Genomic DNA, 504,661 nt, shown 5'->3' with positions numbered 1-504,661 from the left:
GGAATGCTGCAGGTGCTCAGGTTCACAGGAACACTCCTTGCCTCAGCGCTGGCACATATGAAGAGGGAGAAAGGGACTTTTCCATAATTGAGACACCAACGCCTCGGAGGAAAGTTAAACCCAGATTATCCCCAAATATGGATGTGGGAGGACATACCAGTGGCCAAGTGCCCAAACCTGGTCTTTTTCGTTCTCTGCTCACCCCCACCCCCACCCCCGAGGTGGACATGCAGACAAGAGGAACATCATTGAGGCAGGTCCCACCGGTGGTTTGTCTTTACACTGTTAAGACGCCCTCCCCGTCCAATTTCCTCCCAGACAAGTAGAGTGTGCATTTTCTGGTCTCCTCAGTAGGGCAGCCCCATCTTCTTCTCTTGGAGATTCTACACACAATGGCAGATTTCATCAGTGCCCAAGTATTGGGTTGGCCAAAAAGTTTGTTCAGGTTTTTCCATAACATGTTGCTGAACTTTTTGGCCAACCCAATACATGGGTTCATCCAGTCACCTTTAGGGACTATCTTGTCAATCTCCTTAGGAAACTAGAGAAGCACTGTCCAATAAAAGGAGAAGTTCTGGATGTTTTCAAGGGGGGGGGCAGGGCAGGTGGCAATGGGAACCTTTGGGGCTCAGCCAAAGCTGGGATGCTGACCAAACACCTCCAGTGGTCCAGCATCCTGCTTCAGATGGAGTAGGAACTGAGCTCTGTAGGCAACTGGCAAGTCTGGACTCTCCCAACATGGAGGCAAAGACAGAGGCAGCGAGGACCTGGCCCTTCTTCCTGAAATGAATTCCAGATGTCATGGTTTTCTGGTATCCATGAATGAATGTTGAGACCATTTCCTTTTTAGCTTTTTAAAACCTATAATTAAATCACCACAAAATGCTCATGTTCCTTAAACTATTTTCCTGAATTCCATTCTCCTAAGTTCCTATTACCAGTATCCAATTGAGTTACGCTTACTGCTATGCACAGCTAACATCACCAGAGGGGCAAGCAGGTTGGGTGGGAAGTGGGGGGCGCCTCACCCCCTTTCTGCTCTGCCTGCTATTGGCTATGGGAATTTCACAACCACAGCATAAACTATAATTTCTTGACCTTTTAAAAGCTATGGCCTTTTTGATATCTAAACCTCTTACCACCCAGGCTGGCTCACCTCACGGGGGTGGCAGTCCCATCTCAGTCATGATACATAGTCGAATCTGGGTCTTGTGCTGCGCTGTGTTTTAATCTCTATTACAAAAGTTGGATTTACTTTCCAATTTCTATCAGTGAATGTTTTTTGTTTCGCCATTTACTAGAATGATGACCTTGGGCAAATTACTCATTTTGGACGGTGACAGCACCTACCTCACAGGGCTGCTGTGACGACTAAGTGGATATGTGCTCAGTGACCATTAGTGTGATTATCTTGTGGGGACAGGAACTGGTCTAACAAATTCAATGGCTATGTCCTCCATGCCCAAAATAGAGCTCACTATATAGGCAATGCTCAGATTGTTGCAGGAAGCCCTGAAGAGTATGTGGAAAATCCCTCCTCCAGATTTTGCTAGAATGTGCTATCTTCTCTTGTTCTAAGATCACCAAGGGTATGGTGCCAAGGCCATTGGTATCCTGCCCACTGATCTGCAGGAGCAGCTCTTCAGCCCCTGGCCTTGCTGCCTCAGTGAAAACATTCACTAGTGACCAGTTCTGTCTGTGTCCTCCATGTTCTGGAGGCTCCTAGAGGGTAGAGACCATCTTTTGCACACTATTGTATGCCCAGGTGCTGAGCATGGGGCTTGGCACATCTGAAGTCCAAAGAGGAGCAGCTGTGGACTTGACTAGCAGTGTCTGGGACCTCCCCGGCTTTGGCTGCCCTGTGCATGCTGTGCTGCCCACAGCGCTGGAGCCTTCACCCCTATCAGTGAAGTTGCCACCACTCCTGACACCACAAATGCAGACCCCCTTGTTCAGAATCCAAGCTCTGTTTACTGTCCTCAGCCTTTGGGATTAAACTTCAAACATTTCCAGTTCCTGTCGAGAGTCCTCTCTTCCTAAGCCCAGAGCTCCTGTGAAGCCACAAGTCCCGCTTCCATACTCCATGGCCCTTTGCTCCCACATCTGTTTTGGAGGGACCCAAGGATCTTCTGAATAAGCAGCTCAGGGACTCAGCAGGGCTGTAGGGCATTAGAATCAGTACATTACCACATCCTGGGATCTGTGTTTGGTGGGGAATGGTTTGGTCTGTACCCAAGGAGGGAAAGGAAAGCCAAAAGTACCAGGATATTCCACTTCCCTCCACAGGTGACCTCTCCCCAGAAAGGGAAGAAAGGCAGAGCAGTCAGGCCAGTGGGGCCTTCACAGCCCTCTGGAAGAGGGGACTGGCCAACAGGAAGGCCCCTATTTGGTGCTCAGTGGCCTGAACCCCCGGGGGCATTGGCTCAGAAGGCTACTTGGATCCTTTGAAGAATGACTCTGCACACACTTTTATAATCAGAAACTTGCAGTTTATTTTGAATAAACCACTCAAGGTTGAGCAGATGACATCACCTCAACTTTTTCTTTGAAGAAAACAAAGATACATGGTAAATTCATGAAAACACTGTGCCTTCCTTTGCAGGGCAGAAAAATTCTGCCTGACCTTTTCTATCTTCCTGATGTTAACAAGAGACAGCCACTTGAGGCACGAAAGAAAGTTCTCTGCAGATCAAGGGCTGCAGGCTGCAGTCTGGGCACAGAACCTCCTGCAGCTCCAGTGGTTGGGGCCACAGCTGGATGCAAATGCACTATGTGGTAGCTGTGCAGTCCAAAAAATGCCCAGGGTGCCGAGGGTGTGACTTAAGGTGCAGAGCTGCAACTCAGCTCCTGCCACTGCCATGGCGGTGACACAGAAAGGACTCAATGCAGAGGTAAAAGCTCCAGACACCAGGATCTTCCATGGGCCAATGCAACAGTCACACCCCACCCCTAGGTCCCGCAGCAGGCACTCTTCTCCTTCAGTTAGCTCAGCACTGTCCAACTCTGGGTTCATCTGCTATACTCCTAACTTGTCCTACCGCTCCACCCCGTGGTCCTTTCCTTGCAGGAGATGACAGGAAGAGGCAAAATCTGATTGGGGAGAAAGGGAGCCTGCAGCCGACTATGTACCCCATGACTCCAAGAGTTACAGCTGTCCTCTGCCTTCAAGAGTGATTCAGTTTACAGCTTACATGGTACCTGGGAAATTACCGACTGAGGTGAAAATGTTTGAATATCAAAGAATTTCCAACACAATATTTATTCACAGATCTCCTAAGCAACTCTTCCAGGAGGTCAAGGAGGCCCTATCGAGTATGGACAACTCTGCCGGCCTCAGAGTGGAGGCACTGAAAAAAGCCATAGAAACCCCAGGAATCACAGATGTAACTTCTGAAAGGCCCACAGGACCAGGTTCAGGACAGGTAGGACACCATGCAAACCACTTGTTCCTCTGCACTGTGAAAAAGCTGGCCTTTTTCCCTGGCCCGCCCCTTGTGGTACAGGAGCTGGGACCACAAATCAAGAACCGTGCTGGCCTCAGACTCCCAGACCCTAGAGGTGCTGTCCTCCAATAGCTGAAACCAGGCAAGGGGGAGCGCAACCAACTCCTAGAGTGGGTAATGGAGACATACACTCCAGGTTAACATGAAAACAATTTGTGCAAACAAGGTCCCTGAGCCAGGCAGACCAGAGTCCGTCCTTGGGAGGACCATGCTGAACTCTGACCCTAACGTTCACCAGAGGAAAGTGTAGCAGGACAGTGTCAGGTATGGCTGTGTGTGAACCTGGTCAGAGTCACACCACGGGAACACTGGCACAAAAGAAGGAACCAAGGTAAAACAAATTTATTTGGGGGAACAATCCCCTTTAAAAGTGGATCTCTATCTTTAGAAAACAAAAGAAAACTGTGCTGAACTCACATCCCCTGGTCTGGAGGGCCACAAGCCCACCTACGTGTTCTGCTGTGGGCTCTGGCCTGAGTAGCCAGACCCAGGTAAAGCTCACTTTCAAGAATTAAGATGAGTCCACAGACACACAGTGCCATCAGACAGGATGACACCCCATGGCAAGACTCCGTTCTGTATTGTCTCCTCACTGCCAACGTAAGGCAGTGCACCTGACCACAAAAGGGTCTACAAGGACCAGACAGGAGGCACGATGTGATTCCCTGCGCTCCATGCCTATAACTCAGGCCAACTTAATTTCCCACCATCTGCCACCCATGCTCTTCCCTTGGGACTCTAGCTGTGGCCAAACACATATGAATCTGGCAAGCAAAGACCACCGGGGCCCTCTTGCAGTAGAGATTCTGAGGCAAGGTGAGCGGGCAGCATATGTTACATTCTAAGTAAAATAGCTAGAGGTTAAAACACTCCAATGCCAATTTATTTTTAAAAAGGGTTCTGTGTAATTCTATGGTTTGTTTGCCCCCTCTTTTTTGTATAATTGTACAACCTTTGAAAATTATAAGTTGTAATGATCTAATCCTATTAATAGTCATTCAAAAAAAAACTTTCCCTCCCTCCCAACAACCATCCAGGGGGAATTAAAGGTCCTGAGAAGAGGCCAATTCAACATGGCCTCTACCCTGGGAAAAACAAAAAGCAAAAGATGAGGGAAAAAAAAAAAAACAGAAATCGACTAAGAGGTGTGTGGCCAGTGTCTCTCAGGAGTGGGGCCCTGGCTGTTGCCTGGGGTTGTGAAAGGCAGAGCCTGCAGCATGCAGTACAGCAGCCGGGAGACCTCGCAGCCACATCTTCCTCACTCTGGCACGTCCATGTCCCAACCTAGGTGTCATGGAAATCCTTCAGCAGGGTTCTCCTCCGCTGCTCTGCTATGTGCATCTGGTTCTCTAAGTCCTGCACCAAGGAAGCAAGATAGGTGCTTGCATGGCCCAGTCCCATGAGCAGGGAGCAGCTAAAGCCACCCCACCCCTGCCCCCCCTGCCACGGACTCCAAGAAGTCAAAAGCACTGACCTTCCCACCCTTCTCAGCAGCAGCCTCCAGTCTACATGCCAACTACCATGTTACCTATTACCACACCAGCCCTCCCTTGCCTGCCAGAGGATCCAAGAGGACAGCACTTACCCCTCTGTCATAGCTGTCTGCACGCTCCACCTTCCATGACAGGTTTTCGATCTCAGCCTCCAGCTGAGCCTGCTGGTATTCAAACTGTATGGGTAGAGCAGGAGGGTCAAAAGGAGAAGGGGCTGTAGCCGGGGCAGGGCCTGCAGATGGGAGGGGCAGATGCAGCACCTCAGGCTCGCACGAGCTATAGACAACCGTGTCTCTGATACTGTCCTCAGAGAGCAGTGCTACTTCCTGTACCCAGAGCCAGAATCCAATCAAAAGGGGCTTCCCTGGTGGCACAGTGGTTGAGAGTCCGCCTGCCGATGCAGAGGACACAGGTTCGTGACCCGGTCTGGGAAGATTCCACATGCTGCGGAGCGGCTGGGCCCGAGAGCCGTGGCCGCTGAGCCTGCGTGTCCGGAGCCTGTGCTCCGCAGCGGGAGAGACCACAACAGTGAGAGGCCCGCGGACCGCAAAAAAAAAAAAAAAAAAGGCTACCTATGGAGTAAAGCCATGTGGCAAGGCCACACTCACCCTCCACCCCCAAAGAAAAGGGAAGAACTTAAGCCACTGAAGAGAATGCTCCCAACATACAGCGAAATGGATGCTACAAGAACAAGTCAAAGTGGATATTCACAGACACTGTATTCACTGAACACTGCATTTTTTCAGCCCTTCTGAAAATCAAGAGTCTTTAAAAATTTTCAAACCATTTGACTTAGTAATTATATACCCACTGCACAAATCAGTTGCACAAAGAGGTTTCCCAATGTCTTATTTATGATAGTGAAAAACAGAAACAATAAATGCCCCAAATGTTGGTACAACCATATACTGGAACATTTATGCAACTATTACAAAATGGCATTTTCCAGCCGGGTAAATAACAACAGCTGCAAAAACAATTAGTTGTAACAAAAAAATGTTATATATATAACCTTGATTATAGAAATAATATTAATTTTAAAAGGCTGGAAAACACTAACAGCAGTCATTTCTTTCTGGTGGGATGATAAATGATGTAAATGTTTTTCTAAGTTTTTCAACATTTAAACAATAAGTGTGAATTACTTTATAATTGGGGGGAAACAACCCAACATCTAAGATGAAAATTAAACCAAGATGCAAACAAAGTCCACTATATTTAGGAACATGCAAGCTGCATATCCTCCCAAAGCATGGGCACTGGCTCCCAAGTGGCAACAGACATTTTCAGCCAGTCACCCCAAAAATATAGTTGTTCACTGGCTTCAGTATATCTGCCTTCCTATTACACAAAATACCAGCACCTGAGATCTACTTTGGAAATGCCTAGGGGAGAAATAAAATTTTACAATTGCCAGTTTTGATTTTGCCCTCCCAATAACCAGGCATCTGGTCCTTGCTCTCCTGCAAAGTGCAGGTAGAGAAGGGCAGCTCTGAAGCTAAGAGAGCAGAGAAGAAGAATCGCTTTGCCTTACCAGCTTCTTCCTGGGTCCAGACTCCATGTAGTATGCATATGGGTACGTGTACTGCAGGGTGTATCGACACTGCAACAGAGAAGAGAAGGGACCTGTATCTATGACCCTAACTACATGGATCTCAGGCGGCTTTTACAATTCTACCCCACCATGCAAATTAGCCTGGCTCAACGGGTATGGGCCTGAAAGAAATGAGGCCAAGGCAAATAAAAGATGAATTGGGGGACAACATGGCAAAAACTGAAACAAAAATGGTCACAGAACACCCACAGTTCCTTTTCCACACTGTGATTTATTACCAGCAGCTGCCTCAATGGCTCTTCCCTCTTGAGTCGGACATCAGAGTCCACACATCTATCTCAATACTTGTCCAAAGACAATCTCTTATTTTCCTTTGAGTGATGCATGGATGGGACAAAAGAAGAAAAGGGCTCTAGTTTTCCCTGCAGTTCTTTCCCTGCAGGCCGAGTCACTGGAATACTCTTCTTAAAATCCCCTGGACATCCACAGAGGGCTGGGTCCTCAGTGGGCACAGCCCAGCAAAATGTGGACCCATAAGCAGGAGCATGCAGGACTGCACAGGGTGCTAAGCCCCCTGCCCCCTACAGTGCCTCCCACCCTCAGAGGTCTGGGCCTGACAGGGCTGGAAGAGTGAGGGGGTACAAACCTTGGCCAAAAGCTTGGCAGCATTCTGTAGGTACTGCCAGTCGATCCACGTCCCCAGATTATTCATGACCCTCTCCTGAATCTTCTCGTGAATCCGCTGGTATGTCTGTGCCTCCAGCTGCAAGCTCTTGTTGTGGTTCTCCCACTACAGGGTTCAGAGGAGGGAGAAAGCTGCAGGAGTCCCAGGAAGGTGGAGATCCAAAAGGAGTTCAGAATGGCCACAGCCTCATCTAGCTGATGGGGACTGTGTGTCCTTGGGATTGCAAGAGGGGGGCTTCCTCAGTCCACACTACCAACCCTGTCCAGAGCAGCTGTCTGCCTGCCAGATCACTCTACCCCCCTGCGGCAATAGGACTCGAGCCCTGAGGATGAAGCAAAGCTAGGTAACTACAGGTCTCTTGTGCTTAGAAACGAAATGTCCCATGCTCTGTGGGCTTCTGAAGGGTCTTCCTGGGATGAACTGCCCTCTGAATCTGACTATTAAGATGGCACTGGATTAGGGGGAGGGGCAAGATAGGGGTAGGGGATTAAGAGATACAAACTACTATGTGTAAAATAAGCTACAAGGATATACTGTACAGCACAGGGAATATAACCAACATTTTATAATAACTATAAATGCAGTATAACCCTTAAAAATTATGAATCACTATGTTGTACACCTGAAAATTATATAATACTGTCAGTCAGTTATACCTCAATTAAAAACAAACAACAAACATGGCACTGGATGGAAAAGACTGTCTGATGATCCTTCATTATCCTTCAACTCATCATTCAAACAAGGTCAGCAGGTCCTTCCTTGTTAGCTGTGGCCGCCCTGTGGAGCCTGAAAGCCATATCTATGGAGGCACCCCACAGGCCACTGCAGGAGTTCCACTTTCTGACTTCTGTGTGAGCATGCTGGCTGTGGCTACCAGTCACTGGGAATTTCACCCAGCAGGCCAAATGGAAGAAGCCCACCCTCCAGGCTTCTGGATGCCTACCCTCTCAAAGTAGAACAAGTACTTCTTGAGGGCCTCCCTGGCCTGGGCTTGCTGGCTCTGATTGACAATGTCAGGGTTCTCCTTGTACCGACTGCACTCATAGTACTCGCTGCCGTGGGTCTTCCAATCTCCTAGACACATCCAGCAGAAGTCTACACAGAATAGAGAAAGAAGTATTTACACACACGAGACAAGCCCACATTCCTCCAAAGTCATAGGCAAAGCAGGAAAACAGACAGATCCTGCTCTGGGTGGGGGGTGGGGGGGTCACCTATCCAGAACTCTCCAAGGGTGCCTCTTTACAGAGGGAATGTATACCACTCATCCCTGTCACATTCCACTGTCCCTGTAAGCCTGTCCTTGCTGATGTGAACAACAGCCTACGGATAGTCTCAGTTTCATGAACACATATGCTTTGTGCCGTTTAATCCAACACAAGCAGATGCTGACTGTACAAGGCCACTGGTCTGCTGTGCCAATGCCTCTGTGACAAGCAGAAACTTGTCCAACTGAAGCCCACCTGGTCATTCAGAAAACACATGTGCCCTCCTGACTATGCCCACTCTCAACACCTGTCCTAGGTGTTGTACATGAAACTGGAAAGAAAGACTTTTCCCCCTTTTCTTCTGTCTTAAACAGCACATTTTTATGGGAATTCCCTGGCGGTCCACTGGTTAGGACTCGGTGCTTTCACTGCCGTGGCCCAGGTTCAATCCCAGGTGGGGGATCTAAGATCCCACAAGCCACACAGTGAGGCCAAAAAAAAGAAAAAGCACATTTTCATAAAACCCACCCAATAGTGCATACCCAGAATTATGACTCTGTTTCCATACTGAGGAAGCAAAGAGGGAAAAATAAAGCTCCCCTATGGATGCTATACATCTGAACAATTATTGTGGCTTAATGGAGAGGGGCCAACCACAGTTCTATGTTCTGTCTCTGCCAGAGACCCCGACAGTGGTAAACCCTGTTTCCCAGGAATCACTCCATAAGTTGGCTCAATGACTTCCCAAAAGGGACTTCTGTAAAATCTGGAGAAGCTAAAGCTAAAGCCAAATCAAGAGACCCAGAGGTCGTTCACTTCTCTTCTCCTAGGAGGCTTCATTGAACAGTGGCAATATTGCTTTCTCCTCAGTCAGCTAGGTTGTGTTTGCTACTGTTTTAAATACTACTACATTGCTTAGGGTTGCCTGTACAGGTAGTAAAACTATACAGCAATGTGAGGGATGGAAGTTAACTCTGGGCAGTAAGGGATGGGGAGACTATGACTGAGGAGGGACACACAGAGGACTTCCTCAGTACTAAGAATGTGGTGGGTACTCGCATGTTCACTTTGTCATTTCTCTTTAAACTGTACGTATGTCTTGTGCACTGTTCTAAGTGGATCATGTATGTCCCTCTCATTCAAACATGCAGAAAAGCTAGGGTGCGATATCACTGAGGAAATATGCCACTACCCTCGGCCTATCTTCACTCTACACTTCAGGGTCACCACTCCAGTCTAAAACCTTGCCTCGTCTACTCTGATTACAGTGTGCTCCTGGGAGAACACAGGAATAGCGTAAGTCAGGCTCTTACAAAGAGAAACTCTCATGGCCTCCTGGTTGGCATCTAAGCAGCTGTGTAAGAAACCTATCTAGACATATTTTCTACCCAAAGGAATTTTATTTCTTTACTTGATCTGGCAGGAAAGGAAAGCAAAACCAACAGGTTCTATGTAACCTACAACTGATAGATGACGGAGGCCTGAAAGGCCAAAACCCCCTCTGAAAACTTTAAAAAACCTCAGAGGAGACTTCCCTGGTGGCACAGTGGTTAAGAATCCGCCTGCCAACGCAGGGGGACACGGGTTCGAGCCCTGGTCCAGGAAGTTCCCACATGCCACGGAGCCACTAAGTCCGTGCACCACAACTACTGAGCCTGAGCTCTAGAGCCTGCGAGCCACAACTACTGAGGCCTGGACGCCTAGAGGCCGTGCTCCACAACAGGAGAAGCCACTGTAATGAGAAGCCCATGCACCGCAACAAAGAGTAGCCCCCACTTGCCACAACTAGAGAAAGCATACGCACAGCAACAAAGACCCAATGCAGCCAAAAATAAATAAGTAAATAAATTTATATATATATATAAAAAAAAAAACCTCAATGGAAAACTATTATTTTACTGCCTCCAGTAAAACCATGTACAGCCTGCTTAAAAGGTATCTGTAAGGCAGCCCAGATAAGCCCCATGCTACTTACCTGCCTTGGCAAAAATAAAAAGAACACACTAAAACCTTCTTCTTGGATGACTGAGGATTCACGAGGGTCTAATAGTCACCCCAAACTTGACTTCTGACTACATGCGTCAGCGAGACGGCAGTGGGATTATAAAAGGGACCGAAAAATAATAAATCAATAAATGCTTTAATCTGGTTATCATGACTGTAAGTGACTGAGGCTGCCTTCTGTTTTATCACTTCACCACAAAAGCACTCACTAAATAAGCAGTGGAGACCCGTGCACAAGAAACAGAGACTGTGCCACTGGGCCTTGTACATCAAGCCTGGGACTCACCGTGTTTACACTTGGAGCATTGCTGTCAGAGGGAAACAGAAGAGAACATGTTAAGAGCACGCTGACCAAAGGTTCCATGTCACATAAGCAAAACGTACAGGCATCTGCTCACCATGTGATTGCAGCCTCCATTCTTCTCAATGCAGATGTTGCACTTGGGACACTGAGGAGACAGAAGGGTGCCATTAGGCTCACGCACCATCAGGCCGGTTCTAAGACAAATTACACAAAGCTCCCGGCACCCGTGCCCAGTAGCTCATCGTGCGAGCACTTCTGGGGAGGAGCATCTCACTTAAATGTGGCGGGTCGCTGAGGCTGGAACAGCAATTCAAGGAAATGAGGTCAGCATGTTTGGCTCTGAAACACTCCAAGCACCATCTGTCCCTGCCACGAGGCCGCTCAGATTAAGCACAAGCTGAGTCAGTAGAGAGCTTGCCTGCTTGGGAGGAACGCCAAAGCAGCGTAAAAGCTGCCACACTGGACTAAGTCCTCATCAGCTTGCCTGAACTTCTGCTTCCAGGAGAGGCCAAGGAAATAACCTCTAAAGCTCGCTCTCATTTGAGAGATGCCCGCAACCCCAGGCAGCAATGCAGAGATCAGTCTGATGCTGTGCTCTTCCATCGCCATGAAAAGGACTATGCTTAATGATGTCATGGTCACAGCTGTGCTTGTGAGTGCATCAACTCAGCGTGTGACTGGCACAGGGTACATCCTTGAGTGCTGAGTCGTGCAGAACTCAAGGGGCTACAGGCCATGCTTTCCCATGGGAAGTTTCCAGAATGAGAATTGGGCAGGCTTGGGCTTGCATTAGAGTTCTGCTATTTATTATGTGTGGCTATCAACTACCTCCCTCCCAGGGCTGTTAAAGCTTGGGAAACATTCAATAAAACCTAGTCTTCTTCTAATTAGTTTTCCTAAGGGTCAAACTTCTCCAAGCATTTCAGCAATTTATTAAAATAAATGCACTCGGTGCATACCATGATAAATTGCTACAAACTCTGCCAGGTCTGGGCAGCCTCCATCAAGAGCCCTGAGGCCCTGATCAAGAGCCTCCATCAAGAGCCCTGTTCTGCTCTCAGATGGTACATCTCCTGGGCAAGGCCCTGGGTAGCACTAAGGAGGGCAGATCCATGACAGGTAAGATACAGTCCTTACGTCTTTAGTGTGAGCACTAATGTAGTTGGCTGTTTCAGAGTCGTCTGCACACTTCGTGAGCCATTTCCGAATTGTGGCGCAGTCTGTGGGGGCGTGATACATCTGACGACACTTGAAACTTAAAACCAGAAAAGATAATTGTTAGGTCAGATCCTGTGTTCTTCATTTTCCTTCTGTCCAAGCCAACAGATCCTGAATTAGAGCTTTTCAAAGAGGTAACGTCACCTATCAAGGCATCTGAGACCTTTTCTCACCCAGGATTATACTGAAGTACTGTGTGAATTTCTCTCAATAAACCCAAATGAAATGTTTGTTTCAAATATCTTATGTGGTGTCAATCCTTCCTGACAGGATATCAAATTCAGAATTCAGCTTCCCAAAGGGCATGGAGATGCATTCTAAGATACCTCAACTCAGGCCCAAGGCAGGAATGAGATCCAGTTCTGGGAGCCTTGGCTTATCTCCAAGTCAGATGTGCACACAGGATGCACAATGCCAGCACTTGTGCAATCTGTAGGGGGCATGATACATCTGACAATGCTTGAAACTTAAAATCAGAAAAGAAAAACACTCCAACATTCATCAGGCCAGGCTCCCATGTTTTTAATTTCCCTTTTGTCCAAGCCAACACAACGTTATGGATAAAGGCTCTCAGGCAGGTAGCCTAACACATGTCCCAGGGAAAAGAAGTTCATAATGCAGGACACAAAGGATGGAAAGCAACCACATTAGTGGTTCTTAACCTTTGGTGAATCACAGACTCCCTCAACAACATCTTGAAAGGCAGGCACATATGCACATATACCACATTTTCTACGTACTTTCTCTGAAGCCCCACCATGAATTTTCCAGGGAGGCATGAATTGGGGACATGTCTGGACCTAAATTATGGCTCTGCCATTACCTTGCACCTCAATTTCCTCACCTATAACATAAGAGTAACAACAGTACAATCATACACAGTTGTTGTGACAATGAAAGTAAAATGATCAGGACAGAGCATTTCCTCTGGTAAGCCTTCAGTATACTTTAGCTATTCCCATCATGTCTACTGAATAGAGTAAACCCCAGGTAAATATAAACACATTTATGGATTATAGTGTTATAAAATTAGCAGAAAGGCCAAGAGAAAGATTAAAACGTTGATGGTTGTTGCTTTCACATACAGTAGTATGTGAATTATCTGTGCAGGTAGATACACACCCATATAGACATGCAGTCTCTGGGCCATGAGTCTCAGCAGCATAACCACAGCACATTCCCCAAGAATCTGTGCCCCGTTCTTGTCTCCAGACTGACTATTATCAAACATCTCATGGAACATGAGATGCTAGGTACAAACCCTGCCCACGTGGAACAGAGCTGCTCTTCTGGCTCAACGACCCTGCCTCTCCCAGCCCCACCCTCATAAGAGCAACGGCAGTGATGCTTTAGAGCAGGGGAAGGCACAAGCCCAGGGCTGCTCAGCACCCACACTCACTCTTACCAGAAGACCTCGTTGCACCGATTGCACTGTACTCGGCGAGCTCTGGGCTCCTGTACCCGGATAACCATGGGGCAGTCTGCACCAGGGCACAGCTGGAGCTGGTAGTGACTCTGTGAACACACCAAGGGGAGGAATAATGAGGACATCCCCTAGTTGGTGCCTCCAAATTAGACCTCCCTGAGTAACCTCAAACACCTTCTGTTCTTCCAGCTGATGACTTATATCAAGGGGCTACAGGAATTCAAGATGGATGTTGTGAAGACCAGACATTAGGCAGGTAGTGCAAATGACCTTTGTTTGTTTGCTTGTTTTTAATATTTATTTATTTGGCTGCGTCAGGTCTTAGTTGCGGCACATGGGATCTTGGCTGTGGCATGCGGGATCTTTCGTTGAGGTGTGTGGGCTCTTCGTTGCAGCATGTGGGCTTCTCTCTAGTTGTGGCGCACAGGCTCCAGAGCACACAGGCTTAGTTGCCCCGCGGCATGTGGGATCTTAGTTCCCCAACCAGGGATCAAACCCGAATCCCCTGCATTGGAAGGCAGATTCTTGACCACTGGACCACCAGGGAGATCCCTGAAAATGACCTTTGAATGCTTAGCTTAAACTAGGTAGCAACTCACTAGAATGCTCTAAGATTACATGACAAAATGGAATACAGAAGTGTGTCTCTGAAATGAAAGGGCATACGGACCAGGGCTGGAAAGGAACACAGACCACTCAGCTGTGCATAAGACTCTGAGGGGCTCAATGACCCTCAGGCATCTACCAAAGGCAGAAAACAGCACAAGGAACAAGGCATTGCTTTTCCTGTGGCATGTGCATGAGACAACCCAGACCGTCAATCAATCCAATAAGCTTGGGCATGAAAGACAAAGATGAAAATTATGCTGCATAGAACAAACAAGCCTGAACAGGTAGCGCAATACAGGGGAAGGACTCCAAAACTGAAAACCTGAACAAGTTTTCCAATTGCCCAAAAAGCTACACCTCTTCTTTGTGCTGAACCACACAGTGAACTGAACAGAACAGCAACTCCTGAGATATGCCTGACTTGTGTTTATCCCGACATACAACAGCTTGTTTAAGCAACTCTGTATAAGGTGGGGATGCCTGACCATTCTACAAGAGAAAACCAAGGCTCAGAGAGGTAAAATAATGGGTCAAGGGATACATAACAAGGAAGCAAAAGACCTGGGATTCACTAGCACTCTAGTAGTTTTCAAACTGTTTTAAAGCCGTGGAGCTCTTTCTTCAAACGAAAGCATCTACTGGCAGTCTAGTCTATAAAGTAACTGGTGAGCATCTGATGAAAAGCAGGCCTGGGAAGACAGAGGGCACAACAGGGGCTGGGCATACCTCCACATAGTCCCTGAAGAGGTAGCGTCTGTATTTGTCTCTCAATTCTTCATTGGGCAGCAATGGAAACACAAAGTCCTCTGGTGTTCGAAGCGGGCAGTCCTGAGCCATGCAAGAGACACCTGTTGAACAAAGATAACCTGATGGACAACTGTATCGCAGAAGACACAGCGATAATATATTTGCTGAGTTCAACCAACAAATTCAGATTCTATGTAAGGAACCCCTAAAGCATCAGAATTTATTCAAAGAAGAGAGAAATTAATATATTTGCATAGTGATGCAACTAAAATATTATTCCAAATTAAATAGGATAGGGAATTCCCTGATGGTCCAGTGGTCAGGACTCGGCATTCTCACTGCCAGAGCCCTGGGTTCAATCCCTGGTCGGGGAACTAAGATCCTGTAAGCCGCACAGAGCCACCAAAAAACCCCCAACAAAAACAAAACAAATTAAATCATATATATCACAAACAGCACCAATAAAAAACAAAACTGTTTAAAAAATCCTATAGGGTGGGCTTCCCTGGTGGCGCAGTGGTTGAGAGTCTGCCTGCCAATGCAGGGGACACGGGTTCGTGCCCCGGTCCAGAAGATCCCACATGCCGCAGAGTGGCTGGGCCCGTGAGCCATGGCCGCTGAGCCTGTGCATCCGGAGCCTGTGCTCCGCAACGGGAGAGGCCACAACAGTGAGAGGCCCACGTACCGCAAAAAAAAAAAAAAAAATCCTATAGGGTTATTAACTAACAATTTAGTTCTGTGATGTTTAATATTACATGCATGTGATTACCGTCAATACAATGAGATTTTGCAGACACAATTAAAGTAATGCTGATTTAGTTTCAAATATCAAGTCATAGTTAAATATTCCTTTAACTGATCATCAAGTTTGATTTGTGCTTATATTTCCTAAATAACAGCTAACTCTCTAGGTGTTTCTGAGTTATGGCTGCCACTCTGAGAATCAAGATAGATACGGTAGGCAGCTTAAAGGACAGTTCTCCCAAAAGGCAAGAGAAGGTAGCCTTGCATTCACACCAACGTTTACATATATGCCCAAACATTAGCCTTAACTCTCTCGTTTTGCTCAGGTCTAAACGTTGCCATTGTTCAGACAGATGTGTTTGGAAACCAATGGTTCTGACAATAAAAACTTCAATTAGGCTCACAAGAAAACACTCAGTTGACCTGAGAACCTGAAAGGGCAGAGCTAAAGCTAAATACTTCATGCCAGCCTTTTATAAATCCTATGGCAGACTCACCCACACCCACGCCATCCTTGACAAGTACTGAGCAGTGTTGCTCCCAGCAGCTGCGGCAAAACTGGTGCTGACAGGCCAGAGACAGTAGGTTTTCCTTCCGCACAAACTGCATACACACTGCGCAGTGGTGAGGGGGATGGGTTGTGGGGACCTGGGGAGAGGCAGAGTGATATGAGCCATGGGAGGCAATTCTGACCCCGCAACAAGTGTCAGAACTCAACTGCAATGTGTGCACTCTGCGAGTTCCAGTTTTGAGCAGAAAGCATATTATCAGGAAGGCTTTCTGAAGGAGGTGGTAACTGAACTAGGCTTGATGAATCACTAGGATTTAGAGAGGCAGAGAGAAGATGGAAATGAGAACAGTAGTTTATAACGTCAGGCTGAAAAGACCAGGATTTCAGAACTGTCAAGGTCCTCAGAGGTCATTCAATCCACCTTCTTTTAGAGACTATTGGGTTTCTTTTGAAAACTGCCCTCATTCAGCACAGCACAGAGTTGCTCCTCAACAAGTACTACAAACCCAGCCATATAGGTGCTTAGAGGCTGAGTGTGAGCCTCTAACAGCCCACAATGCAGTTTTACGTGTCAAAGACAGTGGTTTTCCCATATCAATATGTCCAAAACATAGAGTATTACAGTTTTTACCAAGTTACAACTCATCCTTAACATACCAAAGAGATGTCACATACAATTAATTTAGAGAGATGAGGAAGGTTTCTACAAGGGAAGAAACTCTTCTAGTTTGTGGGCAAATAACTGTAAAGCTTAAACTCCAGAATCCATACCATGCTACACAAACTGGCAAAGACAATCTGGGGACCCCAGCCAAAAACACTAACCAATGAAAAAGTCCACTACATGTTTAACATTAGGTTCTTGTTAGTTTACTGGGAATACAAAAAATAACTTGAGGAAAAGGACCGTATTCTCATGTTTGTCCAGTATTCTCCTAGAAATTTTCTCCTAAGAGACTGCAGAAGTTATGTGGTGATCTGAGCCCCAATTCTCCCTCCTGAGAGTGCTTTTAACATGGCCCTCATTCATTTGACAAATGCTGACTGAACTCTCAGATACAGAGGAAATTGCTATACATTGATTCCTAAACTTAAAAAGCACTTACAGTCTAGTAGGGGAGCTGAAAAGATATGAGTGAATTACTACAACATACACATAAAGGTTTAAAGATATAATTAGAGGAGTTTGGAGGGGAGTGGTCCCAGGAGATATGTTTTGTGAGAGATGGCTTGGATGTGGGTCTCTAAAGATGAGTTCCATTTCCACAAGCAGAGATGGGGACAGAATCTGGACATTCCAGACCAGGGAAGGCACAAGCAGAGTCAAAGAGGCATGCGGTGAGTGGGAACACCAAGAACACAGCAGGAATAGAGTACAGGCTGTATGTAAGTGCAAGGAAAAAGGTGAGGCTGGAGAGGGCAGGCAATGATTCACTCCTCATCTATGAGGAAAATTTCCAAACTATAATGGAAATGGAAGATTTAGGCCTATGCTGGAACAAATATCATGGGCATATTGCACTACAAACAAGGCAAGATGGTTCTCAATAACAATGTGAGCCACAGAAAGAGCCACGGGCAACAGGAGAAGCCTTATTCAAGGAGGAGACACTCACATGTTTCGACGGATTGGGCTGAACTCGAGCCTCAACGAGCAGTTGAGCACAATTAGACTTGTATCTACAAAACAAAACGCAGAAGTAAAGGGAATCAGAACCTGAAGACAAATAGTTTTACTTCTGAACAAAAACAGGATAGACCAACATGTGTTGCAGTCACACTGAAGTGTCTTTGTCTTTTAACTACCTTCTCGCAAAACCAAGCTGGCTTTTTACCTTACTACAAATACTTTCTGCTTTTTCAATTTTTTAGCTCTCAATTGCTATAAGAATAACAACTCTGTCCTAAAGACACTCAACTATAAGAAAAATACTTATGAAGGACCATATCTGCTTTAAGTCCCTTTCTAGAATTACAAGCAAATATCTCTATGTCTTCAGAATAGGAAAGGATATCTTCAAGACACAGAAAAAGCAAAGCATAAAGGAAAACTCTGTATGCTACATTTAAGAACTTCAATTCAGGGAACTCCCTGGTAGTCTAGTGGTCAGGATTCTGGGCTTTCACTGCTGTAGCCCAGGTTTAATCCCTGGTCAGGAAACTGAGATCCCACAAGCCAAAAGAACTTCAGTTCATCAGAAGACAAGATAAAGTGAAAAGCCAAGCTATAAACTGAAAGATAATTCAATACATATACAACTGGTAAAGAACTGATATTCAGAATAAACAAAACAAAAACTCCTAAACGTCCATTTGAAATGAAAAACAACAATTAGAAAAATGGGCAAAAGACATAACAGGCATTTCACAGAAGAGGAAGCACAAATCACATAGGAAAAATGATCAACTTCCTTAATAACCTGGACATTGAAATTAAAGACAACCAGATGCCATTTACACCCACCAGACTGTAAAACTTTAATTCTGACACTCCTACACCACTAGTGGGTATATAACATGGTACAATCACTTTGGACAACATTTTGGCATTATCTAGTAAAGCTGAAGTAACACATACTCTACAGACCAGCAATTCACTTTCTGTACTTAACCCTAGAAAAATTATGTGACACTATAAGTCATGTACAACAGTTTTCAGAGTTGCATTATTTTTAACAGCAAAAAACTAAAAACTCACAAATAGTTTTTGACAGGACGATGGATAAGATGTCATAATGTTCAACCTTATTAATTTAAAAAGTTGAAGAATACATATGATATGATTCCATGCCTGTAAAGTTCTAAAAACATACAAAACTAAAAGATATATAATTTAAGAATAAATAAGAAAATGATCAATACCGAATTCAAGGTACTGGTCGCCCTGGAAAAGGAAGGGATTGTAGCCAGGCAGGGATTGCCATCAGAGAGGTCTCTGAGTAAAGGTCAGAGGGTTTCTTTGTTTGCTTTATTTGTCTTTAAAACCTATATACATCACAAATATGGCATGTGAGTGCACACTCACACATTTTTGGGGAAAAAAATTTCATAATAAAAATTTAATTCCTTTCTGGAATGAGGTATGGCATAAATACATTTAAAAATAAAAACAGTTATCATGTGGCAATAAAAGTGCCACACAAAGTCCAGGTAATCACATTACCAAGACACCAGGAATCTGAGCAGGGAAGAACTACATCTCATATACATGATTTCCTTACTCTGCCTAGTCAGAATGCCTACTTTAATTTTTATTCCTAGTTCTCACACTACTATTCTTAGTATCTTTATAGCTATCCAAATTGTCTCCATCCCCAAGTTAGGCTAGAGAGTTTGGACAGTGCTAGATACCCATTACCGGAACCTATGTAGTTCCAGAGTTTTGGATAGCAGTGCAGACAGGGAAGTTCATCTGGAAGTCTACCTAACTGTATTCAGCTCTTCAGTATAGACAGTGAGAGTGCAGTTAGTGAACCAGGAATGCATTTGCTCTTTCCTGATCAGGCTGGGCTGCTCTGGCTAGTTTGGCCTTCTTAGCCTAGAGAAGGAAAGGCATAATGATCTTCCTCTGCCAATCAACAGAATCACACCATACAGAGAAGGAAGACTCACTGTGGTGTGAAAGAGCAGGGGTAGTGACCAGTGTACTGCTCAGCAGGAGCAGTTTTGTTCTCCAGGAGTTAGCTGGCAGTCCAGAGGCATTTTTGATTTACGGACTTCTAGTAGGTAGACCCCGGAGATTCTTCCAAACCTCCTACAATTCACAGAACAGTCCCTTCACAACAAAGAGTTATCTAGCCCAACACATCAACAGTGCTTAGGATGAGAAACCCTGAGCTAGACAGAAGCAGATGCCTCTTAGAGGAACCCCCTTAGAGGATGCGTAAGGAGGAGGAACCCCTCCTCCTGACAACTTCCAGGACACCTGAGACTCCAAGTTGTGTGCCTCAAGGGCTCTGGTTCTGGAAGTGCGGGGTAAACTAGCTGACCTTTTCTCTGAAGGTAATATGCACTATGTCATGATGTATTCCTCACTTGATGTGTCTGAAAGAAATAACTGGAGATACTGTCAAGTGTTATCTAGAAGGGCACTGATTAAAAATTAACAATGGCATAAAAAATTTGACCTAACTTCACTGTACAACAACAGGGGTTTGGAAAAGTATGGAACATCTATATAATAAAATACTGTGCTAGTTAAAACTGGGGTAGAAAGAATATGCTGAAAACACGGGAAAATGTTCACCATATACTGAGGAAAAAAGGCTATACACTATGATCCAGTGTTTTAAAAATATAATCTGCACACTGTAAGGACATTCTCCAAAACATAAATAATCATCATCACTGGGCGGGTAGGCAGAGAGAGGAGCTATGGGCAATGCCATCTCTTCTTCCTCCCCCAAACACCTTACCTGTCCATTATCTCTGCGACTTGCCAGTGGAAATTAACTAATATAAGTTTAGCAACTGAATGAGATACCTAGAAAGAAAAAAAAAAGAAATCAAATTATAATGTTTCTTTCAGAGTGCTCTGCATTTTGAGAAATGCATACATTCATCTCTATTGCAGGCCCAGGCTTGACTTTCAAATTCTTCCTCTTGGTTCTCTGTTTCATCTTTTAAGTTCAGACTCTTATAGTCTTAGTGATTTCTTGGATCTCTTGATTTTTCGATCTTTGTTTTCATTAACGACCCTTCAAAGAAATTAGTTTGATTTGAAACTTATGCGAAACCATCCTATTTACAGTAAATAACGACCCAGCATCCAATTTAAGGAAAAGAGCTGTTAGGTTCCCTAATGTGATTTGTTTCCTCAAGCTGCTGTAGGAGGCTATACATGGTAAGTGCACCTCTAGTTAGGCCTGTTACTTGCAGAAAACCTCAGGCTTGGACTTCTTGTATAAACCCAGAAAAACAAAACAAACAAAAAACACCCCTGTTTAAAATCTCTGAATTACCGGCAACTAATGAGCCCTAATTGCAAGGAGAATTTAGAAGTCCGTGGGCAGCCTTTCTGGCCCCTACATTCTCCTTTAAAGCACAATGGTTATGGCTATCAAAGAGCCTCGAAGGTGCACTGAACTAGCAATTCTACCTCTGTAAATTTTTTCTGAGGAAATGATACAGGATATGCAGTCCCTGAAAAGGATGTTGCATAGCTAAGTTTACTGACACAGAAAGTAGTTCATATATTAATTTTAATGTTAATAGGAAAGTAAGCTAGTTACAAAACAGAACCCTGAACATCAAGACTTGGGTGGGGGCCTAATCTTTTTCTTTTTGGCCGTGAGGCTTGTGAGATCTTAGTTCCCTGACCAGGAATTGAACCCAGGCCTCCAGCAGTGAAACACAGAATCTTAACCACTGGACCACCAGGGGGCCTTATCTTCTAGTCCGGCTCGGGGCGTCAGAAGATTAGGATGTGTTTGGAGGCCTAGATAAGGCTACCCAGAAAGAGCATTGCAAAACACGAGGGTACTACTGAATCAAGGAAAAACAAGGAGCACACTTCAACCTAGGGAGCCAAGAGAACACACAGAACCTTGGTACTCTGCTCACTGGACTGAGTTTTCATACAGGAGCACCTAGAGCCCATGTCCGCAACAAGAGAAGCCACTCCAACGAGAAGCCTGCGCACCACAATGAAGAGTAGCCCCCGCTAGCCGCAACTAGAGAAAGCCTGCATGCAGAAACAAAGACACAACACAGCCATAAATAAAAAGAAATAAACTAACTAACTAAATATATATATAAAAACACTTAACAACTGGGGGAAGTCTTCCACTCTTCTTATATGTCCAATTGTAGAGAACAAAAATCTTCCAGCAGAACCAAGATGAACTCTTGCTGGACTGTTTTGACAAGCAACTAACAACCGGTTAGTAGTTAGGATTACATATTATCAAGAACGACTTAAAGCTTTCTTTTATGGATTTATTTATTTATTTTTGGCTGCACCATGCAGCTTGCGAGATCTCGGTTCCCCGACCAGGGACTGAACCCAGGCCATGGCGGTGAAAGCCCCAAATCCTAACCACTAGGCAACCAGGGAACTCCCCCAAAAAGGACTCACAATGAGAAGGTCAAACCTTTTCCAAAAGGAAAATGGGTCCAAGGTGATAACCACTGACAGCCAAAAAAACTAATGACTTAGGAAGGAACACATATGACCATGTCACGTTCAAAAGAAATTTGCGGTTCTATCAGATCAATATGTAATAAGAAGATTAAAAGTCTTATTTATTTATGAGTCTAATCGAGGAAAAGACTAGAAACTAAGAACTAGGAAGTTCTTGCCCCAAAATTTGGAACCCCAAGGTAATTACAGATTAATCTGAGCTTCTCCCCACAGAGATAGAGTCCACCATTCTCTCCATCACAGGGGTCAAAGAGGGCCCTTCTCAATAATAATAGGTCACTATTTCCAGCATGCCTGGGACTATTACCCCTGTCTAAACTGCAAACCCTTAGCTGGTGGAATGTGTCCACTTTGGATACTCACAAGACCATGAGGCAAGAATAGTTAGGATGAATTTAAACAAAGACTCTCAAGAGCAGAAATAAGATGTTTTCGTATCCCCCCACCTCCTCCCCAAAATGTTAGAGCTATTCTCAAGAATCATGCTTGAAAATATATATAATACTTCGAAAGTTCAGTGGGTATAACTGCCAATATGAATTCAATTTTGGTTCACAGTTTGTCAAAATGTTTATTTTAATTGCTGAATTTCAATCTATTTGGAATTGCCGACAGTGGATATACTATTCTTTATACACATGTACCAGGCAATATAAACTCCCTTGTCGCCAAATTCAACAAACATAATGGTCTCTGTGATGAGTCTCGCAGAACCTGTTCAGGTACACTAAATGTGCTCTTCCTCCTGAATGCCCATCTTGTCACTGGAGACATCACACTCCTACACCTGCATCAGCATTTTCCTCTATGTCTCGCTCTTCCTTACCACTCCACCCTCTTCCATCACCACCATTCCACTGCACAATCTCTAGTCCTGCCTCTCCTAAACACTTCCATCAGAAGGGCTTCACTATCACCTGGACAAAGGAAAGGTATCTTATATACTGACATGCCAGTGTCTGTTATCTGCCCGCCACCCCCACCCCCCGCCACCCATAGCCCCCAGGATGAGTTTCCTAAAGCCTCCATGTAACAATTACAATAACAGACTATTCTTAGAGCTTTCACGTCTTACCAGGATCAGTCCCAACCTGTTTAAAACCCGTCACAGCTCTCCAGTACTGACAAGATGAACCTTAAGCGTTAGTCAAGAGTCATTAGGACCCACTGCAGAACCACTGCCCTGAGGAGTCCAGCAATAGACCAAATGATTCCAGCCACCCCAAGAGGCTCCCTGACTGTTCTCTGCCAAGCATGCCCTTCTTCTTCTTATACAGCAAATATTTGGAAATTAAAGAACATACCTCTATAAAACCTGTGTGTCAAGGAAGAAATCACAAGAAAAATTAGAAAATGTTTTGAACGAATGATAATGAAAATACCACATAATAAAAGTTGTGAGATGCAGCTAATATAATGCCAAGAGGGAAATTTACAAATGTAAGTATTTATACTATAAAAGGTCCAAAAATCAATGACATAAGGGCCTACCTTAAGAAGCTAGAAAAAGATGACAAAGTTAAAAGAAGAAAAAAGATAAAAACAGAAATAAAATCCAAAACAAATAGTGAAAATCAATAAAGTCCAAAAGTTGATTCTTTTTTTTTTTTTTTTTTTTTTTTGCGGTACGCGGGCCTCTCACTGCTGTGGCCTCTCCCATTGCGGAGCACAGGCTCCGGACGCGCAGGCTCAGCAGCCATGGCTCCAGGCCCAGGCACTCCACGGCATGTGGGATCCTCCTGGACCGGGGTACGAACCCGTGTCCCCTGCATCGGCAGGCGGACTCTCAACCACTGCGCCACCAGGGAAGCCCCCAAAAGTTGATTCTTTAAAAAAATCAATAAAGTTGATAAAAACTTTAGCTAGAACAATTAAGAAAAAAAGAGAATACAAATTGCCAATAACGAGGGTGATAAGAGGGACTATCCCTACAAATCTTACAGGTATTAAAAGGAAAATAGGAAAATATGAATAATCAAATGCTAATAAATTTGATATCTTAGATGAGATTGACAAGTTCCTTGAAAAACACTTACCAAAACTGACACAAAATAAAAACTGAATAGCTCTATATCTATTAAAGACATTGAATTCATGATAAAAAATTTTCTCACAAAATGCCAGACCCAGAAGTTTTTACTGGTGAATTCTATCAAAACTAATATTAAGTAAACACTTCAGAAACTAGAGCAGGAAGGAATACTTCTTCCAAATTCACTTTATGAGACTAACATAACCCTGATATAAAAACCTAACAAAAATATAAAAAGAAAATTACAAATAAGCCTTATGAACAAAAACACAAAAATCAATCCAAATATTTTAGCAAATTAAATCCAGCAATATAGAAAAGGCTGATTTAACATGTGAAAACTCCTAAGACAATTCACTGAATTAACAAAATAAAGGCAGAAAAAACCCAAATGACCATTTCAGTAGATGCAAGAAAACTCATTTGACAAAATTCAATAATCATTCAAGACAAAAATTCTTAGCAAATTAGGAAGAAAAATGGAACTGCCTGAATCTAATATAGGGCATCTATGGAAAACATTATACTCAATAATGAAATAGTGAATGCTAAGATCAGGAACATCGCAGGGATGACCACGCTCATCATTTCATTAACATTATGAAAGCCCTACCCAGGGCAATAAGGAAAGGAAAAAAAAAAAAAGGACACACTACACAAAAGACATAAAAGATTAAAAAAAGAAGCAAATCTGTCTCTATTCCTAAATAAAATGACTACACAGAAAATCCTAAAAGAATCTACAAAACTAGTAGAACTCACAAATTTTGTAAGATAAAAAAATAGAATGCCAATATATAAAAACCAAAAGTATTTCTATATAGCAGCAAACAAATGAAAACTAAAATTTATTTATAAATATATTTTATTTAACCCAAAATATCTAAAATATTATTTCAACATTTTAATCCATAGAAACTAATGAACTATATTTTACATCTTTTTTCCATCTAAATTTTCAAAGTCCATTGTATTCAGAATTATAGTACATACCAATCCAAACTAGCCATATTTCCAGTGCCCAACGGCTACATGTGGTCACAGCTACCATACTGGACAACATAGCTATAGACTGAACACAGCAATCAAAATTAATCAAAATCAGGGACTTCCCTGGTGGCACAGGGTTAAGAATCTGCCTGCCAATGCAGGAACACGGGTTTGAGCCCTGGTCCAGGAAGATCCCACATGCCGCAGAGCAACTAAGCCCGTGTGCCACAACTACTGAGCCTGTGCTCTAGAGCCCATGAGCCACAACTACTGAGCCCGCACGCCACAACTACTGAAGCCCATACACTCTAGGGCCTGTGCTTCGCAACAAGAGAAGCCACCGCAATAAGAACCACGTGCACCGCAACAAAGAGTAGCCCCCCCTCACCACAACTAGAGAAGGCCCACATGCAGCAAAGAAGACCCAACACAGCCAAAAATAAATCAATTTATTTTAAAAAATTAATCAAAATCAAAGCAGGGGTTTTAACCACTGGACAGCCAGGGAAGTCCCCAAAGCAATCTTGAAAGAGCAAAGTTGGAGGACTTACACCATCTGACTTCAAGACTTACTATAAAGCTACAGTAATCGAGACAGTGGGGTACTGGCTTAAGGACAGACATATAGATCAATGGAACAGGATAAAGTCCAGAAGTAAACTCATACATTTATGGTTAATTTCCACAATGTAATTCATTGGAGGATAGGATAGTCTTCAACAAACGATTCCGGAATAACTGAACATCATTATAGAAAACAAACAAACATAGAACTTAGCTGTTTAGCTCATGTCACACAAAAATTAACTCAAAATAGTTCACAGATTTAAATGAAACTGAAAACTATAAAACTTCTAGAAGAAAACACAGAAGAAAATCTTTGCAACCTTAGTTTTAGGCAAAGATTTCTTAGATATGATACTGAAAGCACAATCCTTAAAAGAAAAAATCTGATAAACTGGACATCAACAAAATTAAACGTTTACTCTTCAAAGGATGTTATTAAGAAAATGGAAGAGACAGGCCACAAAATGGGAGAAAAAATAATTGCAAATCATGTACCTGATAAAGAACTTATTTCAGAACATATAAAGAACTCATACAACTCAATAATAAGACAAACACCCCAATTTTTCAAAAATGGGCAAAAGATTTGAACAGACACTTCACAAAAAAAAATGAATAGCAGATACACACAAGAAGAGATCCTCAATATTACTAGTCATTAGGGAAATGAAATGCAAATTAAAACTACAAGATACTGCTTCACACTCACTAGAATGATTATAATCCAGAAGACTGACGATACTAAGTGCTAGCAAGCATGTGGAGAACGTGCAACACTTATATAATGCTGGTGGGAATGTAAAATAGTAGAGTCACCTCAGAAAACATTTTGGCATTTTCTTAAAATGTTAAACATACATTTACCATATGACCTAGCAATCCCACTGCTAGATATCTATCCAAGAGAAATGAGAACATGTCCACATAAAACCCTGGATATAAACAATCACAGCATCATATTTCATAATAGCCAAAAACTGGAATCAACCCAAATGTTCATCAACTGATGAATGAATGGATAAACAAAATGTGGTATATATCTATGCAATGGAAAATCATCATTGGGCAATAAAAGGAAAGCATTACTGTGATACAACATGGATGAACTTTGAAAACATTACGCTAAGTGAAAGAAGCCAGACACAAAAGACTACATATTGTATGATTCAGTTTATATTAAATTTCTAGAAAAGGCAAAACTATGCAGACAGTAAGATGATCAGTAGTTTGGTGGGACTGGGAGTGGGGACCAACTACAAATGGATACAAGGGAACTTTCTGGGTGATGAAAACGTTCTATAACTTGGATTGTGGTGATGGTTGTATATTTGTTTACATTTACTAAAACTCTTCTAATGGTACACTTTAAAATGGATGAATTTAATGGAATGTCAGTAATACTTCAATAAAGCTGTTTAAAAATAAAACTGATAGACAGATATATAATAAAGTAAATGCAGCAAAAAGTTAGCAACTATATAATCGAGATGGTATGTAAATGGATGTCCACTGTACAATTCTTTAAACTTCCTTGTATATTTTAAATTTTTCATGAAGTTGGAGGGAAAGTTTGCCAAATTTAATTCAATGGCAATCATCTGCATAAACAAATGTCACAATAAACGGAGGGTTGACCCTTACACTACTGCATCAAATAGTTCATTTTGATCTTTTACTTACTCTTCGAAATGAAAATTTTCCCTTCAGAAAAATTTCCCTTCAGAGTTTTTAACATAGTTCTGACCAAAGGTTAACCGATTAGGCAATGTGAATTTTAGCATAAATAGGTCTGTAATGCCAATAACTTCATAACACTATGGCCCCCTCTAAACCTCCCACACCCAGCCTTCTTAGTGTTCCATTGGATGCTCTTCTCCCGGTCTGTCAGCTCAAACTGTTGCTGTTCCACAGGGCACAACTCTCAGGCCTGCCTTCCTCTCACTCCTTGGCCTGTCTCTGAGCAACTGGATTTGTGCCTAAGCCTTGGTCAGTGTGAACATAAGCCCCAAAGATAAGAACTTCTCTCTCATTTTCCCCAGGGAGTTGGGGAAGGGAGTGTGACTGATCAAAGTGGGGAAGGGAGGGCAATAAGTGGTATAAAGTTCATCAAAGACTGAAGGGTGCCCTCACGTCCCTGGGTGGTCTAGAGAAGGTTTTCACAGAGTCAAAGATGGGGTCAGAACAGAGGCCAAGTGTAGCCCATCTTCCTTGCCTTTTTCCCCTCATTCCCTGTGCCCTCAAACCTGACCCACAATGGGTCAGAAGACTCTGTAGAGCTTTCTCTCCAGCTTGAAAGGACTGTGGGGTCACCTCTGTTGTCATCCACCCTGGACATTGCTCTGTATTGCCAATTCAATTTGGCTTTGTTTTGCCATTACATTTACAATCTTAACACCCTTAGATGGTTTTCTGATCTTTATTTCAGGAAGCACTTGGCTACATGCATGTCAAAAAGGACTTTGCTGCCGGACATCACTATTTCCCAAAGGTTGCAGGCAAACTTCTTCTGTCATCCTCCATAATGTCTGGGAGAGACACTTAAGAAGGTATTTCCCAGATAGAGGCCCTCAAAACATGTTCAGCAGTTACCACCTGTTCACAGATACCTAAAGGACTAGACAGCTGCTGGGGAGTTAAGTTCTCCGTTCTGTTTTTTAACAAAGAATATATAAAGCGTGCACACAATTCTATCCTGGCTTCATAAGCAGGACTTTGGGGGGTGGGTGGGTAGGAGTTGGACCTGAGGGGGAAAATCCACGATATGAGCCAATGATGCTAAGATTTTCTCACAGAGATGTAATGAAGTGTACATGAATATTTTAACTGCTGTTATCAGCAAGCAGTTCCTGACATGGTTAACAGCACACAAGTCTACAACCTCAGCACTTCGTTAGATATTCTGTCTGGAGGCATTTTTATTCCATGATCTAAGGGCTTCAGAGAATAGAGAAATGAAATAGTGTAAACATCAGCCTGTCAACTTGGAATGGAGACCACCTTGATAAGATAAAACTTCTGGATCTACGTGGCCTCTGACCCACTCATTACAAGGAGACAGATGCAGGATTACAGGAACTTAGATAAGGCAACTCCAGCAGCAATCTGGTTACTGGGTTATATTTTAGCAGTCTTTTAGCATTCCTATGACTTGCTGCCCCACTCTATGTCTCAATTTCATTGTATGTATTTTCCCTATTAGGTCCCTGAGCAGAAAGCTGACTGTGGTGAAATTATTTTTCAAATCACAGGACCCTAAGTCCACCTGAAGTCTGTTAGTAAATGAGAGCCACACATTTCTTTTCTGGTTTCCACCAAACCCTTCCCCGATAAAAATTCAAGTAAGTCTCTATCAGAATTTTATAACTTAATCATTGGAACAAACATTTTTGATCCCCTGACCACAAAGAACTTAAAATACCAGAGGGAGATAAATCCTGCTACTGAAGGAAACGATAAGTACATACAATATTCTGGACTCTTTCAATACATCGCCAACATCTATCTTTGTGAAAAATGTCTTCAGAATTTCAGAAATTTAACAGTCATTACTTGACATCCCAGAGAACCTGTATAGTATATTTATTATTCAAAATAATGCACAGGACATGCTAATTTTATGTAAGGATCAAAGCACATACTGAATAGCCTCCATTCCTGACAACAGTTCCCCAAGGAAACCCCTGAACATGGTCAGTTGCTTCTTCATCTTTTTAGTCTCCTATAGCTGGTTCAAGCTGTCCAGCCCTTGGGGACAAGTTAATAACACAGCTTGCAGATAGATTTTTTTCCCCCAGAAAAAAGAAATTCAGCAGCCCACCAAAACTGTCACCAGCCCTTCCCACACTTACCAGTGCCATAGGGAGGATGCAGCTGATGGCAGTGAGCATCAACGGCCTGAAAAAATACAGGTGGTAGTTTCAATTTTTATTTAGAATTCTTACTTGCCAACTGCCTGAAATCTTTTAAGGCTACATGAATGGGTCTCCATGCCTCAGCCTGTTGTTAAGCCACTTCATGGTCCAATCACATTTGTTAACAAACACTAGTGGTCATTCACTAAAAAGCAGAGATGAAGGAAAAGAGTGAATTGTTGGCCAGCTTCTGGGCCTGGGGTAGAAAGGGACATGATACAGGAAAACTAGCCTAAGGAGATCAAGATGGATGGATTTTGGTCTTGCAGGGTAGAAGGTGAAGCAAGAAAGTACTGAAGGAATAAGAGAAAGAAGGTTAAAGCACAGAGACAAAGGAGTAGGTGAACACCAGCCTAGAATGGGGCAAAATCAGCAGTGGTGGTGGTGGTAGTAGGGTCCCAGAGTGCCTATGACCTTAGGCAAGGTCTAAAGTCTAATTTAAGTGGTGGGCCTTCACTTCTCCCATACTTCACACCTTCATACTCTCAGCCTCTAAAAGGTCAGCTCTCAGGCACCTGATTGTAACTTTGCTTCCTTTACTTTCTCTCCATGGAGGGAGGGCTGACTTGTAATTGAGGCACCCATGTATTACAAGTGCTTTAAAAACTCTGATTAATAAACACAAATTTGAAGATTTCTCTCCAGTCTATCCTTAATTTAGTCCTGTTATGGTCTCTGATCATTAAAATCAATACCAAAAACACCTAAAGACCTTACTAAAGTTATTTATGAAAAATACAATAAAGCAAAAATACGAAAGTCATCCATTTCTTGACCATGAGGGTAATTTTTTTATTATGAAAAATTCCAAGCATCTATATAAGTGAAGACTATAATGAAACCCACGTACCCATCACCCAGCTCCAACATCAACTCATGGCCAGGTCCACTGTATCTGCACCCTACCTATCCCCTACCCTCTAGATTATACTGAAGTAAATCCCAGCCAGCATATCTTTTAGGTTTGCATTTCAATGAAAATCTTCTGGGAAATACTTAGTACAAAAGGCTGATTACAGCCCCTTCTAGAATTCTAACAGTTTTCTAGGGGGATGCCATATATAGGCAGGATGATTGTAACTTCAGTGAACCAAGGTTATATCCAGTAACCACAACCAAAAGAAATGCAGATAGGAGCTGATAGCCAATGAACTATACATAGTAGGACTAAAAGCCAAGTATCCTACCATATTCCTGCAGCTATAAACCCATCTTGTCCATAAGTGATTTCAAACAATGCTGTCTTCTCCAACTACTGCTACTGTGAGGAGACAAAGGAGAGGGAATACCAAATACCTTTAGGCAGTTCCAGCTAGGTCACCTCTCTTCTGCAGAGGACACCTCATAGGCTAGCATATCTTAGTGACAAAGCCACAAACACCAACAGCATATTTCAAAGGCAGAGCCACTGACTGCTGTTGTTGGCTATGCTCAAAACATACATCACATTTTTATAACTTTTATGTTTATGTAAACCTCCAACAGAATAGAAGCTCCTCTCTGAGGGAAGAGGTTTTTAAGAACACTTTCCTCCTCTGTCATACCTAAGCACCTAGAACAATACCTGTGCCAGTACTAGGTCCTATATGCTAATACTACCCTCTGCCTGTCTCCTATGGTCTGATCTCAAGCCACTGCAAATCCACAGCCTCCTCCAGAGCCCAGGCAGGCACCAAAGCCTTCCAAGCCCTCAGGGGGTGCACAATCTAGCAGGAGAGGCCAGATACAGCTCCAGAAGGGAGGGTTTAAAAAAAAAAAGAAGGCTTCCCTGGTAGCGCAGTGGTTGGGAGTCTGCCTGCCGATGCAGGGGACACGGGTTCGTGCCCCGGGTCTGGGAAGAACCCACATGCCGTGAAGCGGCTAGGCCCGTGAGCCATGGCCGCTGAGCCTGCGTGTCCGGAGCCTGTGCTCCACAACGGGAGAGGCCACAGCGGTGAGAGGCCCGCGTACCGCAAAAAAAAAAAAAAGAAAAAGAATGGCGGGCTGAGAAGCCTTCTGAGGGTGACAGGAATGGCAGAGATGCTGACGGGAGGTTTGAGGAGGCAAAAATCAAACATTAGGGAGAGGAGCAACAGGAAAGAAGAGTTCAGGCTGGAATCTGGAGAAACCACTTCAAGTTTTTCAAGAGAGCAAAATAAAATGGTGCTTTTAGTGGGGTATATCAGAAAATATGAAATAGAAGTAGAAAAGGTTTTATTTATTTATACCTCCTTTCTTTCTCACCATTCTAAAAAAGGAGGGGGCAGAAACTAAAGGCAAAGAGATCTTTAAGTTATTTTATGGTAGAGGTTAAACTATTTTTTCCCCATCTTTCCTAGCATCTATCTAAAAGTTAAGACAACAGAAGACACTCAGAAACACTTCTTTTATTGGGAATCAACAAATTCTTTACCTATCCCAATTACCACTGAACAAAAAATAAATCAAATGGTTCATAAAAAGCACTTTGATGAAAAGGAACAACACCTGCCCCTCTGTCCCGCCCCACCCCCATCCTCCCAGTCTTCCCATCCAGGAGAAATCTCTCCCAGTCATTCATTCGTTTGGGTTCTTCTGGTTGTTACCAACATCGCTGAGTAGGCCCATAATTCTCTACCAGACTTAGCTTACTTATACCACTCGCTACCCACTCCCATCCAAGCCCCAACTTTTTGATATTAAAATCACTATTTTCAGTTCCTCTATCTGTAGCCTTTGTAATTTTAAGTCATTGTTTACAGGGCCAGAATTGCATTTTCTACCCTGAGCTTCCAATGTCACGATCCTTGGCCCACTCAAAGAAGAATGTTTGTACATCAGGCACAAATACATTATCATTATTAGTCGCTGCCAATCACTCATACTTGTGCCATAAGGAGGGTTTGCTTTATATTTATTTGGCTTGTGATTTTTTTGTGTGTAGTTTTTCTGCTTTGCATGGGAATTCTATTTCCCTTGCCCCTTGTGAAGAGACTTATGGTTTCTTCACCACATCCCACCCATCTTCCAGCTTCTTCATTCTATTGCTGGAATCCACCTCACTCCTATTCCTGAAGAAATTTTTCTTGGATCGCACCAAGTTTCTGTTCCAATCTGGGCTGACCGTTTTCCAGGCCTGTTACACAGCTGAACAAGAGACTTTTCACTGGACTACTAGGTTAGTTCAATCATTTCTTTTTTTAAATTAATTAATTAATTAATTATTTTTTGGCTGCTTTGGGTTTTCATTGCTGCAAGCAGGCTTTCTCTAATTGAAGCAAGTGGGGGCTACTCTTCTTTGCGGCCCACAGGCTTCTCATTGCGGTGGCTTCTCTTTGTTATGGAGCACAGGCTCTAGGAGCACGTGGCACGTGGACTCAGTAGTTGTGGCTCGTGGGCTCTAGAGCGCAGGCTCAGTAGTTGTGGCACACGGGCTTACTAGCTCTGCGGCATGTGGGATCTTCCCAGACCAGGGCTCAAACCTGTGTCCCCTGCATTGGCAGGTGGATTCTTAACTACTGCACCACCAGGTAAGTCCTCAATCATTTCTTGAATTTTATTTTTCTCTTTTTTGATTTTCATCTTGAAGTAACTACTTCAGAAAAGGTACAAGGGACATAAATTTTGGGAGTTGTTGCACATCTGAAAATGAGTTTATTTTTCAAGGACAGAATTCTAGATTCAGAACTATTTTCCCTCAGGACTTTGAAGGCCATTGCTCCACTGTCTTCTGGTTGTAACTGCTGCTGCTGAGACATCTGATTCCCATTTCTTTTAGAAGACCTGATATATCTTTATGGAAACTTTTAGAGTTTTCTCTCTATCCTTGTTTTTCTGAAATTTCACAGGGACAGTTCTGGCAATGGGTCTTTCTTTATTCTTCTGGGCAATGAATAGACCCTTTCAATATGAAGACTCTCCTCTCTTTGGCTCCTGGAAATTTCCTTCTTATACCTTTTAATATTTTCTTTCCTTCAATTTTTTGTTCTCACTTCTCACAAATCCTAGTAAATGCTGGATCTCTGGCTTGAACTTCCATGTCTCTGTTTTTTCACATACATTTTTTGCCTGCATGTTGGCTTTACATTGAGAGATTTTCTTGATTTTATCTTCTGACCTATCTACGGAATATTTTTTAACTTGACAAACCCATAATTCATCTCCACAAGTTCTTTTTGTTTTGATTTTCTTCCTGATGGCATCTCTGATTGTTTTATAGATGTCACATCTTCTTGAGTATCTTGGCAAATACTAAATAGTGCACTTTTAAAAACAAGCAAAATTACCTACTGGTCTGTTTCAGCTAAGGTCAATTTTTCTGTTTCTCTTTCATTTTGCATGTTTTCCTGAAATGTCTGGTAATTCTTGGTTAGCCATTCACATTAAAAAATGAAGAGTCACCCAAAAAGGGGGATGAAGTACTGATACATGCTACAGCTTGGATGAACCTCAAAAACTTATGATAAGAGAAAGCAAAACAAAAGGTCACATATTCCATGATTCCATTTATATAACATATATAGGTAAATCCAGAGACAAAGAAAGCAGGTTAGTGGCTGCCAGAGATGGGGCGAGTGGAAAGTAACTGCTTAATGGGTACCAAGTTTCCTTTTGGGGTGATGAAAATGTTTTGGAACTAGATGCAGAAGATGGTTGCACAACACTATGAGTGTACTAAATGCCACTGAATTGTATACTTTAAAATGGTGAATTTTATGTGAATGTTACAATTTTCAAACAGGGGGCCTCAGGAAATGAATCCTAGCTCTGTGTACGTGAACAGACCTGCCAAATGACAGGCTTTTCTTTAGGGTAACTGATCAGGGGCAGCAATTATTCAAGACTCAAAGGCTCCCAAAATGACAAATGAAGAGAACCAAATCTTACATTCTCTAAGTGCCCTATTTCTCCCCAGATTATCCAGATTATTTTGCCGAGAGACCAAGTGAGAGCAGGGCTGACTGTTCTACATACAGACCTTTAATTAATCCCCCCATCTGCAGCACACTTATCTTTCCCAGTCTTTGTCAGTCAAACCAGAGCCCACAACCTCTTCAAAGACAGGTTGGACAAACTGGCTCCCACGTACAATGATGTCCCACATGCTCCCCCGACATGTTCTCTTTGTTAATATGTGTTTATAACATATATATGCCTTTACTTTCATTTTCATGGTTATTTAAAAATGGAGGAGCACCTCCATATTTACCTCATGCTCTTTAATAATCTCTTTTCCTGCCCTCCCCCCAGCTCTCCAGGCAACCATTAATTCACTTTCCTTTACAATAGATAAGTTTGCATTTTCTAGCATTGTATATGATTGAAATAATAAATTGTTTATTTTTTCCCCTGAGTTTCTTCATGCAGCATATTTTGAGATTTATCAATGATGTTTGTATGAGCAGCCCACTCTTTTTATATTGATGACAGTACGCTGTTCTATGGGTATGCCACTATTTGTTCATTCATCTGTTTGTGGATATTTGGGTTGTTTCCAGTTTTTGGCTATTGTAAATAAAGCTGTTACAGACATCTGAATACCAAACAAACAAAAAAAATGGAGAAGGGACAAACGTATGTGAGGGCAGCCAACCATCTTGAAGCAAAGACTTCAGGTGTTCTACTTATGTCATAAAATAAAAACCCTTTAAAACATTCACATTGTATTTATGATTGCAGATACTATTAGTCAGTTTTATAGCTACTCATTATCAACATGGACATAAGGACCCACTTTTATTTTGGTAAGGAAATACGAAGTAATGTTTAGACATCAAAAATATTACAGGAAACCTACCCAATTTGTGAGTATAGGTGGGCAGTTTACATCCTACTCTCATTCTGGTTAAAAAACCTGTACACTCTGAATGTTGGACATATCTTTTCAGCAGCCAAAGAAAGGATGCACTCATCTCTCCTCATTTTGATAACCTGAATCATTTCATAATTTTTTTGTACTTCCACATGAATATAATGTAAAATACCTCACCTCACCTCTGAAGATTGTTTTATTATATCTGCACGAAGTTCAGTCTTCTGTATGAGAACTGCCAAAACTAATTCTGACATGCACACCAAGCTGGGAACCACATATCCACTAGGTATATATTATCTGTACTTAAAAGTCAGCTGGCTTCATGGAAGCCCTTCAACAAGCATGTCTTCTGTTTACAAACATGAGCACGCAGAGTAGAGCCTCGGGGTTAGATTCTCAACTTTTGCAATTATTGGCCTGGGCTTAGGCAGTCAGATCAACAATAAGCAACACTTACTGAGAACAAAACATAACCTGGCATTTTTTGCTAGATGTTGTTATACAAAGAAAAAACATGTACTTCTATCTCAAAGAGTTCAATCCCTGGCTTACAAACAACTAATTTTCCAAATAGCATAAGCACATACCAAGAAACGTGCACAGGGACTTCCCTGGTGGCGCAGTGGTTAAGAATCCGCCTGCCAATGCAGGGGACACGGGTTTGAGCCCTGGTCCAGGAAAATCCCACATGCCATGGAGCAACTAAGCCCGTGAGACACAACTACTGAGCCAGTGCTCCAGAGCCTGCATGCCACAACTACTGAGCCCATGTGCCACAACTACTGAAACCTGCGCGCCTAGAGCCTGTGCTCTGCAACGAGAAGCCATTGCAATGAGAAGCCTGCACACCACAATGAAGAGTAGCCCCTGCTCGCCGCAACTAGAGAAAGCCCACGTTCAACAACAAAGACTCAATGACGAAGACCCAATGCAGCCAAAAATAAAAAATAAACAACTTAAAAAAGAAAGAACGATGTACCACAAAGTGCTATAGAGGCAAGAGTGTATGACTGTGGAGATCAGAGAGGGCTTCATGGGAGAAGGGAGTCAAGGGTAAATCCTCAGTTTCCAGCTTGGTAGATGGTGGTATCACCAATTAAGATAGAGAATCCAGAAAGCCACGTTTGATGGCACTGGAATATTTCTTGTAAAACGTGGCAAGGCTATATACAGACTGGAAAATGATGGTGAGAGCACTGAAGAAACCAGTAAAAGTCTAAAACAACGGAAAAAGGAAATAAGTGGGTAGAGCATGTACTGGCCAGGAAAGAAACTGCTAGTCACAGAGAGCAACATTTTCAGATAGAGACCACTCTTTGTTCATGATTATAAGAACAGCTCTGTTCTCCTGTTAAAATCTCCAAACAAACCTCTCACTCTTCCTGCCTGTACTTTCCTCTATTTATGATTGGTAACTTGTGGTTACCACAGTAAAACCATTTCATGTTTATAAAGGCTCGTGATAGTTTAAAGAAAAGAGAACACAACGTAAGCTTCAAATTCCGACAATTCATGACAGTTTAATTAATCAAGCCACAGGCAGACACATTTCAGGACGAGCAAGATGAGAAGCTTCCTGCTATCTCAGTCTGTACCTTTCTCAAATCTTTCCTACAACTCTTCACTCTTTCGAGCAGAGAACTCTAATCCTTTAAATTTTTCCTAGAGCAGTAGGGGAGTGATATTGGGACAGAGCAAAAGTTAAAGTAAGGAGGTGCTTGGAATTCCCTGGCGGTCCAGTGGTTAAGGATCCACACTTCCACTGCAGGGGGCACGGGTTCGATCCCTGGTTGGGGAACTAAGATTCCCGCATGCCATGTGGCATGGGAAAAAAAAAAAAATGGTAAGGAGGTGCCTTAGTAACAAGGATCCCAAAATCAACTAAGCTCAGCACTTCATTAAGGAGTGCTGTCAATGCAGGCACAAGACCAACCGCTGCAGTTCATCAGAAATGTAGCAACAAAAGACAGGCTACATTCCCCTATAATCTTTTCCTAGTCCCAATTCAAAATTCAATTTGTGTTATTTTTACTTTTATTATCAGTAGGCCCCAGGAGAAGGACACTAGAGGCTTTGGATGAAGGCAAAAGAGTCCAAGGTACATGATCCAACTACCACACACACACTCAGAAGCATCGGTCAGTAATATGTCACCCAGAACCTTCCACAATGTGGCTCCTACCCTATGACTCAAAATGCATAATCCTGAGAATGTTTTAAGGACCCACAGCAAACATGTGAAAGCAATATTCTCCTTATTCAACTCTTGCCCTGCTTCTACCATGACCATGTTTGAACACTCATGTGCCAGGCACTTTATATGCATCATCTCACTTAATGCTGTGAAGAAGGTATTAATTATCATTATTTTATAGATGAGGAAATTGAAGCTTAGAGATGTTGAGAAACTTGCCCATGGTCATGTTATATTAAATGGCAGAAAAGGAACTGGAACCTAGTTATCTGACCACTAGCCCAGGCTCAACAACACAAAGGCCACATCCATGAAAATACTCACAGCAATATAACCAGTCCCCATAACTGTAACACATAAGTACTCACCTAAATGCCCAATGGGGAAAGCTTGAGAAAATTATGGTTCAAGAACAAGATGGTATGTTATCCCTAAAATAACTAATGAGGATGAAGTATAAACAAGAGGAAATGTTTGAAATTTACACAAAAAAATAGAATATATAAATACATGTACATAACGATTACTAGAATGTACTGTTGCCCAGATCAAGGATTCTTGTCTATTTTGTTCACAGCTATTTTCCCAGTGCCTGTAACATAGTAGGTGCTCAATAAATATTGGTTGAATGAATCAATGAATTGCAGCAGAGTAACATTATCTATGAATAGGGACAAGACCTAAGGATAATAAGCAAGGAAGAAAACTTTTATTTTACATTAATGGAATTATGAATGATATTCTTCAACTGTATTAACATCTCAACAATAATCATTTAAATATAAGTAAGTTCAGGTTTAGGACAACTGTGGAATTAGAATCACCCCTTGATTACAAATGGTTTACACGGTTCCTAAGGTAGTGTGAAAGTACAAGAAAAGACCAGAATGAAAGCTGGCCTTGAATCTGATGAAGAGCTTCTTTTTGGAAGGCAGTGAGCATGTTGTGTGTGATGCCAGGTACACAGTGAGGACACAAAGTCAATGATAACAATAACCTTTCTAAGCTGGCAAGACAGGGACAACTCTAGCACTAGCTGCACTTAGGCAATTCTCAATGTCACTCTGGACATTTCTCATCTCCCTTTAAAAAATAAATTTATATACCAGTAAAACACAAATCAGACTTCCAGACTAAAGCATGGTGAAGTATGGTCAACACATCCACTAACAACCAACTATTTGAAACACAGGAATTTAATCTAGATTCTGAGATACAGGCATGCAAAGAAACCTGACATCAGATCATAAAAATAGAAATCAGATGGCTGTTCAGCACACAAACATTCAGTGTTACTAGGCCCAGTTTAAAGATACTTTTCCATGAGTAGTAACAAGAAAACAACCATTACTTGGTTAATTAATGAATGTATAAATAAAAGTAAAATGTTTTTAAAATTCAGCTATACCAGAATACAAGAAAGTTGATTTAATAAAGTTAGTCTTTTCCAGATATTATACAAAAACTCAGTGCCACTTGAGAGAAAGGATAAATATAAGGTATTTGTTGTTAAGAATATTAACTGCTTATGTTACAAATGACAAATGCATAGAAACCGGGTTGTTTTGAACAAGGGACTATAAAGACTTCTGCACTTAAAGTCAGAAGTCCTGAAAACTCATGATTCATCCATGAAAGGGAAAAATGATCCACAGAAAAAGAACTCTTGAGAGATTTTCCAGCCATATTTTGCTGAATAGCAAGCACTAGATCTTAAAACAAATTCAAGCAAGAGGGTGGCAGAATAGAGTGTTCTAGGGAACATTTTCCCAGCTCTACTACAGTTAATACAGCAATTCGTAAAGCAAGAACTGTAGTAAAAACACTCATTAATAACCAGTTTATTTCTCTAACCCTATTTGAGGAAAACCAGGCTTGAGAAAATGAGCAGCACAGTTCAGCACTGAAGTTTAAAAAATCAAATTCTTCCCTCCAACAGTAAAGACACCTTAGGCTGCATTCATGATCCTCTACATTTTATTCTTTTTTACCTATACATCTTAGTCTCCCACTCCAGCCCAGAAGGTAACTTCCCCATCCCCATGCTTAATCGACCCGTGGACTTTGGTTACTTGCACTGCTGCTGCACCCTATCTTGAAGTTTATCCTATCAGCAGAAAGCTCAGATAGCTCACGGTAGCTCCATGGACTAGATCTAGCCCAAAATGTACTATTTCTTCTCCTTTCTGAAGCATGAGCAGGGCTCTGAGCAGCAACACTCTGCCTCTCCCGCCCACAGCCCTGACATGCTGCTGAGAGAAGGCGCACAAAACGTGGGAGACGCTTCCAGCCCATCACCAATGAAAGCCAGCCTGGGCTCTCTCTGGGGCTCAACCATGCCTAATCTCCTTCTTAGGCAGCCTGACAGCAAATGCCTCATGAAATTCAGGGAACAGTACCAACAGGATTCACTGAATGACAAAATTATTCTAAGTTAACTATAGCACATTTTGCAATAAAAATGCCTGTTATTACTAGAAAAGGCCTCCCCTCATCTATAGCAGCAATAATAATCTTTGTGTAAGTTTCATATAAAAATACAGCATGTAGGGTTTCCCTGGTGGCACAGTGGTTAAGAAACCACCTGCCAATGCAGGGGATATGGGTTTGAGCTCTGGTCCAGGAAGATCCCACATGCCGTGGAGCAACTAAGCCCATGCGCCACAACTACTGAGCCTGCAAGCCACAACTACTGAGCCCACACGCCACAACTACTGAAGCCCACACACCTAGAGCCCGTCCTCTGCAACAATAGAAGCCACCACAATGAGAATCCCGCGCACCGCACCGAAGAGTAGCCCCCACTCACCGCAACTACAGAAAGCCTGTGCGCAGCAACGAAGACTCAACACAGCCAAAAATAAATAAAATTTTTAAAAAACTTTTTTTAAAAGGTAACTTTGTTTTCTTTAAAGACTGAAATATCACTAAAATATTCGTCAGAGATCTTCCCCCTCTTACAACACAATCCACCTCACTTGGCAATCATTTCATCTTTCACGACTATTCCATTTGTATAGGATGTTAGCTCATTCCCTAAACAATGCTTCTGTTTTGCCATTATTTGAACATCAGCAGTCCCCACCGCCACCACCCCATAACAGATAAGCATTTTCTCTGTTGTCTATCCTCAGTCCGGGATCTGATTTTCTGGGCACTTTCCTTTCTCAATTAATGATCTTACTCAAGGACTGGTCCCAGAATACATACAGGAAGACTCTCTGACACCAAGGGCCCTCACTAAACCAAAAGCCCAGTGTCCCAGGCAACTGGCAATTTTCTACTTAAGAGACTTCAAATCCCAAAAGGTAACAGAAGGCTTAATTTTGTTAGGCTACGGCTAACCGACAGGCAACTGCCAGAACACAAAAAAATGAGTAACACAGATCAGTGGAAAATTGATGCCACTCCTCAAACTTAGCTTTTGTTCATGGACAGCTGCTCATAAGGCTCTAATTTTAAACCACGTACATATCACATTTCCTACTAGCTGAATAACACCTAAATCATATGAAAGAATTAAATATCTCAATAAGTCACAGAGTTGTGCAAACAGCACCATGACCAATGAGGGAAATCAGTACTGACCTGGGTGATGACTACTGAGCTCCATTCTCAGAGACACATGCAACAGGGGAGTGAGAGTAGCCAAAGCACCTGTGAACACCATTCTGTAAACTCAGCACTTAAATTATTTCCTCGTCTCAAAAAAATTTTAAACACAAAAATAAAACCAATGCTAGTTTTTAGCCAGCCTGAGAGAGGAAGATTATGTGTGATTCCTTCTCCCCTACTCTTAACCAAGCCATTTCTGCCTGTTGTCTTTGGTCAAATTCCTGAACCACTTAAAACACCACTGAGCCCCTTTATGTGCAGCCAAGCCACCAAACGAGCCAGGACGTTTGCCGCCCAGCCCCAGAAAGGAAATGGTGTTAACATGCTCCTCAGTGAGGGAGGGAAAAAAATCCATCTTCTACTTCTACCATCATCTAAAATTTCATGGATTATTTTCCTCTTTGCTTCATTTTCTCTTTAACCCTTTCCTGGGGTTTCAACTTTCTTCCATCTCTCTTTGTTCATTCATCTCTGTTCCAAGTTCTTTTTGTTCTACTCTTCATGATCTTGAGGGACAGAATAATGCCCTTTTACGACAGTAGAGAATATATAGCAGGGACTAGGAAATCTAGCTCACACCAATAGCATCAGCTACATCATCAAAAATTGACAAAATCCACAAGTATCTCAAAATTATTCAATACCTATTATGGATGAAACACTATGATAGCGATGATGGGAGAGAGAAGGTAAAATGTAGTTTCTGCCCTCCAGGAAGTAACAATCTAGTTGGAGAGAACATGCAAAAACATGTGAAAAGGTAAAACAACATGAAGCAGTCAGAAGACTACACTATACGATGTAATAAACATGGGCTGTAACATTTGGACACTGGGACCAAAAGAAACAACCACTGTGTTCTAAAGGGTCTTGAGGAGGCTCACTCAGGGAAATCACAAGGTAGACTCTGAAGGAGCCCTGAGGGTACTAAAAGGTGAGGAGATGAAGGAAAGGCTTTCCAGGGGGCCGACAATATGACAGCCTAATAAAAAGGAAGGACGTAAAATGGTAAATTTTATGGATTTTACTACAATTTAAAAAAAAAAAAAAGGAGGAAAGGGCCTGTGCCCCTCAGCTGTGCCCCACTCTAGCAGGTCAGGAAGTCAGCGCAAGGGGCTGGACAAACTGAGAATTCCTATGCATAGATGGGAACATCCTGATGAACTTAGTCAATTGATACCGTCCAGAACCACACACCTGACAATTTTTTTTTGTAATTTTGAATACCAAGACTATGTATAATATGGTTAAAGTAAAAGAAACTAGTTGACCAGATAGGGAGAGGTGTGAATAACGAGGAAGGAAAGGATCTGATGCCTCTTTTCTACCAGGGAAATGCCCTTGGAAAGCAGAGGTCCCAGCAGCTTTGTTATCGTTATGGTGGAGAAATCCCAAACCCAGAGGTTCCAATGGGTCTCCATTCTTCAAAGTTTTATGCTGAGCACAAGAGAGGAAATGTGCACACTTCTAGGAGTGAGTCACACAAAAAGCTTTAGCTTTCAGCTAGTTGCTAATAAAGCCCTGAGTGTCCAAATCCAAGGTATTAGTTAGCCTTTGCCGATCACCTGGAAAAAAAAATTGCCTGAACTAGTAGATAAAGCAACTTTTATAGTAATGACCCATGGCACACCTTAGTTATTTCCATTTAAATACCAACATGAAAATTATTTAGTTGAATTCATTCCAATGTGCTCTTGATCTTCAATTTTAGCAAACAACAAAATCCATGTAACAGTTCCTGAAAGGAAGGTCAGGGAAAACAGTAAAGTAGGAGAAATTTCCCCACTTTCACATAATGGCCAATGTTAGAGGAGAAAGAAACATGCTGGGAAATTGTCTAAATGACTATAATAATATTCACATTCACAGTACATGGTGTTCTATGTGGCTATGCTATGTACCAGTGTAATATTACATAGTACAAAAGGTACATAGTGAGGACAGTAACTGGCCTGAGGTGCAAGATATTGAAAAGTATGCTAGTTTAAGTGTTAAAAATAAGGTGCTTGCTAGAATAACCAATTTTGTTAATTACTTAAAATTTCAATTTAACACTCCCCAAAATCAATGAAATACAAGCTATGAGAACTTGCTTTATTCTTAGTTATTGCTAAAATCTCTTTCAACATCAGACATTAGTCATCAGTATACGAAACAAATGAGCTCATTAGCCCAGAAGCACTGATTATTCACAGCAAACCAGGATATCTAGGTACCTCTCTTAAGACATTTATCAGTCACCCACACACTGGTGTGTTGAAGATGGTGATTCTGATGCTTATCCTATCTTACCTCATAAAGTTTCATAAGACTTTCTGAAACAAGTGTTAATCTATGCAGTTCTGCTTTCTATGTACTTCTGGTCTATTTTTCCTGAATCCACCCCACCCTTCCTTTCTAATTCCTAGTAGTCTGGGAAGCTGAGGACCTTCGATATGCACATAATAGCAAACAAAGTAAATGCATCAAATGTGTCCAGATGATGCAACATACAGTTATATTTGGTTTCAAGCTACAGGCCATTTGATCAGTCTGAAGGAGACATTAGCAACAGCTCATATTTAGATTTAATTGCAGGAATTACACTTGGGAATTGACAACGCTGCTCACCTTTAAGACAGAGGCTAAGCTGGTCATGTGCTCATTGAGAGCACCCTCGGACTCCTTGTAGGTCAAGCAGGTGAACTGGTACTCCTCAGGATCAAAGGCATCGGCCCCCTGCTGCTCCACATCGCTGGCTACGCCCACATAATAGTCCTCTATGTCCCCAGGGTCCTCGTCCTCTTCCTCTTCCTCACAATTCGGGTCATAGTCCTCTTCATTGCTGTCAGACCCCTGGCTATTCATGTCCACAGACATCTTAACATCCAGATGAGTTGCAGATCAGGAAAGCAGTTTTTTCCCCTCCCCACAAACTTTACCACTTTCTCAAATGCATTAGTGTTTTTGTCTTCTAAAGGAAGAAAAGAAAAAAATAAGTGTTACTTACTTTCACTATGAGAAGCTGTAACAGAAACCATTCAAGAATCAAAATGGCATAGCCCTGGTCCTATCCCCACTGTGGCCTATTCCAACTCTCCCCTCATACAAGAAACCTCACCACCATCTCTATGCCCAGGCCTTTCAAAGGGAAACCCTTTCCTGGAGGGGCAGAAGCAGTTAACAATGGTAACTTCACATGAAGGGTCTGGCATGAAAGAGTAAGGCTATCTGCTCTATGTCAAGGAGTTAAAGTCCCATAGATTTGTCCTTCCTGCCACAGTCCTTAAGAGAGGAGTACATTCCCACAGCTGGCTGCCCACAGAAGAAGCATCCTAAAAGCTAAACAACCAAAGTTTAAAATCTCTTAGCTAATTATGCTCCACTGAGTGGTGACACAGTACATAAATAGGGACACAGTTCTTTCCCTAATATCTAGGGAAAGAATACCATTGTTTTACAGACATCACTCTCAGATAAATGGAAAAAAAGGTGCATAGTAAAGAAAAAATAAAAACCACATAGCTCTTCAACATCCTCCTCTAGTCTGCAAAGTTAACTGATTTTTCCATTTTAAAGGGTTCTACTAATCTTTTAAAAGAGGTACTTAAGAAGCAAAGAAACTGACCCAATAGTGAAGGAAAACTATAGATATTCTGCCTTAGCAGGATAAGGCTAGAATCTACTTAGGGTAAAGAAACAAGAGATCAAATGTAACCAGCTACTGAAAAATCCTCACAGATCAAAATGTTACTCAATTACATATAAATGAAAAGAGAATACTAGTTGAGAAAGCAAAACAGTCACAAGTCTTAACTTCTTCTCAGAGAGGACTTTGGCAAATACCCATTAACTTCTTGGCACAAGAACTATTTCAAGTGATCATTTCCAAGGAACAGTATCAAATAGTGATTTAAATCTAAAAATAATAGGACCTTAAAATGCAAGAGCATTTGGATTGAATAGTATGTAAATAATTTACATAACCAAATCTGGATCAAATACTAAAGTAAATTTAAAACCTATTTGAAGTACATAATCTCTCCAAAAAAAAAAAAAAAATTAAAACAAAGATTAAAAATCAATGTGTGCTGAATATGTAACCAGTCTAAGGGATTATAGAGCCACATTTTAATGATATTATAAAAATATCAGTGAATCTACCTCTGATGTGTTACCTATAAATGCTCAAATTAAAAAATAAGTCACATTAATGAGAGGGCAGTAATGTAATACTTACAGTTTGACTTTTAACAAAATTGTTTTGTATGCTAGAACCACCTCATCACAACTGAACTTAACTATGGTATTTTTCCTTTAGGAGAAAAAAATTAATCTTTAAATTAAATTAAAAATACCTGTAATTCCTGAAGCTCTTTCAGGAAGATGTCATCCAAATAGTCTATATAATTTCCATCTAAAATGAAAAGAGATAGTTCTATTTATATATTTTAAAATTGGTACCCTGAGTTTGCAAATTTATTTTTTAAAAAGTAAAAACATTTAAAAGGACAAGCAGCAAGGGACCAGAAATTGTTTTCTTATAAGTCCTACAGAAATCTATATGTCATAATTATATACTGACAAGAGTTACATGGCCTTCTAAAAAAAGAAAGTATTGAAAGTAAACAGTGGGACTTCCCTGGTGGCACAGTGGTTAAGAATCCACCTGCCAATGAAGGGGACACAGGTTCAATCCCTGGTCCAGGAAGATCCCACACGCCATGGAACAACTAAGCCCGAGCACCATAACTACTGAGTCTGCACCCTAGAGCCCACATGCCACAGCTACTGAGCCCGCGTGCCACAACTGCTGAGGCTCACGTGCCTAGAGCCCGTGCTCTGCAACAAGAGAAGCCACTGCAATGAGAAGCCCGTGCACCGCAACGAAGAGTAGCCCCTGCTCACGGCAACTAGAGAAAAGCTTGCGTACAGCAATGAAGACCCAACACAGCCATAAATAAATAAATAAATAAACAGACTTAAATAAATAAACAGCTAACAATAATTTAACCTGGGGTACTGGTGAGAGAAATGGATACCCAGTTCCCTCCCTCAGTTTGAAAGCCCACCACACCTCACTTTTTTTTTAAAATTTTTATTGGAGTACAGTTGATTTACAATGTTGGGCACCACCTCACTCTTATTGTTAAGATTTCCTAAGTTAACTACCACAATTTCAATTTTAAATGTTACATAGAGGTTGACAAACCAAATCATAATTGACTTAAACTGGACTTTTGCCATGAAGTCATCTCCACTAACACTTACAGAATACTGCCAATATTTCAGATTTCACTTTATTCATGAAAAAAATATTTTCAAATAAAAAAGTCCCCAAAAGAAAAGAAAACAAAAAACAAAACAAAACAAAAACAGAGAGAGATAGAAAACAGAGGGAATTCCCTGGTGGTCCAGTGGTTTGGGCTCAAAAAAAGACAAAAAAAATGTCTCCAGTAGAATGCCCACTAGGCAATATTAACACCCATTTTCCACCTCTCTTCTGACATGCTCAAGGGCTACCTGACTTTCTCAGAACTGCAGATCCCACTATCCAAGACTAAATAAGTACTATTTGCTTACTTAATTAGAAATTTTATGTCCATTTCTTTATCCTTTTGAATTTCTTGGAAAACCAGAGCTTATAACTTTCAAAGAAATACTTCAAACACAAACAGGCAAATTTAAACTAAATGAAAATCAAAGTCCAAACAATGATTATGGAGGATGATTTCCAAAATAGGTGACGAATAATTGATTTTTTTATTGTTTTCTTTTATCTGCATTTTTATGTACGATACTGCTTATTAGGCAAATCTGCATAAAGAGCATTATAAAAATTGCTCCCATCTACAAAATATCACTACCAATAATAGCTTTCATTTAATGAGAGCCAATTTCAGGTCAGACTCATTCTCATTAAATGTTTATAATCCTACAAAGTGGCTATCATCCCCTTCTTACAAATGAGGAAACTAGAGTTCAAAAAGATTAAGCAACTTGCCCAGGACCACACTGCTGCCAACCAGTAGAGTCCAGCATAATACTTTCACCAGATCCAGGGCCTATGAGGACTCATAACGCCCCATCACCCTCCCAGAGAGCCTAATACTATCCACAAAGCTACCTCCAGAATCACAACAAAAAAAGCACCGTTTTGGGCTTCCCTGGTGGCGCAGTGGTTGAGAGTCCGCCTGCCGATGCAGGGGACACGGGTTCGTGCCCCAGTCCGGGAAGATCCCACATGCCACAGAGCGGCTGGGCCCTTGAGCCATGGCCGCTGAGCCTGCGCGTCCGGAGCTGTGCCCGCGTACCGCAAAAAAAAAAAAAAAAGCACCGTTTTCACTTTCTCTAGATTTTTTCTCCAGGATTTGGGCTTACAGGTTGCCCATGGCCTTCTCACCAACTAAATATTCAAGAAACAGGGGAAAACTTCAGGCTGCCTTCCAAAAAGGAGAATGTCATTTCGTACTTACTGGGTGTTCTAGGTCCAAATTTAAATAAAACCTTAATTTTTAATCTTTTCCAAGTTAAATACCCCTATTCTATTTGAAAGAGTGCTGACATTGTTTAAAGTGGCCAGTATGTTATTACTTTATTAACAGAACTGATGATAACGCTTTGATTTCCTTTGGATATTAAATATTATCCTCACATCCCAAACAGAAAAGGAGTAACCGCAATTACTCCTCCCCCTTCCCCCAGTCAAAGTCACGTGTTCAGAAGACCTGCCACCCACCCTGGGCTGAAGAATTCAAACGGAAGACTTCTCAATTTAAAGATGACAAGAACAAAACACAGACTTTTTGGTGGGTCTGACAACGTTTACTCCAGACGAAATATTTAGCACTGTAGGGTCAGTTACTAAGTCTACAAGTCCGAAGAAAATTACTTGATACAAAAATATGAACCCTGTCTAATACGGTAGCCACTAACCACATGTGGTTATTTAAATTTAACTTAACTTAAAAATTAAATTTAACATTTGCTTTTTCAGTTGAAAGAGCCGTAAGTCAAATGCTCAATGTCCACGTGTGGACAGTGGCTACCCTACTTAACAGCAAAGATACAGAATATGACCATTGTGGCAGAAAGTTCTATGGGACAGGGTAACAATCAGTACTGAGGTTAAGTCATCCCAGAACACGGTCGCCTCTGCCGCCGCTACCACAGCAGCGTCGGGCGAGGCGTCAACGCAGCTCCTGGGCCGCCTGTCCCGTCCGAGGCGCCGGCATATCCGCGAGGACACGGAGCCCACGCGCTGCGGGACCCTTCACCAACGGGCATTAACTAACCGCGCGGGCGGCACTGCTAGAGCTCCCAACGATGACTCGAGTGGGGAGCCCCGAAGGCAGCGCGTCTGCCGGCGCGCCCGGCCGGGAGGGCCCAGATACGCCGGCGCCAGTCGGTCAGAGGCGCTGGCCTCCGACCTCACTGCGAGCTGAGCAGGCGGCGAGAGTAGGAATAACGGAGAGACGCCAGGCGCCGGTTCGCCCTGGCCTCAGCCTTCAGCCGCCCCTCGGCGGGTGGAGGAGTGCGCTGAAACAGTGTAAGAGCTGCCAAGGGCGCCGGGACCTCGCGGGCAGCGACGAAGGCGGAGCCCTGGCCGAGCTAGGGAGGCGCGCGGAGAGCCCACCCCCTCCCCCGGCCCGCCGGGGTAAACAAGGCCTAGACTCGCACCGCGCACTTACCGGGAGCCGTGGCCCCGCGGCCGCTGAGCCCGGGCGGGCCAGACCGGGTCGGGCCGGGCCAGAAGAACCGGGTCCAGGCGCGGCGGCGGCGGAGGCGGCGGGCCAACCCCGGTGAAGGCCCGCGCTGCTTCCTCCGGCGAAGCCGTCTCAGCAGCTCCGGAAGTGCTCAGAGCAGTTCCGTCACTTCCGGCCCGGGGTCGACCCGCGGTCGCCGGGGTCGCGGCAGGCGCTGGGCAGTAACGCCTCTCTGCGGACACTTCTCTACAGCCCAGCGCTGCGACCCAGAGTGGGCCCAGAGCACAGCCGGTGCCGACGGCTGCGAGAGGCAGCAGAAGAGAGGATTCGGCTTATTGGAGAGTGGTCACGGCATCTCTTCCGGCTTTTGCTTACCAGCGCCGCCCGCCGGGATACTTTAAACCAGGGTTCTTCTGTCGGACTTCCCACTTCTCTGTTTGTAATCGGTGTCCGGCACCGAAAAGACATCCAGACGTTCGTGGAGTGGATAAAAGACTGTTGTTTCCCGGCCGCTATCTAGTCGAAGAAAAGCTAGGTCTTTGGGTCAGCGCGCAGGGCCGGGAATTTCTGCGTACGTTCTGAGGCCGTCGCCTGTTGGCCGCCGATTCACAGGACCACGCTAGGCTTCCGCTTCCCTCTCCGCGGCCTAGTTCGCTGCCTAATTCTTTGGCGTCCCATTCACCCAAGATTAAATCTTAACTGCCTTGTTGCACAGTTTCTTCAAACAGTATAGGAAGTGCCATTATGACTTTAAGTACCTTTTAGGGCTTTTGTCAAGTATTATGGATAGACAGAGCCGTGAAGTCCCACTCAAGTTGTTGCTGCACAACGTGGAAACGCCTGTGTGAAGCCAGTGATGTTAGGGAGCCTCCTCTCTGTGCAAGTCCGTAGATAACCCACACCATTTCCACCCATACATGAGTCATGTATACACTGATATTCAAGATATTCAAGATACTGATGTGTAATGGACTCTCCTTTTTTTAGTTCTTGCTTCTTGCACGTATTCGTGTATTTCTTATACATGATTTTCAGCTTCCTGTTTAATTCAGAGCCTGTACCCAAGTCAGGTGCATTAAATACTAGAAAGCCCCACATTAATTTGGAGTGAAAATTAATAGTAATGAGTAACATATTGTAGGGTTGTGAATTTTATGCATTAACAATGTAAAAGTCTATCTATAATCCAGTGTACTTATTTGTTATGACAAAACATATAATCCCTTTACATCATGACACTAGCGAAGGACCCAAAATATATTTTCTGCTAATGAAATCTCTTTAATTAGAAGCCTTCACTTTGGGTCACTGGTAATAAATCCTCTCCAGTGAATAAAAGGGAACAATCAGTTTTTCTGTATAATTATTGCATTTGCAAAATAGAGAATGAGGTCATTCACATATCAAGTACACAGGTATATGTACAATATATTGGAATCCAGTGTACAATCCTTATTTATTCTCCTGTCTTGCCTCTCTTAAAGCTGAGTTTCTTAAGGGCACAGATCCAACCTTGTTTTCAATATTACTCTATTAAATAGACGTTTATTGGGCTGATGCTAATACCATTATTTTTAACTAGTGACAATTTCTCCCCAGGAAATAAAGATTTAAAAATTAGGCCAAGGGCTTCGCTGGTGGCGCAGTGGTTGAGAGTCCGCCTGCCGATGCAGGGGACGCGGGTTCGTGCCCCGGTCCGGGAAGAACCCACATGCCGCGAAGCGGCTGGGCCCGTGAGCCACGGCCACTGAGCCTGCGCGTCCGCAGCCTGTGCTCGGCAACGGGAGAGACCACAACAGTGAGAGGCCCGCATACTGAAGAAAAACAAAAATTAGGCCAAAACATTTAAAGATACAGATAAAATTTTGTGCACATATATGTGCTTTAGAATGATGATTCTATAGGAAAAAGTTTGCAGCATCCCATATGTTCAAAAGTAAAGGTTTGTTATATTATGGTAAAATATACAATAAAGAAAACCATTAACAATTAGGCTGTACTGAGGCATCTATTAACAGGGAAAGGTATCTGTGATATGAATAGGATATGAAATGATGTGTGTAGTATTCTTTTTTCAAAATAAATTTGCGCATAAGATATATAAATATAAAATATAATGTTTCTCTTGGTTTCTGTGGCACAGGAATCTGGACAGGCTACAGTGGGAATGATTTGTTTTAGCCCCTTGATGTCTGGGGCCTCAGCTAGAAGACTAAAATTTCTTAGCCAATATCATACAATTTTTCTTTTGTATAAACCTTAGATTCAGAATGACGGGTTTTCACTTTTGAAAATTCACTGGAGAGCATTGAATTTCTAAGAATAACTTAAGGGTAGTACTGATATCCTCAATATTGAGTCTTTGCATCTAAGGAATATAGTATTTCTTTACAGTTATTTTGTTTTTCTTTTATGTATTTGAATTGTTATAGTTTTAATCACATGGATCTTTGGTTTAGTCTTGCATACATTGTGGGTTTTGCTATTATTCTGAATAAGATTCTTTCTTCATGTTTTCTAATTGGTTATTGTTAACGTATCAAAATGTTATTGCTTTCCAACGTTGTTCTTGTGTCTCTCTCCTTACTTAGCTTGCTTATTAGTTTTAGTGGATTTTCAACTGATTCTCTTCAATTTTCAAAGTGAGCATTTGGATCATTTGAAAATAGGGATATTTTGGACTCTTAATTTTTTTTTTTTTTGCGGTACGCGGGCCTCTCACTGTTGCGGCCTCTCCCATTGCGGAGCACAGGCTCCGGATGCGCAGGCTCAGTGGCCGTGGCTCATGGGCCTAGCCGCTCCGCGGCATGTGGGATCTTCCCGGACCGGGGCACGAACCCGTGTCCCCTGCATCGGCAGGCAGACTCTCAACCACTGCGCCACCAGGGAAGCCCTTAATTTTTAATTCTTAAATTTATTTTCTTCCTTTTCTTTTCTCCCTCTTTTTTCACCTCCCTCTTTAATCCCCTCCCTCTTCTCCTTTCTTTCTTCCTTGTTTTCCTACTTCCTTCTCTCCCTCCCTTCCCATTGGTATTTTTGCATCAGCTACCATGTCCAGTAAAACGTTAAGCAGTAATCATGATTAAAAAACATCTTTACCTTTGTTCCTGTCATGAATAGGAAAGTTTCTGATAATTCACCAATAAATAATTTTGCTAAGAAAAATATGGTAGTTATGGGCTTCCCTGGTGGCGCAGTGGTTGGGAATCCGCCTGCCGATGCAGGGGACACGGGTTCGTGCCCCGGTCCGGGAGGATCCCACGTGCCGCGGAGCGGCTGGGCCCATGAGCCATGGCCGCTGAGCCTGCGTGTCTGGAGCCTGTGCTCCGCAAATGGGAGAGGCCACAACAGTGAGAGGCCCACGTACCAAAAAAAAAAAAAAAAAAAAAATATATATATATATATATATATATATATATAGTAGTTACTAGTTTGCTTTAAAAAAAAGGTAGTTACTTTTTGTCTATTACAAGGGTGTTTACTTCAAATCTTTTTTTTTTTTTAGGTGAAGGAAAACAGAGAATTTACTGCCTTTAAAATAAATGATAATTTTTTTTCAAGTAAAAGGAAAATGATAACAGAATGAAATCTGGAACTTTACAAATTAAGGAAGAGAAATTGGAATGATAAATATCTGCGTTAGTTTCCTAGGATGGCCATAACAAATTACTATAAACCTAGTAGCTTGAAACAACAGAACTTTATTCCCTCATATACTCAGCTTCTGGTTGCTATAAGCCTAAGAATTTGTCCATTTCTTCTAGGTTGTCCATTTTATTGGCATATAATTTATTGGCAAACAGGATTAATCTCCAAAATACATAAACAGCTCATGCAGCTCAATATTAAAAAAACAAACAACCCCATCCAAAAATGGGCAGAAGACCTAAATAGACATTTCTCCAAAGAAGACATACAGGGGCCTGGTGCACAATGGCTGCAAACAGCAGCCTCCTCGGTAGTGTATGCAGCCTGTTGCCTGTGTGGGTTGCCCTAAGGGACCTTGGAGACAGCCCTTTCCAGTGGACATTAATGACTGGCATGCTGTTCCCCAATGTAGGCTCCAGACAGGTATGCGTGGTGCCTTTGGAAAGCCCCAGGGCACAGTGGCCAGGGTCCACATTGGCCAGGTCATAATGTCCATCCACACCAAGCTGCAGAACAAGGAGCATGTGATTGAGGCCCTCCGCAGGGCCAAGTCCAAGTTCCCTGGCCACCAGAAGATCCACATCTCCAAGAAGCGGGGATTTACTAAGTTTAATGCAGATGAATTTGAAAACATGGTGGCAGAAAAGCAGCTCATTCCAGATGGCTGTGGGGTCAAGTACATCCCTAATCGTGGCCCCCTGGACAAATGGCGGGCCCTGCACTCGTGATAGGCTTAGCACGCCCCCTCCCTACCCATGCCCACCAATAAACTCTACTTTCTTTTCCCTGAAAAAAAAAAAAAAAGACATACAGATGGCCAAGAAGCACATGAAAAGCTGCTCAATGTCACTAATTATTAGAGAAATGCAAATCAAAACTACAATGAGGTATCATCTCACACCAGTTAGAATGGGCATCATCAGAAAATCTACAAACATGCTGGAGAGGGTTTGGAGAAAAGGGAACCCTCTTGCACTGTTGATGGGAATGTAAACTGATACAGCCACTATGGAGAGAAGTATGGAGGTTCCTTAAAAAACTAAAAATAGAATTACCATATGACCCAACAATCCCACTACTGGGCATCTACCCAGAGAAAACCATAATTCAAAAAGATATATGCACCCCAATGTTCATTGCAGCACTATTTAAAATAGCCAGGTCATGGAAGCAACCTAAATGCCCATTGACAGATAAATTGATAAAGAAGATGTGGTACATACATACAATGGAATATTAGCCATAAAAAGGAACAAAATTGGGGCTTCCCTGGTGGCACAGTGGTTGAGAGTTTGCCTGCTGATGCAGTGGACACGGGTTCGTGCCCCAGTCTGGGAGGATCCCACGTGCCGCGGAGCGGCTGGGCCTGTGAGCCATGGCCGCTGAGCCTGCACGTCTGGAGCCTGTGCTCCGCAGCAGGAGAGGCCACAACAGTGAGAGGCCCGCATACCGCAAAAAAAAAAAAAAAGGAACAAAATTGGGTCATTTGTAGAGACGTGGATGGATCTAGAGACTGTCATACAGAGTGAAGTAAGTCAGAAAGAGAAAAACAAATATCGTATGTTAACGCATGTATGTGGAACCTAGAAAAATGGTACAGATGAACTGGTTTGCAGGGCAGAAATAGAGACACAGATGTAGAGAACAAACGTATGGACACCAAGGGGGGAAAGTGGCGGGGGTGGTGGTGGTGGTGGTGGTGTGATGAATTGGGAGATTGGGATTGACATGTATACACTAATATGTATAAAATGGGTAACTAATAAGAACCTGCTGTATAAAAAAATAAATAAAATTCAAAAATTCGAAAAAAAAAAGAGTGCTAATAATAATAAGTAAATAAATATGTCCTGCCACTCCCTTCTGGCTTGCACAGTTTCTGCTGAAAGATCAGCTGTTAACCTTATGGGGATTCCCTTGTTTGTTATTTTTCCCTTGCTGCTTTTAATATTTTTTCTTTGTATTTAATTTTTGATAGTTTGATTAATATGTGTCTTGGCGTTTTTCTCCTTGGATTTATCCTGTATGGGACTCTTCCTGGACTTGTGCTTCCTGGACTTGATTGACTATTTCCTTTCCCATATTAGGGAAGTTTTCAACTATAATCTCTTCAAATATTTTCTCAATCCCTTTCTTTTTCTCTTCTTCTTCTGGGACCCCTATAATTTGAATATTGGTGGGCTTAATGTTGTCCCAGAGGTCTCTGAGACTGTTCTCAATTATTTTCATTCTTTTTTCTTTAATTTGCTCTGCAGTTGTTATTTCCACTATTTTATCTTCCAGGTCACTTACCCGTTTTTCTGCCTCAGTTATTCTGCTATTGATTCCTTCTAGAGAATTTTTAATTTCATTTATTGTGTTGTTCATCGTTGTTTGTTTCCTCTCTAGTTCTTCTAGGTCTTTGTTAAACATTTTTTGTATTTTCTCCATTCTATTTCCAAGATTTTGGATCGTCTTTACTATGATTACTCTGAATTCTTTTTCAGGTAGACTGCCTATTTCCTCTTCATTTGTTAGGTCTGGTGGGTTTTTACCTTGCTCCTTCATCTGCTGCATAACTTACGGTGTTTGGGGTCTCCTTTTCACAGGCTGCTGGTTCGTAGTTCCCATTGTTTTTGGTATCTGCCACAAGTGGGTCAGTTTGGTTCAGTGGCTTGTGTAGGCTTCTTGGTGGAGCAGAGTGGTGCCTATGTTCTGGTGGATGAGGCTGGATCTTGTCTTTCTGGTGGCCAAGATTGAGTGTGGTGGTGAGTTTTGGGGTGTCTGTAAGCTTATTATGATCTTAGGCGCCTCTCTGCTAATGGGTGGGGCTGTGTTCCTGTCTTGCTAGTTATTTGGCATGGGGTGTCCAGCACTGGAACTTGCTGGTCGTTGAGTGAAGCTGGGTCTTAGCATTGAGACGGAGATCTCTGGGAGAGCTCTCGCCAGTTGATTTTACGTGGGGCCTGGAGGTGCCTGGTGGTCAGGTGTCCTGAACTCAGCTCTCCCACCTCCGAGGCTCAGGCCTGACACCCGGCTGGAGCACCAAGACCCTGTCAGCTACACGGCTCTAACATTATATCTAGTGGTAATGCAGACTAGAAGAGCTCTTCTGGAAACATTTGGCAGTTAAACATACACCTATCACATCTGGTTCCTAGGTACTTACTCAGGCTTAATTGTGAGAGGAGAGTGACTACCTCCTGCGCAGTAAGAAGGAATTTGGCAGGAGTTTGGGGATTGTTATATATCCTGTTTGTGTGGAGCTTACAAGAATCTGTGCATGTGTGGGAAATTCCCTGACAGTCCAATGGTTAGGACTCCGCACTTTCACTGTTGAGGGCCCAGGTTTGATCCCTGGCTGGGGAACTCTGGAGAATCCAGCCTGGATGGGAATGGCCAGGCACCAGGGGCCACACACAACTGGCTCTTCCTGGCAGAGGGCTCCAAAGGATAAGCGATGCTCATTGCAGCCCTCAGTGGATTGCAAAGGAGGACGGGGTTCAACTGGGAAAGCACCGTTGTCACTCCTGGAGAAGACAACGGAGCACCCTCAGGAGTTTTCTCTTCAATTCTCTGCTGTAGGCAGCCGAGCAGACTACTTCAAATCTTAAGTTTACAGTTTTATGTTCTTTTGCTTTTGGTTTTATTTTGTTTTTGGTAAGGAATGATGTTGAATACTACTGTTGCAGGTTGGATTTTCTGGAAGCAAATATTGAGATGGAGTTTGGGGAGCAAGATATTTATTAGGGACCAACATAAGTAAAGTGAAGCAGATTTATATATTTATTTTGTTTATTTATTTTTTGGCTGTGTTGGATCTTCGCTGCTGAGTGCGGGCTTTCTTTAGTTGTGATGAGTGGGGGCTACTCTTTGTTGCGGTGCACGGGCTTCTCATTGCGGTGGCTTCTCTTGTTGCAGAGCACAGGCTCTAGGCGCACGGGCTTCAGTAGTTGTGGCACAGGGCTTCAGTAGTTGTAGCTCATAGGCTCTAGAGTGCAGGCTCAGTAGTTGTGGCGCATGGGCTTAGTTGCTCTGCAGCGTGTGGGATCTTCCCAGACCAGGGCTTGAACCCGTGTCCCCTGCACTGGCAGGCGGATTCTTAACCACTGTGCCACCAGGGAAGCCCAAGCAGGCGGATTCTTAACCACTGCACCACCAGGGAAGCCCGGGAAGCAGAATTAGGCAAAGGCAGAAGTTAAACTGTGTTGCAGCCCAATGAAGCTGCCGCCAACCTAGCAGAGAACACTGAAGTGAATATTGCCTGTCAGAGTGTCTGATACCAGACCAGACTGGTCAGGCATTAAACCCCTACCTTGCTCAGTCACTGGGTGTGGGCTGTCTTGGGAAGGGTGTGACCTAAGGGGAGGCCCCTCTCATTCATGTTTGATTCCCAGGGTCTAGGAACAAGGCTTCTCATATGAGGTCCAAGGATAGCTTCAGCTTCTCATGAAATTTATAGCAAAACTGGAGGTGCATATGCATGTGTATGTTTTTCTGGGGAGAGGGTGTCAGGAATTCTCTACCCCCCAAATTGCTAAGAACCACAGGTTGGACAATGTCTAGCATATGGGCAACTTGGTATCCATCTCCTGCATCAGTGTGTTATGGAGTGGGGAGAGGAAGGATACTCTGTGCTGAAGGAGACAGGATATGTAAAAGCCTGGCTGTCGGCGGTGGAAGGTGAGTTAAGTAACAGGTCTGTGTGGTAAACCAGTAGAAGCTCAGTTTGCTCAGAGAGGAAGATACAGTCTAGGGAAAAATAAGGTTGAAGAAGTAAGGTAGCATGAAATTGTGAAAAACCTTGACTGCCCCTGAGCCACTTATATTTTATTCTGATGCAATGAGGAGCTGAAGAGGTTTTTTGGCCAGGGAATGACACATTCAGATTAAATTTTTTCTTTTCTTTTCTTTTTGCGGTACACGGGCCTCTCACTGTTATGGCCTCTCCCATTGCGGAGCACAGGCTCACAGGCCCAGCCGCTCTGCGGCATGTAGGGATCTTCCCGGACCGGGGCACAAACCCACGTCCCCTGTATCGGCAGGCGGACTCTCAACCACTATGCCACCAGGGAATCCCATTCAGTTGAGTTTTATAGCTGTGTGTAAGGCTTATCAGATGAAGAAGCAGGAAGACCATTTGTTTAGTGGATTATCAGTTACCCTATGAGGATTTAATAGAAGCTGGTGAGCTTCAGTGGAGTCCACCTTCAGGTGTGTCGAGGTTTACCAGGAGGATTTACCAGGTTTACCAGGAGGGTTTATCAGGAGGGCGGTTCTATAACAAACACCATCTCTTCCTGAAGCTGCAGATTGACTCTAAATTAGATCCTCTTCTGCAGCCGGAGTGCTACAAATCACAAGTGAAGTAAACATGGTCCCATTACCATCGCCAATCCAGCGATGAGCACCAGGCTCAGTTAATGCCTTTACTGCCTCTCGTTGTACCACTGTAATTTTCCCTTAACTGGTCTCCCTGCTTCCCTTCTCTCCCAAGACAAATTCATCCATCCAAAATAGATTTTCTAAAACAAACCTGATCATGTCAACACTGTGCTTAAAATTCTTCCATGGTTCCCCATCCCCATCTAGAAAAAGCCTGTAACACAGAGTAAACAGGCTTTTGGGCCTTGCCCCAGCCTCCTTGCCTTCCACTCCCCTTCCACTCCCCTGGTGCCTTCTGCACCAGTCAGGCCCACTCACTTCCTGATCCCACTCCCAATCCTGTCACTAATCTATCCACCCCTAGCATACATGGTCCATTCTCCTTATTCTAGACTTCCTGCTAGCCTGGGAGTGCCTACAGAGGAGGACTGTTGTTAGGTTAGCTTGGCAGTGAGGTTCCTGCTGTAGATAGGGGTATGTTTATTGTTCACAGCTTTTTAAAAAATAAATTTATTTATTTATTTACTTTTGGCTGTTTTGGGTCTTCGTTGCTAGCCACGGGCTTTCTCTAGTTGCAGTGAGTGGAGGCTACTCCTCATTGTGGTGTGCGGGCTTCTCATTGCGGTGGCTTCTCTTGTTGGGGAGCATGGGCTCTAGGCGCGCAGGCTTCAGCAGTTGTGGCACGTGGGCTCAGTAGTTGTGGCTCGCGGGCTTTAGAGCGCAGGCTCAGTAGTTGCTGTGCACAGGTTTAGTTGCTCCACGGTATGTGGGATCTTCCTGGACCAGGGCTCAAACCCGTGTCCCCTGCATTGGCAGGCAGATTCCCAACCACTGCACCACCAGGGAAGCCCTGTTCACAGCTTTTTAATTTGATAAATTACAAACATACAGAAATGATGAAAGAGTAATATAGTGAATACCTGAATACTGTCCACCTAGAGTCAATAAGTCAAAAACATTAGCATCATCCTTAACTCCTCCTGAATACCGTCCACCTAGATTCAATAAGTCAAAAACATTAGCATCATCCTTAACTCCTCCTGAATACCGTCCACCTAGATTCAATAAGTCAAAAACATTAGCATCATCCTTAACTCCTCTCTTATGTACCTTATATTCTGTTCATTAACAATTCCTCGGCTTCCCTGGTGATGCAGTCGTTAAGAATCTGCCTGCCAATGCAGGAGACATGGGTTCGAGCCCTGGTCAGGAAGATCCCATATGCCACAGAGCAACTAAGCCCATGCGCCACATCTACTGAGCCTGTGCTCTACAGCCCGTGAGCCACAACTACTGAAGCCCGCGCTCCTAGAGCCCATGCTCCACAACAAGAGAAGCCACCACTATGAGAAGCCCGTGCACCACAACGAAGACCCAACACATCCAAAAATAAATAAGTAAAAGTAAATTTTAAAAAAAACACAAAAAACAATCCCTTTAACTTTTTCCTTCAGAATATATCCAGAATCCAAACACATCTCACCATCTGCTGTGCTGTGCTCTGATGGAGTCCAGCATCTCTGACCATGACCTTTAGCCTCCTCAAGGCTCCCTGCTTCGTAGTCTATTCTCAACCCGCAGAAAGAGGGATTCTATTAACTCATAAGTCAGACTATGTCAATCCCCTGCTCAGAACCCCAGAATAGCTCCCATCTACTTCAGAGGAGAGACTGACAGTGGCATTTACAGTGGCACACAAAGTCCCGCTTGATATGCCAACGTTACCTCCATACCTTCCTAACTCTGCTCTAGCCACAAAGGCCTCCAGGTGGTTCCTCAAACAGGCCAGGCACAGGCCATCTCATGGCTTTTGCATTCTTTTCTTTTGCCTGGAAGACCTTTCCCCCTCCCCCCATATCTATGGATATATCACTTCCTCCACTTCTCAGTTCTTGAATCCAGTCACCTTCTCAGTGAAACTGTCCTTTACTCACCTAATGAAAATTGCAAATTCCTTGCCCCCCAATATTCTCTAATCCTTTTTCCAGATTTATTTTTCTTCATAGCAGTTATCACAACTTGATACACTATGCATTTTTCACTTATTTATCTTTGTTATGTCCTGTAAGCTCCACAAGAACAGGGACCTATGTGCTGTGCTAACAGCTGTCCTCCAGCACCTGGAAGGGCGCCTGTCACATAGCAGAGCCCAATCGACTTCTGCGGAGTGAGTGGAGGAACGGGAGCTTAAGGGAGGAAACACTCAAGTCCGGGAAGACTTCTGGAGGAGTAAGTCCACCACCCGTCGCCACTCCCAAACACCGCCCACGAGGCGGCCCGCCCCGCTCCCTTAAGCCACGCCCACGGAGGCGGGCTGCGGCCGGAAGCACCTCCCCTCGGCGGAAGCCGGGCCTGGCAGGCGGTCTAGGCCCTCCTCCCGACCTGCCCCGGGCTCATGCCCCTCCCACCCGAAAGTGGGTGAAAGGTCGGCGGCGGTGCCGCCGCGGCTGGGGCAGTGGAGCGGAGCACCTGGGAACCGACAGGCACGGCGACTGACGGACGTACCATGGCAGACCAGGCGAAGCCCATTAGCCCGCTCAAGAACCTGCTGGCCGGCGGCTTTGGAGGCATGTGCCTGGTGTTCGTGGGGCACCCACTGGACACGGTCAAGGTGCGAGGATGCTGGGGCGCGGGCTGGAGGGAGGAGGCCCGGGCAGGGCGCGGAATGTAGGGTCTCCCGCGAGGCTCGGTCTGGGATAGAAGCGGGGTCCGTGGGAGCTTCCGTGAGAAGTCTAGGGAATCTCCCTTTCGGGGGTCGGGGAAACTGTTCCTGCACCCCAGAGAGCTGGACGTTGCAGAGTGAGCAGCCTCTAACCGCCCACCAAGGGCTCTTGATTTAAAAAAAAGTTCTCTGTTCGGAAGCCTCTTCTGATCTGGCGCCACTTCTTTGAGGATGGTAAAGAAAGAGCACCGCCCCAAAGCTCTGACTTCTGAAAACCCTAACATTATCAGCAAGGTTGAAAAAGGCATCTGTAAATCCCGCTTCAGGAAGAGAGCTAAAGACTGAGGCAAGGTTATTCCAGACATGTGTTTTGACACATTCCTCTGGGCCCAGAGTGCTCCATCACTATCTCCTTTGAACCTTTCTTGACCATCTTCAGCCTGTCACCCCATGTTAGCCTGAGTGGCCTCCTGTGGGAAGCGATGATGTCCTCACTGACTGAGCTCCTTCCAGGGAAAGCAAGTGATCAGCTTTCCCAGGGCAAGGCTGATCCCCACAACAACCTGGTGAGGAAGCCGTGGTCAGATTGAGGCTCCAGGAAGGGGGAAACTCATCAGAGCTTGTTCCCTGCTTATCCTCACATTATGCATCAACTCTTTCCCCTGCAACACTTTCAGCAAGGGCTTGCTGGAGACCAGAGTCCATACCCTGTGACTTAGCATTCAAAGCTTCATCCTAGTTTTCTAACCTTATTTCTGCACACACTTGGAGGAAATTGACAGATCATGGCCAGGGTGAGCCTGTAGGGAGCAGGCATGAAGCCTGTGTAGGAGACTTATTGGAATGTTGGATTGGGTTTCCTCCACAGGGAAATTGCTTTGGGGACATTCTCCAGGCAAGTTTGGGCAGCAAGCTCTTTGCTGCCTTTCATCTAGGAGAGGATCTGGGGTCATTCTATCACAGGACCAGAATTAAGCGACTGGGCTGGTTTGGGCACTGTGAAACACAAAATCAGATGTTTATTCAGTAATTGGTAAATGCCATGTGTGTTAGGGCTTCCCAGACAGTGGTCGTTCTAAGCAGCACTGATGTAAGGGAGAAGAATTGTCTGGCCTCTCTACTCTTGATCTTGTTAGTTCTAGGCAGCTGGAGCCTCTCTTTAAAGAAAAACGAATCCCTGTTGCTCCCTAATACAAATGTTGCTCCTACCTCCATATCCTCTTGTCCTTCCTCCCCAATCAGATGTCATTCCCAGGAAGGGCCCGAGGACCTCTATACTGAAATGGAAATGACTGAAAATGCTCACTGCATTTTTTTTTTTTTTTTACGTTACGCGGGCCTCTCACTGTTGTGGCCTCTCCTGTTGCAGAGCACAGGCTCCAGACGCGCAGGCCCAGTGGCCATGGCTCACAGGCCCAGCCGCTCCGAGGCATATGTGATCTTCCCAGACCGGGGCATAAACCCGCGTCCCCTGCATCGGCAGGCGGACTCTCAAGCCACTGCATTTTTAATAGCCAGAAAGTCCCCTTTTAGCTTAAGCCGAAACCACAAATTGCCCACTACTGTCCTTTTGACCTCTAAGAGCCAGGTGGCCTCCAATCAAAGCTTGGCCTAGAGGCACTTTCAGAGGTCCGAGGCGACTAACTGTGGTCTGGGAAGGCAAGAGGTGCAGCACTTCAGTTTGGAAAGGCTTTATGGCACGTGATGAAGGGCTGGCTGAGTTCTGACTGGAGAAGTAGGGAGACCCAGACATTCTGGGTAGGGGGAAGGCAGGAGTGAAGATGGATATAGGCTTGATAGTGGGAGCAGGCTGTAAAATAAGACCAGCCGTGGAGGACTTTAATGTTCTTGCTGGGCCTGGGTGGCGGATGTCATGATGAGACATGTGAGATTTATACAAAATCACAAAAAGGTATCAGTCAGAAGTTGTGGTCTATTCCTCTCTCTCTACTAACTTGGACAGGTTGTGCCTGACCATGGAGGATCTGAAGACCAAATAAGGGATTTTGGATGCAAAGCAGCGGGAGCCTCTAGACATTTCTACTGTTGTGTCCCATAAACTCCTCAGATATGCATGTCACCTCCATTGCCTAGAGAGTGAGTTCCTTAGTTTGGGACATAAGGCCTTAACAAAATCAAGAATGAGAAATTTAAAGTAATAGAGGAACAGCATGATGAAATGGTGTCTTGGAAAAGTTAGTATGATAGCAACCTGAGAAGAATTAGGAAGCAGAACTCAGAGCAGGAAAAATAGCAAGGAAAAAGACTGCAGAAGTATATAACTGGGTGTATCAGTTATCTCTGGTGGTGTAACAACTTATCCCAAAACTTAGTGGCTTAAAACAACAACAATAGGGACTTCCCTGGTGGTCCAGTGGTTGGGACTCTGTACTTCCACTGCGGGGGCCACGGTTCCATCCCTCGTCAGGGAGCTAGGATCCTGCATGCCGCACAGCATGGCCAAAAAATAATAATAATAACAAGTGTTATTATTAGGCGAGGATGTGGAGACCTCGGAACTCTTGTGCACTGTTCTTGGGAATGTAAAATTGTATAGTGACTGTGGAAAACAGTATGCCATTTCCTCAAAAAATTAAAAATAGGATTACTATATGATCCAGCAATTCCATTTCTGGATATATACCCAAAAGAATTGAAAGCAGGGTCTTGAAGAGATATTTGTACTCCCCTGTTCATAGCAGCATTATTCACAATAGCTGAAACATGGGAGCAACCCAAGTGTCCACAAATGGAAGAATGAATAAGGAAAATGTGGCATATACATACCATGGGGTGTTATTCAGCCTTAAAAAGAAGGAAATTCTGGGGCTTCCCTGGTGGCGCAGTGGTTGAGAGTCTGCCTGCCGATGCAGGGGACACGGGTTCGAGCCCTGGTCCGGGAAGATCCCACATGCTGTGGAGCGGCTGGGCCCATGAGCCATGGCCGCTGAGCCTGCGCTCCGCAATGGGAGAGGCCACAACAGTGAGAGGCCCGTGTAAAGCAAAAAAAAAAAAAGAAGGAAATTCTGACCTTGCAACCACATGGATGAATACTGTAAACATTAGGCTAAGTGAACTAATTTACTAATTAATAAACTAATTCAGTTTTATAAGGCAGAAAGAATTCTGGATGGTGGTGATGGTTGCACAACGTTATGAATGTATTTAATATCACTGAACTGTACACTTAAAAATGGTTGAGATGGTAAATTTTATGTGTATTTTATGACAGTTAAAAAAAAAAAAACAACAACCCAAACTGGGGGGATTTCCCTGGTGGTCCAGTGGTTAAGACTCTGTGCCTCCACTGCAGGGGGTGCGGGTTCGATCCCTGGTCAGGGAACTTCCGCATGCCATGCAGTGTGGCCAAAAAAATAAAGAAATAAAAAATAAAATAAAATAGTTAAGGGAAAAAATGGGCAAAGGATCTGAATAGACATTTCTCCAAAGAAGATATACAAATGGCAATAAACACATGAAAAATATTCCACATCATTATCCATCATGGAAATGTAAATAAAAATCACAGTGAGGTACCACCTAACACCCACTATGATGGCTATAATTGAAAATAAATAAATAACAGGTGATGGGATGTGGAGAAACTGGAACATTCATACAATGCTCTTTGGAAAACAGTCTGGCAGTTCCTGAAAAGGTTAAACATAGAGTTAGCATATGACCCAGCAATTCTCCTGTGATGGTTAATTTTATGTGTCAACTGGGCTGTGGGGTGTTCAGATATTGGTCAAACATAGTTCTGGGTGTATCTGTGAGGGTGTTTTTGGATGAGATTAGCATTTAAGGTAGACTAAGTAAAGTAGATTGCCCTCCCTAATGTGGGTGGCCCTATTTCAGTCAGTTGAAGGCCTCAATAGAACAAAAAGCTGAAACTCCTCCCTCCTGACTGATTGAGCTGGGACATTGGTCTTTTCCTGCCTTTGGACTCAAACTGAAGCATTGGCTCTTCTTAGGTCTTGAGGCTGCCAGCTTTTTTTTTTTTTTAACACCTGTATTGGAGTATAATTGCTTTACAATGTTGTGTTAGTTTCTCTGCCAGCTTTTGAACTGGGACTTGAACCATCAGCTCTCCTGGTTCTCAGGTCTTCAGACTTGAACTATCCTATTGACTTTCTTGGGTCTCCAGCTCACTGATTGCAGGTCTTAGGATTTGTCTGCCTCCATAATTGTGTGAGCCAATTCCTTATAACAAACAAACAAATAAATAAATCTACATGTCCTATTGGTTCTATTTCTCTGGAGAATCTTGACCAATACAATTATGCTTGGGTAATATAATATCCAAGAGAATTGAAAACATAATATCCACACGAAAACCTGCACACAAAAGTTTATAGCACCATGATTCATAATAATAAAAGTGGAAAAAATGTAATTTGTCATTAGCTGATGAGCAGATAAACAAAACATGGTATATTTGTACAGTGGAATACTATTTACCCATAAAAAGGAATGAAGGACTGATATATTCTACAACATAGATGAACTTTGAACACATTATGCTAAGTAAAAGAAGCCAAGTGTGAAAGACCACATATTGTATGATTTATTTATATGAAATATACAGAATAGGCAAATCCATAGAGATGGAAGCTATATTAGTAATTGCCAGGGGCTGAGAGAAGAGGGGAATGGGGAGTGACTACTAATGGGTGTGGTGTTTCTTTTTGGGGTGATGAAAATATTCTAAAACTGATTATAATGAAGGTTGCACAACTCTGCAAATACACTAAGAAGCACTTAACTGTATATTTTAAATGGGTGAATTTTATGGTATACGAATTATATCTTAATAAAGCTGTTTAAAAAACCCCAATACTGAACCAAAGACCCTCTCCTTCAACCAAAAGCAACAAAAAGATGCTGGCCAGGACTGTACTAATCTGAAGGATTGGCTTCTGTGTGGTTCATTCACAGGCTGGCAGTTAGTGCTGGCTGTTGTCAGGAGGCCTTCTTTCCTCCACACATGACCTCTTCAGACTGCTTGAGTATCCTCATAACATGGTGGCTGACTTTCCCTAAAGCAAATAACCTGAGATGAAGACAGGCAGAAGCTGACCTTTCTGTCACCTAGCCTTGGAGAAGTCACATAGCGTCAAAACCACTACATTCTGTTCGATAGAAGTGAGTCACTGAGTCTGGCCCACATCCAAGGGGAGGGGAATTAGGATTAACCTTTTTTTTTTTTTTTTTTTTTTTCTGTACTCGGGCCTCTCACTGTTGTGGCCTCTCCCGTTGCGGTGCACAGGCTCCAGACGCGCAGGCTCAGCGGCCATGGCTGACAGGCCTAGCCGCTCCGCGGCATGTGGGATCTTCCCAGACCGGGGCACGAACCCGTGTCCCCTGCATCGGCAGGTGGACTCTGAACCCCTGTGCCACCAGGGAAGCCCAGGATTAACTGAAGGGGAAGAGTATCAAAGAGTTAGTGGGCATATTTGAAAACCATCACACTGGGTAAGAATAGGTGAGGACTTGGCCTAGGAGAAGACTTCAGATGGAGAGAGGAAGAAATAGGATTCTGGAAGACTCTTGAAGGAACTCTCCAAAAGCCTTGGTGCCTATGTGAATAAGAGGAGGAGAAGTAACAGGAAGTGGTCGGATGCTAGAGTTTCAAATCCTGAGAAAGAGGGTAGCCTGATGGCTCTGGCACAAATGGGTGCTTCATCAAAAGGATGAGATTCCGGAAGTGATATGAATAGGGACAGCTTCTCCAGGCAGTTTGAAATGTAGCCCAAAAGGTGGGGAGAGAAGGTCTGAAGATGGCTGAGTAAAAGTCATCACTGAGCAGAAGCTGAAGTCCTGGAATCTGAGTTTTCTAAAAGGGATAGTGGAACAGATGAGTAGGGTACTTAGCCTTGGAGGACGCCTGGAGTAGAAAAGGAGACAAAGGAAGGAGTACCAAGACGGGAGGTTTAAAGAGAGACAGTTTGAAGCATTGGATACACCAAAAGGTGGAGAAGGATGAGGACCAAGAAAAGTAGGATCAAATCCACCTCACTCCAAAATAACTTTGTTGAACACCTTACCTAACCACCGACAAGGCACTTCAAATGGGTGTGGAGAGTGCCTAGAGCTGAACTGAGCTTTGCATTCACTGGCACATGATTTGAACTCACTAAACCCAGCCTCCTCATTTGTAAACTGGTAGTACCTATTCCACTGGATCATTGTGGGATCCATTAGATAAGAAATAAATAGCAAAAGTAAGTGGCTGAGGAAATCAGAGGAACTGTGACTCTCTCCAAAAGCATGCTACTAATGACTTGTGAGTACAGGGTTTGAATAAACTGGGGGAAAGAGAAGTCTGAATCCAGCAGATAAAGTGAATGCTGAAGACATGCACAGAGGTGCAGCTTTCTCTGTTAAGAGTTTAGGAGACAGTTGGGCCATTGCTACCGACAGGCAGTTCTGATTCTGGGAAATGACTGTATTTTAACTTCTGGTTTCAGGTCCGACTGCAGACGCAGCCCCCAAATTTGCCTGGACAGCCTCCCATGTATTCTGGGACCTTTGACTGTTTCCGGAAGACTCTTATGAGAGAGGTACGGAATCTTGGTGCTGGGCATTTCTCTTATTCAGAGGAACAGTTTCACAGGGTTGATTTATTACTTCTCTGGGGGATAGGGTGACTTTGCATAGTTCTGTTGGAGGTCTAGCCCACAGCTGTGGCTCTCTCACCGTGCCCTCCTATTGTCATCGCTCTGGAGTCTTTGATAGTTCCAGCTACTGTTTTATGTGAATGACTGAAGCTAATAAAATGGTTCTAAAATGGTTCTCTCTTTTGGAAGGCACAATTTAGACCACAGGGAATTCATGAGGAATAGTTGGAGACGTGAAATAGAAGAAAATGCAAATCTGGATCAGTCAGTTTGACAGGGATCAGTGTCATAAGTTCACATAAAATCTGGAGGAAGAGTCAGCCAGTCTGAGGAACAGTGAAAGAAGCTAGCAGAGTCTTCAAACCCCTAGACTAAACTAACTAAAGGAAACTAAATTGGTTTGAGGTTATTGAATTACATAGTAATTTTTCAGATATTTCTTAAAGTGAAAACATGGGATTTTAAAAAAGGTTTAATTACTAGCGATGTTTATTTCTGACTTCATTAGCACATATGTGACAAGACCTTGTTGAGAACTTTTCCTTTGTTTCCTAAAATATAACTCTAATATGAATAAATATATATGTAGTGTTTATTAAATATACAGAAACTGAGAAGTGGGTGTCACCCAGATAAAGAGGGGATGCTGGTGATTGATGGACTCGGTCTGGGAGGAAAAGTTGTTCCCAGGGTTCATGCAGGACCCAGGCATGGGAGGAAGATTTTGAGGTGGAGTCTACCCAACCACCCATGCATGAGACGGTGCTGCCTTTTCTTCTGTAAGGCTCTCTTCCTTTCATCAGCCCAGCATGGAGTCTGATCGGTGTCCAGTGGAGTCTTTGGGCTTCAAGTCAGCTAAGAGTTCTCTGCCTTTACAGAGAGGCAGGATTACATGCCTCTTGGTCAGCAAATGTTATTGAGGACCTATTCAGCGCCTGGGCAGTGTGCTGGGTGCTGGAGGCCTGGTGAGAATGGCTCATATAAACCCAACTCTCTGCAGAGTTGAATAGGCTTCCTTAGTTTATGTTTGTGCTTGTCTCTGGGTTTTGCTGTGCCAGATTGAGCTCTCTGCTTTCTGGTGCTGCCAGACGGGTCTTGGTTGTGCTGCATGGAACTGGGTAGGCCAGACAGTGGAAGGAAGGCTAGAGGAGTTGTTGGGAGGCGTGGGTTTGGCCCTCAGGCCTTGGGCATCCTCTCAGCCCAGGTGGGAAGCTGTGGGAGGGGCTTTTGGAGGGCTTTGTCACCTGCTGCTTTTGCAGATCCTTCTCAGAACTTTCTCTTCCTATTCACCTTTCCTATTTACCTCCTCTGCACTTTGTCCTTGGTGAGTCTGCTTACAGCCTGTAGTAGTGCTAGACCTTTGCAGGATCTGGGAGGAGTACTGACGGGTACAGTTGTGCCCCTTGAGTTCTGGAAAGAAGATGGGTTGTGAATGGCCAGGGTCTGTAGCAAGGCAGGTTCTCCAGCCTAGGTCTGTGGACCCTCTCAGTGTGCAACTCCACCCTATTTCTCCTGCTACTTTCTGTAGGGAGCAACTTTAACATTTTTTTGTGTTTTGTTTTAAAAATTGTCCCTTATTTGTATTAAAATGATGCAAGCACTTAGTTTGCTACTGAAGGACTTGTAACAAAGTAGCCCTCCCACCCCAATTCTCTAGAGGTTACTTTCAGCTCTCTCAGTTATTAATACTGTTTTCTACCGAGATGCATACGTGTATTTTATACATTTAAAAATGTGTTTTAAAACTAACACAGGGACTTCCCTGGTGGTGCAGTGGTTAAGAATCCACCTGCCAATGCAGGGGACATGGGTTCGAGCCCTGGTCCGGGAAGATCCCACATGCCGTGGAGCAACTAAGCCCGTGTGCCACAACTACTGAGCCTGCGCTCTAGAGCCTATGAGCCACAACTACTGAAGCCCGTGCACCTAGAGCCCACGCTCCACAACAAGAGAAGCCACCGCAATGAGGAGCCCGCACATGGCAACAAAGAGTAGCGCCCGCTCGCCACAGCTAGAGAAAGCCCAGGCGCAGCAACGAAGACCCAATGCAGCCAAAAATAAATAAATAAATTTATTTTTTAAAAAATATAACTAACACAACATTGTAAAGCAATTATACTCCAATTAAAAAAAAGAGAGAGAAAAATGTGTTTTCGCTACCTATTTGTGGTAGATGATTTTAACTCTTGCATTCCTTATCACCTTTCTGCCCTGCCCATATAATTTTATCATACTTTGTGGTTTAGTACAATTCGGTGTTTTCATGATTACAACTTTATATGTGTTTTTCTCTGTTAACTAAGTAATGTTCTATGATGTGCGTTTCATTTCTTGTACAACTTTTTGTTTTTCTTGAGGTTGGGTTAAAAATTGCATCAGTTTCGTTTGCTTGTGTTTCTTTGAATCTCTGCCTCTGTCATCCTGTACCCTGAATGCCCTGTAGAATACCTTTTTGTTTGGTTTTCCACACTGCCTAAATAGTTATAATCTGTTGTTCCAATGTTTATTGTTTTGCTTTGTTCTTCTTGGGAAAAACAAACTCTTCCTGGAGTCCTCTATCCTCATACTCCCACGTAGACTGGTTTCTTCCCAGGCCCACTGTACCAGACACCATCCTGGAAATCCCCTTCATCTCTCTTGGGCCAAACTCGTGGTCTCCTGGGTCCCATATCTTCCTCTTCCTTGATTTACTAACTTGTTTGGTTGGGATATCTATTTGTCTATTTATTGGCTACTACATAGTTGCTTTCATTATCAAACTGTACTAGTGAAAATTGATGTGCAGTCTTACTATTGTCTTTAACAATACAAACCCCATGTCTTTTTTTTGGGGGGGGGGCACACTGGGCGGCTTGAGTGATCTCAGTTTCCCGACCAGGGATTGAACCTGGGCCACAGCAGTGAAAGCCTGGAATCCTAACCACTAGGCCACCAGGGAACTCCCCTCATGTCTTAATACTTGGGAAATACAAAAATTTCGTACACCTCTAATGTCACCCCAAAGAAGTCACATTGTACGTTCTGTTTTGTAGCCTGCTTTTTATTTATTTATTTATTTATGGCTGCATTGGGTCTTCATTGCTGCATGTGGGCTTTCTCTGGTTGTAGCGAGTGGGGGTTACTCTTCATTGTGGTGTGTGGGCTTCTTATTGTGGTGGCTTCCCTTGTTGCGGAGCATGGGCTCTAGGCACGCAGGCTCAGTAGTTGTGGCTCGTGGGCTCTAGAGCGCAGGCTCAGTAGTTGTGGCGCACGGGCTTAGTTGCTCCACAGCATGTGGGATCTTCCTGGACCAGGGATCGAACCAGGGCTCGAACTTGTGTCCCCTGCATTGTTAGGCAGATTCTTAACCACTGCACCACCAGGGAAGTCCCTGTAGCCTGCTTTTTTTTCACTTAGTAGTCTCTTCTCATGTTACAATGTGATTTTATGGCTATGTGATAGTCAATTTATGGAATTCCCATAATGTGTCTCAATCTCCTATTTGAGAATTTTTAGGTTCATTCCAGAATTTTGCTACTTAATAAATTCCTGATGTCATTCTTTTCTATATCTGAGTACTTCCTTAGAATACATTTCTAGACAGAGAATTTTCTGATGAAAGTGTAAGCTACATATTTCCAGATTGCCTTCCAGAATAGGAGCTGTTTTCAGTTTCTCCAGCAGTGTATAAGAAGACAACTATTTCTGATAAATGTGGGAGTATTCTTCCTTTTAAAAGCTCTCCTTGCTTGGAGGGGAGGTGAGGGAAGGAGGCCACAGGTCAGAGGACACACTGCTTCCCTGTTTCAGTGATGTAAAAGCTGTGTCTGTAAACAGCTTCCACTTCTGTGATTCCTTGCAGGGCATCATGGGTCTGTATCGGGGCATGGCCGCCCCCATCATTGGGGTCACCCCCATGTTTGCCGTGTGCTTCTTTGGGTTTGGTTTGGGGAAGAAACTGCAACAAAAACACCCAGAGGATGTGCTCAGGTGAGTACTTACAAGCCTGGAGGACTCAATGCTGTTCTGCCTGGTGGTGTGATACAGGTTAAGGGAAAGAACCTTGGCTGACAGGCAGTGACTGTCCTCCTGGGTCCCTAGGGCTAGCTCCTGGTTGCTCCACGTGAGGGAGGTACTTGAGTTTTCCTTTGCCCCATGAACCAAAAGGGAAAAAGAAAAACTCAGATCCCTCCCCCACCCCCTTATTAGGTTGTCATAATTTCTTCTGTGAGGTAGTATCGCTTAACTCCACAGCATTGGGAGGTCTGAATGCTAAAATGTGTGTAAAATGCCATGAAGGTACCTGGTGCTGCAGTAATGACAGCAGCAGCCTTGTTTCCCATCACCTGGTTGGGAGAAGGGAAGGTTCCAACTTTTGTTTTACTTCTTTTTTTTTTTTTAAATTATTTACTTACTTATTTTTGGCTACATTGGGTCTTCGCTGCTTCACGCAGGCTTTCTCTAGTTGCGGTGAGAGGGGGCCACTCTTCATTGTGGTGTGTGGGCTTCTCATTGCAGTGGCTTCTATTTTTGCGGAGCACGGGCTCTAGGCATGCAGGCTTCAGTAGTTGTGGCACACGGGCTCAGTGGTTGTGACTCTTGGGCTCTAGAGTGCAGGCTCAGTAGTTGTGGCACACGGGCCTAGCCGCTCCGTGGCATGTGGGATCCTCCCGGACCAGGGCTCGAACCTGTGTTTCCTGCATTGTCAGGCGGATTCCTAACCACTGCACCACCAGGGAAGCCCTTCATTTTAATAACATAATTATTTCAGATATTGGTTACTCTGGGTTTTTTAAAAATTTAATTAATTAATTAATTAATTTGGCTGCATTGGGTCTTTGTTGCTGTGCACGGGCTTTCTCTAGTTGTGGCAAGCGGGGGCTACTCTTCTTTGCAGTGCACGGGCTTCTCATTGCGGGGGCTTCTCTTGTTGTGGAGCACGGGCTCTAGGTGCGTGGGCTCAGTAGTTGTGGTGTGCAGGCTTCAGTAGTTGTGGCATGCAGGTTCAGTAGTTGTGGCTTACGGGCTCTAGAGTGCAGGCTCAGTAGTTGTGGCGCACGGGCTTAGTTGTTCCGCAGCATGTGGGATCTTCCCGGACCAGGGCTTGAACCCGTGCCCCCTGCATTGGCAGGCGGATTCTTAACCACTGCGGCACCAGGGAAGTCCCTGGTTTCTCTGTTAAAGTGAAATAAATTAGTATATTTCCTTTCAGTAAACTTTAAGTTAGATTTGGGTGTGAAGAGGCAGATGAGGCAGAATTATAGTTCAGAATTTACAAAGTAGTTAATGAAAACAGGCTTCTTGGGATGCAGGGGAATTCTGAGTTGAAACATGGGATGACAAGGCACACTCAGTCTGAGCCGTGCAGGCTGACAACTCCTGGGAGGGGCTGCAGGCAGCACAGGACCCTGGCTAGACTTGGGATTGGGAGCTCAAGCGAGGCAGCCCAGGGTGCCATGTGGTTGTTTTCTGTCACTACTTCAGGCCACAGCAGGCTGAGTAAGGGTCTGGACATAGATAGAAATGCTCATAATGTGAAACTCTATTTTTGGAGTCCTTGTGACCCTCTGAATGTGACCAGCTTCTATAAAAAGCCACAGGTGGCCCCAAATGTGGGTGTGTGGGGCTTCCTTTTGAAACTGTGTTTGACTGTTGGTAGTCCAGATGTCCTATGGACACATGTCCTCTTTGAGCACCTGGTCTTTTAGCTCATGTGTCAGCTCACAAGGGCCATGCACAAGAACCCCCGTGGGGTCACTGCTAGTACTTCAGCCTGTAGGTTGTATTGCCTATATTATGGTGTCAGTCCTCAGAGAAGCACCCTTCCTGCTTAAGCAAAGGTTGAGACACTCAGGTTCCTGCCCCCATAATCCTGCCGTGCTCTGAATCCTGAATGTCAACCCTGCCACCTTCCCCTCCCTGCAGTAGTGTTTGGGGACAGTATGGAAAGGAACATTACCAGGACCTTGGGTCCAGCACTCACAGATGCTTCCCTCATGTGGGGGTGAAGGGTGGCAGAATGGGCCACCCATGTAGGGTGTCTGCATGGTACCCTGTGCACACATAGACCCTGTTCAGAGGAAAGTCCTCAGTCCCGGGAGATGGAGGTATGTCCAGCCTAAGGTCTGGGCATACATGGAAGAACAGATGTTGGTCTCATGAGGGGAGGTTTTGTTGCTGAGAGGACTCCTCTTGGGGACAGCAGTGTGAACTGAGACTGTAAAGGAGGCCATGAATGAAAGCAAGTCTCCTGACTGTTGAACAGTCAGCTTGTGTGCTGGGCTTGCATGCCTGAGGTAGTTGTGTGAGTGCCTGGAAAAAACAGGACCATTGAGACTGGTGCCCTGGAAGGAGGGACCCGAAGTGGATGTCTCCCTTTCCCCATCTGACATCTGTTCTCTGGGTTTTGGGCTCCTTGTAGTGTGGGACAGGCCTGAAGCCTCAGCTATCAGAGGCTTGGGGTTAGGAGGGGCCTGCGGCCCAGGCAAGAAAGTGAAGTTTTTCAACAACATTTGCTAAATTGTGGGGACACTATTGAAATGCTAATTGTAGCTCTGTACTCCACTGCCTCCAGACCAGTCTGGTATAGCTAATCTTAGAAAGAAAAGGAGATGCCAGAGGTGGGACAGGCCGTGACACCAGGAGCCTCCAATTCCACCAAATATTCAATGTGGTTCATTCTGTGAGGGCCATGGTGAGGATCCATATCTCTGGCCACTGGGGGACTATTCCCTGCATGGAAGGCCACAGGACCCATCATGTCTGTGGGTACCATCCCTGACTGGGCCCTTCCCAGCATCTTACAGCACATTCCTCACAACTGGCCTGGCTGGCCCCCTTAGCCTGTGCAGGCGGCCACAGCCATTCCTCTGGCCTTGACACCGTCCTTTGTGAATCTTGGCTTAAAATGTTCTCAGGCCCTTGGTGATCCAGAGGAGGCGAGATTGGAGGGGAACTGGGGTTGATTGAGGTCTGCATTCTGGGTTAGAGGCTTTTTTCCACAACAACCCTGAACTTTACAGATCAAGGCTCAGAGAGGCCAGGAAACTCGTCCATAGTCACTGTGCATGGCAGGCCGGGGAGGAAACTTCTCCCATGGGTGAGGCCATCTGAGTGTGCATGTGGGCCTCGTGACCAAGCTCATATTGCTCTTGGCACTGAGACCCCTGCCTTGGGAAATTTGATGTCAGAATATACCTAGACCTTGGGTTTTGTGTGAAATATGCTTTATTTGTTCTGGACTTCTGCCCAGTCCAAGTACTTATTTTTTTCTTTCAAAGTCCTCTTTGCTGGGATTGCCTCTGTTCTGGGTGGTTAGTCACAGGTTCTTGCCTCTTGTTTTTTTTCCAATATAGCTACCCCCAACTATTTGCAGCTGGGATGTTATCTGGTGTATTCACCACGGGAATTATGACTCCTGGAGAACGGATCAAGTGCTTGTTACAGGTGAGGGTGTGATCTGGGGTGGGGGGGATATGATTTGCGGGGAGGTGGGAGGTGGCTAGCTTTTTGCATTGGGTATACAATTTTGTGTGGATGTTTATGTCCTTTCACCCTTTATAAAGACTTCAGGTCAGGTGTGCAAAACAGTTTCAAGGTTTTCAGGAACATGGAAGGAATCGTAGTAGAATCAAGAACCAGAACAGTGCAACAAATCAAATGTCACACCTGTGACGGGTGAGCTCAGACTTATCCACCCTAATTAGCAGCTACTTCAGGAACTCTGAAAGGTGAGTCATGTCTCATCAGAGGTGGAAGGGAGGCTGCTCCTGCCTAACATGTTAGGTCTCTGCCATTTGCCCAAAGGCTCAGTGCCCTTAAAGTGTCTGGCTTGTTCCCAGGCCAAGGGTGTGAACTGACTGCCTGCCTTACCACACAGGGCTCCTTTTTAAAAAACTGTTACTGCTTTTTTCTTCTAATGGCTGAAGCAATTTAACACACAGTCTTTACTAGAAAAATTTTGGTAATGCAGAGAAGCACACAGAAAACAATGTATTTATCACCCATGATACCACCCCACTGTTATGCTTTCTGTGTGAATTCTAGTCTTTTTGGTAAACTTGTATTAAAAAAAGTTATCTTTTGAAATAAAATTGGGGTCACATATTGCAATAGTTTTGTAACCAGTTTTTTTCATTTGATATGTCGCAATATTTTTGTGATTTTTTTTCTCAAGCGTCATTTTCTGTATTTTATTTCAATACATGGCTGTCATTTACCCAATAATACCTTATCTGGGGACATGACAAATTATATGCCATAGTGAAGATCTCTGTAAATAGGTCTCTGCATGTGTTCCTGATTATTTTCTTAGGATAAATGTCTAGACTTGAAATTAGTATGATTAAAGGTAGGTACTTTTTTTTTTAAGGTTAAAAAGGTTTTTAATGCATTTTACTAAATGGCCTTCCTATAAGTCTGTCATTTTCTATTCCTGTCAAAAGTATAAGAGCTCTTACTTCCCAGCAGATTCTGTGGCATCTAATTTACAATCTCTGCTAGTCTGATGGGTGAAAAATTTGCATCGTTTTAATTTTTATTGCTTTTAATTGTCGGTAGGGTTAATTTTTTTGATGCATATTAGCTGTTTGTATTTTTCCTTTGTGAAATGCCTATTTGTGTTCTTTGCTCATTCGTTTGTTTTTCTATTGACTTATAAAAGCTTTGGACATGTTTGAATTTATTATTTTGTTTTATTTATTTATTTTTGGCTGTGTTGGGTCTTCATTGCAGCGCAGGCTCTCTCTAGTTGCCGCGAGCAGGGGCTACTCTGTTGCGGTGCACAGGCTTCTCATTGTGGTGGCTTCTCTTGTTGCAGAGCACGGGCTCTAGGCGCGTGGGCTTCAGTAGTTGCAGCACACGGGCTCAGTAGTTGTGGCACGCGAGCTCTAGAGCGCAGGCTCAGTAATTGTGGCGCATGGGCTTAGTTGCTCTGCAGCATGTGGGATCTTACCGGTTCAGGGATCGAACCCGTGTCCCCTGCATTGGCAGGCGGATTCTTAACCCCTGTGCCACCAGGGAAGTCCCCAATTTATTATTTTTTAAAATTTTTATACAATTTTTAAAGGTTACACTCCATTTACAGTTATTACAAAATATTGGCTGTATTCCCCAAGTTGTACAATACATCCTTGTAGCCTGTCTTACACCCAATAGTTTGTGCCTGTCACTCCCCTACCCCTAAAACCTTTGGACATATTAAGGTTATTAATTTCTTATCATATTTGGCAAGTCTTTTTCATGCTTTGCATTTGTCATTTAATTTTGTGCATTTTTTAAATTAAATTTTTTATTTTGAGATACTTATAGATTCACATATAGTTGTAAGAAGTAATACAAAGGGAAATAAAGAAATAAATAAAACAAAAGGATCCCATGTACCCTTTACTCAGTTCTTCCACAGAGGTAATATATTGTAAAATTATAGTACAATATCGCAACCAGAATATTGACATTGTTACAGGCAAGATACAGAACAATTCCAACATGCCAAGGATCCTTCATGTAGCCCTTTAATAGCCACATTCACTTCTCGTACCCCACTCCAGTCCTTAACCACCCCAGCAACCACTAATCTGAATTCTATAAGCCTGTAATTTCAAGACTTATATAAATGGAACTATACAGTATGTAAACTTTTCAGGTTGGCTTTTTCAACTCAACCTAATTTTCTGGAGATTCATACAGATTGTTGCTTATATGAATAGTTCATTCCTTTTCAATAGTGCATGGTGTGGATGTACTAGAAATATGTTTAACTTTTCATACATTGAAGGACATCTGGGTTGTTTTCAGTTTTTGGCTATTATAAATAAAGAAGCTATAAACATTCATGTACAGAGGTTTTTCTGAGAAAATCAGTCTTCATTTCTCTGGGATAAATGCCCAGGAGTATAATTGCTGAGTCATGTGGTAGTTGCATGTTTAGTGGGGGTTTCTTTGGGTTTTTTTGGCCACACCGCACCAGCATGTGGAATCTTAGTTCCCCCATCAGGGATCAAACCTGTGTACCCTGAAGTGGAAGCGTGGAGTCTTAACCACTGGATCTCCAGGGAAGTCCCATGTGTGTTAGTTTTTAAAGAAACTACCAAACAGCTTTTTCAGAGTAGCTATATCATTTTACATTTCCACCAGCAATATATGAGTGATCCAGTTTCTCTGCATCCTCACCAACATTTGGTGTTGTCACTGTTCTTAATTTTAGCCATTCTGATAGGTGTGTAGTGATATCTCATTTAATTTGTATTTTCCTAATAGCTGAGGATGTTGAACATCCTTTCCTGTGCTCATTTGCTATATGTATATCCTGTTTGGTGAAATGTTTGTTCATGTGTTTTGCCCATTTCTAATTGGATTATTTGTTTGTTTGTTTGTTTGTTTTGTGGTATGTGGGCCTCTCACTGTTGTGGCCTCTCCCTTTTGTGGAGCACAGACTCCGGACGTGCAGGCTCAACGGCCATGGCTCACAGGCCCAGCTGCTCCGCAGCATGTGGGATCTTCCCGGACTGGGGCACGAACCCGTGTCCCCTGCATCGGCAGGCGGACTCTCAACCACTGCGCCACCAGGGAAGCCCATTTGTTTTTTTATTATTGAGTTTTGAGAGTCCTTTATTCTAGATACTAGTGCTTTGTCAGATATGTGGTTTGCAAATATTTTCTCCTAGTCTATAGTTTGTCTTTTCATCCTCTCAACAGAGTCTTTTGAGCAAACATTTTAAATTTTGATGAAGTCCAGTTTGTTAATTTTTCTTTTATGGATTGGGTTTTGGGTGTTTGGGGCATCAGGTCTTAAGAACTCTTTACCTAGCCTGCAATCCCAAAGATTTTCTAATATGTTTTTTCCAAAAGTTTTATCTATAGTTTACCTTTTACATTTAAGTCTGTGACTCCATTTTGAGTTAATATTTGTATTATGTATGAAAATTAGGTCAGAGTTCTTTTTTTTTTTTCTTTTCCCTAGGGCTGTCCAATTGCACCATACCATTTGCTGAAGAGACTTATCTTTCTTCCACTGAATTGTGTTTGCATCTTTGTTAAAAATCAGTTGGGCATATTTGTGTGGGTCTACTTCTGGGTACTCTAGTTTCTTCCATTGATTTATGCTTCTGTCCCTTCACGAATACTACACAGTCTTGATTAGTATAGCCATATACTAAGTCTTGAAATTGACTAGACTGATGCCTCCCACTTTATTCTTTAAAAAAAAAATGGGGACTTCCCTGGTGGCGCAGTGGTTAAGAATCCGCCTGCCAACACAGGGGACACGGGTTCGAGCCCTGGTCCGGGAAGATCTCACATGCCTCGGAGCAACTAAGCCCATGCACCACAACTGCTCAGCCTCTGCTCTAGAGCCTGAGAACCACAACTACTGAACTTGTGTGCCACAACTACTGAAGCCTGTGCTGCTTCACAACAGGAGAAGCCACCGCAATGAGAAGCCCCACGCACCGCAACGAAGAGTAGCTCCCGCTTGCCGCAACTGGAGAAAGCCCGCGTGTAGCAATGAAGACCCAACACAGCCAAAAATAAATAAATTAATTAATGAATGAAAAAAAATTGTTCTAGCTATTCTAATTCCTTTGTATTGGGTTGGCCAAAAAGTTCACTTGGATTTTTCCATAACATCTTACAGAAAACTTTTTGGCCAACCCAATATTTCTATGTAAATTTTAGGGTAATTTAGAAAATTGAGAAAAATCTTGCTGAGATTATGTTAAAACTATAGGTCAATTTGGGTAGAATTAACACATTATTTTGAGTCTTCCAATACATGGACATGTTATATCTCTCCATTTATTTAGAACTTCAATTTCTTTCATCAGCATTGTGTAGTTTTCAGCATATAAGCTCTTAATGTGTTTTCTTATATACCTAAGTGCTTCTCTCTTAATCTGACTTTGTAAAATGGCATTGTAAATGGTATTATAATTTTAATTTTGTTGTCTACATTTTCATTGCTAGTTTGTAGAAATACAATAAATTTTTGTATGTTAATTTTGTATCATGTGAACCTTCCTGAATGCCCTTATTAATTCTAGGATTTTTTTTTGGTAGATTTCTTGGGATTTCCTATGTAGATAATCATGTTATTTGCAAATAGGGACAGTTTTATTTCTTCTTTTCTAATCTATTTACCTTTTATTTCCTTATTTCACTGGCTAGAATTTCCAGTACTGTGTTGAATAAGAGTGATGAGAGTGGATATTTTTACCTTGTTCCCAATCTCATGGGGAAGTGTTCACTATTTCACTGTTAAATATGATGTTAAGTGTAGTTTTTTGTTTGTTTGTTTAGTTTTTTTGGCCGCACCACGCTGCATGCAGGATCTTAGTTCCCTGAACAGGGATGGAACACGGTGTCCCCTGCAGTGGAAGTGCGGAGTCTTAACCACTGGACCACCAGGGAGGTCCCAGATGTAGTTTTTTTGATAGATGCTCTTTATCAAGTTGAGAAAGTTACCTTCTATTCCTCTTTTTCTGAGAGTTTTCTCATAAATGGATATTGACTTGTGTCAAATTCTTTTTCTTCATTTATTAATGTGATCATGTGATTTTTCTCCTTTAACCTCTTATACGGTGAATTACATCAATCGGTGTTTGAATCCTGAACCAATTTTGAATTGCTGGAATAAACCCCCCAACTTGGTCATAGTTTATAATTCTTTTTATATACTGTTGAGTTCTGTTTTCTTATATTTTGTTAAGTATTTTTGCATCTATAGTCATGAGAGATACTAGTCTGTCAGTTATTTTTCTGTCTTGTCTCTATCTGGTTTTGGTATCAGAATAATGCTGTCTTCATAAAATGCATTGGGAATTGTTCCCTCTTCTATTTTCTGAGAGGGATTATGTAGAATTGGTGTTAATTTTCCTGTAAACATTTGGTAGAATTTTATAGTGAAACCATATAGGCTTGGAGATTTGGGGGGAGGAATTATTAAATTATGAATTCAATTTTCTTAATAGTTATAGGGCTATTCAAATTACTTATTTCATATTGGGAAAATTGTGGTAGTTTTTTTTTTATATTTTATTTATTTGGTTGTGCCAGTTCTTAGTTGCGGCAGGCGGCCTCCTTAGTTGTGGCTTGCCAGCTCCTTAGTTGTGGCATGTGAACTCTTAGTTGCGGTTGCATATAGGATCTGGTTCCCTGACCAGGGATCGAACCTGGGCCTCCTACACTGGGAGCACGGAGTCTTATCCACTGCGCCACCAGGGGAGTCCCTGTGGTAGTTTTTGGTTTTGTTTTTTTTATCTAAGTTGTCAAATGTGTGTGTGTAAAGTTGTTTGTAGTAGTCCCTTATTGTCCTTTATACATTGGCAGATTCTGCGGTGTTATCTTCTGTTTTATTCCTGGTATTAATAATTTGTAGGGCTTCCCTGGTGGCACAGTGGTTAAGAATCCACCTGCTCATGCAGGGGAAATGGGTTTGAGCCCTGGTCCGGGAAGATCCCATATGTCACGGAACAACTAAGCCCATGCACCCCAACTACTGAGCCTGCACTCTAGAGCCGCGAGCCACAACTACTGCAGCCCTCGTGCCTAGAGCCTGTGCTCCTCAACAAGAGAAGCCAGTGCAATGAGAAGCCTGCACACCACAACGAAGAGTAGCCCCCGCTCGCCACAACTAGAGAAAGCCTGCGTGCAGCAGCGAATACCCAACACAGCCAAAAATAAATAAATTAATTAATTAATAAAAAAACAATAATTTGTGACTTCTCTCTTTTTTTTTCTTTGTCAGCCTCACTTAAGGTTTGTCAGTTTTATTGATCTTTTCAAAAAAGATTTTTCTTTCTTTCTTTTTTTTTTTTTTTTGGCCATGCCACGTGGCTTGCGGGATCTCAGTTCCCTGAATCCAGGCCACAGCAGTGAAAGCCCAGAATCCTAACCACTAGACCACCAGGGAACTCACCTCATTGATTTTCTTTATTGTTTTTCTGTTTTCAATTTCATTGGTTTCTGCTTTTTTTAAAATTATTTCCTTCCTTTTGCTTGTTTTGGGTTTTGTTTGCTTTTCTTTCTTTTTTTTTTTTTTTAGGTGTTTGAGGTGCAAGCTTAGATTATTGTTTTGAGACTTTTCCTCTTTTCTAACATACACAGTCAGTGCTATAAAGTTTCCTCTCAGCCCTGCTTTAGCTGTGTCCCACAAACTTCAACATATTTTAATTTTCAGTCAGTTCAGTGTGTTTTCTTTCCTTCCTTCCTTCTTTCTTTCTTTCTTTCTTTCTTTCTTTCTTTCTTTCTTTCTTTCTTTCTCTTTCTTTCTTTCTTTCTTTCTTTCTTTCTTTCTTTCTTTCTTTCTTTCTTTCTTTCTCTCTTTCTTTCTCTTTCTTTCTCTCTCTCTCTCTCTCTCTCTCTCTCTCTCTGTCGGGTCCTAGTTGCAGCATGCAGGATGTTTTAGTTGTGGCATGAAAACTTTTAGTTGTGGCATGTGGGATCTAGTTCCCTGACTAGGGGTCGAACCCAGGCCCCCTGTATTGAGAGCATGGAGTCTTAGCCACTGGACCACCAGGGAAGTCCCAGTTCAGTGTGTTTTCTAATTTCCTTTGAGACTTCCTTTTTTAATTACTTAGGAGAGTGTTGTTCAGTTTTCAAGTGTTGGAGATTATTGATTTCTAGTTTGAGTCCATTGTGATTGGAAAACATATTCTGTATTATTTACATTCTTTTAAATTTCTTGAGGTTTATGGCTTTGGATATGGTTTATCCTGGTCCATGTTCCATGGGCATTTGAAAAGAGTGTGCTTTCTGCTGTCATTTGGTGGAGTAATCTATAAATGTCGATTATATCCTGTTGGTTGATGGTGTTGTTGAGTTCTTCTCTATCCTTGATGATTTTCTGTCTAGTTGTTCTACCTATTCGTTGATGGAGGAATTTGAAATCTCCAACTGTAATTGTGAGTTTGTTTGTTTCTTCTTTCAGTTCTATCAGTTTTGCTTCACATAGTTTGCAGCTTTTTTGTATAATGTATACACATTTAGGATTGCTATGTCTTCTTAGTGGATTGGCCCTTTTATCACTATGTAATGTCCCTCATATTACCATTATATAATATCCCATATTTTTGCTTACTATGTTCTTTCTTCCTTCCTGGTGTTCCAGGGTTCCTTCTTTTAGAGTTTCTTTTCTATTTAAAGAACTTCCTTTAGCCATTCTTTCGGGGAAGGTCAGTGAATGACAAAGTCTCTCAGTTTTCCTTCATCTAAGAATGCCTCATTTCCCCTTTATTCCTGAAGAATATTTTCACAGTTCTTTTCCCTTTCTTTCTTTCTTTCTTTCTTTTCTTTCTTTCATTGCGTTGGGTCTTCGTTGTTGCATGTGGGCTTTCTCTAGTTTCGTCAATGGGGGGCTACTCTTCATGCGGGATTCTCGTTGCAGTGGTTTCTCTTGTTGCGGAGCTTGGGCTTTAGGCACACGGGCTTCAGTAGTTGTGGCATGTGAGCTCAGTAGTTGTGGCTCATGGGCTCTAGAGCGCAGGCTCAGTAGTTGTGGCACACGGGCTTAGTTGCTGTGCAGCATGTGGGATCTTCCCGGACCAGGGCTTGAACCTGTGTCCCCTGCATTGGCAGGCGGATTCTTAACCACTGCACCACCAGGGAAGTCCCCACTGAGCTTTTTATTTTGGTTGTATTTTTCTTTTTTTTTTATTGCAGTACGCGGGCCTCTCACTGTTGTGGCCTCTCCTGTTGCGGAGCACAGGCTCCGGACTCGCAGGCTCAGCGGCCATGGCTCACGGGCCTAGCCGCTCTGCGGCATGTGGGATCTTCCCGGACCGGGGCACGAACCCGTGTCCCCTGCATCGGCAGGCGGACTCTCAACCACTGTGCCACCAGGGAAACCCTCGGTTGTATTTTTCAATTCTAAAACTTCCACTTGGTTCTTCCTCATATCTTCTGTTTCTGTGCTGATATTTTATTTATTTGCTGTGGCTTTCTAATTTTTTTAATCTGTTTCAAGCATATTAATAATTACTCGTTGAAGGATTTTTACAATGGCTGGTTTAAAATCTTTGTTAGATAATTCTAACATCTCTGTCATCTTGGTATTGGCATCTATTGCTTCTTTTTTCTTTCAGTTTGAGATCTTCCTGGGTTTGGACATGTGTGATTTACAATTGGAACCCGGATATTTGCATACTTTATTGAGATTCTGGATCCTATTTAATCTTTCCATTTTAGTTGGCTTTCTTTGACACCACTCCAGTAGGAAGGGAGGGATGCTGCCTCATTACTGCCAAGTGGAAGTGGAAGTCTAGGTGACCCACTCGACCTCTGTTGACACTTGAGGGTGGGGCACTTCTTTTTACTGCTGGGTGGATGTGGGAGCTCCAGTGTCTCTACTGACACCACAGGACAGGAGGGTGATGATTACAGGCTCTCAGGGATGAAAGTCCTTATTCTGTACTTGGCCTTTTCTGACTCCACCCAGGTAGCATATTGGGTACCTTGTTACAGCCCTGCGAAGGTGGAAGTCTGGGCTCCCCACAGGGTCTTTGCTGGTGTGGAAGAGGGTGAGGCCACAGTTTTTTCTATGGTGTATGGCTGGAGTAGAGTGTTTTTTGTCTAAAGATTTTCTGTCTTTCTAGGCTGTTCCTTTTCTGGTCCTTTGTCTAGAGAATGCAGGCTTTTGTTGAGGCTTCTTTTTGATCTGTGCTTCTTGGTATTCCTGGATTGCCAGTTTCTTCTGCTTTAAGTCCGAGATACATCAAAAAAGAAAATCCAGGGGGCTTCCCTGGTGGCGCAGTGGTTGAGAGACTGCCTGCCGATGCAGGGGACACGGGTTCGTGCCCCAGTCCAGGAAGATCCCACATTCTGTGGACTGGCTGGGCCCATGAGCCATGGCCGCTGAGCCTGCGCATCCGGAGCCTGTGCTCCACAACGGGAGAGGCCACAACAGTGAGAGGCCCGCGTACCACAAAAAAAAAAAAAAAAAAAAAAATCCAGGGGACTCACCACTATGTCATTGCTTAAGTCCCAAGGTCCCTAGCCAGTCTGCTTCTTCTCTCCAAACTTTCAGAGTCCTCTTATATTTTTTTAAAACAAATAATGTCTAGAGTTTTTTGTTGTACTTAGCAGGAGGATTGGGAAAATGCTTCTTAGACGTCTGTATATTGATTTTGAGTTAGGGACTGTTTGTTTTCAGTAGCCTTGTCCCTTAGTCTTTTCCATCATGGCTTCTTCCATCTCTTTTATGCCTGAAGTCCTTTTCTGCTCCTAGATGAGACAGTCCCCATCCATATTCTTCCCTTGTACTCCTCCACTCTGCTGGGTTACTACTTTGTGACTCTCTTCTCTTCTCAAACCCCTACCCTCTCAGGAGATGACCTGGCTTTTTAAAATTATTATTATTAATTAATTTATTTATTTTTGGCTGCGTTGAGTCTTCGTTGCTGTGCACGGGCTTTCTCTAGTTGCGGCAAGTGGGGGCTACTCTTCGTTGCAGTGCGCAGGCTTCTCATTGCGGTGGCTTCTCTTGTTGCAGGGCATGGGCTCTAGGTGTGCGGGCTTCAGTAGTTGTGGCATGCGGGCTCAGTAGTTGTGGCTCATGGGCTCTAGAGTGCACGCTCAGTAGTTGTGGCGCACAGGCTTAGTTGCTCCACGGCATGTGGGATCTTCCCGGACCAGGGCTCGAACCCATGTCCCCTGCATTGGCAGGTGGATTCTTAACCACTGCACCACCAGGGAAGTCCCCTGGCTTTCTACTTCACTGAGAAAACTGAAACCACCAGAGGAGGACTTTACCAGACGCCCTCCACTGCCTCCACTCACTCACTGGCATCTAACTACATCTGTGGCTGCCTGGCTATTTCCACCACGAATGGCCCATGCTTCTGTTTGACCCCACATCCTATCCCCTCTTGCCCATCCAGAGACCTTGCTTCAACAATTCTTCTTTCTCTCTCCTTGAACATCAGTTTTTGCTCTCCAATGGATTGTTCTCTTCAGCAATAGCGTAAATATTCTTGTATTTTCACCTTAAAAATACAAACTTCTCTCTATTTTACCTTCCACATCTATTTCTGTGCTTCCTGTCTTTGCTCCCCTTTACATCAAAATTCTTTGAAAAAGTTTTCTGTTTTTTTCCTACTCTTTGTCTCTAGTCCCCCTTCTCTAATTGTCAAACGCATATCAGACTGGCTTTTGCCTCACAACTCCAACAAAAGTACTTTTGTCAAGATCACCAGTGACCTTTTCTTAAAAAATTTTTTAATTAATTTATTTTTGGCTGCGTCGGGTCTTAGTTGCAGTGTGCGGGCTCTTTGTTATGGCACATGGGCTTCTTTCTAGTTGCAGCAGGTGGCCTTAGTTGCCCCGTGGCATGTGGGATCTTAGTTCCCCAACCAGGGATCGAACCCACGTCCCCTGCACTGGAAGGCAGATTCTTAACCACTGGACCACCAGAGATGTCCCACCAGTGACTTTTACACTAAATCCAATGTTCAGTTCTTGGGCCTGGACATTGATCCATCTTGATCCATAAACAGAATTGGACTCAGCTGGTCCCCCATCTTCCTTGAAGATCTGTCTTCACTTGGCTTCTCTCCTGACTTTCCTCCTACCTACTTGGCTGCTCCTTTTCTATGTCCGTTGTTGGTTTATCCTCATCTTCTCAATCTTTTAATGTTCATGTGCACAAGGCTCAGTCATATTACACTCATCTTGTTGATGATTTCTTCTTGTCTCATGAGTTTTAGACACCATCTGTATAATAATGATTTTCCAGTTTATGTCTCCAACTCAGACTTTTCCTGAACTCTGGACTAGTTTATCCAACATTTCCGTTGGATGCTAGTAGGCACCTCAGAGTCACCATGTGCAAAACTGAACTCCTGGTCTTCCTCAATACCTGCTTTATCTACAACCTTCTGTAGCTCGGTTGGTGGCAATACCATCTATCTAGTTGTTCAGCCCTAAAACCCAGGAGTTCTCCTAGATTGTACACTTTATCTCACTGTACGTATCCTATTTGTTGAACAGTTAAGCTGGCTTTCAAAATATCACAAATCTATCCTGTCCCATCACCTCCATTGCAACTACATTGCTCCAGGTCACCTTCAGCACTGGCCTGGATGACTGTGAGGGCCTCCTCACTTGTTTCCCTGCTTACAGTCTATAGCACACATAAGTGAGAAAATTCTGTTAATATGTCAATTCCATGCCCAGTCCTCTTTGGCCCCCCAGGTCACCGTGAGTCAGCTCCAACATCCTCTGATAACGTGGGCCTCTGTGCCATTCCTCAGATACACCAGGCTCACATGTGCTGGGATCATCTGGGGAAGTTATATTTAAAAAAAAAAAAAAATTGATACTCAGTTGACATTGTCTTAAATTTATTATTTTTAGAAAAATTGACATCTTCCTGATTGAAAACTTTTCCTAACAGAACTATGACTCTCTTTTTATTTACCTCTTCTTTTATGTCCCTTGGAAAGGTTTTAGAGTTTTATTTATGCAAATCCTATTGCTTGATGCACATATATTTTATTGCTTTTTTTTTCTTTTCCTAAGAACATTCTTTATTCCTTAAACAAGTCACACTTCCTGTGATTTCATTGGAAAAACAGAAACTGGAAGAAGTATTTCTGTAACTTTATCAGAGGAACACAGATCAATGTATTTAAAGGAATGCTTAACTTGAGTTTAGACATGTAAATCAGTTTAGGAGACATTGTGTACTATCTAGCGTATTCAAGTTTTGCTACTTGAAAGTTGACTATGAATTGATTTTTCTACCTTAATTTAACTAATAAATTTCTAGTCATACCTACTAGATTCCTGGCAAGGGGCTAGAGATATCATGATCAACAAGGCCACGTTTTTGCTCTTGGGAATCTCATAGACTTGATTTCTTCTCCAGTACAAGCCAAGCTCTATAAAAAGAGCTAGTTTAAGACATTGCAGATTTCATGAAGGTAGGCACTCACTTTAAAGAACAGCCTTTAAAACGCTTGAGTCCACGCAATTATTTATCTTGTACTCATTGAAGTTATTAGGTACCTAATAAAAAATACCGAGAGGTTGCACAGTAAGGAATATTTCACCTAAATATGCAATATTAGACCAATGAACATGGACTGTCATATTTCTAGCATTATGGAGAGTTCTGGATTAGGTGCAGGTGCCCCTTCAAGAAAACCTGATTTATTTATTTATTTATTTATTTATTTTTTTGCGGTTCGCGGGCCTCTCACTGTTGTGGCCTCTCCCGTTGCGGAGCACAGACTCCGACGCGCAGGCTCAGCGGCCATGGCTCCCGGGCCCAGCCGCTCCGCAGCATGTGGGATCTTCCCAGACCGGAGCACGAACCCGTGTCCCCTGCATCGGCAGGCGGACTCTCAACCACTGTGCCACCAGGGAAGCCCTGGAGTATAATTCTTTATTGCTATTAGAATGGGATTCTTTTCCATTATTTTTCAACTAGTTATTGTTTGTATGTACAAAAATTTATTGGATTTATATATTTATTTTGTAAGTATTTCTCCTTGGAACTATTAAATCTGAACTCTCTTTCCAGCTTTAACTACTCTTTGGTTGATGCCCTTGTGTGTTCGGATTCCTCTTGACTCTGTACTTGCTGTGGATCCTACATGGGGCTGTCTTTCTCTCAGATCTTTTGTGGGATACCTCCTGCCTGCCCTCAGGCTCTTGGCTCTTAGGCCCTGGAGCCCAGAGACTAGGATAGGGGGCCTCTCCTTTGCCCTCCCCTGGCTCTACACAGGACCTCTATCCAGGCATTTAGAGCTCTGAATACAATTTCCAGTTCACCTTCTTTTAACCAAGCTTCATGATCAGTTAGAGCTTGGAGTGGATTTAGTAGTCAATGGATATTTGTTGAAGGAATAAGTGATTGACTGAAGTATTTGTCTCCTCCCTTCTAGACTGCCAACTAGCTTTTTTTATTTTTTATTTTTCCAACTAGCTTTATCGGGAATGCTCTTGTATTTGGGAACTTATTTTTCAACGTATTTTCCATCTCCTCTGTTGATTTTTTTTTCTAGTCAATTTGTTTATATTTTGTCATATATTCACCTAGCCTTATTTCATAGTAACTTCCACCAATATTGTACCTTCTAAATAACTATCGATTTGACAATGATAGTTATATTATTTCATTGGTCTAATGCATAATGACCACTCCCACACTCACTATGTAATCTTCTGTAACCTGCTAGGTTTGTTGACTTTGATGTTGCTGTTGCTGACTTGATGACTCTTTCCTCCCTCTCAGATTCAAGCTTCTTCAGGGGAGACCAAGTATACTGGTGCCTTGGACTGTGTAAAGAAGCTATACAAGGAGGCTGGGATCCGAGGCATCTACAAGGGGACTGTGCTCACCCTCATGCGAGGTAACCTTTGAGGCCCTCCATCTGAGGTGATTTGCCACAGAGGGTCTTGCCTGGATCTCCCGACGAGCCTTGGCACCATACATGCCACAGCTCTGACAGGGCTGGCACTGTGTGTCCTGGTTTTAGGCCATCTTACCTCTGGCCAGCATGGACACACATGAGGATGGGGGGACCCTCCATCCTTCTGATAGGCTGGCCGTCAAGGATGGAAATCATGAGCTTGGCAGTCGGAGGGGAGTAGCAAGTGGAAATCGTGACTGGAGGGATGAGTGGGAAGAAAGAATGACTTAGGAGCAGTGGAGCTCTTTTTGGCTTGAGAGGCATGTCCTATTGAGGTGGCAATAGAAGAGGCAGAGACAGCTCAACCCTTGTCCTGAGATGACAGCTTGGGGGAAGGCCAGATGTTAGCTCGTTTATAACTGCTTGGAGTGGGCATATTAGTGTGGACCACTCAGAGGGCCTTTGAAGATGAAATAATGTCGTGCATGTTAGCGCTCACTCACACCAGTGCTCGCCCCAGAGCAGCATCTGGTCACTGCAAAGTGATTATTGCAAATAGGAAGTGCTGCTGAGGAGCTTCTCAGGAAACCTTCAAGGGTCCAAAGCCAAGCTTGGTCCTTCTAAGATCAGGAAATCTGCGAGAATTTTTATATCATTTAATTTACCTCTTTATTGCCACTAACAGATGTTCCAGCCAGTGGGATGTATTTCATGACATATGAATGGCTGAAAAATATCTTAACTCCAGAGGAAAAGAGGTGAGGAGAACAGAAGAACTTAGAAGCCACTTTGCCCAATCATGGGTAGGTTGCCATTTCCTGTTAGTGGATCTGAAGGCAGAAGTGGGACTTGCTTCTGTCTCCATGTCCACTTCCCTATTGTTGCTGCTGAGGCCCAGCTAAAACTAATACCCTTTACCCTGTGCCTCACCCGGTGGAGGAAGTGTTTGAAACAAGTGCATGAAACCTCCTTCAACGAGTGGCAGCTACCATGTCACAGGAGCTTTGGCCTTGGACCTCCTCCCTCCAGCCAGTTTCTCCCTCTCTGTGGCTGCCCTGTCTGCACAGGAGGGATGGTCTGAACACCACTGTCACAGCCTTTGTCTGACTGGGGCTGTTTGGTATTCTGCAGTGTCAATGAGCTCAGCGTGCCTCGGATCCTGGTGGCTGGGGGCATCGCAGGGATCTTCAACTGGGCTGTGGCAATCCCTCCAGACGTGCTCAAGTCCCGCTTCCAGACTGGTTAGTAAAGGAGAGTAGGGTAGATGGGGTTGGAGTGGGTCCCAGAACTGGTTGCCCCTGTGGTACAGAGTTCTTAAGGCCCTAGGGATACTCAATCTCCACAGTAGCACTCAGCATCTCTCTGGCCAACATTCTCCCTTGCAGTCATTTGTGTTCTAGGAATGCTAGACTCATTTTCTTTTTTTTTTGCAGTACGCGGGCCTCTCACTGCTGTGGCCTCTCCCGTTGTGGAGCACAGGCTCCGGACACGCAGGCTCAGCGGCCATGGCTCACGGGCCTAGCTGCTCTGCAGCATGTGGGATCTTCCCGGACCGGGGCACGAACCCATGTCCCCTGCATCGGCAGGCAGACTCTCAACCACTGCACCACCAGGGAAGCCCCTAGACTCATTTTCTTGTCAGCCTAAGCATAAAATAAGTGAGAGAAGAACTTCCCTGGCAGTCCAGTGGTTAAGACTCCTCGCTTCCACTGCAGGGGGCACACGTTCAGTCCCTGGTCAGGGAACTAAGATCCCACATGCCGTGCAGCGTGGCCCAAAAAAAGAAAAATAGTAGAGAAGAAGTCAAATCAACCTTCCTTCCCTCACATGAGCAGAAGGACTGTTTCATTCTTCATTCCCTTCTCCACTCCCTTGGCACCAGTAATCCAGACATTTGTATTTGTTTGTCCCAAGGTGAACTGTGTTGTCTGTGGACTGGTCCCAGATGACCTGCAAAGTGTCCTCTTGCTGGTGCTGTGGCCCTGCAGGAAGACTTGACTACAATATTGTCCCCATGTAGGTCACCATGGTCAGGTCAGGAAGCTTCCTGAAGCCTTAACAGTTGCTTTCTGCCCACAGCACCTCCTGGGAAATATCCTAATGGCTTCAGAGATGTGCTGAGGGAGCTGATCCGGAATGAAGGAATCACATCCTTGTATAAGGGGTTCAATGCAGTGATGATCCGAGCCTTCCCAGCCAATGCGGTGAGTGACTGGCAGGGGCTGTGCTTTCCCTTTGGGGCTCAGAGCAGGGTGCAGGTGGGCTGACTTTTGCTTGCTTCTGGGATTGAATTGGGGGCTCAGTTTTTCCAAATCCCACCCTCAGTCAGAGCCTCCTTATTTGTTCCCTTTCCTGAAACTGTCAGGAAGATTTGCCTTTGTGATCCTCTGAGGTGAGGAGCTTTGATTTCCTGGCCTGGCCATCAGAAGTGGGCAGTTTGGGGACATGCATTTTCTTTCCCTTTTAGGAATGAGAAAGCATAGCTTGATTCTGTGACCTGAGGTGGGAGATTAGGAAGGGGTTTTGGTCCTGACAGGGCCAGTCAAGCACAGTGCTGGGGTCTCTGTGAATAGTCACAACTCCTGTTGGCTTTTCTCTTCCTTCCAACCCCTTCTCAGGCCTGTTTCCTTGGCTTTGAAGTTGCCATGAAGTTCCTTAATTGGGCCATGCCCAACTTGTGAGGCTGAAGGCTGCTCAAGGCTTCAGGATGCTGGAAGCTGTCATCGAGGAGGAACAGTGGGCAGGACTAGGCTGTCCTGAAGTGTGAGGGGAGGGGCATGGTGGGATGTGAGCTCTGTGCACGGACTCAATGGTTGAGACCATTGTCTTAATGACATCCTCTTCCTGGTATAATTTGCCATTTTGCAACTTGAATCCACTCTAGTCAATTTAAGGGAACTCATGAGGATTTGGAGATGGAGTAAGTAGCTTCTAGACCAGATACTGTCTGTGGCCAGAATGCTGTCTACTAGTTGATCACTGGCCCTACTACACCCAAAATACTCCTTGAGAAAGAGGGAATCTCAGCCTCTCACTGGAGACACTATGCATGTTTTCAGCCATCTGACCAGGAACTGGGGCCTTCTTTGATCCCTAGCCAGGAACACTCACCAGATTTCCAGGGTATCATCTAATCCTGGCCTGCACATGGGAATGTGGACTTGAGGCCCACATCTGTCTGCCCAAGTGGACTGAGCAAATGTGCCTAGGGATAGATAGCCTGTTAACAGTCAGGTTTTGTTTTTTTTTTTTAATGCATGCAAGTAATCAAAATTAAAACTAGAGTAGCCTAATTTCCAGGAGTAGGTGGAGAGCTTTCCCTCCTACACGGTGAGGAGGAGAATTTTGAACCGACAGTCCCAGCTTGCTAGGATAAGTGAGAAAGCCCAGGGTGTAGGAAGGCTCTTTTTGCACACTCTTTTCTCATGAGAGCACCCTATTTTAACAGGAAATAATAAATATTGTTTCTAATTTTTGCATTGTGTGAAATTTTTTTCTTTTGATTCTGGGTCATTTCAGCAAGCAGCCTCTGTGGCCTTGGTGGAGGCTGTTAGGGATCGAGTATCCTTCCCTGGTTCTTCAGGCAGGGGTTCTAGCAAGAGAAAGAGGAGCAAGTTTTGGCCAGCCCAGCCTTCCCTGACTGCCCCAGCTCCAGCTGCTGGAGGGTGAGGTGGGGTGGGGTGGGATGGGGCAACGTGATTGGTAACTGTTCCCATAGCTCTCAGTGCAAGCCTGGCATGCAGGCCCCCACAGGGTCGAGCCTGAAGCCCATCCCTTCATTTCTTCACCTCTCTGCCCTCAGCCATGGGTGTCTTAGCTAACGGATGGAGAGTCAATTGTTCTAAAAGGCCAAAACCAATCCTGAGTTTTCATATGTACTTTGGGGTCACTGTGTGATCTGATGTCTGGAATTACTAATCAGGCTGATGATGATGACCAGGTGCAGCTGGAGGAGGTGAGGGAGTCATAATGGAGAGTCACAAGCTAGTCTGTCCTTGGCTGGGGGAGGGAGAGGCTGCCAGAGCTGGGCTTCTCTGGTGTTGTTCCATCTGGTAGTCACAGTTCTGGCACTTCCCACCTCACTGCAGCTGCACAGAGATCCTTGGACTTTGGCTTTAGAGCTATCACTCAGTGTAAATGGGTGAGAGGGGAAGGGACCCACCCCCATCTGGGAGTGGGTGTGGCCAAGCTGGCTGGAAGCTGAAGATTTGGTGGTTTAAGGAAGGAGAATTTATTTCTGGGAAGATATTTCTGGATGATGGTCAAGTAAAAAAATAACAATTTTAGGGATGAAAATTGTGTGCACTCTGCCTGGGAAGATTAATTCAGTGTTATGCTTTTCCCCTCTCATGCTGCAGGATATCTTTGTTTAATCTTTCACTGATTTGGAGATGGCCACATATGTGTCTCCTGGAGCTCTTCTAGGCACTGCCCAGTCCTTGAGACAGTCCTGAAACCTCGGCCTTTTCCCAGGAGCTCCTCTGAGTGCATTTGCATTCTAACCAAATGCCAGCCATTTCCATGGCTCAGGATCACTTTTACAGTCTCTGCTTCTGGATAATTTACCCTTTGAAACAGCTTCCATTTTAAAATGGAATATTTGGATTCCTTGATATTAGTGGTGGTAAATTCTTCTACTCCTTTGGGTATTCAATAGATGTTAAGTCAAATAAGGAAGTGCCTGGAGGCATATTTGTGAAGGGAGCAGAGCAGATGGTGAGTAACTCCCTCCTGGCTGGCACTTTCTGTTTATGATGCACTTTGAAATGCCACCTGTTCCTGATATATCTCTTCTCTCCCTGACTGGGGGTATGGGTAGGGGAGATTGGGGCCCTCCCAAGCAATTTCTCGGACTGTCACAGTCAGCCTTAAGTAGAAGCCAGTGATTGTTAAAACAACCAGCCAGTGATAACAGCCTCATCCAGGCACAAAGAAGAGTATGATCCCGTCAAAGGTAAAGGGCAGAGGGCAGGTTGTTTTAACCTATTAGAAGCAATAGTAGCACCATTTCTGCTGTAAGGTCATGGCATCTCTACCCACAGTTCTTTTACCACAATTCTTTTGAGGCTAGAACCCCTTATTCGTTTTTCAGCCGCTTCATGGATTCATTCTCATCTCTTTACCCCATGTAACTCAGTGTTTAATGGGTAGTGATTTATACCCCCATTTTCAGATGTGGAAGCCAAAGCTCAGACAGGGTAAACTGATCTACCAAGATCATTGGCAAATTGATAACAGAGTGTGGACAATAGAGTAGTGTCTGGGTGTCCACAGGCCTGAAGAAAGGCTTGTGATGCTATCAGAGGCTGTCCTCAGACTGCTTGATCTAAACTCCAAGAGGCCTGTCTGTACTGTAGGGTCAAAGCCCAGGCAGCTGGCCTGTGAGTCAGGCTAGGGGTGGCACACAGAGTCCTAACAGGCACTGGGAAGGCCCCAGGGCCAAGTGCTCGCTGAGTGCTCCTTTTTCTGCTTTCTTTGCTCTAGTCAGCATGCAGGCCTGTAGCTCTCCAGCCAGGCTCTCCCTTGCTTCCCAGGTTCTGTTCTTGCCCTGAGATGTCTAGAGGCAGACGCTAGGTCCGCTGCAGAGACTGACACTTTCTCAGGACGGTGTCCCAGGGAGGGGCTAGCTCTTAGGTGCAGAAATAGGCAGCCCAGGAATTAACTGCTCCCTTGAGCATGGACGCTTGTTAAAATAACTGGACCAAAGGCAGTGGCCTCATGGGGGCGGCATTATGAAGGCTGAAATACAGCTTGGGTTAGGGCAAAGGAAATATAGCCCACTTCCCCACTCCCCCCTGTCCACTAGAGGCTAATGGACGTTTCTAAGGCAAAATAGAAACTGATGGTGGTACATAATAAACATCCTGGTAGGACTGGACCAGGGAGCTGGCATGTAGAGGTGGTCAGATGACCAAGAAGTCCCAGGAGATGGGTGGGGGACTGGAGGGGCATAGAGAAGCAGCCCCTTTGGGCAGAGAAGAGGGAGGTGTTCCTGCTGAAGCTGAGTCCCCCACGTAGGTAGAGGGCATCAGAGGACAGAAAGTGTGTAAACCAGGGGGCCTGGGCCAAGAGCAGGCTGTCTTCCAGAGAAGTCTGGGGGAGTATGGGCATCTACCTTCTTCCTGGAAGGAGAGGAAAAAAACCTTTTAAATAATAAACCTGTCAAGAGTACATGAAACGGGGAGGGGGAGGAATAAATTGGGAGATTGGGACTAACATATACACACTACTATATATAAAATAGATAACTAATAAGAACCTGCTGTATAGCACAGGGAACTCTACTCAATACTCTGTAATGGCCTATATGGGAAAAGAATCTTAAAAAAAATAAAAAAGAGTACATGAAACAACTGTTTCATTGGAAATAGCAGTTGGTACCCTACCCACGTTCATTTTCACCAGACTTACTGCTGTTGGACTAGACATGTGCCCCACCTGTGTTACTCAGCATAGTTGTGAACACTTCTGAGAACTGGCCCCATCGTGTCCATGTCTGCCTGAGGTTGGTGGTGTGGCAGTCTGTGCAAGATGATGACTACATGCTGGGTAGTGAGTAGGACTGGGGTAGGCTGAGCGCCTGTCAGGGCTCTAGGGCCTCCTTTTCTCTACCATGGATGCTGTATTTCTCTTGCTTTTGAGGGTCTCTGCTCTTGACCTTTTCTACCCACCATTACTTGCTGTTGGCAGCTGTTTCCCAGTTACTGGCTGCCTGTGGGTTTGGTTGCCATGGTAACCCCCAGTGGTGCAGCTGAACAGGCTTGAATGAAGGTGGTCCTAGAAGGGTAAGGGTAGAAGATGGGGGCTCAGGCCCCTCGTATTCTGTCTTGTTCCAGGGCTGTATTCTTTTGCCAGCTCAACTGGGCATTCATGAAGGCCCTTGGAACTCCCCTTGCTATTGAAGGGTTTCCCAGAAGGGGCAGAGATAGATCCCTGCTCTGGGGACCAGGTGCAAGGGGAGGGGAGTCAAGTTAGACCTGGAGGCTGGCTCTCCATCCTTACTTTGAGGCTGGTCTTGGAGACAGGTAAGGAGCAGCTATGGGGTTCCTGATTTCAATGGCCCTCATTTCCTCCAGGCCTAAGGATGCCTTTGAATGCCATGTTTGCTAGATGGATGGATGGCCAAGCTGTGGGGTATCTGAGAACAAGTCACGAGGAGCAACCTTCTGGCAGAGGCTGTCAGGGGTTCCTTGGAGTGACGGGGAGAACCTGCCTGCAGCCAGCTCTGTTGTCAGTCCTGGAGTAGCCTCCTCCTACCCTATTTTGCAACTGAAGTTAGAGTCCTAGCTGTACAGGTGCCTGCCCCTCTGTCAAACATGTAAAGCCTGACAAATGGGCAAACTAGAGAGTGGAGTTGCGAATTTGCCTTTCCAAAGGGTTAGTGGTAGGACTGCTTGAAGTGGGTCAGATCCCCAGGTGTGGCAGTGCAGTGGGAGTCCCATCCAGGTTTCCTGGGTATGGGCTGACTCCTGGAAAACTTGGAAGGGTCAGTCTACCCACGAGCAGAGAAGAATTGAGGTACTCTGTCCCTCTAGCTCCTCATTGCTTGTACTTAGTGAAGTCTTCATATTCTGAGATCAGAAGCATAGCTTTGAAGCAAAGGATCCTAGTTCTGAGCCTGAGGTCAGGAGAGCAGTTTCACTGGCTCTTCTTGCTGTGTGGAAAGTTATCATTCATTCATTCATTCATTCAGTAAATCTTCTCCAAGACTGTGCAGTAAGGACCCAGCAGGGAACAAGTTGGACACTACCCCTTCCCTAACAGAGTTGATGGTCCAGGACTCCTCCCAGGAGTCAAGAAACTTGTTTAGGGAGACACTGCTGTTTAGAATCACAGGCTTACCTGGCCTAGAGCTTGGGTGGCTTCTGCATCAGTGGGGATCGGGTATTCCTCTTTCTAGAAGCTCAGTTCCCAGAAGCACTGAACTCCTGGTTGTGTGCCAAGTCAATATGAGAGGTCCAAGTGGGGATTTTAATTAATACTGGGTAATTACCAGGTGGAGCTTAACCATCCCAAATGCCTTACAGGTTCCCAAGGCTACCTCTAGTCACTTTATGGCTGGGCCCAGCAAAGACAAGGAGGACTTTGTCCTATGCCTACTGGGCCTTTGGTCAGTACCTAGGCTATGGTATGGACATACCAGGAAGGTTTCCACCTTTTTCTATTCCCTTCCAATCTGGTGTGGGTGAAGGGGCAGCTTGGGAAATAGCATGGCCTCTCCAGTTTGCCTATGCCCTCTCCCCAGGGGCAAAGGATTAACAGTGCCTTGTGGTCTGCTCAACACCATCAAGCAATGCTGGCCCAGGGCCCAGGGTGAAGTATGGGGAGAGTAGGGGTGTGCAGACCTAGTCCTGGGAATCCTGGTGGGAATGCTCAAGAGGAGAAACAGGCACAGTGGTCATTCCTGCCCTGGGCGTTTATTCCCTTTTCTCAAGGAGCATGTTTGGCCTACTGAGTTCTTCCAGGCTTATTTATCTGCCTTTGGCTCCCAAATTACTATATCACTGAAACTCCTACTACCTACAAGGGCTTCCTCCTTTGACATCTCAACGACCTCCTGCCGGACTTCTGAGGGTCCTATGGTCATGCCACTATGCCTCCCAGCGGTCAGGGTGGTTCTGACTTTACCATGCCTTTGCTCTTGCTGTCCTCTATGCCCACATGGCTCTCCTCCAGATCTTCCTGTGGTTAGATCCTACCCAGGCCTCGGAGTCAGCTTGAATGTCCCCCCCCTAAAGTGGGCCCTCTTGTTTTCCACCATAGCCAGAACCACACCGGGGTGGTAATGTGCATGCTTGCATCTGGCTCTCAGCTGTGTCCCTGGAGCCTAGTAAGGGCTGACAAACGGTTGGATCTTAGAGTGTATTGAAATTAGAAATGAAAGGTGAGAGGCAGTAACGACGCCGCTTAGCGGGTAGACCACTCATTTCCTGCCCCTGGACTGGAGACTGCCCGGGCAGCCTGGCTGGCGGCCGGCCCACTGGCGCACGCGCACTGAGGGCCGGCGCTCGGCGAGAGCGCGCACGCCCGCGGCCGCGTGCGTCACAACCTGGGCTCCTGCCCCGCCCATCCAGCTCTCCCGCTCGTCTGTGCCCGAGGCGGCGGCGGCTGCCTAGTGACAGCGGCGGCGGCACCAGGCCAGCCGGAGCAGTGTAGGGTGGTGCGGCCCTGAAACGCAGACCCGGACAAAGGGCGGCGTGGCGCGAGGAAGACCCGACCCGGGTCGCGCGTGAGGGGACCTCGCGGGCGCGGGGCGAGAGTCCGGCGTGAGGGAGCGTCCAGGCGGTGGCCGCCGGCGGCTGGGTCCCGCCTGCCGCCGCCGGCATGAGCCACATCCAGATCCCTCCCGGGCTCACAGAGCTGCTGCAGGGCTACACCGTGGAGGTGTTGCGGCAGCAGCCGCCCGACCTTGTCGGCTTCGCGGTGGACTACTTCACCCGCCTGCGCGAGGCCCGCTCCAGAGCCTCCACCCCGCCCGCCGCCCCTCCTTCCGGCTCCCAGGGTCTAGAGCCCGGCCCTGGCCTTGTCGCCGATGCGATCGCGGACAGCGAGTCGGAGGACGAAGAGGACTTGGACGGTAGGCGGAGGGCTGGGCCGAGGTTCTCGGTGGGGGGCACGGAGGGAGCGGTGCCGAGGGTCTCTAGAGACCTAGGAGGGGCTTCTGGGGGCCAGGCCCGCAACACTGGGCCGTGGGACCTTGGAGCCCTCGAGAGGAGTTTGTCCGGATTCCCCCAGCCGCCGGCGTGAGCGCGGCGTGGGCCACTTCCAAATTGAGCTCGGCGGTCCTGCGAGCTCTAGAGCGCACAGAGCGAGTTGTGAGGTTCAGCTCGAGGGAAACGTGCGCGCTTTCGGCCCGCGTCCTGGCGCGGGGCCCGAGGGGCGTGGAGCCCACGGCCACTTAGCCTCGGCTGGAGATCTTTCATGCAGTTTCGTTCCGAAGAGAACATTCACATCCACTGATTCGTATTTCCTAACCAGGACGGTAACTTTGGAAAGAATTCATTTTGTGAAAAGTTATTGTGAAAAACTTTAAGCATAGACAAAAATAGGAAAAGTGAAATGAACCTTCTATATGCCAATACCCACATTACACAGTTGGAATATCTGTCACAAATGTTTCATTTGTACCTTTTTTTTTCTCCTTTGCTGAAGAATTTTAAAGCATATCCCAGTATTTCACCCTTGAATACTTGAGTATGCATTTCTTAATGTTGACCCTGAGTGTATATATATATATATATATATATATATATTTATATATTTATATATATATTTTTTAATTTGGCTAAAATGATTGGATCAAATTCGGTGAGGGTAAACAATAACTTTTTCTCGCATATGGTGCAGGAAAGAAGACAAGTAACACTTGTACATCTGAGTTAAGCAAGATAGTCAAAAAGCATTTCCATTTTCCGTGATTGCTTCAACACAGGCTTTGTCAATTTAATAGAATTACCCTACTTTTGAACAGCCAAAATTTAACAAAACAATGAAAACATTTGAGAGGCAAAGTTAGAGTGTTAGTGTTATTGGATCATACTGAAAAAAACCTAACAACCCAGTTCTGAGTTGAATCCACATTCAAGTTAGGCTGGCAGAGAGTTAATTATTGGTCATCGCTGCTGGACGTTGTAAGCTTCAGTGTTCTGGATAACTTCCCTAAGTTTATTCATGCTAAGAGTGGAGATTTCTCTATCATGTTTCCCTTGACTTAATGCACATTAAATTATGAGTTTTTCACCTTAAACCTGGAAATCAGAAATTATTTTCCAACTCTCTGTCACAGAATTGCTTTGTGGTCTAAGACAAGCTGTGGAACCTGTTTGATTTCAAATTTACTTATCTTTAAAATAGGGTTCGTGACAACAATCTCACAACAATCTCAACAATTTCACTGTCATAACAATAAATCACAAAGCTGTAACTTGCTTTGCAACAATTTTTATGTACACAAAACATTAGTAGTTTAGCTATTAGTCCCAGATGAGTAAAACAGAGTTTACAAGCTTTATGTTATGTCTTCATTCTTTGTCCTCTTTAATATCTTTTTCAAAGTTGAATTGACTTAAATCTTTGTAACCCTATGCTTTATTTTATTGGTATTTAAATTTTTTGTTTGTTTATATCTCTTCAGTGACTGTGCTAAGTATATTATAGAAATCAACACAAGGTGAACTTCTATTTACAGATAATAACTTAAAAATACATGGCGCACAGTGAGATACCACTTCACACCCATGAGGATGACTATTATGAAAAAAATAAAGAAAACTTGAGGGTTCTAATTCCTCCCCATCCTTGTCAACACTCATTATCTTTATTATGATAGCCAGCCTAGTGGGTAGGAAGTATTATAGTACCTCACTGTAGTTTTGCTTTGCAGTTCCATAATGATGTTGAGCATCTTTCCATGTGTTTGTCGGTCATTTGTGTATGTTCTTTGAAGAAATGTCTATTCTGAGCCTTTGTCCATTTTTTAATTGGTTTATTTGTGTTTTTATTATTAAGTTGTAAGTGTTCTCTGTATATTCTAAACAAATCCTTTAACAGATATATGACTTTAAAATATTTTCTGTCATTTAGTGGGTTGTTTTACATTTTTTTAATATAAATTAATTTATTTGGCTGTGTTGGGTCTTAGTTGTGGCACACGGGATCTTCGTTGCAGCATGCAGGATCTATCATTGCAGTGTGCGGGCTTCTCTCTAGTCGTGGTGCACGGGCTCTAGAGCACGTGGGCTCAGTACTTGCAGCGTGCGGGCTCTCTAGTTGTGGCACGCGGGTTTTCTCTCTTCAGTTGTGGTGTGCGGGTTTTCTCTCTTCAGTTGTGGTGTGCGGGCTCCAGAGCGTGTGGGCTCTGTAGTTGTTGTGCGGGGGCTCCAGAGTGCGTGGGCTCTGTAGTTTGCTGCACAGGGGCTCTCTAGTTGAGGCGTGTGAGCTCAGTAGTTGCCCTGTGGAATGTGGGATTTTAGTTCCCTGACCAGGGATCAAACTCGTGTCCCCTGCATTGGAAGGAGGGTTCTTTACCAATGGACCACCAGGGAAGTTCCACTTCATTCTTTTATATGTGGATATCCAGTTGTTCCAGCACCACTTATTAAAAAGACTATTCTTGGTGGACTTCCCTGGTGGCGCAGTGGTTAACAATCTGCCTGCTAGTGCAGGGGAAACGGGTTTGATCCCTGGTCCTGAAAGATCCCACATGCCTTGGAGCAGCTAAGCCTGTGCGCCATAGCTAGTGAGCCTGCGCTCTAAGACCGCGAGCCACAACTACGGAGCCTATGTGCCTCGACTGCTGAAGCCTGTGCACTCTAGAGACCACATGCTGCAACTACCGAAGTCCCTGTGCTCTAGGGCCCGCGTGCTCCAACTACTGAAGCCTGCACGCCTAGAGCCTGTACCCTGCAACAAGAGAAGCCACCATGATGAGAAGCCCGTGCACTGCAACTAAAGAGTAGCCCCCGCTCACTGCAACTAGAGAAAGCCCGCACGCAGCAACGAAGACCCAACACAGCCAAAAAAAACAAAAAATTAAAATAAAAAGACTATTCCTTCCCCATTTAATTGTCTTGGTACTCTTGTTGAAAATCAATTGACTGTAAATGTGAGAGCCTGTTTTGAACTCGTGGTTCTATTCCATTGATCTATATATCTGTCTGTATGCCACTACTACACTGATTACTGTAGATTTGTGGTAGTTTTGGAATCAGGAAATGTGAATTCTCCAACTTTGTTCTTTTTCAAAGTTGTTTTGGCTATTTGCAGTTCCATATGAATTTTAGGATTAGTTTGTCGATTTCTGCAAAGAGGCCATCTGGGATTTTGACAGAAATTCCTTCGAATTTGTAGATTAATTTGGAGAGTATTGCCTTTTTACAACGTTAAGTCTTCTGATCTATGAGTATGGGATGTCTTCCCATTTATTTAGATCTTCTTTAATTTCTAAATTAAAGAACTACAAATGTTTGATTGGTTCAATATGGTGGAGTAGAAGGACGTACTCTCACTCCCTCTTGCGAGAGCACCGGAGCCACAACTAACTGCTGAACGCTCATCGATAGGAAGACACTGGAATTCACCAAAAAAGATACCCCACATCCAAAGACAAAGGAGAAGCCACAATGAGACCATAGGAGGGGTGCAATCACAATAAAATCAAATCCATAACTGCTGGGTGGGTGACTCACAAATGGGAGAACACTTATACCACAGAAGGCAACCGACTGGAGTGAAGGTTCTGAGCCCAATGTCAGGCTTCCCAACCTGGGGGTCCGGCAAAGGGAGGAGGAATTCCTAGAGAATCAGCCTTTGAAGGCTAGTGGGATTTGATTGCAGGACTTCGACAGGACTGGGGGAAACAGAGACTCAACTCTTGCAGGACACACACAAAGTAGTGTGCACATTGAGACCCAGGAGAAGGAGCAGTGACCCCATAGGAGACTGAACAAGACCTACCTGCTAGTGTTGGAGGGTCTCCTGCAGAGGCAGGGGGCGGGGGTCTGTGTCTCACCATGAGGACAAGGACACTGGCAGTAGAAGTTCTGGGAAGTACTCCTTGGCGTGAGCCCTCCCAGAGTCCGCCATTAGCCCCACCAAAGAGCCCAGGTAGACTCTAGTGTTGGGTCGCCTCAGGCCAAACCACCAACAATGAGGGAACCCGGCTCCACCCATCAGCAGACAAGCGGATTAAAGTTTTACTGAGCTCTGCACACCAGCGCAACAGCCAGCTCTACCCACCACCAGTCCCTCCCATCAGGAAACTTGCACAAGCCTCTTAGATAGCCTCATCCACTAGAGGGCAGACAGCAAAAGAAAGAAGAACAGTCCTGCAGCCTGTGGAACAAAAACCACATTCACAGAAAGATAGACAAGATGAAAAGACAGAGGGCTATGTACCAGATGAAGGAACAAGATAAAACGCCAGAAAAACAACTAAATGAAGTGGAGATTGGCAACCTTCCAGAAAAAGAATTCAGAATAATGATAGTGAAGATGATCCAGGACCTCAGAAAAAGAATGGAGGCGAAGATTGAGAAGATGCAAGAAATGTTTAACAAAGACCTAGAAGAATTAAAGAACAAACAAACAGAGAGGAACGGTACAATAACTGAAATGAAAAATACACTAGAAGGAATCAATAGCAGAATAACTGAGGCAGAAGAACGGATAAGTGACCTACCTGGAAGACAGTATGGTGGAATTCACTGCTGCAGAAAAGAATAGAAAAAAGAATGAAAAGAAATGAAGACAGCCTAAGAGACCTCTGAGACAACATTAAATGCAACAACATTCACATATAGGGGTCCCAGGAGGAGGAGAGAGAGAAAAGACCTGAGAAAATATTTGAAGAGATTATAGTCGAAAACTTCCCTAACATGGGAAAGGAAATAGCCACCCAAGTCCAGGAAGCGCAGAGAGTCCCATACAGGATAAACCCAAGGAGAAACATGCCGAGACACATAGTAATCAAATTGGCAAAAATTAAAGACAAAGAAAAATTATTGAAAGCAGCAAGGGAAAAATGACAAATAACACATAAGGGAACTCCCATAAGGTAAACAGCTGATTTCTCAGCAGAAACTCTACAAGCCAGAAGGGAGTGGCATGACATATTTAAAGTGATGAAAGGGAAGAACCTACAACCAAGATTACTCTACCCAGCAAGGATCTCATTCAGATTTGATGGAGAAATCAAAAGCCTTACAGACAAGCAAAACCTAAGAGAATTCAGCACCATCAAACCAGCTCTACAGCAAATGCTAAAGGAACTTCTCTAAGTGAGAAACACAAGAGAAGAAAAGGACCTACAAAAACAAACCCAAAACGATTAAGAAATTGGTAATAGGAACATACATATCGATAATTACCTTAAACTTGAATGGATTAAATGCTCCAACCAAAAGACACAGGCTCGCTGAATGGATACAAAAACAAGACCCATATATATGCTGTCTACAAGAGACCCACTTCAGACCTAGGGACACATACAGACTGAAAGTGAGGGGATGGAAAAAGATATTCCATGTAAATGGAAATCAAAAGAAAGCTGGAGTAGCAATACTCATATCAGATAAAATAGGCTTTAAAATAAAGAATGTTACAAGAGACAAGGAAGCACACTACATAATGATCAAGGGATCAATCCAAGAAGAAGAAATAACAATTATAAATATATATGCACCCAACATAGGAGCACCTCAATACATAAGGCAACTGCTAACACCTCTAAAAGAGAAAATCGACAGTAACATGATAATAGTGGGGGATTTTAACACCTCACTTACACGAATGGAAAGATCATCCACACATAAACTTAATAAGGAAACACAAGCTTTAAATGACACAATAGACCAGATAGATTTAACTGATATTTATAGGACATTCCATCCAAAAACAGCAGATTACACTTTCTTCTCAAGTGCACACAGAACATTCTCCAGGATAGATCTCACATCTTGGGTCACAAATCAAGCCTCAGTAAATTTAAGAAAATTGAAATCGTATCAAGCGTCTTTTCTGACCACAACGCTATGAGATTAGAAATCAATTACAGGGAAGAAAGACGTAAAAACCACAAACAATTCATAACTAAATAACCAAGAGATCATTGAAGAAATCAAAGAGGAAATCAAAAAATACCTAGAGACAAATGACAATGAAAACACGACGATCCAAAACCTATGGGATGCAGCAAAAGCAGTTCTAAGAGGGAAGTTTATAGCAATACAAACCTACCTCAAGAAACAAGAAATCTCAAATAAACAATCTAACCTTACACCTGAAGGAACTAGAGAAAGAAGAACAAACAAAACCCAAAGTTAGTAGAAGAAAAAAAATCATACAGATCAGAGCAGAAATAAATGAAATAGAAACAAAGAAAACAATAGCAAAGATCAATAAAAGTAAAAGCTGGTTCTTTGAGAAGATAAACAAAATTGATAAACCATTAGCCAGACTCATCAAGAAAAAGAGGGAGAGGACTCAAAACAATAAAATTAAGAATGAAAAAGGAGAAGTTAAACAGACACCGCAGAAGTACAAAGCATCGTAAGAGACTACTACAAGCAACTCCATGCCAATAAAATGGACAACCTGGAAGATTGGACAAATTTTTAGAAAGGTATAGCCTTCCAAGACTGAACCAGAAAGAAACAGAAAATATGAACAGGCCAATCACAAGTAATGAAATTGAAACTGTGATTAAAAATCTTACAATCTCCAAACAAAAGTCCAGAACCAGATGACTTCACAGGTGAATTCTATCAAATATTTAGAGAAGAGCTAACACTCATCCTTCTCAAACTCTTCCAAAAAATTGCAGAGGAAGGAGCACTTCCAAATTCATTCTGTGAGGCCACCATCACCCTGATACCAAAACCAGACAAAGATACTACAAAAAAAGAAAATTACAGACCAATATCACTGATGAATATAGATGCAAAAATCCTCAACAAAATACTAGCAAACAGAATCCAACAACACATTAAAAGGATCATACACTATGATCAAGTGGGATTTATCCCAGGGATGCAAGGAGTCTTCAGTATATGGCAATCAATGTGATACACCATATTAACAAATTGAAGAATAAAAACCATATGATCATCTCAATAGATGCAGAAAACGCTTTTGACAAAATTCAACACCCATTTATGACAAAAACTCTCCAGAAAGTGGGCATAGAGGGAGCCTACCTCAACATAATAAAGGCCATATATGACAAACCCACAACAAACATCATTCTCATTGGTGAAAAACTGAAAGCATTTCCTCTAAGATCAGGAACAAGACAAGAATGTCCACTCTCACCACTATTTGTTGTTGTTGTTGTTTTGCGGTACGCGGGCTGCTCGCTGTTGTGGCCTCTCCCGTTGTGGAGCACAGGCTCCGGACGCGCAGGCTCAGCGGCCATGGCTCACGGGCCCAGCCGCTCCATGGCATGTGGGATCTTCCCGGACCAGGGCACAAACCTGTGTCCCCTGCATCGGCAGGTGGACTCTCAACCACTGCGCCACCAGGGAAGCCTCACCACTATTATTCAACATAGTTTTGGAAGTCCTAGCCATGGCAATTAGAGAAAATAGAGAAATAAAAGGAATACAAATTGGAAAAGAAGAAGTAAAACTGTTTGCAGATGTCATGATACTATACATAGAGAATCCTAAAGATGCCAACAGAAAACTACTAGAGGTAATCAATGAATTTGGTAAAGTAGCAGGATACAAAATTAATGCACAGAAATCTCTTGCATTCCTATGCACTAATGATGAAAAGTAAAGTCTGAAATAGAAATTAAGGAAACACTCCCATTTACCATTGCAACAAAAAGAATAAAATACCTAGGAATAAACCTACCTAGGGGGACAAAAGACCTGTATGCAGAAAATTGTAAGACACTGATGAAAGAGATTAAAGATGATACAAACAAATGGATAGATATACCACGTTCTTGGATTGGAAGAATCAATATTGTGAAAATGACTCTACTACCCAAAGCAATCTACAGATTCAATGCAATCCCTATCAAACTACCACTGGCATTTTTTTACAGAACTAGAACAAAAAATCTTAAAATTTGTATGGAGACACAAAAGACCCCAAATAGCCAAAGCAGTCTTGAGAACGAAAAACGAAGCTGGAGGAATCAGACTTACTGACTTCAGACTATACTACAAAGCTACAGTAATCAAGACAGTATGGTACTGGCACAAAAACAGAAACATAGATCAGTGGAACAGGATAGGAAGCCCAGAGATAAACCCACGCAGCTATGGTCAACTAATCTATGACAAAGGAGGCAAGGATACAAAATGGAGAAAAGACAGTCTCTTCAATAAGTGGTGCTGGGCAAACTGGACAGCTACATGTAAAAGAATGAAATTAGAACACTCCCTAACACCATACACAAAAATAAACTCAAAATGGATTAGAGACCTAAATGTAAGACTGGACACTATAAAACTCTTAGAGGAAAACATAGGAAGAACACTCTATGACATAAATCACAGCAAGATCCTTTTTGACCTACCTCCTAGAGAAATGGAAATAAAAACAAAAATAAACAAATGGGACCTAATGAAACTTAAAAGCTTTTGCAAAGCAAGGGGAACTACCAGCAAGACGAAATAAGAGAAAATATTTACAAACAAATCAACGGACAAAGGATTAATCTCCAAAAACTGCTCATGCAGCTCAATATTAAAAAAAAAAAAAAAACCCAATCCAAAAATGGACAGAAGACCTAAATTTCTCCAAAGAAGACATAAAGATGGCCAAGAAGCACATGAAAAGCTGCTCAACATCACTAATTATTAGAGAAATGCAAATCTAAACTACAATGAGGTATCACCTCACACCAGTTAGAATGGGCATCATCAGAAAATCTACAAACAACAAATGCTGGGGAGGGTGTGGAGAAAAGGGAACACTCTTGCACTGTTGGTGGGAATGTAAATTGATACAGCCACTGTGGAGAACAGTATGGAAGTTCCTTAAAAAACTAAAAATAGTATTACCATATGACCCAGCAATCCCACTACTGGGCATCTACCCAGAAAAAAACATAATTCAAAAAGACACATGCACCCCAATGTTCATTGCAGCATTATTTACAATAGCCAGGTCATGGAAGCAACCTAAATGCCCGTCGACAGACGAATGGATAAAGAAGATGTGGTATATATACGATGGAATATTACTCAGCCATAAAAAGGAACGAAATTGGGTCATTTGTAGAGACGTGGATGAATCTAGAGACTGTCATACAGAGTGAATAAGTCAGAAAGAGAAAAACAAATATCGTATATTAACGCATATATGTGGAGTCTAGAAAAATAGTACAGATGAACTGGTTTGCAGGACAGAAATTGAGACACAGATGTAAAGAACAAACATATGGACACCAAGGGGGGAAAGCAGCGGGGGTGGCGGTGGTGGTGGTGTGATGAATTGGGATATTGACATACATATACTAATATGTATAAAATGGATAACTAATAAGAACCTGCTGTATAAAAAAATAGATGAAATAAAATTCAAAAAAAAAGAACTACAAATGTTTTGTGGTTCTCAGAATATAAGTTTTGCACTTCTTTGTTAAATTTATTCCTAAGTAATTTATTTCTTTTGGTGTGATTGTAAATGGAATTGTTTTCTTAATTTCTTTTTCAGATTGCTCATTGCAAGTGTATAGAAATACAGTTAATTTTTCAAATATTGACCTTGTATCTTGCAGCCTTGCTGAACTTGAGTTTTGTAGTTGTTTAGTGGATTCCTTAGGATATTTCCCCAGCATTTTTTATTGCACAGTATATATCACATAACAGTAGGAGTTGGTCTAAATTGCATTAGTGGAACTTTTTGGGGACTTGCTTAACAATAATATTCCTGCAGTTCACATATCTGGATCTTTCCGCAGGATTTTGACACTGTTGAACCAGCCCCCTTTGAAACTGCCTCCCTCCTTGGCATCTGTGTCTTTATTCCCCTTAGTCTTCATCCACCACTTGGCCTCCTTTCTGCCCTTTAAATGTTTGTTGATGATCCCCAAAATTTAGTTTGTTACCATTTCTCCCTCAGTGAGCAATTCTCTTCCTGAGCATTTTTTTACTGCCTTGAACCTGAACTTTCAAAATCAAAACTACAGCTCAAAACTTGGTCTACTAGACACGCAACTATTTATGCTCATCTTGTTGGCTCATCACCTCTCATTCATCTGTGAAACTCATGAAGCCTAAAACTGATGTCGTTAACCTGTCACACTGCTGTTTCTTCTAATTTCTTCAGCAAGAAACCCAGGAATCAGTCACTTTCTCCTTCTCTCTCTCTCTTTCTCTCATTTAATGTCTGGGCTCCCCCATCTTCTCCTTCCCTACTGTCCCTGCCTTGAGTTTGGTTTTTATTGATTCTTAACTGGATGCACCTGAGCATCCCATAGGTCTCCCACTCATCTCTCCTCTGCCCCATCTATTCTCTACACCATCACCACAATCAGCTTTCTTTCCTTTTTCTTCCTTTTAAAAAATTGTGGTAAAATATACATAATGTAAAATTTGCCACTTTAACCGTTTTAAGTGTACAGTTCAGTGGCATTAAGTACATTCACAATGTTGTGCAATCACCTTTTTCAGTTAAGTAAACTTTTTCTGAAGTAAAACATATATGCAAAAGGGGATACAAATCATAAATATGCAGCTTGATTGTTTATAAAGTGTACACACTGTGTATCCCATCAACTAGATCAAGGAATATCAGCTGGAGGAGACCGTCACATAAAGAGCATAAATTTTACATAATTGTAACCGTAAATACAGTTCTGCAATTAGGACAGCTAGCATTTATTAACCCTTTATTCTGTATTAGTCTCAGTGTTCAGTGATTTATTTGCATTATTGCATTGAATCCTCCTGATCTTTTAAGGTAGGGATAATAGTTATCTCCATTTTACAGATGAGGAAACTGAGGCCTAGAGATTTTCCAAGACCATATCATAAGCAGTGTTTCACTCTAGGCTGGAGTTTATGTCATTATACTGTTCATATTATTTCATGCCTGAAATGCTTCTCATTTTTTTCTTGCCTTATTTATTTTTTACAGAAAAGGCTGTAAGCATTTAAAAATTTCTTCACATAGATGTCATAATGAATTTTTTATTGTCGTAGAATATATATAAAATTTACATTGTTACCATTTTAAACTATACAGTTCAGGAGCATTAAGTACATTCATTATTTTGTGTAACCATCACCACTATTTTGTTCTTCTTTTTCAAGACTGTTTTGGGTTTTTAGGACTCCTTGCAATTCCCTATGAATTTTAGGATCAGCTTTTCCATTTCTGCCAGATAAGGCCTGTTTTCTTAAATTTCATCTTCAGATTGTTGATTGTGAATATATATAACTACACCTGATTTTTTTAAATTTTAGATCTTTATTGGAGTATAATTGCTTTACAATGGTGTGTTAGTTTCTGCTTTATAAAAAAGTGAATTAGTTATACATATACATACGTTCCCATATCTCTTCCCTCTTGCATCTCCCTCCCTCCCACCCTCCCTATCCCACCCCTCTAGGTGGTAACAAAGCACCGAGCTGATCTCCCTGTGCTATGCGGCTGCTTCCCACTAGCTAGCTATTTTACGTTTGGTAATGTATATATGTCCATGCCACTCTCTCGCTTTGTCACAGCTTACCCTTCCCCCTCCCCATATCCTCAAGTCCATTCTCTAGTAGGTCTGTGTCTTTATTCCTGTCTTACCCCTAGGTTCTTCATGACATTTTTTTTTCTTAAATTCCATATATATGTGTTAGCATACGGTATTTGTCTCTCTCTTTCTGACTTACTTCACTCTGTATGACAGACTCTAGGTCCATCCACCTCATTACAAATAGCTCACGTTCGTTTCTTTTTATGGCTGAGTAATATTCCATTGTATATATGTGCCACATCTTCTTTATCCATTCATCCGATAATGGACACTTAGGTTGTTTCCATCTCCGGGCTATTGTAAATAGAGCTGCAATGAACATTTTGGTACATGACTCTTTTTGAATTATGGTTTTCTCAGGGTATATGCCCACTAGTGGAATTGCTGGGTCATATAGTAGTTCTGTTTGTAGTTTTTTAAGGAACCTCCATACTGTTCTCCACAGTGGCTGTATCAATTTACGTTCCCACCAACAGTGCAAGAGGGTTCCCTTTTCTCCACACCCTCTCCAGCATTTATTGTTTCTAGATTTTTTGATGATGGCCATTCTGACTGGTGTGAGATGATATCTCATTGTAGTTTAGATTTGCATTTCTCTAATGATTAATGATGTTGAGCATTCTTTCATGTGTTTGTTGGCAGCCTGTATATCTTCTTTGGAGAAATGTCTATTTAGGTCTTCTGCCCATTTTTGGATTGGGTTGTTTGTTTTTTTGTTATTAAGCTGCATGAGCTGCTTATAAATTTTGGAGATTAATCCTTTGTCAGTTGCTTCATTTGCAAATATTTTCTCCCATTCTGAGGGTTGTCTTTCGGTCTGGTTTATGGTTTCCTTTGCTGTGCAAAAGCTTTGAAGTTTCATTAGGTCCCATTTGCTTATTTTTGTTTTTATTTCCATTTCTCTAGGAAGTGGGTCAAAAAGGATCTTGCTGTGATTTATGTCATAGAGTGTCCTGCCTATGTTTTCCTCTAAGAGTTTGATAGTTTCTGGCCTTACATTTAGGTCTTTAATCCATTTTGAGCTAATTTTTGTGTATCGTGTTAGGGAGTGATCTAATCTCATACTTTTACATGCACCTGTCCAGTTTTCCCAGCACCACTTATTGAAGAGGCTGTCCTTTCTCCACTGTACATTCCTGCCTCCTTTATCAAAGATAAGGTGACCGTATGTGCGTGGGTTTATCTCTGGGCTTTCTATCCTGTTCCATTGATCTATCTTTCTGTTTTTGTGCCAGTACCATAATGTCTTGATTACTGTAGCTTTGTAGTATAGTCTGAAGTCAGGGAGCCTGATTCCTCCAGCTCCGTTTTTCGTTCTCAAGATTGCTTTGGCTATTCGGGGTCTTTTGTGTTTCCATACAAATTGTGAAATTTTTTGTTCTAGTTCTGTGAAAAATGCCAGTGGTAGTTTGATAGGGATTGCATTGAATCTGTAGATTGTTTTGGGTAGTAGAGTCATTTTCACAATGTTGATTCTTCCAATCCATGAACATGGTATATCTCTTCGTCTATTTGTATCATCTTTAATTTCTTTCATTAGTGTCTTATAATTTTCTGCATACAGGTCTTTTGTCTCCTTAGGTAGGTTTATTCCTAGATATTTTATTCTTTTTGTTGCAGTGGTAAATGGGAGTGTTTTCTTGATTTCACTTTCAGATTTTTCATCATTAGTGTATAGGAATGCCAGAGATTTCTGTGCATTAATTTTGTATCCTGCTACTTTACCAAATTCATTGATTAGCTCTAGTAGTTTTCTGGTAGCATCTTTAGGATTCTCTATGTATAGTATCATGTCATCTGCAAACAGTGACAGCTTCACTTCTTCTTTTCCCATTTGGATTCCGTGTATTTCCTTTTCTTCTCTGATTGATGTGGCTAAAACTTCCAAAACTATGTTGAATAAGAGTGGTGAGAGTGGGCAACCTTGTCTTGTTTCAGATCTTAGTGGAAATGCTTTCAGTTTTTCACCATTGAGGATGATGTTGTCTGTGGGTTTGTCATATATGGCCTTTATTATGTTGAGGAAAGTTCCCTCTATGCCTACTTTCTGCAGAGTTTTTATCATAAATGGGTGTTGAATTTTGTCGAAAGCTTTCTCTGCATCTATTGAGATGATCATATGGTTTTTCTCCTTCAATTTGTTAATATGGTGTATCACGTTGATTTATTTGTGTATATTGAAGAATCCTTGCATTCCTGGAATAAACCCCACTTGATCATGATGTATGATCTTTTTAATGGGCTGTTGGATTCTGTTTGCTAGTATTTTGTTGAGGATTTTTGCATCTATGTTCGTCAGTGATATTGGCCTGTAGTTTTCTTTCTTTGTGACATCCTTGTCTGGTTTGGTATCAGGGTGATGGTGACCTCATAGAATGAGTTTGGGAGTGTTCCTCCCTCTGCTATATTTTGGAAGAGTTTGAGAAGGATAGGTGTTAGCTCTTCTCTAACTGTTTGATAGAATTCGCCTGTGAAGCCATCTGGTCATGGGCTTTTGTTTGTTGGAAGATTTTTAATCACAGTTTCAATTTCAGTGCTTGTGATTGGTCTATTCATATTTTCTGTTTCTTCCTGATTCAGTCTTGGCAGGTTGTGCATTTCTAAGAATTCGTCCATTTCTTCCAGGTTGTCTATTTTATTGGCATAAAGTTGCTTGTAGTAATCTCTCATGATCTTTTGTATTTCTGCAGTGTCAGTTGTTACTTCTCCTTTTTCATTTCTATTTCTGTTGATTTGAGTCTTCTCCCTTTTTTTCCTGATGAGTCTGGCTAGTGGTTTATCAATTTTGTTTATCTTCTCAAAGAACCAGCTTTTAGTTTTATTGATCTTTGCTATTGTTTCCTTCATTTCTTTTTCATTTATTTCTGATCTGATCTTTATGATTTCTTTCCTTCTGCTAACTTTGGGGTTTTTTTGTTCTTCTTTCTCTAATTGCTTTAGGTGCAAGGTTAGGTGGTTTATTCGAGATGTTTCCTGTTTCTTAAGGTAGGATTGTATTGCTATAAACTTCCCTCTTAGAACTGCTTTTGCTGCATCCTATAGGTTTTGGGTCATCATGTCTCCATTGTCATTTGTTTCTAGGTATTTTTTAATTTCCTCTTTGATTTCTTCAGTGATGACTTCGTTATTAAGTGGTGTATTGTTTAGCCTCCATGTGTTTGTATTTTTTACAGATCTTTTCCTGTAATTGATATCTAGTCTCATAGCGTTGTGGTTGGAAAAGATACTTGATACAATTTCAATTTTCTTAAATTTACCAAGGCTTGATTTTGACCCAGGATATGATCAAGTCCTGGAGAATGTGCCATGAGCACTTGAGAAAAATGTGTATTCTGTTGTTTTGGATGGAATGTCCTATAAATATCAATTAAGTCCATCTTGTTTAATGTATCATTTAAAGCTTGAGTTTCCTTATTTATTTTCATTTTGGATGATCTGTCCATTGGTGAAAGTGGGGTGTTAAAGTCTCCTACTGTGAACGTGTTACTGTCAATTTCCCCTTTTATGGCTGTTAGTATTTGCCTTATGTATTGAGGTGCTTCTATGTTGGGTGCATAAATATTTACAATTGTTATATCTTCTTCTTGGATCAATCCCTTGATCATTATGTAGTGTCCTTCTTTGTCTCTTCTAATAGTCTTTATTTTAAAGTCTGTTTTGTCTGATATGAGAATTGCTACTCCAGCTTTCTTTTGGTTTCCATTTGCCTGGAATATCTTTTTCCATCCCCTTACTTTCAGTCTGTATGTGTCTCTAGGTCTGAAGTGGGTCTCTTGTAGACAGCATATATGTGGGTCTTGTTTTTGTATCCATTCAGCCAATCTGTGTCTTTTGGTGGGAGCATTTAGTCCATTTACATTTAAGGTAATTATCAATATGTATGTTCTTATTCCCATTTTCTTAATTGTTTTGGGTTCGTTATTATAGGTCTTTTCCTTCTCTTGTGTTTCTTGCCTAGAGAAGTTCCTTTAGCATTTGTTGTAAAGCTGGTTTGGTGGTGCTGAACTCTCTCAGCTTTTGCTTGTCTGTAAAGGTTTTAATTTCTCCATCAAATCTGAATGAGATCCTTGCTGGGTAGAGTAATCTAGGTTGCAGGTTTTTCTCCTTCATCTCTTTAAATATGTCCTGCCAGTCCCTTCTGGCTTGCAGAGTTTCTGCTGAAAGATCAGCTGTTAACCTTATGGGGATTCCCTTGTGTGTTATTTGTTGTTTTTCCCTTGGTGCTTTTAATATGTTTTCTTTGTATTTAATTTTTGACAGTTTGTTTAATATGTGTCTTGGCTCAGACCATACTACAAAGCTACAGTAATCAAGACATTATGGTACTGGCACAAAAACAGAAAGATAGATCAATGGAACAGGATAGAAAGCCCAGAGATAAACCCACACACATATGGTCACCTTATCTTTGATAAAGGAGGCAGGAATGTACAGTGGAGAAAGGACAGCCTCTTCAATAAGTGGTGCTGGGAAAACTGGACAGGTACATGTAGAAGTATGAGATTAGATCACTCCCTAACACCATACACAAAAATAAGCTCAAAATGGATTAAAGACCTAAATGTAAGGCCAGAAACTATCAAATTCTTAGAGGAAAACATAGGCAGGACACTCTATGACATAAATCACAGCAAGATCCTTTTGACCCACTTCCTAGAGAAATGGAAATAAAAACAAAAATAAGCAGATGGGACCTAATGAAACTTCAAAGCTTTTGCACAGCAAAGGAAACCATAAACCAGACCAAAAGACAACCCTCAGAATGGGAGAAAATATTTGCAAATGAAGCAACTGACAAAGGATTAATCTCCAAAATTTATAAGCAGCTCATGCAGCTTAATAACAAAAAAACAAACAACCCAATCCAAAAATGGGCAGAAGACCTAAATAGACCTTTCTCCAAAGAAGATATACAGGCTGCCAACAAACACATGAAAGAATGCTCAACATCATTAATCATTAGAGAAATGCAAATCTAAACTACAATGAGATATCATCTCACACCAGTCAGAATGGCCATCATCAAAAAATCTAGAAACAATAAATGCTGGAGAGGGTGTGGAGAAAAGGGAACCCTCTTGCACTGTTGGTGGGAACGTAAATTGATACAGCCACTGTGGAGAACAGTATGGAGGTTCCTTAAAAAACTACAAATAGAACTACCATATGACCCAGCAATTCCACTAGTGGGCATATACCCTGAGAAAACCATAATTCAAAAAGAGTCATGTACCAAAATGTTCATTGCAGCTCTATTTACAATAGCCCGGAGATGGAAACAACCTAAGTGTCCATTATCGGATGAATGGATAAAGAAGATGTGGCACATATATACAATGGAATATTACTCAGCCATAAAAAGAAACGAACGTGAGCTATTTGTAATGAGGTGGATGGACCTAGAGTCTGTCATACAGAGTGAAGTAAGTCAGAAAGAGAGAGACAAATACCGTATGCTAACACATATATATGGAATTTAAGAAAAAAAAATGTCATGAAGAACCTAGGGGTAAGACAGGAATAAAGACACAGACCTACTAGAGAATGGACTTGAGGATATGGGGAGGGGGAAGGGTAAGCTGTGACAAAGCGAGAGAGGCATGGACATATATACACTACCAAACGTAAGGTAGCTAGCTAGTGGGAAGCAGCCGCATAGCACAGGGAGATCAGCTCGGTGCTTTGTGACCGCCTGGAGGGATGGGATAGGGAGGGTGGGAGGGAGGGAGACCCAAGAGGGTAGAGATATGGGGATATAAGTATATGTATAACTGATTCACTTTGTTATAAAGCAGAAACTAACACACCATTGTAAAGCAATTATATTCCAATAAAGATGTTAAAAAAAAAAAAGTGTCTTGTCCTATTTCTCCTTGGATTTATCCTCTGTGGGACTCTCTGTGCTTCCTGGACTTGATTAACTATTTCCTTTCCCGTATTAGGGAAGTTTTCAACTATAATCTCTTCAAATATTTTCTCAGTCCCTTTCTTTTTCTCTTCTTCTTCTGGAACCCCTATAATTCGAATGTTGTTGCGTTTAATGTTGCCCCAGAGGTCTCTGAGACTGTCCTCAGTTCTTTTCATTCTTTTTTCTTTATTCTGCTCTGCAGTAGTTATTTCCACTATTTTATCTTCCAGGTCACTTATCCGTTCTTCTGCCTCAGTTATTCTGCTATTGATCCCATCTAGAGTATTTTTAATTTCATTTATTGTGTTGTTCATTGTTGCTTGTTTCGTCTTTAGTTCTTCTAGGTCCTTGTGAAATGTTTCTTGCATTTTGTCTATTCTATTTCCAAGATTTTGGATCATCTTTACTATCATTATTCTGAATTCTTTTTCAGGTAGACTGCCTATTTTCTCTTCATTTGTTAGGTCTGGTGGGTTTTTATCTTGCTCCTTCATCTGCTGTGTGTTTTTCTGTCTTCTTATTTTGCTTATCTTACTGTGTTTGGGGTCTCCTTTTTGCAGGCTGCAGGTTCGTAGTTCCCGTTGTTTTTGGTGTCTGTCCCCAGTGGCTTATGTTGTTTCAGTGGGTTGTGTAGGCTTCCTGGTGGAGGGGACTAGTGCCTGTGTTCTGGTGATGAGGCTGCATCTTGTCTTTCTGGTGGGCAGGTCCCCATCTGGTGGTGTGATTTGGGGTGTCTGTGGACTTATAATGATTTTAGGCAGCCTCTCTGCTAATGGGTGGGGTTGTGTTCCTGTCTTGCTAGTTGTTTGGCATAGGGTGTCCAGCACTGTAGCTTGCTGGTCGTTAAGTGAAGCTGGGTGCTGGTGTTGAGATGGAGATCTCTGGGAGATTTTCACCGTTTGATATTATGTGGAGCTGGGAGGTCTCTTGTGGACCAGTGTCCTGAAGTTGGCTCTCCCACCTCAGAGGCACAGCCCTGACTCCTGGCTGCAGCACCAAGAGCCTTTCATCCACACGGCTCAGAATAAAAGGGAGAAAAACTGGAAAGAAAGAAAGAAAAAGAAAAAAAGGAAGGAAGGAAGAAGGGAGGGAGGGAGGAGGGAAGGAAGGGAAGAAAGAAGATAAAATAAAATAAAGTAAGATAAAATAAAGTTATTAAAATAAAAAATAATTTTTAAGAAAAAAAGAAAACGGATGGTTAGAGCCCTGGGACAAATGGTGGAAGCAAAGCTATACAGACAGAATCTCACACAGAAGCATACACATACACACAAAAAGAGGAAAAGGGGAAAAAATAATAAATGTTGCTCTCAAAGCCCACCTCTTCAATTTGGTATGATTCGTTGTCTATTCATGTATTCCACAGATGCAGGGTACATCAAGTTGATTGTGGAGCTTTAATCCGCTGCTTCTGAGGCTGCTGGGAGAGATTTCCCTTTCTCTTCTTTGTTCTCACAGCTCCCGGGGCTCAGCTTTGGATTGGGCCCCGCCTCTGCGTGTTGTTCCGCAGGAGGGCGTCTGTTCTTCGCTCAGACAGGACTGTGTTAAAGAAGCAGCTGCTTCGGGGACTCTGGCTCACTCAGGCTTGGGGGAGGGAGGGGTACGGAGTGCGGGGCGAGCCTGCGGTGGCAGAGGCCAGCATGACGTTGCACCAGCGTGAGGCGCGCCGTGCGTTCTCCCGGGGAAGTTGTCCCTGGATCCCGGGACCCTGGCAGTGGCGGGCTGCACAGGCTCCCCGGAATGGGGGTGTGGATGGTGACCTGTGCTCGCACACAGGCTTCTTGGTGGCGGCAGCAGCAGCCTTAGCGTCTCATGCCCGTCTCTGGGGGATGCACTTTTAGCCGTGGCTCGCGCCCGTCTCTGGAGCTCCTTTAAGCAGCGCTCTTAATCCCCTCTCCTCGAGCACCAGGAAACAACGAGGGAAGAAAAAGTCTATTGCCTCTGAGGCAGGTTTAGACTTTTCCCCGGACTCCCTCACGGCTAGCCGTGGTGCACTAACCCCTTCAGGCTGTGTTCACGCCGCCAACCCCAGTCCTCTCCCTGCGCTCCAACCAAAGGCTGAGCCTCAGCTCCCAGCCCCGCCCGACCCGGCAGGTGAGCAGACAAGCTTCTCGGGCTGGTGAGTGCCAGCCGGCACCGATCCTCTGTGCGGGAATCTTACCGCTTTGCCCTCCGCACCACTGTTTCTGTGCTCTCCTCCGCGGCTCCGAAGCTTTCCCCCTCCGCCACCCGCAGTCTCCGCCCGCGAAGGGGCTTCCTAGTGTGTGGAAACCTTTCCTCTTTCACAGCTCCCTCCCACTGGTGCAGGTCCCGTCCCTATCCTTTTGTCTCTGTTTATTCTTTTTTCTTTTGCCGTACCCAGGTACGGGGGACTTTCTTGCTTTTTGGGAGGTCTGAGGTCTTCTGCCAGCGTTCAGTAGGTGTTCTGTAGGAGTTGTTCCACGTGTAGATGCATTTCTGGTGTATCTGTGGGGAGGAAGGTGATCTCTGCGTCTTACTCTTCCGCCATCTTCCCCTCCAACTGCTACAACTGATTTTTTTTTTTTTTTTTTTTTTTTTTGCGGTACACGGGCCTCTCTCTGCCGCGGCCTCTCCCGTTGCGGAGCACAGGCTCCGGATGCGCAGGCTCAGCGGCCATGGCTCACGGGCCCAGCCACTCCGCGGCCTGTGGGATCCTCCCGGACTGGGGCACGAACCCGCGTCCCCTGCATCGGCAGGCTGACTCTCAACCACTGTGCCACCAGGGAAGCCCTCTACAACTGATTTTTGTATGTTGATCTTGTATCCTGCAACTTGTAGATTCTTTAGGATTTTCTATATAAGATCATGTAATTTGTGAATAGTTTTATTTGTTTCTTTTCAATTTGAGTGCCTTTTAATTTATCTTGCCTAATTGCTCTGTCTAGGACCTTCAATAGTGTGCTGAATAAAAGTGACTAAAGCAGGCGTCCTTGTCTTGTTCTTGATCTAGGGGAAATTTTTTCAGTCTGCTACCATTAAGTAAGATGTTAGTTATGGATTTTTCATAAATGCTTTTACTATGTTGAGGAAATTGTCTTTAATTCCTAGTTTGTTGGGTACAAACGGGTGTTGGATTTTGTTGGATGTTTTTTCTGCATCAATTGAGATCATCATGTGGTTTTTTTCCCTTTCATTCTTTTAATATGTGGTATATTACATTTTAATTTTTATATGTTGAACCAACCTTGCATTCTTGGGATAGATCCCCCTTGGTCATGGTGTAAGGTATAATCCTTTTAATATGCTGCTGGATTTAGTTTGCCAGTATTTTGTTGTCATAATGATTTTTCTACTGTATTTTGCAAATTTAGTATATTATATTATTATTATAAATAATAATAATTATTCCCCATTTAGGTTGCCTCCAAATATTTGCTAGTATAAACTTTTCTTTAATGCATACAGCTTCTTTTTTTTTAAATAAGTTTTATTTATTTATGGCTGTATTGGGTCTTCGTTGCTGTGTGCGGGCTTTCTCTAGTTGCGGCGAGCAGGAGTACTCTTCGTTCTGGTGTGTGGGCTTCTCATTGTGGTGGCTTCTCTTGTTGTGGAGCACAGGCTCTAGGTGCGTGGGCTTGCTTCAGTAGTTGTGGCACACGGGCTCTAGAGCGCAGGCTCAGTAGTTGTGGTGCACGGGCTTAGTTGCTCTGCGGCATGTGAGATCTTCCCGGACCAGGGCTTGAACCCGTGTTCCCTGCATTGGCAGGTGGATTCTTAACCACTGCGCCACCAGGGAAGCCCCAGCTTCTTTTTTAACAACTGACAATTTATTAAAATAGTTGATTTAAGTATCTGCAATGATGACTTCAACCTTGATTCCTGGCTCAGTACTGACAAAAATAATCTGTTTAATTATCTCAGAAGGACTGTGCAAGTCAATGAGTTGCTTGTGGATGCTCATTTGAAAAAGATCCCAAGTCAGTACCTTTACCACAAGGAGTTTTTCTAGGTAGTGATTCTCATAGTCTTGGTAGGCATCCAAACTGATCCTTTCACTTTGAGATTCTTTTTCTTTGCTCCTCTGATCAAGTCAGCACACGCCTTCGACAGAGATTTACATTGTGGTTGGTTAGGGTAATTCTAGTTTGGTAAATCACCACCTCTTGTTCCATGGGTGATTTTCTGTTATATTTAAGAGCCATGGCTGTGGTGAGGCTTCCTCGTAGACTTGTTCCTTGGGGAAAACCAACAGTGGTGAGTTGGGAGCAGAAGCTGGAAGCAAGAGCCGGCAGACCTGAGTTCTGCTGCAGCTGTGACTGTATCTTCTCAAAGAGTGCATAAGGTGTTTTTTTTTTTTCATTGTTGACTTATTTACCTAGAATAGATTTCTAGAAACAGAATTATTGTGTCAAAAGATACATTTTTTGGCATTTAATAAGTACTATGTGGTCATATTGCTTTTCAGAAGGATTGTGTCAATCAGTATACACAGTTACCAGCAATATATATGAATACCAAATTTGTTGTATAGTTAAAAAAATTAAAATACAGTTGATGCACCCCAGTGTTCATAGCAGCACTATTTACAATAGCCAAGACATGGAAGCAACCTAGGTGTTCATTGACAAATGAATGGACAAAGAAGATGTGAGATACACACACACACACACACACACACACACACACACACAATGGAATACCACTCAGTCATAAAAAAAGAATGAAATAAAACCATTTACAGCAACATGGATGGACCTAGAGATTATCATACTAAGTTAAGTAAGTCAGATAGAGAAAGACAAATACCGTATGATGTCACTTATATGTGGAATCTAAAAAAATGATACAAATGAACTTACTTACAAAACAGAAATAGACTTACAGACATAGAAAACAAACCTATGGTTACCAAAGGGGAAAGAGGGGAGGGATAAATTAGGAGTTTGGGATTGAAATATACACACTGCTATATATACAAGAGATAACCAACAAGGACATACTGTATAGCACAGGGAACTCTACTTAATATTATCTTGTAATAACCAATAATGAAAAAGAATCTGAAAAAGAATATGTATATATATATGTATAACTGAATCACTTTGCTGTACACCTGAAACTAACACAACATTGTAAATCAACTATATTTCAATAAAAATTTTTTAAAAATGCAATTGACATGCTGTATATTATGTTAGTTTCAGATGTACTACATCGTGTTTTGACATTTTGCATACATTATGAAATGATCACCCAAATTTGTTGTACACTTGAAGCACAAGGTATTAAAATTTTTTGAAAAGAATTAACTTTTGGAAAAATTTCTCAGTGTTTTACTTTCAATTTTATTCATTTTAAGAATGTTGAACCTTTATCTTCATCTAATGTCTGCTTATGTTCAATATGTGACTGTATATTTGAGATACTTATTTTGATAGAGTTGATAAGAATTATTGAATCCCTACTTTTAGAAGGTGAGGAAGAGAGGAAAGTCAAGGTTCACCCTGACCTGGGGTGAACCTGGTATGATTCTTGGAGTACTAGGGGGATATACTGTTAACAAAGATACTAGGTAAAAGAAAAACTGTTGTTTCTCTACTCAAGACACTTCTGACACTAACTACCTGGAGTTAGTGCAGACTGCACAGGTTAATGCTCAGTCCCAAAAGACTGCCCTCTACTTCAGACGCTAATCAAAAATCCAGGCCTCCTGTACTTCGAACTGACCAGCTATAAATTTGGGGTCCCATGACCCCACTTTAAGTTTGATAATTTGCTCAAATGGCTCACGGAACTTAGGAAAGTGCTTTACTTACTGTTACTGGCTTATTATAAAGAATACAACTAGGTACAACGAAATGAAAGAGATGCATAGGTCAAGGTATGTAGGAAGGGGCACAGAACCTCTGTGCCCTCTCCGAGCACACCACCTCCCATACCTCAATGTGTTCACCAACCTGGAAGCTCTCAGAACCCCTTCATTTAGGGTTTTTAATGGAGGGTGCATTACATAGGCATGATTGATTAAATCATCAAGGATGAACTCAATCCCCAGCTCATCGTCCCTCCCTGTAGGTCAAGGTGTAGGGCTGAAATTTCCAGCCCTCTAATCACAGGGTTGTTCTTCTCATAACCGGTCTTCATCTTTCAAGTGTCACCTCATTAGCATAAACTCAGTTTGGTTGAAAGGGACTTATTTTGAATAACAAAAGACTCTCCTCTCACCTCTGTCACTGAGGAAATTTCAGGCTTTAGGAGCTCTGCCAGGAATCTGGGCTGAAAACCAAATATATATTTCTTGTTATATCACAATATCAGACTGGGAAATTTTAAAAAATTTTTAAAATTTTTATTTTATATTGGAGTATAGTTGATTTAATTGACATATAACATTGTATTAGTTTACAGTATATAACATAATTTCATATATGTATATATTGTGAACTGATTAGTTAACATTCATCACCTCACAGGTAAACTTTATTGTGATTAGAACTTTTTTTTTTTTTTTTTGCGTACGCGGGCCTCTCACTGTTGTGGCCTCTCCCGTTGCGGAGCACAGGCTCCGGACGCGCAGGCCCAGCATCCATGGCTCACGGGCCTAGCCTCTCCACGGCATGTGAGATCTTCCCAGACCGGTATTATTATTATTTTTAAATTTTATTTATTTTATTTTTGGCTGCGTTGGGTCTTTGTTGCTGCACGCGGGCTTTCTGTACTTGTGGCAGAGTGGGGGCTACTCTGTTGTGCCACGTGAGCTTAGAAGTTGTGGCTCGTGGGCTCTAGAGCGTAAGCTCAGTAGTTGTGGCACATGGGCTTAGTTGCTCTGCGGCATGTGGGATCTTCCCGGACCAGGGATTGAACCCGTGTCCCTTGCATTGGCAGGCGGATTCTTAACCACTGCGCCACCAGGGAAGCCCCTTTGGTGTGGTTTTGATTTGCATTTCTCTAATGACTAATAATGTTGAACATCTTTTCATGTGCTTGTTGTCTATTGGTATATCTTCTTCTTCAAAGTGTCTATTCAGGTCCTGAGTCTATGTTTTAACTGGGTTATTTGTCTTTTTGTTGTTGAATTGTAAGTGTTCTTTATATATTTTGGATACTAGTCTCTTACCCTATATGTGATTTGCAAATATTTTTCCCATTTTGTGAGTTGTCTTTTTATACTCTTGTAGCACACTTTTAAATTTTGATTAAGTTCACTTTATCTATTTTTTTCTTTTCTTGCTGTGCTTTGAGTTTCATACCTAGTCTGCTTTTTCTGTGTTTCTACCCTAGCTCTCTTCTTTTCCTTGGACAACCACAGAAGTTTCTTATCTCAAATGCCTTGCTCTCTCTAGTTCATTCTCCACCCAGTAGCTGGGGAGATTTTTTTAAAACGGAGACCAGATCATATCAATCTTCAGTTCAAATCCCCTCATTGCAAGTGGAATGAAATTCACGTATCTTCTGTGGTTCACACAGTCCTGCAAGATTTGATCCATATTTTTCTCTCTACCTTCTCTCTCTTGCCCTATCCATCCTTGCCTGCTACACTTGTTGCCTGGCTCTTTCTCTCTCTAAGTAGTCTGTGTTTGCTGTTGGTCCTTCCTGAATCTTTCTTCTGTGGCTCTGACCAGCTGGCTCCTCTTCATTTAAGCCTCAGCTTTAGAGAGGCTTTTCCAGATTGCCCTGCCTAGAGTGGGTCCCTCTGGTTACATTAGAGCTCAAGTAATGATCTAGAATTCTTATTTGGTTTTTGTTATTTTTCTCTCAATAGAACAGAAGCTCTGTGAGGATGGGGAATTTTCATTTTCTTTGTCTTCAGCACTTAGCATACAGCCAGGCCTATAATGTATACTTAAAAAGATCTTGTTGAGTACATGAGTGAGTTTATGACTGAGGAGCTGATTTTGGAGACTGCTATCACAGAGTATATTGTGGGAGCACAGAGAAGGGAGCTAAGGTAGGAACTAAACTGGGCATCAGTGGTGTTGCAAGCAGTGAAGAGGTCAAGTTGGGTAAGGCCAGTGTTGAAATGATTGGACCCAGCTGTAATTCCAGGGACAGGACAGAGGCTTCAGTGGGGTTGTGGTAGAAGAGGTCAGGTGCCAGTGGGTCAGGGAGTTTGTGTGTGTTTGTGTGTGTTTGTGTGTGTGTGTGTGTGTGTGAGAGAGAGAGAGAGAGAGAGAGAGAGAGAGAGAGAGAGAGAGAGAGGGACAGGGAGGGAGGGAGGGAGGGAGACGCGGGCTGCAGAAGACTCAGACAGGGAATGGGGAGTACATTTTGAAGAAGTAAAGAAAGGACCTGGTGGTAGCTTGAAGAAGTACAGGTATGAGGGAAGGTCTTTGGTTTTGTTTTATTAGGTTAGAGTCACAATTAGCATGTTCACATGCAGAGGGAAATTAGCCAGTGGAGAGGTAGCATCTGATGGAGCAAGGTCCTAGAATGGCGGGTGGGGAGGTGGCTTAGAATGGAGAGAAAAACTGGGGACATCTCTTATTCAGAAACTGGAGAGGAGTGTTATTTGCTTTAGCTGTTATTTAATTTAAAGGGTAATTTAAGGTTTTACTTCTTTTATTTATTTATTTATTTATTTATTTTTGGCTGCATTGGGTCTTCATTGCTGCGCCCGGGCTTTCTCTAGTTGCGGCGAGCGGGGGCTACTCTTCGTTGTGGTGCGCGGGCTTCTCTTTGTGGTGGCTTCTCTTGTTGAGGAGCACAGGCTCTAGGCGCACAGGCTTCAGTAGTTGAGGCGCGCGGGCTCTAGAGCTCAAGCTCAGTAGTTGTGGCGCACGGGCTTAGTTGCTCCACGGCATGTGGGATCTTCCTGGACCAGGGTTCAAACCCATGTCCCCTGCTTTGGCAGGTGGATTCTTAACCACTGCGCCACCAGGGAAGCCCTAAGGTTTTACTTATTTGTGCCCTTGATTCAAGGCCTTGTCTTTTACTTACTTGACTCTCATAGCGGTGAATATTTAAGCTAAGGGAAAACAGTATAGAAGTTTCTCAAAAAATTTAAAATAGAACTACCATATGACTCAGCAATTCCACTTCCAGGTATTTTTTCAAAGAAAAGAAAAACACTAATTCAGAAAAATAAATGCACCGCTACGCTCAAGGCAGCATTATTTACAAGATAAGGACGCAGCCTAAGTGCCCATTGATAGGTGAATGGATAAAGATGTGGTATACATTCACAGTGGAATATTACTCAGCTAAAAAAGAGAATGAAATCTTGCCATTTATGACAACATGGATGGACCTATAGGGTATTATGGTAAGCAAAATAGGTCAGACAGAGAAAGACAAATACTGTATGATTTCACTTATATGTGGAATTTAACAAATAAAACAAACAAATGTATTAAAACAGACTCATAGATACAGAGAACAAACTGGTGATTACCATAGGGGAGTGAAGTTGGGGGATGAATGAAATAGGTGAGGGAGATTGAGAGGTACAGACTTCTAGTAATTAAACAAGTAAGTCACAGGGATGTAATGTACAGCACAGGGAATATAGTTAATAACATTGTAATAATTTTTTATGGTGACAGATGGTAACGAGTTACCAGGGTGATCATTTTGTAGTATATAAATATATTAAATTACTGTGTTGTACGTCTGAAACTAATATAATATTGTAAGTCAATTATACTTCAAATTTAAAAAGATAAAAACATGAATGATCAGTCAAATAATCTATGAATTTCTACATATGAATTTGATTTTCAATTGATCAGAAATAATTGTGTAAATATTGAGAGTCCATGGAATTTTAAAGCCTAGTTACCATTGAGATGCTAACCTTATTTTACAGATGAATAAACAGATTAAACATAAACCTAGAACATGATTTTCTGATTCTCAAACTAATGTTTTTGAATGTAGGGTACTGCTTCCCAAATCAGAGATATTCAGACAAAATGAAAAAAATAAAAAAGGAGTCTGGATGAGCAAAAAAAAAAAAAAAAAAAAAAAAAGATAAAAACATATGGTCTGCTAGGGCTGTTCTTGCGTATTATATTCTCACAATAAGTTTTTCTCAGGTAGTTTTTCCTGTTTAGTGTAAAATTTAGTGTATGACTCTGGAATTTTAAAAAAGGTAGGCGTAGAAAAAAAAAAAAGGTAGGCGTGTTTAGCTTGTAATTTTTCTTTTGCATTTGAGGTTCCATTTAAATGAATTTAAGATTCAAAAATAGATGGCTTGGGCTTCCCTGGTGGCGCAGTGGTTGAGAGTCCGCCTGCCGATGCAGGCGGCAGGGGACACGGGTTCGTGCCCCGGTCTGGGAAGATCCCACATGCTGCGGAGAGGCTGGGCCCGTGAGCCATGGCCACTCAGCCTGTGCATCCGGAGCCTGTGCTCCGCAACGGGAGAGGCCACAACAGTGAGAAGCCCGCGTATGCAAAAAAAAAAAAAAAAAAAAAGATGGCTTGAGTTTTTCTTAATCCAAGACCTGATAACTGCCAGAGAATTTGTTAACAACAGTTTTGAGATGTGATACCCACAAGATATTGTATGTGAAGACAGTGACTAGTGATCTCAAAATTTGGATAAACCAGTGGCTGGAGAATTATTGTTCAGTTTGCAGTGTTATAATTAAACACTTTTTTTGAGGCATCCATTATTTTTAAACAAAAGTAAAATTATGATTAGAGGAGAATTTGCTTCATGCTGTAAATACATATATTTATCACGTTTTGTCATGTTCTTGATGGCTCTTTTCAGAAAGATTGAACCTTTTTTGTTTGGTGACTCCATGATCATTAACAGGGCAGCTGATTTGTCTTGCCATTACTAGACCAAGTGTCCAATGCTCAACTAATGGGTTGGTTTCTCAACCAGAAGGAGAAGCCCCATCTGGTTGGTGATGCTCCAGGGTTTTTTTCTAGCAATCTGTAGATAATTCTCAGAGTATGGTTCAATTTAATGCATACCAAATTGTAAAAATGGTGTATAAGTCTAGTAGATGAGTGGTATCTGAAATGCTAATAAGTGAGAATGGGATTTAGCACCCTAAAACGAGTGGTCTTGCATATCTTTTTAAATGCTTGTCTTTATTTTTGTAAGTTGGCTAGGGAGTTTTCACAGTTTGTTTTTGTTGAATAATAAAGAATGTGTCTGGCCTTTGTCCCAGATTCCTGGCACAGAACTTCCAAAACTCTTAGAATTTCCCAAGTGATAGGAGTATTTTTGTTTTTCATGAGCCCTCTTGGATCATATCTGAGTTTATGTTTATGAGATGATTCAAAATGGGGCCTGGTCACCAGAAAGACTAACCATATAATCAGAACACTGGGACTTTGAGCCAATCTGACCTCTGGGGAAAGGTGAGGGGCTGGAGATGGAGGTTAATCTCATGGCCCCTGATTCAGTCAGTCATATCTATGGAATGAAACCCCAATAAGACTCTGAACATCAGAGCTTGGTGGAGCTTCCTGGTTGGTGATATGCTTGGAGGATAATGCACCCTGATTCCTTTTTTTTTTTTTTTTTTTTTGGCTGCATCAGGACTTAGTTGCAGCACATGGGATCTTTCGTTGTGTCACGTGGGCTCTTTTTGGCGTGCGGGTTTCCCTCTCTCTAGTTGTGGCATGCGAGCTCCAGGGCATGTGGGCTCTGTGGTTTGCGGGCCACAGGCTCTCTTGTTGAGGCGCCTGGGCTCTGTAGTTGTGGTGCCACGGGCTTAGTTGCCCCGCAGCATGTGGGTTCTTATTTCCCAGACCAGGGATCAAACCTGTGTCCCCTGCATCGGAAGGCGGATTCTTTACCACTGGACCACCAGGGAAGTCCCTGATGCACCTTGATTCTATGAGGAGAGGGCATGGAAACTCTGTGTTCAGGACCCTTCCAGACTTTGCCCTATGTGTATGTTCATTTGGCTAGTCCTGATTTGTATCCTTTCTAATAAAACTGTAATAATAAGTATAGTGCTTTCTAAAGTTCTGTGAGTTGTTCTAGCAAATCAAACCTGAGGAGTTGTGGGAACCTCTGAATTTGTAGCCAGTTGTTCAGAAATGTTGTTGGCCTGCGGACCACCAAAGTGCAACTGGAGTAAGGACAGTCTTGTTGGGAACCATGTCCTTGAACTATGGAATCCGATGCTACTCTGGGTCATTAGCATCAGAATTGTATTGAAGTTCACCAGTTGGTGTCAGAATAGTTTTATATTCCTGTTATAATTCAACTTAAATTGGTGGCCAAATGTGAGTTGATGAGATGATATACCCAAGAAAGGGGGCATGGCTTTTAGTCCTTTCCAGCCCAGGTAATAGGCAATCATTCATTTAGCCCATTTACATTTAGTGTCTGTGTATGACAAGGCCTGTACTAGACAAAAAGTGGTAGGAAATTCCCCATCCCTGCAGCTTAGGAGCTTTTTATGTGATGTAGTAGACACATGGGATTTTTGTGTGCTGTGATAGAGAAGGAATGCTCAGCCCTTGGAATGGCGCTGTCTTCTTTGACAGGACATTGGGGCTGGGTTAGAGATGGGTCTTCTAGGCAGGCAGTGTGTACTTTAGGACCAGAGAGATGTCCAGTGTACTAGTGTGGATGGGGACAGGGGGTTGTGGGTGCCAGTGGTTGTTTCAGAATAAGTGACTGTGTTTACTGGCTGGAAGTATGTGTTAGGGCAGTGCTTTTGCAGAGTGGTAAATGCACCACCTGTATAAGAATTACCCTGTCCACCAAGGGGGGAAAGTGGCTGGGGGGGGGTGGTGGGATGAATTGGGAGATTGGGATTGACATATATACACTAATATGTATAAAATAGATAACTCGGGCTTCCCTGGTGGCGCAGTGGTTGAGGGTCCGCCTGCCAATGCAGGAGACATGGGTTTGTGCCCCGGTCCGGGAAGATCCCACATGCCGCGGAGCGGCTGGGCCCGTGAGCCATGGCCACTGAGCCTGCGCGTCCGGAGCCTGTGCTCCGCAACGGGAGAGGCCACAACAGTGAGAGGCCCGCGTACTGAAAAAAGAAAAGAATTACCCTGTTCACTGGTTCCCCCGTCCCCTTACAGAAATGCTCATTTTCTTTTCTACTTTTTTTTTTATGATGGAAAATGTCGATTAGTGACACTAGTAAGATGAATAGTGTAATACCGCCCCCCATCTACTTATCCCCAACTCCATTAACTCATGGCTGGTGATTCAATTTATAGTGTTTGCTAATTTCTCTTTGGGAGTATTTACCCATTTATTTAATTACTATGCCAGTTTCAAGCTACCACACAATTTTACTGAACAAGGAGTTAGGGAAAGATTCTCAGAATCAGTTCTCCTTACCTGGGGCAAGGTGGCCCCAACTCATGACTCTTTCCCACTCAAACTAGCTTCCTCTTACTTTTTTAAAAATTTATTTATTTAATTTATTTATTTTTGGCCGTGTTGAGTCTTTGTTGCTGCACGCAGGCTTTCTCTATTTGTGGTGAGCCGGGGCTACTCTTTGTTGCAGTGCACGGGCTTCTCATTGCGGTGGCTTCTCTTGTTGTGGAGCACGGGCTCTAGGCGTGCGGGCTTCAGTAGTTGTGGCACACGGGCTCAAGAGCACAGGCTCAGTGGTTGTGGTGCACGGGCTTAGTTGCTCCATGTCATGCGGGATCTTCCCGTACCAGGGATTGAACCCATGGCCCTTGCATTGGCAGGCGGATTCTTAACCACTGCACCACCAGGGAAGTCCCACACCTTCCTCCTTTTTAAAAAAATTTCAGAAATAATTCTATCCATAAGTATTTAGGTTTATATCTCTAAGGACTAGTTTTAAAAATATACCCACAAAACTTTTATTACATCTAAAATAATTAACAATAATTCCTTAGTATCAAATATTTGATTTGTGTTCAAACTTCTCCATACATCTCCAGATAGGTTCCAAGAATTACACTTGGCTGCTTTATCTCTTAAGTCTCTTTTAGTCTATAGGATCTTTCTTGATCTCTCTCTTTTTTCCTTTGAAGCTTATTTGTAGAATAAAGTTTATTTTGTAGATTTTTTTCACAATGTACAGTTTGCTGATTGCATCCCCATGATGTTTGCATCAAAGTTCCCCATCCCCTGTTTTTCCTCTAATTTCATAATTGGCACTAGAGCAGTGGCTTTCAAATGAGGTTCCAGGATCAATAACATCAGCATCATCTGGGAAACTTATTAGAAATACAGATTCTTGGCTTCACTCCAGGCCTATTGAATCAGAAACTCTGAGGAAGGGGCCCTGTAGTTTTCTAAATGATTCTGATGCACCCTAAAGTTTGAGAACCACTGCTGTATAGGCTTGATCAGATTCAGATTTGTCCCTCTTCCACCCCCCCGCTCCCTTACCCCCACCAGCTGTTTCATGGCTGTTGATGTGTTTTCCATTAGAAGGCACTTAAGACTGACTGGTCTCTCCTTTATGATGCTGATGTTCATGTTGATCATTGCCTAGGCTATATCCGTTATTTCACTGGGGTTGCAAATGGCATTGTTCTAATTGTATCATTCCTTCTTTTTTAAAAAAATATTTTATTTATTTATTTATTTATTTGACTGTATTGGGTCTTAGTTGTGGCATGTAGGATCTTCATTGCAGCATGCGGGCTCTTTCATTGCAGCACGTGGGCTTCTCTCTAGTTGTGGCACACGGGCTCCAGAGTGTGTGGGCTCAGTAGTTGCAGTGCACAGGCTCTATTGTTGTGGGGTGCAGGCTCCGAGCGTGGGGCTCAGTAGTTGCAGCATGTGGGCTCTCTAGTTGAGGTACACAAGCTCAGTAGTAGTGGTGTGTGGGCTTAGTTGCCCCACAGCATGTGGGATCTTAGTTCCCTGACCAGGGATCGAACCCACGTACCTTGCATTGGAAGGCGGATTCTTAACCAATGGACCACCAGGGAAGTCCCTCTATCATTCCTTCTTCATGCATAAGCTGGAAAAACTTCCCGTCATTAACTCTTAGGTTACCCTGTGGAATAGTTTGTTCAGAAAAGGCAGGATAAACGATGAGTCTTTGCTTTTATCTACCTGTTTTCAGCATAAGTTCTCTAGCATCTGCCAAAGATGACAAATGAAGTCCTGTAACAAATCAGTGTAAATTTAAAGATTTAACTGTATTTGATGTTTTATCCATTGTCATTTTGTTCTTATTTGATGCTCATATTATCCTATCTTTGTGTCATGGGAACCTCTTCAGGTTTTCTCCTAATTCCTTTTGACATGATCCTAGCAGTCTTTTATAGTGTCCTTGATTTCTGGTAGAAGATTTTCTAGTCTTGTTACATGTTTAGCTCCAGACCAGGAATTAGCAATTTCTTCAAGGAACGCTGTTTCTCTTTAGACAAAAATAGTAGAGATCATAAAATGCATGGTAGGGCTGCTCTTTACTCCAGAGGTTAGTCATATTTCCAGTTTAAACTTAGGACTATAATGCTTTTACTCAACCTAATGTATATTCTTTTTTTGTTTGTTTGTTTTTTGTTTGTTTGTTTGTTTGTTTTGTGGTACGCGGGCCTCTCACTGTTGTGGCCTCTCCCGTTGCGGAGCACAGGCTCTGGACGCGCAGGCTCAGCGGCCATGGCTCACGGGCCTAGCCGCTCCGCGGCGTGTGGGATCTTCCCGGACCGGGTTACGAACCCGTGTCCCCTGCATCGGCAGGCGGACTCTCAACCACTGCGCCACCAGGGAAGCCCATGTATATCCTTTAATGCCAGAAATCCCAGTATTCAATAACACAGTTACTCATTTTCTTTATCCCATAATGCCCACATAACAGTCTCAGAATCGTAGACTAGCAGTATTATTTCTGAAAACTATTTCTTCAGTGCTTGTTATCTTTAGAGTATACCCTGCTAGGATATCCAATTAAAGTCATTTGAAATAGTTCTTTGTGTGATTCTCCTCCCAATTAAATACACAGTTAGTTTGCTTTATGTTTTGGGGATTTCTTTTTCAAATTTAATTTTATAATTATGTAAAATATTTACATGGTTCCAAAGTCAACCAAATAAGGTATATTCAGAGAAGCCTGGCTTGTACCCTTGTAGCTTCCACCTGGTTCCCTCCGCTGTTGTAGTGATTTTCATCCTTGGGAGCTTTTAAAAAATACTGATGCTCAGACTCCACATCACATTGTAAAGCAACCATACTCCAAAAAAATTAATAATAAATAAATTTTAAAAATAAAAAAAATTCAAAAAGAAAGAATAGCAGCATTCTTTCCCTCTTCTGACCCATAGAGAAAGCAGAATGAATTTGTGTGTGAAATCATGGTGGATTTTTTTTTTTTGTCTTCTCTGTTTTCCTTCCCTTCCGTTCTCTGTTTTTTTTCTTAATTGTGAGCCAATGAGTCCCATAGTTTATTGATTGGGTCTCAGAACCCTAAATGGGGTACTCGGTGCTTTTCTTGGACTTTTCTTGCATCATTGAGTGTTCCTCCTTTGACACCCTGCTTCTCCCTCATCTATGTTTCCAGGCACCCTGGGACATTTACACTCTCCAAAAACTTTCTTGCCTTTGGGGCTTTCGTCAAGTTATTTCATCTGCCCAGAGATGCACTTTCACCCCCGCCTATGGAGGCTCAGCATAATTGCCACCCATTGGTGGCAGCTCTTCCTGGCAATCCCTTTGTTTGATTAACCACTCTAATGGGCCTGCCCTAACAGCTGCTTTGTAGTCCACTTTTGAGATTTACTGTTCTGTGCTATGTTTTACTATGCTGAGGTCCTCCAAACACAAGGCCCTCATTAATGCCCTGCTTCTGTTATTTGCCTCTGTACACAGCTGGTGTTGCTAACATCCTACCAGACCAGCTTTAAGTTGAGTGTGCCTATTTGTCACAGCAGTTGTAGACTCTTGAGTCCTGAGCTTTGCCCTGCCCTAGCTGTGCTTGGATTATGTTCTCCGGGTTTGGTTTGGTTTGGGTTTAATATTTATTTATTTGGTTGTGCCAGGTCTTAGTTGTGGCAGGTGGGCTCCTTAGTTGTGGCTTGTCGGCTCCTTAGTTGCAGCTCGAGGACTCCTTAGTTGCGGCATGTGGGCTCCTTAGTTGTGGCTTGCCGGATCCTTAGTTGTGGCATATGAACTCTTAGTTGTGGCATGCATGTGGGATCTAGTTCCCTGACGAGGGATCGAACCCGGGCCCCCTGCATTGGGAGGGTGGAGTCTTAACCACTGCGCCACTAGGGAACTCCCTGTTCTCCAGGTTTTTATGCCGTATTCTACCATGTTCATAGTGAAGATTCTATTGTCCATCATGTTCAGTTTAAAATAGGAGAGACTTTGGGAAATGTTTTCAAATTCTCCAGCATGTTCTTAATATTCACCACATAAAATATTCTACCTGCTCAAAGAACCATGTTTTAATTTCAGGGTATGTCAGCATTTATGAGTTCATTTAATCAGGAATAATGACTTTTAGTTTCCACTGAGATTTCATTTGTTAATATTTTTGAGGCACATGTTTTCAGATCAGGTAACCTAAATTATAAGTCTTCCTATTCCCTATGTATTTGTTTATAATAGAAAAGGAGAGCATTTTAGGCATTGTTTTTCTGCTGGAAGATTTTCTCATACTTACACTGGTTGAATACTTTGACTCACATAAACTCTGATGTGCTCTGTTTTGGGCTATTTAAGCAGTGGTGAAATTACAATAGATGGTCTCTGTCTGCTGTAGTCATTAATTACATTCTCTGTGCCTTGGCATTGTATCTTGCTCCAACTGCAGCTGACCTCTGGCCCTGTGAAAGCTTTTAAGATGTGTACTAATTTAAAACAAAATAACACATAGATTTATCAGGCAGCATGTTTGTGTTTTTAATTACATTTTACACTGCAAGTCACTTTTTTTTTAAGTACTTTTGAACTCTTTCACAGAGGGAGTGCTTTAGGAATTTAAAAAATCATTTTGTCTTTTTTGCATGATATATGAAAGCATTGATTTTTTTTTTTTTCTTTTTTTGCGGTACGCGGGCCTCTCACCACTGCGGCCTCTCCCGTCGCAGAGCACAGGCTCCGGACGCACGGGCCCAGCGGCCACGGCCCATGAGACCAGCCGCTCCGCGGTATGCGGGATCCTCCCGGACCAGGGCACAAACCCGCGCCCCCTGCATCGGCAGGCAGACTCCTAACCACCGCGCCACCAGGGAAGCCCGAAAGTATTGATTTTAAGTTTGCATTTTAAAATTTTGATTCCTTCTTTTATGTCTTGTTTTAAACATACTCTTCTTTTTTTATGATAGTTCTATAATCTTGATATCTCACCCTTTGAAGTATCCCCTGATAGCACCCATACTAAATTGTTTCACTGTGTACTTTATAATTTTAGGTTGTATACTAATGTTTAATGGGGTTTTAATTATGGAAATTCCATGAGGCCTGGGTTGAGGGTTTATGCTGGTGTACATTTCATCTGTCTACCTGAGTGACAAGCACATGTGTTTCAGATGATCAAAGGAAACTCTCCCACATCTCTCAAGCTAGAAAGCAAGCTCCATGAAATCAGGGATCTTTGTTTTGTTTACTAATGTCTCCCAAATTGTCTACTGTAGTGCATGGCACATACTAGGTACTCTACCTATATTTGTTGAACTGAATCACTTCCTTTCCTGGTGGATGGATTAATTTTGACTAATCCACTTTTTATTGAAGAAGTAGTGACAGACTATTGTAGGTACTTTCAGGAATGCTGGGGTTTTCTTTTGACTATTTGCCTATTTGTTCCAATAACATGACTTTGACCCTGTGCTGTGCAAAAAGATAATCCTAATCCTGTTAAGATGAATGAGCATTTGCCTCCTTCCTGGGTCTATGTTTTTTTCAGAGACCTCGCATTAGAGTTTGGCTCTCTGAGCCATCTTCAATTTGTTTTTCACTAATCCTCAAATTTCTGTTTTTTGGAGGGTTATAAGGCATATTTTATATATTTTAAAAATAAAATTAATCAGATTAATGTTTGAAGGTGAAAAAAACCACCTTGTTTTTTTTTTTTATAAATTTATTTTTGGCTGCATTGGGTCTTCGTTGCTGTTTGCGGGCTTTCTCTAGTTGCGGCAAGCGGGGGCTGCCCATCATTGCTGTGTGCGGGCTTCTCATTGTGGTGGATTCTCTTGTTGCGGAGCATGGGCTCTAGGCCCGTGGGCTTCAGTAGTTGTGGCACGCAGGCTTAGTAGTTGTGGCTCATGGGCTGCATGGGCTTAGTTGCTCTGCGGCATGTGGGATCTTCCCTGACCAGGGCTCGAACCCGTGTCCCCTGCATTGGCAGACAGATTCTTAACTGCTGTACCACCAGGGAAGTCCCTCCACCTTGTTTAAATGATATATAGTTCAGTGGTAAGAATTTAGATAACCATCAAACATAAGGAATGTTAGGTGAAAAGTAGGAAAAATTAGCAAACAACTTTTTTTTTTTGTTTTAACCTAAAAACATGATCAATTTTTCTGATTAATACAGTGACTGTGGGTGGAGAAAATCCACCTGTATTGAGGGAGAGTATAACTTCATGGTTAATTTTTTATTTTAGTGTAATACTCATTATTTTATTTTATTTTTTAAAAAATATTTATTTTTTAATTTATTTGGTTGCATCAGGTCTTAGTTGCGGCAGGCGGGCTCCTTAGTTGCAGTTCACCAGCTCCTTAGTTGTGGCATGTGGGCTCCTTAGTTGTGGCACGTGGGCATGCGAACTCCTAGTTGTGGCATGCATGTGGGATCTAGTTCCCTGACCAGGGATCAAACCTGGGCCCCCTGCATTGGGAGCGAGGAGTCTTATCCACTGCGCCACCAAGGAAGTCCCTCATTAAGTTATTTTAAAATGAAATGTAAATGCAGGTCTAGCAGGTCTTGGGATTATCTTTAAAAGAAGAAAATTTAACTATTTGATATCATAAAATTACCAGTAAATTTAGTAGACTTCTTATTCATTTGGTGTGATACAAATTAGGTGGAACTTGGATGTCAACAGAAATAAAATTGCCACCCACGTTGAAGTTATAAAGAGCTTGTTTTCAAAGACATATATTATTCTTTATATTGTCTTTATGTGATCTTGTTGAACCACTGTCTCTGGCTGATTATGGACGAATATGAATTGATCCACCACTTGGTATTGAGGTTCCTAGTTCTGTTGTCAAAGATCTTTGCAAAAAGGGAGGATAAAGATGGAGTCATGTGATACAATGATGACTAAACATTGCTTCTTTGTTTTGCAGTTCCAGTTCCTAACAGATTTGATCGGCGGCGAGTATCAGGTATGTGTTCTTTTTCATAGCATACTACTGAAATGCTATTTTAAGATGGGATTATCGTAAATAAAAATAAAGTGATCTTTTTAATAAAAGGTAAGTTGATAGCATTATAGAACATTATAAAAATTACCTGTGGTTCCTTCATTCTGTTTCATTTTAAGTTCGGAGTGTATATGTACTTATTTTTATATTATTATAATCAGTTTGTCTCATTTATGTCATTAATATTTTTCCATGTTCATAATTATGGCTTCTAAAAACAACTTTTCATATTACTTCTTCTGGCATTCTATATTATGCTTGTCATTAGCTTCTTGCTTACATTGTTGAGCCACTTAAATTACTTCCTCAGTAATAGTGCTGGAAGTAGCATTCTCTGGTCAGAGACTGAGCGTTGCCTTGGCTTTTTCTGTGTATTGCTTACTAGAGATAGTCTACAAAATAGGCTACAGGGAGAAAGACACCCTGCAAAGACCTCTTTTCCACCACCATCTCACTAACATAGGCAGTGCCTACTCCTTTCATTTATTTTTTTAATATATTTTTATATTGTTGACTTACAAACATACTCCTTTAATTTAGATGTAAGATATATCTCAAATTGTTTTATTTGGGATTCGTTTGATTATTAACCAAAAATGAACGTTTTCCAAATATGGGAAATCTATTTTATTTTCTTGTATGGGACTAGTTTGATGATATTTTTCCCTTTTATCTGTTGTGCTCGAGATTATTTTTTATAAGTGTGAATAAATTTCTATCATGATTTTTAATTTATTGATTGATTGATTGACTTTTGGCTATCTTGGGTCTTCGTTGCTGTGTGCGGGCTTTCTCTAGTTGAGGAGAGCGGGGGCTACTCTTCATTGCGGTGTGCAGGCTTCTCATTGCGGTGGCTTCTCTTGTTGCGGAGCACGGGCTCTAGGTGCGCAGGCGTCAGTAGTTGTGGCACGAAGGCTAAGTAGTTGTGGCTCGTGGGCTCTAGAGCTTAGGCTCAGTAGTTGCGGCACGTGGGCTTAGTTGCTCCACGGTGTGTGGGATCTTCCCGGACCAGGGCTCAAACCCATGTCCCCTGCATTGGCAGGCAGATTCTTAACCACTGCGCCACCAGGGAAGCCCCTATCATGATTTTTAACCTTTTGAAATTTTTAATACAAAATTTTCCAGGTTGGTGTGCTACTTATTTTAATTTTGCTGTTTTTTATTGACTCAAAAATTTTGATCTGTGACTGGTACCTTGAACACTACCTGGCACAGAGCAGGTACTCAGTAAATATTTATTGACTATGTACATCTCTTTTTTTTTCATGATTATTCCTAAGCTGAGAAGGTCCCCATTTTTTCATAGAGCTGATAAATATGTTTTCTGAAAGTTTTTCTTATAATAAGATGCTTGACTTTTAGATACATGTGGAGTTTGTTTGATTGTACAGTTGGGATGTTTATGTGTTTCAAAATTGCTATGCGAGCTGTATGTGTCACATCATTCTTTCATATCCCCTTGTTCTGGGAAGGTTTCTTGACTTTAAATTGTCATATGACCTAACATCTGATAAGGCTTAGAATCTCTTTCCTATCCCTCAATCATTTTCTTTGAGAAAATCTGCTCATTTATGTTTTGAGAAAGTTTTTGGTAAGGTTGTACACCAAAGTCTCTTGAAAGGAGTTTGAAGAATGTGTTGTTACTTATAGAAGGTCATTTACAGAGGCAGGACTTCCCTGGTGGTCCAGTGGTTAGGACTCTGCACTTCCATTGCAGGGGGCACAGGTTCGATCCCTAGTTGGGGGGGGGGGGTCCCAACATGCCGTGAGGTGCAGCCAAAAAAGAAAAAAAAAGTCTTACAGAGAGGAAATAGAATAGAAATTGAGGCTAGTATGAGACCCATGAGCTACTATCTCCCATTTCTGTTCATCCCTGCACCCCTTTTTACCAAAGATTAGTAATAGCTCTTGACATCTGTGGGACAGGCCTGGGGAATGGAGAGTGCAGTGACATCTCCTCCAGAGGTCACAGACGGTCACAGATGAATTGCTGCGTAGCCTCTCCGTCAATGTGGTTCAGTCCTTGAACTCTACGGAGGACTCAGACGAGTACTGGGTATTATCCCTACCCTTAGCTTTTACAATCTTACTGAAGAGTTAAAACTTTTTAATATCATTCAAATGTTAAGTGAAAAAAAGGGATTCTTAATAGAGTCCATAATGATTATTCAGGAGAGCAAATAGCTTGTTAGCAATAGCTAACATTTTTTGAGTGCAGGCTGTGTGCTAGGTGCACATTTTTAAGGTCTTTCTAAATGCCTGCCTTGTATTGTTGAATATAATCCTCAGACTAACACTGAGATACATGCTATGATTATCCCATTGTATGGATAGGGAAACTTGGGGGCAAAGCAGAGGTTAAGTAACTTGCAACAGTTGAGGTGATAAAGTGCCCACAGATAGCATGGTTCCTAAGTACTACCCTTTAGCATCCCTATGTACCCTTTCTTATACCCTCTGGAACTCTTGGTCAGTCTTCAGCTAAATCCGTAGACTCAGAGAACAGAGCCTGTTCTCTGAGTGCAGTCTTCATCTTCCTGATCTAGCTGAAACTTGGCCTGCCCTGCAGGCTTTTCAAATGGCTCATTTCTCGTTCACTTTCCTTGTAACACTGACAGGAGGTGGGTGAATATCTCTACTGTTCCTCATTGCTGCTTCCAGGCCATTCTCTCTCCCTCCTCCCTAAAACCCTCTGACTTCAAACCTCACATTATATTCTACCAGCCACTGCCCCTCCTTGTTTTTGTCCTCTAATAACCCCCAGGTTGTTCCTTCTTATTTCCACATAGATAATCCTTGCAGTCTGGTCCTTCCATTCCTTGACCTCCTCTTCTCCAAGGTTCTTGTCTTCCACCCTACTTCAGCCACTCATTTCCATGGTTGTATTGTGGTAGGACCAGCATTACAACTCTTCATATTCTCAATCAGTGATCCCAGTCTCCCACTGCTGCCTGCTGTCTTCTAACAGCTCCTTTGCTGTCCCACTCCAGCTCTCAGAACTCATTGATCCTGTCTCCTTTTCACTTTCTCGCTTCCTCTTTACTAACCTTAAATTTCTTGATCAGTGATTATAACCATTCCCTGGCACCTTCCCTCAATTCACTTTTCCCTTTTTAGTTTCTTGGCTAAACCACACTGTGGTTTAACCCAATTCTCCACTTATTGTGTCTGCACCACAGCTGTACTTGGTTGAGGGAAAATACGCAGCCCTGTTGACTGATCTTATTTCAGTTCATGATCATTAACTTCTAGTAGGCTCTTGATGGCAGCAATCATACTGTGTTTCTATACTTGTTTCACGCCCTTGTTCTCCTAGGTAATAAGTCTTTCGTTTCTTCTCTCTCTCCAAACCTCCAACACATCCTCCCCCATCCTCATTCCTGTCAGATAATCTTCCTCTCAATTTAACTAAGGAAACAGAAGTAACAGAAGAGAATTTCCTTAGGCTCCCACCCCATCTATCCTTCTTAATCTGCCTGTGAGTCCAGTTGTCCACCTGTACACTAGATCTCAACCCTTCATCCTTCCAGCAGTTACCTGTTCTTTATCCTGCATAATCTTTATTCTTCAACTGGATTATTTTTCTCAGCAAAGAAACATATCGTTGGCTCTCCATTCTTAAAAATAAAACTTTAAAAAAATCACTCTTCCCTCTCTAGCTACCACCCTTTCTCTCTCCATATCTTTATAGCAAAACCCCTTGAAAGAATTGTCCATATTTCTAGTTTCTCTTCTCTCTTGAGCCCATTCCAGTCAGACTTTTGCTCCCATATCTCACCAAAGCTACTTTGTGTATTGCTCACTCACATTCTTCAGAAGGAAGGAACAAAGGAAGGATTGAGGAATCAGGAAGAGAAATTACTGGAGGCAGAAATAAAATAAAGAAACACTTCTTGGAGGGAGGCAGAAATTGCACTGGAAGTTGAAAAACATGGTTACTATTTGGCCAGTACCAAGAAGGATGCGTTCTAGGTGGAAGAATGTCTCAAGAACTTGAAGGGGGATAAACTGGAACTGGCTGCTCTGGCTGTAGGAGAGGAGATAAAATAAAATTGGAAAGATAGTTGGGGAATGGGCTCCTGATGTGATCCAAGGATTTCAGCTAAAACTAGTTGTGTGAGGACATGTGCTGTGTCAAACACTGCAGAAGAGACTTCAACAATTCAGGGTGTCTGACTGAATAATAATCTGGAAAGTAAAGCAGCATAGGAGAGCTAACAGTTGTTGAGTGTCTCCTGTGAGCCCGGCCCTAAGTTTAAATGTCACCTCCTATTATTAACCCTTTAACATGGTTCTACTATTGTTATCCCCTCTTAGCGTTGAAGAGACCAAGGACTGGGGACATAGAGAAATAGTGACTGAGCAACAGATGGACGTAAGCTCAGACTCCAGTGAGTGTAGCTTCATAGATGAGCTTTTCCCCTCCTTGATGCTGCCTCTCCCTTGCAAATCACTGGAATTGAAAATCTGTACCTTCCAAATCCTTCTAGCAGAACAGTCCCTCTACATCAAGTGATAAATGCATCAAATGAAGACAGTCCATAAATTCCTTAAATGCAGTTTTCTTTAAATAGTTCTAAATTAGTGTTAACTGTCTTTCAGTTTAAAACGTTAGTGTGATTCTGTTCATTTAAAAACTTCATCCAGGGACTTCACTAGTGGTCCAGTGGTTAAGAATCCTCCTTCCAATGCAGGGGATGCGGGTTCGATCCCTGGTTGGGGAACTAAGATCCCACATGCCACAGGGCAACTAAGCCCACGCACTGTAGAGCCCACGTGCCAAAACTACTGAGCCCGGCGCGCTGTGCAGCTCGCACCACAACTGGAGAGAAGCTTGCATGGCACAATGAAAGATCCCACGTGCTGCAACTAAGATCCAATGCAGCCGAATAAATAAATAAATATTTAAAAAAAAAACTTCATCCAAAAAAGAAAAACCCTTTTGTTTCATAAATTTCTGTTGTTTAAGCCACCCAGTCTGTAGTATTTTGTTATGGCAGCCCTAGCTGACTAATATACCCAGGCTATATCAACTCTTCATGGGCACTGGCAGGACAGCACAGGGCCTCATGCCTGTGACCAGGATCTGGGCTCATTTCTTTGTAGAAATGAGGGGATTTTCTCTCACAAACACATTTTAGTAATTCACGTTTCTGGATGGAAGAAGCACCAGTTAAAATTTAGAAGAGGAAATTCTGCTGGATAATCTGTTGTTACTTTGTACTGTTTCCGATTACTAACTAGTGACATCTGCTGGAGAACTGTGGCAAAATTAATTCCCTCAAATGAAGGGCTGTGCTGCTCTTTTAGTCTTCATCTTCAATAGGTCTTGACCATCTCATGACCTAAAAAGTGTAGGTCTTTTTTTAAAAATTTGTTTGTTTATTGATTGATTGATTTTTGGCTGGGTTGAGACTTTGCTGTGCGTGGGCTTTCTCTAGTTGTGGCGAGCGGGGTCTATTCTTTGTTGCCATGCGCGGGCTTATTGTGGTGACTTCTCTTGGTTGCAGAACACAGGCTCTAGGCGCGTGGGCTTCAGTAGTTGTGGCACACAGGCTCAGTAGTTGTGGTGCGCGGGCTTAGTTGCTCCGTGGCATGTGAGATCTTCCTGGACCAGGGCTCGAACCCATGCCCACTGCATTGGCAGGTGGATTCTTAAGCACTGCGCCACCAGGGAAGTCCGACATTCAGTGTAGGTCTTGAGGCTGCATAGGGGATGACACAGACTCTGGGACTCCCCGCACTGAGACAGGTTTCCTGATGTGTAGAACCATAAGGGGCAACAATCACATAGACACTTAAAAATGGATTTTTTATATAGAAAATGAGAAAAGTAATTCGGGATCGGTACCAGAAAGTAGAGAGGTTGAGGGTAAACAAAGGAAGAGGGAAAAGGGAGCTGAGTCTGATGTTCAAAAGAAAAGGGAAAAAATGAAAACCAGTTTAAAAAAATAAAGATATAATGTTTTTCACAAATAGAAACATTAAAAATTTTAATGCAAATAACTACTTTTGTTTAAATCATAGTGCTGTACCTTAAGACTTAAAAACTATAACATTTGTTGCCTCAGTTACATTGTCTAAAAATATAAAAATGAGCTAAGTTGCTAAAATACTTTCCTCCAAACTCAGAGGAAAAGCAAGCCTGGAAATAGGCTAGCTCAAGACTAAGTGTCATTATCAGTAAGATCCTGTCAGTCTCATCACTAAAGGCTTATTATTTTCAACTTCTTAAATGAATATTTTCATACATATGCAAAAGTAGAGACAGTTAGTATAATAATACTCATATATCCATCTGTCTCCAAAATGAGTTTTTTTAAAATGCGTATTTCTAAGAAGACATTTTGAAATCCTGGACCAAGGAGTAGCAGAGTAGGCTGAATAAAGGTCAAATATGAGAATATTTCTGAGGTAGAATCTGATGTATTCATTGGGTAAGAGGTGAAAGAAGGAAGCCATGGTGAGTTCCAAATTTCTGGTTTAGAAAGCTGGGTTGATAATGACAACATTAATCAAGAGTGCAAAGAACCAAGAGGTTTGCAGTTTAAAATACTATCTGGTTAGCTGCCCTCTGGCTGCTTCCTCAGCCCCAACCCAAATACCTATGAAGATGTGAAAAGAGGCAGCAATAACATCTAGGAACTCAGGAAGGTGTCTGCCTTAATCTTTAGGACAGATCTGAGATAAACTTGTTTCCTTGTGGAAACAGGAATGGCTTGGAGAAAGATAGAAAGAAAGTCATTATCTACATCCCATTATCACTTCCCTGGCTCAGCTACAAAAGCCTGCACCACCAGGGGCTGGGCAGCACTCTCTGCAGAACATTACCTGATACTGTTTTAGGGACTAGAATGGTGCCTATGCTCTTACTCCCTTCTCCCTGATTTTTCTCCATCTATTTAAGGATACTGGGTCCCTGTTAGACAGGCAGAGTGTTGATGGCATTACAGTACAGAAGGCGTGGTCCACACAAGTAGGCTGGGCAGGGAAGGGAGTCCTGTGTACAGGTCATGCTAGGAGTCACCATTTCTCAGGTATTCCATTAGGTCAGAGAATCAATGAGGAAGGGGAAGCTGGGATGCAAGCTAGACCAGGGCTGCAATGAGTAAATGTCTGTAAGAAATCAGGAGTTAAATTGAGAGTGGTATGTATCATCTTATCCCCTCTTTATAGATATGTAGAGATTTTTAGCCATCATACAAAAGAATTGAGCATAGGGTCAAGAAACTTTTATATTTCTTGCCTGCTAACAAATAAGAAATAAACCCTAACAAATAATACAAGGCTTATGAATGAATTTGGTAGATTAAGGCTGTAAGAGGAATGAAGATTAGAAAGGTCCACTACAAAATGCTCATAGAATGCAAAATATCATTGCCTTTATTTTGTTGCATTCTGGGCAACACCAGTGATCACATCTAGATCATTCCTGGCAAAACAGTTTTGTTAGTGAGTACACTAACTTTTTTATTCACTAGATAATTCATTGTGTCTACCATTGTAACACCTAAGGGTAAGATTTTAAAATCATGACTTGTACTGACATCTCCAATTCTAACCCTTCTTCTGTTCCATAATTTTATTCCCCTTTTCTCCAGTGAAAAACATCTGGCTGTATATTTGTTTACTCACAACTGTAGTACACAGAGGAGTTTTGGAATTACTGTACCACTGGAAATAGCAGTTCTTTTTTGTCATTGGAATATATCCCACTGAGGGTGGATGGTTACAGTACTATGTTCAGAAGCTACTTAAAATAATTCTCCTTTCCTTCTCTGTGGTTATGTTATCAACCTGATATGTGGTTAGGTTCATTTGTTTCTCTTTGTATTCAGTTTTAGGGTCCCTCCATCCTTATCAATTTAATTTTTTAAGTATATAAAACATTTTAACATGGCTTAACTGTCAAAACTATATAAAAGAATTTTCTTAGAGAAGTTTCATTCCCTTCCCTATCCCTTCTTTTTTGTTTCTGCCTACCTTCTAGGAAACAGTTTTACTACTGTCTGGTTTATCCTTCTCTTGTTTCCTTTTGAAAAAATAAATGTTAAATTTTTTGTATATATATTCATATTTATGTATTTATTCCCTTCCTCCCCACCTTGTTTTTTGGCTGCATTGGGTCTTAGGTGCGGCACACAGGATCTTCCCCGAAGCATGATGGATCTTTTGTTGAGGCACGTGGGCTCCTCTCTAGTTGTGGTGCTTGGGCTCTGGAGTGCACGGGTTCAGTGGTTGCAGCATGCAGGCTTAGTTGCCCCGCTTCATGTGGGATCTTGGTTCCCCAACCAGGGATCGAATCCGCTTCCCCTGCATTGGAAGGTGGATTCTTAACCACTGGACCACCAGGGAAGTCCCCCTTCCCCAATTCTTATCATGGAAGTCCTTCTTTATGGAAGGGATAGCATACTATGTAGTATATTCTTCACCTTGGTTTTTTTTGCCTTTTTTTCCCCTAGAACTCACTATTTATTAGCCTATGGGGATTTTCCTCGTTCTTTCTTATAGCTGTATGATTCAAATGGGTACTTATATCATTTATGATATTCTGCTATTATAAACAATTGTTCAGTTAATATTTTTTAAATCTTTGCTTTACAACAAAGACACGTCCTGTGGCCCGCTGGTGCAAACACAGGTTACCTGCAAAGAAAATCAAGTTGGTTTTAGATTTATATAATACTGTACCTAGAACAGAACCTGGCACATAGTATTTACTTTGTTTAAAATTCTTTTTGGGCTTCCCTAGTGGCGCAGTGGTTGAGGGTCCGCCTGCCGATGTGGGGGACACGGGCTCGTGCCCCGGTCCGGGAGGGCCCCGCGTGCCGCGGAGTGGCTGGGCCCGTGAACCATGGCCGCTGGGCCTGCGCGTCCGGAGCCTGTGCTCCGCAACGGGAGAGGCCATGGCGGTGAGAGGCCCGCTTACCACAAAAAAAAAAAAAAAAAAAAAATTCTTACTTTTAAGTCATTCATGTACATAATGATGTTGAGATATTTTATTTCAACTTATTCTTTTCATAATTACTCCAATTCCATATCCATATGTTTATATTGCATATACTGTACTTTTTGGTTTTCCATCCCTGCTTCATAGCTCAGCAGAGATATTACTTCCTTGCTTGTCCTTGCTACTACCATAGAATTTAGTAGATAATATTTTTTATCATCTCTCTCCTGTTTGGACTACCAATCCCTAGAGAGCTGGCTTTTCATCACTAACAGAATGCCTGGCATTACTAGGTACTTAATATATTTGTTAATTGAAGGAAGGGATTACAAAAATCATTATAGCTTTAGAAAACAGTGAATAAAAAAAAATTGTGTCCACTTCCTATTTTCCAGTAAAACACACATCTGTTTTATTTATTTTTCTCTTTATTTTCTCTCCAAATTTAGTCTGTGCTGAGACCTATAACCCTGATGAGGAAGAGGAGGATACTGATCCAAGGGTAAGAACTGCAGCAAAGGTATTAGGTAGAATAATTTTAGTCCCCACTCACTCCCCTCCTCCTCTACATACCAAATCTAATCATGCTGACATTTAAAATAAATACAAATTAAAATCTCAGCAAGATGCCATCTTTTAACTAACAGATTGACAATTATTAAGAAGAATGAAAGCAAGATTGGTTGAGGATATGGTAAGGAGGGATGCCTAGCTGTAGCTGTCAGAGCTTTATACTTAGTCAAGCCAGCTGACTCAGCAGTTACGTGAAGGAGAATTCATCCCTAACAAACAGTTGGGTCCTTTCTAAGGAGATTATTGCAGTATTGTAAAATTGAAAAATGGAAGCAACATAAATGAACCAAAATAGGGGATGCCAAGGGCTAAATTAAGGTACATTCAAGTCAAGAGAATCTGCAGCAATTGGAAATGATGGTACAGGACTGGGCTTAATGACATGGAATGATGTATATTTGAGGTACATTTTATAGAGCATTTTATAAAATAAAAAATAATTTAAAAATATCTATCCGTCTGTCTACCTATTTACTTATTTGTTTGTGCAAAGATTTATACCTGGAAGGATATATCCCAGATATTAACAGTAGTTGTTGTAGGACTATGGTTGATATTTGGGTGCTTTTTTAAAAACTCAGGTTTTTAAATTCTTGTACAGTTAACAAATTACTTTTATAAAAGCAAATTTGAACCATCTTTTTTAAAAGATTGATGTTATAAAAGAAACTTTAATGATCTTTCAAGTGTGCCTTAAAATGAGTAGACTATGAAAGATTCTGAAGTATTCTAATAATAAAATGCTACCATTGTGTGAATATAATAGACATGTAGGTTTTTGAATTTTTTATTTTAGATATTGTAAAATTTTGATGAGTTTAAAAAGTTAAAACTTTTTTTACTAACTTTTTAATATCACAAATTTAAATTACTTAACACTTTTGGCATCTGTTATTTCTGGTCAGTTTAAGCAATGTACTTTTTTTAGGGTGAAGACAATACTTAGGAAGGAGCTTGATGGGCCTCTCAATTATAACAGCGATACTAGGCAATAATTATTTTTTTTAGTTCAGTAAACATTTATTAAATATCTGTAGTATTAGTAATAGGAGTAATAGTTTTTGAGCACCTACTAAATGCCAGGTTCTGTTTTAAACACTGCCTGTATTAGCTCATTTAATCCTTATGACAATTCTAATTTTGTAGATATCACTAATACTACTAGTAATACTAAGCTGTTGAGGTTTGAACTCTAGCTTGTATAGCAGTTGTTTAGTTGCCATCTCCACTTACATTTCAATAGACAACTCATACTGAGCTCCTGACTATTTCCGTTTAGACATTCTTTTTCACCCACAGTCTTCTCCAGCTCACTTCTTGGCAGTTCCAAACTTCCTGTTGCTCAGGTCCAAAATTTTAGGGTCACCCTCAGCTCCTCTCATTTTTTCATACCCACATTCAAATTTTCAGCAAATCTGATAGGCTCAATCTTCAAAACATATTTAAAATTCCAGTACTTCTCAACACCTTCATGGCTACCACCTTGGTCCTAATCACCACCGTTTAGCACTAGGATAATCACAGTAGCTTTCTGGCTTTCACTGTTGCCTCCCTCAAGGCTGTTCTTCACTCAGGAGCCAGCATGAGCCTTTAAAAACATTAGATCTCTTTCCTTCCTCTGTCAGAACCCTCAGATTGCCCCTATGTCACTAGAGAAAAGTTCCAGATCTGTGATCTACAATGCCCTCCACCTAACCCCCAAACCTGGTCTCTTCCTGATCTTTTCTCCTCGCTCTGCATCAGTCACATCTGTCTCCTGGTTTTTCTCAAACATGCTATTAACCAACCATAAGACCTTGTTTTCACTTGCTGTTCCTTCTGCTTGAGGTGCTCTTAGAGATGTCAACGTTACTCACTCCCTCAGGTTGTCCTCAGTTCCTTGGGATCTTTACAAATGTCACCTTCTCAGGCCTCATCTGGACGCACACACGCACATGCACACTCATACACGCACCCTTCCCTACCTTATTTTCTCCTTAGCCTTGTCACTCTAAGATACTTTATGTATTTATTGAATGTGAAAGCAGGTGTTTTTGTCTTGTGTTCACTGCTATGTCCCCAGAGCTGAGACGGTGCCTGGCACCTAGTCGATGCTTAATATTTGTTGAATGAACGGTATGTTACCTTCTGCTTTTCGGATGGGGACTCTGAGGCTTCCAGTGCATAGCTGACTTGCTGCCAGCCACACAGCCAGTGGGTGGTCCAGGGTGGGTACTCTTCACCCCTATCATATTTCCTGTCCACGATCAGGGTACTGCTTGGTATTTGTATAGAGTTAAAATTATAGTAAACATGCTCTTAATTTTTCCCATTTTTAGGAGAAAGAAATATACCAATTTGTAAGTTAAGTAATATTTTTAAATAGAATAAAAAAATTTTCCTGGTTTTATTTGGATTGGCAGGTGATTCATCCTAAAACTGATCAACAGAGGTGCAGACTTCAGGAAGCTTGCAAAGATATTCTTCTTTTCAAAAATCTTGATCAGGTAACATTGATTTTTAAAATATTTTTGGCTTTTAGCTTTTGTCCTATTCATCATTTAAACAGTTTTTAGCATCTTAGCCACAGTCATATGAGGCATTAAAACCTTAGCTTCTTCTTACTTGCAAATGTTTGCATTGTGTTGAGCACTGTAATCCATAATGAGCTTTTCAGATGACTTTTAGTATTTCTCTGAACTGCTTTGGTACTTCTTCCAAGGCAATACCATTTGAGGACCATGCAGTTGGGTCATATTAAAAGGAAATGCTCAGGTTTGCATGACCCTGGCTTAGTTTGGAGGGTCTTTATTTATGCTGAAGAGTAATTTCTCCAAAGATGCCAGTGTGGCGTCCTCTCTACCGGTAGCGGTTAACCCACTGGAAGTGTGTGACTGCTTCTCACTCCTTTGGTGTAAGGCACCTCTTATTATTTCTCAGTGAAGACCTCAGGCATGGGGCACACACAGAGTGGTGTTTGTCTTTAGGGCCCCAGCACAGGATCTGTGCCTGTGCCTGTCTTCCCTCTCTTGGTGGAGATGGAAAACAGGGCTACCTCCTGAGGACAGAGATGCTTCAGATTTCCTGTTCCTTCTGTACTTTGACGGCCACATGCTGAAGCCACATGAATGGCTGAGGTGCTGGGCCTGCTGGGGAATCCCAGAATGTGCAGAGACAGGAAGGATAGGAAATAGAATTCTCCTACTACCCAGCTCCTGCAAATATGTCTTCTGAAGATATCCCCACAGCCTTCTGGGAATCTGGCTGGTCAAACATGAGTTTATGTTGTATCAATCAAGGGAATCAACTATCCCTGGTGTCTGTAAACCAGACTGTTTGGTAGCTGTGTGGTTATAGGAATATCGAGAACTTTAATCAGAATTTTATTAGTCTGAGATTGAATAAAACAAGGACCATGAGTTCAACGAAAGGCTGGTTGTAAGAAATAATAGTCTGTATCAACTGTTTTCCCTGGAAGACTCATCTGTATCAATGGAAAGCATACTTGCTTCTTTATCTACTGTGAATAAAACCCCTTGTAAATTTTATACTATCATATGTTCTAAAGAAGTTGCTGTGTCAGTCTAGTATTCAGATTTTTCTTAGTGCTGGAGAACATCATTTTACCATTTCAGTCTTGAAAAATGATAACTGAATTTTCAGATTTAATTATATTTTTCTAACATTTTATCATGAAAATATTCAAATACAACAAAGTGGAAAGGATTTTACAGAACATGTATTTATCCACTGCCTTGATTCTAACATTAACATTTTACTGTGCTTGTCACATGATATACCGTCTACCCTCAACCAAGGGGTTGGCAAACTTTTGCTTAAAGAACCAGATACTAAATATTTCTGTCACAACTACTCACCTTCATTATTGTAGCAGGAAAGCAACCATAGACAATGCATAAATGAAAGGGTATGGCTGTGTTCCAATAAAACATTATTTACAAAAACAGTCAACTGTTTGCTGGCCCCTGCATTAACCCATCTTATTTTTGAGGATAATTTCAGAGTAAATTGGAGATCTCAGTATATTTCCCTTAAATACTTTGGCATGCATATCATGATAGTTCAATATTTGTTTATAGCTTTTTAATGTAAAGTTTGCATATAATGAAATGCATGCATGAGTTTTAAGTGTACTTAGGTTTGACAAATGCATACACTTAGGTAATCCAAACCCCTATCAAGATGTAGAATGTTGCCACCACCCCAAAAAGTTTCCTTATGCCCCTTCATGATCAATTCTTGCTCGCCTCCCCCCAGAGACAACTTCTATTTTGATTTGTTCTACCATAAATTAATTTTGCCTTCTAGAATTTCATATAAGTGGAATCATACAATATATACTCTGTTGTGAGAGATTCTTTTCACTCAGCACAATATTTTTGAGACTCTTTCTTATTCAACATTCCATTTCCTTTTTTCACTTTTTATTTTGAACTAGTTTTAGACTCATAAAAGAAGTTGTAAAAATAGTAGAGTTCCCATATACCCCTCATCCAGCTTCCGCCAATATTAGCATATTACATAACCATAGTACAATTAGGGGAAGGGTAAGCTGTGACAAAGCGAGAGAGTGGCATGGACATATATACACTACCAATCGTAAAATAGATAGCTAGTGGGAGGCAGCCGCATAGCACAGGGAGATCAGCTTGGTGCTTTGTGACCACCTAGAGGGGTGGGATAGGGAGGGTGGGAGGGAGGGAGATGCAAGAGGGAAGAGATAGGAACATATGTATATGTATAACTCATTCACTTTGTTATAAAGCAGAAACTAACACACCATTGTAAAGCAATTATACTCCAATAAAGATGTAAAAAAAAACAAAACCAGGAAAATGACATTGTTACAATACCATTAGTTAAACTAAAAACCTTGTTCAAATTTCATCAGTTTTCTCACTAATTTTTTTTTCCTAGTTAATAATCCAGTCCAGAAACCCACATTGCACTTAGCTGTTATTTCTCCTTAGTCTCCTCCAATTTGCGATAGTTTTCAGTTCTTTCTAGTATTTCATGATCTTGACACTTTGAAGAGTACTGGTTAATTACATTATAGAATATACCTCAATTTGAGTTTGTCTGATATTTCCTCATGATTGAAATGCGGTTATACATCTTTGGCCAGACTACACAGAAATTCTGTTGTGTCCTCAGAGCATCATATCAAGGGATCCATGATGTCAGTGTGTCATTGTTTTGGTGATGTTCGTTCATTCCCTTTTATTGCTGAGAAGTATTCCATTATATGAAAATACCAGTTTGTTTATCCATTTTTCTGACAATGGATACCTGGTCTATTTCTTGCTTTTAGCTCTTATGAATAATGCTCTGGACATTTTATACAAGTCTTTTTGCGAACTTTTTTTTTCATTTCTCTTCAGTAAAATACCTGAGGGCAAAATTGCTGAGTCATAGGATAGGTATATGTTTGATATTGTAAAAATCTACCAGATGGTTTTCAAAGTGGTTATACCATTTTCCATTCCTTCCAACAATATGTGACATTTCCAATTGTTCTGTATCCTTAACCAACATTTGATATTATCTGTCTTTTCAAATTTTAGCCATTCCAGTGAGTGTATTTGTTTCTATTTTTTAAAAATTTACTTCCCAAACCTTTGTTTTTAAATTTTCAAATTTACAGAAAAGTCAAAGAATAGTACCATGAACATTCTTATATTCTTGACCTAGATTGACCAGTTGTTAACATTTTGCCACATTTACACTGTTTCTTGTGTGTATATGTAGGCACATGTATGAGTATGTATGAACTGCTTTTAAGATTTTCCCTGTAAAGTTTTCTAGGGCTTTTTTGTTTTGTTTTCCAGTCCTGAGTCACACATTGCTTTTGGTTGTCATGGTATGATTCTAGTCCCCTGTAACCCAGATTGCTTCCCCCATGCCTTATTCTATATCATGACACTGATGTTTCTGAAGAGTCCAGGCCAGAAAAAGAAGAGTTACTCAAAACATGAGGCTGCCAATGGACAGCCCACAGGCCAGATACAGCCAGGTATAGATGTGTATGTTTGGTCTGTATTGTATGTGAAAACTTTAATTTGTTACTTGTATTTAAACATGAGATTTCTGGCAACACTGAGCTCACATTCCACATTAACGTGGATGACACATGAGTAGCAAGCCTTCCTTTTTAGTATTTGTCAACTTTTACAGTATTCAGCACACCTGGAACTATGGAACTAAAGAGGTGCTTTTTGGTGATAATGTTATTTTAGATAGAACAGTCACACTGACAGAACACTAAATCACATGGAATTATGCAGCAATAAAATTATTTCCTTGTCAGATCTTCAATCCACATTCCTCCAAAGACAAAGTCTTTCTCTGAGTTGAAACTGGTATTTAGTGCTCCGTAACAGTCACTGATTTCCCTGACAGAGGGATGCCGGCCCTAGACTGAGATCACTGTTTTGTTAGAATTTAATAGCATTGTTTTGTTTTCATTATACTTACTGGTACAGTTAGTTACCTTCTGGTTATGGCAGGTAATATTGGTAAGTAACTAATTGTATATGTTGTGTATAAATGATTGTAGCAGTATTACATGTCTGGTAATAGATCTCGTTTATTGAGTACCTGTTATGTGACATATACTTTCCTTAGATTTTTCTCCTTTAGTCATAAAAGTTGATGAGCTAGAAACTATTTATTAAACCCTTTTTTGCATATGAAGAAACTGAGTCTCAGAGAGGTAAAGTGATGTGCTTGGCTAGTCAGAGTAGTAGTTGTGCTGTTCCATGAGATAACCTGTGAGGCCATCTCAGCCTTTTAGCCTTGATAATCCTGTTAATATCAACACCTGGAGGAAGGTGGCATCACATGGCTTTATACCTGACATAGTAGAGCCATCAAGGCAGGTGACAGTCTTGTGGGTGCGGCTGGGAGAATAGGCACCATGATTTAGATACCTGTTTTTGCGTAAATTATAGAATGTATTTTCAAAACAATGCTGCCTCAGAAAACTTGGCAACTGTGCTGTATATGTGGAGATGCAAAGCTGAATGGCCACAGGAAAGCATTTGTTTCAGACAGCCCTTAGGTTTCTGCTTGAACGTGGGGAATAGTCTGATGTGGGGACTTCTACCATCTACCATGTAGTCACCAACTAAGATAAGCAGAGTTTTTTTTCCCCCCACAAGTGTAGAAGCCATCTTTTCTCGTTGTGTATTCCCTGCAGGAACAGCTTTCTCAAGTCCTCGATGCCATGTTTGAAAGGACAGTCAAAGTTGATGAGCACGTCATTGACCAAGGAGATGATGGGGACAACTTTTATGTCATTGAACGGTAGGAGATGGAGTTTTGCAGTTGCACGGCTGTACTTAATAAGATCCATAATTCAGGGCAAGTGCTTTACCCTATGCTTTGTTCAGCCCAAACAGGACTTAGGGCCACGTAAACAAGCTTCTCAAAGCTTGCCCCTCTCTGTCCACAGCCTGCCTTTCTCTATCTACTGCTGCCCTGAGTCCTCAGTACAACCCATACTTGGGTTGCCACTATCTACAATTAGGTGAAATGTGCAAGCTATGCTTTATAAACATGTTATTTGCAAGTGTTCAAGTGAATTGATTTTGTAAAGAATAACCGTAACACTTTATTGTCATCTGGATCATTCAATCCTAGCCTAATTTTACACATGAGTATACTGCCTCAACCTCCATACCTCTGGCCCCTTCTGGCTCTGTTCCAGGTATAAATCATGTTGGGAGACATGAAATATTTGGGTTTGACCTGTTCGCCCTGGTGTGTCCTAACCTCTTGAGCTATTAGTATCACCTGGAGGACTCCTTCTGACCCCTCCTCAGTCCTGAAAGGAACACCCTCACCAGAGTTTAAGATCAATAAGATGTTGCTTCACCCAATGTCTTCCATTAATTATTTTTCATTTTTTCTTTTGAAATAATTTCAGAGTTATAGAAACGTTACACAAATAGTACAAAAAATTCTTATAAACCTGGGTTCCCCAGATTTATGTTTTACCACATTAACTTTATTGTTTGAAAGTAAGTTGCAGGTATAAGCCCTTTTACCTCTGAATACTTCAGTGTATATTTCCTAAAAATAGAATATTCTCTTACATAAGCAGAGATCAATTGTAAAAATTAGATATTAACATTTTATACAGTACTCTCATCTAGTCTGCAGACCTTATTCATTTTTTTCCAATTGCTTTCCTGATTTTTAAGATTTTTAAGGGTCTTTTCATTTTGATCAAGTAGCTATACTAGATTCAGCTGGTCCCCTGTCTCGTCGAGCCTTTTGCTCGTTCAGGAAAGTGTTCAAGAATGTACTACTTGGACTTCCCTGGTGGCGCAGTGGTTAAGAATCTGCCCGCAAATGCAGGGGACACAGGTTCGAGCCCTGGTCCAGGAAGATCCCACATGCCGCGGAGCACCTAAGCCCGACTTAGCACCACAACTACTGAGCCTGCGCTGTAGAGCCCGCGAGCCACAACTACTGAGCCCACGCACCACAACTACTGAAGCCTGCGCGCCTAGAGCCTGCGCTCTGCAACAACAGAAGCCACCGCAATGAGAAGCCTGCGCACCTCAACGAAGAGTAGCTCCTGCTCGCCGCAACTAGAGAAAGCCCGCGTGCAGCAAAGAAGACCCAATGCAGCCAAAAATAAATAAGTAATTAATTAATTTAAAAAAAAATAAACGTTAAAAAAAAAGAACGTACTCCTTGGGTAACCTTTTGGCCCTTGATACTTTGACAGATGATTACAGTTAGGGTTAGGAAAGAAATGTTTTATTTAAAGAGTAAAGATGATACAAATAATGTCTTCTTAAAGACTGTTTTATCTATTATGCTCATGCTTCCTTCATAGAATTCTGTAAGTAGTGACAGAATAATTTTTTTAAGTTATATCACCACTTCCAACAGCCACCTTTCCCCCTTGCTCTGCCGTGTGCTCCCTCACCAAGACAGGAATCCCAGTAGGTACCTGCAGTCTGGGAAATAAGCATTTACCTGCACATATCCATAGCTTATAGGTTGAAATGCCTGTCTACAAAGGGAATGATTTGTTATTACACATGTAAATGAGAGGTATTATCTTTTGCATGCACTGAAAGTGGTTGTTAATTAATTATTAAAAAGATATTGTTCCTGACCTCAAAAAACTCATTTTCTAGTTGGAGAGACTAGAAATAGATAACTATTACATAATTAAATAGATAATCATTACATAATTTGATGATAACAACAGTGAGAAAAATATGTCCCATTATTTGGAAGAGGACCGAAGTGAGAGAGGTTAGGAAAGACTCTGTTTTGTGGCTTCCTGAAATTATTTGTGTTCCCAAAATTAAGTTGCTAGCGTCTCCTGGAAGAGAGACTAAAAACACGTAAGTGAATTTACCCTGAGTTCCATTTATTCCACTCATGTCCTTGTTACTTTTGCCTTGTCCACCAGGTCAAACACAGTTCAGCTTACCTATTCAGTGGTGAGCTCCCTTGAGAGCAGGGTTGGTACTGTGTACCTGATATTTGAGTGATTGGCTTTATTCTTTGCTTCTTGTGTAACATATGATACCTAATGATTTTTATCAGACAAGTGGAGGCTCTTTGTAGGAAACTTAGGGGAAAAAAAAAAAAAAACAACCAGGAAAGAAAGTAATTTAGCCCTAATTTCATCCCCAGAGTATATTCTTCCTTTCTTTTTTCTTTTTTTTTTTTTTCCTATGCTTTACTGTTAGGCCAGATCCATTACCCCAAATTTGGTTCAGATATTGAGACTGATCATACCACACACACAGCTAAGAGTGTATGAAAAGATTTATCACTCACATAATGAGGCTTTTAAGGGAGAACAGGCCAGGTTCCCAAGAGGTCCAAAAATGACTTAAGACAGCAGGGAGGGGTGACTGGCTTGGCGTTTCACGGTGGTTAGAGGGTGGGGCTGAGGTCAGAGTACTCTTATATATGAGCAGGCTCTAGTTTTGTTTGAATATCCCATCAGTGCCAAATAAGGGAGCACCCAGGTTTTCTTCTCAGCTTTCCCAGATGTGAGACAGAAGAGGAAGAAGGATTGGGAGTGGTAGGGCTTGAAAGCTGTTAACAAACATGTAAAATGTAGTCAACTCTTTATTACATTTATATGTATACTTTTTATGTTAGGTCATATACATTGACTTGATTTTTAAAATCTATTTGAAGTAGTTTGCCATGGGATACAATATTATTCTATGTCATGATTTATATTGACTGCATAATATGAATATAGACATATATTTGACCTATCCCCTATTGTTAGCAGATTAAATTGTGGTTTTTGGTTTTTGTTCTTATAAATATTACCTGGTGAGCATCCCTGCAATTAAATATTTTCCAATATCTTTGATTATCTCCTTCAGAGTGCCTAGAAATGGAATTGCTGTGTCAAAGGGTCTCTTTAGGAATTTGTTATGTTGTTAATTATCTTTCAGAAACTTTAAAACATTTACACTTGCTTCAGTGGTGTATTGAGAGTGACTGTTTCTCCAAATGTTTGTCCATTCTGAATATTTTTCTTTAGTAGTCATTAACAATCAATAGATAGAGAATTGTATCATTTTTTTCTTTATTTTAATCAGTTCTACATCCTAGTTTTCAACAGACTACAAAAGAAAACCCATACAATCATTTCGATACCTGCAGGAAAAGCATTTGACAAAATTCAACACCTTTCCATGATAAAAACTCTCAGCAAACTAGGAATAGAAGGGACTTTTCTCCAACCTGATTAAAGGCATTTATAAAAAAAAAAACCTATAGCTAACCTTATACTTAACGGTGAAAGATTGAATGTTTTCCCTTTAAGATGGAGAACCAGACAAGCAAAGCATGTCTCCTCTCACCACTTCAGTGCAGTATTATACTGTAGGTCCTAACCAACGCAATAAAGCAAAGAAAAAAGAAGGAAAAGAAAAAGATGGAGTGAGGGGAGAAGGACTGACGGGAGGGAAGAAGGGCATACAGATTGGAAAGGAAGAAATAAAGCTGCTTTGTCTTTGTTTGCAGATGACATGATCCTCTAGAAAATGCCAAGTTCACTCATTAAAATTAATAAATGAGTTTAGCAAGGTCACAGAATACAAAGTCAAAATGCAAAAATCTATTATATTTCTATATACTAGCAAAAATCTGTTGGAATTCCCCAATAACAACAACCTTCTATTCATGTACACCTGCCCATTATAAGTAAAATTGTTTCTTGTTATATTTCCAGGGGAACCTATGATATTTTAGTAACAAAAGATAATCAAACCCGCTGTGTTGGTCAGTATGACAACCATGGCAGTTTTGGAGAACTAGCTCTGATGTACAACACCCCGAGAGCTGCTACCATTGTCGCCACTTCAGAAGGCTCCCTTTGGGGACTGGTGAGTTAGAGAAATGGTTCTCCTTGCATAGCATGGTATTAATGCCCCTTACTTCTGAGTCTCTGTCCTTGGGCTGTTGGTTCACACTATATTTAATAGCCAATTATCTGAAAGACATTGTGGAAGGTTTTGTACCAGTGTGTTTTTCCATTTCTCTGAAGTGATTTATCAACAAACCATTTATTCCAAATTACATAGAAAAGACTGGGTCTTGTGACCTTGCAGTGTGTCAGCTCTTACTACATTTTCCATTTATGTTTTTATCAGACAAGTAGAGAGAGGGGGGATAACTCTGTACAAGAGACAGCCTAGAAAAATAAGTGTCATTGAAAGCTCTGCCAACCATGTTTTCCATCTCTATCTATCCTAGGACTAACTTTCCTCTGTGTTTGGCCATCTATTTATTCATTGGTCCATGCCAATATTCAATAGATTTAGATGACTAGAAAGGCTGATAGCCATATTCTGGGAAATAGAACTTTCCTAGAATGTCTTAGGCACAGTACTGCTATGATCCTATTCTCTATTATACATGACCCACCTTGCTTCCTTCATTATCAAGCCTTCAAAATATATAATTCTCTTCCTTCTTAAACAAAACAATCATCCTCTTGTACAGATTCCAAATTTCACTTTTAAAATGTTCACATCTATGATAATTTGTTTCCATTTACCCTACAAGCAGAATTAAATATATACCTTGGAATTATCAATATATTTCCTCAAATAAAATCACATTTTAAAGACATACTAGAGCACTTTATTGTGCTATACTAATGTAGAATTAAGAATGCCCCTGAGGCAGGACAGGAATAAAGACGAAGACGTAGAGAATGGACTTGAGGATACCGGGAGGGGGAAGGGTAAGCTGGGACGAAGTGAGAGAATGGCATGGACTTATATATACTACTAAATGTAAAATAGATAGCTAGTGGGAAGCAGCTGCATAGCACAGGGAGATCAGCTCAGTGCTTTGTGACCACCTAGAGGGGTGGAATACGGAGGGTGGGAGCGAGACGCAAGAGGGAGGAGATATGGGGATATATGTATATGTACAGCTGATTCACTTTGTTATAAAGCAGAAACTAACATACCTTTTTTTTTTTTTTTTTTTTTTTTGCGGTACGCGGGCCTCTCACTGTTGTGGCCTCTCCCGTTGCGGAGCACAGGCTTCGGACACACAGGCTCAGCGGCCATGGCGGACCGGGGCACGGACCCGTGTCCCCTGCATCGGCAGGCAGACTCTCAACCACTGCGCCGCCAGGGAAGCCCCTAACACACCATTTTAAAGCAATTATACTCCAATAAAGATGTTAAAAAAAAAAAAAGAATGCCCGTGAGAGAGACTTCCCTGGCAGCCCAGTGGTTAAGACTCCTCACTTCTAGAACAGGAGACTTAGGTTCAGTCCCTGATCGGGGAACTAGGATCCCACATGTGGTGCGGCCCACAAAAAAAAAAAAAAAAAAAAAAAAGATTGCCCCTGAGAGATGAGAGATACATTGGTTTAAGAATACATCACACACTTGGGAAGCTTAAAATACTCAAGGTAGATCAATAAATAATGGGGGAAAATAAAATCAGTTTTAAAATACATTAATGCCAACTTCTGGTACAGGCCAAGATGGAATAGCCCCATTCCTCACTAATCTTCCCTCTTAAAACTAGAAAACTCTGGATATCTTACTACAAACAAACATAGGAGACCCTGAAAGATGGAAAGGAGAAGGTGGACTGGCTAGGAACTAGGGATTTCAGGAATTAAGGAAGGACATAACAGTGAGTTCACCAGGTTTTCTTATTAATTCCCATATATCCCAGATAGGGTGCTGGAAAAACCTACAACCCAGATCCACCAACAGGTACACATAAAAACAGCCCCAAGAAAAGTCTGCTCCCTTTAGCCAAAGGACAAGGAAAAGCACAGCTTGGCAGAATAGAAAACCTTTTATGATAATGCCACCCTATTCCTGCCAAATACCAAAGGAAAAACTGCTTCTACCTCCCCACCCTGTCACTGGGGCCAGCAGGAAACTGGACTTAACAACCTCATCCAGCAGCAAAGAGGCAAAATGAGGTGATGTGTGGTGTTACTAGTTGGCACTCCACTTCCCCTGCCAGAGTAGTGTCAGTAGAGTCCAGAGGGGAGCTGAACATGCACTCCCACACGTACAGGCACCCTATATATATAGAGAGGGTGACTGCCTGCAAAAAAAGAAAAAATTGGATACAGTTTTACAACATAATACCCAAAATGCCCAGGATACAATAGAAAATCACTTGTTAGACCAAGAACAAAGAAATTCTCAATCTGAATTAGAAAAGGCAATCGAAAGATGTCAATACCGGGCTTCCCTGGTGGCGCAGTGGTTGAGAGTCTGCCTGCTGATGCAGGGGACACGGGTTCGTGCCCCGGTCCGGGATGATCCCACATGCCGCGGAGCGGCTGGGCCCGTGAGCCATGGCCGCTGAGACTGCGCGTCCAGAGCCTGTGCTCCGCAACGGGAGAGGCCACAACAGTGAGAGGCCTGCATACCGCAAAAAAAAAAAAAAAAAAAAAAAGATGTCAATACCAAGATGATACAGATACTGGAATTAGCTGACAATGATTTTAAAGCAGCCATCATAAAAATCCTTCAACAAGCAATTATGAACACACTAGAAACAAAGGGGAAAAAATAGGAGGTCTCAGTGGAGAAATAGAAGACAGAAAGAAGATCCAAATGGAAATTTTAGAACTGGAAAATACAATAACCAAAATAAAAACTCACTGGATGGGCTCAATAGCAGAATGAATATAAGGGAGGAAAGAATCAGTGAACTTGAAGATAGAACAATAGAAATTACCCAGTCTGAACAACAGAAAGAAAATAGACTGAAATGAACAGAGCCTGTGGACTAAAAAGAAAAGGTACAGTATTTGTGTCATCAGAGTCCCAGAAGGAGAGGAGAAAGAATATAGAGCTAAAAAATTATTCAAGGAAATAATAGTTGGAGAATTCCCAAATTTGGTGAAAGATAATAAACCTACAGATTCAAGAAGCTGAGTGAACTTCAAATTAGATAAACCCAAAGAAATCTATGCCAAAACACATCAGAATCAAACTTTAGAAAACTAAAGACAGGAATAAATTTGAAAGCAACTAGAGAGAAACAATGCTTTCCGTACAGAGGAAAAACAATTTGAATGACACCAGATTTCCTATCCATGAAGGCCAGAAGGAAGTAGCACAGCATTTTTCAATTGCTGAAAGAAAAGAACTGTCAACTCAGAATTCTATACCTAGTGAGAATATCCTTCAGGAATGAAGATATTCTCAGATAAAACAAAACTGAGACTTTGTCACCTGCAGAAGTGATAAAAGAAAGAAATTTGGGGCTTCCCTGGTGGCACAGTGGTTGAGAGTCCGCCTGCCGATGCAGGGGACGCGGGTTCGTGCCCCAGTCCGAGAAGATCCCACATGCCGTGGAGCGACTGGTCCCGTGAGCCATGGCCACTGAGCCTGTGCATCCGGAGCCTGTGCTCCGCAACAGGAGAGGCCACAACAGTGAGAGGCCCGCATACCACAAAAAAAAAAAAAAAAAAGAAAGAAAGAAATTTGGAACATCAAGAATGGAGAAAGAATAACAGTAAACATATGGATAGACATAAAAGTCTATCCTCCTCTTGAGTTTTCTAAAATAGGTTAGATGCTTGAAGCAAAATTATAACATTGTCTTACGTGGTTCTTAATGTATATAGAGGAAATATTTAAGACAATTACATTCTAAAGGGGAAGGAAAGGGGCCTAAATGGAAGTTAAACTTCTACACTTTACTCAAACTACTAAAATGTTGATACCAGTAGACCATGATAAGTTACATATATAAATATAATAAATAGAGCAACCACTAAAGTAATCTGTACAAAGAGATACACTCAAAAACTCTATAAATCCATTCAGGTAACCTGCAGGAAGGCAAGAAAAGTGAAACAGAAGAACAGGAAACAGGGAAGAACAGAAAACATTGAATTAAATGGTAGACGTAAGCCCTAGTATATGAGTAATTACTATAAATATAGATGATCTAAATATACCAACTGAACTTATTTACAAAGCAGAAGTAAAGTCATGAATGTAGAAAACAAACTTATGATTACCAGGGGATAAGCAGGGGGGAGGGATAAATTGGGAGATTGAGACTGATACATACACATTATGGGGAAAGAATCTCAAAAAAAGAGTGTTTATATGTATAACTGATTCACTTTGCTATACACCTGAAACTAACACAACATTGTAAATCAACTATACTCCAGTAAAAAAAAATTTTAAAGCTATTATGCCAAGTTAATTCAATCTAACTAATTAGAGAGCAGGAAGTTCTTTCAATTATTGTATGTGCTGTCTGAGAAACACACTTGAATATAGCTACAGATTTCATTAATTACAGTTCATTATTTTCCAGATTAGTTACTAAACTCGCATCAGAAGGTCAAAGACAGCAATTTTGTCAGCTGCCACTTCTCTCAGTGCTGTATCTTTTGCATTTCTGGAACTCAGACAGAAATTGATTACAAACAAAAACAAATCTCCATAAAAATGAGAAACATAAGTCTTTATGAATATGTTCAAGCCAAATGATTTTGTAAAGTATAAGAATCTTTGTTTTTAAAGACTTCCTTATAATCTTTATTTTCGGACTTCCCTGGTGACGCAGTGGTTAAGAATCTGCCTGCCAATGCAGGGGACCTAGGTTCAATCCCTGGTCCGGGAAGATCCCACATGCCACAGAGCAACTAAGCCCGTGCGCCACAACTACTGAGCCTGTGCTCTAGAGCCTGCGAGCCACAACTACTGAAGCCCGCATGCCCTAGAGCCTGCGTACTGCAGCTGCTGAGCCCATGTGCCACAACTACTGAAGCCTGTGTGCTGTAGGGCCCATGTGCTGCAACTACTGAAGCCCGCGCACCTAGAGCCCATGCTACACAAGAGAAGCCACTGCGATGAGAAGCCCGCGCACCGCAACGAAGAGTAGTCCCCACTCACTGCAACTAGAGAAGGCCCGCGCACAGCAACTAAGACCCGATGCAGCCAAAAATAAATAATAATTTTTTAAAAAAGAAAGTAAAAGTATAGTAATATATATACTATGCAAACATTAACCAGAAGAAAGCAGAACTTAATATCAGATAAGTAGACTTCACAGCAAAGAAAATTACCAGAGACAAAGAGGAACATTACATAATAATGAAAGAGTTAATCTACCAAGAAGACACAGAAACCCTAAATATGTATATACCAAACAACAGAGCTTCAAAATATGTAAAGCAAAAACTGATAGAACTGAAAGAAGAAATAGACAAACCCACAGTTATATTTGCAGACTTCAACACCCCTTTCTCAACAATTGGTAGGACAACTAGACAAAAAATTGGGAAGGATACAGTACTTAACATCACCATCGACCAAAAGGATCAAATTGAAATTTATAGGACACTTCACACAACAACAGAGAATACACATTCTTTTCAAGCCCACAAATGTTCACCGAGATAGACTACATGTATCCTGGGATATAAAATAAAACTTAACAAGTTTAAAAGAATTGAAATCAGACGGTGTGTTCTCTAACCATAATGGAATGAAACCAGAAATCAGTAACAGAAAGATAACAGGAAAATCTCCAAACACTTGGAAATCAACCCATTCCTAAATCTAAAAGTCAAAGAGAAAGTCTCAATAGAAATTTATTAAAAATGAACTGTAAAACTACTTGCCTTGGACTTCCCTGGTGGTGCAGTGGTTAAGAATCCGCTTGCAAATGCAGGGGACACGGGTTCAAGCCCTAGTCTGGGAAAATCCCACATGCCATGGGGCAACTAAGCCCGTGAGTCACAACTACTGAGCCTGTGCTCTAGAGCCCGCAAACCACAACTACTGAGCCCACGTGCCACAACTGCTGAGCCCATGTGCCACAACTACTGAAGCCCATGCACCTAGAGCCTGTGCTCCACAAGAGAAGCCACTGCAATGAGAAGCCCGTGCACCGTAACGAAGAGTAGCCCCTGCTCACCACAACTAGAGAAAGCCTGCACACAGCAACAAAGACCCAATGCAGCAAAAAATAATAATAATTAATTAATTTAAAAAAACAACTGCTTGCCTTGTGGTTTGGATATGAGAATTAAGTAGAAGCACATCCGAGAAGCAGTTTCCTCGGTGCCTGGCACAAGGTAGGGTACTACAGAGTGGTGGCACCTGCTTCCCTTGGTTGTGGTGCTGCTCACCACCCTTCCATTTCTGAAACTCCCTCTCCTGAGATCCCTGCCCTGCCTTCCTAGTTCCTAGCCTTATCCTTTGCAGTCTTTTCTTCCTCTCCCTGCTATCTTAAGTGAGATTCATCTCGCTGCTGCCTTACGTGACCTATTTAGATGCCCTTTTCTCCTGCGTTATTCACCCGCTTTATAGCCCAAACCCTTCCAAAGCTTCAGTACCACCTTCAGGAAAGTGACTCCCAGAGGGTCCTCTATAGCCTGACTTCTTACTTGTGCCTTCCAAGGCCTTTGGAAATGCCTTCTGAGGCTAAATCAGGGAGGACCTGGTGTTGCCACTGAGTTTCTCAAATTGGATTCTATATTCCTTCTCTTACTGGGGGCAGCTGCCACCATGACCACTACACTTAGTCTCTGCTCCCACTCTGTCTTGCTTGCATGAAAGTGAGTAGAAACTCTTTTTTCTTTTAATATTTATTTAGCTGTACCAGGTCTTAGTTGCAGCACGTGGGATCTACATTGTGGCATGTGGGATCTAGTTCCTTGACCAGGGATCGAACCCAGATCCCCTGCGGAGCACGGAGTCTTTTTTTTTTTTTAATAATTTTATTTATTTATTTTTGGCTACATTGGGTCTTCATTGCTGCACCCAGGCTTCCTCTAGTTGTGGCAAGCAGGTGCCACTCTGTTGTGGTGCATGAGCTTCTCATTGCAGTGGCTTCTCTTGTTGTGGAGCACAGGCTCTAGGTGCGTGGGCTTCAGTAGTTGTGGCGTGCGGGCTCAGTAGTTGTGGCTTGCGGGCTCCAGAGCACAGGCTCAGTAGTTGTGGCGCACGGGCTTAGTTGCTCCGCAGCATGTGGGATTTTCCCAGACCAGGGCTCGAACCTGTGTCCCCTGCCTTGGCAGGCAGATTCTTTTTTTTTTTTTTTTTTTTTTTTGTGGTACGCGGGTCTCTCACTGCCATGACCTCTCCTGTTGTGGAGCACAGGCTCCAGACGCGCAGGCTCAGGGGCCATGGCTCACTGGCCCAGCTGCTCCGCGGCATGTGGGATCTTCCCAGACCGGAGCACGAACCCGTGTCCCCTGCATCGGCAGGCGGACTCTCAAGCACCGCGCCACCAGGGAAGCCCGGCAGGCGGATTCTTAACCACTGTGCCACCAGGGAAGTCCCAGTAGAAACTTTCTGCAGTCAAAGGAAAGGGTAGTATTCTTCTCTTTTGAACTTCAGGGCTACTTGCTTGACTCTGAACACTTGGGTGCCTGAGGGAGCTACCATTTCACAGTAGGAGTTTCCTCTTCACAGCTCCATTGGAAGCTCCCTGAAAGCTGGGTTGGTGTCTGGTGCTTTTTTATATCCTCCGCAGTCATAGGAACTGGACTTGCACAGCCTGAGAGCTCTGGGAAGTGCAAAAGCATGCGTAGAAAGGGTTGGAACACAAATAGAGATATCAGTTGTTTTCTCTTTAGCTAGAAATACAGTTTATTGCTGCAATTTTAGTAATCTTTGTAACGTTATAGATGGATTTAGAAATACTGTTTTTTGACAATATCTGCTCAAACATAAGGAAAGAAATTTTATAACTCCCATTGTCTCAGTCTTGATTGTTCTCTTTCCACAGCACTCTTGGCCTAGATTGGTGCAGGAAACATGTAGAAACTGAAGTCTAAAGATAATGGAGTAATATTCCAAAGTATAACAGTAACATTTTAAATGATACATCTCTAACCTTGGACTTCAAAAAAGTAGTGGCAAGTGATGCAGCTGATTAGAGCAATCAGAGATTGAATGGCTCTTTTCAAGCAGACAGATGGAAAAGAAAATGGGGTCAGAATCTGGCTTAGTACCAGAGAACAGACATTATTTGTACTTCAGTTTAGGAAGGGAAGGTAGGAGTCTGCCACCTTTTATACTACGAGTATAGGGTGCAGTAGGTGACTTCTCCTGTCAGGCAGATGAAGCATGGCATGGGATAGGACCAGGGAGTTCTGTGGCTGATGAATATGAGCCAGTGAAACCTATTTAGACATCTCAACTCAGTTGTCTTCTATGTGTTTTCTCCACCCAACTCCCACCCCATCATCAAGAATACTAAAATAGCAAACCTACAGCTAAACATGCCCTTAGCCCCTTGCTGTTTTTCATTCTTTCAGCCTTTAGGATGTCATTACTGTACTTTAAAAAAAAAAAGAAAAAACAATCTTTCTATTCTTGAGAGCCCAAGGTAGAAGAAAGTTAAAATTAACTTAGGTACAAAAAACTGCCTACTCACGTAGGAGCCTAAGCAATTAACATTCTCCTGGCTGCATGTCCCTCCCCACACACGCATACACATATCTGAGAAGTACCTGACCATAGCTCTGGTTAACTGTCTCTTGAGTATGAATCCGTGACTTGCTGGGGTCAAGATATCTTTCACATGCCTGCCTTCCATTTTGAGTTTCCTACTTTATCTCTCCATTAATTTAAAACCTACCTCTCTTTCAGGTCCCAGACAAATTTATATTTTTGCAACAAAATTATCCTTGATCACTCCAGGCTATCGTGATCTCTCTCTGCAGAATTCTTGTGGCACTTACTTTGTCTCTGTAGTTCATCTAGCACATTTCATATGCTGTCTTGGACTGTAGTTTTTTATTCCTATAAATTTTGTATTGTCTCCCCATTGAGATTATAAAGTCCTTGAGGGCAAGAACCATCTGATTGTTTTATCTCCCTTTTTTGAAGGTGCATCTTTTCACATTAAACAGTGACTGTGAGCTCACAAATGTTTGATTGGGACGTTTTAAATTTTGTATTCTATTTATGACTGACCCATAGGTGGCACCCATTGAGTACTTGATAGCAGGTGACAACATGTGAGACATCTGTCTGGCTCAGGCTACAGATCTTTTTCTCATAGCAATGACTCAGATTGAAATATCATTAAACACTCAGTTGACCCAGTACCTTCCAGAGACCTCTAATGTTTGCTGTGGCATAGTTAATTAAACCATAGATGCTCCCTTATACAGGCATTTACCAGAATTTTCATATCCTTTCTTATAGGACCGTGTGACGTTTAGAAGAATCATAGTGAAAAATAATGCAAAAAAGAGGAAGATGTTTGAATCATTTATTGAATCTGTGCAGCTTCTTAAATCACTAGAGGTAAAGCCTATTTTAATAAGAGTCTGTCTATGGGGATTTAAGCAAAGCTGTTAAAACGATTCTCGTTAGATTTCTTAAATCATACTATTCTAGCCCATTTCAATGTTGTATAGATACTATTTGTGACTTTCAATTAAGACGTTTCCTTATAATTTGTATGTTCATTGTTTCAGGTGTCAGAACGAATGAAGATTGTGGATGTAATAGGAGAAAAGGTCTATAAGGATGGAGAGCGCATAATCACTCAGGTGAGTGGGGGCCTTGTGCAGCACCTTTCCCGGAAGCCACCTCCTGAAGGACTAGTGAATCGTTTGTCCTGTCACTTTGGGGAGCTCATGTTGCACGATACGCAGGCACACTTCCTGCAGAGTGTTCTAAAGCCCATTGATGTTCAGCTCACTGACTTATGCACATCTCTTGCCTCCATTCACCTTTCCTTGGCTTCTGGTGTTTGTTCTTTTGGATGTCATTTTCTTTTAACCCTGAGTAAGCTTCCTGCATCACTGTTAAAACCTGGAGAAGGTCGAAAGGTTGTGTACCTTCTCTCTATGTTTGGCACAAAGTCCCTTTTAGCTAATCTAACACAAACCAGTCTTCAGTGACTGACCAGATTTGTAAGGTATCTTTAGTGTTTCCTTTGTACCTTTTTGTCATGTTATTTTTGGGTACTGTAAGGATCATCACACAGTGGACTGGAACATTATGATGAGTGCTCTGTAATAATTTTCCTAGTCTACTATGTTTCCATTTTTAATTATATATAAAGAGTATTATAGACTTTTACGAGTCTAAAACTTCTCTGCCAGTGGTTCTGGCAAGAGCACTGGGAAGGGGAATTCCCTGGCAGTCCAGTGGTTAGGACTCCGCGCTTCCACTGCAGGGAGCATGGGTTCGATCCCTGGTCGGGGAACTAAGATCCCACAAGCTGCACGGCGCAGCCAAAAAAATTTTTTTTAATTAAAAAAAAAAGAGCCACTGAGAAGATGTCTGGTTGGTCTGGGTTGGGGAATGTGTCCATACCTGAACCCAGAGCTGGGGCTAGAAGGAAGACTCAGATTGGTCAAGCCTAAATCCCCAGACCACCCCTGAGCCCTGGAGGTGGAGTTGGCCCAACCAGTACCACAGAGATTAATCAGGCTTATCATAAAAGGAGAGAGAGATGCTCCAGAGAAAAAGGACTAACAAAAGAATGATGTCTACTCTAAGTGGCATCTCTAAATGCCTTTGTTTTCTAGATAGCCCCACTGTTAATAATTCTTTTAATTAGAAATTGGTTTGATTCGGTAAATATTTACTAAGATAGACAAGTAGGACCAGATATAAGTGCTATAATGAGAGGAAAAAGAATGGCACTGCGGACTTCCCTGGTGGCGCAGTGGTTGAGAATCCACCTGCCAATTCAGGGGACACCAGTTCGAGCCCTAGTCTGGGAATATCCCACATGCCGTGGAGCAGCTAAGCCCATGTGCCATGACTACTGAACCTGTGCTCTAGAGCCCATGAGCCACGACTACTGAGCCCACGAGCCACTACTACTGAAGCCTGTGTGCCTAGAGCCCATGCACCGCAACAAAGAGTAGCCCCAGCTCGCTGCAACTAGAGAAAGCCCGTGTGCGGCAACAAAGACCCAACACAACCATAAGTAAATAAATAAATAAATAATTAAAAGAAAAAAAAGAGTGGCAGTGAGAATATAGAACAGGATGTATTCTATACGGTTTCATGAAGGAAATGCCCTTTGAGCTAAGCTTAAAGAACAAGTGCAGTTCCAGCAGTTGAGGTCAGGGAAGGATCTTTCAGGGCAAGATAACAATGTGAGCAAAGGCCTGTGGGTGTAGGCTTTGTTCCAGGGCAGGTATCCTAGTATGGTAAGAATGTAGAGCTGAGTTGCAGAAATGGGACATGCTGACTGGCCACATTTGCTTCTGAAGCTGTGGTGCTTTAATTTACTCCCAAAGGACCTCTACTTAATCCTGAAAAGCCCCAGACCTTCAGGAGGTATGTCGAGGTATGAAAAACCACAGGGTTTTCTGGGATGTCTGTGTTCTTGAAGATAGGAGTGCTAAGTGGTGATGCAGAATGGACACAAATTAAGATGATAACCACCTTATTGTAGACCCCTTTCGGCAGTGTCTCTAGACCAAGGCTTCTCTAAGTGAGGTCCCAGGACTAGCAGCATTAGCATCATATAGGAATGTTAGAAATTCAAGTGCCTGGGCCCCACCCCAGACCTACTGCAGAAACTATGCTTTATATTGTTTTGTTTGTTTGGTCAACTTTGTTACCCTATATTTTATATACAGTACAATTACCAAGTTTAAGTATACAATTTGAGAGTTTTATAACCATCCCTATAATCATAGTGTACAGCATTTCTGTCATCCCAAAAAGCTCCCTTGTTTGTATTTTAAGTAAATCCCCTCACCCGCTCCCTTGCTCCTGGAAACCACTGACCTGCTTTCTATCGCTCTAAAAATTCCTTTTCTAGAATTTCATATAAATGAAACCATATAATGTGTAGTTTTTTTGTGTCTGACTTGTTTCTCTTAGCATAATGTTTTTGAGATTTATCCATGTTGTTGTAATGTATCAGAGGATCATTCCTTTTTATTGCTGTATTGTATTTCTGTATTGCTGTATTGTATTTCATTATACAGATGTACCATAATTCATCTTTCCACTCACCAGTTGAGAGACACTTGGGGTCTTTCCAGTTTTGGGCAATTATGAATAAAGCTGCAATAAGCATTTGCATACAAGTCTTTGTATAGACATATGTTTTTATGGAATTGCTGAGTCATATGGTAAACATAGGTTTAACAAATTGCCAAAATGTTTTTTAAAATGTCTGTACCATTCTGCATTCCCCCAGCAATGTTCAAGAGTTCCAGTTGCTCTGTATCCTCATCAGCACTTAGTATCGAGTCTTTAATGTTAGCCATCCTAGTATGAAGTGGTATCTCATTTTGGTTTTATTTTGCATTTACCTAATGTCTAATGATGGTGAGCATCTTTTCCTGTGATTCCTTGCCATCCATATGTTTTCTTCGGTGAAGTACATCTTTTGCGCTATTTAAAATTAGGTCATTTGGCTTCTTAATATATTGAGTTGTAAGAATTCTTTATGTACTCTGAGAACAAATCCTTTATCAGGCAAATGATTTGCAAATATTTCTCCCAAAATGTGGCTGTGGCCATGGCTTGTCTCTTCATTTTATTAATAATACCTTTTAAAAAGCAAAAGTTTTTAATTTTGACGAGTCCAGTTTGTCATTTTTTTCTCTTGTAATTCACTCTTTTTGTGCCCTATTAAAAAAAAATGTTTGCACAGTTAGTAAGATTTTCTCCTGTTTTACTTCTAGGCAAGCACTGTTCAATAGAAATATTATGTGAGTCACATACAATTTAAAATATTTTAGTAGCCAAATTAAAAAAAATGAAACAGGTGAACTTAATTTTAATAATATATATTTAGCCTAATATATCTAAAATATTACATTTCAACATCTAAGTGATATAAAAATTTAATAATGAGATATTTTACATTTGGGGGATATTCAGTCTTTAAAATTCAATATGTATTTTACACTTACAGCACCTATAAATCTATACAAGCCATAGTTCAAGTGCCCAGTAGGCCCATGTGACTAGTGGCTACTGTATTGAGCCGTGCAGTTCTAGTTTCATAGTTTTAGATCTTACATTTAGATCTATGATCCATTTTGAATTAATTACGTGGTATAAGGTTAGGGTTTTTCATATGGATGTCCAGTTGTTTCAGCACCATTTGTTGAGGAGATTTTCCTATCCCATTGCCTGACACTTGCATTGAAAACCAATTGGCCATATATGTTTGGGTCTATTTCTGGTCTCTTTTTGTTCCATTGATCAATGTCTGTCTCTCTGTTAATAATACTGCACTGTCTTGATTACAGTAGCCTTACATAGTAAATCTTGAAATCAGATAGTTTAAGCCCTCCAAATTTTTTGTTCTTTTTCTTTTTTTTTTTAATAAATTTATTTTAGTTATTTATTTTTGGCTGCATTGAGTCTTCGTTGCTGCGCACCAGCTTTCTCTAGTTGCGGTGAGCGGGGGAGCTACTCTTCATTGTGGTGCGCGGACTGATGCTCTGTGCAGTTACCAGCCGGGGCATATTCCTGGAGACAGATGTGAATACTCCATGTTAGGAAGTGAGAGATGTTTGTCAGTCATAGTTAGACTAACATCCCTGGCAATCAGGATCCTCTCGTTTAGTTCTGAATTTGTTAGCCATTTACTGGTTTGTAGGTTTGGAAAATAAATACCAATTCAAGCTCAGGCAATGTGAAAATGATCTATTTCTGTGTCCCTCTTTAATACATATATATGGCTCTGACCTGACCTCCTCTCCCTTTTTAGGGTGAAAAGGCTGATAGTTTTTACATTATAGAGTCCGGCGAAGTGAGCATCTTGATTAAAAGCAAGGTGAGTTTATGTGTGATGGTGTGAGTTATGTCAGGGGAGATCCAGATGCCAGGTATATGCACAGAAAGTAACTGTTTGCTTTAAAAATGTGGAGTGTGTTTAGTGTTTCAAAACCACCATTATGTGAGATATGTGACTGACAATGACCAATGTTTAAGCCCATTCATTGATAAAGATTTAGTATATTTTTTCTTGTTCCTATTGCCTTTACCTCTGTTACATAATTAATGATATGAGAAATATTGGCCTACAAATCAATAAGAAAAAGGATAAGCACCCTAACAGAAAATGGGGCAATTATATAATAAAAAATACATGTGAGGGGCTTCCCTGGTGGTGCAGTGGTTGAGAGTCCGCCTGCCGATGCAGGGGACATGGGTTCGTGCCCCGGTCCGGGAAGATCCCACATGCCGCGGAGCGGCTGGGCCCGTGAGCCATAGCCGCTGAGCCTGCGCGTCCGGAGCTTGTGCTCTGCAACGGGAGAGGCCACAACAGTGAGAGGCCCAAGTACAGCAAAAAAAAAAAAAAAAAAAAAAAAAAAAAAAAAAATACATGTGAGTGTTGAATATGAAAAAGCTTCCTTTTTAGAGTACTAGGAAGGGAGGTCTCTAGGACAGTTATTATTATGGCCATTTGATGGATAGGGAGACCTAGAAAACACAGTGACCTATAGATGGGAAGAGTGATTCTTACCATAAATCCATCATCATCAGATTTCCTGTTTCAATTTTTTTAAGAATAAAGAACTTGTTAAAATACTGAGTTACATATAATACTAAATCAGCCTAGTGTAAAACCTTTTATGGAGTATTTTTTGTAAAAGTTAAGCATGGAGAAAGAAAAATATGATTACTGCCTACAAGATGGCTTGCTTCCTAATTAAAAATATATTTTTTTACTTATAGTTTTTAGACTACTGGTATATGTTTGTACATTTCTCATATTCATTGACACCTACTGATCACAGCATAGTGTTGGGTTTGTAGGTCTAGCAGCACTGTGGCACTGGGTTGGGAAAGGGGGAGTTTGTCAGAAATTCAGTCTTGGGCTCTGCCCCAGACCTACTGAATCACAATCTGCATTGTATCAAAACCCACAGGGGGCTGGTGTTCACAGTACAGTGTGATAAGTGCTACTCTAGAGAAGGGACTAGGTAGACATGAACACGTCTGCAGTCCCAGAGAATACAACAGAAATTGGAAAGAGAGCATTGGCTTGGAAGGGGCAGATCAACTTCAGAGCAGACAGGTCAGGGCAGAAGTGTGAAAGGAGGAAAAGTCAAACCATGTAAGCCAGTGTGGTACTTTTGTTTATTTTTCTAAATTAACCTTCAGGGACTTCCCTGGTGGCGCAGTGGTTAAGAATCCGCTTGCCAGTGCAGGGGACATGGGTTCAATCCCTGGTCCGGGAAGATCCCACATGCCACGGAGCAGCTAAGCCCGTGTGCCACAACTACTGAGCCTGCATTCTAGAGCCTGCAAACCACAACTACTGGGCCCACACTCTGCAGCTCCTGAAGCCCATGCGCCTAGAGACCGTGGTCTGCAACAAGACAAGCCACCGCAATGAGAAGCCCGCGCACCACAGCAAAGAGTAGCCCCCACTCGCTGCAACTAGAGAAAGCCTGCGCACAGCAACGAAGACCCAACGCAGCCAAAATATAATAATAATAACAAATTAACCTCTAAAAAGTTATTTATCTGCCTGTAACAAAGTCGTTCTTAAAGATTTAGACTAATTCTTATTAATGTTATAAGTATTTTTTTACTTAAATTATTGCTTAGCTTAGCAGATGGATTTGTTTAAAAAATATAAGAAACTCTAGATAGTAAATAAAATATAGTACCTTATTTTCAGTAATTTGAAAAGCACAAAGTATAACCTGCTTGATTTCTTAAACCACCAAATTTCAAGGTTGAACATTACTTTTTAAAATATTTAGTTACTTAACTTTTCTAAACAAATATGGTAGGGGGACCACTAACTTAAGATGCAGGTAGTACCTAAAAATAAAATTTGTCGCCGTAAAGTATTGTCCGAGAAAAGCATGGCCTCAAGTCAAAAAGAAGTAGCCCTGAATTGTGACTGTTTACCTATGAGAAGCATTGACGTTATTTAGGAAGAATTAGCAAAAGGCCTTGTCTTCTACCCTGTGTCTCAGAGTCAGCATCTACCAAATGGATCGCATTCATATATGTATAATATATAAATATAAAATATATAAAAATATACATTGTTATATATTATATAGTATATTAACATAATTTTATATACTATATTAATATATACTATAATAATATTATGCATATATATACACACCTTACCTCTTGGTAAAAGCCAACTCATTTGGTTAAACCAGGCCACTGAGATTAGCCCATGCAGTTTACATGGTACAATTAGAGTCTCTGCAACATGAATTTGTAAGTAATTTGTTAAGTGTACTGAAAAGGGAATGTAAGTGTGTGCAACTGGATGTGCCTAGTTGTGATTCTGGAATCAGCCCTGGTCATGTTCTCCACCTGCTCTAGACTAAAGCAAACAAGGATGGTGGGAACCAAGAGGTCGAGATTGCCCGCTGCCATAAGGGGCAATACTTTGGAGAGCTTGCACTGGTCACCAACAAACCCAGAGCTGCTTCGGCTTATGCAGTGGGAGATGTGAAATGCTTAGGTAAGAAAAATTCTATATGCATTAGTGTTGTTTTTTTTTCTAACATGCAGTATTTTTTTCCCATCAGCAAGCCTTGACTTACTCTGTCAGCTCTTACTCACATCTAGGCTTGAACAGTTTGTGTGACCAACCAGAAATGGGTTCATGTGTTCCTTTAGCAAACATTTTTGAGAACTGACAATAGCCTATGAACAGCCATATAGACGCCTTGGCTGTGTGGAAAGAGCAGTGATGGAGACAGGTGTCCAGGGCTGTGTGGGAACAGAGGGAGTGAGGGCTGCTGCGCTCTGCAAAGTCTCAAACTTAGATGACATAGTCCTGCTGTGTTCACATAGAAACATCCCTTCTTTCTCCAAGTGTCCAGTATCCAATAGTCCAGTTCCTACAACATGAATGGATATGTTTAAGAAAAGGTTTGCATGAGGGAAATGACTGAATTATTGGTGTAGAGAACTTATTCTCTCCCTCACCTCTTTTTAACAATGCAGTTATGGATGTACAAGCATTTGAGAGGCTTCTGGGGCCCTGCATGGACATCATGAAGAGGAACATCTCACACTACGAGGAACAGCTGGTGAAGATGTTCGGCTCCAGCATGGATCTGATAGATCCTGGGCAGTAGGTGTGCCACACCCCAGAGCCTTCTCAGTGTGACACCAAAACCTTCCAGTCAGCCACAGAACACAAACAGAAAATGTGACAGAACCGTTCCTGCTGTTGCCACCACCACTGCCATTGCTATGGCTGTGGGCGTTTAGAAAACTTGGAAGTCAGCACTAAAGGATGGGTAGAGGTTCAACCCACACCTCCACTTTGCTTCTGAAAGCCCATTATTAGACCACTTGTAATGATTACTCCAACCCAGTTTTCACATCTCTGGTTCAAAATGGCATGTCTCTCCAAAAATTTAAGTGCCTGATACAAAGTCCAAAGTGTAAACATCTTCCTTTCCTCTCTTGCTGCTACTGTTGCTTTTAGAAGTTACCACAGGTTGGCACAAACCTGTTGTATAACTGTAGACACCCTCCCCCAACCTTTTATAGCCTTCTGTTTCCTCATTTGTCCTTTGAGAAAGTCCACAACTGTAGCCTTTGGCTTTACCATCAAAAATGGTGGCAGATGTGATGGAGGTCTGTGGTCCTGTGGCATTGTACTGTCTGCTGACAGTGGCACACATGACAGCTGTCCCCAAACTCTCAGTGATGCTTAGGGAGAGACCCTGCCCAGGGCCCAGCAGGTCAGCACCCCAAAGCACACTGATCAGACATCGGAACCCACGTTAGAGCAGAAAATTTGAGTTTAGCACATTTTACAGGTAGCAGAGAGCCAGGGAAGGTTTTCTGGGTTGGGGGCGGGGGTGTTTTATTTTGTTTTAGTAGATTTTGTTTTGTTTAATCTCTGTGCAGTTTGCATGAGTGAATTGCTGTCCATTTGTAAGGAGCTGGGGTCTGGGAGTGCCATCACTGTATCTGACCTAAATACTTTCCTGGGCAACTCCTGCCCATCTCTTATTACCAGTTGCTCTTACTGATGGCAGTGTGCTGGCAAAGAGACACCTTTCCCTCTACTCCAGAGTTGTTATGTAGCTTTGCTGTTGAACCATCAATTTTTAAACTCTTTAAAGAAGCAGCAGCTATTTTTTTGGGAAAAAAAACCGAACTCTCTATTTAGAGAATTTCCCTGGACATATTCATATATATCAGTTTGTCAGCTGACTCAGGCATTCATCTTAAAGATCAGCTCTTTTTGTTAGTTTTTAAAAATCAGCATCATTTACAATTTCATAGAATTACTGCAAAGACCTTTCTAATTAAGATGTTGGGATGGGCTTCCCTGGTGGCGCAGTGGTTGAGAGTCTGCCTGCCGATGCAGGGGACATGGGTTCGTGCCCCGGTCCAGGAAGATCCCACATGCCGCGGAGCGGCTGGGCCCGTGGGCCATGGCCACTAAGCCTGTGCGTCCGGAGCCTATGCTCCGCAACGGGAGAGGCCACAGCAGTGAGAGGCCCGCGTACCGCAAAAAAAGAAAAAAAAAGATGTTGGGATATTTAGGGTTCCAGTTGTTAATCCCAGAGGAAAGTAATTTAGCTTGTATTTTAAAACTTTTTAAACCTTTTGATTATATCAGGTGGAAATCTAATGAATTATCGTAATTAACCAGATATATTTCAGAATGAAATTTTTTTTCTTCAGAATAACCTAGAATCAGATGCTACAAGAGATCCTAAGAGCAGTATGAAATTTACCTAAAGATAAATTTGGATGTCATAGCCAAGTTTATATTAAATCAAGAGGCCCTTTCCAATATGAATTTTTTAAACTTGTATATCTCAATAAATCCCTAAGCGATTACATGCTGGGGCTTGAGTCATTCCTGTTGTAGACAGTGATAGAGACCATATGGTCACCTTCCATTGTCCTCCTAAGCCAGGCTGTCTGCTTTTGCCATGAACAGTATGGTCAAGAGATTTTTCAGAGTGGTGACCCATCACAACCTTGGTCAATTCTCCCTTTTTCTTGTGCTCCATGAAGTGAAAGCAGAAGGACTCTTTCAGACTGCCCTAGGTAGCCTGCCTTACAGCTCTCAGAATTGTGAAACATTGTAACTAATACTCCAAAACAGGAGCTAGCACTGGGAAAGCCTGTGTGGTTTTTCCCACGGTTTTCTGAGGTTCTTATTTTCTATGGTGTTGCTTTATTATCAAATATAAATTAAGAAAGCAGATATTGCACTTTAGCAGACAAGAACCATACCTGTTTCTTACACAGGTAATAGGTACATTCAACTTCAGGAGTGACACAGAGGTGTAGCCCCCAGACTGTGTAAGGACTCTGTTTAAACACTGAGCGGGTGAACTTCCCTGGTGGTGCAGTGGGTAAGACTCTGCGCTCCCAGTGCAGGGGGCCTGGGTTCGATCCCTGGTCAGGGAACTAGATCCCACATGCATGCCACAACTAAGGAGCCTACATGCTGCAACTAAGGAGCTGGCAAGCCACAACTAAGGAGCCTGCCTGCCTCAACTAAGACCCAGCGCAACCAAATAAAATAAATGTTTTAAAAATAAAAATAAATAAATAAACAAACACAGTGGATGCTCCCTTACACCCCGCATGCCAGCATTAGTTAGGGCCAGCTGTGAACTCCGACCCAGTCACTCCCGCAGGCTGCTAGGGATGGGACTTCTCATCTTGCCCTCTTTCACATCCCAGTTCAATCTTCCCCTTCATAGGAGCCTCTTTGACACCCCCAACTTACTGATGCTTTCGGTTTTACAAAGTAGATTCATCAGGCTTAAGTCTTCCTGCTCTAACTGCGGATTGACATATGGATCATCAGTCCAGACCCTCACTGCGTATAGGGCCCCTTGAGGATCTGACTTGAGGAAGGGAGACTTTACAGGGACCAGTGTGAGTGAAAAGGACACAGCCATTACCAAGGTGCCAGGAGTCTGACAGTGTTCCAATTCTCTTTACAGCATGAGGAATTGAAGGTGGCAGACCAAGTTCAGCTCAGGACTCTGGTGTCCACATTGTGCTGGGCAAGTCCTGCACTGAGAGTTGAGCCTCACAGGGAGGAGCATGTGTTGGGAAGAGGTCTTTTTTTTTTTTTTTTTTTTTTTTCCGGTACGCGGGCCTCTCACTGTTGTGGCCTCTCCTGTTGCAGAGAACAGGCTCCGGACGCACAGGCTCAGCGGCCATGGCTCACGGGCCCAGCCGCTCCGTGGCATGTGGGATCTAACTGGACCGGGGCACGAACCCACGTCCCCTGCATCAGCAGGCGGACTCTCAACCACTGCGCCACCAGGGAAGCCCAGGAAGAGGTCTTTTTGATAATTGTTTTATACTGTTCTCTTCTATGATGGTTTAGAGCTTCATGCTGTCTTTTCTGGCTTTGCTATTGATTTTGCATGGTGGAGAATGTACCTGAGAGCCTTGAGGTTCAAGCTGCAGTATTATTCTTCCTGCTGGCCCCAGTTTATCACACCCACTTCCTTCTTTTGGTTGTATTCTCTGAAGGAAGGGTTCATCTGCTCTGTCCTCTTAGTCCATAGTCCTTATATATAAATATGTTATGTATAATTGCAGTAGATTCTTAGAAATCAGGGTGGAGCTTTTCTTTGAACAGTTTAACGAGCAAATTCAGCAGCAAAGTGTCAAGAAATGATTCTCCAGCCAGGAGAGGTCATGTTCATCCTCTTATTGCCCAGATTCTCTAGTCACAACGGTACAGTAGTCAGTGAGAGGTGCCACTGGCACCCAACAGCCCCTGGGCACACAGCATTTCCATGTCCTGTCACAGTGTACAAACAATTCTCTCATTTAGGAAAATTGAACGAGCATTTTTGCACAGAGAAAAATGAAAAAGACCCATGAATGTTATCTTTTATATTTTGTTTTCAGTTGGCTAATGTTGAATTTTTTGTTCTTGACATGCACTTGTAAACCAATCTTGCCAAGATACAAGTTGTTTTGGTTTTTCACTACAATTACCTCTTGTTCCTCCTGTCCTTGACTGCTGACGTTCCTCAATGATTCTAATGTCTATTTTATGGGAAGCAGCCTTCCCATGGGTTTCCTTTTACACACTGCAGGGCTATCTTTATACTTCTAAAAAAAAGGAGAAAACTGTCACTAAACTCATGGGGGATTTGCAGAAAACCATTTAGCCCACCTTGAGCAAAAGGTAGATTCCTCATTGTTTTCCTAAGTTCATTGTAACAAAAGAAATCTAATTCAGCATTATTGTGCTACCTCAAAGGTAAAAATGTTTTAAGGTCTTTTTTGGTCCTGAGTTCTACACATAGTGTTTGAAATGTCTCTCAGTTGGAATTATTTTTAAATCATTGGGGAGAATCTTATTTTAACCTGTTTTACACTTGTATTTTAATCTCAGAAGAATAAGTGATTAGAAGGTGATCAATTCTTGCTCTGTAGTATTGAACATATGATTAAATCATTGTTTGCCATAAACAAGGTTGGGTTTTTTAAAAGGAAACTCTAGGGCTCAGCTTTGCTCTTGGTTAATAAAGGCTGACAAATCATATCTGAATTTTTGGCGCAGCCTTGTGTTGTGTGTTTGTCCTCATTTCAGGGTTCTATCCATCACAGCATTCATCTAGCAGGTACATTTTTGAGATTGGGGTGTGAGCTCTTAAAAATTAGAGAGGAGGCCTGGACATATATATTAGGGTTCTCCAGAGAAACAGAACCAATAGCGTGTATGTGTGAGGTATGTGTGTGTGTGTATATATAAAGAGATTTATGGGAATTCCCTGGCAGTCCAGTGGTTAGGACTTGGCGCTTTCACTGCCATGTCCCCAGGTTCAATCCCTGGTCAGGGAACTAAGATCCCACAAGCTGCACAGCACAGCCAAAAAAATAGAGAGAGAGAGAGAGATTTACTATAAGGAATTGGCTCACACAGTTATGTAAGTTCCAGGATATGAAGGGCAAGTTGGCAAGCTGTAGACATAGGAAAGCTGATGGTTTAATTCTAGTCTGAGTCTGAAGACCTGAGAACCAGGAGAGCCAATAGCATATTTCCCACCCAAAGGCTGGCAGGCTTAAGACCCAGGAAGAGATGATGTTCCAGTTTGAAGGCAGTCAGGCAGGATAATTCTCTCTTACTTGGGAGAGTCAGGCTTATTGTTCTGTTCAGACCTTCAACTGATTGGATGAGGCCCACCCACATTAGGGAGGGCAATCTGCTTTACTCAGTCCACTGATTTAAATGTTACTTTCATCCAAAACCACCTTTTCAGAAACTCTCAGAACAATGTTTGACCAAATATCTGGGCACCCCGTGGCCCGTAAGTTGACACATAAAATTAACCATGACAACATGGTATTTGAATTGTTTGGGGATGGTGTACAAGGGCATCCAATATATCCCTTGCTGGGGAAGATATACTCACCAATGAAGCCCAGCAGAAAATATCTCCTGTCTGACAATATTGATTATTTCCTTCTCTGTAACATGGCTGTAACCAGAACTAGCAATGACTTTGCGATAGCCTGCTGTATTTATAGTTTGCTTCCTAGTGTCCAAAGGAAGCTCATTCTATAACAAAATCATGTTCCACTTTGATCTTGCCTTCACCTGGCAGTACAAAAGGGCCAAGTAATAAGTGAATATAAAAAATATCCACGTGGGGCCCAAGAAACTAGTAGTTGAACCCTCAAAGCCAAACTGACCTTGTTTCAAGGCTTTAAAAATTAAATATGGTTTGGCCTTTGTGGTTTTGGTGGTGGTATTGCTATGAACAATTAGGAAGTGCCAGGACTATGACAAGATCATATGGTCCACAGTCTCAGCCTTGAAGAGTGAATATCTTAGGAGGACTTTGCTTTCTATGTATGTTCTAACAGGAAGCTAGAAATCTGTGCCATCAAAATTACCTGAATATTGGGATTTCAATGGCTGTCCAGTGGTTAAGACTCTGCGCTTCCACTGCAGGGGGCATGGGTTCCATCCCTGGTTGGAGAACTAAGATCCTGCATTCCACGTGGTGTGGCCAAAAGTTAAAAAAAAAAAAAAAATTACCTGAATATATCCTTAGCAATCTTAGTGCATCAACTTTATAGCAACAGAGTTAAAACAGTATTACTTATAATGTGATTAAAGAAATTGGGGTTGTTTCACAAGACATTCATGTTAAATATGAATTTTGCTTCCTTTACCCATCCTCTCTACAGACAAATGCCTTATCACAGATGATAGCCAGTGATGCATACTGTTACCTGATTGGGGAAATGCAGAGTGTCAACCAGGAACATATTAAATAATCAGTTGTGAATTCAGATGAGATGAGTATTATCTAAGTTCTGAATTAGAATGTCAGAAATTAGGTCTGACTCAGCTCATTTGTTCATTGAACAAAATCTTGATTACCTGCTGTGGCCATTCCTGACACTGTTTAAATCCCAGGAATTATCAAGAGTAATGACGCTGGGGTCCGAAGGGCATTCCTGGACCTTTCCTCCAGTGCTATGGAGCTTATCCTCATGTTTCTGGACTCACATGGACAGCAGCCCCAGTCTCCTATTTCAAGGATGATCATGCTTCCAGTGCCTGTTGTTGCCCTTGGTCATGCTGCTCTTCTCTATATGGCTCCCATTGCCTCTTCTTAAAGTGAGTAGTTTGGACACACAAGCATGCAATGTTCCTCACTGCTTTAGCTTGCATCACATAATTATGGTTACAGAAGCATCTAGGAAGCTGTCAAAAGAGAAAGACTAGATTTAAGATTTTAAGGAAAGCTCCCTCCAGGTAAGGACATCTCAGAAATTGTCATCTTCATACTAGTTATCCTAAATATCAAGATTAAGTTTCGCTGGATATGCCTTTCTGGCCTAGGTTGTCTTCTCTGATGATGTGCTAAGAATCAAATTTTGTGGGAAGTGTCTCTTTTGTGTGACATTTCCACCCCTTCCTCTTTGACTCTTTCCCAAATAGAATCCTTGATCCTGTGGGCATTTCTCTCTATTCTGTGTCTTTAAGTACACAGAGTCAAGCAATGCCCAGCCCATTTGAAGACTACAGGGCAGGAGGCTGACCAGACCGGAATATGAAACCACAGGGGGACTGGGAGCTACCGCAGACACTAGGAAAGCGAGCAGGACTTGACTTCACTAATCAGTCCATCCTGACAGGCAGAAGAATGGGTATTTGCCAGTCAGCTCTTGGGGAAGAGCTGTCGAAACAGATAGTACCAGACAAATCTCCATGGCCCTTCCTCCCTCTGCAGAATTGCACTGAGGCAAGGGTCAAAAGCCACTGTATATGCTGCTGAAAGCTAGGATCCAGCAATCTCCTCTCTGGCTAGGCCCTCCAATCCCCAGAAAGAGGAGGCAGAGGTGTGCAGCTGTATTTTTTTTTTTTTCCTAGCAAACAAGTAAAAAGGAAGAGCTAAAGTCCAGACCCACCAGATGAGCAGACCAGCACTTTCCAGCATAATATTCAAGCATAGTTAAACTGGACATTTTTATTCTGAAAATGAAAGGCCTGGGCATGAAGGGACACCTGCAGTACACATTCCCATACCTGCCATGAGCCCATCCCAGACAGCTGAAGAAGCAAGGGACCTGAAGCTAAGTCTTAGGCCTGTAGGACAGGCAGGGAAGAGGCCTTTGAGGCAGATGTGCATTAGTTCCAGGCAAGTGAGAATCCTGCATGAGCCACCTTGGACCACTGGCATCCTGTCTCAGAGCTGTGCGGCCAGCCCCATGCCTGGGGTGAGAAATAGGGCCATGCATGGGCTCAGATGACCCCAGGAATCGCCCTGGACCTCTAAATGAGGGGCTCTTCCCTGTGGCAGCTCTGGAAGCCATAGCACTTTCCCAAACAGGATGGAGCTGGGGGACAGAGGGTATATGACCCGCAGACCTCCAACTCAGGCACTGCTTCTACCTCAGAACTCACGACGGTTCCACCAGGCTGGCAGCTCCTGCCTGAGGCGAGTCAGATGAGGATGAGTTGGAGTTCTCATCTAGGGCCTTCGCTTGCTCCACTGTGAAGAAAGAGGTAGGCTTATGGGAAGGTGTCCACCCCCACTGCCCTTGGCTTTGCCCACAGGCATTGGCCCAGGAGGATTCCAGCCTTGCCTCTCACATGCCTGGGCTGGGCCAAGGCCCAACTACAGTAGGTGGCTGGAGCCCAGTGGCTGGTGTGGTCTCTCCCATTGTGCTCACTTTAAGCTGGGCATCTTGGGCTCACAGAAAAAGCAGCCCCTACTCTCTGACAGAGCTGGCCTGTTGACTGAAAACTAGGGTGGGTTATCCTAGTACCTGATAAATGGGTGAAACTATTTTATAACATAAGAGGGCGAGCCTCACATCTGGGACCTGGTCGAAGGGCCAGGTTTACAACATGCAAGTGAAGGTACATTAAAAGTGCAGGTGTAGGGGCTTCCCTGGTGGCGCAGTGGTTGAGAGTCCGCCTGCCAATGCAGGGGACACGGGTTCGTGCCCCGGTCCAGTTAGATCCCACATGCCACGGAGCGGCTGGGCCCGTGAGCCATGGCCGCTGAGCCTGCGCGTCCGGAGCCTGTGCTCCGCAACGGGAGAGGCCACAACAGTGAGAGGCCCGCGTACCGCAAAAAAAAAAAAAGTGCAGGTGTAGGGCCCACTGAGACCAGGCTGGCCTCCAACACAATGGGAATTTTTCCGAGTGCCTCTCTAGAGTCTTCACTTCCCACATGTGCTGGTAACAAGGGTGTATGTGTCGAGGATGCTGGGAATCACCTCCACTCTGGCCCTGTGGAATCATTTTCTTGGTAATTTTGCTGCCTTTTGTTTTGGGAAAAAGAAAAATCTTAGGAATGATTTGCAGCCAGCCCCTCCCCACATGGACCAGTCCCAGGCCTGGCTGGGGTTGGGGGAACGTCTGGGATTTGAGTCCCTCCCCTGCCCAGGTGAGAACATCATGTTCCCTACTCAGAGATGCATATCCAACCCTTGAGTGCTGGGGGCCCTGGGAGGACTCCAGGCTGGAGAGGGTGGGTTGAGTGAGAATGACCAGCTCTATTTGAGAAACAGGAAGGGAAAGGAATTCCGAGAGATGTCTGATTCCAGAACAACTGTATGCACTCCCATCCCCACCGCTCCCCAGGCCCAGGCCCTAGCAGATAGGAGCGCTACCTCAATTCCAGCCCCGGGCCAGGGCTGCGTGGAAGGGACAAGGTGCCACAGGGGAGCCACAGTTGTTCACACACATAAATCAGGCTCCCCAACCTCCTGGTCCAACTCTCATCCCCTCCACCTTTGGACGACTTCTTTCACCCTGGCCCATTCCTGCCTGGGGCCTGGTTACATCCCTGAGATGAGGTCTCTGATCAGCACCTCCATGCCATCCTTCACCTCCAGGCCCCTTGCACTGCTTGCTGCCTGGCCCTGTCCTCTAACCTCTTGCATCCCTGCTCACCCTCCCCCAGCAATGGCCTCACCTTGATTTTAGGGAAAAAACAGAAGCGATGGGTCAGAAGCTCAGGGCTCCTCCTCTGTCCCCCATGTCCTCCTCTAGCTCCTGCCCCACTGTTCTCCCTTCACAGCAAAAGCCTTGAGATTTGCCTGCAGTTGCCTCCTCACCTCCCATTTGTCACAGCGCAACCCTGCCCTCCCGAGTGGCTAACACGGGCAGACAGAGCTGATGCACAGATGAGGACAGAGCCGGCTCTCTGGAGTCTCAGCCGAATTCACCATGGCAAACTTCCTCCTGCTTCAAGAACCACCTTCTCAGAATTCCCTGGCAGTCCAGTGGTTAGGACTCCACGCTTCCACAGCAGGGGGCACGGGTTCGATCCCTGGTCGGGGAACTAAGATCCCGCAAGCCAAGCAGCACTGCCAAAAACAAACAAAAAAACACACCACCTTCTCAGGAGCATCCAGTTCTCCTGGTTTTCTTCCAACCTCCATTGCCAGGTTTTACCGAGGCTAGAGTTAAATGTTGAAGCAACCCAGGGCTCCACTCTGGGTTTTCCTCTCTCCCTCCCTGGGAGGTTTTGTCAGGGACAGCCTGGCTTGGGGTGTTATCTCCATGCTGCTCACTCCCAATTTATACCTCCATCTGGGACACTCCACTGAGCCGAGTGTCCAGTAGTCCCAGGCCAGGGTCCCTCTCCTGTCTCTTCACTCTACCCACTGGGAACTTTCTGCAACGTTTGCTTTTCTTTCCTTTCATTTTTAAATTAAAAAAAATTTTAAGTGTGGAATATACCAAGGGTGCATAAAACAAGAACATTCTGCTCACTGGTTTCTCATAGGCCAAACACTCACAAAGTACAACCCAGATGAAGAGCACTGTCAGGTCCCTGCAGCCCCTCTTGGGGCACACCAGCCATTCCTCCCTGCTCTATCCTGAGTTTTAAGGTAAGGTCTTTCTTGATTGTTTTTATCACCTAAACATACCTCTCTAAAGAATCACTTTCCAGGACTTCCCTGGAGGTCTAGTGGTTAGGACTCAGTACTTTCACTGCTGTGGCCCTTGGTTCAATCCCTGGTCGGGAAACTAAGATTCGCAAGCCATTCAGCCTGACCCCCCCCCCCAAAAAAATCACTTTCCTCGTATGGTGAAATATATACCTATAATTAAATGCATAAGGGTGAACCCATCCTAACTTCTAGTTTTTAGTGCAGTCTTCTATCTTTTTCTCTTGTGCTTACCTCTGCCTCTCCCTTCTATCACCATCACTCTCTGGAACCCTTGGTTGCAAGAATATGTTGCCTACATTTCTCCTTGTTTATATAATTTTATATATATATATATATATATGCACACTATACATATATACACACATTTACACAGAGTGGTTTGTCTTTGGTTTACATATTTAGATCATTCTGTATACACCTTTCTGCATCTTACCTTTCTCATCTTAATTTTGTGGCAGGCCCTCCAATTCAAGTGGTATTATTTATTCCAATTCCTTCTTTTTGATGAAAACTCAAAACGGGTCCACACACTTTCCAATACTTCTCTTACAAAATGTGGAGTCTAATTTCCCTCTCCTTGGATATAGCCTGGCCTTAATGACTTTGCTTCTAATGAATAGAATCAGGCAGAAATGACTCTGTGACTTCTGAGTCTAGGTTAGAAAGATGATACAGCTTCCACCTGTTTTGCTCTCTCTTGGGACAATCACCCTTGGAAACTAATAACCACCATGTTGTGAGGAAGCCCAGGGCACATGGAGAGGCCACGTGTGGGTGTTCCTGGGCAGTCCAGTGCTTAGGACTCGGCGCTCTCACTGCTGAGGGCTGCGCGGCCAGAAAAAAAAAAAAAGAAAAAAGAAAAGTCTTAGCTGACAGCCAAAATCAAACACCAGAATTCAAGTGAGGAGCCTTCCGATGATTCCAGCCCTAGCTTTTCAGCAGCCCAGACTGATGCAGCAGAGAAGAGCAGTCTCCACTGAATTCTTCACAAAGGGCAGATTTGTGAGCAAAATAAATGTTGCTATTTTAAGCCACTAAGTTTGGGTAATTTGTTACACAGTATAGTAACCAGAACAATATGGAGGTATCATAATGTCACCAACTGTGCTTTTGTGAATGGGCCATCACTTTGCAAATATTTTCCACTACACCTATTTCTATAAGTGAGAATCCCAAGATTGGGATTATAGGGCCCAAAAGCATATGCTTTTTTTTTTTGATGTGGAAAGTCTTTATTGAATTTGTTACAATATTGCTTCTGTTTTATGTTTTGTTTTTTTGGCCCTGAGGCATGAGGGATATCAGCTCCCCAACCAGGGATGGAACCCACACCCCCTGCATTGGAAGGCAGTCTTAACCACTGGACCACCAGGGAAGTTCCGCATATGTATTTTTATTTTAGTGGAGTTTGTCAGATTGCTTTCCAAAAAGGCTATAACTGATCTTACCTTTGTCAACAGTGTTTGGACAAATCCTTTTCCTCACATCCCTGAAAGCCAGAGTTGGTGTAGCTCTTTTTAACTTTTGCTAGTCTACTAAATATAAAGTGACTTATTCTCATTGCTACTCTTTAAAAAAATAAAAAAGACTTTCATGCCACAACTAAGGAGTAAGCGAGCCACAACTAAGGAGCCCCCCTGCTGCAAATAAGACCCGGTGGGACCAAATTAATTAATTTTTAAAAATAGACTTTTTTTTTAGAGCCGTTATAGGGTCATAGCAAAATTGAGTTCCCATATAGCTCCTTCCCCCACAACACACAGCTTCCCTCACCATCAACATCGGCACTAGTGTGGTATGTTTGTTCCAATCCATGAACCAATGTTAACACATCATCAACCAAAGTCCATAGTTTACATAGAGTTCATTCTTTGTGTTGTACCTTCCATGGGTTTTGACAAATTCTAATAACATGTATCTACCATTATAATATTATACAGTATAGTTTCACTGCCCTAAAAAAATCTCCTGTGCTCCACCTATTTATCTCTCCCTCTCCCTCAAATGCCTGGCAACCACTGTTCTTTTTACTGTCTCCATAGTTTTGCCATTGTTACATTTTTCACTTTGATTTGCCTTCCTTGCTTCCTGATGAGTTTGAACATCTTTTCAGTTTGTGAGATTTTGTTGGCTGCCTCCCAATAGCTTTTTCTCCTTCATCTTTGCTAACAAATCTGGATTTTTTCCAGGGTGGCAAGTGTCCAGTCTCAAGTGATTTCCTGACTCCATTCCCTGAACTCTCAGCCTCCTTACACCTACGGGTGGCCACAAATGACCCAGTTTTAGTCATTGAGAAATAAATATAAGTCTGCTAGGGATTTCCCTGGTGGCACAGTGGTTAAGAATCTGCCTGCCAATGCAGGGAACACGGGTTCGAGCCCCGGTCCGGGAAGATCCCACATGCCGCGGAGCAACTAAGCCCATGCGCCACAACTACTGAAACCCATGCTCCGCAACAGGAGAAGCCAGTGCAATGAGAAGCCCACGCACCGCAACAAAGAGTAGCCCCCGCTTGTAGCAACTAGAGAAAGCCCACGGGCAGCAACAAAGACCCAACACAGCCAAAAATAAATAAATAAATTAATTAATTAAAAAAATAACAAATATAAATCTGCTGGGAGTTCTGGGAAGGTGTTTGCTTACCTGATAAAGGGGAAAGATGTGGCTGGTGCCAACAGCAGGATTTCCTCCTGCTTTGAATACTAATGTGATGTCTGGAGAGACAGTAACTACCTAGCAAAGCTGGGCCCACAAGCATGAAGACAAAAGGCAGCATGATAAGGATGATGGTGGAAGTGTCAAAAACACCCTGGGTTATATGCCGCAGAAATGAATGGTTTGTGTCCACGAAAAGACACGTGAAGAAACATCTATGGAAACTATATTCATGCTAGCCAAAATCTGGAATTAATCTAGATGGCTATCAACAGTAGAACAGATGGATAATTTGTGGTATAGTCATGTAATGGAATACTATATAGATACGAAAGAGATAAGACTATAGCAATACACAGTAATATGGATGAAACTCATAGACACAACATTGAATAAAAAAGCCAGACACCAAAAAAGTACATATTGTATAATTCAATATATATGAAATTTTAAATGTGCAAAATTTATCCATGGTAACGGAAGTCAGAATAGTGGTTACCTCTGCAGGAGAAGTAGTAGCTAGGAGGGCAGAAGGTTACCTTCAGAGTGGGTGGTTAACCTTGGGTGAGGTGGCTGCCTTCTGCCAAGGACCATTTTCAGAGGGAGACAGCTGAGGGCTGAGATCTGGACCACACACCACATCATGAATTTAGTATGTCTTTCCACTTGTTCATATCTTATCCTTTAGTAATATTCTATAGGTTTCATGTCCTTTAATAAGATTTTTTTAAGACATTTTTTATTTATTTTTGGCTGCATGGGATCTTAGTGGCAGCACACGGGATTTTTGTTGAGGCATGCGGCATCTTTCCTTGCGGTGCACAGGCTTCTCTCTAGTTGTGGCGGGCAGTTTTCTCTTCTGTAGCTGTGGTGCATGGGCTCCAGGGTGGGTGGGCTCTGTAGTTTGTGGCACACAGGCTCTCTAGTTGAGGGTCAGGAGCTCAGTAGTTGTGGCACAAGCCCCAGGGCATGTGGGATCTTAGTCCCCTGACCAGGGATCGGACCCGGGTCCCCTACATTGGAAGGCAGATTCTTTACCACTGGACCACCAGGGAAGTCCCCTTTAATAAGATTTTATAGGTCTCCCGCCTATACAGTTCCTATACTTTTCTTAATAATTTATTCCTAAATATTTTATAGTTATTATCAATTGAATGTTTTTCTTGTTTTTATTTATTTCTAGAGGCTTATTTTTAGTAAATGCTATTATTTTAAATATATTTTTCTTGTATTTATCACCTTAAATTTTCTCTTATTAATTGTAGTAGTTTTCAAGAAAGTCCTTTGGATTTTCTAGATTTACAATCATGGCATTAACTAAAGAGATAGTGTGTAATCTCTTTCTTTCCAATATTTATAACATTTCATTTTCTTGCCCTATTACATTTGCTAGAACTCTAAGCCAATGTGTAATAATAATAGAGTTAATGCCAATGTTGTCTAGTTCCTCATTAAGAAGAAAAAAGTTTTAGTACCTGGTGTATGTTGACTTATGATTATTTTATATTTCATATCTTTTTCATAAATTGTGCCTTTGTTAGGTAGTGGTCCTCTTTATTTTGCTCAATGCCTGTCACCTTAAATCCTACCTTCTTTAATGTCACTGGCTACTCCTGCTCTCTTCTAGTTTGTGCTGGCCTGACCTCACTCTTTGCCAACTCCTTTATTTTCAGCCTTTTCTTTTCCTGTGGTTTCAAGTGTCTTTCTTATAAATAGTACGTGGCAGGGTTTTGTTTTTCTAACCCAGTCTCTAGGTCTTTAAAGGGGGTTCAGGGTGTCCCTATTTAGTATGATAAATATGCTTGACTTTGCTCATTCCATAATTACTTTCTTATTTTTTTACTTTGTGGTTTCATCTTTTTATTCAGTTGAGCTATTCGAAACTACCATTTTTATAGGTCAAAACAGTTGAATACTAGCAATTTCATACAGCTAACTTATAACTTTCCTTTTCCCTCTCTCTCTCTCTCTCTCTTTTTTTTTTTTTTTTTTTGGCCACACCTCGCAGCTTTCAGGATCTTAGTTCCCTGACCAGGGATTGAACCTGGGTCCCCAGCAGTGACAGCTCCATGTCCTAACCAGTGGACCATCAGGGAATTCCCTCTCTCTTTTAAGAAGATGTCATTCATTTAATTTTTCTTTGGTAATTTGGAAATTCTAGTACTTTTCCATTCCATTAGTGGCTACCTTCCCTCTCCAGGTATGAGGACTGTCCCTTGGCTGGGCATAGGTAGCAAATAATGTGCCTGTGTTAAGGGGGAGAGTTCGAGAACAGCTGGCTCTTCTTCCTTGGTAGATAACTTGTATTATCCATCTGGGAGCTTGTACAATGTCCTCTTTCTCCCTGAAGTTTAAGAATTTTACTATAGTCTTTCCCTTCCATACTGCCTGGGAATGTGCTCAATACCTCCCATACGCAAACACAGCATTTTCTTTATGTCGGGAACTCCGATTGTTTGCACAACAGGATTCCTGGATTTGGCCCCCAAATCTCTGGTCTGTTCCCTCATGCCTTGTGCTCTGTGCATCTTTTCATTGAGCTCTGAGCTATTTCTTCCATTAGACCCAATCACAATCTTCATAATCTTCCACCATGCCAAAATTGTGCTTTCCTTGGGGTCTTTGCACTTGCTATGCTTTCTGCCAGGAATAATTTCTCTTAGATCTTTCCCTGATCAGTCATGCCTTTGGTTGATCTTAGCTCTGATGTCCACTTCTCAGATTCACCTTTCCTGCTGCCTTAGACATAAACACAATACTCTGTACATCAGCTTGGTTCCTTTCCACCACTGTTCACTCTGCCCATAATTAGTTATTTGCTGTATTCATCCTTCACATGCTCCCCCATCCACTCCCTGCTGGATGGTAAGGACTCTGTAAATCATTTGAATTCTTGCTGTGTCCATTCTTGCCATGTACCCAGTATCTAGCCCCAGTAAGCCCTGGCTAAGCACTTATGGAAGGAATGGAAGAGTGAATTAAGACTGGGACTGCCCCCAGGGAGACCTTGCCCTGTCCAGTTTCCTCCCCACCCATGGGAGCACTGGAATGGGAGATTAGGTGGGCAGAGGAAGGGGCCATGCCTATTTGTGAAGGCCTGAGAGACTGGTGCCTGTTGGGCTTTTATTCTGTAGCTACAGCAGCTACTGCAGGTCCTGAAGCCACAGACAGGGAACAGGAGCAGGAGCTGGGCCGGGTGTAATTCCACTGGGTGTGGAGGGCCTTCTTGGCCTGACCCAGGGCTAGCCTTGGTCTGGGGCACTCTCATCCTGCCACAACATCCCACTGCCCCATTTTATTTTTTATCACTTAATACCACATGGCATTCTTTTTATTTAGTCCAGTCAACAGGTATTTCTGGAGCTTACTTGGTGTTTGAGGTGGTCAGGATACATCCATGAGCAAAAGAGATTTCCACTTTAGACATGAGAGTGCACAGACTGTGACACGAGAAACTTTAGGAGATGAGCAGTGCTTCTAGAGGTGAACAAAGGAGATGCAGGCAGAGAGGTAATGGGGAATAATGGAGCCCTTGCCAGCTCTGGCTTTTCTTTGGGGGAGTTGCTACTGCAGGGTTCCGAGCTGGGTATGAGAGGTCCTGACTCATGTATTCATAGGCTGATGTGTGGAGAACTGACTGAAGGTGGCAAGGGCAGCAGCAAAAGACTGGGATGTGGCTGTGACATTGTCCTGGGGAGAGATGGTGGTGGCTTGGACTAGGTGGAAGCCATGGACCTGGCAAGAAGTGGTCTCATTCTGGGTAGATGATGCAATGGAAGCAACAGGACTTCCTGATACATTGAATGTAAGTGGGAAAGAAAGTAGTCAAGACAAAGTCTGAGGTGTTTGGCCTGAACAGTAGGAAGGACTGAGCTGCCATCACTTGAGCTGGGGGAGTTGGGGTGGAGTAGGTTTGGGGGATGAGCTGGAGCTAGGGTGGCACAAGTTGAGTTTGAGGTGCCAAGAGGAAGTCAGAGTGCGGGTGCCTAGTCCATAGCTGGACATTGAGTCTGGCACTCAGAAAAGGTCTGACTGGACATACACCTTTGGGAGTGATAGACATGTAAGTGGAATTTGAAGCCATGACCCTGGGTAAGATTATGAGAGCAATAGTGTAGACAGAGAAAAGGTGAAGAGGAGGAACCAGTGAGGTCAGAGGAAGCCAGGAGGGCATGGGGCCCTGGAAGCCACACAGGGACTGTGCTTCCAAGAGAGGAGAGATCAGCTGGTCACAGGAAATCTTTCCTGCCTATCCTCGTAAGGGCAGGCTTTTTTTTTTTTCCTACTGTTTTTGTTCACTGCTGTATTTCCAGCACAGAGCGCAGATGCTCCATAAATAGTTGTTGAATGAATGAGTATATGCATGAATCCACACCTCTGCAAACAGCCAGCACACAGGGATTTTTTAAAAGAGCAGAGAACAGGTAGGAGGCTCTACCCACTCTCAGTAGCATCCCCATCCTCCCTTGCTTTTGCCAGCCACAATGATATTAACTCAGGTGGGAGACCTTCTGGCTAACACAGGGCCCAGAACAAACGAGCTTCAGACAAGCTCTGTAGTGTGGAGCTTGGTGGAACCTGGGTTGGACACTGGGTCACCCACCAGTCCACAAAGGACTATACAGCCACTCCTCTGTTCACCTCTCTATATCGAGTCATTTGTCCATCCATCTACATCCAGTCATCTGTCCACCTGTGCATACAACCGCCCTTTATCCACCGTCTACAGCCACTCTTTTGTCCATCTTTCCATCCAGCCACATCCGGTCCTCTGTCCATCCATCTGCTAGGGTGACCAACTTCCCAGATTGCTGCAGACTGTCTCAATGTTAATATTGAAAGTCCTGCACTCCAGGAAACCGCTGGGACCCAGGAAAAATGGTACAGTTGGCTGACCCATCTGTACCCCTGGCATCCCGTATTGCACCCCTGGGCTCGAAGCCCACCTGTCCACCCAACCTGACTTCCTTGGCCACTCTCTCCCATCGAGGCAGACAAGACTCCACCTCTCTCGCTAACCCCGCCCCATGCACCGCCCCTTCCGGAAGCCACTACAACGAATCCGGGCGCCCTAGCAACAGCGCTTTTTGGGCCGCCCAGTCCGCGAGCTGGGCTCCCGGTGCGAGCCAATAGTGAGGGGCTCCGGGAGTGAGGCGTGGGGGGCGGGGCTCGCCGCAGCGGCCGCCATCTTGGTGGGAGAGAAACAATAGGACGGAAGCTCCGCGGGACCGGCTGAGGTAGCAGGTAACGCCCGGTCTGCTCGGCCTACCGCTCTGCCGCCCCAGGGACTTTGGAGGAGGGTTTCTCCGGGTCGTCGGGGAGCGAGGTCTCTGGTCATTAGCGGTGTTCCCGGGTTTTTTGGGAGGGGCTCTCCCGGGATGATGGGAGTAGGAGAGATCTCTCAGGGTCCTTGTGGGGCCAGATTTCCCCGGGTCATTTGAGAGAGGCATTATTTCTTCAGGTTATTGGGGAGAGACGATTTCCCCTGGTTTTGACGGGCAGAATCTTACCTGGTCATTGCGGGGGGGGTGTCTCCCGGATATTTTGGTGGTGCGGGATCTCCCCCTGTCATTGAAGTCTCCAGTCATTGGAGAGGGTAAGATCTCCTGGGTCATTGAGGGGGTCTCCCCAGGACATTGGTGGCCACGATCTTCCGGGTTATTGACGGGGGTCTCCTTGAGTCTTTGGCTGGAGAAGTCAGCCCAACGCCTCAGGTACGGTTACCTGCGGCCGGCAGATGTGCAGCCATTTTGAGTGTTGAATGTCAGTTGGGCTTGTCAGCTGGTGTCTGGTGGGGGAGTCTGCACACCTAACCTTCTTATCCCAAAAAGTCCTAAAATGGATCCGGGGACGTCTTCTTAATAGTGATAAGCTTCACCATGGATGGAGCTTTCATTTCGTTCACGTTGGATTACAGACTGTTTTTTGTCTTTTGCGTCCTAATGATTTGTTTCATTTTTGGCTTTTATTCAGTTTCATATATTAAAGCCGAATTGCAGAAAAATGAGTCCAAATATTGTGAAAAGAAAATGTAAAAACCAGTAAAATCTAGTGCTCTTAAATACCGGGGAAATAAAACTAATCACTGATTGGAATGAAGCATTTTGGTAACAAAATGTACATAGAACAAGAATAAGATAAAATCATCTGAAAAAATAGTTTTAAGTACTAAAACTTCTAAAAAGTGGTAACAGAAATGTTGCAGATCACAAGTTTTATGATACTTTGTATAAAGCGCCATAATTACAGTAGTTTTGATGAATTCTAGTATTTAATTAGTTGCTGTATTAGCATTTTTATCAGGGTAACATTTTAAGTGAACTAAAATGCTTATTTACATAGATTGCTGCTGTGGAGTTTGTGTAATTGCATCCTGTAATCTGGTGTTAAGTATTTAACGAGAAGTTTCAGGGCAGTATTGTTATTGTTTTAACTTTAACCACTACCAGAATTAGAAACTGAGCAAAATGAATACTTTATCATATTGATGTAATAGGCCAGTGAGTGGATCACTTAGTAACTTTTTCTGGAGGCAAACATCAGTTGAACGGTTAACTGTTACTCCAGCTGGTTGACCTGCTTTGTGACTTTAGAATAAAATTCTCAGGAATTGTTAGAAATCAGGTGGATGAGAGCTAGGACTGGAGTTGATACAATTGTAAAAACCAGCTTAGCAAATGTAATAGACTTCTTTTTGTTTCAAGCCTTCGCAGGTGACAGACAAGTACATGGTATACCAGCCCTATAGCTGTCTGAGCAGTGGAATGTGTGAGGAAGGCACAACTTCTGACTGATGAACCTTAACCAGTCTTCTTTGCAGAGGGGTGCAAGGGGTGCCAGAGCCTTCCGTAACACCGTAGGGAGATATCACCGGTATCTAGGCAACAGGGATGAGCCTCCCTGAGGCCAGCTTGCTGAGGTGAAAAATTTCCATTGTTTGGTTCATAAAGAGGATGCACTGGGGAAGAATTTTTCCTTTAAGTGACGTTATTTTACCTAATGGGGTAATCACCTTAGACAAATTGAACACATTTTTGTGTAGTAGATGATTGCTTTCATGTGATTACATTTTAAAGCATGTTTTTGTTTTTTAAATTATATTTTTGCCTATTTGCATACCAAGTAATAAAAGTAACAAGTAATACTAGTGTTTTGTAATATATTCTGGTAACAAGGAAGGGGCCTTTTCCCCCAAAATTGAATTTAGCGTTTACCTCAGAATTTGAACGAAAAGAGTCTCCTAAAATGATGGATACTTGGTTTGGATTTGTCAACCATCCATCCATCACCAGCTTCTGCAGTTACCAACTCCTAGCCAATGTTGTTTCATTTACACTCTGCCTTCCTCCCCTCCCCTTAAAAAAAAAAAAAAAAGCTGAATTTTTTTAGGAAACCTATCCCCAAAGTGTATATTATCCAAAAGTATTTCATTATACATTATTAGTGTATCTCTAAGACAAGGAGCTACCCATGGTTTTTACACCATTATTATGCCTAAAATACAATGATAATTCCTTAATTTTTTTTTTCAAATATTCAGTCATGGTCAAATGTCCCTGATTGTCTCATTATTTTTTTATAGTTGTTTGTTCAAACTGGGATCCAGATAAAGTCTGCATATGGCATTTGATTGAAGTGTCTCTTTTGTCTCTTAAATTTATATATGCTTACTCTGTTTTGTAATTTATCTGTTCACACTGTCATTTATCCTGTAGGGGTTCCCATATGCTGGCTTTTGCTCATCACACTGTGTGCTTGAGACCTTTTGACTCTGGTGGCTGGCTTTGAAGGAGTCACACCTGTATATCTTTTCAGTGAAGAAGTTGTGTTGGAACTGCCAAGGCTCATTCAAAAGTGAGCCCCAAACCTTGAACTCTGGGGGCTGTCAGGGACCTATAGGGCCACACAGTGCAAGACCCTCCTCCTCCCTCTGTGTCATGTGGTCCAGATTTTCCATGTGGAACAGAGAGGAGATTCTTACCCTTGGCCTCCAGGAGGATGAAGATGTTTTGCTCCTTGTCTCCTTACAGACCTCCTCCTCTCACACTGACCTTGCACCCTCTGCTCACAGGCTGTTCACAATCATGGGGGCCTCAACCCAGTGCTCTTCTTTCTTTGCACATTACTCTTGGGGTGCCTTCTGCCTTCCCTTTGTAGGTAATTCCCAAATCTGTTTTCAAGTTAAGTTCACTCAAGCTTCGCTCCCACTGCTTCCAGCTGTCTGCTGTACATTTCTTCTTGATTGCTTGATTATCCCTTATATTTAAGTGTCTGCAGCTCAACTCACTATCTTCTCAGCTGTTTCTGACTTCATGAACAAAACATCCTTGTTCTGACTTGTGAAGACTCAGTATCTGACTCATCCCTCTAATTTGATTCCCTGAATCAGGGATTCTGAAGATAGGGTCCATAGTTGCCCACTCCACAAATTGTATGCAGAGTTCAGTGAGGCTGTGAATTTTCAGGAGAGTCCCACAGTTGTCTCAGATTCTCTAGGGGGTCTGTTGCTCCCTCAAGGGTTAAGGACAGTGTGCTACACTTCGCCATCTATCAAGTCCTGCTTCTTTACCTTCTCCCCCTCCTTCCTTGGTTCTTCTGTGTAGGCTGGGCAGGGCAGCTGGCTCTGTGGGTGCAGTGGAGAAGACAGGAGACTGTGTGCCCTGCCATGTATGCCACTGAGTAGGGGAGGTAACATTAAAGAGGTCCGAGACAGGTGTCTGGAGATAGCAGTTCTGTTGTCTTGGTGACCCTAGAACCTGAGGGCTGTCAGGACAATTTCCCACCACCCCCTGCCCAGCAGTTGAAGTCAGAGCCTTTCTGAAGCCAGGTTTTTCCTCGTCTCTGCCCGGTTAATTTTCCTAACATAAAATGTCGCCACCATACTCCAGAATCCAGTGGCTCACATACTTTATAGGTTGGGTCAGAGTGAAACAATGGGTGAGATCTTTTAAAATCTATGCTCCCAGCGATTCTACTTCTAGGACTTTTTCGTACAGAAATACTTCACAGGTGTGCAAAGACAGATACAAGGATGCTCACTGCATTATTGTGGTAAGAAAAAAGTTGGAAATAGTGTCAGTAGGGAAGTCGATATATACATTATGATTTTGTGTGACTATTATACAGCCTTTAAAAAGACTCATATATAGACAAATGTAGCAAGATATCTAAGTCATATAGTTTAGTTGGGGGGGAAATGGCAAAACAGAGGACAGCTATTGAATGATTCTACTTATATGGGAAACTGGAGTACTCAAATTAGAGACAGCAAGTTGAATGGTGGTTACCAGGGGCTGGGGAGTAGGGAGAGTGGGATTTATTATTTAATGTGTATAGTTGCAGTTTGAGATGATGAAAAAGTTCTGGAGATAGTGGTGATTATTGCACAACAGTGTGAATGTACTTCATGCCACAGAACTGTATACCCCAAAATAGTTAAAATGGTAAATTTTATATTGTGAGTATTTTATCACTTTTTTAAAAGTTAGGTGAGAAAACTAAAGCTGATTTTACTTGGGAAAAAAAAGGCAAAACAACACATATAGCCTGATCCTATTTGTGGAAAGAATAGAAAAATGCACTGAAGAAAATCTACAGGATAAAGAGACCCCAAACTAATAATGGTGGTCATTTTATCACACTTGTAACCAGTTTAAAAATGTCTTCTTTTAATAGCTAAGCAGGATGTCCCTTGGTACTCCATTCTTCTGCCTGTTGCGGAAGCCCCGTTTCTTCATCCGCCTCAGAAAAGTGCAGGCTTAACATGCCCTCATCCACTTATACTGTCAAGTCCACCCTCTGGCCTCCATCTTCCATTGGACTTTTTGTAGGAACTGGAATGGTGGACAGAGGACAGCTCACGTTTGAGGAGTGCGTTGCATGTAAGCCAGGCAGTAGGCTAGATTTTTAAATCTTGTTCCCACCTTATGGCACCTACATAAAACTACCATGACTAGTTTACAGATGAAGGCAGGCACCAAGAATAGGTAAAACACCATTTATACCCAAGTATAAGGCAGGCCTCAATTTGTCAGGGAGATTTTATTTTATTTTATAATTTATTATTTATTTTACTTATTTTTAGCTGTGTCAGGTCTTAGTTGCGGCACGTGGGATCTTTTCCTTGCGGCGCATGGGCTTCTCTAGTTGTGGCACGCAAGCTCCAGGGTGTGTAGGCTCTGTAGTTGTGGCGCGTAGGTTCCAGAGCACGTGGGCTCTGTAGTTTACAGCACGCAGGCTCTAGCTGAGGCGTGCGAGCTCAGTAGTTGTGGTACGTGAGCTTAGTAGTTGTGGTGCGTGGGCTTAGTTGCCCCACAGCATGTGGGATCTTAGTTTCCTGACCAGGAATCGAACCCATGCCCCCTGCATTGGAAGCACACAGTCTTAACCACTGGACCACCAGGGAAATCCAGGAGTTTTTGTTCTTTATGCCAACAAAATGCCCCTTGGTTAAGACTGAAATCGTTGGGAGGATGATAACTTCTAAATGTGGTATCCAGGTCAGAACAGGTAGCAAAATAAGCACCTGGTAACAACAGAAAAGTCATGCCTTGATTTGATTTTGTGCTAGTGAAATGTAGCCATTGTAGAAGTGATGTGGTCAACACCTACAGCACCCACCCACAAAAAATAAAAATGATAGGAGCTACGGCTGCCTTGCCTAACACCCTCACTGCGCTACGTCTTTTACCTGTGTTCTTTTCATTCCTGGCCACTCTGCAAGGTGGTCAGAAGTCTCATCCCACTCTGGACTGAAGGATTTCAGGCTTTGGGTTTTTTTGAAACCTTTCTGACTTGGAGACAGGCCTCCAGTACCTGCTTTCACAAGCCCCTTTGGGCAACTGGAGTCAGCCTGGGCCTCTTCTGCTTGCTCTCTGTCATGGCAAATTCACAAAACTTCCTTTGCACTGCTGCATTTTTTTTTAACTCGTCTTGTGAATGTATTTAACTGAAACTCATGATTGATCAAATGGGAGATCATTTAGTATTACCTGCATTCTCTGTGTATCCATCTGTTTACCTTACTTGAGACATATACTTGTAGAAATTGAGTGTCCAATCCCAAGCCTAAGGAAGAGTAGAACTTTTCTTTTAATGGAATAAGATGTGTTAGAGACCAGGAGGCATAACACTTGGCTCCAGTGTTGTTATTTCTGCACTTAGTTTTCAAGAATGTGCCTGCTCGATACCTGAGCTGGATCCCAAAGGCAAACCCCCCGAGCCACATCAGTCTGTCTTAACCCCACCACAGCCCCTTGCCTTGAGCCTTGTTCATCTTTAAGATGAGCTGCTCCAGGGCCACAGGGCTTTCCTATCCACGGCTGCACACTCAGAAATGAGGTGGCCCCATGGGCTGGGTGTGCTTGTCATACTCTCTTGGGGAATGCAGAAATCTTGCATTGCCCTGCAATGTTTGTTTTATAGGAATAATAGACCATTTTTGTTTTACAAGTATAAAACTAACATTGGATATGCATTTTTACTATAACCTTCCCTCCTTCTCATCTGTCCCATTCTCTGATTGAGATCCCAGGTCATGTCTAAACAAATTCAGTGTTTTTGCTGAGGCTGCAGCAACATTTGTCTTGGGATTAACCTAAGTCCAAGCCTGCCGGCTTTCACTTTGGTACGCATTTGCTTAATGTGCTTTAAACTTGGTATATGTGGACTGTGCCTTACTCCTCCTTCCCCTCTCATGAGCGAGAGTTCACAGTTCAGCTTCTTCTACAGGGTGCCTGTGGAGGTGTGTGGACCCTATATCTGTTGGCTCTAGTGCTAAACATAATCATACTGTTTCCTTGAGAGATTGCCCGAGTAAGCAACAAAGGAAGAAGAGAGATGGATGAAGTATACCAGGCCAAAGAATGTATGTTTTTATGAACTTGAGCAACCTGACAGGAAAAACATACACCAGTAACTGTTAAAGCACTTACTTGCACGTTGCTGAGATTACTGTCTACCTAAGTTAGGGTTTTTTTTAAAATTTATTTAATTTATTTTTATTTTTGGCTGCATTGGGTCTTTGTTGCTGCGCACAGGCTTTCTCTAGTTGCAGTGAGCAGGGGCTACTCTTCCTTGTGCGCTGGCTTCTCATTGCAGTGGCTTCTCTTGCTGCGGAGCATGGGCTCTAGGCGCGCGGACTTCAGTAGCTGTGGCTCACGGGCTCAGTAGTTGTGACTCATGGGCTCTAGAGCGCAGGCTCACTAATTGTGGCGCACGGTCTTAGTTGCTCCACGGCATGTGGGATCTTCCCGGACCAGGGCTCGAACCCATGTCCCCTGCACTGGCAGGCGGATTCTTAACCACTGCACCATCAGGGAAGCCCAGTTAGTTGGTTCTTGTTGAACATTTTCAGTTTTTCTTCTGTTATGAATAGAGGTTTTACATATAAGGCAGTGAAAGATGTCCTTTCACGAACAGTGTCTGTTCTCCAAGGTGAGTGCCTCTAGAGAGACAGCTGAGGTACTTGCCAACCCCCTGCTGAAGGTGTGGGTTTTTCTTGCTCTGTGTCCTTATCGGAGCATGAGAACACACATATCTCTCCCTTAGGTTCTTTGAGTTGCCCCTGCCCTTTGTAGAACCTGTGCTGGGTTTTATGGGTGGCTTGGGATGCTGCACCTACATCGGGAGGCCAGAGGAGGACGGTAAGCCCAGGATGCAGGCTCCTGGCGCATTTGGAACATTGGACCTTGCAGAGGTGCCAGCTGCCACCTGACAGACTCTGGGCAGTGAAAAACTGATGGATATGGCCAACACATCTGGGGCAGATGAGGGCTGGGAAAGGAAGGAACAGGCTACCTCTCTCCCAGGAATGATTTATCTCACTCTCAAAGAGTGTTTTTACTTTGAAAATACCTTAGGCTCTTTGTATAGAGCCAAAGAAAGGGAATAGTGGTAAAATATCAAAAGTGGAAGTGCCCCGTTGGCCTTCCCTCCCAATCCTCACGTCTGTTGACTGACTGAAGTCATTGCCCTTCTCGCAAGCTGCGAGATTCCAAAGGAGTCAGTGTGTAGTTTGCTTCAGAACTATGGGTGCAGTTGAACTTGATTTCCCTAAAGAAGTTTTTAATATTTTGCTGTGCCTTATTTTGGAAAGAAGTCCCAGGACTCATAGAGGATGATTGACGAATGGTCATGTGTTAAGGTATAGTGCTGTGGGGCTTCCCTGGTGGCGCAGTGGTTGAGAGTTCGCCTGCTGATGCAGGGGACGCAGGTTCGTGCCCCGGTCCGGGAAGATCCCACATGCCGCGGAGCGGCTGGGCCTGTGAGCCATGGCCGCCGAGCCTGCGCGTCCGGAGCCTGTGCTCCGCAACGGGGGAGGCCACAGCGGTGAGAGGCCTGCGTATCGCAAAAAAAAAAAAAAAAAAAAAAAAAAGATATAGTGCCGTGACCTATGTGGTGTCAGGAATTTTCTCACTCCCATATCTCATTCTTTTCCCGGCTGGTCATGGAGGAACACTGACTGTAGTTAGAGTAGTTGGGTGATCAAAGCTGCCATATTGATGCTGTTAGCCTGGGATGCTTAGCAGACCCCTGAGGGGAGTATTTACCTGAGTGAGGTGTTGTGAGGACCCAGAGGAAGTTGTGCCCTCTGGGCACAGGATCTGGTGTAGCGCAGGGCACACGTGTCCCTCTACCAGCAGGTACAGCCCTCATTGTGCTGGCCTGGGTGGGTTGGGGCTGCCTGGGTTCTATGGCTGGCCATGAGGACTGAATCATTTTTGGCACCACTAGTTTCAGAGGATGAGTTCATGTGTCATCTGGTTTGGGAACTGGCTGAGAAATGAGCAGGGGTAAACGTTGACCACAGGCAGGGAGCATATAATCTTGCCTGAAGCTAATGGACTGTTACTTAACTGGCACATGAGAGAACCATGACTAAGGTAGGAGAGTCCCCCATAGATCGAGAGCTCAGAACAATTTTGGCCATAGTCTTCAAGGGTCACTTCTGCATGTTCCTGTTGTGTATGTTTCCCACATGATGGTGGGATTTGTAGTCTGCATCAGGCGGAGGAGACTGGAGATGGAAAATTGCCCTTGAAGAGGGGAAACAGGCTTTTTTTGAGGGGGGGAACAGGCTTTTTAAGGAGGACTGATAATTCTTGGTGTGTGTATGGAATACATTTAGGTATTTATAAGTAAATTTGATATTCTGATAAAGGGGACATGTGACACCTTAGAATCAATAATTTAGATTTTCTTGAAGGAGTAGTGCTCTACTTTTAGCTAGAAAAACTTTTTAAATTGCTAAAACTCTGTAATTCAAGCATTGTAACTGAGGAATATATTTCTAGGTAGGCTGAAAGCTCCTTCTCCCTGTCCCCCTCCATATTGGGATGCTCTAGTCTTTCATTCCAGAAATCTGGTCTGATGAGGCAAAGAGATGTGGCAGTGTGATCATGCTGCTGGTTCGACAGAGAAGCCTCTGAGAGGCTGCTGTTTCCCTTATGGAAAAGCTTGTCCGGATTTTTGGAACAGAATCTGCTGTTTCATTTGTCCCTCAGAATTGGTGGAAGGATCTGCATTGTTGTGACTTTTCTTGAAATACTTCCACTTACAACTTGTAGTTTCTCCTTTATTAAAACTAGAATAAAGGGACTTCCCTGTGGTCCTGTGGCTAACACTCCATGCTCCCAATGCAGGGGGCCCGGGTTCCATCCCTGGTCAGGGAGCTAGATCCCACACACCTCAACTAAGAGTTTGCATGCTGCAACTAAAAAAGATACCGCGTGCCGCAAGGAAGAACCTGCACGCAGCAATGAAGATCCTATCCTGCGTGCTGCAACTAAGATCTGGTGCAGCCAAATAAATTAAAAACAAACAAACAAACAAGAATAAAATGCTGATGGGCGGGAAATGAACACCTGGTGTTGGACCCCAGGCATTTGTGTCAAGTTAATAGAAGGCTTCTGTGTCTTGTCTCTCTGGCCCTGCTGCATGCTTTGGTGGAGCCAGTGCCTGCTATGACATGGGGGTGACCTTTCCAGCCTTCTTAGCAGTGACTCTTTCATCTCAAAGTACCTGTCATTTTCCATGGTGAGGCCTAGGTGATCTGGTGCCTCAGTGCACCCATCTGTAGTGGGAGTGATCCTAGTATCTACTCCAGAAGGCTGTGTTAGGAGGGAGGGAGTTACAGAACAGACTAACAGCTTGGTAAACGGTAGCTCTTTTCTCTGAATGGTTGTATCCCATTGTCACTGAAGATTGAGTTGGTCACTTCCTCCTCTGACCTTTCAGCACCTTGTACACATTTCAGGGACAGGATGTGTTGAGGTGATTATCCTCCCTTGTTTACATGTGGTCAGTCTCCCAGGGTCTCCATCATGGAGTGGAACTCTGAGCATGCAGTGTGGGTTGCATCAGGGTTTTTTGGCAGATGAGTTTAAAACCTTCAAGAGCTGAGCAGCCATCTGGGTTTCTTATTTCAGTCGTAGTGAATTATTTTTCCCCCTAATATTTTCACTCGCAATTATAAAGGTAACAAACACATGCTCTGAGTTCGAGAAAATTTCAAGAAGTTTGGAACATTCAGAAAACTGAAGAGATGGGAATAACAATCTTACCACTTAGTACTGGGCAGATCCAGCTTTTGTGGTAGCTAAAGTTTATATAGTGTAACAAATATATATAATTGATTTATATAGATATATAATTATAAAACCATCTTTAAACAAAAGAATTTACAATTATGAAAACAATAAGGTAAGAAAGTGAACTTATCTACAAAACAGAAATAGAGTTACAGATGTAGAAAACAAACTTATGGTTACCAGGGGTAAGGGGAGGGGAGCGATAAACTGGGAGATTGGGATTGACATATATATACTTCTATATATAAAATAGATAAATAATAAAGACCTACTGTATAGCACAGGGAACTGTACTCAATACTCTGTAATGGTCTATATGGGAAAAGAATCTAAAAAAAGAGTGGATATATGTATATGTATAACTGATTCACTTTGCTGTATACCTGAATCTAACACAACATTGTAAATCAACTATACTCCAATAAAAATTTTTTTAAAAAAAGGGCTTCCCTGGTGGCGCAGTGGTTGAGAGTCTGCCTGCCGATGCAGGGGACACGGGTTTGTGCCCTGGTCTGGGAAGATCGCACATGCCGCGGAGCGGCTGGGCCCGTGAACCATGGCCGCTGAGCCTGTGCGTCCAGAGCCTGTGCTCCGCAACGTGAGAGGCCACAACAGTGAGAGGCCCGCGTACCGCAAAAAAAAAAATTTAAAAAAACCCCAATAATGTAAGAAAGTAAATGTTTGGATTGAAAAAAGAAAACACAAAAAGTTACACATTTCAAAAATCAATAGTACAGTATTTTTTCCCTACATTTCTGAGCAGCATATTGACTGCCTCATTCTATGACAGCAGTGTCATAATTTTTCTATAAAAAAGTCACATAGGGACTTCCCTGGCGGTCCAATGGTTAGGACTCTGCGCTTCCATTGCAAGGGACACAGGTTCGATCCCTGGTCAGGGAACTAATATCCCGCATGCCACACATCGCAGCCAAAAATTTTTTAAATAAAGTAAATAATAAAAAGATCACATAGTCACTACTCTAGGGTGGTTAATTGTCATCTGCTTTCCATAAATTTATTTCATTTGTTAGCTGTCATTTAAATTTATTGTAGGATAACACCTGTTACAGTTTTTTAAATTTATTTTTTTAAAAATATTTATTTATTTATTTGTCTGTATCAGGTCTTAGTTGCGGCATGCGGGATCTTAGTTACCCAACCAAGGATTGAACCCCTATACCCTGCATTGGAAGGCAGATTCTTTTTTTTTTTTTTTTAATTAATTAATTAATTTGGCTGCGTTGGGTCTTCATTGCTGCATGGGCTTTCTCGTTGTGGCGAGCAGGGGCTACTCTTCATTGTGGTGCGTGGGCTTCTCATTCTCTTGTTGTGGAGCACAGGCTCTAGGCACACGGGCTCAGTAGTTGTGGCTCCTGGGCTCTAGAGTGCAGGCTCAGTAGTTGTGGCGCACGGGTTTCGTTGCTCTGCGGCATGTGGGATCTTCCCAGACCAGGGCTCAAACCTATATCCCCTGCACTGACAGGCGGATTCTTAACCACTGCACCACCAGGGAAGTCTTGGAAGGCGGATTCTTAAATCACTGGACCACCAGGGAAGTCCCATCTGCTTTCTGTTATTGACAACTTAGAACAGTTTCTTTCAGCCTCACAATTCATCATATGTCATGTAAATTTTTAGGATTGTCATCAAATTTGGGAAACATGTGTCAAATTTTTTTCATATATCAGCTGTGAGACTTCAAGACATTCAACATTTTTTTATACAGTGACTCCAGGGCCTTGGGAGGGGGTGGGCAGCCATGACCCCTGTGAGTAGCTGGTATTTTTGTTTTTAGGGTTTTTTGGTGCATAGTAAAATGAACATGACATAAAATTTACCATTTTAACCACTTCTGAGTGTACAATTTAGTGGCAAAGCTGGAACTTCTTGCCAGTCTTTTCCTCTGTAAGTCTTATGACATAGTTCAGCTAATATCATAGATTATACAATTTTGTATCTTCCTTTTTTTTTTTTTGGCTGCCCCACATGGCTTGTGGGATCTTAGTTCCCTGACCAGGGATCCAACCTGGGCCCCGGCAGTAAAAGCATGGAGTCCTAACCACTGGACCACTAGGGAATTCCCTGTGTCTTGCTCCTTTTAATTGAAGAGCATATCAGATTGTTTTAAAAATATAAAAGTGATAAACAATGTTTTATAGTATCCTAATAGTCCATCATACACTTTCGTATTGCTGGATGTGGAGGTGAGTGCGTTCACGTTGGGGTAAAAGAGATGTCCTGCCAGGACCTGATTTTTATGGAGCAGTGGTGGGAGTTTTCCTGGGGTTGGTGGTAGTTTGATGCCATATACCCATGACCCAAATGGGTCAGTCTGGTCAGCCACCTTCCTTGGTGCCTCCCACAAGGCAAACATTAACAGCTTTCTTCTCTTCCTTCCTGGCTTTATTTTGCTAAATCTCCTTTTGGTTTATTCATTTTGTCACCAGGGATTGTGCCTTATCTGCTGCCCAGCTTTTCTAGAAGTCCAGATCATGGAGGGGATAATTTTTCTCCTGCACTGTCTTGCAGAGACACCTTGTTTGAAGCTGGATGGCAGACCCAACAGCATTGCTGAAAAGGCCTTCAGCAAATACTCAGCACCAACCCCATGGCCTTTCTTTGCTTTGCCTGCAAAAGATGGGGATAATTATCTTTCAGTGATAACTTAGCAACCTGAAAGCCTTGGGTGTTTGGGATGTCAACTCAATACTAACACAGAATTTCTGAATTCTAACTAGTATATTTGTTTCAAACTATGATAGGATTTTAATCTTCTCGTATCCACATTTTAAAAGTTTATTCTTCAGTGACCATTCTTCTGCCTGATTTTCTACAAGAGAGAATTTTCCAAGAGGTTGGTTGTCATTAGATTAAGAGTTTAGGCTTTGTTTACATGAAATGTTTCCACACCAGCAGGACCCAGATGAGTATTCAGGTGCAGGGTCCTTTATTTATACTCCCCAGTTAGTGCAGAGTTAATAAGGTGGGAGATTATAAATGCAAAATTAATACCCAGCTGATGCTCAGAATGCATTTTGTAAAGTGTGTGGCGTGCCGCTTTTTAACGATTGTACTCCCTGTGCAGTTGGTGTGGGTTTGGATAATTGCAGTGGGTGCCTTTTGAGTTCTCTGTTGATCTGTGTGCAGCAGGTATTCATGATGCAGTAGTGATTTGAGGCACATCCTGTGGAGTGCTTACTCGGTGCTGGTGCTCTTCTGGGCTCTGGAGATTCAGCAGTAAACAGAGCAGTCAAAAATGTCTGACCGGGGGCTTCCCTGGTGGCGCAGTGGTTGAGAGTCCGCCTGCCGATGCAGGGGACATGGGTTCGTGCCCTGGTCCGGGAAGATCCCACGTGCCGTGGAGTGGCTGGGCCCGTGAGCCATGGCCGCTGAGCCTGTGTGTCCAGAGCCTGTGCTCCGCAGCGGGAGGGGCTGCAGCAGTGAGAGGCCCGTGTACCGCAAACAAACAACAACAACAAAAAATGTCTGACCTTATGGACTTTTTTTTCTGGTGGGGCAGGGTGGAGGAGACAGAAAATAAACAGGACAAATAAAACATATAGTATGTTAGGTGGTGATAAGTGCTGAGGAGAAAATAAAGCATGGTTGTGTAAGGAATGTGGATGGGTAGATATGGCACTTTTAGATGGGGTGGCTAAAGAAGACTTCATTAAAGGTGATATTTGCATACAGAGCTGAAGGAGGTACAAGAGTGAGCCAGGGAGATATCTGGGGAAAAGTGCACCAAGCAGAGGGAATGGCAAGGACAGAGACCCTAAGGTAGGTATGTATCAAGCATGTTTGAGAAATAACAAGAAAGCTAGTATAATTGGAGCAGATTTGCTGTTGATTTTTCTTTTGTGATGGGTGTTTTACTGAAAGGCTTATTGGGCCATTATGCTTCTGTTTTTCTCCTTTGTGTGTAAAGTATGCTTTTGCTTTGGCTTTACAAGAATTTAAAAAGATAACTGGAACTTCCCTGGTGGAGCAGTGGTTAAGAATCTGCCTGCCAATGCAGGGGACACGGGTTCGAGCCCTGGTCCGGGAAGATCCCACATGCCGCGGAGCAAATAAGCCCTCAAGCCACAACTGCTGAGCCCGCGTGCCACAACTACTGAAGCCTGCGTGCCTAGAGCCCGTGCTCTGCAACAATAGAAGCCACCACAATGAGAAGCCCGCACACCACAATACAGAGTAGCCCCTGCTTGCCGCAACTAGAGAAAGCCCGCGTGCAGGAATGAAGACCCAACACAGCCAAAAATAAATAAATAAAATAAATTTATTTTAAAAAACCCTATTTAACAGCTAATATCTTTTAATTACAGTCTTTTCTGATTATTAAAATAATTTGTACTTATGAAACTTTTGTAAATTAAAAAATTCAGGCTGTTTATTGAAATATAATTTGTATACAATAAGATTCATTGATTTTATTTATTTTAATTAATTAATTTATTTGTTTTTTATTTTTGGCTGTGTTGCATCGTCATTGCTGTGCGCGGGCTTTCTCTAGTTGTGAGCGGGGGTTACTCTTCTTTGCGGTGCACGGGCTTATTGTCATGGCTTCTCTTGTTGCGGAGTATGGGCTCCAGGCGTGCGGGCTTTGGTAGTTGTGGCACGTGGGCTCAGTAGTGTGGCTTGCGGCCTCAGTAGTTGTGGCTTGCGGGCTCTAGAGCACAGGCTCAGTAGTTGTGGCACATGGGCTTAGTTGCTCTGCAACATGTGGGATCTTCCCAGGCCAGGGCTCAAACCCATGTCCCTTGCATTGGCAGGTGGCTTCTTAACCACTGCGCTACCAGGGAAGCCCCAAGATTCATTGATTTTAAGTCTATAATTTGATGAGTTTTGACAAATTTATGCAGCCATGTAATCACTGTTCCAGTCACAGCATAGAACATTTTCATTACCCCTAAAAGTTCTCTTGGACCTCTTTGCAGTCAGTCCTATTCCCCTACCTCTGCCCCCTGGCAACTGCTTTTCTACTTTCTGCTATTACAGTTTTGCTTTTTCTTGAATGTCGTATAAATGGAATCACACAGTATATAGTCTTTTGTGATGGCTTTTTTCAGTTAACATAATGCTTTTTTTTTTTTTTTTTTTGCGGTACGCGGGCCTCTCACCGCTGCGGCCTCTCCCGTTGCGGAGCACAGGCTCCAGACGCGCAGGCTCAGCGGCCATGGCTCACGGGCCCAGCCGCTCCGCAGCATGTGGGATCTTCCCGGACCAGGGCACGAACCCGCGTCCCCTGCATCGGCAGGCGGACTCTCAACCACTGCGCCACCAGGGAAGCCCAACATAATGCTTTTGTGATTAATCTTTGTTGTTGCTATATCAATACATTCCTTTTATTGCTGAATAATATTCCATTATATGGATACACCACAGTTTGTTTATTCATTCACCCATTTGATGGACATTTGGGTTGTTCCCACCTTTTGGCTATGGTGAATAGTGCTGCTGTGAACATCTGTGTACAAGTCTTTATGTGGACATTTGTTTTCATTTCTTTTAGGTAAATACCTGTGAGTAGGGTTAGTGGGTCATATAATAAGTATGTGTCTAACTTAATAAGAAACTGCCAAACTGTTTTCTAAGGTGGCTGTACTTCTTTTATTCCTACCAGCAACGTTTGAGAATTCCAGTGACTGACCCTGGTGGTATAGTCATGGGTTGTGTATGGATGTGTGCAGATGCGGTCAGTGGCTCTGGGCTCATGGAGCGGAGGTGCAGATGGTCAAGGTTATTCGTCCACCATTGGGCTAGTGTGCTTCACACCATCTTCTGTGACTGCCCAACCCTGGGGCTTTTCTTGAGGCAGAGTAAGTAGCCCCAGCAGAGCCCATTTGTAGCCTCATGAACCACATTCTAGATGTGTGAGCTAAGGGCCCAGGGCTTTTCATGAGTCATAGTTGTTTTATTTGCAGTATTTTATAAGTTAAGACTATTAAGGCATTGTTTCCAGCAGATCCTTAAACCAATTTGATAGATTTAGGGCGATGGGCTATGGGGGAAATCTGTGTCTTGTCCTAGGATGAATCATGTTCTGTGTTTCTTACCTATCAATAGTTTCGTGGACAAACGTGAGGCAATTTGGAAAGCTAAAATAGATGCTAAATCTGAAGCCAGTGTTTTATGGTTATTCCCTGTCTCACTAGATTCAGGGTCCATACATCACATGGACTTCTCAGTAACCATTAATATTCTAGGATTCCTGGGAAACTGGGCCTTAGACCTCAGATGTTTAAAAACCTTTAAGAGATCCAACTGCTCAAACCACATGTGGAACAGAAAAAGAGTAGCAGTGAAACAGAGCAGATGCTTTGGGCATTTTTCTTTCTTCTGACCAGGCTGAAGCCACTAGAGAAGAAGCTGATCTGGGGTGTAATCCTTGGGAAGTTGATCCTTCATTTTCCCACAGGGATAGGGTCTGTAAGGGACCCTAGAACAAAAGCTGCATTTCTTTGTCTGAAGCCCCAAATGTAAGAAGTATGTTGTATAGAGAAGCCATAGTTATCTTCATATTGAGAGATTGAACATAATTGAAATCAAAGAATCACAAAACAGGACTTAACCTTATTATGTGCAATGCAATGATTTTTACTGTTTTTTCCTATTTGATTAAAACAAACTGCTGGTTACCAGAAAACTGGAACCCAAAGGGAGCAGGGACTTGGAATCTTCCTCCAAGCAATTGAATGGCAGAACTGGGACTAGAATCTGGCTCCACCTCACTACAGGATCAGTTTTCTCCCTAATTCTACCATTTAGGAGTTTCCTCTGTCATCAGGCTTGGCACAGGCGAGAAAGGGCCTTATTTTCCTTGTCTCTCTACCTAAGATGATGATTCTTCTCCGGGGAGCAATGTCCTGTGGACTGCCAGAGTTGGGTGCTGGTGGGAGGGTTGGCAAGGTTCCGTGTCAAGGTTCCAGCAGCTAATGAACACACCGGAGACCTGGGAGAAGGAGGTATAGACCCTCACTGGGCTTTTCAGCCTCCAGCCACACCCACGAACCATACTCCAGAGAGCTGCCATGAAGGACCAGTTTTTGTTTTGGATTTTTCGCTGGAGGTGGGGAATGGGTAAGAGAGATGCCTGGAGAGAGATTTTTTTTTCTACTTAATTGAATACATTTAAGGAATCTTGAACAGAGTTGGAAAGGGATTGCATTGGTGTCAGCATTGCTGTAGTAACAAAAGGAGTTTTACACGTTTATGAAAGGTTTGAATTGTGTTTCTAAAGTCTGGCCCACGGGGAGCATCTTGTGCTTTCACAGTTTAATAATTATGGTACCTGGTTCTTGCTTGGGTACTGGCAGACCGATCATGAGTCAGTAGCTTTCCTTTGGTGTTGCTCTTACTCAAGATGTCTTTTTCACTACTGAAAAACTGGTGTGAACTGGTCTCTATAAACCTAAAGGGCTTGCGTGGCCAAGCATCTCAGAGCTCCACCTTCCGGAGAGAGTCTGGAATAGCTGGAAGGTACTCATCCTTCGAGCTGATTGCCTGTGTTGTGTCTTGGGACTCCTCACAGCACATGCCCTCCTGAGGGCTTCTGTAATGAGAAGGTAGTGCCAGGTGAGAAATCAGAAGCTTTGGTATTCTGCTCTTTGCATATAGGAAAGCTTATTGATTCCTAATCCTTGAGTCCAATGGGCGTTCTCTCTGAAAGGAAGAGATTAACACCAGCTAAACTCTTTATTTATTTATTTTCAAAATTAGTTTATTTTTTGGCTGTGTTGGGTCTTTGTTGCTACGCGTGGGCTTTCTCTAGTTGCTGCAAGCGGGGGCTACTCTTCGTTGTAGTGCATGGGCTTCTCATTGCGGTGGCTTCTCTTGTGGTGGAGCACAGGCTCTAGAGTGCGCGGGCTTCAGTAGTTGCGGTGCATGGGCTCAGTAGATGTGGCTCGCAGGCTCAGTAGTTGTGGAGCACGGGCTTAGTTGCTCTGCGGCATGTGGGATCTTCCTGGACCAGGGCTTGAACCCCTGTCCCCTGCATTGGCAGGTAGATTCTGTACCACTGCGCCACCAGTGAAGTCCCTAAAGAGGCTGCTTTATAAACAGAAAATATAAATACATAGTGAAAGCACTGTCACAGGACAAGATAAATGTCCCATATACTTTTTTTTTTTTTTTTTTGGTACGCGGGCGTCTCAGTGTTGTGGCCTCTCCCGTTGCGGAGCACAGGCTCCGGACGCGCAGGCTCAGCGGCCATGGCTCACGGGCCCAGCCGCTCCGCGGCATGTGGGATCTTCCAGGACCAGGGCACGAACCCGTGTCCCCTGCATCGGCAGGCAGACTCTCAACCACTGCGCCACCAGGGAAGCCCTGTCCCATATACTTTTAAGTGCTATACCAAGGCAGATGTGCCAGAGACCTTGGGCCCCAGAGGCAGCTGTGTGGGGCCATCCAACAGATTGAGGTTCATTTGGAAACTGTGGCTTCTTGTCCCTAGCCCTGGATGAGTTTCCTCAGCTCCCAGAATCAGCTTCATTGTTTCCAACAGGGAGAGAGGTGTCTACCTCATAGAAAGTATCCCGAGGACCATATGAAGTAAGTTCCTATAGTGAGCCTAGCATAGACTGGGGTGCTTTACCCACCTTAGAGGACAGTGGGCAAACCTCCAGCCAACCCATTCTCACCACCACCATCTCAGTTGGAGTCATGGGAGTTGGAGGAGTTCCCAGTAAGAAACCTGTACAGATACTGAAATGTAGCCCAAGCCCCGTTAGTAGTGCTAGTGGCAACTGTGTAGTCTGTAAATTATAGACAGAAAACAGGAGGAGGTTGACAGACCCTGAAACGGTCCACAGGCGCATAGAGGTGTGCTTTGCTGAGATCCAGTGTGCTTGGGGATCTGAAGTCAGGTCTAAGTTCCTGGATCTCAGTGAATGAGACCCCTTAGTGCCCCAAGAATGCAGCTTTGGTTTAAAGGTGTGCCCCAGCTTTTGGAGATCTGGATAGAACGGATAAAAATAGTTGGTGACCTAGAACACTGTGTATCTCTTTAAAAGGAGTTAGCCAGCCTTGATCAGTTGTTTTTCGATACAGACGTTAATCATTAAAGCTAGGCCCAAGCTCCACTGCTAATAAGGTTAATGGGGCTTGTCTTTGGCCTTGAGCAGGGAAGTGTGTGCACCCTGGGGGAGTAAATCTTACTAGTTGGTGCCTAAGTAGGTTTTCCCTTTAAATGCATTTTATAAAAACATAATTAAAGGGGCTTCCTTGGTGGCGCAGTGGTTGAGAGTCCGCCTGCCGATGCAGGGGACACGGGTTCGTGCCCCGGTCCGGGAAGATCCCACATGCCGCGGAGTGGCTAGGCCCGTGAGCCATGGCCGCTGAGCCTGCGCGTCCGGAGCCTGTGCTCCGCAACGGGAGAGGCCACAACAGTGGGGCCCGCGTACCGCCAAAAAAAAAAAAAAAATTAACGACCAAGAGTGAACCCTAATGTAAACTATGGTGCTGTATCAGTGTAGATTCATCATCATATGTAACAGGTGTACCACTCTGATGGGGGATATTGATAATGGAGGAGGCTGTCCATGCATATGCGGGGCATATGGGAAATTTCTGTATTTTCTCAATTTTGCCGTGAACCTAAAACTGCTCTAAAAAAATAAAGTCTATTAAAATATATTTATATAATTAATGGAGGGGCTTGGATATAAATTACTGTAAGTTTAACAATTTTATTAGAAAATGGTAAGATTTAATCAGGATATTAGGTTTGAAATTGTGATTTTACCTAAAATCACAATTTCGTCGTCGTGGCTTCGCGGTAGTGGCTTTCTAACGCCTGGTGGGATGATTGGGGCTGTTTCGGGGTCCCGCAACCAGTCCCTGCCAGTCGGCTTCGGCCCGCGGGGGAGAGCTCTGGCTGCTTGTTTCTGTGGGAGGAGGCGGGGACGAAGTGGGCGGCGTGGGCGGGACCCTGCGGGAGCTCAGGCTGTTTTGTCTTTCTGCTGGAAGAGGAGGGCTAGCGCCTCTAAGGCGGTTCCTGGCCCTTTCCAACTCCGTTGTCACTCTTTGCTTCCGGCAGAGCGTCCTGGCCCACACAGCCGAGGAGCTGAGGCCAGACAGACGGACGCACGGACAGACGACAGAGGACGCGCTGGCCGCTGCACCCCGCTGCCTCCCCCTTCTCCCTGCTGCCTGCACCTGGAGGATGAGCCCAGCCTTCAGGGCTATGGACGTGGAGCCCCGCGCCAAGGGCATCCTGCTGGAGCCCTTTGTCCACCAGGTCGGGGGGCACTCGTGCGTGCTCCGCTTCAACGAGACGACCCTGTGCAAGCCTCTGGTCCCGAGGGAGCACCAGTTCTACGAGACCCTCCCTGCGGAGATGCGCAAATTCACTCCCCAGTACAAAGGTGAGCCCCCAGCTGCTGTAGGGGTCGCCAGCGCCTGGCAAGGACATGCAAGGCGTCGCGGCCAAGGAAAGCCCAGGCAGCCATCCCCGGAGCCCTCACCCCTCCCACTCACTCTGTGTTTTCCCTCCTCCTTCTCCTCTTGGCCCTCCGCCCAGCACCTCACACCCTCAGTTTTCAAGTTGCGGTAAGATTGCTCAATTCTGTTTTGTTTTGTGGGTTTGTTTTGAGTTTATTTTTGGTGGAAGTGTAGTTGTGTTTTATGTTCAGGTGTCTCTTTATCTCGGTAACCCATAGTCCCCCATGAGGAGACATCCAGGGAAGACTTTGGGAGGATTTTACCCAGAATACTTGCCGCCTGCTTTTTGTCCTCCAGGAAACCAGAAGCCCTGTTGATTAGGTAGGCTGGGAGCAGAGTTGAGTCAGATGGAATGCAGGAGTGGGAGGCTTGTGCTGATTAGCTGAAGCCCTTTGCTATTACGGAATGTCCCCGAAATGGCTATATTACGGCAACCCTTTGATTCACATGTGGTGACTCTTTCTTCCTTTTTATAATGCATTTTGGTGGGGGTGGGGGGGAATCAGCAGCCAACAGCATGGTGTGGTCTTTCCTGGGGAGGGCGGAGATCCTTTGTAAATCAGGAAGAATCCATTAAGGAAAATAATTTTAAAGTTGCATTACCTGGTTATGCAAAAGACTCTTGAACAACTTGGGTTCTTCTGGAACTGTTGAAACATGCTCTTTGAAGACAGAATGTACTGGGCGTCTCTCTTTGTACTCTGAATATGCATGTGTGTTGCGGTCGGGGTGGGGGAGTTGGGGGCCCTCACTTGGTCCTTCTCTGTTGTTTTTTCCAGGACAAAGCCAAAGGCCCCTTGTTAGCTGGCTGCCCCGCCCCCATTTTTTTCCCTGGTTCTTTTCCCATGGCCACAGGAAAATGTGGTCCCCTGAATTCCCCACCCCGGCTCCTCTGCGCCCAGAGCCAGGTACCACCTCAGAAGTGTCGTCTCTCTGAGCACGCATTCCCCTGCAGCAAGGACTGAGCAGATTGAGTGATCCCAGGCCACAGAGGCCTGGGAGGAAAGGTGTTCAGCCAGTCGGCTGTAAGGCACTCGTCGGCACCTGCTGAAACACTCTCACCTGACAGCCCCCTCCTCAAAGACTGTCTAATTACACATGGCAGGTTCTAGAGACTCGGGGAAAGCTGCTTTCAAGGCCACTACGCGTCTGTGCTCCCAGCCCAACCCTATTTGCCTTGTGTTCATTTTGTTCTTTTGTGACATGAGACTGCAAAGACCAATAAAGCAATATATTCAAGAAGGGCAAAAGGCTTGGGGTGCCCAGTGCGGGGGCACTGCAAGAAGCCTTTGCTAGGGTGTCTTTTGTGCTGTGTGGTTTGTTTCGTTTGCTCCTTTATTTTGTTTTGCTTGCCCAGTCTTCCCTTACAGTTGGATGCTTCTTACCCCTCAGGCAAATCTCTGTTCAGGCTCTGCTTTAAAGCAAGCCTCAAGGCTGTTGGAGTTTCTGTTTAGGGCCTTAAAAATTCCCACAAGATATAAAGAGCAAATGTTTTTAAGTCTCTCTTAGGATTAGAAGAATTACATAAAAATTAATAAACATTTTCAATGATGGAAAAATGTGTCTTGTAATTCTTTGGCTCTTGCCTTGTTGAGTGCATCAGAGAGGAAGACTCTCGGCCATGTTTGCTCCTAATTGCTTGTCTTGTATGGTGTCATCTTTTCTAGATGTTTTGATATTTGTTAGGTTTGCAGATGAGTTTGGGGCCTCTGGCAACATAGAGACTAAGGAACAGGGTAAGAAAAAACTAAACGTTACAATCATGTTATTTGTAACACATCTTCCTGTGGAATTAAAAGTCCTCTCTGTTCCTCACCCTTCTTCCAGGTGTGGTATCTGTGCGCTTTGAAGAAGATGAAGACAGGAACTTGTGTTTAATAGCATATCCATTAAAAGGGGACCACGGAACTATGGACAGTGTAGATAACTCAGACTGTGAACCAAAAAGTAAGCTGCTAAGGTGGACAAACAAAAAACATCACGTCCTAGAAACAGAAAAGATCCCTAAGGACTGGGTGCGCCAGCACCGGAAGGAGGAGAAGATGAAGAGGTGGGTATAGACTGAGAGGAGACTGAGCTCCGTGGGAGAGGAGGGATCTCAGTTACAGCCCAGTCCCCTAGGGCTAAGGACTCACACTATGGACTTATTAGTAGGTACCTCATCACTCAGTGGTCAGTTCCCACATGGTGTGCCCAGCTTCTCTTTAATTGACTCTGAGTTATATCATGCCATTTCGGGTAAAACAACTGTAGTGGCAGCTGTAAAAAAGTTTCAGTCACTCACTCCTCCTGCATCTGCCCTGTGCCAGGCCCTATGTGGCATCCTGGGGATGTAGCAGTGACCCAGACAGAAGCCATCCCATCACCTCAGGTTGTTCACTGATAGTGGGAGACAGAATGGTCAGTTGGGCATCCCCAAATCTTGGGGATCCCCGTAGGCAGAGTGCTCCAAGTGCCACACCTTGGCAGAGCTTGTGAAAAGATAAATTATATATATATTAAAAACGTAGCTAAGTAGGTTGACTTATTCTCATGGAATTTCAGTCTCCAGCATTCTGAGTCAGGGAACCTGGATGTTCCAGAAGCCAGGGGGTGTACTACCTAGAAGAAGAGGGCAGTGGAGGCTGCCTTGCAGGGTGCGGGCTGGAGGCAGAGGTTGTTCTTTCATCGAAGGTTTTCCTTACTGTAGAAAAACAACTGTAGAAAAACAGCGAGCTGACACACACCCCCCCTTTTTTTTTTAAATCAGCTGTCTTGGGACTTCTCTGGAGGTTCAGTGGTTAAGACTCCGCACTCCCAATGCACAGGGCACGGGTTCGATCCCTGGTTGGGGAACTAAGATTCTGCATGCTGCACAGCCTAAAACATTTTTTAAAAAGAAAATAAATAAATAAAGATTAAAGTTTCTAAATCAATCAACTGTCGAGGTATAATATACTATGGTAAATGAAGTGTTTACTGTGTGCACTAAAACAACCACCACATCAAGGTATGAAACTTCCTATCACTCCAGAAAGTTCCTTCATGCCTTTTTGCCCCTGAGTTTTGATAAGACATTATGATTTATTGGCTCCTTGTCTCTTTATAGCCATAAGTTAGAAGAAGAATTTGAGTGGCTGAAGAAATCTGAAGTCTTGTACTACAGTGTAGAGAAAAAGGGGAATGTCAGTTCCCAGCTTAAACACTACAACCCTTGGAGCATGAAGTGTCACCAGCAACAGTTACAGAGAATGAAGGAGAATGCAAAACATCGGAACCAGTACAGTATCCTTTGTTCATAGGGCATCTCTGCCTTGGGGAGAAGGGAGGGCAAGTGAGAGGAGACCCTACGAGCTTGGAGAGAGAAATTGAATTTTTTTTTAGTCATGGTTGTGCTAGGACACCCTACGTGGTAACTGTGGGCATATATTACTTCCCTCGGGGCCAAAGGCTGGTCTGGGAGTGCAGGTGCTGGGGAGGGAGTCTGATGGGTTCCTGGGGGTCAGGGGCACCTCATGGAGGGACCAACCTGCACCTGGGGGGCTTTAGCTTGGAGTGCAAGGACCTGGTTCATGTTTTCAGACTCCTACAGAAGTCCCCAAATAGTGCTTAACTGCCAGGGTCTGCAGTGGGGTAGGACTGACCTTTCAGTCTGGTTCACCAGGTTAGCACATGAAGAAAACACAGGGTCCTTTCTTTTTTTTGGAGTCGGGGAACCTGGATGTACCAGATAGAATAATGCATTGAACCTCGAAGTACCAGTCACCAAGGTTCAGCAGTTGGTTAACCCAGTCATGTCAGTCTCCTGTCATGACTGCCTCTATACACCCAGCAGCCCCCAGCTGAACACTCTCTGAAGCAAGTGTCAGATATTTCATTTCATCTATATACACCTCAGCATGTATCTCTGAAAGATAAAGGTATTTTAAAACATTAATACCATTATTATTCCTTGAAAAATGGACAGTAATTCCTTACTATCAAGTATCTAATTTGTGACCCCATTTTCCTAATTGTCTCATAAATATTTTTGTTGATTATTTGCTTGAATGGGGATCCAAATGAGGTTCACACATTGCATTTGGTTGAAATGTTTAAGTCTTCTAAAATACCCTTTCTGGTTTTTCTTCTTGGAAATTTCTTGTCAAAGAAACTGAGTCTTCTAGAGTTTCCCACCATCTGGATTTTACTGATTACATCCTGTGGTGTCTTTTACATGTTACTCTTTCCCCTCTGTTTCCATTGAGTTGATAATTTTATCTACAAGCTTGATCAGATTCAGGTTCAGTTTTGGGGGGGTGGGGGCAGGAATCCCTCAGAGATGGTATTGTAGCTGTCCATCGGGAAGCACGGTGTTTTGTTGTCTTTCTCTTTTGTATTGCAGTTGCCTTAGAGCCATTTTTTCATTAGGTGATTTTCTAATTTTGTCATTCCTTTTTCATTCATTAGCTGGAATCCTTCTGTAAAGAGAAACTCTTCCTCATCAACTATATGCTTATCCTGAGGTATAGTTCATATAGGAAAGGCAGGTTAAGAGTTTATTTTCCTTTGTTTACTAGATTTGGAATAAAGAGATGGTTTCTTAACACCCTCCAAAGGTGACCAGTGAGGTTTTCAGCATTGTTATGAACCCATGAATTTAAACATATTTGACGTGTTTTAGTCCATTGCAGTTATCTTTACTGATGCTCAAATTGTCCCATGCTTGGCAAGTGGGAGCCTTTCAAAATAGGCTCCTGAGTCATTTTGACACAATCACAGTAGTCTCTGATGGCTGTCTTTCCCATATGAAGAACTGGTACAGACTCGTGTATATTTCATATTCCAGATGTGAATTCAGTCATTCTTCTACACCAGGGGTTGCAAACTTTTTCAGTAAATGGCCAGTGAATATTTTAGGCTTTGCAGGCCATACACTGACTGCATCACAACTCTGCCATTTGTACCCTGAAAGCAGCCATAGATGATAATGTAAATGAATGAATGTGGCTGTATTCCAATAAAACTCTATTTATGGTCACTGAGATTTGAATTTCATTCAATTTTCATGTGTCATGAAGTATTACATACAGGTTTTTTTTTAATTCTTATTTTTACTATGATTTTTTTAACATCTTTATTGGAGTATAATTGCTTTACAATGGTGTGTTAGTTTCTGCTTTATAACAGTGAATCAGCTATACATATATCCCCATATCTCCTCTCTCTTGCATCTCCCTCCCACTCTCCCTGTCCCACCCCATACAGTTTTTGACCTCTTAGAAATATAAGAATAGGGCTTCCCTGGTGGTGCAGTGGTTAAGAATCCGCCTGACAATGCAGGGGACATGGGTTCAAGCCCTGTTCCAGGAAGGTCCCGCATGCCACGGAGCAACTAAGCCCGTGCGCTACAACTACTGAGCCTGCGCTCTAGAGCCCATGAGCCGCAACTACCAAAGCCCACGCACCTAGAGCCCGTGCTCCGCAACAAGAGAAGCTACTGCAGTGAGAAGCTGGTGCACCACAACGAAAAGTAGCCCCCACTAGCCACAACTAGAGAAAGCCTGCACACAGCAACAAAGACCAACACAGCCATAAATAAATAAGTGAATGAATGAATGAATAAAAAAATATATAAGGGCTTCCCTGGTGGCGCAGTGGTTGAGAGTCCACCTGCCGATGCAGGGGACACGGGTTCGTGCCCCGGTCCGGGAAGATCCCACATGCCGTGAAGCAGCTAGGCGCGTGAGCCATGGCCGCTGAGCCTGCGCGTCCGGAGCCTGTGCTCCGCATATATATATATATGTAAGAACCAATGGACCTCCCTGGTGGCACAGTGGTTAAAAATCTGCCTGCCAATGCAGGGGGCACGGGTTTGAGTCCTGGTCCAGGAAGATGCCACATAGCACAGAGCAACTAAGCCCGTGCACCACAACTACTGAGCCTGTGGTCTAGAGCCTGTGAGGCACAACTACTGAGCCCTCGTGCCACGACTAAAGCCCATGCGCCTAAGAGCCTGTGCTCTGCAACAAGAGAAGCCACTGCAATGAGAAGCCCACGTGCCGCAACAAAGAGTAGCCCCCACTCGCCACAACTAGAGAAAGCCTGCACGCAGCAGCAAAGACCCAACACAGCCAAAAAAAAAAAAGTAAGAACCATTCATTCCTAGCTTATAGGTTATACAACAGTGAGTGAGCAGGGGGTCATGGTTCACTGGCCCTGCTCTAGGAGCACTGGTCTGGGCACTAGGGGAGCTCATACATCCGGTCATTGTTTCTAGATCTTTTCAGTGCCCACGTCTGGGAAATACATATTTATTTTAAAGAGAAAACTTTTCATGAGTTCATACTGATATTTCTAGTTCATATTTAAGACTAGGATTTACTGAATTTATTTGATGTTCTGTTTGTAATTTAGGACATTTCTATTTTTGTTTTGTTTTGCTATTTGTGTCACTTTTTTAAAAATTTATTTATTTATTTATGGATGCTTTGGGTCTTAGTTGCAGCACATGGGATCTTCATTGCGGCATGCGGGATCTTTTAGTTGCAGCATGTGGGATCTTTTTAGTTGTGGCGTGCGAACCCTTAGTTGCCGCATGTGGGATCTAGTTCCCTGACCGGGGATTGAACCCGGGCCCCCTGCATTGGGAGTGCAGCGTCTTAGCCACTGGACCACCGGGGAAGTCCCTAGGACAGTATGTTTTGGACCGTGGTCCCACATCTTGCTGAGTTCAGGGAATGATGTGTGTGTCTCCCAGGCTGTTCTCAGGCCAGTTCCCTGACAAGAATTGAAGGTGTCTTTCAGCCTTCTAGTCTGGGCTGCCTGCATGGGAGATGTAGCAGGATCTCTGGGGTACTGTGTGCAGGCCTTGTACCCTGGGACTGCCAGGGCCCCGTGGAGCAGCACCTTTTCATTAGAGGGGCATTGTCCTTAACCACTCAGAATTTATCTTACTGGAGAACCTGACTTCCCGTTATGAGGTGCCTTGTGTTCTGGACCTCAAGATGGGTACGCGCCAGCATGGTGACGATGCTTCAGAGGAGAAGGCAGCCAACCAGATCCGCAAATGCCAGCAGAGCACGTCTGCAGTCATTGGTGTGCGCGTGTGTGGCATGCAGGTGAGAGGAGTGCAGGTGCGTGGTGTGGGCTGGCTGGGGCATCCAGGAGCTGCCATTCTCCCATCGTGGCATAGTCCCGTTTTCTCAAAAGATTCCAGATTTGAATGAACCTGTCACTTTCTGGTTAGAAAAGGAAGCATGCATGCATGGGTAATAGTCTCTGGGGCTGGCCTGGTTGGCTGAGTCCAGAGGCTGTGGACAGGCGGGGGAGAAAGGCAAAAAAGTTAGGCCCTCTCCACCAACACATACACTGAGCAGGGGGCTGGTGATGGAACCCAGGTCAGAGGGCTGTATCCTGAGTGGGTGTTGATTGGCAAGGACAGTGTCTCTTGTGATACTTAACAAATTAAAGGATCTGATCCAGGACTGTCATATCGCTGCCACTCCCCAGGGTCTAGGCCCTGAGATGGCTGTCAGCACCTCACCTGCTGGTCTCCCTCCCACAGGTATACCAGGCAGGCAGTGGGCAGCTCATGTTCATGAACAAGTACCACGGCCGGAAGCTGTCCGTGCAGGGCTTCAAGGAGGCACTTTTCCAGTTTTTCCACAACGGGCGGTACCTGCGCCGCGAACTCCTGGGCCCTGTGCTTAGGAAGCTGACTGAACTCAAGTCCGTGTTGGAGCGACAAGAATCCTACCGCTTCTACTCAAGCTCCCTGCTGGTCATTTATGATGGCAAGGAGCGGCCTGAAGTGGCCCTGGACTCAGATGCTGAGGACTTGGAGGACCTGTCAGAGGAGTCAGCCGACGAGTCGGCTGGTGCCTATGCCTACAAGCCCATCGGCACCAGCTCGGTGGACGTGCGCATGATCGATTTCGCACACACCACTTGCAGGCTGTATGGTGAGGACAGTGTGGTACACGAGGGCCAGGATGCTGGCTATATCTTTGGGCTCCAGAGCCTGATAGACATTGTTACAGAGATAAGTGAGGAAAGTGGGGAGTGAGCTTGCTGGCTGCAGCAGTACCTGAGAGACTCTCTGTGTCCCAGGCACAGCTGTGCTGCGTCGGGGAGGAGGCCAGTATGGCCAGGCGGTGGCCCCTGCAGCCTGGAGCTGATGCGCAGAGGCCTCTATGAGTCCCAGCCTGAGCCAGCCCCAACCGCTCTCGGAGTCTTTATTTATTTTAATTCTCTTCAACATTCCACATTTGATGATGCAGATACCTCTTTCTTCCCTGAGTGTAAATGTTCTAATACAAATCTTTTTGTTAATTGTACACAGTGCTGCTGTCGTTCTTGCCCAAGGATAGGCAGCCAGCCCCCCTCCCAAACCTCAGAAACATCACATATGCCATGACCTTCACCCTGGCCCAGCAATATATTCCTTCCAGTGACCCCATCCCATGGACCCTAAAGTCACCATAGCCTCTTGGCTTAGTCCTCAGTCCCTTAACCGAGCACCCACACACATAACCGTAAATGGGTCCCTCTGGGATCTGTGCTGGTCTGTCCCAGCACCCCTTACGCAGAGAACTACACTTGACTGTTGATACAGGTCTTTCCCTGCCCTCATGTAGCTTAAGCCAAAGTTGGGCAGCAGGTGTGCCAAACCTTGGGTCCAGCTCCTGTGCCACTGGTAGCAGCTAATTGGCTGGACATTGTGATGTCAGACATCCTGGAGTCAATACTGGGGCCTCAGGTAGCCACCAGGCTTTGGTCTGTTGGCAGCCATTGGCTCTGTGGTCAAGGTCTTAGGAGGTCCCAGAAGGTGGGTGGCTTGATGGGAGGGGTTCTGAGCAGTGTGGTCCTCTTGGCCACACCACCTGTCACCACTCCTACGCAGCCCTGGACCCCACTGCAACCACGCTAGTGTCATCCTTCATGTGGCTCCAGCCAGGGCAGCCCCTAAGAGAGCTACATGTGCTCTGTGCTAGGACAATTTCAGGGAGAGGTGTGGCAAGAGGTCTTGAACTGCAGACCCAGACACCAGGGAGAAGGACACAGAACCAGTGCTAAGAAGGTAGGGTCTGGATGTCCAGTTTTAGCAGCCCCACCCCTTGCCTTGCCTGAACCTCCCAGCACCTCCTCTCCAAGGTCCATTATGCCTGTATCCACTATGTCCAAAAACAGGCCAACTGCATACACTGGCCTGGTTGTGCCTACAGCCCCTTCTCCCTGGGCCCAGGCTTCCAGAGGAGAATGTGGCTGGAGCAGCCCCTGGACAGAAATGGGAGGTCCCCAGGATCCTTAGGATCTCTCCCCGGAGTTTCCCCCTTCCCTCCTAGGACTTCAAAGACCTCACCAAGTCAGGGCTGACCGGAAGGTGGGCCAAGCAAGCTCTTAAGGCCACATGGTGCCCCACTCCCCATCCTCCACCAGCCCTTCTGTCTGCTCTCAGAAGGAAGCATGAGAAATAAACCTGGAGTTGTAAGTCCCCAAAGACAACAGAACAGAGTGATGTGATAGCGATTGATAGGGGTGGGAGCCTGCGGACTTTATACTGTGAGGAAGGGAAGTGTGTCCCAGGCAGAGGAAACTATGCAAAGACCCACATTACAGAGGACGAGAGAAGCTAGTAGCCGAAAAGAGGGGGTGGGGTGGGGAGCAAGGATGGGAGGACTTTGGACAGAGAAATGGCCCCCCGTGGGTTTTGTTTTTACCGTCCCCCCCTCACTCTTGCTCCGCGTTGCCCACCACTGGGGCGGTAAGCGGGCTCAGGAGGCCTAGAGACACGGAGCAGAGCCGGGCCCCGCGGGCGCCACCAAGTGTCTCAAGATACAACAACGGGACTACCCTAACGGGGTCGCTGTCCTTATGTTAGTAGGTCAGGCCCCACTCCCCTGGGGTGGCAAGGACGCATGGGACTGTCAGCATCGGACAGAGGCTCTGTCTTTGGGCTGCGGGCGGAGCGCTCCTTCGGGAAGTCGGATGGGCCGCAGCACTAGGGCTTGGGCGGGTAAAGGGAGTGGAGGGCCGGGCGGGAAAGCTGGGTCTGGGGCTCTAGGTAGGGTGCTGGGGCAGGGAGTCGGGAGCTTGGAGACGCAGAAGTCCACGGAAGGGGCGGAAAGGGCAGCGGGTTCTCGGAGGCCGCGCCGGGCCGCGCAGCCTGTGGACACTAGGGGGCGCCGCGCTTCTGCGCAGGAGCCGACACATCCTGGGGCGGGGCTGCGGCGGGCGGGCGCGCGCGCGCGCGCGCGCGCACGCGCCGTATGTCACGGGGCAGGGCGAGCGCGGTGAGGCGCTCCCGGCCTGGCGTCCTGGTTTCGCAGACCCTGCCGTCTCTCCTGCCCCGGCCCGACTCACCCTCATGTACCGCGCGCTGTACGCGTTCCGCTCGGCGGAGCCCAACGCGCTGGCGTTCGCCGCGGGCGAGACCTTCCTGGTTCTGGAGCGCAGCAGCGCGCACTGGTGGCTGGCGGCGCGGGCGCGCAGTGGCGAGACGGGCTACGTGCCGCCCGCCTACCTGCGCCGCCTGCAGGTGAGTGTGCCCCTCCCCGGCCCGGCCTCAGCCGCCCCTAGACTGAGCTCCAACATAGGCTCGCAGGACAGACCCCGGCACCCCAGGCCCGCCGGGACCTCCAGCAGATAAGGAGTTTGAGAACCTGACCGTGAAACCCCAGGAGGACTGGGACCCTAAGAGCCCGCGCCCCAACCCAAGACCAGGGCCTTGACAGCCAACTCTGAGGACTCAGATCTACCAAAAGCCCAGCTCTGGGACTGAGACTCCTCGGGATCCCAGAGCCATTGGGCCCCAACATCTGAACCTCCATCCGAATAGAATTCAAGAGTCAGTCCTGAGATTACAGCACACCAAATTCTGAGCAGTTCCCCAGATCATTGAGACCCCAGAATTAATTGGCCCCTTCCCTGGATCACCAGGATCCCACACTTTTGCCTCCTTTTCCTCAGCTTCCACCACTGAGACCCGGGCAACCCTGGACACTGCCTGTTTCCCCACCATCTTCCATGCCTTTACACCCCCTCTCTCATTTGGACCTGAGAGCCATGGACACCCCCCTCCCCTAAATGACCCCCCAAGCCCTGAGACCTCAGTATCTTTTACTCTCCTGTACTCAGTCACCCCCTAAGCCTTTCCTAAGACACCTTCGTCAGTTCACTTTGAACCAGGGATCCCAGGCCCTGCTGACATTCCCTGGCACTACTCTCTTTCACAAGCCTCAGGCCCTGACTTTTCAGACTTCCTTTCTCTGAAGATGAGGGAGCTCCATCCCTCCTTGGCCCCCAGCCTGGGGTGGGGGCTGCTCCCATTGCAAGGAAGTGAGACCTCCCCATGGCGTCCCCGGTCTGGCTTTGGCCCCATTTCCTTCCAGTGGAGTCTGCAGCCCCAGTTCCTGTTTCCCCAAGAATAGTCCTGGTATGGGGGCTGGGATGTGTTGTCTCCAGCTGGTCTATTCTGATCACAGGGGGAAGGAGGGCCTGGAGCCTCCAGGTCTGCCCTGTGCCAGACACCCCCGCCCCATCCTAGTCCATAGCCTTTAGGAAACATCCTGTCCCAGCCCAGTTCAGGACAGAAATAACAGGATAAATTTGGAGATGTCATCTGGTCTTACCAGAGAGGATGGGCCCTGGTCCCTAAACCCTTGGCCTCATGGCATCTAGGAGTGTCTGGGTAAGAGTGAGAGCCCTGGACACCAGGGCTGCTGGGTCCAGGGTGAGCATGTCAGACCCAGCCTCTCTGGAGCTGGGAGCTTGTTGGAGCCTCTGAGGAAAGTCCTGCCTCTTCCCCAAGGGCCCAAGAGGCCCCTCCCCTGCCTGGGCCACTGGGGCTGGGTGTTTGGGGAGGGCAGAGAGGCTACCATCTTGTCTATCTGTTGGTTTCTTGCTGCATGTCTCCCTCTGCCTTCGTCTCCGTGGCTCTCTCTGTATCTCGGTGTCATTCTGACTCTCCGCTTCTGTGTGTTTCTTCCTCCGACTCTCTTCCCTTCTCTGTCTCCAAATCTCAATTTCTTTCTGCGTGTCTCCCTCTGCTTCTCTCTCTCTCTCCCTCTCTCTCTCCCTCCCTCTTTCTCTCTCTCTCTCCATCTTTCTTGCTTTCTGTGTATCATCTGTCTTTCTCTGTCCCCCTTTCTGTCTGCTGTCTCCTGCACTCTGACACGCCCCGTGCTACCTGGAGGGCTTTGTTGACCTCTGAGTCCATCTGTCTGTCCCCATCAGAGAAGCTTCTCAAACCCACTCTGGTGTGATGTCACCTTAGTTCTGAGGCTCCTATGTCTGATGGACCATGTGTGCCAGGGGCAGCGAAGGGTGGGAGTGGCTGGTCCCACAGCTGCCACCCCCTACTCTGTACCCCATGCCAGCCAGGCTGGGTAGATTGGACCCCTGAGTTGCTGCGGATGGCAACACAGAATCTGGGGCAGGGGCCAGGTCCTGTGCTCATGTCTGTCTTTTGCCACAGACACAGAACTGCTGCTTCCCAGTGCAGGTCTGGAGGATTCCTGGAATAGCTTGAGGGGATGGGGGCTGGCAGCAGGGGTGGAGAGAGGCGATCCCTTTGGCCTGTCCTCAGCTACTAGGGCCTGCAGAAGGCTCTCTGAGGACAGGGCCGTCCTGGAGTGTGACCTTGGTTTTGTGAAGGATCAGCAAGATCCAGAGTGATTTGTTAAGACTTCCAGACACTAGAGGCTCCCTGCTTGGCATCTCAGCCTGGGATCTGAGCCAAGCCTGGGGATAGACTAAGTGTGTACTCCTGGCCTCAAACTGAGGGTCCGTGGGCTGTGGTATTGCTCTAGACCCCAGGTTTTCGGCGACATCTTAGCTGAGAGCCTCACTGTGAGGTAAAATCCTGCTCGGGGCCCCAATATATAAAGCAGCAGCATGGGCCTTCCCCGTGGCCCAGCTCCCTGAGTGACGCAGTTTGAGAAGCCCATTTCATATTCTAGTTCAGCTTGCTGTGTTCACATCTGGCATTACAGGCTTTAGCTGTAGTGGTCCTTTGTCTGCCCCGGGCTCCATCCTGGGCTGGCTCTGGGCTCAGTACCTCACTTGGCCCCCAGGCCTAACTGCCCATCCCTGCCCCCACAGGGCCTGGAGCAGGATGTCCTCCAAGCCATTGACAGGGCCATTGAGGCTGTGCACAATGCAGCCATGCGGGATGGTGGCAAGTACAGCCTGGAGCAGCGCGGGATCCTCCAGTGAGTGGGGCGGGAGAACCGCCCAGTAAGCACCGTGGGGTGGGGTCCTTCCGTGAGTACTGGGTTCGCCAGAGAGCAGTGTTGGTAGCGCAGAGTGGGGTGGAGCGTGAGGGCAGTGGGAGGTTGGGGAGCCTGGGCTAGGGTGGGCCGCATCCCACGAGGAGCATGTGAGGACTTCGGGAGTTGTAAGGTAACTCCCCCAATAACCTCCCTGTCCCTCCCTCAGGAAGCTGATCCACCACCGGAAAGAGACCCTGTCCCGCAGAGGCCCCTCAGCCCCCAACCCTGCAGCTATGACCCCGTCCACCAGTGACCACCACCTGGATGCTGCTGCTGCCAGGCAGCCCAATGGGGTGTGTAGAGCTGGATTCGAGCGGCAGCACAGCCTGCCCAGTTCTGAGTATCTTGGGGCAGATGGAGGCCTCTACCAGGTACATGGTGAGAACATCCTAGGAAAGGGAGGTGGGTGGAGCTTAAGGCTTTGTCCAGAGGCGCCAGGGGTCCACTGGGGTCAGCGATGCCGCCTGGAACCATAGTCCTGCCCATGCCAAGCTCAGGGCGCTAGCCAGGTTGTACCCTCAGATCCCACTTCTGTCCTCCCAGATCCCACCACAGCCTCGCCGAGCAGCACCCGCCACGCCACCCCCACCTGTGAAGCGCCGAGACCGCGAGGCCCTACTGGCCTCGGGGAGTGGTGAGAAGGCGGGGTTGGGGGACTCGGGGGGCACCCTGTACTTGGAATGGTTACTCTGCCTATGTCAGGGAACTGGGGGCTCCAGGCTTGGGGGGAAGACAGGGCACGTGTCAGGGCAATTGGGGGTTCTGGGCTTGGTGGGAGGGTCTGGCATAGGAACAAGGCCCTGTACTGGGGGGCGGGGGCTCTGGGCTTGGAGGGGTTGGGGCCCCCAGGGGGCTGCCCTAGCACAGCATCCCCTCTCTGCCCACAGGCGGCCGCAACACCACACCCTCTGGGGGCAGTTCTGTGTCCAGTGGCTCCTCTGTCAGCAGCACCTCCCTTGACACACTCTATACCGGCTCCAGCTCATCGGAGCCAGGCCCCAGCTGCTCACCCACGCCCCCACCTGTGCCCCGCCGAGGCACGCATACCACTGTGTCCCAAGCTCAGCCCCCTCCCTCCAAGGTGCTAAACTCGGAGCCCCCTACAGAGGAGGTAGCAGTTGATACAGCCCCAGCCCCTGATGAGCTGGAAGCCCTGGGTGCACTGAGCCTGGGGACCACAGAAGAGAAGGCGCTGGCTGAGACTGCTGTGCCCAGGACCATTGGGGCAGAGCTGATGGAGCTCGTGCGGAGGAACACCGGCCTGAGCCACGAGCTGTGCCGAGTGGCCATTGGCGTCGTGGTGGGTCACATCCAGGCCTCAGTGCCGGCCAGCTCACCTATCATGGAGCAGGTCCTCCTCTCACTGGTAGAGGGCAAGGTGAGGGTGGGCAACAGGGCCAGGGACCTCCCCAGCCTGGGACTGCCCTACAGCCCCTGCCCCTTCCCCACCCTCACACTGTGTCCAGCCTTTACCTGACAGGTCTTTGTTGAGCTCTAGCTCTTGGCTTCCTTGTGCTGGGTACTGGGGACATTTGGGCTGATCCCTGAAGGAGAAAGGGAGGAAGAGTATTCCAGGCAGAGGCTCAGGCTGGACGAGGGCCATGAGACAGGACCGAGCTTGGCTCACAGGAAGAAGTGGAACAAGGCCAGCATGGCTGGAACACAGGGGGTGAGGGAGGGAGCAAGTGGTGTGGTTGGAGGTGAGACCTGGGGCAGGTGACAGATGAGACAGCCGTGGGTGGCCAGGAGTTCTCTCGGGCTGCAGGGAAGGAATGGACATAAGGCATGAGAGAGGGCAGTGTCATGCTGGCCTTAGCAGTGGAGAGCAGTGGGTGCTTCGAGAGCTATGATGGAGGCCTGAGTGCTGACTGAGATGTGAATGAGGTATGTGTGGATCATGGGCGGGTGGGATCCTTTGCCAAGGTTGGGGCACTGGTCAGGGAGCAGGATTGGGGGGCATGAGTCAAGTCTACACGGTGGGGGCCAGATGGGCCAGAGGTCTCTCCTTAGGGCTCCATGGCTCCTGCAGCTCTGGTTTGGGGTGTGGGGAGCAGTGAGTCAGTGGGCTTGCCTGTGCTGGGACACTGGATCAAGAGGAACACGGCAGGTGGGTAGATGACAGGCCTGTCCCACTTTGTGTAGAATCAGGGGGTGGAGTCTCAGTCACATTCAGGTGGTGAGGAGCTGGTGGCCTTCCTCATGGAGGATGTTTATCCAGGTCTGGAACAGGAGGCAAGTTTTTGGAGAACACCCCACGGATGTGTCTCATGCAGAATCCTGTCCCAGACGGTTGTTAAGACTTGGGGGCAGTGGAATTACTTGGGGAGGGGGTATAGAACTGGATCAGTGCCCTTGGCAGCCTCGATGTTGGGGAATGGGCTGTGGGAGCAGATCTTTTGTGGGAGCTTGATGGGAGCAGCGGGGAGGAGGGAAGAGAACTGGGGGCTGGTCCCCTCACCCTTCCTGCGACGACGCTGGCTCCAGGCAGCTCTGGCAGGTGAGGCTGGGGCCCCCTGCCTAACACTGGCCTGGAGCTCATGCCATGACCTCAGGGTCTAGGCTGAACTCCAGGCCTTGTGGGCCTCCTGGAGATGGTGTGGGGCAAGTGTGCTGAGCCAGACCTCTTCCTCCAGGACCTGAGCACTGCCCTGCCCTCAGGGCAGGTCTGCCACGACCAGCAGCGGCTGGAGGTGATCTTTGCAGACCTGGCCCGGCGGAAGGATGACGCCCAGCAGCGCAGCTGGGCCCTGTATGAGGACGAGGGTGTCATCCGCTGCTACCTGGAGGAGCTGCTGCACATTCTGGTGCGGGCTGGGTGCCCCCAGATGCCCCCCACCCCTGCCCCATCCCTCCCCAGTGCTCGGGAGTCTCCCCTACTCATCCTCAGCTCACTCACATGTGGCCACCTTACACTGAGTGACTCCATCACACTTCGTCCTCCCCACAGACGGATGCAGACCCTGAAGTTTGCAAGAAAATGTGCAAGAGGAATGAGTTCGAGTCTGTCCTGGCCTTGGTGGCCTATTACCAAATGGTGTGTGGGAAACAGAGGGGAGGGGGCACAGAGGGACCTGGGTAGAGGTGGGGGTTCCGGGCATTGAGCACACAGGGTCCCCTGCCAGGAGCACCGGGTGTCGCTGCGGCTGCTGCTCCTCAAATGCTTCGGCGCCATGTGCAGCCTGGACGCAGCCATCATCTCCACACTAGTGTCATCTGTGCTGCCTGTGGAGCTGGCGCGGGACATGCAGACAGACACGCAGGGTGAGTGAGGGGCAGCTTCCTGCCAGCTGGGGAGGTTCCGGCCATCTGGGGGGCTCTGACCGCCTGCTTTGCTCCCCCGCAGACCATCAGAAACTCTGTTACTCCGCCCTCATTCTGGCCATGGTCTTCTCCATGGGGGAGGCAGTGCCCTATGCACACTATGGTAAGAAGGCAGGTCACTGACCAGCGGACCACAGGGAGCCCACAGCCCGCTGGAGGTGGGGCCCATGGCCCAAGGGGCTGGGCACCCACTGACTGTAGTCTGACTGAATGTCTCCAGGGCTCACAGAAACCCAGGGAGGCTGGGCGGTGTGGCGGTGTGTGACGGGGGGCGGGCTGCAGACTTCCACGTGCCCCTCTCCCAGAGCACCTGGGCACACCCTTCGCCCAGTTCCTGCTGAGCATCGTTGAGGACGGGCTGCCCTTGGACACCACCGAGCAACTGCCAGATCTCTGCATGAATCTACTTCTGGCTCTCAATTTGCACCTGCCAGGTGGGGGCAGGGCCTGACGGGGGTGGCTGACTCGCCGTAGGGGGGAGGAGGGGGGCTCTCCAGGCTTAGCACCTGTGCTGTTGTCTACCCCCGTGTCCTTCCTCAGCCCCTGACCAGAACTTCATCATGGCCGCTCTGAGCAAACACGCCAATGTCAAGATCTTCTCCGAGAAGCTACTGTTGCTCCTGAACAGAGGGGGTGAGGGCCCAGGAATCTGTGTGGGGCCCCTTCGATGTCCTGTGACTCCATGACCTCTGTAACTCGCTGGGGTGACTCTGGGCCCCCTCGAGGACTGCCCTGACCCCCACTTCCCCCTGCCTTCTAGATGACCCCGTGCGCATCTTTAAGCATGAACCTCAGCCGCCACACTCCGTCCTCAAGTTCCTGCAGGACGTGTTCGCCAGCCCCGCCACAGCTGCCATCTTCTACCACACGGATATGATGGCGCTCATCGACATCACCGTGCGGCACATCGCGGACCTGTCGCCTGGAGATAAGGTGCCTGGGGATGGCAGCTGTGTAGAAACTAACAAAAGGGGGGCACCTGACACTGAATGGAGACTAGGGCGAGGGGCACTGCTGGAGCCGGGTAAGTGTGGGAGGCCGCTCAACCATGACAGGTGTGCCAAGACCCAAGGGAGCCCGCCATGAGGTGGTCGGGGGTGGGCTGTCTGAAGAAAGCAGGAGTGGAGGGAGTGGTGGGAGGTGAGGAGGAGGAAGTAGAGTTTACACAAAGCCTTGGAGGCTGCGGCGGGAGGTTGTCACCCCTCTCAGGGGCAGGGGAAGTGATCTGATTACCATCCTGAATGAAACAGAGACTGAAAGCACAGCAGAAGCGGGAGGCTGGTGAGGAGGCGGCTGCAGCTGTCCACGTGGCATGAATAGGCTGGGAGAGGAGGTCAGGCTGGGGTGTGTTGGAGGTGGGTTGGCAGGGCTTGCTGCTGGATTGGTCTGGAGCAACCGGGTGGATGAAGTGCCGATTGCTCAGGTGGGGAAGAACCTTTGAATAGAGTTGTGTTTTGATGTGTCAAGACTGAGAAGATACCTGTTGGACATCCAGGTACAGAGGACCTGGGGTGTGAGTTGGGACTGGAAAGAGACACTTTGGAGTTGGCTGTGCATAGATGTGCTGGGAAGCCTGTGACAATGCGGTCACCTAGGGTGTGGGATGGATGGGACAGAGGGAAGCTCAGGCCTCAGCCCAGGGCACAGTCGGGGCACATAGGGAGACACCCAGGAGGAAAACCAAGAGAGCAGGAGCCCAAAGCCACGTGTATGGAGGAGGAGGGGGATGAGCCGTCTCCACAGTTAGGAGCCCGAGTGAGATGAGGCCTGAGAATGAGCCACGGGATTCGCCACATGGAGATGAGGCGTGATTCACAAGCAGCGTCCAGGGACGCTCCAGGGCTCACAGAAACCCAGGGAGGCTGGGCGGTGTGGCGGTGTGTGACGGGGGGCGGGCTGCAGACTTCCACGTGCCCCTCTCCCAGAGCACCTGGGCACACCCTTCGCCCAGGGAAGAGAGTCCGAGTGGGAAGTTGAAGAGAGGATTTGAAGTTGGAGGGGAGTAGAAAGGGGGAAGATGGGAGCAGTGAATGGAGACAACCTTCGTGTGTTTTTAAGTGAAGGGGAGCAGAAAAAGGTGGGGGATCACTGGAGGGAGACATGGGGTCAGGGAAAGTCTTTTAAAGGTGGGAGATGCTGGTGCATGTCTGAGTCAGAGGGAATGATCCAGCACGCCAATCATGGAGAAACGGCTGATGTGTCGGGAGAGTCAGCCGCTGCGGGTGTCAAGTAGGTCAGGCAGCAGGGGAGGGTCCAGGCCCCCCTGGAGGGATGGCCTCTGGCAGGAGCCAGGACAGTTCATTCACTGGGGACAGGTGAGGTGTGGGTGCCGGGGGAAGACCAGGCGTTTCTGAAAGTCTGCTTGTTTTCTGCATGAAGCACAAAGCCAACTGATCGGGCAGTTTAGGTTTGGAAAATGGAGAGAAGGTGGGCAGTGGTCCTTTCAGGAACAGTGAACGTGGCAGAGGAAAGTGGCAGGGGTGCCAGGCAGTGAGGTTTGTGGTGGGGAATGCCATTCAAGCCTGCACAAGACTCTAATTGTCTGCTGCTTAGCTTCTAGGATTTGATTGGCAGGTGCTTTTTGGTCTGACCAGGGTTGGGAGTTAGCAGGGTGATGCTGCCTAAAGAAGGTTTGAGTATTGACTCCTCTAATCAGAGGTAAAGAGAGAAATGAGGGATAGTGAGGGGAGCAAATGGAGGAAAAAGTGCTGGCGCCAGGTCAATGGATCAGGGTCTCAGTGAGGATAAGGAGCAGCTGGGGTGTCAGATTGGAGTGGTTCTTGGAGCCGTTAAAGCCAGAGGTGCTGGAAGGGTGGGTTGGCGGGGAGTGTTGGAGATGGATTCAGGGCACACGTAGAAGGCAAGACGGCCGGGTCTTACTGGGACAGATTGGATTCGGGGTGTGGGGAGAAAGGAACTGGAGGGGACACGTGCAGTTTTGGCTTGAGCACTTGAATGGACAGCAGTGCTCTTTATTAAAATAAAGAACACGAGAAAGCCTTCAGCTTTGGGAAGATGGGGAAGATCACGAGTTTGATGGTTGTTATGTGAGTTTGAGTTCTCTCTGAGATAAGCAGGAGGTGACAAGTGGGCAGTTGGATTTTCTCATCTGCAGCTCACCGGAGACTCTCTGCAAGAGGTTTGAGTGGGGGGTCACTATTTGAAGCTGTGGGTGTGAATGAGATCTTCCAGGGTGAGAGGATAGAGTGAGAAGCAGAGGGCCTCCAACAGACAGACAGCAGCCCCACAGGGGCCCAGCATTACAGGAGGGATGGGGGCTCGCTGCTTCCCCTCGCCACCTCTCTAAGGCAGGACTTCCCTGGGCCGGCCGCGTTCTGGGACTGTGTGTGTCTCAGATGATTTATTTATTCACTTACTTATTCAACGACTATCAAAGGCCAGTTCTGTGCCAGGTCCACTCTGGGTGCTGGGGATGCAACCCTGATCTTCAGTGGTGTGAGGTGGTCCACAGCCCTGGGGTCCGTGTGGCTGCCAGGAGGCAGTAGTGGCCTGTCCCTGTCTGGTGGCAGTCTCAGTGCCTCCCTGGGGTCCCTGAGCTTGCCTGGTCTCCCCACAGCTTCGCATGGAGTACCTCTCCCTGATGCACGCTGTGATCCGCTCCACACCCTACCTACAGCACCGCCACCGGCTCCCCGACCTGCAGGCCACACTGCGACGCATCCTAACCGAGGAGGAAGCCTCGCCCCAGTGTCAGATGGACCGCATGATTGTCCAAGAGATGTGCAAGGAATTCCCAGTGCTGGGCGAGGCCCCCAGCTAGCACCTTCTTTTCCTCCCTTCCCTGCAGCCCTGGGTAGGGTGCAGGGGACTCGGAGGCTTGGCCCTAAGAATGTTTTGCACTGACAGTGTGAGGGGCGGTGATGGTGGAAGGGACCTAAGCAGGGGCCCCCACCTGAAATAGAGCTAATGAGAGGGGCCAAGCGCAGGATTAGGGACCACGCGCTGGGAGCTATGCTGGGGCAGGGGGAGTGTGAACTGAAGCCCCTCCATCTCCCGCTGGGCTGCCTCTTCAGCATGCCCCCCCACCCCATACACATGCACACTCAGAGTCCTGCTGCTGCTCCAGGCTGGGCCAGAGCCCTCATCCCCCGCGCCCACCTGGTCTGTGTCCTGGGCTTCAGCAAGCCGTGTCCCTGGGGTGAGAGGAGGCACCTTCCGCCAGCTCTGTTCTTTGCCTTAGCTTCACAGTGAGTGCTGCTCATGTGCTCTGTCCCCCCAGCCGCCACCCCGTGGGGGTCTCTGCCCCCACTCCAGCCCCCAGAGGTCTTGGCCAAGCTGCTTCTTTGAAAGCAGAGTCTTAGAGACAGGCCATCCACCCTGGAGCCTCACAGAATGAGGTGATGGCACTGATAAAGCCAATGACAGAATCTATTTTCTCTGTAAAAATGTAGACCGAAAAGCCATGTGTATTTTCCTATGTGCTGCAGCTCAGCTTGGAAATAAATCACAGGCATCTGGAAACAGGCTTCCCTGTATGATCCTGAGTGGTGGTGGGAGAGGATGGTCAGGGGCACTGGGGCCTCAGGACCTCGTCACTAGCTTGCCCTGTCCTCTCCAGCCTGAGGAGGTGATGGTCCCTAACAGGCCTCTCCATCGAGGTCCCTTGAGCCCTGTTCCAGCCTCTCTTCCCTGGGTTCCCACTTCTCCTGGGCCACAGCCACAGCCACTGAGAGCCCCATGGTCCATTTGCAGGTGACTGCCCCTCCAGGCTTCACTTACATCTTTCTTTGCCTTGAATGCCGTGTCTGTCTCCCCTGTTGAAACCCTATATCCTTTATACCTGTTCTCAAATGAAGCGGCTCCTATCCAAGCCCTGGCCTCCCTGAACTCTTAGGGCTGCCCAACTGTTTCCCTTCCTTATTTGTCTTCCTCTGGATCCAGCGAGGTTCCCTCATTTTGCAGCCTTAGCGGAGATTTGGTAATTACAGTAGGACAAAAAGAATATCTCAACAAGTGTGGGGTTAGTTGTGCACTGTTTGAGGGGAATCAGAGGCCAATGTTGGGCAAAAAACTTTTTCCTCGTGGGCTCCCCAGTTAACTAAGGCTGTCACCATAAGTTGGGGAAGAGAGTCAGAACCTGTAGGCAGACACCAGGCAGCAGTGGTTTCCATCAGTTCCCTTCAGTTTGTTACCCAAGATGATTCTCATCAGATTCCACACATCCAGAATCACTGATGCTGTGACTTCTCGCCACGACTTTTCCTTTCTTAATGGGGTGCTGAAGGCAGAGGGCTTTTACTCTCTCAGCAGAACGGAATACGGCAAGAAGCCCAGCAAGGCCAGTCCAGGGGTGGGGTCCCAGGGAAACAGGTCCATGGGAGCAAAGCACAGGAGGCCAGCAGGGAGATGTCCTTCCTGACCTGTTGACTCTTCCAGAAGTTTAAGTGCACAGGCTCACCTGGACCTGAGAAGGAGCTGACACAGTTGTCTGCAAGAAAGCTCTGTGTGGTACAACCTGGTCACTTCATCCTGGAGGCCTCTGCCTCCCTTCCACAGACGGAATCAACAACGCTGACTTCCAGGTACAGCTCCTTTCTCATTGGAGTGCTGAAGGCGGAGAACCATGGTTCTCCTCCTGAGAGCGAGTAACTCAGTGATAAGCACAGGTCCTCAGGAAGCTGAGGCAGGAACATTTGATAGCCTCTGTGCCTTGCTCTGTTTGCTGTTAGGCTGCACACACTGACCTCGTGGGAAAAGCAGGGCAGTGCTGTGCCATCTGTCCTAGTGCTGGCCCCCGTGAGAAACGAAGTGCAGCCCCGTGGCTGGAAGATCAGAGCCCCTGCCCACTTCTGTGTGATTGTCCAGGGGACCCTTGCATGTGTTTGTAAGGAGACACCCAGAAGGGCCAGGACTCCAGGACCGTCAATAAACACCTTGATGGTGTCTCACCGCACAGAATTAAAGCTACCAAGGACAATGACTAGCCAGAGAATTCCTCAGGGAAGGAACTGTCTGAGAGAATACCTCTGACTGCTTGGAAGGATGGTAGACGTGGATGTGGTTAGGCAGGGGAAAGGGCAAAGAGAGAGAAAACTAAGGCACTCAAAGAAGGGAGTGACAGGGTGGGGCTGAGGAAAACTCAAATTTTGAGGGGCAGTGAGGGCTGGGCGTTTGGGCCAACCTCTGGGCTAGAAGTGGGTCCCTACAGGTGTGGTACCATGTCCGTGGGACATGTCTGAGTACAACATGCTACATGTGCATAAGGCAGCTCCAGGGTAAGGGGTTGGGTGAAGACCACCTGCCTGCTCAGTCCCCAAAAGATACAGACTGAGGCTCCAAGTATGTGAGGATAACCTTTTCTTTTTCTCTCTTATTTAATGGAAGAATAACATACTATGAAAGCTACAGTATGCAAAGAGTACAGCTAATGAATTATGACAGAAGATGCTAATGTAGTCACCACCCAGTGTCACTAGTTCCCAAAGCCCACTGTGCACCCCTCTCAATCACCAACTCCTTCCTTCTCCCCAGACCTCTTCCCTAGAGGTAATTACTGATAAGTTTTGCCTGTTTTTGAACTTTATATAAATAGAATCATATAGACACTGGCTTCTTCACTCACCAAGTTTTTGAGGTTTGTCTATGTCATAGTATGTGGTTGCAGTTTGTTCATTCCCAGTGTCGTGTGGGTTACACCCTCATTTATTTATCCACAGTTAACGACTGTGGATAAATTTCAGTTTCCAATTTTTGTCTATTACGAATTGTGCTGTCAGGAGCACTGTGGTACATGTCTTCTTGTTGCTCGTATGCCTTGCACCAGGAGGTATATCCTCAAGAGTGGAATTGCAGGGTCACAGGCAGAAACTGCCAAATAGTTTCCCAAAGTAGTTGTACCAGTGTACTCTCCTCCACTGGTGCCTGAGTTCCAGCTGCTCTATATCTTTCCCAAAACCTGGTGTTGTCAGTCATTTTCATTTTAGTCATTCTGGTGCAGTATAGTAGTATTTGCTTTTACACTTGCGTTTCCCTGACGACTAAAGAGGTTGAGCACCTTTTCATTAGTTTACTGGCTATTTGGATCTTCTCTTGTGAAGCACCTGTTCACATCTCTTGCACATTCATCGACTGGGTTGTCTATCTTTTGTTGGTTTGTAGTATGTATTCAGGATATGAGTCCTTGGGTTGTATATCTTACAGTATCTTCTCCCATTCTTAACATCTTTTGATGAAAGGAAGTTCTTAATTGTAATGTAATCCAATTTTTCAGTATTTTCCTTTATGGTTAGTACATTTTGTATCCTATTTAAAAAATATATATTTGCGGACTTCCCTGGTGGCGCAGTGGTTGAGAGTCCGCCTGCCGACGCAGGGGACACGGGTTCGTGCCCCGGTCTGGGAAGATCCCACATGCCGCGGAGCGGCTGGGCCCATGAGCCATGGCCACTGAGCCTGCGCGTCCAGAGCCTGTGCTCTGCAACGGGAGAGGCCACAACAGTGAGAGGCCTGTGAACCCCCCCACCCAAAAAAAATATATATATATACATATATATATATATATATTTGCTTAAAGTCATGAAGAACTTCTGTGTTCTCTTCTAAAAGCTGCAGTGTCTTTTCTTTCATATTCACATGTCAAACCTGGAATTGATTATGAAGGTAGTATGAAGTAGGGGTCTCATGTAATTTTTTTCTACATGGATGTCCAGTTGACCCAGCACCATTTATTGGAAAGCCCATCCTTTGTGTTGGCTCTTAAGAGCCACCCTTGTCAAAATTCAAGTCTCCACACATCTTTAGACCCCTCTCTGGATTTTGTTCCATTCATCTGTCTATTCCTGCACCAGCACCATACAGTCTTGGTTTCTGTAGCTGTAGCTTTCTTGATCTCCTATAGACGAAGCTGTTCTCCTACTTGGGTTTTCTTCAGACTGTCTTGGGTATTCCTGGCCCTCGTACGTTTTAGAATCCAGTTTGTCAGTTTACACACACACACACACACACTACACAGTATCTACTGGGATTTCTATCGGAGTTGCATTGAATCCATTCTTTGGGAAGAATTAGCATGTGTGCAATACAGGCATACCTCATTTTGTTGCACTTCACAGATAAACTGCATCTGTTACAAATTGAAAGGTGTTGAAGGTTTGTGGCAAACCCTGTGTCAAGCAAGTCTAATTGTTGCCAATTTTCCAACAGCATTTGCTCACTTCATGTCTCTGTGTCACATTTTGGTAATTCTCATAATACTTCAGACTTTATCATTATTATATTTGTTATGATGATCTGTGATCAGTGATCTTTAATGTTGTTTTTCTTTTATTTTTGGCCACGCCATGCAGCATGCGGGATCTTAGTTCCCCCACCAGGGATTGAACCCGTACCCCCTGCAGTGGAAGTGCTGAGCCCTAACCACTGGACCGCCAGGGAATTCCCTGGTGTTACTTTTCAAAAAGATTACAACTCACTGAAAGCTCAGGCGATGGTTAGCATTTTTTAGCAATAAGGTATTTTTTTTTTTAATTTTGTGGTCCCCCCACCTTTTTAGGTTTTGATTTTCTCTTTTTAAAAAAATATTTATTTATTTATTTGGTTGCACTGGGTCTTAGTTGCAGCAGGTGGGCTCCTTAGTTGTGGCTCATGGGCTCCTTAATTGCGGCAGGCAACCTCCTTAGTTGTGGCATGCGAACTCTTAGTTGCCGCACGCATGTGGGATCTAGTTCCCTGGCCAGGGATCGACCCCAGCGCCCTTGCATTGGGAGCACAGAGTCTTAACCACTGCGCCACCAGGGAAGTCCCAGCAATAAGGTATTTTTAATTAAGGTATGTGCATTTTTTTAGGCATAATGCTGTTATTGCAAACTTAATAGACTCTAGTCTAAACATAACTTTTATATGCCCTGGGAAACCAGAAAATTTGTGTAACTCACTTCATTGTGATATTTGCTTTATTGCGGTGGTCTGAAACTGAACCCACAGTATCTCCGAGGTATGCCTATATTTAATCTTTCAGTCTTTGAACATAGTTTTGCACTCCATTTATGTCTTTATTTCTCTCAATAATGTTTTTTTCTTCCAGTGTTTCTTGAGATATAATTGACATATAGCACTATATAGGTTTAAGGTATACAGCCTAATGATTTGACTTACATACATCATGAAATGATTATCGCAGTGTTTAGTGTCAATAATGTTTTATTGTGTGTGTGTAAGTGTGTGTGAAGAGTCATTGCACATATTTCATTATATTTATTCTAGCATTTTACCTTACATGATGCTACTGTAAATCACATCATGAAAAAAATTTTTCTCACTTGTTGATATATAGAAATTACAACTGATTTTTATATATTGACCTTGCATCCAATGAATGCTAAACTCTAACAACTTATCTATAAGTTCTTTTGGATTTTTTACATACACATTCCTGTTGCCTGTGAATAAGTTTTCTTTTTTCCTTTCCAATCCTTGTACCTTTTTCTTGCCTTACTGTGCTGGCGAAGCCCTCCAATATAATATTAAGGCTTGTTGTCAAGAATGTGAAATGTTTTCCTCTAGCAATGCTCTGCTGCTCCAGAGGTGAGGAATTCACAAGTAGTCTATTTTTTTTCCACAATTCACAACATTTTATTCAAGTTAATACATTTCATTCAGTAATCAGCCATATTATCCTTGGCACCATTAATAACCCCTTAATCACAAGAGAAACAGAGGGAAAGACTGAGATTTATGTGTAGAAGTTGATCTCCACCAAAACTAATTCATAGTCCATCATCTTTCATGGTTGTGCTTTTACTTGAGGCCTCATTTTTGGGGCGAGGGGGCTGTTTCTCATAAGTGTTTGCTTAAAACAAATAACATGACCTACGTGGAAGGAAAATAAGGTCTAGTCCCTAGTGAACAAGCAGGGGATCCTCCAGGAAAGGAGCCCTAAAGGCTCCTTGAAGTGACAGTAACCCTTCTGCCCCAACCAGTCAGTAGTAAGTTATAACCAGGTGAATGAGAGAGGTAGTAACTAGCTGGAGAACCCATGGTCTAGACTCTCTAGAACAGGAATGGCTGAGTGAGTCAGAACTGGAGGGAGACATCTACAGTGTCTGGAAAAAGTGACCAAGAATAGGAAAGTGTGAAAAAGATACAGGTTTCCCACCAGGGTACCCACAGAAAGATGGTGGTACCAGTCAAGGGCAGTCCTGTGCTTTTCTCTGACACAAGGTTACACTGAATGGGTTCTGCAATTTTCAGATAAAAATTGGAATGACGCTGAACAAGTCAAAGTGAAATCAGAGTTTCCCTCCTTTGTTCGGTAGACACTGATAGAACAGCTGTGTGTGAAGCGATGGGACAGGTGCTAGAGGAAAAAAATGAAGCTGTCTTAAGATGTGGTCCTGACTTGAAGGTGGCCATCAGACCCCGCACATACAGAGCACTATGTTGGAGGGTCTGAGTGGAGGGAAGCATCACTTCTGGCTGGCAGCAGCAGAGAAAGCATTCCCCAGTCGTTCCTTCTTGGTTCCCAGGATGTCCTCTGTGCCTCTGTGTCACCACTTGGCCTGCCCCATTCCAGGCACTTGCTTCTCTTCCTTATCTTTCTCCATAATGTGAAATGGAAGCCTGGGAGGAGAAGATCCCGCCTCACAGGTGTCTAACAAATGTGGGTGGAATTGATGTGTTACGGAAGTGTCACTCAATTTTGGTCCAGGTGGGTGGAAAAAAATTTGGGGAAAGGAGAGCTAATAAGATGGTGGTGGTAAGGGTAAGGTGTTATAATCAGAAGGCGGGAGCAATGATATCCCAACAAGCAAACTTAGTACGTGGCTTAAACCAGGTGATAGAACGCCAACACAGCCAAGGACCGCAAGAAGGTAGCTGGAAGCCCTCTGCCGAATAGGTTAGTCTGCAGAACTGGAAAGCTAAAATCTTTTCCTACTATCTACTCAAGTTTAACCAGAGCAGATGAAGAAATAATGAATAACTAGAGGGTCGTAACTTTATAGAAAGATCAAGTAAACACAGCACCCCCCAAAAAAGGTGAGGCTGAATGTCAAAGTGTAGAGGAAGCTTTTGAAAAAAATTTTTTTTTTCTCTCCTAGGAACTTAGCTGTATTTTCTCTCTTTTTAAAATTGAAGTATAGGGCTTCCCTGGTGGCGCAGTGGTTGAGAGTCCACCTGACGATGCAGGGGACATGGGTTCGTGCCCTGGTCTGGGAAGATCCCACATGCTGCGGAGCGGCTGGGCCCGTGAGCTATGGCCGCCGAGCCTGCGCGTCCGGAGGCTGTGCTCCGCAACGGGAGAGGCCACAACAGTGAGAGGCCCGCGTACCGCAAAAAAAAAAAAAAAAAAAAAATCGAAGTATAGTTGGTTTACAATATTATATTAGTTTCAGGTGTACAAAATAGGGATTCAGTTTTTTTGGATATCTTTTTTTAAGTTTGTTTTTGGCATCTTGATCTGTAAGCAATCAAGTAATAGATGCCATCCCAAAAAGGAATGTTTGCAGGAACCAGAGTAGTTGAATCCAACTATGCGTGATGCCTTTAGACTTGAACAATCCAATGGCATACAAGGACTCTCCCACGTGAATCAGCCAGGCAAGCCAATACCAACTGTGCACGAGGGTGTGATGATGCTCCAGCAAGTACTGAGTGAAGGGGCCCAGCGGCCCTAGGCTCTGATAAGGAATAGTCTCAGGCTAGAAGATCATCCAGTTTTCAAGCAGAAACCTTAGGAGCCCACCGATCTTGCGCTTACGCCAATAACCTAGGCAAGCGCCAGGCGCGCAAGAGCAAGACCCCCCCCCCCGCCCCAAGTAATCTATTTTAAGGAGTTAGATTTTAGCCCAGTGAGTTTGTCTAAGAAGAGCAGGGCAGGAGAGTTGTTATAAGACTGGCTAACGGTTAAGGTAAGGAGCTGAGAGGAAGTGAGAAGTGACAGATTGGAGGTCTTAGATGAAAGAACTGTTGGATAATTGAGCTGGATGGGTTGGCCAGGTTTTCTGGTCTGCTCTCCCAGCAGGGTACCCCTGAATTGGAGGAAGGAGGGGACAAACACAAGGTAGGGAGGAAAAGGCACGAGGAGAGGGGTTGAGATGTCCTAGAGGGCAGTGGAAAGAGGACTTGGAAAAAGGAACTACCTTGGTTTGTCTTTACAGGGAGCATTAGAAGCTGCCACTCGGGCTGGGGCACAGAGGTGAGTGCAGATGGAGAGGGAGAGGCTTCCTTGGAACAGCAGCCACAAAGAGGACTACGGTGGAGGCAGAACAGCAGGGAGTGACACGGAGAGTCATCTGCAGTCAACAGAGGTGTCAAGGAGAGCTCTAAGTCTTGCTCTCCACAAGGAGCATCAGTTGAGGGCAGTGCTAACCCTAGTGGAGAGAGCAGGGCGTAACTTCCTTTGGCCATGGTCCCTTTAAGCGTCAGCACATTTGTCCACACAGCCTCCATGACCTAGGGTGGCTCCTCCATCTCTTGGTTATTCAGAGCTCTGCACGGGCATCTTCTGCAGATAGCTTTCCCAGATCGCTACATTGGCTCAGGTGCCTCTTCTGGGACCCCAGCATCCCTCTCCCTAGCGTTCCACCTGTCTCCCTCCTTCGTTAAAGTTTTCTGCCCTCCATTCGCTAGACTGTGGACCCGGAGGGTGGGTGTGCGATCAGAACCAGGTCTTTGGCTTCCCTCCTCCAGGCCCTACGCCGACTGAGCCCCCATCCAACCGAGTTCCGCCTTCGGCGCCTCTGCAGATGCTTCATTCTCACGCCCATAGGAACCCAGACCGTACATCCGGATCTGACCTTAGGTGGTCCTCAGATTCGGAGAAACCAGAGGGCACCACTGGAGCCCACCCACCCGCGCTCCATAGTCACTTGAGGCGCTTGAAGGAGGAACCCACGGGAACCCCGCCTCCTGGAAGCGAAGAAGTCGGGGGGGAGGTGGCTAGGAATGCGCCATTTGATTGGTTGGTGGTGATGTCATAGGTACCGTTTGGGGTGGGCCAGGGGCCTTAGCCGGGGGATCTCCGCTGGTTCCAAGCAGGAACCGCACCCCTTGGAGCGTTCCGTGTCCCGGCCCTAAACCCCTCCTTGGTCCAGGGACGCCTGCGTCCTCTGCTCGTGACGCTGCAGCCCACTGTCGCTGCTGCCTTTGCAGGCTGGCCCGTAGAGCACCTCCTGGATTGTCTCTCCGGGCTATTCTGGAACCGGAGGAGCCTCCTCCCCCAGACAATGAGTCTGCCATGGGGGCGGAGCCATCCATTGTGCCAATAGAAACAGTGGCTTTCTGATTGGAACGCTCCTCCTTCACCACTCCCCCGCCCCCGCCCGTCCTCTGTGACGTGTGTTCCGTGGCGTCTGCCCATTGGCTAGCCTGGGTCGACTTGCGCCGAGTAGCATAGCGCGGGCAAAACTGAGATTCCGTTAGTGCCTACAAGGGGTTAAGGGACGCAGTCTTAGCGGGCGAGGGGCGGGGACCCTAGGAGGCCGGGCCGCAGCCGTGCAGCAATGCCGGGTTCCACGTGGCATTCCAGAGCACTCCAGAGACCCACGGCCTGGAGGCGGGAGTGTAGCTTCCAGTGGAAGAGCCCCCAACCCGGAAGACTGCTGGCGGCCAGCAAGGCAGGGAAGTTTGCTCCGGTGGGGCCCTCCAAACAAACAGATGGTCGCGACATGTTTCATGAGTTAAAACTCACTGATTGGGACCTCCCTGGTGGTCCAGTGGTTAGTACTCCGCGCTTCCACTGCAGGGGGCACGAGTTCGATCCCTGGTCGAGGAACTAAGATCCCGCAGCCAGCGCAGCCGAAAAATCAAAAACAAAAAACAAACAAAGCGAAGTTTTGATCGAACAGTTAAGGCTGTTGTTTGGCCTGCTGGCACCCCAGGCCCCGTCCAGCCATCGTCCCCTCCGACCCCAGGATTCCACATGGTATCCCCGCCCAAGAGTCATGAGAACGCTTTCTCTGCACATCATGGGCACCAAATTTTCAGACCAAAATCCGGGACAGGGTTCGAAACTAGTGCTCAGGAAGGGAGATCCGCAAGCAGAAATCTGGAAGACGGAGCTGAGAGAGCGCCCTAGGGGGAGGGATGCTGGTGAGGGCGGTGGCCACGAGGAGGGTGGAACCAGGGGCAGTGAAGCACCAAGCCCGGTTCAGGACCGCGGTTAGCACTTATGCTCCGCCCTCAATAAAGATGGCGGCAGTAACTTCGATATCCAGAGCTGCCATGCGCGACAGCCTGTACCATCGGATTTGGGGCTTCGGGGCGGAGGTGGAACGAACCATCGCAGCGGCCGGGAGCCATGTTGGAGCGGCGGGAGGCGGCAGCAGCGTCGGGGATGCTGTGGTGGGGGCGGCAAAAGCCGGGGCCGCTCCCCAAAGGGACTCTGGCCGCGGAGTAGATGGTGCCCAGAGGGTGGCGGCGGCGCGGAGCGACAGGCCTAGAGGCGGGGGACCAGGGCGGCGGCAGGGCCCCGGGTGGGGGCCCGAGCAGCGAGGCGGGCCCAAGGCCTGGACCCAGGCGGAGGACAGTGGAGGCCGTGTGGGGAAGTAGGGGGTGATGGCGAGGCGGCAGCCGTGGTGGGGTCTCAGGGGGCCAACCACCCCGCTACTCCTGCTCCTTCTCCTCCTCTCTTTGTTCCCTCCTAGCCGGGAGGAGCTGGGGGTCGGCGGGGGCCAAGGTTGGGACCCGGGGGTAGCTGCTGCTACGGGGCCAGGGGCGCGGATCGGCGGCGGAGCCTTAGCTCTTTGTCCCGAGTCGCCCAGGGTCCGAGAGGATGGAAAGCCTGACCTGGGAGTCAGGGAACCTGTCTTCGTGGGGCTCCGAGGGGGAAGGCAAAGCGACCAAAGCGGTCGAGGGCCCCCTGAGCAGCCGGGGTTGGGAGCGGAATATGGAGTCAAGACATTTGGCAGCCGCGGGCAGGAGACAGGACAAGGACCAGGGTCTCTGTTATGCTGGCGTCCAGAGGTCTCCTCTTGCGGGCGGACAGGGCCGTTGCAAAGAGATAGTCTGTCGCCAGAACGCCTTTCCCCAGGGGTCCCGGGCCCAGAGAACAGCTCTCCCTTCACTTCGGACCTTCGGATTCGGCCCCGTGGTTCCCAGCCGGTGTTCTCCCAGAGGAATACTGGGACAGGCGCCCCCCAAAAAGTGGGAACCACGCACTGCTGCGGGGAATTGTGGGCGCCGGGGCGCAGGGGTCAGAGCGAGAGAACCGGGACATCCCAAGCGAGGAGGACAGGGCCCCGGCCGCACCGCCCTCCCGGGGCCGTGGGATCCGGCCCCGGGCTGGATTCAGCACCTCGCAAGGAGAGGACAGCTTCCGCATCTGTTTCAGCACTGCGAGAGTCCCGGACAGCTCCCGAGCCAACGCCCGAGCGCATGCGCTCCCGCGTCCTCTTCCGCCGCCGCTTCCTCCCTCAGCTCCCGAGGCCGCGCCCCGCTGGGGGCCCGACCGAGCATGTAGCCTGGAGAATACCCCCAGCGAGCCGGGCCCGCCCCCGTCGCGCCGCGAACCGCCACCCACAGTTTCCGCAGTACAACTACCAGGCACTGGTGCCCGAGAATGAGGCGGCGGGGACCGCGGTGCTACGTGTAGTGGCGCAGGATCCGGACATCGGCGAGGCCGGACGCCTAGTGTACTCGCTGGCTGCGCTCATGAACAGCCGCTCTCTGGAACTGTTCAGCATCGACCCACAGAGCGGCCTTATTCGCACAGAGGCTGCTCTGGACCGCGAGAGCATGGATCGCCACTACCTGCGCGTGACGGCGCAGGATCATGGCTCGCCGCGCCTCTCGGCCACCACCATGGTGGCCGTGACAGTGGCCGACCGCAACGACCACGCGCCGGTATTTGAGCAGGCGCAATACCGGGAGACGCTTCGCGAGAACGTGGAGGAGGGCTACCCCATCCTGCAGTTGCGTGCCACAGACGGTGACGCGCCCCCCAACGCCAACCTGCGTTACCGCTTTGTGGGGCCGCCAGCGGAGCGCGCCGCCGCCTCTGCCGCCTTCGAAATTGATCCGCGCTCAGGGCTCATCAGCACCAGCGGTCGCGTGGACCGCGAGCACATGGAAAGTTACGAGCTGGTGGTGGAGGCCAGCGACCAGGGACAAGAGCCCGGGCCGCGCTCTGCCACTGTACGTGTGCACATAACCGTGCTGGACGAGAACGACAATGCGCCCCAGTTTAGCGAGAAACGCTACGTGGCGCAGGTGCGCGAGGATGTGCGCCCCCATACGGTGGTGCTACGCGTCTCGGCTACCGACAGGGACAAGGACGCCAACGGACTGGTGCACTACAACATCATCAGTGGCAACAGCCGCGGCCACTTTGCCATCGACAGCCTCACGGGCGAGATCCAGGTGGTGGCACCTCTGGACTTTGAGGCAGAGCGAGAGTATGCCTTGCGCATCCGGGCTCAGGATGCAGGCCGCCCACCACTGTCCAACAACACAGGCCTGGCCAGCATCCAGGTGGTCGACGTCAATGACCATACTCCTATCTTTGTCAGCACGCCCTTCCAGGTCTCTGTCCTGGAAAACGCGCCCCTGGGCCACTCAGTCATCCACATTCAGGCAGTGGATGCAGACCATGGAGAGAATGCCAGATTGGAGTATTCCCTAACTGGTGTGGCATCTGATACACCCTTTGTGATAAACAGTGCCACTGGCTGGGTCTCTGTGAGTGGTCCCCTGGACCGTGAGTCTGTGGAGCATTACTTCTTTGGTGTGGAGGCCCGAGACCATGGCTCACCCCCACTCTCAGCTTCAGCCAGCGTCACAGTGACTGTGCTGGATGTTAATGACAATCGCCCTGAGTTCACTATGAAGGAGTACCACCTACGACTGAATGAGGATGCGACCGTGGGCACCAGTGTGGTGAGTGTGACTGCTGTAGATCGTGATGCCAACAGTGCCATCAGCTACCAGATCACAGGAGGCAACACTCGGAATCGCTTTGCCATCAGCTCCCAGGGGGGTGTAGGTCTGGTGACACTGGCTCTGCCACTGGACTACAAGCAGGAACGCTACTTCAAGTTGGTGCTAACTGCATCTGACCGTGCCCTTCATGATCACTGCTATGTGCACATCAACATTACAGATGCCAACACTCACCGGCCTGTCTTTCAAAGTGCCCACTACTCAGTGAGTGTGAATGAGGATCGGCCAGTGGGTAGCACCGTGGTGGTCATCAGTGCCTCTGACGATGACGTGGGTGAGAATGCTCGTATCACTTATCTCCTGGAGGACAACCTGCCCCAGTTCCGCATTGATGCAGACTCAGGGGCCATTACACTGCAGGCCTCACTGGACTATGAGGACCAGATGACCTACACACTGGCTATTACAGCTCGGGACAATGGCATCCCACAGAAGGCAGACACTACTTATGTGGAGGTGATGGTCAATGATGTGAATGATAACCCTCCACAGTTTGTGGCCTCCCACTACAGAGGGCTGGTTTCTGAGGATGCCCCACCTTTCACCAGTATCCTGCAGATCTCAGCCACTGACCGGGATGCTCATGCCAATGGCCGGGTCCAGTACACTTTCCAGAATGGGGAAGATGGGGATGGAGATTTTACCATTGAGCCCACCTCTGGCATTGTCCGCACAGTGAGGCGGCTAGATCGGGAGGCGGTACCAGTGTATGAACTGACTGCTTACGCAGTGGACCGAGGTGTGCCCCCTCTTCGGACTCCAGTCAGCATCCAGGTGACGGTGCAGGATGTTAATGACAATGCACCGGTCTTCCCAGCTGAGGAGTTTGAGGTTCGAGTGAAGGAGAACAGCATTGTGGGCTCGGTGGTAGCCCAGATCACTGCAGTGGACCCTGATGAAGGCCCCAATGCTCATATAATGTACCAGATTGTGGAGGGGAACATCCCTGAGCTGTTCCAAATGGATATCTTCTCTGGAGAGTTGACAGCACTCATTGACCTGGACTATGAAGCTCGCCAGGAATATGTGATTGTTGTGCAGGCCACATCAGCCCCTCTGGTCAGTCGGGCCACTGTGCACGTCCGCCTGGTTGATCAGAATGACAACAGCCCTGTGCTCAACAACTTCCAGATCCTCTTCAACAACTATGTATCCAACCGCTCAGACACTTTCCCCTCAGGCATCATTGGGCGCATCCCTGCTTACGATCCTGATGTCTCTGACCACCTCTTCTACTCCTTTGAGCGGGGCAATGAGCTGCAGCTGCTGGTGGTCAATCAGACCAGCGGGGAGCTTCGACTCAGCCGCAAGCTAGACAACAACCGCCCACTGGTGGCCTCCATGTTGGTGACTGTCACAGGTGAGGGGCGGGGGTTAATCAAGTGAGCCAGTGACCTCAGCCTGTCAGGTCCTCAGGGGCCCCACAAGGCACTTCAAACCAACGAGGGATTTTTCAAGCCTTCCAAGAATCCCTTAAGCTCTGGGTTCCTGCACCCCACAGGATCTGCCTCACAGGTTAGGGTCATATAGTCTCTGTTTAGGGTCTTGGGCAGTCTCCACAGAACCCCAAAGATTCTAGGGCATTAGCAGACCCCATAAAGACTGTAAAGAACTGTCTGCTGACTGTAAAGAACTGTCTGCTTGTTAATCTAGGGATAGCTCCCCTCCCCCTGAAAGGCTAGAAGTCCTGGGGTAATGCTCTGGAGGTCCCAGGAAAAGCCAGCATAGACCAGTCAGCCCACACCACATCCCTGTTCAGATGAAGGGTTACTTTGGGTCTGGTATGACCCTCAGCCCATCTGTGGAGGAGAGGGAGGCCAGTAGTTTAGTGATTGGGAACAGCAGTTTACTCTGGCAGCCTCAGGCAGAGAGCAGACCTGGCTGCTATTGAAGGGGCTGACTAAGGCCCTGCCCTTTGGGGAAATGTCCAGAGGTCCACCTGCCTCTTTTCTGCAGCCATGTCCCCAGGCCTTCACAAGCTGTTCCCTCATAGGAGAGCGCAGGCAGGAGAAGCTCTTGCAGTCCTGAATACTGGAGGCTGAAGGGGTTGGGAGAGACTTTACCAGTGCTTATTTCCCAATTCTGGAGCATGGACTCCTGGCACTGCCAATGAAGGCACATTCATCCCTCAGTTCACTGGACAACCATCGCTGTTGGCCACCCAGTGTGTACTAGGGTCTGGAGACAAGGCATATAAGCACCTCATGCTCATTTCTGGGGGTGGGCACTGAAATCGCAGGACCCAGGTCTGGGATGATGGGCAGCTTGCTGATTCAAGGATGCTGAGGAGGAGGCCAGAGTCCAAGGCCCTCCTGGAGAGAGGGAGCTTGCTGACCCAGGGTTCTGGGGGACGAGGTTGAGTGGTCACAGGGTTAGGGACCCTTCTAGTGCCTTGGGAAAGCAGTTGACTGACCAGAGATAGGGGATGGGTGATCCCTGACCTAGAGGGATATTTTTGGAGGGCATGTTTTGCTGGTTCTGCAATGCTGGGGGATGAGGGGAAGGAAAGTCGGTGGTCAGTGGCCTTGGTTCCTCTTTCTGTCCTGATTGGCCTGCTGACCATGATAACTTGGGGAAGGGTGGGTTACTGATCACTTAGGGACCTTCTTGTGTGCTTTTGGAGGAATGACTTGCTGACCCATGGGCACTGTTGGGGCAGAGGGGGGGTTGGTTGATCCCTGGCTCAGGCCCTTCCCTGTGTTGGAGGGAGGCAAGAGGAAGCAGCAACTTGTTGACACCTTGATGCTGAGAGAGTTGGTGATCACAAGCTTCAGACCTCCTTGTGTCCTGGCATGGTCAGCCTGCTAACACAGAGGTGCTGGGGAACTGAGCAGTCACTGGCCCCAGCCCTCTTATGTCCCAGGGAGGAGCAGCCGCTGACCCCAGACTGACCACTTCCCCCACTTCCGCCTGCAGATGGGCTACATAGTGTGACGGCACAGTGTGTGCTGCGCGTGATCATCATCACGGAGGAGTTGCTGGCCAACAGCCTGACCGTGCGCCTTGAGAACATGTGGCAGGAACGCTTCCTTTCGCCACTGCTAGGCCACTTCCTGGAAGGCGTGGCCGCAGTACTTGCCACACCCGCCGAGGACGTCTTCATCTTCAACATCCAGAACGACACAGACGTGGGGGGCACCGTGCTCAACGTGAGCTTCTCAGCGCTGGCGCCACGCGGGGCCGGGGCTGGATCTGCAGGTCCCTGGTTCAGCTCCGAGGAGCTGCAGGAGCAGCTGTACGTGCGCCGAGCCGCACTTGCCGCCCGCTCTCTCCTGGACGTGTTGCCCTTCGACGACAACGTATGCCTGCGCGAGCCCTGTGAGAACTACATGAAATGTGTGTCCGTGCTGCGCTTTGACTCCTCTGCGCCCTTCCTGGCCTCCGCCTCCACGCTCTTCAGACCCATCCAGCCCATCGCAGGCCTGCGCTGCCGCTGCCCCCCAGGCTTCACGGGAGACTTCTGCGAGACAGAGCTCGATCTCTGCTACTCCAACCCTTGCCGCAATGGCGGCGCCTGCGCGCGGCGCGAGGGCGGCTACACCTGCGTCTGCCGCCCGCGCTTCACAGGTGAGCAGGGCGCGGGGCTGGGTGAACCTGCAGTGCAAGTGAGGATTGGGCATCACTCTTGAGCCAACCGGGGTCGATTTGGGCGCCGTTAGTCCAGAAGCGGTAGAACCTGGCCCAGAGGGAGCCTAAGGCCGCGAAGAAATAGGCTTTGGTGGGGCCGAGGTAGCGAAGGAGGCGTGGCCCTGGGCAGAGGCGGGGCCCTGAGGTCCGCGGTAGTGGACAGGGCGGGACCATGGGAGGGGCGTGGTCGCAGCCAGGCGGGGAGGGAGGGTGGGGTCAGGTATAACTAGGGGCTGCCAACTCGAGGGAGCTGGACTTTTCAGAGGTCTTGGCGCTCGCCTGGAGCGCGTGCCTTCGGAGGGGCGGGGCCCGCTGGCGCTTTGGCGGGCGCGGTCTTGACCGCCTCTGACTGCGGCTTGACCCCTAGGCGAAGACTGCGAGCTAGACACGGAGGCCGGACGCTGCGTGCCCGGCGTCTGCCGCAACGGGGGCACCTGCGCCAACGGGCCCGACGGCGGCTTTCGCTGCCAGTGCCCGGCGGGCGGCGCCTTCGAGGGTCCGCGCTGCGAAGTGGCGGCTCGCTCCTTCCCGCCCAGTTCTTTCGTCATGTTCCGCGGCCTGCGGCAGCGCTTCCACCTCACGCTGTCCCTCTCGTAGGTGCCCGCCCGCATCTGCGCGCCTGCACGCGGTCCCCATTACCTTCAAGACCCAGATTCCTGACTGCCCCACCCTGGCGTCCCATAGGACACCGCCCCCTCCCCTCCCTCTCTCACCACTTCCTCTCTCACCCTAGCCTGGGTGAGCTCCCTCAAACCTTCTTGTCACAGGGATGGTGGGTGTGAGGAGGGGTCCGGCTTTTGACGCGCCCCACCCCCCCAGGTTCGCCACAGTGCAGCCCAGTGGGCTGCTCTTCTACAACGGGCGCCTGAACGAGAAGCATGACTTCCTGGCCCTGGAGCTCGTGGCTGGGCAAGTGAGACTCACATATTCCACCGGTGGGTGCCCCCGCGGACTAGTATGGGCGCGAGTGGGTGCATGTATGAGTGAGATGGCTGAGGGGTGCAAGCCCCACGGGCACACCCGAACACACACCTCCACGCCCAACAGACAACAGTGAGGACCACTTTCCCTATGGGAAAGCCCATCTCTCCACGAAGTGTGTGCTTCTCCTACCTGTCCAAAGGCACTGTGGTCCAGCCAGTGTGGCCACCAGTGGGGAGAGTTATCTGATGCATCCAGGGTCACCCTGGGAGTAGCTGTGCCTGCATGACTGGGTGGGAGGAGGAGGGGGACTTAGCAGCTCCAGACAAGCCTCCACACACATCCACCCCACAGGTGAGTCCAACACAGTGGTCAGCCCCACAGTTCCAGGGGGCCTGAATGACGGGCAGTGGCACACAGTGCATCTGAGATACTACAACAAGGTGGGCACCACCCTTGGCATGGGAGTATGGGGGGAGCTGGGATGCCAGGTTCTGCCCTTCAGGGGTCACCCTGGGGGTCCTGTTGAGTGGTGTGCCTGGGTCTCTAGCCCCGGACAGATGCCCTGGGGGGTGCTCAGGGCCCCTCCAAGGACAAGGTGGCTGTGCTGAGCGTGGATGACTGCGACATGGCTGTGGCTCTGCAGTTTGGTGCTGAGATTGGCAACTACTCATGCGCGGCTGCTGGCACACAAACAAGCTCCAAGAAGTGAGGCCCCCAGCCCCTGATCCTCAAGCCTTCTGCCTGCCAAAGCCCACTCCAAGCCTTCCAATACTGCCTACCAAACTCCCCATCCTTCCCCAAACCACCGTATTTCCCTCTCCCCACTAGGATGCTGAAACCCCATCTCACCTTAACCTCCCTCTCTGTGTTCTGCCCAGACTGCCCACTCCCACACAGTCCCAGGCACCCACTCCCCCAAAGGTTCCACTCCCCCAAAGGTTCCACTCTCTCTAATGCCCCACAGCCCACCTGACCCCATCCCCTCCCCCAGCCACCCAAATGCCTCCCTTTTTCATCCTCATCCTCAACCCCAGCCTCTTCCACCTTTCCCCAGACCATCTGCCCATCCTAAACTCTCCTTTGCACCCCGCAACTGAAGTAAGTCTCCAGTTCCTTCCTCAGCCTGATCTTACCCTCCCTGCTCAATCACCATACCCTCTGAGTCCTACCCCCTCCATTTCCTATGCCCCCCACCAGGAGCAAACCTACCCTGGCCCCAGTCCCACCAATGACCTGGACCTCTGACCCCCAGGTCCCTGGACCTGACAGGCCCTCTGCTCCTGGGGGGTGTCCCCAACCTTCCCGAGAACTTCCCCGTGTCCCACAAAGACTTTGTTGGCTGCATGCGGGACCTGCATATTGATGGCCGTCGAGTGGACATGGCATCCTTTGTTGCAAACAACGGCACCATGGCAGGTAGGCCCTGTCCTCATCATAGGGAAAGGGTGGAAAGCTATGTGGATTAACTCAAAATCTGACCTCCTCCTTGTCTCCTTTCCTGGCAAGCAGAACGCTGTAGCCTAGCCTTTAGGACCTGAGTCCTACCAATTCTACCCCCCGAGAGAACATGGGGCTAAGATCATGGCCACTTTCAGCCCCCCGGACCTCTGTGTTTTGCGCCCCCCACCACCTTGTGTTCTTACCTCCTCTATGTACCTTCCTCTCCCAGGCTGCCAGGCCAAGCTGCACTTTTGTGACTCAGGCCCCTGCAAGAACAGCGGCTTCTGCTCAGAGCGCTGGGGTGGCTTCAGCTGTGACTGCCCTGTGGGCTTCGGAGGCAAAGACTGTCGGCTCAGTGAGTGGGCAGCCCGGGGCAGGAGGAGCCTGCAGGGTAAATTCTGTTCTTGAGGTGAGGCCTGTGACCCTTCTCCTTTTATCCCACCAGCTATGGCCCATCCCCACCATTTCCGTGGCAACGGCACACTGAGCTGGGACTTTGGAAATGACATGGCTGTATCTGTGCCGTGGTACCTGGGGCTGGCATTTCGGACACGGGCGAAGCAGGGGGTCCTGATGCAAGTCCAGGCTGGGCCACATAGCACACTCCTCTGTCAGGTGTGTCTGTCCTCCTGACCCCTCCCTAGACCCTCAGCTCTCAATCTCTAATGCACCAGCAGCATTCCTGTGGTTTCAGGCCTGGTCACACAGCATACTTCTCTGCCAGATGTACTGACTATACTTGACCCTGCTCTGGACCCAGGCCCTTGACCCTCTTCCCCACTATCATATCCTCTGCAGGTGCAGCATACCAGCATAGCTCTCTTGTGCCACCTGCACTAATCCATGACCCCTCGTCCTGACCTCTGCCCCCTAACTTCACTCTCTGCTGCATAGTGTCCCTGGGCACAGTGCCCTATGTGCCAAATATAGCCTTGTCCCTGCTGTACTGACCTCTGGTATTCTTGACCTCTGAGCCCTCAGATCTCACCTCCTGATACTCCTAGCCCCAGCCAAACTTGGGGCTCTGACCCCAGGGCTGTGCCTCTCTACCCACAGCTGGATCGGGGGTTGCTGTCTGTGACAGTGACCAGGGGCTCGGGCCGCGCTGCCCACCTCCTCCTGGACCAGGTGACTGTCAGTGATGGCCGATGGCATGATCTGCGGCTGGAGTTGCAGGAGGAGCCAGGTGGCCGGCGGGGCCACCATGTCCTCATGGTCTCATTGGACTTTAGCCTCTTCCAGGTCTGACCTCTAACCCTGGGGTGGTCCATTCTCAGCCTCCGACTAGACCCACCTCATTTGACCCCACCTCTAGTCCTCTCACTTCCCTCCACTGCACATAGTCCGATATTCTCCCCCGAGTCCCCCTCCTCATGTCCTCGCTCTGAGCCCACTCTGCTACACCCTCCTCATGTCAGGGAGGCTACGCAGATTTCTGGCCTACTCTTGGGGTACCTCTGCAGCTAGCACTTTGCCAAACTTCTGGAAACCTTTTCTGGTCTCCTGATCTTCCCAGCTCAAAGTCATGGAATTTTAGGGTCTGTTCAGGGTCCAGGAGAGAAGGGCCAGTCTGAGCCCAGCTCTGGACTGAAAACTTCCTGTCACCCGTCCCCCATGCTCCAGCAGGTCCTCCATACTCGGGAGCATTTCATTTCCAGACCAGTCCTCTGGGCCAGAGGGACAGAGCATGGTGGTGCAGGATAAGGCCTAGGATAAAGCCAAAACTGACACTGGGGTAGGGCAGGGGCCCATCAGGTCCCCCCCACACCCCTAGTGCTGACTGTCCTCTTCCTCCAGGACACCTTGGCAGTGGGGAGTGAGCTGCAGGGCCTGAAGGTAAAGCGACTCCACGTGGGAGGCCTGCCTCCCAGCAGTGAAGAGGAGGCTTCTAAGGGTCTGGTTGGCTGTATTCAGGTGAGCATCAGCATGCGAACATGATATGGGGCAGTAGGGTGAGTGGTCAGAGATCAGAGGTGCCTTGGGACCTGAAATGCTGCATTCACATGGGGGTTGGCATAGGGGTAGTGGTGACCCAGAGCCATCAGAGACAGATCAAGCCTCTCTGTGCTGTTGGAGGTGAGAGTCTAGCTTAGATTTTCAAGGGTCATTAGAGGCCTGTGTCAGGGACACATGATTAGGGGTCCCACGGGGCCACAGAACTGGGACCATTGGGTCAGGGTCTAGGGTTTGTAGGGAGATTGCATGTCAGGGGTCATCAGAGCAGGTGGCTGGCTCTGCTGGGCTTGGGGCTGAGGTGCTTTGGCATGGGTCTCACCCCTTGCTGGCTGTGTCCGTAGGGAGTATGGCTTGGTTCCACGCCTTCGGGCTCCCCAGCCCTGCTTCCCCCGAGCCACCGAGTGAACGTGGAACCTGGCTGTGTCGTGACCAACGCCTGTGCATCTGGGCCCTGCCCACCCCATGCTGACTGCCGAGACCTCTGGCAGACCTTTTCCTGTACCTGCTGGCCAGGTGGGGCCTGGGTGGGGACAGGGTGATTTGGGGCTCGTGGTGAAGATTGGGGGACCTGGAGAGCCTGGAGGAGGCAGGGACTGAGAAGGACAGGTGCCTGCTTCCTCCCATGCTCTGTGGCCAGTGTCCTGAGCTCCCTGACCCAACCTGCAGGTTACTATGGCCCGGGCTGTGTGGACGCCTGCCTCTTGAACCCCTGTCAGAATCAGGGGTCATGCCGGCACCTCCCTGGGGCCCCCCATGGCTATACCTGCGACTGTGTAGGTGGCTATTTTGGGCACCACTGTGAGCACAGGTAAGGGGCTGGGGGCTGAGATGATGGAAAGAGCTGGTGGGAGTTAGGGAGGGTCACTGAGATGTGGTGGAGGCGTCTCACGTGGCTGTCCACCCCAGGATGGACCAACAGTGCCCACGGGGCTGGTGGGGGAGCCCAACGTGTGGCCCCTGCAACTGCGACGTTCATAAGGGCTTTGACCCCAACTGCAACAAGACAAGTGGGCAGTGTCACTGCAAGGTGCGCCTGTCCCCTGTCCCCTGACCTTTTAACTCTTCTGTAGACATGTTTTGTGATTCTTATCCAGCTTGCTGACCTCTGCCACCTGATTCAGCCCCTGACCTCTTACCCCTATGCCGTGACCTAACTGCCATCTCTTGTCCTTGACATCTAACCCCTCTCTTATGTTTCATTTGAGGCCAGTCTTCCTTCTGGCCTGTGAGCACTGTTCTCCTGACCCTTTGCCCTTGATTCCACTCATTCCCCAAGCCCTGACCTGAGACCCCTACCTTAAGCCCTGACTTCTGACCTCAGGCCCCTGACCCATTCTCAAACAGGAATTCCATTACCGACCGCGGGGCAGCGACTCATGCCTCCCATGTGACTGCTACCCTGTGGGCTCCACCTCACGTTCATGCGCTCCCCACAGCGGGCAGTGCCCCTGTCGCCCAGGAGCCCTTGGCCGCCAGTGCAACAGCTGTGACAGTCCTTTTGCAGAGGTGACAGCCAGCGGCTGCCGGGGTAAGCAGGCTCCACCCAGCTCCACATACAGAGGGCTGGCTCTGGCACGCTGTCACCAAGTCCCATGGCATGCTTGGCTTCTTGGGTAGGGGCTCCGGGAGGCTTCTCTGAGGGAGACCACTTACACCCAGGCACTCCCACATTTGCCCCAAGTATTTTGAGGACCTGTCACAGAATCTGATGGGCCAGCTCCCATGAGGCCAGCAGCAGAGTGGTAGGCAGTGGGCCTGGGGTAGGTGGGGGGCGGTGGATGTAGCTGTCCCTTGCTCCAGCCCCTGGCTGCCTGGCTCAGTGCCTCCTTCCTCCCTAGTGCTCTATGACGCCTGCCCCAAGTCCCTGAGATCTGGTGTGTGGTGGCCTCAGACCAAGTTTGGTGTCTTGGCCTCAGTGCCCTGTCCTCGGGGGGCTCTGGGTGAGTACCTGGGGGACAGGCAAATAGCTGAGGGTCGGGGAAGGCCTGACCTCTGGCTTGCCGGAGCCACCTCTTTTCCTGAGTTGGTGGGCCTTGTTCCTACAAAGAGGTGGGAGTGGGGTAGGAGTCGATGTGGGCCCCTCCCTACCTCTTAGGGGCTCTGGGTTCCTCCCCACATCCTCACTGAGCCTCCATCTGTTTCTCTTGGCTTCTGGGCAGGATTGCGGGGTGCAGGTAAGGGGTACGTGTTTGCTCAGGTGCGCTGCCCCCTCCCACTGCCAGAGCTTTTGCAGATCCCTCTTGCTGTCTGAAGTCCCTGCAGACCCCTCCCCACTGCCTGAGGTCTCTAAAAGCTACTCCCAGCTTCTTGAAGCCCCTGGAGGCCCCTTCCGACTGTCTGAGGACCCTGGGGGCCCTTCTCTGATGCCTAAAGTCCTCAGAGACCACTCCCCACTGCCTGAGGACACCCCCTCCCCACACACACACTTCCTAAGGTCCTTGTAGACCCCTTCTCAATTCCTGAGGTTCCTGCAGGCCTCTCCCTACTACCTGAGGTCCTGAAAACCCCTGCCCTCTGTTTGAGGACCCCACAGACTCCTCTCTGTTGCCTGAGGTCCTCACAGAACCCTTCCCGCTGCTTGAGGTCTCTGCAGTGGCTGAACAGAGACTGTCTGCGTGTGCATGCTCTTGTGCGTCTTTCTGTGCCTGTGCACGCGTCTGTGTCTGTCTTTTGGGGAGGGGGTTCTGTGTTTAAGTCAGGGGGCCTCTTGCTGGTGGCTACAAGCTCTCTTAAGGCCCAGGTCAATTCTCATTCAACTCTAATTCCAATCTCACAGATAAGGGAGAGATGGCAGCAAAGTCACCACTGGGGCAGTTAAAATTTGTGTGAGAACTTTCACCCCCACTTCATTTTGGTCACAAAATTCTCCTGGGGGTGCACTGTGTATCTGTGTGTTTGTCCTGGGCCACACATCTACTCGTGTGCAGGTGTGAGCATTGGTTTTTGTGTTCTTGCCCTGGGCCACATGTCTGTGAAGCTGTCCTGGCCTGTGTGTGTGTGTCTGGGTGCACATGCACACACACAGTCCTGCCCTTGTGTTCTTCTTTATGTCATGGTGGTTCGAAATGGTCCACAGACCCCTCAGGAATTGACTGACAAGCGCCTGGGGCCCATCTGGGCTGGGGGCTGGGGCTTTTCTATCCAGGGGTCCAGCCGTGGATGCCTACTACCTGGTCTCTGCTTCAGAGCTCCCCCTGGGGTAGGGGAGGGTGCTGTGGTCACCTCCTCAATGAAGGTGTCCAGGCCCCAGGCCTGACAAGGGGTCAACTGCCTTCAGGAGCTGCCGTGCGGCTATGCGACGAGGACCAGGGTTGGCTGGAGCCTGACCTCTTCAACTGTACCTCCCCTGCCTTTCGAGAACTCAATCTGCTGGTGAGACTGCCCAGACTTTGCCCTGCACTCGAGACCAGCCCTGGCTCTGGCCCTGGCCTCAGTCTCCCTAGGCCTGTGCTGGGCCCCAGACATCATGCCCCAGCCCTTGACCTCCTGGGCTTTTCCCAGTTGCCCTTTAATCCAAACTCTTCTTCTTGTGAGGCTTTTGAGAAAGGCCTAAGTGACCACAGAGCGACCATCCCCATCTTTGTCCTGGCAGCTGGATGGCCTAGAGCTGAACAAGACAGTCCTGGATACAGTGGAGGCTAAGAAGCTGGCTCAGAGGCTACGGGAGGTGACTGGCCACACTGACCACTACTTCAGCCAAGATGTCCGAGTCACTGCCCGCCTGCTGGCCCACCTGTTGGCCTTTGAGAGTCACCAGCAGGGCTTCGGGCTGACAGCCACACAAGACGCCCACTTCAATGAGGTGGGGTTACACCTTGGGCTCCCGATCCCCTGGCCCTGACCCCCGCCCCTCTGCTCAGGCCCCTCCCGACCCCGGGGAAGTGAAGGCCCTGGATTCTCTCTCTCTCCCCTTGTCCCCTCCAGAGCCATACCCTACTGGGACCTCTCTGAGCACCTGACCAAACCCCTCAGGCATGCCCTGTCCCCTCACACATCCTCACCTGGCTGGGCCCACTTTCACCTCCCTCCTCCCAGAATCTGCTGTGGGCTGGCTCTGCACTGCTTGCTCCAGAGACTGGGGACTTGTGGGCAGCGCTGGGGCAGCGGGCCCCTGGGGGTTCCCCAGGCAGCGCCGGGCTGGTGCAGCACCTGGAGGAGTACGCGGCCACGCTCGCGAAGAATATGGAACTCACGTACCTGAATCCCGTGGGGCTGGTGACACCCAACATCAGTATGTGGAGGGTAGGGTGGGGCGGGGCAGGGGGCCATGAAAGGGCAAGGACCTGGAGGTCTGAGGGGCTGGGGGCTATTGATGTCAACATTTAGTGGCAGGAGGCTGTGCTGCCACCTTCAGCGCTTTGCAGGGACAGGCTCTGCGCTGGTAGCAAGGAGGCTATGGGTTGTGGAACTTGGGTACAGGATGGGAGGAGGAGGGAGTGGGACCCTCAGCACAGGGAGGAGATCCTTGATGGGTCTCACCCCTCTTCCTCCCGGGCAGTGCTCAGCATTGACCGCATGGAGCACCCCAGTCCCAGCCGGGGGACCCGTCGCTACCCTCGTTACCACAGCAACCTTTTCCGGGGCCAGGATGCCTGGGATCCTCACACACACGTGCTGCTCCCTTCCCAGGCACCACGGCTGTCCCCACCTGAAGGTAAGAGCCCTGGGGTTACCCACGGGCCAGATCCTGGTTCCTTGCCCTCTAAGCCAGATGCCATGTCGCCCTACTGTCAATTCTCCCCTTGCCAGACCCTTCCCCTCACCGCAGGTGACCTCGCCCAGGCCTTGATAGTCAGGATCCAGTGCTGGGGTGACCCATGTGTCCTTCATGGGCTTCTGCTCTCTGCACCCACCCTGGTTCTGGACCTGCAAAGGGAAGAGGTTCCCATGCTTGATGCTGGGTTGGGTTCAGATCTGCGTTTGTGGGTGCTTGGGGTCAGGGGTCACTGACAGTAACTCCTCCCCCTCCTCTGGCAGCTCTGTCCACAAGTGGCAGCAGCATGGAGAACTCCACCACCTCGAGTGTGGCCCCGCCGCCGGCACCCCCAGAGCCCGAGCCTGAGCCTGGGATCTCCATCGTCATCCTCCTGGTTTACCGCACCTTAGGGGGGCTGCTCCCTGCCCAGTTCCAGGCCGAGCGCCGGGGTGCCAGGTATGAGTAGAGTTACTCCCAGGCTCCTCACCCTTGGCTTCCCGCAAGCTTCTCCCCAGCCTAGCACCCCCTTTTTCGGTGGACAAATGAGCAGGTTCACAATCATACAGAGAGGCTTCTGCCCATGACTCTGGAAGCCTTGTCCATGCTGGGCTCCATGTGAATCATGTCCTGGGCAGTTGTGCAAATGAAGAGATAGACACAGAGCCACAGCTGGGGCCAGGCACATAAAGGATACAGGAGCCAGACAGACAGGCAAACTGGCTGATGGAGATAGGCAAAGACTGGCTGACTGAAGGAGGTCAGCCGGGGGTGGAAGGGAGGGCACTGAGAGGCAAAGTCTGTAGCTGCTTGGGCTTCAGACTCCAGTGTGGGCAGTGGGTCTGAAGCCTCTCAGCTGCATTTCTGCAGAACCAGGCCATGGACTCCTGGTCTTGAAGCAGCCCAACAGAGGCTAAAAGGGTTCTCAGAAACAGCATCCACTCTAGGGCATCTCAGACTCTGGGTGGGCCATGGCAAGTGACATGAAGACAGTGAGGTGGGCAGCCAGAGCCTGGGGAGATCAGCAGTGCCCAAGACCAGGTGGGCTGTCTCCTCAGGCTTCCCCAGAACCCTGTTATGAACTCCCCGGTGGTCAGTGTGGCTGTGTTCCATGGACGCAACTTCCTAAGGGGTGTCCTAGAGTCCCCGATCAGCCTGGAGTTCCGCCTGCTACAGACAGCGAATCGCAGCAAGGCCATCTGCGTGCAGTGGGACCCGCCTGGCCCGTGAGGACCTCCACTCTGGAAACCCTTGGTCCCCCGGTAGCCCCTGGGAGGCCAAGCCTGCCCCTGGGGCCCCCACCAATGCCCCTGTGCACCCAGACCCATGAGGAATGCTGCTCCCCAACTCCAGGCACCCTCGGCCCCTCCCACTGCCTCTCACAAACCCCTGCCTGGCGATGGGGCACTCCCCAGAGGGGATGGTAGGTCTGACTGCCCTGTGGCCACAGGGCGGACCAGCACGGCATGTGGACAGCACGGGATTGTGAGCTGGTGCACAGGAACGGGTCCCACGCACGGTGTCGCTGCAGCCGGACGGGCACCTTTGGGGTCCTCATGGATGCCTCTCCCCGTGAGGTGGGGCTGTGTTCAGAGTCCTGAGGAAGTGGGAGGGTCAAAGGGCAGGAGTGCCCAATACCCCAGTGACCATCCCTGTCCCCACAGCGGCTGGAGGGTGACTTGGAGCTGCTGGCTGTGTTCACCCATGTGGTCATAGCAGTGTCCGTGGCCGCGCTGCTGCTGACCGCAGCCGTCTTGCTGAGCCTGCGCAGCCTCAAGTCCAACATGCGTGGGATCCATGCCAATGTGGCTGCTGCCCTGGGAGTGGCAGAGCTCCTCTTCCTGCTGGGGATCCACAGGACCCAAAACCAGGTGCAGGGTCAGGGCCAGGGGACCTGTGTCCTGATGACCTCACCTGGCCCAGGAAGGCCTGGGGCCAGAGTTCAGGGTCAGAGGTGCTCAGGTTGGGGCCAGGGTTTGGGGCAGGATCCTGGGGTAAGGTGCAGTGGTTTAGGGGTCAGAGGTGGGGCGTGGCAGGAAAGGTCCTGACGCCCCCCAACCCTGCCTTCAGCTGCTGTGCACCGCGGTTGCCATCCTCCTGCACTACTTCTTCCTCAGCACCTTCGCGTGGCTCCTCGTGCAGGGGCTGCACCTCTACCGCATGCAGGTCGAGCCGCGCAATGTGGACCGCGGCGCCATGCGCTTCTACCACGCCCTGGGCTGGGGCGTCCCTGCTGTGCTGCTGGGTGAGGGCCCTGCTCACTGGCCTCAACCAGGCCTGTGACCCCTGACCTCCATCCATCACATGGCCTGACCCCTGCCCCTGCCCCCAATCCTGATCATGACCCCAACCTCAATCTCCCTTGCCATTTGCTCAGGGAGGAGGCTGCTCTGCCCCCACCCCAGCTTCTCCCCATACGTGAGAGAGTCAGCAGCTCTAGAATACATCTCCTCTGTCCTATCTCTTCTCCCCAACAGGCCTGGCTGTCGGCCTGGATCCTGAGGGCTACGGGAACCCTGACTTCTGCTGGATCTCGATCCACGAGCCCCTCATCTGGAGTTTTGCAGGCCCTGTCGTCCTTGTCATCATGGTGAGTGCCCTCCACTCAGTGCCACCTTGCACTCCCCTTGGTGGGGGGTCACGGGAGGCGGCCCTGCAGCAGGTGTGGTGGTATCAGCTGAAGGGTGCCAGGTGGCAGTCTGCAGGCTTCCTGGGCTTAGCCTCCATTTCTATTCCTGCCCAACTGGCATGGAGGTGGGAGGTGTGGGGTCAGAGACTCGGCTTCCTCTCCCCACATCTGTCTCTCTCTCCACCTCCATCTTTCAGTCCCTCTCTGGTTCCCTATCTCTGACTTTTTCTATGATTCTAAGCTCCTCTGTTTCTCTCTCTTTTTTTCTAATATATTTGTTTATTTGGTTGTACTGGGTTTAGTTGCAGCAGGCGGGCTCCTTAGTTGCAGCTCGCTGGCTCCTTTAGTTGTGGCACATGGGCTCCTTAGTTGCAGCTTGCAGGCTCCTTCGTTGTGGCTCTCCGACTCCTTAGTTGTGGCATGCTAACTCTTAGTTGCGGCATGCGTGTGGGATCTAGTTCCCTGATCAAGAATCGAACCCAGACCCTCTGCATTGGGAGCACAGAGTCTTAACCACTGCGCCACCAGGGAAGTCCCCCTCTTCTGTTTCTCTTTGTTTTTGATCTATGTATTGTGTGTGTGTGTGTGTGTGTGTGTGTGTGTGTGTGTGTGTGTGTGTCTGCGTATGTTTCTCACTGGTTCTGCCTCTCTCTCTGAGTCTTAGTGTCTCTCTGTCCCTGTCTCTCTCACTATCTCTGTCTCTCTCTGCCATGCCCCTGTTCCACATGTCTGGCCACGGGTCCAGATGAATGGGACGATGTTTCTCCTCGCTGCCCGAACATCCTGCTCCTCTGGACAGAGGGAGGCCAAGAAGACCTCTGCGTTGTGAGTTGGCTGGCTGGAGGAAGTGGGGGATCTTAGAATGGCAGCCCTCTCCTGGGTGGGGTTTGGGGGTTCCCAGAGCATCCCTGGTGCAGGCTGGGCTCCAGATTCTGGGTAGGGGGATGAAGTCACATCTGCCCTGGCCTGCAGTCCCTCTCTGGCACCCTTGCCTTACTCTGGCCCCACAGGTCTGTCTGTGCCCTGCTGTCTCTCCAGTATCTCCCAAGGCCTGGGTGGCTCACTTTGCCCTTTGCCCCGTGCATTTCCACCTACTTTCCATGCTTTCTCTTATGCCCCACCCACCGCTTTCAGTCTGCTTTCCCCATGTCCCCTCATGGTTCCCTGAGTACTCTCCTGGTTCTTTCTGTGACTTCCAGACTCCCCTAGTGCCCTCCTGAGACCTCCATGTTTCTGTGTGAGTTTCTTTCCCTCCATGTCCCCTGGGTGTCCTCTTTGTGACCCTGCGTGTCCTCCCATGTCTCCCGTGTGAGCCCTGCGTGACCCTCACATGTCCTGTGTCCTTTCACGTTCCCGCGGCAGGACCCTTCGCAGCTCATTTCTGCTCCTTCTACTGGTCAGTGCCTCCTGGCTCTTTGGCCTCCTGGCGGTCAACCACAGCATCCTGGCCTTCCACTACCTCCACGCTGGACTCTGTGGGCTCCAGGTAACTCTGGCACCCCTCCCTCACCCTGGACCAGATGGGGCTTCAGTAGGGTGGGGCCCAGGGCCTTGACCCCAGGCCTAGAGCTGACTCCCACCTGATGACTGACACCAGACTACTGCCGATCCTGGATTGACCTTCACCAGTGCTGAGGCTCCTGGCCGCTTGCTAGTCCACATTGACCTTCACTGACCCCGGTCACTCATGCCACTCTGACCTCTCACTGCATCTGCTGACTTTCCCTGATTCCCTTACTGGGTCCCCCCTTGGGCTTCTCACTGCCTCACTCTAATCTGCAATGACCGATCCCACTTGCTGACCCACAGTGACTTACACCAGCCCTAGCTGACCCCCTTGTGGCCCTACTCTGACCTCTGCCTTGTTTCTGACCTCTCACTGACCTTTACTATCCCCTCAATGATCCTTGCTGACCCGCAGGGCCTGGCGGTGCTGCTGCTCTTCTGTGTCCTGAACGCAGATGCTCGGGCTGCCTGGACACCAGCCTGTCTGGGCAGGAAGGCAGCGCCCGAGGAGGCCAGGCCAACGCCTGGGACGGTGAGGGGCTCTCAGGGCCAGGGAGTCAGGGTGGGGGCCCTGGGAGGCCAGGGTTTGAGGCTTCTCCAGGCTGGCTCACACTCCTGTCCTCACCACCTCCCCAGGGCCCCGGGGCCTACAACAACACGGCCCTCTTCGAGGAGAGCGGCCTCATCCGCATCACTCTGGGCGCCTCCACCATCTCCTCAGTGAGCAGTGCCCGCTCTGGCCGGACCCAGGACCAAGACAGCCAGCGGGGCCGCAGCTACCTCAGGTGAGGGGAGGGGCCTCCTCGTGAGGGGGGCACACATCTCAGACCAGCCCCACTTTACCAGGTCCTCGGGGTGGCTCCAGCCATCTCAGCCATCTGGGCCTCTGCTGCTGCCTCTGCCCCAGATACCTCCTGCCACACACCCAGGGGTGCCTTCAGAGCCATTCCACATGCACCTGTTTACTCACGGACACACCTGTGTCCAAAGCACCCCATCCCATCCCTCTTTGATGGGGGGGCTCCCGCATTTCCAGGGACAACGTCCTGGTTCGACATGGCTCGGCTGCCGACCACACTGACCACGGCCTCCAGGCTCACGCTGGCCCCACTGACCTGGATGTGGCCATGTTCCATCGAGATGCTGGTGGAGGTGGGAGCCTGGCCCAAGGAGGAGGGAGGTAGAGGGTCTCTCCCCCATTCCTCATTCTTCTGCCCCAAATTGGGAGCAGCAGCTGACTATGCTGGGGTGAGCTCCCCTGAGGTCACGGCCCCAGGAAGCATCTACCCACCCAGGCCTGGTTCTCCTGGCAAGTCCCAGCCCTTCTGTCCCTACCCCCACTCCAAGCTCTCTCCCCAAGGCCCCAGCCCCCTTGCCATAGCCTTCCTCGAGACCCCCAAGTCCCTCACCTCCCCTGGCCACCACTGTGTCTTCCTCCTGATCTCCCAACTCCAGGTGCAGACTCTGACTCTGACAGTGACCTGTCCTTGGAGGAGGAGAGAAGTCTGTCCATCCCATCCTCAGAAAGTGAGGACAATGGCCGGACGCGGGGGCGTTTCCAGCGTCCACTCCGCCGGGCAGCCCAGAGTGAGAGGCTTCTTACACACCCCAAAGGTGATGGGGCCCTCTGACCCCATGGGCGACCAAGAGATACCCCATATTCCATTTGGTGTGACTCAGAAAGCCTGCTATCCCCTGAAGATTCCTGGGACCGACTTATTGGGAACCTGGGGTCATCACTGGTCCCCCACATACCTCTCCCCATCCAGCCTCCCAGCAGAGTTCTGCTGGCTAGAGACCCAGGAGTGGCCCAGGCAACAGAAGAACAAGGTCAGGGATGTTATAGGGTGACATGTCATCTCTCCAGCCCCTCCTCTTCCCTGAGGGCTGGGGTTCAGCCTGGTCTTCCTGACCCCTCAGCTGTCAGGCTCCCCCACCTCCAGGCTCTATCCACCTCCAGTCAAGAGTAGGGGGAGCTTATCAGTATCCCCCGCGCTGGATGATTCCATTGATCTCTGAGACACATTCTGCTATTCCTACCTCTGCTTCATGAGAAAGACCCAGATTTCAGGAGTCATTAGGGTTAGGGGGCCACTGAGTCTGGATCACAGGGGTTGTGAGTCACTGGGGTGACTCCTATTATCTGCCCTGGCTCCACAGATGTGGATGGCAATGATCTCTTGTCCTACTGGCCAGCCCTGGGGGGATGTGAGGCTGCTCCCTGTGTTCTGCAGACCTGGGGCTCTGAAAGGCGCCTGGGACTGGACACCAGCAAGGACGCAGCCAACAACAACCAGCCGGACCTGGCCCTGACCAGTGGAGATGAAACCTCCTTGGGTCGGGCCCAGCGCCAGAGAAAAGGTATGGATCCCTGACTTTGGCCTGTGCCTCAAGGACCCTGGGGACTGCCCATGCCCTGAGCCAGGGGATTTCATCCTCCTAATCCAAATAGCCTCACAGGGATCCTGAGAGCTTCTCTCGCTCTGATATGGGCGTTTCTGTTCCTCTGAGCTGCTTCACAGTCCCAGGGGACTACCTCATCCTGACCTGAGAATTGACTGCCCTGCATACCCTGGCCTGCACCACAGAGACCCCAGAGGCCACTCCTGCCTCAATCTGGGGGATTCCTCCCCCTCCCCCAACCCCAGTCTGCTTTGCAGGGACCATAGGGGCTGCTCTGCCCCAGATCTCAGAACTTTTGCTCTAACCTGGAAGGTTTCTGCCACCTTATCCTGCTTTACAGGGGCCCCAAGGGGTTGTCCCTGTCCCAACTCAAGGGGTTTCTCCCTTCACCCCTGCATCACAGGGACCCCAGGGACTGCTCTTGCCCCAACCCTGGGGATTCCTGCCTCTTTGACCCTGGCCTGCATTACCAGACCTGTGGGCTGCCCCTCCTCTGACCTTGGGGAGAGGTTTGCACCTACCCCTGCACCACGGGGACTGCCTCTGTCCTGACCCCGGGGATTACTGCCTCACTCTTACCCCTATCCTGCAGCCTCTCTGGGATTCCCAGGAACGGCCTCTGTACCCGCTCCCCAAAGGGTTTCTGCCCCCAACCCTGTGTCACAGGGATTCCAGAGGCTGCTGCATCCCTAGACCTAGGAAGTTCCTGGCCCCCATACACACACTGTCCCCCATTTGTTCCTCCCACAGGCATCCTGAAGAACCGATTGCAGTACCCGCTGGTGCCACAGACCCGGGGCGCCCCTGAATTGTCCTGGTGCCGTGCAGCCACCTTGGGCCACCGTGCTGTGCCAGCTGCCTCCTATGGTCGCATCTATGCCGGAGGGGGCACTGGCAGCCTTTCGCAGCCAGCCAGCCGCTACTCCTCCCGAGAACAACTGGACTTGCTCCTCAGGCGGCAGCTGAGCCGTGAACGACTGGAGGAGGCCCCTGCCCCTGTTTTGCGTCCCCTGAGTCGGCCAGGTTCCCAGGAACGCCTGGATGCTGTGCCAGGCCGTCTGGAGCCCAGGGATCGGGGCAGCACCCTACCACGGAGGCAGCCACCCAGGGACTACCCTGGTGCCATGGCTGGCCGCTTTGGGTCACGGGATGCGCTGGACCTAGGGGCGCCCTGCGAGTGGTTGAGCACATTGCCCCCGCCCCATGGTGCCCGGGACCTTGACCCACAGCCCCCACCTCTGCCCCTGTCTCCCCAGCGGCAACTCTCAAGGGACCCCCTCTTGCCGTCCCGGCCCCTGGACTCTCTGTCCAAGAGCTCGAACTCAGGGGAGCGGCTGGACCACGTGCCTAGCCGGCACCCCTCGCGAGAAGGCCTTGGGCCACCCCCGCAGCTGCTCAGAGTTAGGGGAGACCCAGCCAGTGGCCCTAGCCACGGCCCCTCCACAGAACAGCTGGACATTCTCTCCTCCATCCTCGCCTCCTTCAACTCCTCAGCTCTCTCCTCTGCCGTGCAGTCCTCAAGCACACCCTCGGGCCCTCACACCACTGCCACGCCTTCTGCCACAGCCTCTGCGCTTGGGCCCTCCACGCCATGCTCTGCCACATCCCACAGCATCTCGGAGCTGTCACCCGACTCAGAGTAAGCAGGGTCCGGCCACCTGCTCAGACCCCCATCAGTTTAGGGCAACCTCCCACGCACCCTGCCCTGTATTCTGCCACAGAATGGGGTGGGGTTTGGCAGAGAGCATGGGCTACCCTAGGCGCTGCGCAGCCAGGGCGCCACAGCCTGAGGGCAGAAATCTGGCAGTGAATGGGGTGATTAGCAAGAACTTGCTGGCTGTATGACTGCGGCCTGCACCTCCTGGACTAAGGAGGAGAGTGAGGTGCCTTCCAAAGGGCTTGAGCTAGTGGAGGGGGGAAGGCAGGAGCCAAGGCCTAGAAGCGGGAGGTAGCCTGGTATGTGGAAGGGGCAGGGAGGCGAGGAGGCTTTGCTTAGGGTGTAGTATGGGATAAGGAGGGGCCAGAAGTAGTGCCAGGATGTAGGTGCCTTACATGCCAGGCTGAAGAACTTACTTTGAGAGGAAATCATTCATTCACCTACGCCTTCAGTCAATGTTAAGTTCCTTCTGCCTATGGGCTCTGTGGGGTAGGACACACAGGAACTGAGTTGGGACCCGGTGCATCTAAGAGTAGGGGATGGCAGACATACCTGGGAAGCAGCTGGGTACAGGAGTCAGAGACGGAGTGGGGAGGAACCAGGAATTACCGGGTCTTGGAAGCCAAAAGCAGAGTTGAGTTTTTTTTTTTGTTGTTTTTTTTTTGCGGTACGCGGGCCTCTCACTGTTGTGGCCTCTCCTGTTGTGGAGCACAGGCTCCGGACGGGCAGGCTCAGTGGCCATGGCTCATGGGCCCAGCCGCTCCACGGCATGTGGGATCTTCCCGGACCGGGGCACGAACCTGCGTCCCCTGCATCGGGAGGCAGACTCCCAACCACTGCGCCACCAGAATTGAGTTTTAAGAAGGAGGAACAGCTAGGTCAGGCTCTGTGGAGGTCTGTAGGGTGAGAGGAGACTTTCTGTAGGTGGAGGGAAGGAGACCCTGGGTTTGGGGCGGGAGACCAACAAAAAACCTGAGCAGAGATGGGGGAGAAGACAGGAAGGAGAGAGGGGCAGGAGATTTGGGGTCCTGGTGCCCAGGGCTCTGGAAGGATGCTGAAGTGGGGATGAGAGGGAACTGTGAGCACCACCTGGATCCTCCTGCAGCCCAGCCTTAGGGTCCGACTGTTGGGGGAGGGCTGGGGTAACTGAACAGGGGTTCAGGCTCTGGACTCACACTTGACCTCTCTGAGCTTCAGTTTCCTCATCTGCAAAGTATGTCTGTGGTAGCAAACTCTTTGAGGTGTGGAGATTTTTGAGACAAAATCTGTTAGGTGCTTAACAGAGTCTTTACATAGTAGGTGCTCACTAAGTGCTTAGAGAAAAGATATTGGTGGCCAGCCAAGGGGCCTTGCTGGTGAGTCTGGGGTCCACAATGGGTGAAGGGCTCTGAGAACCCCAGAATGGGCATAAGCACGCTAGGGACTGAGAGGCGAAGGTGATGGGGGAGGTGGCCCAGGTCCGGTTTGGTGGGGGAGTCCAGAGGCACCTGACTCTCAGCAACCACCTTCGATCTCCACATTCATCTCTGCAGAGTTCCCAGAAGTGAGGGTCACTCCTGAGGGGCAGACGTGCAGATGAGGACCAGCCGAGGGCGGTGGAGGATTTGGGCTAACAGAAGAGACTCCAGGAGTTGGGGGCTGACCCCATGGCAGCCTCCTATACCCCCGCCCCCCAGCTCTCTCTGTTGCTGCAGTGCTGACTGTCCCTGCCTGTCTGTGAGCATGTGAGCAAGTGTGTAACAGGTGCACGGAATGAGGGAGCTGAAGGGAGGACTTTTATACGTTTTGTACCTTTGTAACCAGAGAGATATGCTTATGTTATTTTTCAGCTTTTCTGTCTCCCGGGGTTCTGAGGCTGGGCTGGGAGGGGGAGGGGGACAGAGGGAAAGAGGTGCAGAGTTTCGCCCCATTTGGGTCCCTGGCAATTTAATTGTTCTTTCATCTTACTAGGGTGGATTCAGACAGGAGGGGTAAATGCTCCCCCCGCCCCATTCCCCAGTTGATCTGAATATTGTCAGGGCCCAAAGTGCAGAATTAGTCTTTGCTTTTTCTTGGATGTCCCACTGGCCAAACTTTTGGGACTGGGGGTTGGTCTTGGAAACAGGGGTCCTCTGACCTCCTCACAGGGGCTCGCTCATGCCGCCCCTCCCCGTGGATGTGTGTGTTTATTATGTGGAGTCCCTGCCACTTACTGCCTTATGACCCAGGACTGATGCTGTGGATCGCTGGTGGAGCAGCAGATGTCATGTTTACAGATCAAGGCTTCCCTTTCTCCCGTGGGGAGGGGCTCAGGCCTCTATTCAGACATTCCTGCAGAGGGTGGATGGAGGGGTCACAGCCCCTGCCCCTGCTGTGAACAAGCGTGTGTGGTGCCATTTAATTCCCTGACACTGCCCCCTGCTAGAATTTATTCTGAAGGGTGGGGTAGGAGGGGGAGCAAGGGGAGCAAAAACAAGGGAATTAAAGACTCAGAATGTAGGTGCCACTGCCTCCCATGTTTACAGGAGCCTCCCTGGCCCTAGGCACCCGGGCTGCAGGAAGTGACTCTTCCATCCCTCCTTTATTCCCTTGTAAAGGGAAAAATGACTGTTAGGACCCTGTTCACAAACTCACTTTTATTACTTTGTCTGATGTCCAGAACTGGGGACTTTTAAATTTTGTTACTTTGTTTACAGGTCAAGACTTAAAACATTCAACTTTGTTTACAATTTAAAACTTTGAACTTTTACACTTTGTTTACAGTTGAGAATGTTTTTTTCCCTTCGTTTACAAGTGAAGGTAGAGAAAGTGGGAGAGGGGCTTGGAGGACCCACCTGTGAGGACCCTGAGCCTGGCCATCTTGAGGGGTTTCTAACCCCTAGCCCTAGCCCCAGGCCAAAGGTCAGCCCTGAGTCTCCTGCTGAGCAGCAGGCCTAGAAGGCCTCGAGAGTAGGCATCCTCTTCCCACTAGGAACAGTGGCCATGCAGGGTTGTGGAGGGTCCCTGCAGACACCCACCTCCTTCATGCATACTCTTGGGGGGCAGTTTCCAAGGAGATTAAAAGTTCTACTTTACTGACTGGTGCCAAATCCCGCCAGCCAGGACCCCAGCTCTCCTTACCCAGAGTGACCCCAGCCCTTGAAGGGTTGAGGGGCCTGCTGTGGGGAGAGGGGGCTGTCCTTGCTATGTCCTAGGTTCTGTAGATGCCCCTCTCTGGGGGTCGTCCCTCTCCTCCAGCCCAGTGGCTCCTTTTCCTGTCTGTGTAAATTGTTCCGTGAAGCCGCGCTCTGTTTTGGGAATAAACTTCTATAGAAAATGGTTATTGCCTCATTCTGTTTGGGGGTGGGGGGTAGGAGGGTGGCTATGAATGATTCATGCTGGGCTGACCTTTGGGAGAAATCTGAGCACTGCCCCCTCCCCCCTCCCCAAGAATATTCGGCTATTTTTAGCTCATTTCATTGGAGATTTGGACCAGGTTTCTATCTCTTTCATCCTGAATTCTGTCCCTTCGCCTTGAGGTTGGGCCTGAAGTATGAGAACAGGTGCTGAGAGTAAGGTCTGGTCAAGGCAGCAACATGATGGCTTCCTCAGTCCGCAAGGCCTGCAGCCCTGACCTGGCATTTGCCAGGGCCTTCAAACCGACCCTAGGAACTGCCCTCAGTCGGTTGACAGCACTGACCCCCCGCCAGCCTCTCAGACTTGGAGCTGCTTCCTCAAGAACTCGGGCAGAACGGGCCTGTTGCCGGGCCAGTGTTATGTGCGGGGGAGGGGAACCTCGCAGCCTTTAAGGTCTGCGTGCCTAGCGTTGAAGGGAGGCCTTTGAGCCCCTTCGGTCTCAGAGACATGCCAGGTCTCAGGGGGAAAGCCTGAGTGAGGGTGGCGCCCTCAATTGGAGGCTTGAGAGGCCCCATGGACCCGGATACCCCACGGAGAGATAAGGCTCTGGTCACCAGCCACAACCCTAGACATCCTGCTCCGCGTCCCGCGGGGACCCTCCGCAAGAAGCCGGGACCTGGTGGTATCGGCCCCACCCTACTCAGGGACCTGGGGCCGTGGCTACGGCCAGGCCAGCTCGGGTCCTTAGTCCCACTTCTGCGATAACAACCTGCTCAGGCAGGAGAGCTAGGCGGGCCGCGAGGGGGAGCACAAGCCAAGCCGCAGGGGGAGGAAGGGGTTAAATCTCCCTCCTCAAGGTTCTCAGCGCCGGGAGACCGCCCCTTAGGCTCCGCCCCGGCACGCTGACTGGCCCAAGCCTTCCCCGTCCTGCCCGGGGATTGGCCCCTGGGAGCGCGCCTCAGGCCTCGCCCCCCGTCCCGGCCCCGCCTTTCGGGCCGCCGCAGCCTCTCGCTCCAGCTGTGAGGACTATCGCCTCTCGGTTTGCCCACCCGCCATGGGGCTGTCGGAAGCACCGGGGTGAGTGCAGGGCGCGGCCCCGGTTCCCAGTGTTCGAGTCCGCGAGGCGCGGGCCACCCCTTGGCCCCCGAGCAGGCGACCGGCTTGGGTTAGCTCGGAAGGGGTACCGCCGAGTCCCGAGCAGGCGTTTCCTGCCTGCCGCGCCTCGGTTTACCGCTTTGTCGATTTTCTGCAGGCGGCTGCCCAACCGTAGCGAGGGATGGGGCGGGAGCCGGCGCGACTCCAGCCCCTGCGGGCTGTGCGGAAAGCCGCTCGAGCGCCGTCCGAGGGCTAGCCGGGGGCCGCCTCCCGGCGGCTGTGTGCAGAGGAGCCCCGGCCCAGGAGGTGCGCCGGTGCGGCGCGTTGGGGCCCGGGACGTGGCTGCTAGAGTGTCCATAGCCAGGGCCTGGGTCCACCCAGGGATGCAACTGGTGCGGGAATGTGCTCTCCGGCCCTTCTGGCCGCAGGCCCTACTAGAGGGAGGGGTCAAGGATCTAAGCCCCTCCCTCCAAGCACGGGTTCGACGGGGGGGAGGGGGAGGGGTGGCGGGAGTGGGAGCCCTTAAAGACCTCGAGTGACTCACAGAGGAGGGGCCACGGGGCTCAAAGATCTCTGTGAGCCGGCAATGCCAAGAGTCTCTGAGGATCGTCCTTGCACCCACTCCACTCCATCCTCCAACGGGGACATCCAGGATAGGGGCCCTTTCCAGGTGAGCTCCTGCCCCTCGGGTGGGAACCTCACCGTAGGTCAGAGCTTCTCACAGATCAGAACTTTCCTGACAGGTGAAGCCTTTCCCGGCAGGGGAGAGCTTCCCTCCAGGTAAGATTCCCCCCTCTGCGATCCATTCCCAGGTGAGAGTTTTCTCCCATTACAGGTGGGAGCCTCCCCCAGGTCAGAGCTTCCCTTAGGTGAGAATACTCTCCAGACGAGAACCTTCCTGGCAGGTGAAAACTTTCCCTGCTAGTGAAAGCTTTCCCCCAGGTAAGCGCTCCCCCTCCAAGAGCTCCTATGCCCAAGTGAGAACTATTTTTGGGACAGCTTCCCCCAGGTAAGAACTGTCCCCCCTTCCCCTCCAGATCTCCTATTCCCAAGTGAGATCTTTTCCCTTAATCAGGTGGTAGCCACTGGGCAGATCAGAGTTTCTCCCCAGGACAGAACTTACCTAGCTGGTGAAAACTTTCCTGTTAGGTGAGAGCTTCTCCTTAGGCGAGATCCTCCCGGAGATCTATTCCCAGGTGAGATTGACCCCCCTTGAATTGGGGGCTTCTCTTTCCAGGGGGAAAACTCTCCCTCCCGGTGAGAGCCATCCCCTGGCTTTCCCAGATTAGGCCTGAGCTTGTCCAGGTCTACAACCTGGACCCTGTGGCTGGAGGCCCGGGGGCAATCTTAGCCCCAACACTTTCCTTCTCATAGAGCCTTCTCATGTGAAGAGAGACTTGCCTGATTTGCTGGATTCCTTCCTTGCGTGTGCTCTCAGACAGCATGTGCTGGGCTCGTGGGGCAGCTGGATAAGGACTCGGACTGGACTGGGATTGGCTGGAGAAGAGTTGGGGCTGGGGGGAGGGGGCTGGAAGGGACAGTCAGCCTGGAACCTAGATTGGTGAACACTCAGGGCTGGACTGAAGTGTGGCTTGTGTTCATCCTGCTGCCTCTTTGTGGGAGACTTTGGCCCAGCAAGAGTCTTCCACCAGCCAAAGTTCAGGTACTGCCCCTGCCTGGGCCTGGGCATAGGGCCTGCAGGAGCCAGCTGGAGGGTTGGACCTACCTAGATCTTGGGACCTAGAAAAGTCAGGTGGGTGACTCTGTGGTCCCAGGTGGAGGTCTAGGGGAGGTTGGGCCAGGAGTGCCCTCACTGTGTCTCTGGCCTCACCACCCAGACAGAGGGACACACAGGCACTGCTGTCCACAACGCAGGCAATGGAGCTGAGGAGGCGAGATTACCATGTGGAGCGGCCACTGCTGAACCAAGAACAGCTGGAGGAGCTGGGGAGCCGGAGCTCAGCGACTGGGACCCTCCAATGGCGAACCTGGTTTCGGTAAGGCTGAGGTCGGGGGGACTGGGGGCACTGGCAGGACTCAGGTAGCCCCTGTCTGTGATACCTACCCTTGTGTCCCCAGGTGCTCCCATGCTCGGGCCCGAGCCCTTCTGCTCCAGTACTTCCCAGTTTTGGCCTGGCTACCCCAGTATCCTGTGCGTGACTGGTTTCTGGGTGACTTGTTGTCTGGCCTGAGTGTGGCCATTATGCAGCTACCACAGGGTGAGCCACCCTTGACCTGGAGACTGTACCCTCAACCCTTGGATGATGACCCCGACCCTTCAAGGCCCTGGCCTGTAATCTGTGAACCACTGCCTGCCCCCGCCTCCCCCCACCCCTCCGCCAAAAGCCAGAAACAAGATCCCTGCCCCTGGAACTATGGCCCATGACCCAGGGCTGGGATTTCCTCATCCTTTCAAGACCCTGGCCTCCAAGTCTACATTGCTACCATTCCACCTCCAGGCCTGGCCTATGCCCTCCTGGCTGGACTGCCCCCCGTGTTTGGCCTCTACAGCTCCTTCTATCCCGTCTTTATCTATTTCCTGTTCGGCACTTCCCGGCACATCTCCGTGGGTGAGTGGAGCCAGGAGGATGCCCACATTCCCCACGGAGGACAGGGTGAGGGAGGGCTGAGCAGGGCAAGGAAACGCAGGGAACAGGGAGGGAGGCATCGATGCCGGGCCAGTCGGAGACTGGCCCAAGGGTCATTCCAGGCAGGACTGGGTCTCTGACCGTGGAGACAGATTCAGGTTACCTAGAGGCCCTGGCCCAGGAGGATATGGGTGGGTGAAGCATCTCAAGGGGCCCAGACTTGGCACAGACCTGAGAGCCTGAGGCAGGCCATGCCCCCTTCCCCATTCCACTTTTCACAGGGGGAGGGGTCCTGAGCCAGTGGATACAGGTGGGACAAAGTAGATGATGCAGGGCCAACATTTCTAGCCACGCTCAAGAGGCTTTGAACTTAGAGTTCATACCTGACTGCCAGCGCTGCCTCTATTTGCACAGCAAGTCTAAGGATATTGGTCTAGAACTAGGTGTCTCCTGGCCTCTCCCTTAAGACCAGGACTCCAGGGCAGGGCAGTGCCCCCTCCCCTTCAGACCACCCTGATCTGCCCCTGCAGGCACCTTTGCTGTCATGTCCGTGATGGTGGGCAGTGTGACAGAATCACTGGCTCCAGATGAAGCCTTCCTGCAGGCCTCGAACTCCACTGTTGATGTGGTGGCCAGAGATGCTGCTCGGGTTCAGGTGGCCTCCACACTCAGTGTCCTTGTTGGCCTCTTCCAGGTGCGGAGCAGTCAGGAGTACAGGCCCCTGACTGCCAGACCCACCCCTCACCCCATTTGCCAGGTCCCCTGAGTGTCTGGCCATCACCATCTTCCTCATCATCATCACTCATCCCCCTCTGCTCCCACCTGCCCTGGGCTCTGCTCCGGCCACCCCTAGGACCCTCTCCTCCCCTGACTGCCCTGTGCACCCCACAGGTGGGGCTGGGCCTGGTCCATTTTGGCTTCGTGGTCACCTATCTGTCAGAGCCTCTGGTCCGAGCCTATACCACAGCCGCGTCTGTGCAGGTCTTCGTCTCGCAGCTCAAGTATGTGTTTGGCCTCCATCTGAGCAGCCGCTCTGGGCCACTGTCCCTCATCTATGTGAGTGAGGGTGGGAGGAGGGAAGGGTGGGTGGGCCCAGGACCTTGAGTGCTGGCTGTGACCCCCCCTCCCCTCAGACAGTACTGGAGGTCTGCTGGAAGCTGCCCCAGACTGTGGTCGGCACCATGGTCACCGCAGTTGTGGCAGGGGTGGTTCTCGTGCTGGTGAAGCTGTTCAATGACAAGCTGCGGCGACAACTGCCCATGCCGCTCCCCGGGGAGCTGCTCACGGTTTGAATTCTGGTGGGGGGGAGGGGGGCAGGGGGAAGGGCAAGTGAGGAGTCCCTGCTGTGTGGGCGTCCCCCAGATAGTTAAAGACTAGTTGGTGTGGGCACTGAGGACTGGGGGGACCACAGCCGACAGCCCCTGACAGCATCTCCCTTTCCCCAAAATGGTGGTGTCCATCTTTTACCCTATCGCTGACTTCTGCCCACCCCTCTGAAGGTTTCGCTTCAGGCCTCTCTCTTTACGCCCAAAGTGATTTCTCCATTCCCCTTAATGGTGGTGCCAGCACCTACCTCCCCTGACTCTGTCCTCTCCCTGCAGCTCATCGGGGCCACAGGCATCTCCTACGGCGTGGGACTGCAGCACAGATTTGGGGTGGATGTCGTGGGCAAAATCCCTGCAGGGTGAGCTCCGGCCCCTGTCAGGTCAGGGAGGGTTGGGTGGCCAGGGCCACAACATTCCTTTGGCCTCACAGATGCCCCTCACAGGCTGGTGCCCCCAGTGGCCCCCAGCCCCCAGCTGTTCACAAGGCTTGTGGGAAATGCCTTCGCCATCGCTGTGGTTGGTTTCGCCATTGCCATCTCGCTGGGGAAGATCTTCGCCCTGAGGCATGGCTACCGGGTGGACAGCAACCAGGTCTGGGGAATGGGATGTGGGACACGGAGCGGGTGTACAGAGACCCCAGGGCTTGGGGGGATGGAGTATCAGGTGGGAGACAGGGAAACAGCAAACAGATGTGCTGGGGCCACATGGGGCACTGAGGGTGGGAGAGCAGGACACACGGGACAGTGGCCAAGTCTTTGGGGGCTACTGAGTGCGGATGGAGGTTGGGGATGCATAGGCCTGGACACAGTGACCACGCACTGCTAGTGATGTGTCCTGACACCTGCACTACCCCCCTCAGGAGCTGGTGGCACTTGGCCTCAGTAACCTCATCGGGGGCATCTTTCAGTGCTTCCCTGTGAGCTGCTCTATGTCTCGGAGCCTGGTACAGGAGAGCACCGGGGGCAACACACAGGTGGGCTGCAGGTGTGGGCTGCAGGTGTGCATCTACACACACACTGCTTTGCCTGGGTGGTCCTACCCACTGCTTTCCCCCCTCCCCCCTACTCCCCCTTCCCCCCTGCTCTCGCCTTCTTCTCCCCTACACTCCAACCCACTCATCTGCCCGCTCACTCCCACTGTACAGGTGGCTGGAGCCATCTCCTCCCTTTTCATCCTCATTATCATCGTCAAACTTGGAGAACTCTTCCAAGACCTGCCCAAGGTGAGCTGCCATCCCGTACCCAGCCAGGCTTGAGGGCCTTGGCCAGGCCAGGGACTCAGATCAGTCAGTCAGGGCCTGGGTGAGGGGGAGGGATACAGGGTCATGCCCTGTTTTTCAAGCTTGAGATCTCTGGTTGAGATTTGGAGTCGACAGTCAGGGGTAAGAACCTTTGAGAGTCAGACCCAAGTTGTTAGGTTCGGGGGCAGGAGGTGGTTAGTGTCCCTCGGGGTCATACCCAGGTGCTTGAGGACAGTCTGGCTCATGCCAGGTGGTCAGGGCTGTCAGCATCCTGCACCTCTCAGTAGCTCCTGGTGACCCTCCCCCTCCCGCAGGCAGTCCTGGCTGCTGTCGTCATTGTGAACCTGAAGGGCATGTTGATGCAGTTCACCGACATATGCTCCCTCTGGAAGGCAAATCGAGTGGATCTGGTGAGAGGCCTGGGAGCCCAGGGGTGGGGTCAGGGCCTTCAGCCCCAGTGACCCTTCTAGACCCTGTTGACTACTACCCTTCTGTTTTTAGCTTATCTGGCTGGTGACCTTTGTGGCCACCATCCTGCTGAACCTGGACCTTGGCCTGGCAGTTGCGGTAGTCTTCTCCCTGCTGCTCGTGGTGGTCCGCACACAGCTGTGAGTCACCCCTCTGGTTCCCCCCTCATTCCAGCTGGTGAGAGAGTGAGGTCCACATTGGTTTCCCCCAGCTTTCCCACATCTTGGGGGGTGACCCAAGGCTCCTTAGAACCCCCTCATTGCCCCCTCTCTTAATGCCCCCCTCTTCTCACACTCTCTCTTTCACAGGCCCCACTACGCTGTCCTGGGGCAGGTGCCAGACACAGATATTTACAGAGATGTGGCAGAGTACTCAGAAGTGAGTGGCAGGGGCTAAGCCAGAGGATGGCGTGGATGGGGTAGGACAGAGGCAGACGGGGCCATCCCTTATCAGGTCCTTGCGTACTGGGCAAGGACACGGGGGTGGGGCGCTAAGGGTGCTTTGGTCCTTGGAATTTCAAGGGAGGAATTTGGGTCTCTGACCCCCATACTCAGAGTATGGGCCTTAGGGCCTGGGGGAGGAGTCTGTCTTAGAGGCAGCAGTACAAGCCCCATCCCGCAGAGTAGCCCTGGGTCAGGAATGTAGAGGGGCAGGATCTGGGGCACGAGGATGTAGGGGAGGCTGTTTGCTGACCTGATCAGTGGGGTTACTGAATCTCCGTCCTTTACCTCCTGAGAAGTCTCACGTCAAGCCCTGGGAACAAAAGTGGGGGCTCTGGAATAAAACGAGCTCATTTTCCCTGATGGAGCCTTGAAGGCTGAGCATAGTATGATGAGGCAGAGTGAGGGAAGGACATGAGTGGAGAAGCTCAGCTGGATGGAAGGGGAGGTGGGGGGTGGCGCAGGGACATTGTTCAGGCCCAAAGGCCGAGCAGAGACCTGGAGTGTCCTGAGCGGGGTGGGAGCCGGGGAAGGCTTGGGCTGGCAGTTGAGGAGGGTCTCTCTGTCCACATACAGAAAACAGACCCCAGTGCTGGGGTTGGAGACCCAAGGGGAAGCTAAGAGCCATTGAAACCTGGCCTGGGTATTGGCAGAAGGACAGGGGAGATGGGGTGGGAGAGGTTCAGGATGCCCTGGAGGAAGAAGCAGCAGCTCTGACAGGCCCAGCTGAGGGGTCAGGATGACCCCACCAGCTCCTGGGAGGGCATGGCCTACAGGCCGGGCCTCTGTTGGCTGGGAAGCAGAGGGTTGATGATGGCAGGTACCGGGGTACACAGGGGAGGAAAGAAAGAGAGCAAGATGCAGCTAGGAGAGACGAGGGCTCAGCCACCCCCAACCTGACCTATCCCCAGGCCAGGGAGGTCCCGGGCGTGAAGGTCTTCCGCTCCTCGGCCACCATGTACTTTGCCAACGCTGAGCTCTACAGTGACACGCTGAAGCAGAGGGTGAGGCCTGGGGTCCACAGGGGGAGGGGCAGAGGGTCTCTCACCTCCCCAGTGTCCACATCCCCTGCCCTGCCCTTTGCTCTAGTGCGGTGTGAACGTGGACCACCTCATCTCCCAGAAGAAGAAACTGCTCAGGAAGCAGGAGCTAAAGCTGAAGCGACTTCAGAAAGAGAATAAGCTCCCGAAACAGGCAGGGGCCCTTCTGACCCCACCCGGCCTTTCTCCCAGCCTCCTGGCTTCTCACCCTCATTCTTCATCCCTCCTCCTCTCTCCCTGATGCCCCCAGTGACCCTGCAGGTCAGGGTTCTGCGGGCAGTCTTGTTTTTCTCCTGCCTCCTAAGCCAATGGTGGCGTTAACCATCACAGTCCTCTTTCCAAAGTAGGTCAGAACCCCACAGCCTTCAGCCTGGCTGCCCTGGGTCCCAAACTTCAGCTCCTAGTCCACCTGCCTGCCCAAAGCCAGGGGACGACACCAGACCTGCGTGGCCTGGTTGTCATATGACAGCTGGGACATCTCTTTCCTGGCCTAGGCTGCCGCCTCCAAGGGCACTTCCATTTCCATCAATGTCAACACCAGTGTCACAGACATTGAGAGCAACGATGTGGAGGGCTCCAAGGCCAAGGTGAGGCTGGAGGTGGGAGAGGGGCCAACCATGAGCTGCAGGGATGAGAGTGCCCATGTGTGGAGTGGAGTGATGGATCAGGTGCTCTACAGGGAGATCTCTAGTGATATGCCGTAGAATTCTGCTTGTGGCTCTCTGGTCTGTAATCTGAGGCCTAGCCAAAGACCTTGAATTTGTGAATTCTACAAGACCCTGCAGTCTGTATTCATGGGCAGAGGGAAGGGATTGGGCATGTGGGAAAAATCTGGGATCAAAGGGGACATGAATCTCAATTAGAGTCTCAGGCAGGACTTCCCTGGCAGGCCAGTGGTTAAGACTCTACGCTCCCAGTGCAGGGGCCATGGGTTCCATCCCTGGTCAGGGAAGTTTCACATGCCGTGCGGCGCACCCCTCCCCACAAAAAAGGCTCAGGCAGGATGCCAGGATATCTGTGTGTGCGCGTGTGTCCGTGTGTCTCTTTTGGTTTGTCCCCATCCTCAGTCAGTCACTCTGGCTGACTGAGGATGGGGTGTGGTCTCTGATGCCCTTCCTTCTTAAGTGTCCCTATTTAAGTATGGGCCCAGGAAGTAACAGAGCAGTAGATGCATGTCTGTGTGTGCTCCCGGAGTCTGGGCACCCTCCCCTGTGTGTCCCCATGTGTCCCTCCTGTCTTTACATACAGGCTCCCTGTCTCCATATCCTCATGTGTCCACTGCATGCCCCATATACGTGGCCGTTTACACGTCTGATCCTGTGTGTCTCTGCACATCTGTGTATGTTCCCTGCCTTCACCCACCGTGGGCGGCCCTTGCAGTGTGTCTGGTTTCCCAGCAGGTGAGCACAGGGACTGAGCTAGAGGATACAGCAGCCAGGGGTCAAGAAGATGCCAAGGCCCCAGACATGTCCTCACTGAAGACCCTGGGCCTGCCTCAGCCAGATTTCCACAGCCTCATCCTGGACCTGAGTTCCCTTTCTTTCGTGGACACTGTGTGTCTCAAGAGCTTGAAGAATGTAAGGGGCTGGGGGCACCCCTAAGAAGGGCCTTGGGGGAGGACAAGGCCCTTCAGCCCTGACCCCATAACTAGCTCCAAGAGCCCTCTGAGCCTAACCCCCAACCCTCTGAGCTCCCCCTCTGAACTCCCTTCCCCCCCAGCCTGCCCAAGTGCCCCTTCGGAGCCCCTGAGCCTCCCTCTGAGTCTGGCCCCCTTTTCTGCTGCAGATTTTCCGTGACTTCCGGGAGATCGAGGTGGAGGTGTACATGGCCGCCTGCCACTGTGCGTGGGGTGGACACAGCAAGAGCAGTCCGGGGAGGGGGTGGGGATTCTGTCCAAGGAATCTGCCAGGCAGCACAAGGAAAAAGTCTTTCTCTGAAACTGGAGGTCAGAGGTGTCCTGGGAGGGAGGGGTCAAGGGTCAAGAGTTGGGGTTTAGCCATAAGCCTCAGGGGTGGTGGTCAGGGTGACATTCCGCCAGTGCCTGGGTGTTCCTGGGGGTTCTGCGGGTCAGGGGAGACCAACTCCTTGTCTACAGCTCCCGTGGTCACGCAGCTTGAGGCGGGGCACTTCTTCGATGCATCTATCACCAAGCAGCATCTCTTTGCCTCTGTCCACGATGCTGTCATCTTTGCACTCCAACACCAAAGGTCCAGCCCCGTCAACCCTGTTTTGGTGAGCTGACCTCTGTTGCTGAGCTCTGTTTGTTTATCTACTGCTTGTCCCATCCTGACCCCATTTCCAGGAAGTCCACCCTTCCTGGATGGCTCTGATTAGCTCTGCCCCCAGTAGATCCACTGCCTTCCCCTCCTGCCTTTAGAGGAAGCTGCTCCTGGGGGAGGGGGTAGTACGTGTCCTTCAGAAACTGACAGGAGCCTCTCCTCCTCTCCCTGCCCAGGTTACCAAACTCTGACCGTGCTGCCACCCTGCCTGAGACTGCCCACCTCTGGAGGTTGCGACCGGTTACCCGTGAGGACCCCCTACCCCTGGGCTGCCTCCAGATGTCACCCAGGAGTCCCCTCCGTACGCACGCACATAACTCAGGGATGGAGGTTCTGGGACTCCAAGTTCAGTGCTCTAGGCCTGGGATAAGGCACTGGCCAAGTTGGAGGAGCATGCATGTTTTTAGTCTCAGGAATAAAGATTTGTTTGCCCAATGCCAGGCTCTGCTGTGGCTTGGTGGGGCCTTGGCAGGGGCAAGGGTATAGTCCATAGCCCTGGCTCCTGACCCTTCTTGTGCCCCAAAGTGGGAATTGGGGTTGGAAGCTGGGGGGAAAGTTCGGGGAGGGCAGGGTCAGGCAGGGGGAGTGTGGAGCAGGAGGGAGAGCTTCGGGGCTAGGCCCAGGGAGGGGGGCGTCCCAGGTCCAAGTTCCTCCCCAGCCAGGCACAGCCCTCGGCACCTGTGTCCTCGGCTATAAAATGGTTGGAATCAGAGCTGCTTCTCAGGAATGACCTGTTCTCAGGGACCCCTGATGAGGTGCAGGCAGGCCTGGCGCTACTGGGCAGCCCCTGGAGGGTGTGGTGTGAACACCTGAGCAACCAGCTGAGGAAGCACAGGGTATTCACAGGTGTTGCCGGTCTGCACTGAGAAGTAAGAATATGGGAATTCCCTGGCAGTCTAGTGGTTAGGACTCAACGCTTTCACTGTCAAGGGTGAGGGTTCGATCGATCCCTGGTTGGGGAACTAAGATCCCACAAGCAGCACGGTGCAGCCAGAAGAAAAAAGAAAAGAAAAGAAAGGAAAGAATGTGCATGATTGATTTACTTGGGAAAAATGCTTATTTGTATAATTAGATCACCTGGGCTTTGCAGGTCACCGTCAGCCAAGAACCACGTGTTGATTTCTACCATAAAACACCAACATCTGGGCATGTGGCCCAGTGGGCAGCAATGGGCCTTCAGGCCAGCTAATACTGAGTGACTGGAGGCCAGGGTGGGGGGGTCGAACCTTTCTGGGCCTCCGTATCCTCATCAGGAGAGCAGAAATGGTAATAGTACCCACTTCATGGGTTCCTCAATGAATATTAAATGAGTAAATGCCACAAACAGCTTGCAACAGTGCTGGGCTCGTGTCACCTGCCAAAACAAGTGAGCCTGCCATTCGCAGGTCCCGACCAGGTCCTGGGCTCTGTGCTGGACCAGTGGACAGAGGCTGTCCTGCCCTGCAAGTCACAGAGGCACCCCTTGCCTGGCTGTTTCTGTCCTGGCCTGTGTCACTGCCCTGCTCTGTGTTCGCAAATCATCTGTCCTTTCCCCACCCCCAAAACCTTGCCCAGGAAGTCAGGGCCCTTTGTCACACTGCCTCCAGACACCAGGAACAGCGCCGGGCACAAGGAAGTGCTTGGTAAATACTGGTTAAGTGATCCTATGTACTGGAGTGGAAGGTAAACCTCAAACGTGAACTTGCAGATACAGGCAGACCTTGTTTTATTGCACTTCACCGATACTGTGTTTTTTACAAATTGAAAGTTTATGGCCACCCTGAGTCAATCAAGTCTTGGTGCCATTTTTCCAACATCATTTGCTCACTGCATGTCACTGTCACATTGTGGTAATTCTCAAAGTATTTCAAACTTTTTCATTATTATTATATTTGTTAGGATCTATGATCAGTGATCTTTGATGTTACTACTGTGACTCGCTGAAGGCTCAGATGATGGTTAGCAATTTTTAGCAATAAAGTGTTTTTTTAAATTAAGGTATGTACTTTTTTTTAGACATAATGCTACTGCACGCTTAATAGACTACAGTGTAGTGTAAACATAACTTTTATATGCACCGGGAAACTGAAAAATTTGTGCAACTCGCTTTATTGTGGTGGTCTAGAACCGAAGCACAGTATCTCCAAGGTATACCTGTACTTGGAAATGCTTTGAAGAAAATGAAACAGGGTCAGGAATTCCCTGGCAGTCCAGTGGTTAAGACTCTGCACTTCCATTGCAGGGCGCACGGATTCAATCCCTGGCCGGGGAACTAAGATCCCACATGCCACAATGCGGCCAAATAAATAAATAAAACAGGGTCACGTGAAAGAGAAGGGACTGTGTTACCCAGGATGGTCATGGGAGGGAGACTCAGGGAGCAGGTGACACTTGAGCTGAAATGCAGCTGTGAGAGTTCTCTTTCTAGGACAGTGCTCCTAGTGTAGGGAACAGCAGGTGTGTTCAAGGAACACCAGGGAGGCCTACAAGAGGCAGGAGGGGAGACCAGAGCACAGAGCACCTCACAGGCCAGGGTGAGCCTTCAGGCTTTATTCAGAGTGCGCACCCACATTTTTGAGTGCTCCCTGTGCTGCGATGTGGACCACGGGGCTGAGTCTGGGCATAGGGGAGCAGGGAGCAGCTCTGTGTGCTTAGCTTGGTTGGCCTGGCGTTGGTGCTGCCACTGGTGGAGAGCATGTTAGATGTATATTAGATGAGGAGGAGGGAGAGGGGAGAGGGGGAAGGAAGCATTCCTTCATTCCTGGGCCCCAAGCCTGCCCTCCTCCCTGCCCTGGAATCCCACCCCACCCACCCCGCCCCATATTTTCTGGCCAGGCCACCCCTCCTGAAAGCCATGGGCCCAGCTGGAACCTACTGCCTCACCTGCCCCTGGGGGAGGAGTGTTTGCCCGTTGCCAGGCGCCCAGGTTCCGGCCCCTAGTACTGGCAGCAGCCATGCTGCACGCACAGTCCTTCCTGCCATGGCTGCTTCTGCTAGCGATGCCTGTCCGCACCCACACCTGGTCACGGCCCGTGTGGTACCAGGTGGGGCTGGACTTACAGCCCTGGGGGTGCCAGCCAAACAGCCTGGAGGGTTGCAAGGGCAGCCTGGGGTGTCCTGGCCATTGGATGGGCCTGGGGGTGAACCGCATCTACCCAGTGGCTGGGGTCACCGTCGCCACTACCATGATGCTGATGCTCAGCCGTGCGGTGATGCAACGGCGGCGCTCACAGGCCACTAAGAGTGAGGTGAGCATGGCACTGCTCTGTCCCCACAGCCTCCTACTTCTGTTCATACCCAATGAGCTCATAATTCTCTACCCATCCTCCCACTCATGTCTTCTGGGCCTCCTGCTGCCCCTCCCCCATCACTCACACCCCAGGGTCCCTACATCTGTCCACACCCAACAGTCCCTGCATTTCCCATGGGTAGTACCCTGCCCCATCCTCCCTCTTTAATATCCCTATTCCTCATCCAGCCTCCATGGGCCCCATGACCATACTAGGCCACAACAGACCCTCCACGATCCTCCATCACCCTAAGTCCCCTTTCCCACCACACCTCTGTCCTGTTCCTCTGTTCTCACTCCTGCCTTTTTGTCCTATCCTCAGCATCCGCAGGTGACGGCTAGCCCCTGTGCACCCTGGAAACGACGGGCCCCGATCTCAGACCGTGCCCTACTCCGTGGGGTCCTGCATATGCTGGATGCCCTCCTGGTCCATATTGAGGGCCATCTGCAGTGTCTAGCCACCCAGCAGCGAACCCAAATAAAGGGGACTCCTGCCCAGAGCGGGTGACCCAACATACTCCTCTCTTTGCCTGGTGGCTTGTTGGGGCGGGGATGGCCTGAGGCTCTGGGCCAGGCTCAGGTCTGTGTGTCTTATTATCTCCAGGCCTGTCTGGACCCTGTGCCCCTTTTCTACTTTTAGAGCCAGCACACCCATCGAGGCCTCGGTGCCCATCAATGGCTGGGCAGGTGGGGCCCAGGCTGGCTCACCCTGCTCCATTGCCCACACCAACTGACCCCTCCTCTCTAGGGATCCCACTCATAAATACAACTGCTCCTCTGGGGCTCCTCAGGGGCCCCCAGTGTGGTGGGAGAAGACTTGGCCATCAGGGCAGATGTGGGTGGTCCAGAGAGGGCAGCCCAGAGGTGACCACCTGGCTGAGTCAGGAGCTAGGGCTCCTGGTTGAGCCTGCGGGGCCTGAGCTGGGGCTGCGGGTAGAGGGAGGGCCCTGGCTGCCTTCATCTTTGTGACATCTCAAACATGCTTTGGCACCTAAGTGGCCCTTGCTCTAAAGCCCCTGGAAGTGGGACGAGGGCTGAACCTCCCCAAAGGGGCCTTCACCTGCTTCCTCCCTTCCTTCTACCATAGGCATCAGGATCTGCTGATGAACAGAACAGGCTCCTCCCTCACCCACTCACAAATAGGGGAGGGTAGAGGTGGTGATGAAGCAGACTCAAAAACTCAATTCCTCTGCAGAGAGTTGTGCTGAGCCAGTTGGAGTGGGGCAGGTGTGGGCTGACTGCTGGGACCTGAAGGGTGAGTGGGGTGATGAGAGGAGGGGGAGAGTGCTCCAGCCAGAAGGATATGCACATACAAGGGCCAGGTGGGGAAAGAGACCTTGACCTGTTCCATGAACTATAAGATGGTCAGGATTTCAGGGAAAAGAAGGAATTCTGGAACACAGGAGAGGGCAGGCTGGGAAGAGACAGGAGTTGGTGTCTCCTAGGGAGGCTGTGGTAGGCAGGAGAATGGCCCTCAAGATGTCCTTGGAGTCCGTGAATATTTTACAGTACATGGCAAAGAGGATTTTGCAGATGGAATTAAGTGAAAGACATTAAAATGGGAAGATTATTCTGGATTATTTTGGTGGGCCCCGTGTAATTTCATGAGCCCTTAAAAGTGGAAGAGGAGGGCAGGAGAGTTGGTCGGATTCAAAGTGTGAGAGGTACTAATAATCCTCTGCTGCTGGCTTTGAAGGTGGTAGAAGAGATCTTGCACCACCCAAAGATCCAAGGAATTCAGATGGCCTCTAGAAGCTGGGAATGACCCTTGGGTGATAGCCAGCAAGAAAACAGAAACCTCAGTCCTTCAACCACTATGATCTAACTTCTGCCAATAAACTGAATGACCAAGGACACATTCTCCCCTAGAACCTCCAGAAAGGACCACAGCCCTGCTAATGTCTTGATTTTAGCCCAATGACATCCATGTTGGATTTTGGGCCTACAGAACTGTGAGATAATAAATTTGTTTTGTTCTAAGCCATTAAGTCTGTGGTGATTTGTTATGGCAGCAATAGAAAACTACTAAGTATTGGTATCAAGAGTGAGAGGTACTGCTGTTAACAAATCCTAAAAATGTGGAAATGGCTTTGGAATTGGGCAGTGAGCAAAGTCTGGAAGAATGTCAGGGAGCATAACAGAAAAAGCCAAAACTACCTTCAAACAACTGTTAGCAGAAATTTGGACATTAAGAATGCTGCCATTGAGGGCTCAGAAGAAAATTAGGAACATGTTATTGGAAACCAGGAGTAAAAGGAATCTTTGTTAAATAGTTGTAGGAAGCTTAGTGGAATCATAACCCGTATTTGGATGGAAAGCAGAACTTGTAAATGATGAACTTTAATATTTAGCAGAAAAAATTTCCAAGTGAAGTGCTGAAGGTGCCACCTGATTTCTTCTTGCTGAAAAACATTGCTGAAAGAAATTTTAAAAGACCTAAATAAATAGAAAGACATTCCATGTTCTTTGATTGGAGGACTTAATACTGTTAAAATGGCAATACTACCCAAAGTGGTCTACAGATTCAGTGTAATCCCAGTGAAAATCCCAATGGTGTTTTATAAGAGAAATAGAAAAACCCATCCTAAAATTTATATGGAATCTCAAGGGACCCTGAATAGCCAAAACAATCTTGGAAAAGAAGAACAAAGTTGGAGGACTCAAACTTTCTGATTTCCAAAATGTACTACAAAGGCACTGTAATCAAAACAGTGTGGTGCTGGCATAGGAATAGACATATAGACCAATGAAATAGAACAGAAAGCCCAGAAATAAACCTTCCCATATATATTCAGTTGATTTTCAATAAGAGTGCAAAGACCATTTAATGGGGAAAAGATAGTCTTTTCAAAAAATGGTGCTGAGAAAACTGAATATCCACATGCAAAAGAATGAAGTTGGACCCTTACCTTACATCATATACAAAATTAAGTAAAATGGATCAAAGATTTAAATTTAAAAGTTAAAACTATAAAACTTTTAGAAGAAAACATAGATGGAAATCTTCATAATCTTGGAGAAGGCAATGATTTCTTAAGTATGACATTAAAAGAACAGGTAACAAAAGAAAAAATAGATAAATTGTACTTCATCAAAATAAAAAATTTGTGCATCATAGAACACTATTAAGAGAGTAAAAAGACAGCTCACAAAATGGAAGAAAATATTTGCAAATCATATATCTAAGGAGGGACTAATATCCAGAATACCTAAAGAATTCCTACAACTCAACAACAAAAAAACAAACAAATTCAAAAATGGGCAAAGGACTTGAATAGACATTGTCTAAACAAGATATACAAATGGCCAATAACCACATGAAAATATGCTTAACATCACTAGTCATTATGGAAATACAAATCAAAACCACGAGATATCATGTCACCCCCATTAGGATGGCTATTGGAGAATAACAAATATTGGTGGGAATGTAGAGAAATTAGAACACTTTTGCATTGCTGGCAGGAATGTAAAATGGTACAGCCACTACAGAAAACTGCTTGGTGGTTCCTCAAAAAGCTAAAAATATAATTACCATATGATCCAGCAATTCCCCTCCTAGGTAAATACCAAAATAATTGAAAGCAGCATCTCAAACAGATGCTTGTATGCCAGTGAGTGTTCATTGTAGCATTATTCACAATAGCCAAAAGGTAGAAACAGCCCATGTCCACCAACAGATAAATAGATAAACATCATGCTAAGTGAAATAAACCAACGATAAAAGGACAATGTTGAAAGATAAACTGAGGCATGTTTAAAAATTTTAAGTTATTTGAGCAAAAATTGATTCAAATCAGGCACATCCAATCTAGCAGGTAGAAAAGAACTCCAAGGTTCTGAACAAAAATGAAAGATTTTGGGCTTCCCTGGTGGCTCAGTGGTTGAGAGTCCGCCTGCCGATGCAGGGGACACAGGTTCGTGCCCCGGTCCGGGAAGATCCCACATGCCGCGGAGCGGCTAGGCCCGTGAGCCACGGCCGCTGAGCCTGCATGTCCAGAGCCCGTGCTCCACAACGGGAGAGGCCACAGCAGTGAGAGGCCCGCGTACCGCAAAAAAAAAAAAAAAAAAAAGAAAGAAAGATTTTGATAGGCAAAAGGGAGTGGGAACAAGGATACTATAGTAGGCAAAAAAAGCAGGTTGGTTATTGCAAAGTTACTTTCCTTTAGGGGATGTCACAGTATAACAGGCAGATGACCTGATCAAATAGTGTTGATCAGGAGACTCCTGATAGACTGGTTTAAGATTCCATTTCTGGGAGAGCCCAACTAAAATTAAGACTTGGTTTGGTGGCATGGGGCTTAGCATAAGCGACTCTATTTTGGGCCTTTTATTTTTTTAACAACAAAACTCTATGATCCCAGTTATATGAGGTACCTAGAACAGTCAAGTTCATAGAGACAGAAAGTAGAATAGAGGTTGTCAGAGATTTGAGGAAGGGGGAAATGGCGAGTTATTGCTTAATGGATATAGAATTTCTGTTTGAGATGAGGAAAAAGTTTTGAAAGTAGACTAGATAGTGATAATGGTTGCACAACTTTTTTTTTTTTTTTTGGCTGCACTATGAGGCTTGCGGGATCTTAGTTCCCTGGCCAGGGATTGAACCCGGGCTCCAGCAGTGAAAGTGCTGAGTCCTAACCACTGGACTGCCAGGGAATTCCCTGCACGACATTTTGAATGTAATTAATACCACCAAACTGTATAATGTTAAGATGTAATAATGGTTAAGGTGCTAAATGTCATGTATATGTTAGCACAATTTAAAAACTAAAATTAAAATAAAAGAAAAAATATCTAGAAGAATAAGCTGAAGTGTATATCAAATATTGAGTGAGGAGAGTAAGGTGAGTGCCAGAGCCCTCTCAGGCAGCCCGCATGGACCTGCTTTTACAGTTTTGAGACTCTCTGGGGGGAATAAACGGAGTCTCAGAGATGGATAGAGAAATGAGGCCTGGTCAAGAATTGTTACAAAATTCAGTTTGCAATTTAGGGGGAAAAAGGGTATTTTGGTCTCACCTCACCCCATAGGCCAAGTAAATTCCAGAAGATCAATGAGTCATCAAAGACTCTTGCCAAATCATTGCAATGACCACTGCTTGTACTTGACCTTTTAGCAGCATTTCCTTTTTGACCAATCTCTTGAAACATATCCGTCCCTGGGCATCTACCACATCACACTTCCTGGTTGTCTCATTGTCCTTCCCTTCTCACCCCAGGGTAGCAGTGGGGTGGGGAAAGGGGGGGGGTTAGGTAACTGGATTAGAAATTATTGGATTTGCTAAAAGATTGGGTGTGGATTTTGAGAGAGAAGAGTCAAGGATGACGCCTAGATTTCTAGCCTGAGCAATTTGGTTAACGGAAGTGTCATTTACTGAGATGAAGACAATTATGGGAGGAACAGGTTTGGGAGGAAAAGTAAAGAGTTCAAGTTCAGCATATTTTTTCCCCCCACCCCGGCCGTGCTGCACAGCATGCAGTATCTTAGTTCCCCAACCAGGGATCGAACCCGCGCCCCCTGCAGTTGAAGTGCGGAGTGCAAACCACTGGACCGCCAGGGAAGTCCCAGCTTTAGCATGTTTAATTGAGATGTACAGGGAGGTAGGACAAGAACAGGAGAGCATGGGAAACTAAAGGTGGAGAAGGGATGAGGCTCTAAGGAGGAAAAAGTGGCCAATCACTTTAAACAAGACCGAGCACTGGCCATTAGATTTAGCAACATGGAGCTCATTGGTTACCTTTACAGGTGTGGTTTTGGAGGAATGAATTGGGGATGGTATTGGAGTGGGTTTGGGAAAGAGTGGGAGGAGAGGAATTGGAGGCAGTGAGCTCTTTGGGGGAGCTCTGCTAGAAGGAAGGTGCACAATGCGCTGGTCACTGGAAGAGGTTGTGTCACAGGCAAGAGGAGTCTAAGGAGACATGACAACAAAATGGAATGTGGTATCCTGGATAGGATCCTAGAACGAAAAAGGATATTAGGTAAAAACTAAAACTAAGGGAATCTGAATAAACTATGGACTTCAGTTAATAATAACATGTCAATATTGGTTCATTAATTGTAACAAATGTATCACAATAAGGTAAGCTATTAATAGGAATAACTGTGCATGCCTGTACGTGGGCAGGGATATATGGGAAATTCTGTACCATCTGCTCAACTCTTCTGTAAATATAAGACGGTTCTAAAAACTAGTTTTTAAAAAACTAATTAGGAGATTCTATTTCACTTTATTTTTTCATGTCAAGATCATAACATAATTTTAGTTCACAAAATATTTATCAGTGCACACTTAAGCATCTTCTGTCTGATTTTTATAAAAGAAAGTTTTGAGTGATATTTTGTAAGATCACAGAAAACCTCATATACCTGTAAAAGGAAGTACAGTTCAGAAATATGCTATTATTTCAAAAGCAACAAACATTTTTTGTAAAAAATTTATTTTTATTTTACTTTTTTATTTTTGGCTGAGACCCGCGGCTTGCAGGATCTTAGTTCCCCAACTAGGAATTGAAACCGGGCCACTGCAGTGAAAGCGCAGAGTCCTAACCACTGGACCGCCAAGGAATTCCCTAAAAATTTTCAATTATGTATTAAAATAATACAGAAGTGTAAAAATGGTAGCCTCTTTTCCCTTCCCCTGAATTCATTTTCTGTAAGTCACCTGAATGAGAGTTTAGAGTGAGTTCCTCTGGATTTTTTTCTATGTAGCCTATTAGAAAAAGCACTTCGTTTTGTTTTGTGTGTGTTTTGTTTTCCAAACAAGGAATCCTTTTCACAAATTAGTCTCTAAAACTGTTCCTTTTTTCTTAGCAATATATTGCTAAATTCTTTCCACGTCAACCGTCTGAACTTTCTCCATTCCTTTAAAGAGAAAACCGTGACTTTCAGCAGCAGCCTCGTAGTCCCAGGTTCCACCCTGGTGGTTTAGCCCTGGGGTTGCGATTGGCAAACATGCTGTGGCTGCGCTCCCCGCCCGCCCGGCCGCTCTGAGCACTCAGTGCAGTCGAGGCGCCCACTGTTCGCGAGAAACATCGCGCACTCTGCCCCCCACGCCACCACCACGGGTGAAGAGGGAAGATGGACTGGATCCAGAACAGACCCGCGCAAGACGATGACTAGCCAGATAGATTAATGCGCACTGTTACCCAGGGACGCGAAGACAAGCACCAACGACCAGCAGAGAATGAATATCCGCGGCGGCGTCCGCCAGGGAGCAGCCGAGCGCCAAGTCTGCGGTACTGCGCCTGCGCCTCGCGCGCCGCTGCGTCCACTCTACGCATGCGTGGCGCGGCCCAGAATCCACTGGAGCCAGAAGATGGCGGCTTCCGCGGTTTGCCGGGCGGCCAGCGCCGGGACGCGAGTGCTGGTGCGCAGCCGCCGCTCGGTGAGGTGTCAGCGAGAGCGCAGAGCTATGAGGAGCGGGTCTTTGGAACGCAGACAGGGAGCGGGCTGTTAGCGGTGGCAGGTCGAGAATGGGGAGGTAGCGGGGTCAGGGCCATGGGAAGGTCACGGCCGAGGGCACGCATGGGAGTCTCGCGGCTGGCCTGGGGGCGGGGATGGGGATCCCACCGCAGGCCTGAGAGCTAAGGAGCGATCCTCCAATCTAATCCTCAGTCCTGGTCGCCCCTTTCCAGCAGCCGGCCCTGCTGAGGTCGCCTGTCTTGCGGGGCATCGCCACCTACGCCCAGGCCCTGCAGAGCGTGCCGGAGACGCAGGTCAGCCAGCTGGACAACGGGCTGCGAGTGGCCTCGGAGCAGTCCTCCCAGCCTACCTGCACGGTGAGTGGGTCCGGTGTCGGGAGTGCACCTCAATATTGGGCATGGTCTCCTTTCCCAAGTCGGGGTGTGACCTTGGGCTCAAGTGCTCTGTGGTTTGGATCAGACTCCTCCCAGCCACCTCAGGATTGACCCTCCTACCCCAATCCCTACCCTAGCCACGCCTTGACTTCTTGGGGGCAATCCTCACCGTACCCAACACTTACTTAGCGTGTGATGCTTGCCAATCAGGAGGCCAAGTCTTTTTTCAGCTTTTTCTTCAGCAGCCCATATGAGAGAAGTGATCCTTCAATGAGGAAAATGGGGTTCAGAGACATTAGGTGACTGCCAGCCTCACGGCCCAAAGTCATAATCCCTTGCCTAGACTGGAAATGTACTGCAGAAGAAATCAACTAGAAAATTCCCGTTAAATGGATAATTTTCCTCAAAATTCACTCAAAGATAGAAATCTTGGCTAGATAAACAGAGAAGATTCTCAAGAAGCGAACCGTCTCCTCCCCACCCCAAACTTCAAGTGCTTTTATTGGTAAATTCTTTCAGTTTTCCAGGAACAAATAATGTCCTGTGATATAAGTTGTTACTGAACACAACAAAAGGTGATGGGCAGCTTCCTTATTACATGGCACCTGTATAAGCCTACCCACAGCCTGTTAAGAAACCTTGGTGGAGAATGCTGTATTTCGTGGACCCTAAGATGCTCTAGATTGTAAGGAGCATCACTGTGCTCTAGGGGCAGGAAAAGAATGCTGCCAGTTATAATCAAAGGATACCATGGATTGTAAAATGTATCTTTCGAAGATGTTAGATGTGTAATAGATGTTCATGTAAAGAATTTATGACGTATGGTACGTGTATCAACATCTCTTAGGAAAGTAAATGTGAACATTTTAAGTCAGCTATGAAACAAATAGTAAATTAAAAGATTAGGTCTATGTCACCATGGGGGTGAGTAGTGTGGTTTGTGTTTCACAGCACACCAGGAGGCTATTAAGAAAATTATAAGATTCTCTCGTTGGGTGCCAAGGAGACACTTGGCAGTGTTAGGTGTCGAGTTCTGTTTAAAACTTTTTTTAAAGTGTGAACGAAGGCTACTTATGATAAAATGTTCAGTGTTTAAGCCAATAGCCTCTCCTTTAATGGCGAAAGGACACAATCACCAGAACAAAGGCAGGGTATAATTTTTAGGAAGGAGAAAAGAACTTGTTTTCAAATGATTAGTTGCTTGCCTAGAAGAAACAAAGAATCAACTGAAAAGTGAGGTTGAATTTAAGAATTTCCTGTGGTGATGGGACAGGTGAACATGCCTGGTTTGAAGCTTCCCTGCGAGTCTCGATAACCAGTCAGGAAATAGAGCAGGGAGGAAAGGTGATGCAGTGTGACTGCAGTCATTCAGCTGGTGCCCTGTGCCTCTAAGCACAGGGGTCCTGCTGAGAAGCTTTTCCCCAGCGTGGGACTGTGAGCCCCTGTCTGGGGCTTGTGCTGAGTCATGCAGGGTGGGGTGTAAGGGGGGCTGAGGTGGTTTGTTTGTTACCTTTGTTGGTGGTTTCTTGTCCAGGTGGGGGTGTGGATTGATGCTGGCAGCCGTTATGAGACTGAGAAGAACAACGGGGCAGGCTACTTTGTGGAGCATCTGGCTTTCAAGGTGAGGCTCCTGAAGTCCTGCATCTCCCCTGGGCTTAGGGCTTCCTGCTGTCCCTTCTGAGGATGCAGGTCAGAAAAGCCAGCCTCCTCAATTATGGGTTTTAGCAGGGTAGCGGGGGAAGAGATCTCTGGATGGCTTTTCTGGGAGGAGTCACATGGACTTGGCCTCTTCTGAGTGAGCGCCTATCTGGTGAACCCCTGCACAAGGCCCCCAGAGCCAGAAAAACCCCAGGGAGCCATAGGAGCCCTGCTCTTCACCAGAGGCCAGGCCTGTGTTGTGTGCATGCACGGATATAGAATTGTGGATGTACACGTGCATTGTAACAAACCCACAGATTTAGTTTTTGTAAAACGCTGTGCATCTCTTGTTTATAGAAGTGAGTAGGAGCTTTCTTGAGGATGGGAACAGCTCCTAAGCCACCTCGTGTTCACATGGAGTGGAGACTGAGTTCTTAAATGAATGAAAAAAATGGAGAAGATACGGGACAGGTGGTGTTGTGGAGCAGGAATGGGCAGCTAGCCAGGTCCAGCATCACAGTTATGTGTGTCAGTCTCAACACATTGATACGAGTGTGTGTCATTGGACAGCAGCACTGCCATACACACGCACACATACGTACACACACACTGGACTAAGGTTGAGTCCTACAGAGGCCATAGCACACACACAGAGTCGTATAAATGGTATGAGGGAGAGTGGGTAGTGGTAGCATCACCTGAGCACAGGTGTGAGCTTACCTGACCATGACTGTTAGTAAGAGGAGAGGGAGTGCTGGTAAGATCAGGCTGGTATGGGAGCTCTCAGTCAAATGCTATACCCCCTCTTGGTATGGGAGCTCTGGATTTCAGGTAACACTTGCTTTGTCCATGCCCTTCTTTCCTGGCCCCTGGATGTCTTCATTCTCTTGGTCCTCGATGCTGTGGCGTTGATTGGCTTAAGGCCTGCTAAGCACTTGGTGAGCACAGCCTCTGGGCTGTATAACCCCAGAGTCTTTGCTGAGGGAGATATCTGTGGACCAGTGGTCCTGCTGGGACTTTAGCCTGTGAGGATGGGGTCCTGGGCTCCCATGTGGCTCCTGATTTGTCCTGTTGATGTGTGGTTCCAGGGAACAAAGAATCGACCTGGCATTGCCTTGGAGAAGGAGGTAGAGAGCATGGGGGCCCATCTTAATGCCTACAGCACCCGGGAACATACGGCTTACTACATCAAGGCACTGTCTAAGGACCTGCCAAAAGGTACGCTGGAGGATGGGACCGGGACACCAGTAGGACTCCAGGAGTGCAGAGGACAGGCACTCAGGAGCCCCTGGCCTGGCCGAAGAATGGGGTTACCCTTAGAGTATGGCCTTGCAACAAAGCAACCAGTGGTGTCAGGCTTGGGGTTTTGTCCTGTTACTGGTCACCAAACCTGTCCTTCTTGCATCCAGCTGTGGAGCTCCTGGCCGACATTGTGCAGAACTGCAGCCTAGAAGACTCCCAGGTTGAGAAGGAGCGTGATGTGATCCTGCAGGAGCTGCAGGAGAATGATGCATCTATGCGGGACGTGGTCTTTGACTACCTGCATGCCACGGCATTCCAGGGCACACCTCTAGCCCAGGCCGTGGAGGGGTCCAATGAGAACGTCAGGTGAGTGTTGGCTGGTCTGGGGTGGAATTCGTCCCCTCATTCTGGCATGGCCAGGCCATGTCCACATGAGTTTGTTTTTAGTTGATCTGCTGTCTGTGCTGTTTATTTTCCTAATTCACACAACTGGAGACATTTTTTATGTTGCCACATGGTCCCTGTGAGTCTTTTTTAACACCTGTGTGGTTTTCACTTGAATTTCGGGCTTTGCTTTAGGGTACGTTTCCATGCGTGTCCTGCCAGCCTGAGGGAGGGTGCTCTGGGTATCCCTCCACATGGCTTCTTGTCCTCTGGTGGGATGAGCTCTGCTGTTGCCCCTCAAGAGCCCCCACCGTCAGTTCTCACCCTCCTCAGAGGGGACTACAAGCCTGTCCTGAGGTGGGATGTGAGGGGGGCCCAATGAGGGCTGCCCTCTGGGCCCCAGAGTGGTGGGTGGCAGAAATGGGGCAAGGACCAATTGATGTGTGGGGTCCTGCTTTCCAGAGAAGCCATGTCTCCTGGTCTGTCTCCTCAGCCCCGTTTTGTGTGACCCAGATCATTCTGGTTTGGGAGCGGTGTTGACCAATTGGCTGTATGTCTTGCAGGAAGCTGTCTCGGGCAGACCTGACTGAGTACCTCAGCCGGCATTACAAGGCCTCTCGAATGGTTTTAGCAGCAGCTGGAGGTGAGCGATGGGCTCGTTGAAGCCCTGTGGTAATAGGGGGGTGGGCTGTGGCCTTGGTTACCAGGGCCAAGTCTCCTGGTTCTGACCATAGGGATCTTCCACTCCTGGGGACACTGTTCCCACCCTGTCCTTGAGGGGAGTGACTTCTCTTCCATGCTTTTAGAGGTGGGGTGGGATTCTTCTCTGCCACCACCACTGAAACTGGCCGCCCAGGGATGCTACTCCGCTCTTCAGTACAGGCCTCAGTTGGGCTGTTGGCCTCTCCAGGCCTCAGGGTTTTCTCAGTCCCACCTGGTCGTAGGAGATCCAGGTTGTAGGCTGGTGGGAGATTCAAGCCCTCAGGCCTGTTTCTCTTGGCCTTGTCAGTGGGCAAACCAGACATTGCATGACAGGTGGGAAGTGCCTTGAAAGGAAAGCATACAGTGGTTGGGGGACTTTAATGGGGGACTCAGTTAGAGGGTAGGGAGGTGGTTTGTTTGTTTGTTTGAATTGGGAGGTGCTTTTGAAGCATGTGTCATTTGAACAGAGGCTGAAAGAGAGGTGGGATTTAATTCAGTGGGGAGTGGGAGGTCTGTGCAGAGGGGAAGAGCAGTGTCACGGGCTGGTGTGTTTTGAGGCTTGCTCTGCTGCCATGTAGGGGCCAGAGCGGAAGTGGGCAGGCGCAGGGAGTGCTTGCTGCAGGTGCCTGGTGGGGGACGGTAGGAGCTGGGAGAGAAGTGCGGGGACTCAGGGTGGCTTTTTAGGTAGACACCTGACAGAGGAGGGGATGTGGCGGGGAGGGGACGGGAGCAGGGCCAGGGTGCTTTCCCAGCTTAGGTCGTGACAGCTGACTGGGCAAGAAAAATTGATAGGAAGAACATGATTGGTGGCCTTGGGGCCAGTGAACCTCGGGACCAAGAGCAGTCTGAGCTACTGACACATCAGACTTCGTTGAGTCCAACAGGATCTGAGCTCAGGGAAGGAAAGAATAAAAGGCAGAGGCACCTAGAAGGCTGTACCTGGGGGAGGCTGCTTACTACCACAGCGCCCACTGGTCAAGGCGCTATGGCAGCAAAGGCCTCCTCTTGTAGAGGTGAGGTCCAGGAGGGGTCCTGAGGCGTGAGTTTGTAACGTTACTGGTAAACGTCCCCAGCTCTCAGGGGACCCCGGAGCTAGTCACAGCCCTGCATAGCACCTCTTTGTGCCCTCTCACCTGCCAGCCCCCATAGGATCTGCTTGAGGAAGGGCCAGAGGGAGAAGGCAGGGCAGGTGGCCTTATGCCCAGGGAGTACCAGTCTTGTCCTTGGTGCTGGTGGGAATGTGTTACATAGGAACCCATTTTTAAGCTCAGCGTGCTGCTGCTTCCCTGTGGCTGAGGTGATGGAAGCTGTTTGACCCTGAGGTGCCTGCCCTGCCCATGAGATAGGGTGTGTCTGTGAAGGGTCCTCTTTCCTCACCTTGTCCTGATGTCATGTCTTCCTTTTGGTGTTTCCCACCAAGGCAGGACATGGGGTCCTCTGCTTGTGTGTGATCTCCCCTACCCTGTGCCTTGGGCCCTGGCTGGCCAGTAACTCTGCTGTCTGTCTTGGCAGGGGTGGAGCACCGGCAGCTGCTAGACCTCGCCCAGAAGCATTTCTGCAGCCTCTCTGGGACATACACTGAAGACGCTGTGCCCACTCTCACTCCCTGCCGCTTCACTGGCAGCGAGGTGGGCTGCTTGGTGGGCGGGGGTAGTGTCCTCAGCCGGGACCTCTTGGGGGCACCCTCACGTGCATGGCTATCTTCATGACTCCGGAGATGCCTCGAGTTGGCCAGGTGTCCTGTGGCTGCTGCCTCACAGGCACACGTGTTCACACTTGGATGCACACTCTCCACCCACACTTGGCACCTTTGCTGGTCGCCTGGGAAATCTGGCTGTCCCTCAGCTTTGCCATGTACTGTTTCAGATCCGCCACCGTGATGATGCCCTGCCTTTGGCCCATGTGGCCATTGCAGTGGAGGGGCCTGGCTGGGCCAACCCGGACAATGTGGCCCTCCAGGTGGCCAATGCCATCATTGGCCACTATGACTGCACTTACGGTGGTGGCGCGGTGAGTGCCAGGGGTGGGCATGGGATGGGACCTTGTCTTCAGGGAAGAGAGGGAGCTGGGCTGTGGACGCTTGTACTGTGGGGTTTGGGGTGTGGACTGCAGACAGGGGGGTGGGTGCTGACCACCCTCATCCCTGGTAGCACTTGTCCAGCCCACTGGCTGCAGTTGCTGCAACCAAGAAGCTGTGCCAGAGTTTCCAGACCTTCAACATCTGCTATGCGGAGACGGGGTTGCTGGGCGCACACTTCGTCTGCGACCACATGAGCATCGACGACATGATGTTCTTTCTACAGGGCCAGTGGTGAGTGGCGGCCTAGCGCTGCCAGGGAGGTGGGGAGGGAATAGGGCCCTTTGAGCAGGACCGTGGGAGGCTCAGAGACAGCACCGTCTCTCAGGATGAATCCCACCCCACCCCTGCTCTAGGATGCGCCTTTGCACCAGTGCCACAGAGAGCGAGGTGGTCCGGGGCAAAAACATTCTCAGAAATGCTCTGGTGTCTCATCTGATCGGTGAGTCCTGCAGCCCTGTGGCAAGGGGTAGAGTGCAGTGACAGTCCCAGTGTTCCTAACCAAGATTGGAAACGAAAACTTCGAAGGTCACACCATACCCCACCACCACCCCTCTCACAGGGGCCTGGGGTTTTAGGTACAGGTGTGGGTAGGCTAGACCAACAGCCCATGGATACAGTGACAGGTGGTTGTACAAGTGAGGGTTGTGGTCTAGGTCAGACCAAGGTCCAGGTCAGCCCAGAACGCTGGAGGTTCTGTGTGTACCGTGAAGCACTTCGGCAGCCTCTCTGGGACATATGCCGAGGACGCTGCGCCCACTCTCACTCCGTGCCGCTTCACCGGCAGCGAGGTGGGCTGCTTGGTGGGTGGGGGTAGTGCTCTCAGCCGTGGCTTCTTGGGGGCACCCTCGCATGCATGGCTTGGACCCACGTGGATTGGACCATGTGGACCTGTAAACTTCCCCCAACCCTTGCAGGCACCACTCCTGTTTGTGAGGACATTGGACGTAGTCTTCTGACGTATGGCCGCCGCATCCCCCTGGCTGAGTGGGAAAGCCGGATTGCGGTAACAAGGGCCCCTGGGAGAGGTTCTGGAGTCTTGGCCTGGCAGACTCCCAGAGGGTGGAGAGTTGAGGCAGTGCAGACTGCTCCTGTAGGCAACCCTGGTGTCCTAGGCAGCGTCACCTGCCTCGGTGGTGTAATTGGAGGGCAGGGCAGAGGCACTGATGGCTGTAGGGATGGGTGGGGCCTGAGGAAGTCTACAGCAGGGAGAGCCCTGCTGCATTTCCCCTTTTGGTTGAGGGGCAGCTCCATGGTACGTGTGGAAGATCTTGGTCGTCTGGATAATGTTGACTGGCAGAGGCGGTCCCCAGGTGCCTGTCACTCAGTGTGCCCTCTGCTTCATCCTGCAGGAGGTGGATGCCAGTATCTTGCGTGAGGTCTGCTCCAAGTACTTCTATGACCAGTGTCCAGCAGTGGCTGGATTGGGTGAGTGGCCTAGAAAGTCTGCTCTTTGTCCTTCGCAGTCTGTTGTCTTGGCCTCCCCTCTGCCTCTGCTCCCCCATCCCCCAGCTTTCACGGGGAGTAGCATGTTGAGGCCCCTGAGAGGCTCTGCCCAATAGCCTGGCTGCCAGGGAGTTCCTGCTCAGAAAACCTGTCCTAGCAGCTCCCTGACTCCCTGCCAAGGTGCCTCCATCAGTACCCCACACCTGCCAGGTAATGGACACCTCCATGTGTGGGGTGGAGCTCCAAAGGCCAGAGCATGAAGGGACAGGCTCAGCACCCCCTGGAGGAATGTTCTCTTCCCTCTTTCCACCCCAAGCCTGTCTTGTGCTGCTCTGGGCAGCTTTGGATGGGGTGCGGCGCAGGGCCAGGTGTCCCTGTACAGGCCAGGTACCTCACCCTGACGCCCCACCCTATCCCCACAGGGCCCATTGAACAGCTTCCAGATTATAACCGGATCCGTAGCGGCATGTTCTGGCTGCGCTTCTAGGCAGGAAACCTGTGCAGGCAAAAGGGCGGGGCCAGGATCTGTGGTCCCCCCAACCACAAACATACCACCGCAGTCCTTCAAACCTGTGCTGCAGATAACCACCAACCAATAAAGTCCTGTGTTGAGAACTGCTGCGTCCCTCTCTTGGCATTGGCATGGGGTCCACTGGGCAGTGGACTGGGGAGCAGGGACTTCCTCCCGGTTCTGCATCTCCTAGATCCTTCTGCCTTCCCACAGGCTGATGTGTCCTTAGCGAGGGGCAAGCGTGGGGCTGCAGCACAGAGGCCGGAAGCCTTTGATGCCTGCAGGGAGCTGAGGCCAGCTGTTTCCACTTAGCCACATGGGCGATGCTCTTAGCCAATCTGTCCCAAGAGTGAGGTGTGGGAGGCCATGGGAACTGCAGGCCCAGACTTTGCCCTGGTAGAGGTCCCAGCCTGGGAACTCAGGGGGCTCAGGTGGGAAGCCCCTTGCTGTGGGTCCTGTGCGGTCTCCCTCCGGTGGACCCTGGTGGACCCTGGTGGACCCTCGTACCCTAGACGGACCAGGAGAGGCCAAGGAATGTCCCTGAGGGAGCCTCCTTCATATGTTTACTCTGGATTCTGGGAGGAGGATAGCCTGGGGCATAGTGTTCCCATTTGGTTTCTAACTGCTGCCTGGACAGGCAAGGCAAGAATCCTTTGCCTTGATTTGCCGCTGACTCAGGCTCCAAGAATATTCCTGAGCTCAGTGGGGCCTGAGCCCCCTCCCTAGACTTGGTCTGTCCCAGGCAAGTCTGAGCTGCTGGCCTGGCAGTCCCCTCCTCATCTCCCTGAGGACCTGGTGGAGCTCTCAACTGTCTAGTCCCCCTGCCACCTTTGGGCTCTGGTCCCCAAGGCAGGTGGGCAGGTGGGCCCCTCTTCCTGTGCCCCCCAACCCTTCCACAGTCAGGTTCCCTGGGATCCCAGTGGGGGAATGGAAGTGTGGGGCCCAATTTTGCTGTGAGGGAGGTGCTGCTGGCACTTGTGGACAGGGCTCTGGGACAGGGTTTCTTGAGAAGATGGCTATTCAGAAGTGCCCCAGCATCCCAGCCTTGCAGTGGCCAAAACAGCCCTCAGTTTGCTCCCACTCCACCCCAGTGCTTTTCCCTTCAGCTCTGTTTGTTGCCACAAGTTGTCAATTAGGAAATATCTGTCAAGTGCTTTCTAGAACCCAAGGCTGGGGGACTCAGGTCATCCTACTTTGTGAACAGCTGGAGAGAAGCTGCTGGACAGTACAGAACCCTGACAGGCCCACCCCTGAATGGTTATAGACACAGCATATCCAGGCTGGGGAACAGCAAGTGCCAAGCGTGTTGTCCCAAGTTTGAGCTCCTGGAGGATGGGGCTTGATTTCTCTGCTAAGGCCAGGCCTGACTCTCAAAGGCTACAGGTGTGCTGGACACAGAGTGCTCGAGCGGGTGACCTGGTCCTAACGGACCTTGCATGCCTAGCCAGGGAATTTGATCTTTACTTTGGAGGCGTGCTGGGGGAGGTGTATTGGAAGTTAACAGGAAGAGAAGTGACTTGCTCAGCTGAGAGTTAGCCTGGGGACTCAGGGTGGGTTTCTGTGCGGTTCTGGTGAGCAGCTCTGTGGCAGAGCAGATACCACAGCTATAGTAAGAGCTGGAGTGGGCTTTAGGGGACGCAAGCAGGGCAGCATCCCCAGCAGGGCTGGGGTACCACAGGGGAGGGGCAGGTTGGAGGAGGATGACCTGCTCAGCTTTGGCCATGGTTCTGAGAAATTTGGAGGTGTTCAAGACAGATGTGTGGGGCTGGAATCCCCAAAAGAGGCCCCAGTTGGAGACATGGTGCCATCCAGCAGAGGTGGTGACCGAAGCCAGAGGAGGAAATGTCCAGGGGAGTGTGGGAGGGAGAAAGAAAACTCTAGGGCCCCAGTGTGTTTATGGAGGGAGCTGGTGTCTGGGGTTGGTCCCTAACTGTGCCTGCCAGGAGGCCACACCCCTGCTCATGAGCCTCCCCCGAGCGCCAGACCTGTGCTCATCCTCAACCTTGCTTCTGCCTCCAACAGCCTCTCGTAGCACGCTTTGAGTGACCCCCTCACAGCAGGCAGCCATTTCTTTTGGGGGACCCCTCATGGTTCTGATGAGGTTTGTCTGAACACCCTCTCAGCTGGGCCTCCAGTCTCCCCTAAAGGCTAGACCCAAATGTGTATGTATGTCTGCACTGTATATGCCAGCTCTGCCCTGCTCTCACCCACCCTTGCTGTACAAGAAGAGGTGAGGGTCTTGCAGGCAGGGGCTGCCTCTGTAATGAGAGCACGACTGGTTCTCTGCAGCCCTCACGTGAAGGACAGATTTCAAAGGGTTGGGGGGTCCTGGGACATGGCTGAAGAGACCTTGACCTAGGGAAAAGGTTCTGGGCCCTGTGGATCACAGTGCTGTACTTCATGATAATTTGGGGCTGTCCCTGTAGCTCAAGCCTTATTGGACAATAGGAAAACAGGCAGTATGGATGGTTCTCACTGCCCCCAGCTCTGGCCATACCAGAGACCTGGCCATACCTAGAAGAGGACAAGGCAGACAAGTTTAACAGAAGTGCTGTCCCCTTTTGTCCCCCATTAGCCTGCGGAGCCCCAGGAGAGGCTGGGGGGCCAGGCACGTTGGAAGGGGCCCTATGGCAGTGGTGAGTCTAGAAGTATTCTCCAGGCTTAAAAAAAACAGGGGACCTGCTCTTGGGAGGATCTCTCTATCTCAGTATCAACCCCTATAATGAACACATACGTATATACAAAGAGTGTCCTTGGCCTGCAGTTGTGTTGAGGGGACTGTCCATAATCACAGAAGCCAGCTGAGGGAGACGGGCGGGAATTCAGCCTGGTTAAGGGAAGAGGAGTGAGGAAGGAGTAGTTATGAAGGTGGACACCACAGGTGGACCTTGAGGGCCGTGAGGAAGGGAGGGAGGAGCCCAGGGTGACCTCTGGGCCTGGCAGAGATGATGGGTGGAAGGGGGTCTTCAAGAAGAGTAGGTTGGGGACTTTCCTGGTGGTTAAGAATCCGCCTGCTGATGCAGGGGACACAGGTTCGAGCCCTGGTCTGGGAAGATCTCACATGCCACAGGGCAACTAAGCCCGTGTGCCACAACTACTGAGCCCGCATGCCACAACTACTGAAGCCCGCGCATCTAGAGCCCGAGCTCTGCAACAAGAGAAGCCACCGCAATGAGAAGCCTACGCACTGCAACGAAGAGTATAGCCCCCGCTCACCGCAACTAGAATAAGCCCACGCGCAGCAACGAAGACCCAATGCAGAAGAAGAGTAGGTTGGAGGAGGGGACTCTGAGGGGCCAAAATGAGAATGTGTGGGTAGGGGAGCCTGGCTGGAGCAGGACAGGCGCACCAGTGGGGGCATAGGCGGGAGGGGGTGGATTCCTGAAAGATGAGCTGTCACTGTGGGTGGTCTACCCTCCACACATGGATAACCCCTCCCTGGAGGCACAGCTGGATGGCATCTGCCTGGGGCTGGTTCAGAGCACAGCAAGGGGTCCAGGACACTGGGATGGACATGTCTGCATAAGTACAATACAGATTTTCTCCTCCTGGCTTGCCCTTCCAAAGTAGGGGTGGGCATTACTTGGATGCAGCCCAGTGGTGCCTTGCTGTCCCTGGCATGAGCCTAGAGCCCCTCATTTGCTGGGGGCTGCTCTGCCTGTTGAGGGGATTGGGGTGGGACACAGGAGACCCAACAGACAAAGGGATGGCTGAATCACAGGAGAGGCCAGCCGGGACTCATGGCCTGAGGGCTTGTCTGGGTAGCCCAGGCGGGGGTGGGGGTGGGGTGGGGGGAGGGGGGTGGTGAGTCATCTCCAGCTGCATCTTCTACCCCACCAACATCCTGCTGCGTCTTTCATCCCCGGGAACCTGTCTGAAGTCTGGTCTCCAGTAGTCACTTCTAGTCTGTTTGACCTAAAGCAGCCAAGATCTCTGACCCTAGATGGGGTTGGAGAGGGATCCCTCAACATCCATCTGTAGAGAACCTCCTGGGGAAATCCCAGAAGCCACGGGAGGTGGGGGTCTTTACACTTAAGTGGAGTCAGATCATCTGTCCAGGGGAGGGGTGGCAGGGGCGGCGACTTCTGGGACGATGGGTGGGGGTGGGCCGCCTGGGTCCCCGCCCGCTGCTCCGCCCCCGGGATCAGGGACTTTTCTCTGCCGTGGCGGCGGGACTGCAGCAGCGGCTGGCGATCGGAGCCGGCGGACCGGCAGGCAAGACCGGGACTGGGGGTGGGAGAACGCTGGCCTTGGACCCGCCAAGGCTGAGGGACAGAGGCGGGGTCCTGGCTGACCGTTTCCCTCACCCAGGATGAGGCTGCGGCTCCTGGTGGCTGCGCTCTGCGCGGGGATCCTGGCAGGGGCTCCCCGAGTGTGGGCCCAGCACAGGGAGAGAGGTGGGTACGGCAGGGAAGGACCCCATCCAGGGCACTGCACCCTGCCACCCGCGACTCCACTCGACCTTCATCCTGGATCCCGCCTCCCACCCTCCTCGACTTATGCATTTCTCCTAATTCTCCCTGGACTCCCCAAACCCTCCGCGACCCACACTGCATCTCCGAAACTGCATCCAGTTGTGCGTGGCTCCCCTACCCTATGTCACTCCGCGCTGGTCCCCAGACGCCAACCTAAGTCCCAGATCCACACCCGCTCCGGCGACTCTCCCTCCCCACTAGTCCTCCGCGTGAGACTCCGCTCCAGGCCCCACCTCTGTTGCCTCCACCGCTCCCAGGCCCAAGCCAGCCTGTGCCCGTTTGCACAGTGAATGAGGCCAACTCCCCTCCCCAGCCCCAAGGGACCACAGTGAGGGTAGGGGGTGGGTGGGCCCCAAGAAAAAATCGTGATCGCTTTTCCCTGCCCCAGTGAGCTGCACGCGCATTTACGCCGCTGACATCGTGTTCCTACTCGACGGCTCCTCGTCCATTGGCCGAAGCAACTTCCGCGAAGTGAGGGGTTTCCTTGAGGGGCTGGTGCTGCCCTTCTCCGGGGCAGCCGGTGCACAGGGTGTGCGCTTCGCTGCCGTGCAGTACAGCGATGACCCACGGTGAGTGGCTCCCCACAGCTGGACCCACCAGGACCCCACCCCCAGAAAGAAGCAGAGAGCCCCCAAACCCCTAGGTTAGGCTTTAGGGAACCCAGAGGATCCCCCCCTCCCACGAGCCAGGACATCTTCTTAAGACAGAAGCAGGGATCTCCTAGGTACAGCCCTCACATCTGAGACCCCTTCTGAATAGTGCCTTGCCAAAGATAGGAGCTGTGTTTTCTGATCTAGAGATGGAGAGGCCTAGAAGGGGACCCATGACTTGAGATGCCCTGTGCCTGCTGGACTCTCCTTGTTCTAGCCTCCTGATGCCTTCAGCCTCTCTCACTCAGCAGAGGGCCTCCCTGTCTGGCCAGTGTCCACCTGCTTATAACTGGGCCCTTCTTCCTACCATTATTTAATTAACCAGACATCCTGGTACCTGAGCCTGGGAGCCCCAAGGGGTCCAGGCCTGCCCAGGCCCAGCCACCGGTGTGACACAGTTGGGTACCTAAGGAGTTTGTTAGCTTGGGAGCTTCAGAGATGGAAGGTAGGAATCACAGAACCAAGTGGACTCTCAAGGGGGCCTGATACAACCCTCATTCCAGAGGCCTCTTAGAGGCCAGGACCAGAAAAAGCCCTTACTCCTAGCCTGCTGCCACCCGCCTCCCCACAGGACAGAATTTGGCCTGGATGCGCTTGGCTCAGGAGGTGATGTGATCCGTGCAATCCGAGAGATCAGCTACAAGGGAGGCAACACGCGCACAGGAGCTGCAATTCTCCACGTGGCTGACCGTGTCTTTCTGCCCCAGCTGGCCCGACCTGGTGTTCCCAAGGTGATCTCTCACCCTACCATGCCTTCCTTCCAAGGTGACCCCAAGTAAGTGTCTGAAGCAGTCCTGACTTGACCCTGCACCTGCCCCAGGTCTGCATCCTCATCACAGATGGGAAGTCCCAGGACCTGGTGGACACAGCTGCCCAGAGGCTGAAGGGGCAGGGAGTCAAGCTGTTTGCTGTGGGTGAGTACCAAGCTGGGGTGACAGGTCAGCTGGGGCAGGGATGAGTCAGAGGGCATGTGGGCAGCTGAGCCCTGATTGGGCATCACCTCAGGGATCAAGAATGCCGACCCTGAGGAGCTGAAGCGAATCGCCTCACAGCCGACCAGCGATTTCTTCTTCTTTGTCAACGACTTCAACATCTTGAGGACGCTACTGCCTCTTGTTTCCCGGAGGGTGTGCACAAGTGCAGGTGGCGTGCCTGTGGCCTTGCCCTGTGAGTTCCTGCCCACCCTGTGTGCCCTGACCTGGACCCTGACCCGAACCCCAACCTGGGAGTGCTGATTCCATCCCACGTGCTCCTGACCCTTGAGCCCGGTGCTGTACCATAAGTGCTGACCCCTGATTCTCTTGCCTGGTTGCCTGACTGCCCCTTTCCCAGCCAATGACTCAACCTCTGGTCCACGAGACCTGGTGCTGTCTGAGCCAGGCAGTCAATCCTTGAGAGTACAATGGACAGCGGCCAGTGGCCCTGTGACTGGCTACAAGATCCAGTACACGCCCCTGACGGGGCTGGGACAGCCACTGTCGAGTGAACGGCGGGAGGTAAGGATGTCAGCAGTGGTAGGTGGAGGGCTGGGGACTTAGCTGGCCAAGATGAAGTGACCTCTGACCCTGGGCAGGTGAGCGTCCCAGCAGGTGAGACCAGCATGAGGCTGCAGGGTCTCCGGCCACTGACTGAGTACCAAGTGACGGTGGTTGCCCTCTACGCCAACAGCATCGGGGAGGCCGTGAGTGGGACAGCTTGGACAAGTGAGCAGTTCTGCTAACCTCTGACCCTGCTCACCTAACCACCCATCCCAGTAACCCCTCCCCACTCTGGACTCACTAATCCCTGGTGGGACCTTCCCCTAGCTGCTCTGGAGGGACTGGAGCTGACCATCCAGAACACCACAGCCCACAGCCTCCTGGTAGCCTGGCGGGGTGTGCCAGGTGCCACTGGCTACCGCGTGACATGGCGGGTCTTCAGTGGTGAGTCAGAGGTGTGGGCTGAAGGAAGTCCCTGCACCTCAGACAGGACTGTAGGGTGCTAAGTCTGCAAGACCCACTGACCCCTCTGTGCCCCCCGTGCAGGTGGGGCCACGCAGCAGCAGGAGCTGGGCCCTGGGCAGGGGTCAGTGCTGCTGCGTGACCTGGAGCCTGGCACAGACTATGAGGTGACCGTGAGCACCCTGCTTGGCCGGAGCGTGGGGCCTGCCACCTCCCTGACTGCCCGCACCGGTGAGAGGGCTGGGTGCTTTCTTCAGGCTGGGTGGGCAGGCTGGCAGGGCACAGAGGCCACTGACCTCCCATGTGCCCTGGGCAGACACTTCTGTTGAGCAGACCCTGCGTCCCATCATCCTGGGCCCCACATCCATCCTTCTTTCCTGGAACTTGGTGCCTAAGGCCCGTGGCTACCGGCTGGAGTGGCGGCGTGAGAGTGGTCCGTGCAGGAGGGTGGGGTGGGCAGGCTGGGTCCAGACCTGGCCTCAGCTGGCCTGACCCTGTCATCTTGCAGGCTTGGAGGTGCCACAGAAGGTGGTGCTGCCCTCTGACGTGACCCACTACCAGTTGGATGGGCTGCAGCCAGGCACTGAGTATCGCCTCACACTCTACACGCTGCTAGAGGGCCGCGAGGTGGCCACGCCTGCAACTGTGGTCCCCCCTGGTGAGGGCTCTGTGGGCCCGGCCAAGTGAGAGGGGAAGGTACAGGGGCCCCAGGCTGCCTCTCAGGCTGTGCTGTCCAACAGGGCCAGAGCTGCCCGTGGGCCCTGTGACAGACCTACAGGCCACCGAGCTGCCTGGGCAGCGAGTGCGAGTGTCCTGGAGCCCAGTTCCCAGCGCCACCGAGTATCGGATCACCGTGCGCAGCATCCAGGGTGAGGGGGACACAGCAAGACCCGTACACACACTAAAGTTCCAGCCTTTCAAACCATTCCAGCCTTTCCAGCCCTTCTCCACTCCGGGGTCTCTACAGCCTCCTCCTCTCTCCTTGTCCATCCACCTCCCAAGACGGCACCGAACCAGACCCCATCACAGGGTCTGTCTGCTCCCTGCCCTGACCCTGCTTGTCTCTTCATCTGGATCTGTCTCCACTCCCTGCCCCACCTCCCTGGCCATGGCTTTCACCCTTCTCCACAACCACAAGCTCAACCCCCGCCCTTCTATAACCTTAGCTGTGACCACTGTTCTCCCATGTCCCCATCCAATACTGACTCCACCTCACTGTCTGTCGATGACCTGTCAACTCATGTCGCTGTCCGCTGACTTCTGACATCCTACATCTTATGTCCTTCTCCACTGACTCCTGTCATTATGTGTCCCCATTCATCACTGGCCCATTATCCTGTGTCGCTGTGCATCACTGACTCCTTTTACCCCTGTCCTTATCTCTCACACCTTTCCGTCCCATGTCCCATCCCTCACTGACCCTTTTCTTTTTTTTTTTTAACATCTTTATTGGGGTTTAATTGCTTTACAATGGCGTGTTAGTTTCTGCTTTATAACAAAGTGAATCAGCTATACATATACATACGTCCCCATTCCCTCTTGCGTCTCCCTCCCTCCCACCCTCCCTATCCCACCCCTCTAGGTGGCCACAAAGCACCGAGCTGATCTCCCTGTGCTATGCGGCTGATTCCCACTAGCTAGCTGTTTTACGTTTGGTAGTGTATATATGTCCATGCCACTCTCTCACTTTGTCCCAGCTTACCCTTCCCCCTCCCCGTGTCCTTAAGTCCATTCTCTATGTCTGCATCTTTATTCCTGTCCTGCCCCCACTGACCCTTTTCATCTTGTATCTCTGTCCATCACTGAGCACCTTCATCCCACATTCCCATCTCTCACTGACCCCTGCCTGCCTATCCTGCCTTCTCCCTTAGGGGTCGAGCGGAGCCTGGTGCTTCCTGGGAGTCAGACAGCTTTTGACTTGGATGACGTCCGGGCTGGGCTGAGCTACACAGTGCGGGTGTCAGCTCGAGTAGGCACCCGAGAGGGTGGTGCCAGCGTCCTCACTGTTCGCAGGGGTGAGCACTGCAGGAGGGCTGTGGGGGACAGCTGCCTGACTCACTCTGGTCCTGGTTTTGATCCCTGACCTCTATCTTTAATCCCCAGAGCCAGAAACCCCACTTGCCATCCCAGGGCTGCAGGTAGTGGCGTCAGACGCAACACGAGTGAGGGTGGCCTGGGGACCTGTGCCTGGAGCCAGTGGATTTCGGGTTAGCTGGAGGACAGACAATGGTCAGTGTGGGATGTGCGGGAGGGTTGCTGAAGGGAACGATCAGGGTATGGGGGACCAAGGGGCAGGCAGGAGCCATGCCAACATTTCTCTCTGACGTTAGGTCTGGAGTCCAGCAAGACATTGCCCTCAGAGTCTACTGCCACAGATATCATGGGGCTGAGACCTGGAACCTCCTACCAGGTGGCTGTGTCAGCATTGCGAGGGAGAGAGGAGGGCCCACCTGCAATCACCGTGGCTCGAACTGGTCAGGGCCTGACCCAGCCCCTTGGCTCTCTCTCTCTCCAGTGGCCCTTCAGACCCCCATGCCTTCCCTTTCAGACCCTTGCTTCTCCACAGAACTCCAGTCTCCCCCTTTAGATCCCCACTGCCTCCTCCCTCAGAGGCCCTGCTTCCCCCTTCAGTCTCCCTTGCCTCCTTTTAAGCCCCTGCCTTCTTCAGATTCCTCTGCCTGTCCCCTAACACCCCGCTCTTCTTGCCCTCAGATTTCCAGCACCTCATCTCTCAGACCCCATTGCCTTTTCTGCCAGACTTGACCATCTTCTTAGACTTACACTTTTCTTCTTTGTCAGACCCCCTCACTGCTTCCTAGTCCTCCGTCGGAACCCTATTACCTTCTCTGTCAGACCCTCTGGTCTCCCAGATTCCTGTCACCTGCCACCTCAGATTTCTACTATCCCCCCTGTCAGAACCCCCACTCCTTCCCCATCTGATCCATTCACTGCATCCGCTATCAAATCCTTGCCTCCCTTTAGACTCCCATTGCCTTCCTCTATTAGATGTCCCCCCCATCCCTCCCCCATCAGACCCTCCACTGCCTCTTCCATCAGACTCCCCATTGCCTCTCTCCACCAGACCCGCTGGGCCCAGTGAAGACAGTCCGTGTTACTCAAGTCAGCAGCTCATCTGTCACCATCACCTGGAACAGGGTTCCTGGTGCCACAGGATACAGGGTCTCCTGGCACTCAGGCCACGGTGGGCACCAGGGGTTTGGGAAGGGACCAGAGGTTTTGGAGGTTGTCGGGGGCAGGCCTGGGTGGAATGGGAGCAGGGGTTTCTTCGGGGTCCAGGTGGGACATTGGGGGGCAGAGTCTGGCTAGTCCTAGAGCTACCTTCATCCTCACTCCTAGGCCCAGAGAAATCCCAGTTGGTTTCTGGGGAGGCCACAGTGGCTGAGCTGGATGGGCTGGAGCCAGATACCGAGTACACAGTGCATGTGTGGGCCCGTATGGCTGGTGTGGATGGGACCCCTGCCTCTGTGGTTGTAAGGACTGGTAAGTGGACCCTGGCCATCTGCCAACCACATCTCATTGGCTACCCTGTCCTGCTGCGTATTCCTGACTGCTCCAGCTGCCTGCTCCATCACAGCTCTTCTCGTGACTTCTCTCCCCACACTGACGTACCCCACATTGACTAGGAGTCCACCCACAGTGACCTCCTGGCTGCTCCACACTGCCCACTCTGAGGCACTGATCTTTTCCCACTCAGAAGTTGCCTGCACTGACCCGTCCACAGTAACCTCATACTGACCTTCAGATAGACCTCCCTGCGTTGAACATGCCTGTTCTGCCACCCTGTTCTCTGCCCTGTTCTCTGCCAGTGGCCCCTGACCCTTTTCCCTGCGTCTTCCCCCAGACCCTCAGCCCGTGGGCAGTGTCTCGAAGCTGCAGATCCTCAATGCTTCCAGTGATGTTCTCCGGGTCACCTGGGTGGGGGTCACTGGAGCCACAGCTTACAGACTGGCCTGGGGCCGGAGCGAGGGTATGATTCCCTGACCCTGCCCTTGCCCTTCCTGGCTGGGATTGGCCCCTTTGGTCAGCCACCCCTATCCCTAATCGTTGCCCTATGCTCGCCTGGCCAGGTGGCCCCACGAGACAGGAGATGCTCCCAGGAAACACGGACTCCGCAGAGATACGGGGCCTTGAAGGCGGCGTCAGCTACTCAGTGAGAGTGACTGCACTTGTGGGGGACCGTGAGGGCGCACCTGTCTCCATTGTCGTCACCACGCGTAGGCAGAGCTCGGGCTGGCGCGAGCCTTGGATTGGTGCCCTGGACGGTTTGGGGGCGGGGTTTGTTCTCGGGAATGGAAGAGGGTCCAGGGATTGGTAGTGAACCTGTGGGGGCGGGGTCTTCGGGGGGAGGAGGGATGTAGCCTGGGATAGGCAGTGGGGCCTGTTGGGGGCGGTGCGTGTTCCAGGGTTGGTCTGGGATTGGCACAGAGATTAACTGGGGACGGAGCCTCCCTGATTTTTGTGCTTTCTCTCTAGCGCCTGAGGAGGCTCCACCAGCCGTGGAGACACTTCGTGTAGTGCAGCGAGGGGAGCACTCCCTGAGGCTACGCTGGCAGCCGGTGCCCGGGGCACGCGGCTTCCGTCTGCGTTGGCGACCTGAGGGTGAGATGTGCCCCCGGTAGGGAGGTTAGGCACCAATGGGGCGGGGGTGGGGGTGGGGTCGGTGAAATCAGTGAGAGTGGGCAGGGTCTGTCAGTGGGGGTCTGCGGATCGCTGAAGGTACCTGGTATCAGTCACCTAGCTGCGTGGGATCAATGAGGGTCAGTCGGGCAGGGTCAGGAGATCAGTCAGGAGGGTGGACCCCATCAGCAGGATCAGTCAGTGAGGCTGGCGGGGTCATTGTCAGTAAGGTTCGTGGGGGGGGTCAGTGAGGTGGGCGTGTCCATAAATGCTGGTCTGTAGCATCCTCCTATGTGCCCCTGCCCCCCTCTCATGCCTGCCCCAGGTGGCCAGGAACAGTCCCAGGTCCTGGGGCCGGAACTCAGCAGCTACGAACTGGACGGGCTGGAGCCAGCGACCCACTACCGTATATGGCTGAGTGTCTTGGGGACAGCTGGAGAAGGGCCCCCCTCAGAAGTAACTGCATACACTGGTGTGCTCTTACCCCTACCGATGACCCACCCTGATTTCCTGTACCCCATGACCCTGAGTGACTCCTCCTGTAGCCCCCCCCTACCATTCCTGATCCGGGGTGATCCCAGCATGACCTCTGGTGACTTCCTTCACTAAGATGAATCTGCCCCAGGATCTCCTTAGATCTCTCTCCTCTGGGTTCTCGGGACACATACTCGGATCCCTAGTCTTTGATTCCTCCTTCAGAGTCACCTCGTGTCCCAAGCACTGAACTGCGTGTTGTAGACACCTCAGTCGACTCAGTGACTCTGGCCTGGACCCCGGTGTCTGGGGTATCCAGCTACATCCTATTCTGGCAGCCACTCAGAGGCCCTGGCCAAGGTGATGGGGAGGCCAGTGTTCGGGTGGGCTGGCAGTGGGGGCTCCATGGAGGGCCTCCTGTTTAACTGAGCTCTGTCCTCTGCAGAATTGCCTGGGGCCTCACAGACACTTCCGGGGATCTCAAGCTCCCAGCAGGTGACAGGGCTAGAGCCTGGTGTCTCCTACATATTCTCCCTGACACCTGTCCGGGAGGGTGTACAGGGTCCTGAGGCCTCGGTCACACAGACCCCAGGTATGGTGGGCCCAGTGGGAGGGGCCCAAGAGAGTAGCTAGATGGGCTGACTGCTTCAGTAACTCAGCTCCCTTCCTGCAGTGTGTCCCCATGGCCTGATGGACGTGGTGTTCCTGCTGCATACCACTCGAGACAATGCTCATCGCGCAGAGGCTGTGAAGCGAGCCCTGGAGCGTCTGGTGTCTGCACTTGGGCCGCTTGGGCCACAGGCCATCCAGGTTTGGCCCCAGAGGCAGCCAGACTCCTACCTGTCCCTGCCCACCCCTGGTCCCACACCATTTCCCTGTCCCACCACTGGTCCAGGCTTTCTCCCTGCCCTTCCCCAGGCTCCAGATTGCCTCACTTGCTGGTTGGCTCCGTATCCTACCATCACTGCTGACCCCCTAATAGATCAGGTTTAGTTACACACCTTGGGCTCTGTGTCTCCCACCAGGCTCTGTGTCCCCTGTCCCTGCTGTGTCATCCTCCCCAGGCTCTGTGGTCTCCCCACCCTAGGTTGGCCTCCTGTCCTACAGTCACCGGCCCTCCCCACTGTTCTCGCTGAACAGCTCCTATGACCTTGGTGTCATCCGGCAGAAGATCCGCAACATCCCCTACACGGACCCAAGTGGGAACAACTTGGGTAAGGACTACAGTGGACATGGATTCTTGGGGCTTTCCCATGGGGAGCTTGGTGCCCCTGGGTTCTGACATGACCTTTCTCCCAGGCACAGCAGTGGTTACAGCTCACAGATACCTGTTGGCACCAGATGCCCCTGGACGACGCCGGCATGTGCCGGGGGTGATGGTTCTACTGGTGGATGAGCCCTTGAGAGGTGACATCTTCAGCTCTATCCGTGAGGCCCAGGCTGCTGGTGAGGAGCAGGGCTGGTGGGAATGGAGCCTGGGAATAGGGTTGGCCCCAGCAGGGCCGTCATGCAAGCTGCTGGACCCCTCCTTAGGGCTCAAAGTGATGATGCTGGGCCTGGCAGGAGCTGACCCAGAACAGCTGCGTCGCTTGGTGCCAGGCATGGACTCTGCCCAGACCTTCTTCGCCGTGGATGATGGTCCAAGCTTGGACCGGGCAGTCAGTAGTCTGGCAACAGCCCTGTGTCAGACGGCTTTGACCACCCAGGTTTGGAAGGGGCCTCTGGGGGACTAGGTGGTGAAAAACAGAGGGTCTGGGGGCTCTTGGTAGAACGGCTGACCTCAAGGAGACCCTGTGTCCACAGCTACAGCCAGACCCTTGCTCGGTGCATTGTCCAAAGGTAAGTGTCCAGGGTTGAGAGGGTGGGTGAGGGCCACTCTTGGAACTTGCCACTCTGACCGTCGCCCGACACATCTTTCCCCAGGGCCAGAAGGGGGAACCCGGAGAGATGGTGAGTGGCTCTGGTGGGGGATAGAGAATGGGTTGGGGGCTCAGTGGGTCAGGGGGCGGTCAGCAGCACAGGGCTCACCGATCATCCTTCCTAGGGGCTAAAAGGACAAGCCGGGCCTCCTGGTCCCCCCGGCCTCCCGGTGAGTGCCACCCCATACCTGTCCTCTGTCCCCTGACCGGCGTACTGCCTCTTCACCTGCTCTCTTCTCTCAGGGCAGGATGGGTGTTCCTGGCCCCCAGGGACCTCCTGGAAGTACCATTGCGAAGGGTGAGAGGGTGAGTGTAGAGACCATTGAGGTTCCCCTAAGACAATCCTCGAAGCTTCCTTAGGGTTTTTACAAGAGGGAATGAAAAAACAGAGTTAGAAACACAGAGTATTCCTAGAAGCCTAAGTGGCCATTATCAACCACAGCAGAGACTTTGGGGAAGGATCTGAATTAGGGGGGACCAGTGGGGTTTTGAGATCCCCTGGAGAGCCCGGGTGGAAGTTCCAAGTCCAAGGGGCAGGGAAGGCCCTGGCCTCATCACTGCCCTTGTGCCTGGGGTTCGGCTCCATTCAGCTCACAGGGTACATACATCACTGCTGTACCCCCAACAATGCTCAGGGGCCTGTGGGGTGAGGGGTTCAGGTGAAGAATAGTCCGTCGGGGCTCCTCCAGCGAACCAGGGGCACTGAGGGAGGGTCCCTTCCTGCCCTAACCTCTTTGCCTCCTTAGGGCTTCCCTGGGGCAGATGGGCCTCCAGGCAGCCCTGGCCGCCCTGGTACTCCTGGAAGCCCCGGCCCGAAGGTGAGCGAGCCTTGCCCTCACGGTTCACATGGTGGGATGCTTTGCTTGAGCGGGTGGGGTGGTCTGACTGGGCTGACTCTGGCCTCCATTTATAGGGCTCCCCAGGGTGGCCCAGTCCTCGTGGAGAACCAGTAAGTTGCTCTGCTCCACAGTGTCTTCCCAGAGCCCTTTCTGCAGGGTGGGGAGCTGGGGTGGTGGAGCGAGGTTGGCTTGTAGGGGCCCACCCTGAAATGCACTGAGACCAAGCATCACCCTTTGCTCTGTTTTGTCCTCAGGGAGAGCGAGGACCTCGAGGCCCAAAGGGGGAGCCGGTAGGTGAAGGAGGGAGGGGAGGGAACCAAGCCAGGATGTCCAAGGGAGGAACAGGGTTGCCCCAGGACAGACACTGTGTGGGGCCTAAGGCATGATGAGGAATAGCTGGGGACCTCTAGGGGCTTCTCCTACCTCAAGGCTCCCATACCCTGAATCCTTTCTGCTGTTCTCTGTCCTGCAGGGAGAGCCTGGACGAGTCATTGGAGGCGAGGGCCCAGGGCTTCCTGGACAGAAAGGGGACCCTGGACCTCCAGTAAGTTCTGGAGTATGGTGTGGGGGGGAGTGATGTGTGATGGGGGAACCAATGGGGTGGGTCTATGGGGTTTTACTTTATATTTTGTCTCTTCCATCAGGGTCCCCCTGGATCTCGTGGCCCATTGGGAGACCCAGGACCCCGTGGTCCCCCAGGATTTTCTGGAACAGCTGTGAAGGTGAGAGCATGACCGCCATATAGTCTCATCACCTCCATGTGATCCAGTGACCTGGTGACCTCATTCAAACCCACACAACCCCTGCTGGTCACTCTGAGCTCATGTGACCTCTTGACCACCCCCACCCATGACTCCTCAGTTCCTCCATGAACTTTGTAATCCAGTTTGACCCCAAGACTCTCATTCCTCCTGGTATCTTGGGGTGTGGAGGTGTAGTCCAGGGTCACGTGTCATGATCTCTCTTCCAGGGTGAGAAAGGTGATCGTGGGGAGCGGGTAAGTGAGGGGCAAGTTATGCTGGGGGTGGCTTGGAGTCTGATTCCCCCCGGCCATCCCCTGACCTGCTGTTCTTTCCCAGGGTCCCCCTGGACCAGGTGATGGCAGCGTTGCTTTAGGGGAGCCTGGGCTGCCGGTGAGGGAGCCTTGAGGCTCTGCTGGGGACCCTGTGGCCCATGCTCTGGGGTGTGGATAGAGGAGCTGGGGGCTCTTCTGGGGCAGTGGGTGGGTGCTGGACCTCAGTTTGGGGCTCACATTTTTACTCACCTCCTCCTAGGGTCTTCCTGGAAGCCGTGGACCCCAAGGCTCAGTTGGCCCCCCTGGAGAAAAAGGAGAAAAGGTGGGAGATCTGACTTCTTGGTGTCCCAGTTCTGAGGTGAGGCCTCTGGGTGCTGGGAGCAGGGTCTTCTACCCACCTGTTTTTCCTTCAGGGTGACTGTGAAGATGGAGCCCCAGGCCTCCCAGGACAACCTGGGACCCCGGGTGAGCCGGTGAGTGTAGAGGCCAGGGATTCTGAGCGTGGTGGGCATAGCTCCAGCCCCCACCCTCAGCCATCAACCCTCTACTCCATCCTTATTCCCAAACCCAAATCTCTGAACCCCTTTCAGGGCCTACGGGGACTTCCTGGAGTCACTGGCCCCAAAGTAAGTGCCATTTTGTGAGGGGTCAGGTATGAGAGGTGACACACTGGGACCCCGTAGGATTAGGGGAGGCAGGAGGATCAGGAGATAAGGGTTCTCCCCAGGTCAGAGGCTGTGATTTCAGAGACAGATGATTGGAGTTTGAGACACTTTGTCTGGGGTTCGACAGTAAAGGCCCCTCTCCTATCTCTCTCCCCTCAGGGTGACCAAGGACTAACAGGGGCCATCGGTGAGACTGGAGAAAAGGTAAGTGCAACCTGGGGGGCCCTCAGGGCCCCAGAGGATCTGGAGCCAGACTCAGCTCTGACCCATTCTGCTCCATCAGGGCGAACGTGGATCCCCTGGCCCAGCGGGACCACAGGTGAGCCCACTGACCCCACTGCCGGTGCCAGTAGACCTTGGCTCCGTACCCCTCCTGGTTCTGACTTCTTGCCCTTGACCTCCACTGCCCCTGGCCCTCCACCCCTCCTCACATGACTCCTAATCTCTGCTGATGCAGGCTCTAACCCTCAACCCCAGGGACCCGCTTTTAGCTTTCTGACCCTGCTGAACTGACCTTGACTTCCACTGACCTGGTCTCTGTCTTCCTGCCGAGTTTGACCCCTGCTGACCTAAATCCTGATCTTCTGTGACCCCCATCCTGAACCTCTAGCCCTTACCTGCCATAATCCCCCTGCCCCCACCCACCTGGGTCAGCATTTCTGCTCCTCTTCCCCAGGGTCCACCAGGAGTTGCTGGGCGTCCTGGACCTGAGGGTCCTGAAGTAAGTATGTGACTGTGGGATCAGGAGTAGGGCTCTCATGTGTTCCTCCCCATCCTGGGCTCATGCTTTCTCCATGTGCAGGGGCCACCAGGACCCACTGGCCGCCGAGGAGAGAAGGTGGGTCATGGGCTGGGAGTCAAGTGCCCCCGATACCAGGGATTGTGGCAGGTGGGATACTGGGGCCTTGAGTTCCTAGGTGGGTCCCTGACCCATCCCTGTCCCTATCCTTTCTCTACAGGGGGAGCCTGGTCGCCCTGGGGACCCCGCTGTGGTGAGTGAAGGGAGGGTGTGTTTCCGATCACCGCACAGGCCCTTGAACAGTGTGACCCGCCTGGAAACCAGCGTTCCAGGCTGTGACCCCATAACCTTGGGACCCTGGACTGGCTCAGAGCTCTGTAACTCTAATGCTGTAACACGCCTTCCAACTCCTGGCTGTGATCCTGTGAACCCATGACCACCATACAGGTCGTGAGCCCTGTGTAACCCCTGCCCTGCTCCCAGCGGTGACCCTGTGACCTCTGGGCAGACACTTCTGATTCTATATAACCCCAACTCCAATCAAGCCTGTAGTAGTGTGATCCCTAGGCAGGGCCAAGCCGTGTCTGTCCTGTTTGTTTTCAGGGACCTGGGGGTGCTGGAGCTAAAGGAGAGAAGGTAAGTCTGGTAAGAGTGAAGGGACGCTGTTACAGGGTTGAGATCAAGGTCATAGGGCCTGCCTCTGGGCCTGCCTGGAGGCCCCTGGAGGTCATGACAGTTGTGGCATGATCGCTGGGTGGTGGGTTCATGGAGCCTGTGGCTGATGCTGGTGGTCTTTGTCACCTCCAGGGAGACGTAGGGCTCCCTGGGCCCAAAGGAGCTACCGGAGTCAAAGGGGAACGGGTAAGTGCGGGGAAGTGTTTAGGGGTTAGGACAGGTGATGGTTGTGTCCCCTGACCTCTGATCCTTCCTCACCCAGGGCCCACCTGGCTTGGTTCTTCCTGGAGACCCTGGCCCCAAGGGAGACCCCGGAGTCCGGGTGAGTAAATGTGGGGATGGGGAGTGTGACAGAAGGAGATGAGGTGGTGCCTGGGAGCCCCAACTAAGTCGTACCTCCCTCCCTATGCCCTGCAGGGTCCCATCGGCCTCACTGGCAGAGCAGGACCGCCGGTGAGTGCCTGTGACCTTGGGTAACATCAAGGTTTCTGGGGTCACCTCCCCTCAAGGGCTGGCTATACGTGCTACATCACTCTTGCCTCCTCCACAGGGTGACTCAGGGCCTCCCGGAGAGACGGGAGACCCTGGTCGTCCTGGTTCCCCAGGACCCATCGGCCCCCGAGGACGAGATGTAAGAGGACTGGACTGGGGGAGTGCTGGGGGATGGGGAGTAAGGTACTGCTGGCCTCCCTGGGGGTTTGGGGACCAAGGCTGACTCTCATGTCTCACAGGGTGAAGTTGGAGAGAAAGGTGACGAGGGTCCCCCGGTGAGATTCCTGCCCACTGTGGTTGCTGATCCTTTACCCTTGAACTGTGATCCCTGGGGGGCTGGGGCTCCACCAGGTTATCCAGTCCACCCCCCTGCCTCTGGTCCAGTTGGTTCCCAGGCCCTTCTCTGTCGCCACTCCCTGAGTTAGTTTGAGCCTAACTCACCTGTTTGATGTGGCGTTCTCTCCACCACCAGGGTGAACCAGGTTTGCCTGGAAAAGCTGGCGAGCGTGGCCTTCGGGTGAGGCTTTGCAGGGAGAAGTAAGGGGGGGTGATGAGAGAACTTATAGGAGGTGGGCATGAAGCTGTGGGAAACTCTGAGGGGAGAAAGGGTGATGGGAGAGTCTGGAGGGAGGCATGTGGTGATGGGGAACTCTGACATGGTTTTCAGGGTGATGGAGAACTGGGGCAGTATGGGGGTCATGGGGGAATCTGCAAAATGCTGGGGGGGTCTGTCTCACACCAGCTACTCTTCTCAGGGGGCACCTGGAACTCGGGGGCCTGTGGGTGAGAAGGGAGACCAGGGAGATCCTGGAGAGGATGGACGAAACGTGAGTCCTGACCTCTGATCCCTGAACTCTAACCTCAACTTCAATCTCCAACCATCCAGCTCCCAGCCTCTGACCCTGCCACCCCGACCCTGCAGCGCTAAACCCTCACAGTCCTCATTTCCTTTGACCCCTTCATCACAACCCCCAAAGGCCACCAGGATCCCCATGAATCCTTAGGGTGTTTCCAAAGCTCCCCCAAACTGCTGCCTCTCCTCACTGACCCTGACCCTCTGACTTTCTGCAGGGGAGCCCTGGACCATCTGGACCCAAGGGTGACCGTGGGGAGCCAGTGAGTAGTGCTGGTGTTCTGGGCTCAGTAGTGCTCTTGTTCTGGGCTCGGGAGGGATACAGGGTTCCGGTGCTCAGTCTGGTCAGCACCTCCATTAAGGGCCTGGAGGTCAAGGTCGGGAGCCCTGGTGGCCACCTCCAGGCCTGACCTGGCTTCTGGGGTTTGGCACTGGGGTGCAGGGAATCTGGGAGCAGAGCTGAGCTTGAGGCAAACCTGAGCCATACCGTGGGGCCGCAGGGCTCCTGTTGACTACAGTTCTTTCCTTTCCTAGGGTCCCCCAGGACCCCCTGGACGGCTGGTAAGGGTTGCCTGGGTCTGATTCTCTGTCATCTCCCTCACCTGCCCCTGTTAGCCCCACATGGTGTCCCTTCATCCCTTCCACTGACTCCCATTTCCCCCACTGCCCCCTGATGTCTTTATTGATCCTCACCAACTCCTCTTCCCCTACTTGAACTATTCTTCTCACTGGCCATTCCCTCCACAGGTGGACACGGGACTTGGAGTCAGAGAGAAGGTATCATGTTCCGTGGGTGGAGTGAAGCTGTGAGCATAAGAAAGCATCCCAGCATCCCCATGACAGGTTCTGCCTTGGGCATGCCTGTGGCCCTAGTGCTATTCCCTCAACACGTTTGTCTCTACCATAGGGAGAGTCTGGGGACCGTGGACAGGAGGGTCCTCGAGGACCCAAGGGTGACCCCGGCCCCCCTGGAGCTTCTGGGGAGAGAGTGAGTGTGGCTTATCCCGTGGGAACGTGTGGGCCTGGGAAAGCCTGCTCTGATTTCTTCCTCCCCTTGTCCTCAGGGCATCAGTGGACTTCGGGGGCCCCCAGGCCCGCAGGTGAGTGACACACTTTGCCCCATCAGCCTAAGTTCCCATCTTGCCCTCACCTCTCACTGACCTTGTTCCCTTCAGGGGGACCCAGGTGTTCGAGGCCCAGGAGGAGAAAAGGTGAGAGGGCATGGAGGTTTTCTGACTGTGAGCCTGGGCTCTCAGATCCATCTCATCCTTCGAGGCCTCTTACCACTCTGTTTTCCTCAGGGTGACCGGGGCCCCCCTGGCCTGGATGGCCGCAGTGGACTGGATGGGAAACCAGGAACCCCTGGTCCCCCTGGGCTGCCTGTGAGTCGTGGTGGTCACTGCCTGGTCACGCCCCTTCCCTTGCCCCTTTGTATGGCTCCAGACTCACTGGAGTCTTCTGGGTCTTGATGAGCTCTGGGGCCAGATGGGTTATCTGTGTCTTCTCCTAGTACCCTGCCTGGGTGGGGGATGTTACTGCCTGACAGGCCTTGGGTTCACAGGAACTAGTGGCCCTGTCAGTGGGCAGTGCCCCTGACCCCATGACCACTGCGGACTCCCTGACTTGAGTCTCTCCTCAGGGTGCTATAGGCAAGGCTGGGGACCCAGGGAGAGACGTAAGTAAGGGGAGATATTAGGGTGGAGGGCGGCTCAGGGGTCCAGCATGAACTGTGTAGCCTGGTCTTCATAGTCACAGGACCAGCGGGAGTAGGGGGAGTTGGTCCAGCCCTGTCCTTGGGAGGGTCCCAGTCCCTGGCAGGCAGGTTTGAGCAGAATCCTGCTTTCTGATCTTCTCTGCCTTGGGTGCTATAGTAGGACCCCCAAATCCTGAGGATTCTTCCCTTGGGAGTTTCAGCAGGGGGCCCCCTACCCTATCGGGTCTCAGCCTCGGGACCTCAATGGCTCCTCCCAATTCTGGGGGGACTCTACACGGGAGGAGGTTCTTAGTGGGGTTCTCCAAGTCCATGGATGTGCCCCAGGAGATATATCAGTGGCCCTCTCAATCCTAGCAAAGACTTTTTCCAGGGACTGCCTGGCCTTCGAGGAGAACAGGGCCCCGCTGGCCCCTCTGGTCCCCTTGGAGCACCGGTGAGTCCCACTTTCATTGTACCCTTTTAAAAATAAAAAAAAAAACGATTTATTTGGTTGCACGGGGTCTTAGTTGCAGCAGGCGGGCTCCTTAGTTGTGGCATGCATGTGGGATCTAGTTCCCTGACCAGGGATCAAACCCGGGCCCCCTGCATTGGGAGCTCGGAGTCTTATCCACTGTGCACCAGGGAAGTCCCCTCGTGGTATCCTTTTGCCCCGTTACTGCCCTCACCCCAACCCTGACTTCTGACCAATGATCTGTTCCCACAGGGAAAGCCAGGCAAGGATGGCAAGCCTGGCCTGAATGGGAAAAACGTGAGTGTCCAGGGTAGACACAGTGAAACCTCCAAAAAATGTTAGCACATGGACATGGTTCAGATGTGCCATACACACGGGGCACACACACAGACACATGCTGACACGGGCCGACACCCGAGTACGTAGCCCACACGTACAGATACATCCTGAAGCACACGTCCATGTGCACACACGGGCAGCCTCACAGACGCAGTGGGTTAAGTGGACGTGCTGACCTGTGCCTGGATGGGCCAACACAAGCTAAAATAACCACAGCGACGGGCACAGGCAAAGAGCCTCAGACACAGATGGAGAGGTGCCAACACACAGGTGTGAAGCCCACATTCAGGGATACTGAAGACATGTTGACACACAAACACTTCCACCCATACACGTGCTATGGCTTGGCCCCAGGGCTGCACGTGTACCTCTGTGGAGGTGTGGTGAGACACATATCCAAGGCTCTGACGTGTGATACATGCGGGGACAGACCGACATATGCATTTGTGTCCACAGTCACTCATATACATACGGCCACACATAGTGAGGTAGACACAGGACTTGCAGACAGTTACCAAGACACACAGACAATTCTTAATTCTTATTTCTGTTGGGTCTGATGTGAGTCCTCTGCCCGCAGGGAGGACCTGGGGACCCTGGAGAAGATGGGAGGAAGGTGAGTCCCCTCACTTGGAGTCTGCTCTGGCTCAGATTGGGGCCATGTCTGAAGCACCCTTGTCTTCCTTAGGGAGAGAAGGGAGATTCGGGCGCTCCTGGGAGAGAAGTGAGTGTTGGAGTCTTCTGCAACCTCTGACCCCTGACCCTGACCCTGACCCTGTGATATGTGGCTCCACTCCTTTCTGGGGTCTCAGGGTCCTGATGCTGGCTGCATCCTCCACAGGGTCATGATGGCCCCAAGGGTGAGCGAGGAGCTCCTGGTAGCCCTGGACTCCAGGGCCCCCCGGGCATCCCAGGGCAGGTTGGCCCTCCTGGCCAGGTGAGTGTCCAGGGTAGTTCCAGGACTTGGGAGCAACAGGGACCATTATGTTGTCACCCTGGGATGCCATGATCCTGTGTGACTTCTTTGTGTTCTGACATATCTCAGGGTTTCCCTGGTGTTCCAGGAGGTTCGGGCTCCAAGGTGAGTGTGCAGATGCTGGGTGGGGGGTATGGTCAGGGGCTGCCCAGAGTGGGGGCATTTTCACCACTGGTCATTCTTTTTCTCAGGGTGACCGTGGGGAGACTGGACCCAAAGGGGAACAGGTGAGGCCTCCATCTTTTTCACTTGCCCCGGTAGCCATAGCACCCACGCATGCGCGCACATGCCTCCAGCCCCAACCCCAAGCTGGGTCCAGCGGCTTGTCTCTTGGTGTCTCCAGGGCTTCCCAGGAGAGCGTGGCCTGAGAGGAGAGCCTGGGAGCACGGCGGTGAGTGAAGCCTGGGACCTGGCCCTTGACTGTTATGTGCACGCCTGTAGCGGCCACCTCTGTTCCCTTCCACTTGCCGTGAGGCCCCACTGGAGCTGTGCTGTGTGCTCAGCCCCCTGCCCTGTTGGGATTCCTGTAGCCTACACTGAGGGGAACCTGGGCAATGGGGACATGTCAGGGAGGGGCTTCCAGTGACCTCGAGTCACCTCAACCAAGGACTAAACCAAGGACTCCTCAAGGACTAAAGGGTCCTCTGGGCAAGAAGCCTGGGGAAGAGGGTAGGGAGGCTGTTTTGGGGGGCAGTGTGGGGCCTTCTCCTCTGTGGGCAGCCCCTCACCCAATTTGTGTCCCCAGAATGTGGAGCGGTTGCTGGAAAATATTGGCATCAAGGTAGGTTGTTTGGGGGCTGGGCACGGGGGCTGATGGGAACCCCACGGGACAAGTAATGCCCGTGGGGCCAGGCCAAGGCATGGGAGGCTGCAGTAATGGCCCTGCTCTTCTGACCCCTCACTGTCACTCAGACGTCCGCCCTGCGGGAGATCGTGGAGAGCTGGGAAGAGAGCTCTGGCAGCTTCCTGCCTGTGCCTGAACGGCGTCGTGGCCCCAAGGGGGACCCAGGAGAGCGGGGCCCACCAGGCAAGGAGGTGTGTGTTGGCTGCTCAGGGGGCATGTCCTGTGGAGGGTGTGGTTGACACCAGCATTTATTTTACTCTTCTGTTCGTCCAGGGCCCCACTGGCTTTTCTGGAGAACGCGGGCTGAAGGGAGATCGTGGAGACCCCGGCCCTCAGGGACCACCTGGCCTGGCCTTTGGGGAGAGGGGCCCCCCTGGACCTCCCGGCCTTGCTGGGGAACCGGGAAAGCCTGGTATCCCTGGGCTCCCAGGCCCGGCTGGGAGTGTGGGAGAGGCAGGGAGACCAGGAGAGAGGGTGAGCCTGGCTGGGACGGCTGGGGAGGTGGGCTCAGGAGGAGCTGGACTCCCCACGGGCATAGCCCTCACCCTGCGATTTGCACTTCAGGGAGAGCGGGGAGAGAAAGGAGAACGTGGAGAACAGGTGAGCTGGAGGGGGCTTTACTGGGCGGGACTGCCTACGGGCTGTGTTGGGGTGGCCACCCATTTTCTTCTTTTCTGCAGGGCAGAGACGGCCCTCCTGGCCTTCCTGGACCCCCTGGCCCCCCTGGCCCCAAGGTGATCACCCCAGCTCTGCCCAAACCTGTGACTGCTGTCACCAAGAGGCCACCATTGGCTTGAGCCCCAGAAATTCCATGTGGTGACTCTGACCCTACAACCCTCTGGCACCCTGTGATCTGGGATGACCCCTCCATGCCTCTGTGACAGACACATCTCTCCCCTGTGACCTTGTGCTTGTAGGTGGCCATGGACGAGCCAGGTTCTGGACTCTCTAGAGAACCAGGACCCCCTGGACTCAAGGGTGCTAAGGTCAGTGTGTGGGATCAACCTGGGGGCCACCCTTGCCATGGCGCCAGCGCCTGGCTTGACATGTCATCCCCACAGGGGGAGCCAGGCAGTGACGGCAACCAAGGCCCCAAAGGAGACAGGGTGAGGCCTCCCACCCCACCATGTTTCCCCTCCCCTGCAGGAGGGCATGCCGGGGTGGCATGTCTGTGGGCACCTGGCAGTGATGGGGGCTCAGGGCATGACACTCTGCTTGCAGGGTGAGCCAGGCATCAAGGGAGACTGGGGAGAGCCTGGACAGAGGGGTCAAAATGGCATCCCGGTGAGTCCTTGCCCCACAGGCCATGGGTGCACAAGTACACGGCTCTCACTTGTGTTGTCCGGGCTGGAGTCTGCTCTGCCTGGGGCTGTCTAGGGGGAAGCTGGGATGGGTAACAAGGACAGTGTGGCCTTAAACGTGTTCTCTCTAGGGTCTGCCAGGAGAGCGTGGCGTGGCTGGGCCTGAGGGGAAGCCGGTGAGTGATGGCAGGAACAGCGTGGCCGAGATTCTGGGGAACAGCTACCCTTTGCTGTATGCTGGCTGCCGTATGCACGTGTCACCAGTGACTGGTGCCGGGGTGTGGTGACTGGGTGCCCAGGTCTGAGTGCAGATGCATGATAGCTGTGTACGTGTACAGGCCCATGTGTATTGTCTATGTGGGGCAGTCTGTGGGTATGGGGTGATTTGTGCCTGGGAGGGGTAGAGGTGCAGAAGTGGGGCCCCCAGGCAAAGGTCTCCAGAGGGCAGGAACAGGCCCAAGTGAGGCCAGACTGAGGCTCAGAAGCCCCCTTCTCTATCCAGGGTCTGCAAGGTCCAAGGGGGACCCCTGGCCCAATGGTGAGTACCCCAGAATCCCGCTCCCTCCTGCTCCCATCCTACAGTGGGTAACCCCTACAATGGGCAGTACTGCCTCAGTTTCCCTGGGAGGGTGGGATTGGCTCCCACTCGTCTGGCTCTTTCTCTCTCCAACAGGGTGGCCATGGAGACCCTGGACCACCTGGTGCCCCGGTGAGTGATGGGGAAGCACTGCCTAGTGGGGGTGGGACAGGCATCAGTCCCCACTGATGACTCAGTTGGATAACTTGTTTGTGTTAGTCCATGAGTCCAGGTGGATAACTCTGACCCCAGTTTCCTGCCCTTGATACTTTTTTCTAGGGTCTTGCTGGCCCTGCGGGACCCCAGGGACCTTCTGGCCTGAAGGTGAGTATAGGCTTGTGTGTGTGTGTGGCTGGAAGGAGGTGGTGGCTTGGAGCAGCCTGTCTGCACCAGGATAACATCTGCCAACCTCTGGGAATGTCACTGCCCTGTAATGCGACTGAGCACCAAGGTGCTCCGTCCATGTGGGCTTTGCTGTGGATGGAGGCTGAAGGGCCTCTCATTCATCTGTGGGGTCATGCGGTCTCTGGGGTTTTGGCAGGGGGAGCCCGGAGAGACAGGACCACCAGGACGGGTGAGTGACCCAGCCCATGGGTTAGTCACAGGGAGCTGGGTGGGGTTGGCACTGCCCTGAACTTTTTCTTCCTCCAGGGCCTGCCTGGACCCACTGGAGCTGTGGGACTTCCTGGCCCCCCTGGCGCCTCAGGCCTTGTGGTGAGTGAGGCCCCTGCAGAGATAGCATGTCCCTGCCCTCTGGGTCCCGTGCTCTCCATGTCCCTCTCACATCTGACTTGTTTCCTTCAGGGTCCTCAGGGGGCGCCGGGTTTGCCTGGACAAGTGGTGAGTCCTGGGGATCAGGGCTGGACTCCGGGGGTCAGGAGTCAGGGGGCAGGCCCCTGACAGAGCTCTCCCTTCTCAGGGGGAGACGGGGAAGCCGGGAGTGCCAGGTCGTGATGGTGCCAGTGGGAAGGACGGAGACAGAGGAGCCCCTGGCGTGCCGGTGTGTGTTCTGAGGGGAGCTCGCTGTGGGCATGTGATGGGGCCTGTGCCAGCTGCCGTGTGCCTGAAGGAAGAGGAGGGCTGGGCAGCAGGGACAGGGGGTGGAGAGGCACTGAGTTCCACCCACCGTTCTGCCATAGGGGTCACCAGGTCTGCCTGGCCCTGTCGGACCTAAAGGAGAGCCTGGACCCATGGGCACCCCTGGACAGGTGATCTTTGATCCTGACCGCCACCTTCTGCATCAGCTCCTCTGCCTCACTCCCAAGCCTAGTTTGTCCCTTCCATATGGACGGCGGGGTGGGGATGGGGAGGTGGCAGGAGGCGAGGTAACTCACCAGGAGTTCCCTGCAGGCTGTGGTCGGGCCCCCTGGAGCAAAGGGAGAGAAGGTGAGTGTGTGGGAGGCCCTGGTTTGGGGGGCACAAGGGTTAGGGGCTGAGGAACCCCACTGACCCCTTTCCCTCATCAGGGCACCCCTGGAGGCCTTGCTGAAGACCTGGTGGGAGAGCCGGTGAGTGTGGAACCTCCACAGCATAGTTCCTCCACCCCTGTGACCCTCACCTTCCATAATGTGCCCCACATGGTCCGGGCCTCATGCTGCCTCTTTGAGTCGCAGCTGTCTGTGCCCCTGACACCCATGTGTCCTCCTGACCCCTGTATCCACAGGGAGCCAAAGGTGACCGAGGACTGCCGGGGCCGCGAGGCCAGAAGGTGCGGTGGGCCTGGCCGCGGGGCCTGTGCATTGGGCAGGGAGGGGTACGGTTGGGTGGCTAGACACCCTCACCACCCTTTCTATGCAGGGTGAAGCCGGCCGTGCCGGGGAGCCTGGAGATCCTGGTGAAGATGTGAGTCTGGGGTCTGGGCGAGTCTGAGTCTGGGTTGAGGAGTGCAGTCGTGGATGTGAGGGACCGTTGCTGAGCGTGGGCACATCTGAACCCGAGCCTGGCTGAACATTCCAGCATTCAGGGTCCTGCTCTGGGAGCATGCGGGGGTCACGCCTCCTGGCTTCCACGTGCCTGTCCTAGGTCTTCTGTTCCTCCCTGTGTCTGAGCACGTGTGCTCCTGTCTGATCTCCCAGGTCTCAGGACACGTGGGAGTTTTTGTGGGCCTCTCCTTGGTCATGTATTGATGCTGCCCCTCTCCCCGCCTTGTCTGTGCTCCTGTATCTGAGCTCATATCTGTGGTCACGTCTAAGCTCCCTGGGATGGGACATGTCTGAGTTCCTGCTCCTGTCTGCACTCCCACATACCTGCACTCACGTCCTTGGTGCCAAATGTCCGTGGTCACCTCTGAGCTCCCGTGGGAATGTTTTGGGGCCATACCTGAGCTCTGGGTTCATGTTCCTACTCTCAAATGCTGTTTACTTTGTTTTAGGGTCAGAAAGGGGCTCCAGGACTCAAAGGTCACAAGGTATGTGTGCCCTAAAGCATCCCTGCTGGGGGTCATGGTCCTGAGACTCCCTGAGCCTGATCTGACTCTTCTTTCCCTTGAAGGGTGACCCAGGAGTTGGGGTCCAGGGGCCCCCTGGGCCAATTGGTCCTCCAGGTCTAAAGGTAAAACAATGCCCCATCACTAGTAGTGGGGGCAGCAGGTGGGGCGGGGGGCCTGGAGGTGGGAGAAAGAGGGTATTCTGGGGCTAGTCCTGGGAAGGGGTCCTGCTGGAGCCATTCCTCCCTTTGCTATTTTTGTTGCAGGGAGACTTGGGCCCCCCCGGCACCCGTGGTGCTCCTGGTATTGTGGGGTTCCCCGGTCAGACAGGCCCTCGAGGAGAGATGGGTCAGCCGGGCCCCAGTGGAGAGCGGGTAAGGGTGCTGAGGGCTGCACGTGGGGACTTGGTGACTTGAGGACCTCTGAATCTGGTACTGGGTGAGGAGGAGAAGGGGGCCCAACCCTGCCGAGGGGGCTCCTGGTTTTGGGAGGACAGCACGGGAGGAAGGTTCCCAAGTCACCCTTCGCCTCTCTTACCTCATTTTCACTATAGGGTCTGGCAGGCCCCCCAGGGAGAGAGGGAGCCCCAGGTCCCTTGGGGCCACGTGGACCCCTTGGGCTAGCGGTGAGTAGAAGTGCCCCAACGCCCCATGTCTCTGACTGCTGTGTGTTGGAGTCTGTCCATGTGGGGACTTAGGCTGGGGACTATGCCACACTGTGTGGCTACATATGTGTGTGCCTTTGAGGGGCACAGAAGCCTCACCTCACTCTGCCCACAGGGAGCGCCTGGGGCCCCTGGACTCAAAGGAGACAAGGTAGATGGGACAATGCTGCTGGCTCTCTCTTGCACCCCTGTCACCCCCTCCAGCTTCCACTAACCCCTGTCACCCCCTCTAATCTCCACTGACCCCTGTCACCTTCTCCAATCTCCACTGACCCCTGTCACTCCCTCCAACCTCCACCGACCTCCCATGACCCTCTGTCCTCCACCAATTCCCCTCACTGATCCCTGGTGTCCTGTTGATCTCCAGGGAGACACTGGAGCAGGACCGCCTGGGGCCCGAGGCGAGCGTGGGGAGCCGGGTGTCCGGGTACGTATGTCCTGCTCTGCAGCCATGGCCATTCCAGGGAGCCACCCTGGGACTCCCTTCATCACAGTTCTCGCCTCCGATTTCCAACTTACCGAGTCACTGAATCTATTGTCACCAACCAGGGTGAAGATGGCCGCCCCGGCCTGGAGGGACCCCGAGGACTCGTGGTGGGTCTCCCTGGGGAAAGAGCCAGTGGTGTGACTCAGTCCCCTGTCTGTGCCCTCTGTGCCCTTGTGACACTCTGCAGCCTTCTGCAGCCCTCTGGTTCTCCTTGGCTACTCTCTGGTCCTTTGTCTCCCCCATTCCCCCAGGCCCCCCGGTCCTCCCCTGCCCCCTGACCTCTCTCCCCAGTAGTCCCCACAAATTCCCTTAGCTCACTATTTTCTTCTCTCATACAGGGTCCCCCAGGCAGCCGGGGGGAGCGTGGGGAGAAGGTAAGGATATGGGGAAGAGGTCCCTGAGTGTGGGTGGGGATGGATCTTGCAACTCAGGATTTGGGGCTTTTCTATTTGGGTGAGACTCACACTCTTCCACCCAATAGGGTGACACTGGAACCTCAGGGCTAAAGGGTGACAAGGTGAGTGTGTGCGTGGGGGAGGGCAGGGGACTAAGGGTGATCCTGACTCCTCTGACTGCCCCCTGTCCACTCAGGGTGACTCAGCTGTGATTATGGGGCCTCCGGGGCCACGAGGTGCCAAGGGGGACATGGTGAGTGGGTCTGGTCCATGTGCAGATGGGTGTGTAAGGGGTTTCTGTGTGGGCTGGGCCAGGGGATCTGAGAGCTCAAACCCTCAGAGGGTAAGGGACTTCTGGCCCCTGACCCTGATTTCTGACCCTGACCCAGGGTGAACGAGGGCCTCGGGGCATAGATGGTGACAAAGGATCTCGGGGAGACAGTGGGGACCCTGGAGAAAAGGTATGGGGATGAGGTTGGGATATTCTATACAGGGTGAGGAGGGGGGTCCTACAGGCTGGGGGGCTCCATGGAGGGTCTGTGAGGACAGGAGGGGAGGATGGGAGGGGGCTTTCTGGGGGTCAGAGGGGAGGGGGTTCTGTCAGCTGTAGCAACTCTGTGGGGTGGCTGAGAGGATGGGGGCTCTATGGGGGGGCCCAAGGGCCTGGATAGGAGGTGAGAAGGGGAGTGTGTGGACTGTGGCTCTATGAGAGTGCCTGTGGGAATGGGAAGGGGGCTCCTTGGCTGTTAGGGGTACTCCAGGTAGGGGTAAGGGTAGGGGCCCAGTGGTAAGAGGAGTGGCAGGAATCTGGGGGTCCTGGGGTGAGAAATGAGCCACCCCACCAGCCACAGTCCCCAGCTCCACCCTGCTGGGGCGTGGGCTGGAAGGGAAGGGGCCATGGGGAAGTGCGTGGGAGCAGCACTGGCCAGCTCCACCTCAGCCAGCAGGTTCCAGTCATTCTCTGAGCATGCAGCCTGGTCTGGTCCTGATTGTGTCCCTCTCCTGGTCACTCCCACAGGGCGCCAAGGGACAGCCTGGAGACAAGGGCTCAGCCGGGTTGCTGGGAGTGCGTGGACTCACAGGACCCAAGGCAAGTCCCGCCCCAGGTACAGACCCAGAGCCATGCATCACACACCCCTGTCCCAGGGGTGTCCTCTGAGCATTGGAGGGTTTCCTGCCTCCCTCGCTGTTGGCCCCATATGTGCTCACACGGGCTCCTTGTGCAGCCTGGGCCCTGGCTGCAGTCACCGAGTGGCTGCATGTGCAGCAGACAGGCCAGTATAGGGGACAGTCACACTGAAGGGCTGCCCTCCCCCATCTGTGTTTCCCACAGGGTGAGCCTGGTGCTGCAGGGATCCCTGGTGAGCCGGTAAGATGCCCCCACGCCCATGTAGTGGCCTTTGACCTTACAGTGAACCAGTACTCTCATGTTGTCCAGGGACCCCTACCTTCACAGTAGCCCCCATGATGGTTCCACCCACATAGTGACCCCTGCCCATGGTGACCCTCATCCCCATGGAAAACCCTGCCCTTCCAGTGGCTCTGGCCCCTAATGATGATTCTCACCTCTATGGTGTTCCTTGTCCATTACATCCAAAGTGATTCCCTTTGATCCCTCACTGACCTCCCCTGGCCTCACATTGACCCCTTTCCCCCCAGGGATCCCGAGGAAAAGACGGAGCCCCTGGTGTCCGAGGAGACAAAGGAGATGTTGGCTTCATGGGTCCCCGGGGCCTCAAGGTGAGAAGGGGACTGCTTTTTTCCCCCTAATCAGGAGGACCTGATGTTGGAGGGTGAGGTATCTGGGGTCAGAGGTCAGGTATTTGGGGTCAGATGTGGGGGTATCTGGGGTTGAAGGTGAGGTGTTAGGTTAGAGGTTGGAAGGTCAGAGGTTGGAGTATCTAAGGCCAGTTTGGAGAGTAGTTTCAGTGTCAAGGGGTTACAGGGTGAGGTATCTGGAAGTCATTTTTCACTTCTTTTCTCCCGCAGGGCGAACAGGGGGCTAAGGGAGCCTGTGGCCTTGATGGAGAGAAGGGAGATAAGGTACAGGGGTGATGGGGCATATGCGTGGGGATGTGGGGGGCTGTGCGGCCTGGGGCCTAAGGCTGATCCCTCCACCTGATCCCTGCAGGGAGAAGCTGGTCCCCCGGGCCGCCCAGGGCTGGCAGGACGCAAAGGAGAGTTGGTGAGAGTGGGGCACCCCCAGAATGAGGAGTGGATGGGTGGGCCAGGGCCTAACTAATGTCTTCTCTTGTCCAGGGGGAGCCGGGTGTTACAGGCCAGTCAGGGGCCCCTGGGAAGGAGGGCCTGATCGGTCCCAAGGTATGGGGTCTCTCTCAACAGTGGACATTGGGGGTTTAGGATTGGGCAGGGAAGGGCACGGTTGGGTCGTGTAGGTTTTGGGTCAAGGAAGGTTTTGGGTCATGAAAGGTTGGGACATTGGGGGGTGGAGTGGGGCTGGTCTTAAGGTTTCAGGGTGGGTTGGGGTCACAACGTGCTTTTTTATTTTTTCTTTGGCCGCACTGTGTGGCATGCGGGATCTTAGTTCCCCGACCAAGGATTGAATCCGTGCCCCCTCAGTGGCAGCGCAGAGTCTTTTTTTTTTTTTAAAGATTGATTTATTATTTCTTTATTTTATTTTTATTTCTCTTTGGCTGCGTCGGGTCTTAGTTGCGGCACGTGGGATCTTTCGTTGCAGTGTGCAGGCTCTTCGTTGCGGTGCATGGGCTTCTCTCTAGCTGTGTCATGCGGGTTTTCTCTTCTCTAGTTGTGGCACGCAGGCTCCAGGGCGCGTGGGCTCTGTAGTTTGTGGCACGCAGTCTCTCTAGTTGAGGCGCGCAAGCTCAGTAGTTGTGGCGCATGGGCTTAGTTGCCCCGCAGCATGTGGGATCTTAGTTCCCTGACCAGGGATCAAACCCACGTCCCCTGCATCATAAGGCGGATCCTTTACCACTGGACCACCAGGGAAATTCCGAAGCGTGGAGTCTTAACCACTGGACTGCCAAGGAAGTCCCCACAATGCACATTTAGGATTAAGGGATGGGAGGTGGAGCAGCACATGCCTCAGGGCTAAGGGGTTACGGTGGGTGGAGGTCAGTGGGGAGGCTGGAGTGTCAGTGTAGGGGAAAAAGGTGGAGTCAGGGCAGGGGGCATCACAGGGGGGTCAGGGTCATGGGGATCATGGCAGATTGAGGGTCTTCGACTGGTAGGGCCACAGGTACTTGAGGTTATGGCCATTGGGCCTGGGGGCTTATGGGGGTTGAGCTGAGGTAGGCCAAGGCAGAGGGACTCTCATGCTTCTTTCTGTTCCCAGGGTGACCGCGGTTTTGATGGGCAGCCAGGACCCAAGGGTGACCAGGGCGAGAAAGGGGAGCGGGTAAGTTGAGGCTAAGGTCACGGTGAATTAAGGAGATTGTACTCTCTGAAAGTGGGTCCATCTTTGGAAGCTCTCATCACTGACCCTGACCTATCTCTCCTCAGGGGCCTCCAGGAACTGGGGGCTTCCCAGGTCCCAGGGGCAGTGATGGCTCTAGTGGTCCCCCCGGGCCACCTGGCAGTATTGGTCCCAAAGGCCCCGAAGGACTTCAGGGCCAGAAGGTGAGGGGCCCTGACTCTGATTCCAGACCCCTGAGCCTCACTGACCCTTCACACCTCATTGACCTCTAGCTCTGCAACCCATTACCCCAATATCTTTGCCCCAACCTCTGAACTTATGACCCCAATTTGTCCTACTTCTGACCCCCACTGCCTCTGACCCTGCTTACTTGGTCCTGTCTGACAGGGTGAACGAGGTCCCCCTGGAGAGAGTGTGGTGGGGGCCCCTGGGGTCCCTGGAACCCCAGGAGAGAGAGGGGAGCAGGTGAGTGGGGATTCCTAGGCTTGGGGTCAAAGGTTGGGGTGACCTCTGGTGTCCGTGAGATCAGAGGTCACAGCCTGGTCCTATCCATTGCACATAGGGGCGGCCAGGACCTGTGGGGCCCCGCGGCGAGAAGGGAGAAGCTGCACTGACAGTGAGTGTGGGGTATGGGGGTTGTGGGTTCTGCCTCCTGCACCCAACCCCCGACCCCCTGGACCCTGGACCCTGACTCAGCTCTGTCCCTCCATGATCCCTGCATCATGTACCCTTTGTCCTTCTGTGATCCATTGGTTCTTCATGACCCTTGTGGTCTTGGGCTCCTAGGAGGATGACATTCGGGGCCTTGTGCGTCAGGAGATGATTCAGCATTGCGGTGAGTGGGGCTCAGCCCACAGTCTCTTGGGTACCACCCCACTCCATCCCCGTACCCCTAGACAGGGGCAGGCAGCATCCCCAGAACTTCCAAGGGGCAAGCAGTCAAGGAGATGGGTGGAGACAGATGGATACAAAAAGCACACAGGTGTTTCAGGACAGACATGCTGACAGGACTTCCTCAAATGGAGACCCAGGCAGAGGTGGAGGGACTCGTAGTGTTCCTGGGTGCCCAGGATGGTGGCGTGTGGAGGGGGTGGAGGTGTGAGCAGAGCCAGTTCCTCAGGGCCTGACGTGGAGCCAGGGTGTGGGTGGAGGGCTCTGGTGGCCCTGGGGGGCATCAGAGAGTGAAGCTGGTCTCCTTCCGCCTCTCTCTGTGGCTGCTTTCCCTCTGTCTCCATGCCTGCGGCTCCTGCCTGGCTGTCTCTCCCTCTCTCTCTTGCCCTTTGTTGGCCTGTTCCCAACTTCACTCTCGCCCTCTGTTTGCTTCTCCCCTTCCTTTCTTTCTCTTTCTCTCTCTCTGCATCTGCTTCCCTTCCTCTCTCTCCTGTCTGTCACTCTCTCCTGCTGTCCCTCTCTGTATGTCTCTGCCCCCGTGTGCGTCTCTCTCCCTGCCTCTTTCCATCTTTGTCTCCTGCTCTGTTATTGTCTCTCTCCCTGCCCCCTCTCTGCCCCCTCCAGCCTGCCAGGGCCAGTTTATCACATCTGGATCACGTGAGTAGTTTTCTGGTATTTTCTGCTCCCGGAACTTTCCTCACCCCAGGCCCTGCTGTGCCCATCACCTGGGTCCTCGCAGCAGGGGCTTGGCTGGGGTGGCCACCATGCTGACCCCAGAGCTCTGTGCCCCTGCTTCTGGCTCTAGGACCCCTCCCTAGTTACGCTGCAGACACCGCTGGCCCCCAGCTCCACGCCGTGCCCATTCTCCGCGTCTCCCATGCAGAGGAGGAAGGTGAGGACGGCTGGAGCCGTGGGGCGTGTCGGGTGGGAGAACAGACACACACGGGGCTGCTCACGTGTGCAGGTCCCACGCCACGCGTGTAGGGTCCACATTCAGGGAACACTCTTGTGTACACGTGGGAGACCAGTGCTGCCCACCCCATCCAAGGGCCAGGGTTGGGCAGCATGAACTCGGCCCTACTGGGGCCCTGCTCACAGCACACCCCACCATGCGTGCAGGCCAGGTGCCCCCTGAGGATGATGAGTACGAATACTCTGAGTATTCGGTGGAGGAATACCAGGACCCTGAGGCTCCTTGGGATGGCGATGGTGAGAAAGGGGGCTGGGCCCAGAGGGATTTGGGGAGGGGCAGACAGAGCCCATCCCTGCTGACCTCTCTGACCTCCATCAGCCCCGGACCCCTGCTCGCTTCCACTGGACGAGGGCTCCTGTACTGCCTACACCCTGCGCTGGTATCATCGGGCTGTGGCAGGTGGTACGGAGGCCTGTCACCCCTTTGTCTATGGTGGCTGTGGAGGGAATGCCAACCGTTTTGGGACCCGTGAGGCCTGTGAGCGCCGCTGCCCACCCCGGGTGGCTCAGAGCCAGGGGACAGGTATGGGCGTACCTCCCATCCCATTAGGGGCCTACCCAGATCATGTCCAGGGTCAGGGTCCTGGGTCAGAAGCCCCCTCAGACTGGGGGACCTGGGACAGACCCCCCCCCAGACCAAAGAGCTGAGTAGAGAACCCCAGCTCTATGTGGAGTCCCCAGCATGGCCCCCCTCAGTGCTCCCTCCCTTAAAGACCTGAGTGAGCCTCCCTCTCTGCAGGCAGAGCCTCCACACCCTATGCCCCCATCTTCCCCATTCTCTGTGGCTGATGGGATGGGTAAGGTCAGATGGCTGAACCCAACCTGCCCCACCCAGGTGCTGCCGGGAGCTTAGGCAGACGATGAGCTGAAGTTCAGCATCCCCTGGAGGAGTCGGTGTCTCAGCTGGACCCTGCTGTCCCTCCCCTTGGTGCTAGAGGCCTGCGTGCACGTGAGCGTGCATGAGCGTGTCCGTTAATTTCAGTGACTTGTTCCATGGGTCTAGCCTTCCTCCCTGTGGATAAACCCCCATTGTGGCTCCTGCCTCCCCGGCAGATGACTCAGTGTGGGGATGGCTGTGGGCAGTGAGCGGATGTGACTGAATCTGACCGCATCTGACCTGCCCCTTGGCCCAAGCCTGTGATGACATGGTGCTGATTCTGGGGGGCATTAAAGCTGCTGTTTAAAGGCCCCTGTTGTGACTGTTTGGGGAGGTGTGGGTGTCAGGGGGGCAGTACCACTGTCCAGCCGTGGTCACTGTCCTGTGACCCTCAGTCTCCAACTTGTCCCCAGAAAGAAGACAGGGTAGGGGCCGAGGATATGTCCTCACTGCTCCCCAGGAGGGGATGAATCATAGGTGGGGGGCTGCCTCAAGCCAGGAGACAGGGCCCAGCTGTCAGCCCAGGGGCTGAGGGAGATAAATGGGCCCTGAAGAGGGCAGAGAGGCAGACCACAGCACAGCACTACCTGGCCCTAGCTAACCCTAGAGGAGACTGCTACTGGTAGGACTGGGGTCAAGGTGGGTGGGCAGGGCCTTTGGGGTTGAATGGATCTGGGATTTGGGTCAGTGGAGGTCTCTGAACCTGAGGCGCCCTGGGATCTCTGGCTGCTTCTCTGCCTCAAGTACCCCCATTCCTGCCTTTCTTTGCCCTGGGTCTACTACAAGCTTTCTCGCTCAGACCTCAGGCTCCCCTTTGGTCCCTCTGTGTTTCTCTCTCTTTGCATCCTTATTTCCATCACACTGTCTCTGGGGCAGTTTCTGTCTCTTTTTTTTTGTTTGTTTGTTTTTTGCGGTACGCGGGCCTCTCACTGTTGTGGCCTCTCCCATTGCAGAGCACAGGCTCCGGACGCACAGGCTCAGCGGCCATGGCTCATGGGCCCAGCCGCTCCGCGGCACATGGGATCTTCCCAGACCGGGGCATGAACCCGTGTCCCCTGCATCGGCAGGCAGACTCTCAACCACTGCGCCACCAGGGAAGCCCTCTGTCTCTTTTTTCTTCCACTCTCCATTTGCTCCGCCTCCCTCTCATTCATTTCCATCTCTTTCTCCCTCTCCCTCTCTCCTCCCTCCCTCCCTTTCTTCTTCTTCTTCTTGTTCTTCCTCCCTCCCCCCCATCTCTCTCTCTATAAAATATATCCATATCTAGATGTACCTGTGGCTCTCTGTCTCTGGGTTTCTCCATCACTTTGTCTATCTCTGTCTCTCTCACTCTCTTTCTCACTCTTTCTGTCCCTCTGACCCCTTCTCTGCCTGGCTCTGTCTGTTATCTCTGTCTCACTCTGGCTCTCTTCTTGTTCCTTCATCTCTGTTTCTGTCTCTCTCTGTCCCTGGCCTGGCCGCTCTCTGTCTCTCTGCTTTCCCCATCTGTCTCTGTCTATGGGCCATAGCTGACCAGGGCCCCTGCCCTGAACCTGTTTTCTCCTCGCAGCCTGACCACACGATGACCAGGTGGGCTCTGCTGGTGCTGATGGTCCTGACATTGGGCAGCACTCTGCTTATCCCAGCAACCCCTATCCCAGGCTTCCAGCTTCTCCCTCAGAACTTTCCCCAGGCCACTCCCCGCCCTGTGACCTCGGAGAGCCTTTCAGCCAGCACCACAGGCCCCTCCACTGCTTGGGGCCGCCCCGGCCCTGGCCCCCGCCCTGGCCCCCGCATCACCCTCTCGCTGGATGTCCCCCTTGGCCTCCTGCGGATCTTACTGGAGCAGGCCCGGGCCAGGGCAGTGAGGGAGCAAGCTGCTGCCAATACCCACATCCTGGCCCATGTTGGCCGCCGCTGAGCCTGAGGGAGGGGATCACAATGATGGAGCCAGTGTGGATGGGGAGACCTGCAAGGCAGCGGCAGAGCTGGACGGTGCTACATCTGGGCACGGTGCATCAGGACTCCGCCACGTGGGGTCACTGCCATGTGGTGTCATATCAGAGTGCCTCACAGAGTCACAGTGTGTCTGGACAGCCTGGATGTTGCTGTGTCAGGGTGCCAAGTGGAGTCTTGCCACTCCTAGGAGCCCCACAGGCTTACAGTATGTCTGGACAGTTTGGACACTACCATTGAAGGTCACTACCGCATGGAGTCTTATCATGTCTGGGTCCTACTTGTGTCCAGTCACAGAGCATCTGGACACCATCACATGTGGTCACTGTAAGGCCACTTTCAGGCACCTCAACACAAGAGACCATCACTGCATCGGAGACCAGCCCACCTAAGACCAGACCCACAGGTCTGCCCTGTCCTCCCACAGGTCACCACAGAGAAATGCTGGCGGAGGGTCACATGCATGAGACAGCACCCACCCCAGATGGATGGAGCTATCAGGGGCATCTCTAGGCAGAGTGAGATGGCCGTACGTGGGAGGTCTGTGGCCGTGGCAGCCTTGCCCTGTGTGTGTGTGTGGGTGGGGGGGTGTGCACGCATGTGTGGCTGCATCTCTGTGTATCTGACAGCTGTGAGTACGTGTGAGCAAGGTGAGGCCATATGAGGGAGCTGGGAGGAACAGGAGCTTGTCCCCCAAACCTACATGAAGCACGCTCAACACATAGCCAGGCACTGTCTTACCCACACCCCTGCATACCCAGCCTCTGCCCTTGGATACACATGGCTCAGGGGAGAGGGAGCTCAGGCTGCCGGGGCTCTGGCCCAACTGCCCCTCCTTCATCGAATTGTCTTGAGCAAACCTCCTCACCTTTCCAAGCCTGTTTTCTCCTCTGTAAAGCAGAGTGATGCCACCAAGCTTCTTGTGAGCACTGAGTGATGTAATGTACATGAAGGTTCTGGCACGCAGAAAGCACTCAATACATGTAGTGACCGGAGAATGGGATAAACAAGGATCACACAGTCGTGTGCACCCAGGCAGTGACACACGAGGGCGGAGTCATAGCTGGCTACACTGCTCCTTTCCCCACTCCTCCCGCCCCAATTTCACTGACCTGTCCCTTGGTGTGCAGGGCGTATATTTTGCCTAATCTCACAACCCCAACTCCATTGCTGTGCTGGGATGGGACTGACCTTCTGGAGAGTGTGGTCAGGCTTGCCTGCAGATGAGGCAGGTATTCTGGGTAGTGTAGACAACTCCAGCTGGAGACGAGGGCTGGAGAAAGCACTGTCGGAAGTGTGGCTGCCCAGGGCCGGGGTCACTGACGGAGATCTCACAGTTGTCAGCAGCCCTGGGGGGCGGGCCCAAGGCGGGGCTGGAGAGGCGGGGCCACCCGGCCTGCTGGGCTCTCTCCGGAGCCTGGAGGGCGGGGCTGCCCGACTCCGAGCTGCAGGGGGCGGCGGCCCAGGCCAGTTTGGTTGCAGGATGAACAGAGGCAAGGAAGGAGGCAGCTTCTTGACGGACCCCTGGTCAGGGAGCAGCAGGCAGGGTAGGCACGGGGCAGGGTGGACAGGGTGGGGGGATTGGGAAAAGACCTGGGCAAAGTGGAGGTGGTGCTAGAAGGGGTGTGAGAGTGTTGGGGGTCTCTCCAGGAATAGGGGTGCTCTTAGGGGCATCAGTCTGTCAGTGGCATGGAGGAGGGGGAACACTGGCGTCTTGCCGGGGAGAAGGAGCTGGGCCAAGGGGGAACTATAAATAGCTTCTTCCTCCAGCCCAGGGGGAGGGACAGTCAGCTGGAGCTTCCCAGGGGGCCTCCTGCTCTGCCCTTTGGTGGCCTCCAAGGGGTCATGTTTATCCAGGTCCCCCCTCAGGGGTCATATCCAGAGGCTCATTTGGGAAGTTTTTCATGTGATGTTACTTTAGCCCTTAAACCAGCATTTCTAGGGCAACTACTGTGTGCCTTGTGCCGGTCCTGAGCTGCTCTAAGCACCTACTGTGTGCTCTGTCCCAGTCAGGAACCTCTCTGAGCACCTTACTGTGTGCTCTGGCTGGTCCTGAGTCACTTTGAGCACCTACTGTGTGCCCTGTGCCAGGCTGGAATCAGCAAGTGCAGGCCAGGGTTCACGGGCTGCTTGGTTACACGGCTCTCTACCCCCAAGTTGGAACCTCACACCCTGTGTGAGCTCTGGACCCAGGGAGACACAGGATGATCCTTGGCTAGAAATGGCCAGAGGAAGCTGGAACTCCTAGGAACTCCCCAACCTCCCAGTGACAGCAGAGGGGAGAGGAGGAGGGAATAAAGGGGAAGGAAGACAGCAGAGAGCAGCAGGCCTCACCGCAGCTGGCCTGTCTCTGCACCAGCCTGGGTGCAGGGCCTGTTAGTGTGTGTACACCAGTGGCTGTGTGCACACCATGCTTTCGTGCAGTGGTGTGTGGGTCTGTGTGGGATGCACTGAGGTCCCTGGGCCCATATGCTGCAAAGGGTGGCTGTCGGTTTGGCCAGGTCTGGCCAGCAGATACGTGGACTGGGAAGAGTTTGAGCATTGAGGACTGAAGACTGAGGACACCCTACAGCTTGTAGTCTGGGACACTGGGAGGAGGTCCGGTGGTCAGTGCAGAGGGCACCACAGGAGCCAGGCCAGGCAGGTTCACGGCGAGGAAAAGCTGAGCAGGATGTGTTCACACACAAGTGCACACTGACATCCTAGCACACCTCCCACCCTTGGGCCAGGAGAGCTGGCTCACTCTGGGATGGCCCCAAGGAGGGAAAGCCATGAGGGCCAGTTATTCTATTGGACGTATTGGCGCTGAGGGAGCAGAAAGTCAGGAGAGCATTTCAATGGAGGGAACATGCAAGAGTGCAAGTGTGGAGGTGGGATGTGTGGTTATAGTACAAGGTGGGGGAGGTGAGGTTCTGAAGGGCTGGGAGCTGAGCTGAGTCCATCCTGCACTGTGGGCTGGCGGTTCTGTGACGCTGGGCCCTCCTCCCCTTCCTCAGTTTCCTACCTGAGAAATGGGGCCATGGGAGGGGAGTATCCTCAGAGCAGATGTAGACCCTGGCCTTTGGGGAGGGGCTCCAGGCTCCTCCTGCTGTTGACATGTGGCCTCACACTGGATATAGAGACTTGGGAAGGTATGTCTGGGTCAGCCCAGGGTCAGACGGGAAGAGTGGGAGGTACAGAGCCACTGATTTTCCTGGGAAGCCAGACTCAGACTTCTGGAGGTGAGGATGGCTTCCCAGACATGGCCCTGGCCTCCTGCCCTGCCCTGGCTGTCCCCTACCCCCAGCCTTTGACTAACATTCCAAGAGGGTTGGAGAGGAGAATGGCAGGCCTGAGAAGGTGCAGGGTGTCTGTGGATGTTAGATGAGGTAGACTTTGCAATGACTGCTGGGGGTTGGACAGGGTGTGGGTATGTGGTGACAAGGTCTCTGAGGCTAGGGTGGCCCCAGGATGGCCTTGGTAGTGGCCAGGAGACAGACAGGAGGGCTGACTTGTCAGGAACAGAATGAGTGGCTTTGGAGAAGTAGGAAGTGGGTGGAAGGTCACTAGGGGCATCCTGCTCATCAGGAGCTGCCTGTGGGTGTGCCAGCTGCTGGGCATGAGGCGGGGAAGGAGGTGGACGGTGGACACTGAAGAGGGAGGCTGAAGAAGGAGGAAGTGGCCGACTCTGTCTGAGCAGGGTATTTCCTGGGGAGGCAGCTTGAGCTGCTTCCAGGGAAGGTCTGCGTGGGCTTCTAGCACGTGGACCTCCTTAACGTTCATTTCCTGTGAAGTGGGCAAGACATCTGTATCAGTCATCTTAAGGGTCCTTGCCAGGCTCTGAAGGGCTGGGCTGTGACTTGGAGGACTGACTCAAGGCAGGGGTGTGACAAGGAGGGCAGAGGGAGGGGTGCTGCCCCTGTGGAACACTGGGTGGAGACTTTTCTCCATGCCCCAGCCCCTGGATCCTGGCTGGGCACACATTAAGCAGAGAGAACTTGGGGCTGCAGTGATCCTGCCAGGGGATGTGGTGGAGGACATCGCTAGAGGGCAGTGTGACCCAGACTCGAGCAGTGTCAGCTAAGGTCGGGGGCAGAAAGTGTACAAAGCTTAAGAGGCTGGGCTGAGGAGACAGAGAGGAGGTAGACCAAGTGTTCCCGAACTCAGGCTCTCTCCTTTGCCCCTTGCCTCCACTGCATTTTTAGAGACAGGAGGAAGAGAAATAATATAATAAATGATAACATTAATGTGCTTTAGAATGGATTTCTCAGACACTGACACTTTTAACGCATACCAGAATCTTGTAAGATCCATGACAGTGTGTATTCCATTTTCCTGATGAAGAAGCAGAGGCTCATTAAAGAAAAAAATGTGTAAACTTATGATTTAAAATTTAATTGGTAAAAATGAAATCCTGGAAGGAGAAGTAAGATACTGTCAGGGTTTGGTGAGTCCCCAGGGACCTTGGTTACTAGGTGCCGCTCACGTGCTCCAGGTGGGCTGGGGTTTAGCCCGAGCTCCCCAGCAGCTAAGGCAAAGAGAGAAACACGATTAATTTTGAGATTTGTCCTCTGTCCCTGTCCATGAGATAAAGGAGCTTTTTCAGCGTGGTTGGGCAGGTTGCTCCTGTGGGCAGTGGAGAGTCCCGGGACTCGGAGCAGAAGAGAGGGTCGGGGCACAAGGCCGGTGGGGCGCGGCGGAGTTGACAACCGGGCCAGTGATGAGAGTTACGCAGAGGCCGCCAGGCTGGTCCTGACCAACTAAGCTCTGCGCGTCACGCAGGCCTACCCCAACGCATGCAAACTCCTCCTCCTGGGGGCCCTGAGGTCACGGAGAGCGGGAAGCGGGACCTCGGGTGTCCTGGGGGCAAGCCTGGCACGCCCAGGGCGAAGCCGTGGGTGAGGTCTATGCAAATCATCAGGGTCGCGTTGGGTGTGCTGGGCTCCGGCATCCAGGGCGGGGCCGGCACCATCCAAGCCTGGAAACTGGGGAGCTGGGCATGCGCGTCCCCCATCCTGGCATGCAGGGCGGGCCCGCTTAGTCCAAAACGCGCTAGTAGGCGAGCTGAGCATGCGTGGTAGGAGGCCAGGCGCTCTTCAGTTGGGGTGGAGCCTACTCGTTCCGGGGCGGGGCCTGCGGGGAGTTGGAAGGGCGTCAACGCGGCTTCAGGAGGGGCGGGGCTGAGGGGTAGAGCTGGGGGGCGGGGCATCGAGTGGCCCGAGGTGGCCGGGCTGCTGGGTTGGAAGCAGCGCAGGCCGACTCATCCTAGCCCCAGGATGGCGTCCCCACGGGAACTGACCCAGAACCCCCTGAAGAAGATCTGGATGCCGTACAGCAACGGGCGGCCTGCTCTGCACGCCTGCCAGCGCGGTGGTGAGGCGGGGTCTGCGGGGAAGGGGGAGGGCGGTGCATGGGCATGGGTATTGGTCTTACGTGGAGAGGGAGCCGGGAACAGGTGGGGAACCGGGGACAGGTGAGGCAGCCGTGACTGGTGGGAGGGGAACAGGAACAGGTGGGAGGCCTGGGACAGGTGTGGCAGAGCGGGAGGCGGGGACAGGTGTGTTGCGACGTCTCGGCTCAGCGGGAGCTAGTTCTGGCCGCCATCACCTAGGGGAGGGCTTAGGACCCTTCCCACACCACTCTGTCCCCACCGCCTCAGGTCAGGGGAGGACTTGGAGCCTCGGTCCTGCCCTCTCAGCTGGCCAGAGAGCGTGGGCCGGGTGGTCAGGCCGGGGTCTGAGCTGTGTCGGCCCTAGGAGATTCGCTTGGTCTCTCTGAGCCCAGAACTTTCAAAGGCCCAAGGCGGGGAGGAAGGCCCATCTCTGGGCCTGAAATCGAGTTTTGGGAGGAATTTCAGGGAAGTGCACATGTGTTCAGGATAGAGACAGTGAGACCACTTTGTTATGTGGGCCTGTCTTTGTGTCCATGGGTGTGTAAGCATCCAGGTGGGGTTGTGGTTGTGGGTGACTGGTAAAACTGGAGGGTGGAAACATCTAGAACATACGCTGAAATTCAAGGAATCGTTAAGGGGATTACTTTTCCTGTGGTCCTAGGTGTTAAACCCACTTCATTGATTTTCTGCTTGTCCTTAAATGAGTCTGCAACTTTTTTATTACCAAGAAAAACAAAGATTTATTTTAGGAGTAACTGAAATGTTGTAATAAATTTGCAAGTTGGCAAGGTCCTCAGAGAACATCTAGTCCAGCTTCTGATACAGATTTGGAAATGGAGGTCAGGAGACTGTGTTATGTGCTGGGGTCTCCCTGCACTCCTGACCTCTGCTTGGACGTGATAGGAGAGGAGAGAGTGCTTGGTGCTTGTCTTGCTTTGAGGGTGTCCTGGGGGCCTTGGCTTTGACCAAGGGTGTGAGTCCTGGGTGAGGAGTGTGTGCATCTCTTAGCACACTGTGGAACCTGGTAGGGGTGGCCGTGGCTTTGACCAGACATTCTGGTGGGTCGTTACTCTGACCATAATGTAGGTCCTGGTGGGCTGCTGAAACTGTGAACCTGCTTTTAGCCCTGGGGCCATGGCTTTCCAGTCAGTATTCAGTCCTAAGGGACTATGGCTACACCCTAGCCAGTTTTCCTTCTAGACTTCTGGAGGTGTGGAGGGCTAGGCCCCTTTCTCTTGTGCTTCTAGTCAGTCCGTGTTAGGGCTGTATTGTTCTAACTAGGGGGTGGCCTCCGTTGTTACATAAAGGAGAAGGAGTGAGAACATGGACTTTGGAGGCAGGAGCACTCAAGCTGCGTCGTGGCTTAGCTGGGTGACCTTGGGCAAAGAGCTGACCCTCTAGGTCTCAGGTTCCTTATCTGTGAGACTGAGACAGTCATCATCCTTGCACTATGAAGCTGCTGTGAGCCTCTTTTTTTAAAGTTTATATATTTATTTATTTATTTTTATATATTTTTGGCTGCATTGGGTCTTTGTTGCTGCTCGCGGGCTTTCTCTAGTTGCGGCGAGCGGGGTTTACTCTTTGTTGCGGTGCACGGGCTTCTCATTGCGGTGGCTTCTCTTGTTGTGGAGCACAGGCTCTAGGCGTGCGGTCTTCAGTAGTTGCAGCACGCAGGCTCAGTAGTTGCGGCGCACGGGCTTAGTTGCTCCATGGCATGTGGGATCTTCCTGGCCCAGGGCTCGAACCCATGTCCCCTGCACTGGCACCAGGGAAGTCCTGTGAGCCTCTTGATAAGTGCTTGATAAATGGTAGCAGGTAATTTTGTAATTTATCATCACTGTTGTTTCTTTGCTTCTCCATACCTCAAAGTCAGGGATTGAAGCTCCAAGCCAACCCCCTTTCAGTGGCAAAGGAGTTGAGGCCCAATGGGAGGGTACTTGCCCAGGTCTAACTGCCCCTGGGGCAGGCCTGTGTTTCTCCAAGCTCCAGGTATGCAACTAAAATGTGGCTCTGGCCTGAGCAGAGGGGCTCGTGCCATGGCACTGCCTCAGGGTGTTGCAGTGGGTGGGACTGTGAGCTGGCCTGGCACAGGAGGGCTTCCTGGAGGAGGAGGTAGCACCCAAGAGGCTAAAGATGAGACCTGCAAATTTGTGGGGGTTTGGACCCCAGGCTAGGGTCTCACAGTTCACAGCAAGGAGGGAGTAAGCAGGGAATGAACAAGGAACCAGCACCTCAGGTCCCAAGCCCGTATTTATGCAGCATCTTACCCTTTGCATAGTGGGCTTCTAACTAGATTGGAGGACCACAAGGACAGGTGGGAACCTGAGGGTCAAGGTGGGTGGAAGTTGACTTGATCACAGGGCTTTATAGAGAAGAGGATGAGGGGCCCTAGTCTGTGCTGTGTGGTGGGTTGTCTTTGGGGTCTAGTCTGAGCTCCTCAGGGCAACAGAGGCTGGTTGGCTGAGGGATGTTCCCTGCCTTCTCCTCCCCCACTCTTCATGAGCAATTCTTCCTCCTTTTGATAGAATTCAGGGCTACACAGAGGGCCTGGAAGCTGTTACCTTTCTGGTCATTGACCTGGAGGAGCTCTGGGGGCAGATGGGGTAGGAGATGGAAAGGGGACTCGGGGAACATGGCAGAAAGGACAGTATTTGATAGCTTTTCTTAGCCAAAAGGTGGCAAGACTGCCTGGGTAAGGCCACGACTGGTGTGTGCACAGGACAGTAGGAGAGACAACTTTCTCTCCCCTCTGAACAGGACAGTAATGCCAGTTTGCTTTATTTTAAAGAACTCTCCCTTCCCCAGCCCGGCCCACGGAAGTCGGGGCAGGTGCAGTTCAAGACTTAGTTCTGGAACCCACTCCAGGGACTTGTGGCTGCCCCTGCGGAGGTACCACCAGAAAGTAGTCACCAGCACCAGGCTTGTCTCAGCCTCTCGACTCCTTGGGCTCCTGTGGGCTTGAGCAAATTTACAGATAATTTACAGGAACTAGTGAGAAAAGCTGAGTTGACATATCTTCAGACTTCCTTCCGCACATGCCCCATGTTCTGAACTGTGTGTTCTGCTGTCCTGTTGCTCAATGTTGAGGTCCTGAGGGCCCAGATCTGCAGCTCCAACTGCATGCCCCCACTCACCTGGTCCACCTGCCCTTGGTTCAAGTGTGTTTCCTCCGTATGGGCCTCGGTTTGCAATTTCTCCATTGCTGGAACTTCCCCAGTGTTTTGCTGTTGCAAGCAGGGCTGGTGTGAATATACTTGTACTTTGAATTTTCTTTTGTCTCATTGACTTGGGACCTTATCTTGAGGAGCAGAGGTGATAGGTAATTTATTGCTCTCGTTTTGTGCCCAGCCCTGATTTGCTGCCCTGCCTGCCCACCATGGCTGTGCATGGGGCGGGGAGTTGCTGTCACCAAACGCTGTGGGAGGAGGCCAGGGGCGTCTCTGGGAAGATGGAAGCTGTGAAGAGGTGATGCAGAACCTCAGCCCTGGGGTTGTGGGAGAGCCCTTCAGGGAGCAATGGGAAGGGGTGGCCTCATCAGAGGGAGCAGGCTGGGCGCAGGTTTTCCCCACAGTGAGTAGCTGATGCACTGCGCTGTGGTTGCTGGGGAGCCCTGGCCAACCGGCCAGAAATTGTGCAAACAGCCCAGGACTCAGCAGCACTGGCCTGGCCCTCAGGATGCAGGGCCTTGCCTAACTTGTTTCTCTCTCAGCTTAGCCAATGCTGAGGTTTTTGTTTTTGTTTTTTTAAAAAATAAATTTACTTTTGGCTGCGTTGGGTCTTTGTTGCTGCATGTGGGCTTTCTCTAGTTGCAGTGAGCGGGGGCTACTCTTCGTTGGGTGTGCAGGCTTCTCATTGTGCTGGCTTCTCTTGTTGTGGAGCACAGGCTCTAGTCGCACAGGCTTCAGTAGTTGTGGCACGCGGGCTCTATGGCGCAGGCTCAGTAGTGATGGCACATGGGCTTAGTTGCTCCGCAGCATGTGGGATCTTCCCGGGCCAGGCCTTGCACCCGTGTCCCCTGCATTGGCAGGCGGATTCTTAACCACTTGCGCCACCAGGGAAGTCCCAACGCTGAGGTTTTTCTGCAAGGTTCCTCACTCAGACTCACCATCAGGCTGTGTCTGCAGGATCCCCTCCTTCTCTCCCCTGGGGCTTGCAGAATGGGTCACATTTGCCCAAAAGCCATGCACAGGAGTGACGGAGCCCCCACTGACAAGCAGGGTCTTTTACTTCTATTCGGGGCCTGCCTGGAGACAGACAGTTGCCTCTGCACCCCAAGTCCCAAGGGCAGTCCTGAGATACATCTGTGTCCTAAGCCAGGCGGGCTGCCAAGTCCAGGCAGAGGGCACAGCTTCCTGGAAGTGTTCCAGCTCTTACATGGGGATATTGCTAGGCGTTGCTGAGGGATTATCATCCCATTTTACAGGTGAGGACACCAAGGCTCAGAGTTGCCAGTAAGTGTCAGAGTCAAGATAGGAACCCAGGCCTGACCGACTCTGACCACCTCTGCACTCCATCTCCAGTGAGGGAGACAGGTTGAAGGGTGGGGTCCAGCAGTCTGTCTGAGGAGGGCTACCAGGTGAAAGCACTTGCAGAGCCATGTGGTCAGAGGAGGAGTAGTGACAGGTCCCCACCTCTGTCCATCTGTCTGCTGTGGTTTTACCTGGCCCGGGTCCTGAGGACGATGAAAGGGAAGCTTCCTGAGGCTTCTGAGGTGAGACCACACTGAAAGTGGAGCTGGCTCCCGTAGTCTGGCAGTTCTGCTGCCTTGGTGTCTGCCTTAGTGGGCCATGGATTCGGGGGCTGGTGCAGACTCTTCCCCGCCTCTAGCCTTGGCAGCTTCTCTTTTCGGCACACTGACCTGGTGGCACATGGGATGGCGGTGGCTGGCTATCAGAGGGACCGCCCTTGTGGCGTTGGCCTGGGTCTCTGGTCTCAGCCCCCTGTGGCCCTCACCCTGGTGGGTTTTGAGGTGCCTCCGTCTCCTTCCCTGCCCACAATTTTTGAGCACCAAATCTGCCAGGCCTCAGGATCCTGAATGGCTCAGACACTGCGGGGCTGCTTTCACCCCAAGTGGTCAGTTGTGGAGAGCAGACTCATTGGCGAGATGACTGGGTTGAGGGAGAGAGCGCAGCAGGTGGGCATGCAGGTGCCTTGGAGGAAGGACTCACTGCAGAAGCTGCTTCCGGGCTTTGTAGATGAAGAGAAATTCTCCCTGGGGAGCGGAAGCAGTGGTGCTGTGTGAGCAGGAATGCTGAATGACGGGTTCCTGGATGACAGGCAGGCATTGAATACCCCACTGGGTTTTGGCGCTGTCCCACCTGCCAGGGGAACTCCCCCGCAGAGTTTAGCCAGGGCCGTGGCAGCTCCAGCTTTATATCTGATGGTGCACTTCAGGGTAAATGCTGGCGAGATCCCGCGGCGTCTCCCTGAGCACTGACAGGCCTGGGGAACTGGGCATGCCAGCGTTGGTTAGAGACCACGGTCTGGGGGTGCCCAGGGAGCTCTCTGCTGCCAGGAGCCTGGGAAGGCACATCTGATGCTGGGCCTGGAAGGAGGGGCCCACTGGGAGGGGTCCGGCCTCCTCAGACACTGCTCCTTGTCTTTCAGTTTGCATGACCAACTGCCCGACGCTCATTGTCATGGTGGGGCTGCCTGCCAGGGGCAAGACCTACATCTCTAAGAAGCTGACCCGCTACCTGAACTGGATTGGCGTGCCCACGCGGGGTGAGACTCAGCCTTGGCTTTCCAAGGGGCCTTTGGGACTTTGTGGGGGAGCGGGGAGGAGTGAGAAGGCTGGACTGCCACAGGGCCTGGGGGTGGGTCAAGGTCAGGGGTTGGGGAGGGATGCTGTTGTGTGAAAACTGAGCCTCTCCCTTCCCCCAGAATTCAACGTTGGCCAGTATCGCCGGGACATGGTCAAGACATACAAGTCTTTTGAGTTTTTCCTTCCAGACAATGAAGAGGGCCTGAAAATCAGGAAGTGAGTTTGTGTGCGTATGTGTGTTTGTTTATGAAGAAGGCCCTGGAGCCCAGTTGCTAGTGATGACCAAGCTGTTCCTGAGACCTGGCCTTGCCCTACCCTGTGGGCTGTAACAGGGCTGGTTTCTTGACCTCTCAGGATGTGGTGGGGGTGAGGATGTGCTGGGTTTGGGGACAAAGGGAGTGGGTATTTGGCCCCTTGGTGGCTCGCCCTGCCCTGCCCTGTGGGATATCTGTGGGAGGGGAGCGTGGAGCTTCAGGGAGATGGTGGAGGCTTAGCCAGGGCCCTCGGCTTACCCCAGGCCATCCATGGGGATGGGCTCTGATAGGGCGGGGAGCCCTAGGTGAAGCAGAGATGCAGGCCTCAGGGGTGCGGCAGAGTGGGAATGGGACTACCTCCTGACACCTTCTCGCAAAGCCAGAAGGATCAGACCCAGAACTGGGGCGTTTCCTCCCTTGCCCCAGGATAAGCCTCCTACTGATATTTGGAGGCTGCTTGTCATGTTCTTGGCATGTGTTGGGTAGGCCTTGGCTTTCCTTTGAAGTTGCCTCAGTGTTGCTGGGTGACGAGATGGAAATTTGCATATGATACCCGCTCTCCCTCTCCATTCAGACTTGAATTGCTTGCTTTCTCCAGAAAAACTGAGCACCAGCTGTGGTCTGAGGAGCTATGCTATGCTGTACTCGGCAGGTGTCAACTGAGGGATCAGGAAGCTTCCTGCCCTTGTTCTGGGCCCAGCCGTTGTGGGAGGGCTTTGAGCAGAGGTTGGCCCAGTTCTAGTGACCTTCCCAAATCAAGCCCCAGGCCGGAAGCCCCTGGTTATTGCCGTGGTTGACCTGCTCCCTCTCTGGCCACCAGGGGGCAGGAGTTCCCCATCGTGGGGCTTGGCCCTTCCGTGCCTCTGCTGTTGGGTCAATGGGGATGGGCGGGCTGCTGCACCAAGAAGGGAAGTGGAGTCTGACATTCAGGTCTCTGGGGCCGAACTGTGAATTGTGGGTAAAACTCAAGGGTGGGCCCTCTGTGATAACGACCCAGACAAAAGTGAGGGTACTGATATTTGAACCTCCTGTGTGCTGTGTGTGTGTGATGCCCATTGCCGCCCCCTGCCCACCAACTTAAAGATGAGGAAATTGAGGCTCAGCAGTCTCACACAAGATCCCAAGGAACTTCACAGAGTCCAGACTTAAATCTAACCCCATGTACCACTAAAAACTGTCCTGTCCATCGTTCCAGAAGTACTCAATTTGTAGATCAAAGGTTGCATCAAGTGCAAATTCTGCAACAACCTCAAGCTGTGGGCACTCGTTAGCTGCTTTGATCTTCCCTACAGTGGGCTGTGGTGCCTCACTCTAGATGCTGAGACTGAGGTCAGGAAGTGGTGGTATTGTCTGGGATCCCTCAGGGTTTGATTTGAAGCCAGGCCTGTCTGAATCCAGAGTGTTTGTGGGGAGAAGAAGGAAGCTAGCCTTCCCAGAGCTCGCTGGTTATTCTGCTCAGACTGCCCATTGAAGGTAGGAACATTGGGATTAATTCTCATGGCGAAACCCAGACTCAGAAGAGGTAAGGAAGCTGGTCTAGGGTCACCCAGCTGGAACAGAGGCCCCAGCAGTAGAAGCTGGGGGCACATTCACGTGTGCCTCTCTGTAGGCACACCCTCTGGCTGTTCCTAGAAAGTCTCCCTCGTGTATCCAAAGCCTGGGTCTGGCCCCTGGGCCATGGGTCCATTTCCCATTAACCAGCCCCAAATGTCCCACAGATAACTGGCAAAATAGAAAGATCAGACTTCTTAAAAATGGGAAACTTGGGAAGAGAAGCCTGCCTTTCCCAGAGGCCCAGGTACGTACACATTGTTGAGCTTCCTAGAGCTACACAATGTGGAGGTCTGTCCCTAACACTGGGCACAGTGGAAGATCTAGAAGAGGGCATGTACAGCCATCTGTACACGTGCAGGTGTTCCCTCTTTATGTACACATGGGTAAGTGTGTAAATACACACCAGGCACCCTCATATATGTGCACACAGTCACATACTGCAGGAAGGTGTGTACACATACCGTATGTACACACGTGGGCGTTCACACACGTGCATATCCTCCTGATACCAACTGTGTCCAACAGTTCAATTCAGTTCAATTCTGACCCTGTCTACCTGCAGTTAGCATCAGTTCCCACAGGTTAAGGACTCAGTCCCTCAAGACTGACCCCACTTCACACACCAGTCACGAGTCTCGGCGGGGGGCACCCGTACTTCTAACTGGCTATAAATTGGGGGTTCCCACAACCCCCTCTTCAGCAGGTTACTGTTCCAGCTCACAGAGCTCAGGAACATACTTGAGTTGTGTTTACTGGTTTATTATAAAGGATACAACTCGGGAACAGCCAAGTGGAAGAGGTGCACAGGCAAGGAAGGGGGCAGTGCGGGGAGCTTCCAGCCGTCTCGGGGTCTGGCACCCTCCCAGCACCTCATCTCTTCAACCTAGAAGCTCTTCAACTCTCATCGTTCAATTCATCTTCAGCCCCCACCTCCCTTCCTGGAGGATGGTGGCAGGGCTGAATGTTCCAACCCTTTCATCACTTTCTGGTGATCAGCCCCATGCTGAGGCTGTACAGGGGCCCCAGCCTGAGTCGCTACATTAGCATCAACTCAGGTGTGATTGGAAGGGGCTCCTTGTGAATGACAAAAATCACTCCTATCACTTAAGAAATTCCAAGGGTCTTAGGAGCTCTGCCAAGAACCCAGGACAAAGACCAAATGTATTTATCAAACCACATACACCCTCTTGTATGTGCACAGCTGCACTCCCACAGGGGCCCAAGGAATGCTCACAGGTGCTCACTCACAGACTTACACATACACATATCCACCCATGCATGCACGTGTGTGCCCGTCCACACTCACACCCACACATGTTCAGGCTCCCAGGCTGTTCCCCCAGCATCTCCGCCTGGGCCCTGAGATCCCTCCTACTTGGTGCAGCCTCAGCCAGAGCAGACCACAGAGATCTTAGCCCAGAACATGGGGCTCTAAATGTGGGTGGCAAGAAATGGCCCCAGCCGTGCTGAAACTGTAGAAATGTGTCTCGGGGATGTGGGGGGCTCTGAGAAGCTCTGGTTCTTTATGTCTCAGTGCAGAAAGAATTCAGCGAGAGACAAAGTGTTAGATGAGTGATTTATTAGAATAGGACACTTGTGAGGTTTACAAGTGGGTGGGCAGGAGGGCACTGTGCCCAGAACTTAGTAGGCTACAGTTTTATAATCAAAGGGAGAGTGAGGAGGGGGAGAAGACCACCTGCTTCCTCATCCTTGAGTAGACATCAAGCTTCCATCATCAGCTCCTCCTCCACGTGGGGGTGGGGGGCGGAGTTTTCTTGTCCCTAGTGGTCAAACTGGGACTGTCATGGCGCAATGGAAACGAGCAAAAAGGCGGTAACGTATACTAAAACATGGTAAATCAGCTCAGGTTTCAGTATAATGTCACCCTTTCCTTATACTTTTGTTTTTAGTGAGCACAAAGGAGCATGTCCTAGGAATCATTAACTTACCACTGGGCAGGAGGTGGGTTTCATTCCACCATTGTTTTATTGTCTGGGGGCATGTCTCATGCTTCTGTTGCATGGTTTTGTTGTTAAGCAAGCCTGCTTGGTTTTGTGGTTAAGCAAACCTGCTTTCTCGAGTGATCATTTTCTTATAGAGGTCTCCCATACTTTTTCCTTATGATCCCTTAGTGGGATTAACTAGTCACCTACTTTGTCCCTTTACTCTGTCCTTATCAATACCAGCTTCCTGGACTTTCAGAATTCAGGTTTTTTGGCAGAAGAAAGCACTTTGGGGTCTTAATTGAAAGGCCTAATAGAGCACAGAAAGGTCACAAGGAGGCATAAGAGCAGAGCTCCTTCCAGTGACCTGGACTCAGCTCTGCCCCCAGTTTCCTCATGACCCCAGGAGTCTGGTCGGCCTCTGTTTCCATGCTTGGGCACACTGGCCTGGCTTGGCCTGGCACAGTCCTTTGATGCACTAGGGGTTTACACACAAAATCCCAAGATCAAACAAATGGGAGATCTAACTTTACTTTTACATCAAAAAAGTACAGGTAATAGTGTTTGGGAGGAAAAATTTTCCCTTCTTACCTTCTAGGTTCTTTGGCTGGTCTAATAATTAAATTGACATGACACAGATTAACAGAACAGAAAAAAAGTTTAATAGCACGCATACCTCCTACACACATGTGAGAGACCTGGGAAGCCCTCCCCTTAATACCATCTTCAGCTGAAGAGAAAAGAAGATGTTGGGGGTGAGGAGTCAGGAGAATTTACCCGGAAAAGCTCAGTAAACGAGGGTAAGGTTGTTATGCGGATTTAAATCTATGCCTTCAGGGAATTCCCTGGCTGTGGACTCGGAGCTTCCACTGTCGGGGGGCCTGGGTTCAATCGCTGGGAACTAAGATTCTGCAAGACGTCTGGTGTGGCCTAAATCAATCAATCACTCAATCTGTGCCTTCAGGAGTGATAATAGTTTCTAGAGATAAAGATCATCTCCCTCCTCCTGGTACAGCGATGGAGACCCCCTTACAAAAGGAGATTTCCCTTATACTTGTAAATGTCTCTCAAAAAAGGGTAACTTCTACTCATGTTTTCAGAGCTGCTCCCGTGTCTGCAGTGTCTTAAAAATAATCAGCCTAAAATAATCCTTATGCCAAAGAGACATATTTTGGGGTGGCAAATTCTGCTCCCCTGCATAGATAAAACGTCAAAGTGATTTATCTATCTTCGGACCTTACAGGGGAAATGGATAAAGTCAGAAAGATCCTTATATGTGGCAATCCATTTTGCAGCAATAAACGGAAAGGCTGAGATGTCTGAGGACAGACAGTGTAGTCAGTGGTCAGTCATGGTGAGGGTTTTGCCCTTCCGGAGCACCTGTGGACCCGGGTGCGAGAGGCAGAGACACGGCACCCTCCTCCAGAAGGGATCATGTAGGGCGTTCTTGGTCCACTGAAAGAAAGGAACAGCCTAAAAGTTGAGACTTCTGTTTTATTCAGTGAACAAAACTGAGGACTTAAGCCTAGAAGACAGCCTCTCAGATAACTGAGGGACTGCTCTGCAGAGGTAAGGTAGGTGCCATGTGTGGGCTCATTGAAATCATTCCTTTGATAGGCACCTCAGCTCTCTGGGGCCAGTGTCCTGTTCTTTCCCATTCTGAGTCCCCTGAGGGGGCCCCTTTGGGGGTGGCTGCAGTGGCTGATAGCTTGATGGCTGCAACACCCTTTGTTTGCTGATACACCAGGTGGCATTCTTAGTCCACATCTCCCTTCTAGAAAGGAAAATTGAACATTAAGCTTAATGCTGCCTTGGGGGCCAGCAGTACTGTCTCTCCTTTCCCACCACCTGCACCGCCTGCCCTGCCCCCAACACACACACAAGGGAGTGTCTGGTTTTAGAAGTGCTTATTTTGATAGTCAGGGGAAATGCATGACACTTAGAAATCATGAATATGGCAAAATGGCAGGCTGGATTTGTACATGATGAGATGAAGAAGGAAAGTACAGAAAAGTGGTATTTCAAAAAGTATTCCTGTATGTATACCAAGGGGGAAAGGGGGTGGTGGGATGAATTGGGATATTGGGATTGACATATATACACTACTGATACTATGTATAAAATAGACAACTAATGAGAACCTACTGGTATAGCACAGGGAACTCTACTCAATGCTCTGTGGTGACCTAAATGAGAAGGAAATCCAAAAACAGGTGATATATGTATACGTATAGCTTATTCACTTTGCTGTGCAGTATAAACTAACACAATGTTGTAAAGCAACTATACTCCAATTAAAAAAAAAAAAAAGTTCCTGATGGCCAGAAACACATAGCCTTCCACCTACAGGAGCAGGGTTACCAAACACTGAAAATCTTCCCAAGGAAAGAGAAACCTTGAGAAGAGAGAAGGGGCCCCAGGGGCTGCCCCGTCTCCTATCTGGCATAGGATATATCCCTGACCTACTGCCCTGCAGCAACAAGTTAGGTGCTTGGCTGACCTGTGTTTTCTTTTCTGAAGGCAGTGTGCCCTGGCAGCCCTCCGAGATGTTCGGCGGTTCCTTAGTGAGGAGGGGGGGCATGTGGCGGTGAGTATAACACCCTGGTGGTATCTGGGAGTGACATATGGGAGCCCACATACTTCTACCCCTTTACTTATCAGGCATCTGGAGGGGAAGGCAGGGTGTATGTGGCCCTAGATACCACTGGGTGCCAGCCCCTGGGAAGAAGTCTGCAACTGCTGTGCTGGAAGAAGCCAGAGGCCAGAGGTGGGCCAGGAATTTCCCTCTGGGCTTGTGGTTGTGTTTGACCCTGCTGGACTTCCCTCTGAATACTCACATTCTTGGCCACTCCACAAGTTAGAGGTGTCATGTTACCTAAGTCTTTAGCAAATGTGATTTCTCCTGGTGTGGAGAGCATCCAGCCCAACATTTGGTGGCTATTCCAGGAATCAGTTGAATGCTGGGTAAGGGAATTCCCCCTCTGTGTTGGACCCTCCAGTCAGATGGACAGGTGGGACAAGGCTGAGCAAGGGTGTCTGCAGGAAAGGGCCCTACCCCAACCCTATGTAGTCAAACACGGGCTATTTTTTCCTTCCTTTTTCCTTTTGAAGGCATGCATCCTGGAGCTCTGTCCCCCAGCCCCATCTAGATCAGTTGCCCTCTAGGTCTGTCTGTGGCACAGCTGTCACCCTGGGAATTTCCTTCTCTTCCCTCCTGAGTTGAATGCCCTGCTCTTGGATCCCATGTCTTGCTTTTCCTTGCTTTACTGACTTGTTTTGTTGGAGCACATCCTCTAATAGCTTTCTGAGAAAGGTACTTGGGAAGTAAATTTTGTGAGACCTTGCATGTGTAGAAATGTCTTTTCTTTATCCTCACATTTGATGGATGGGTGGAAAGAACGTTTCCTTTAGAATTTTCATGACATTGCTCCATTGTATTATGGCTTCTAGAGTGGCTGTGGGAAAGTCTGATGTCATTCTGATTTGCTGATCCTCCTTAAAAGTTTTTTTTTCTAGGGAATTCCCCGGCAGTCCCAGTGGTTAGGACTTCATGCTCTTTCTGCTGAGGGCCTAGGTTCAATCCCTGGTCAGGGAACTAAGATCCCACAAGCTGCACGTTGCGGGCAAAAATAAGTTAAAAAAAAAAAAGAAAGAAAAGGGCTTCCCTGGTGGCGCAGTGGTTGAGAGTCCGCCTGCCAATGCAGGGGACACGGGTTCGTGCCCCGGTCCGGGAAGATCCCACATGTCGCCGAGCGGCTGGGCCCGTGAGCCATGGCCGCTGAGCCTGCGCGTCCGGAGCCTGTGCTCCGCAGCGGGAGAGGCCACAACAGTGAGAGGCCCGCGTACCGCAAAAAAAAAAAAAGAAAAGTTTTATTTCCTAGAGGAAACTGGGGGCTTCTCATGCCCCTTCCTCTGGGGAAGCTTTTAGGGGTCTTCAAGGTGATGTGCTTTATGGTGGGTCTTCTCCACAATGCTGGGTCCTTGGGGGGACCCTTTCCATCAGGAAACTCTTCTCCAGCAGCTCAGAGAAATGTCATATATTTTACTTTGTTAAACCACCCCCGCCGCTTTCTCACAACTGAATCCCCACTCCCCTCCCATCTTCTTTTTTTTTTTAAATGAATTTATTTATTTTTTATTTATTTTTGGCTGCGTTGGGTCTTCATTGCTGCACGCAGGCTTTCTCTGGTTGTGGTGAGCGGGGGCTACTCTTCATTTTGGTGTGCATGCTTCTCATTGTGGTGGCTTCTCTTGTTGTGGAGCACGGGCTCTAAGCTTGCAGGCTTCAGTAGTTGTGGCTCTCAGGGTCTAGAGCGCAGGCTCAGTAGTTGTGGCTCGCAGGGTCTAGAGCGCAGGCTCAGTAGTTGTGGTGCACAGGCTTAGTTGCTCCGCGGCATGTGTGATCTTCCCGGACCAGGGATCGAACCCGTGTCCCCTGCATTGGCAGGCAGATTCTTAACCACTGCACCACCATGGAAGTCCCTCCCTGTCCTCATTTCTTGAAGTTCCTTTTATTCTGTTTGATTTAGTCTTTGTTTTTCATGTTAGAGGTTTTGCTGGAGCATCCAGTGAGCCCTGGTCAAATGCCCTTTGTAAAAAGTTACGCTCTAAAAGCTGCTTGGGTGGGCTGCCCCTGAGTGCTGGGCAGGCCCCAGGGGGGCGGTCACAGCCTGCCTGGAGGAGGCAAGGAGGGGGCCTGGGGCTCCACTTGCACCACCAGCCAGTCCTCCCGTTTCTTCTGCACACTTGTCCCTTTTTTCAGAGATGCCTGTGCCCTGTTCCTGACTACCGTGGTTCTGCACAAGCAGGTGTGCTCTGGTTGGTGTAGGTTTGTGTTTGGTTTTCTCTGTTTCTCTGAGCCAGTTACCATGTGTCTATCTTAAAAAACTGTGTTGACATTTCCCATCTCCTCTCCTCTCCTGTTCCCATTTTACTGGGGTGACAGGATGGAGTGGAAGTAAACGTGGGTTTAGTTCTACAAGTTTAACTAGTTTCACTGGAAGTCTTGTGAGTGAGTGCCTGCTGCCCTGCTTCCAGCTTCCTTGGGGTGCTCCCCAAGGAAGAGGAGGACCAGCCCAGCCATTGCAGGTCTGAAGGAGACTGGCCAGGCGGATGGCCAAACGGCAACTGGTCCTGATGAGAAATCCAGTCCCTGTGCTACAGCTGTCGGGTGGCCTCCCACCCTCTCCAGGACCAGAGGGTGAGTTAACCCCATTTTGGTCCTAGGTTTTTGATGCAACAAATACCACCCGAGAACGGAGAGCGACCATCTTTAATTTTGGGGAACAGAATGGCTACAAGGTGAGGCCTCCTTGGCTTACCTCCTTGGTTGGGCTGTGGCACGTTCGGGCCCTCTGGGGCCACTTTCTCGGCCTCCTGAGGCCCACTGGCCTCAGGCAGGTGGGCTCCTGAGTGGATTTGGGATATTGATTTTTCTCTCCACCTGGAGTTATCTTTCTGAGGAAGTGGGGGTCTTGGTGGGAGAGTCCTTCATAGAGCAGCACCTGCTTTGGTTCTGTGCTCCTTGACCTGACCCCACCCCCTGAAGAAGGGCCTCTGGGCAGCATGGCCCTCAGTGGGTAGGGAGCTCCAGGGAGCCAGGCTCAGGGCCCTAAATGTGTCTCTGGTTCCTTCCCTCCTGCCCACCCTGGTCTTTGCTGCAGACCTTTTTTGTTGAGTCCATCTGTGTGGATCCTGAGGTCATAGCTGCCAACATCGTGGTGAGTGGTGCATCTGCCCTTGTGGGAGCAGTAATACAGCCAAGATGGCCTGTGACAGTGAGGTCCATCTCCAGGTTAGGCTGGTGCCTGGGCCGACCTTAACTTGGTCTTCTTGAACATTGTGGGTAGGGGGGAAGGCGGTAGATCTCTGGGTCAGGTGGGGACTGCCCACCCGATCGCAGTCCCTCATCCCCCAAAGATGAGGGACTGCGGTCACAGGATGTTCAGTAATACTCTCTTAGCACTGGTATGGGAGCTGGGACCAGGGAGCCACTGGGCTCTTCCTAATGGGACCAGTGCCCCTGGGAGGCCAATCCTCCTGCCCAGCCTCCCCCCAACCCAGCATCCTCCTTGGTCTCCGACCTGCTTGGCCTCTGGCCCTGATGTGTCCTTGCTCTGTGCCTGACCCCGGCAGCAAGTGAAACTGGGCAGCCCTGACTATGTCAACCACGACAGCGATGAGGCCACGGAGGATTTCATGAGGCGCATCGAGTGCTATGAGAATTCATATGAGTCGCTGGACGAGGACCTGGACAGGTGAGGCAGGGCAGCACTGTGTCCTTGGCTGCGGTGGGTGGTAGGTGGGGTCCACTCGGCTGCCTCCTGTGGCTCCTCAAGGTGGTGGCTGAGGGACCACCTCCGCGGGCAGAGATGGTCTGTCCTTTTTTGTTTCTTTCCTCGGGGTGGAAATCATGGCCCAGGGGTGACTTGCAGAACCGTAGCTGCTTTATCTGGAGCTCTGTGAGTCACAGTTTTCTGCTATTTCATCAGAAAATCAAGCCTGTTTTCTATTCAGAGGGTCTTCCCACAAGGCTTTTGCAAACAGTACACGCTCTCCTTTCAGTGGGTGGTCTGTATTTTGAGAAGGGGAAGGGGTGCCCAGACCCTGCCTACTAACAGCTAGCAGTAACCAGTGCTTGTGAGCCCCGCCCGCCTCCCTCCAGAACAGGGATCTGTGGGACTGAGTGCTGGGTGGGGACAGCAGCCAGCCACCGGCAAGCTCTTTCCGTAAAGGCTCAGGTGGTAGATATTTTAGGCTTTGGGGGCATACAGTCTCCGTTGCAGCTACTTAACTTTGCCATTTAGTACTAAAGGAACATAGATGATACGTAAATAAATAAGCATGATTGTGTTCCCATAAAACTGTATTTACAAAACCAGGCTGAGTTTGACTTGCTGGCCATAGTTTGCCAACTCCTGTATTATAGCAGAAATGGGGGCAGTGGTTAAGTGAATAACACTTAAGTAATTAAGTTAACGCTTAAGTAATTAAGTTAACTTTAATAACTGAATAAAGTATTACACAGTCCTTATAAATCATGCTGAAGAGACATGGGAAAGTGTATGTTATGTAGCATTAAGTGAAAAGGGTGGAAATATGAACTTATACTTGGGTTGTTTATAATTACGTATGAATATATAGTTACGAACGAAAGAAGTCAAGTGACTGCTGGGGGGATGTTTTCTGGGATGTTTGAGGGACAGTCCCTGGACTGAGTCCCCTCAGCGACGCTGGCGCTGATCCGGTGCTGCTGCCCCGGCCTCTGTGGTTCTCCTGGTCTCCCCCCAGCATGGCGTTGCTCCTTGTGGCTCTGTTCTCCACGCTGCAGGGCTGCACTGGTCCAAAGCAGGGAAAGCGGCGGAGTTGGGCTTATTGGCTGCTGCCACCAGCACCATCCTCCTGTGCTTCTTGTCTCGTCCACCTGCTGCCTGGTGTGGGACATGGCAACCACTCGGCACACACACATGACCCGGGCTGGGTTCTTGGGGGAGGGTTCGCTGGGGGAAGGAAAGGCCAGGCCCATGGATGGCTGACCAGGAAGACTGGAGGAGAAGCACGTTTGCCAACTACTCCCAGGTCAATCCTGGAAAAACTGTCTCTTGTTCACCTTACAGATAGGACGTTGAGAGCTCATAGGTAGGCAAGAGGGGCCCGGGGGACATAGAGCAGCGATGAAGGTCCCGATGTGGTAGGACTGACCCCTCGCTTTGAATGTCACCTTTTGGGAGCATGATGAGTGTGGAGCACCTCTCACGGGGTTTGTCTGTATGTCATGCGTGTCGTGTTGCTCCCACCTCACCCCCATCACCCGCGTACCAGCTGGCAGTCCTGTGTGTTGTGGTCTCAAGCCTGGTGGGGTCAGAGATGCAAGGCTCTGAGGATGGTTCCTGGAGCTGGCAGGGCGTGGCCTCAAGGACCCCGGTCACACTCACAGGCTTCTCTCTACCCTCTCTGGAAAGGGATCTGTCCTACATCAAGATTATGGACGTGGGGCAGAGCTACATCGTGAACCGCGTGGCTGACCACATCCAGAGCCGCATTGTGTATTACCTCATGAACATCCACGTGACGCCCCGCTCCATCTACCTCTGCCGGCACGGGGAGAGCGAGCTCAACCTCAAGGGCCGGATTGGCGGGGACCCAGGACTGTCCGCCCGGGGCAGGGAGGTCAGCGTGTGTGTGTGTGTGTGTGTGTGTGTGTCTGTGTGTGTGTGTGTGTCTGTGTGTGTTTATTTCTGTGTGCATGTGCGTGTGCTGGTGCTGGACTCCAGCTAACATGCAATCCAGGTGGATGACCTCATTCAGTCCGGAATGTTCCCATTCTATAGGGAAGGTCACCCGGCAGATGCCTGAATCTCTGGCTTGCACGCGAGCTCTCACCAGCTGGTTCCCTTTCCCTGGAGAGGCATGCCATTCTGGGAGTGAGCTGAGTCCCTACAATGCAGCTGATGCTGTGCCACAGTCCAGGGGAGATACTGAAACCTCAGTGGGAAGGTCATACAGCCTAGGGTACATGGTCGGGGGGTGAGCACTGGCAGGGGACCTGATGACCCACAGCTGGAACTACACTGAGGATCTCGGAAGAATGCACAGGGACAGCACTTGTGGGTGTGGGTGTCGGTGTCATCGAGAGTTAGTTCGTGTTTTTTACCAAAACTGTTTTCTCTAAGGCTGGGCCCCATGGACCCTTTGAGGGCAGCCCAGGACCTGTGCATCTGAATTTGCTTGTGATGTGTTTCAGTTTGCCAGGAGTCTGGCCCAGTTCATCAGGGATCAGAACATCAAGGACCTAAAGGTTTGGACAAGCCAGATGAAGAGGACAATCCAGACGGCTGAGGCCCTGGGTGTGCCTTATGAGCAGTGGAAAGTTCTCAACGAGATTGATGCGGTAATCACCATCTCTTCCCTCCCCTGCCCAGCTCTGGGCACAGCTGCACTCACCCAGGGTGACAGTGTTGAAAGGGGTCAGGGAGAGCTTTCTCTTTAACATTTCATTATTGTTTAGGGTTCTGATTCATCCCTCCCTCCTTCCCTGCCTCCCTCCTTCCCTTCTTTTGTATATAACTATCTAGGTGTACAAAGTGATGATTTGATGGATGTATGTATTGTGAAATAATTATCACAATAAGTTTAGTTAACATCCATCACCACATAGTTACAAATTTTAGTTTTCTTGTGATGAGAACTTTCAAGACATACTCTCTTAGCAATTTTCAAATATATGATACATATTGTTAATTATAATCACCATGCTGTACATTACATCCCCAGGACTTATTTATCTTATAACTGGAAGTTTATACCTTTTGACCCTCTTCAGCCATTTTGCCTACCAGCTGGCTTGTCATGCTTTTAACTGCCACTTTCAAATCAACAAAACCTCAAAGGGAAAAATGATGCCATATACCAGGTTCATCTCCTTGGGCTTCCCTTCACTTCAGGATCTTGGCCCCTCAGGTCTTCTCTGCCTTGTGGCTCTAGGGTGATATCAAACAGATTTATTTATTTATTTATTTATTTCGGTTTGGCTTTTCTAGTAGCTCTCAGTGGAGTGTTAGTCTAAAGCAAGCTAGTCTACCATTGCCTGATATGGAAGTCTCGAGATCAGATTTGAATCCTACAAAGATCACCCCAACTGATAGAATTGTTTTGTTGGGATGAGGTGGGGGGACAAGCCGGAGAAGGGAGACTAGTTAGAGGTCCTTGCAATGGCCTGGTGAAGTGATGACATCTGGAACTTGGGTGGCGGCAGTGAAAAAGGAGTAGATGGACTTGAGGGATGTTTCTTCATTTATTTATCACGTATTTATGTGAGGCTACTCTGTGCTAGGAACTGGGCCAGGTGCTGGGGACCAAGATCCTAATGAAAGGATAGAGGCTGTTGATGCCCAGCCAGGGGTCTAAAAAGGATCTAGGATGGCTCCAGATTTCCAGCCACTGGGAAGGGTTCTGGGGCAAGGAAGGTGATGAGCTCAGCTGAGGGCAGGAACTAATCTATTTTGTTCACCACATCGTAAGTGCTCAGTAAATATGTAGTGAATGAAAGGAAGACGTTCCTGGGAGATGTTCAAGAGCAGGTACCCAGGAGCCAATCCGATCTCCAAAGAGAGGTGGGGCTTGGGCATCCCCCCCACAGACATGGTGCTTGAAACTGTGGAATGGATCAGGTGGCTGAGGGAGGCAAAGTAGGGCCCAGGACAGAACCCAGGGGAACCCTGGCATTTAAGGGGCTGTGGAGGAAGCTATGGACAGGTGTCTGGTGAGGTGGAAGGGAAACCAGGCTGATGGGGTCATGGGAGTTAAGGCAGAGAGGAGGAGGCAGTGGTCAGTGGGGTGAGATACCATAGGGAGGGGGAGTGAGGCCAGGCTCCAAACTGACCATTGGGATGTCATAAGACCACTAGGATTCTTGGCATGAGCCTACTGGGTTGGTGCCCGGTGGGAATGGGTAGGGAAGTGAGTGGGGGGCAAGGGACTCAGAGTCAAGGGAGACTTGGCCGTGTGTAAGCTGATGGTGAGGGGCTGGTAGAAAGGGAGAGAATGAGACGACAGGAGGCCCTGAGTGGTGGCGGAGGCCCAGATTCCAGGGTATCAGTAGAGGAGAGGGGTGCAGGTGGCTATAGAGTGCTGTATCTCAGAACTTCATGGAGGTTTCACTCAAGAGTGAAAGGAAGGAGGAGTTTCCAGTGGGCGTTAGCAAAGGGGAAGAGTTGGCTTGTCTGGAGACCAGGAGTCTTCTGTGGCCCCCTTGTCTGTGTTCTGGGGGCGATCCTCCACCCCCAGCAGATGGATGCAGCTGTGGAAAAGGTAGACACTCATTCAGCTCGCAAGCTTGTTCAATTGTGTCCCTATGGATGAGATGGAATCAAGTTGGACAGAGGAGGTGAGGAGTAGGTAGGGAGGAAGATGATGAAGCCACATGCCATGGAATCCATCCCCGCTGGAAAAGATTGGGTAAGGGAAAGGGGGCGTCCATGACATTATGAGATGGGAGGGGCCACAAGCACAGCATTCATGTAGGGAGCCAGGCCAGGAAGGCTGACAGTGGGCTGTTAACCAGGGACATCTCCAGAGGGTCCCTTGGGAGCTTGGGCCACCTGGCCTCATGGAGGAAGCCTCTTTGTGAATAAGATCTTGTCCCCCGTCTGGTTATTGCTGGTCCACAGAAAACCTGTGACCATTCTTTTATTTGCTCTAGTACTTTTTCAGTTGATTATCTTAGCTTTATCTCAGGGACCTGTCATATCTTCTGAAATAAGGATAATCCAGTTGTTACCTTCCCAGTTTAAGTGCCTTGTGTTTCTGTTGTATATTCTTTTTTTTTTGAAAGTCTATTTATTGTTTATTAATTATTATTATTTTTTGGCTGCGTTGGGTCCTTGTTGCTGCACGCGGGCTTTCTCTAGTTGTGGTGTGCGGTGGCTACTCTTCGTTGCAGTGCGCGGGCTTCTCATTGCAGTGGCTTCTCTTGTTGTGGAGCATGGGCTCTAAGCGTGTGGGCTCAGTAGTTGTGGCATGCAGGCTCTAGAGCGCAGGTTCAGTAGTTGTGGCGCACAGGCTTAGTTGCTCTGCAGCATGTGGGGTCTTCCCTGCCCCACATGGGTCTTCCCTGGTCTTCCCTGACCAGGGCTCGAATCTGTGTCCCCTTCATTGGCAGGTGGATTCTCAACCACTGCACCACAAGGGAAGCCCTGTACTTTTCTATATGGTTGAAAATTTTCAAAAGAAAAAGTTTGTGTATCTCATTAATTTCAACTTTAATTATATCATTCAAATTTTCTGTCTTTTTTTTCTGTTTGATCATCATAAATCAATAGTTGAATGTTAAATCCACTCTAATTATAATTTTGTTGATTTTTCTTGCATTTTCAAGAATTTTACATTATTTTATCTTTTTTCTTCACATATTTTGATGTTTTATTATAAAGTAAAATTCATGACTTAGTAATTTGTGGGACATAAAAGGAAACAGATGGCCACTCCAATTAGGTTAATTCAATGAGGATTTATAAAAGGACCTTTTTTCAAAGATAATGGGCAGGATATAGGGACCTCGTAACAACAGGGACCATTGCTTCCCTTGGGCAGAGGAGAGAGAGGATATAGGAACCTGGGGACAAGGGAGCAGTGAGTAAAGGGCAGCCTGGTGGGATGGAACCTTGGGTGAGGGCCTAGACCACTGAAAGCAACTTCTTCAGGAAGGAGTCAGAATAAACATCTCAGCCTCACTCTCCTCCCTCCCTGTGACCTCCTGCCAGTGTTCCCCGTGGCCTAGCCCAGCAAGACATTAGTGGCCATGGGAGCCTTGTAGATGCATGCACAAAGGTCAACGTCCTGGGGCAGAGAGCAGGTGGAGAAGCAGAAGGATATGGAGGGGCAAATGAGAGGAAACAGCACAGACTTCCTTCTGTTTCAGCATGTAAAAGGTGCTGTTCCATTGTTGTCTTCTTCTTCTTTTTTTTTTTTTTTTTTTTTGGCTGCACTGGGTCTTCACTGTGGTGCGCAGGCTCTTCATTTCAGCATGCGGGCTTTTCTCTAGTTTCGGCGTGTGGGCTTCTCTAGTTGTGGCACGCGGGCTCTAGGGAGCACGGGCTCAGTAGTTGTGGTGCGTGGGCTTCTCTCTAGTTGCGGTGCATGGGCTTAGTTGCCCCGTGGCATGTGGGATCTTCGTTCCCCAACAAGGGATCAAACCCTTGTCTCCTGCATTGGAAGGCGGATTCTTAACCACTGGACCACCATTGGACCACCTCTATTGTCTTCTGGGTCACACTGTTTTCTAGCAAGGAGTTTTCTGTCATTCTTATCTTCGTTTTGTATATAGTGTATCTTCTTTTACTCTATTTTCTCTTTATTACTGATTTTAAGCAGTTGGATTATGATGTGCTTTGGTATGTTTTACTTTATGTTTATCCTGCTTGGAGTTCATTGAGATTCTTGGATTTCTGGGTTTCTAAATATGAGTTTGAAAAAAAATTTAAGATATCATTTCTTTAAATATATTTTCTGCTACCCTGTCTCCTACCCTGGACTCCAACTTCTTGGACCATTTGGTATAGTGTATAGAACCTATGGGACAATCCCACAGGTCACTGAGCTTCTGTTCATTGTTTCTCAGTCTTTTGTTCTTTCCAAGTTTCTGTTTGGATAGTTTCTATTGCTATATCTTCAAGCTCACTTATCTTTACTGCTGTTTTTGTTAAACTCATCCAGCATCCAATGAACTTTATATTTCAGGCGTTATGTTTTTAAGCTCTAGGGGTTCCGTTTTGTTCTTTTTTGTGTCTTCTTCTTTTCTTGTGATGCTCTGCAGTCCAGGAAGTGCCTGCAGTAAATTGCTGCAGTCGTAGGCTCCTTGTGTCCCTTCTGGAGGATCACAACCCTGCTCTGCCTGTTGTCTAGTGTCTACAAACAATTGTTGCATACATTTTGTCTAGTTCTTTTGAATTGTTTATGTTGGGCTGAGAGCAAATCTGGTACCAGTTACTCCACTGTGGCTCAGCCTTCATTTTGGATGGTTCCTGTTTCAATATAAAACACTTTTTGCATGGATTTATACTTTGACGAATTTGAATATTATCATCCCTGCTTTTCTTTTTCCAATTTTTTTTTGTAAAATGCACATAACATAAAATTTATCATCTTAACAACCATTTTTATGTGCACAGTTCAGTGGTAATAAATACATTCAGAATGTGCAGTCATCACCACCATCCATCTCCAGAACTCTTTTTTTTAATAGTTTTATTTTTGTAACCATGTTAATGTTTATAAATTTATTTACTTTTTAAATATTTATTTAGGTTGCACCGGGTCTTAGTTGCGGCATGTGGGATCTTTGTTGCAGCATGCGCACTCTTAGTTGTGGCATGCAGATTTATTTATTTACTTTATGTTTGACTGTGTGGGGTCTTAGTTGTGGCACGTGGGATCTTCTTTACTTAATGCATGCGGGATCTAGTTCCCTGACCAGGGATTGAACCTGGGCCCCCTGCATTGGGAGTGCAGAGTCTTACCCACTGGACCATCAGGGAAGTCCCCATCTCCAGAACTCTTTTTGCCTTATAAAATGGAAACTCTATACCCATTAAACAATAACCCCCATTTCTCCTCCCCACCCAGCCTCTGACAACTACCATTTTACTTTCTGTCTCTTTGATTCTGTCTGTATGATTTTTCTGTCTCTAAGTATGTCACATAAGTGGAATCATATAGTATTTGTCTTTTTGTGACTGGTTTATTTCACTTATCATAATGTCCTCAAGATCCATCCATGTTGTAGCATATGTCAGAATCACATTTTTAAACTTGAATATGGTTCCATTTATGTATATACCACATTTTGCTTATCCATTCATTTATCTATGGACATTTGGGTTGCTTCCACCTTTTAGCTATTGTGCATCGGGCTGCTATGAACATGGGTATATAAATCTCTCTTTGAAACACTGCTTTCATTTCTTTCTGGTACCTATGTAGAAGTGGAATTGTTGGATCATATGGTAATTCTATTTTTATTTTTTTGAGGAACCGCTATGCTTTTTTCCATAGCAACTGCACCATTATACTTTCCTACCAACAGTGCACGAGTGTTCTGATTTCTCCACATCTGTGCTAACACTTGTTATTTTTCTGTTTTTTTTTTTTTTTTTTTTTTTTTACAGTAGCCATTCTAATGAGTGTGAGGTGGTATCTCACTTTGGTTTTAATTTGCCATCCTTGCTTTTTGTCCATGTTTTTTTTGTTATGCCTACTCCCTTTTATTTTTAACCTTTTTCTGTCATTTCTTTAGATGAAAGGAACATATCTTTGGTTTATTTTTTGGCCTGAGAGCTTTTTTCGTTTAGGAATCTAAACCCATTCATATTTATTATTACAATCGCTATCTTTGTCCTTTTTTTTCCCCAGTACGTTGCAGATTTCTTTTCATCTCTTTTTTTTTTTTTCTGTATAAACATCATCTTTTCTGTGATTTGGAAGGCAAGCAGTGTTTTTATTCCAGTAGTCATTACCTTACAGCTTTTCTAAAACATTCTTAAGGAGAATGCTTGTAAATAAAGGAATAACTAAAATATACTTATCAAAATTAGTAACAGGAAAATAATTCTTGATTCTGTTGGGAATTATGAGGATGTGTTATTTCCATTTGTTTCCTTTCTGCCCTTTTTTTTTCTTTTTTTACTGTAATTGGGCAGAGTATAGCATCATGGCTTTTTTTTTTTTTTTTATCTGTTGTAGCTCTTCTTTAGAACTGATGAACTCTTTCAAAAGAGTAAGCAATTTCTGTGACCCGTTTTATAGCTCATTTAACCCATTTTGTGGGCTTTCATCAGCTGTGGCTGGTGGGAGCTACAGGAGGTTTCCAGCCCTGATTTCTTTCTCGTGCAAATAGCAGCTCCCTGACGCAGGTTAGGGGTCTGGTGTCTGCCTTCCAAGGGCACAGATATGGCTGGAGCATTTGGTTTCTCAGAGAAACCTTGGCAGCCCTGATCTTTTTTTTTTTTTTTGAGGTTAATCCGATTATTTTCCTAGATACACTGGATTCCCTTCTTTTTCTTTAGTTTGGAAACTATTCTAGTATCTATGATCTGTTAGTCATCTTTCCATGTTTATCTTTGTTCTTTCCTCTGTTCTGGTAAACAGCCTTGGGCTCGTCTTCTATTTTAACATTGTGATTTTTTTCTTAGCCCAATCCACAATCTACTGTCTTATTTTTCCTTTTTTGAAAACAACAGCTTTATCGAGATATGATTCACGTATGATACAGTTCACCTATTTAAATTGTATGATTCAATCGTTTTTAGTATATTCACAGAGTTATGCAACCATCACCACAATCAATTTTAGAACATTTTTGTTGTTCCAGAAAGCAACCCTGTACCCATACCCCCATTTCCTTCCAGTCCTTCCCCCCAGCCCTAGGCTACCACCAATCTGTTTTCTGTCTCTATAGACTGGCCTATTCTGGACATTTCCTTCCTCCTGTGGTAGAATGTATCAGTATTTTGTTCCTGTATATTGCCGAATAATATCCCATTGTATGGATATACCACATGTTATTTATCCATTCACCAGTCGATGGGCATTTGGGTAGTTGCCATTTTTTGGCTTTAGGAATGATGTTGCTCTGAATGTACAGGTTTTTGTGTGGACATGTTTTCATTTCTCTTGGGTAGATAGCCAGGAGTGGAATTGCTAGGTCATATGTTAACTCTACATTTTTTTGTTTGTTTTTTTATTTTGGCTGTGCTCTGTGACCTGTGGGATCTTAGCTCCCTGACCAGGGATTGAACCCAGGCCCTTGGCAATGAAAGCACAGAGTCCCAACCACTGGGACACCAGGGAGTCCCCCATGTTAACTCCATTTAAGCTTGTTAGAAACTGCCAGGCTGTTTTCCAAAGTGGCCGCACCATTTTACGTTCCCACCAGCAGTGTATGAGGGTTCTGATTTCTCTGCATCCTCCTTATCACTTGTCATTATCTGCCTTTTTTTTTTTTTTTTTTTTACGCGGGCCTCTCACTGTTGTGGCCTCTCCCGTTGTGGAGCACAGGCTCCAGACGCGCAGGCTCAGCGGCCGTGGCTCACGGGCCCAGCAGCTCCGTGGCATGTGGAATCTTCCCGGACCGGGGCACGAACCCGTGTCCCCTGCATCGGCAGGCGGACTCTCAAACACTGCGCCACCAGGGAAGCCCCTATCTGCCTTTTTTGTTATAGCTGCCCACACTAGAACACAGTTCGGCCAAGTTCTCTGCTGCTTTATGATAAAGATTGCCTTTTCTCTCTCTCTTTTTTTTTGGCCGCGCCACACAGCTTGCGTGATCTTAGTTCCCTGACCAAGGATTGAACCTGGGGCCACGGCAGTGAAAACACGGAGTCCTAACCACTGGACCTCCAGAGGAGTCCCTAAACATTCATATTTCTAGCAACATTCTGTTCATGATAATATACGTATTCTCTAAGGCAATAGAGGCTTGCTCTACTGTCCTTCACTTCCTTCTGAGCCATCACCATAATCACTTTTTTTTTGGCCACACTGTGGCTTGTGGGATCTTAGTTCCCCAATCAGGGATTGAACCCAGGCTCTCAGCAGTGAAAGCATTTGGTTCTAACCACTGGACCGCCAGGGAATCCCCCTAATCTTTTTTTTTTTAATTAATTTATTTATTTTTGGCTGCGTTGGGTCTTGGTTGCTGCACACAGGCTTTGGGCTACTCCTCATTGTGGTGTGTGGGCTTCTCATTGAGGTGACTTCTCTTGTGGTGGAGCACGGGCTCTAGGCACACATGGGCTTCAGTAGCTGTGGCACACGGGCTTAGTTGCTCTGTGGCATGTGGAACCTTCCTGGACCAGGGCTTGAACCCATGTCCCCTGCATTGACAGGTGGATTCCTAAACCACTGTGCCACCAGGGAAGTCCCCCCCAATCACGTTTATTTTATAAATTTATTTATTTATCTTTTGGCTGTGTTGCTGCGCACAGGCTTTCTCCAGTTGCGGAGAGCGGGGGCTGCTCTTCGTTGCAGCGTGTGGGCTTCTCACTGCAGTGGCCTCTCCTATTGCGGAGCACAGGCTCCAGGCGCACAGGCTCAGCATTTGTGGCATGTGGGCTCAGTAGTTGTGGCTCACGGGCTCCAGAGCGCAGGCTCAGTAGTTGTGGCGCACAGGCTTAGCTGCTCCACGGCATGTGGGATCCTCCCGGAGAGGGCTCGAACCCGTGTCCCCTGCATTGGCAGGAGGACTCTCAACCCCTGCGCCACCAGGGAAGCCCCTGCCCCCAATCCCTTTTAATGCCCATATTTTTAGCAGGTTCCTGGTGGCTGCCAACATTCCTTGGCTTATAGGTGCATCACTGCAATCCCTGTCTCCCTCATTACATGGGCTTCTTCCCTGTGTGTGTCTCTCTATGTCTTTACATGGCCTTCTTAAAAGGGCATCAGTCATTGGACCTCATCTACTTGATTATATCTGCAAAGACTATTTCCACATAAGGTCACATTCACAGTTCCCAGGGGTTAGGACTTCAGCGTATCTTTTGGGGGGAAGTATTCAACTCACAACAGGTAGTTTGTGTCTTTGTAGGAATTTTCCTATTTCACCTAAGTTGTCTTATTTGTTGGCATATAATTGTGCATAGTATTCCCTTATAATCTTTTTTATTTCTGTAAGCTTTGTAGTAATATCCACCTTTCATTCCTGGTTTAATAATTTGAGCTTTCCTTTTTCCTGTCAGTCTAGCAAAAGTTTTGTGAATTCTGTTGATCTTTTCAAAGAACCAACTTTTGATTTCGTTGCTTTTTTCTATTTAATGAATTTGTGTTCTAATTTGTATTATTTCCTTACTTCTGCTTGCTTTGGGTTTAATTTGTTCTTCTTCCAGTAACTTTTTTTTTTTTTAAATAAATTTAGTAAAATAAATAAATAAATAAAAAATAAAATAAATTTAGTTAGTTAGTTTTGGCTGCGTTGGGTCTTTGTTGCTGTGGGTGGACTTTCTCTAGTTGTAGTGAGTAGGGGCTACTCTTCGTTGCAGTGTGTGGGCTTCTCACTGTGGTGGCTTCTCTTGTTGTGGAGTGCAGGCTCTAGGCACGCAGGCTTCAGTAGTTGTGGCACATGGGCTCAGTAGTTGTGGCATGCAGGCTTAGTTGCTCCGCAGCATGTGGGATCTTCCTGGACCAGGGATCGAACCCTTGTCCCCTACATTGGCAGGCGGATTCTTAACCACTGTGCCACCAGGGAAGTCCCTCCAATATCTTAAGGTAGAAGATTAGATTAGTGATATGAGATCTTTTTTTTTTGATATAGGCATTTATAGGTTTAAATTTTCCTCATCATCTTTCCTTTTTAATAGACAACTTTGCCCCCAAGGCTTTGTCTAGGAAAAAAACCCTGAGGACAAAGGTAGAAACCAGCAGCTTTTTATTTTATTTTATTTTTTATTTTTCAGAATAATTTGTTTATTGTGTGTGTTATGAATTATAGTGTCACAGTTTGTTCTCCTGACCCCCACTTTATAGTTTCTCACATCTTTTTTTGAATTTTATTTTATTTATTTATTTATTCATTTATTTTTGCGGTACGCGGGACTCTCACTGTTGTGGCCTCTCCCGTTGTGGAGCACAGGCTCTGGACGCGCAGGCTCAGCGGCCATGGCACATGGGCCCAGCCGCTCCACGGCATGTGGGATCTTCCCGGACCGGGGCACGAACCCGTGTCCCCTGCATCGGCAGGCGGACTCTCAACCACTGCGCCACCAGGGAAGCCCTATTTTATTTATTTTTTTATACAGCAGGTCCTTATTAATCATCAGTTTTATACACATCAGTGTATACATGTCAATCCCAATCGCTCAATTCATCACACCACCACCACCACCACCCCGCCGCTTTCCCCCCTTGGTGTCCATACGTTTGTTCTCTACATCTGTGTCTCAATTTCTACCCTGCAAACCGGTTCATCTGTACCATTTTCTAGGTTCCACATATATGCATTAATGTATGATATTTGTTTTTTTCTTTCTGACTCACTTCACTCTGTATGACAGTCCCTAGATCCATCCACGTCTCTACAAATGACCCAATTTCATTCCTTTTTATGGCTGAGTAATATTCCATTGTATATATGTACCACATCTTCTTCATCCATTCGTCTGTCGATGGGCATTTCGGTTGCTTCCATGACCTGGCTATTGTAAATAGTCCAGCAGCTTTTTATTACGGGCGTTTTATTGCTTCCTCTCTGGGCACCTCCTGTGTGCTGGTTCTTGGCTTGAGCCTGGAAGGACTGACACTGGTCAGTCCACACATTGTCCTGGGCTCTTTTGTTTTGTTTTAAAATGGCATTTGTGTACGATACTCCATGCTGTGCATGTGTGTGTATCCTGAATGACATGAGGGAAATCTTACTTTATAGCCTGTACAATAATCCATACTCTGCTGTAGTATTTCCATAGCACAGAAGACAAAAAGACACATTAGAAAAGACATATAGTTAATATTTCTGTGTTTATTTTTATGGCATAAACTGGATGGATGGACGATGGGTGGGTGGAAAAGACGTGTGATAGCTTTTTCCAAATGTGAGGCTGCCCCTGCTTAGTTTTCCCAGGGTGCCTGCTCTTCCCAGCTGGGAGAGGCCCTGTGGCCCAGGAAATGCCCTCTCCCTGACACAGGGCTGATCCCTGGGCCTGATGTGGGTGATGTGATGACTGCGGTGTCTCCCTAGGGCGTCTGTGAGGAAATGACCTACGAGGAAATTCAGGATCATTATCCACTGGAATTTGCCCTGCGAGACCAGGACAAGTACCGGTACCGGTACCCCAAGGGGGAGGTAGGTGGGATATGGGGGCTTAATCCCAGCCACCTGCTGCCTGCCTGGGAGGACCACCTGTGACTGAGGGCCCCGAGGGGCTCTGCAGAGGCTCCGTGGGCAGCAGGAGGGGCCTGGCCTCAGAGGTAGGCAGGCTGGGTGTGTGTGTCACCTCCACCACTTCTCAGCCGTGGCCCAGGCTGCAGGCCCCTCCTTGGGTGGTGGGTGAGCAGTGCTGCCCAGGAATCCCAACCCTGAGGCCTACTGGAGCCCTGTTTCCCATCACTCCCCATCTTTACTTTCCCCATCCCTGGGAGTGTCATAGGGTGACCCCATCCTCCCTGCGGCTCCAGACACCATCCCTAGCCCTGAATCCAGACCTAGGGATTCATTTTCCCCAGGTGAGTCGTGACTACCATAAGTCACCTGCACTGTCACCTCCCCTCAGACTGGCTCTCGCCTCAGCCCAGGCCCCGGGTAGAAACAGTGTCACCTTTTTTTTTTTTTTGCGGTATGCGGGCCTCTCACTGTTGTGGCCTCTCCCGTTGCGGAGCACAGGCTCCGGACACACAGGCTCAGCGGCTATGGCTCACGGGCCCAGCCGCTCCGCGGCATGTGGGATCCTCCTGGACCGGGGCACGAACCCGTGTCCCCTGCATCGGCAGGTGGACTCTCAACCACTGCGCCACCAGGGAAGCCCCCAGTGTCACCTTTGACTCATGTATCTCCCAATTCTAGGACGTGACCTGGGGAGGTGGCCAAATAAAAATACCTCCCACAGACGCACAGGTTTGCGTACACACATACACGTACACATGTCGAAACCCCCCGCCCAAATGCCAGGCTCACAGGTGCCTATGCTGTGCTGTCCTCGGGAATAGGACAGCTTCGGGTAGCATTGATATTTCCCCACATCATACTGTGAGGGAGAACCCAGATTTAGAACCAAACCAGATAACAGTAAAAAGAAACAAAGCAGCTGGCTGCTCAAACTTGAGAATACAGGGGGGAAATTGGTAGGGAAGGTAGTTGCCAAAAGAAGCAATCTAGGCTTTCCCCAGAAATACCAGGGGCTGGCACAAGTCATGTTGGTATTACTCCCAACCAAATCATGGGGCAAACTCAGCTCCAAGCTTGAGGCCTTTTTTTTTTTTCCTGAAGGACGGCTCACTGTGTGCAAACAGGGGTGAACCCCCAGGGCTGGGTCTCCCAGTGAAAAGCTCTAGACCTGCCAGTCACCGGGGTTGGTCCAAGGGCTCCCTCACGGCACCCAGGGGAGGTACAGGGCAGGCAGACTGTGAGGGTCCTTCCTGGGAGCTCAGGCATTCTGACAGGTTGCACTCTGGGAAGTTTGGGAGGTTTTTGCTTCCCCTTCCTACAAGCCTCGTTCTGTGTACTCCACGTGCGGCGGGTAGGAAGGGAGCCGTGTCTTCTCCACCTGTCATCAGTTGCCAGCATGTGAATTCCAGCAGCTGAGGGTTCAGCAAAGGGCCCCAGGAAGGGCATGGAGGTGGCCCCTTGGATGCAGCCTAAGCCCCAGCCCTGCCCTCTCGGTCCTACTGGGACCTAGCCCTGGGATAGGGGAGGTGATCCCTTTGTCAGACTGCCAGTCCTCACCAACCTCCCAGAATGGTGAGGAGTTCAGGAGAAGGTAGCCCACTACCCAGAAGGTCTCCATCCCTACCCGCAGAGCTGGGTTGAGGGATGCTTCCCACTTGCCCTTGCAGTCCTATGAGGACCTGGTCCAGCGACTCGAGCCTGTCATCATGGAGCTGGAGCGGCAAGAGAACGTGCTGGTCATCTGCCACCAGGCTGTGATGCGCTGCCTCCTGGCCTACTTCCTTGACAAGGCAGCAGGTGCGGACGCTGCCCCTAGGGAGGTGGGATGTGTGTGTGAGAGAGATCGAAGGGGACTGTCACCTGGGCATCCCTGGCGCCAACCCTCTCCGCCTGTGTCCACAGAACAGCTGCCTTACCTCAAGTGTCCGCTGCACACGGTCCTGAAGCTGACCCCCGTGGCTTATGGTAAAGAAGCTTCCCGCATGCTGACCTGGTTGCCAGACTGGCTGTCTGCAGGGTTCTGTGGTTTTCTGCAAACCCCTCCCTTGAAAATTTCATTAGAGGCTCATTCCTCCTCCTTCCATCCCACCACCTTTCCCAATTTGCTATAAAATGTTTTTTGTTTTAATTCCTGTGGCCACAGGAAGCCTCCCCAGTGATCCTTCCTTAACCATCACCCACCCACATGAGGGTCTTTTCTACTGGTTTCTCCAAAATCCCCCAGAAAACCCCACGGCCCCAGGACCCGGACCTGAAAATATGCGCCTCTGCCTTGGGCTCTGCCAGCAGAGGCCTCACGCAACTTCCTAACCTCCTGGGTCCCGACCCCTCCCCTTCAACACTGGACGAGGCACTCTCACATGGTTGTGCCCTCGGGACGATAACTGTATAACTCAGTGGCAGCTGAAGTCATCCCAGTGCATGTTAATCGCCTCGTCCCCCTTTGCACTGAGCGCCTGGCACCATGGTGATCCCGCCTCGTGTGTGAGACAGGGCTGGGTGAGGGTCTGCTCAGTGTAGTGACCCCTCACTGAGCTAGGCTTGTTGCTTCTCAGACCGCCCTCAGCCCCCGAGGTGGGCCGCTCATCCTCACTGTGGCTCTGCCTGGTGCCCGGGCTCCTTGGCGAGCCTGCGCTGGGCAGTGGCCCAGAGGCTCGGGCCTGACACGCTGCCTAGTGCTTCCTCACGGGGCCTCCGGAGCTGCCCAAGGTGGGAGGACTGGAGTGAGGCTGAGGCGTCTGCTCAGCCCCACAGCACCGAAAGCCTCCTCCTGGGAGAAGCTTCTACCCCTGTGGCTCTGCTGCCTTTCAGGAGGGGGAATGGATTTGCATCTTCCCTTTGGCAGGTTGTAAAGTGGAGTCCATATTCCTGAATGTGGCGGCTGTGAACACGCACCGAGACAGGCCTCAGGTAGCAGCCGGGTCACTGCTGGGGTGGTGGGCACGTTCCTGGGGGTCCAGACACAGCAACCACCAGGGCCAGGCCCAGCTGGGGCATCTACTGAGTGAGCTTGAGTTCTCTGTCAGGGTGACGCTGTGGCCAGAACAGAAGCTAGAGGCCTACAGGGGGCAGGCGCTTCCATGTCCCACCAGCCCAGGCCTCATGAGCACCTGTCCAACCTGAGCACCTTTAAAAAGTAAAAATGAAAAATGTCCTGCTTTGTTGCGGAAAGGGCCATGCAGAGGCTGAGGGTGTCTCGGTGCTGCGTAGAGACCTTCCTGCGGAAGGACACGTCTCTGTTCTGTGTTCCCCCAGCGTTAAAAATAGAAGCTCCTTGAAGTGTTGCCCAGAAGCACTTCATGCCCGTGTGGGATCCTTTTGCCATCTTGGTTTCCTCTCCCACTGAGGCCAAGAGCAGGACCGCCCCTCTGGGCCCCATTCCCAGAGTCTGTTGCACCAGGAAGGCTCCTGGGACCTTAGTCATGCCTGCTGCCACCCACAATGGGACGTGTTGGGCCTTGGGTCCCTGCCCAGGGGGCAGGCCTTGGGCCCCACAGGCTGAGGTGTGTGGATGTGTCCTCCTGTTTCCTAAGGCTGCTTCCCCTCACCAGAACCAGTCATTGTGTAAACCTCTTCCCTGTTTGCCCTGAGAGTCCGATGAAGGCCCAGTCTGGCACACACAGGTCTCAGGGGTAGATGTCCCAACAGGCCCCTCGTACTGAGGAAAGCCCAGAAGGTGTTGGGCCCCCAGCACTGATGGGGTGATGGTGAAAGAGGCCCCTGGACCCAGCAAGCATCAGGGGCTGGTGCCCCGGTCCATTTGCAGGAGCCGACATGGCCATGGGGTAGTTGGCAGGCACCCTGCCTGCCTCTGGGTAGGCACTTCTGAGAGGCAAACTTCTGTTGGCCACAGGTTCCGGGATGGTTCCTTTTAAGGTGGGCAGGATCTCCAGGTCCTGGCCCATCCTTGGGGACAGGTTGTGGTGAGAAAGGGGCCCTTGGGAAGCCTGCCCCCAGTGAGAATTGCACCTGCCCCTACAATTCCAGTGGCCAGCCCTGTGAACTCAGGAGTGTGGCCATAGCGGACATGATTCCCTCCCTGCAGATCTGGGCTGTGGCCCAGGTCATTGGTGACCTACTCCATTGGGCCACCAAGATCAGGGATCACATAGTCTTACAGAATTGAGGGGAGTCTCTGACCCCCATCCCTTAGGCCTGAGATGCCCTGAACTCAGCCGGCTGTGGACAGAACTGGGCTCTGTCCCAGTTCTGAGGCAGGGGAGGGGTGCTGTTCAGGAGGTGCAGGGGGCCTGGTGCCCCAGCTCTCAGACACAGGAGGTGTCCGCAGCCTGCCGGGGCCATATCTGACACCTGTCCACCGACACACCGACATAGCCGGGAGGAGGGCACCCTCAGGAGCTGGTCCCCTTCCCAGCCAGCTGTTTCTCCCCACCTGACCCAGACCTGAGGCAGGAGGCGGGGATGGCCTCACTCTGGGTAATGCCTGACCTGCCTGCAAGGAGCAAGCAGGAACCGGAGGTGTCCTCCATCCCTCACCTTTTTTCTGGTGTTTGTCACCCACCACGTGTCAAGAGGCTCTTGACGCCTGGCTCTTAGGAAAGGTCGGGGTCTAAGTCCTGTGACCGGGGCTCCTCGGGGTGAGGATGTGAGTCCAGCGGCTATAGCGATGCGCAAAGCGGGTAGTGGTGACTGTCTGTCCTTGGCAAATGGTCAGCGTTCTGTGTGTTTAATTTTGTGCAGAATGTAGACATCTCTCGGCCTCCGGAGGAAGCCCTTGTCACGGTCCCTGCTCACCAGTGACCGTGTGTCGTCCACTGCAACCCCCGGGCAGGTGTTGATCTCTGTGGACGAGGTCATTCCAGGCCCTCTGGTCTGTGTGACAGTCACCACACAGGAACACCCTCAAAGCCATGCATGGCTGGTGGCACCCAGAATCCCAGTCCCAGCCCACCTGTTTCCTTGTTGACAGTGTCAGGGTTGTATGCGGTGCCCAACCTGCTGCTAAAAACCACTTGGCCTGACTGCGTCTGCACCGGGCTGGTGAGAGGTTTCCCAGCCCCTGATCCTTCTGTTCTCTCTCACCGGCCTGGTGGGCTTCGTGAAGTGTGAAACCCAAAAATGTGAAACGGAAAGCACTTGCTGTGATGTTTCCACCCACTGAGGCCGAGCTGCCTGGGTAGACCTGGGGACCCCTGCCAGGGCTCTGCTACACTCTCTTTGGCCACTTCCTGAGCCAGAGGCAAGGTGTTCATGAGCTGCTGCTGCCTCAGTACGCGGGAAAGAGCCATCCCCGTCCTGCCTCACCAGGAACTGAAGAGCTTCCGCCAAGGCAGCCACCTCCACTGGCCAGACCCTTGAGTCTGTGCGTCTGCATTTGTGGACGCTCAGGAAAGCAGTGTGTTCACTTCAGCACATGGGAATGCACAGAAACATGCAGGGAGCGGGGTGTTTGCGATTACCCCTTCCCAATTATGCCTACACTGGAATACTCGTGGGAGCTGGCAGCCAAGGCCACCCCTCTCCAACTGCTCTCATGGTGCAACACGTAAAGAAAGATGTGAAGACGGGACAGTTGTAGGAGTCGCCCTTCCCAGTGCTCGAGGGAGAGGCTGCCCTCCCATCTTCCTCTCCCGGCCATGCCACTGGGCTACCTTGCCCGCCGCTGCCTGTGTCCACACAAGAGTATACACTGGTGGCAGGGACCTGCATTTGCTGTGAAGGATTCGGAAAAGCTTGCATGGTCCTGCAAAGCCTGTCCTGGCGTTTGTTGACCTCTACCCGCGGAACTAAGCACGGGAAAGCCCAGAGCTGGAGGCAGCCTCTGGCCAGGGCAGGAATTTCCCAGCTTCTGATTCTTGTACACAGGAGCCTGATGAAAATGACCTCGGGAAGCCTGCCATCTGTCACGCCCCTGAGTTCTTTTGGGCCCAGGGAGTTGGGCTGGGCCGCGGGTTCCGGCTCCATTTTGTAGCTGGGAGAACAGGCTGGCCAGCAAGTTGTGAGGCTGGGTGAGGAAGCATGTGGATTTGTAGTTGGATGTGCTGCTGTCCACAGGTGGTGGTCCTTGGTGAAGTCAGGCCCGAGGATCCTGTGTCCCTGGCCCAGGCTGATGATCTCTCGGCCTCGAGTGCCACAGCAGTTATGGACAGACATGGGTGGAGAGATATCCAGGACAGAGCCGTGGCAGTACCCTCCTTCTGGACTTATCTCCTGTCAGAGCCCCAGGCCCCTTAGACCCAGGGCCAGAGGACCACGCTACTGCCTTTGGGATGTGGGGACTGCAGCCTTTGCTTCCATGTCCGCCAGAGTATTGGTGACTTTTGGTCATGCTCAGTTGTTGGCCATAGCAGGTCCCTTTGGTCAGCGGCACGTACATCTGGATGTCACCACCTCTCCAAGACCTCAGGCTGGCTGAGGTGAGACCAGCGAGGCCTTTTCTCTCTGTCCAGAGGGCAGCCAGGAGCTACTGGAGATGTGTCACAAGGACTGGGATGGGGCAGAGGGAAGTGTGGGATCCCAGCAGGGCTCACCCGGAGCCGGCTCTGCATGGGCAGCCATCCACCTGGCTGGCTGCCCGGTTGTAGCCAGGACGGTTGATGTGCTCCTGTTGCAGACATGTTTCCTGCTCGCCCTGGAATGGATGTTGTTGGATCTCAGCCACATATCACACTGTGTCCAACATTCTTTGCAATAAATACTTTTTTAAAAAAGAACAATCTAAGGTGTTGTGTGGCCAGCTCGCCACTGGTGAGGTTCTTTCCAGCGGCTCTGCAAACCCCTGTGCTGTGCTCCCTCCCAACAGGTCTGTATGGACCCTTGGTCCAGCTCCCACCCCCATGACTACCCATCCCTGGAGCAGAAACTGTCTTGCCCTGGAGTGAGCCCTGGGCAGGGCCCGGGTTTTCTCTGGGCTGACCAAGGTTGCTGGGCCCTCACCACTGAGACAGAAACAGACGTAGGGAGGGATCTGGGGTCCCTGGAAATGTGGGTCCCAAATACTGGCATCCCTGGAGAGGGGAACCAGAGGCTGGGTCGAGGATGGAGGGCCTGCATAAGGCTGTGGGTGGAGCGTGCTGGCTGATTCTCTGGTGTTCTTTGTTACTTGTGGCGTGGGGAAGGTGGTGACAAGAGACACCCTTTCCTATGCCTCAGAATTTTTTTTTCCTTTTGCATTTAAAAAAAATTTTATTGAAGTATAGTTGTTTTTTTAAAAAATAAATTTATTTATTTATTTATTTTTAATTTTGGCTGTGTTGGGTCTTTGTTGCTATGCGCAGGCTTTCTCTAGTTGCGGTGAGCAGGGGCTACTTTTCCTTGTGGTGCGTGGGCTTCTCATTGCCGTGGCTTCTCTTGGTGCAGATCACGGGCTCTAGGCGCACGGGCTTCAGTAGTTGTGGCACGTGGGCTCAGTAGTTGTGGCTCGCGGGCTCAGTAGTTGTGGCTCACGGGCTCTAGAGCACAAGCTCAGTAGTTGTGGTGCATGGGCTTAGTTGCTCCACAGCGTGTGGGATCTTCCCGGACCAGGGCTCAAACCCGTGTCCTATTGGAGTATAGTTGATTTACAATGTTGTGTTAGTTTCAGGTGTACAGCATAGTGATTCAGTTATACGTACACATGTATTCATTCTTTTTCAGATTCTTTTCCCATATAGGTGATCACAGAATATTGAGTAGAGTTCCCCGTGCTATACAGTAGGTCCTTGTCATCTATTTTATATATAGTAGTATGTATATGTTAATCCGAAGCTTCTGATTTATCCCTCCTCCTCCCCGTGCCTTAGAATTTTGATGGACTTTTCTACACCTTCTGCCCTGGGGCTGGGGTGTTGCAGGGGTCTTCCTCCATGGACATAACATTGCTGGCATTTGCCTTTCCTAGTGTGTCAGGGCAGAGGGTGGCTGTGTCACAGTGGATGACAGGAACCCCTTGGGCTTCATCCCCAAGCTCAGAGTAGTATCAGCTATGACTGTCTTCCTGGTAGGTGAGGTTGGGGGACCGCTGAATGGTCCCCACCCTGTCTCGGGCACAGAGTTCCTGGAGTGGGTACCTGACCTCCTTAGAGGCTTCCTTGCACTTTCTGAAGAAGGTTTTGAAGATTTCAACAGCAAAGCAACAACAGAAGGAATGAAATATAACACTATCAGAATTTTTCTTCAGGTTCACTGTTCTACCACAACCTAGAAAGAGCGATTATATATGGTTAGGCTGAAGAATTTTGTAGCATTTTGGGTTGCTAGGAAACAGTGGCCATCAGGTAGGATCAGAGGATATTTGGATAGAATGAAATATTGTTACAAAGACATAGGTTTCAGCAACATTTGAATTATATTTATAATATGGTTGTATAGTATATATTAATAAAATATAATTATCACCTGTAAAGGCGAGTTGCCATGTTTGGTTTAGACCAATCCTTATTCATCCCCTGGGACTGGGCACATCGTTGTTTAAACAAAAACTGTTCTATTAAAAGTGGAAAATGGGGTAGACCAGAAGTGGTATCTGTCAAACCCTGGCTAATGGCCACAGGTCTCTTTGGGAAGGGTTGTGGGGAAAGTACCAGCATGAAGCTGGGCTGTCTTCACAGGGCCCACCTTAAAGGGCACCCACCCCACTTCCGTCAAGGGCCCCTGGGTTTGTGAACTGATCTTATCTGGAGAATTGGTGAGAGATCCTATCCTCTGCAGTCAGGTCTCTGGTGGTCAGCCCTCTAGTTCTTTTGTCATACACATCCAGTAGGGCTCTGCTGGCCTCCCCATCAGTTTTTGTCTTAGGGGCCTGGTGATCCTGCCAAACATCCTGGTATCTGCATTGAAATCAAGGAGGCATTTCAACTATAGTGTCTCCAACCAGAATCTCTGACTCATGGACAGCTGTGACTATGGTACTTATGGGTCAAATTGTGTCCCCCAAATGAATACATTGAAGACCTAACCCCCGGTACCTCCTGATGTGACCTTATGTAGAAATAGGGTGGTTGCAGGTGTCATAAATTAAGATGAAGTCATACTGGAGTAGGGTGTGCCCCTAATCCAAAATTCCCCAGCAACTTCAGAGACAGCATGGATCCTGCTGACATCCTGGCTTCCAGCCTCCAGAACTATGAGACAGTAAGTTTCTGTTGTTTGAGCCGCTCAGGGTGTGGTACTTTGTTACAGCAGCCCTGGCAAATGGAAACTTCTCAGCGATGAACTTCCTAGGGCCTTGGTGAAGGACTATGTTCTGGGTCATCTCCAGGGACTCAGGGAGAAGGTGAGTTGTCCCTGATAAATTCAGTCCAACATTTATTTTGAATGAATGAGTGAATCTTCCTGAGGCCTTGGGTTCTCTCCTCTACATTACACCAGGGAGCATTTGGCATCTCAATTGCATTTAGTGAGACCCAGTTTTCATTTCAGCCAACCAAACAGACAGGCAGAACAACCCCCAGTAGCTTAAGCCTGCACATTGAATCCAAAGTTCCTGGCAAGCTCACCTGCATTGATGAAGTCCAACCTAACTAAGCTGATGTTCTTATCTCCATGGTCTAGGGCCTCGGTCTCCCCCCCACCCCACCGCATAGTGTGTATATTTTAGCTAATGTAAAATACCAAAGTCTTAAATTCTTTTGATACATAAGCCATCCCCTCTGGGTCTGACTTTGTAATAAGGTCTCCAGACATGCTGGTATCCATCTCTAGTTTCAGGAGTTGGGGAGGAGGGGCATTAGAAGAGTTGACTCCCCTTGCAAAGTAACTCCCTCACGAGGTCTTATGGGAGGACACCTTGCTTCAGTGGGCAAGGGAGATGGAGAAGGGCTGGAGGTTGGTTGCAGTCTGATTCCTCTAATTCTTTCATATGCATCTTCATTTCACTTAATTCATTAACAACACATTAAGTGCCTACCATGGGCTAAGCAGGAGGAATATAGCAGTAAGCCCAGGGGCAAACTCCCTCCCTCACAGAGCTGACATTCTAGTGGTGGAAGACACAGTAAAGAGGTAAGTCGTGTATTAGAGGGTGCTGGGACAGAGCCGAGGGCGTGGTTCAGGGTTGTATGAAGTCCTCACTGAGGAGGCGACCAATGTCCTGGATGTATTAAATACATTTTCAACTTACGATATTTTCAGCTTACAGGGGATTTATCAGTAACCCCATCGTAAGTCGTGGAAGATCTGTACCACACCACCAGAGATGGCTGTACTAGCTCTGTCTCCTCAGCCTGCTGGGGTTGCCAAAGGCTTTCCCTTCATCCTGGCTGGATTTCCACTGCCTTTAACTCCAACCAGGCAAACGTCCACTCCGGATGCACCCCCATTTCCCTGGTCACCTGCTGACAACTTTATCCGTTGGAGGAAACTGACTCTGCCCAACATAATCAGAAATGGAATTTATGAAAGTGAACTTGTGTAGCTCCCAGAACCACCAAGGGCACAGGAGGACAAGACAAAGAGGCCATGCCCAAGTCACAGTTCTGCTTTGGCAGACACTGCACGCTGCTACCCGGCTGCTATGACCCCCACCACTGCAGAGGCTCTGGTCACCAGCCCACTAGGCACACTCCAGGGAAGGTATGTCTGACTCTAGGGAAGGTACATCTGATTCCAAGGAGGGTACATCTGATTGGCTGGGCCTCGGGCAAAGGAAGCTGGGAAGTGGATGTCTGGCATTTCTGCCTTCTGAAATGGAGGAAGGGAGCCCAGGTGCTGGTGAAGAGGAATGGCAGGAGAGCTGTTCTCTACTTAGCTCTCACACCTCTGGCCCTGTGGGTCAGTCCTGGGCTGATGCCACCCACCCCCTGCCACCCACACCGTGGGACACTGGGCTTTCTGAGCATCATTGGGTATTGCTTTGGCCCCATGCAGAGTTCCCATATGCAGCTTGACTGCCACATAAAGGTCCCAGCAGAAAATAGTCTTTTTAAAAAATATTTATTTATTTATTTGGTTGCACTGGGTCTTAGTTGCGGCAGGTGGGCTCCTTAGTTGCGGCTCACTGGCTCCCTAGTTGTGGCATGCGAACTCTTAGCTGCGCATGCATGTGGGATCTAGTTCCCTGACCAGGGATCGAACCTGGGACCCCTGCACTGGGAGTGCAGTCTTGGCCACTGAGCCACCAGGGAAGTCCCAGAAAAGAGTCATTATTAACACTGTGCGTATTTGAGGGGAGTCCAATAAAAGGGCCGTTTACAGAGCTGTGGGTGAATTCGGGTGGCAGCACCTGGGGCCAACATTGGGAGCACTTTCCTTCCCTAGGCCTTGTGGACTGAAGAAAAATGCACAACCTAAAAGTTGTGTGGGACCTTACTGAGGACTAAAGCCCAGAAGACAGCCTCTCAGAAAGCTCTGAGGAATTGCTCTGAAGAGATAAGGGAGGAGCCAGGATCTACAGGAGTTTTTTTGTGGGAAGAACAAAACCAAAAATATGTAGTTGAACACCAAGATTACTAATCACAAAGAACAGACATCTCAAGTTAATGTTTTTCTATGTATGGGAACATGCAAGGACCGGGGTTCATTGAAATTATTCCTTTGATATGCATCTTAACTATCTAGGGTCAGTATCCAAAGCACAGAACGCTTCCTGTTTTTCTCCATCCTGAATTCCCCTCAGGTGCACCATCCGTGGGTTGCTGCAGTGGCTAATGGCTTGATTCTTGTAGAACTGGGATAGCGGGCAACATTCTTTGTTTACAGGAAAGTCAGGCAACATTCCCTGTCCACAACCCACAGGGTCAAGGCCCAGGAGGGGAAGGGTTAGTGGAACCCGGTGGGACCCAACCCCCGACCCCCACTCCTGTTCAGTTTCTACTGTAATCTGTCTACCAGAGGGATCTCTTAAATCAGTCACTCCCTGGGGCTCTCAAGATAATTTCTCAGCATTATGGCCCTGAATGGAGGGACGGGCGAGCTGTGGCTGTGAGGGTGGAGCGGGTGGTGTTGGCGGTGGGATGTGGTGTGTCTGAAGGCCCACAGGAGCTTTGGGGAAGGAATAGGGAAGGAACAGCGCCATTCATGCACTCTCCTCCCACCCTCTGACGGATCTCCTGCAACTTAACTGCCTTCTGCTGACTAAGCCTGACGACTGACTACGAGAAGGGAGAAAGAGAAAGAGGGAACCCCAGGACAGAGTGGGATAGGGGGTGGATGTGGAGGGAAAAGTAGAAGACGGGCCTGGACAGGCATCTACTCTGGGCATCAGCACTAAGGTTGATGTGGTTGGTAGGGAGGCAGATGCACAGACAGCTATAGTCCAGCATAATGCGTGCTAGGGCAGTGGGAGTGGAGGGTGGGGTGGAACCCACAGAGGGGCCTGGGGAGGCTGATGCAGCCCATCCCCCAGGGGGAGTGGTTTCCGGGCTGGTGCTCAGGGGAAAGCGGTCAATGGGCTAAAGGAGATCCTTTTTTCCTTTTCCAGTTATTATCTAGCACCTGCTGTGTGCATGGCCCTGTGTTGGATACAGAAAACGTAGTCCCAGCCTCACTTAGCCCACGAAGTAGCAGAAGACACCCACATAACCCAAGGTTTGGTGCTGGGCTGGGGGTTCACAAGGGCTGTGGGAACACTAAGGGGAGCCCTACCCCAGACTTGGCATCTTGAGAGGCTTCCTGGAGGAGGAGGTGTTTAAGTTGGGAGCCAGAAAGGGTGGCGGAATTCACGTGGTGCGTGCTGAGAGCAAGGAAGCACAAGGAGCCCCATTCAGTGCTATGGGACTGAAATCAGGACTTTGTCTTAAGAGATACAGGGAGCCATTGCAGGGTTTAGAGCGAGGGGGTGTGACTGATTTGTACTCTAGGGAGATCCACACAGGAAGCATTGGGGGGAGCAGGTGAGTTCAGAGCTGGGTCAGTGGTGGGTAAACAAATGTTCTGGAGGTGAAAGTGGCAGAGCGTGGAGAGAGTTGGGCAGCATGCCTGGGTGACCAGGCAGAGATGGGGACAGAGGTTTGGGGACAGTGAGTTGCCCGTGGAAGCCGAGGAGGTCTTTGGAGATGGAGTTCTGGGAGTCCTCAGGGCAAGTATGGTGGTGGATGGGCGCAGACTCTCGGAGGCCAAAAGGGCTGGGAGGGAGGACAGGGCAGGGTCCACTGTGCCTTGGGTTGCTGGTGGGTGGTGAGCATGTGAGCAGTGGGGAGGGCCAGAGGAGAGGTGTGGGTGGGAGGTAAGGAAGGTGACAAACCTATGGTCCAGGACATCAGCACGCAGTGTGAGGGAGAAATACAGAGGGAGAGGGTGAGGACATAGGGGAGGGCCTGAGGTGCCACCGGCCTGGGACAGGACGACAAGAGGCACAGGGGGCTGTGCCCTGAGATAAAGTGTGAGCCTTTCAGGTAGGCCAGATGGGGAAGGGGCAGAATTTAAGGCAGGGTCTGCCTCAAGCCGGAGGGGAGGGCACCTACTGGAATGAAAGGGGGTGGGGCGGGGGCTGATAAGAAAGGTTGTCTGAGGGGGTGGAGCCAAGCACAAAGGTCCCCAGCTGCCGGCCCCTCGCCTGTGGCCTGGCATTGTTTTGCTGAGCTAGTCCAGCTGGTCTGGGTCCTTAAATGGACGTGGGACTCCTCAGTCTTGTTGAGACCCTGAAGTTTGGCACAGGGAGATTGGTTTCTGTCTGGGAGAAGCAGATTTCCTCAGGCAACCTGTGGAAGTGACAGTTTCCAGTTCACAGGCCTTGTTCACAAGGACCCCTGCCTGTTTCTTCCCCTCCCACCCCCCTCTCCCGGAACACACACATGGGCACATGCATGCTGGATGTGTGGCTGTGACTTACAAGCCGCTGGGTTTTCCTGGCCTCACCTCCTCCTGCACATGCACAGCTCTGGGTGGGTCCTGGAGCCACCACTATGCTCAACCATGAAGGTTTAACACAGGTGTCTTTGAGGTGTGGGAAGATGAGGGGGCATGAGGGAACCCAATACTGAAAAAGTCAGGGAGGACTAGGCCAGGAGAGAAGCCCCTAGATGGGGATGAGAGGCCAAAGGCAGGTGATGGGAGGTGAGAAAGGACAGCTCTTAGCTGTAATGGCCTATATGGGAAAAGAATCTAAAAAAAAGTGGATATATGTATAACTGATTCACTTTGCTGTACACCTGAAACTAAAACAACATTGTAAATCGACTATACTCCAATACACATTTATTTATTTATTTAGGCCACGTGGCATGCGGCATCCTAGTTCCCTGACCAGGGATTGAACCCGCACCCCCTGCAGTGGAAGCATGGAGTCTTAACCCTTGGACAGCCAGGAAAGTCCCCCAGTAAAAATTAGAAGAAAAAAAAGGACAACTCTTAGGAGTTTGACTGGGGGCAGGGACTGAGTTATGAAGAGAAACCAAGTCTGTGGGAGGCGGAAGGCGGGGCACCCATGGTGTGGAACAGGCCTCAGAAGGTGGCTGGCGAGGTGGACATGGAGGGGAGTGTGTGGAGGCCACTGTGCGTGGGGAAGGGGGACCTGGGCGGTGTTCAGCTTCAGACTGTGGAGCTGAGGGGGCAGAGGCAGCCGGTTGGGATGAGGCTGGGCTGTGCCAGGGAGGGCCCCTCATCCTGCCTGGGGGCAGTCACCCCTCTGCCCCCACAGTGTGCCCAGCACAGCATGCTGAGTCTTGAGTCCCTCTGGCCAGTGGTAAGGGGGACCATGGAGGACCCAGGCCCAGAGGAGGACCCTAGCCTCCTAGGTCTGGGAAACTGCACTGAGGACATCCCGAGTTGTCTCCTTGGGCCTCACTCCTTGTTACGTGAAGCCCCCGCCCTCAGGTGAGAAACGTGGTGGCATGCCGGATGTACACACTGGCTCAGGGGCCTGGTTAGTGTGATACTTCATGTTTTCTGCCTTAAGTGTAATGAGTTTAACTGTGGCAGGTGCAGAGTGGGCGGCAGGTCAGAAACCCTGGGCAAAAAAAGAATGCTTGCCATAGACTGGATGTTTGTGTCCCTCCAGATTCACATGTTCAACTGCTGACTCCCAAGGTGATGGTATTTGGAGTTGGTGCCTTGGGGAAGTGACTAGACCATGAGGGTGGAGCCCTCATGAATGGGATTGGTGCACTCATAAAAGAGCCCCCAGTGAGCTCCTTTGCCTCTTCTGCCACCTGAGAACACAGGGAAAAGAAGTCATCTGTGAACTAGGTAGGAAGTAGGCTCTAAATGGACACAGATGAGCTGATACCTTGATTTTGGAATTCCCAATCTACAGAACTGAGAGAAATAAATGTTTGTCATTTATAACTGAATCTATGATGTTTTGTTATAGCTGCCCCAAGGGACTAAGACAGTAGTCCAGCTCCCCATCCCTGACTCTGCGGGGACTCGTTACTGAGAACCAAACTTGGGTCTGCTGACTTGAGTGCAGTAAAGCGAGTCTACTGACTGTGGTGAAGGAAAGAGCAGCGTTTATTGCAGGGCACCAAGCAAGGAGTCCAGGGCAGCTAGTGCTCAAAACACCCCAAGTGGGACTTCCCTGGTGGTCCAGTGGTTAAGAATCTGCCCTCCAATACAGGGGACATGGGTTCAATCCCTGATCGGGGAACTAAGATCCCACATGCCACAGAGCAACTAAGCCTGTGTGCCACAACTACTGAGCCCACACCACAACTAGAGAGAAGCCTGTGTGCCACAACTAAGATACAATGCAGCCAAAAATAAATAAATATTTTTTAAAAAAACTGTTTTAAAAAAACACCCCAACTCCCCATGGGTTTCGACAAAGTGTTTTTAAAGGCCAGGTGAAGGAGGGGAGTCACAGGGTATGTGATCAGCATGTGCACAATTCTCTGATTGGTTGATGGTGAAGTAACAGGGCCATGTCACAGGTGTTAACATTATCAATCCTGGGGCTAGGTGCTCATGATCATCAAGTAGTTAATTTCTTCCATTTGTTGGTAGTTTTAGCATCTATAAAACAACTCAGGACATGTGCATCAGATACTTCTGATTAGGTACTTCTGAGAGGAGCTACAGCGGAGGATATGGGGGAGGGGTCTGTCCAGGGAAGTCCCCATAGGGTCCTGCTCCCTTATGCCCTGACCCACAGTGAGGGGGCAGTGGAGGCCTGTTAGCCGTGGCCACATCTTAGGGTGCCTTGTGAGAACCCTGCTCTGGCAGCAGACAAGGATGGCCCAATCCTGCTGGCCCAATCCTGAGCCAGGTGATGGTTTAATGTGTGTCTGGAAACTGCCAGTTCCTTTCCCTCAGACCAGGCCATGGGAGCCAGACTTGCCCTGAGGCAGGGGTGAGCCTGCCTGGACTCAGGGTAGAGTGACCACGGGGGTAGGGGTAGGGGTGTCGTGGGTGTCGTGGCAGGAGGCAGGGGTCCCCGAAGCCTCTGAACTAGGCTTTCAGAAGGGAACCAGCGTCTGTTAGGGGCCTACTGTGTGCGGAGGTCTGCTCTGGGCGCTGTCCCCCAGCCACCCCACTTGGTCCTCGGGTACCTCCCGGGGAGTGAGGATGCCCGGGGCAAGTGAGGAACCCTAGGAGCGGGGAGGGGCTGTGTCCCGCCTGCCAGCAGAACCCAACAGGCACTCAAGTGCTAGGAAGCAGATCCCCTCAGAGACCCCCTCCGGGCCCCAGGGTGGGGACTGGGGTTGTGGGCGGACAGGGCCCCGAGAGTCGAAGTCAACTTCGGTGGTCGCCTGTGTCTGAGACCCGGTCCCGAGGAGCCGACACCGGACAGTGCCTAGCCCCGAGGCTGGGAGGGGCGTCCGCTTACCCTCTCTCGCCCTCCTCCTCCCCTCCTCTCCTTCCCGGGCGGGGTTCCCGGAACGGCCGGGCCGGGCAGGGGCGGGGCGGGGCGGGGCGGGGCGGGGCGAGGCGAGGCGAGGCGAGGCGAGGCGAGGCGAGGCGAGGAAGCGGGTGGACGCGGGGGTCTCTGAGGCTACGGCCGCGCTACGACCGTCAGTCCGTCCGCCCACCCGCCCAGCCATGGCCGCGCCGGCCCCAGCGCCTCGGATCCTGCTGCTGTTGCTGTTGCTGCTACCAGCGCCTCCGGGTGGTGAGTCTTGGCGGTGGGGGAGTTTATCCCTGGCAGGCATGGGGGGTGGCCACGTCCGCGCCGTCCCTGGTAGGAGCCCGGGCAGCGCCGTCCCCGCAGTGACCCCAAACGAGCCCTAATAACTTCGAGGCAGTTAGCGGACCCCACGACTGGTCTCTCCTCCACTCCAGCCTCCCTCCCGTCAGCACTGACACTGCCCAGACCCCAGGCAGCTGCCATCATCGTTCTGTCCTAGAATGGGGAGGGTGGGGGTGTCTGTCCTAGAGTGTTCCAAGGGGCTGGGTAGGATTCCCTGCCTGGCCTTAGCGGGGCATGGTGGCAGCAGGGAGGCCTGGCCCCTCCATCAGAGGCCTTCCCCCAGCCTCTGTTTATTGGCTGGGAACCTCCACACTCTGCCTCCATGGCCCTGGTACTCCTGGAGACTGCTGAAGCTGGCCCCCAGGGCTGGAGGAGACACACCGTGTGTGTTGATTGTAGACGGATGAATCACAGACGGCGGAAGCAAGGCTGGGGGCCTTTCAGGGGTAGGGATTGGAAAAGCGCACTGCCCCCACCCACCTCCATAGGAAGCCAAAAATCCTTCTGGGGTGGGTGGTTTCCTCCAAGGGAAGGACTTTATTTCCTTGGGACTGTGGACGAATCTGGAGGACCTGGGAAAGTGAGAAGGTAGAGCCCTGTTCTCTGGTCCAGGGAGGTCTGGACAGCCTGGTTCGGAGCGTCTGGGCATCAGAAGAACATTTGTGTCATGGGCTTTTGGCTCAAACGGACTCACCTGTGTGTGTCTTCAGGCCCAGCTTAGACGCTTGGGCTGGGCTGTGGCTGTAAAGCCTGTAATGGCCCTGCTGGAGGTAGGTTGCCCGAGCCTCCCAGTAGCATGGGCTATGCTGAGCGTACCTGCTGGCAGGTGGACAGCTGGCTACATTGGGCCTGTTGGTGGTCCCATCCTCTGCCCTGCAGCTTTGCCCAGAGCAGGGTTCTGCCTGGAGCTGCCAGGAATAAAGCATCTCCCCCACCTAGTTGTCCCTTCTCAAGGAGGTCAGTCAGTGCCTCTGCCTTTGGACCTTGCTCTGCCAGTGGCCCCAGGGTGCATGATACTGTGGGGGAGGAAAAATTTTCCCTTCTTGCCATCTAGGTTCTTTGACTGGTCTAATAATTAAATTGATGTAAGACAGATTAACAGGAGAAAAACAAAAGTTTAACTGCATACCTCCTGTATACATGAGAGAGACACAGGAAAACTGAGTAATTCCCCCAAATGGTGGAAGCCCTCACCTTAAATACCATCTTGAACTAAAGGCAAAAGAGGATGTTGGGGGTCAGTTATGGGAAGTTACCGGGAAAAGCCCAGTAAACAAGGGTAAGGTTGTTATGTAGATTTAAACCTATGCCTTCAGCATTGATTCTAGAGATGAGGTCAACCCCCTCTTCCTAGTACAGCGAGGGAGATACACTTACAAATGGAGATTTCCTTTATACTTACAAATGTCTATTACAAAAGGGTAACTTCTTAGTTTTCAGAGCTTCTCCTATGTCTGCAGTTTCTTAAAAATAATCTGCTTAAAATAATCCTTAGGCCAAAGAGGAATATTTATTTAGTTATTTATTTGGATGTGGACCAATTTTAAAGTCTTTATTGAATTTGTTACAATATTGCTTCTGTTTCGTGTGTTGGTTTTTTGACCACGAGGCCTGTAGGATCTTAGCTCCCCGATCAGGGATCGAACCCACACCCCTGCATTGGAAGGCGAAGTCTTAACAGTGGACTGCCAGGGAAGTCCCCAAAGAGAAATATTTAGGGGTGACAAATTTTCCCTTTCAATATACCAACCAGGCTGGGTCTCTAGACACTGCCCACTGCCCTGGGGGCATGACCAGGCTGGGTCTTTAGAGTCCCAGTGCTGTGCCAGGACTTTGTACCTCAGGGTTTATCAGGACTATCCCCAGCCTACCATAGTCATCTGGGCCTTCCTGGACTGGGTGTTCCATCTGGGGCCTGTCTAGGCAGAATCCAGGACCATTCTGTCCTGCTGGTGGGCACTAGATCTGTGCTAATGTAGCCAAAGGATGCGTGGGAACATTTGACCGTAACATCTTCCTGGAAGTTTGCAAACTTTGTGGTCAGTTTCCACACTTGTCAGCCAGGTATACTTAGACCCCACCTCTGACTAAGAGCCTTGTGATGGTTCTGGGGCTCCACATGGTGCCATTGCCTCAGAGCCCTGGCCTCTGAGGGCACAAACATTTCCTAGGTGCCTACTGCAGGCCCAGCCCAGGGCTAAGTACCGCATGGACACTTCTGTGGCGGGAGTGACTGTGGCCCATGGTGAATTGGTCGGGAGGCAGCCTGCTGTAAAGCTATAGTCTGTGAGGGCCGGCTCCTGAATTCGTAGTGTCCAGCAGGGACTGAGGCTGCTGCGGCTGAGCGGTAGGGACAGGGAGTGAGGATTAAGAATGGGTCAGTCTGGGGCTTCCCTGGTGGCGCGGTGGTTGAGAGTCTGCCTGCCGATGCAGGGGACGCGGGTTCGTGCCCCGGTCTGGGAAGATCCCACATGCCGCGGAGCTGCTGGGCCCGTGAGCCATGGCCGCTGAGCCTGCGCGTCCGGAGCCTGTGCTCCGCAACGGGAGAGACCACAGCAGTGAGAGACCCGTGTACCGCCAAAAAAAAAATAATAATAATAAAAGAATGGGTCAGTCTGGGCTCGCCTGGTGGCGCAGTGGTTAAGAGCCCACCTGCCAATGCAGGGGACATGGGCTCGAGCCCTGGTCCGGGAAGATCCCACATGCCGTGGAGCAACTAAGCCCGTGCGCCACAACTACTGAGCCTGCACTCTAGAACCCTCAAGCCACAACTACTGAGCCCGTGAGCCACAACTACTGAAGCCTGTGCTTCTGTAGCCCGTGCTCCACAAGAGAAGGCACCACAGTAAGCCCGCACACTGCAATGAAGAGTAGCCCCCGCTCATCGCAACTAGAGAAAGCCTGTGCACAGCAACAAAGACCCAATGCAACCAAAAATAAAAAATAGTAAATAAAATAAATGAATAAAAAAAATATTAAAAAAAAAAAGAACAGGTCAGTCCACTTCGCGCTCCCAATGTAGGGGGGAACTAAGATCCCACATGCCATGCAGTGTGGCCAAAAAAAATAAAAAGAACGGGTCAGTCCAGGGCCTGGTCCCCAGCAGCTGGGACTGCTGGGCTTGGGTGGCTTCTGTAGGAGGGGGCCTGGAGTAAGGCCTTGATGGGTAGGTAGATTTGAAGGTGGAGGATGGGAAACAGGTAGAATACGGGCAGAGAAGGGGGTGACCTTCAAGGTCCTTTGTAGTCTGGACCCTGCTTTGTGGACTCTGGGCTTGATCCCATCCATGGCCTGAGAGTGGGGAGTGGCCCAGTCAGACTCACACGTAGAAAGTTCACTGTCCCATCTGGAGGGCAAGTGGACTGGTGGGAGAGGGAGGGAGCCCAGGTTGGCACCTCTGCTGTGGCCCAGGGGAGAGGGAAAGGCTGGTTGGGGCAGTGGCCAGAGGTGGCCAATGAGTGGGATGGCTCAGAGATGGCTTGGCATGCTGGGACCTGCTGGCCTTGCTGGGGAAGGGGCTGTATTGGCTGGGACAGGGCGGAGGCCTGGCCCCATGGCCACAGATGAACGGTGTGTTTCTCTGTTTCAGCCCACAGTGAGGTGTGTATGGTTTCCGCTGGACACAACCTCTTCCCCGAGTTCTGTCCTGATTTCTGCTGTGGCACCTGTTATGACCAATACTGCTGCTCTGATGTGCTGAAGAAATTTGTGTGGAATGGGGAAGAATGTGGTGTTCCGGAGGCCAGGTGGGTGCATCGGATGTCACAAGGTAGGCAGCCTGAGCCTGCCCATCTTTCCTCTCAGCCCTCTCGAGATGGTGGCAGATCACTGAGGGTGGGGGACTGGGGAGTCCTTGTCCTGGGCTGGACTCCCCAGACCCTGCTCAGGTAGTCCCTTGTTCCTCTCTCCCCCACTCTCGAGGGCTGAGCTGGTTTCTCAGGGGTTGGTGGCCTCGGCGGGCCCTGTGGCTCACCCCTGGGTGTGTACTTGTATCAACGTGTCCTCAGGGTGGACACCTTGGCATGAGTGTACCTCGCAGTGTGTGTGTGCACCTGGTGGGGGGTTGTATGTGATTTGTGCAGGTATCATCTTGCGGACCCTGGAGGGCATAGTGCATGGGTGTGTAGCCCACTGTGGGCCATGCCTGTGTCCTCTTGCCATGGCACGTGGATTTACACTGCATCTTGGGTTTAAACTGTTTCATAGGCTGGAACCAAGGTTCTAGGACCCTGTGTGTGTCTCCCTTTGCCACACTGTGTGTTTTGTTTGTGTTCGGCCACAGGTATAGAGGGTTGAGGTAGTCACACTGCTCAGCTCATGGCAGGTGACCATCATTGGTCTGGGCAAGACCAGCCCTCCACCATCTTACACCATGTTATTTTAATCTCCCATGACCATTCCATTCCCCTCTTATTCTGTAGGCAACCAGTCTGTTGTATTCTTTCGATTATTTGTGTTGCAAAGTTTATATTTTGTGGGCACAGTGAACCCTCTTACTTTTTGCAGTCAGTGCAGTGTTTGTAAGACGCATCCACATTGCTGTGTGTACACCTGGCCTGTGCCCATCACTGCCATGTATTCTTTGTGGTGTGAGTCCAAAACTTGCTGTCATAGATTACTGTGGTGGGCATCCTCATATACTTCCTCCTTTACAGAGCCATGTGAGAATTTCTTGCCAAGTACAGTGGAGCGAATTGCCAGGTCAGAGACGAGCATGTAGTTACTGACTAAGGAGTTGCAAAGTTCTCTGGGGAATGGCGACACCAGGCTGTGTGCCTGATGGATCATATTCTACCGTTTTACTGCTACCCTTTTGCTGTCTTTACATTTTATAAGTGTCTTCTTTCTCTCTTTTTTTTTAAAAAATTTATTCTGGTAGCTTTAAAAAACAGGAGGATTTATTCCATTTAAGTTTAATGTAATTATTGGTATTTCTGGGATTACATTCAATATTTGCTATCTTGTTTTGTGCTTTGTATTTGTCTCTCTTGTTCTATATTTCTTTCTTTTTCACTTACTGTATTGTTTTGGTTTGTTTTCATTCCATTTTTTCTTATGTTGTTTACTTCTTTTTCTTTCTTTATTTATTGGCTGCGTTGGGTCTTTGTTGCTGCGTGCGAGCTTTCTTTAGTTGCGGCAAGTGGGGGCTGCTCTTCTTTGAGGTTTGCGGGCTTCTCATTGCGGTGGCTTCTCTTGTTGTGAAGCATGGGCTCTAGGTGCATGGGCTTCAGTAGTTGTGGCATGTGGGCTCAGTAGTTGTGGCTTGTGGGCTCTAGACCGCAGGCTCAGTAGTTGCGGCCCACGGGCTTAGTTGCTCTGAGGCATGTGGGATCTTCTTGGACCAGGGCTTGAACCCGTGTCCCCTGCATTGGCAGGCAGATTCTTAATGACTGCACCACCAGGGAAGTCCCATGTTTACTTCTTTTTCAATCTGTATACTTTTATTTTTTCTTGTCTCATCACACTGGCCAGAACCTCTAGTATAATGATGAATAGAAATGGTGAGAACAGACATCCCTGTCTTGTTCTCAATTTTAGGGAGAAAGCATTCACTATTAGGTATGATGTTAGCTGTAGCTTTTTCATAGGTGCCCTTTATTGGGTTGAGGAAGTTCCCTTCTGTTCCCAGTTTGCTTGGAGTTTTAATCATGAAGGGATCTTGAATTTTGTCAAATATTTTTCCTGCATCTTTAGAGATAATTGGATGATTTTTCTATTTTTATTCTGTTAATATGGTAAATTATATTGATCTCATTCTTAAAGAATATTTTATCTGAGCAGGACTTAAGTTGATGGTTATTTTCTCTGACTTCCATTATCTCTGTTGAGACATCAGCTCAATAGTCAGTTGTCCATCATTTAAAAGAAATCTTTTTCTTTCCTTATGAGAGCTTTTTAAGATTTTTCTTTTCTTGTCTTTGGTGTTCTTCAGTTACACTGTGATATATCTAGGTATAGATTTTTAAAAATTTATGATGTTATGTTTGAGCTTCTTAAGTCTGTGGTTTAGTGACTTTCATCAGTTCTAGAAAATACTCTGCTGTTCTTTAAGTATTGCCCTTCCTCCTTCTCCTTTCCTTCTGGGACTCCATTTATACATGCTGCATCTTCTCCTCCAGTGTCCACATCTCCTAGTCTCTCTTCCATATTTTCATCTCTCGGCTGCATTCTGGATAATGTCTTCTAACCTTTCAGTTCATTCAATTCTTCAAGTGTCTGATCTGCTGTTAAACTCATTCCTTGAGATTGTTTTTTGTTCTGTTATGTTGTAACATATAATTCACATACAGAAAACTGCATTAAAATAAATGCACAACTCAGCGATTTATCACAAAGCAAATATCTGCATGACCACTCTGCAGGTCAAGACATCAGAAGTCCTCTTGAGCTTACTCCCAATCATTGTCTTTCCTCTCATCCCACTAAGATAGTGATAATTCTTAACTTTTATATAGCCTTGCTTTTCTTTAGAGCTGTAATACCCAAACATGCATCCCTAAGTTCTATAGTTTAGTTTTTTTATTGGGGTTGGGGGCAGTATATATCATACATACATAAAAGTACACAAATATAAAGTGTACAGTTCAGTGAATTACTGCAGAGTAAACACATCCACATCCACGTAACCACCACCTATCCAGGGCAAGAATTAGCACATCCCAGCATCCCAGAAGCCCCCTCGTGTTACTTACCAATCAGTATTCCCTCTGTTATCCCCAAAGGTAACCATTAAACTGCTATACCTGTTAAACACACACACACACAGAGACATACACATGACATCATACATCTATTTCCTATCTGGTTTCTTTCTCTCAACATGTGAGTTTCATCCATGTTGTGTTGTCTGTTCATTTCCATTGGCGTATGTTAAGTTTTATACCACAGTTGATCCATTTTAATGTTGATGGACATCTGGATTGTTTCTTCCTTTCCTCCCTCCCTCCCTCCCTCCCTCCCTCCCTTCCTTCCTTCCTTCCTTTTGCTATAACAAATAATGCTGCTTTGAGCATCTTCGTACATATCCTTTAGTGCACATGTATATGGATTTCTTTTAAGTATGCCTAGTAGTAGTAGTGCATGTAAGTAGAGATCAAATTTCATTTTTTAATTTGGGTATTCAGTTGACCCAGCGCCACTTATTGAGAAAACTATCCTTTTTTTCTGTCACTCTACAGTGCCAAGTTTGTTACAGATTGAGTGTCCACATATGCGTGTCTGTCTCTAGGTTCTCTATTATGTTACATTGGTCTGTTTGTCTATCCCTGGGCTAAAGCAGACTCAATTACTGTGTCTTTATAATAATCTTTGATATTCTTCAATATTGTCTAAGTGATTTAAAAAAAAAATTTATTTATTTATTTTTGGCTGCGTTGGGTCTTCGTTGCTGCGCGCCGGCTTTCTCTAGTTGCGGCGAGCCAGGGCTACTCTTCATTGTGGTGCGCGGGCTTCTCATTGCGGTGGCTTCTCTTGTTGCGGAGCACAGGCTCTAGGCATACAACCTTCAGTAGTTGTGGCTTTCGGGCTGTAAAGCTCAGGCTCAGTAGTTGTGGCGCACGGGCTTAGTTGCTCTGCGGCATGTGGGATCTTCCCGGACCAGGGCTCAAACCCGTGTCCCCTGCATTGACAGGAGGATTCCTAACCACTGCGCCACCAAGGAAGCCCTGGCAGGCGGATTCTTAATCACTGAGTCACCAGAGAAGTCCTACATTCTTTCTTAAAGGATATTTTTCCTCGTTATAGATTTCTAGGTTGGCAGTTATTAACTTTCAGCACTTTGAAGTTATCAAATTTCAGCACTTTTTTTTTAAAGATCAATTTATTTATTTGTTTTTTTATAAATTTATTTATTTATTTTTGGCGGCATTGGGTCTTCGTTGCTGCGCGCGGGCTTTCTCTAGTTGTGGTGAGCGGGGGCTACTCTTCGTTGCAGTCTGTGGGCTTCTCATTATGGTGGCTTCTCTTGTTGTGAAGCATGGGTTCTAGGCGTGCAGGCTCAGTAGTTGTGGCTCGCGGGCTCTAGAGCGCAGGCTTAGTATTTGTGGCACGCAGGCTTAGTTGCTCTGTGGCATGTGGGATCTTCCCGGACCAGGGCTCAAACCCATGTACCCTGAATTGGCAGGCAGATTCTTAACCACTGCACCACCAGGGAAGCCCTAAAGTTCAGCACTTTGAAGCTTTCATTCCATTGTCTTCTTTTTTAAAAAAAAAAAATTTTATTTATTTATTTATTTGGCTGCGTCGGGTCTTCATTGTGGCGTGTGGGATCTTTTAGCTGTGGCATGGGATGTAGTTCCCTGACCAGGCCCCCTGCATTGGGAAGGCAGAGTCTTAGCCACTGGACCACAAGGGAAGTTCCCTCATTCCATTAACTCCTGGTGTCTGTTGTTTCTGTTGAGTAATCAGCTGATGGCTTTATTATTGCTCCTTTGCAAGCAACATATCTTTTCTCTGACTAATTTTTAAGTTTTTCCTCTTTGTATTTGGTTTTCAGCAGTTTTACTATGATGTGCCTAAGTGTGCTTTTCTTTGAATTTTTGCTGCTTGGGGTTCACAGTACTTCTGGAATTGTTGGCTTTTTTTGTTTGTTTTTGTTTTTGCTAGGAGAAAAACAAACAATTTTAATAGCATGTATATCTCCTGCATTTATGGGAGATATCCAGGAAAACTGAGTAACTCCAGCCATCATCTTTTTAAATATTGCTTCTGCCCCATTCTCACACTTCTCCCTCTAGGACTCTAATTACACAGATGTAAGACCTTTTGTAAATTGTATTCCGTATTTCACCTACTCTCTTTTGTATTTACATTTACCATCTTTTTGTGTCTCCAGGCTTTAGTGTATATATATTTGTTTGGGCCTATCCTCCAATTGTTTAATTATATCTTGCACTGTGTTTAATAAATTATTATTTTATTTTTTTATTATTATTTTTTGCGGTACGCGGGCCTCTCACTGTTGTGGCCTCTCCTGTTGCGGAGCACAGGCTCTGGACGCGCAGGCTCAGCGGCCATGGCTCACGGGCCCAGCCGCTCCGCAGCATGTGGGATCTTCCCGGACCGGGGCACGAACCTGCGTCCCCTGCATCGGCAGGCAGACTCTCAACCACTGTGCCACCAGGGAAACCCATAAATTACTATTTTTGTGTGTAATTTTTTAGTTCTAGAATTTTTGTTTCTTTTTTATATTTCAAGTTCTCCTAAACTGCTTAATTTTTTTCCTTTCATCTCCTTGAACAAAGTATGTTTTGTTTTGTTTTTTAATATTTATTTACTTATTTGGTTGCACTGGGTCTTAGTTGTGGCAGGTGGGCTACTTAGTTGCAGCTCGCTGGCTCCTTAGTTGCAGCAGGTGGGCTCCTTAGTTGTGGCATGTGAGCTTCTTATTTGCGGCACATGGGCTCCTTAGTTGTGGCATGCAAACTCTTAGTTGTAGCATGCGTGTGGGATCTAGTTCCCTGATGAGGGCCTCCTGCATTGAGAGCACAGAATCTTATCCACTGTGCCACCAGGGAAGTCCCAAAGTGTTTTTTTTAAACTTAATTTCATTTTTATAAAGCAGGTTCTTATTAGTTATCTTAAAGTATGTTTTGTTTTAATGTTAGGGTGTGATAACTTCAATATTTAAAGCCCTTGTGGATATTTCAGTTGTTTCTGTTGTTTTCTAGTCATGTTGTCTAGTGTCCTAGTGTTCCTGAAAATCTTCAGTTGTGTGCCAAACATTGCATTTGCAAAATTGATTGTAGACATTTGGACCTTAGGACTTCCTCCAGGGAGGATTGATATTGCTTTTGCCAGGGACATGAGCACTCTAAGGTCACCTTGGCCTAATTGCAGAGCTGAGCTGAGAAACTCATGCTGAGTTTCTCCTTGCTTTTCAGGACCCAGCCCAAGTGAGTGGGAATCATCAGGGCTTGCCCACCTGCTGGCCTCTGGATATAATTTCTGCTACCTGAGGCTTTCAGAAATGCTGCTCTCAGCTGCCCCTCTGAAATAGGCTAATGCCCCCAGGAGAAAAGGGGCTTCAGATGCCAGGCCCACCTCCATGGAAGTCTCTTCCCAGCCACACACTCCCCCCGCCCTCCCTGCATCCCAGCTTGGTGTGCTTTACTCTTGTTATTGCTTGCCAACGCACACACACTGAAGTTTTAAAGAATATTTTCTTCTCAGCTTTACTTGTCCTTCAAAGTTAGTACGGTATAGTTGTTCCTAATGCTCTTGCATTTTTTTCTTTGTTTCTTGAATTTTATTTTGTTAATTTGTTGAGAATTTATTTTGAGAATTTTCAACTACATACAAAAGCAGAGAGAATAATAAATCCATATATCCATCACCTGCTCCCATAGTTATCAATACTCTAACATTAGTGTTCCATATACCTCCCACTACTTTTGTTTTCTGGATTATTTTAAAACCCATCCCAGGCATAAAAATTTCTCCTTAAATATTAGTTATCTGCAGAAGTGAGTCGTTTAAAAAGAAATATAATTATATATCAGGAACACACTTGGCACAATTAACAGCAGTTCATTAATAGCTTTCTGTACTAGTCTGTCTTCAGTTGCCTCCATTTGTTTCAAAAAATGCCTTTTCACAGGTGGTTTGTTCAATTCAAACAGTTATTATCATTTTGGGGAGGGGGGCCGCACCATGAGGCTTGTGGGATCTTAGCTCCCTGACCAGGGATTGGACCCAGGCCTCGGCAGTGAGAGCGCCAAGTCCTAATGACTGGACCACCAGAGAATTCCCAGTTATTATTTTTAAAATCTCTCTTGTGTCTATAGTTTACCCCTTTTCCTTCTGTATTTTTATCTTTTTGCGTCTTTTCTCCTTTTCTTGATTAGTCTTGCCGGAGGTCCACCAGCTTTCGTTCTGTTAATCTTCTCTTATTTTCCATGGCTGCTATTCTCTTTTATTTTTGCAGTTATCTTTATTAATTCCTTCCTTATTTGGGGGGTTTGTTCTATTACATTTTTCCCATCTTCTTCAGTTTACTACCATCTCAGTATTAAAGCTATAATTTCCTTCTAAGAACCCTTTAGCTGTGTTTCACAAATTTTGACCAGTGGTATTTTTATTATCATTCAGTTTTACAGATTTCTTAATTTCCTCTATGATTTCTTATTTAAGCCACAGCTCTTTTGTTGCTGTTGTTGCTGTAATATGTTAGTTTCCCAAGGTATGAGGGTTTTTTTTTAGGATTTTTTTCTTTAATTTTGTAGCGTGTGTCTTTTGTTACTGATTTATAACTTCATCCCATTGTGATTGAAGATACTTTGTATGATAACTGTCTTTTCAGATCTCTTGAGACTGGTTTTGTGGCCTCACATGTGGTCTGTCCTAGAGAACGTTCGATGTGCACTTTAGAAGGATGTGTGGCTTTGTAGCCTGAGATCTTGGTGTGTGTGATATCCGTCCTCCAGAGGCCCCCAGGGCTACTTTTCTGGCCCAGTATGGGGCTGGCTTTCATGCATGTTCTGTGTGTGTGCTAAGTTAGTGTTTGTTCGTTCTCGGTGTGCTGGGTGGGGCGCAGGCATGTTAATTGTGAGGTTTCCTTTTTGCAGCGTCCCCACCAACGTGGAGCCACCGGAACAGCTGGGCTCAACACTGAAGTTTCGCTTTAGCCTGGACAGCGACCCCATGTCTGGGTAAATAAAACCTGCAGTCTGGGTACATCTTCCTGGAAGAGGTGACAAGGGGGCTCAGGAGGGCTGTGGGGACTGGGATGGCACAGAGTCCTTGGCCTAGAGCCTCAGGGAAGCTGTCACCATATCTGACCTCCAGGACCTTTGATCCTTGTGTTGGGTGTCTTCATCATTGTGCCAGGGATGGGGGAGACTGTGGTTGGGGGTTCACGATGGAAAGGCCAGGTGTGGGTGTTCATATTGACCTAGGTGATAGTGTGGGCACAGGTGACCTATGGATGTAGGTGATGGGGATGATAGTGGCAAAAGGTGATAGTGATGCGGCAGTGGTGGCAGGGATGAGATGATGGGGGCTACAATGCTGAGTGTGTGGTGATGGTACAGTGGTGGTGCTGGGTGCAGTGGTGGTGGGGAGAGGCCCTGACAATAACCACGACCCACAAACCCTGACACAGAGACGGTGCATCATCAGTTATCCCAGCATCTTTACCCCACAATAATCACCCCATCACTCTGCACCCCGCACCACCATTGCCCGCATCACTGTCACCACTGCCACCATTACCCCAACACCAGTACCCACCACCAGCATCCCTATCACATCTGGCTTCCTGGTCCGGGATAGGGTGATGGTAGATGATGGTGGATGTGTGGTAATGGGGGAGTAGTGCGTGTTGATGGTGTAGAGGCTGATGGTAATGGGGGCTATGGTGGGGCTCTGTAATGGGGTGACAGGCAGGTGTATGATGGTAGGAGGTGATGGTGGTGATGGGGGACAGTGACAGGGAGATGTGATAAGGATGCTGGTGGTGGGTATTGGTGTTGGGGTAATGGTGGCAGTGGTGAAAGTGACAGGGGCAATGGTGGTGCAGGGTGCATAGTGATGGGGTGATTATTGTGTAGTAAAGATGCTGGAATAACTGATGATGCACAGTCTGTGTCAGGGTTTGTGGGTCATGGTTATTGTCAGGGCCTTCCCTTCAGGGGGCCGGGGAATACCCCAATTGCCCAAACTCCAGTCCCCTTGGCCAGGTTCTTGCGCTGTCTTGTTGCCACCGTGACGGGTGTTGTGATGCACATTTCGCGTGGATGGAATGGGCGTGCAGCTGCTTGTGTGTTTTCCTGGCGGAGTCTGTTCCACATGCCATCTGCCCTCTACCTCGGTGGATCTAGAAGCGCCTCTGAGAAGGTCCACCTAGGCCTGGTTGCCCCTTTGGAGGAAGAGACTTTGGGCTCTGGGCCTGTGTAGTGGGGTCCAGGTTCTTGTCCTGTCCCGTCTTGCCCTGTGGGCCTGGGTGAGTGTGGGCCTCTTTGGCTGCAGAGGAATTGGGGCAGGGCTCCTGTGAGTGGGGGAGGGGAAGAGGTGCAGCTTTGCTCCTAGGCAACCGTGGCTGGGCCTCCTCCCTCTGTTCTGCCCGCTGATCCTGTTCCCTATGTTGGTCAGAGACTGAGACCTGGAAGCGCCACTCCCTCTACATGCAGGGAGCACCCCGTTGCTGAGGCCCGAGGCTGTGGGCTTTCAGTTGGCCCCACATGGGGGTCTGATGTCCAGTCAGTGTGGGCCTCGTCCTGGGCAGGCACCATGGAGGGCTCTGGGCAGTGCTGGGGTCTGAATGGTGTTTTAGGATGAAGACCACTCTGGCTGCTCCCCGGAGTATGTCAGCAGCTGGCGGGGAGCCTGGACCATGGCTTCCTGGTCCAGGTGTTGTAGGCCAGAGAGACGCTGGGCTGGCGGGGTGAGGTGAGGTGAGGCTGCTTGCTAGGAAGGTTGCCAGGGAAGGGGCCGCGGTGTGGTGTCCTGCTCTCTGCCCTGCATGGGGAGATACAGGACAGAGGAGGAGTGGGTTCCGGATGAAGGGCTCGGATTTGGGTGGGATTGAGTGTGTTGAGGGTCAGCTGCATGAGGAGCTGGAGAGGGTTCAGAGAGGGGGAAGGAACGTGGAAGGTGGCCTGGTTTGTGAGTGAGTACTGAGCACTGTGTGAGAAAGGTGGGTTCCACACTGCAGAACGAGGTCCCCCAGGAGGCAGAGGAGAAGTGTCTTCCCGGGGCCAGCTCAGGAGCATCTCCCCCCACCTCCTGCAGATGCGGAGGTGTGAGTGTCCTGCTGCCTCCGCACCAGGCCATCTTGCCCATCTGCTGGGAGTGCAGATGCTGCTCAGCCCCCTTGGGCCCCCACCCCATCCTGCCCCATCTCTCCTCTGCTTCTGAGCAGAGCCCCAGCGTGGTGCACAGCACCTGCCTTACAAAGGTTTAGGGCTCCAGGAGTAGGTGCTGGGAGGGTGGAGGGATGGGGTCATCAGTGACACGTCTTCTGTGGATGCCCCCAGGTGGTCGCCCCCCTGGGCCCCAAAGAGACATCCTCTCCTGTGAGCATTCGTGTGATGCCCCCTTGGCCAAGGGCACTGTTGTTTGTCCATTGGAGCGTTGGTTCCTTGGTGGGGTCCAGCCCTGGTTGGAAGCTCGGGGGACACTCGACAGGGGAAGGACCCTATGTGCTGAGGGGGCCTGTGCCAGCTCTGCCCCCCTCCCCACCTCCGACCCCTCCCGCTTCATTCTTGGACTTCACCCCCCTACCCCCGCTCTTCCTCTGGGTGACTCCTTGGGTTCTCCAAGAAGGAGGCACCAGTTCAGAGCACAGCGATGCAGATGAGACCACATCTGCCTGTCATGGCCTGGGCTCCATGCTCCCCATGGTGTGGCCATGTTACCTGTGGGTCTTCCACCCACTCTCCGCTTTGGCAGGTGACTCCTGTCCTGCCCTGTTGATGGTCAGTGGCTGGTTTTCTCCCCAGAGCTTCCTTGGTTCCCTGTCATGGTTCTTTTGGGTCCTGATTTCATTGTCCCTTCCTAGCTCCTTTCACTCACAGGATGATCAGGCAGGAATGGTGTGTCTTGAAGCACCCAAGTGGTGGAACTGCTGGCTCCAGGCTCCAGGCAGGTCACTGCTGACCCTCTGCGCTGACTCTGCTGTGATGGTGCAGGGGGAGGGCAGGGAGGTCCACTAGGTGAGGTGTGGGCATCGCCAACCTGTGTCAGTTCTCAGCCCTCACTGCGCTCCTTCCGCAGCTCTCTCACCCAGTGTGTCACGGCCGCGTGCTGCCTGGCCAGCGTCGCGGTGAGAGTGCTGGTGTCTCAGTTCCAGAGACGGCCCTCTCGGTGTCTGGACGTTGGAAGTCTTTGGCCTCCTAGGGGCCGTCCCATTCAGCCCCGCTGCAAGCTCCTTGCCTGGGCTCTTGTTCCCCTGGCCTTCTGTCCCTTCCTGCCTAGGCCAACTCTGCCTTCTGAACTTGGCCTTTGGGCTCCTTGATCTGGGAGGTAGCCTCAGCCTTGGGAAGCCCCATTCCTTCCTCTTGGAGGTGTGGTTCCATTAGTGTCGTGGCCTGTTGTGGCCACAGGCCCCTGCCCCACTCTGCAACCACCCCTCAAATATTGCTGTTCCTCAGGGCAATGTGCCTTGCTGTCCTACTAGGTGCTGCCCATGGGGTCCCTGAGTGAATTTATTCATTTGTTAAATACTTATTGAGCACCTCCTGTATGTCCAGTCACTGGAGATCCAGTGATGGTCCGGAGCTGGTGCAGTCTGTGCATCCATGAATCCACAGGCTGGAGGTAAGATGCACATTAGTCAAACGCTCACACAAAGGAGTGTGTGTTTATAAACTGAGGTAGACAAGAATTTGATTTGTAAGAGCACTTATCGAGGAGCCTTACCTCATCTGCATGGTCAGGGAAGGTGTCCCTGAGGAAGTGATGTTTTGAGCTGAGGTCTGAAAAGTGACCAAGGGGTCACTTTGTGTAGGGGTGGGAGGAAGAGAAGAGCAGACGGCGCAGTTGGGCGGGAGGAAATGCGTGTGCAAAGGCCCTGAGGTAGGACACAGCATGGTGCTTTCAAAAGCTGAAAAGGAGGGTGATGTGGCTGGAGCACACAGGAGGGAGGCTGGGAGTCCCAGGCCACACAAGTTTTATCTTATTTAGACTTTTAATTAAGATTAACATTTGCCTATTGTAAGTGTTACTATCTGATAAGACAAATCCTAGATTTTTTTCCTTTTATTATCAACTATTCTATATGTATTTATATATGTATACACACACACACAGAGAAAAGTACAGATACACACACACATCACACGAAGTTTAACAAGTAAATTATAAAGCAAATTCCTGTGTGACCCCAGGAGCTACAGGAGCCATACTAGGCTTTCGAGCAGGAGTGACAAGATAAGACCTGACAGGGTGGCCAAGGGGACTTGGGGAGGCATCTGCATCTTCCTGGTGAGGCAGGTTCAGGTTCAGGCAGGTTTGTGGCTTGGAGCATGTGCTGGTGGGAGAGGAGGAGCTGAGGGGACGGGCCGGCGGGCCCCCGGCTCTGCTGGTAGGCTTAGATGGCTGAAGGAGCCCATCGAGGGGACCGCTGGAACAGGGCTGGCCGGCTGAGCTGGGCGGAGCAGGAGCGTGGTTTGGGGACCCTAGGCGGGGCATGTCTTGGACCCCGTGGTAGTGCTCTCCTGGACAGTGGGGTGGAGAAGCTGGGCCTGGGCAGGCAGGGCTGAGGAGGCAGCTCCGGGAAGACAGCCGAGCACTTTCCTCCCCACTCCTGGCCCCAGTTTGGAGCGCAGCTGGGAGCACCTGGGGCGCCCGCCAGCCGCACTGTGTCTTTAAGAGGCCCCGCATCTCTCCTTCCTGCCTCTGACGTCAGGGGTAGGGGAGGGCCGAGGAGATTTGCTTTACTTTTCCTGGAAAGGGGAGGAGATTGAAACCGAGTGGCCTCATGATGGAAAGGGGAAGTCCGGGGGTGCAGGAGGCCCCTAAGTGAAGGTGGAGGCTAACATGGGGTGAGCTTGGGCGCCATACTGTGTGTCAGAGACAGAAGAGAGAGAAAGAGAGATTAGAGATCGGTGGTGGTGACCCTACAGTTGAGTGCTATTGATTGCGTGTGACCGTGGGTGTGCGTGTCAACATCCCTGGGTCAGTGGAGGGTCTGGGAGGAGCCTGTGGGTGAGGAGCAGTGACAGGCTCCTCTGGTTAGGCAGGAAGGTACCTCCTGACGGTCCTGTCTTGGGGCCTTGTTCTGGGCCTCACAGTGGCCAATGGCTCCTATTTTACGAACGCAGTCAGGTATTTTGAGTCTGGATTGTGAAGGGTCTGTCCTTAGTCTGTCCCAAAGCTATGCACCGGGCCTTGCTGAGCTTGTGCTGCCCGTCTGGGCTGTGAGGTGGAAGACCCTCCACCCAAGGCGGGGCGCAGGGGGGTGCCCAGCCTTCCCCCAGGCCTCAGGGGAGGCGAATGCCTAAAGCTCACCAAGCCCCTTCCACGTTTTGATGTGCTTGGTGCAGTTGCCTTTTACTGGCACACTGCTTGGCCTCGGGGAACAGGGGAGGACAGCTTGGGGCTGTGGCTGTGCCCTTGAAGGTCGGCTTTGGTGAACTTCGCACCACGGCCTGCATTCTCAGGGGGCGGGCTCTCCACTTGGTCCTGGTCCTTGCTGAGGGGCCTGCGTGGGCAGGGAGGCGGCCTCTTCAGAAGGCAGGGCCCCTCCAGCCCCGCCTGGCTCTTACTTTACCCACCTGCCCTTCTGGTCAGAGCGAGGGTGTATGTGGACACCTGGCACAGTGCTTGGCACCCAGCAAGCTCACCGTCACTCCGGGGGCCAGCAGCCCTACCCTGGGCTCGCTGCGTGCCTCACTTCACTGTCCTGGCCACACCAGCCTCCCCTTTCCTGGAACTTCTCCCCGTTTTCGTTACCTGTGCTTCCTGAGTCATTTTCCCTTCAACACCTGCCTCCTCTAATAATCTGTGGGCTCCCAGAGGCCATGAGTTGGTCTGTCTTGCCCACCTCTGAGTTTTTGGTTCAAGCCACACAGTGCCTGGCTTGTGGCATGTACTCGATGGGCATCTGCCGCTGGCTCGGTGGGGGTAGACAAGATGTGTGTATGGGGGAGGCACCTGAAGAACTCTCTCCCGTGCTCCTGAGGGTGTGGCCAGGGGGCCCCCCCGGGTGACTCTCAGTCAACCCCATTTTACACTTGAGGAAACACCTGAGGCTGAAACAGGTTCAAGCTACATACCCCAGAGGTTGCTCTATCTGTGTTGCCCAGAGTCTCCTCTGGCAAGAGGGGTGCACCTTGGGCATGGGTGTGGTGTGGACTGCTGGTCCTAGGTAGGGGAGAGAGGCCCTGGGCCTTGACTGGCTTTTTGGCAGGTTTGGAACGACTGTGGCTGTCGGACTGACCATCTTTGTGCTCTCCGTTGTCACTATCATCATCTGCTTCACCTGCTCCTGCTGTTATTTGTACAAGATGTGCCGCCGACCGCGTCGTAAGCATCTCCAGCCCACCTGCCCCACTGTGACCCCTTGTGTGAGGGTGCCGACCGCGGGTGGTGGGCGTGGTTTACCAGGGGCCTGACGGAGCTGAGCTGGAGGGAGGGGTGGCAGGCCTGAGGGTCCTAACTGGGACTGTCTTTTCAGCGGTCGTGACTACCACCACGGCCACCACAGTAGTGCACACCCCTTACTCGCAAGCTCCAAGTGTGCCGCCCAGCTACCCCGGACCAACGTACCAGGGCTACCACCCCATGCCCCCCCAGCCAGGGATGCCAGCAGCGCCGTACCCCACACAGTACCCACCACCCTACCTGGCCCAGCCCATGGGCCCCCCCGCCTACCATGAGACAGTGGCTGGTGAGTACCCCTACCGACTCCAACTGTGCCGGAACCCCTGCAGCCATGCCCACCGCCAACCAGTGTCCTCTCTATTTTCAGGAGGTGCAGCCATGCCCTACCCTGCAAGCCAGCCTCCTTACAATCCAGCCTACATGGACCCCCCGAAGGCGGCCCCCTGAGCACAACATTGCATCTCTGGCTGCCACTTGATCTGTCATGTGTGTGTGAATGGGTATGCAGGCGCGGTCCTTTTCTCCCTGTGCGTGGTGTGTGTGTCCTGTTTGTACATGAGGCTTCTTGTGATGCCAATGAGGGGCTGGGAACAATTCTTGCCAGAGTTGCTGGGACCACACTCTGTTGCCTTCCTCACTCGAAATTATGCTTCCTGAAATCTCAAGCAAAATTCAAAGAACAGTTCTTTTCTAGACCACCCCAGGGAGAGCAAGTGGGGCTTGTCACACTAGGATAGTACAGACTTTTGCCGGCAGGATGCACACGTGTTCCAGTTTCTGCAGAATGGCTAGCCATTGCTCAAGGCCATGGCTTGTCCCCAGGCTTGTCTCTGAAGAACCCGAGGGTGATGCAGGCAGGTGGGTGAGGCTTGGGAACTGGCTACAGGTGGGTCTCAACCCTTACCCGTAGCTCCCTGAGCCTGTGCCATGCCCAGTGGAGGGTGGGCAGCCTCCTGATATCAAAACGCCTCAGGCAGAACCCCACCCTCCCCTGAGTGCTGTGTGCCTGGTCTGTGTTCTTGCATCCCTCCTGGGACCACCTGGAGGCCCACATTTACCCTCGGTCTGGCTGCCCTGGTTGGCTCTGGCCGCCACCTTAAGTGGGCAGGGTGGCCTCTGTCCACCTACACACTCAGGTGTCCTCCCTGCAGTGTTTTTGTTTTACTTTTAGCTAAGTATTTTGCCTGTTTTCTGTTTCAAAATGTGTGTAATAGTTGCTGTGAGGCTGAAACCCCTGGGTCCTGGAGGAAAATTGCCCCAGAGAGCAGAGGAACTCTGATGTCTGATAGTCCCTGCTTCCCCAGCGCCAGCCTCACAGGCTTTCCAGCTCCTGTACCCCAGGCCACAGTTTGTCTTGGCAGTGGGGACGCCTGGGCCAAGGTGTCGTCTGGACCAAAGGTGGAGGGGACCCTTGGTGGCTGCTCTTGGCCCAGACACATACCTCGCTGTTCCCTATCCCTCCGTTAACGTCTCACCACATAGTAGCTTTGTACCTGTTGATGTGTTTTGGAGTCTAGGGTCTGCACCCTTGTTTATAATAAATCCAACTATTTGGAGCTGCTGTCTCCTTTCTTGGCTGCTGGGATTGGGTTTTAGGCTAGGTATCATTTCCATCCAGTATTTGAAGTTCCTTGTTTTCCCTACTTTTATTGGGCTCAGACGTCTGACCATCCTGCTAGGGAGGGTGATGGACAAAGACTGCCACTTCCTGTGCCCCCGGCCCCAGGTGTCTCAGTGTGGGCAGAAGTGCGGGAGGCTCTCAGGCTGCCACGGTGGGTAGAAGTGAGTGATCACTCGGTGCTGTGGAGGGTCTTTATTAGTCAGAATTTCCTTCTTGGCCTACTGCCCGGGTATGGCCAAGGACAGCCTATACAGCGTGGCTACTGCCAAGGTCAGGAAGGCCAGCAGGCCCAGTGGGGCCAGCAGTCCCTCCCTGGGTGGGGCTCCAGGGCTCTTCACTGGGGAAAGGGGCTTAGGGTTCCTGTTTCCACCACGGTTGGGGCTGGTGCCCCTGGCTCTGGCCAGGGGTACCGTGGCCGTAGCAGCAGATGGCCTTGGGCTGGTTCCAGTCGAGGCTGTGACCACGTACATCGGCTTGACGGTGCTGAAGGGCCTGGCATGAGCATCTACCCACCGCAGCAGGGCTCGTGGCCTCCACTGACAGATGCTGAGCAGGGCGAGGACGTCACCCTCGGCTGTGTGTGAGTCTGGTGGGGCCTGCCCGTACAGGCGCGTGTAGATGCTGCCCAGGCTGTAGCTCTTCCTTGGGCCGTGCTCTGAGGGGCTGTCAGCTTGCTCCAGGGCCTTCAGGGCAGCAATGCTATCCACACAGAAGGCGCCCTCCAGAGCACTGGCAAGGCCCAGCACAGCCAGCTCTGCCTGGAGCAGGGGGAAGTCGTAGCGGTCACCGTTGTGTGCCACAAGGCACCAGGGCTGTGGTTGGCGCTGCAGGAAGGCTCGGAGCATGTTGGCCAGGTTGGCATCGAAGCATTGACGCCCGTGTGCAGCCAGCACAGGTGTGCTCAGACCTGTGATCTCACTGGCTGCAGGGCTACAGGCCTTCCCCGGAGCCACACACAGGGAGAGCTTGTCCAGCACCCGGGGTGGTGGGGGCACTGTTGAAGGAGGCCCCTGAGGGGTAGGAAGTCTCTCCAGGGCCCATCTGTGGATGGCCAGCAGGCATAGCTCTGTGACCTTGGGCTGGGAGAAGGGCAGGCCAGTGGCCTCCAGGTCCAAGAAGATGAGGGTCTGCACAGGACCCGGGGGCAAGGCCTGCGAGCCCATGGTGGGTATCTGCCGCTGAGCCTGGGGAGGAGCATGGGGTGGGTGGTGGGTGTGTGAGTGCCCAGTGATAAGAAGTAAGGCAAGTGGGGTGGGGTGGGCAGGAGCACCCCTCTGGCCTTCCCTGCATGGGCAGGCACTGTTGCTGAGCTCTAGGACCCATTTCCAGGGCAGGAAGCCAGGGAGGGTGGGGTGGCTTTCTTAGTGGGACCAGCACACCGTTTCCTGTTCAGGGGAAGGCTTGGCTCCTCCCCCTAGTGCCCGCTTAGTCTGGTGAGGGTTGGTGGGGCAGGTACCCATGCCCTCCCACCCTACCCCCTCCCCTCGGGGGTCCTCACTTACCGAGTAGCAGGCAGGCAGCAATGACTCAGGGTGCTGCACGCTCTCCAGCTGGTTCTTGCTGCTGGCAGCAGTGGCGGGAAGTGAAACTCGGCCTGAGCCCGCCCAGCGGCTGGTGTGAGCAAGGCCCGCCCCGCTTGTCAGCCTGCCTGGGCTGTCCCTCCTGCCAACACCTGTCCCTCCCCAGGCACCCACAGTGCTATCCCCAAAGGCCTCCTCAGACCTCTCGCTGTGGGCCTGCTGGCTGGCACAATGCACCAGGGCCCTCACGCCCTCAAACCGGGAGGACAGGGCTATGGGGCAGGCTAGCTCCAGGACTTGAGCCTGCTGGGAGCCCCTGCCGTGGCCATTTTGCACCCACCCCTTGGCCCCATTTTCCCAGGCCTCCCTGGTTTAGGCCTGGGCTGAGGGCCACCTTTTCCCTGCCACACAATGGTTTCTTCCCATGGCCTCAGGCGAAAGTGATGACTCAGGACAATTCCACAGGCAGGGCAGGGCAAGGCAGGGCAGGGCAAGGCAGGGCTCCTTCCTCAAAGCAGATTCATTACCGTGGGGCTGCTGGCCAGGAACAGGAAGAAGGATCTCAGCCTTCCCTGGGTCCTCCTCCTGCTCTGTCCCTCCCACTTAGCCCACACAGATCAGACTCAGGAAACATAAGGCTGGCCTTTTCTTTAACAGCCAGTCACTGCTTTTAATCAGGGGATGAGGTAAGGAAAGTGGTGGTGTTGGTGCCACCATGTGGCTCGATGCTCACAGGCCTCAGCCACAGTCCATCTCGGGGTCGTCCACATCAGCCTCCGCGGCACAGAGATCATCCAGGGCTGCCTCTGAGCCAAAAACAAGAGGGTTCTGTGGTGAAGTCCTGCCTGAAGGTGCTGGGACTGGGGGAGGTCCCACCTCTCCTCCCCACCAGGCCCACAGGAACTAAGCAGTCCCTTCCACGCCCAGGCCTTGCTCCCTCAGCTACTGCAAGCAAAATAATACAAAGGCAATTCAGACAGGGATGTTTCTGGAAAAACCGTGGCTCTGCCAGGCCGACTCAGTAGGTATGAGCAAAAGGCAGGCTGATATGCTGAGAGAAGAACCGGACAGGGAAGAAAAAAAATGGCCCCCGTGCCGGCAAAGGCTGTGTGGATGGAGCACTGCTGACCTAAGGCCAGGTAGTCTGATTTGTCCATGAACTTCAGGGCAAACTCCACATGTGGGCTGGGGCAGGGAGGGGCCCTCCTGCAGGCTCACCTTCACAGCCTGTCACGTCAGGAAGCCCTCGAATCAGCATGCTGACCCCTGGCATCACCTGGTCGTACTGATGCAGGACCTCCACGCAGTGCACAGTGAAAAGCTTGTCCTTTTGGGACAGACTGTGCAGCAGCAGCACTGTATCTCGCAGACACCGCACCGTCCGCTTCTGCTGGTCAGTCCTCGGGGGCCCCCCTGCCCTCCGCACAGTCAGCCACTGTCTGTGCAGCATCACCGTGAGTGCTCTGACTACCTGAGGGAGGGCACAGGCTGAGGTCAGGTCAGGTGGTCCCTGCACCCTGACAGCCTGCTTAGCTGGGCAGCATCTTTCCTAGCCACCCGGGTGAGGAAGGTTCTGAACAGTGGCACCAGGGTCTAGCTCTGGTGAAGGAGCATGGGATGCTCTCACGGGGCCCTGTCATTCACCAGCAGAGCTGCCCACTGTCGGCCCCTGCCTGCCCCCGGCACTCACCTCCACGTTGCACTGGCAGCTGGAACCAGTGACTGGGGAGGAGGGGCTCTGCACAGCAAGCTTAGCCAGGAGCCACACAGCCTAGAACAAGAACAGACTGTCCCATCCATGGCACAGTGAGGCCCTGGTCACAGGGAGGGCTTTCTCAGCCTTCTACAAGAGCTCCAGTTGCCTCAGCAACTGCTTGTCTGCACTAATGGGATCCAAGAGGTGGTAGTGTTTTGGGACCTTCCCAGGAGACACTCAGGACTAACACCTGTGTCTCACCACTGACCCACCTGCCTCCGTGCCCACCTCCAGCCACCAGGCAACTTTGCCAAGTCCCAGGATACCCTGGGCTCCGACTGTACTGTATCTGTGTAGTATGGAGCCCCCCAAATGAGTTTACCTTGCTAGTGGCTCAGCGTGTTACCAAAATGAATTAAAGCTTCCTTTAATTCCCAGAGGAAGGAGAAGAGTGGCTCTTACATGGGATGGAGTGGGGTGGGGTGGGGTGGGTTGGTGAGCAGCACAAAAGGGGCTCTGGTGTCTTTACCTCTTGTTCCAGCTGAAGCCACTGTGTCTCCGAGGCGGCTTTGTCAGGCCTCGATGTGATGTACATGTACAGCAGCAGCAGGAGGCAGCCTTCTGGAAAGGACACACCACCTCTCACTCAGGATCCGCCTTCTCACCCAGTGCCTGAGGTACAAGCTGCAGAAGCCCTCAGGAGGCCCTGGACCTGCCCCTGCCACCACCCTTCCCTCCAAGCTGCAGGAGTCCAGACGCACGCCCCTGGCCTGCTTTACCCGGGTGGGAGCAGAGCTGAGGTGCAAGCTTCTCATGGTCCACCAGGAGGGACAGGAGCTCAATAGTCAGCAGCACACTAGGCAGGGGTGTCTCTGGGCGCAGGCACTGTGGCAGCACCCGGAACACGCACTGGAACCTGAAACACAGGGCCCCAGAGAGATGTGACACCTCCAACCCAATCCCATAACTCACCCTCACCTTTCACGATAGGCAACAGGAAATTGAAGAGGCCAGTAAAAAGGAGACTCGATTCAGACAGACCTGAGTTCAAATGCCACCCTACTTGCTGATACTTGTTTCAGGCGAACGAGTGGGTACTACCCTTCACTGTGGGACTGCTGTGAGGGACAGGGCCTGTCATCCCTTATAGATGACAGGCCCTTACCTGGCACAGTGCCACCCAGCAAATACGAGGTGCCCCCCTGGACCTCGGGTGCCGGCCTCTGCACTACTCTTGGGCTCCTTCCTGCCTCTGCTCCCAAACAGGGAGGCAGGTTCAACTTGAGTGTGAGAGAAACGTCCTGTGCCCACCACCAGAGGACTGGCCAGGCATCAGCAGCAACAATGTGGACTTGGCTATGGTTGGATCTTATGAGACCACTCGCTGGGCAAGGAAGACTTCATTTTCCCCACTTGTCGGGAAACACCAGCTCCTCTGCCGCCACGTATGAGAAGGTACACACTCAGGGTGTGCATGGTGAGGGGCTTGGGCACTCTCCCCCTGGTCTTGGGGGCAAAGGGATGGCGCATTCATTACCAAGGAACCGAGTCCAAAGACAAGCACTGCTTTTTGCTCAACCCACACAGCCTCGTGGGTGGGGGGAGGGGCAGTTCTGCGGGTATGTCCCTTTTCAGGCGCACGGCACCGAGGGTTAAGAATATTCCTTGTACACCATTAGGAAGCAAGGTCTTTTTGGGGCGAACTCATTTTAGAGCAAATCCTGTATGAGAGACAAGCTGAATGTTTCTAGTCACCAGGGAGTGTGGAACTTTGTGGGAAACTGGAATTTAACCGGTTACTACCTAATTTCATTATTAGGCCAGAAGTGGCCCCTGAAACTAAAAAAATCCATCTTTATATACAACACAGTGGTTTCCAAATTATTTTTGACAGCATCAGAGCCGCCTTTTTAAATGAAAAATTTTTTTTTTTGGCACAGCCCCTAAATGCACAATAAATACGTCATCCTGCCCTGGCTGAGCTGGGGATGAGAACTTTTTGTTCAAAAGCGCCTGCCATGCCAGTACCTGGGGAGCTACGCTGGACCTACCCCTAAAACAGATGCAGTGGGAAGACAAGTGTCTGAGGGGATGATGTGCCCTCAAGCCTGGGTGGGCAGTGGTGCCTTTCATAGGAGATCACAGCCTGCCTGGCTGCTCATGTTGTATCGTATACTGCTATGGAGCCTTGGGAGCACCTGTCCCTGGCTTTTACTACAAGGTGAACAAGAAGCTGTGTGGTAATGGGGTTCAGCCTGCAAGCATGAAGGAATTCAGAGAAGCACTGTGTGGGAGGTGGCATCAGACAGCGATCAAGAACAATGATTCAAAAAAAAAAAAAAAGAACAATGATTCAGGAGCCTAACTGGCTGATCTAGCATACTCCCTCTGGGGTTTCAGACAAGTTTCCCTACCTCAACATGGGGTTTATTCATTCAACAAACACTGAGTGCTCACAGTGAGCCAGGCTCTGTACTGGGCGTGAAGACAACAGGGCTCTGAGGGTGCCATCCAAGCTAGTGAACAGAAGGCATCTGTGTCTGGCCTGCAGTAAGCACCCATTAAATGGCTGTTTTTTGATGTTATTGTGGACAAGCTCAACAGGAATAGAATGATGATATATCTACCAAGAGAACTGCTAAAAATGTGGTTCCTGGAATTCATTCATTTAAAAAGTAAGAAACGGATGCAAAGATTTTTCAATATCCACATATCAATCAATGTGATACACCACATTAACAAACTGAAGAGTAAACACCATGTGATCATCTCAATAGATGCAGAAAAAGCTTTTGACAAAGTTCAACATCCATTTAAGAGAAAAACTCCAGAAAGTAGGCATAGAGGGGAACATACCTCAACATAATGAAGGCCATATATGAAAAACCCACAGCTAACATCATATTGGTAGGGACTTTCCTGGTGGTCCAGTGGTAAAGAATCCACCTTCCAAAGCAGGGGACGCAGGTTTGATCCCTGGTCGGGGAACTAAGATCCCATGTGCCTCGGGGCAACTAAGCTTGTGTGCCTCAGAGAGCTCACATGCTGCAAACTACAGAGCCCACACACTCTGGAGCCTGCGCGCCACAACTACAGAGTCCACACACTCTGGACCCTGCACGCACAACTAGAGAAGAGAAAACCCACATGCCACAACTAGAGAGAAGCCCGTGTGCCACAATGAAGAGACCATGCGTTGCAACTAAAGATCTCGCATGCCTCAACGAAGATCTCACCACAACTAAGACCCAATGCAGCCCAAATAAATAAATAAATAAAATTTAAAAAAATCATACTCATTGGTGAAAAGCTGAGAGCGTTTCCTCTAAGATCAGGAAGAAGACAAGGATGAGCACTCTCACCACTTTTATTCAACATAGTTTTGGAAGTCCTAACCACAGCAATCAGAAGAAAAAGAAATAAAAGGGAATCCAAATTGGCAAGGAAGAAATAAAACTGTCACTGTCTGCAGATGACATTATACTATACATAAATCCTACAGGTGCCACCAGAAAACTACTAGAGCTCATCAATGAATTTGGTAAAGTTGCAGGATACAAAATTAATATACGGAAATCTGTTGCATTTCTATACACTAGCAATGAGCTATCAGAAAGAGAAATTAAGGAAACAATCCCATTTACCATCGCATCAAAAAGAATAAAACACCTAAGAATAAACCTACCTAAGGAGGCAAAAGGCCTGTACTCCAAAAACTATAAGACACTGATGAAAGGAACTGAAGACGACATAAACGGAAAGATATACCCTGTTCTTGGATTGGAAGAATCAATACTGTCAAAATGCCTATACTACCCAAGGCAATCTACAGATTCAGTGCAATTGTTATCAAGTTACCAATGGAATTTTTCACAGAACCTAGAATAAAATTTTAAATTTATATGGAAACATGAAAGACCCTGAAACAGCCAAAATAATCTTGAAAAAGAAGAACAGAGCTGGAGGAATCATACTCCCTGACTTCAGACTATACTACAGTGCTACAGTAGTCAAAACAGTATGGTACTGGTGCAGAAACAGACACATAGATCAACGGAACTGAATAGAGAGCCCAGAAATAAACCTACATACCTAAGGTCATTTAATCTGTAACAAAGGAGGCAAGACTATACAGTGGAGAAAAGACAGTCTATTCAATAAGTGGTGCTGGGAAAACTGGACAGCTACTTGTAAGACAATGAAATTAGAACATTCTCTAACACCATATACAGAAATAAACTCAAAATGGATTCAAGACCTAAAGGGAAGACCAGCTACTATCAAACTCCTAGAGGAAAACATAGGCAGAACACTCTTTGACATAAATAGCAGCAAATTTTTTTTTTTTTGGATCCATCTCCTAAAGCAAAGGAAACAAAAGCAAAAATAAACAAATGGGACCTAATTAAATTTAAAACCTTTTGCACAACAAAGGAAACCATCGGACAAAATGAAAACACAACCTGTTGAATGGGAGAAGATAACTAAGTGATATGACCGATAAGGGGTTAATAGCCAACATATACAAACAGCTCATACAACTCAACATCAAACAAACAACCCAATCAAAAAACGGGCAGAACTGAAAAGACATTTTTCCAAAGAGGACATCCAGATGGCCAACAGGCACATGAAAAGATGCTCAATATCACTCATCATCAGGGAAATGCAAATCAAAACCACAATGAGATATCACCTCACACCAGTCAGAATGGCTATCATCAAAAAGAACACAACAAATGTGAAGAAAAGGGAACCATCCTACACTGTTGGCGGAATGTAAATTGGTGCAGCCACTGTGGAAAACAGTATAGGGGTTTCTCAAAAAATTAAAAGTAGAAGTACCATGTGACCCAGCAATTCCACTCCTGGGTATATATCTGAAAAAAACCAAAAACACTACTTTGAAAAGAAACATGCACCCCAATGTTCATAGCAGGGTCATCTACAATTGCCAAGGTATGGAAGCAACCATCAACAGATGAATGGATAAAGAAGATGTGGTACATGTACACACACACACACACACACACACACACACACACACACACACTGGAATACTACTCAGCCATAAAAAAGAGCAAAATTTTGCCATTTGCAGCAACATGGATGGCCTTGGAGGGCATTATGCTAAGTGAAGTAAGTCAGACAGAAAGGCAAATACTGTATGATATCGTATGTGGAATCTAAAAAATACAGCAAACTAGTGAACAAAACAAAAAAGAAACAGGGGCTTCCCTGGTGGCGCAGTGGTTGGGAGTCCGCCTACCGATGCAGGGGACACGGGTTCGTGCCCCGGTCCGGGAGGATCCCACATGCCGTGGAGTGGCTGGGCCCGTGAGCCATGGCCGCTGAGCCTGGGCATCCGGAGCCTGTGCTGCGCAACGGGAGGGGCCACAACAGTGAGAGGCCCGCGTACCGCAAAAACAAACAAAAAAACAAACAAACAAACAAAACAAACAACAACAACAAAAAAGAAACAGGCTTACAGACACAGAAAACAAACTAGTGGTTACCAGTGGGGAGAGGGAAGGGAGGAAGGGCAATATAGTGGTAGGGGATTTAAAAAAAGCATTGTTATGGGATTATATGAAATCGTGTGTGAAACTTTTGGAAACTGTAAAGCACTACGGAATTAAAAAAAATAAAAGGAAAGAGAAGACTCAATAATAAAAAAAGAAGCAATCAGCCACCATGAGCTGGGCCCCCTGCCAGGCACCTGGGTGATGGTAACACGCCTACCTTGCTGCTCACACTACTCTGCAGTACACTGTGTCTAGCTCTAAGCACCACCTTTAGGATGCACCAGACCAGCCAGAATATATTCATATGGAAACCAGGATCCAGAAGTGTTTTTAGCAAACAGGTATTCTGAGTTCAGAGACAAAAAGGCTTAAGAGACATCCAACAGAGGAACTGGCCTCTTGGTGGAATGCTGAGGGGGAGATGGGATTACAGGACGAGGGGATTGGCTGGGTGGTGTTTACCCTCCCAGTGTTGAGGGTCTGGAATCCCAAGCTAGGAATTTACGACAACAGTGTTCTGCAACAAACCTTAAGAAGAGCAAGTAACCTGTGGCTCATGCCAGTGGTGGACACCATGATGATGGGCAGATGCCCAGCAAGGTCAGCTTGTAGCTGCAGACCCTCCACACACCCTCTGCTTCTTCAGGGAACCCCACCAAACTAAACTTCAATGTGGCTCTGAAATCTGGTCTTCACCTGATCCATGTCCCAGGTTCAAAGGCCTCTTGATTCAACCTTTGTCTGTTTCGGGGGCAGGACACTCTTCCATAGTGACTAGCTTCTTTTGCTTACCTACTATCCAGAGGCAGAACTAAGCCAAATAAACCACTTCCTTGGTTCTTCTAACTCCTGGCCCCACTTCCCATCACTTCAGAACTCTAGCTAAGAACCTAAACCAAGGCTTAGAGCTGAGCAGTATGGACGAGTCAAGATGGGAACAAGTACAGGGGCCACAGGACAGACCTCAAGAGGCCGGGTAAGACCCACAAGGAATCATGACTCCCATGCTGCGTTATACCTGGGCAGGAAATCAAAGGAAGCATTTTCAGCTAATTTCACCAAAACCTTAAGGCACTGGCTGAGGACACTGGCTTTAAGGTGACCTGTTGCTGCAGAAGAGAAAGCCAAAAGTTGAAGAAGCATCTTCAATAGTGGGTGCTGGCCTTGGTCACCAGCAAGCCTCCCTGGGGCTGAGGTCACATCCCCACGACCATGTCCGTCAACCAGGCTCTGGTCTCCTTCCCTAGCAGCAGAATCGGCGCCTGCTCCTGATAGTAACAGGCAAATGACTGCTCCGCTGTGGCACACCAGGTGCTGAAGAACGCTTAGTGAAGCCACAGAGAAGCCTTCCAGGTTGCAAAGTGAGTCCTCGGGGCTGGCCTCTACCCCAGAGCTCACACAGGAGGGATGTGTCGGTGAGTCCGCAGGCGCTCCGCTTCTCTTGGCTGCTGCCAAATCCTGCAGAGCCTGGCAGTGTAAGCCGATAAAGAACTGTACCAGGGGGAGGAGGTGCACAGCTCCAGGAAGCTGGCAGAGTGGGAAGGCCCTTCCGCCTCCCTCTGCTGGGTCTCTGTCACAGGAGCCTTCATTCCTGGCCACCAGATTCAGTCCAGTAAGTGCCAGGTTCTGTGCTTCTCTCAGGGCCAAGAGGGGAAATGACCCATCACAAGAACCTGTGGTCCTCAGGCTTGAAATCCCAGTCAAGGTACTAGCAATAGACACAAAAGAAAACACACAAGTGTGAGAGGGAGATAAGGTCAAGGGACCCAAACAACCTGCCTGCTAAATTCTCTAGTTTTCCTGCCCAGAGCAGACCTCCTAGGCCGGTCAGGACCAGATAGGGACTTGCTTCCTGGAAACTTCTTCCAAACAAGCTTTTTAGGAGTATTATGCTTACCTGCCAAGCCCGGGTAGCTGGAACAGGGTGCCGGTAGGAGCCTCAGAACAACTGCTCAGGAGGTGGCACAGACCTAGGGATGACCCTGGGATCAAAGGCTGCTTCAGGAGAAGGTTTATCAAAATGGAGCCTGCAGAAGACAAGGTGACTGTAGAAGGTTCTGACATGAGAGTGCTTTTCTGTGATGCCAACTATCCTCTAAACTGCCACTGAGTTCCCTTGAGACGCCTGTGGGTACTGAAGGCTCGGAGGCATACTTGCTCTTGGCCCCTTCCATTTTATAGTCTTCTGCTTAAGCCACAGACTACTACTCCCCTGGACCCTCTAAAGCACTGCCTGGGGTACTGATTGAGCCCAGGACAGTTCCCTAGGCAATTCCACTGCAGCATCACAGAGGATGATTGGACCCAGGAAGGCCTCCTGCAGAAGGAGCAGGCATTCTGGTACCTTGAGTGTTTGATCTCTGCATCCAGCTGTCAATAAGCCTTTTCTGGGACTGTTCTTGCTTTATCGGGTCATCTCCCAGACTGTGGGTCTTATTCTCTGAATAACAGATAATATGTTAATCAAAACTGGAACACAAAAGCACAAGTATATCAGAAACTCTTAAATGTAATGAGTTTAAAACATACATTGTTCTACTTCTTCAACTTTGGATCAAAACAAGAGCCAAAGCAACTCAAGAACCTTCACATCTTTGCCTTCCTCATATAAAACAGGAACTTGCATAAGGAAAGGAAAGGAAAAGAAAATTAAATTGTTTGCCCCACTTCAAAATCAGGCAATAACATAAAAGCATTTTATATGATTCTTATTATGTGCCAGACATTGTTCTAAGAGCTTTATACATGCTAGCTCTCTTGTTCCTCACAGCAACCCAACCAGGAGGTGTTATCATTGGCTCTGTTTTACATATGGGAAAACTGATGCACAGAGGTTAAGGGACTTGCTCAAATCATGCAAGCCAGTAAGCAGTGTGACTGGGACTCTCGGCCAGGCTGGTGGGCTCCACTGCCTGCTCATAACACCACCCGATAACCTCTCCTGAAGTTGCTAAATATCAAAAATGTTAGTAGCTGTAGTTCTCAGGGGTGGCGTGATGCTAATGACTTGAAAGGGTTGATGGTAGGAGAAAGGCAATGTATCTGAATTGTAAGATAAACTGGCATAGCACAGTCTCAGAGTGAAAACCTACTAATGCTAGATTGTCTCTCTAGAAAGCAGTAGCCTTCCCTCAGTCTGGACTCAGCTGGGCGATGAAAGGAGCACATGTTCCTGCATACTAGCTGTGTTTCTGGCATGGCAATGGATGCTGACTGGAGGTTTTAAAATATGCCTGCAAATTCTTTGACACACTTCTCCTCAAAGGGTGCAGCCTAGTTTTCTTCCCCTTGAACATGGCCCAGACTCAATGACTAACTTCTAACAAACAGAATGTGGCAGAAGTGATGCTATGCGACCTTTGAGGCTAGGCCATAAAAAGGATAGCTTCCACCTATCTCTCTGGGTTTGCTAGCTCTAGAGGAAGCCATCTACCAGGTTATGAGATCAGCCAAGTAGCCCTGTGGAAAGGCCCACATGTGGAAAGGAATTCCACTGCCAGACATGTGAGTGAGCCACCTTGAAATAGATCCTCCAGCCCCCTACAAGGCTTCAGTGCCCGCAGAGACAAACCATCCCCACTGTGCTATCAGAACTGCTGACCCACAGAAACGAGGAGAAAATAAATACTCAAATGTTTCAAGGCTCAAGTCTGAGTAGTCTGATATAGAGCAATAGATGATGGATAGACTGACTTACCCTCTTTGCCCATCAGGGACTTATATCCTGGATCGGTCTGGCAGGGGTGGGGAAGGGACATGTTAGCACTAAAAGACTCCTTTGTAGGGAAAGATGGTTTTCCAAGTTGTGGAGAACATGCTTCTGGCTTTATAACCACAGAAGGGCTTTTCCTAGGACTGGAAAAAGTTAACTATGAAAGCAAAGTAATGATTCTGCTAACACCATGTAAAATACCTGGTTATAAAACTTCTAACAAACTTTAAACTTTTCCTATCTAGGTGATTTGACCAAAAATTTTATCTATTACACGTTTGTTATTCTTTGTCAGGACAGCAATGCAAAATTCAAGGCATTTTGATTCAAATTGTTGAAAAAAAAAATCTTTCATTTGCTTCCACCTTCTTCCAATCACCCAAAAAAATTGGCTATAACTCCATTACTATTTCCAGTTCCACCAAAACATCTTTTCAGTTTGCAACCTCTTTTTTTTTAATTGAAATATAGTTGCTATATAATGTTATATAAGTTATAAGCAAATGCTATAGTGATTCATAATTTTTTTTTTTGCGGTACGCGGGCCTCTCACTGTTGTGGCCTCTCCCGTTGCAGAGCACAGGCTCCGGATGCGCAGGCCCAGCGGCCATGGCTCACGGACCCAGCCACTCCGCGGCATGTGGGATCCTCCCAGACCGGGGCACGAACCCGTGTCCCCTGCATCGGCAGGTGGACTCTCAAGCACTGCGCCACCAGGGAAGCCCTGATTCATAATTTTTAAAGGTTATACTCCATTTATAGTTATTATAAAATATTGGCTATATTCCCTTTGTTGTACAATATATCCTTGTAGTTTATTTTATACTTTAATAGTTTATACCTCTTACTCCCCTATCCCTCTATATTGCCTTTTTCCCATTTCCTCTCCCCCCTGGTAACCACTAGTTTGGAACAACCTCTTTTATAATAGTCAGGGACTGAATGAAAAGATTTTCAGGAGAAAGAGGGTCTAGAAAAAGGTGTATTGTGTCTTGCAACTTGGAAACTGAGCCAGTGCCTTGGTGCCAGGGTCTTTATGTTAGAGAAGCAGTCTTAACCCTCTGATTGGAACAATGCTGAGGCACTCCTGTTGGTGTAAAGAGGTGAGGATGGACTCCCTCTGCTCTCCTGTCTTACCTGGGCTACGCAAGGCAAGAAAAGTTCAATTTCACACCCTGCCCATTATAAGCAAAGGCAGCAGAATGTTTAATACCAGAAAAAGACGACCTGACCCACACTGTTCAAATTTCAAGGCTGATCCTGACAGTGTGCCAGACTTCTTTGGCAGGCAGGGGACAGGACGGACCATTAACAAACTGATCACATCTGCAGCAAAGGTGGGGACTGCTGGACAGCAAATGAGAAAAAATATTCCAAGCAGTTGGGACTGAAATACAGTTGGGGCAAAATCATTTATTTGAAACAAATTACATAAAAATGAAGACTGGTCCACTCCAAAAGTTTGGAGAGCATCTTTCCAGCCTCTTTTCATCCCGAGGAGCTGTGTTGTGTTTATAAAGTCTACAGGGAGGAAGCACTTCTAGAGTGTGGGGCCTTTATGCTATGATGCCCCAAACCACTCTAGTCTCATCCAAACCATCTTTGAGGCCTTCAGGAAAGAGCATCTATGCCCCAGTGGCAGAGTCTAAACGACCTTTGTTCAGGACTAGCCTGACATTGTTATTCAGACTCTAAACGATACAAAACTGTATTCTCCCTCTAGCACCATCATTACCTGACATGGGAAATGGAGGGAGCAGCTAGTTTATTAGCTCGTTCACTGCTTTGAAGCTTTGTCCTTAATTCATTCATCTCTGCATCTTTAAATTGGAGTTCAGACTGCAATGACTGGAGCTGGAAGGCAAAAGAAGCATACTTATAGAGGCCTCATCACATATACAGAAACAGCTCTGGGCTTCAAAATCTCAGGATAGTAAAGGAAAAACAAGCAATGAGAGATAGTATAAAAGTCTGCTGTGACATAAATGTCCTAAAATATCAAGCTTTAACCTTCTTCCTGAAAGATGACATGGTATTCTAGAAAGATATTTTGACCTGAACTATAGCTGGTTAGTTTGTGAGGGTTCAAATACCATTTACTCAGCCTCTCTGAACTCCAGCTTATCTGTAACATAAGTACCTGTCTTCCTGGTTGGGGGTATTAAGTAAGAATGGTGAATGTAAAATGCCCAGCACAGAGCTTGACAAGGTACCATATCTCACGGTAACATGTAGACCTTTTAGTGAATATAGTGGTGCACAATCCAAGTCTTCCTGAAGGTCTGGGCTGAGTATTTAGAAGAGTTTTACCAAAACCTTGTACAGTGTGGGGAGACCTGCTGTTCTGGCCAATGGTAACTGCTGCCATTCCCAGGCACAGCACCAGACACAAGGGCAGGACCATTTAAGTCTCACGACAGCCCTTCTGGTTATTTTCTGGAACAGATAAGGGAAATGAGTCATAGAGCATAAGTCATCACCCTGAGGTCACCGCTTGAATAGGATAAAGCCTAGATTCAAACTCTGGTTTGTCTGATTGCAAACCCATTGCTCTTCATCATGTATATGGAAAGGCAACTACTGCTGTTAGTCTTGGGCACAGGTCAGTGCTTCTTTAAAGACTGCCAAGTTTGCTGAATGAAGTAACGGCAGAATAAGCCCACGTTCTTAAGTCTGAAGCCCTGGGAAGTGAAGGAAAGTGGTAATATACTGGACACCCACTGTTTTTCTCCCCAGAACAGTATCTCCTTCCCTTAAGAAACATCATTTTCCTACCTTTGAATATGTGATTTGAATGGGAGCTATTATCTCTTTGATTACAGTGACTAGTTCAGAGGCAGGCACCTGACTCAGGTTAGACCAATTAGAGCCTTCCCCAGAATTTTAAAACTTGGAGATAAAGAACCCTAGGTCTTCAGTCTGCTCTGGAGCTATGAAATATGAGCCCAGGAGCCCCTGGAGAACACATCCTCTACCATAAGGATGGAGCCTATCAATAGTACAGAGAATAAAGATGAGTCGTGGCAAATCTTGAGTCTTCTGAGGCCCCAGCACACCTGTTTTCCCAGACCTAGTTATGGAAGCCAATACATTTTCTTTTGGCCTAAGCTAGGTTAACTGAGTTTCTGATCTGCCAAAAAACAAAAAAAACACACAACAAAAAACCCACTAATTTTAGCTGTTTCTGCAAAGTGTGAGCTAGTAACTTAGACTACCACAGCAAAGCAGAGTTTCATCTAAGTCCTTTTCCAAACCTCAGAGCCTGGAGAAAAGTACATGCAATTAGTTGGTAGCGAAAGTATATAAGACAAACAACTGTTGAAATCTTCCTGGAAGATCTATAAGCAACTTTAGTCATTGCTTCTAAAGGAACTCATTGAGCAGGCAAAGCTGATGTCCATACAAGCAAAACAAATGTTCTGGGTCACCTTTTTGGAGAATTCTTTTTCTTTGTCACTGAGTGCTTGAGTTTTCTCTTGCTCAAGAAGGAAATGTGATCTTCTCTGTTCCTCTAGAATGGATTCTGTCTGATGCAGTGAGTCCCGTAAAATTTTAATCTCTCCACTTTTAATGAGCACTTCTTCTTCCATTGCCTTCATCTGTAAATCCCAAATTGATGTTGTGAAAAGTTTGTAAGGGAAAATTATATATGTACATGTTTCAACATGTAGCTGGGGAGACGAAGAAACACATTTAAAACATGTCCAACAGACCAGAGTGCTCAAAATATATCTGTACCAATCAGACATCACCGTGATCTGCTAGGCCCATTCCTGGGACAGTGGATATTCAGCAAGATAGCTTAAGGACACACTTGTCACTTCTGCATGCAGATTCTATAGGCTCTAAGAGGTATTAAACAATCTGGGTCACACACTTCACAGAACTAAAATTCTACATTATGTTCTTGGTTTTTCTAGGGACCTATAGATAGTCATATGAAGAATGTTTGCTTTTTTGCAAAACTGCTAATGAAAATAGCAACCATTATGATGTTGTTTCTTATATAAGACATAGGCTATAAATTTATCTCAGTGCTACAACAGAAAGTTTGTATCTCTTTTTGTATATGGTTTACAGTGTTTCCTTTCTTGCCCTAGTTGTTAGGAATCTCAGGATTTAGTTTCAACCAAAATTTTCTGGCTTTCTTTCCCCCAATTCATGGGGATGAATGTGGACTCTTGTTTTAAAACGTCTATATATTTTATTGTATAATGCTTTATAACACATGCATAAGTGAATGAATTAACTACAAAAGCCACAAGTTAAATCACTTACCTTTTCTTTAAGCTCTTTGTACTGTGCCTGAAGTAACTCTAATTCAAAATTATCTTTAACTGGAACAGTTTCTCTGTTTTTCCTTGAAGGATTTTTTGACATCCCATCTAATCTGGGGACCTTATGAACATCTGTAAAAAGCAGTTCCCGTATACTTTTTAGGACCCAACATTTTCCCACTTTAGCCAGACAATCACTTTTGAAAGCAAATTAGAGAAAGATCTAGTAAGCACTACAGGTATTTTACAACATAAGAACATGAATCAATCCTCAGGAAATAACAGAAGCTGCCACCCTCTCCCCATTCTGCACCCAGTTTTAAGAGTCTCATCTAAAGGCTGAAAGGTGCTGTGGGAATCTCACTGGTCAGAACTCAGTGATCTATTATTCAACGATATTTACTGAGCACCTAAAATATGCCAGGCTTTAGCCTCTAAAGAAAGGTGCAATGGTGAGCAAAATGGATACAGTCCTTACACTCATGGAGCTTACATGACACTCAAAAACACAAGAATAAATGTAAAATTTCAACTGTTATAAGAGCTGCAGAGAAGAGCAAATATAGGAAAGCCTATAATAGGGGCTTTGATCCAACGGGATGAATAGAAGGCTTCCCCAGGTAAGTGATGACTGAATGGAGAGCTGAAGAACAGGCAGGAACTAACCAGGTGAGTGGCGATGGGGAATAGATGGAAAGAACACTCAGTGTGTAAGAAACAGCAATGTGCAGTTTCTGTATTGTAAGGAAGCAGGGAGAATTCAAGGAATGAAGGAAGGTTAGTGTGGCTAGAACCCAAAGAAGGAGAGGGAAAGGGACAGGCCATGCTGGGCCTTGCTGGCCATGTTAAGGATTTTGATCTTTATACTAGAAGTAGTGTGAAGTCATTAAAGGCTTTCAGTAGGGATGTTCACGTGTATCTGTGTGTGACACAGAGATTCTAGTTTTGAAAAGATCACTCTGGCTGTGGTATAAACTCTGACTTGAGTCATAACTGGAAATGTGGGAACAATTTAGCAGACTATTGTCTGGAGAGGGGTGATGGTAACACAGATCAGGGAGATGGCAGAGATGATGCAGAGAGGATGGATTCCAGAGATGGATGAAGAAGGTAAAGTTACAGGATTTGGAAAGGAATCAGATCCGTGGTCAAGGAAAGGGAGCTGTTGCCTGCCTTGTGCTACATGATTGAGAGTGGTGCTAGTCATTGCCATGCAGAACATTTGGTCATCAAATGTTCTGAGTGTTTTCTGAATGCTTCGCCAGGCACCATGCTGGAGATACTGGTGGATGACTGGGTTTCCAGGAAATGATTGTGTGGAATATAAGATGCATGTAAGACATCCATGTAGAGATTTCTCTTCCTGGGAGCCCCACAAGACTTCACTAGAATGAGGGTAAGTTCCATGAAGGAGGGGGCTTTTGTCTTTTGTTTATTGCTAAGTGTCTGCAGCTCCTAATGTTTGGGCACCTAAGTACGATTTATTGGTTGTATAAAAGAATGAATCTCTTTTATCTCTTGCCTCTGCCAGGCCCCTCTTATGTTCATGCGGCCCAAGGGAAAAGGTGGTCTTCATTAGATCTAAAGCCTCCCAAACCTGTCATAATGATGGGTCCCCATGTGTAGGTAGTGATGATTCTGCTGGTGGTGGTAGTCGTGTTGCAAGGATCTCTGTTAAGAACTAAGAACCTTACTGGTCCAAAGTATAGAAACTAAAGTAAAATGTTAACCTAGCTTTCGGTATTCCAAATCGGCTGTTTGACACTCCTGATACATTTCTCCCCCAAATCAAAGGACCTTTTGGGACACGCCGCTGCTTAAATCAAACTGTTCCTATATTTTTAAAAGGTGAAGTGGCAGTGTGAGTTCAAGACACCGAACAGCGGTCGTGGGGTTCTTAAGCCACAGCCACCTAGTGGGTCTAGCGAGGTCTGCACCACCCTCGGGGAAAAGGCGCACTCACTGGACACGTCCGGAGCCGCGTTCGGGCACTGGCTCAGGGCCTGTGACGCGAGGGTGTCGAGCTCCTCCAGGTCGTCGGCGGTGAAATCCCCGTGCGCGCCGAATGGGTCTTCTGGGTCTGGGGGGGCGGCCGCGAGGAAGCCCCGGGCCCGCTTGCTCGGAGGGTGCTGGGTGCTGGACGGCGGGCCAGAACTGGGTGCCGGGGGCCCGCTCCGCCTCCTGCTGCCTGGCGCGGGGATTCCAGCCATGCCTGCCGCCAGCCGGTATCCGAAGGCACCGAGTCCGGCCTGTAACCTCGAGGCCGGAGGGCTGGACCAACCGATCGCGCGCTGCCGCTCGCCTCAGCCGCTGGGGCCGCGCCCCCTAGCCAACAGGCCAATCACCTTCCAGTCGGTGGGCGGGGATGAATGACGTAATCAGACCGCGCCGCGGTGCTCAACTGGGTGCCTGCGGAGCTCGGTCGCTCCCAGCCCTTCTGGGCATCACCCCGCCTGGCGCTTTCGTACCGACGGCTGGGACCCCAGTAGGCGGGTGGTTTAAGAGGAGAGAACCGAGTTACCTGGGCTAACTCACCAGCCCCACCGCGCAGGTGGCTCTGCGCCCGCTCTCTGGCATCACTTAGGGTACACAGCTGGGCTTGGAGGAGTTCGCCCTGATTTTCACAAGTGCACATGTGAATCGAGTCAGGGAGCATTCAGGGGTTTGGTCTTTGTGAGCTCGCTGTTCTCCAGCTAGACCCACTTCTCATATACCCCAAGGCTCTCTTGGGGAGGAGTGTGGGAGAGTGGGACTGGGCGGAAGTTATGACTAGAGCTGTTGTGAGCACACATCTTTGAGAACAGTAAATGCTTTGAATGTGTACCTTTGAGGTAGGTCTGGAGAAAGAAAGGTCTGAGAAGGGGTGATCCTGAGAATGGTGTGCCTGTGTTGGAGGGGGTGGGAACTAACTGCTCAGGCTGTTAATATTCATTCATTTCTCTGAGAGCTCTTGAGTGTTTTTGGCCCAAGCGACGGTCATAGTTTAGAAATGAATGAAACTCAGGAAGTTAAGGAAGGCCCCCTGGAAGTAGCACCTGGGCTGTCCTACAGGTTGAGTGGAAGTTACCAACAGTTACCAAGGAGGGCTTCCCCGGTGGCGTAGTGATTAAGAACCCGCCTGCCAATACAGGGGACACGGTTCGAGCCCTGGTCCGGAAAGATCCCACATGCTGCGGAGCAACTAAGCCCGTGTGCCGCAACTACTGAGCCTGAGCTCTATAGAGCCCAGCCTGCACTCTGCAGAGCCCACAAGCCACAACTAATGAGCCCGTATGCCACAACTACTGAAGCTCATGCACCTAGAGCCTGTGCTCCACAACAAGAGAAGCCACCGCAATGAGAAGCCCGTGCACCGCAACGGTGAGTAGCCCCCACTTGCCGCAACGGCAGAAAGCCCGCGCTTAGCAACAGACCCAATGCAACCAAAAATAAATAATTTTAAAAAAAGAAAAGAGTTACCAAGGAGGATGGCACCAAGACTACTCAGACAAGAACACAACACTGAAATGGACGCCACACAAGTGCCAGGTAGGAATTATCGATGGCAGAGAGAGAAGGTAAGGCTTTAGAGAGGAGCAAGGATTCAAGCTGGGCTTGAGTGGCTGACAGGATTTTACCGGGCAGCAGTCATGTGCACAACAGTTAGCAGGAACAGGGTGTTGGAGAGTAACTGGGGCAAGACTTTTCATCCTTGAATGCTCAGTGCCAAACTTGGCCTGTGAGTGTCCTGTGAATGTTTGTGAAGGCAGTAAATGAAAGGGAAGTGGTTGTCAGGGCCTAGAAGGTCTTGAATACTTGGCTTTAGTTTTTTGAGGTAATTGGTAGGTTCCCTCAGACAGCTGCCCAAATGTTGAATGCTTGTCTTAATTGCTCCAAGACTCTGGTCCCGTAAAGGGACAGGATTATACTTCCATGTGTTAATGCTGATTAGGTTCTACCAAATAAAACAGCAGCTTAATCTCAGGGGTGGTGTGCTGGCACTGGCTCTCTGAAGGGTTATTCTCAGTAGCACAGGGATGGGTGCGAGCTGGCAAGGTCCAACAGGGAATCCCTTAAGTCCAAAGATGCTGCTGGCTGTGCAACTTTCCGGGAGAGAAGCAAAGTGGGCTGTTTTTCTTTTTCTACTAATATCAAGTACATTAGAATGATAATACAGGCTTCAATCTATCAAAACCTTTTCCAGTTTTGACTCAGCAAAATCTCAGACTAGTTCTAGAGCCCTTTTTGAAAACACATTCTCAGAGAAAGCTAAGTGTTATTCGCATTATTCCCATAGTTGTATCAGGAATTTACTCTTCCTGGAGTCAAAAGTGGTAGATAACAAATGTCAGGAGAGAAAAAGGCAACAGGGTTAAGAGACACTGGGACTGCCACTACAGTCAGGAAAGAGCTCACTAATGTGACATTTCAGTTCTCTAAAGGAAGGGAGTTTCCAGTTGGTGATAACAGTGAGGCAGGAGCTTGACTGGAATGTAGGCCACTGTGGCTCACGATTGATCAGGAGGATGAATGCTAGACACCAGAGGGTAGGGAGTGGCATCCAGATCCCTTAGTGCCTCACTGGTCATTGTAGGGACTTGTGTTTTTTTTGCACTAAGAAGCCACTGAAGAATTCTCAGCCAGGGAGAGACAAAATGTAACTTTATGGTTTAGAGATCACTCTGGGTCCTGAATAAGGATTAGACTGTACGGAAGCAAGGGTAGCGGCAGGAAGACAAATTTGGATGTGACTACAATAATTTAGGTGAGGGATTTTAGGGTCAGAATGAAGGTCCGGTGGTATAAGAGTAAATATGAAGGGTTCAGATTTGATTTTGCTGATGGGTTGAACGTAGAGTATAAGAAATGGGAACCTAGCAAGGACCGTTCTGAAGCCCTAGTGGAAATGCAGACCTGGGGGCTTCAGAGTAAGCTTAGTTCTTACAGACTTTTAGGAATCTCTCCTTTCTCCAGTCTTTTTGCCCTTCATAACACATATCATATGTATTTGTCCTGCTCCCCTCCAACAATAGAGAAGTTCCTTGGCAAGAGGAATTGTTCACTGGTGCATGCCCGGCTTGCACAAGCAAGACTCCTTACATGAACAGATGAACAACCCCATTAAAACAAATAGTAATGTGGATGTCATAACAGAAAGAACAGATTTTCTTCCCAAAGTACAAATTCTTCCACTAATCTCATGTAATATATTCTGTTGGGTATATAACCACACAGAAAACAACAGCCATTTCAAATGAGTTGGTTTAATTCCAGGTGGTACAGAATTCAGGATAGAACAAGGACTTAAGAACACACTTTGGCAGGATTCTGGGCTGGGTTTATGCGGATCTCACAGCTAAGGTAGAAATGGCTGAGAAGAACTAAAGACAAGATGAACCACTGTATGATTTTTTTTTTTTTTTTTACAAAAGTTTATTCTTAAATGTACAATAGGTTCCAAGACAACACTTCATTCTAGCTATAGGTGGCAACAGATGTTATGGCAGGGAATCCAGATGTTTAAACAGGAATGGAACTAAGGATCATCATTGCCTCAGGCACAAGGAACAGCTTACTTTTTGCCAGATTTCTTAATTCCGCCTGTTGCTGCAAAAGGAAAAAAAAAAAGTCTCATCCAGGGAAAAAGACAGTTCTATGGCTGAAGCCCCAGGGGCCTGATAAGGATCCTAATAAGGTCCAGCTCTTTGTACTGGGCATTGTTTTGGATACAAGCATGCACAGGGCTTTCCCAGTATTATCTATTCTGGGCAAAAGTAGAATGAGAATAAGGCAGGGCACGGGTAATGGCTGTGCACTGGTCTGGATCCCAAGTGTGTTGTGTATTTCAGACTGGCTCACTTAATCCTCATCCCCTATCAACCCATTTTACAAATAACAAAGTCTCAGTGTTAGGTGTTGTTCAAAGTTATAAACTGGTATGTGACAAAGCCAGGATTCCAAGCTGGGTAGCCTGACTTCCAAGTCCATACTCTTAAGTGTCATATCACACATCACCTTCTGTATTACGATCCTGGGATCTGATTTACTCACTACCTTTATTTTACCCAATTTACAAATGACTGTATTTGGCACAGGGTAGGTAATTTAACAAACAATTATAGAATTAAGTATGCCTAATATAGAAATGGAAGTCCTAAAGGGCTGTGACAAAATAAACCTTAAAAAAAAAGTAGATGATGCTCAATAGAAACAAGTAGTACAGGATTTCACTAAGGGTTGGGCTTCTCCCCATACATAATCACAGATTAAGGGAAGGTGCAAGATACCTCACATCATTCCAAAAAGGAATCTCAATATCTACAATCTCAGCGCTGTGTGGGTACACAAAAATGACTCAAACCCACTAGCATAGAGGTCTTGGGAAACGCTGAATGACACTCCCACCATCCCAGCCTTCGTTGTCCCTAGGGTGGCTCAGTGATCCAATAGGGTATAGATAACTGTTGAGAAAATAATCCTATTTTGATGAATGTAAACAGGATTTAAGAAGCACAAAGTACAATGACTGACGGGTTTTAAAAAAATCTTTTGATATGTAATCAATTCCTCTTACACAAAGACAAAAAAGAGGCAGAATGGTAGAGAATTAAGTTAAAAAACATATAGCACATGGGCTTCCCTGGTGGCGCAGTGGTTGAGAGTCCGCCTGCTGATGCAGGGGATACGGGTTCGTGCCCCGGTCCGGGAAGATTCCCACATGCCGCGGAGCGGCTGGGCCTGTGAGCCATGGCCGCTGAGCCTGCGCGTCCAGAGCCTGTGCTCCGCAGCGGGAGAGGCCACAACAGTGAGAGGCCCCCGTAACGCAAAAAAAAAAAAAAAAAAAAAAAAAAAAAAAAAAAAACATATAGCACAATAGTATGCCAACAGACTTGGACTTTATCCATTAGACTAGGCGCATCCAGCAGTGAAAAGGCTCAGGATGCAAAAGTATTTTGCTAGAGTTTTAACAATACGATTAGTAAATTAAGAAATGTTACAAGCAACAAAGAAGCAGTGAAATACGAATTTGGAGCAAGAAACTGTAGAGGATATCTGGAAACTCAACTGTACTAACTTGTGTCTGAGATATATAAATTTCTGTATTTCCATTTCTGCCACTTCCCTAAGCAAGAGAAGCCCATACTGGGTCTGACTCCCGCCCCCTCTCCCGCTGCTGCGAAACCAAGCCTGGCTAGGGCCGTCCACTACAGCGGACACCAGCAAAAGGGACCTCGCAACTCACCAACGAGGCAGGACACGGACATGCTCGGGCCCGTAACCAGACTGATGCTCAGGCGTTTGTCCGGCTTGAGCTCTACCCAGCCCTCACTTACCCAGGGGGCCTTTCCCCGCGGCCTTCGCTTTTAGCTCCTCGAGTTTCTTTTGCTCCTCCTTCTGTTTCTGCTTGAATGCCTTATCTTCCTACGGAGAGGGAGAGCGGATTCACTCCCGGCGGATTTCTCAGACCCTCCGCGCCCGCCCACGCCTCTGCGCCAGCCCTCACCTCGTCCATCTCCTTGGCTTGCTTCTTGGGCTGCTTCAGGGGCTTCTTCTTGCCACCTGCGTGCGACACGAGCACGCTCAGCCTGGCCCCCGCCAGGTCCCGTCCCTCTCCGCCCCGCCCCACCCCATCGTCCCCGCTCACTTACCTCCGCGACCCGACATGGCGCCTGCCGCCCCTTCCCCAGACCCTCCACCGGATGCGGGGCTCTCCGTCCCACCCCCTGAGCCTATACCTCCATGCGGGCCCGCAGATTGGCTCCTGGTTCGGAAGTTGCGCTCCCGCTGCCGGAAGCGGTCCGGAGGCGGGCACTAAAGGGTCAGAGATCAACTGAGTGACTGGCGCACGTTTGGGTTTGCGGCTCCGGCGCAAAACCCACCAGGTACTGGGGAGGTGGGGTGTCTTGCCCGGGGAGGATCCAGAAGCCGCGAGTGGTTTTTAACCGCAAGCGCTAAGCCTGGGACTGTGCACGGGGAGAGGACTGTAAGTAGAGGGAAGGGCTTGTGCAAAGGCCTTGAATTTCGGCGCATTCCTTACAGTGTGGCTGGTGGGAGATGCGAGGGAGGCAGCAGAAATGGGCGGGGGCTAGACCACCTGTTTCTAGAGCTTTGGAGGCCACCGGAAGGAGTTGGGGTTTTATAATATAGCCCGGGATGCGATATTTTTGCAAATTCTGTTAATTCATCCAGTACATTTTTGTTGAGTGTGTGCTATATGTGTGTACTTTAGGCACTGAGGATGCAGCAGTGAACAAAACAGTGCCTGCCCTGGCAGAGCTGCCGTTCTGGTGGGTGAGACTATAAGTAAATAAGTGAAATGCATACCACGGGTCATGTGATATGTGCCTGGGGAAAAATAAAGCAAAGTGGTTAAGGTGTCCTGGGGTGGGAGTGGACAGCTATGACATTTGAGCAGGACTTGAAAAAGAGAAGGGAGCAAGCAGTACAGATAGGAAACAGGTGGTATGAAGCCCCTGAGGTGGGAATAGCCTAGCATGTTCCAGCAACATAAAGAAGCTGGGAGTTATATGAAGTGAAAGATATGTTAGCTAACCTTGTTATGGTAAACATTTAGCAGTATATACATTTGTGAAGTCATCACATTGTACACCTTAAACTTTTACAATGTTGTGTGTCAATTTTATGTCAAAAAAAAAGACCGGGGGAAAAGGTCCATGTGACTGGAGCAGAGTGAGGAAAAGGAGACTGGTGAGAGGAGAGAAGAATGAGAGCCAGGAGGTGGATGCCCTGTAGGTCATGGAAAGGATTTTTGCTTTTACCTTGAGAGAAATGGGGAACGGTTGCAGGCTTTGAGCAGAGAGAGACATGGTCTGACCATGTTTTGAAAGCACCACTGCCTGCTCTGTTGACAGTAGGGGCTAGAGTAGAAGCAGGGAGACTTGTCAGAGGCTCTTAGGATAATCCAGACAAAAGATGTCAGCCGTTGGGACCAGGTGATAACAGTGACAGAGGCAAGAGGAAGAGGGATTCTGGATTTAGTTTCAGAGGTGGAGGTGGCATTTGTTAACGGACTGGATGTGAGGAGCGAGAGAAAGCAGAGTTAGGGATGATATGAGAGTTTGGGCCTGATTGGTTTCCATCAACCAAGATGGAGAAGGCTGTGGGAAAGGCAAGTTTGGGAGAGGAGGATAAGATCCCCATCAGCCTTCCAAGCAGAGACATGGAGTGAGCAGTTCGATAAATGAGCCTGGAATTCAGAGGAGAGGTGTGGGCTGGAGAGGTCCGATTATAGTTTGTTTGGGTTTTATTTATTTATTTATTTTTGGCCACGCCACGTGGCTTGCAGGATCTTAGTTCCCTTACCAGGGATTGAACCCGGCCCTGGCAGTGAAAGCACCAAGTCTTAACCACTGGACTGCCAGAGAATTCTGTCTGTTTGTTTTTTAGTAATAGCTTTATTGAGATATGATTTACATACCACACAATTCATCTACTTAATGTGTACCATTCAGTGGTTTTAGTATATTTACAGTGTTGTGCAGCTATCCCTACAATCAAGTTTAGAACTTTTTTGTAGATGATTTTTCAAGCCACAGGAGGTTTGCGAAAAGGGCAGTTGGTAGGAGATAGTCATCTGGATGGAGTAGGAGAATGGATGTGGAGGGGCAGCGTCCTGAACTTGGCCCAGGGCTCATTTTGGCCTCTGTCCACCTGTCCAGCCTCTCCACCCACTCTCCTCTCTGCTGCACAGGTCATCCTTCAGATTTTAGACAACTTCAAGCACTGTTCCACTTTGTCTCTGTGCCAGGAACATCTTCCCTTTGCTGGTTGATGGGCCTGTGAGACATCTAAGTGGGGAGGAGCCAGGAGACAGGCTGGGTGGGAGGCTGAGAGGAGGGACTAGAGTGGGGGAACAACTTGGGATTCGTTGGTGTGTCCCGTCACGAAGCCAAGTCCCTGCTGTCTCCAAGCTTATGTTCTAGTGAGGGGCGAGGCAGTACATGAAGAAGGCAATATGTGTGTCTGGTGGAGAAAAAGAAAGCAGGTAAGGTGGCCAAGGAGGGAGTGGTCAGGAAAGGCCTTATCAAGAGGTGATGTATGAACAAAGACGTAAGTGTGAGGTGACTGGACTTGTGGAGGAAGAGCGGTCCAGGCAGAGGACATGGCAGGGCACAGACCCCGTGGCAGGATTGTGCTTAGCGTGGTGAGGAAGCTGGAGTGGAGTACGTACAGGGATGGAGAGAAGGAAGGGGATGAGGGCTGAGAGGACCGGGGCTTGTTGGCCAATGGCAGGACTGGTGTGCATGCCAGGTGATAGGGGAGCTGTCAGGGGGTTTTGCACCGAGGGATGTGATCTGACTTGGGAGGTAACAGAGCCTCTGTTTGCCATGTGAAGAACGGCTCTGAGGGGCAGGGGAGGAAGCCATGACTGTGTAGGAGGCTTTAGCTGTCTTCTGTGCCAGGGATGAGTGACCTTCCTAGGGTCCAAGATTGGGCTGCTGATAGAGGAGGAGGCTGAGGGGAGTGGTGATTTCAAAATGAGAGGGTGTTGAAAGCTGCAGAGGTATTGGAGAAGAAATCTGAGTAGCACCTGCTGGATCTGACAAGGTGGGAGTTTTGCAGGGCTTCAGGAGAGCAACCTTGGTGGTCGAGTGGGATCAAGAGAGAAGAGGGCTGAAGAAGTAGTGATAGACAAGGGGGACACCTTTCTGCTGAGCGTTGCTGAGGAGGGTGGGTGCTCTGCTTTGATGAGGGGTACACCTGCAGGATTGTTGTGAGGCCACAGCTTGTGTGCAGTGGTCACTGGCCTTGAGGCCTAGGAGGCTGGCCCGACTGCTGGGCCATGGGTAGCATGTGCTCCCTTGGGCCTTAGGCAAGGGGCACAGGGGTTTGGGTGCAGCACCAGCTTGGAACCACTGTCACAGAGATGTCCCCTTCTGTGGCGCTCAGCTCAGGCTTTTGCCAGGAGGCATGTCCCTACCCAAGCAACTTTGTTTTCAAGAGGGTCAGAGCTTCTCCAAGCATGGCACCATGGGGAGGAGGCTGGGATGCTCATCGCCTTACATCAGGGAGGTCCTTTCTTTGTAACTGGAGCTCTTCTAGTCAGTCTTCCTGTCCCCCGCTCCCTTTGCTTACCTCTCTCTCTGGCCTGGTCTTTTGGTTACCAGGTGTCACTCTGACAGCCAGAGTCAGTACTTGGGGGCAGGGGTGGTTTGGCCAGACCAGAGTGCTCTGGCCCAGGTTTGCCCCGGGAGCATGGGTCACCTGGCCCTCTCTTTGGGGTCCTCGGAATTCACTGCTGCTCCTGGGCTCAGGCAAGGCCTGACTGGATGATGGGAGACTCCCTGTGCTGTTCAGGTAACAGAGAAGTAGGATTGTTGGGGCCCAAACATCAAAGCAAGGTTGAAAAGGGAAAGATGAAAGAAACTTAACCTGTTGGGCAGTTACTGAGGTTGGAAAGAAGGAAGAAAGCTTATGGAAAGTGAGAAATGTGAGTCTGGGAGTTGGTCACCCGGAATGTCTGGGCTTGAAGGGCAGAAGGAAAGTTGGTGTAAACCTAAAAAAGCTGTCCTCTATGAAGAAATCTGGGTTGTTTTGTTTTGCTTTGTTTTCCCCTGGAATTGTCTTTTCAGAGGAGAGCTGAGGAGAGAGTTTTCTGCCTTGGGACATGAACGACCTGTGTCCCAGAACAGAAGCGAAACTGCTTCGCCAGAGTTGAGGCAGCCCTCAGGGAGTCTGGGAAGCTGGTTTTGATAGTCATTTATAGAAATCTTTCCTCCAAATCCCCTCAGTCAGTTCCACAGTTTCCCTAGGAGTCTTTGGGAATCTTTGTGGGGCTCTGTTAGCATGGACACAACACAGGTTTAAGAATTTTCTTTGAGATTATCAGAAAACTGGACACCAGGATTCTCATGCAGATCACAACAGAGACCTGGGGTTGTGGGAAGCTGGGTGGAATGGGAGGATCTGGGTTCATGTGGCGTCACGGAGAGAGATGGAAGGCCTGAGCTCCTAAATATGCTCTTCCCTGACATGCTCCATTGTCTGGGGGCACCTGGTGAAGCCTGACCCTGGTGGCTGCCACCTCTGGGCCCAACAGAGTGGTGCGCAGTTTGGACTTTCTAATGGAAACTGTTCAGTTCAGAACTGTCCCTAGGACTTGAGATCTGACTTAAGCCCAGCCTTTCTCGGCTGTGAGCTGATCTCTCTGGCATCCCCCCACAGATCTCCCGATGACAGGGTGCAGCCCTGTGCTGGCCATGCGGCACGTCGTGGGTGTGTCTCCCGTACTGGTGCGGAGAGGCCTCCTTGGAAGGGACCTCTTTATGACCAGGACTCTCTGCAGCCCAGGCCCCAGCCAGCCCAGAGAGAAAAGACCTGAGGAGGTGGCCCTCGGGCTGTACCACCGCCTCACAGCGCTGGGAGGAGCCCTGGGGCACAGCATTCAGCAACGGGCGTCCTCCATGGCCAAGACTTGGTGGGACAGATATGAAGAGTTTGTTGGACTCAGTGAGGTTCGAGAGGCCCAGGGAAACGTGACTGAGGTGAGGAGGGGAGCTGGGGTGGTTGGCCCTGCCCTCTGACTTGGGCAATGTGGCCTGGAGGCTCCTGACAAGTAAATTACCAGCCACAGATGCTGGGAGGCCACGTCCAGATTTGCCTTTTCTTGAACACATACCACTAGGAGAGGGATCTGACTCGTTTCTCACACGACAGCCTGGCTTTGATACTACCGGGGTGAAGGGCCCTCCTCTCCCCCATGTAAACAAGTTGTTGTGTATGCTATGTACCAGTGAGTCCCGGGCCATTAACATCCTTTCTGTGAGGACAGCAAGCACTTCCTTCATTGACTGCTTGGGGGTTGGTGGTGAGAGTTACCTGGCGGGTTGCTGCATTACAGTGTCCTCAAAGCCCCATGTGTGATTAAAGCATCCCTCGTGAAAGTAGAGGCCCTGGGAAACATCAGACTGTGGTTGTCAAGTCCTTTGTGGCAGTGGAAATGCGTTCCGCCATCTCTGTTCCCACTCCCACCTAGGCGCAGACCAGTGTAGTGGGGTGGGAAGAACCTGGGGTTTAGCCGGAGGTTTTGAGGCACAGTGCTGTCTCTCCCCTTGGAGGCCATCACTTTGGCTGAGCCGGGGTTTCTCTGTCTCTTGAATGGAGGCCAGGGCAATGCCTGTCATGGCGTTTGGCGTTGTTGGGAGGTTGTAGCTAAGGTAACACACATGAAGCCGATTAAGAACATAAGGGCCTTGCTCTGGTTTGTCAGACTAGAGTCAGCTGGGTTTGGTGGACACAGATTGTATGCATCTTTAGCTGTTTTCAGGTTTCTCAGGGGCATGTTATTTCCACTTGAACGGACAAATCCGGTGATTCTGATGGGCAGGGCCCGGGGCTACACTTTGAGGACCACTGGGTGAGCCAGGATTATGTGTCTGAGGGACTCTCTTTTCACCCTTTGTACTGACACCCCACTAACCTCTTCTCCGCCCAGTCTTGTTGGGAATGGAGCCGAGGCTGTGTGGGCATGGAGAGAAGGGGCAAATGGCCTCTGTTGTTCTCTCTGCAGGCAGAGAAAGTGTTCATGGTGGCTCGAGGGCTTGTCCGGGAGGCTCGGGAGGACTTGGAAGGTCAGCAGGCCAAGCTGAAGGAGGTGAGGGACCGCTTGGACCGCATCTCCAGAGACGATAACCAGTACCTGGAACTGGCTACTCTGGAGCACAGGATGTTGCAGGTAGGCCCCTTCCTCATCTGGAGAGGGACCCTAGCCTGGCAGGTCATGGAGGGGCGAGGTGGGAGCCCTGACTAGTTAGGGGGTCAGACACCTGGTGAGGAGGTAAACCAGAAGCCCCTGTGGAGGGACTGGGCCCCAGGCTTCCAGAGCTTCTCCACGCACTTCCTCCTGGAATACTGGGATCAGTGGTCCAGGACAGTATAATCTGGACCCCAGATTACTGAGGAGGGAGCACCATGCAGGGGTCTGGCCCAGAGAGCGCCGGACACTTTCCTTCTGTTAGACACATTCTGTAGACACCACTGCATGTCCGGCCAGACCCAAGACTGCTTGGGGAGGATAGTGCCACTCACCTTGACCACCCCCAGTTCCTTTGCTCCTCCCTCCTGACCAGGCTTATGCTACCTTTACTCATTCAACGTGTTTATGGAACATGTAATCTGTGCCAGACGTGAAGCTGAGCCCCGGGGACATGGTAGTGGGACATCTGCTGGTGGCTGCTGGGCCAGGTTGCTGCTATATGACAGCTTTGCTTCTGCAGGAGGAGAAGAGGCTTCGTATGACCTATCTGCGTGCCGAAGACTCCGAGCGAGAGAAGTTCTCCCTCTTCTCTGCAGCTGTGCGGGAAAGTCATGAGAAGGAGCGCACTCGGGCTGAGAGGACCAAGAACTGGTCCCTCATTGGGTCAGTCCTGGGGGCCTTGATTGGTGTGGCTGGCTCCACCTACGTGAACCGTGTGCGGCTACAGGAGCTGAAGGTCTTGCTTCTGGAGGCTCAGAAGGGGCCTGTGAGCCTCCAGGAAGCCATCCGAGAACAGGCGTCCAGCTACTCCCTCCAGCAGAGGGACCTCCATGACCTCGTGGCAGACCTGAGGGGCCTGGTGCAAGCTGGGCCTGGGCAGAGCTCTTTGTCCCAGGCAGGTACTTCCCCCACCCGAGACAGAGACACAGAGGTCCTTTCAGCTGCCTTGAGAGAGCAGCTCAGCCATTCCAGGCAGGTCCATTCATGTCTAGAGGGTTTACGAGAGCAGCTTGATGGCCTGGAAGAGACTTTGGGCCAAGTGGCTGGGGTGCTTCAGCTTGCAAAGGCTGCAGCGCACCCAGGCCTGGTGGAGCCGGCAGATGGGGCCCTGTCTGGGTCCTTGCTGGAACAGGGGAGCATGATCTTGGGGCTGTCAGACATGGAGCAGAGGCTAGAAGCCCAGGTCAACAGGAACACCATCTATGGCACACTGGTCACCTGCGTGACATTTGTGGCCATCCTGCCTGTGCTGTATATGCTGTTCAGGGCCAGCTAGCCCCTGGACCCACCTCCAGAGGGAGGAGGTATGGATGTGGATTTAGTTAGAGAATGAAGCAATGAAGTGAGCCTTCAGGGGTGCACTCAACCTCAGCCTGAGTCTGTGTGGCTCACCAGCAGACATACTTTGCTTTTCAGGCAACACTCATTTACATTAACTATCGAAAATTTGTGATAACGTCCAATTAAAGTGTCTTTAAGTTTGTCTTATTTAAAGTAATTTGTTAGACTGGGTTTTGCCCATTGAAAATTGAGATTTGGGACTCGAGGGTTGGGCCTGGAAGTAGGGTAATCGCCCCCTTTTAGTTCCTCTCTCATCTCTTGGTCTTGCCCCCAGTTCAGGATCATTTTGGATGTACTTACCGCTTGAGGCCTGGATTTTCATTTTGGATTTCCTGGCCTGTCCTCCACTTGCCCAGCCCTCCTGTGTCACGTGGCCCATGATTTCCAGTGAGTAAAACCTAGCCTGCTTCCCACCCATTGGTGACCATGGTTACTGCCCCTCTTCGGGATCACTTTCTCTGCCATGTTGGGGAGAACTTCCTGTTTCTAACACTGGAGGAATGATCAGAGGAGAGCAGGGAAGAGAGACTGGGGGAATGGTTGGTAAATATTGCTGGGGACATAATTACAGGGATTGGTGGCCAGTCTGGTTCCCTGGTGCAGAGAATGCTTTGGGCAGCACCACTTGGGCTGGTGTCGTCCCACACACAGCCTAGGGCTGACCTCTACAGCCTTGGGCAGAGTTCAGCCCACCAGCAGTGTGAATGGTGAGGCAGTGATGGGGAGGGACCTCCCAGAGGTGGGAGGTGCAGTTGGGGGGGCATGGAGGCAGAGTGCCCTGAGAACCCTTTACCTCTTCCTTTTCAGTGGAGAACAGCAACCTTTGACCTCCTGGGATAAATGGCCATGGGTGGCCTTGTGTGTCCTTGACTAAACAGGAGCAGTGGGGAGGCACTCGGCTTGCACTGTGGGTCTGGAGAACCCACCCTCTCAGGGTGCACTGAGGTTGTGTGCAGGGTCTGCAGGTAGGGGCTTCTGTGGGCTGGGCAGAGCTGACTCACAGCAGAGGCCTGTGGAGCCAGAAGTGCTTCCATGAGATGCCCTCCCTCTTGGGAGCCTGTGCTCAGGCCTGGGCAGTGGGCATGGCCCAAGTGGCCCCATGGGTGATGTGAACCTCTGAGCCCCTGGTCCCTTGATCATTTGGTCACTCTGTCCACAGCATTGTTTTCTTTTTGTAATGGATTCCCCAGGAGGGCGTGGGATGAAATGACCTCTGCACTTGGGATGTTCACCCTCCTGATGGGTAGGAGGTGACTTGTCTGTGTATAGGTGAGGGGTGTTGTGGGGTTTGGAAGTCCTAGGTCCCCCTCTGGGGTGACGTAGGTCCTAAAGGGTGTGCACTTGAGTGAATGGGTCTGGGGAGGGGAGGATTCCAGGCACATGGAGGGGGCCCCCCACAAGCTGCACAGCCAGGAGAGGCAAGGTGGGTGAGGGCCTTGAAGCACAGCAGCTTGGCTGAGGTGGTGATGGGTGTTGGGGAGTTGTGGAGCATAAAGTTAGGGAATGAAGTGGAGGACCCAGAGGGCCACTCTGATGTCCAGAGGCCAGGGACGAGGGAACCAGGGAAGGGGTGCCATCCTGGTGGGGACAAGGTGCTGAGTCATGGACCCAGGTGTTGGAAGAGAAGGTGGAGGGAAGGGAGCGAGCCGAGGAGTTGGGGAGGGAGAATTTGGAAGGCAGAGTCGGGTATATGAGAATGATGACTCTTGATGGGTGGCAGGTGGGAAGAGGGTGCCTGTGATTTAGCTCTTCTGACAGCAGCCAGTATGGATGACCAGAACCTTCTGATTGAGGCTCCCCCAAGCCTGTGGAGGCTCTGGGGGCTTCCAGAGTGATCTCTGTGTGACAAATTTTGCCTCCCAAGAGGCTGTCCCAATGGCCATGAGCCAAAGCTCTCCAGAAGTCCTAATAGGATGGACTAGGTCCTGGCTCCTGAGTTTTTGCAGTGGGCAGGGCAAGGTATGGAGGGCCCAGCAGAGGGCACACCTGGGCCTCAGGAGAGAACCCAAGTGTACCTCCTTTGGAAGGCCCAAGTATTTGCAGGTGAGGGAGTCCAGACTTGCCCAAGGCTTCTTAGCTTGGGGCGGGCCCAGGTACAGGTCTGGAAGGAAATGTGCCCTTGCTTGTGCACTTTTGCAGCGGTGTGCCCTCCTTTAACAGCCGGGCTAGGTGTGGTATCACCTCCACTTGGCGGTCAGCAAATAGGCGTGTGTGTTTGGGGGGCAGGGGTCAGGTTACTTGGCTTAGTGATGGCGCAAGCCCAGGCCCAACCCCACAGCCTGCGCTCTTCCCGCACAGCCAGAGGTGGGGGCCGGAAGGAGACGCCGGCTGTTTGGGAGTCCTGGGAGTAGAGCCGGTGGGCAGACCTGGTGCGGTGGGGAGAAACAAGGCGCCTAGGAGTTCAAGTTGGAGGAGGACGACCACAGGAACCAGGTATTGGACAGGTAAGAGGGAGCTCGCGGCGCCGCACAGCGGGGGTGGTGGTTAGCGAACAGGCGGGGCAGGTGAGGGGCGTGGGTCCCACCCGGCGCTGGCAGGCAGGTAGGCAGAGGCCGGGGCGCGGTGCAGAGCGCGACCCCCAGTCCGGCACCTCCCATCCCCAAGGCCTCCCAATTCCGGTTCCAGCGCGGCACGCAGGTGAGGCCCGGCGGGACTGGGCGGGGTGGGGCAGCTGGTCCTTGGGGCTCCCGCTCCTCACCCTCCTCCCGCCGCCGTCCGCGTTGCCCTGGCTACCGCCGTGGTGCAGCCCGCCCCCCCCCGCCCCCCCGCCCCCGCGAAGGAGGGGTGTAGTCCCCCGCCCTCGGCAAGTGCAGAGCCGGGCGGGCTGGAATGCGGGGTCCCGGGCGGCTTGGGGCCGCGCGCCTGGCTCTCCCGGCTGCTTCCGGCCTGGCCTGGGCGGCGGGCGGGGGGAGGGCGGCCCGGCGGGCGAGGGGGGGGAAGGAGCGGAGCCGGGCCCGGCCGACGCGGCTTTGTCTCCTTTGTTCCCAGCGGTGGCAGCGCCGCGGCGGGAGGGGCGGGCAGCGGCCGCAGTTTTCCGCCCCTCGGTCTCCGGGTAACAGCTGCGGCTCCGCCAGACCCACCTCCGGCGGGGGGCGGGGGGGGGGGGGGGAAGGCCGCCGCCGTCGCCGCCGCCGCCGCCGCCGCCGCCGCGCGCGCAGATCTCGAGCCCGGAACGGCCGGCGCCCGCCTCGGTGTGCTAGTCCTGCGGGGCCCGGCCGGGTGGTGAGTGCGGGGCCCGGGGCCGGGGCGGTGGGACCGGGGCGAGGCGGCGCATCCCCGGGATGGAAGGGCCTGGAGCTTCGATGCCGCCGGGCCTGGGCAGCCCGTGTGAATGGTGGTCGGCTTCGGTCCTGAGAGTTGGGACCATACTACTCCGCGCGAAGGGAAACTCTGGCGGCTCCGCCTGTAACGCGATTGGGAGACAGAGGAGGTGGAGCTGCTCCTCCGCGCCCCCTCCTCGCCAACGCCGCCGCAGCCGCCTCAGCCCGGGACCGGCCGGCCTCTTCCCCGCCCTCCCAGGACCACTGGTGGGGTCCTTGCTCTGGTCGGGGAGGAGGGAGGAGGGTCGGGGAAAAGTCGACGGGGAGGTCGAGGCTTCCCCTACGTAGTAACAGCCTTTCCAGGCTGCGCTCGGCGCAACTGACAAAAGGCAGCCTGTGATCCCCCTGCCACGCACCCCCAGAGGGGAAGCCCCAGCCCCCCATCCGCCTATATATACTGACGGTGGGTGACTGATGAGCACTCCTTGAGTCCTCACCGGTAAATGGTGGACCCTCACCCCCACCCCCACCCCCACCCCACCTCGACACAAACAACAGGGTAAGCACTGTGCACTCTTGCGCTGTCAATTAGTAACTTCTCTTGGGTGGACCCTGGGAGCAGAGCGAGGGCAGAAAGGAAAGGCCGGTTTCCCACTCTAATCCCCGCGACTCGGTAAATGAGGGCTGGGATATGAACCCTCTCCCAGTTTGAAGGGCAGAGTTTATAAGCCCTCTTGGTTGGTGAGGACAGCCCCAGGAGGGCGGGGAGAGGTGCTTGCTCTTTGCAGACAGAAGTTAGGCAGCCTTGGGCCCTGCTGAAGCGGTCCAGAGAAAGGTGGGCCCAGAAGAGCTAGGCTTTGGCTGTGACTCTGGCTGGGGTTTGAGATCTGGGGAATGGGCAAGAGATCCTAGCTGTGTAAGTTGGGGACCTGAGGCCCAGCTCCAAACCAGCCTTTTCAGCCTGCTCTGGCCTCGTCATTAATAAAAGTGGGGCTGACCCTGTGTCATCCTTCAAGAAGCCAGGTGGCTTGGAGAGGATTGTGGGTTCCATATCTCCCCTGTTGGCTGGGTTTTCTTGGCTGTGAAATGAGGGTTCTTTCAACATGTAAGGAGCACCTGCTCTGTGCTAACGTTTGTCCTGGTTACTGGAGCCTCTGAATCAAAAGTCACATTCCCTGCCTTTAAGGAGTTTCAAGGAACTGCCTTTAAGGAGTTTTAAGGAGTGTGGAACAAGGAGAAGAGTGGCCTTGGTTGGTGCCTCTAATGCCAGGCACACACCATATCATGTTTAATGGTCAGAACAGCCCCGCCTCCCATTCTCCAGATAGGAAACCTGAAGCTTAGAGAGCCCAAGGCAGAGCTGCAATATACACGAGGGTGGTGGCTGGGGATGTCCACTGGCCATGTGTAGTGGGCTCCTCAGGAGCATGGGGGGACAGGGAAGGCTTCCCTGGGAGGTGATGGTTGGGCACCAGAGTTAATGGGATAGAGAGGGAGTGGGCACGGAGGAGTGTGAAACAGCCTGCAGTTCAGGCTGGCAGGAACGAAGAGCATGTGCGGGGGAGCACTGGCATGGATCGCACAGGAGAGCATGTGGACTGGAGGGCTTGACCTTTATACTCCAGCCCCTGGGGTGCCCCAAAGACTCTGGAAGGAGGGATGTACTCCGATACATCGCTTGAAGTTCCCCTGAGGTGGGAGGGGGTAAGCTGGAGGGGCTGGGAGCTGCTCTATGGCTGGTGGCAGAGGTTAAGTGAAATATGTGTCCTTCTTCTTTTTGTCCTCCTCCTACCCATGGTATGTGGGGAAGGGCGAGGGTTGCTCGGCCCTGTGGCAGTGATTGAAGAAGCCTGACACTTTTCCCAGCGTGAGTCGGTCTCCAGTATCCTATGTGGCCTTGCCAGGAGCTGTTCTGATCCTGCCCATCCGCTTCCTGTGGGCCACTCGACCCAGCTGGGATTTTACATTTAGGGATTGTCCTGGTTGCTGCCCTTTGAGGGCTGGAGAACTTTGGCTTGAAGTAGGCGCTGAGCAAATGTTTGTAAGCGAATGCTGGGTCAGACCCTCTGCCCAAGGCACATCCCTAGGCGGGAGGTGGTAGGAGGGACTGAGCAGTGGCTGAGCATGGGAGATGGCCTCTGCCCATCCTCAGGCAGACCCTGTCTTCCCAGAGGAAGAAACTTTCTCCCCCCATCCCTTGGAAACAAGGTGGGGGGTTCCTGGGAAGCCTGGCCTTGCCACAGTCCTGGGCTTCTCGCCGGGTTCACGACTCTCCCTGCCGGCCCCCTCCTCCTACCCCCTCAGTGGCAAACAGAGGCTGCCTTGTTCCTGCTCCCATAGAGCTGCCCTGTTCTCTGCACACTAAAAATGGAAACCCCCAAGCTATTTTGGGAGCACTGCCCAGCCAGGCCGTGGCCACAGTACTCTGCTTCCACCGGGCTGCTGGACCCTCCTCCAAGCCTACGCCCAGCCCTGCTCACTCTGGGCCAGCCTCAGGAGCACCCTGCCGGGAGCCTTGGCTGGAAGGAGCCAACCTGGACCCTGGGAAGCTCTGGGAACAGAGTGAACAGGCAGACTGGCAGCTGGGTGGTGGGAGGGGCTGGGCCATGCCGCCTGGGCACAGGCAAGTAGGGGAAGTGTCTCAGCTTGGGATGCATGCCCTGTCCTCTGTGCTTTACCAGTCTTGGTGCTCCTGGCTGGAGACCATCCAGGTCTGGGAAAGGTGGCTGGTGTCACCTGGCTTCAGGTGGAGCCTGCAAGGATGGGTCTGTGAGGAGAGCAGGCACTCAAGGTCTGCGAAGGTCCTGGGGATGTGGGGCACATCTAGTATGGTGACTTCCTTTAGGACAATCCCCCCTGCCCCCCACCCTCCAGCCCTGCTCTGCTCTGCCCTGCCCTGCAGGAGAGGAGATAGCAAGAGATGGCCTGGCTTCTGCAGCCCTCTAGGACTTAGGGCTCAAACCAGGGAAGTGTGCGTGAGTCTGTGTGTGTGGGGTCTGAAAGTGGGTGGTGGTGTGTATGTCTTGGGTGGGTGGGTGCATGTGATGTGCCTGTGTGGAGTGCATGTTTCTTTGTGTAAAAAGTTTGTCTCTGTGGACGTGTCTTTGTGCAGGTGTCTAAGTGCAGGTGGGTAGCGTGTCTGTGTGGGACGTTTGCCTGTATTTCTGGGCATGTGTCTCCGTGTGCTATGCACAGGCAGTATGTGCATGCATCTGTGTGTGTGCTCGTGCCCATGTGTTTGTGTGTAGGTGTGTGCATCCAGGGTGGGTGGTATGTATGCTTCTTGGTGTGTGCGAGCATGTGTCTGCTTATGTGCTGGTGGTGGTTTGGGCCTAGGCTAGCCCCGGGCCTGTGTGGAGGGTATGTACCAGGGTACCCTGATAGGGGAGAGTTTGGGCAGAGGATGAGGATGGGAGAGTGCCGAGAACGGGCTGCAGGGGGCACAGGACTAAAGTGGGGGCCTGACTGGGCCCTGCCAGCCGCGCAGCTCCTTCCTAGCTGCCCTTTCCCAGGCCCTGAGGGTGCTTGGTTCTGCTGCCCTCCCCCTCTGTAGGCTCTGAGGAGGCGTCCCTGTGGAATGTGTTTGGTGGCCGAGGGCCAGGCTGGGCCCAGCTCCACCAGCAGGCTGGGCCCAGCTCCACCAGCAGACTGGGCAGCCGGGAGAGGTACCTTTGTGCTGCCTCCATGGTGGGGAGCCCAAATGCCTGCAGCCCAACCCCCAGCTTCATGCTCTGCTTTCTCCCTGGCTAGGTGACTCTCACACGGGGCATGCTGTTGTCTCCTGATCCAGCTGGCCTTGCCAGGTGAGCCTGACCTCACACCTAGGTGTCTGGGAGCAGTGTGACTCCCACCTCTGCTGAGGGCTCTCCAAGGTGGGGTCTAGCTAGCCTTTTAGGCCCTATCCCTGGCAGCCTTTTTTTTAAAAAAATTATTTATTTTGGCTGTGTTTGGTCTTCGTTGCTGTGCGCGGGCTTTCTCTAGTTGCAGAGAGCAGGGGCTACTCTTTGTTGCGGTGCGCAGCCTTCTCACTGCAGTTGCTTCTCTTGTTGCGGAGCACGGGCTCTAGGCACGCGGGCTTCAGTAGTTGTGGCATGTGGGCTCAGTAGTTGTGGCTTGCGGGCTCTAGAGCGCAGGCTCAGTAGTTATGGCGCACGGGCTTAGTTGCTCTGCGGCCTGTGGGGTCTTCCCGGACCAGGGCTCGAACCCGCGTCCCCTGCATTGGCAGGCGGATTCTTAACCACTGAGCCACCAGGGAAGCCCTCCCTGGCAGCCTTAACCCCCCTCATCTCTCTGGCCCTTTGGTTCTGTGGTTATTACCCTTCTGGATTCCTAGCCTGAAAGGCCCTTCATCCAATTCTTACCCTACTCTAACATGCAGGTGGCCCATGAGACCTTGCCCTCCCTTTTTCTGCCCAGGAAACTGACATCCATGCAGAGGGTGCCTTTCTCTCTTTGGGGTTCTGGGTCCCTTCTTCCCATCCCTTGCCCTCCTGCCCCTTCCAGGCCCTCGTCCCTGGGAATGGGATGTTTCCCATGTCTCTGCCCCTTTAGCCTCTTACCCTTGGACCCTGTTATGACATAGGGCAGGGCAGGGTGAGGGGTGTGGGGTGCAGGTCTCCTGAGAGAGTAGTGCTTACAGAGAATGGGCAGCGTTGAAGTTTCCAGGAAAATGTCTCCTGACCTCTTGCTAGTGTGTGGTCCTGGGGTCATCCTAACCACAGTGCCATCTAAGCCTGGTCCTCCCTGCTCCCCCCTCCCTGAGTTAGGAGGGGCGTCTTGGCAGCATCACAGTCCTACTCCTCACCAGTGGTCCCACGGTGCTCACGCGGCCACATGAGCCCCGCTCAACCTCTCTCCCTACCAGGTGACCATGCCTGCCCTCGGCCCAGCTCTTCTCCAGGCACTCTGGGCCGGGTGGGTCCTCACCCTCCAGCCCCCTCCACCGACTGCTTTCACTCCCAATGGTACGCATCTGCAGCACCTGGCGCGGGATCCCACCTCAGGCACCCTCTACCTAGGAGCCACCAACTTCCTGTTCCAGCTGAGCCCTGAACTGCAGCTGGAGGCCACTGTGTCCACTGGCCCTGTGCTAGACAGCAGGGACTGTCTGCCACCTGTGACACCTGATGAGTGCCCTCAGGCCCAGCCCACCAACAACCCAAACCAGCTGCTCCTGGTGAGCCCTGGGGCCCTGGTGGTGTGTGGCAGTGTGCACCAGGGGGTCTGTGAACAGCGGCGCCTGGGGCAGCTCGGGCAGCTGTTGCTGCGGCCAGAGCGACCTGGGGACACCCAGTATGTGGCTGCCAACGACCCTGCCGTCACCACGGTGGGACTGGTGGCCCAGGGCTTGGCTGGGGAGCCCCTCCTCTTTGTGGGGCGGGGCTACACCAGCAGGGGTGTGGGGGGAGGCATCCCTCCCATCACTACCCGCGCCTTAAGGCCGCTGGACCCCCAGGCTGCCTTCTCTTACGAGGAGACGGCCAAGCTAGCTGTGGGCCGCCTCTCCGAGTACAGCCACCACTTTGTGAGCGCCTTTGCACGCGGGGCCAGTGCCTACTTCCTGTTTCTCCGGCGGGACCTGCAAGCTCAGTCTCGAGCTTTCCGTGCCTATGTGTCCCGTGTGTGCCTCCGGGACCAGCACTACTACTCCTACGTGGAGTTGCCTCTGGCCTGTCAGGGGAGCCGCTATGGGCTGATCCAGGCTGCGGCTGTCGCCATGTCCGCGGAGGTGGCCCGGGGGGAGGTGCTCTTTGCAGCCTTCTCCTCGGCCGCTCCCCCCACTGTGGGCCGGCCCCCGTTGGCAGCTGCCGGGGCATCTGGAGCCTCTGCCCTCTGTGCCTTCCCTCTGGATGAGGTGGATCGCCTTGCTAATCGCACACGTGATGCCTGCTACACTCGGGAGGGCCGCGCTGAGGATGGGGCGGAGGTGGCCTACATTGAGTATGATGTCAATTCCGACTGTGCTCAGCTGCCTGTGGTGAGTCCTGGCACCGCCCAGCCCTTCCCTGTCTCTGAGGCCACTGGCCAGGCATTTACTGATCAGGTCAATGGATGTTAAGTGATTCCTTTGTGTCTGGGTGATGGATGGGTACCTTATGGTAAGAGTGGCATTCAGGGAGACAGAGAGCCAGCTGTGCAGGGGTGGGTTTGGACCAGGCGCTGAAGGGATGGCATTTGTGTAGGTGGACTGAAAGGGCATTTGAGGTTCTTGGGAATGGGGCAGGGACCCAGAATGTAGAGGGGATGGAATCTATTGTTTTAGGTTCTTGAGCGAGAGAGGCAGGTGAGGTTGAGACTTGTTTGGCTCTAGTCTCAGGATGGATGAAAAGGGTAGAAGCCACATATAGGGGGACTGAGTCAGTGAGAGGTGGGAGGAGACCCAGGTTAGTAGACCTGGAGAGGAGGATGCAAGCTGGAGAGGCTTTGGAAAAGTGGTCCAGGAGAAGGCTGAGTACATGAACTGGGGGAAGCAGCTCCCAGGCCAGGGATGGGAGAAAGTGGGGCCCCAGGCATGTGGGGATCAAAAGAGGGGGTCGGAGCCGCTGCAGACTGTGGAGGTAAGCCACTGAGGCAAGGCTAAGAACGCAGCTGTGGGAGAGCCAAGAGCTGGCAGAGATGGTGAGAAGGGGTGGGGTTGTCCAGGGAGGAGGGGCCAGTGGACGTTATCCAGGGAGGGCCTTATTTGTGCTTCTTGCTGCCTGCAGGACACCCTGGATGCTTACCCTTGTGGCTCAGACCACACGCCCAGCCCCATGGCCAGCCGTGTCCCCCTGGAAGCCACGCCAGTTCTGGAGTGGCCAGGGGTTCAGCTAACAGCCGTGGCGATCACTGTGGAAGATGGACACACCATTGCTTTCCTGGGTGACAGTCAAGGGCAGCTGCATAAGGTGAGTCCACAGGAGGTACTGGGCCCTGCCCCAGGATCTGGAGGCGACAGGCTGCTGGGGACCCAGGCTGGGCAGAGCTACGCCTGAGACCCCTGGGGCTGCGATGTGAGATATGTGATGTGTCCCTGGCCCTGGCTGGGAGAGATGACCTGTGTTCCTCTTTCTGGGGACGGGTGGTGTGACCTGTACTCTCTAGGAGGAAATTCTGTAAATTATTTTATTGGGGTGAGAGGGGAGGGCCTTGGGCCTCAGATCTTGTGGTCTCTGATCTCAGGTCTACTTGGGCCCAGGGAGTGATGGCCACCCGTACTCCACACGGATCATCCAGCAGGGGTCTGCGGTGAGCAGAGACCTCATCTTTGATGGGGCCTTCGAGCACCTGTATGTCATGACCCAGAGCACGGTGAGTGCCACGCGCCAGCCAGGGAGGGCATGACTGCGGGGAGGGGCCTCGGGGGAGCTGGGGGCCCATATGTGGAGAGCCACTGGTGCTTGGATTGTTGACCTCAAGTCCTCTTTGCTGCTGTAGCTTCTCAAGGTTCCTGTGGCCTCCTGTGCTCAGCACCTGGACTGTGCATCTTGCCTGGCTCACAGGGACCCGTACTGTGGGTGGTGTGTGCTCCTCGGCAGGTCAGCGCTCCCCCGACCCTGGCCCCTTCCCCAGCCCCACCCCAACCCCAGCCTCATGCCCTCAATTCTCCTGCCCTGTCCAGGGTTTCTGGTCCTTGGCCCTTGACTCTCAACCCTTGACCCCTGGATGCCCCAACGCCCTACTCTCACCCCTATCCTCCACCCTGACTTGCCAGGCCTGTCGTGGCCCACTTGAGGATCCTGCCCAGGTCCGTAGGATTGTAGGTGTCCCTGCCCCATGAACTGCCAGTGGCCCCGTGAGGGTCACAGGTGGACACTGGTCATTCTTGCCCAGGTGCAGTCGCCATTCCGAGTGCTCTCGGGGCCAGGGCTTAGAGCGGTGGCTGTGGAGCTTCCAGCCTGAGGTGGGCTGTCTGCAAGTGGCAACCTTGAGTCCTGCTAACATCAGCCGTGAGGAGAGGAGGGAGGTGAAGACCAGAGCAGGCGGAGCCCTGGCCGGGGGGAGCTCTGGTGATGGGTTACAACCTTGAATTTTAAGTACCACATGGCCTTGCCCAAGTCGCTTCTCGTGGGGCTCCGCTTTCTCCATCTGTTACTAATCCAGGCTGGAGGGTATTTGTGGTCACTGGGGGCTGGTGGCCGCTGGTGCCTGCCCACATTGGAAGCCTGTAAACGGAGCCCTGATCTGTAGCCCAGTGGCTCCAACAGCATGTCCTGGCCTCTCTTCGCAGGTTTTCTTGTCGGTACCCGATCTGCCACCCCTGTGGCCAGGGGAGTCTTATTCCTGCCACTTTGGGGAATACCAGAGTCCTGCCCTGCTGACCAGTTCTGGTGTGATGTGCCCCTCCCCAGACCCTAGTGAGGCTCCAGAGCTGCCGAGAGAAGCTGGTGGGTGAGAGAAGGAGCCAGCCCGGGGCCTGGGAGCCCCGCTCTCCTCCCATCTTGCTCCAAGGGGTGTGATCAGGATGAGGTGTGAATCCAGGCAAAGGGTCCTGCAGCGATGCCTTTCTCTGAGGTCCCCTCTGGTCCCCAATCCCTAAAGTCCCTGTTTTCTACCCTGTGGACTGTGTTCCCGACCCTGGGCACCCCTTCCTGGTCAGAGTGCTAAACCCACCCTGTGTGGTCTGGGACGTCAGCTCGGGGTCTGAGTGCCCCTTCCTGCTCCTCAGCCCAGCTCGCTCCTCCCTCTGCAGACCACGTCTCCGTGAGCCTGGAGCTCAGGTTTGGCACCGTCGTGATTGCCGAGGCTTCCCTCTCCTTCTATGACTGCATGGCCGTCACCTTGCTCCGCCCGTCTGCACAGTGAGTTCCTCACCCCGACCCCCAGCCCCTGGGCTGCCCTGTGGCGATCCGCACCCCATGGCTGTGCTCTGTGCAGGTGCCAGGCCTGCGTGAGAAGCCTCTGGGGGTGTAACTGGTGCGTCTGGCAGCACCTGTGCACGCACAAGGCCTTATGTGATGCTGGGCCCATGGTGGTCAGCCGACAGGTGAGCCCAACTCCTGACCGGGCCCCAGGGGGGGTTCGGGCTCCCCATTGTGAGGGTTTCTCTCATGGCCTGGGGTCTGTGTGTCTGCCTGCCCCGGGTGCTCTGTCGTGAGCACCTGAGCTGCTGTGTGTGACGGACTCACTGGAGGACGGCTGTCAACGTCCCACCTGTTTCGGGAGAGGACGTTTGTAGCTGAGAGGAGGGGAGGTCTGGCCTCGTGCCCCACCTTGGCACAGATGCCATAGACGCCCCTAGAGCGCGCCCTCCCCTTCCCCTCTGGAGAATTAATGGGCTGTTTTTGTTTCTCTTTTCCTTGGTCTCCTTTTCTCTTAACACACCCTTTGCCTGCCTGCTGCCCGCTCCCGCACCTGCCTGCTGAGTGGCCCTTCCTGTCTTTCTCTGCCTCCCCCTTCAGAGCCCGCCCCTCTCCCCAGCCCCTCCTGCAAGAGACGCACCCACCTCCTTCCCACCCACAGCCCCCAGGGCCACGGTCGCCCTGACTCCTGACGCCCTTCCTGTGGACACTCCTTCCACAGCCACAGCCTTGGATGTCCCCCCCGGGGCCAGGCCTTCCCTGCTCAGCCCCCGGGGGCCGTGGGCAGGTCCCGGCCCCACACCTGCCTCGGCTTCCACGGGCTCACCTCTCCACGAGGCCCCTCCTCCTCCCAGCCCCCGCCAGAGGCCTGGAACCGCTGTCCCTGCCCCTACAGCCTTCGGACCCATGGCCACCGCCGAGGACCTCTTGGCCTCCCACCCATCGCCCTCAGATGCAGCAGCACTGCCGCCCGCCCTTGCAGAGCCTGGCCCCGAGGCTCTCCCTTCTGCGGTACCCCTGGACCAGCCCCCCAGCACGGCTCCCGCCACCACTTTCCCAGGGGCCGCTGGCTCCACGAAGCCTGCTCTGGACTGGCTCATGAGAGAAGGCGGCGAGCTGCCCGAGGCGGATGAGTGGACAGGGGGTGACACGCCCGCCTTCTCCACTTCCACCCTCCTCTCAGGTGATGGAGACTCTGCTGAGCACGAGGGCCCTCCCGCCCCCCTCATCCTCCTGTCCAGCCTTGACTACCAGTACGACACCCCTGGGCTCTGGGAGCTGGTGAGACCCGGCCCAGGAAGGAGGCCTCAGGGGAGGGGATCGGGACAGATGCAGCCTCTTGGCCACCTTGCGATTCTGCAGGGGAAGGATGGAGGGGAGGGGGGCGTCCGCTGCCTCACGCTGGCCTGGCCCCGGGGTTGTGCCTGGGAAAGGGATGAGGCGGCAGGTGGGCTCCATAGACTGCCTGGCGCTTGGTGCCTGCAGGAGGAGATGACCTTGGGGGCAGGCTCCTGCCCTTGTGTGGAGAGTGTGCAGGGCTCCAGCCTGATGCCGGTCCACGTGCAGCGAGAAGTGCGACTGCTGGGCAGGAACCTGCGCCTCTTCCAGGTGAGTGTGTCCTCTTTGCAGCTGTTGCTGTGGCCTCCTTGGCTGTTGGCAAACTATGCGCGAGTCCTGGGGAGCAGGGGAGGGCACGGCCTCAGGTCTCAGTCCCAACCCGGGGACTGTGCTGGGGCCCTGTGGGGCTCACCAGGCCTGGCTTCTGAAGCTGCCCCCGTAGCTGTGTCCTCTGTCCCCAGGACAGCCCAGGCGACCATGAGTGTGTGATGGAGCTGGAGGGCCACGAGGTGGTGGTTGAGGCCCGGGTCGAATGCGAGCTGCCTCCAGATACCCGGTGCCATGTCACCTGCCAGCAGCACCAGGTACAGATCCCGAGTCCTGGGTGGGCAAGGGCGCACTAGCCACAGGCTGGCTACCAAGCTTAGCTGGCTGCACCGCACTCATCCCAGCCCATTCTCTGACTGAGTGACCCCGAGGGAGTCCTAGTACCCCAGCTCTGACCTCTGACCTTGTGCCCCATGGGGTCCTGTATCCCAGCTCTGGCCTCTGGCTTTGTGTTCCCATGAGTCATTTTGGTCCTTTCTCTGACCACCGTCTCCCCAGGCCTGACGCCTCCCCTAACCCTGGGCTCTGACCCCACTCCCATTTCTCCAGCTCAGCTATGAGGCTCTACAGCCAGAGCTCCGCGTGGGGCTGTTTCTGCGTCGGGCTGGCCATCTGCGTGTGGACAGTGTGGATGGGCTGCACGGTGAGTGACCCGGGGCTGCTGGGACTGGCTGGTGGCAACAGGGCTCTTCCTGGCCTGCCTCTCACATTCGTCTCTCCGCCCCCAGTGGTGCTGTATGATTGTTCCGTGGGACACGAGGACTGCAGCCGCTGCCAAACTGCCATGCCCCAATACGGCTGTGTGTGGTGCAAGGGGAAGCATCCACGCTGCGTGGCCCAGGAGGCCTGTGGCGAGGCTGAGGCTGTGGTCACCCAGTGCCCAGCACCCCTCATCCACTCGGTGTGTTGAAATGCTGGAGCATCCCTTCAAGGGGTTCGGGGTGCTATGGGTTCAGTGTCCCAAAAGGTGGGAGGCTGGGGCTGTCTCTCCAGGCTGCCAAAGGTCAACAGGTGCGTGGAGGTGAGCCATCCTTGTCCTGGAACAGGTGGAGCCACTGACTGGGCCTGTAGACGGAGGCACCCGTGTCACCATCAGGGGCTCCAACCTGGGCCAACACGTGCAGGACGTGCAGGACACGGTCAGGGTGGCTGGAGTGCCCTGTGCTGTGGACGCTCAGGAGTACGAGGTGTCCAGCAGGTGAGTGGGCTGGACTGACAGGAGCAGGGGGCACCCCGCGGGCTTCACAGCTGGCTTTCCTGCTTAGGGCCATCCACCCACTACTCGTCTGCCCTCCCCCTCCCCCTCCCCCTCCCCCTTTCCTTGGTTCTGATCACAGTGTCTCAGGGCTGGGGTTACTATCAAGGCCTTGGCTTTGTGCACAGACCTGCAGGTTTCTGGCCTGGGTCTAGTCACTGCTCAGAGCTGACAGGCAGCTCTGCTTCCTGGCACTGCCTAGGTGTGCTCACCCGGCTTTCCAAGTGACCACGGGCATAGTTGTGGTAGCAGGCTCCTTGGATCCCAGACAGCTGTGCTCTGCGGCTGACCTTCCCACCTGCTGACCCTTCTTCCCCAAGCACTGCCCTGGGCAGGCTCCTCACGGGGATAGACTTATGACACACCTGCTGAGTGTCAGGCCCCTCTGTCCAGTCCCTGGGACCCCTCCCACTTTCCCAGGGCTTGTGGCTTACAAGGCTGGCAGTTGCAGGGTCCCAAATGTGCACACGCAGAACACAGCGAAGGAGACATCCACAAGCAGCAGGTCTCCAACCTGCCGAATGTCAGGGTTACCTGGAGAGTTGGTTCAAAACCCCCCAGAGCAGGTCCTTAGACCACCTCCCTCCACTTCCTGCAGAGGTCTGGATCTGTAGGCCCGTGTTGGGGTCCCACAGTCTTATTTTCTTTCTTTTAAAAAATGTATTTATTTATTTATTTTTGGCTGTGTTGGGTCTTTATTGCTACGTGCAGGCTTTCTCTAGTTGTGGCGAGCGGGGGCTACTCTTTGTTGCGGTGCGCGGGCTTCTCATTGCGGTGGCTTCTCTTGTTGCGGAGCTTGGGCTCTAGGCGCGTGGGCTTCAGTAGTTGTGGCATGCGGGCTCTAGAGTGCAGGCTCAGTACAGGCTTAGTTGCTCTGTGGCATGTGGGATCTTCCCGGACGAGGGCTTGAACCCATGTCCCCGGCATTGGCAGGCGGATTCTTAACCACTGCACCACCAGGCAAGTACCCTGCAGTCTTATTTTCAACAAGACTCTGCTAGAGCATGTTGTTTCCCCCTGAATGTATTATGACTGAGAACTTTAGGTGAGTGTTAATGATTCTAGAACCGTGAGACTAAAGTACTTTCTGAACCGATTTATAAAGTGATTAAAATACATTCCAGCTGAAGCCTCTCCCGGGTAGTTCACACTTCGCTTGTTCTGTTTTCTCGGGGTGTTTGCAGTGACCGTGACAATGTCACAAAGAGTCGAACCACTGCAGGCTTCACATTCTGGAGATTAATTTGCCCCAAGCTTCTGTTTCCTGGCTAAGAACCAGCATTTCTTAGATTGCTCACTTTCCCTTCACGTCCATCCCCAGACCTGACTAGAGGCTTTCGGGAACGTTTTTTCATGAGGAAATCAAGTTTCCACCACCTTGTAACTGGTGCTGTGCCCACGGTGATGGTGGCCGGTTAGGCCCACTCATTAGCTCAGCAACCCACCTCTGCCACCAGCCTTACCAGGGCTGGTGCCCCACAGAGAGAGAAATTCTCCTTGTCAGGGGCCTCTGGGAGTGGACTTGAATGATTGAACCACAGATATTAATTCTCAGAGGCCAAAGCCTCCTGGTGAGTCATTAAGGAATTCCTTCCAAAGCAAGAGGATCTCTGTCAATCTTGGGAGCCAGGGAGAACACGTGATGTAGTGGGGCAGGGAGGGGGCGGCCGGGTCAGTTTGAAGGGCCCTTAGTGTGGCCCAGCACCCCAGCTTGCCCTGTGCCCACAGCCTTGTGTGTATCACTGGGGCCAGCGGGGAGGAGGTGGCAGGCGCTGTGATGGTGGAGGTGCCAGGAAGAGGACGCGGCGTCTCAGAGCATGACTTTGCCTACCAGGTGCCTGACTGTTGAGTCCCCACCAGCTACCCATGGGCCACCCCCTTAGGTGGCTCCTCCCAGCCCATTGGTTCGCCTCCCTGGGGCTCCCCACCCCAGGGCCTCCTTGTCTGCTCCCCCTGCCTCCCTGTTCTTGGCCTGATGCCTGTCTGTTTCTCCCTGTCCCCTTCCCACAGGACCCAAAGGTGCATTCCATCTTCCCGGCCCGAGGCCCCAGAGCCGGGGGCACCAACCTCACCCTGCATGGCTCCAAGCTTCTGACCGGGCGGCTGGAGGACATCCGAGTGGTAGTTGGAGACCAGCCTTGTCACCTGTGAGGGACGCTTCCTCATTCTGCAAAAATCCTTGAGCTCCGGGGAGAAGATGGAGGGGTGGGATACTAGGGAGAGCAGAAATGGGGAGAGGGCCAAGTCTGCTCCATCAAAAAGTGGCCAGCCCCTCTCGAAGCTGGGGCTTTCTTGGGAGTGCAGCCTCCAGGGTCACTTGTGGAGACTGCAATCAGCACTGAAGGGGGAAGTGAGCTGTGGCCCGAGTGGGTCCCGTGTCCTGGAATCACCCCTTTCCCCTTCCTGTGCCCCTCTGGCCCAGTCGGGCCTGCCTGCCACTTCTCCCTCCCTTCTCAGGCTGCTGGAGCAGCAGGCGGAGCAACTGCGGTGTGAGACCAGCCCACACCCCACGCCTGCCACACTCCCCGTGGCTGTGTGGTTTGGGGCTGCTGAGCGGAGGCTTCATCACAGCCAGTTCGAGTACACATCAGATCCCAATGTCACCTCTGCTGGCCCCGCCAAGAGCTTCCTCAGGTGCTGGGCCGAGGGCAGGGCTGCATGGCATGCGATTGGGAGGTCTTTGCAGCTCCAGTATATGGGGGTTTGTAGGGCTCTATGTGGGGGGCTTCGACTCCTATGCTGCTGGTGGGGAGAGGGGCCGTGGGGCTTTGGGTTGGAGCTGACCTAACATCAGGGACTGGGCTGTGCTTTAAAGCCTTGTTCACATAAGCCATAAGTGGCTCATGGGCTGTGTTTTCAGTGGAGGACGTGAGATATGGGTCCGTGGCCAGAATTTGGACGTGGTGCAGACACCAAGAATCCGAGTGACTGTGGCCACGAGAGCGCCAGGACCAGGCCAGGGGCTTGGGTGGAGGCACCGCGTGATCCCAGAGACGGCGTGCTCCCCCGGAGCCTCCTGTGGCGGCCTGCACGTAGGAGCCCCAAGGGCATCCCCTGCCTGCACTGGGCTAGCCATCGCCCACCTTGCCCCTCATCCCTCCCCCACCCCTAGACAGCTGTGGGTGGCGGGTACCAGTGGAGGCTATGTCCCCATCTTTGCTGGACGCCCCCCTTGTGCACCCTCAGCAGGCCCTCCCTGTCCTCCCTCCCTCTGCCCTAGTTTGAGGAGCCTTGCCACGTGAACTCCTCCCAGCTCATCACGTGCCGCACGCCGGCCCTCCCAGGCCTGCCTGAGGACCCCTGGGTCCGTGTGGAATTCATCCTTGAAAACCTGGTCTTTGACTTTGCAACACTGAACCCCACACCCTTCTCCTATGAGGCCGACCCCACTCTGCAGCCGCTCAACCCCGAGGACCCCACCGCACCATTCCGGCACAAGCCTGGGAGTGTGCTCTCTGTGGAGGTACTGCTCCTAGTGGGATCTGGCAGGGCCCCAAGACCCTTCACTTTGCCGGATGGTACTGCTGTGTGTGGCACAGGGGGCATGACTGCAAAGTAAGGGCCAGTGGATGGACATGGCGAGTGCTGAGGGGGCTGGCGGCGGGGTGCCTAGCCAGACACACCTGGCCGGGGCTTAGGTCCTGTGGTCTGGGTCCTGACATACCCTATGGCAGGTGTCTGAATAACGATATGTAAATAGTTTGGCACACGCAGTGGCGGCGAGGTACACAATAGGCGCCTGGGCTGATGCCCATTTGGCAGGCTGTCTCATGTGGACACATACTTGGCGTGTGTACTGACACACGCAGTAGCAGGGGCTCTGCTTTGTAAGGTCACTGCGTAGGATCTGGGGACAGCTTTATATTCTCCAGATTTTTAGCTCCGGAGAAGTTAAGACTCAAGGAAGAAGGATCGGGAGGGGCAGAAAAGGATCAGGGGGCAGCTTGGGAAACATCCATGGGGCTGTCACCCCATGTGCAGGACAAGAGGTGCTGAGGCACCATCAGCCCTGCTCCTGGGGGTGGGTCTCAGGACCATCCGTCTCACATTTGGGGAGATAGGATCTGAGTGGCCATCAGCTCCTCCCCTCAAGGAAGAGTTCTGAATGATCAATCAGTGACCCCATGTTCCAGGGGGAGAATCTGGACCTTGCAATGTCCAAGGAGGAGGTGGTGGCCATGATAGGGGACGGCCCCTGCATGGTGAAGACGCTGACCCGGCACCACCTGTACTGCGAGCCCCCCGTGGAGCAGCCCCTACCCCGGCACCATGCCCTCCGGGAGGTGCCTGATGCTTTGCCTGAGTTCACGGTCAGTGGGCAGGCTCTGGGCCGGGGCAGGCATCGGGCGTGCGCTGACCTCTTGCTCACATGTGGCTCCCTGTGCAGGTGCAGATGGGGAACCTACGCTTCTCCTTGGGCCACGTGCAGTACGATGGCGAGAGCCCTGTGGCTTTCCCCATGGCAGCCCAGGTGGGCTTGGGGGTGGGCACCTCTCTTCTGGCTCTGGGTGTCATCATCATTGTCCTCATGTACAGGTGGGTGCAGCCAGATGTGGCTGGGTTGGGCAGGTAGTAGGTGTGGCTGGAGTGGGAAGGGGTAGACTAGACCAGGGATAGGCAAACACTTCCTATAAAGGGCAGGAGAGTAACTATTTCGGGCTTTGTGGGCCAGGCTGTCTGGGTGGCAGTGACTCAGCTCCGCTATTATAGCCCAGCGGCAGCCACGGACAACATATAAACACATGAGCATGGCTGTGTTCCAACAAATCTTTATTTACAAAAGCAGGCCAGGGGCCAGATTTGGCCGTGTTATAGTTTGCTGATCCCTGGGCTAGGCTGGGCTAGATGAGTCGTGGGTGGGTGTGACTTGCCTGGGATGGGACAGGCTGAATTATTGACTAGGCCCTGGCTTGGCTGGGCATGGCAGGGTTAGACTGTGCTGGCCTGGGCAGGCCTGGGCCCGGTGGGACCCAGCAAGGGCTCGGGCCTCCTCTGGCCTTCCCTGCCCTGACCTTGGTGCTGAGCAGGAGGAAGAGCAAGCAGGCTCTGAGGGACTATAAGAAGGTGCAGATCCAGCTGGAGAATCTGGAGAGCAGCGTGCGGGACCGCTGCAAGAAGGAGTTCACAGGTGAGGCTGCGAAGACCCCACGCTCCAGGGCTCTGCCCAAGCCTGCTCCCATCACCTTGGGATCTGCGCCCAAACCTGGCTTCTTCTGCTCAACAGACCTTATGACCGAGATGACTGATCTTACCAGTGACCTTCTGGGCAGCGGCATCCCCTTCCTCGACTACAAGGTGTATGCCGAGAGGGTCTTCTTCCCTGGGCACCAGGAGTCACCCTTGCACCGGGACTTGGGCGTGCCTGAGAGCAGGCGACCCACTGTGGAACAAGGGCTGGGGCAGCTCTCCAACCTGCTTAACAGCAAGCTCTTCCTCATCAAGGTGCCGGCCCCACCCCCTATCTGGGCCCTCCAGGGGTGGGGAGGGGGTCCCCCTACCCTCCAGCCCCATCCCTTCTCAGTCCCTCCGTTTCTGAATCTGCCCTCCACACCCACCCATCCCCTCTCCCTGGCGCCAGTTCATCCACACCCTGGAGAGCCAGCGCACCTTCTCAGCTCGGGACCGCGCCTACGTGGCATCTCTGCTCACCGTGGCACTGCACGGGAAGCTTGAGTACTTCACTGACATCCTGCGCACCCTGCTCAGTGACCTGGTGGCCCAGTACGTGGCCAAGAACCCCAAGCTGATGCTGCGCAGGTCTGTATGCCCGTAAGACGCTACGGGGGCCAGGTGGCTGTGGACAGCTGGAGCCAAGACCTGAGTCAGGCCCTCTGGGGCCTGGGGTCTGAAGAATAGAAAGCCCTGGGTCCCCACCTGCTGACTCTGCCCGCTCTTTCCTGTCATCCCAGGACAGAGACCGTGGTGGAGAAGCTGCTCACCAACTGGATGTCTATCTGCCTCTACACTTTCGTGAGGGTGAGTGAGGCAGAGGTGGGTGGGGCTCCCCTCCAGGGAGAGTCAGGACTCTGAACCACACAGCTTCTTGTCCCAGCACAGCTTGGGCACCCCTGCCCAGTATGTCCTCAGCCACCTTAAGCCTTCTGCGGCCAGCGTCCTGTCCCCTCCCCCAGCACCTCCATCCCATGCTTGTCCCCTGCCCCGGGTGTCCTAACTGCCCGCCACTCTCCCAGGACTCGGTAGGGGAGCCTCTGTACATGCTTTTCCGTGGAATTAAGCATCAAGTGGACAAGGGGCCGGTAGACAGCGTGACTGGCAAAGCCAAATACACCCTGAATGACAACCGCCTGCTCCGAGAGGACGTGGAGTACCGTCCCCTGGTGAGGGGGGGGGAGGGAGGGGGGGAGAGGGGGGAGGGAGGGGGGGAGAGAGAGAACCTGCTGGTGAGTCAGTCTCCCATGAAGGTGAGGAGGGTGACCACGTAGGATTGTGTGGGTGTCTGCATCTGGTTTGAGCCAGCCTAACCTCCAGCTGGCTGCAGGATAGAGGCTTGAGGGCCAGATCTTGAAGATAGGACCTCAGAGGTTCCCCAGGTTTGGGGTGGGGTCAGGGTGGCCACATCCAGAGTCTAGGGAGCAGCCAACCCTGCCCGGGGCCCGTCCGGGTCCTTGCTGTGTCAGGGCCTGAGTGTCTGCCTGATCATGGTCTTAGCATCCTGCCAGGGGCATGGTTGTGCCCACCAAGCTGGGAGTCACCCTGGCAGACCTGCCCATTGTTTCCCTCTGGGAAACTTTCCTCTTCGTGGCCCACGTGGAGGTCCTTTGGGAAAATCCCATTCAGGCTCCGCCAGGCCTGCTCCTCTGGCTAGTGGAGACCCCACTTCTTATGCGGGCTTCCTCAGGTGCCTCAGCCTGTCTGCGCCGGGAGCCTGAGGATCAGAGTTCAGAGGGACTTGTGCTCTCCCATTTTTTCTGCCATTCACCCAGCAGACATTAGTGCTCTGTGCCAGGTGCTGGGGCCACAGAGTGGAGGGAGCTGCTGTCCCTGGGGAGGCAGGCGGGTGAAGAGACAAGGAGTGATTGTTTGGTGCCTGGAGGTCAGAGGCAGTGGCTTCCTTATGGGTTGTCCCTGGCCTTGGCCTTGCATCTTGGTCATCCCACATGTGGCATGAGCCCTGACTGCTCCCATGTATCGTGCATAGACCTTGAATGCACTACTGGCTGTGGGGCCTGGAGCGGGAGAAGCCCAGGGCGTGCCTGTGAAGGTCCTGGACTGTGACACCATCTCCCAGGCCAAGGAAAAGATGTTGGACCAGCTTTATAAAGGAGTGCCTCTTGCCCAGCGGCCAGACCCCCGCACCTTGGACGTCGGTGAGGGCAGAGGGGAAGGGTGGTCTGGGGACCCTCAGGGCTAGGCTGGCCCTAAACCAGCTCTACGGGGTCAGCTTATCACCCAGGGGAGGTGGGCTCTGGAACACCTCTACAGGGACGACCTGTCACCTGGTGAGGGGCCCCTGTTTCTGGACTTCAGAGAAGTTGGGTGAGGTTGCCCCGATGGAGGGGCCAGTGTCCTTGTAGAAGAGGGGACAGGTTCCAGTGCAGGGAGGGTATTCTGAAAGCCCTGGACCAAGCCCACCTTGTCCTTGCAGAATGGCGGTCTGGGGTGGCCGGGCATCTCATTCTTTCTGACGAGGACGTGACTTCTGAGGTCCAGGGTCTGTGGAGGCGCCTGAACACCCTGCAGCATTATAAGGTGGAAGGGGTGGGAGCTGGGGGAAGGCTGTGGTGGGGTGGGCTGGTGGAGGGGTCACCAACTGTGGTCCACAGGTCCCAGACGGAGCAACTGTGGCCCTCGTCCCCTGCCTCACCAAGCATGTCCTCCGGGAAAGCCAGGATTATGTCCCTGGAGAGAGTGAGTACTTACCCTCCCCCCCGCCCCACCCCTGCCATCGCAGTCCTCTACCCTTGCTTTGCCCAGTCTCCAGTAACGGGGTGAGGTCCTCTGGACTTCAGGATGGGCTTGTGTCTACTTCCCTTCCACCCAGAGAAGCCGTTAACCAGGTGCCCCCACTCCCAGGTTTTGGCAGGACCCCGGGGGTCTAGGGCAGGGGGCACCTGATGAGGGGTGACAAGCTGTAAGGTCTTGGTACAGGGACCCCAATGCTGGAGGATGTGGACGAGGGGGGCATCCGGCCCTGGCACCTGGTGAAGCCAAGCGAGGAGCCGGAGCCGCCCAGGCCTCGGAGGGGCAGCCTCCGGGGCGGGGAGCGGGAGCGAGCCAAGGCCATCCCTGAGATCTACCTGACCCGCCTGCTGTCCATGAAGGTGGGGCTGGGGGCAGGGACGAGACAGGTAGTGGGATTTGGGAGTATGTGGGGCTCGCACAGGCCTGGTGTCACGAGGCATCTGAGGCTGGGCTGGGCTGGGCTGGGCTGGGCTGGGCTGGGCTGGGCTGAGGTCCCCTTGCTGACTGCATCTCTTGTGCTTCCCCTCATCCGCAGGGCACCCTGCAGAAGTTTGTGGATGACCTGTTCCAGGTGATTCTCAGCACCAGCCGTCCCGCGCCGCTCGCTGTGAAGTACTTCTTTGACCTGCTGGATGAGCAGGCCCAGCAGCATGGCATCTCGGACCAGGACACCGTCCATATATGGAAGACCAACAGGTGGGGGTGGGGCGGAGCGGGCCTAGCATGTGCGGGGTCTTCTCTCCTGTCTCCCCAGCACACTCACTGGCCACACCTGCCCCGCCCACAGCTTGCCGCTGAGGTTCTGGATCAATATCATAAAAAACCCGCAGTTTGTGTTCGACGTGCAGACATCTGATAACATGGATGCAGTGTTCCTGGTCATTGCACAGACCTTCATGGATGCCTGCACCCTGGCTGACCACAAGCTGGGCCGGGTGAGCTGGCTGGGGTGGACCGGGAGGGTCTAGGTGGGTGGGGCAGCGTAGCCGGGGATGGAGAGTGCTGTGGTGCACAGACTCCAGGCCTTCTTGAGGATGTCAAGGAGGAGGATATAGGAGGCCTTTGACCGCAGGTCCGGGGACAGGCTTTGTCCCTGGCCTCCCTAGGAGGTGGCCGTGCCTCAGCCTTCAGGGATGAGCAAGGGCAGGGGGCACGTGTGCTGATTCACAGGGTTAAGTGGAGCAAAGAGTGCTGGCGGTGCGGCAGGAGGCCAGGGCCACTTGGCAAGGGCTCACCCTGAGGGCAAAGGGGGTGGTCAGACCTGAGAGTTAGGTGGAGCCTCCTGGCAATCATGCAGTGGATGGACTGGAGCCTGGCGTCCAGAGAGGAAGCTGTGTTGTCCCTGGGACGAGCGGTGGCCAGGTTCATGCTGGGACTAGAGGGTACAGGGCAGGCAGAAGCTGTGGGTTGGATGTGGGGGTGAGGAAGAGGGAGGGGTTCCTTACGCACCCCGGGCCTCTGGCGGTGGTGAGCTGAGACTTGGAGGAGGTGAGCCCCTGGATTCTACAATCGCAGAGCAGCTCCAGGCTGCTCCAGCAGCTCGGAGATTTGATTCCCAAGGGCAGTGGAAGTGTCTGCCAGCCCGTGCAGTACAGGGAGCAGAGTCCAGGGGAGGGCCAGGCGAGGAGGGGTGTGCTGACAGGGGAGCTGGGAAGCATGGAGGAGAGGTGGTCAGGGCTGCCTGGTGGCACAGAGAGGGGGAGGTATGTTGTCACAGTGGTCAGGACCCAGAGAGTCCTGTGACAGATATGGGGTCACCACTATGACTGCTCAGGCACCCAGCAGGCAGGGCTGTCGTGGCTCTGCATAACGGACTCTGCTTAGCCTCGACCCCTGGGCCTGGGACCTCTTGAGAGTTCTCCATGGGGAAACAAGATGGAAAGTTCCACTCTGTAGTGCTGTCTTTTGTAAGCCATTTTTCCTCTGCCTGCGCTCATTACTCTGCCTGCGATGAGCTGAGAACCACAGAGCCACACCAGGACCCAGGGGTCACCTCCAGGGTGTGTGCTGTATGGTAGCTGGGTTTTTCTGCCTGATCTTCACACTGCTTCCCCTTCCCAGCAGCACTGCAGATGCTTCCTGGGTAGCTCAGGAATAGTGCAAACCAGGATGCCAAGAGCCACCCATGGAGAGTTGCTGAGAAGCAGGCATCCTGCCTCAGGCCCAGCGCTCACCCCCTTGCTCACAGGGGGCAGTGCAGTCTTGCCTCACCCTCCCAGCAGCTGTAGGATGAGGCAGCAGGTCCAGAGAATGGAAGTGTGCCGCCCACAGCCACTGGGACAGAGCTGGGATTGGAGCCCGGTTCGGTGCTAGAGGATGTATTGGCTGTGTTAGATTGTGGGCCCTGGTCTGAGAGACCTGCTTCAAATCCCAGCTCAGCCACACAGGAGTGAGGTGGTCTGGGGCAATTTAATTAAATTTCGGGGTTAGTTTCCTGATTTTTAAAATGATTACATGGGGAATGAATAGCACTTGGAGAAGCAGTATTAGGGCTCCACACAGCACTGCACCCTTCCCACCCTGCATGCCAGTTCCCTGCCAGGTCCGGGTGGAGGCACGTGGAGCTGAGAGATGACCTTGGAGTGAGATGGGGGGAAGCTCAAGGTGATGACGGCAGAGATGGGACACTGGGGGAGGGGTGACAGAAGGAATGAGGTGGGGTGACCAACCATCCGGGTTGTCTGGGACTGAGGAGGTTTCCTGCAATTCAGGACTTAGTTTTAAAACTGAAACAGTGCTGGGAAAATTGGGACAGCTGGTCACCCTAACAGGAGCTCTCATCCTTCTTTTCCTTTCACCGTTCACCTGCTGGCACCCAGGACTCTCCCATCAACAAACTTCTGTATGCTCGGGATATTCCCCGGTACAAACGGATGGTGGAAAGGTACGAGGGAAAGGGATTGCATCTGGGGGATAATGGCTGGACGGATTGGTGGGTGTTTACAGCTGAGGCCCAGGGGTGGGCCTGGTGGGGTGAAGAGGGGTTTGTTTCCCCAGCGGCTGCCGGACCCATGATCTCTGGCAGGTACTATGCAGACATCAGACAGACCATCCCCGCCAGTGATCAAGAGATGAACTCCATCCTGGCCGAGCTGTCCCGGGTATGGCCCTCCTTCTGCTTCTTGGGTTGGGCATAGGCCTTCTGCTGCAAGGGTCCTGCCCCCTTCACACTGCTCCTTTGCAGGGAAGCCCTGGGGGCCTCAGCACAGTGTTCCCGCTGCCTCTGTAAAAGACCAGGGCTCCCAGTGTCTCATCAGAGAGCAGCAGGGGCCTTGTCCTGGCAGCTGCCACCGAGCCTGACTCAGCCAGGTGTTTAGATGTCTGCAGCCCCTCTGCAGCCCCTCGGGGTCTGTGGACCATAGTTTCAAGGCAGCGAGGTGGCAGGGATTCAGCCCCAGGACTGCCTGGGTCAGCCTGTCCACGTCTTCCTACTGCTCTGCTTTCCTTGGCACTATAGACATGCCCCCACCTACTCCTAAAACAGCCTCCAAACAGTCCAGTCCGGGGAATTTATAAACAATGTAAATCTGAAACCACGATGATGATGACCACAACCACATTAACAATAGCAGCTACAGTTTTGGGGTGTTGCCGTGCGTGGGGGCTTTGATTACTTCTCATTTGATTCCCATTAAAGCTCTACAAGTTAGGTGATATCAACTCCATTGTCCTGAAGAGGAGGTTGAGGTTCAGAGATGTCCCCATGGAGGGACCTGGGTGTGACCTCAGGAAAGACTTGAATGAGATCACAGCAGAACTATGCTGGGTCACAGCCTGTGAGCAGCACCTATTCTGCCTGGCTCTGCAATTGCCTGGGATGCCAGAGGGTCCCAGCTGGAGCCTGGAGGGGGAGAGAGGCCGAGCCCCAGTGGAGACCCCAGGCCATGGTGAAACTACAGATCCAGGCTCTCTCCACCAAGGAGGCCCTTTGGTCCTATCCTGTCCCCAGCTTAGCACGTCTAGCCTGGCATCCCCTGTCTGTGGAGGGGCTCTGCTTCCCAATGCAGGGCCCTGTTCCTTCCTCTACCTCCCAGCCCCCTCTTCCCCACTCCCCTTGCCTGGGGTCCTGGGCCTCCTCTGGTGGCTGGCAGCACCCCTTATCTCTGTAACCTCGTCTCTCCTCCCTAGAACTACTCTGGAGACCTGGGGGTGCGAGTGGCCCTGCACGAACTCTACAAGTATATCAACAAATACTATGACCAGGTGGGCAGAACCTGGGCATGGTCAGGATGATGCGAGAGGGTGACTGGCTCTGTGACGCAAGTGTGGGGCCTTCGGGTCTCCCCCAGGCACAGAGTGGTGGAGGGGGGCTGAGCCCTGCGCTCGGGAAGTGTTCTTCAGGTGTGCTTCCTGGTAGTGGCCCGGCTCTTACCTGCTGCCGCCCTTCCCATCCGGGCTCCTCAGCCGGGCTCCTGGGCATGGTGGTGGTGATGGATGGCTGGGGATCTACCAGGGCCTGGAGATGGTGTGCAGGATGTGCTGGAAGGAACACACAGCGGCCACCTGTGCCCCGACCTTGTGCTCCCTCAGAGCCCTACCTGAGACCACATGTGGCAGTGTGCTGTGCAGGCCATCTCTGGGGGGGTGGGCCTGGCTGGGCTGCATGCGCTGCCAGAGAGGAGGGTCTGGGCACAGGGTCTGGGGCAGATGAGGGCACAACAGAGCCGGTAAGGGGGCTTTCTGGGGGATTCCTGGGCTGGGCCTCAGGATCAGAGCGCCCACCGGTCAACCCACTGAGTGCCTGCTGGAATCATCTACCCAGATGTTTGCGTGGCCCCAGGGATGTGGCCGTTGCTGTTGAGCGATGAGGGCCCTGCCTCATGGCTCAGGCCTGGAGTGGGGACAGGCATTTGACACAGGCGTGATGCGCAAGCGTGAAGTCCAGGTGCCTTGCTCCAAACAGTGTGGGTGCCGGTGTGGGGGAGGCAGGGCCGTGTGACACAGCTGTCCCCTTGTGGAGGCGTGACCGGCAAGCCCCTCCTGTTCCCACCCTTCCCTCTGTGGCAGCCCCCCTTGTGGTTATGTAGTTGTCCGTGTTTGGTCAATACCTGTCTCCCATCCAGTGAGCCCCACGAGGGCAGGGATCGTACCTGTCATCACTGCTGGGTCCCTGCTCCTTGTCCAGCACCCGGCATGTAGGAATTTAGGAACTGCTTGTTGCCTGGTGGGCGGGGGAGCCAGGATGGGTGGAGCAGGGCTTCCAGGGGGTTTGTGGCGGAGAAGACCAGCATGGTGGGTGAAGTTGGCCTCAAACGATTTTACTGGGGAGGTGATATGCATTACCGTGAGTGCTAGGTACTGAGTAAAGTACTTCATTCCCTACCTCACTAATCCTTAAAACCCCACAGTGACTCTGCTGTCATCATCCCCTCCCCGAGGGGGCCCTGAGGAAGTGAGTGCGGCAGCTCACAGGGTTTCTCGGGCCCCTACCTACACCTGCTGCAGTAGCTGTGGAGGCCTATTGAAGCCTGTGGCAAAGGCAGACGGCAGGCTGACGGTCTCCCCCTGCTGAGTTGGTCTCTGTGTTTCAGATCATCACTGCCCTGGAGGAAGATGGCACGGCCCAGAAGATGCAGCTGGGCTATCGGCTCCAGCAGATCGCAGCGGCTGTAGAAAACAAGGTCACAGATCTGTAGGGACTTGGAGAACCCCTGGCCTGCTGTGCCTCAGCCCCGCCTGGGCAGCCCCGGAACCACGAGGGAGAGAAACCACCTTCTTAGATGCCTGTAGTGCCTGCCCAGCGGAGTTAGTGGAAGGTGGCTCCAAGTCTCCTGGTGGCTCTGGCCTGGGCCCTGCTGGACATCTCGCAGGCGTGGGGCCTTGAGGCTGATGGAGTGGTGACCCTGAGGCCAGTGACCCTGCGGGCTCCTTTCTGTGTGATGTTAGTCTGAGGGAAACTGGGGACTAAGGGCTTCCAGAGAGTGGCTGGAAGGGCCTCCAGCCCCTCGGGAGACTGTACTGCTCCTGAACACTGGCCTTTATCCCAGGGAATTCAGAGAGGAAGGAGGAGAGCCCCCACTTCCTGTCCCGCCCTCCTCCTCCACCATCCCTGACCTCATTAGCCGCCACTGGCCATGTTGCTGCTGCCATTTTCCTAGGTCCGAGAGATGAATGCCTTTCCTAGGCTGCTGCAAACTGACCTCTCAGCAGGGCTGGCTGCTTCAGGGCCACCCTGCCACCGAGGCAGCCAGGAGTGAGGGGTGTCTGCTGCAGGGGGGCCTCGGGGAGAATGGTGGCCCTACTGACCTGGCTCTTCATTAAAGGATAACACACTGTCTGGTGTCTGAGATGTGGGCTTGGCCCAGCCCTCCCTTAGCTGGAGGGTGGCAGCTGTGCCTGGCAGGCACCATGGGGAGATGGGATCTGCAGCCTCTGGGAGGTCTCATGGCGCCCACAGAATGCTCCAGATCACAGGGCTGGCTGGGTTCTCCTTGACTCCTGCACAGGGCTTGCTGGCGTCAAAGCTGCTGTGAAGGAAGTGAGAACCCCATCCAGGACGGGGCTGGCGGGCCTGAAACCCAAGGTGCAGGGGTCTGTGGTTTCTTCAAGGTCTGCCTTATCGGCAATTTGAGTGTTCAGATTTCTCCATTCCTGTTGCACTTGTTTTGAAAGGAACTGGGAAAGGATGGCATCACTGCTCCAGGTGGAGTGGATCTTGGGGCCCTTTTCCTCAGTAGTTTCTAGACGCCCTGAACCCCTGTAGCCTGGGCTGTTCTGAGGGGCTTCTGGTTACTGGGTTGTCTTCTAAGTCAAGGTATTTTGGGTGCAGATAACCCAAATGTCTGCCTGCGTCAAGGCCACCTTGTTTGGGTTTCCTGATTTGTAGCTGGAGGTGAGCTTCGAGACTGTCTCAGCTGGATCTTGTATTGCTGGCTGGGTCTACACGGCTGGGGGTTGATGCCCCCTTGACTGAGACCACCCTTGGCCTCCACAGGAGGTGAGCCTACTGAACAGAGGTGAGTCCATGGCCCTCCAGCCTTCAGGTCCTCACAAGGTTCTCCCCCATGGCTCTCTGCTTATAGCCCAGAGACCCCCTAGCCTTCCTTCCCCTCTGACACAGAGGCCCCACCTCCCAACTTAGGGGTCTTCATTGGGGGTTTGAAGAGACACAGGCTGATATGAGTCCAGGAAGAGTCCTCTTCCCTCCCTCTTATTGGCCCTAAATAATGCCTTCTCAAGGTCCTCGTCCCTAAGATGGCAGGAGCCACATTGGTGTGTCCATGCCCACTGTAGTCACCACTGCTATTCTCTGCTCTAATGTCCTTCCCTCCTCATTTCTGCCTGATGTCCAGACCACAGTCAGAGGCAGGTCAGCCAGCAGTGAGGCACTGTCATTCCGGTGTGTGAGCTTTAGTACTTCAAATGCGTGCTCCTGCCAGGTCTTTGTAGTGGCTCAGAATGGGTCTGACTCCTTCTGGCCAAACCATGGAGTTGATCCCCCATTGTGACAGTCTCAGGGAGCAGGGCTAATGGGGAATTCAGTTTGGAGTGGACGTCGAGCAGGCCCAGAGAGGGAGGGAGCCTGGTTGACACCACAGGGGCCGTGAAAGACTCGTGCCTCTGTTCAGGGCTCAGGCCCCTACAGGTCCTAGGAGGCCTATAACAGGGTAGGTGAGGGCTCTGGGGAGAGGAAAACCATGTACCTGCACGCCTGGCAGCTGTGACTATTGAACATGTTGAGTCATTCACTATCATGTCTCAGCCCTCACAGAATGTTGTTCTAGTAAAAGATACAAAGAACACAAACCTGCGCAGTAAGACAGGAACTTACAAGTCTTCAAACACCACAGCTGCCAGTGGAGATTCTAAACCTGACAGAACTTAAGGATTCTAATTGGGTCTTGGCCACAATTTCAGTGTAGGACATTTGTCATTCAGGTTGATCAATCTTATTCTGATCAAGACTGCAGAGTGCCCTCACCTACTACATTACCCATAAAACATGTTAGTATGCAAAGGACCTTCGTTTCTCATCACTGGGGACACCTTAAAGAGATTAGGGAGTGACTTGCTTCATTAAGTGAACTTTCACCAACTTAAATATCGGAGTAATTATCCAGTTAGAGGACCAGGAGCTCCGTATCTTTTTTTTTTTTTTTTTTTTAGTGAAGTATAGTTGACTTACAGTGTTTCAGGTGTACAGCAAAGTAATTGATATATATTTTTTTCCAGATTGTTTCCATTATAGGTTATTGCAAGATACTAAATATAGTTGCCTGCACTATACAGTAAGTCCTTTCAGTTTATTTTATATGTAGTAGTATGCATCTGTTAATCCCCAATTCCTAATTTATCCCTCCCTCCTTTCCGCTTTGGTAACCGTAAGTTTGTTTTCTATGTCTAGAGTCTATTTCGGTTTTGTAAATAAGTTCATTTGTATCACTTTTTTAGATTCCACATATAAGCGATATATGATATTTGTCTTTGTCTGACTCACTTCTCTTGGCATGATAATCTCTGGGTCCATCCATGTTGCTGTAAATGGCATTATTTTATTCTTTTTCATGGCTGAGTAATATTCCATTGTATACATATACCACATGTTCTTTATCCATTCATCTGTCCATGGACATTTCTTGGTTATTGTAAATAGTGCTGCTATGAACACTAGGGTGGGTGTATCTTTTTGAATTACAGTTTTCATCTTTTTTGGATGTATGCCTAGGAGTGGGATTGCTGGAAAATATGGTAACTCTATTTTACTTTTTTAAGGAACCTCCATACCATTCCCCATAGTGGCTGCACCAATTTACATTTCCACCAAGAGTACAGGAGGGTTCTGTTTTCCTCACACCCCCTCTCGCATTTATTATTTGTAGACTTTTTTTTAAGATTTATTATTTATTTATTTATTTAATTTTTGGCTGTGTCAGGTCTTAGTTGTGGCATGCGGGATCTTCACTGAGGCATGCAGGATCATGTGGCACGTGAGCTTTGCTCTAGTTGTGGCGTGCAGGCTTTCTCTAGTTGTGGCGTGCAGGCTCCAGGGTGTGTGGGCTCTGTAATTGTGGTGCGTGGGTTCCAGAGCACGTGGGTTCTGTAGTTTGCTGCACGCCCACTCCAGTTGAGGTGCGCAAGCTTAGTAGTTGCGGTGCGAGGGCTTAGTTGCCCTGAGGCATGTGGGATCCTATTTCCCTGACCAGGGGTCGAACCCGAACCCGCGTCCCCTGCATTGTAAGGCAGATTCTTTACCACTGGACCACAAGGCAAGTCCCTATTCGTAGAATTTTTGGCGATGGTCATTCTGACGAGTATGAGGTGATACATCAATTGTGGATTTGATTTGCATTTCTCTAATAATCAGTGATGTTGGCCATCTTTTCATGTGCCTGCTGGTAATTAGGATATCTTCCTTGGAGAAATGTTACTTAAGTCTTCTGCATATTTTTTAATTGGGTTGTTTGTTTTTTTGACGTTGAGCTGTATGAGTTCTTTGTATATTTTGGGAATTAGTCCCTCAAATTTCCATCATATGCAAATATTTTCTCCGAAACCATATGGTGTCTTGTTTCGTTTATGGACGTTTTGCTGTACAAAAGCGTTTACGCTTACTTTTTTTTTTTTTTTTTTTTTTTTTGCGGTACGCGAGCCTCTCACTGTTGTGGCCTCTCCCGTTGTGGAGCACAGGCTCCGGACACGCAGGCTCAACGGCCATGGCTCACGGGCCCAGCTGCTCCACGGCACGTGGGATCTTCCCGGACCGGGGCATGAACCCGTGTCCCCTGCATCGGCAGGCGGACTCTCAACCACTGCGCCACCAGGGAAGCCCCAAGCTTACTTATTTTTAAAATTTTAAAATGTTATTGGAGTATAGTTGATATGCAATGTTGTGCTAGTTACAGGTATACAACAAATGATTCATTATACATATTTGTATATCCATTATTTTTCAGATTCTTTTCTCTTATAGATTAGGACAGATTATCAAGTAGAGTTCCCTGTGCTATCCAGTAGGTCCTTCTTGATTATCATATATCTCTGTGTGTGTCTGTGTGTATTAATCCCAACCTCCTAACTTATCGCTCCCCCCACCCGAACTTTCCCCCTTTGGTCATGATAAGTTAGTTTTCTAAGTCTGGGAGTCTGTTTCTGTTTTGGTTAATTAGTTCATTGGTATCATGTTTTAGATTGCACCTATCAGTGATATCATATGATATTCGTCTTTCTCTGTGTGACCTACTTGACTTAGTGGGATCATCTCCAGGTCCATCCATGTTGCTGCAGATGGCATGATTTCATTCTTTCTTAGGGTTGAGAAATATTCCATTGTATATATGTAGCACATCTTGTGTAGCCATACCTATGTCGATGGACATTTTGGGTGCTTCCATGCTTTGGGTATTGTAAATAGTGCTGGAATGAATGTTGGGGTGCAGATGTCTTTTCGAAGGATGGTTTTCTTCGGGCATACACCCAGGAGTGGGATTGCCGGATCTCATGATTTCTCTATTTTTAGTGTTTTATAAAACCTCCATAGTGGCTGGTAGCAATTTCCATTCCCAGCAGCAGTGGAGGAGGCATGCCTTTTCTCCACGCCCTCTCCAGCATTTATTGTTTGTAGACTTTGTGATGATTGGTGCCCTATGATACCTCGTTGTCGTTTTGATTTGCATTTCTCTAACAACTAGCGATGCTGAGATCATTTCATGTGGGTTTTTTTTTTAATGTGAATATAATTTTACCCTTGAAACTGGCTTCTTAAAGTCGGCCCTGTTTTGAATTCTTTTTCTATTACCTACTGCGCGATATCTCTCGAAGGCAGGGGTCATTTAGAGCCCCACAGGCCTTGTGAATATTAAGTTCCCCTAAGTACTGGTTTTAAGGTTGTTGTTACGGAAAACGGCCACAAGGCGGCAGCATTTCTTCATGCCCGACTCTGGTAACTCGGGCAACCTGAGCCTAGCAAAAGTCATGTTCCCAGGTTGAAAATCAGAGTGCAAAGTGCCAGAAGAAACACACGAGGGCTTGTGCCTCTTTACTTCTTCCCCCTTACCCTTCACCCTCCCAGTCAAATCCCAACCCCTGCAAAAGTGCTGTGCTGAGGGTGATGTCCTAGGTAGTTGGAGCGACTCTAAGGAAGGAGGCTGGAAGTGGAAACCCCAACACCAGGAGATGTGGAGACCAGGTGACGTTTCAAAGCTCTTGCAGCCCAGAGGATCCACCCTCCTTTGGGTGCACTAGGCTTGGTTGAGCTATAGGAGGGCCTGCCTGGATCTGGAGATTGTGGTCCCATTTCGAGTGGACCAGACACTGCAGGTCCCCGGGGGGGCTCATTTGCTGGCACATCCTCCCCAGTCCCCTCAGCCCCACAACAGTCCAGCCTTGGGACCCAGGCCTGCTCAGGTTCCAGGGATGTGACACCAGCCCAGACCGCTGAGGCCTGAGGGGACTAGAGTAGGCACTTGTTTTCATTTTTCTCTTCTAATGTAATTTGTATCTTCTATTGAAGTACAGTTGGTTTACAATGCTGTGTTTGTTTGAGGTGTACAGCAACTGATTCAGTTATACATGTTTCTATTCCTTTTCGGATTCTGTTCCCATTCCAGGTTATTAGAGAGTGTTGAGGAGAGTTCCCTTTGCTGTCTAGTAGGTCCTTGTTGATTATCCCATATATTAGGGTGTATGTTTTAATCCACACCTCCTAATTTATCTCCCCCCCAACCCCAACTTTGCCTTTGGTCACGCTAAGTTAGTTTTTTTACGTCTGGGAGTCTGTTTCTGTTTGGTTAATTAGTTCCTTGGTATCAAGTTTTAGTTTGCACCTATAAGTGATATCATATGATATTTGTCTTTCTCTGTGGGACTTAGTGGGATCATCTCCAGGTCCATCCATGTTGCTGCAAATGGCATGATTTCATTCTTTCTTAGGGTTGAGAAATATTCCATTGTATATACGTAGCACATCTTGTGTAGCCATACCTATGTCGATGGACATTTTGGGTGCTTCCATGCTTCGGGTATTTTAAATAGTGCTGCAATGAATGTTGGTTGTGGGTGTCTTTTTCTTCTTTTCAAAGGGTTAATTTTCTATCTTTTTTTATGTTGTTATTTATTTTTGGCTGCATTGGGGCTTCATTGCAGTGCGTGGGCTTCTCACTGCGGTGCCTTCTCTTGTTGCAGAGCACGGGCTCTAGGTGCTCAGGCTCAGTAGTTGTGGCGCATGGGCTTAGGTGCTCTGCAGCATGTAGGATCTTCCCAGACCAGGGATCGAACCCGTGTGCCCTGCATTGTCAGGTGGATTCGTAACCACTGCGCCACCAGGGAAGTCTGCAGGTGTCTTTTCGAAGGATGGTTTTCTCGTGGCATAAACCCAGGAGTGGGATTGCCAGATCTTATAATCGCTCTATTTTTAGTGTCTTATAAAACGTCCATAGTGTACTCCATAGTGGCTGGTAGCCATTTCCATTCCCAGCAGCAGCAGAGGAGGGCTTGCTTTTCTCCACACCCTCTCCAGCATTTTGTTTGTAGACTTTATGATGACTAGTGCCCGATCATACCTTGTGGTCGTTTTGGTGTGCATTTTTCTAAGAATTAGGATGCTGAAGATCTTTTCATGTCCTTTTTTTTTTAACGTGGTGGTGTAAAATTTACCTCTTGTAGTTGGCTTCAGGAGGGCAGATACCATTTACTGCCTCTCCTTCTCCTCCACGCTTACCATTTCCCTATGAGTGTACCTGTGCTCAGGCTCGTGCATGTGGTCTGGGCCCCTGTGCTTTCCTGTCTCCATTACTGGAGCAGTTTCCTGGGTTTTGGGTGGCCCAGTGCGGGTCCTTCTGTGCTTCTTGCTTCTTCCACCATCTCCTTGTACTTCATTCAGTCCTGTGGTTTCCTTTCTACTCCTCGCCCCTTCAGTAGCTTCATGTATTTCTCCTTTATTTCTGTCAAGTTTTGGTTCACATATTTGAAACGAGTTATAAATATTTACAATTTGTATATCTTTCTGTTTTGATCATTTTGAACATTTTATTTCTAGTAATAACTTCCTCCCTTAAAGTCTATTTGAATACCTTTCAACATCTATTGTGTAAATTATCAAGTGATAATTTCCTTTAAGGAGTTACTGAGGTACAGTTAAAAGCTGGGCTTCTGAGTGAATGGTTTTGTCCTTCTTATCAGCAAGTCACACATTTTCTACAGTTTCTTTTCTTTTTAGAAGTCATTGTAACTCCGGAAACATATTCATTTCCATATTAACAGATTTTACTACTTTTAAATCTATGGTTTTTATTTTATTTTGTTTTATTTTTTAACATATTTATTGGAGTATAATTGCTTTACACTGATGTGTTAATTTCTGCTGTATAACAAAGTGAATCAGCTATACATATACATACATCCCCATATCTCCTCCCTCTTGCGTCTCCCTCCCACCCTCCCTATCCCACCCCTCTAGGTGGTCACAGAGCACGAGCTGATCTCCCTGTGCTATGCGGCTGCTTCCTACTAGCTATCTGTTTTACATTTGGTAGTGTATATATGTCCATGCCACTCTCTCACTTCATCCCAGCTTACCCTTCCGCCCTCCCATGTCTTCAAGTCCATTCTCTATGTCTGCGTCTTTATTCCTTTATTCCTGTCCTGCCCCGAGGTTCTTCAGAACTTTTTTTTTTTAGATTCCATGTGTATGTGTTAGCATATGGTATTTGTTTTCTCTTTCTGACTTACTTCACTCTGTGTGACAGTCTCTAGGTCCATCCACCTTGCTACAAATAACTCAATTTTGTAAAATTATGTTTTTTAAATATTTCATTTTATTCTACTTATCAAGTTTATGTCAATTAATCTGAGGTACATTTTACAACATCAAGAAAGAAAAATGTTAATTCTCCTGAAAGCAATATTCTGGTAAGAGTATTATATAAATTTATTTGAATGAGTTTTTAACCTCCATTATTTCTTTTAATTAAAGATACAATATCATTAAAGCAAACCCTCCTACCCTGTTGATGGGAATGTAATTGGTAATGGCCACAATAGAGAACAGTATGGAGGTTCCTTAAAATGTAAAATTAGGGGCTTCCCTGGTGGTGCAGTGGTTGAGAGTGTGCCTGCCGATGCAGGGGACACGGGTTCGTGCCCCGGTCTGGGAAGATCCCACATGCCGTGGAGAGGCTGGGCCCATGACCATGGCCGCTGAGCCTGTGCGTCTGGAGCCTGTGCTCTGCAATGGGAGAGGCCGCAACAGTGAGAGGCCGGTGTAACGCAAAAAAAAAAAAAAAGTAAAATTAGAACTGCCATATGATCTAGCAATCCCACTCCTGATCATATGTTCGGAAAACTCTAATTGGAAAAGATACATCACCCCAACATACATGGCAGCACTGTTTACAATAGTGCATACATGGAAGTGACCTAAATGTTTATCAACAGATGAATGGATATAGAAGATGACATATACATATATCTCACACACACACACACAATGGAATATTACTCAGCCATAAAAAAAGAATGAAATCATGCCATTTGTAGCAATATGGATGGACCTGGAGATGATCACACTAAGTCAAGTAAGTCAGAGAAAGACAAATATCCTAGGATATCACTTATATGTGGAATTGAAAACAGTGATACAAAGGAACTCTTTAACAAAACAGACGTAGATTCACAGACATCAAAAACAAACTTATGGTTACCAAAGGGGAAAGGGGAAGGCGTATAAATTAGGAGTTTGGGATTAAAATATATACACTACTATATATAAAAAAAAGAACAAGGGCCTACTGTATAGCACAGGAAACCATATTCAATATCTTCTAATAAATAGAAAAGAGTCTGAAAAGGTGTGTGTGTATATGTATACACATATTTTTTTATATATATTTATATATATATATATATACACACACACACACACACATATATAACTGAATCACTTTGCTGTACACCTGAAACTAACAGAACATTGTAAATCAACTATAGTTTAAAAACTATAGTATCGGGACTTCCCTGGTGGTGCTGTGGTTAAGAATCCGCCTGCCAATGCAGGGGACATGGGTTCGAGCCCTGGTCTGGGAAGATCCCACATGCTGCGGAGCAACTAAGCTCGCATGCCACAACTACTGAGCCTGTGCCATAGAGCCCGCAAGCCACAACTACTGAAGCCAGAGTGCCTAGAGCCCATGCTTAGGCAACAAGAGAAGCCACTGCAATGAGAAGCCTGTGCACAACAATGAAGAGTAGCCCCTACTTGCCGCAACTAGAGAAAGCTTGCATGCAGCAACGAAGACCCAACGTAGCCAAAAATAAAATATAAATAAATTTATAAAAAAAAATAAGTCGACAAACTTATAGATTGCCCACTCCAATATTACCTTGTTTACATTTTTCTGTCATTATCCACATACACGAATATTCTCCTTGTGCAATTTTCTTATTGAAGTATAGTTGATTTACAACGTTGTGTTAATTTCTGCTGTACAGCAAAGTGATTCAGTTATACCTATATGTATACCATAAATGAATATTCCTTTAAATAATTGTGGTAGATATTTAAATGCCATACTAGAATCTATTTCATTTTCCTTTAAATAGTTCATATATTTGCAGAAGTTAGCTAATCATTTTTAAAAATTGTATATTGTATTTCATCAAGTTGACTTGTAACGTATTGCTTCAACAGAATAGACTTACATCCTGAGTTTATATCAGAGTTTTCATTCACACAACATGCACATCTGGAAAAGGTGGTGTCCCCAAAATGTAATTAGCTTCTATATTTCACAGTAGGCTTTTTGGCAGGCTAATTCACCATAGGCTAATTTGACGTGATGTTAGAGACCTTACCATGATCTGGTAAGATCCACTTTGGGTGACACGATAATCACATCCCACTGTGGGATGAGGTTGCCCTCCTGTCCCCCGGACCATGTGATCACTCTCCATAGCATTCTCAGCTTCAGGGACACCAGCCAGCCAAGTCTCTCTTCTCAGGCCTGAGCTGGAGATCTAGGGATACACTTCTGGGGAAGCCCCTTCTCTCATTTCTCTTTCAAAACCTTTAAAAATGTTCTCTTCATTCTCCTTCCATTTGAGTATTCTCTGTCATCTTTCTCACGTATTATCTTACTTTCTATTTTTCTCATTGTTCTCTTTGTTTAACCCATGTCAATTTTTATTCTCTCACTACCTTTTCTTAACCATTCTTCTCTTTTCTTACTAAGACCATTGCATTCTTTTTATTTCTTTTCCTGTTTTCTAAAGCCATCCTACTCTTGAAACTTTGTAAATTGTTCCACCTTTGCTCTCTGACCTCTATTTATTCTAGTTGTCATAGATGCTTTCTGAGGGGTTATATAGCAATTTGGTCAACGTTGCTGTCGTCAGAATCCCCAGGTTCAACCAGCTCTGCCTCCACCCACGTGCCTGACCGTGGTGAGGGCTTTTGCCTCTCCTTCCAAAGACCGGCCTCTAGAGGCCGAAATCACCCAAGGCAGGTCAACTGCCTGAGCAGCACCAGCCAACAGCAAAAGTGGAGGGGTGGCTATATTGTCTTTGCTTGACATTGATTCTTTATTGCTCAGCTCCTGTCCTGTCCCCCCTCCTCTGTCCTTCCCCTGAGCCTGCCCCTCTCTCCGCCCGTATCCTTACCATCCATTGCTTTCTTTCCTTACGTTGTCCTAGGCTCTGTACTCACTTTGCTCTGTTCCCATTTCCAGCTTTTCCTATGCTTAGAAATTATGGAGGTTCGGTTTAATGCGCCTGTTCTCACTTCTTGTCTCATACGTTAATGTCATCAGGTCTACTTAATGCATCACTGCAGTGCCAGCTGCTGCACATCCCTCTCTTTTCCTTGCCCTGTTTCCCATCCACGTGTGCCTGCTTATCAGTAAACTGGCTGAATTTCCTTACAAAGGCCTCCTCCTGTCTTGTCTTTTTGCCTCCGTGACTTTTTTTTTTTTTTTTTTTTTTGCCTCCGTGACTTTACACACCCATTTCCTCTCACATTCCTTTTCTGATGCTGTTCTATTATTTTTGTCTCCTCTCGCTTCCCTCACCTTAGCATATTTTCTATCACAAAATTCCTTCCCCCACCTCTAATTCTTTGAATCAACTCTTCCTTCTTCTTATTCATTTACTCCTGCGTTGCTTTTAATCTTAGCTACAGCTGCCTCACTTTGTGTCTCATTTCATTTTAACTGTGAAAAAAATCTCTTCTTCTTGTATTTCCTTTTTTACTCTCTCCTCACACATTTCCATCAAATTCGCTTCTTTAGCTCTCTCTCCACTCCTGACATGCCCTCTTCTACACTTTCCCCTCTTTGGTGCTCTTTTTCTAATATCTGACTTCACACTTTCACCCTCACTAGGACTCTTCTGCACTGTGCTGGTTCCAGTTACCCCTCCATGATTTCACTTACTGATATAGTAAGAATTTATTGGATCAAGATAGCAGAATAGAAGAACACAGGGCTTACCTCTCCCCACAAAGATATCAAAAATACACCTACATGTGGAACAATTCTCACAGAATACCTACAGAACACTGGCAGAAGATCTCATACAATCAAAGCTGCAAGAAAGATCACCATGTAACCGGTAGGACAAAAGGAAAAAAGAAAAAGAATTGGGAATGGGACCTGTGCCCCTGGGAGGGAGCTGTGAAAGGGGGAATATTCCCTCTTCACCAGCTGGGAGATCAGCCCAGACAGACAGGCAGCCTCAGAGGCTCAGAGGAGAGTGCAGCAGCTGGATTCCTGCAGGCAGGACAGAGAGACCAGCCCAGAGGTTCTGGCCCCCTCGCTGCACTCCCCAGCCTGAGATGCATGTCTGCTGGAGCGCACGGGCTGGGTGCTGAAACTCAGGCTTCAGCGGGCAGACCCAGTGTGAGGACTAGGTCTGGCTGCATGGAGACAGCCTGAAGGGCCTGGAGAATGGTCTGGGTCACGATTAGGGGTGTGTGCACAACAGAGCCTGGGTCCGCCATAGGAGCCACATTGTCAAAAGCATGCATGAAGGGAGGGGTGGGGCCCACCACAGCAGACTCCTTCTGCTCACAGTGGGCACAGCTCTGCCTCTTTGAGCTCTGGGAGCACGCAAGGTGGGTTGTCCACACGCGGAGGTGGGGCCGCAATCTGAGCCTATTCCCGGTGGATGCTTGCTTCTGGGGATTTACCCTGGCAGCTTTGTGAGCATAGTGCCCAAGGGACGTCCTTGCCAGCTTTCCCACAGCTGAGGCGGGGCTGAGGGCATGCCAACAAGAGTGTGCACTCTGGGTGACAGGCAACATCTCAGAGAGCACTCCCTGCTGGACAGCTCCTGCAGGGGAGTACTCATGGCTCCTTTCCCAATGGGAGTGCTCCAGTCCTGCCTACCTCAAACTACAGTTTAGAACCAGATCTGGGGGCTTGTATGCCAACAACTGGGGAGAAAACCCTACCCCCAAGAGGGCTGTGACAACCACAGAGCAAAGAGTTGCCCGCACCCAATATCCTGTGCAAGCTCTGGTCAGCACAACAACAGTCACACACCCTGTCAAGGGGATAATGGCTAGCACACCCTTAAGAAATATGTGGCAGGCATCCATACCGACAACAGCCCTCACATCAAACACATTCGACTCATGCAGGCTACACAGGGACACTCCCACATAAAAATAGCCCTCTGAGACCACAGTAGATAACTATTTCTCCTAAATTCACAGAGTCAGAAATAGAAGTAAGATGAAGCAGCAGAGAAACCACTCCCAATTAAAAGAACAAGAAAAATCCCCTGAAAGAACAATGAAACAGATTCCTCCAGTCTATTAGACCTCAAGTTCAAAAGGGAGGCAATAAAAATGCTGAAGGAATTAAGAAAGGCTATCAATAGAAATGCAGTTCCTATAATAGGGAGGTAGAAACTGTAAAAAGGAGCCAATCGAAATTAGACAACTCAGTTGCCTACATGAAAACCAAGCTAAAGGCAATAAACAGCAAACTAAATAATGCAGAAAAATCAATAAGTGTTCTGGAAAAAAGAACAATAGAAATCAATCAGAAGAGCAGACAAAGACAAATTTAAAAAATGAAAGCAATATACAAGACCTATGGGATAATGTAAAAGGTGCCAATCATAATTGGGATTCCAGAAGGAGAAGAAAGTGAAAAGGGGATCAAAAGTGGATTTGAAGAAATTATGGCTAAAATCTTCGCAAACCTAAAGAAGGAAAGAGATATCCAGGTACAGGAAGCACAGAAGGTCACAAACAAGATGAACCCAAACAGACCCACACCAAGATATGTTATGATTAAAATGGCAAATTAAAGATAAAGAGGGTTCTAGAGGCAGCAAGAGAAATACAAAGAGTTAGTTACAAGGAAATCCCCATAGGGTTATCAGCTGATTTCTCTACAGAACCGTTGCAGGCCAGAAGGGAGTGGCAAGATATATTCAAAGTCCTAAAACGGAAAAACCTGTAACCTACAATACTCTACCCAGCAAGATTATCATTTAGAATAGAAGGAGAGAAATAATTTCTCAGACAAGCAAAAACTAAAAGAATACAGCAATACTAAACTTCTCCTAAGAGAAATATTGAAAGGTCTTCTCTAAATAGAAAAGAAGCAAGAACCGATAGGAAAGGAAAAATCACAATAGGAAAAGCAAATATGTTAAAGGATTGTAGATCACTTAAATAAGCCAGTACCTAAATTTAAAAAAATCAAAGATTATGAAAATGATTATAACTACAGTAAACTGCAAAAGGATAAACACAAAGATGTAAAACAATGCATCAAAATCATAAAATGTGGGGGAGGGGAGTAAGAAAATATAGATTTTTTTTAGACTGTGTTTGAGCTTATATGACTATCAGTCTAAAGCAAGTACATAAAGTAATGAGTTAACATAGTCGAAAACCAGGGTAACCACAAATCAAAAACCTACAGAAGATGCACAAACACGAAAAAGAAGAGAACTCAAGTGTAATACAAAAGAAAACCATCAAATCACAAAAGGAAAAACAAGAAAAAGAAAAGAAGAAATACATCAACTAGAAAACAAGGTTTAATAAATACATACCTATCAATAATTACCTCAAATCTCAATGGACTAAATGCTCTGATCAAAAAACAGAGTGGTGGACTGGATAATAAAACAAGAACCTACAATACGCTTCCTACAAGAGACCCACTTTAGGGCAAAGGAGACAAGTAGATTGAAAGTGAGGGGATGGAAAAAGATATTTCATGCAAATGGAAATGGCAAGAAACTGGGGGTTGCAATAATCATGCCAGACAAAACAGACTTTAAAACAAAGGCCATAAAAAAAGATAACGAAGGACATTATATAATGATAAAAAAGGATCAATAAAAGAAGAGGATATTACACTCATTAACACATATGCACCCAATATAGGAGCACCTAAATTCATAAAACAAAGAGTAACAAACATAAAGGAAAACATTGATGGGAACACAATAATAGTAGGAGACCAAAACATCCCACTGACATCAGTGGAGAAATCCTCCAGATAGAAAATCAATAAGGCAACAGAGGGCTTCCCTGGTGGCGCAGCGGTTGAGAATCTGCCTGCCAATGCAGGGGACATGGGTTCGAGCCCTGGTCTGGGAAGATCCCACATAGAGCAACTGGGCCCGTGGGCCACAACTACTGAGCCTGCGCGTCTGCAGCCTGTGCTCCACAACAAGAGAGGCTACGACAGTGAGAGGCCTGTACACCGCAATGAAGAGTGGCCCCCACTCGCCACAACTAGAGAAAGCCCTCGCACAGAAACGAACACCCAACACAGCCAAAAATAAAAATAAATAAATAAATTTATATTAAAAAACTAAGGCAACAGAGACCCTAAATGACACAATAGAACTGTTAGAGTTAATTGATAGTTTCAGGACAATACATCCAAAAAACTAGAATACATAGTCTTTTCAAGTGCACTAGGACAGACCACCTACTAGGTGACAAAACAAGCCTCAACAAATTTAAGAGGATAGAAATTATTTCAAGCACCTTTTCTAATGACAACAGCATAAAACTAGAAATCAACCACAGAAAGAGAAAGGAGGAAAAGGATTACATGGAGACTAAACAACATGCTACTAAAAAACCAATGGGTCAACGATGAAACCAGAGGAAATTTAAAAATACCTGAGACAACTGACAATGAGAACACAACCATACAAAATCTATGGGATGCGGCAAAAGTAGTTCTTAGAGGGGAGTTCATAGCATTATAGGCCTTCCTCAAAAAATGAGAAAAACCTAACATAACCTAACCTACCACCTAAAAGAATTAGTAAAAGTAGAACAAACAAAACCTAAAGTCAGCAGAAGGAAGGAAATAGTAAAGATCAGAGAGGAAATAAATAAAATAGACATAAAAAACAATAAAAAATCAATAAAACCAAGAGCTTATTTTTGGAAAGAATAAAAAAAAATTAACAAGCTTCTGGCCAGGCTAACAAAGAAGGAAAGAGAGAGGACTGAAATAAACAAAATAAGAAATGAAAGAGGAGAAATAACAACCAACACCTCAGATACAAAACAAAAAAAAAATTGTAAGAAAATACTATGAACAGTAATATGCCAAGAGATTGGAAAACCTAGAAGAAATGCGCAAGTTTCTAGAAATATACAGCCCACCAAAACTAAATCAAGAAGAAATAGATAGGGGCTTCCCTGGTGGCGCAGTGGTTAAGAATCCGCCTGCCAATGCAGGGTACACAGGTTTGAGCCCTGGTCCAGGAAGATCCCACAGGCCCTGAGGCAACTAAGCCCATGCACCACAACTACTGAGCCTGTGCACCTAGAGCCCATGCTCCGCAACAAGAGAAGCTGCTGCAATGAGAAGTCCGCACTCTCAGCAACTAGAGAAAACCTGTGTGCAGCGGTGAGGACCCAATGCAGCCAAAAAATTAAATAAATGAATAAATAAATTTATTTTTAAAAAAGAATAGATAATTTGAACAGACCAATCACTAGAAGTGAAACAGAATCCGTAATTTAAAAAACTCCCTTCAAACAAAAGTCCAGGACTAGATGGCTTCACTGGGAAATCCTATCAAACATACAAAGAAGAACTTATACTGATCTTTAGCAAACTCTTCAAAAAGACTGAAGAGGAGGGAACACAGACAAAGTCATTCTATTAAGCCACAATCACCCTGATACCAAAACAAGACAAAGACACTATCATAAAAGAATATTACTGGCCAATATCTTTGATGAATATAGATGCAAAAATCCTAAACAAAAATTAGCAAAACAAATCCAACAACACATAAAAATGATCATACACCATGATCAAGTTGGATCCATCCCAGTGTCAACAAACGCAAAGCAATCAAAGTGATACAGCACATCAACAAAAGAAAAGACAAAAACCACATGATTATCTCAATAGATACAGAAAATGTATTTGATAAAATTCATCCATTCATGATAAAAACTCACCAAAGTGGGTATAGAGGAAACATATCTCAGCATAATAAAAGACATTTAGGACAAACCCACAGCCAACATAATACTCAGTGGTGAAAACCTGAAAGTCTTCTGCCTAAAAGCTGGAACAGGACAAAAATGTTCACTCTAATCACTTCTATTCAACATAGTAGTAGAACCCCTAGCCTCAGCAATCAGATAAGAAAAAAATAAAAGGTATCCAAATTAAAAGGGAAGAGGTAAAATTGTCATTATATGAAAATGACATGATATGCTATATAGAAAACCCAAAAGACTCCTTGCAAAAACAATTAGAACTGATAAACGAATTCATTAAGGTAGCAGGATACAAGATTAACATACAGAAATCTAATGCAGTTTTTACACTAAAAATATCAGAAAGAAAAAGTTAAAAAAAAATTCCCTTTTAAAATTGCATTCAAAAGTACTTAGGAAAAACTTGATCAAGGAGGTGAAACACTTAGATGCTGAGAAGTATAAAACACTGTAAACTGAAGATGATTCAAAGGAATGGACAGATATCCCATACTCTTCAATTGGAAGATTGAATACTGTTAAAATTTCCATACTACCCAAACCATCTGCAGACTTATTTCGATCCTTATCAAATTACCCATAACATTTTTCAGAAAACTAGAACAAATAATCCTAAAATTTACATGGAGCCACAAAATGCCCAGAATTTCCAAAGCAATCCTCAGAAAAAAATAGGGAGCTGGAGGAATCAGGGTCCTTGACTTCAACAATACTACAAAGCTAAAGTAATCAAGAGAGTATAGTACTGCCACAAAAACAGAAATGTACATCAATGGAATAGGATAGGAAGCCCAAAAATAAACTCATGCACATATGGTCTGTGTATCTAGGAAAAGAAGGCAAGAATATACAATGGCGACATGACAGTATCTTCAATAATTTGTGCTGGGAAAACAAGACAGCTACATGTAAAACGATGAAATCAGAATTTCTTTAACGCCATACAAAAAAAATAAAATAGATTAAAAACCTAGATGTAAGATGAGATACTATAAAACTCAGAGGGAAACATACGCAGAACACTTTGAAAGAAATCACAGCAATAAGGTTTTTGATCCATCTCCTAGATTAATGGGAACAACAACAAAAAAATCAAATGGGACCGAATTAAATTCAAAACCCACAGAATGGGAGAAAATATTTGAAAATGATTCGAACACAAAGGATTAATATCAAAAATTTACAAATAGCACATACTGCTCAATTAAAAACAAACCAAAAAAACAAGCAAAAAAAACCAAACAGCAACTCAATCAAAAAATGGGCAGAAGACAGAAATAGACATTTCTCCAAAAGAGACATAGAGATAGACACAGGCATATGAAACGATGTTCAAATTGCTGTAAGAGACATGCAAAATAAAACAACGAGATATCACATAACACTAGAAAGATGGCCATTATCCAAAACTCTACAAACATTAAATGCCAGAGGGGGCATGGGGAAATGGGAACCCTCCTACGCTGTTGGTGGGGAAGAAAATTGGTACTGCCACGATAAGGAACATTATGAAAGTTCTTTAAAGAATTAAAAATTGAGAGCTACCATATGATCCGGCAGTCCCATTCCTGGGCATATACCTGGAGAAAACCATCACTCCAAAACACCGATGCCCCCAACGTTTACTGCAACACAATGTAAAATAGCCAAGACACAGGAACCACCAAAATGTCCACTGACAGATGAATTGATAAAGATGTGGTACATGTATACAGTGGAAGATTAATCAGCTGGAAAAAAAAATGAAATCATGCCATTTGCAGCAACATGGAAGGACCTGGACATTATACTAAGTGGAGTGAGGCAGAAACAGAAAAATATCACACAATATCACAAAGAGGTGGTATCTAAAAACTGAAATAAAATGAATTAATTTACAAAACAGAAACAAATTCACAGACATAGAAAACAAATTATGGTTAAAAAAAGGGAAAGTTGAGGAGGTGAGGAGGTATAAATTGGGAGGCTAATATTAACATATACACACTAAGGTAAACTAGATATATCAACATGGACCTATTGTATAGCACGGGGACCCCTGTTTGACACTCTGAAATAACCTTGATATATGTGGGAAAAAGATCCACAAAACAACAGACACATGTATGGGTATAGCTGAATCAAGGTGCTGCACACCAAAAACAAACAAAACATTGGCAATCCTCTATACTCAAATATAAGATAAAAATTCAATTAAAGACAAGAAAAAGAAAAGAAGTGTCTACTATATTCTACTATATTCTGGGCAGGCCTCGGTGACTGGAATGGTGTCACATGCCTGGAGCGTGAGCAGTCTTGGGTCCAAAGGCCAAACTGTCGGGGAGCTGGGCAGGATGTGCCAGCAAATGAGAACCCCTTTTACCTGGAGTGCCTGGTCCCCTCTGGATGGGACCACAATCTCCAGATCCAGGAGGGCCCTCCAACAGCTAAACAGAGCCTAGTGCACCCAAAGGACGGTGGACCCTCTGGGCTGCAAGAGGGTCTCACGTCTCCTGGCGGGGGGTTCCCACCTCCAGCCTCCTTCCTTAGAGTTTCCTCACCGAAAAATGACAACACTCTGTGCGAGGCGATTTTCCAGGGATTGGGGTTTGTCTGGAGGGTGAAGGGTAAGGGGAAAGATGGCAAGGGACACAAGCATTGGGGTGTTTGTTCTCACCGAGCCCACTCTAATTTACAACCGAGAAACAGGACTTTTCCATAGGGCCCCGATTGCCCGAGTTACCAGAGTTGAGCACCAAGAAATGCTGCCACCTTGTGGCTATTTCCCATAACAACAACTTCACAGCAGGTGCCTATAGGACACTCAATATTCACAAGGACTGAGCGGCTGTAAATGACACCTGCCCTCAAGAAACGTCCTGCAGCACACATGTAGAGAACAAATGTATGGACACCAAGGGGGGAAAGTGGCGGGGGGAGTGGGGGGTGGTGTGATGAATTGGGAGATTGGGATTGACATATATACACTAATATGTATAAAATAGATAACTAATAAGAACCTGCTGTATAAAAAAATAAAATTCAAATATTCAAAATAATAATAAAAAAACCTAAAAAAAAGAAAGAAAGAAAGAAAGAAACGTCCTGCGGTAGGTAATCAAAAAACAATTCAAAGCAGGGCCAACTTTCTAGAAGCCAATTCCAAGAGGGCAATTTTACTCCCACTGTTGAAAACAAAAGCATAGGAAAAGATGCTCAAGATCGCTAATAAGTAGAGAAAGGCAAATCAAAAGTACAACGAGGTATCACCTCACACTAGTGACAATGGCTTTCATCAAAAGTCTACAAAGAATGATTGCGGGAGAGGGCGTGGAGAAAAGGGATCCTCCAGCGCTGTTGCTGGGAATGGAGACTGGTCGCAGGCACTATGGAGAACAGTGTGGAGGTTCCCTGCCAAATCAAAAAGAGAGCTACCATATGATCTGGCAGTCCCACTCCAAGGCATATACCTGGAGGAAAGAAGCCCTCGAAAACACCCATGCCCGCCAATGTTCAGTGTAGCATATGTACAATAGCCAAAACACGGGAGCCACCAAGATGTCCACCGACAGATGAATGGATACACAGGATGTGGTACATGTATACAACGGAAGATTAATCAGCCATCAAAAAGAATGAAATCATTTCATTTGCAGCAACATGGATGGAGGCAGACATAATCATACTAACTGAGTTGAGTCCAACACAGAAAGACCAACATCACAGGATGTCACTTAGACGTGGTATCTAAAAATTGATAGAAATGAACTAATTTACACAACAGAAACAGACTCAGAGACTTAGAAAACAAACTATGGTTACCAAAGGGGAAAGTTGGGATGAGGAGGGATAAATTGGGAGGCTAAGGTTAACATACACACACTAAGATAGGTAAACCAGATAACCAACAGGGACCTATTGTAGAGCACGAGGAGCCCTTTCAGCATCTGCAATAACCTTTACATGTGTGGGAAACGAATCTGGAAAAATAACAGACACATGTATGGGTATACATGATCATGTTGCTGCACACTGAAAACAAACACAATACAGGAAATCCTCTATATGCCAATATAAGATAAAAATTCAATTAAAGAATACAACGACAACAACAAAAGAAAAAAAGAAAAAAAGAAGGAAAGAAGAGCGTATTACATGCCCATCAGCCCTCGTTGAACTGGATTGGTGTCACATGCCTGGAGCCAGAGCAGTCTTGGGTCCCAGTGCTGGACTGTCTGGGAAGCTGGGGAGGATGTGCCAGCAAAAGCGCTCCCCCTGCACCTGAAGTGCCTGGTCCCCTCTGAATGGGACCACAGTCTCCAGATCCAGCCGGACCCTCCAACAGCTACATGAAGCCTAGTGCACCCAAAGGACGGTGGACCCTCTGGGCAGCAATAGTGTCTCTTGGTTTCACGTCTCCTGGTGAGCGGTTCCCACCTCCAGCCTCCTTCCTTTGAGTTGCCCCACCTACGGATGACAGCACCCTCAGTGAGGCGGTTTTTCAGGGGTGGGGGTTTGCCTGGAGGGTGAAGGCTAAGGGGAAAGATGTGAAGAGACACAAGCCCTGGGGTGTTTGTCCTGGCACAGCCCACTCTAATTTACAACCCAGGTACAGGACTTTTCCCTAAGGCTCTGGTTGCCCGAGTTACGCGTTGGGCAGGAAGAAATGCTGCCACCTTGTGGCCATTTCTTGTAACAGCAACTTGAAAACCGGTGCCTACTGTGCCCTCAATATTCACAAGGCCTGTGGGGCTGTAAATGACGCCTGCCCTTAAGAAATGTCCTGGGGCAGGTAATCGAAAAGGAATTCAAAAGAGGACCAACCTTCAAGAAACGAATTTCTAAAGGTTAAGTTTACTAGCCCTGTTGAAAACAAAAGTTTACCAAAGATACTCTAGGTCGATAATTACTAGGATAATGCAAATCAAAACTGCAATGAGGTACCAACACATACCGGAAAGAATGGCCATTTTTAAAAGTCTACAAATAACAATTGCTAGAGAGGGTGTGGAGATAAGGTAACCCTCCTTCAATGTTAGTGGGAATGTAAGTTGTTCCAGCAACTATATTGGAAATCAGCATGGAAAACAGTGTTTACATTCCTTAGAAAACTAAAAACAGAATTACCTTATGATCCAGCAAGCCCAGTCCTACGCATATATTCAGACAAAACTATAATTCAAAAAGATACATGCACCCCTATGTTAACAGCAGTACTATTCAGAATAGGCAAGACATAGAAACATCAGAAATGTCCATCAATGGAGGAATGGATAAAGAAGACATGGTACATATATACAATAGAATACTACTCTGCCATAAAAACGAATGAAATAATGCCATTTTCAGCAACATGGATCCAAGTAGAGATGATCATACTAAGTGAAGTAAGCCAGAAAGAGAAAGACAAATACCATATGTTATCACTTATAGGTAGAATATAAAATATGACACACATGAACCTATTTATGAAATAGATACAGAATCATGGACATAGAGAACAGACTGGTGGTTGCCAAGTGTCAGAGGATTGGAGGAGGGATATAGTGGGAGGTAGGGTTTAGCACTTTAAAGCTATTATACATAGAATGAATGAACAACAAGGTCCTACTATATAGCATAGGGTACTGTATTCAATATCCTACGATAAACCATAATGGAGGGACTTCCCTGGTGGCACAGTGGCTAAGAATCCGCCTGTCAATGCAAGGGACACAGGTTCGTGCCCTGGTCCGTGAAGATCCCACATGCCACAGAGCAACTGAGCCCATGTGCCACAACTACTGAGCCTGCGCTCTAGAGCCTGCGAGCCACAACTACTGAGCCCATGTGCCACAACTACTGAAGCCCGCGTGCGTAGAGCCTGTGCTCCGCAACAAGAGAAGCCACTGCAATGAAAAGCCCACCTGCCACAACGAAGAGTAACCCCCACTCGTTGCAACTAGAGAAAGCCTGTGCACAGCAATGAAGACCCAACGCAGCCAAAAAAAAAAAAAAAAAACCCATAATGGAAAAGAATATTAAGAAAAGAATCTATATATATGTATAACTGAATCACTTTGCTGTACAGCAGAAATTAACACAACGTTGTAAATCAACTGCACTTCAATTTAGAAAATTGATTTTAAAAGACTTTTATATAAATAGAAAAATATAAAATTATTAAAAGGAAATAGGTCTTTATGTTTCAGAGTAGTCTAAGTTTTATTACATATGAATCAGAGAGCAAAAAATATGAAAGAGGGCTTCCCTGGTGGTGCAGTGGTTAAGAATCTGCCTGCCAATGCAGCGGACACAGGTTCGATCTCTGGCCTGGGAAGATTCCACATGCCGTGGAGCAATTAAGCCCATGCACCACAGCTACTAAGCCTGCGCTCTAGAGCCTGCGTGCCACAACTACTGAAGTCCGCACGCCTAGAGCCCATGTTCTGCAGCAAGAGAAGCCATGACAATGAGAAGCCCGCACACTGCATCGAAGAGTAGCCCCCACTTGCTGCAACTAGAGAAAGCCCACGCATAGCAACAAAGACCCAACACAGCCAAAAATAAAACAAATAAATAAATTTATTTTTTTTAATATGAAAGAAAATCTGCTAAGCTTAATTATATATTAATTATGTCTATTTAAAAACTTTATTTTGCCTCAAAAACACTGGAAATAACTTCTTTTCTAATCAGAATTCGCCCATGTTAAAAAAAAAAATCCAGTTGCACAACAGTCCATTATGTGGCTATACCCTAGTAATTTAAACAGCAATTACAACTAATGCTGCACTAAACAACCAAGGTATTTTTAAAAATTTATTTTATTTATTTATTTTGGTTGTGCTGGGTCTTAGTTGCATGCAGCATGTATGCTCCTCAGTTGTGGCTCGAGGGCTCCTCAGTTGTGGCATGTGAACTCTTAGTTGCGGCATGCATGTGGGATCTAGTTCCCTGACCAGGGATCAAACCCGTGTCTCCTGCACTGGGAGGCGGATTCTTAACCACTGCGCCACCAGGGAAGTCCCTAAATGCATTAACTTTAGAAACTTTCCTTAACTCAGGCCCTGTCCATGCGTAGATGTCACCTTCACAATTGCCTACCTGAAACCAAAGCATCACTATCATGTCAATGGAAAGAGACATGAAATCCTAAACTATACAGGAGACAGTACTGTCAGCTGCAAGATATGCTACTATTTCTTTAATCACACAATGGAGATTAAAATCTCTGACCAGGGACTTCCCTGGTGGCGCAGTGGTTAAGAATCTGCCTGCCAATGCAGGGGACACGGGTTCGATCCCTGGCCCACGAAGATCCCACATGCCACAGAGCAACAAAGCCTGTGCGCCACAGCTACTGAGCCTGTACTCTAGAGCCCGCCTGCCACAACTACTGAAGCCTGCACGTCCTAGAGCCCGTGCGCCACAACTACTGAACCTAGGTGCCACAACTACTGAAGACGGCGTGCCGAGAGCCCATGCTCTGCAACAAGAGAAGCCACCACCATGCAGAAGCCCGTGCACCACAACGAAGAGTAGCCCCCGCTTGCTGCAACTAGAGAAAGCCCACGTGCAACAAAGAAGAACCAATGCAGCCAAAAACAAAAAAAACAAAAAAACAACTCTGACCAGCCTGCCTCACAAAGTTGTTGGGATAATCCCAAGAAATAATACTTTCTAAGCACCAAAGCACTCTTCTCAAGGATAATTACTCACTCATTGTTACATCAATACTATTGTTTTATCTCAGAGTGTCCCCAAAACCATACTGCCTTGTCCACACATAGTCCAAGTTCATGTACTATACAATAATGCACACTTGAAAGAAGAGACATAGGTATGAAATAATTCAGAGAAAATTTTTTTTAGAAGAATGACTGGGGAAATGTACTTGAAGCAGATCAGAGGCCAAGATGGTATGGAAGTTTGCATGGCCAACATTCATTGGTATACTGTGACCCTCAGGGTATGTGATAAGAATAACTCAAAGAAGACAGATTGTGATGTAATAGGGCCAACAACGTTTGTCAACGCAGCAGGCATTTTGTTTTGTGGGCCCCCTCAGGATGCAGGGTTCACTTACCATCAGCAATGGGCCATAATTTGTGAGAAAGGCTTCCAGGGAAAAACAGGCCTGAGGCATGGTGAGGATCTCCAGAACATCCTCATCCCAACAATTCCACACTGTGACACTTCCCTCCAAATCCACCATGAATGCAAGATGCATCTGAAGGAGGGTCACCAGATGCATGATACTAGACTGCTGGGCTTGACCAGATCATAGTACCCTAAAGAATGAGAGTAACACTTCACGTGTTCAAAGAACTCTTCACACCTACTGCCATTGTTTCATTCTGCAAGTGTTTTTTTTTTAATGAAGTATACTTGACTTACAATGTTGTGTTAATTTCTGCTGTACAACCAAGTTATTCAGTTATACATATCTATATATATTTTTTGCAGTACGTGGGCCTCTCACTGTTGTGGCCTCTTCTGTTGCGGAGCAACAGGCTCCGGACGTGCAGGCTCAATGGCCATGGCTCATGGGCCCAGCTGCTCCGCAGCATGTGGGATCTTCCCGGACTGGGGCACGAACCCGTATCCCCTGCATCGGCAGGCAGACTCTCAACCACTGCGCCACCAGGGAAGCCCTATACATATATATTTTTAAATATTCTTTTCCATTACGGTTTATCATAGGATATATATATTTTTTAATAAATTTATTTATTTATTTTTGGTTGTGTTGGGTCTTCATTGCTGCACACGGGCTTTCTCTAGTTGCAGCAAGCTGGGTCTACTCTTCATTGTGGTGCATGGGCTTCTCACTGCGGTGGCTTCTCTTGTTGTGGAGCACAGGCTCTAGGCACGCGGTCTTCAGTAGTTGTGGCATGTGGGCTCAGTAGTTGTGGCGCACGGGCTCTAGAGTGCAGGCTCAGTAGTTGTGGTGCATGGGCTTAGTTGCTCCCCGGCATGTGGGATCTTCCTGGACCAGAGATCGAACCCGTGTCCCCTGCATTGGCAGGCGGATTCTTAACCACTGCACCACCAGGGAAGTCCCTATCATAGGATATTGAATATAGTTCCCTGTGTTATATAGTAGGACATTGATGTTTATCCATTCTATATATAATAGTTACGTCTGCTAACCCCAACCTCCCACCCCATCCCTCCCCCAACGCCCTCTCCCTTGGCAACTATCAGTCTGTTCTCTATGTCCATGATTCTGTTTCTGTTTCATAGATAGGTTCATTTATCATATTTTAGATTCCACATATAAGTGACATAATATGGTATTTGTCATTCTCTTTCTGACTTACTTCACTTAGTATGATAATCCCTAGTTACATCCATGTTGCTAAAAATGGCATTATTTCATTCTTTTTTTATAGCAGAGTAGTATTCCATTGTATAAATGTATCACATCTTCATTACCTATTCCTCTGTCGATGGATGTTTAGTTTTTTTCCATATCTTGGCTACTGTGAATAGTGCTGCTATGAACATAGGGGTGCATGTATCTTTTTGAATTATAGTTTTGTCTGGATATATGCTCAGGAGTGGGCTTGCTGGATCATATGTTAATTCTATTTTTAGTTTTCTGAGGAACATCCATGCTGTTTTCCAGTATAGTGGCTGCACCAACTTACATTCCCACCAACATTGTAGGAGGGTTCCCTTTTTCCCACACCCTTTTCAGCATTTGTTATTTGTAGACTCTTTACTGACGGCCATTCTGACTGGTGTGAGATGGTACCTCATTGTAGTTTTGATTTGCATTTCTCTAATAATTAGTGATGTTGAGCATCTTCTCATGTGCCTATTGGCCATCTGTATGTCTACTTTGGAGAAATGTCTATTTAGGGTCTTCTGCCCATTTTTGGATTCAGATGTTGGGTTTTTTGTTGTTGAGTTGTATGAGCTGTCTGTATACTTTGGAAATTAAGCCCTTGTCAGTCGCATCGTTTGCAAATATTTTCTCCCATTCTGTAGGTCGTCTTTTTGTTTTGTTTATGGTTTCCTTTGCTGTGCAAAGGCTTGTAAGTTTAATTAGGTCCCATTTGTTTATTTTTGTTTTTATTTCTATTGCCTTGGGAGACTGACCTAAGAAAACATTGGTATGATTTATGTCAGAGAATGTTCTTCCTATGATCTCTTCTAGGAGTTTTATAGTGTCATGTCTTAAGTTTAAGTTTTTAAGCCATTTTGAGTTTATTTTTGTGTATGGTGAGAGGGTGTATTCTAACTTCACTGGTTTACACACGGCTGTCCAACTTTCCCAGCGCCACTTGCTGAAGAGACTGTCTTTTTCCCATTGTGTATTCTTGCCTTGTTTGTTGAAGATTAATTGACCGTAGGTGTGTGGGTTTATCTCTGGGCTCTCTATTCTGTTCCATTGATCCATATGTCTGTTTTTGTGCCAATACCAGGCCGTTTTGATTACTATAGCTTGTAATATTGTCTGAAGCCTGGGAGGGTTATGCCTCCTGCTTTGTTCTTTTTCTTCAGGATTGCTTTGGCAATTCTGGATCTTTTATGGTTCCATATGAATTTTAGGATTATTTGTTCTAGTTCTGTGAAAAATGTCATGGGTCATTTGATAAGGATCACATTAAACCTGTAGATTGCTTTTGGTAGTACCTGCCCCTGTTTATTTGGAAGCCTCTTCCAAATTAGATCCATTTCTTGCTTCTGGGAAAAGAAGCAGACAGTTCTCTTAAACATCTCAATTATTTAAGAGGTAGTGAACATGGAAAAGGAACTATGCAATATATTCCAAGGCAGGAACTCACTACATGATTGATATAAAGAACCATCAGACTACCTGGGCTCAAATCAGTTCTGCCTCTTACTAGCAGTGTGATATTCCCCAAGTTACGCCTGTGGCTTCTTACAGAGCTGTTGTATTACATTTCACAACACATGAAACATACTTAGAATTCTGCCAGGTACACTGTAAGAGTTCAAAGTCATCAACTATTATAATTGTTATTCTGTCAACAACCTTGTACATTGCAATCAAGACAGAAGAGTTTCCCTTCTAGACTTTTCTTTAGCCTTTTAAAAATTGTGAAGTATATCGTACAAGAGCAAAGAACAAAGTTCAATAAATTATTACAAAGTGATCAATATAACTGCTTCTATGTCTTCTTGTTCTTGCTCTATTTACTAACTCTCCCAACCTTCCAATGTAATCACTATTTTGATTCCTAACACTGTAACAGTTTGCCTGTGTAGTATTATCTACTGTTGTATAATAAATTATTCCAATATTGGGTGGCTTAAAACAACAACAAGCTTTTGTTATCTCTGGTAGTTAGAAGTTCAGGTGCAGCTTGGCTAGGTAGTTCTGGCTCAGTCTCCTGTGAGGCTGAAGCCAAGTTCCAATTTCAAGATGGTTCACTCATAAGGCTGGCGAATGTGTGCTGGCTACTGCAGGAGTCCTCAGTACTTCACCACACAGACCTATCTGTAGGGCTTCTCGAGTGTCCTAACATTGTGGCTGGCTTTCTATGAGCCAGTGACTTGAGAAGGAGTGTTTTATGATTTAGCTTCAGAAGTTATGCACCATCATTTCCACAATATTGTATTGGTTACAAAAGTCAGCCCTATTCAATGCAGGAGTGGACTACATAAGATCATGAATACTATAGAACAAGGAATATTGAGGGCCATCTTAAAGGCTGGCTGACATAGTACCCCCTGTACCCCCTAATGATTTACCTCTCTCCCACATTCAAAATACACTCGCTAAAAAAAAAAAAAAAAAAAAAATACACTCACTATTTCCCAATACCCCCAAGTATCTCATACCATTACAACATCATTCAAAATACAGGATCTAGGCCTCGGTGAGGCTCTTTAGATTCAGTTCATCTCGATGTGAAAATCTTAGAACTAAGTATTCGAATTTTTGTCCCCTACATTCCCGAAATACAACGGTAGGGCAGGCACAGGATAACATTATAGACACTCACATTCAAAAAGGAGAAAGTGGAAAAATTAGGTGGTTTGGGGTGGTGGGAAACACCAAGGAATCACCTCTACACAGAAAATTTGGAATCCAATAGAGAACATGCTGGCATTATTAGGAGTCAAGGCCTGGGAAAGATTCTTCATGACTCTTGGCTTCACTCTAGGCTTTTGGTTCTGTCTTCTGAGTCATCTTTCCTTTTCCATATATGGTAGCCCAATTTTGTAGCTGAGTAGTTTTTTGTTTTGTTTTTTTCTTTTTTTTTTTTGGTACGCGGGCCTCTCACTCTTATGGCCTCTCCCGTCGCGGAGCACAGGCTCCGGAAGCGCAGGCTCAGCGGCCATGGCTCACGGGCCCAGCCGCTCCGCGGCATGTGGGATCCTCCCGGACCGGGGCACGAACCCGTGTCCCCTGCATCGGCAGGCAGACTCCCAACCACCGCGCCACCAGGGAAGCCCAGCTGAGTAGTTTTTGAAGTCTGCTTATTGCCTGTAAAAGTTTGGGATTCAAAGGACTCTTTTCCTGGGACTTCCCTGTTGGCACAGTGGTTAAGAATCCGCCTGCCAATGCAGGGGAAATGGATTTAAGCCCTGGTCCAGGAAGATCCCACATGCCGCGGAGCAACTAAGCCCGTGTGCCACAACTAACTGACCCTGCGCTCTAGAGCCCACGAGCCACAACTACTGAGCCCATGTGCCACAACTACTGAAGCCCGCACGCCTAGAGCCCGTGCTCCGCAACAAGAGAAGCCACCGCAATGAGAAGCCTGTGCAACATAACGAAGAGCAGCCTCTGTTCGCTGCAACTAGAGAAAGCCCGCGCGCAGGAACAAAGATCCAATGCAGCCAAAAATAAATAAATAAATAAAAAGAATAAGAATACTCAAGATTTCCAAAGAGAAAATATATGAATAAATGGACAGTCCATGCTCCTAGATTATAACTTAAGTATTATGACTATGCTAGTTTCTATACTCTTCTAAAAGTTCATTTCATTCCCAATCAATATTGCAGTTGGATTGAAGATCTTTGATAAATGAAGGACACTATGGATAAGTTAGTAGACAGCTGGCAGAACAAGAGGAGATATTTGTCACACCTAAAAACAACAAGCTAATATGTGGAATGTATATGCAAAAAAGCAATAAGAAAATACACAATAAACCAACAGAAAAATAGGCAGAGGCCATGGTTTTATAGAATAATAAAGATAAAAGACTAATTAGCATATGAAGGATGTTCAAAATATGGATAACCAGACAAATTCAAACTAAAACAATGAGATACCAATTGCACCTGTTATAGCAAAAATCAAAAGGCTGGGTAATGTCCAATGCTGGTGATGTGTTGAAAATATCTGTACTCTCACTATCTGTGGTAATAGGGAAGACTGTTACAGTCACTCTGAGGAGCAATCTACCACTTCCGATGCAAAGTAAGTAATTAAATATATATGTATCTGATGGTCTAGCATTTACCACGAAGAAATTCTCTCATACTTGTAAAGTGACATACTTGTTTACCGCAGTTATTCATGGCGGCAGGCAGCAGGTTCGGGGGCAGCCTGGGTGAGACTAGTCAAGAAATCAAGGTTAGAGCTGTATAGAGTTCTATGCAGCTTTCAGAATAAATCAGATGTATACTTAGCAATATGGTAGATATCAAAACATTGCACTGAGAGAAAAAGCAAGGGACGGACGAATACAAGTAACACAACATTGTAACATAAGTTAAAAATAAACAAACACAAATATATATTTTGCACAAACACATGTAAACAAAATGATATGCACTGAAATCATTAAAATGGCTGGCTATGGTGTAAGGAGAAAGGGAATGAATGAATGAATGAACAAATGAATAGCGGCCCCTCCCCACAGTCCTTCACCAAACCAGAACAGAAACTCTTTTTTTTCCAGTTTCTGTTTATTTTTTTTTTTAATTTTTATTGGAGTATAGTTGCTTTACAATGTTGTGTTAGTTTCAGGTGTACAGCAAAGTGAATCTGTTATACATATACATATATCCACTCTTTTTTAGATTCTTCTCCCATATAGGCCATTACAGAGTATTGAGCAGAGTTCCCTGTGCTATATGGTAGGTCCTTATTAGTTATCAATTTTATATATAGTAGTGTGTATGTGTCAATCCCAATCCCCCAATTTATCCCTCCCCGCCCTCCCCCAGAAACTCTGTTCTTGACAAGATCATAAAGAATATGGTATCTCTCACAGGGGGACTAACAAGTATCACTGACTGATAGTCAACCATGTGTCCTGCACTGTCACATGCTTTGCCTGCACCTCCTCTCCTGTGTTTCTCACAGCCCCCACCATGAGGAAGATGTTGCTGTTAGTTGCATTTCATATTCAGAGATGCAGAGGTCAAGAGGGAGATGTGACTTACCCAAGGCCACAGAGCCAGGGACTGGCAGGGCTGAGTCTTGAACCTGGAGGGTCAGTTCTAGACTCTATTCTTTTACACCACTTTCTATGCCTCAAATAACAGTCTATGTGCCTCTGACCAGACTCTGCTTCATGTCAACTCCACTGTCTACCCTCCACCTTTTCTGCCCCACGGAATTTCCTATAGGCTCTTCTGGGGTCCAAAGAATCACATAAGCATCCACATCCATAGCTCTACTCTTCTCATTCCATTCCATTTTGTGCTTTTGTTCTTCTTCAATGTCTAGGATGTCTCTAGACTGCCTTAATTCATAGAATAATTGCTCAGCATTCCTCTTGATGGACTATGGGTATAGTTACCAGTATGGTAGTTTTTCTCTTAATTTCCCCAAATTTAATTTATCTAAGCACATATTTCCCTTGCAGGAAAAATCCTGAACTTACCGTTAAAGAACTTACTGAATCCCCAGATGATCAAGTGAAACACGACTGCCTTTATATCCCTTTAGAGGAGAATGCTAGTGCTGGAGGGAACCAATAGCTATGATCAAACTCACTGATTTGCTTCTTCAGTAAATGATTCTCTTTTTCTATGAATTTGTTGTGTGTGTTTGTTTTTTAGATCTCACATATGAGATCATTCAGTATTTGTCTTTCTCTGTCTGACCTATTTCACTTAGCATAATGTCCTCAAGGTCCATCCATGTTGTTGCAAATGGGAGGGTTCCCTTCTTTTTTTATGGCTGAATTATTCATACACACACACACACACACACACACACACACGGTCTCACAACTTCTTTATCCATTCATTCATCAATGGACACTTAGGTTGTTTCCATGATGTCTTGGCTATTGTAAATAATGCTGCTATGAACATGGGGATGCAGATATCTGTACAACATAATGTTTTCGTTTCCTTTGCAAATATTCACAGAAGCAGAATTGTTAGATTATACGATAGTTCTATTAACTCTCTGAGGAATATTCACATTGTTTTCTATAGTGGCTATACCAATTTACCATCCCACTAACAGTGCACAAGGGTTCCCTTTTCTCTACATCCTTGCCAGCATTTATTATCGCTTATCTTTTCAATAACAGCTATTCTAACAGGTGTGAGACGATATTTCATTGTTGTTTTGATTTGCCCTTCCCTTATGATTAGTGATGTTGAACATCTTTTCATGTACCTGTTGACCATTCATATATCTTCTTTGGAAAAATGTCTATTCTTGCTGTATAAAAAATTAATTAATTAATTAAAATTCAAAAATTCAAAAAAATAAAATTATATGAATGAGCTCTTTAAAATTCGGTAATTCTACACTGTTCTTTTATAACTTATATTTATGTTCCACTTCCCCATAAAATGTTATCCAAATGTAATACTTTTTATGTTTGAAAAACATTTTATTGATCACATCTTTGTAATAAAAATATGTATGTATTAAAGTAAAACTTAAAAATTAAAATAAATGTCTATTCAGGTCCTTTGCCCATTGTAAAATTGGACTGTTTTATTTTCCCTAATGAGTTGGGAAGGAGCTCGTTTCACATAGGGTTCCTGTCTCCTGTTCAGCTGAGTTGCTAGCTGGTCTGCTAGGGCTTCTCCTGGAGTCCACATGATTGTGCGAGGGAGACGGGGTGGCGGTGGCAATGCTGGCTAACTTATTTCCTGGGTCATGGTGGTTACTGTGTTGCTGAGGTTTCTTTTGCTGTGCCCTCGGGCAGGGCTTTACTGAGCCACCCATCTCATGACTGAGAGCTTTGCAACTTACTAAGGACTATTCTCTTCCATCTTGGGAAGGTTGGGATGACTTGCTGAGTGAGGTTGCTGTGTTGGGACATAGAGGTGTGGCCACAATGACTGGGACTTTCATTGCCCGTCTTCTGAGACTTGGAGGTTTGTTCAGGCTTGCTGTTATCCATCATATCCTGTATTTGGGGAAGTTTTTCTGGCTTACTAGGGTTCCTATTGTCTCATGTTCAGTGTTGGGTGGATTAATTTGCTGGCCTTCACTCACTGTGTCATCTGACTTGTGCATAATCTGAGTTGCTACAACTCCCCTTGTCTGTGGCTCATAGCTGAGTGAAGTACTGGCTTGTCATTTGTGGAGTCAGGGTTGGGAGTCTAGGATTCCAGAATCAGAGGTTAGAATTTATGGGTTGGTGTTTAGGGATTAGAGGTTGGGATTAGGAGGTTAGAGGATATCAGTGGCTCAGAATCTAGAAACAAAATCTAGGTGTTAAAGGGTTATGAGTTTAGGGGCTAGGGCTTGGGTTAGGGTTGGAAATTTGTATCAGAGATATTAAGGTTAGAGTGGTGGTCAGGGATCAAAAGTGTCCAAATCAAGGGTCAGATATTTGGGTGGTGGTTAGGGACTGGGGTGGGGTTAGATGCTAGAGCAGCACCAAGGGCCTAAGGTTTAGGACTTGAGTTTAAGGACAAGCATCATGGTTTCAACGTCAGCTTCAGAAGAGAATGAGTCAGGGTCAGGGTCTGATGAGCTAGGGTTAGGTTACAAGTCAAATAAGTTAGATCACTGTCAGTGATAGGGTTAGGGGCTTAGGAAATAAGATTTAGGGTAAGGTTAGGGACTAGGGTTGGGATTTGTTACAGTTAGGGAGGCAGGGTGAGGGTAACTCCCTCTTTTTCCTTGCTTTGGGCAGGTTCTCCAAGTAGACAGAAGGCAGCAGGTTCTATGGTCACATAAGCCCCAAATTCCAGGAGATAACATGTCAAGGTTTCACGCCAACTCTCTAATTGCACGCCCCTTTTGACCAGGACAACACCAGGCCCTGAGATTCAAGGAATCAGTAGGGGAGGGATATGCCAATCTCCCTCTCCTGCAGGCACTATCCTGTATCTGCAAGTCGGGCTCTTGGGGTCCTCTTTACTTGGCTCAGGGAAACCACCATTTCTCCTCTGAAGCACTCTGCAATCTTACTAATTGTGTTCAGTAGATTTCTAGTCATATATCCACGCACACATCCACACATATAGAGAGGAAGCTAGTGATACGGCTAGAGGGTTGCTAGCCAGATTCTGCTCTCTTCTTTAGTAAGGCCAGAAGAAAGGGTGGGCTAAAGCAACAAAGTTAGGTGCAAGTCCTCAGAATAAAAACAGAAAAGGGTAATGGGAAAGAGGATGATGAGAAAGGGTGTTGCTTTAGATAGTAAAGTCTGGCCAGGCCTCTCTGAGGAGATGACACAAGGCCAAGGAGTGAATCAAGCAAATATTGGGGAGATGAGCTTTCAGGCAGTGAGCACTTCCTGCGGGGGCCTTGAGGTGGGAACAAGGTAGTGGAATGGTAGGAGTGAGGGGAGTGGTTTGTGAAGGCACACAGGTCAGCAAAAGCCAAGTCACACAGTATTTTAAGGGCCATGGTGAGAAGTTTGGATTTGTTCTCAGTAGAATGGGAAAACACAGCAGTTTCTTTAGGCAGAGGAGTGATGTGAACTGCTTTATGCATTAAAAAGGTGAATCTGGTGGTTGTATGAAAAATAAGCCACAGAAGGGTAAGAATAGATAATCCATGTAGAGATGAGGCTGACTTGGGCTAGGAAATGGTAAGAAGGGATGAGATTCAGGATACAGGTGAAGGTTAAAACCAAAAGGTTGGCTAACAGATTGTTGAGGGGAAT

At 48.8% G+C, this 504,661-nt stretch overlaps 18 protein-coding genes, 2 non-coding genes and 2 pseudogenes across 57 annotated transcripts; 15 read left to right on the top strand and 7 right to left on the bottom strand.

Annotated features, from left to right (window-relative positions):
- Positions 1 to 3,830: 3,830 nt before the first annotated feature.
- Positions 3,831 to 49,889, bottom strand: ARIH2 (ariadne RBR E3 ubiquitin protein ligase 2). Of its 3 annotated transcripts, none has more exons than XM_060022444.1 (16): positions 48,905 to 49,889; positions 45,572 to 45,630; positions 43,845 to 44,187; positions 20,426 to 20,493; positions 17,627 to 17,690; positions 15,997 to 16,147; positions 14,735 to 14,856; positions 13,379 to 13,488; positions 11,893 to 12,010; positions 10,850 to 10,900; positions 10,738 to 10,759; positions 8,183 to 8,334; positions 7,198 to 7,341; positions 6,531 to 6,599; positions 5,089 to 5,228; positions 3,831 to 4,859 (listed from the first exon to the last, which is right to left on the bottom strand). In XM_060022444.1, the coding sequence occupies exons 3-16, from the start codon at positions 44,091 to 44,093 to the stop codon at positions 4,853 to 4,855; spliced, it is 1,467 nt and encodes a 488-aa protein (XP_059878427.1). In that variant the 5' UTR covers positions 44,094 to 44,187; positions 45,572 to 45,630; positions 48,905 to 49,889; the 3' UTR covers positions 3,831 to 4,852. The 3 variants fall into 3 exon arrangements, with proteins under 3 accessions (XP_059878427.1, XP_059878425.1, XP_059878428.1); XM_060022442.1 differs by having other exon boundaries at positions 5,089 to 5,172; positions 48,905 to 49,886; XM_060022445.1 differs by lacking the exons at positions 45,572 to 45,630; positions 48,905 to 49,889 and adding an exon at positions 29,590 to 29,635 and having other exon boundaries at positions 5,089 to 5,172; positions 43,845 to 43,960.
- Positions 49,890 to 52,792: 2,903 nt separating this feature from the next.
- Positions 52,793 to 52,934, top strand: LOC132432997 (small nucleolar RNA SNORA70; annotated as a pseudogene).
- A 7,414-nt stretch (positions 52,935 to 60,348) lies between these two features.
- SLC25A20 (solute carrier family 25 member 20) lies at positions 60,349 to 92,009 on the top strand. Its single transcript, XM_060022441.1, has 9 exons — positions 60,349 to 60,542; positions 67,064 to 67,156; positions 71,055 to 71,182; positions 74,548 to 74,638; positions 88,422 to 88,539; positions 89,225 to 89,297; positions 89,671 to 89,780; positions 90,619 to 90,743; positions 91,158 to 92,009. Exons 1-9 carry the CDS (start codon positions 60,438 to 60,440, stop codon positions 91,218 to 91,220), a joined length of 906 nt encoding a protein of 301 aa, XP_059878424.1. The 5' UTR covers positions 60,349 to 60,437; the 3' UTR covers positions 91,221 to 92,009.
- Positions 92,010 to 97,618: 5,609 nt separating this feature from the next.
- On the top strand, positions 97,619 to 175,175 carry PRKAR2A (protein kinase cAMP-dependent type II regulatory subunit alpha). The gene is made up of 11 exons (XM_060022439.1): positions 97,619 to 98,116; positions 135,778 to 135,816; positions 145,255 to 145,307; positions 147,781 to 147,864; positions 152,577 to 152,683; positions 156,609 to 156,762; positions 166,063 to 166,164; positions 166,338 to 166,412; positions 170,564 to 170,629; positions 173,158 to 173,299; positions 173,788 to 175,175. Exons 1-11 carry the CDS (start codon positions 97,864 to 97,866, stop codon positions 173,919 to 173,921), a joined length of 1,209 nt encoding a protein of 402 aa, XP_059878422.1. The 5' UTR covers positions 97,619 to 97,863; the 3' UTR covers positions 173,922 to 175,175.
- Positions 119,422 to 119,873, bottom strand: LOC132432273 (small ribosomal subunit protein uS10-like; annotated as a pseudogene).
- A 16,864-nt stretch (positions 175,176 to 192,039) lies between the features above and the next one.
- On the top strand, positions 192,040 to 221,212 carry IP6K2 (inositol hexakisphosphate kinase 2). Of its 3 annotated transcripts, none has more exons than XM_060022437.1 (6): positions 192,040 to 192,126; positions 212,512 to 212,839; positions 214,743 to 214,965; positions 216,004 to 216,179; positions 219,819 to 219,994; positions 220,441 to 221,212. In XM_060022437.1, exons 2-6 carry the CDS (start codon positions 212,638 to 212,640, stop codon positions 220,939 to 220,941), a joined length of 1,278 nt encoding a protein of 425 aa, XP_059878420.1. In that variant the 5' UTR covers positions 192,040 to 192,126; positions 212,512 to 212,637; the 3' UTR covers positions 220,942 to 221,212. The 3 variants fall into 3 exon arrangements, with proteins under 3 accessions (XP_059878420.1, XP_059878421.1, XP_059878419.1); XM_060022438.1 differs by having other exon boundaries at positions 192,120 to 192,208; XM_060022436.1 differs by lacking the exon at positions 192,040 to 192,126 and adding an exon at positions 192,225 to 193,801.
- TRNAG-CCC (transfer RNA glycine (anticodon CCC)) lies at positions 219,485 to 219,557 on the bottom strand. The gene has a single exon. It is a non-coding gene; the product is annotated as a tRNA-Gly (tRNA).
- Positions 221,213 to 223,164: 1,952 nt separating the features above from the next.
- On the top strand, positions 223,165 to 234,773 carry NCKIPSD (NCK interacting protein with SH3 domain). 2 transcript variants are annotated; one of them, XM_060021434.1, is made up of 13 exons: positions 223,165 to 223,413; positions 225,978 to 226,087; positions 226,314 to 226,518; positions 226,691 to 226,781; positions 227,035 to 227,525; positions 228,781 to 228,951; positions 229,095 to 229,181; positions 229,270 to 229,408; positions 229,491 to 229,571; positions 229,774 to 229,902; positions 230,009 to 230,101; positions 230,229 to 230,401; positions 233,046 to 234,773. In XM_060021434.1, the coding sequence occupies exons 1-13, from the start codon at positions 223,243 to 223,245 to the stop codon at positions 233,247 to 233,249; spliced, it is 2,145 nt and encodes a 714-aa protein (XP_059877417.1). In that variant the 5' UTR covers positions 223,165 to 223,242; the 3' UTR covers positions 233,250 to 234,773. The 2 variants fall into 2 exon arrangements, with proteins under 2 accessions (XP_059877417.1, XP_059877418.1); XM_060021435.1 differs by lacking the exon at positions 223,165 to 223,413 and having other exon boundaries at positions 226,065 to 226,139.
- A 9,209-nt stretch (positions 234,774 to 243,982) lies between these two features.
- Positions 243,983 to 270,465, top strand: CELSR3 (cadherin EGF LAG seven-pass G-type receptor 3). Its single transcript, XM_060022419.1, has 35 exons — positions 243,983 to 247,724; positions 249,281 to 249,931; positions 250,359 to 250,584; positions 250,811 to 250,926; positions 251,267 to 251,355; positions 251,463 to 251,620; positions 252,168 to 252,331; positions 252,585 to 252,710; positions 252,801 to 252,970; positions 253,412 to 253,597; positions 254,153 to 254,269; positions 254,653 to 254,824; positions 254,978 to 255,119; positions 255,218 to 255,338; positions 255,656 to 255,839; positions 256,150 to 256,251; positions 257,589 to 257,683; positions 257,904 to 258,113; positions 258,347 to 258,542; positions 258,810 to 258,965; positions 259,289 to 259,463; positions 260,063 to 260,230; positions 260,455 to 260,581; positions 260,669 to 260,875; positions 261,075 to 261,249; positions 261,482 to 261,594; positions 262,379 to 262,458; positions 262,996 to 263,119; positions 263,555 to 263,671; positions 263,776 to 263,924; positions 264,176 to 264,285; positions 264,595 to 264,753; positions 265,300 to 265,500; positions 266,293 to 267,181; positions 268,732 to 270,465. The coding sequence occupies exons 1-35, from the start codon at positions 243,983 to 243,985 to the stop codon at positions 268,757 to 268,759; spliced, it is 9,945 nt and encodes a 3,314-aa protein (XP_059878402.1). The 3' UTR covers positions 268,760 to 270,465.
- A 1,047-nt stretch (positions 270,466 to 271,512) lies between these two features.
- Positions 271,513 to 285,479, top strand: SLC26A6 (solute carrier family 26 member 6). 15 transcript variants are annotated; one of them, XR_009520871.1, is made up of 22 exons: positions 271,515 to 271,591; positions 273,448 to 273,606; positions 273,689 to 273,828; positions 274,069 to 274,179; positions 274,728 to 274,891; positions 275,089 to 275,253; positions 275,331 to 275,483; positions 275,799 to 275,881; positions 275,966 to 276,113; positions 276,382 to 276,495; positions 276,667 to 276,744; positions 277,077 to 277,172; positions 277,264 to 277,370; positions 277,539 to 277,608; positions 278,582 to 278,674; positions 278,760 to 278,864; positions 279,205 to 279,297; positions 280,108 to 280,287; positions 280,496 to 280,550; positions 280,806 to 280,942; positions 281,166 to 281,290; positions 285,345 to 285,363. XR_009520871.1 is itself a non-coding variant. In XM_060022432.1 (21 exons), exons 1-21 carry the CDS (start codon positions 271,569 to 271,571, stop codon positions 285,359 to 285,361), a joined length of 2,361 nt encoding a protein of 786 aa, XP_059878415.1. In that variant the 5' UTR covers positions 271,515 to 271,568; the 3' UTR covers positions 285,362 to 285,479. The 15 variants fall into 15 exon arrangements, 14 of the variants coding, with proteins under 14 accessions (XP_059878412.1, XP_059878415.1, XP_059878414.1 ...); XM_060022432.1 differs by lacking the exon at positions 280,496 to 280,550 and having other exon boundaries at positions 285,345 to 285,479; XM_060022431.1 differs by lacking the exons at positions 280,496 to 280,550; positions 285,345 to 285,363 and adding an exon at positions 282,080 to 282,951.
- Positions 283,100 to 285,266, top strand: TMEM89 (transmembrane protein 89). Its single transcript, XM_060022435.1, has 2 exons — positions 283,100 to 284,216; positions 284,580 to 285,266. The coding sequence occupies exons 1-2, from the start codon at positions 283,923 to 283,925 to the stop codon at positions 284,763 to 284,765; spliced, it is 480 nt and encodes a 159-aa protein (XP_059878418.1). The 5' UTR covers positions 283,100 to 283,922; the 3' UTR covers positions 284,766 to 285,266.
- A 5,892-nt stretch (positions 285,480 to 291,371) lies between the features above and the next one.
- UQCRC1 (ubiquinol-cytochrome c reductase core protein 1) lies at positions 291,372 to 300,155 on the top strand. Of its 6 annotated transcripts, none has more exons than XM_060022413.1 (13): positions 291,372 to 291,621; positions 291,870 to 292,033; positions 293,586 to 293,672; positions 294,778 to 294,907; positions 295,099 to 295,297; positions 295,879 to 295,958; positions 297,530 to 297,645; positions 297,884 to 298,027; positions 298,168 to 298,328; positions 298,451 to 298,536; positions 299,012 to 299,100; positions 299,447 to 299,522; positions 299,963 to 300,155. In XM_060022413.1, the coding sequence occupies exons 1-13, from the start codon at positions 291,387 to 291,389 to the stop codon at positions 300,025 to 300,027; spliced, it is 1,632 nt and encodes a 543-aa protein (XP_059878396.1). In that variant the 5' UTR covers positions 291,372 to 291,386; the 3' UTR covers positions 300,028 to 300,155. The 6 variants fall into 6 exon arrangements, with proteins under 6 accessions (XP_059878396.1, XP_059878395.1, XP_059878398.1 ...); XM_060022412.1 differs by having other exon boundaries at positions 291,372 to 291,639; XM_060022415.1 differs by having other exon boundaries at positions 291,546 to 291,639; positions 291,893 to 292,033.
- Positions 300,156 to 304,363: 4,208 nt separating this feature from the next.
- Positions 304,364 to 336,037, top strand: COL7A1 (collagen type VII alpha 1 chain). Its single transcript, XM_060022411.1, has 118 exons — positions 304,364 to 304,448; positions 304,915 to 305,095; positions 305,748 to 305,907; positions 305,997 to 306,090; positions 306,182 to 306,343; positions 306,509 to 306,672; positions 306,750 to 306,879; positions 306,982 to 307,098; positions 307,201 to 307,347; positions 307,433 to 307,549; positions 307,625 to 307,774; positions 307,857 to 307,985; positions 308,988 to 309,131; positions 309,220 to 309,345; positions 309,447 to 309,590; positions 310,199 to 310,318; positions 310,474 to 310,617; positions 310,979 to 311,104; positions 311,205 to 311,351; positions 311,611 to 311,736; positions 312,080 to 312,226; positions 312,454 to 312,588; positions 312,674 to 312,820; positions 312,902 to 313,038; positions 313,316 to 313,442; positions 313,528 to 313,674; positions 313,762 to 313,934; positions 314,032 to 314,067; positions 314,152 to 314,178; positions 314,273 to 314,317; positions 314,391 to 314,453; positions 314,894 to 314,965; positions 315,061 to 315,096; positions 315,241 to 315,276; positions 315,459 to 315,530; positions 315,631 to 315,708; positions 315,957 to 315,983; positions 316,066 to 316,119; positions 316,261 to 316,323; positions 316,415 to 316,474; positions 316,592 to 316,627; positions 316,826 to 316,870; positions 316,950 to 316,985; positions 317,343 to 317,387; positions 317,469 to 317,504; positions 317,626 to 317,673; positions 318,009 to 318,041; positions 318,213 to 318,266; positions 318,343 to 318,402; positions 318,498 to 318,533; positions 318,631 to 318,711; positions 318,812 to 318,847; positions 319,045 to 319,089; positions 319,328 to 319,399; positions 319,644 to 319,688; positions 319,960 to 319,986; positions 320,173 to 320,202; positions 320,333 to 320,413; positions 320,490 to 320,525; positions 320,601 to 320,636; positions 320,727 to 320,807; positions 321,065 to 321,100; positions 321,510 to 321,572; positions 321,843 to 321,887; positions 322,510 to 322,545; positions 322,618 to 322,653; positions 322,771 to 322,866; positions 322,975 to 323,010; positions 323,097 to 323,132; positions 323,249 to 323,296; positions 323,651 to 323,686; positions 323,818 to 323,940; positions 324,023 to 324,223; positions 324,314 to 324,349; positions 324,430 to 324,483; positions 324,667 to 324,735; positions 324,811 to 324,855; positions 324,971 to 325,033; positions 325,182 to 325,226; positions 325,553 to 325,588; positions 325,724 to 325,759; positions 325,907 to 325,951; positions 326,169 to 326,201; positions 326,279 to 326,341; positions 326,432 to 326,467; positions 326,547 to 326,627; positions 326,767 to 326,835; positions 326,978 to 327,013; positions 327,094 to 327,135; positions 327,291 to 327,335; positions 327,425 to 327,469; positions 327,999 to 328,034; positions 328,118 to 328,177; positions 328,319 to 328,426; positions 328,606 to 328,677; positions 328,832 to 328,867; positions 329,084 to 329,143; positions 329,266 to 329,310; positions 329,542 to 329,577; positions 329,685 to 329,720; positions 329,795 to 329,851; positions 329,988 to 330,059; positions 330,617 to 330,688; positions 330,932 to 330,967; positions 331,258 to 331,338; positions 331,588 to 331,641; positions 331,730 to 331,783; positions 331,858 to 331,920; positions 332,912 to 332,974; positions 333,079 to 333,195; positions 333,380 to 333,457; positions 333,555 to 333,608; positions 333,779 to 333,827; positions 334,508 to 334,540; positions 334,689 to 334,775; positions 335,003 to 335,086; positions 335,175 to 335,378; positions 335,691 to 336,037. The coding sequence occupies exons 1-118, from the start codon at positions 304,364 to 304,366 to the stop codon at positions 335,717 to 335,719; spliced, it is 8,841 nt and encodes a 2,946-aa protein (XP_059878394.1). The 3' UTR covers positions 335,720 to 336,037.
- A 1,256-nt stretch (positions 336,038 to 337,293) lies between these two features.
- On the top strand, positions 337,294 to 337,632 carry UCN2 (urocortin 2). The gene has a single exon (XM_060021433.1). It carries the CDS (start codon positions 337,294 to 337,296, stop codon positions 337,630 to 337,632), a length of 339 nt encoding a protein of 112 aa, XP_059877416.1.
- A 1,503-nt stretch (positions 337,633 to 339,135) lies between these two features.
- PFKFB4 (6-phosphofructo-2-kinase/fructose-2,6-biphosphatase 4) lies at positions 339,136 to 379,986 on the top strand. 4 transcript variants are annotated; one of them, XM_060022409.1, is made up of 14 exons: positions 339,151 to 339,214; positions 348,646 to 348,762; positions 348,922 to 349,018; positions 355,074 to 355,140; positions 357,780 to 357,854; positions 358,217 to 358,273; positions 358,689 to 358,810; positions 360,515 to 360,722; positions 361,297 to 361,443; positions 372,775 to 372,879; positions 374,586 to 374,715; positions 374,821 to 374,883; positions 375,764 to 375,828; positions 377,620 to 379,986. In XM_060022409.1, exons 1-14 carry the CDS (start codon positions 339,151 to 339,153, stop codon positions 377,677 to 377,679), a joined length of 1,377 nt encoding a protein of 458 aa, XP_059878392.1. In that variant the 3' UTR covers positions 377,680 to 379,986. The 4 variants fall into 4 exon arrangements, with proteins under 4 accessions (XP_059878390.1, XP_059878392.1, XP_059878391.1 ...); XM_060022408.1 differs by lacking the exon at positions 339,151 to 339,214 and adding an exon at positions 342,877 to 343,019; XM_060022407.1 differs by lacking the exon at positions 377,620 to 379,986 and having other exon boundaries at positions 339,136 to 339,214; positions 375,764 to 376,041.
- Positions 366,514 to 366,586, bottom strand: TRNAG-CCC (transfer RNA glycine (anticodon CCC)). Its single transcript has one exon. It is a non-coding gene; the product is annotated as a tRNA-Gly (tRNA).
- Positions 379,987 to 389,672: 9,686 nt separating the features above from the next.
- On the top strand, positions 389,673 to 409,515 carry SHISA5 (shisa family member 5). Of its 2 annotated transcripts, XM_060022404.1 has the most exons (6): positions 389,673 to 389,842; positions 393,510 to 393,666; positions 401,485 to 401,568; positions 407,769 to 407,884; positions 408,036 to 408,248; positions 408,330 to 409,515. In XM_060022404.1, exons 1-6 carry the CDS (start codon positions 389,773 to 389,775, stop codon positions 408,407 to 408,409), a joined length of 720 nt encoding a protein of 239 aa, XP_059878387.1. In that variant the 5' UTR covers positions 389,673 to 389,772; the 3' UTR covers positions 408,410 to 409,515. The 2 variants fall into 2 exon arrangements, with proteins under 2 accessions (XP_059878387.1, XP_059878388.1); XM_060022405.1 differs by lacking the exons at positions 389,673 to 389,842; positions 393,510 to 393,666; positions 401,485 to 401,568 and adding an exon at positions 406,295 to 406,401 and having other exon boundaries at positions 408,330 to 409,510.
- Positions 409,516 to 409,654: 139 nt separating this feature from the next.
- On the bottom strand, positions 409,655 to 411,655 carry TREX1 (three prime repair exonuclease 1). Its single transcript, XM_060022403.1, has 2 exons — positions 411,086 to 411,655; positions 409,655 to 410,767 (listed from the first exon to the last, which is right to left on the bottom strand). Exon 2 carries the CDS (start codon positions 410,744 to 410,746, stop codon positions 409,802 to 409,804), a length of 945 nt encoding a protein of 314 aa, XP_059878386.1. The 5' UTR covers positions 410,747 to 410,767; positions 411,086 to 411,655; the 3' UTR covers positions 409,655 to 409,801.
- Positions 411,656 to 411,708: 53 nt separating this feature from the next.
- Positions 411,709 to 428,598, bottom strand: ATRIP (ATR interacting protein). 4 transcript variants are annotated; one of them, XM_060022400.1, is made up of 13 exons: positions 428,277 to 428,598; positions 426,315 to 426,445; positions 425,465 to 425,635; positions 423,772 to 423,890; positions 422,022 to 422,179; positions 420,669 to 420,764; positions 420,222 to 420,351; positions 419,343 to 420,032; positions 413,579 to 413,715; positions 413,329 to 413,420; positions 412,794 to 412,874; positions 412,322 to 412,574; positions 411,709 to 411,909 (listed from the first exon to the last, which is right to left on the bottom strand). In XM_060022400.1, exons 1-13 carry the CDS (start codon positions 428,521 to 428,523, stop codon positions 411,842 to 411,844), a joined length of 2,373 nt encoding a protein of 790 aa, XP_059878383.1. In that variant the 5' UTR covers positions 428,524 to 428,598; the 3' UTR covers positions 411,709 to 411,841. The 4 variants fall into 4 exon arrangements, 3 of the variants coding, with proteins under 3 accessions (XP_059878383.1, XP_059878384.1, XP_059878385.1); XM_060022401.1 differs by lacking the exon at positions 412,794 to 412,874; XR_009520870.1 differs by lacking the exon at positions 411,709 to 411,909 and having other exon boundaries at positions 412,440 to 412,574; positions 412,794 to 412,890.
- Positions 428,599 to 428,759: 161 nt separating this feature from the next.
- On the top strand, positions 428,760 to 441,487 carry CCDC51 (coiled-coil domain containing 51). Of its 7 annotated transcripts, XM_060022392.1 has the most exons (5): positions 434,092 to 434,175; positions 434,523 to 434,580; positions 438,479 to 438,798; positions 439,824 to 439,988; positions 440,530 to 441,285. In XM_060022392.1, the coding sequence occupies exons 3-5, from the start codon at positions 438,487 to 438,489 to the stop codon at positions 441,283 to 441,285; spliced, it is 1,233 nt and encodes a 410-aa protein (XP_059878375.1). In that variant the 5' UTR covers positions 434,092 to 434,175; positions 434,523 to 434,580; positions 438,479 to 438,486. The 7 variants fall into 7 exon arrangements, with proteins under 7 accessions (XP_059878379.1, XP_059878374.1, XP_059878380.1 ...); XM_060022391.1 differs by lacking the exons at positions 434,092 to 434,175; positions 434,523 to 434,580 and adding an exon at positions 429,696 to 429,841 and having other exon boundaries at positions 440,530 to 441,487; XM_060022394.1 differs by lacking the exon at positions 434,523 to 434,580 and having other exon boundaries at positions 434,101 to 434,175.
- Positions 431,701 to 437,309, bottom strand: TMA7 (translation machinery associated 7 homolog). Its single transcript, XM_069541053.1, has 5 exons — positions 437,284 to 437,309; positions 433,942 to 434,178; positions 433,797 to 433,878; positions 433,627 to 433,714; positions 431,701 to 431,899 (listed from the first exon to the last, which is right to left on the bottom strand). The coding sequence occupies exons 1-5, from the start codon at positions 437,307 to 437,309 to the stop codon at positions 431,865 to 431,867; spliced, it is 468 nt and encodes a 155-aa protein (XP_069397154.1). The 3' UTR covers positions 431,701 to 431,864.
- Positions 441,488 to 443,735: 2,248 nt separating the features above from the next.
- PLXNB1 (plexin B1) lies at positions 443,736 to 471,236 on the top strand. Its single transcript, XM_060022390.1, has 38 exons — positions 443,736 to 443,794; positions 448,361 to 448,413; positions 449,475 to 450,587; positions 451,315 to 451,497; positions 451,772 to 451,900; positions 452,027 to 452,127; positions 452,423 to 452,555; positions 452,820 to 452,976; positions 453,282 to 453,390; positions 453,467 to 453,575; positions 453,991 to 454,671; positions 454,876 to 454,998; positions 455,190 to 455,312; positions 455,605 to 455,698; positions 455,784 to 455,956; positions 456,102 to 456,253; positions 458,039 to 458,144; positions 458,321 to 458,457; positions 458,768 to 458,944; positions 459,171 to 459,342; positions 459,531 to 459,773; positions 460,444 to 460,620; positions 460,698 to 460,846; positions 461,338 to 461,438; positions 461,535 to 461,752; positions 461,889 to 462,067; positions 462,220 to 462,286; positions 462,502 to 462,648; positions 463,470 to 463,638; positions 463,917 to 464,020; positions 464,095 to 464,179; positions 464,420 to 464,592; positions 464,769 to 464,929; positions 465,021 to 465,168; positions 467,053 to 467,117; positions 467,259 to 467,334; positions 468,362 to 468,436; positions 469,765 to 471,236. The coding sequence occupies exons 3-38, from the start codon at positions 449,481 to 449,483 to the stop codon at positions 469,867 to 469,869; spliced, it is 6,408 nt and encodes a 2,135-aa protein (XP_059878373.1). The 5' UTR covers positions 443,736 to 443,794; positions 448,361 to 448,413; positions 449,475 to 449,480; the 3' UTR covers positions 469,870 to 471,236.
- Positions 471,237 to 504,661: the final 33,425 nt, after the last annotated feature.

The sequence above is a fragment of the Delphinus delphis genome, chromosome 10 (genome assembly GCF_949987515.2).
Source record: "Delphinus delphis chromosome 10, mDelDel1.2, whole genome shotgun sequence".
In the NCBI taxonomy this organism is placed as follows: domain Eukaryota; kingdom Metazoa; phylum Chordata; class Mammalia; order Artiodactyla; family Delphinidae; genus Delphinus; species Delphinus delphis.
This window is presented reverse-complemented; position numbering and strand designations above follow the sequence as displayed.

Bases quoted from the DNA above. Each gene is read 5' to 3' on its own strand.
- ARIH2 (XM_060022442.1), bottom strand. From the start codon at position 44,093: ATGTCTGTGGACATGAATAGCCAGGGGTCTGACAGCAATGAAGAGGAC. The intron at 20,494-43,844 runs GTGAGCAGCGTT...TTTTCTTTCTAG, and splicing joins GCTTAGCCTCTGTCTTAAAG to GTATCTCATTCAGTTGCTAA. The intron at 10,901-11,892 runs GTAAGGACTGTA...CTGTCTCCTCAG, and splicing joins TTAGTGCTCACACTAAAGAC to TGTCCCAAGTGCAACATCTG.
- SLC25A20 (XM_060022441.1), top strand. From the start codon at position 60,438: ATGGCAGACCAGGCGAAGCCCATTAGCCCGCTCAAGAACCTGCTGGCC. The intron at 67,157-71,054 runs GTACGGAATCTT...GATTCCTTGCAG, and splicing joins GGAAGACTCTTATGAGAGAG to GGCATCATGGGTCTGTATCG. The intron at 88,540-89,224 runs GTAACCTTTGAG...TGCCACTAACAG, and splicing joins TGTGCTCACCCTCATGCGAG to ATGTTCCAGCCAGTGGGATG.
- PRKAR2A (XM_060022439.1), top strand. From the start codon at position 97,864: ATGAGCCACATCCAGATCCCTCCCGGGCTCACAGAGCTGCTGCAGGGC. The intron at 98,117-135,777 runs GTAGGCGGAGGG...TTTGTTTTGCAG, and splicing joins GGACGAAGAGGACTTGGACG to TTCCAGTTCCTAACAGATTT. The intron at 152,684-156,608 runs GTAGGAGATGGA...TTATATTTCCAG, and splicing joins AACTTTTATGTCATTGAACG to GGGAACCTATGATATTTTAG.
- IP6K2 (XM_060022437.1), top strand. From the start codon at position 212,638: ATGAGCCCAGCCTTCAGGGCTATGGACGTGGAGCCCCGCGCCAAGGGC. The intron at 212,840-214,742 runs GTGAGCCCCCAG...CCCTTCTTCCAG, and splicing joins ATTCACTCCCCAGTACAAAG to GTGTGGTATCTGTGCGCTTT. The intron at 219,995-220,440 runs GTGAGAGGAGTG...TCCCTCCCACAG, and splicing joins TGCGCGTGTGTGGCATGCAG to GTATACCAGGCAGGCAGTGG.
- NCKIPSD (XM_060021434.1), top strand. From the start codon at position 223,243: ATGTACCGCGCGCTGTACGCGTTCCGCTCGGCGGAGCCCAACGCGCTG. The intron at 227,526-228,780 runs GTGAGGGTGGGC...CTCTTCCTCCAG, and splicing joins TCTCACTGGTAGAGGGCAAG to GACCTGAGCACTGCCCTGCC. The intron at 229,182-229,269 runs GTGTGTGGGAAA...GTCCCCTGCCAG, and splicing joins TGGTGGCCTATTACCAAATG to GAGCACCGGGTGTCGCTGCG.
- CELSR3 (XM_060022419.1), top strand. From the start codon at position 243,983: ATGGCGAGGCGGCAGCCGTGGTGGGGTCTCAGGGGGCCAACCACCCCG. The intron at 250,927-251,266 runs GTGGGTGCCCCC...TCCACCCCACAG, and splicing joins GAGACTCACATATTCCACCG to GTGAGTCCAACACAGTGGTC. The intron at 265,501-266,292 runs GTATGGATCCCT...TTCCTCCCACAG, and splicing joins GGCCCAGCGCCAGAGAAAAG to GCATCCTGAAGAACCGATTG.
- SLC26A6 (XM_060022420.1), top strand. From the start codon at position 271,569: ATGGGGCTGTCGGAAGCACCGGG. The intron at 276,745-277,076 runs GTGAGCTGCCAT...CCCCTCCCGCAG, and splicing joins TCTTCCAAGACCTGCCCAAG to GCAGTCCTGGCTGCTGTCGT. The intron at 278,865-279,204 runs GCAGGGGCCCTT...TTCCTGGCCTAG, and splicing joins AGAATAAGCTCCCGAAACAG to GCTGCCGCCTCCAAGGGCAC.
- TMEM89 (XM_060022435.1), top strand. From the start codon at position 283,923: ATGCTGCACGCACAGTCCTTCCTGCCATGGCTGCTTCTGCTAGCGATG. The intron at 284,217-284,579 runs GTGAGCATGGCA...TCCTATCCTCAG, and splicing joins CACAGGCCACTAAGAGTGAG to CATCCGCAGGTGACGGCTAG.
- UQCRC1 (XM_060022412.1), top strand. From the start codon at position 291,387: ATGCGCACTGTTACCCAGGGACGCGAAGACAAGCACCAACGACCAGCA. The intron at 295,298-295,878 runs GTGAGTGTTGGC...TATGTCTTGCAG, and splicing joins GGGTCCAATGAGAACGTCAG to GAAGCTGTCTCGGGCAGACC. The intron at 298,028-298,167 runs GTGAGTGCCAGG...CATCCCTGGTAG, and splicing joins GCACTTACGGTGGTGGCGCG to CACTTGTCCAGCCCACTGGC.
- COL7A1 (XM_060022411.1), top strand. From the start codon at position 304,364: ATGAGGCTGCGGCTCCTGGTGGCTGCGCTCTGCGCGGGGATCCTGGCA. The intron at 307,550-307,624 runs GTCCGTGCAGGA...GTCATCTTGCAG, and splicing joins GGAGTGGCGGCGTGAGAGTG to GCTTGGAGGTGCCACAGAAG. The intron at 328,178-328,318 runs GTAAAACAATGC...TTTTTGTTGCAG, and splicing joins TTGGTCCTCCAGGTCTAAAG to GGAGACTTGGGCCCCCCCGG.
- UCN2 (XM_060021433.1), top strand. From the start codon at position 337,294: ATGACCAGGTGGGCTCTGCTGGTGCTGATGGTCCTGACATTGGGCAGC.
- PFKFB4 (XM_060022407.1), top strand. From the start codon at position 339,151: ATGAACAGAGGCAAGGAAGGAGGCAGCTTCTTGACGGACCCCTGGTCA. The intron at 357,855-358,216 runs GTGAGGCCTCCT...TCTTTGCTGCAG, and splicing joins GGGAACAGAATGGCTACAAG to ACCTTTTTTGTTGAGTCCAT. The intron at 374,716-374,820 runs GTGCGGACGCTG...CTGTGTCCACAG, and splicing joins CTTCCTTGACAAGGCAGCAG to AACAGCTGCCTTACCTCAAG.
- SHISA5 (XM_060022404.1), top strand. From the start codon at position 389,773: ATGGCCGCGCCGGCCCCAGCGCCTCGGATCCTGCTGCTGTTGCTGTTG. The intron at 401,569-407,768 runs GTAAATAAAACC...GCTTTTTGGCAG, and splicing joins GACAGCGACCCCATGTCTGG to GTTTGGAACGACTGTGGCTG. The intron at 407,885-408,035 runs GTAAGCATCTCC...CTGTCTTTTCAG, and splicing joins GATGTGCCGCCGACCGCGTC to CGGTCGTGACTACCACCACG.
- TREX1 (XM_060022403.1), bottom strand. From the start codon at position 410,746: ATGGGCTCGCAGGCCTTGCCCCCGGGTCCTGTGCAGACCCTCATCTTC.
- ATRIP (XM_060022400.1), bottom strand. From the start codon at position 428,523: ATGGCTGGAATCCCCGCGCCAGGCAGCAGGAGGCGGAGCGGGCCCCCG. The intron at 426,446-428,276 runs GTGAGTGCGCCT...TGCTTTTTACAG, and splicing joins CGCGGCTCCGGACGTGTCCA to ATGTTCATAAGGTCCCCAGA. The intron at 411,910-412,321 runs GTGAGCCTGCAG...TTTTTGGCTCAG, and splicing joins TGACGTGACAGGCTGTGAAG to AGGCAGCCCTGGATGATCTC.
- CCDC51 (XM_060022391.1), top strand. From the start codon at position 429,730: ATGCAACCAAAAATAAATAATTTTAAAAAAAGAAAAGAGTTACCAAGG. The intron at 438,799-439,823 runs GTGAGGAGGGGA...TTCTCTCTGCAG, and splicing joins CCCAGGGAAACGTGACTGAG to GCAGAGAAAGTGTTCATGGT. The intron at 439,989-440,529 runs GTAGGCCCCTTC...TTGCTTCTGCAG, and splicing joins TGGAGCACAGGATGTTGCAG to GAGGAGAAGAGGCTTCGTAT.
- TMA7 (XM_069541053.1), bottom strand. From the start codon at position 437,309: ATGAGCATCCCAGCCTCCTCCCCATG. The intron at 433,715-433,796 runs GTGAGGGCTGGC...CCCTCTCCGTAG, and splicing joins AAGCCAAGGAGATGGACGAG to GAAGATAAGGCATTCAAGCA. The intron at 431,900-433,626 runs GTAAGTGAGGGC...TTCCTTTTGCAG, and splicing joins CGCGGGGAAAGGCCCCCTGG to CAACAGGCGGAATTAAGAAA.
- PLXNB1 (XM_060022390.1), top strand. From the start codon at position 449,481: ATGCCTGCCCTCGGCCCAGCTCTTCTCCAGGCACTCTGGGCCGGGTGG. The intron at 451,498-451,771 runs GTGAGTCCACAG...CTCTGATCTCAG, and splicing joins GTCAAGGGCAGCTGCATAAG to GTCTACTTGGGCCCAGGGAG. The intron at 462,649-463,469 runs GTGAGGGGGGGG...TATCGTGCATAG, and splicing joins ACGTGGAGTACCGTCCCCTG to ACCTTGAATGCACTACTGGC.